This window comes from Falco biarmicus, chromosome 1, assembly GCF_023638135.1.
Source record: "Falco biarmicus isolate bFalBia1 chromosome 1, bFalBia1.pri, whole genome shotgun sequence".
Lineage (NCBI taxonomy): Eukaryota > Metazoa > Chordata > Aves > Falconiformes > Falconidae > Falco > Falco biarmicus.
Window position 1 is genome coordinate 106,285,015 of NC_079288.1, and position 520,516 is coordinate 106,805,530.

A 520,516-nucleotide genomic window follows, 5' to 3' on the forward strand; every position below is an offset into this window, starting at 1 on the left:
TAGAGTTCATTTTCTTCTTAGTAGCTGGTGCAGTGCTGTGTTTTGGATTTGGTGTGACAGCAATGTTGACAAAAGACACTGATGTTTTTAGTTGTTACTGGGTGATGTTTATGTTAAATCAAGGAGTTTTCAGTTTCTTGGGCCCTGCCAGAGAGGGCTGGAGGTGCACGGGACATTGGGAGGGGACACAGCCAGGACAGGTGACCCAAGATAGCCAAAGAGGTATTCCAGACCATATCATGTCATGCTGAGTATATAAACTGGGGGAAGAAGAAGGAAGGAGGGGATATTTGGCATTGTGGCATTTGTCTTCCCGAGTAAGTGTTACACGTGATGGAGCCCTGCTGTCCTGGGGATGGCCGAACACCTGCCTGCCCATGGGAAGTGGGGAATGAATTCCTTGTTTTGCTTTGCTTATGTGTGCGGCTTTTGCTTTACCTATTAGGTTGTTCCTATCTCAACCCTTGAGTTTTACATTCCTTTCTGATTCTCCTCCCCATCCCTCTGGGTGAGGGGGAGTGAGCAAGCGGCTGCGTGGGGCTTGGTTGCTGGCTGGAGTTAAACCACAACACATTTGCTTAGAGGAAATCCAGAGTGGCTCCAAAGGGATTGTGCTACATTTATTCTTTGTGTGACAAAAGTACCTGGAATGCATTAGGCACTGTGGAAAGGCATATTTACATATAGATGTGAGAGTATTAAAATTCTATACCCAGATCTAACTTCTAAATAATCTCACCTTAGCTAATACGCTAAGAGGAAAACAGTTTCTGGAAGTTCTGTATCACAAAATAGAACTATCGTATTTATAGTCAGCATTTCCAGAAATGAAGACACTCTGCAGCATCTTCACAGGCAGGTGAGAAAAGCTTATTCCTGTTTACAAGATTCTGGTAATGAACCATGAAGGATAGTGCTTTGAAGCCATCTGTCAAATAGCTTACTTTTTTTGGTAATTGAAAGTGATTTAATACATCTTAAAACAGAAAGGTCGAATCATGTGCTGTAATTCTTACCCAGGTGACTTGCTGTGCAGGACCAGGAGGCAGCAGTTTCTGGAAGACAAGGACATAGATGCACTGTGTGTATGTCCAGAAAGTGTAAATGAAGCCCCTGCCCTGGAGTACTAATTGAAGTTTTTAACGAATAAAAAATTTGCTATCAAAGAACTTAAAGGTTAATTTCTTTACAGCATTTGCTGTCTCCTGTGGACAGATGTTCATTCTCTAGTAACTGCAAGGCTTTAATACATGTTTTTTGTACAAGTGAATTTCACCCAGATTAATTTCACTGTGTGAGAAAGTTTTCCCCGTTTTCCAGTAGTAGCCCCTCTGTTGGTGATGACTACATTCATTGAAAGCTTAGCATATCCAAACTTGAATACATCATGCAGGGAGCTGGTATCATTTTCCACTACCATATAATGTATTTTCATTTTCACCAAGTAGACTAGAGCTTCTCCCACTCCTTGCAGACCTCTAGAGATCATAATTGTGACAGGGGGAAATATGTCCCTGCCTGGGAGATGCAGTTATATCAGCCATCCCAGGAAAGAAAGGATGATTTAACTGCCTGTAAAGATGTCAGACAAGTCCAATGAAATGCAGGATTGTTAGCAAGGGAGCTGGGCATCATACCTACCCATCAAGGGACTAGCAACCCTGAGCCACCTCCACATGTGAGGTTGCACAACAGAGGGGAAATAAATATCTCCAAATTGTTCTATATTGGTCTAAATACTTATCCTAGGAAAACAAAACAATCCACATTTGTAGGAAATTTCCTTCTCTTGCCAGAGTAACAGGGAGTAAGAATACTGGTGAAAAGAATCCAGTATGGGATAAGAATCTATGAAGCATTCATTTATTTTTTTATTCCCAAACAAAGACTGACTGCACAACTTTTTCCTGACAGTATGGTCAGTACTGTGATTGGCTCTCTGGTACTAATTTAGGTGACCCTGCCAAGTGCACCCTAAACAGTGGGATTTCAGAGAGAGAAACCTAAGCATGCTTGTTCCTATGCTTACAAACACCGTGAACAATCTTTATAAGATACAGAAAGGAAACATTACTATTTCTGTTTTATTCCAGAATGTCTTTACAGTGTAGTACTTTCTTCTGTTTCTCCAGTGAAAGTAGGTTTTCTAAGGAAGAGCCATCTCTCATTTTTGGGATAGCAGAAAATGGCTGATGTAGGATAATTCTTTCCATTGTTACTAAAGTTCAGGAGCTTCTTGAAGCATATATGCTTAAAAAGAGAACAAAAAAGTGTAGCAAGGACAGCTGCCATTTCTGATTCTCACTTCATAATTTCTTTCCTGGAAAAACATGGGTAACACATACAATTTACCTGTCAGCACCTGCCAGACAGAAGGCTTACGTTGGGGGGTTGACTAAAATAGCCTAGATCTCATGCTGAAGTTAACCAAAGCTAAGAAGGCTAAACCAAAGCAGTGCTGGTGGTAGTGCCATCTAGATTTTGATCTAAACGATGATGTCTTGGTGGAGTATTAGAAGAGAGTGAAAGGGAAGCTTGCCCCTTTCAGTCCTCCCATCCTGTATCTCTGAAAATCCTTCAGGGACCCAAATGGAGAATTATAGGTGGAATGGATCATCTCTACGGTACTTCATCTACCTTGTTACGTCTAATTTCCAGCACAGTTATCTTGGTCCACTGAATTTCTAATGTCTGTTCCTCTTCTCTTTACAAATTACTCTGTGTGTGGCCTCAGTAGATTTTAATTTTGGACTAAACCAGTGTTGTCTTCCTCTTGTTATGATGTAGGGATTCTGACATTTTGTGGACTTCCATCCACTTTCCAACTTTTGAGCTCATGACTTGGATAAATCTGCTGGAATCTATTTAGCTCTGTGTCCTTAAAAAAGTAGATGCCACTTTTCTACCTAAAATTAGGGTAAAAAATAAACATCCATGAAAGGTTGGGGGTCTTCTAGGTACTACCAAAGAGTAGTGCCATCAAAGTAGTTGATTTGCTAAGTCAGTTTACTAACAAAATTATTAATTTCATTAAACCTGATCAAATGGGATTTGTATAAATGTGATTAAATTAAACCTGAATGATTTGTCAAGTTTCTCTTTTATAACTATATTTATAAAATAACTGTCTTATTACACTCTTGTTTTCTAGAAGCACATTACTTGACCTCAGGCTGGTGATTTTATCAATGTTATCCTTCATTGGTGGCCTGGTTTCAGCTGAGATGGTTAATTTTTCTTCCTGGTAGCTGGTACAATGCTGTTTTGGATTTAGTATGAGAATAATGTTGGTAACACACTGATGTTTTAGTTGTTAAGGAATGCTTACCATAAGTCAAGGACTTTTCAGTTTCCCATGATCTGCCACTGAGCAGGTACACAAGAACCTGGGAGGGAGCAGTGCCAGGACAGCTGACCAAACGAGCCAAAGGACACAGAATGTCATGCTCACTGTATAAACCAGGGGAGCTGGCCGGGAGCTGCTGATCACTGCTGGGGGACTAGCTGGGCATCGGTCAGCATGTGGTGAGCAACTGTGTTGTACATCACTTGTTTTTCTTGAGTTTTAGCCTTCTCTCTCTTTTTGTTATCTCCCTTTTCATTAGCAGTAGTAGCAGTAGCAGTATTGTATTTTACTTTATCTCTATTATTCAGCTGTTCTTATCTCAACCCACAGGTTTTACCTTTTTCCAGTTCTCCCCATCCCAGTGGGGCAGGGTGAGTGAGCCAGCAGCTGCCTGGTACTTAGGTGCTGGCTGGAGTTAAACCACAACACTTGGGAAGGTGAAAAACTGGAGTCACTTTCTATGTCACCATTCCTCCATGGAGTTTCTTCCCTATCATGTAATCCTTGACATCCAGATTGTGCCACAGTTAACTAGAGTACATGTAAACAGCATGTATCTAAGTGTAAAGATGCATTAGAGTCTATGGGGCTCCTGGTTTTTCTTCTCCGTAACAAAATTCGTACTTCAGAAGAAAAAAATTGGTGCTTTTTATGTAGGACACAAAAAGAGCCATTTAAACAAGCTAAAACATCTTTGTTTCTTCCATCTTTATGCGAAAAACAGCTGAACAGTTTAAAACTACCTTTAAAAATTATATCTAAGACAACTTACATGCCAAGCTTCAGACAAAAATACTTTTTGCAGCCAAATTATCAAACCCTCTGAAAGAGCATTTATAATGGAATTGCTGATGCAACCTTTATTATAGGGATATGAATAGCTATAATGAAGGCTTAAGCTGATGTTCTGGCAAGCCTACTGCTGAAAATTATTCTGAATTTATCTGGCATTCAGAAAATGCTTGAAGTGGCCCAAATGTTTACACCATCATTATCATTTTGACAATATCTCTTTTATCCCAAAGGAAGTCAGTGATGAACAAATTCAAGCAGTGTGTGAGACATGTGCGTATTTAGCATCTGTTACGCATTCTCTTGGCAGCATTGTTTTATGAGTAAACCAGGGCCAAGGGCTCAACCACCAACTTACCAGCAGTTGTGTTGAATCAGACATTATTGCCTATTGTGTCATTTTAAAGTGTATTAGTGATCTGTATTATGTTTTTCCCTGATTATTTGATTTTGGTTTGTAAGCTGGAAACTCCTCGCTCTAAGCAAGTGTTAAATTTGAAATACTACTCACTCTTGTATTCTTAGAGAAGTCATACAGAGCTTTGTTAATCATGGGCTAATTACAGATGCAGTATTTTCCTGTGAGCATGTAACTTAGACTCCCAGAGCAGATCCAGGTAGATATCTGATGATAAAACCTAATGGTTGGCTTTTGGTGCATCATAGCATAGGATGCATACGGACAGTTGCATCTTTTAGTAGCCTCATCTCTTTATCAGCTTTCTTTTTTCTACTAGTATGTTTTCAGATGATAAAAGAGTGCCACTTTCTCTGCTTCTGATGGTTTGGCTACTTGTGAGATTGCACTGATTAATCAAGTTTGGGTGCTAAATTGATTTTGTTAAACCCTTGTTCAGGGAGCCATCAAGTAAATTAAACCTGTCCTGTATTGACTTCCCTGAAGTTGAGAAGGACTTGACTTATACTAAATCAATGTAAATCAAATTTAAAATTATTTAAATGGGTGCACAGAAGTGTGTTTTCACCAGTATAATGAAATAAATTTTAAAACACAGTTTAGACAAGTTCAATATGATGTACTTCAGGCTTCTGGCTGCATTTTCTGAGGATTTCAGTGGTGTAGAACCAGAATGTCTTTACAGAAAACTTTCTATGTGAGATTTCTTAAAAGATACATATTTTTTTAAGAATCAGGAGTTTTCCCTCATAGAATTTTCATACAGCAAATGTTAGAATTTCTATTGGAAAATTTATGCACCATCTTAGAAATGTCAAAAAAAAAAAGTGGCATAGCATCATTTTGAAAGAATTTTGAAATTAAATACATGGGTTTTTTAAGTGTCAGCTGCAAATGTTGCTTTCTGTCACTTATCACTGAAAAATATAATTTTGTAATATTTGTGAATTCTTCATTTCTCCCTTTTAACTATCAGAAATCTGGAAAAGGAAATTGAGAGTGAAACAAAAAAATATCACTTTAGTTGGAAGGCTTTAAACTGGATTTTTTTTGAGCAGCTTTGCTACCAACTAGATATGCTGATATGCTGTTTTGAACAAAACCTCTGTCTCAGTGCAGCTGGGGCACTAGCCCAGGAAGAGGGAGTCTCTTGTTTATTTTCTGCTTGTCATCAGATTCAAAGAAGAAGATTATTTTTTTTTTAATATGTACCAAATCATTCTGAATGAGATGGAAAGATATTTGAAGTTTGTCTTGCACGCTCCCTGTACTGAAGGAGAAATCCTGGTACATCATCATACTTTCATAAATTAAACTGAGAGAGGGTAGATTTGGATTAGATATAAGGAAGAAATTCTCCCCTGTGAGGGTGGCGAGGCGCTGGCCCAGGCTGCCCAGAGCAGCTGTGGGTGCCCCATCCCTGGCAGTGCTCAGGGCCAGGCTGGACGGGGCTGGGAGCAGCTTGGGCTGGGGGGAGGTGTCCCTGCCTGTGGCAGGGGGCGTGAAACTAGAGGATCTTTAAAGTCCTTTCAACCCAAACTGTTCTTTGATTCTTTGAATGAAAAAGGCTAATGTTTCAACAAGGAAAAAAAGTGTTTTCATGCAAGTGTTTGAAAAGTTTGACTCTAGAAATGAGCAGTAACAGCATGTTCTGAAATGAGGGAGGTTGCTGTGAAATGGATCTCGTCTTTGTTGTTGTGTTCAGACCCAACCTGCAAGTCCTGCTTAGCTCCGGACTTTATTCTTTAGTTTTTCACATTGTTCTTACTCAACACCAATTGCTTGATTTACCAGGTTACTACTGCCATTTTCATTCTTATCACTATTTTACCTCCTTCCCTTCCCAAGCAGTTGGGTGCCTTTGCTCTGAAGTTTATGGCTGTACATGAGAAAACTGGAAATTACTAGCTCCATTGTGTAATCCTAATCTTTTCTTCAGGGACATGCATTGCTTAGAGAAGGAATCTCTTGTATTGAACAACAATAAAAAACAAAAATTGGTTCTTAATGATGGTACTTGGCACAGTTACAGCTCATTGCAAGCTTAACTGATAGTGGGTCCTTTCTCAGTGTGAGATTTAATTTTCTTTTAGGTAGCTAGCTGTGCTTGGTGTCAGTACATATAAACCGTCTTGTCAGCAGTTGGTTGCATGCTGAGATGGGAAAGTGCCCTATGGGAAGGAGGAAGAAAACCACTTCTTAGCATCCTATCAACTGTAGGACTCTGTGCAGTGCTGTCATCACGTCAAGGCTGAACTCATATGTTATGGATATCAAGCTACAGGATATCTTATAATTTGAAGCGAAGAAGCTGTGGTACACAGCGAGAGTGGGAGAGGCTGTGCTAAGCACTGTCATATTAATAAACCACCAAAATTACATGGGATTACTTAAAAACACCTATGATGCAACTCTAACTCTCAGCCCATAAAATAGCTGAAACCAGCATCTGTCTGCTTTCCATATATATATATATATATATATATATATATATATATATATATATATATATACACACACATATATGTATGTTTGTTTGGTGTGGTTTTTTTATTGATTAACTACAGTATTATGATTTCCATGAAATTTAATGGAGAACATAAAAATTATATGGGATAACTGTAGGTCAAAGCAGAAGCCACTTGAAGAATTTTTTCTTACAAAAGTATGTATAATAATGCATTTAATGTGTGACAGTATAAACCTGTTACCAGCTTGGAATAAAACAAGGAGAAAAAAAAAAAAAAAGGAAAAAAAGGAGTGAAATTGAAGAAAACAAAAGGGTTGTATTGAGGATATTAGCTAGAACAAATGCTCCATTTGTAAACCTTGGGAACTCAGCATCTCTCAGGATCACTTATTTTGAACAAGTCCAAAAAGCACATACCTGTCTCTTCAAAGGGATCATAAGGTGATAGATCAGTAATTATCTTAATTGCTCCAAACTTTTCAAAATTGGCATTTTGCATAAAAGGCCAAGTTGAGGCCCATAAATACCACTCATAGAAGCTATAGGTTGTCAATTCATTAGAGAGTTCTGAATTTCTGTTTTTTGTTGTCTAGCCTTACCTGCTCCTAAAATTCTGTCTTTTGGAAACAGCTTAGAATCCTAAAGGACTTCAGACTTTTCAGAAAATGCAATAGCTTGTTCAAGAATCTGTGTAGTTTACATTAACAAATCATAGATAAAACTTTACAGCATTTTCCATACAGTATCAGGAAGACCTATATTTTATTTTTATATATATATATATATATATATATATATATATGTAAAATTATTTTTTTTACTTTTTTTAGCTAACTAGAAGAGCATTTTTATCTTTTTTGAGGTAGAGCTCCTCCAAAGAAACATCTAAAAATAGCCACCAAGTACTTCATAGACTTCTAGCATTCAGTCCTTTCCATGTCAGATGTTAACCTTGTCCTGGAAGCCAAAGAAAAAAATCTTCCACTCTCTCTGCCACTGCTAACATATGTGGGAACCATAGGAAAGCTCCTTCTGCTGGGGAAGTTGCAATACGTAAACATACCCAGGTGATCTGTGCACAATTCCATGAAAGTACCAGCTGGCAACCAAAAAGAAGTGAGAATTTCGCGGACAATACATGGAAGATCAGCACATACTGTCTTTGATCAAAGATTACTGTGGGTGTTGCAGAACAGCTCGAAGCATAATAATGTAAGTGGGGGGTCACAAGCAAAGCTTTCTAACGGACACAATTGATACAGGCTTCCGATACTGCAGGGCATGACAAATAATAAAGCTGTTACAATGTCCTGTTGGCTCAGGACATACATGAGAGGGTACTGGGATGGAGCAGCTAGTTGGTGGGAAGGAAGTTGTCTGATTATCTTGCCCTGGTGTACCACGGCGGGTGGAAAGCTGGGGAGTGAGAGATGTTGCTTGGGACAGCTGAGCACATTCAGATGGGAAGATCTCCAGAAACACAGGAAAGGCCAAGCAAGGAAGGAGCTTGTGGCAGCTGCAGACTGGGAGGATTTCTAAAAGAAATAGGGGGCCTGCATGAATTGAGAAGCAAACACAAGGCTTCAGAAATGACAGTAAAAAAAAGACTCTCCTGAAACTCAGGTGGAACTGTCTTAAGGATGTTCAAGCTGGGAAGCCATTCAAAGTCATTGGCTAGAAAAGGTCTGCCGTTTTATGAGAAGACTTCTCTTCTAAAACCTTAAAAGGTATCCTTAGATACTGGAAGCTTTTGGTGTCTTTAGTATGTTTGCAAAGGGAACAGTCCTATTTCAGAACCAGGATTTCTGTTAGCAGTGTTAGAGACTCTTTATACATAGCAGGCAAGTTCAGAATTTTCACAGAAGTGCTAATGACTTCATTAAGAAGTCATAAAGATCTGTTTTCACATTTGGTGCACACTAATTCAGAACCATAGTTACTTCAGAACTTTTTTTGAAGGTTTCATTTTAATGGCTGGGCCTTGACCAACCTTCTTAGTGGTGGTTATTGACTACTGCTTGTATTGTGTGTGTAATTCTGTGATGTACAGTCTAAGTTAGATAATCCCAAATAGAATATTCTTCAAAAGGACAACTAGAAGGAAAGGTGACACAATTTTTCTCTGGTTTGAAAAGTTTTCACCAAAATAAAAATTTAGTAGTATGAAAAATAACCCTAAACTAAATGTGAACTTGAGTCGGATTGGTAAATGTTCTCTTTGAAAAAAAACCTGAAAATAAATTTCAAAACTCGTTTTAGAAGTGTTTCACTTCTTTTAATTTGGAAAAAAACCACAAACTAAGCAAAGCTTTGTTTGACCAGAGAGAACTCTGAGGTTTTTTTCCATAATAAAATAAAAATGTTTTGCTTCAACTGACCGGAAATGATCTTTTTTAATGGGTGCAGTTATTTACACAGTTCAGCCTGTCACTCAGTTGAATTGACAAAGATCACAAGTTTTGACAATTTCTGTCTCAACTTGGGTCTTCTATCAATTTTGTAGTTAATTTATATTGACAAGCACATTTGGATACAGTGGTAATTGGGAGTTTAATTTGAAATAGGTTTTTTCTATTGGTACTCTGATTGGCTTTTCATAGCGGTGGCGGGAAGCCTGCTTAAGCTGCTATGCCTGAACTGAAATGATAGCACCGGCAAAAATACACTGAGTGTTGTATCTTGTGTCTCAAAACTCCAGAGTAATCATGTAGTAGGGTCAATCCAGGAATGCCTGCTGAACATTGATTCCACATACCCCATACATTTCAAGGTGCAGAACTTTCTGCAACACTTCAGAAATAACTTAAGACTGTTAATACAAAATGCGACAAGTGCAGAGGTATTTTCCCTCCAGGGTAAAAAAAAGAGCATTTTAATATTTTGTTTCTGGTAGATCCATTTGAATTCAACCTCCTTTGAACTAAATCTTTTGCATTTGAGAAGAATCTTAAAAGAATCCATTTCACATTTCTTTGTGCAACTGTCTTGTTAAACCAGCAGCAGTTCTTTCTCCAATACTTTTTCTACAAATTGATTATCTTTAAAAAGTTGTAAAAATTATCAGAACTTAATTGCTTTTTCAAAAAGCTTAGCAAAAATACTTTTCAAGGATGAAATATACCCCTAATATACCTCCTATCATGTGAGTCACAGCACTGGAATTACCCAGGTGTAACTCAGGGTAAAACTGAGCCCTCACAGAGCAGTTGGACTTAAGCCTAACTTTAGAAGTGATAGATGCATTCAACTAGCAGTAGCTCTAGTTCATTATATCATTCGAAATGTGGTTTAGTCACATAAAGTATTTAATTTAAATTATTCTAGTACTTGTGATAGACAGAAGCGAGGATGGCCTCAAATATTAACAGTTCCATTATTCTTCAAGCTGCCAGTCATTAGCTAACTTCTTCCTTTTTAATAATAATGCTTGCATGATTCTCTTCTGAATAATGGATTGAAGATTTTCACCACCAGCAGGTGAAGGCCAGTGGGCAATTATAAATTAAAAAGCAGGTTAGTAAAACTCTATTAAAGGAGCAATAAAAATAGTTTAAATGGAGCTTGAGCTGGCTTGAGATGCTTTAGTAGGCAAAGGATGTTGACAGACAGTAGCAGAACTTGCTCTCTGCTATATGCCTGAAGCTTTGAGATTGTAGACTTCATAAAATAATGTTTAACATTTGATTTATCTAAAGAGTGGTGCAAAGACAAGGAAAGAAGAATGTAATACTACTTTTTATTTTCTTATGTTACCAGGCTCCTTTCACTGAAAGGAATATTGCCAACATGCCAACTGAAAGAAGGTATCAGGAGCCTTCCAGGAAGAGCTATCCAAGAGGGACGAATGCAGTGATGCAAACTATGATTGTTATGTAAGTGAAATTTGATTTTATTTACACACGTGTATGGTACAGTTGCAGAGGCAATCTCTTCTTTTGAGAACTCCACACCAAGGTTACTGCCTGCCTGCCTGCCAGGGGAAAACTGTCTCAAAAACTGATTGTAATTAGAGAGCTAAGTACAGAGCCAGTTCTACTGACTCCCTTACAAGTGCCCTTTACCCTGAACCCGGTAAACAAAATCTCACGTGTTCATCCTCAAAAGGTGGAATCCTGCTAGGATAATAGATGCTTCAGACTATTTATTGGAAGAACAAGGTTTCTGGGAAATGTACTGCCTTCTGATGGAGTAAGGCAGACTGGAAAATAATAATAGATTAAAGCTTTAGTGTATCTTAAGTGGAGGAAGACCTGGCTGTGCTGTTTAACATGTTATGTTAGATGTGGCTGAGATATCAACTTGCTTTTCTTTCTTTGCATAATCATTCATACAAATACTAATGTGTCAGCTGCTCTTTGAGGGTCTGTAGCTATATTTTGCTGAATTCTGCACCTTGATGAAGTAAAATGTATAACCTGAGGCAAGAAAGTTGGTTGTTTTGGGTTTAATTTGTCATTGCGAATTCTGTGTAAATTCAGTCCTACAGGGTCTGTCACAGGAGGTGGTAATTCTTCTAAACCATGAAAACTTTATAATGATAACAAATACTACCTGAAACTGCTACTGTAAAGTCCAGAGAAAAATAATGTGGTTTTTTTCTGAAAGACTGTTGTAGTAATTAAGATTATAAGCAGTGCTCTGTGAGCCCAATAAAATGGAAAAATCTGCATAGTATTAGGATGACTTAAATTACTAAGGCTAGTTGTTATTCTTTCCAAAATAAGTGAAGACTGATCTTTGGACACAAAGTGTGAGCTGTGTAAAATTGCCTCTGCTAAATATATGCTAATTGGTGTATGAATAAGATTCTTTAATCTTCTGCTTAAATAACAAGGTAGAGAAAAGGTGAGTACAAGTCCTTGTTTCTCCCATATAAGAAAAAGGACTTGCTATCATAAAAATTTATATTACCAAATAAAATACATATATATATTTGTAGATATAGCAGACAATTAGCAAGCATTTGTGAACAGTATACCAAAATACATGTTCCTGCTTTAGTCACACATTTCTGAGGATTATAATTGATATATTACCCAGATTGTTCAAGTAAAGGTGTTAAACGCAGTTTTCGGTTTCCCTGGTTTCTCCTACCGTAAGGGAAAGTTTTCCAAGAAATCCTTTATTCAGTTAGATGGGATGCTCCAATGTCCTAATGAACCAGAAAACTCAAGTAATGGAGTTAAATTTGTGGTTCAGTAAGGGCTTCCATCTGCTTTTTGTCTCAATTCAGTAACACGATTATAAACTGCCATAATTTAAAGAATAAATCATTCAATTTTTAAGGGCTTTATAATCTTTCTTCACATTTGGCATAGCACAGAGCTGGGGCTACTCAGCTCTCACACAGCTTTTTACCAGGCCACAGTGGCTCTTGCTTCACATACTTCGAAGCCCCAGCTTGGCATGTCCTTGGGAGCAGGGAGCAGCACGAAACCTGCCACGGCAAGGGAAGGAGAAGGGGCAGACTTGAGGCACAGCTGTAGGGTAGCTGGGATTCATACAGAGCGTACAGCCAAAATTAGGAATTATGGGAACTGCCTTTTAAGGCAATTTCTTTTTTTCTTTTTTTTTTTTTTTCTTCTATTGCTGGGGTTGTGTTGTTTTGGTTTGGTTTTGGGTGTGGGTTTTTTGGTTGGTTGTGGGTGGGGGTTTTTTGTATCCCCTCTGGAACAAGTACTTTCCTTTCTGCTGCAGCATTGGCAGTTACTGTACCTTAGCATTTCCCTGTACCCAGAACTTCTCATTTATTGCCTTGTTGTGAGGATAATTAGCTGTCATACTAGCAACTGGGTAGCATATCTGAGAGTTAAATCCCAGTCTCCTGACTTGCAGTCATGTTTCTTACCCTGGCAACAATGGTGTTAACTGTCTGTTTTCCATTTTGTTAAATTGTAGCTATTTCAAAATAAGAAAATGTTTTGAGACACTGACCAGAACATTTAATAGTAAAGTATGTTGCAGTTATGTTTCATTTACCACCTATTGGCTGTATCCTGCTGCACTATCTAGATCTTTCAGCTTCTGCCTTACTCATAAAATACAGAAATTACATTGTATTAAACACTACCTGGATACTTACCCAGAATTATAACCACATGTAAGGGTGCCTATCAATGGTACTTCATACTGAGGACAAATCTTTGCATCTTTAGGATACTTAGGCGTATGTAGATTGTATTTATTGTCTTTAAAATGGGAAGTGATGTAGTCTCTCACAGTAATACAGCAAATGACACAAGCAGAACATCAAAGCATGCATGTGTGCATGCATGTGCGTTTTTACGTGCATGGACATCAACTGTAATGAGCTGAGCCTTTGATTTGCCTAGGGAGTGGCAGGCTGAATTCCTGCTGGTTTGAGCCTGGATGATTTCTTTCCCTTCAGGGCACTATTTTGCATTAGTTGGTGGTGGGCAACAAACTTGTTATCCTCAGGATCAATGCTGGTCTCCTCTCACAAAGGTGAAAGCAGTGTTGTAACATTCTGTTTGTAAGAATAAGAGAAAAGGGCTTGTAGGAAGAACTTCAGCAGTTTGTTGGTCTTAAAACCTTTTCATTTTGAATGTTAGCATGTCTTCTGCATGAGGTTCAATATTATTTTTTTTAATAGCTTCTCTTTCATAGTGGAAAGATATTGCAACACCCTCAAAAAATGGGTTAGCAATAGACTTTAAGGCAAGACTATACAAATATATACTATATAATATATTCGAGGGATGTATATGGATAAAATTGTATATATTAAACACATTTATGTGCTTGCTTTCTATTTAATTGTGCTTGTGGACTAAGCAGTAATAGGTTTTATCAAATGGATAAGTCAGGTAAAGCAAATTCTAGAATATTTCATTAAGAATCAGTCACCTGTGAATTGTAATTCAGTATTACAAGTTCATTCTGTTTTTCTTCACAGTAAATGCAACTTAGCTACCATAATGAAGAAATTGGTAGTACCTTACACTTATGTATTTTTTAGCACACCTAAGGCAAAATTCATTAATTATGTCACAAAATTACCTTTGTGTAACTTCAGACAGCATATGTTATAAAAAAACGTTTAATATATGAACATGATAGTCTGTGTCTTATTAATACTATGCTTAGTACAAGAAAAAAATACATTTTAGACTGCATATGTATGTATGTATTTATATCCAATACTATGTTTTTGTAATACCAAGCATCAAAACAACTCATCCTGTCATGACAAATGTACTTCTCAAAGGAACTTCTCTTTCCTTTATTAAATGGACAAAACTGAGGAATGGCTCATCAACTGCAAAGCACACATCATTAAGTAATCTAGGTAGCCCTTCCTGCCAGCTTTGTGCAAGCATTGGTAATATTCAGACCCCCTTACCTTGGCCTTCACTGCTGCCAAGAGTAAAAACGTTGCCAAGTATGACATTGAGCCTACCGCAGTAAAATCTGTTTGTTTTTGTTTATTTCTAGTGTATATCCAAAGAATATCTGACTTTCATCTTCACTCAGATGCAGAATTACATTCTCTGGTTATACCACCCTGTGCTATTACCTGTCTAGTAGAGAAATTTGGGCCCTAGAGAATAAACTTCATTCAATAATATATATTTCTTGGCAAAGTTTCCCACCCTGCAGGGTAGGTGAAGTGCTAAGACTCATCACAATTGGCATCATCACAGAGATGTTAAACCCTTCTCTGCATTCCCCGTGTGTGAAAAACAGACCAGTACCTTCCATGCGTGACAGCACATGCACGTACATAGTCAATTGTAGCACAGCACTTTTGGTTTTATTGTGTAGGCTCCATCTTATGAAAATGTAGGTATTTTTTATAAATGACTAGAATTCTACCCTTTTCTCATTTGTCGGGAATACAAGCAGTATCTCCTATGCCTCTTAGTGGTTTGCATTAGAAATAGAATAAACTCTGGTGCCTATGTTTTTAAACCTTTCTGTTAAGATGTGGCCATTAACAGAGGAAAAATAGTTTTATTTCTGTCTTATTGTAATGCGTAATTATTTTATAAATTATGTCTTATTGTAAGATGGAACTATGTTTATTATCATTGGAAATTATGTCAGTATTGAGACAGCAGAGTACAGTACAGTATTTGGAAGGATGTTCAGTTCTTTCACAGGTTTTGTGTTCATCCAGTACAAAACGTAAATGCTAAATATGGATCTGCAAGAGGTGATAATGCTCTGATTTAGTTTCCCTAAGGAATTCACTGTTTTTTCAGGTGTACCTTTTAGATTTGAGCCTTTTCTAAATAGTTTCAAGAAGTTCTGGTTTAGTTTCACTGAAATTTTGTTTCCTAATAGTTCTTTGGAATACTCTGGATAAATCTTTCACTCAAAATGAATTGGTAAAATCGTTAGTAGAAGACAGCTGTGTAATTTTTACTTTAGTTGTCAAGATTTGGAGACTTTGATGTTAAGAACACAAATCAAAATAACTTGGCAAAATCAGTATGGAGATTAACAAGTAACTGTCAGAAGACAGACCCTCACATTTTGTATGGATATGAACAAGGAAACCTCCAAAGGAGTAGGTTGGTCTAGGAGAGCCTTGGGGGAACCATGTGCATGGGACCTGCATGAAGAGCAGTGTTGGATGAAGCTTTGTTACTCAGTCACCCCTGATATGTATTTGTTATTTTAGCATGAGCCAGAAATGTCTCCCTAGAACAAGCACAGAGATTTGGAGGAGCAAAGGGGGGAAAGAGCTAATGGCTCTCCTGTTTTGAAATGGAGGCATATTGTCTTAAATTGGTGTTGTGGTTTAACCCCAGTTGGCAGCCAAGCACCACGCAGCCGCTCGTTCACCCACCCACTGCCCCCCAGAAGGATGGGAGGAGAATCAGAAAGGAATGTAAAACTCAAGGGTTGAGATAACAGTTTAATAGGTAAAGCAAAAGCCATGAATGCAAACAAAGCAAAGCAAGGAATTCATTCCCCACTTCCCATGGGCAGGCAGGTGTTCGGCCATCCCCAGAACAGCAGGGCTCCGTCACGCGTAACAGTTAATCAGGAAGACAAATGCCACAATGCTAAATGTCCCCTCCTTCCTTCTTCTTCCCCCAGTTCATATACTCAGCATGATGTCATATGGTATGCAATATCCCTTTGGCTAGCTTGGGTCACCTGTCCTGGTTGTGTCCCCTCCCAGTTTCCCATGCCCCTCCCAGCCCTCTCGCTGGCAGGGCCCAAGAAGCTGAAAACTCCTTGATTTAACATAAACATCACTCAGCAACAACTAAAACCACCAGTGTCCTATCAACATTGCTGTCACACCAAATCCAAAATACGTAAGAAGAAAATGAACTCTATCCCAGCTGAAACCGGGACAAGTGGAGGGCTTCCTTTTCCTGCAACAAAGCCTGTTCCAGCAGGACCACAGAAGTGACAGGAGCTGAGTTCAGTACGGTGCTGCTTGCGCAGAAGGGAGCAGTACTGTCTCATGGCAGCTTAGCTCTTCATTGTGGAGCTGGAGCTATACTCTATCTCTTATTGCTGTGCCTGGTGCCAGATGCAGGAGGTCTGGCAGCCAGGTGATGTGGGAGCAGAGCTGGTGATGTACAATGTTACATGGGGAGCATTAGCAGAGTGCTGTGGTGGTCTTCTCAAAGGAAGGCAACCCAGTCCTATCTCATGGTATCCTCCCTGAGGACAGTCCTGATTAGCAGAAGTTCTAATCTGCCTGTTGGTGTGAATATGAGATGAGCTGTAAAGAAGTGCTAGGTGTTGTGGTGTTGTCCCCTCTGCAAGTATCCTCGGGGTTTAGAGGTATGGGTATCTGCCATGTCCATTGAGTGGGTGCTGAGGACCTTTTCCAAGCTGCTTGCCTATTTCTGTGACCAGCTCTGTCTTTGGTGCAAGCAGTGTGTGAGGGCCTGGAGGCTCTCCAGTGTGGCAAGGAGATGCAAACCACACTGGACTGCCTGGTGGGATTATGTTGACATGCTCAGATGCAGCAGATTGTTTAGTGTTCTGTGACCCCTTTGGAAAGTCCCACACAGGCCTGGTGCTCCTGGCCTCCTGACAGTGCAGGAGGGCAAGCGATTTAGCCTTGAGGGTACCGTCAGTGGCATTAGTGTTGGACAGCACGAAAGTGCAGGAGGCAGTGGGAGACTTGTTGGGAAAGTAGATGCTACTCACTGGGAACAGGAGTAGGAAGAAGTGGCTCATAGCAAATTCTCCTGCATAATGAAAGAACATATTTGAAAAAGTCAACAGAAATTTAATGGAGATGAAACTGGGAAACAGTGCAAACAATACAATTCAAAAAGCATTTGCAGAAAAGAATAGTAACTGGATATGAAGCCATCAAAAAGAATAACACCCCTGTGAGCACGCTATGCTTCCCATATTGAACTGCACAGCTCCCACTTAAGAAACTGAGTCTTAACAAACTTCAGAAGCAAAACCTGTAGCATAATAAACCCCCAAAAATCAGAAAATGTTCAAGAAGTAGAAGGGTAAATCTTTCCCTAGGAAAAGTAGCTCACAAAGTCAAATATTGTGGAAAAAAAAGATCTTATAGAATATAGTTCAAAAAGATGGTTGGAGACAAAACCTCCTCTTTTTTAGTCATTTAACGATGCTAATAAAATACTGCCTAAAAGCGCCATTTTCTTGATTCCTGTTAAAATGCTCCTGCAGCAGTCCTGCAGAATCAAGGAAATAATAGAAACAACAAACTGTTCTGCAGTTGTGTCTACAGAGGGAGAGGGCATTCAACAGTTACACCATTGCTGCTCTTCAAAGCAATTAAATTTAGCAAAAGAATACTGACAAGTTTTCTCGTGCTGTTTTCAATGTGAAGTAGAGTCTGAGGGTTTTAGACTCTGTTCCCTTCAAAGAAATACATCCCATCCTAAATGGAACTGTGGAGTTACACCTAAAATGCTTATGTATGTTTTATTGCCATATGCCTGTGCTTCACTCTTGCACTGGGAGAACAGCTTATGTCTGAAGGCATGTTCTCCAAGCAATTAGTTATCCACCGCATTTTTGTAATTGTACTATCCTACTTGTTGTAAATGAACTACATATATTTGGCAATACTGTGTTCTGTATACCTTTCACTCCCACCTGTGAGTTGTGTAACAAATTGGCCCAGCTCATTTGAAACGGGGCCGGGGGTGGGGGCGGGGGGGGTGGGGGGGTAAGAAATGCACATGGCTAATAAGTTCTGTGATGTATGAGAGCAGCTCCGTGCTGGTCTGGCTTACTGAGTATCTAGTCTGCACAGACCTTTTGCTGATGAACGAGCAGCATTTCTAAGAATGAGGGCAGACAGGAGATGCTAAATAAGTACAAATAGGCTACAGAAAGTAGCCTATTGTACTCAGCAATGAGATTTTTTTTCTCTAATTCGAGATAGCAAACTGTATTAGTCATGCTAATGTATTTGTGACTGCCTTGACATTGTCCATTTAAATATTCAGGAAGCTGCTTCTTCCACATATTCATGTGCAAGTACACCATGCTGGATTAGCTCTAGTCAATTAAGCAGTGTGTTGTCAACTGCAGTTAAAACAAATGGCATGGGCTACTTCATCACCGAGTGACCTGCACTCATTATACAAAAATTTGCATTTATAAACAGCTCTTCCATGAGATTGTCTTCGGCTTGGTAGTGACTACAGTAAGAGGTTACATCCTGGCAGCTGTCACATTCTGTATCTGCTGAGGCACCTTCAGCATCTTCTGCTCATGCAGTTTAAACGAACAAACCAACCAGCCTGCACCTGGATACAAGAAACTGCCATTTTACTTTCTGGCAGAGTCTGCAGGGCTGATGTCACTTGTTTATCTGGCAAATGTGAGATCGATAAACTCGCAGGGAATTCAGAGCTCACACAACGTTGCACTTCCTAGGGAGAATTAGCTGAAATGAAATGTCTGACAGCTCTGTGTCAGCTTTTCACATTACAAACTGAAACATTATTTCTTTTCCTTCGCAGTCTCTGAAGGAAATGAGAGAGATGTTAAACTGCCAGTCACTTAAGTCTTGGCCATTCATTAAGCAAGGAATGTTATATCAAGTCAGTAATTTTGTCCATGTGGAATAACCTACACTGTTGGCAAATACTTAGGAACATGTCAGCCATTACTGCCTTAAGCTGTTTAGCTTGAAGATCATCTCATCATTAGACCTACCGTCTTTACCCCAAAACCTTCCTATGTACAGCATTTCTTAAGCTAGTACCTGCTAAGGGTTCACAATGTAGATTGATAAGAAAGGACCAGAAGCTTCCAGAAATGATTGTTGTTCTTTGCAGTTCCAATCTTCTTGATGAAGATTTTCCTTGTCAACTAGAATACAGTTAGATATTTATTGTACAATTTTTTACTGCTCCAATGCTTCCATGTTCTGAACAGATGTTCCAGGGAATGCAAAGGGAACTGTGGCTTTCGTAGAAGCCATGAGACAATATAAAGAAGAATTTTGCTAAACTTAGCACAAGGTCTTCCCTCTCTTTTGTCAAAATTCAAAACATTGATAAAAACTAAAATTAATAAACATTGCAGATGCAAATAAAAGTTTTAACTATATTTTGCTGTTTCACAGGGATAATGACATGATGGTAAGATAACTTTCTAGGCCATAACTGACTCTTTTCCACTCCTGAAAGTATATTCCCATGGTGCACAGTCAGTGGCCTTGTTTTACCAACACATTGTGTTTTCCTACCAGTTGTTGGCTTGGAATACTGCGTGCTTTGGCAGGAATAACAGCCCTCCAGTATTTGAAATGGAACAGTGAGCATGAAACTGTACGTAACTTCCTCCCACAATGGGAATGACCCGTCCTTCCTCCAGATGTGCTTTTACAAATACTGACTTGAAGTAAATTATTCCCTTTCACACCCACAGATTCCAGTTTAAGCTCGGTCCTTGCTAGTTGAGGTAACTGGAAGAGAAATCAACATAGTAAGATGATATGCTTCTCTCTGTTTTTGATCAAGATAAATTAATCTCTCTTACACTGCTGTGACACAAACAGAATGCACTAAGCTTTTCTTTTAGGCAGGGGGATTTGACTCATTTTGAAGTGGAAGCTCGTAGGTGGTAGACAGCCCTATCTTTTTCTACACATCTCTGCTGATCCTATTTTTAAAAACAAAATGAATAGAAGTCCCTTAGGAGATGCAGAGTAAGACAACAAACTTTTTCTATCTTATTGCCTTTTTTCTTGTGTAATGATTGCTGATTTAAAAATCATCACATCTTGTTTGTTTTGATGTGCAAGATTCCACTATGTCTTGCCTGTCACTGTTCTGTTTCAACAATGTGTAGAAGATGTATTATGATATCAGGACACAAATACATGATATACTATTGTTCACATAGTTCAGGTCTTTAGCCCTAGAAGGGGGACCCTTGTTTACCACGTTGTGGTCTCACCTGAAGTCTCCTTCATTGTTTGCCTACCATCTGTGCAGTAGCTTTTTGGTATCTTGGTCCTTGGGATACTTAAACTCCAGGAAATGTTGGAAGATAAGCAGATGCTTTTTTCACTGTGTTGTGTTTTGGTTTATTCATAAATCTGTGGTATTTTGTCATCACATTTTCTCTTAGGATCAGATCGTTTGGGTTGGAAGGGAGCGTTAAAGCCCATCCAGCCCACCCACCCTGCAGTCAGCAGGGACATCTTCCACTAGATCAGGTTGCTCAGAGCCCCATCCAACCTGGCCTTGAATGTTTCCAGGGATGGGGCATTGACCACCTCTCTCATAAGGATATACCTTCCACACAAACAAAAGTAATTTCAGGGTGAAAGGGAAAAAAAATGGAAGCAGTAACATCCTATGCCCAGGTAAAAGGAGAGATAACGAGACCCCCTTGCTGAAGGCTTGCCTGAACCTTTCTTCTTAAGGTCAAAGGGCTTCTGCTTTGTGCTTGGGTCACAGCAAGTCACTGCATCTCCATCTGATGGAAACAAAATGGGCCACTGTAATTCAAAACTATAAAGGATAATGGGGAAGTACTGTTCCAGTATTTTCAAATGTGAAAAGGACATAAGAAATACACCAAAACCTCTTATGATTTGGGTTGGTTTGTGTGGAGTTGCAGCTTGTAATGTGTAGGAATTATTTAAGATTGTCAGTTTAAGAGTAATGATAATACTGGTACAAAGATAAACTTATTTCTGAAGAACTCCCATGCTTGTTTTTTTGTTTTTTTTAAGGACATTGTGCATAATTTAGCAGTGAATAAATCGTAAATTAATTCTATAATAGATGATGGAAAAGCACTTTAGAACATGAAAGAGCATTCCACATTTGTTAGAAATTACTTCTTAGAAAATAAGTTGTACCATATATTATCAGAAAAATCAGATCATTTGCATTTTATCCAGTTTTGGTGAAGTTTTCCAACGAATGTGTTTCTGTGTTTATTCAGGAGACATCATTAATCTGATATAAATAATTTTCTCCTGGAAATTAGCCTATCATCACTTCTTTATTTCCTCTCTTGTATGTTTATTTCATGTCATGCTTTCTAAATATCCCCAGACTTTCAGTCTACTAACTTAGATATCTTTGGGCAAATCATTTGGCCTCTTTTTCAGTGATCTCCATCTGCTGAGTGGGGACAGTGCTTCCTTATCTCCCTGGGGTTGCATTTAAATGGACTGATGTTCATAAAATCCTTTCAGTGCCTCCTGTCCAAAATTCAAAAAGGAAAATCATTAGGCAGAGCACTGTGGATACTAACTACTCTTTGAAGAAATGGCAGGCAACCTCTTTTTGTCTTCCCTTGTTTACTTTGTTTTTCTTAAATGTAGATACATAGAAAAATCAAGCCAGGAAAAATAGAACTAAAAGCTTGTACTTCTATTTGACAGAATTTTGCTGTTGAATTAAAACTTCAAAGACAAAATGAAAATAAAAACATACATTGTTTACCTATCTGACCTTTTATCTTTGAGTTCTTGAAGTAATTCCTGAAGTAGAAGCATTTCATACATACTTGTGACATTAGCCATATGTCACATGAAAGGACAGGCTGTTCCCATAACATTGGGATATCTATATTAGTGGAAGCCTTTACCTAAGTTAAAAGAAACACCTGAACACCCTGTGGCCATGTTATTCTGTAATTATCCATTTTAGACAATCCAACCTTGCTTTGATAAATAAAAGTACATAGGGATACATGCTTCCCCGTAGGGGTTCAAATAAAAAAAATTAATCATCGATCACAAATGCTAGTTACACAATGTAAATCCAATATTAAAAGATCCTCCACTATCATAAGAATCTCAATCTACTGATCTCACAGAAAGTTTATGTTAATTGATGATGACCACTTAAAAAGATGGATTGTGTACTGTTGTACTGATTCTGAGTGACAGTTTCCCGTTTATAAAGGGGCATAGGAAAGACAAGGGTTAAATAACTTTTAGAGGATGACATCTAAGAAGACACTGAAAGAGCTAGGAATGCTTAGCTTTGGAAACTGGATGTAAAGAGAGGGAGGTGGGAGGAGAGGGATGCAGTAATAGTTGTAAAAGGTATATAAAAGGCTGCTACAGGCAAAATGTATATGTCATGTCCTTGGGGATCAGCACTAGGACAGATGACCTGAAGCTGCAGGAAAGAAGATTTAGGGTAAGCAATTGAAAACCATTCTAGTGGTCCAGATAATGAGGCACTAGAGTAGGTTGCTTGGAAAGGTTTTGTAGTCTCCTGTGGATATTTTCAAGTACATTAAGGAATGTCTATTACTCATTTGTTAGGGCAAGGGGATAGCTTAGATGAGTTCTGGAGGTTTCTACTAATACTAATTTTCTTTCGGTCTATCGATGATCTTCATAGTGTCTTTGTTTAGGCTCCAAACATAAAAGAATTCTTTACATATATTATCTAGAGGCTTAGGATCCCCTAGTAGTAGATATGACTCTGGCGGTATCTTAACTGACTTGTTTGTATGATCTTATGAATGCACTAAACAAACACCTCAGTTTGACTTCTTTTGACAAAGAATCAGAAAGGTGGTGTTTATACTGACTTCCAGTTCCACTTTGTAGCTGTGAATGTATATCTGAAGCAAACAGCACGGAAAGCTGTAGCTGCATGCAGCTTTTGTGGCAGAAATTCTTAAAGGTTTAGATTGCTGTAACTTCAAAGTGCTGCTGAATGAATATTACCAGCAAAGGTCACAATACCTTTCCAAGGTTTCTCACTTCTGCTAACCTGTCAGTGCAAAACAACGCACGCTAAATCTATAGTGGGACAAAAAGTTGTACAAGAAGAATTATAATATTTGCTGTTAAAATAAGAGCAACATGATTCAAGACATATATCTTTTGTTTTTTTTCATATATACATGGCTTATCCCTTTTGAGGAAAATTGTATGCACATCTCTGGTCATATTTATCTAAAGTAAAGCCTACTTGGACATGCAAAGGCATTTAAGAGGAATGTACTTTTCAGCACTGATATTAAATGAACTGGAAATAGCCAAACCCTCACCAGTAAGTATAATGTCAATTAGGAATGTAATGCTACAGCAAGTAGTTGCTTTCTGCTTAGCTGGAGGGCTCAAAAGCAGTTGTTAAGTGGTTTCACCAGTCCAGAGTTTTTGGACACTTAGCTATTGTGACTTGCTTCTTCACTGCTCATACTGCTTATCACATATGCCACAAGGAAAACAGAGAAAACCTGCCTGTCTTTCCTTCTATGTCAAGCAAGTCATTCCTGATTTCTAAACCTTTTTTACTTTTCCCTCCAAACTAAGCTTGAACTCCATGGACTCAGTGCCAATTTTCATCTTTATTATCTGTGATTTGCCTCCCACATTTTTAGTAAGTGCTGTATCTGTCACCTATGATGTCCTCAGGTGTGAAACGCATTCTGTTCCGTGTACCAAGTGGTTACCCATTAATTTCTGTTTCCTCTTAAAACACACTTTTACAAGAAACTTTCCAACAGTGATGCACTTTAGGAATGAATCTGTAATGTGCATAAATATGTGTATTTGTCAGTGCGTGTTTTTCTGCACACTGCAATTCTAGTACTTAAGTTGTATCTTTTGTAGTTCTTTTTTGGAAAAATTGGCTTTACACAAGATCAGGTTTTACCACGCTTATTTGCACAAAAGGCCCTGTAACATGAATAATAATTACTTTAAACTAGAATTTTTTATATCTGTTTTTCTGCACCTTGCTGTTCACCATGCTATTTTCTGCTGTCAGTAGGAGTTTTATAGCTGTGACTTACAGTTTTCCAAAACTGCTCTCCATTTAGAGACTACTAGCCACTCCAGATGTATATAGATCAAAGGAATGAGTTAAAGATATTCCTATTCACCAGATATTAATGTGTAAATGACATTCTTATTCATTTTCATTTCTAAGTATTTTAAAGCTCAGGGATAAATGGTTTGACTCCATTAAAGATCTCTTCAGGATTTTACAAAAATGTGAGTTGTCTGGCTGTAGCAAAGGAGACACTTTAAGAAAAGGCCTTATTAAAGGAAAGGTAGGATGAGTGGGAAAAAGCCATGAAAACTGGCCCCGAGTTTAGTCGTTTTCCCTGAAGCTGGAGAAGATTTAGTCACTTAATTACTCACAATCCTCCAAGCAGATCATGGAAGCTGATTCCAGGACTGATGGGTTCCCAAACAGGCAGTTCCTGGAGCTGACAGCAGTGCCTGGCCTCCACCCAGGTGCTGCTTTTGTAGCCCTTAAGGGCTGTGGTATTAATGGGCAGGTTCTATGGAAAAAAAGATGCTGTTGGTGGTACTGTTTCATGCTGCAGATTGCAGCTGCCATGGCTGATCATTTGGGATGTGTGGTACTTTCCCAGAAAAAAACCAACAACCCTCTGAAAACTTTTTAGTGCTTTTCTGAAATGTTGTAAATCTGGCATAGGTTTGGTGAGCCACAGTATATATGGGCTTTCTACTAATGCAGTGAAGTCAACAAATTAAATTTATCTTGCTGTTACTATTATAGGAATAACAATAATTACACATTTTTCCTTTCATTAACTTTGTGATTTTGATAGGTTTGCTGCTTTTAGAAAGGCACAGACTAAATCTCTGAAGTCCATCCTCTAAAAAAACATCCTTTCTGGGAAAAAATCTTCCAAAATCTGAGAAAAAGCTTCAACTTGCAGGTTTTTTTAGTTGTACTCCTTGTGTTCTTTTCTTAAGAAACTGGCCTCTAATGAGCAGGCTTCATTTCAAGCTTCTTCAAGCAACTAATTGGGAAGAGTGCAATTTATAAACTCTGGGTCAAAATTTGAGGGAATTTCCTTTTGTCTGCACAGCGTCTTCTGTGTGGTGATTTCCTCTCCTTTAGGAAGTATGCGTATGTCAAACTAACATAGAGTCTTTAAAATAAGGGCTGCAGGAACAGACTGAATAAGGATTGAGAAAGTGCATTTCTTTTTGGAAGTCTTGCATCTGAAAAGACTTTTTTCTTCTTATTTTTTTCCTATGAAGTAAAGACAGTCTGGTTTTTTATGTGAGCTTTTCTGTATAGCTCACCTTTTCCTCCAGCCTACTCTCAGCCATGCAACCTCTGAAGAATAGGAATGAGGCAATAACAAGCAATGGGTAGTCAGTGCCCTCACTGATATAATTTATTTAAACACAAAATCTAGAAGTGCTTTATTGTGATGATCATTAAATAGACTGAGGGCTTTGAAACTTGGGAAGACAGAATAAGTAGCTATTTGATTACCGACTGAAATTATTATTTAATTTAGGTATAATAAAATCATTTAAAACCCAGGTGAGGTCTTATTAGCATGTATTTTCCTCTGCCTCTTTTCTTAATAATTCAGTGTTCTTTCAGCAGCACCCACCCAAGTCATCTGTGCTTCCTCTGCGTTCTCAGGGTTACGTGTCTCAAGTCAGAGTGTGGCCCTGAAGGGCTGTAGGCTTGCCGTCTTCTGGAGTGGAAACGGTGCTGATGCCTTTCATTTTAGGACAAAACCAAATTTTTTTTTGCATCTATCATCATCCCTAGCTCATTTCATTGAAGATACCATCTTTCCACTTTCTCATTGTATTTCTTTGAATTGATTTTGGTAAACTCCACTGTCTAGATTATGTGCAACCCCAGTAACAGAGATTCATTTGGGGAAAAATAGTTTATTTTGCTGTTAGACTCATTTTTTTTGTTGTTGTGGGGTTTTATTTGTTTTGTTTTATTTTGCTTTCTTTTTTTATGTATCTTTTTTCCCCTCTTTCTTTCCCCAGAAGAGACATAGTAGGCTTTTAAAAAAGTATATCTGGGAGCAGAATAAATGGTACAGGTTTGTTTTCTGTTCACTAAGGAAGAAGTTTATCAGACTGTTTTGTTGATCTCTGTAGATTCATTTTGTGGAGAAAGGCTGCCAAAATGTCAGTCGAAGCTTAAGGCAAAGCCTACAGCAATCCTGATGCATTGAAATTAAAAAAAATAGAAAATAAAATGGTGATGATAATCCTTTCAAGCTCAGTTGCTGCCCATTGAATTACTGGAAAGACTTTTTGGGGTTTTATTCAGGGGATATTGCTGTGCTGGATCTGGCTGGAATGGAGTTAACTTTCTTTGTAGCGGTGCATATGGTGCTGTGTTTTAGATTTGTGATTCAGACAGTGCAGGTAGCACAGCAATGCTTTGGCCATGGCTGAAGAGCGCTTGGGCAGGGTCAAGGCTTTCTCTTTGAAAGAGAAAATGGAGAGATGTAAAGAATGGAGAACTGCCTACACACACACACACGCACATACCCCAGCACTAAGTAGGCCAGGAATGGGCACAGGCAGGACACAAATTAGCCGGGAATGGGCACAGGCAGGACACAAACTGGCCAAAGAGATATTCTGTACAATAGTGTGTCATGCTCAGCAATGAAACTGGGGTGCTGGAGGAAGCGGGGGGGACGGACAGACGGCACTGTCTTCCAAGGTAGTTGTTGCTCAGAGACTGCCTGGACATCAGTCTGCTTGTGGGTGTTGGCGAGTGATTGCCTTTACATCACTGGTTTTTCCCCTCTTCACTTATTAAACTGTCTTTATCTTGACCCATGAGTTTTGCTTTGGCTTTTCCTGTTCTCTTCCCTGTTCTGCTGTGGGGGAAATGAGCCAGCAGCTGTGTGGGTACTTCGCTGCTGTTGGACAGTGGAGACAGCGGGGACAACCCACAGCAGAAGGACAAAGGCCTGAGTATCTCACTCATGTTGTCAGTGTCAAGGAGTATTTGTAAATCGTGTCTGTACCAGGGTTTGTTTTTGAATGTTGACCACTATTCTTGGTGCTGAGGTGGCTCCACTCAAGGGGATGTAAAGTAGCCACTGTTCATGCAGCCCCAGGCATTCCTGATGGAACAGGTCAGAGCTGGAGGCAGGACCAAGTTTCCAGCAGGCAAGCTTGTCAAGCATTGCTCCTCTTTTTGGGCTAATGTTTGAGAAGTCTGTGGTACAATTACTTTTCATTGGTGGGATGACAGCACCCACTTTCCCTTTGGAATGGCAGTTGTGATGTGCTATTTGAAACAGTATCTCAGGCCCTATATCAAACCCATGGACCTTTTTCTGCCCTAGAATTTATGCTGAACTGTAGGGAAAGAAAATATGTATGATGGATGTGCTCATTCACTCACTACTCTTGCAGCTTGTTTTTTTCATGACACTTGGTTCATCAAGACCTCATTATCTGGTGTCTGAGACATATAGTCGGTCCCTTGCTTAAGATAACTTAGGTTGCCACAGACAGCTCAGAGGTAGTAGGGAATGGAGGCCATGTATTTCATAGCATAATAACAAGTTCATGTCCAATTCACTTTGTCACACTGTCCACCAGAAGAAACACACTGGCTTCGGTGTGATGTGTCTGTGATCTGTTGATTATCATCTTCTTCTCAACTCAGAAACAGAATCCCCTAATGTTTAGATTTAGTTGAAGTGGTGTGAAAAATTGATGGCACCAGCAAAATCAAGTCTCTAGTAAAAATCACTGGGTTCTCAGCAAACATTTGCTAGTGTTTTCTTTCCCACAAATGTACAAAAATCCCAGATAATGAGAATTGAATTTTCTGTATTTTATGTTTTTTCATGGCACATGCTAATTGTTTTGTACCTAACTCTGCTGATAATTAGTATGCTAGTAGGTTCTTACAAATAGTTTTGTCAACCAGTAGCCAGGCTATCACGAGCCTGTCTCCCTAGATGGACAAAAAAGGGCAAAAAGAGTATTTTTCTTGCTATCTATACCAGGTGTTAAGTGGAAGAGGTTTACTTCTGATTTGGAATTGATTTCAATCCTTTCAGCTTCAAGGGAGACCAGATTACACATCTTTTAAAACAGAGATTTATCTGATAAAACATAAATAAGGATCTGCATAGCTAGGGCCCTAATTACCCAAGTGATTGCCCTGTCAATTAGCAGTTCCCAGGCTTAGATGGCCATTCTGTCTCTGGCCTTCTGGGCTTGTAATGTTTCTTGCTTGTGTGCCCTTTCTTGCTGTAATCCAGTCAAAGCCAGAAATCTTTGCTTATGCCCCTTCACTCAGAACCCTCGCTGCACAAAAGGATGCACTCACAGATCTCCAGTAGTTGTGTACTTCCTGATATATTGACTAATGAAAATTAATTTCATTTCAATTACTGAACCAGACCATTTTTTCCTCTGGTTTCTTGCAAATTCCAGTTGATTAATAAATAAATATACATCTGATTTCCAAACACTTCTTTATTTTTTGCAGAAATAAATGGGGAGAGGTGTGTTTAATTGCATTAAATTATTTGAGATGGAAAAGCTTACTTAATTTAGTAAATTACTCTGTGGGTAATGATAAAGGACGATCGACCTGTTCTACTGTGTTCTGACTTTCTGATAGCATCAGCAATAAAAAGCCCAGAGGTCCTATTTTAATCATTAAAATTGCAAAGGCATGTCAGAATACTCAAGTAAAACAGGTCTTCTGAGTAGATGGCATATTTATGTAACTACTTTCAAAGTAAAAATGCTTTTATGGTTGTATCATTAAAACAACAAAACATGAGAAGTGCAGCAACGAAGTTTTCAATCTTAATTATAACTCAGCTCAATTACAGGTACAACCTAACTTGTATTTCTAGTTTTCTGCCTAAAAAATTAAATTATCTTTGTTGATGTAAAAGTACAGTACCCATCTGTCAGGTATATGAGTTAAAAGCAGTAAGAGCTTCATATTTGTCTTCATTTTTTTGTATTTGTAACTGCATGTATCTGAACAGTGAACTAGCATAGAGTTTTTATGATTTCAATTTTAATTTTTCAAGCACTTAGTTCTCCCAGTAGCGAAGTAACCCAGTGTTTCTGTCTGGGTTGTAGGCCAATTAATTATTAACCAAGTAGAATTAATAAAATGTACATATTTGTATAGTGGTATAAGATATTTTGCAGTCCTATGCCAGTACTTGCAACCTAAGTGCACTCACACAGGTTCTCTCCCTTCCAGAGCAGATCTCCACTGCAGTGGAGAGCAGTGGTGAACATGTATATGATGTGAACAAAGCTGAGTGCATGTAAGCTATTGTGAAGTTTATTTGTTTTAAAAGATCTTCAGGGGAATTAAAATTCAATCCCATTAGACATTCGCATCAGGCCTGCAAAATGTCACTAGGCTCATGGGATTCAGTCATGAACACTTGTTTGCAATAGGAACCAGAAGTGAAAAACCCAGCCTGGAAGCCAAACTGAAGGCAGCATGGAGGGAGCAGATCAAGCTGCATGATTCATAACCCATCTTCTTTAAACTCTGTCATGCATTGCAAGGACTGTGGCTTTAGTATCTCAAATTCCGGTTTGGGCCATGTCTGAATTTGTGTGGCTGTGCTAATAAATATCAAGTGAATTCAGATTTATGACTCATGAATAAACTGCTTCTGAAGCCTTTTGTTAGGAGGGGAATGTGATAACCAGTGTCTGGGCAAAATGGGAACAGGACTGAAGGGACACATAACAGATATATTCACATAGTGGAAACTTGTTGGCAAACCTCAGAGGGGCTGTAGCCACAGGTTTTCAAGCAGGCTGATATCCGGGGTACCAGGTCTTGACCAGGGAGTGGAAAGAGACTAAAAATTAAGTAAGTAAGAGAGAAAATCTATCACAAATGTACATTTCAGAAAATAGCTAGAAAAAGTATAGCTGAAAATTCAGGAAGAGGACTGAGCCAGTTTTACCCTTTAATGCACTCTGTAATGAAGAGCTCATGGTGAATTTAATGTGTCACCTGTGTTGGGTTATTTTAAGTGAATCCTTGTCTTCATAGTTCATACATGTATTTATGATATTGAAAGTACTGATGGAGCATTAGTGGGTATAGATTTTCAGCTGTTTGAATCTCAGTGGATTAGAACGTGAAAGGGGCAGTGCAAAAACACTTAGTTGCCATTAGATTTGTAAGTAAACTTACAAAATGTTTCCATAAGAATTCTAAATCTGGTTTGTAAAACAGAAAACAAGAAAACCCAGAGAGGTGAGATTTCACTTGTATTCTCTCTTGCTATTAAAACAATCTCCAGGTAGCACTAATGTATAGGCAAGTTCTTTCTTGAGCATCAAGCTCAGACAGATACTGGGCATCTCAAGTAACAGAATTCTCCTTTACATGTTGCAGAGCTATAGCACTCTAAGATAACTTGGTCTAAAAGAACCACTGAGAAAGACTTCAGCATCTTGCTCTTGAACAATATTTCAGAGAAAATAATCAAGTGAGACAAATTTAAGCTATTATTTATTATTGCCCTATCTACTCTAGACAATTTACAGTGCTCAAGCAGCAGGATAGTAATACACTGGCTTTGCTATGTCTCATTAGTTGGGTGAATGAACAGCTGATTTGAATTAGCAAAAAACTTTATTTAGGGAAGAAGTCCTTTGTGAACTCCAGTGATCCTACGTTTGATTACAGAACAATGTAACTAATCTCCTGTAGAAAAACTGGCTCTTTCATTCCTGCATGGCTCTAGACTGTGCTTGGCAGCATCCATGTGCCAACAGAAATACCACACATGCACTTGCTCACTGGTTTTAGAAAAGCAAATGTGGATTAAATATGGTAGAATCAAGCCAGCAATGAGCAGGCTTCCAGAGGAGGTAACTCGTGTGAGAAGAAGTATGACAGTGGCTACAGGTAGGATCTGGAGTGTCCTCAGGGCCTGTCTGTCCAGACCAGGGACCTGGGCAGTTCTTTTCTAGCTTTCTTGCCTAATTATCTTCCAGAGTAAGCCTTGGCACAGGGGACAGACAGGAAAAGGACAATGCTCATGTACCCTGAAGTGAAGACAGGTTATGTCCACAGCACCGACAAAGGCTTGGAAGACCGACATTTAAACATAGTAGAATATAACAGCATTGAGAAAGTAATTGTCAAACCAAAAGGCTAGTGAGCCCTCTCTCTGCAAGCATGGTAGGGACCTGGCAGGCTGTCCCCATGACTTTTTGTTGTTTTAACTAGATACTAGGCTGAAGAGGTTACATTGCGTTGGTGTGTTAATTCATTTAAGTTTGTTTTTAAAGATAAGATAAGCTATAATAATAGCTTTGGATAGCAGTGAATGCAAAAATAACTGTTTTTTTAACCTGTCTCTGGTGGCTAGCCTCTGGCCTCTCCTGTGTCCCCAAACAGACACACAGACTATCCGGGCACTGTCACTATCAAATAGTGTTACATTTCAACAAACAAAGAGAATAATTTGTACTGTTTCTGTGGGGTTCCAGTCAACCGAGAAACATGATCCTGTCCACACGCTAGACTTCAAAGGAAGGCTTGTGTACTGCCTGTGTATAGCATTTGTAAAACTTCTAGCTGCAAAAGTGTATTTTTCTGGGCTTCCAAAACATACATCTTCCAAATCTAGTCAGCAGTATCACCTAAACCAAACCATTTATTTCTGGCTACAGCTTAGTTTTAGCATCAGTTACTCAGAAAAGCAATGTAAGCTGTCCAGAATTTAAGAGGAGACACATTTTTCCTTTACACTATCACATAGAGAAGTCAAGAGAAGTCAAGAGTTCCATTTGGTATGTAATTAACTCCTTCAGTTTCTCTCCTGTCCTCTGCACAGTGGGATGAAATAGTGGGAGCAGCAGGAGAGTTCAGTGGGGAGCTTTCACATCCCCCTCAGCAGATCAGCTGGTGCAGTCAGCACCCCTTCAGAAAACAAGAGCAACCATGGGCTCCTCTGCTCCATTTTTGGAAAGCATCATCCAGCTAGCTACTGGTCAAATGCTGTACAAACGTGTGCACACCGTAAACCCTGTGCCTCACAATACGTTAGGTCCTTGCATGCCTTCAGCTGGATGTGCTTTATCCCACCCCCTGCTTGCAGGGATGGAGTTTTCATACCATCCTATTTCAGCATCTTGTATTTTTGTTCAGGCTAATGTGGAGAGAAAGATTAGCTTTGTTTAATAGTTTTATTTGGCTTTTATCTTTTTTCCAATGGATTTGCTTCATCAGTCTCTAAAACAAAGTTTTAATCCATCTTCTACAGGCATTTTGAATAAATGTCGGGACAAAGAGGGGTTGATTACCTCTTCCAAGACAAGTTTTGGCAATTCACATACCTGATTCTTTTCTCACCTAATTCCTCCACATGCTTTCGTGTCCCAATAGTGTTGGGAGTTATTTCCTTGATGCCATTTGTGGCTATCCTTAATATTAAACATCAACAGAGAACTGTTTTGAGATATTTTTTTTTCCCTAACTTGGTTTTCAGAAGTGGGTGTCTGGAATAGATGTGCTTTAGTAATGAAATTGTCTATCCTGATTCATGACATAAAGCTTTCCTTCTTGTTCTCTATATCCTGATTGCTTGTATAGCACCAAAGAGAATTTCACATATTAATGGAATCCAGTTTCCTAAGGTTTAGTGAATTTTAATTGTTTCCAGTGAAAGCTTTTCTTTTCTCTGTAGTTAAAAAAGGAGTTAAAAGCCTTTCTTGTACTTCACAGTTATTCTTAGAAAGAATTAATCTTTGCTGTATTATTTCAACACTCTGTTCCAGTTTGTTTGTTGTTAAGTTTTGGTACTGTTTTCAGTATGTGGGTACCAAAACTGGGATCTTCTGCAGGAACTAAGCCAGGAGAGTGTAGCAGCGGGGAGGTGAACAATGGATAAATAGGTAACTAAAGAAATAACTTCTCCCCATTCTTACCCATCGTGCATCATGCTTTAGCCTACGAGAGGAACACGTTCTCTCCACAATGCATTCACTGCCCAATATTTCAGGCATTTTCTCTCCTTTTATAGTGCATAGGTGGGATTGAGGTAGTCCAGGTGTCCGCAGGACCTCAGTGGTGTCTCCAGTCATAATGCATTTCTCTCCTGTGGCAGAATGCTCTGGTGACACCTATAACAAAGCATCTCCCCAGGCGCCTTTTCCCAGTCTCGCCGCTTGCTGCCCCAGTGCCTACGAGAGGTTTATAAAATCTGTTATCTTGCCTTTGGTAGTAATCAATACCATGAGATGTGTGTGTGGAGGTGGGAACAACGTGATTAGCTTGGCTGTTTTGCTGTGTTTAGGATGTCAAGGGGGCATTCTTTCCTGATACCTTCAGTTTGCACTAATAATTAGAAATGCTGTAGTCCTAAAATGCTCTAGAAATATAATTAAAATCAAACATAATACTTTCCAGGACAGAAATTGGCAGTCGTATTTTCTGTTCCCTAGGCGGTATCCAAAGTAATAAAAATGAGCCCTTGTTTGCAGACAGATGGGAAGCTTCCTGTGTTGGACAGAGGAATATGTGTGGCTGTTTATACCTTCATTTTACCGAGAGGGACCAAAAGAGAAACGCTGTTCAAGTGAAGATGTTCAGTCAGCTTTTACCTTCTTTGTGGAAGATGCAGTTTATCTGTCTGAGGGATAATTGGACACCAGATGACAAAGCGAGCTAATTTTATAAAAGGCTAAGGAAAAAAGAATTTAGTCTGCAGCTATGCCTAATTCTGTTCTGTTTACAGTAAAAATAATAACGCCTTTCCTTTGGCATGGCCATTTTAGCATTTATGTTGCAAACGACTAGCATAGCAACTTGATAGAAAAAGACATAAAGATTCTTTCTATACTGCAGCCACTTTGATCAAGAGATAAAAATGACCAAGTTGTAAAAGTAGTAATATCTGGGTCATTGAATCAATTTTGCACCAATTTATGACTGTGCAGGGAAATGAAAATGGAAAACAAATAGTCTTTAAGTCCTGTTAACAGATTATATCCATCACTCATGCTCAGCTTTTCATTTGTAGGGATATGAATACCATAAGTGCTGAGCATGACTGTTGGCTCATAAATCAGATTTGAAACAAAAGTCTTTTGAGGTCTACAGGGAGTATTTACAGAACTGCTGTATAAACCAGCAATACAGATGTGCAAAACACAGATGAAGATTAAATATTATATCTATAACCTTAGACTTTGGAGAGTTTTAGGAAGGATGTTATCATTTTCATGGGCTGACAAAGGCAGAAAGACCATTTGGTTGCTCCCTCATTTCTTCTTAAGATTTCTAGAAGTGTTAAGTGCTACTAAATTTCATCAAGGAGCTAAAGTGCCAATCTACCAAATTAATTGAACCTGTTCAGGAGAAGCAGTGATGAGTATTTTATTAGAAAATCCGTATGCATGGTGCATAGCAGTTTCAGTATCCTCCTAAGATGCAGAGAAATTCAAGCTGATAGAAGCTCGATAGACTGTACTTACTGCCTGTTCGGCTGTTAAAGGAAAGAACATGTCAAATCATCCACTGTTAGGATAATGTGTTGCCAAGACCAAGGTATTTTGAGTTAACATTTACTTAGATACAGAATGGAAATGTCAGATGTAAAGCATGTTACCACATTCCCTTATTAATTTGGGTCTTTGTTTGTTTATTGATATGCTGCTTCCTCAGGCCCTGTGAATGATGTTCCTGCTCAAGCTGTAAAGCAAAAGCTTGTTGATGTGTTTCTTTCTACAGCCTTCAGTTTGTTAATCTGCTTGGTGCCCTGCCTGCTACTCTACTTGAACAGTACTATTTTGGACTGGGACTGTAACTGGAGATGTACAGGGTGTTTCATGAAATGATGTTGGCAATTTTAGTAGGTTTGCTCTGTAAACTGTCACTGAATCGAGTGCTGACCAGCACCAGGCAGCTCCGTGCCGCTGGAGGCTTTGTCTTTTCCAAGTGTCCTCAAAACATTCGGGCATAAAGAGTTTTGCTGAACAGTGGAGTTAATTTCTGCCTATTTATAAGATTTTCCAGGGAACATGTAGTATTTTTTGATCATTTCTGATCTCACTTTGTTGAGTAATGCCTTTAGCTCAATCTGTCTACATTCCATGCATTTTGGCTGTGGCAGAGGCTGATTATGAACAAGGGCAGATGCAGTAACACTGACCTATACGCAGATGTTCCAGTGTCAGTCTTGAGTGGTATTTTAAGGGGGGGCTGGGGGGGGGGGGAGAAAAAAAGCTTATTTTCTCAGTTGTTTCTATATCAGCAAATAAAATAGTCCCCCAAAATATTAGGCATGTACAAAATAACAGTATCTGATCATGTTATGCAAGAGCAGCATACCAGTTCATGACTCATGGCTTATTCTGTATACCGAAGGGAACTCAGCTGGAGGGCAGTGAGAGTGCAGGGAGCTGTATTTTCATCCTGTTGTACTTCCGTAGCATAAACAGAGTCCAGCTACTTGCTTCCAGTCTATAACTAACCTGCACATACAGACTTCTTGCAGTTCTGTCCACAGGACAAGAGTCTGATCAGCCGAACTAAGCACACCTTGCTGCCAGTGTGACAGTGGTTTTGAAAGGCTGCATCTAGCACAAAATTGATGTGGTAGGGAGTGGTAGGCTCAGTGAAATATAGTCCTGCTTTCTGTAGGATATTCCAAGGTTTGCTAAAGATACATGCCTTTACACCTTCACTGCTTCTTGACTGCATGGAGATGAAAAATGTTAGTTTTACTTCAATAACTGACAAACATTTTTGAAATTTGAAGTAGATTTTAAATACCCCAGCAAAGAAACCCCTTCCTTCTCTGTCACACAGGCATGATTGTGTGCTGGTAGAGCATTTGGAGGAGAGCTGATGCGTAACCCAAAACAGGAGCTGGAGCTAGGGAGCTGTGCCAGGGTGATGGAAGTGGAGTGGCTGAGAGCTCTGCAGAAAGAGTCAAATGAGGAGGGAGAAATGCAGCCTAGCCGGCTGCCTTGGGCCAGAGGCAGTGAGGAAGGAATTGCTAGGGGAATTTTGATAGAGTTCTGACAAAGATTTCTGACAGCGTAACAAACTTTTGAGAGCTAAAGCCCCCATTTGCTGTTTCAAAGGCCAAAGGACGCCTGCAGGGAGGAAGGGGGAAGACAGCGTGGGAGTCCTGCAGTCACTTCCCAAGCCGTTCTGTCTGGAAGTGATATAACATCACCTGGCTCCCACAAGTACCACACACTGTGAAAGAAGCTGCAAGGCTGGAGCACACTCCTTCTTGGTGGTTTTATGCTTTCAGGGGTCAGTGAGTCTGCAGTTGTAGGAAATTAATCAGCTGTAGTACCTGTAGGGACTCAGGCTCAGTGATGGTAATTTCATTCCTGGGACCTCCCACGTGGCCAGTGAGTTTCACCATTTGGGACTCTTCAAAAAAGCAGGAGTAGCCTCATTCATGCACTCTTTATGGCTGGAGGTTTAGGTGTCTGTTTACTGCAAAGAGCAAGATTTTTTGTAGCATGAGTTTTCAAGTACTTCCACTCATCTCCTGGTACTTTGAGCTTTTCTGTTTATGGAAATTCTGCAAGCATGAAGTGCTGCTCTTGTTTTGTAAATGTAACGTTTAGCCTAAATGAAGAAAGGAAGAAGCTTGCAGTGTAATGCCCAATTGTTTTGGTTTCTTGCCATGTCTGAATTCTACTAATTTTATGATCATAACTCTCAGATTATCTGTGAATTACAAACGTTTGAATAGAGGATCAAAAGGGAGTGTAAATTATACACATTTACAGTAGAACAAGTGTGGTAGGAGTCCCCTTTTCCCCATTTCTCCTGAAAACTCTGATCCCCCTCTTACCGCACAGTCTGCTGCTTCTGTCTCTGGGTATTTGATCCCCCTTTCAGCACCTCTGCCACTAACTCTGATTTTGTGTGAGTTACCAAGAAATTATTCTCAAGGAACTGGTTTAGAAAAGCAGGTTATCTGCGTGTTAAAAGTATCAACCAGTTTGCCGTCTATGAGTCTGTATAGGTATATCCTAAAGCATATTTGTTATTCTGCTTAAAGCTTAGTCCAACAGAAACAAACAGTGTATTATTTTACGGTCCAGGTGCAGTGCCAGAAGAATAGGGCTCTCATAGGTAACTCTCAGTTACCTCTAAAGACAGATCTGAATTACTGATGTATTTTGGTACTCAGATCATTGCTTAGCATCTCTCAAGGGCCAGCAGGTGGTTTTTTTTAGTGTTCTTTGCGGACTATAAGAGAAATACTGACTTCATGAAGCAGTACCTAAAGGAACAATGTTAGCATGTCATGGAAATTACTGTGATACGCTAAAGAATTGTGTGCTAAAGTTATACACATGCAAGCTATTAGCGCTTCCTCCCCTCCGCTTAGCAAGCTGTTTATCTTTTAAAAGGCTGGAAACTCTTGATTTTCTTTTCCGTAGATTTCCTTATAGAACAAACAGCATAAATAATACCCGTAATAAAAAGCTTTGGGGATAAAAAAAAATAATATTTGTGCTTAATTTCTTTCCTCCTTCCCATCATGTTGTGTTCCACATTTGCATATAAAATTCATCTCCCACCCTTTCCCATGAGCATTATTAGTGTCCTGCTGTGCCCTCCCACACAACTTGGCCAATACTAGAAGACCTTTAAATCTGTCGTTGAAAATGTATTTTGGGAACTACATTTTAGACAATATTGCTGTTTAAATGACTTTTTCCTGGTTCCCAAATGTTAAAGAAATACAAGATAGAGACGCTAGGAGAAGGGCAGACCTTGATGCTGCTGAAGTATGTCTTTCCTTCAAGTAGAATGCTAGAAATAATATTCCCTAGACTGAGTTGATGAACCTGAAGCTTTAAGCCATGCTGTATGTATTTATGTATGTAGGTATGTTTGCATTCTGTTCCAAGGAGCAGGAGAGGTAGGGAAAGAGAGTGCATTAGGACTGACATGTGTTGCCTGTACACACTGGTACGGAGCCACTGTTGCTGAGGATTCTGAATGCTCACTCTGCTGCAGCTGGGACCTCGGCTAACGTGTCTCCTGTGACTTGTTATTCTCACAGGGAGATAAAAGTAGGGCATTGGAGTATCTTGCTTGCTGTTATTTCTAGTGAAGTTACACATATAGCCCAAATTTAAATTGGGGACCAATTTACTAAGCATTGTACAGACCCGTAAACTCAGTGCTGTTTCTCTAAGTGAAAGTTGGAAGCGGCTCTACAGGTGGTTTGTATAATTGCCCCAAAAGACACTACTGAAAGCCACAAATAAATCTTGTCTCATCGTTTTCAGACAAATGCTCTCACCACTAGAACAGGCTGTAATACAAGCGTATTTTAGCACTCTAGTACAGTGATGCCAATCCTTGTGTTTAGAACTCTTTTTTTTTTATTATTTTTTATTTGTGATTGCTGTGGTATTTGACATTTTTCATCGAGTGTCAGTTTCTGTACTCAAGCAGCTGAATGAGGAGTCTCAGCTTCCTTTAGAAACAAAAGTTTTAAGCCCTCATTGCAGAAAATTGCTTGAAAAAGGGGCCCATTAATTGTTTTATCAGTTGGTTTTGAAGAGTAGAATGTTTGCATTCTTCTTTGCATTTTTTTATCTTTTTTAACAGCTGTCACTAATAATCACTACTTTAAATATTACTCAGCTTTCTCAACTAATTTATGACTGTGTGGTCATTTGTTGTGGCTACACTGCAGGAAAAAAGCCTGTGAGGACAAACAAGCCTATATTTTTTTCATAGTTGTTAGATGTGCCTCTATTAAAAGGTAGGAGTGCTGAGACACACTTAGTTTGCATCCCAGCTGCAGTAAGACATTGCTGATGGTCCATCACAACCACACCATCTGCTTTTTCCAGGCTATTTATTCCATCCGTGTCTAACCTCTTTCTGCTTTAGAAGCAAGCACATTTTCTCAAACCTGTTACCATTCACCAAATTCTTTTTTAAACCCATTCAGGAAAATTTAATCTGGGCTCTGGGTTGTCAGATATCCTGTTGCTGGAGCAGCTGTGGTTTCTGAGGGAAGAAAATCCTGCTATCAATTACAGTTACAGCATGGTGACAGTGTGAGCAATGGACTGTCCACACTGGAAGTGCCTCTTGCCCTCTCATCGGTTAGTCATCAATTCATACAGGCTGCTCAAGTTTTTGTCTAATTTTGAGTGTGTGAGTTATCATCATGATCTGCATGGGAATATCTGCAAGTAAAAAGGAGGCTAATCCTTGACTACCTTCTTGAATCAGCGCTTGAATAACGAGGTACTCCTTCTTCATCCTATCTGTAGTATTTTATAATTGTGTTTAGGAAAGTTTTTATTGATTTTAGAAAGAGATATGGATTTCATAGCGGTAAAACCATACATCTTTTCAAACCCCATTGAGCCCTTGCCTTCGGTGATGGTGGTGATGGGTTCATTATGCAGGGCATTTTATCAGTTCTACATTTTTTGCTTTTAAACATCCTCCTTGATCTTACATTAGAAGAAGGCCTATAAAAATGCATGGCTTATCTGCACAGTACTTTGTAGCCTGGTGTCACAGTTTCCCTAAGATGTATCCTCTTTAATCAGAACAGTTCTGATCTCCTCTTCCCGCTGCTCATTATTATTGTCATTTGTCTTACATTAGTGAGAGTTGCACAAACAGAACATAGAGACCAGCCCCATAACTTGTTAATCGTCCTTCATATGGAAATGGCTGCATTCCTTTAATCATTAAAATTGATCTTTTTAGTCTCCTCTCCTGTCCCCGCAAAACTTTATGTATGTATCTTTTACCAATGACAGGAAATGAACAAAGTATTTTTGCCAAAAAATGCACTGCTGATTTACATTAAAAAGCTGCAGAACTATTTTCCCAATAATTTCCCAATAGCCTATTTCTTAACCATTCTCGGAGGGTTTTGAAAGGAAGGACTTGAGAGTCCTAAGATGCCTACATGCTCCTACCAACCCCACTGTGAGAAATTTGCTTTTAGAACAACTGTGGCAGAGAGAGAGAGGAGGTTTTCATGTAACTGTCCCTAATAGCTTTCTCTTACCTTTCTTGGGTGGTTAACTTGTTTGAATGCACAGATAGTGCAAATAGTTTTAAGTTACAATGATCGGTCGCGTATTATTTTGCTTTTACTAACAACCAATTCCATCTGCTGTCGTGCTTCTCTTTTGCCTGGCTTTCTTGGGCTCCTGTGTCCTTTGCAGACATGTTTGTTTTCTACGTTATATAATATCATGACGTTTTTGTCATGCCCATTTTCCAGATGGCTGTTAAATATATTAAAAACTTATAAAGCGAATATAGAACATTACGACTCGCTTTAAACATACACAGTTTACTACTTATTTCCACTATATTTTTCCTCTTCTGGCCTAGAGCTATACATCTTGTCTGTGCTGCTTGGGATTTCTGAGTTCATTTTATCATGCTGACTTTGACGTATTAGTACAAGTCTGTACGGCTTTTGGCATTCCTTCGCTTTCTACCTTATGTGGTAAAAGTAACTGGGAATGCTAAATTTGTTGCTTGTATTTCAGTGAGGAAATAAGAGCAGCAGGCCCCTGTGAGAGAGCCTTCGTTCCTGCAGCTGCTTCCATTCTTGTTCCAAAAAAGCCTGGTTTCCCTTATACCTAAGGGTACAGTCTATCATGTTTAGGAAAGGGCTTAGAGAACTAGGCCTTCCCTCACAAACTGCAATGAAAATACTATTTGAAGGAATTTTATGCATTGTCTTGATAATTTCATTTAATTGTTACCTTCACCTCCCCTCAAGGAATGCAATATAATTGGAATATTTAGCGAGTGTTGCCAGTGCCACTTTATTCATGGAGATTCAGTAGCTGAGACAATTTTGAACTAAACACTGGAACTGAGTCCTGTGTTCCTTTGGAAGAACTGAAAACCTGGTCTTCCTTGGTTTGTGATTCAGGGATATCCCTGGTAGATATGCATGTTCTGTTAGTGCTGTTCCTCTGGCTTCTTAGTCACATGATTTTTGCTGAAGAGAGAATCTTTTCTCACTTAGGAGAGGCAGAGAGCCTTTCTGCTGTCCCTGTGCAGCTGGCAGTGCACCTGGAAGCCCCTGAGGAGCAGTAGGATGCGCTGGGCAGGCCGTTGGGAAGCAGCATGGCATTGTGCTGTTTCCAGGTCCAGACCCAACTGCTGGACCAAACTAGAGGTGTGTCTCAAATAAAGAACCAGCACACTGCAAGACCTATGTTTGCATCAGAAGTGTCCCATGTATAAAGCATAACTTTGCATAAATATGTATGCTTGTTCTCCCTTCCCACCCCCTCCTTGCTCTCTAATAGTTTTCCATGAGACTCTTGAACAACAGAGCAGATGGAAACCTTATTTAAATTTAGAAACCATGAATACCACATGCTGAGCTCAGTGGAGCAATTCAAGTCGGTTTCCCCTAAATTAATATTTTTTTAAATGCTGGATTCCATTTAGAATTTTTAAAATAGCATAAACACGTGATATAAAGCATTTGAACATACCTGTATTCCTTACTACATAATGCCTCAATTATATACAAGTGTGCAAATGTGTCCTAAACAGATCAGATTTCACAACTGGTTGTCCTAAAGGACATCAACACTCCATTATTTATTAGAGCAATTATAAAAGAAACTCCTGCACTGTCCCTAAAGAGAGAAAATCTGTCATGGTTCCCAGGAAAGAGAAGCAAGGATTATCCTTGAAAGCAATCAAAGGAGAGAATAGTTTTTACCAACTTGTCAGTGGAGTTGCCATGGGCACCAGCCAGGAGCCTAGGTTTAAATGTCAGATTTCCCTTCCACTACTGTCTTTTCCTTTTCTTTTGCTTTATTTTTGCATTCACGCCATTATTTTTTTTTCCTTATTATAAGAATTTCTCTATCGACATCCCTTTTTTCCTAATGCCCAGCTTCACTTCTTTTTATGCCTATCCTCAGACATCATGCCAATGCCAGGTAAAGAAATCTGGGGTTTTTTTTAATAAGTAAGACAATATGTTCTTGGATACTCATTTGAAAGTCATTAGCATATTAATATTTGTCCAGGAAAGAATAAAAAAGCAAAGAAAATTTCAATAAGAGACTGACACAGTTAAGGAAGAAACAGCAGTGTAGAGTCAGCAGCAGCTCCCTTTCAGCATTATTGAGCCTGGTTGTTTGGAGACATGTGGTACATTTCATTATTTGCTAAAATATTACACAGAGGGGGATGGGGGAAGGAAAAGAGCAGAAGGAAAAACCTCACATCTGTGGTAATGTCTCTGCAGGGGGAAAAAAAAGGCAAATCCTACCATTTGTGGAAGGTATTCATGTGTTGCCGGCTGGCTAAACTGCACATCAATTGAATTAATGTATCCATCAAATCTAGATAAAAGCTCAGAAGAAGCAGTTTAGAAAATACTTTTTTTCTTTTCTGTTCCTTTCCCCCCTCCCCTCTTTCTTAATTCCTTTAAGCTGGTACGGGACATCTGGGTTGGTTTTGTTTTGTATGCTGGGTTTTGTTTTGCCTTGTGTGTCTTCACTGTGAAAACCCCAAAACAAGCCCAGCTGCCTTAAAAAAAAAAAAAAAAAAAAATCGTTTGTGTTTTGCTTACTTGTTAATAGTGTTAGCATGTAAATTAACAGATCCAGGCTATGAAGCGAGCAACTCACGAGTGGGTGGGAAGCTCGCATCTCTTTTGGTGCTATTGTTTCAGGCTGTCTAGCTGCAGGCTCAGCAGGGCCAGAAGAGTATGGCCTTGTGCATAAATGAAGGCAATAATTGCAAAAAGAAAACAGAAATTTTTTTTAAGAACCAAATAACGCTGTCATTGACTTGGTGGCTGTAACCTCCATTTGGTCACTAAGTTTGTTCTGGAGATAGAAGATACAACTGTAGCACTAGCAGATTTTCAGATTTGGATCCTGGGTTTAGACTCAGAGTTTATTTTCACACTGCATGCTTCACTGTGGCTGTGGATAATGTGGTAAATTAGCGCTTGTGGTTTTGAAACCCCTTTCTGGTCTGCCTTCCTATCATCCTGCCTTGCCTTTAAGAAACTCCGAGCGTGTTTCCCTGTGAATTATTGACACATAATTAATGACGGGTCAATACTGACTTGGAAACTGGGTTGCTAATAGAACTAATATGATGCAAATTTTCAGGATGCATATTCTTAATCCAAACTGAAGTTCCCACAGTGATTTTGAAGTCTGTGATTTCTTGTTCACTCTTGTGCATCACGTCTATGTTCTTGGTGCACATAGCAATGGTGCTGGATGGTTGAAAGTTGCACAATCATGAAGTTTGGATGGCTACGTTACAAAAAGAGAAATGGCTGTGCAGAGGCCAAGACAGCCACGAGTCCTCTGTGCATGGCCTGAGGAGTTTCATATCACATACAATCCTGAAGTCTGTTACCTGAACACCATTCAGCTCTTGAAGCGAATACTTGAAGAATCTCCCTGTGCAAAAGGGAGGAGGGTGTGAGAGTTCAGTGCCTACAATAAATCATCTCAAAGATTAGGAGATGCTATCAGTAATGTCTGTTGAAGAGCGTGAACATTCTTGTTTGCTGAAAGCTGTGCTGTGGTAGCACTGATGTAACCAGTTACTTTGATTTGGGGTTCATTGGGGCCCAACTTGCAGGGACTGAGAGCAACGTCACAGTGTGGCACGCTGAGTGCTCCTACTGTGCCGCGTAGGTTAGTTCTTGCTGTGGGATTTTGGTGACTGTTTTGTGCTCTGCCTTGGATGACCTCAGAAGCCTTTGGGGTGCTGGGGAACAGAAATGTCCTGCTTCCTCTCAGCTGGGCAGTAACAGGGTCACTGGTGCTGAAGGTTGAAGCCCTCCAAGCACTCCTGGAAGCCCAGTTAGAAGCAGAAATGTTAGTTCCTTCCTCTAAAGCTTTAGAGTGCAGCCATTACAGAGAGTTTCAAAAAGAAAGAGTAATATTCAGGGATCCTTTGGAGAAAGACTGAACAAACTGAGCACAAGCATTTAAAGAGAAAGAGCAGTAATCTGTTCTCGGGGTTTTCTGTGGATGTAAATAGAACGGGACAAGAAATAAAGGACCACAAATTGCAAAAAGGTGAAATTCTGATTAAGCATTAAGTTCTCTGAGATAGTAAATGATAGTTAGTTACTGAAATAGATTGCTTAGGGAAGCTGTGAAATATTTATCATAAGTTTAAAGAAAAAAATAGGAGACTTGTCAAGAATGCCTTGTGTGCAGTTGCTAAAGAAAAGTGCAAAATATAACTGTCCTGTCATGGGGCAATGGGGAAAACTGGAGCCCTTCTAGCCTCAGTTCCCACGAAGATCCACCATTTCAAGTAGCTGATGAGAAGTCTGGCTTAACAGCAGCAATGGCCTGCCTAGTTTGTTCAGAACCAGAAATTATTCATGACCCTGGTTCATGAAACCTCCACTTTTAAGCAAGCCTAGGAGTCAGGTTAATAACAACTCAGAAACCTTCACTAATTTCTGGGAAAACTTTATCTTAAGATTTTATACAAGCATTCATCACCATAGTAATTTAAAGTCTTTTATGTAAAATCATAGCAAACCTTTTCCTGGCATCTCTGGAAACATCTTAGAGATTCTGGATATGCTTGAGGTTTGGTACTATGTCTTTAGTTATTTACTAATTTTTAAAAAAAAACACTTGGTAGAGGATATGTTTCTTTCAGAAAAAAAAATTATCCTGCTCAATAGGATAACTGAATGACTGATTCTGGTATTTTATTTTCAGTCTAGACCTAAAGTAGTCTTCATCCTCCAGTGCAGTAATAATAGTCTTGCCTTTGAATCCCTGTCCATTCAAAGGATTTGTTTTCATGTCTCACTGCATAGTATATTAATTTCATTTCCATTAGAGTATAATCTTACTCTGAAATAAAATATATTAAAATTCACATTGAAATAAAGCACCTAGAGCTTTTTTGTCCCGACTTCTTGTTTCTTGACATGTAAAATAAAATAAAACTCTCCATGTGTGTCATGCCAGTGAAGTCCACGTGAAGTGCATTCTGCTGGGGCCCAGCCTTGTAATGGAGAAATTCTAGCCCTTATAAGTGAAATACACAAAGAAAGAGTAAGAGATTGCAACCGTAACTTCTGAGGTTTTGAATTTAGAAACCTCTTCATTCTTGTCTGTAAAGGAAGGCGTATTTCTTTGACTTCTTGTATATGATAAATAAGGATGGTGGTTATATGAAATCAAGTATACTATTATTAATGTACAGTAAAATAGTATTAATCTTCTCTTTCTCTTCAGGCCCCACCACTGTCATCTTAGAAAGGCTTTGCTGTGGAGCAGATGGCAATGCAGGTGTAGCCATATGTTAGTGTAGCAGCCTTGGTCTTCAGCCGTGTGGGAATGTAGAAACAGGAAATCAGGTTACCAGATAGAAACCTATAGTTGACATGTGAACATAGATTAATCTTTCCAAGATGGAGGTTATTACCCTGTTATTAGCAGCAGTCAAAACCAAGAATGAATGTCCTGATTCAACGCTTAAAAGAAACAACTTGATAGGTGAAACAATATGGAAACAAGGCACTTCCCCTGAAGCATTAGTGAAGGTGTATGTCTGATGCATATGATTAATCTTAAACTGTTACTGTGCAATGCCATTTACTTTAGTAGAAGCTGGGAAAATAACTGCTAAAATGGGCTTAAAATAGAAAGCTGCATCAACGAGTCACCTTTTCAGGGATGTTACAAAACCACTGTTTCCAGTGGCTGTCATACATACTGTAGAAGCACTGGAAGCCCTGCATAGTATTTAGGCTGTGCAAAATGTGATTCCTGTTCTGCTTTGATATATTATGTGGCAGCGTAAAGTCTTTGAGCAGGATTTTTCCTTATAGACATGGTATCGGGTAGTAAGCATAGGGGTTAATTTACAGCGGAAAGCTTCTCACCTGAGGTGCCCATCCTGGGCAATCTCAGACATACCACATATGAAATTGCTTATTCTGTGAAGTGCTAGCTGATACCAAGGGCAAATAAAAAATAGCGTAGTCATTCCACAACAAGATGACTGCCCACAAACTTCCTTGCCTAGCTAACAGATACCCATTTACAGAGAGAAAGAAGAAATAAAAAGAAGTAAGTAGGAGAGGGAACAATTCCAATGCTGTGGTCAGCTAGGGAGGAGCGTAAGTGGAAGGAGGGGAAGGCTGTCAGGCTCAGCTGGTTAACAGTAAAGAGCTTTGACAGTTCTAGTGTTGTTCCTGCCTGGTTTCAGCAGCTATGTGTGATCCAGGAGGTAAATGCATACCTCATCACATCTCAGACCGTGTCAGACTGCCTGGAGCATCCTGCCATGTCACTGTGGCCTGGGCATCCTTCCCTTGCGAAATGGCAAGCACAGCGTGCCAGTGGCTTGCCCTGACCTAAAGCAAGGTTTCGCTGAGGTGTGCACCCAAAGGCGAGAGTTGTGGAATGAGCTGTTCCTGCTCTCTGACAGCATCTAGCTGTGTCTCAGAGCTGTAAGGATTACATTACACTGATGCTATAAATGTCTTCATGTCAGGACTGTGAACTTCCCGTGTTAGCAGTTCTATTACATTTTTGACAGCACACAAGTAATTCCTTTTTGATGACTTGAAGACAAGCTTCCAGAAAGCCAGGTTCCAGCAAATGTGAGCAGGCTAAATCATACCAGCACACTAATCAGAAGATCATGGGAATTGTCCTGTTACATGGGTCCGTACATCTTGGTGTATCCTCTCTCCGCCAGTGAACATGAGCAGATACTTGGAGAAGAATAACGACAGGACATTTTCTTAAAATGGATTCAGCCCTCACCTAATTCCACCACTCCCAAAATGTGCTAAAATGTATGTGGTTTCTATGTGGTTAGTAACACTTTGGGGGTTCCATGGGCTTCTCAAGTATCCCCTGGAGTTCTGTTTAAACTTTAGCATTCAAAATATCCTTACTGCTCATATGGAAAAAATTCTGTTTAGATGCAGAGCTATTCACACAAAAGGATTTATGCCATTAACTAACTGTGAAAATACAAAGTAAAATGCTAGTCTCTGTCTGAAAAAGGGAAGCCATCTGAAAATGTAGACCAAATCTCTCTGTTAGGGGTCTGCATTTTAATGTCTATAATCCTTAATATTTTAAATGTGTTTCATCATATTGGATTCAAAATTTATCATCTCTGCCCATCAGAGAATGGTGTCATTATGCTGTAGTTAAGACATTTGTGCATGTGCTATAGAAAGTACCAGAAAATTTAATAGACTTTATGTGGCAACAGCTGCCCTTCTTCTGATGCCAGTATTACAGATATGAAAAGTACAGAAATGAGAGTGAAGGAAGGAAATCTAAACTAATGGGGGAAGGGGGAGAGTGGAACCACTGCAAGATTTGTCTTTCTGAAAACTGCCTGATTGCTTTTCAGAACTATACTTTTTTTTCCTGTTGACAAGCAAAGCTTGGGAATAATAAGTGCTGCATGAATTAAATCCATCACACTTGACTGTTCTGGATCTTCAAACCAATCTGGGCTCTATCAGTGTGCCGCTATTGATTTCTGTGCTTTGACAGAAAATGGCTGAGAGACAAATGATGAGGAGGGGGTTGGGAATCCTACAAACATTTTTTGTGTTACTGTAGCTATAGCTAGTAGCTAATGTAACACCAGATTTCCCCTATCTAAAATACCACTGAGTGTGTGAGCATGGTTTTGTGCATACCAGTCAATAAATTTTAAGTATTTCTCTGTTGATGCTACACACTGTTTGTGTCTCTTTAAGAAAGGATTATTGACAGAAAACTAGGAGGGTAATTATTCTTCTCCACCTACTGAATGTCTGTTCCAAAGCGTCATCAGCTTCCCCCTTCCCAGTATGGCCATTCTGTGTCAGAGATACCAGTCCTGAACTCAGATAAGAATGTAAATCCATCCCATCAACGTGGAAATCAGCAAAGCTGCTGCACAGGTCTTTAACCTTTTGCTGTTTATTTCACTCTGTGTTTTTAATTCTCAGACAAGTGCTAGCTTTGAAAAGTTCCAAAAAGCATTTTCTTTTCTTCCCCTTTTCCCTTTTTCCTGTTTTTCATCTGCTCCATTTTATTTTGTATAAGAAAGATCAAATCCTGTCTCTGGCTGGACCTGGGAGGAGAACTGGGACCAAAAATTCCCAAGTTGGCTTGCACTAGGGAGTAGCAGGGACTCTTGATGGAGTCCTGGGGGGCAGCTTTTTCTTTTTTTTTTCTGATGAGATCTATAATAGAGTAGCAAATGTTGAATAAACTATGGAGTGCATTAAAAATTGCACTGTGGTAAGACTGGGGAATGGGCAGTTTCAGCTGAAGTTTTGCTGTTTACCTTGTGCCACACTCAAGTAAGACACAGTGCCTTTCTGCATTTTCATTCATCTCTTCATGTTATTAATCCTCTGGGGCAGGACTGTTTCTCCTGTGCTTGTCTAGGACTTGGAATAAAGTTTTCGTGAGGGATCTATAGAATCCACTGTAATTCAAATCATCAGGGCTCAGAAGGGAGTTGTGTATGAAGGAATGTGCCTGGGCAGGTACACTAATGAAGTTCAGTACCTTCTACGTGCAGGCAGGAGAACCAATAGGTTTCACACCATGCTACAGTCTCAGGTTTCTAGACTTCCTTTTGATTTCTTCCTTTTGACTACTTCATTTTAATGATGATGAAGTCATAGCACACTGTTAAAGGACTTCTCTGTGCATAACTGAAATCCAGCTGGGTTCACCCCTATTAATATCTGTAGCATATTTCACTTGAGTGGTTCTGGTCAGTTTGAATAAATTCTTGATTTCATTAAGGGTAAATATATCTTGCTGAAGGGAACGTATGCAGCAGTCACTGTTTTGCAAAACAAGCTGCTCTGTGGCGGTTTTACAGATGGCTTTGCTAGGGAGCAATTTAGAGCCTTAGGATTGTATCTCTCCTAAGGGAAGAAGAAGACTTTAAGTATCTTTCTTCTTTCTACTGTCTGAAGTACCAGATAGCCTAGAAAATAGAAAACAGTAAATCATTTTTACATTTAATGACATACCGTAATAATCAAGCACAGATCTGATTACTTAAAGCCTTAAGTGGAAGTTCCTTATTAACATAGCAGTCTGCTCCAAAAACTCATTTGTATAGTACCAGTTCACAGTAATTCCTCACAACTTCTGAGTAATATACTCTTAGAGAAGAGCACCACAGACCTCCCCAGCAGATACAGTTTAAACCAGCTGTCATCAGGGGACAGTGCATACTGGTGGCTGTTCAGGAATGCACAGTGCTAATGGAGGGACGCTAATGCAAAGTGCTAAGTCCCCTCCTCAGTTAGTTTGTGCCTTTCACTTTTGTAATAATAGGATTTTGAACAATTATTTTTAAAATCAGACACGGGAATGTTTGGGAGAAACGTAGTTGGTCATGTCTGTTCGCAGTAGTACTTTGTCTAAAAAACATCCCAGCAAACTATATAAAATAAGTCAGTGTCACATTCCAAATCCCTAATTCTTTTAATCATATTTGTATTTAATATGATACAGAAAATGTTTCATGGCCGTATATAAGGCCTCTTTCAAGGCTGCTGTTTCAGCTGTTTTACAACATGCCTATGGCACAACGGCTGGTTTTGATCCCTGGAGGCATCCTCCCTCTTACAAGTTTCCCTGTTACAAGTTGCCAACACCACAAGGCAGAAATGGCTTTGTCAAGGACTCTCAGGAACAGACTGAATTCCCAAATCCCTTCTATGGCAGCAGCAGCATCCTTCACGCTTCAGTACCATGTTGGGGCTGTTGCAGGTGGTGAACTAATGAGACCAAGTCTGATGGGAATTCTTACTCCTCTACAAGACCCGTCCCATGCAGTCTGGTCCAGAATCAGGTTCTCAGTCTGTCTAGAAGGCTCTCGGAAAGGTGGGATCTCTTTTTCATCTCAGCACTGTGAGATAGCTTAGACAGCTTGTGATTAAAAGCTTAAGAATTAAAAAAGGCAAAAAAGCTTTGGTAAAAATGAAAGCTCCTTCTTTACGAGCAGAAGCAGCATCAGAGCAAAAGCCTTGGGGCATACTGCTATGTATATTGCACTGCCTCAGTAAGTCACTATTTATGATAAGAAATTATGAAAATCAATGTAAATGGCTACTGTTTAAAAATACTTTTCCAAGTGGTTTCTACTTTAAAGTTATCTGCATATTCACTTTGAGGATTTTTGCGTGTGCTTCATTGAAGGAAATATTTTTTTCTTTTAAACGTTCTCAGAATGAGACAAGTTCACTATTTCAAGCCAGATAACACTTGCTTTTTTGTTTGAAGTGTAATGGACCCCTGCATATCATAACAGTCCTTAGACAACTTGATGCACACTAACTTAACATTTTCAATACAGATCTCCCTTAATTTTAATATTATCTTAAAAATAATGGGGATTTCTCAAGCCTCTACAAGTTATTGTGGTGGCTGTCTTCGTTTGTTAGATTCTACCTTTACTGAATTAAGAAAGTTTCTCCACCTCAAGAGCAAAGTGACAAAAAGGAGCCCTCAAAATCTCTGGTTCCAGTAAAGAAAGCATGCAAACAGAAACAGAAATGTTTCCACTTACAGAGCAACTGTTCCTGAGAAATGATTAAAATGTTCAAGTTTCCAATAATGTATATATAGCATATTCCTGTCATCTGCAGCATACTGTTAGGAAACCTTAAACAGCAGATGCTCTGTGGGACTTTTAAACTGAAGTCCAATCTATACAGGAGGCAGAACTTATAATGAGACATAATGTAGTTGTGAGACAAGACATCACAGGCAATTTCCTGAAAGAAAGAGTGAGATTTAATCACTTTGGGCTACTTCTGCAGCTACTGCTGAGGCACATTAGTTGCTCTGTCAGGGAGGGAGATGCTTGTCAAGATTGTAAGCAAACTGAATTGCTGCCAACCATTTAATCACAGACAACAGATGATTCTCATAGACCATTTGTTTTATTTCTGTGCATTTTGTCTTGTGCTTTGCTGTCTTGCTAAAATCCATGCCCTTTTATGTTACGACAACAGGACATTAGCAATTATTGCTGTTGAAGTGCTCCACACATAAGCAAAGCCCCCTCTCTGCCACGTTAGTCATCAGATCAGTTTGGGTTTTATCTCTATCACTTACAAAAGTTCTAATTCTGACAGCTTTAATTACCTCAAAAAAGCACTTTTACAGTTCTTGATTGATAGAAAGAATTTTTTAGCTACTTGGAGTAGCCAGTCTTGTGTTATTTTAAGTGGGATTTGACTCTCCCTGAAAGACTTCCAAGACAAGACATTTAACGGTGTAGAGGTGGGTGACTGCTGCTTCCCAACTGCCAGGCACAGAGAGGTGAGAGGGATGAAACCCATATCATCTCAAGATTTATATTTTTGCAGCACATATAAGATATTAGCCCCAATTAGCATTCTGGTTGCCAGTCTCAACTAACATTCTGTTGCAGCAGTGTGAAGGAAAAGCAATGCCCAGCAGATAATCAGCTAGGTAATTACTCAGGTAATTACTAGGCCATCATTCCTAGTCCAAAGGGAGGACATGAGCTGTCTAACCAGCAACTCTTGGACCATTCTGCCAGCTTCCACGCTGTGTAGTGGCTGCCACTCCTCAACAACATTTATCCAGTCTTCCTCATCCTGTCCTCTCCTGTTGGGATTATTTTCAGCCTGCAGTCTCCATCTTGATTTCTAGGTTGATTGCACAGATTGTAACTCAGGGCAAATTTGGCAGAAGGACTACAGGAGGTAAGGGAAGGAGAGACAGATGGGTGAAAATAACATTGACCCAGTTGCCTTGTCTGAACTAGATGGAAAATTGTATCCTCATCCCATCACTCTCCGCATATCAAATGAATAAATGTAGTGTGCCTATATTAGTTCTGTGACACCATTTCCATGCCCCAGGAGTGAATGTTCCTGAGGTGAATGCTATCCCATATAATAATTTGAAGCAAGCCTCACTGTCACCTCCTTTTCTTTTCTCTCCTAATACCTCCAGCCAAGCATCTTCTCCAGCTCAGACCATTGCCCCTAGCTCACAGCACTACCTGCAGGGCCCAGCAAAACATCTTAACATGGATTCCACACTGTACCTTGCACTGTCTGATGGTGACGTGCCTTACTAGCCAGTTGTGCTTCACTGGATAGGAACCAGTGCTCTGCTGTAGTCCAGGATGCTGCAGCAAGAAGTCACAAACAAATTCTCATTTTATTTGTATCATTTGGCAACGGAGGAAAGAGTAATAAATTCCTTCTAAAAAATACAGCTTTATTGTAGGCCATAATTCAGGACAATGATCTAACTAGGATCTCTTTCCAGGATAAGCTACTCATATACTCCTAGAAGTGAGTAAGGATCTAAGTCGGTTTTTTGAAACATGGCAACTATTACCAGAAGCATGACTGTGTTCCAGATGATCAGCGTCCTGCAGACCACTTGGTCTTATCTAGGGCCATGTCATAAAGGAGATTGAAAAAATGAAAAATTTTAGGTTTCCATGGCAGTGAGTTGGGAATGGCATCACCAGTTTCAGTGCAGAATGTGTGGGAAGAAGAAAATATGGTCCAAAGGATTGTGGCTAGAGAAAGAGGAGAGAATGGGTGGGCTGCAGGGCACATTCACCAGAAAACATGAAATACCACGTTTTCCTTTTAAACCAGTAATTTTCATGAGAAACTCACTTCAGTGCTCAGAAATTTATTCTCAGAAATGTAAAGGTGCAATAAGAGTGTGGGGCAGTATTCAAATGCAGAAACCAGAGTTCTCAAAAGCAGAGGGAAATTAGTGTTGGTGGCAGAGGGACTGCCTGTGCCATCGTTTCATCTTGTGACAATCAGCTTTTTTATTTTGGTGTGCTTTCCTGGCCAGGAAACGCTTCTGTTGATTTCCATGAGATTTAATCAGGCTATTGAATTGTCAAGGTATCCATAATTTATAGAGGTAGAGTTTTGTGATTGACTCTTTTAGTTTTTTTTAAGAAAAGCAAATACCATTACAATAATTCACACTCAGAAGAGCATTTTTCCTGTTGCATTTAATACAATTTCATTAAGTTAGCACAATCTAAATTAAAATGTGAACAAGATACTTGTTTATTATATCAAAAGCAAATTAAGTCTGGATTTGAAAAGGTGTTAAAGCTTTTCCTTTCATGAAATAGAATTAGTTCTGATTTGTCTGTGAAGTTGAAACTGGAATGAATTATTGCTGAAATATAAACCAAGTTTAAATCCAAGCTTAATGCAATTAACGAAATGAAGAAACTTCATAAGGTTCAAGTGAATATTGTTGTTATGCTTACAAGCTGAGGAACAAATCAGCATAGCAGTACTGAAATTATTAGAGCTATGATGGGTAACCCCTCTGAAGTTTATGACCATGGGAGAGGCCAGGAACAGGGAAATAAATATGCAGAAAATGTGCATATTTTAGTAAACTTACAGAGGTAAATTTTGACAAGTGTTTCAGGTGGGACATTAATATTTTGAGCACATTATCTGAAGTCCACAGTGGGTGTAAATACAGACTAGCACTGCAAAGATGTCTTATTTGAGGGTTACAAATTCTCTCTTCCTGTGTTTGCATTCTTTTGTTTCTGTTCTTCATACCGTGTAGTGAATGAGTTTACTGAGCCTAATGTGCACACAATTGGCAAACACAGTATATAAGCATTTGTCTAAATTGCCAATTTTGAATTTGGAAATGTAACTATTTGTTCAAGAAGGTAATGCAGTTGTAATAGGAAAACACCATGCAGACTGTCAAAACTAAATGACTGAATAGAAACTGAAAACACCAGACACCCAAGCAAGCAGCCTGATTTAGAAAATGTTGAAATCTGATAATTAGGTCACTCTGTTGGGCAGCTAAATATGAATTTAATTCAAAATTTGAGGCATCTGGTTTTGGAAAGGTTTGCTTTCTCAGCCTTATTATTTCTTTTTGCAAAGTTGGAGATGTGATACTTCCTTTCCCTACAGAGATGGTAAGAGGATTACTTCTTTTCACACTGCTTTGAGTATGGAAAGTCCTCTAAAAGCGTTATCTGAAAATTTCAGACAGCTCTAGTGTTATCCTATTACCCATTCATAGAGGCAAGTAATGGATAATTGGGTTCCTACTTACCTTCATTAGATAAGAGATTTCTCATTTAACTCTATCAATAGAAAGATTAAGAGTCCTTGTTACTCCAGGAGAATAACGTTGCATAGGATGGGAGAAGTGACTAATAGCGAGTATAAAACTGTGGTTGTTAACCAATAGATTTGTTACAATAGGAAAGTTTCAGACAATGAAATACCCTCTCTAACCTTTATGGTCATACTTCTAATTCAGTACATGGAGACACATTGCGCTGTATCAAGTGAAGCAGAATAAAGGGGCCCATTGATTGCATCAAAAGTTTACAAGCTGACTTCATACTTTCACACCTATCATGTGAAGACAGATTATGAGACTCTCCTGTGAGTTAGAGCAGAGCCAGTAGAAAGGCAGTCGGAGCTCTTCTTAACTTCCATGACCTGTTTGGGTTAATAATTAGTTATTGTACTCTGCAAGTTTTTTGGTTTGGTGGTTGTTCTTTAGTTGTTGTTATAGCACTGGCGTGTTTGCTGGCTGTACACAAGAGTTTTTCTACATTAGACTTCTGTTTCTGTAGAATCTGCTTTTTCTTTCTGACTAGCAAAAGAAGAAGGGTAGAAATTAAGTTTTCAGCCTGACACATGCATGTGCCAAGTTCATAATCACGTGCCCAGAGCAGAGGCGCTGTTAACTCCTTTTGGTTGTCGTAGCCCATGACACCACTGAACAGGCTTTCCCATTGGAACCTTTCTGATGTTGTCAGCAGCAGGTGCTAGACCTAATTAATAATGTTTTCTGAAGACCCAAAGATGGCTTGTTTTCTACCCTTATCAGGCAGAATTTTGATACAGGGGAGCAGTTAGTTTGGTGACTCTCGTTGCTTACTTTGTTGTCTTTTATCCAGGAAGCACACTGAAAAGTACTTACAGCTTCCAGACAAAGTTTGTGGTTTCTGACTGTGCCATGTCTGTAGAAAACTGCATCTGATAGAGCGTAAGAATGTTTTTTCCACAGCTGCACAATATTTCTGAACTATTCTCTGTATTTATCTGCAGTGACCTTACAAAAGTAATCCACCTTCATGGCTACAAAGCTTAATTACTGTAATTCTGCATTAGCTTTGCTTCTGCTGGGCTTTCTCTGCCTCATGCGGCTCTAGGGTAGCATTTAGTGGCACACTTATTCCTTGGAATAAACTGATGTGGCAGGTTACCGTAGGGTGCTGTCTGCCTACAAAGTATCAGGTAGACTTGTAACTTACCCTGTTAATTTTTAAAACCTGTAAGAGAGAGACAATATTATATTGCAAGGCCACCTTTCTGTGTCACTTCCCTGAAAGCTCTCTTTGTTTTAATACTATCTGTACTTCTCAGGTTTCTACTATTCTTTCTGTAGCAGCCACTTTCCTGTTGCTGTTGGAATGTCAAAAAAGGTATATTCTTCGGGATATTTCTGTCTATTTTGAAATCACCGGAGGGAAAAGTTTTCCTCACTACACTAATTAAGGAGCATGCTGTTTGTGTAGCACTGAAGTTGATATTGTCTGTACCTAGGTTTATAAATAGCATCTCTGTTTATTTGTTCATCTTCCCTGATAAATACAAACCTACCATACAGTCAGCAGCACTCAGGGAACACCAGTAGCGGGCAACCAATATACAGCTCAAATATATCGTCTCAAGAACTTCTGTGTTAGAGATGTCCTAAACCATGGTCAGGCAAGGTAGTCAGGAGTTCACAATTACCTTCTTTCTGTTAACGAGGACTTGATATACCTGCTATCCTTACAGGTATATTACATATTTACAGGTATATTACATAGACATGTAATGCAAGTGTAAATGCTACATTTGATTTTCCAGAGGGCAGGGCAGGTACAGGCTCACAGCCCTGTCCCGTATCCCCATGTTGTGCCCTTTGTCCAGCAGAACCACAGAGGGATGTGCATGGGCGAAGAGCAGCTTCTGGAGCTGAGCTTCCCTCAGCCACTGGAAGAGCATCTCTGCACAGCCCCAGCTGGGCTAACGCCCTTAATTTTTTTTCCCTCCTTTCTCGGTGTTTACTTTGCAGCCACTCCGCTGCATCCTGTACAAATTTAAAAATCCCTGGCATTCTCTGAAGCACAAGCAAACTATGATTTTCATGGCACACCAGCAAACCCTTAAATAACTAGGACATTGTATTGGTGATGAGAACAGAAAGCATCTCCATAAAGAACAGCTTGCCAAACTTTATAAATTTCTTCTGCAATCAAGAGGAAAATAAAGCCTCGAGATTCTCCTAGCACAAATTTTAATGATTATTGTGTGCTGTTATGTGAATATTTTCACTAAGACTGTAGGAAAAACATTGCTTGTAATCGTCACATAACGGGAAAACATTCATATGGGCCAGGCAATGTCAGGAACCCTGGGAATATATCATTAGGCAGCAAAGGTCAGCAAGGTAGAAAATACATAATTATGATGTGGCCTGTTGAATATCCATGGTTAGGGAAGAGTAGTCAGATTGCAAAATACTGGTCCTGGTTTTCTGATCTTACTGTAAATATTTTTCCTGCAACCTTTTTATGTCTGTTTTAAAAATAGTAATGGATTAGGAAGTATCAGTGTGCTTACAGAGCAAGGACCTAGACAGCAGCCATGAGAAAGTTCATTTGACAGTCAAGGGAAAACACTGCAAACCCAGCTTGTGATTTGTAGAATTTTAATGACAAATAAGGCAAAAAACCCTTTCAAAACTGCATAGATGACCCCCTAACAGAAGTTTCCTTTGCTATAGCTCCCCAACACAAATTATAACAGAGAAGTGTCGTTCAGAATAGTCAACTGTTTCAGTGGCATCCATCGACAAAAGGTAATGACAAAATGAAAAGAAGAAACACAAATAACATCAGTTTCTTGGTTTATGCACAGAGAACAAAAGAATACATCTGCTTTAGTCTTTACGCTGCCATAAAGATATGGATGCCTGAGCCTCACTAGGGAGAAATGAGCCTATTTTATGCACCAGGCACAAGTGTGGACCAGTTCCTGTTTTCCAGATTTCACTATATTGAATTATACTGCTATTTTTCAGTTGTAAACATTTCAAATTTATGAAGCAGACATGATTAAACTAGTCGGTAAAGGAGATAAACAAGATATTTTTTCCAATTAAACAAAATTACTTTTTAAAGTCATTGTTTTAAGAGGTCTGTTGTTCTGTTGGGGAGGATGGAGGGGAGGATGCTTCATCATAAAGAAATACTGAAAAATGCTGCAGTTTTGAGAAGGGGAAAAAGAATGTTAATACAATTTGTAGGTGATATTGAGGTGAGAGGTGCTATAAACACTACAGGAGTAGAGACATAATAGAACAAAATAGTGTCTGGTGCAAAAAGTATATGCACTGGAAATGCAAAATGAGAATCAACCTGAAAAAAAATGCAGACAGATATCTCCTGGGGAAATTACTCCTGAGCACACACATTCAATAAGCAAGAGAAAACTGGGAAGTGGTAGTGATTAAAGAGACCCTGAGGTGACACTAGTCAACAAATTAGACAGCAGTAACAGTATGATGTGGATAAACAATGGTGCAGGTTTAGAATACATCATGTTCCCAATGTGTTTTTTTCCTGGTCAGAGAACTAGTACAAAGTTTAGGCATTGAAGATGACTAATGTCAGAAGCGCGTTGACATCGGAATTCTGTGGTGCACGGAAGCCCTTGTTCTGGCTCACTGCACCGATGAGTTTCACTCCTGCTGATTGATGAAAATAGAGATAAATTTCTCATGATGTGAAACACAACAGCAACTTTCCTAATTATTATTTTCAATCAAAAAGCTGTGATTTTCCTATGAGATGAGAAATAGTTTAGAAAAATAGATGCATGAACTATTACATAGCTTTTAAATGTATTCAGTTTGTACTTCAGTCCAGGAAGAGAGCAATCATTTCACTTTGTCTTCTGTTGGAAAACTTCCTCCTTCCTCCCCACTTCACAATTTTTAGTAAAAAAGATTTAACATGATAATCTAGAAATCATCTCAATAGTAAAGAATTGCAATCACCAGTATTATCATGTAAGACCAGGGCAGGCATGCCACTGATTCAGTATGAAGGGCTGGATGCACAAATGCCAGATTGATCCCTTTATACCAATAAATGCCTTTTTCCCTGGTGGAAAAAAAAACCCAAAAAACCCCCAACAGATTACAAATTGAGTTAAAGAAACCCATGTCATCCCAGCACTTTATTTTCAATCCTTCTTGTAACTGGGAAATCCATCCTGCGCCAAAGGCTGCTAAAGTGCATTACTTCAGGGATGTACTTGAGGACGTGCTTAATGTTAAACATCAGGCACCACCTTGGACTCAGGGGTGATAATCTGCTGCATTGAGGGCTCATTCATAGTGACCACCTGTAGCTTCAGAGGGAAGGACTTCACAAGAAGTATCCAGGTAAAAGCAGGTATCAACAACCTGCTCAAATAAAAATCTGCCACCCCTGAGCACCCAAAAGGTATTTCCTTTCCTCAAGAAAAACTTTGCTTAGACCTTGGCAATCTCTTTCAGATGAAGTAAAAAGGAATTTAAATTTCATCCCTGACTGGCATTTTCTGAAATCTACAAAGTGCCAAAAAATGTAGTATTAAAACATTTAATTTTTCTTGTTTCTTTACCTGGGACTGTCACAGCTCAAATTCTATGAGCGAGCCTGTTCCACTAAGCTTTGCAAAAATGTTAGTCATCAAGAGGTTCAAGATCAGTACTCTGACTTTTGAGATTTGTATTTGCTTATCTCATACTTGGACTCTGTTCTTATCTTGCGGTGAAAAAGAGCCTATATGCATCTCTAGTTCACGGGTTTTTTTCTTTTCACACTGGGGAAAAAAAGAGATGCCAAACCAAATTTTGGTCCCAAGTACATTGATCTAAATCTCTGCTAAAATGAGCAGAATCACGTTGGAATAATGTCTTTCCATTTCTTTTGTCCCATTTTGTGTTTATGCTTCCCTGCCATTTGTGTCACTCATCCCACTACAGTTCTTGTGATGCCTGTCATTCTCCGAAGGAGAACAGCAGCTTCCCGTATAGCCTGACTGAGCAACATGACATTCAGTGGGTTTTTAATTAGATAATACAGTTCATGGAAGAACTGTGAGCCACAGCTGATAGTGAACATAAAATACAGCCCCTACTCTTTTAATCCTGCCTGCTTATTTTACATAAGAACAGAGTCTTTGTAAGTGCCATACTGGAAGCTCATTATACAAGAGGAATAAAATTCAGCTTCTCGTTTTTATGTTACTTTTCTTGGAGACATATCCCATATAGGGATCTCAACTATAAAGAAGCCTTAATATAAAAGAAAGAAACAATGGGATCAGGGACAAGCTTAATTGGCTTTTTCAGATGTTTAAAACATGAGGCCAGCATATCCATGTATGTAATGTATGTGAGATGAGTTTCTGGTAAAGAACAAAATGAAGGACCTTATAATGGCGTACTGAATACGTGTGAATTTCCCAGGTTTGGATTGCCAGCTGGGGTTAAAGCACGACATGGGCTATGACATCATGTTAGGGTAAATAGCCCACGGTAGCTATTAAGACCAAGAACAAGGTCCTGTCGTGTACAGGGAGCACGATGCATCTGCAGTAGTGGTGGTGAAGTTTACTCTAGTCAAACAAATCTGGCAAAAATCCTCTGATGAACAGAGAAGCATCATTTATTACCTGGGATTTGGGAAGATCTCCAGAAAGACTTACGTTTGGTCTGCAGAACACAGAACCTGGATTTCTTTCTGTCAGATACAGCATCTGTCAGGCACATGAAAAACTGATCTCCTCAAGGGCAGTAACATGGTCACATCCTGCTCTCACTTAACAGTGGTGTCAGTCAGCCCTTTGCAGTGATGTTTCTGAGAGCCCCATATCTTATCACATGGGCTTTGTCCTGGAAGGGTTGGGGGACATTCATCAGCACCCTTAGTCTCTTGCTAGCAGGCACAGGAGATGTGAATGACAGTAGAACGCTGTCCCTAATGAAATCATTTGTCTGGCACCACTCGGTCTCCCCAGCAGCTCCCGCTGCACCTCCTTGTCACCATAGAATCTTACCTGAACCACAACACTTCTAGTTTTTTCTTTCTTTATATATCCTGATTACATTTCTGGAGCTGTACCCTGATGGCTTTGTGTCTGCTGTTTTGGCAGCTTACCTTGAGAAAGGTTTGTTTACAGTTGCAGGGTAGCCTCAGAATTCAAGCCACTGCAACCCTAACAAACATTAATATTACTTTCTACTGTTTACTTTTAATTTTTCTTGCTTTTCTGTATCAAGTTCCCTTAGTATAACCGTGTCTGAGCAGTGAGGAGTTTGACATTTGCTCACTGACACGCAGAAATTCCAATCAACTTCAACGGATTTTAGATTACACCTTCTATAGAGAAGAATCAGAGAGGCATCAGAGACGGTTGTAAGTAAATCAGTTATTCATTAAAAACATGCACTCTTGAACGGCTCAAAACTATTTCTGTAAATCCACACTCAACTCAGCAGATTGTTTATCCAAAAAGTGAGAAGTCTAAACATTCTGAAGCTATGAAAACAAAACATGAAAAACACTTTTCATTTCAGAATTGTGTGATTAATTTCATTGTCACTTTAAAAAAAATATTTAAAGTAGAATACCAGATTCAATTTGGTGAGGAAAAAAGCAAAAGAATCATTTTGGGACAATTCATGAGTTTTTTTAGCTGCTAAAATATATACCAAACCATTATTTATTCTCAAAACCTGTTATTCTGACTGCATTTTGGACGCAGGAGCATAACATTTTTGACAGTATGACCACGTGCTATTTGCAGGCTGTGTTTTTTGAAGCAGACATGTATTTGCATTCTTTTATCCATCAGGATAGTTCAATTAGGTTCAGGAGCAGTTTTTCTTTTAAGTATGATTACTCACTGCATAATTGGTTAACAGGCCACATTTGTGAGTTTGTTGATTAATGAGGAAACAACCTAATTTCTTAAGCCAAGCTGCATCCTGGGTGCTTCCTGAGCCATACCTGAAGTGCCAAGTTGAAACTAGCAATACTGAAAAAGGTCAAAAACCTATTTCTAGGGCCCTGCTCTGAAAACTGTTACAAATTCTGCTACAGTATGTTTTTATTGCACATTAGTTTTAATAGGATATTATTGGTTTGTGAATACCCTTTTCCCAGATGCTGCCTACAATGTAGTTTTTATTGCATAGCAGTTTTAATGTGATTTTACTGCTTTATAAATACACTTTTCACCATTCTTTCCTTGATACCGTGTCTGTACCAATATGCTTGCACATTACCGTTATTTCTGTCTTAAAATCAAGGTTAAAGCAATCACAGTAGGACTCTGCAGAATGAATGATAAATGAAAACGCATCTAGCAGGATGCTCTTGATATTCCATAAACAAACAATGCAAAATCTTTATTCATTATTTATCACTTGTTCTTTGTGACATTTCTTTACAAGGCGTTTCTTTTTCCTTTCATAGAGCTGAGCCAAAACATATACTGGGCCAAATGCATATGTTTACCTCTTTCCTTTCCCCCCACCTTGAATCAGAAACTCTTGATCTGCTTAGGTCTGGCTGTATGTTGAACCAGCTGGTCCAGCACCAGCAGCCACGGAGTCATTCCATCTTGCAAGACACTGCTGCGTGTTCGTCCCACTCAGGCTGCTCTGTAGTCCGTGCTCCGTTCCATGCTCATTGGTAGATGGCTGCTTGCTCTCCATCTAGCAGTTCTGGCTCTAGATCAGCATCTCTGCCACCAGGACAGCCTGAAGATACGGAGAGGTTAGTGCAGATCTGACTCACGTCTGCTTCTTACACCAGCAGAATCCTTCACTAACAGTGTTGTGTTTGCTTGCTTTTTGCTGGTAGGGATGAAGGTTAAAATTAAGCTATTACTTTTCTTTGGAGGTAGTTCAGAAGAATATAGGTGAATGCATTTTTGCCTATCCCCATGTTTTTAACCAAAGAGCTTATCAGATCTACAGTCAATTCTCGTTTCACTGGATTTGCAAGTAAAAAAAGCTTGTTAAGCTTTTATTAATTTAAAAGTCACCAATCATGTTTCTCCATACCTGTTCTAATTAGTTGCTTTTGATGCCTATGGATTCTGATAGCTTTTTCTGATTTCTGGTTTGCTCCCAATCTTCTCCTTCTCTCTCTCAGTTTCTGTTTTAGAATCTTGCTACTTGCAACTTTTCTCTCTCTAGCTAGTTCCTCTTAAATTGAACTCCAGGTCTTCTGTCTTTTGCATGTATCTGTGGGAGGCAATTTAATAGCATTACCCTTTTTTGGCTTGCAGCTGCAGCTAAACCATCCTGTTGTCCAGAAGGCAATTTACCTGATTTGATTTTCACCAAACCATGTTTTCCTTATGAACTGATCATACTTGCAGAGGGTACTATACAGAACTTTTAAAATAGTGGCACAAGATTTTGGTACATTAATGTTCTATCTGTGCCCTGGTATTTGAAGACATATTAAAAAATTCCTTTCAGTAAAAAAATGCTGAGCAAAATTTTGGGCTTCTGGGTAGAAATAATCTAGATCCTCTGACTAAAAAGCATTTATCCCCCATGGTTGCGGTTTAGTATCCTCTTTGGAACTAATAGACTAGAAAGCACCTATGTTCACACAATACAGGTGCACCAACCTGTTTTTCCAAAGTTCAGAAAAAATATTTATGAAGTAATTGCAACTCTTCTGCATCTCTATTAACAGCTATAGATACTTGCTTCTGGCCATCATGGATTTGAGTCTACATCTTTAGCAACAATATGAAATTTCTGTACTTTTAAACCTGTATTTTGTACTGTTGTCTATCTGGTCTTCATTTGTTTCATCCCTAGATTTAGAAGTAGGCTTCATTTTTATTGTTGCCTTTATTTCTGTACTGAACCAGAAGTTGCCTGGAATTCTCTTCCTTTTTCACAGTATGGTTTTGATTTTAAGTAAATGTTATTCATATTTTTCTTTATGAATTTTCTTTCTAATCCATTTCTCTCATATTTTCTTCTGGATTGGAAAATTAGCCCCTTTGAAACATATAGAATGCATACCTATATGTATTTTGGTTGGAATGCTTTCCTATTTTCTCAAACTGGACCTAGCAGGGTTGAAATCACTGTTTCTCAAACAACAGCTGGGGTCTAGTCCAGTGACTCATCTGACCTTCTGCATTGTCACCCAGTTGCAGCAGACTAATCCTGGGTGGGCTGTGGTACCTTTTAGGTTAGAAAGACACTTAATGAAGTCAGTGGAAAAACGCCAGCTTACTTGAATGAGGCCCATGTTTAAAACTACTTTTTGGCACACCAAACTGTTCTATTTTTACCTGACTTTAAAAAAAAAAAAAAAAAAAAAAAAAAAAAAAAAGACAAATGATCCTTCACAACAGAATTGTTTTCATATTCTTTCTTCTCTCTTCTCGATTGGATTTGATTGGGGGTATAGCTTTGCAATTCTGTGAGGAGTAATGTCTCACTGTCCTTTGCTCTTTCTTACATAGTGAAGCATGCTGGTATAATTCAATAAGATTCTGCTATGTACATAGCTTCTGATCTGCGAAAAAACTAATTTAATTCCAAATTAACTGCTCTCAAAAGTACTTTTTTTCCTTCTTCTTCATTTTAACACATTGCAAGGCTACAAGTAACTGTAGTACAATTTTAATGAGAACAATTGAAGGAAATACCATAGATAAATGTCAGTGCATGTCAGAGTTAGGATTTAATGGATTAAAAAAATGCTTCTTCCATCAAATTGTATATTTTCACTCTATGTAAATGATTTTTTATTCAGATATATTTATATCAGGCCTAATAAGTTGTACAGTCTCCTGCAAATGAAATCCTTAACGATGGTAAGCCTTGTTTGCAGGATATCTGGAAAGGATTGAGATTACTATGCAGTACTTCTAATATAGAGAATTAAAATATAACATATCCTGTTCATTCTGATGCTTTGAAAAGGGTGTTTCTTATTTCTGTGGATGAATATACTGCTAGTGACTAAAACCAGATGACCACAAGACCAGATCTTGTGTAGAAGGTATAAATTCCTTATGCCTTTACTTTGTACACTGTTTACCTGTATAGTAACTGGTACAGAACCCCATGCTGTTACAAACCACAAGAAATATTAACGTAACACATCTTGATTTCTGTGGTTGTGATTCGACTTGGGGCCAGCTTTGGTTATAGCGAGGTAGGCAGTTACCCCATGGCAGCAGGCTAGTGGCAGCAGCAAAGAGCCGTTCTGCCCATGCTGGAGGAGACCAGAGACTGACCTGTTTGAGCAGCAACTATTTCCTAAGCCTCCAGACTCTGCTTTTCCTCTGCACAGTTACATACCACCATCCTGCTGCCTTCAGCAGCTTCTCTCTTCACTTCTCGCAGCCACAAACAAAGCAATACAGAGGCAAGAACACAGCTGTTGCTGGGAGAAGATGGGGCAGGGAAGCTCTGTTACAGATTGCTGCATGGAGGGAGGAATGGGAACAAGGAGAGGACCCAAGGAATAGCAATGCTTCAAAGTTCAACTGGTTTCGTGAGGAAGGAAGGTGATACTGAGATCCCATCCATAGTCATAAATTCTTTCCAGCTTCTCATTGCTCTTCAAAACCCTGTTTATCTTTACCTTAGCTTCCTTAACCCAGAGTCCTTTAACTTTTGTTATCCTCCTACTTCACCCCCTTCAGTTATTTTGTCCTTAATTTTGCCTGCACTGCTTGGAAGCATTAAAACCATTTCAGGAGCTTTCTTTGTGTGTCCTTGGTGTGTCTGTATTCATCTCTTCCCTGATATTTGCATTCTTCAGTAGACACAGTCAGTTTAGTTCTGTGTTTGTCCAGCAGTTAAAAAAATAAAGGGGTTCAGTGTCAAGGGCTTACAGGAAATAATTTTGGCAATAAATATTAGGATAAAGTGTTCAAATATTTCTACACCAAGATTTTTTGTTAACTCTAACCTTGTTACAAATTTAAACACCAGCATTTTACCAGTTTGTTACTTAAAAAGGGTTTGCTGTCATGTTCAATAGGGGTAAGGCAAAACGATTAAGGCATCACCACGTTCTTCATTTGAATGGGCACATGTTCAGTTCTGGTTTTCTGTGAAGTCCTCAGTCTGTGCCTTGTTCTTGCAGCCTCTTGAAGAAACTTCCTAGCTTTGAGTAAAAAAACCACAACTGTGACCGTTTGCATAAGTTGTTAACATTTCGTATTTATCTTTATGAAGTTTGCAGATTTTACTCCTCTCTGCCCTCTTTACACATTCAGAGCAATTTAGAGGCACCATCTCCACCCACTCTTAGAGGGAGGCCACCCCAACATGCTAGCAAGTTGGAAAGGTAGAATTTCATACTGTGCAATAAAGGCAATACCACCTGCATGTACTTACATGATTATAGGAACTGATTCAAATTATGTGCATGGCATGGAAGTACATGGATATTGAACAAAAATAAAGTTGGTATTTCCTACAGCTTTATTGACCTTAACTCTGAATTGTCTATCTAATGAACATAGTTAGACTTGTCATCTGGTTCGTATCTTAAGTAGAGTGCACATCCCTGTGTCTATATTAAAAATAAAACCAAAAGAAATAGCTTTTTGACCTTCAGTTAATTATCTTAACCTGGCTTAGAGAAAGCAGAACTTATTTCACAGCTTCATTCCCATTTGCACAGATTTTCCCCCAAGAGAATGACATGAAATAAATTATTTTTAAGGAGATATATAGCTCCATGAGCAAGAACAAAGACTCTCTTAAGTATTCATCATAATAAAACCATGGAGCTTTGTAGTCATTTCCTTTCATTTTTTGAAGTGGACTGCTCTTCAGGCTGCTCTTCTTGAGTATAGGTCAAACATCAACCAGAAGAAAAGAGTCATCAACTTCAAGTTATGTAAATAATAGAAATCAAGAGAAGAATAATACATCTCTTCATTTTTTCAGAACATTGAAATATAAATAATCGAGATAGGAGTAAAAAAAATCAGATTCACCAAACCCTTTCCTTAAATTCTTCAAAGGTAGGAGCAAATAGGATTTGGGGTTGGTTTGGGGTTTTTGCAGGGGTTTATGTTTGTTTTGTTTTCCGAGTACAATTCAGTCTGATTGCTTCTGTGTACAGTGAATTGAAACTAAGGGGAAGCTTCATTAGCATCACAACACATACTTGTGCTAAGTTCCATAATTCTTTCAGGTTTGACAAAAGAAAAAGACATGCTTTTTGGTCACAAGGATAGAAAACTAATTAACTTTTCTTTGAAAATAACTGCAAGATTCTCTGAAATGCGATTTTTTTTTTTCCCCAGCTTTTGATTTATTTCCAGTTCTGGCATAGTCTAAAAGTTACAGACCAGGAAGACTGCACCAAGCAGAGCAGAACATTCTTGTAAGAGTATCTATTGTGCCTCGGAGAATTTGTTTGTATATCACATGGTAACATATTTTGTCCTTATTCAGGCCTCAGCACCACAGACTGCTTTTAAAGCAAAGCAGCTCACAAAACTCAGAAGCTGCCAAGGTTGGCTAGTGCTGTCAAGTTGGCACAACAGAAGCCCATCCAGATACCTGAGAGCAGAGAGGCTGTGTGTCTGCTCACAAAGCACCAGTCTAAATTCAAGTAGGAGTGAGAAACACTAGGTTTGGGGGTTTAATCATATCAGCAATCAGCAGGGTGAATGGCTTTGCAGCAAAAGACTTGTAAGTTGTGTATTTCTGCACTCTGAAGCATAAATAAACTGCAGGAAGCACCACAGGTAATTTGCCTCTCAAAACACAATTAGAAGAAAGAAAAGTTTGATGATTTTCTAGGGCTCAGCCCTGCAGTACTTATTACAGCAATATTGTCATTAAAATCAGTGGAGGATTTGCCTCATTGATTAAGGTCTAAAGGAGCAAGATAATAATATAAGAAAACTTAAAGTGTATATGAAGAGAACTAGTTTGTTCTCAAGGAAGTCAAGCAAGTCAAACAGTTATCTCACAAGCATCTACAAAAACTGAGTTTAAGACATTTGGGACAGAATGCCCACATGGCAGCAGCAAGCGTAGAGTAAAATCCTTTGGTTTCACAGAATGGCAGAGGTCGGAAGACACCTCTGGGGATCATCTGGTCCATCCCCCTGCCCAAGCAAGGTCACCCACAGCTGGCTGCCCAGGACCCTGTCCTGATGGCTTTTGAACACCTCTAAAGACAGAGGCTTCATCACCTCTCTGGGCAACCTCTGCCAGTGCTCGGTCACCCTCACAGCAAAATAAGTGTTTCCTGATGTTCAGGGGGAACCTCCTGTGTTTCAGTTTGTGCCCACGGCCTCTGGTCCTGGCACTGGGCACCAAGAAAAAGAGCCTGGCTCCATCCACTCTGCATCCTCCCTGCAGGTATACCTGCACATGGAGTAATCCCCCCTGAGCTTTCCTTTCTCCAGGCTGAACAGTCCCAGCTCTCAGCCTTTCCTCATGGGAGAGATGCTCCAGATGCACCAGAGAGATGCCATCGTTTGCTTCCAGCATTCTGGTTTTGTTTTTTTTATTGCTTTTATATGAAATCTGATTTGGCCTATCAGTAGGGGTGGTGCAGAGGTGCACTATCTGCTGTGTCAGCATGGTTTCTACCCATCTGGTAGAGGTAATTACTTAATTGCAAGGGATGTCTATGTTAGATCCCTTAGTGTTCTCTTAAATTCCCGTAGACTCTACTCACATACAGGTATGTCTCAGATGAGGTAATTTGTGTGTCAAAGAACTGGAGGAAAAGGCAGCAAAGATTAAGTTACCTTACTGGTGGACCAGATGTGATAGGCTAAAGGACAGCCATAGCAACATTCCCATCCAGCGTGTTTTTCTTCTAGCTCTTACAGCTCTCAGGGATCATTATGGGTTCTCCCGCTTTAAGATTACCCGCTGCAATCCCTTCACCCAGCCCATCCCAGCAGTACAGCCCAGGCTCACTGAACAAGTCCAGTATCACTGGATCCCTGCTGTTCTGAACTTTGCTTACTCTTGTTGCTTTTTGACCCTTTACTTTTATGTCCAAGCTTCATATTTTTGAGACCTATTGCCTTCATTTAAAAAAGGAATAGAAAATGTAGTAATATGTCCTACTAATTGGAAGTGCCACAGAGGAAATTTTACCTCTATTTTCTCATAGAGGTAAATGAAATCCAGTAGCAACATGGATGTAGGCTTTGCTCATTCTCAAAAAGAATCTCTTCCTGGATTGCTTCTGCTAGAAGAGACACTGAAAATGAGCATTTAAGACTGAACTTCAGTCTCACAGACTAGCTGGAGTACAGGAAAGGTTTCATTATGTGGGAATATTTGGATAAGGCTTAGTAGATGTTTTTCAGCCACTTGAAACACCAGGTCATCTTTTATTGTGCACTATATTGTACAAAAGCTAAAAATGAATGAGAAAAATTCTGGGAATTTGGGGTGGGGGGAGTTTACTTTTCATCTGAAAGTGTGGGTGACAGCAAAATGAAAATTTTCTGAAAAATGATACTGAAGCACCTGATGTTTTTAGCAGCTTTCGTTAAGCGAGGTGCAAGTAACTATTGTAGACGCTGGAGAAATGAGTATTATGAAGCACACAAAAGAGGCATTTTTGATCAAAGACACATTATACCAGTAGTGCTTTTGTCTTGTATTAGTATCAGAGAAAAGGTCATGTGTTTTTTGATGAAACACATGTGAAGTCCTTCATCCCATTTATGAGAGGCTAATTGATGGAGTGGAAATAGTTGAGGAAGGATTTGAGGATGGTTTCCAGGAAACAAGACCAGTCTCCCAGAAGAGAAGTCTAGCTACTGCACAGCTGAGATCCTTTAGACCTTCATCAGCCTGATAGACCAGAGGAGCCGGGCAGGATGATTTCACTGGGAATTACAAACTAAATAGAGAGGGAAAATGAGTCAATTAATGCATCCAAAGGAAGTGTTTTGCCCTGCAGGGTGGGTAGCGTCTGGGGAGCTGGCCAGTGCCAAGGGAGTTTTCATGCTGGATATTTCAGAAGGCTTCTGCAAGTTGTCTTTGGAAAATCATCCATGTGTTCTTGCACAAACAGAACACTGAAGCTTTCTCTGCAGACTTCCATTTCATTTGTGTCTGATACTTTGGATACTCTGGGTATTTCTCTGGAAAATACAGTGCATTTTTATGGTAGAGAGTTCTACCATTTTACTGGTGGTTTTTTTTCCGAGGAAATAAAGGTATATCAACATTGTGACAGGCTTCAGGCAGCTTTGAGATAAAAAAGGGTTTGTGCTAAAGTCGGTCAGTGAAATAAACTCTTAATAACAGGTTACATAACTGAAAGTTAGCAATAGAAGTGTGTGTGCGGATTACCATAAGGTTGGTTGTATGTGCAGCTTGATCATACTTTGGTGTTAGTTTTCAAGGCTCTTGGCGATAGTTTTGGTCTAGAAAAGAATAGTATCAAATGCTGTGACTTGAACAAGTCATCATTGCAAGCACAGAGGCCTTTCTGGTCTGTGTCCTTTTTCTTGTACTTTACATTTTCCGTCACGCCTACACATAGGAGACTGCTGCTGTTACGCGTAGTCAGTTGGAAGAGGGCACAGGATAAAGCTGAGTTCTTGCATTGACATCGAGTGTTCAATGATTGATGGACACCTGCTGTAGACCTCACACAAAGTTTCAGTAAACCCAGGACTCCAGCTGATAGTCTTTGCACTTCTCGCTCTAACGCATAATAAAAGTACAAATGTCAGTTCAGAAAATGTGTAATTACAAGTAGCGGAAGAGGAGAGAGCGCTTCTGAAATCCTACTGCTTTTGGTCAGCAGTTGAAGAGCTGAGTGAAACCGAACAGGCACTATAATTTAAATATCTGTTTTGTCCACAACTCTGAGCATGAGATGGCAGGAGGGTTAATGTGTTTTAACTTCTCCCAGTTCTCCTGTAAGAGTACTGCCTAAGGTGTCAATTTAATGAAGAAGTAACTGAGTGTTCAACATGGTGACAATTTCCCAGCTCCTGAGTAAGTACTGGATTTTTCCTTCCTTGGTTTCATAAAATAGTTTTAAAGACAAACCCCTCGGTAACTACCTGATTTCAAAACATAAAACTAACGTACTCTGTTTGTTAACGATTAGGGATATAAGAATATTTCATATTCTATCTACCATATGAAAATTAACACTGCATTATACTAACTCTCAGCTTGATTTAAAAATTATCGCTGGCTGTTACATTGGATTTCTATTCTTCTATTCTTTTACCTGGTGGAAGGTGTACTGTAAATGGCACATCTAAATCAAAAAAAAGGAAATAAAAAAGAGAAAAATGAAAAGCTTACATGGACAACAACGTGAACAAGCGAATGCTTCAAAATTCAATTAAGACTGAAAGAAAAAATGTTGCACTAGGGAATGTCTGCTGCAAAATAGGGGAACATTTTCTGTGCAATAGTCATATAAATTCGAAAAATGCAGGACTTGTAATCACACTCATTAGGTCATGTTGGAATGCAGCCTTCTCATTACGTGGCAAAATATTCTTTTGATTTAAAGGGGTGGAGAAAAGGACATGATTCATTATTTTTAAAGCAAAGACCTGTGTAACTGGGTATTTCAATGGCATCATTACACTCATAGAACTTTTTGCTTCTAGAGGTGATATTTCAAGCTGGTTTGTGTCCACATCAATTGAAAATCACTACCATCTGAGACCTGGTCTTACATTTCTTGGCAGACAAAAAATCCTCTTAAGTCAGTGGTAGCCTTGCATGCAGAAGGAATTCATAATAAACCTCTCTTAATTGCTATTCAGTGGCTTTTGTGAAGTGAGAGTTCTCAGTTCAGTTCCCAGTGGATGCCTTTGGCAGGAAAAGTAACCAGCACCATCACAGCTAGTTTTGTCTGGCGTCTTAGCTGGGATACAGTGAATGAGCAGGTACCTACCCACTCACTACTAACCGTGACCCTGAAATCCTAGAGTATTGCCTGTTGCAAATGAAGCTATACAGGTTTGCCTCTCCATTGTCTCAGCAAGTACGAAGTGAGAAGTAAGAAAGAAAAGCTCATTTGCTGAGAATCCCATCTTTCACAACAATTATATAAATTTTTTACAAAGAGAAGACTGAGTAAAATAAGAATATAGACTGTCATTAAAAGACTTCACCAAAGCATTTTTCTGTTTGGTGTAGAGAAATTCTTGAGTCGCCTCAGCCGATCTATTTCAAAGGTAGGCAGGTGTGCCAGGCTGCAAACGAACCGTAAAGCACCGGTCAGCACCGGGCTGCTTAGCAGGCCAACACTTGTCTTTACATGTCTTTCGTAATGATGAATACTGACACAGTACAGTGCAGTGACAGTATCCATCTACTTGACTGCTTGGACTTTTGCTGTGCACAGGCAGCTGTTTTTTGAAAGAAACAATAAAACACCAGGCAAGTAGCTGGTTTTTCCTGCCTTGCCAGACTGCAGTGTCCTTTTGTCCCTTCCTAATGCCATTTGCAGATACAGCTCTGTGTCGCGCGGTTGATCCACCATCTATCTGTGGCACTGTTTATATCGTATACACGGCTGCGGTGGGTGTGGGTGGTTCTGACTTCTTGGGCTTGACCAAGGCAGTTCCTTGCCTTCGATCTGAGCACGATGAGTCACTCCATTTTGGGGAGTGCAATATATGCCAAGGGCTGCAAGCCAGTATACCTTTCCGTAATGCAAGTACTGCTTCTAGCTGTTCCTCCTCTGGATTTCCAATCTCTTTGCTTTATTTCTGGACCATCACTGAATCTCTTAATTGCTTTTCTCCTCAGTTTCTCGCTCTTAAATGTAATGTAAGGCTTGTGGGTAGATAGAGAATGCCTGGGTGTTTCTGGTATGGATATGTGTATTCACGCAATAGTAACAGTACTACCCTAAATCCCATTAGAAAATATAAAACTGTTGAAAAGTATTTTTAATAATGCGGTTTGAGAACTAAGTGGTAGGGGACACTCTTCATTACTCTGTGAGTTCTAGAAGAAGAATTCTAGAAATGCTTATGTGAAGACTGATTTATTAAAAACGGTTGATGCAGCTTGTCTCACTTAAATGCTGTCACTATGTTACCTTTGGAAGAAGGAGCTTGCAAATCTGTTTATTGAGTGTTTACATGGGTAGAGAGTAAAGTACTGTGGGAGGAGACAAATGAAATTTGAGCTTGATCACTTCACATTGAAAGCTGAAGAAAATGAAAGAAGGGGGAAATCAGCTTGTCTGTTGTTAATTTACTGTTTTGTAGGTTTGAGCAATAGCCAATGTACCTGTCCAATGACTTTAAGTACAAACTGTTTGGGGTCTTTTCGGATACCAAATGAACACATACCAACAATTCAAGCTTTTCCAAATAGATTTTCTCTAGAAGAAAGCATTACTTATATACTATAGCTGTGCACATGACTTCTCACAAGATGCAAAACCTAGGCTTTCTGTCAAATGTCAACAAAGTTAAATTCTTGCTCTGTATATAAATTGATGGACTTGTGTCTTGGAAATTACTATGAAGGCTGAGAGTATAGTGTATACAATATGATGATGGAAGGAAAGAGGGAGAGGATTAATCCTTTTGCTTAAATAACATCATCAACATCTGGCAGAAATTGGGAAATGACATCTGTCATAGAACACGAGCAGACTCATTAGTGAGTAAGTGATACAACGGGGGCTATATCTTGCAGCTATGGCAGTCTGCTAGCAAGGGAACCTACTTCAGTATTCCTTCAGGGCCACGTGTACTGTGCATGGTACAGCAGAGATCACCAAGTGGAAAATAGTGATAGCATGCTAAAATACATTTGCAGAAGACATGAGATTGAGCACCAGAAATCTACAAAGATGGATTTTTCAGAAGAATGTGTCCCTGTCCAACACAGTAATTCATCTTCATCTAATAAGATATAGAGCACAGTCAAGTGTGCATAAATCATTCCTTGTTTGTTCTATTTGTACTGTACGTGGATGGGATTAGAGTACTTTGGACACTGTTTATGTCAAAGAGAAGAAATATTGCCGTGCTAAGATAAAGAAGGAGAATGCTCCTATGCTACCGGCAAAACACGCACCTCCACCGATCTGCAGTCAGGAACAAGCTTCAAATGGCAAGTATTGTCTGGAAGAGCAAAAGTACTATTTCTAGCCAAATAATTTCAAAACAATGTCATGTACTAACTGAGAGGGCCTGGTAGGGTATAGAGTCCCTCAGTGAAAAATAACTGACACAAAAACGTACTGAAGTGGAAGCTCCTCAGTAGGGATCAGAATTCTAGTTCTTCCTCTGGCTCTGGTGCTCACACATCGTGAACTTGAGCCTTTTATTTAAACTCTGCTTTCCCACATGCCTTATGGCATTTGATAGATAGATCCATCTTAAAACCAGTTAGGTATTTTGCCTCTGTACTCCAGTTGGGTACTAGATCAGAGGAGGAAGTTTATAGAGTAAATGTTACTGTATTATTAATCAGAAGCACGAGAGAGGCCAATAGACTGGAGAGTTAGACTCAGGAAACCTTCAAGCTCTTTCAGCATCTCACTGACCACAGCAAACCACTGTGTTTTTAATTTGACTGACTAGGGAGATTAGGCCCACCCACTGTGCAGAGTGAGAGGCAGAGATGGTCAGTGATCAGCCTCCAGTATCCCAGTGAAGTCAATTCCCGTAACTTCTGCCTGAGATGATGGTATCAAAACCCTAGAGATGCACAATTACAAAGGCTTGCAGTGGTTCTGCTGTGTCTGTTTTTTACATTGTAAAATTATGACTCGAGTCCTGTAGCCTCTGTAGGCTATATTTCAGTTGGAGGATGTTATATTGATACTATTAAAATTATAAAACTTCTGTGTCTGATTTATATGGGGAGTAAATGAAAGGGAGGTGAGAGGGGGAGAAGGTCAGTCGCCATGGTGAGATTTATCCTGCTGCAGTATCACTGACAGCCTCTGAAGACAACGATTGCTAGTCAGATGGCTCAGATATTTTAATAGGAAGTAACATGCTAAATTTACATTTGTCTGAATTGGCTTATAAACGTTGACAGTGCTTCGCTGTATTTTTTTAGAGCATTGCTACTATAGGGTAAATTTTGTCCTTTTTTCATCTAATAATAGCATTGCTGAGATCAATATTATTGTAGTTCTGTATAATGTGTGTGGTTTTGTTTTAAACATGCACATCTTATTTATGTCTGGCTTCTCTGAAGAAATAAAAGAGATAAAAGGGAGAGAAGAGGAGAAGAGGGGAGTGGAGGGGGAGGGGGAGGGGGAAGGAATGAGAAAAGCAAGAAGAGAGGCAGGAAAAGGAAGGAAAAGAAGTGGGGGGAAAGGGAATTCTCCCTGTACTCTCTAAGATTGCTACCTATTTGCAGCCCTTTTGAACAGGAAACTTCACTTCAAACCATGGGGACAGTGTGCTGGTAGAAGAGTGAAATGGAGAAGGAATGATCCCTCAAAGAGGCACAGAGATTTAGAGATGAGGCCGTACCTGCTCTGCCGATACTGGTAGGAGCACATGGTGCCTGCCTCACATGTGGTTTCTGTCTATGCGCCACAGTAGCAAATGGCTCTGCCTAGCACACAGAGAAATGCTCCTTGCGATCACATTGCACCTGCACAGACCTGTCTTTGGCAATCTAGCCCTCCTGAAGGGCCTCTTGAAGACAAGAGGTTCTGAGAATTAATCAGGGCTTTCACTGTGGTGGGAGAATAATACTTCAGGAAATGCAAGATTTGTAAGCAGGTTGCTATTTTTGTTTGATTTTGTTCTTTATTCCATGGCAATTCATTTGTTTTTTGGAAGGGAAAGAATACCTCCCGTGTAGTCACAGCCCTTTCCACCCCCTGTGTTGATGGGTCATGCAGAGCAACCCAGCCCCACAGTAGCACATCATCAAAGCCCAGCCTGCACCCAAGCACAGCAGCAGGGGATGCAGCATGCCATTGTGAATGTGCCTCAGCCCTCCAGAGCCATGAGAAGAGACATTTGCCCCCTGACTCAACCTGCAATTAATCCCTTTACTACAGTACTAGAATTATTTCTACAGTACTAGAATTTTGCAGTATTGCAAATTGTGTCAATTCCCTGCCCAGGAGTGTTAGGCTGAGGTGATGCAAGAGAGGAGGGAAGCAGGGGGACGCTGCAACTGAGTCCAGGCCTCTGAATCTGAAGTCACACAGAGATTACTAGGTCTTTCTGCTACAGAGACTACTCCTATGTGTAAAGTCAAGTGTATACTTGATTCGTTTGCAGGATCAAGGCTTTAAATATGATCCAGATATTACAAATCGTGTTGGAAGATACAACATAGTTAATTCAGAATCACAGTAGTGTTGTCATGCAACAGTGATACCAGTTGTGCTCCCCCTGCTGTATTGAAATATGATAGTAGAAGAGTCACTTACTGTTAGTATATCTATATGATCTCAAATGCACATGACACTGCATGGGCATACAGTGGGCAGAGAGCCCTATCCCAGTTTTGTGTAAGTCAGTGTAGTTCTCTGGCTCCTTCGGTGCCCTGTCCTGTGGAGTTCGTGACCTAGGAGGAGGAACGATGCGCAAGGGATGTGGCACATACTGGGTAAATGAAACAAAATAGTAAGTCTGACATTTGCGGTTATGCCAAAGCATCATTTTCTAGGCATGGCTCATAGTAAATTTCACAGGGAATTACATACAAAATTCATGGCATTATAAAGCATTATAATTCACTGCTATTATATGACCACCAGCTGCTGGCTTAAACCTACTGCAATTTCTTCTCTAGAACAACACAAGCTGAAAGGTAGAATTAAACTCCTTGTGACGGGAGCCACCTTTTTGATGTATTTGCACAATATCTAGTGCAGTGGGGCACTGATAACAATAGGAAGTTTCAGCTTTTAATTTTAATCTTCAGTCTCTCTGGGTTAGCATTTACCTTTAAGGTGACTTAACTTTTTGCATGTAATTACTCTCTCTGGATCTTTGAAAAGAACTGTTTCTCTAGAGTTTTCTGAATGGAATAAAATAGTCTTATTAGCCTGTAACCTTTTTTTAAATCCCTCTCCCATATGGTATTCATGTGGCATCACATATTACAATATAGGATAATACCCTGGATAATATGTGCTATCATGAATATCCTTACTTGATGAACAGGGTAATTAAGATCTCTGCACATGGTGCGTGATTACATATGGGCGACCTATTGGCATAATTCATAATGATTAAATCAAATAATACATGACAAAAATAAGATTTCTATCAGCATATCTGATAATTTAATCCATTTCATGTTTGGGGAGAACTGAAATATTAATAAGCAGAAAAATAAAGTATTCAAATTAATTCTAACAGGAAAAAAAAACCCCACATTTTTTCCCCTTTTTTTTTCTTTTACCTGTTGACTTCTGGGACAGATGACAACCTGATACATTTCCCTGGAGGCTAACATCTTGTGTTCTAGAACACAGGCTTTCATTAAAAAATTATGATTTGGAAGATGATGTTCATATCCATGTGAACTGACTGCAGGTGCTCTTCTTTGCTAGCGCCTGCAGACGGGGTGAAACAATCAATGTGACAAACAAAATCCTGCAGCTGTATCAGCTGATAGCAACTTTCAGCATCAGCAATGAGGATATACTATCAGTGTTCTTGCTGTTGTTGATCCCAGCACCATAAAAATTATATGGTCACTGATTGATAAAACCCTCTGAAGTCATCAAGTCCAATCTAACACTGATGAATAATGTCCTGCAATCGCTCAGGCTCTGCCTTAAAGTTAGCTACGCTTTTTTCTCTCGCTGGTCACAGAATGAGTCTGCTTCACTCTGATGATTTAAAAGCTGCTTCTAATTTGCAGCCTAACTATGTGCACAGTTTTTACCCAGTCATTTTTATGCTAAAAATCTCTTTCAGCTTAAATACTTGTTAGCTGCCATTGCATATTTAACTCTCGCTCTCACGTGCAGCAGCTACATCACGTTCTCAGCCTTCACCTGCTTGTTGTTTGACAGGCTTCATATTCCCCTGATCTGGGTAACAGCCCTTATCTTCACCTCTTCCACTTTGAATCGCTTTCCCTGAACTTTACACAGCCCTCCAGGTGAGGACTTACTGCAGCCTTATGCAACAGCACCAACACTTCCAATATTTCCACCTCTTCTTTTCCTCTGCAAGCACTGCTTGTGGTATTTTCTAGACACGTCACTTTGGCAGCTGACAGACGTTCTCTAACTTTGACTAGTACCCACGTCCTTTCTCACCTCAGTGATTTCCAACTGATGAGCTCACAGTTTATAGCAGACATTCATGTCATCGATCCTACAGCGCGTTACCTTGCATTCTGAATAACTTCCCATTCCCGTGCAAACTCCTCTGTTTATTGCTCTTTGTTCCCCAAGGGCATGGGGAATCTAGGCTGTGCTTTAGGTGTTGCATGTTGAAGGAACAGAGAAGGCAGGAGGAATTTATTTGTGTAGAAGAAAGGGAAGGGCGTGAGGAAGTTGAAGGCAGTGCTGAAGGATGCTTCTTTTTTTTTTTTTTTTTTTAAAAAAAAGTCGTTAAATTAGCCTTGTTCTCCAGAGTTACTTTTGCCGAGGGAAAGGAAAGATGAAATTATGATGATTTTTCTGGCTGACTGTAAATGACATTCTGCATTGGGAAGAGTTTGGATTATTGCTTGACTGAAGAACTGGGTATAGCAATTTAATTTTTTTCCCCTTTGCACATTACATTTTTTTTCAGAACTTTTCATTTGTTATTGATGGGGAGAAATGAGTTGGTTTTAGGGTAATAATGCAAGTTCTTCTTAGCCCAGAGTATGCCCTATTTTACTACATGTCCTAAAATCCATTCTTGACAGAAATTTTAATTACATATTACTTTCTTTAAAAGGGCAAAGATGCTTTAGAATGTTGACTGTGCTTACAGCAACTGGTTTTCTTTGTAATTCTCTTCCATCCCCATTATCATTTCCTGTAACCAATTCCAATATTACTAAGGAGCTTTCACTCAAATTGACATACATTCAAACCAGCTAACTAAAATTAATACATTCTGAATCTCTGCTGCTATTTTTTTGAATATTTATTAACTTGAAACCTATGAACCTGATATAATGGGAAGGAAGAGTCTTTCCTCTCCTTTTATAAGCAAATTTCCTGGTAAATTGTGACAGAAAATACTCAGTCTTCCTCATTAATGAATCTGTCTTACACTTCACATGGCATGTGACTTGAGCAGTAAATAATGGTTTTGCAGCTTAGAACAGAAATACCTAATGATTTTTTGAGCTTCTTGAATCCCAGAGGTGGCCATTTGATCATTGTACAGAAATGACAATTGTTTCGACACCCCGATTAAAATGGAACAAAACATATTTATAACAATAGTTTATTCTTAGAGATGAAACTGCCTTCCTGCTGCCAAGTACTCATCACCCACGGCATGTAATTAGCAACTTGCCTTCCACTGGTTTGAAAGGTACTACTACAATGTATGCAGATAGCAGGATTTTTTAGGATAAGGTATTGAAAATTAAATAGAAACTACTGAAAAGAAACAATAAATGTATTTTCCATATGAAAGCTAGCGACGTTTTGGAGAAAATGCATAAGCATGGCTGGTTTCCCATATTGTTTGCTACAGAATAATCTTTAAACACTTCACAATTGAAGGGTATTGTAATAACATGGAAAAAATGTAGCACAATTATAAACGTGAACAGTGTTGGGGTTTTGGTTTTTTTCTTCTTTGAGATAAGGTCTTAGTTGATTGCTTTTTTGACCACACGTGTTTCTTAAATCTTAGGCCACATTTTTCTCTTCATTGTATAGATGAAACTAGCAAAGAAAGCCTTTTCTAGTTTAACGAAGGGGAGAAATTTTAGGTCCTTGCATTTTTAATGTGGAACAGCATTCACTGGCTTCAGACCATGCCTGTGCTAGTACAGTGTGATATGGTCTCACACTCTGAACCCAGCCCTGAGTCAAGAACCTCGTAACTTTCACTGAGTCACTGCCCCGATCTCTGGCAATTTTGGATGTAATACTCTATGCCAAGTATGTGGAGAGCAATACTAGTATCGATACCCCTGACAAAAATACCCTTTAAGTATTCATTCATATTTGCATGGTATTTCAAAGATAAACATGTTAAGCATTGTTAATATTATGTGTTTATTGGATTTGTTTTTAAATCTAGTTTCTGCTTAATTCAAAGAGCATTATGAATCTGCAGTAGCTTTGCCTTTTGGCTAGTAGGACTTGTAATAGCTTTAAAAAAGTAACATTGAAATGACTAATAACAGGCAATTGTCTAGATGCTCCTTGTTTTCAGAAAACTAGGTCACTGTAATGGCTCCCTGCAAGAAAATGTCAACAAAAATAATACAAATAATGATTAATTGGTTAAGAGATGCATCTAATCTTTGAAATGGCAGGACTAGATCAAGTATTTCTCTTTTAATTGAAAACTGGTTTTATTACATGTAACTCCAGTCGGTAACCTTTCCCTGGTTTATCGAATTTATATAATCAACTTGTCTATCTTACAGATGCAAATTGTGGTGGGAGTTTTAGTAATAACCACTCTAACAAAAGTGCCTAAATTTTATACAGATTTCAGCAGGACTTGGGAAGAACAAGAGTTTGTTTGCAGGCTTGGAACCATGCAATGTTTAGAATGATTTCTTGCAGTAATAGCCTGAAAGAGGTAAGAAGACCACAAGGCAAGATAGGATTCAGTTCACTTGAGAAAGATAGTAAGATTGCTGATGATGCAAAAGGAGGAAGCACTGTGTGAAGGCTTGAGTTTGAAGAAAAACGTGAATGAGAAAGGGAGCATTCATGTGTAGAGGCCAGCAGCAAGAAAGGCAAAAACTGAAGCAGTCACCAGGAAAGGTAGACTACCTCTTTTTAAGCGTATCTTTATTGCAAGAAAACACGTTGAAATGTGCTCCAAATAGATGACTAAAAAGCCAAGCTGAACTGAGATGGAACTGTTGCTGGAAATTCTTAAAACACATTTTTCCATCTTCTTTCGCTATGTTATTCCAAGAGAGAGAGCATGATCAGAATTACCAGCTTGTGTGTAAGTGTACACACATAGCCATGTGTATGTATGAGGGTACAAGTAGTAGTCAGCAGTGCTGTCAGAACACAATGTAATTTGTATAGATAGGAATTCATTAAGGTACAATTTTCAAGGTAATTAGCTTGAAAATAACCAATTTATCAGAAACAGGACAGATATTCAAAGTAAGGACCAGGTACTGAACAGCATCTCAGTGCCTATGTTGCGTGTTTCAGCAGGAGAGTAAAGGCTTGTGTGCACAAAGCGTTTTATTTTTCCCAAGTTTAGCTAATTCACGCTGAAGTGACCTGTGTACATGCAAAATGAAGGCACCCATTCATGGGAAATGAGGGTATTCAAGTCTGAGTGCATGGGATGTGTCTGTAGAGGGACCTGGACTGGCTGGAGACAGGGGCCAACAGGAACCTCATGCAGTTCAACAAGGGGAAGTGCGGAGTCCTGCACCCGGGGAGGAGCAACCCCAGGCACCGGGACGTGCCGGGGGCCGACCGGCTAGAAAGCAGCTGTGCAGAGAGGGCCCTGGTGGTCCTGGTGGGCACCCAGCGAACACAGTCAACAGTGTGCCCTTGCGCAGGGGGCTAACAGCATCCTGGGCTGCGTGGGGAGAATGTTGCCAGCAGGTCAAGGGAGGTGGTCCTCGCCCATCTGCTGAGCTCTGCTAAGGCCACACCTGGAGTGCGGGGTCTGGTTCTGGGCTCCTCAGTAGAGGACAGATGTGGAGCTGTGGGGGAAGAGCCCTGTGAAGGGCAACTAATGTGATTAAGGGACTGGAGCATCTCTCCTGTGAGTAAAAGCTGAGAGAGCTGGGACTGTTCAGCCTGCAGAAGGGACGGCTCGGGGCAGGTCTCATCAATGTGTACAAATACCTGCAGGGAGGATGCAGAGTGGATGGAGCCAGGCTCTTTTTCTTGGTGCCCAGTGCCAGGACCAGAGGCCGTGGGCACAAACTGAAACACAGGAGGTTCCCCCTGAACATCAGGAAACACTTATTTTGCTGTGAGGGTGACCGAGCACTGGCAGAGGTTGCCCAGAGAGGTGATGAAGCCTCTGTCTTTAGAGGTGTTCAAAAGCCATCAGGACAGGGTCCTGGGCAGCCAGCTGTGGGTGACCTTGCTCGGGCAGGGGGATGGACATTTGACCCCCAGAAGTGTCTTTGAAACTCAGCCATTCTGTGATCTGTAGTGTTGGTCTGCATCCTAAAGTCTTGGATCCTTCACCTGGAATATAGGTGGTTTGGAGCAACAGTCTGAAAGGATGTAAGTAGCTTCCTTGGAAAACATTCCCAGGCACTGAACAGGGGACACTTCCCTTCACCGTGTTCTTTACTGAATATATGGACACGGGTCAGTCAGTATATCTGGGAAATAGGGTTCAGTCCCTGCCTTGCATACCAGCGGCAGCAACAGCATAGGGTTGCCTCAGTTCTGTATGACTATGTGCCTCTGTGTTGCTCATGGTTCAGTAGCCCACTGGTTTCCCTCCCACCTCATTTCTTGTCTGGATCAACTACGCATTTACCTATTCAGTTCTGGGGTGGTGCACGTTAGATGTGACCTCAGATGTTGTGAAACGGCCACAGTTATGCCAGTTGTGGTAGCAGTCTGTGATAACACAACGCCACATTGCTACAGGTTGTTCTGTGAGGTGCCAGCGGCCAGGCAGAGATCCTGGCCAGGAGCACACTCAGCAGTGTCTTTAAGAAGCACTGCTAAAAGAATGGCTGAGACATCATGCCCAGGTCACACTGCAATGACAGCTCAAGAGCAAAAACATGAAAAGTAGCACCAGGAAAGATCAAAGCTGTTAATACTCTTGCCAGAACGGCTTGGTACTACAGCTGCTGTCTTGCAGTGCTGAAGCCCTCACTGCAAGATGTCTAGCACATCTCGGGGAGCAGCCAAGTGCACATGAGGACAAGCGGGATGTAACGCTTTTCTGTCTACGTTGACCTGTGATAACTGAAAACCAGTGCCAGCTACCGAGACAGAAAGGTGGGAGGGAAGCCATACACATTGGGGACTTTGAAGCCCCATCCAAGAATTTCAGTCACTTTGACTACCTTCCGCCCCATGGCTCATGGCACGCTGAGGGAAAAATCCCCACCAGCGATGGAGTTAGCCTGGCATGTTAAACTGTCGGCTGCTAGGTGAGCTAGTTATCACCATGCAATTGGGAAGCAGTTAGTTAGATCAAGACGGCGCTTGTAAAATTTATTAATTTTATTTCCCATGTGCGGAGGCTGGAAGTCAGCTGACGGGGTTGGGAGCGGGAAGGGGGCTGCCTAACCCGCAGGGCTGGAGCAGCCCCATCTCCGGCAAGGAGGGGCGAGAGTATCAGTGCAAAACCCGGAGGGACGAACACCATTTAAAGACGAGGTTAGAAAATTCAATAAAGCAAAGCAGTGAGGCTGCAAACACGTTACCTGGCATTCTGTCAAGACTTTGACCCTCAGTTCTCTAAAGAAAATATGATTGACCTTACGGGATTTCCACCGTCGTGCGCTGCACGGGAAGCGCTTCCCAGAGGGGTTCCCTCCGCGGCTGCAGGAGGGCTCGCTGCGGCGTGTTTAGTTTTTGCGGAGCGGACACACACGGCACACGGCCTGTGAACGGAGGGTGACGGACCCGCGGGGGAGGTCGGTCGGGGTAGCGTGGGGCTGCTGCGGGTCGCCTGCGGCGGGAGCGCGGCCGCCGGCGCCCTGGGAAGGAGGCGCGGCAGGTGCCCGGTGCCCGGCGGCCGCCACTCGCTCGGGGCCGGGCAGCCCGCGGGGGCGGCCCCCGCCCCGCAGCCCCGCGGGCGGCCCAGGGCGCGGAGGCGGCGCGGCTCGGCTCGGCTCGGCGCGGCGGGGCCCCTGGCCGGTAAGCGCGGGAGCGGCGGCGCGGGGCCCCGCCTCCGGGAGGGCGCGGCGGGGCGGGCGGTGCTCGCAGCCCCGGGCGGGCGGCCCCACCGCCCCTCGCCGCCCCTCCCCTCCCTCCCTCCCCGCGGGCGGGCCGGGGCCGGGGCGGTGCCGTGCCGCGCTCCCCGCGCCCGCCGGGTGCAGGCGCCTCTCCCTGGAGGAGCCGCCACAGCTCCCTGCGCCCGCCGCCGCCGGGGGACGGGAGCGGCAGCTGCGGCGGGCGGGCGGGCGGCGGGCCCCGGGGCGGTGGCATGGCGGCGGCGCGCGCCTGGAGGTAACGGGCGGGGCGGGCGGTCCCTCCGCGCGGTGCCCCCGGCCCGGCGGGGACCGGTCCCCCAACTCGGCGGACGGGCGGGTGCGGGGCTCCTCCGGCAAAGTTGCGGGGCGGGGACCGGCCCGCCCGGAGGCTCCTGCCCGCCGCGGGCACCGGCCGGCAGCGCGGCGGGACGGGGCGGCTGCCCAGGGCTGGGGCGGCGGCGGTGCCGGGCTCCGCGCCCCGGTGGGCTGCGTGCGGACCCGCTTGCGGGGCGGCCTGGCGGGGCTCCCCGCGTTCGGGGCTGGTGCTCTCCGTGCGCCGCTCATCGAACACCGAACACCGCCGGCTGGCGCGGTACCCCCGGCCCCGCCGCCAGATCGGCTGCTGCCCCTCGCCGCTGCCCGCCGCTGCCGTGCGACGCTGTTGCCCTCTAGTGTCTGCGGGCACCGGCCGAGCGCTGCGGCGGGAGCGCAATTGGGCATCCGAGTGCCGTGATTATTGATAACCTCAGGTGTTGGGAGCGACCTGCGTTGCTGGCATCCCGCGGAGAGGCCGCGGTGCGTTACTGCGCGTTTCAGCTGCCGCACGCACCCTTTTGGACGTGGCAGAGAACTCTGATATTATTTAAGTCGCTAGTTGAGGTGCCACAGGGGATTACTTCAAGTTTTGGTGTGGTGGGTTACACTTTTTTTCTTCATAATAAAATGGAAAGTGGGGGAAACGGCGTTTCTTTCACTGCTGGCATCCCCACTGCAGTCTCTCGGAGAGGGGGGGTGAACTCTGCGCCTTAATCCTTGACACAGCTCGTGCCTGGCAGCAGTTGGAGAAACGAGAGGGGGAAGCAATGTGGGTGGGGGGCACAGGCAAGGGAATGTGCCGTGTGTTTGGCTTCAAGACCTTGGACAAATCGTTTAATCTTTCCATAGCGATGTTTCTGTGAGTGGTGAAAAATAATAGGTTTTGTCTCAGAAAAATAGTATGAGATATAAAGTGGTTTGAGATCTTTTGATAGAAAGTATTGTATGAAGGTTAAAGTAGTAATGTGAAGACGAAAGCCAACTTCTGGACTCTTAAAGTCCTCCAAGCTTTCCTTTAAAGTATTTTGAAATACTATATATTTAATCTTTATAAATATCTCTTAATGTCAAATCCTGATGCATGAATTCCTGTCCTGTAAGGTTCTCTAGGAAAGCATGAGGCAATACAGTGTGAAGCTAAGGATCTCATAGGTACAGTAGGAACTAAAAACTGTGTGCCCCGAGGACTTGAAAAAGCATATCTGTCTACCAGAATTGTTGTTCTGCCTAATTTTTTTTTAAAAAATGTATATGAGAGAACATAAGCCCTTCAATATTCACACATTACAGGGTTTGTTATGTGATGCTGAAGGGTCTCGATGACTTCCCTTGACAGTTCACATCTCATCACCATCTTTTCAGGCTGAAAATGTCTTCTTAATATGCAGTCGTAAGATCTCATTCTCAGCCTGGATTTGCTTGTCTGAGTTACCCTCCTTGAATACTTCAGTCAGTAGAATCATGTTGTAAGTAGGAGCACTCTGTATTTGGAGACCAGTTTCGCATTTTCATAATTGATTTAAAATTCTGAGCACTGCTATCTGTCCCAGGTTCGGTTGTTTCCAGATGCACCTTGCTGCTTTCTGCCAGGTCGTTTGTATATCCAAAGATTTCCATTTTAGTAATCCTAATGTAATGACTTCAGAATACTTCTTTAAGGTCTATTTCATAGTGGCTTGCCAAAGCAGGCTTGTAGGTTCAAAGCATTCTAATCAGTGGAGATGTAACTGCTTATATTAACGTGCTGAACAATATGTCTATTTTTCATTTATTGTTCATTTAAAAATTACCCTTCATTTAATATATGTTGCTTGGACTGTGGTAGTGGCTAGTTTGGTAAAGAACAGAACCTGAATATAATGATGGGGATTATTAGAAGAGGAGAAAGATACTTAAAAATATGTTCAGGCATATGTAACCAGACAAATGTAATATAGCTGAATAATATTGATGATTAGTCAACTCTGAGCTAGCACCATTTTTTGGCAGTTCTAGATAAAAAGGATTTTTGTTACTAACAATGTATTTTAATGTCTGTACAGAAGTATGACACAACTTTATCATTTCTAATCAAGGGTCACAGTAAGCAGGTGCCCTTGCACAGGCATGAGTTTAAGCTAAACCAGATATTTTTTATATATTTTTTTTTTTTACTGGGCTTTGAAAAATGTGATTTGAGAGCAATTTCTCATTTGCGTGTGGATATTTTAGCTCAGCCCATTGTTTTAATCTTGATACTTTTTAACACAACAGAATTCAAGAAGAATGTTTCTTATAGTTTTAAGAATCTTACTGATATTCATGGTGCAACTTGAATAATTTTTTTTGTTTTTTAAATGGTATGCAATTTTATGTGTCTATCTTTATGTGGGTACCTGCTTTCCTATTGGGTATCTGTTCATTACTGTATGATGATGTGAACCTGAAATTGCTATCATCTGAGGGATATATTATTTTTTTTAGGTCCAGAAAATATAAATACCGATTATGAAATTGAATGGTCAGAACCACATTTCTTTGCAGCTACTGAGTCCAGAACACAGTGTGTTTCTGCTGTGTGGAAAAGCCGGTCTTACAAACCCCATGGAAAGGAGCTGTGTGCACCATGAAAGTCTTCGTGCAAAAAATGTACCACGGAGGACACAATGTTTGCAGGGTTGCCATGACGCTCACGGGGCAGAGACCGTCAGCAGCTGCCTGTGAGCCTGAGCCCAGGGACTGGGTTCCGGGCTGACTGCGAAGACTTCTGGGGACGCTGCTTTACTATTTATTACATAAATCTTACTGCCAGAAAATACAAAAATCAAGACTTATGATTTCATGTTCTTTATGTTCACTTACTGCACCTCGTTAATGGGCTAAGTCCCCAGCCAGTATTGTCTCATGTAAATATTTCCATTAGGGTTATTGTGCTGAAATGATTTGTAGAAGCCAAGAATTTGGTCATTTATGGTTAGCGATGGAACAACAAACTAAGGGAAGCTGCAAATGGTAGGAACTCACCAGGCTCCTTATGGTGCAGTTCAGCTCGTTTGAGTTCATCACATTATTTGTTGTCTTACCAGTACTGCCTTGTTAGTGAATTAAATAAAACCCCAAAACAAACAACAAAACAATTTTTTAAAAAAGCAACAAAAAACCCACAGCTGAAGATCTCTATTCTAATACATCTGTTTCTTCTATCTGTCTGAAGATACCTGTAATTGTGACTACCCAGCAGTACTGCTTAGAATTTTAAATCTTCCAGTTAATAAGGTGATACTTCCTTCCTGTAGTCATGAGATTTTTCATGTGAACTAATCCTGGGCTGCAGTTGCTTCTGCAGTAGATGAGAATGTTATTGAGCATTGCTGTATTCAGAATAAAATACAAAACTTACTTCCATGAGTCAGCTTTCTCTTAGCCAGATCTTCTCCTCCATAGTGTGTCCACAAGTTAAAAAAAAATTAATCTAAATATTCTAAATATTCGAAGATCCCCAATTTTCACATTGGGGAGGTATTCTGATACCTCATACTTGGAGCAGCACAGGGAAAAGGTTCTGCTCTGAATTTTCAGATGGTAGCATGAAAATGCGAAGTTCTGTGGAGATGAAACAATAAGGTTCTAGATACAGAACAATGAGGCAGCTTTTATTGCTTCAGACAGTGAAAAAATACCGTACAAATCATTTTAGAGGTAAAATTTCAACTTCATCTTTGTGGAACATTGGATTCGTATAATGTCTGGCACCCATTTTCAAGTCCTTTGAGATACAGGTGAGACCATATCTTTCTTTCACTGAACACCACATGACTCCATGGGAATCAATGAGCTTAGGCTGCTTATGTTAGCTACAGGTCTTTTTCATGGCTTTTCCACTGAAACAATACTAACGAGCTTGAACTCTGGTGAAGAGTTTCTAGACTCTTTGATTATTTTTTTTTCTTTAAGGCTTTTTCCTGTACCTGGATTATTATATTTTTTATTGTATTGCAGTTCAAGCTATCATGACTTCTTCATTTTTTTTTTAAAAATACTGTGTTCTTTCATCATGAAAGTAAGACTCCATAAGTACTGTCCTGCTCTGAGATGCTGCTTCTATCAGCTTACCCACTGTTGATACAGTCTGGATTACGCCCTTGGTCTGGTTTTACTGTTGGTAGTGAAAGGGAACAAGGACCATTTTCCCTGAAGCCATGCCTGAAGCTGTGATAAATGCCACTGTAGTGGTCTTGAGAGGTCCCACAGCATGTTGTGGGTGATGCACACTGAAGATCTCTATACAGTTGTGAAGTCTGGTGCATGATGACCTCCTTTAGCATGGTACTGTTAAGATGCCAGTGGAATACCTAGCAAGTACTGTCGCCTACAGTAAAATGCTGCTGTTCCTCTAGGAAAGCAGCTGTACCCTGTCAGGCTTTGAAACTATTTTGATATTACTAAATGTGTGTTCTCCTTGGGTTTTTTATTTTTTCTGTCAATGTTCTTTTGAACTCTTGGCATGTAAAACAGTCCTTAAATAAGTGAAAATTACATAAGCATCAAGCTGATTGGCGAAAGCATGCATGTAAAACTTGTGCCTTACTCCATTCCATTCCCCTTTCTTCCTGTCTTCAGTGGTGAGGGTGCCAAGTCTGGCTGTGTCCTGCTGGGTCTGGGGAGAATTCCTCATTCCTCAGAGTCAAACCTCACATCTGTCTTGGCATTTCCATCCACTCCTCCCTACAGCTGCACTCTGTAGCCCCAGGAGGTACCTGCAATTAGGAGCTAAGGATAAAATGACAGAAGTTTTCTTGACAAAAGTACAGGTTTCTGGGTTGGCTCCAGATTTTCTGCTCCATGGAACGGCATTAGGAACTGCATCCTTGCTGCAAATGTGTCGGCTGCTCCTGCTGCTTACTTTAGCAGCCCTTGGGTTGTAGCCTGTCTGTAACCTCTCATTCAAACAACTCTGTCTAATCAGCCCTTTCTTGCCATGAGCTTAGGTCACTGTAATTTTTCCCTGCTCCAGACAGGATCCTCAGGTTCAGGTGACTGTCAGAAGCATATGCCAGTAAAGAAACTTTTGTATCATGCTGCTGGGAATTCCTCTCGGTAGGACTTTGGTGGTTTCTGTTGTAAGAATAGGGGTATTTTGGGACGTGTTAGAGGAGCTTAGGACTAAAAGAAGCAGACAGGCATTGTGCTTGCAGGCTGTCTGATGGTTGACTATGTCATTCAAACAAGTTATTCGTGGTACTTTTGTCAGCAAGAGTTGGGCTTTGCAGGCTGGCATCTCTTGTATCCTGGGCTCTGTGTGAGGTAAGCCAGCCAGGTCTGTGGTTATTGAAGATAAGTAGGTGTGTGTACAGCTTTTCTACAGAATGCAGTAAGTATTAATTTTTGCCACTAAATTACAAGTTTCTTGGCATTCAGGCAGCTGAATTGAAAATGCAAAATGAAAAGAATCCTTTGTGTGTGTAATGAAAAATCATCTGTCTGGAAACATCTCTCTGGTTTTACTCATTCAGGGTAGAGTTCTTTCTTTCACCTGACTTCTTACCACATTAAATATCTTTTCTGCTATCTAAGCTGATATTCTTGAAGCTAGCTTGACAAGGATCGGACATTTCAATACTTACAATTGTACTTTGAGTTCTTCTAAAGGTACTTGCAGATTGTCACTCAGTCTATGCCTTCTTCAAATTCTTTTCGGATACATGCACCTAGAAACTAAAAAACAGGGATTATGTCATTTTTGCCCAACACCAATTAATGAGCCTGTATGCTGGGTGAAAGGCAAGTCTTCTCTCTAAAAGCTATATGCGAGCCTTTGTGCAGTTGCAAGTAAGGTTCAAGGCTGGATCTAAGTCCACCCAGAACAGAAAGGGTTAATATGCTGGCATCTGTGAGGAAATGATGAAGAGAGTAGAATATATCCAGAAAGCAGGCTTTTCTGGTGAGATGCAAGTTTAAAGGGAATCTTAGCTGGGAATGAGGCAACTTACATACACTTACTCTTGGTGCTTCATTTTGCTGTTTTGATAACTAGGATGCCGTGTAGTTTCTTTCCCCTTATCTCATTTTCCTACTCTCTTATTTTTACTTTGTGCTCATCATGGCACTGGGAGGATCAGTCTTTGGGACTTAAAGCTGTGGCAGTTTGGCAGTTACATAGGTGCTGTTAAGCCCATTATATTTCTTAACATTTTTGAAAACCTGGAGTGAGAGGCTGCCACCTTCACAGTGTGGGGAGAGGAGCACCTGTCAGTGGGTCAGTGGCACAGGTGCAGGACCTCTCCTTTGGTTTTGCTGCTGGTGGGTTGGTGGTTTCCTTTTGTTTGGTTGTTTTTGGGTTTTTTTTTACAACTCCTCCTTTTTCTCCCTTTATTAATATGTGATTAGTCTTGTATATGCTCAGATCAGATCAGAAAATCTCTTCAGATCAGAAGCTGACTGTCCTCACCTGCTTCCCGATGCAGTACTGAAGGTTGTCAGCCATTCTAGGAATCAAAATCTCTAACAAAAACCCAGTAAACCTTAGAAAGTACAAAACTTGGGATAGAGCTTGAGTAGGTATCATTTGTTATTATGATCTCTCGAGAAAATTTATTTGTTCCTGTCAGTCTCTACAGAAAAGTTCATATTATATATTGGTTATACTTCTGGAGCTTCTTGATGCTCACTTTTTCAGCTCTATTTTTAGCCTTTTTATTTTTACTAAAAACTGAGCCTGGAAGGATTAAGCGCTGTTTGGAAATGACCATGTTGATGTTACACACGTAGCTTCTCCTAGTCCCATTTACAAATGGGAATGGTTGTGTACTACATTGTGAAGTTACTGTAGCATGTTCTAGATCTTCATACCCTTTAGATATTTCAAAACCTTCCTTTGTAACGTATGGTATTTATGCCTGTCACATCCTTCAGTTGTTTCGTTAGAAACTTCTGACAGCAATCGTACTGTTGGCTTGAACTTTGTTGGCTTTCTTTAGGTACAAGTCAAAGCATAAATATATCCTTAGGTGATCTGCCTCTAAGTTAGCTTTTGATATATTACTTTATTTTCTCAAATTTAAGGGCTGGATTATTTTATGCTTTCTTTATACAAAGAAATACAAAGTGCTTCCAACAATTTGCAAAACAGTACATAGTCCACTAAATGCTATTTGTTTATTTCTAATGTTGCAGGAAAAAGTGTAGCTTTGTTTTAAATATACTCCTGTAATACATGTAATACAGAGTATATCATTATGTATGTATACAACAGTTAAAATGTGCATGTTTTATAAAGAACTCCTTGGTTCTTCAAAAATTAATATATGATGGAATTTGTTTAACTATGTAGAATGTGGTGTGGGGGTGGAAGGAGGAAGGTTATAAATTTTCTTCAATATTTGTGTTGTCAGCAGTTTTCTACTTGGAGTTATCTTTAGGTAAAAAAAGTTTTCAGAAAAACATAAAGTTCCCTTGAGGCTGTATCTTGCTTTTCAGTGCCTCCTGTGTGTACCCTCTTTTACTTGATCCTCCAGGGTAAGGAGCCTGTGAGATTTAGAGACATTCAGATGCGCATGGCAGCTAATGGGAGCAGGAAGAAGTAACGGTACCAGTGCAAAATTTCAAATTTGCACTATGAAATTTTGAGCTGTTTCTTCCCAAACCTCTGTTTGGCAGTGATTTCTTTGCTCACCATTAGCTTAGGTGCGATGAGACTTCACAAGCATGATGCCTCAATTAAATCTCTGATTTTCTTTTCTTCTAGACTATACCTTCTGTAAAGCTTTGTGGAAGACAGAGGTACGCGCTGCAATGGTGACATAAATATTTCAGAGGACAGGAACAAGTTATTGAGAATCTGTATTTGTTTTTAATGCTGCTGTCAAGAACAATCTAAGGCAAGTAAACAACATGAGTTTTATCGTGAAACTTCACAGACATTTTCAAAGAACAGTTATTTTGCTGGCCACTTTTTGCATGGTGAGCATAGTTATTTCTGCGTACTACTTGTATAATGGCTACAAACAGGAAAATGAACTTTCTGAAATCTCTTCAGAAGTGGAATGTGGTGATCCTCAACTATTGCCATACAAGCTGATGGAGTTGAAGACCGTGAAGCCTATTGATCCCCTGAGGACAGATCTTGTAGTGCTGGTGTTTGTGGAAAGCCAGTACTCAGCATTAGGCCAAGATATAATAACCATTTTAGAATCTAGCAGATTTCAGTTTCACATTGAGATTGCACCTGGGAAAGGTGACCTCCCGGTGCTCATAGACAAAAATAAAGGCAAATATGCTCTCATAGTATATGAAAATATTCTAAAGTATGTGAACATGGACTCTTGGAACAGAGGCCTTCTAGATAAGTACTGTATAGAATATGGTGTAGGTGTTATTGGATTTCACAAAGGCAATGATAACAGCTTGCAGAGCGTTCAGTTGAAGGGCTTTCCTTTTCATGTCCACAGCAATCTGGGTATTAAGGACTGTTGCATTAACCCTCATTCCCCACTGCTTCATGTGACTAAATCTTCTAAGCTTGAGAAAGGTCCCTTGCTTGGAAATGACTGGGCGGTTTTCCAGATTAATCACACAGCTTATCAACCAGTGATATTTGCAAAAGTAAAGACACCAGAAAAACTTTCACCACCTGCTGCTATAAGTGCTCTCTATGCCACAGTAATTCATGACCTGGGGCTTCACGATGGGATTCAACGGGTCCTTTTCGGCAGTAACTTGAATTTTTGGCTGCACAAGCTGATTTTCATAGATGCCATCTCTTTCCTGTCTGGAAAGAAGCTCAGACTGTCCTTGGATAGGTACATTCTGGTTGACATAGATGACATCTTCGTTGGGAAGGAGGGAACAAGAATGAACACCAACGATGTACAGGTAAAGTATATGCAGAAACTAATCATCGTTACAGCAAAGTGCCATTTCTTTTGTCTTAAAGTGAGTAGTTATTAGTAGCCAGAACTCACCGAGGATGCAGATCAGTAACTACCAATGCAGATTGTTTGGGCCTTGAGAAAAAAGACAGTCTGTCTGGCTTTGAGTAGTCTCTGATTCCAGGTGTAGCAGTTCCTTCAACCTTCAGGCTAGAGGAGAGTCCATGCAGTGTTGCTTGTACCTCTATGGGAATAAAAGTGTAAGATAAGATGACTTACTGGTTACTGTCGCTTGTTTTCTCTCAAGTGACACACAAGTGCCTGCTGAGCTAAGTTCCACAAGCAGGTTGGTGGGCACCTCTGGATTCCTTCCTACTTAGTATATAGGGAAAATAGTTTCCCAAAAGGAAACTGGAAGACAACTAGTTGCTAAGTAATGGATAAAGAAAAGGGTGTAAGAATGGTAGTGTTTTCACACACACCACAACCCACCCAACACGCACAATTCTAAACGTAATTGCAGAGTGTTTAACTCCAGCCTGATGGTGGCTTCTGTCTAAGCACATATTCCAGTGGCATTTGCAAACAGCACAGGACTTCAGGGCTGGAGCCAAGAGCTGTTCGTATGTAATGTTCAAGTTGCTAGTCTTACAAGCAAGAGGTAAATGTGGTGAGCAAAAGTAAATGTCAACATAAATTTTCAAGAATAGACTGGATTATTAGCTCTTTGAAATAGGTTTCAGGTGTCAGGAGTTGGTTACAGCATTTCACCTTTCTTATCATCTCTGGTTTATGGCTTTTGTTTGCAAGCAAGGTTTGTGTTAACACTGGTCTTAAAAGCTTGTTCTGTTGCTAAATGACTTGATGATTTCCATTTTAACATTTAAAAACGTACATTCCTGAAGGTCATTTTTCACTCTGTTGTGCTGTTCAAATGAGGTGGTAGTTCTGGGTCAGTAGGAGTAACATCTTAACGCTATGTCTTGCTGTCTACCATGTTTTCTTTTTGTGAAGAGTGTTGTTACAAAGCAGGTAGATAGAGGTCACCTTGCACAGCTGTACTTGGTCCAGAAGCTAAAAATGTGTAAGGTGCTGATTGCTGCCCTGTTTGCGCTAAAAATGAGGGGGAATGTTTTGTTAGAGCTTTCATAATGAAAAGAGGAACTGGGAAAAGGAAAGGCAATGACAGCACAGTGTGCAGTTGATGGTGATTTTTGTTTCATTTTTAGCTAGGGTTTGGGGTTTTTTTCAGTGTTATTAAATTTGCCAAGCTGTAATAACCGCACATATATTGCTTCCTTAAACAAAAGGCTTGAACTTGTAGTTACACTTTACTTTAAAATTGCCACATGCACTCTCTTCCTAAGCATTCTCTGCACATGCAATTATAGAGAAGATACACCTCCTAGAAAAGTAGGTGTTTTCCTTATGCAAACAGATTGCATGGGAGAGAGCTGGAATAAAGGTGAAACTCAGTAAAGGGAGTTTCTGTGTAGAACATGATGGCACCATTTGAGGTAGGTAGGTGAGCATGCTTTGAGGAGCTCCTAAGTGCAAACTCAAACTGCAGGAAAGAAGTAAGGTCTGACCCACATGACTGGCAAAACTCCTGCTATTCCACAGAAGCAGCAGTTTCTGTTAACAAAATATGTAAAATAAAGCCTGAATAAATCTCTCACCATATTGTGCAGGAGCAGTTTGAAAGAATATGTTTTGTAGTGTTTCTCTATGAGTGACACCACAGGATTGTCATTTTAGGGTAAGTTAGGGTGATTAATTGCCAGAATTATTTACCAGAAACAGGAGGCTGTTGAGACAAATTTGATTAAAGCAGATACAAAAGGATAAACTGTATTGTTTGGGGAGAATAATTTGCAGTATGTCAGAATGTGATCTTCCCAAAATAAAACTGTCAAATTAAATAGAAATAATATCAAAGTGGAAATAACTTTTAAGTAGCATAATTTCATTTATTCAGAACTGTGTTCTGAAACAGTGGAATCTGAAAAAGTGTTCCCTTCTGATTCTTCATCTACTTAAAGTTAAAATGTTCTATTAAACATGTTGTTAGGGCTGTCAGATGCAATGCATCTTCATTACTATTAATATCAAAGGAGTTATCCTCTGTGGCACAATGACATGTGGAAGGAATGAAATAAAATCAATTTGCGGTAGTTGAAAATCCGTTATTGTAAAGTATATTTGCGGATAAATGACATCCTATTAAACAGGAGTGTTTTACTGAGTTCTGCTGCATTGATTGTGACAGAGAATTGTGTGCTGCAAGGGTGAAAATAGGTTGCTAAATGTAGCCTTTGTATAATTTCAGTACTGAAGATTAACTCGTTTCTACTAAGCTTACATTTTAAAAAGTAGCAATATAGAATTGGGTGTAACACTTTTTTGTGTTTTGATTTTGTTTGACATGTCTCCGGTTATGCTCACATCAGGAAGGACTGGGAGCTTGCTGGGAGTAAGGTGAATGTTACTGTATGTGCTCTATTAATGCAAAGTAATTTGCATTAGAACACTTCAGAAACCTCCCAGCATCCAGAGACCCTCTGAGACTGGTTCCACCTGTTCCTCTGTATAGGACAGAGTTCAGGAACTGGAGGGCTGATGCAGAATCCATAGCAAACCAAATCACTCATGATTGACTGCCTAACTCAAGAAGGCAGCGCTTGTCTTGGGTCTTCTGAGACAAAGCTGCTCTCTGTTGGGTGCAGAGGGAACCTGGATTTGCTTTAGGACTGATGCATTAAGCCCCTGAAGCTTGAGCACAAGCGAGCAAGTTGAAAGCTATGTCTGTACTGCTTTTTCGTTGTAAGCGTTAAGATCGAGGGCCATCGCAGCAAAAGGTACCCTGTAGCCCTGCAGAGGTACGGGGTTACTTGTTACGTTTCAATTCACAGAATGACAGAGTGCTGAGGTTGGGGGGTACCTCTGGAGGTCATCTGGTCCATCCCCCCTGCTCTAGGCTGGGCCATGTCCAGGTGCCTTTTGCCTGTCTCTGGGCAGGGAGATCCCAGTTGCATGTAAGATCAGGTTGTCAAGGGAATTTCTTCTAGAAATGCCTGAATGAGATTGCAGAGTGGCCGGAATAGTTAATAGTTGGACGTTAAGCAAAACTGCCCTCTTTAAAGTTTAAAAATTGCTATTACAAGGTTAAGTGGTAATTTTTTGTCAACATTATATATTGACCTCCAAAGAGGTCAAGCCAAAAGCACACCCTCTAAAACGAGTGTCTTCTGCACCTCTAAAGATGAGGCAGTGGTGGTACTTCAGCTTGAGTATCTATAGTGTCAGGGGCATAGGTACAAAGAGCCATTCTGAAAATCCTTTGACATAGTTATCAGCCTAAATCCCATAAAACTAATAAATGGTTTGTTTAATTAAACAACAAATTAAGTTTATTCTAATTTCACCACAACTTCTTCAGGTTTTTTTTTAAAAAAAAGGCCCAAACAACTTTTAAACTGTACGTAAGTGGATTTTTAGCCTACCTGATTGTTAGGGATTTGCCTGTCACTGCATAAAGTCTGGACTGATAGAACATAGTCCTTCAATGTAACGTACTGAGTAGCTGTCACTGTGCATCAATGATAACCATCCATCTTCATATTTATTTACTTTATTTCTATCTTACCAGAGGAAGTTAATGGAAGAGAATATTTTCACAGTCTAATTGCCTTCCACTTTGAAAATAAGCTTGGTAATGTCATTTCAATATTCATTTTTTCAGTAACATTTTTTTTTCCTCTCCTAATGTCTGTCAGACAGAAGGGACGATTATGCTGTGACAAAGTTATATTTTATTTTCCTTATGTCTTTTAGAAGACTAAGAGCCTATGCAGTGCAAATAATTCATGTAAATGGACATACAAAGAAAATCTATCTAGATATCCACAGAGTAAGTTTATCTTAATACACCATGATTGTCCTGGATGATGGTCAACTAATTTAATATCTTTTTCGTTACAGTTTCTCTTTTTGAAATTTTTATGACTGTACAGCACTGAGATTTTTTCCAAGGGAAAAGCAGCTGATAATATGGGGGGAAATTAAATATGATTTTTTTTTTCCCTGTCGACACTTTGTGTGGTGCTGGTGGTCTAGGCAGTAAGTTGGTGTACCTTTTCCTTCATTTCCCTAACACATGCACCTTCTGTGCTTCCTTAAGAGTTGATCACATTTTCAAAAGCAAAAATTAGACCACTGTGAAATTACTTTTTCCAAATAATTAGCTGTGTGATATCCTCTTGACTGTCTTGTCCTTGTGTGCAGTTCAAAAGAGACATTTAAATTTGAAGTCAGGATGGGGATCTCTTCACTTTCTTCATATAAACCTGATCAATCTTTTGCTACACTTGTAATTATTCTTTTATAATTGCCAAGGGAAAAGCTTCAGATTAACAGTGTCCATTACATTATTGGGAAGGGGATGATATATATCTTTTTTTCTGTTCTAATTAGTGAGAGCTTAGGCAATGCGTCTGTTAGTATATGTGCATTGAAATGGGCAATACAGTCTTGAATCTGCAGTCTTTCAGCATTAGAGTCAGTGAAGGTTTAGGCAACAAGAGCCCTTTGTGAATCATCTGTGCCAAACTGCATTCTGGTAATGGAGGGGATTTAGCCAGAAGGAATAAATTCGTAGTATTTTAGTCTCCATCACTTGCACAGTCTGTCATCTTGCCCAGATTTTTAGGTTTATAATGTAGATGTGTATATTGGAGCTAGTCCTCTAAACTTTCTGTAGTAGACAGCGTAGAAAAAATAGCTCATCTCTAGGCAGGCATGGTTAAGTGAATTGCACTTTAAAACTATGTGTTTCTTTCTGTTGTTCACAAAATGCTTCTAGAGTGACTAAGACCAAATATAAACATTTGCATTTGGTCAAACCAGTCTTCTTCCATGTTCCAAAGCCAGTGCTGTCACATTTTTTGTTATTTCCTTTGTGCATTGGTGGCTTAATCTTTTGTTTAATATAATGTTATTTTGTTTAATAACAGATTTCTACCCTAAGAGCTAATTGTTTGTTTATTCAGAATATTACAAATTCATCCACATTAGTCAGCACAGCTTAAATTAATACAGTTGTTTAAAACCCATTAAGTGTCTTTTCACCCTGTGTAGCACATGTGGAAAGAAACCAGAACTTCATGGTAAAGCATACCACTTGGATATAAATTTAAACAATACAGTAATGGACCTTTTCAGTTACTCTTGCATAGGAATCACCTAAATGTTTGCCTCAGAAGAGAGAAGCTTAGATACATTTTGTGTTAAGGCAGAATGGCTAAAAGGTGCAGAAAGCCTGAACTGTCAAGACACAGAATGGTTCCTGTCATAGGAGGAAGTCTAATTCTGTAAGTTAATTGCTTCTTTATTGATAGGATCACATAGAAGGTTATCAGGAAAGAAATGATAGATATGTCATCAAATGTGTCAGCTGCAGAACCACCAGAGATGCTCACATCTATTCGGCTGCACTGGAATCTTTCCTTTGGGGAGAATCAAAAAATCTTCTTAATCACCTGTTTAAATTACATAAGAAATTAACTGTTGAGAACTTTTGTTCTGCTAAATCATTTTACATTCCCCATGCAAAAGCCGTAGTAGCTTTATGCTGTTGTTCAGTGTGCTTACTGGTGTGTACATGTGTTCCTTCTTAATTTGACCTGAAGCTCCTAAGGTATTTTATATTGACTTGGCTGAAATAACAAGTAAAAAGTACATTCTGTCCTTAAAAAGAGTCAAAGAAAAGGAATGTTAACAATGGTGGTGTTTCTGTAGCTGTCTGATGCACTAGGAACACTGATTTAACTTCTTGAGCGTACTGTTTCAGATGTAATAGTGTGGAATATCATGTACTATGAAGCAGTAGAGAATCAGAATTAGATCTCAGAACTAAAATACAACTTTAAAACAAGTGAAAAAAATGTTTTATATATTTTATGGGCTCCTGCCAGCATATAGAAGGCTTTACCAGTCATTCATCTTAAAATTTAACTTCTAAAAGCAATTTGGTTTATGTACCAGCTTATGTGAATTTTAATCTCGCAAGATTGGTACAACTTTTGCTCAGTACAGCCCAGCTTTTGTTCTAAAGAGAGGTGTACTGATGTTTGAAACAGGAAGCTGGATAAAAGCCCTCCACCAGAGGAGGGTGGCTGCAGGGGGGTGACTGGGACACAGGAGAGCTGGCTCTGCCTTGGCTATAACAATTCTGGGACCGCCAGGGTGATGTTGGGAATTCCACGCATGCTTCCTCTTCCCATTCCACAGCTGTGTAAAGCTAGGTACAGCCAAACTCCATGGAGTAAGCATGGCACCAAGAATAATTTTACAGCTTATCCATGGTGTATGAAGACAGAAAACTTGCATGGTAGTGGTGTGTCTAATAATAGCCAGGTTCCACATCGTATCTGTGGGCTGCCAGGCAAACGGAGAGGAGCCTACCTTTTTTGTGTGTTTGGATGCCCCTGTTCAATGCTTTGTGTTGATACACGTATAGGTGTTATATGCAGGAAGGGGTGAGGTTCAGAAATGTTTGCTCAAACCATGCTGCCTTGTTCCCCAGGGCTGTGGGGTGAGCACAGTCCTGCGCAGGAGATGGGTGAGAAGAGAGTGTTTGTCAGAGAGCAGCACTGGCATGTGCTTCCATAGCTACCCAAGAAGCCGCACTTGTGCCAAATGGTAACTGCATTTGTCCCTTCTTACCAGTTGGCTCAACTATCCACTTTGTTCACCTATACCATAGTTCTCAGGCACAGCAGCTGTAAAACGGATGCTATGTATCTGAGCTATCATGTTCTACATCGAACATGTGAAAGAGCGCGACCACTGATTGACCAGCAGATGTTATTTCCAGCAGAGTCGATTCCTGTTAGCAGTCCTAAGCGTGAGCAGGCTTATAGTTCCAGTGCCATGTCTGTCATGAGGAAACCAAATTTCAGTCGTTGGTCCTGTTGGTTTGGTGGGTTTCGTTAGTTCTGCATTTGTTGAAATTCACGGCTGGTGTTGTTTGTTTTGTTGATGGTATTTTGGGGTTGTTTCTCTAAAATATATAGTATTTTTTCTTCTGCTTATTTTTTGCAATGCTGGAGTAACCAATTTGTTTGTTTTGGTTATGTTTCTTTTTATAAAAAAATTTAAAACCTGTGATAGTATGCCCTTTCATTCAAATGTAAATTTTGAAACAGATTTTGTCAAGGATTGTGCCATCTCCTCCTGTTTTGAATTCAGTGGCAGGGAACAAGAGAAATCCATCTCAGTTGAGCTTTTTTAATTGTCAGAGAGACTGCAGAAACTGCCTGTTGGCATGGTAAATCCCATGAGATCTTCAAAGGCAGTGAGAAAGATTTGCTTCAGGCTCTTCTACCCCAGCACCAGATTTGACTGTGGGTTACACACTCCCTGGTCCTTGGTCTCTCTTCATGATAGAACCAAAGGAAAGAAATCATGGCTTCTGTGAATCCACTGTTGATTTCCCAAATAAGTAGATGTGCACTATGGATACAGTCATCTGCATCTTTCCAGAAATTTGCAGGGGTTTTTTTTTCATTTTTTTAGTTCCCCACATTTCTCTGTAGTGGTGAATACTTAGCTATCCTTAGGCTTACTGGAGCTCTTGTAACAGTGGTGTCTCTGTGTATTCTGATTCCTGCTCTCAGTGGAGTGGAGCGATGTAGCTCTTTTAGTTCAAGCTTAAGCAGTTACACTCACCTGAGATCACCTGGGCTAACTGAATGCTTTGTAACACTGCTGCTATTTTTCCCTTGATTTTGTTATGTGGAGATAACTTTATACTTAAGCATAAGGCTTCCCTTGCAAAGACATCTACACAAATGCTTGTGTCCACCCAGCGTGCCAGCCTTCAGTGATGATGTTTGGCTCACAGCCATGTAGTTAGCAAGTTGTCTTCCTCTCTCCACTTAGAAACTTAAACTTTAATCATGTACATGAATATTCTCATGGATGAGAAGTGTGCAGTATCACATGTGTTATTTCCTTCAAATATCATCCATGCAGCCTAAGCTTGGCTCTGTTTGGCTTGATCTACCTGGCTGTGAAAGCAAAACCTGCCATTCCAAAATGTATGAAGTGAAATGTGTGTCAAGACATACTGAAACTTCCGTGTGCACCATAAGATGTTCAAATCTACTGGTTAATTTGTCTCCACTAAAACAGTTTATTTCAGTGTTTCAAGATTAGTATTTTAAAAGCTGCCCATTGTTCACTGAGTAGCAACGTTCAGGAGCAAAGGAAGGATGCTCTGAGATGGCATTTGCTGGGCATGACTTTTCCAGAGGTAAAGCACCGGACTGGGGGCAGAGTTCTGGCTCTGTCTGCAGCACACCTGGAGGCATAATTAACAACAGTTAGGTGCTGAAGCAGCTTTCCAGCCTCCTGGCAGTGTGTCCCTCAGCTATTCTGTAAATCCCTCTCCTTCCTTAGTTTACAGGTTCTCTTGGTTCAGAAAACACTTTGATAATAGAAATAATAATAATGCAACTACAGCTTACCACAGAGCTGTACAGATTTGTTGCGGTACTGACGGCTGCTGCAAGGTTTCTCCTGGGCTTTTTCACACGACAAGTTAACCATCCAATTCCTGCTGTTAGTGGAACTGAATAAAACTTTCACAGTCATCAAATAAAAAAAAACACACCACAGGTAGATCTAGAAATCCAAGCAATTAACTGTAAAACATGATACCAGCGTTGAGCCTGCCTCCTTCCCCATCTTCAGTCACATCAAGAAGGCACTGCCTGGCAAAGAGAGAAAAATTAATGTAGAAGTGGGACTCTCTTTCTTAGTTTCTTTTGCATGGAATGTCCTTTCTTCTTAGCTGTTCAGTCTGAAAGAAGTCAGTGCAACTATGTGACTGATTCTTGGTGATTATGCTCACAAAAGAAAAGAAAAGCGCTTGGTTGCCAGTGTATATCTAATCCCTCATGGAATAACAGTGCTCTATCTCCAATTCCAGTTTCTTTTCCTGCGCAAACGTCAACACTTGTGTAAGTGTTACTCCCTATTGAACAATTGACAGAGCATAAAAACCTTATGCCCAATTTTTAACAATCTTTACAATTTAGGGTGCTCCTTCTGATACTTTGCGGTCCTGGAGATGAGTTAGTGTTGCTCCTTAAAATGTATTTTCCTATTTGGAATAAATCATAAGTGAAATACCATTTTATATATAATTTTACAATATTACAATAATTTTGCAAATTACAATACATTTGCAAATAGAAATAGTGGAGAGGACAAATAAAAAGTCAGCGACTGTGTAAGAGTAAGGCTCTGTGGATTCGTTCCAATCCAAGCCAGTAAATTAGAGGGACAGCAGCCATGCCGTGCTGTGCAGAGGTAACGGGTTAGGGCTGGGAACACCACGGGTATTTCCATGGAGCTGTAAGCCACACAGCTCTACGCCAGGCTCCCATTCAGTGTTAGCACGGCTGGGAGTAACCCAACTGTGTCTTCTCCTGTTTTAAAGCAGACTTGGACTAAAATAAGTTTTTTTGATAAAACTCTAATGGCATTCAAAAGGAGGCTGAAAAAGAATTTTGCGTTGATGTAAAAAGTGGGCTTTTTATGCTGCAAAACATTTCTGTTATCCCTTGTCCTTTCTCATTGCCTTTGTTAAAGGTAATAGAAATGTTGGAAGTCGTAATCCAGAAAACATCCTAAAACCAAGATGAATACTAAAATATACCTGAGTTTTTAACATAAGCGGGGTTGAAATTCAAGCTGTCTATGAAGGCTATCATTTTACATCAGGAAAGTACTTCATCTTAGTAACTGAGGAGGTTTCTAGAATATTGTGTTCAGTTATGCACCACTTAATCAGAAATATTCAGAGAGTGCGTAGGGACACCAGCATAGTCAGGAAATGTCTGAGCAAAAAATTAAAAAATAAAGGCTAAAGAATTTGGTAAGTAATGATGAACAAAGCAGAAAGCAATAGGCTGCAGATGCCTGCAGGGTATAAACAGTGAGGATAGATAAAAATATTTAATGTAAGGCACAGAGATACTTAAGTGTAGGCTGAATAGCCAATAGAAGGCAGAATAGAGTAGAGGCTAATAACCAAAAGGAAGTAAAAGGATTATGTAAGTCTTTAAAAATTAGACTTGGCAAAAGGGTATGAAATACGCTATTGGAAGGAATATAATATTGGCAGGGAATTTGTACTAAGATATATTCTCAATCTCTTACAGTATAATCAAATGCAGAACTCTGTCTGGATTCCTGTGTGTCAGTTTGAGGCTGCAAGTGTAGAATTTGGCAAGCTGGGATGTTTATCTACATAGATCTACTTTCTGTAATCCTGTCTTTTAGAAATGTCTTTTGTGCAAAAACAGGAAAGATGTGTATTAACACCTCTAGCAAAATTATCCCCCGTGTTTCTCTTCTTAATGTCCTGTGTTTCACTACAGTCTTGGCTGTTTTTCTGCTAAACTATATCCCTTAGACTAGGTACTACGTAGGAGTCAATGAAACTGTCCAAATTTTTATTAACTTCAAGTTCTTAACATCTTTTCTTTGTTGACTACATAAAATCATAAAACTTTTTATCTGTTATTTCATGCAACTTTGTCTTGCTTTCTCTTTTTCTGTCATTTCTTTGATACCGACACTCATGTAGCAGGGGAATTTCATTCAGCAACTTAAGGACTACTCACAAAGACAAGGAAAAAAAATACGTATTTGTGACCCTTAGCTGGTGAGCAAGCTGAAAAGTGAATTCCCAGCTGTTTCTGACATGTAGCTTTCCAGGCAGAAAGAGAATACGAAAATCTCTTTGATCAGAGAGATTTTTATTTTTTCTTTCAATAAAGGTGGAGCATAGAGAGAAAAAGACCTTTTGGTATGCCTCGGCTCACCCCAAACATAGGTACAAAGACAGGTAGATATTTTTAATCAGATACATTATAAGAGAAGCACAGGTATCGTGTTTTGCTCTATTAGGGGGAGAAGAAAACAAACCAAGAAACATCTGTGAATGGACTTCATCATCAGTGTGTTGCGCAGCCTGTGGAGTAGTCAGTGTATTTAACATGCTAGTGATGTGGTAATTCTGTCGTGCTTTAATAAATTGGGGGAGCAACCAGCTCTACTGTGATTTTTATACAGAGGGTTTGAGTCTTGATTTATTTCCACTGTATTTGTTCTCTAGTATATAAAACTAAGCATTAACACAAATATTGTGCTTGTCTAGAAGCTTCAGTCTTATGAGGGGCAGAAAGTATAAACTAAGAAGCAAACAAAGCCCAGAGTGTTTCTTTTTGATTGGTAACAACATTTTACGCATAGCTTGTATCCAGTATTTTTTTCAAGCTACCTAAATAGCAGCTTCTTACACATTGGTCTGTGGACTTGAGTTTTTCTGTGATCGCATAACAGAATTATATTGTAATTGTGGCCACTGTTACTCAGTGATCACTTTCACAATGATGGGAAAATATTGTAAAAGTTTAAATGCTTTGAATTTTATGTGCTCTGGAAAAACAGATGAATACTACCTACTGTTTAACTGTGATCATCTATATAATGATGTAGACAAAACATTGAAATCTTGTTTATTTAAAATTCTGCTGAGCAGGAAGCACAGCTTTCAGGTCTTATGGAGACAGGTGAGTCTTAGTTTATCCAGGCGTGGCCATTGAGGTCTGGAGAATACTGACATTGAAGGAAAAAATAATACTGAATGTTTTTTGGAAGGTCATATTTGCAGAATGTTGGAATTTGATGTATACAACAGACACCCCATTTTTACTTTCATTTCTTAAAAAAATTGGGTATTTTTCATGTCCCTCTTTGTCAGTCCAGCAATGAGATTGAAAGAAGCTATATTTAGATTGGACATAAGGAATTTTTTACAATGAGGGTGGCGAGGCGCTGGCCCAGGCTGCCCAGAGCAGCTGTGGTGCCCCATCCCTGGCAGTGCTCAGGGCCAGGCTGGACGGGGCTGGGAGCAGCCTGGGCTGGTGGGAGGTGTCCTTGCCCATGGCAGGGGTGGGTGGAACTAGAGGATCTTTGGAGGTCTCTTCCAACCCAAACTGTTCTGTGATTCTATGGTCAATCTAATGACGTTTGAACCTGCTGACAGATAACGCGCTGTTCTCAAAGGCTGTAGAATTCCTGCTGGCATCCTGGAGTTCAGCATGGGGCAAGGCCTGTACACAAAAGCCATGCCTGCACTGAAGCAGAGGTTTCAGAGCGAGCTCTGCATTTATCCTTCACTGCGAGCTGCCCCTGGCTGATCCACGTGCTGTGCCTCGGAGCCAGCGATAGCACGTACTGTCCCTTTTTCATCTAGACAGGCTGCGTGGGGCAGAGCGGGAAGGAGGTGCTTTGGGGACCTAATGGGGAGTAGCCCTTGTCCTCCAGCCAAGCTGCTTGCTGTGCATGTTGGCTGCGGAGAAAGCTAAAGCTGCAGCTGGCGTGTGAGGAGGCATTAAGAAGCAAACGTGCTGTTCATAATGAATGTGCTACTAGGAGCTTGGATAATAACCTCTGTTCTTTCTGAGCTGGGTGACTATAAAATATATGCACCGTTAGACTGAAGAGCTGTGCCATCCTTTTAAATTTTATGACAAAATATTGTGCGTCTTACCAAACAAGACCTGAAGCTGTAGAAGCGTGGGTTGTCTGATGAGGGGATGCAGAGGTATAAATACTTTGTATCTGAGGTTGTTATTTGAACCTGAGTTTTTGAGGCCGAACACTTACTGGTAGATAGACAAATGTCAGCATGGATTGGTGAGCAGCTCTTACAGTTTATCTACTGCTAATGGGATGCAACAGAGGCAAGGCAGACGAAGCAGGCAGAGCAAAGCAGCCCAGAAGTGACCTGGAACAGGGTCTGGACTGCTCCATCACCCCAAGAGATGGCTGGTCATGCTTGGCGCCGAGGCAGCTGGGCGAGGGGTGTGCGTGGCTTTGCAGCGCACCCACCTGAATTCTCACGTTGTGACTAACAAACCTTGGCTTCCCACTGTACTGGCTTATTAACAGTCACCAGATCACAAGAACTTAACTGGATAAACATGAAGAGATTTTAAATGCATTTTAGACGTCACTTTTGGTTGTACTTTGAGTTCTGTTATGCTCTGAGAACTTAACCTCTTCGTACTTGGTGTTTCATAAACAGACAAAGTGTTAGACAAAAATGCAAGACCCAAAAAGTTTTCTATTGAATCCTGTCTGACCAAAATCCAGGGGAAAAGATCATATGCAGCAGTTGGGTGTTTATTAGTTCTATTTCAGTTGGCCCGGGGGGGGGAGGAAGGGGGGTGGTGTTTGACCTTTAATTAAAGGAAATGCAGGACTTTATTTCTGTTAACTACAGAATAATGAGATCATTTAGCTGTTTAGTAACAGTAACCTCTTTCATCAAAGTATAGTTTAATCAAGAACTAATAACATAGAATTTCATATGGAATCCTGAAAACAGCATGCTAATTACTTTACCTTATTAAAAAGTATTGACACCAAGCATTTAAAACCTTTAACTTACCTTGCCATAATTGGCTTATTCTCATTAGCCGCTATCTCAACCTCCGAGAAGTAAGAAGCTGGTGAAGGAAGTTAGAAATATTTCTTAAATCTCTTGGTTGTACAAATGATTTACCTAGATGAAAGAGCCTAATTACTCGAAAATTTATATTTGGACCGCCATCAAGGTGATTATTGTGTGTGATATTAAAAATACCTACAAAGGAAGGCCCAGTGACATTAAAACTGTGTGTTCTGATGAAAAAAACTTTCGAATGAAATCATTTGAGACAATGTTTTCCAAAGTGGCTACATATATTTGTAGTATCCTTTAGTAGACCTTGAATTCAGATACCTAGTTGCGGAGACTGTGCACATAAAATAAAGTTGTGGCACCTGAGGTTTTTTTTTAAATCAGGTCCGGTGTGTCTTAGTTTTTCAGTGTCCAATATAAGATACACGTAATTGGGCTCCAGCCTGATATCTCATCTTACTGACACTTTGAAGAGAAGCTGCATTACCTAGTTAATGGTGCTTATTGAATTTATTGGAAAGGCTCACGCTGACTTCTTCAGCTGGTGAGCATAGACCCTGATATTATAGGAGGTCAGGTAGGATACTCGGGTAAATGGATCTGGCAAACAGTCCAGATCAACCCAAGCAATCAGTGGGAGCTTTGCCTGTCCTGCACATTAAAGGCTCCAAGGCATCTCTGTCTGATAATTTCAAAATACAATTGCTGCAGGTAGAACCTAGCTGTCAGTAAAGTACAGTAAATACCAAGTCACTGAAACCAGGTACTTCGTTTTGTCTCCAGGGAATTTCTGCCCACATTTTCTGTTTTAAATTCTACCATGCTACATGGCCCTTTGTAAATAGGCATCCTACTGGCATGTGGTACTGTTGTAACTGTTACATCTTTTGAAGGACTTGGTAGACTTATCAAAATCCATGGTTTTAACTGAAAGAATAATTAGTTTCTTGAAGCTACTGTATCTTAAACTTAAGTTTCATCCTCTGCCCCATTTTAATTTTGTTGTACAAAGTAACAGGAATTGTTGTCTTCAGCTCATGTGGAATCTGATATTTCATAAACTTGAATATATGTACCGTCAGCAGTTTAGCTTTTCCAGCCCTGTTTCATGTCTTTCTATTTATGCTGGCTTGTGTCCTCTTGGACATCTCGCTTCCACCAAACTGTAGAACACAGTTTAGGGTCTATTTATAATTTATGGTCTCTGCCAGCTAAACACTTGGCAGGAAAAGCCGAGGATTTTCTTTGTTTTTTTCTCTTGCCCTCTCCTGTAGTGTCAGATCTGTTAGGAGAGTACAGTCAAAAAAAAAATTTTAAGTATTCCTTTCCTTTTGTCTGAAGGATATTCAGAATATTTTTTCAGATACACCCAGTATGCCCAAAGCAATTATTCATTCTCCTGCATAGATTAAATGTTTATGGTAATGGGTGTCAAAATGCTAATCTTGGAAATCCAGAAAGAATAGACGTTGAATTTTAATGATGTACCAAAATACATAATTTATCATGAGGGAAACATTTTTCCTCAGTAGCAAAATAGTTTAATAGAATAATGATTCCCAGCCATTTGGGACGGACCTTCGTGGAGACTGTCTTCCATGCTTCTTGCCATGCAGCCTCTTGCTGCCTCCAAACACCCCAAATTCTTGGCGACTGCCTTCCCATCCCTCATCGCTGCCACAGTTTCTTGACCACCTGCCATCACGGTCTCAGCATTTCTCACTTTCGGGCCCTGCTGCACTGCTGCTACACCATTTGTTGTGGATCCCTCCCCTTCCCTCTCCCTTCCCGAGTCAGCGTGTCCCTGCTCCTGCCTTTCTGCCATCCCCCTCAGCAGTGCCGGGATAAACCTGGGGACTGATAAGTAGGCACGGCTGCTTGGCCTGCCTCTCCTCTGTGCCACATACTGGCTCTGATGTGGGACACTTCACTGGAGCCTTTAAGTTTAGGGACTGGTATATAAAACCTGATAAAGCAAATCTCAAAATATATCTGGGAAATTTTAAAGACTGTTTGTTGAACTCTGAAGAGCAACACAATGCTCTCAAAATCATAATTTTTATATGTGTCATAAATGCAAACTTCAGTCACATGTGTGTTACGTTCCTCAAAAAACTTGGCTTTAGTTCTGTTTCTTCCCTCTTTTGCAGGGGTTAAACCAAGGAGGAAATAACATACAGAAAATTAAAGCTACTTCTGCGTACAAACTCCCATAAAGGGGCTTTGTGTGCTTTCACATTACACTTTCTATTAATTTCTTTTACCTTTTCAGAAGGTATGTGCCTTTATTAAAGAGCCAGTACAGCATTAGATGTTTTCCTCAAAAGCAAAGTAATTCCTAATGTAATGGCTCCTTTGATAGCATTGTTAGACACGAAATAGTAAAGCAAGAGTTGAGAGATGTGATCTGCTTCCCAAAAAAAGGAGGAGGAGGTAGCCTTTTTGGAAAATTACGAAGCTGGCCTTGCTTTTGTTACAGACATGAAAGCATGCACTGATTGGAAGTTCAATATACTATTGCTCCAGCATTGTGAGGCTATGTCTGTGTGCTTGCCCATCTAGTTAAAATTCGTGTGATTACAAGTAAAATTAACAGCATTTTGAGCTATTCCGCTTTTCAAGTGGCTAAGTTCTTCAGCAGCCTTTCAGTAGGAAAACAGTCGTAGCTATGCTGGCATGACTACAGAAAGAAGTCATAGTTCCTCTTCAGTGAAGCAGAGTTCAACAAAACATTCTTGAATTCTTTGTTTCATCAGCCAAGGTGTTTGGGCCTGAATGTTTTTGTTGGTGCTGAAGAAATTGCTATTTCTTCATTCTGTCTACTGAAGACAGGCTGACACCTGTGACTTCTCTGTGACAGACTATAAAATGAAATCATATAAAGAAATATTGGAGGATGGGATGCAGGGTGGTTTCCTGGAGATGGAAATGGGAAGCAAGTCTGGCGAGACGAGTTTTATCCTTGGCTCTACTGCTGATTTACTTGAGCAGGAGCTTTTGACAGCCTGTGTCATCTGTCTGTGCCTCTGTCCCATATGTAAGGTGAGAAAAATCGAATAAAACTGCTTGCTTTGTAAACAAAGTTGATATTTCTGAATGAAAATTGATTAAAAGAGCTAAACATTACGGTTGTTGAGAAAGAAAGAGGCCATCTATACAAAGGCAGGAATTTTCATACATTTCCATTGCACAGATATTTCAATTGAAGAATGACTCTCATGGTTCCTTGTGTTCCGTTTATGATCTTAGAGTCCATTTTCTCCTAAATTCTCAGTTAGTTGAGATCCCAGTGGCAATTACAGCAGGTTATGTTTGCCGAGGTGTTTCATCAGAAATTAAATAGAAATAACGTCAATGGGATGGTGCTGATTAATCTGAGAATCTGGCTTTATTTACAACATACCTGATTTCTTATATTCCTTTGTTATGCTATAAACTTGTCAGATGCAAGGATTGAAAGAGCTGTGTTGTTTTGCTGTCAGGATAACTTTTGTCTATTCCTTGGATTGTAACAGGGCCTTTTTCTGAGATTTTTTTAGACTTTTGGTGAAGAAGGGGGTCTTTCATCATATGTTGCATTCTAAACTGGACAGTTTTTTAAAGATAATCTTCAGTACTAGTGTAACATCTCACACAGATATCCAGAGGGACTGTTCATAAACCAGTCATAAAATATACAGAAAATATCACCAGCTTACCTTCAGCATATAAAACAGCATTTAGAAATGAAATTTCAGGTTTTTCGTCCTCCTGCTTTTCTCTCTTTCTGATAGAAGCTCACAGTAATAGGCCCTGCCATCTGCTACTATATATTTTTCATGAGTTTTAACATTTTGTTTTTAGAACCTGAAAGATGAGTAAAATGTCAAGTCACCCAGAAAATAATCATAGGCATGACAACTCAAATGTTATCTCAGCTTGTCTGTACAAGAAGTGGTTCACAGCAGGTCTGTGCCCTCCCTCGCTGCAGACAGAGCAGGTGAGCAGGTGCGCCCTTGGTATTATCTGATACATTTTTGAACACCACAAGGCTTTCACAGAAAATCTCCTGTTGATTTTTATGAGAGTAATGTAGGAAAAAAAAACAACAAACCAAAACCAATGGCATAGCTTTCAAAGTTCTTTCTGTAGAAAGTGAACTTCCAATTTCCTTTAGTTTCCTGTTACTTGGAGTGTGTTATCGTGACTGCTGGCCTAAATAAAATGCCACTACCAGGCAGTCATTGAGGTGAGAAGGTGGTAACTATACTAGCAAAATTAATTCCCAGCAAAGAATAAACTCTGTGTTGCATTATCATAGAAATGCCATGGGCTTCTTGCTACCCTCCTCCCATTTGCAGTCCTGGGTTTGCGGCTCTCCCATCAGCCCTGTGGCTGCAGTAGGCCAGGGGGGTGCAGCAAAGATCTCCTGCCAGGTTGTATTTCTCTGGCATTTCCAGCTGCTCTTCGTTTTTCCCATTGTGTTTATCCATCATGCTGAGATTAGACTGGAGCTGAAAAGCTGAGAAGATGTTAAAAAGGTACAGAGTAAGACCTTCAGCTCAAAAAATGCTCACAGTTCTGCTCTGGTGGGGAAGAGCTGCGCAGCCCATTCATGCCGCCTCGCTGTCAAGCTGCACTCACATCTCTTTCATTCGACAGGCGTAAAAAGTGTATAGCCATATCATTTGCCTCCTACATTTTTAACCATGCAAAGATAAAGTTATTTCATTGAATAGGTTCCTAGCAGCTCAAGGATGGTTTTCATAATAAATCCTCAGCAGATTTGCTCCCTTTCATTAGAATAAGAAGTCTCTTCAGCGATCTTTGCACTCAGCCTGTGCAAAAGCCCTCATTACAGTGTTGCAAGATTTTTCTGTCTTAATACTCCACTTCAGAAGTCCTGAGCTTGTTTTCAATTATCTCCATTCTGTGCTGTATTTTACTCATCCCTTTAGAAAGTCCCTTGTTCACACGACATTTTTCAGGCTTTCGTGAAAGAAGATGATCTTCACCTTACTCGTACTGTTCTTTGAAACGCCTGCACTGTTGTTGCTGGAGCTACGCTGCAGGAGAAGACAGTGGGAGAGGCAAGTTACTTCCAGATCTGAGAGGACCTTAATAGGAGGCAGAAAAGTGACGGTGCTTTCATAGATGTAGTTTTGTGATTCATATATGTTGAATGAATCCACTTAGGCATAATGTTCTGCTCTGCCGATGTGGTGAAGGTGGCAAGTACTGCTGATGATTCTAAATTGAAACGATCCGGGTTTTGTCAGCCATGTCAGCAAAACTCAAATTTGCACCCCACCGGGATGGGGACAACTGAGTGTACTGCCGCTGCCCATGAGCTCCCTCCGGTACCAGCTTCCCGGGCCGGCCAGAGCGCCGAGCTTGGCGAGCTGACCGACCCTCCCAGGCCAGGTGGCGGAGGAGTGGAGAGCGGCTGTGCTCCCGCAGGGCCAGGGCGGAATGCTGGGCTCTGGAAAGGGAGTGCTGGGACAGGCCGGCACGGGGCAGGGGCTGTGGCCATGGCCCATGGCCACCCCTCACCGGGAACGGGAGCTCCACTGGGCCTGCTGCCATGGCCTCTCCAGGCTGGCGCGCAGGGGGGAGCCCCTGCTGCTGGCACCCTTTGCCTTTTGTCACTGTGCTGGTGTAGGTTTGATAGTGTAAGGAAATGAGCTTGACAGAGCTTGTGGCTGGAGTTCGTACTGTTATTAGAACCGATAGAGATGAGCCCTGGAAAAGAGCTGAAGAAGAGCTCGTACCCCCAAAAGTTTCTCTGATAAGGTGGGTATCGCCTCCTTCTGTAAAATGGGTCATGTTGTAAGGACACGTGTAACTCGCCCATGCTATGCCTGTGTCTAAAGCAGGGCTCAACTTCTGTGCTAACATTTTATGGTCATTGGTGTTCCGTTTAAAAAAATAATTGTAGACAAATCACTTGTATAAAGAAAATGTTCAAAGAAACTGTTATTAAAATTACTGGCTCATGTTTTGCAGGGCACCAAATTGTCATTGAATTTCAAGAGTAGGGAGCCTACTAGACCTTTAAATCTTTGAAGATCTCCAGTTACTTTAATCTTTTTGTGCTTTTAAATACATTCCCCTTTCATAACATGCGTAGTTACTCATTTCTGACAATAGTAATGCTTTTAATTACTTTTTTTAAATCATTGTGCTATAACATATGTTGACTTTGAAAATTCTTTTATCACCTTTGACATATAAATACTTCCCTTACATTCAAAGCTACTGCATGAGTGCCTGTCTCCAAGAGTGCACATGTGTGTGCGTGCTGTAGCCGGCCATACGCTTCTGCTGTGTTGTGTGCAGCATCACAAATCTCCAAAGAGTCCAATGTGTTCATAAATTACCAACTATCAAGTGCTCAGTTAAAGGCAGGCTATTTGGAGAAATGTGCAATCAAAGTCTCATTTTAGAGGAGTCTTTTTGCTCTTTTGTTTTGTTCTTGCCTTGCAAAGTTTTATTTTGCGTTGAAGAGCTAGGTTTCTTTGTTACGCCTGGAAAACGGAGGGAGCAAATAGCAGCAGAGAGTAAGAGCTTGGGAGATAACTCCTGCAAATAATATGTAAATCTTGAGAGCAACAAATCAAGAAGACCAGACTGAAATCAGAGTGAAGCTGTATCTGATGAATAATAGCTTTCCTCTTTCTTCCTACATGCTATTTTTTTGTTTGTACTAATTTAGTGCAAGTACATGTATGCTGACAGCCAGTATGCTAACTGTCTGAGAAATGAGTCAGAACTTGGGTGAATTTAGGATTAAGTTCTTTGATGTAGAATAGGCTTCATCTAGCTTCTTTTGGTCTTTCTGGGTGTGGGGTTTTTTTCATTGCCAGTAGTTTTGAAACATGACTTAAATGCTATGTATGTACTTGACCAGATCTAGAGAAACATAATTCTAATAGATGCTGTTCACCCTAGAAAATGGAGCACAAGAGATCTGAATTTCATTCCTGGCTGTGTCCCAGGTTTACTGAGTAATCAATCAGTGGAAGGTCTTTTGTCTGGTCCGTGCCTTTGTTTTCCTATCCCATGGTTCAGGGGGTAAAACAGTATTTAACAGCTGGGCACCTTTATAAGGAAAATGATGGAGTTTGCATGCTGTCTTTAATCTTTATATGGTAATGGAAATACCTGTTACTTGTTTGTCATATATAGAGAGCTGTTTTTAAATAGCAAAACCAATTGAAAAGATGTGTACCTGTAAATATATATATATATATTGTTATATTACATTTCTGTGTCAGGTGTGTGTTCTGCAGATATGTTTATATGGTGGGTTGTGTTTTTTTTCAGGCCCTGCTTGACACTCAGAATCTTTTGAGAGCTCAGATTACAAATTTTACTTTCAACCTGGGATTTTCAGGGAAGTTTTATCACACAGGTAAGAATGAAATACTAAAATCAATTTCATTGTGATGGTGTTTTTTGTAAATATGAGGGAAGTAGGAAAGTAGACTTGAGGGTCTGAGTAGAGAAAAGAGTTTCCTTCGTAACAGGATAACTAAAAATTCAAATTGTTCCTTCTTCCAGATTGCTTTGGGACATGCATTTCTGCAATTTGCAAATCAAATTTTTCTCCTAAAGTTATTATACTTGATTAACCTTTTGTTTGAACTGTAGTCTGTCTGGAAATAACCACATAGGTAGAGTCTGTAACATCTTTTTGCAGCAGCATTTCTCTTTTAAAACAAAAAGAAAAGAAAAAAGGTGCTCATTCTTTGCATAATAGTCCAATAAATAGAGCAATGATGTGGAAGTAGGAGAGCCAGGCTGTAGTTTCTAAGGGAGAGACTAAGCCCTCCAGAGAAGTGTACTGTCAGACCATATATGAAGTGTCCTGAAAAAGAGGAATGTTCCTCCTCCTCCTGCAAGCTGGGACATGCAGAAGCCCAAGAGTCACAGGGCCAGGAGGAGAGCTTGCAAGAAGCATTTCAAGCTTGGGTTGACAGCTTTGTGTAGGGGTTCTACACATTACATGTGTGTCATTGGATAACAGTAACATCCGTCCTGAGGGTGGGATAAACACATCTCTTACCATTGCTTTATAATTTCATTCAATTTGAGCTAGCTCAGATGCTCACTACAGAACCTCTCCCAGGAAACAGTGAGAGGGAGGCAGATAGAATAGGTGAGCTGGATTTTTCTCTGCATCCATTTCCTGAGCACACAGAATTTAGGTGGTGATTTTAAGTGAGCAGGAGCATCTGGGATGAGACACCTGTCGTTCTAGTAAGCTGTGATGCCTGCATTAGGTGCAGGTGTAGAACATATTGAATTCTTCTTCCCTTGCATTGAAATGCAGTTCCTTTCATCCTGTTGTTGAGTGGTAAATTCCACCGATCAAATGAAATTTCCCGTTGACTTCACGGAGAGATCTGTTGAGCTACTACAGTTTATCCTTTTGGATACTTTAATCTCTACTGTAGAGATACAGTAATATATTACCCATTAAAATAATTTTATACTTCAACTGCTGTGGAAAAAGGGAGACATAAAAGATAAGCTATTAAATAGGATGTGATGTAGAAGAAAGAAGGTGCTCTCCACTGTCAAACAGGGAAAAAAAGACACAGGTGCAAAATAGGACAACAGCAGAGCCTGGAAGAGAGACAAAAGATAGCACAAGATAGTGTCATAGTTGAAGGATGTTAATATGGAAGGAGGGAAGTGAAGTGACATATTAGCTGAGACTAGGAACCAAAGGAGTTATTCAAAACCAGAGAAGGATATACAGAGCTTGAGTATGCTCGACAGTTGTGGAAATTACATAGCAGAGGGATAAGCATAACTTTTCCTGTGCTCGGTTGTGCACCTTGGTCAGTATTACTTATATTAAGAAGAGAAGAGGCAAGGAAAGAAATCTGTTATTTAGAGCTGAACAGCTGCAGAAGAAAGCGGCTGGGGCTGTACAGTCCCTCCACAGGTCTCTCTTGGGCTCAGCAGACTTCAGCTAGGCTTGGTACATGTCCAGGTTTCACCTCTGCAATCCCAGTGTCACCTGCACAGTTCAGAGAGACTAGAGGTGCCTTAATTTTTTTACATTCAGGACATCCCTTCCTCCTTCTGTTCCCATTCCTTCTTCCCCTTTCTTTTGCCAGCAACATGGTCCCAACTGGCTGGTTTGTCACCAGTGTCTCAGCAGGCAGAGGTACTTTTCAGACCATGTCTTTTGCCTCACTTGACAGTTCAGATGCTTTGGAGGGGGACACGCACATGGGTTTCCTGGTTTGGGATGAGTAGGATTTAGCAAAGGTATTGCATGTTTGTAGTACAAACCAACCCAGTTACTGGCTGTAGACTCAATGAGTTGAGCCTGTGTGTGTGACAACCCATCCCTCGCTGTGGGTTTCTCCCTTTCTTGGTGTGGTTTCTTCTCCCCGATCTGGCTATCGCACGACCTTCAGGTGCTCCTGGCGCTTTCTTTGGTAGCATGTGAGCATCACACAGTGCCCTGTGGACTCAGATGGAGTCCTGAAGTCTAATGATCCTACAAATATTGACACATCGTTACCGATGTCTGCCCACATTTTTCATTCCCTGCTATAGTTCCCTCAGAGGTAATGAGGAATATAATTGCAACAGTGACGGTATGTCAGGCAAAGTTTGCTGAAGGAAAGGGGAAAAAGCAAAAGGCACATAGGGTTAGTGAGAGTATGACTGTGCAGATGCAGAGAGCATCGGAGCCAAATGTTTGGCTGGAAGACTGAAAAAGAAAAATAGATGTTACAGAATGATGAGAGAGAGAAAGGATTTGTCAAGTTGTATTGGTGGCGGGAGTAGGAATGATCTGAAAGGAAGGAAGCAGGTGGGCCATGGAGATGTGTTAAGCTACGGGCTGTCAGAGTTCAGCTCGTACGATCTTTATATGGCGGCCTGTGAAAGGCTTATTGACATTTGGCGGCCTTTGACAGAGCTAGCCTGTCATTAGAAGTGCCCTGGGACTAGGATAAATGGTTGGGCTTGAGGGCGAGGGGGAGGGGGAGCGGCCTGCTGTACCAGCTAGCGAGACCCTGACACCTCCCGTCCCCACGGGGCTGCCAGGCACCCAGGCTGACCCTCGGCGAGGAGCTAGCAGAGCTGCGGCAGGGCCCCAGTGCCGAGAGCGGCTTGCCGTGGCCCTTGGACCACCAGAACAACTGCTGGGGTGCTGGGGGCCAGTGGGCCTGCTGCCTGCCCCAGGGAGCCGGGGCTATCCTGGCCCATGCTTCTCACAGCCTGGGGACCCACCAGCACCAGGCTGGCCAGCTCGGGGGTGCAGGAGAGGCCCCACCGCTGCCCGATGCGCTGCTGTAGGTAGGAGGTGGGGAGAGCAGCAGGGCCCCAGTGATCCCGCTTCACTGGGGCTGTGCTTAGGGATGGCAGTGGGGCCTTATCCCTGCACTGCATCCTCAGGGGCAGGCGGGAGAGCATTGGGAAAGCTGAGCTCGGAGCTTGGGGATTAATGCTGGGAGCTCCAGCCACCCTGTAAGTCCCTTCAAAGACACAGATTCCTGGGAAGTCTGGAATAAGCCCCGACTGGAGAGGTAGGAATGAGTGGGGAAGAGCAAATAGTTGTATTCTGCATTATAATTTGAAAAGGCCACTGGAAAAAATACTTCCACGTGTCAGATGTAACAAAAAGAAGATAAGTGTGATTGGGGAGTGAATTTAGTTTGGATAAGAAATACCAGAAGAGAGTTGCTAGCATTTTCATTCACACTCTGTATTGAACTGTCTCATATACCATTTATCCGATGCCATCCCTCAGCTACTGACATTACTGATACAGCACATGCACGTGAGGACAGTGCTGTAGCACGCAATCGAGATGCGGTGAAAACAGGGCACTAGGGCTTTTACTTGGCTGTAATTACTTCAGGAAAAGGAATATGGACTTGGACACATTTAAAATCCTCACTGCTTTTTAATGGTCACATTTTATCATGCCAGTTTCTTTCTTATATTTGCAAACATTTGTAAGAATATAATAAAAGTAGAGGCTTTACTTCAAAGATACTTTTTTTTTTTCCCCAGGCACTGAGGAGGAAGATGAGGGTGATGACCTGCTGTTGAGGTCCGTGGATGAGTTTTGGTGGTTTCCCCATATGTGGAGCCACATGCAGCCTCATCTCTTCCACAATGAGTCGTCACTGGTGGAGCAGATGATCCTCAACAAAAAATTTGCCTTAGTGAGTTAAATTTTTACATTTTATATTTAATTTAGGCATTCAAAAACCATTACTCTTATTTTGTTGGAAAATCAGTCCTTGTGGAATTTGTTTTCATCTCAATGATTTGGGAAAAAAAAAAAAGTTATGAAAAAGTGCTTTTTGCAATCATGCTGGTTTGTGCTATGAACATTTTGTTTCTCTGAATTTTGTATTTCCTTCTCCATTAAATGTTAATTTATTTTATTACTTTATGAAAAATGCTGAATGGAAAATTCTTTCAGAATGAGGAATAAATATGTTCCTATCTTCAAAAGTCAATATAGATAAAAATTCTTCTATTTCAATATTTTTCTACATAATTTTTTTTCTAAATAACCTATTGTTTAGAATAGGAAAAACCCAGTTTACTGAAAGAATAAATACTCTGTCAAAACGTGTCAAATGACTTTATGAAAACACTGCATGTTAGGATTAACTAATCATACCACATTTTCGAAAGGGTTTTCTGCAGTGATACCTATTAACATCTTCTATATTCCTTTTGGATCAGCATTACAAAAACTTGTTTTGAAAAGTATTGCCTTTACTAATTATTTATTCACAGTAAAACTCTGAAAAAAAATGTTTTGGTGAGAATGTAAGAAGAACAAAACCAGATTTTTAGGTCTGAGGATACTAGAGAAACAGGATTACCTTTTCTCTACAGTTAATTTCATGCAATGATATGTATTATTTGTCTGAAGAAATGGTGCAATGCAAAGACATAAAGAAGTGTTATATCAGAATATCTCAGCAAACGTTACTTGTTTGCTGAAATAAATACATCTACTCTTCCAACAGCCTAGTTTTACTTCTCCCTTTGCAAAATACACTGGTTGCTCTTCAGCTGGAAGGTAATGATTTAGTTACTTGAAAGAGCAGCAGAATTTGCAATACCAGAACAGAAAAGTGTGCACTTATAGCCATGTGTCAGTGACTGGAGGAAGAGGAGATAGACCTAGAATATCAAGCAATTAAAATTTGTATTTGAAAACTTTGCTTTTAAGTAAGATGTATGCATTCTTTCAACCAAAGATTTTACCAGGTTTACAGTAAACTGTAGTTGTACTGGGTACAGGCCAGCTCAATTTTAATGTTTCCTTTCAAGAAAGCATTTCAGTAGAAATGAGAATGATGAAAATTTAAAAATCAAGTGCCCAAAGTTCCCGTTTTTCTATGAATCTGTGTACTGTTGCAAGCTCCACTGGAAATTAGATTAAGTTCTTGTAGTTCCATTGTGGCCTAAGACATCCTCTGGGATTAGTCTACAGTATGTAACCATTAAGGTGTGTTGTTAGAGTCATTCATATTCAACCCTGTTTTAAGTAACTTCATGAATTTCCATTTTCTTCACTACTTTGAATGCTCTTAATACTGACAGATACCTTATATTAAATGTTTTTCATGTCTGAAGCTATGTATAGACATACAGACGTGAAGCTACTCATTATGTTTCATTTGCTTAAAGCATTTAAATTAATAACAAAGATAAGTATCCTGCTTTTTTGAAAGAGGCTGAAATTGCTCATGCCTCATGCATTACCAAACTGAATGTGTATATTGTGTGTGAAATGTGCAACTTGGGAATTACAGTCACTAAGAAATAACAGAGACACTAATACATTGAAGATGATAGGTTCATAATTAGAATGAAAGATTTTAATTACGTATTTATTACTGCATATTGTAAAACTTGAGGGGAAAACCCTTAAAAATCAGACATTTGTTTGTAGCTGAATGAAGGAGATGAAATGGGGCACTAGAGAATGCAATTGCTTACATGCTCTGTAAAGATTTTTCTTTCTAATGTTTATGCATGCCTAAGGGGGGTAGGAAAGGTAAAAGGAAGAAGAATTGAAATATCTGCCATGGAATTGAATAGTGTAAAGCTGTGTAACTGATGGCATATCCATTCTTTATCTCCCCACACAGTAAAACCGATAGGCCAGATCTTACTCATTGCTACTTTGCCAGATTACATAGTGCACCCCAGCTGTAAACCAGCAGACGACATACTCCCAGGGTGCAGCGGGGTCTCTGATGGGGTGTTTGGATCTTATCCGGGAATGCTACAGCCTTATGAGTATTCCAAAAGCTGCATCAGCCTCAGGGTGGTAAAATCTTGTGCCCCATTATGTGTGCCATAAATTGCTAAAAGGAAATAGTAATTTCACCAGTTTTTTTAAATATAGAAAAATTAGGGTTCTTGGCTGTGATTAAACCATACCTGTCTGTTACACATGGTGTTACACCGGGTTCAAAATAGCCCTTTATTGAGGAAAAAATAGCTTTCTTCCCTTCCACACTTCACATCTTTAAAGTCTTATTTCCCATGGTTTTCCAGAGCAAAAGCAAATGCTGCTTTTTGTGAATTTGCTTTCTTTTGAGCTGGGAGTAAAGTTGTCATATTTAAATTATAACAGATAGGTCTAATACTGAATCCTGACCATCTGAGCTTTTCAAGTCATTAGCTTTCCTGCAGTAGTCCAGTCCTCCTCCAGAAAAGATGAGGACGGATGATTTTGCTAAGGTCACACACCCATTTTTATTTGCGATAAGACTTACAGAGTTTTTCATATTCCTTAGTAACTAGTTTACTCAAAGGAAGAGACTCAAGTATCAACCAACTCTTACCTTTGTGCACAAAGTATAATTAGAAGACAGGGTGAAGATGACTATAGAAGCGCAAACAATCCAAAAAAAACCTTGAAATTCAAAGGTTGAGCAAAGGCAGCTTTCCTAAATCATTGCTACACAACATCATCTTATGGACAGTGTATTCTGCTAATCAGACTATCAAAGAAATATCTGCTATATACTGTTCCTTTGAAAAGTTACCTGAAAGGAAGGAGAAAAGGTGTCAAAATTTATTAGAGTATGTTGGAAACCAGAAACTGGAAACAAAATATATTGAATGTCAAGAGAAGGTAATACCAGCAAGATCAGTATGTAAACAAGATAAATGATAGGAGTCTGCAAAAATGGAAGATGTACCACAAAAGGGGTTAGTCTACGACATCTGCCTATTATCTTCAGAATTTTACAAGTGATTATCTTTCTCCTTTTTAAAAATGACACTAAAATGGTTAAGCTGGTTTCTGAATATGTTTTTATGTTTCAAGTGGACTAGAAAGGAAATGCAGTGACTGTGAAATTTGGGTAACAATCCATATAATGGTGTAGGGCCCATGTAGTGGAAATCACACTTTTGTTTGTAACTGTCAAAGGCTACCTATTCTGTTGAATATGTGCCAGTAGTTTCCTCTCTGAATTCTTAGTTTGTGAGCAAATTCCTTGCAAGAACTTGAAAGAAGTTTTCTGTTTAATGTAGATTGAAAAAATCAATGTAAAATATATCTAATCACTGTTCCCTACACTCTCATAAAAATATTGATTTAAAAGGCTTTTCTATTAAAATCCTATGTTTCTTCTGACCATGCTGCCTTCCGTCTCCTTTACATATCAGCATATTTTGATATCACCACTATTTGCATTTCAGACCAGTTCTTGAACTCTCACAAACAAGGGATTTGAGAAGTGCCAAAGCATCAAATTTCTTAAGTTTTTGAAAGCAGTCATTGTTCTTTTATGTTTTAGGAACATGGTATTCCAACTGATTTGGGCTATGCGGTGGCTCCACACCATTCTGGAGTCTATCCAGTACATGTTCAACTTTACGATGCCTGGAAAAAGGTCTGGAATATCAGAGTTACCAGCACAGAAGAATACCCACATCTGAAGCCTGCAAGGTATAGACGAGGCTTCATCCACAAAAATATCATGGTGAGTTGTATTTATGATGTTCATATTACGACCACTCTACAGTTTTATGAACAATTTATTTTTGTGGAAAAGCACAGTATCCCAAAAGTTCACATTGTGAGAAGCAGATATTGCCATGCATAAGTAGCAAGATACATCTGACAGTATCTTGTTAATTAAAATCAGTCTGTTGCTGATGATGTTACTGCTGATGAAGGTGGCCTCCAGGCACACCAGTGTTGACACTTAACAGGCTGTTAACTGATCTAGCCCTGCTGTTAATACTGGTTTAGAGAGCTCAAGGAAAAAGTCAGCTTTGCGTCTTTTAACAGAATATTATGAGTTAGATTTCTAGCAGGTTTTAAATTTGCATAGTTCCATTAACTGCGAAAGAGTTCTGCCAGTTTATGCCATGTAAGAATCTGGATCTTTGTGCATACAAATTTTTCTTCCATTTGATCAGTGCACGGTTGCCCTGATTTTGCTTCCTGACACACAGAGATGTGAGCTGTGCCTAGGCTGTGGGCGCAGGTGACCAGGCTGGATGCAGGTCAAACGCTCCAAAGGCTGGAGCAAGGGGGAGACACACACACCCCCAACACACCCCTCCAGGGTATGAAACCACTCTGTTGAGGCAGCCACAAGTCAAATCACACACTTTTTTGATATCGCATAATTCACAGCGTTGTTCACTGACAGCAGCGTTTGCCAAAAGGGGTTCTACACGGCTGATATGGAAGGTGTTAAGTTACAACTGCCTGGTCACCAGGATGCAAGCTATTTCTGGGTCCCGTATTGTTAATATTGTCTGAGAAGTGTTTCAAAATAACTTTCCAACATGCTTGATGGAATGTTCTCGAGTAACTTTCTTCTGGAGCATGTAGGAGAGCGGTGAATGGGAGAGATCCTACTAGGGTGTGTACAGTGTTACACCTCTGGCTGCAAACAAGCAGTTTTGGAGAGGGTCAAGCGCCTTAGCGCAAGACTGCCACTCAGCATGTAACAGAATTCTGGTATTGTCCTCAAGTTACCACGGATACCACTTTTCTAAGCAGAATAATAGTATTTAAAAGTTTTGATCTATTTTTGGATGAAGCAAACTAAAATGATCTCCAGACATCCAGGAAAAAAATTGACACCGTACAGATTTGAGCTACAGTTTGTTCTCCTCAAAGCAATTGCTGCATGTAAAATAACAGGTTTGTGGATATGCTCAGGGGGCATGAAGGATTTGAGGCAGACTGACAGACTTTCAAAATCTCCAAAAATAAACTCATAAATTTTTGTTAAAACATGTCATTTGAAGACATGTAATAGGATTTAACACAAGGACGCTGGGGCCAAAAATCTATTTCCAAGCAAGAACAGTCATATAAAACCACCTGTTTTGGGTGTCTCAGGCTTTCAGTTCTCCAGGGTAAATGCATTAGAATTTTACATCTGTGGGCTTACAGTGATGAATACATTCAGTAATAAAATCGTTGTGTAAGATTTGCCAGAGCATTTCCCATCTAGTACAGCTTCATTGCCTGCCTCTGTGAAGAATTGTTCTCATATTTCACGATAAAATCCAAAGGTTTTTAAAAAGCATATACAAGTTTATAGCAAATGTATAAATTTCATACATTTTCTGACAACACAGTTTACCATCTGTGGTCCAGTATCCCATACATGACAGAAAGGATGCCGAGAAATTAAACTACAAGAAATAAGGAGTATTTACAAAGCCACAGTCTATATCAAGCAAGGGATTTGTATGCTTTAAAAGTTTAAGCTATCATATAATAAATGTTCTAAATGGGAATAAAAAGTTTGAAAACAATCCTAGTTTAAGAATTACACATAAACGTCAATACTCAGCTGATTATTTTCTATTAAAAATAGACAAAATACTCTCCAGTTAATTATTTTCTGAAGTTGATACAAAATATTTTGAAGTTCTACTGGAAAACCTAACTGCATTTATTAGTTCTTCCTATTCAAAAGACTTGTTCTTTACATGTTTTTAAAAATACTTTTGTTTATGCGGCTTTTTTTTGCAACTGGTCTTAAAAAAAACAGCACAGTTGAATGGGAGGCAGATCTTTCTTACAGTGTGAGCATTATCGGCAAAATTCATCATGTGTCAGTGTAGAATTATTACTGGTCGTGATGCCTGAGCCAAAAAAAAAAATAATTGACTTTCGACTTCCAGTTTAAATTTACAACAAAGCCATCATTCAAATAAAAAGTAGAATTGATAAATAAAGCATAGACATAGTATTTCAGATTATGTTTCAAAATATTTTAACATTTTAGAAATATTTGTTGACTAGGTTTCAAATATTTGGTTTTAGGGTCAGGTGTTATGGACAAAATTAGTTTGAGGAAGTTGCTGAATTGTAACTTACTGATTGAGGTCGATCTCCAGTTTCAAACAAAACGTGATGAATTTTTGGACATTATGATTTCACTGATAATAAAAATGTTGTATTTTTCAGTAAGCACTGTTTATTGATCTGCCAGTCGATTAATTCAGCTAGATCTTAATTGATTTCTGGCAAAGTTGTGATGGCAAATCTACCCAGCAGTTATCACAAAGGAACATTATCAGTTATGTGTTGGTTACCTGGCATGTATCATTTCCTTAGAAGTATAAATATTTTTGTTTTGTGAATGTCTCTTACATCCTTCTTTTTTCCTTTCAATAAATTCAGGTGCTTCCTAGGCAAACTTGTGGTCTATTCACTCACACGATTTTCTATAAAGAATATCCTGGAGGCCCAAAGGAACTAGACAAAAGTATTCAAGGAGGAGAGTTGTTCTTCACACTGGTTCTCAATCCAGTAAGTACAGTGTAACTTTGAAATGTTTTTAAAAAAGTAGTTAAAGAAGTCACTGAATTCTTCAACGCTCATCAGCTGGGTCTCCACAATAGTATTGATTAGTCACAGTGAGTTCTACTTTTTCAGTTAATTAATTTAATATCTAATATCATGTATGTTCTGTTAGTTGTACAAAGATAATCTCTATTCTTTTTCTGACAAGTTCTGTCAGTGATGCAGTAGTGTAAACCTTTCTTGTTCTTCCTTATTTTTGCATGAAATAAGAACCTTGAGTTTTAATTTTTAAAAGAGTTCAAGCATTAAGAACCGATACTACTAGCAGACAAGTATGTCAGATGAAGTCCATTTTCCTGCTTTGCCAAATTCATAATCAGAAATGTTGATAACGCTTATTGGTTTGAGAAAGTTGCAAGCAAGGAGTGCTTGCACTTAAATCTGTTTTGAGAATTTTTAGTTGCTCTTTCATATCAGCTTCAAAGAAAAGATCCAAGTAAATGAACCACGCAATTAATACATCTGCCTAACCCTTCATTTATCTTTAATGGAAGGATAAACAAATGAGGCTATGAAACTATGGAATACTGACAGAAGAGAACAGTACAGTACTTCAGAATGGCATGGGATTAGGTCAATTGCATCAAAATTGACCTTTTAGACAAGCTTTTAGGTGAGTTTCTCATCTGAAGTCCAAATGAAACATACCAATAAAATTTTCCCGGTTTATATAAATGTAATCACTAGGACTCATTTTTTCAGAAAACCAAAGGGAACAAAACATATTTCCACTCAAATACTTTGGAATAATAGCCTAAATATTTTTGTGCCCCTTATTAATCTTCCATAATTTAATGGAAATTCAAAGGAAAAAGGCTTCTGTCAGCTACTTCAGCAGTTTATATGCAGGTCTGTTTGTCAAGCCTCAAATTCTTTCAGGCTATAGTTTTGGTTCTTTCAGAGCAGTTCCTGTGTTTTGTTCTCCTTTTTAATGTTCACAGAGTGGAATTAGGGAACAAAAATTTCACTTCCTCAGCACACATGTAGTCTCTTCCAGAGAATGGCAGTAGTTCCAGTCCTAACTATGATAATATATATATTTCAGGCACAGTCTGTTAACACAGGTGAGACCTGCAAAATTATTTGGATGGATGCTATTGGCACCATAGCAATGCTTTGTCAATATATGATTTTAGCTAAGAGTTACTAGCTTAACAAATGAGACTTAGAAGAAGGCATAGTAACAACATTTTGAGTTAGGACAAACCATATTCCATATTGGAACACAGCCACAACTTAGCCAAAAACTATTTTAGGGTCTTAAAGAGTAGAGAAACAGCAAATTTTAATATGGATGCTGGAGGCATAAGCCTTTCAAATTAAAAGAATGAAGAGAATGGAGGGAAAGACAAGATAAGCAGTGAAACAATCATGATTATTGGTATTAATCATAGAAGTTTAATCGTGCCTGCCTACTTTTGATATATTAGAATTAGATCTTTGATTTATGCAGTGTAATGTAGACTGTGTGATCACCTGGTTCCGAGAAATGTGATGTCCCCAGTACAGGGTAAAAGAATAGGAGTTAAATATGCTGTTTTCTGAATACAACTGTAAATTAATATTAGGCCAAAACTTGCCCAAGACAAATTATTGCAATCCCTTTAAAGAGTTCCTTTGAAAAGATGATGTATCTGGTTTTAAATATCTGCTTATAAACACTTTCTCAAGTGGTAAGCGTTAGCTTGGCATGTAATCAATTTAAAGATTAGGGTTTGCATCTTTGTGCTTTCTAAGTATTATGTGTATTTATACCATAATATGCAAGTCAGAGTTGGGCAAAGATTTAAACATTAAAGTGAAAACTAAGTAGCTTTAAGAATTTGTCTAATTATGAAGTGGTATTTTGGATTTCATAAGCTTTCCTGTGTTTTTATTAAAGTTGCTGGCTTTTCTTAATACAAAACACACAGCTTTTCAGAGGATGCAAAAATTGCGTTATGAGACATTTTCTAAACGTTATTTCTCACGATGCAAAAATAAGAAGAAACATTACCTGAGAATCATTACAATGTCAGCTAAATATTCTCAACAGTGAGTACATAAATATTTAGTTTCTTAAAATTGAAAATGGGAGTGTAAATTAAATGTAAATCTTAACACTACATGTTAACTTAACTAACAATGTAAATCCTCTGTTACATTTCCTGACTTAATTTGGGTAACTGGTCTTAATATAGTTTCTGAGGTGTAAATTACTAGGCTGAGGCTTTAGAAACAGAGTGCCCTACACTGAAATAAAAGCCCCTAAGAATAAAGCCCAAAATGTCTTTGTGGTTTGGTTGTAACGGTAGCTATTCACAAGAAAGGCTCTGCTTCCTTATCGTATGTGAGATCAACCATACTCGGCAGAATAAACCACAAAAAACCATGGGGCCATATGTGCATCTGTAAGCTTTTGACATGAGAACCAGCATTATTGCCCTGTTCCCAGGCTATTGTACGGTCCAAAGTCCTGCAGGCAAGAAAAGCATCAGGAAATCCTGCTCTGCAAGTGATCTCTGCTAGTTATATTTTATATGGGAACTAACGGTTGGTTTGTTGGAGTGGCTAGTCTTGTGGTTGGCCTAGCTGTATTTATGTGGTACACATTTATATCCTCACACTGCTGGTTCGATTGCCATCTGATGGTGGCTGTAAAGTGATCTTGACAGCTATGCCCGTTGTGTTCATAAGGCTTCTAGAATGCTGAAGTGCCACCAAGCTGAAATAGAGCCTAAGTAGTAATATAACACTCCACCTGCTCTTCCAGTAATATTTTTTATGTCTGTCTTCTGTTAAAGATCTTGCTGACTTCAGCGGCCCTTAGGCAAGATCGTGCTATATCAGGATCTTGCACAAAATGTTTTACAGGAGAAAAAAAAGGGAAAAAAAGGAAAAAGTAACCTTCAGTAACCCTGTATTACGAGTATACTGGCATTATATTCTCCACATTATTGGTTGAATAATTGACTTAGAGGAAGGTTGTGTGACTTGCACTGATCTAACCAGGGAATTCTTTAGCAAAGCCACAAGGAGAACATGCATTGTAGAAGTCTGTAGTGATTAGTATCTTATGCAGTTAGGCAGCTCTTTGCCTTAGTTCTACTAATTCACATTGTTGCTATTTTTAATAGCACTGTACTGACTTTAAAATATTTTAACAAGTATTTTTCCAGATAAACTTGTTAGAATCTTCAGTGACTTCAGATTCATCTGTCTCTGTCTGCAATATTGATTGAAGTTCTTGGATTAACAAAATTTCTGTTCAGTGTGTCTTAGAATGAAATCGTACCAGTCACCTAAATATGTCTTTTAAATGATAAAGGAAGTAAGCAATTAGAGTTTGAGATATATCTAGATATAGATATTTTGATGAGGTAGGTATAGACACTGCAATCATTTCTTCTCAGATTTGCTAGCAAATCTTTATCAATACTGACAAGACTATCAATACTTCTGTACCACTCTGAAAATAATTAGACCTAAGAACCAAACCAAACTAAACATAGCTGAACTGAACATACCTTTATAAAGATTATTTGAACATTTCTTTGTCTGCCACTGTATATTTTACTCATCTGCAAGTAGGAACAGGCACACATATTGCTTCTTTATGAAAATATGTCTGTACTAGTTACTGATCTGTGCCATAGCCATGGTAGGTTGTTGTAGTTGATGTGGAACATGTGCAATAAAATTAGCTAAGTAAGACCTGAGACCAAAATGGTTCAAAAAGCACTGATACAATAAAGTTTTCAAAGACCTAAGTTGCAAATGAGCTTCTTTCAGCTTGCACATGTGTTGCAATGGATTTAAGTACCAAAACTTGATTAACTGAGTAACTAAGGCTATCTGTTGCAAAACTGTTTGATATGCGACAGTACTGTTCAATCATTAACAGGAACATAACAAATCTGACTGTCTTGGTGAGTAGCTATGCTTGTTACGATAATACGTATACATAAAGGCCATACGCCCTTCATCTTTCCAGGAAAGGTAGAATTTGTGACTGGAAGAGGATTCTGCTAAGGACAGCACTGCATACTGCAGCATTTTCTGTCCTGATGTACATGTTGTCCCATGAGAGCAGCTATTAGAGCAGCTATTGTCAGATGAACACTTGAAATTCTCACCTGTCCCACAGGGCTGATGGAGGCTGTGGAGTAAGAGGCAAGCAAGTTAACAGCACTTGTTCTCCTTGAGGCTGCATGGGCAGCCACCTATGTTGACACAAACGGTGTGTTAGCTTACTCAGTGCTACACAGACAATAGGAATATGAGTTCACTGTTCTATGAAATAACTTGCTTATAGTTAAGCCTGTTTTTAAGGTGTTACTGTGAACAGCACATTATATCACAGTAACAGAAGAGAAAGGTTCCTGTCTGTGAGTTTGTTGATTCGGATTCCAGGGAATGTACAAAAATCAATAATCTTAACGTAAATCTGCACATTTTGCACACCAAAGTCAGTAGGATTTTTCTCATTTCCTTCCATTTGTCATTCCTATTAGTGGGATAATACATAGGTATATCCATGTTCCTTATTCTTTAAGGCATTGACACGCTGTGGAAGGAATAGAGTTGAAAATAATGCAGAGTTGTGTAATGAAGATGTGGAAATCCATGGTACAGGTCCATCCAGAACAGTCTGCAGACTCAATCTTATGTGCAGAACTGGAGGCAGTTGAATGAAGAGAACTGTGAAGGACTGAGGAGGACTCAAATTTGAAGAGAAATCAAAATGATCAAGATTGATTATATTTGAAAAGAGATAAAAAACAGAAACAACTATGAAATTGCATGAAGAACCTAGACAATGAGCTCGTTAGCTGTCTTGAAACAGAAAACCAGAGGATAGCCAATTAAATGAGGATGAGAATTTTAATGAGAACTGTATCATGATCTTCCTCCAAAGTAGTGGTTTTGACGTGAAGAACTTACCAAGATTTGAAATACAGAATTAAATTTGACTGGGTATTCTTGCCTGTAGTATCTGGTAATAACGGATTCCATGTATACTTCCGTGCTTTAGGTAACCCTTGAAAGCGGGGAGGACTTTCATAGAGGATTATTTTTCACGCATCTCCCAGGTGTAGAGTATCCTGTACTTTCCTCACGCGTATCTCTGATGCCATCTGTTTCTGTAGGCAGCATGCTGCACTAGATAAACAGAAAAAATGCAGGAGGGACATATTAGTTTTATTATATACACATATATATATATATGGAAAAGCTGACTGTTTTTCTAAGTGCAGAGTTTCAATAGGAAAATTCATGAAGCAGATCAACAATATGACATTGAGTATATCTCATCTGGTTTCTACCAGTTCTTTAGATTTTATTCCTAAAGTCTATTCCAATTTGTTAATGTTTGGTTTAGTTTTCAAATGATGATGTGGAAGGTATATTTTTATTCTAAAATCCAAGTAATCTAGTAAACCCCATTTTTCTTAATACTAGGCTGCAACTTTGATGAGAGACATGGTCTAAAACAATACTGTATGCTTTTCCTTTTTCAGCAGCATCCAGTAGTAGAAGTTAAGGTGCCTCAGTTCATATTTGTAGAAGGCACACATAAGCCAGTCCTGAAATATCTGGAAGACACAGATCGGGAGCTTTGCTATCCTAAAAGATGAATGTTTAAGGGAAAACAATGGTTCATTAAGATCTTCTATACCTTTTCTGTCCCCAAGAAAAACAAACAGAGCAGAATACAGTAATTGCATTACATGCCCTTACATACACTTCCTTGCAAAGTACTACGTGTCTACAGATCTAAAGAAAAGGGAAAATGCCCTGTGGAGAGGAATTTGGTGAAAGCCTTCAAATGGTTGACAGCCCAACAATGAAACTAATGTGTAGCCAGCTGTGTTTTCGTCGTATGGTTACAGCAGTACTGATCAAGGCTGTTAACGGTTTAGGCCCTGTGTCGGATTGATCTTAAAATAATTGTAATCTTTGTACGCATTCAGTTCTAAGTATTATTTTCCTCTAATTTTTACCTCTCCCTAGTTACAGTGAGTAGACCTGCTATTAAGCTAATCGACTTGCAGCAAGGGAGAAATTATCTCCTTTAGCACTAGAAATGAGAGAATTTATGAGCATCAGCAGAACCTACTGTATCTTAATGTGACCCTGAATGAGATGAATAGTCAGGCTTTGGGACTACAGAGGAAAACAGAAAAATGAAGGCATCTTCCCTATCTGTCTCACTTCACACAACCTCATATATGATCGTGCTGAGTGTGAGAAGCAGGGAAGATAGCACCTGTGTTGAGAAGCACACTGATGTGCAGGTACTAAGCCCTGATGTGTGGGGTTCGTCATAGGCATCCCATGGTAGCTATGTGAAGCAAGCTTTTTGGATGGTACGGCCAAGTGGGAAATTGAGTCACAAGGGTAACGAGCAATCGACAGAGAAAGGCAAAAAAAGTTTGTGCAACAGCTGAAAATAAACTCTGGTTTCCTGACTATCAGATTAATAATTCAGAACTACACCAAATACGTAGTTTTGTTTGATCCTATATATCTTCCCCGGTTCCATTATATCTGTAGTGGAGACAGTGCTATACACATCAAATTCAGCTAGTTAGCTTGGTGTCTTTGCAAGTGGGCAGATCCATGACAGCTGTGAAATGGGCAGGACAGCCTCAGAACAAAACAGGGAGTTGCAAGCTGGAATTTCTCTGTGGTGGAACCGAACACAGCTTTCCTGGTAGCATACAGGTCTAAAAGGAATATCTTTCAACTACTAAAAATACATATTTGAGCATAGACTGCAATCTAGTTCATTATTCTATCACTTTGTTAGTCTCATGGAGCAAGACCAGCTGTTACTGAGTCTTTGAATACCTGAAACAAAACTGTTCTGAGTAATGTGGAGATGGTAGCTGAAGTGCAGAGTGTGCACAATGCCAAATTAATTGGAATATAGGCATTCTGAGAGTTAGACATACTCTTGTGACCTGTAAACATTTGTTCAGTAGCTAAAATATCAGCAATAACCTAAATTGGTAATGCATCTGCTTAGTGCCTAGCAGAGATCATGTAATTAATTGTCAATCATAATTTAACTTCATTTTAAAGTGTTGTGCTTAACTCCATTGAGTTGGGAGGCCTCAGTGCACCCCTTTAATGCTGTTGCACAGACTGGAGGGTAACACAGTGCCCGTGACCAAAGTGCCTCGATGACTGGTTTAACGCTATGAATTTATTTAAGTTGGATTGCCTGCAATAGATTTATATACAGTAAAAAACAGGAAGGATGTGCCCAGTCTGCAAGAGATGGTTATTACCAGGTTTTTTCTTATAGCAACTCGTCGAGCTCCAGGTTGAAAATGCCAAAATAATAATAAATCTGCTTAACATCATCATTGTCACTGCAGGTCTCAGTCCTCCCTCCACTTCCCTGGTGCTTGGCCAAGAGGGTACAGCTAACTTGTGGAAAGGGAGCCTCCTCTCTGCGCTTGGGTTGCAGTCCAGCCCTGACAGCTTAGTGCAGTGGTCTCCAAAGCGGGGCACGTGCACCCCAGGGACCACGCAATATAATCCATCTAGGTGTGGGAAGAAAACGTTGGAATTTCAGTGTTAGAATTATATAATTTATAAATAAATATACATACACTGTGGATGCACGCTCAAAAAAATTTTACTAATAGGTGTGCGTGATCAAAAAGGTTTGGAGACCAGTGGCTTAGTGGACTCCTGTTCTACATGCTTTTTATTGTTCTGGAGGGTTTTGTGCTTCATTTGTTTCACTCTGCTGTAGACATCGCCACTTCTTTTCTTTCCTGCTTTATTACTGTAACTGAAGCCAAATCAAAAAGTCCTCCTGATGCTGTACACCATTAAGGAGGTATGAACAGGAGTATGAAGAAGAGTTAATAGTGAGGTATAAGTGCAACCTATTCATCTGCAAAATGTTTGTGTAAAATGGAGTTTGAATACGAAGCAAGGTACATTTTGCTTATTGGTATGCATGGAAGGGAGTGGGAATATCTGCAGGCTGCCCAGCCCAAACTACCCTCTTTGCTGTTTTCCATCAGAACAGCTGGTCCTGCTCACCGTAAATCATTTCTGTCCCAAAGTAGAGAAGCTTCATAATTCACCCTTCCAGACCTTCACAGGGAGCTTGGTAAGAAAAAAAAAAAAAATACCCTGGAATCCACTGTCCTTGAATGGTTCCTCTTGTCCCTGTCTTTCCGAAAACAGAGACCCCTTGACACCAGGTGGAAGAAGCCAGGAATACAACAGTGGCACAAGCCAGCAGCTGTAAGAGAGGCTTCTCGTGCTTGTGAATGAAGGGTAACGTCATTCTTTTGGGAGGCAGGCACCTCTGGTTTTGCCAGGAAAACAACAACTCTTATCAAGATTGTAGAAACTTAGTGAGTAGTGTCCTTACTGTATAATTTTAATAGGTGCAGCATCCTAATAGTGTTGATTTTGTAGTGATAAATATTTTTTTAAATACCCAGCCTGCTAAAATAACATCCATCACTAGAAGCTGGGTTAACTTGTTGCATATTTTTTCCTTCATTTTCTGTAAGTTGTTTGTCAAGCATCTATTGTTTCCTCTGTTCTTGATACATAAATTAGATCATGCTGGTTCATCTTTTCCTGGTACATGTGATTTAACAGCAGGAACTCAATCTCGGTCTCAACTCTAATTTGTTGACCTAGAAGCTATTGCCTCTAATTGGGAAGTGTTATTGTAGTAAGGAAATACACAGCCCAGAATGAGCATTCAAAAAGATAAAAGCTGTTTATCTGAGCGCTTGTCCTCATTTCCTTACATCCCTGCAGTACTAGTCAGAATCCCAAATAAAATCAGAGCTTGGGAAGGAGAGCAAAACAGAAGTAGCCCTCTGCCCTTTCATTCTGGGGAAGAGGGAGTGAGAAATGCTAAGGAGCAGCTGAAAGGAGCGGGTCGTACAGTTGCCTATAAGGCTCTGTGAGAAGGCAGAGTACAGGAAGGCACCTTTACTGCTCTGATCTGAAAATGTGTGGGAATGAGAAAGGAGCTGCTGCCCAGAGGCCAGATTTAGTCCCAAACCATCATTTTAAAAATTGTCTGCATTCCATTTCAGTCTCGTCATGAAAGATATTAAATCCTGTGGAGACTGTGCATTGAAGTGCAACCAAGATGATAGTTTGTTTATGAGGAACAGCTAAAAAGGGTGATCCTTCTTGCACTAAGATAAAGAAAATGCTGAGATGCCCTGAAAGAAATTATTTTGGAAGTTGGCTGGAAATAATAAAATCAAGTAAGTTCTTTTTAACTGAAAGGTAGGCTAAAATGCTTATTAGAGTAAATGTAAATCCATTCACAGCTGCTTCCCTTTTGAAGAAGGAATAAAGAAATACGTGAAGCTCTATTTGTATTCTGCAGCATTTCCCAGAGGTGCAAGGTTATTGAACAAATAGTGTTATTTACTAGGTCTAGTCTTCTGAGATGCCCACAAAGGATTCCTTTTATATCTCTTGGTATGTGGTTTCAAGAGAGTAAATCTTCAATAGCGTGGCATGCTAACTATTAGTTGGCACGGAAAGAGTAATCATTCTCATTAGTTAGAACTTGTTTGCATGAAACAGAATGTGTGTGATACAGCAAAACAAAGCAGTGTAACTCAGTATAGAAGGCAACAAGTAGTAACTGTGTTTTGTCTGGGTGTGAAACTGCACACCTGCAAAAGGAAGGGTAATTAATGGTAGGAGTTTCCGTCCTTCTGCACAGCTTGGTGGGAGGGCAGGGAAGCGGGTAGCAACACAGCATCCCTTGCAGCTGGGCCAGCGCCAAGGTGAAATCCCTCAAAATGGCACTTGAATATCAGTTTCTCCTTGGAACCAGGGAAACCAGAGGATCAGCTTATACGTCTCTCCCAGTGCTGTGGCTGGCGTAGCTGTTGTTGAGAAACTCACAGGAACACCCCTAGAGTAGGAAAGAGTGGCTGGCAGGTGGGCACCACGTACCGTAAGCTACCTCTCATCAGCATCCCTGGTGTGCAGCACAGTCCAAGATCCTGCTCGGAGAAGTGTGACTGTGGCCATTGCAGCAATTTGCTCCGGCTAGCTACACAGGCTGCTAGCTTAGCCTGTAAAGACCTTTTGCAGCTAAAAGCAAGAGTAAGGGCAGATCGGGTGGATTAGGCCCTAGATCAGCAATATTTCATTGTTCTATGAAGCACAGGATTGTCCTTTGCTAATGTTACACAAGGATTGGTAGTGATTTTACTAGGAATTTGTTTGTACAGCACCAAAAGAAGGGGAAAAACTTTTGTTCATATTTTCCTGGAAGATAGTCTCAGCTATCTGTACTGTTTTTGATGCCGTATAGAGGTGAACGAGACCTTTTCTACAATGTAAAGTTGTATGTTGGATCATGTATTTGGTTACACAAAGTATGGACTTTATAAGACCTACCAGCATTTGATTATCTTTCTTTTTGTTGTAAATATTTAACCATAAAGTATTTGACATAAAAAAATAACCATAAATTGGGAACTAGGGTCTCTGATATATTTTTGCCCTTCATTGACAGTTTCATACTCTGGAAATTATTTATGGTGATATGTCCAATCAGTTTTCAGCCTCCACTCTGACATTCTTAAAATTACAGTGATATTCTCTTCGGGGAAAAGATAATACCTATTTTCCCCAAACTAGCAATCTTTTCAAGTTCTCTTGCTTTTTCTTCCACGGCAGGGCTGTAGTTGTTGGCAGGTAAGGAGTTGCCAGGAGGTGAACTGACATTAGAAACGTCAAGAGGTCAGCCCACGTGTAGGAAAGAAAGGGGCTGTCAAGAAAACAAGTGTACCTTTTTATACAGAAACCCTCAGAGCGTGTCTTTGCTGAGAACAACGTAGTCTTACAGCTGGTCTTTTCCTGCTTTGAGAACTGAAATGAAAGAGGAAACGGGAAAAGGTTATACATTTAGGTAAATTGCTAATTATTGGTTCCCTAAAGTGGAGGGGTGGGGTTTTTTCAGTGTCAGTCCTATCTGAAAAGGAAGATTGTATCCTAGTGTTTTAGCAGTGTATGTCTTCTAATTTTGCTTAAGTCAGCCAAACTGAAGGCCGCACTTTATAAGGTAAGAGGTGTCACCAAATAACACTGTTAATAAAACACAGTTTCTGTGTCCAGTCACGGCAAGTATCCTGTAGCATTACAGTTAGGTGTTCAAAAACAGTTCAGTAGCTTTGAACATTTTATATCAAAGGAAGGTGGTGTTTTAAATACTCTGAAACAAAAGAATACAGCTGTAGATACCAGTTTTTCATTCCTTTTTTTTTTTTTTCCTTTTGTAAAGTGCAGGCTGGAGTTCCTTTGCAAAAGATTAACTTCAGTTCCTGAACTAATTTCAGAATTATGGCCATAGTAAACCTTTTTAAAGTGGCTTACATCAAGTTTTACCTTAAATAGCAATTGCCCATTCATGGCATTAGCAGATTTATTTATAAGAAGAGTCGTGTTTCTGATTTTCTAATGGAAATTAGTCTGGCAAATTTATCTTGGGAGAGTTTTCCTATTTGAAAAATAATCTTAAAAAGAAACCATCACTGCTAGAGAGCAAGGGTTTGCAGATTTTGGTGTAAGAGCAGACTGTTTCATCAGGGAAAAATTACTTTGGAAGTGGATCATTTCACAAAACAGAGGTTTTAGTCTTCAGCCCTTCCCCAGTCCCTGCAAGACCATCCTTGCAGTCCTGTGCTGCTCATCAGCACTGTTTACATGCATCCAGATGTGCCCCTCCTGTGAGAAGCCTTCGTGGCAAGCATTGCTTCCATTGGGAGTGTGAGAGTGCAGCTGGGGCAAGGGATGTACCAGGGAGGATTTATCTGACTAGCAATTTCATAGTCAGCTGTTGGAAGAGCAAAATGCAAGCAGCCTTACAACTGATGGGATATTGAGTTTTGTTGTCTTTTTCACTTGGGAGTATTTAATGCACAATTATTTGAAAGTACTCAATCAGGTTTCAGATATTTTTTGTTTCTGCCTATGATCAGACTATCTGCCCAGTGCTTGCAGAATAGCTTTGTAGAAGAGATAAGCTACTTATCCTAAAAAACTTAAAGAGTAGGAGCAACAAGATTTAAACCATACCAGTAGAGGTGAGCTGTCCTCTTGATCTCTGACTTTACTCTTCCATGTAAGCATAATTCACATTTTTCATATTGCATTTGTATTCCACTGGAAGTAAAACTGTGAGTATTGTTTTTGCTGTTTTGCTCCATTAAGTAAATTGACATAAAGATTATGTAAATATTGTATACAACCCCGGGGCAGGATTGCCTATCCTAGTTTGCACAGAGCTCATAGTACCTATTCCACCATTTTCTTCATTGATTACACTGATTTGACTTGAGAAGGAGGATGTAATTCAACAAAGAGCAAGGACAGTAAAATCTACGCAAATGTGATCCAAAGTCTTGCAGCTTTAAGAGCAAAATGCAAATTGAATTTGTGTTATCTGTGGTTACACTGCCATCTAGTGATACCAAGAGTCAATGTCGGCTTGCTTTGTTTTGTTTTCTAAAGATTAGCATCTTCATGACACATTTGTCTAATTATGGAAACGACCGCCTGGGGTTATACACCTTTGTGAATTTGGCCAACTTTGTTCATACCTGGACAAACCTGAAACTGCAGACTCTTCCTCCAGTTCAGCTGGCTCACAAGTATTTTGAACTGTTCCCTGAGCAAAAGGACCCTCTCTGGCAGGTAGGCACATTTGTTGATGAAGAGATCAGAAGAAAATCGTCTTGATGGTGTTTTTTCTGGAGTTTTTTGTTTCAGTTTCTTGTAGAGGAAAGCAGTAATATTGTTAGAGTTACTAGTTGGTTCCATGAAGCAGCTTACTGAGGCTTCAGTGTATGTGCTTGTTATTCCCTGTCGCTTAAATTCCATAGAAAGGTTGCAAAATTAATATGTATTAAGATGTGTAATTAAAATTATCTTTAATACATTTTATTTATGATTTTACTTGCTTTTAGAGATGTGGGAAGCGCAGGAAAGGTAAATGTTATGTTGTTTCTCTTCTCCTTTTGAACCTGCAGGGATGAAGCAGTTGACAGAGATATATGCATATTTTAGCGACTGGCCATTAAAGACATGAACTTTTCTCCAAATGTGTGAGGAGGAGAGGGCAGCCAAAAAGAGAAAAGAGCATTAAGACCATGGCTACCTTAATGCTAAAACTGATCAGCCAAGTAGAAATAGATTAGACAGATTAGAAAATTATTCACAAAAGGCCAAGAACTGATGAAGCAAGAAGTTTTTCAGAATTTATTACATGGATGTTATTTACTCTGCTGCTTGATTATCCTATGCTCGTAATTGAGCAAATTGAAAATAGCAGGAATGTGAGGACCTGATAGGACTGAAGCCTGCGCTGACCTTGCAGTTGACACGTCTTCAGCCCATCACCCAGTGCGATGAGCACAGTCCTTAAGGAGAAACTGCTGCACCAAGCAGTGCACGCTGGCATGTTCTTCTTGCACGTGCCTGGGGATGGTTCAACCAGTTCAGGGGAATGTCAGAGCGCTGTAGGTACATGTGTCCTCACAGTGATAATAGATATCCCAAATATCATCCTGTTGAGGTGACTTGGTTACAAATATTCTAAGGAGCAAATTTCACTAAATCAAACATAAAAATGTATTTAAGCTTGCTTACTTAAATGTTTTCTAGCATTGGATGAAGAATTGCCAACTTAGAATCTGAGTATGAGTTTGCAGATTTGAGCTTTGGTAGACATCTAGAAATTCGTGCTGTTGTTGGTTAAAACCTTGGACTAGGGGAAAAAATGTCAAGAATATCGCATAATGTTAAAAAAGGATGAACTGAAGAAATGGAAATTAGCCTGTGGCCAAATAACTTGAAAAATTAGAATTACTTAGAAAAAACATTTCTAAGTAACAGTGACAGTGACGTCACTGAATATGGTGTCTTTTGTCTATAATGCACATGAATCTGAATACAGTTAAATTTTCCTAAGCGCAGAAGATTGGCAGCTCCCTTCATCTCAGTGCGGTACTGCCAAACAACAGTGTTAAAAACTGTTTGAAAGCAGCATTTCTAAAACAAATTTAAACTGCTTCAGTTGTAAAGCAGCAAATGGAAAAACAAGATTCAATGTTATGTACTGATTTGAATTGGACCATTAGAATATGTATTTGTGAATGGAAAGCCTTAAATCATAAATGATTTACTCTTCTAGCTTAGGAGCTATGGCGTGTGTGGGGTGGTAGCTGTTAGAGTAACGCAAAAGTCGGTAATTAGATAACTCATTAGCAATTTCAGGTCTTCCTAACTTGTATGCAATTGATCAATTGATTTTGAAATATTCCCACATCTTAAGTATGTGGGATCAAATTTGTCTTTGTCATAATTCCACTGAACGTACTGATGTTTCATACAAGAAATCATCTTGACCCGGAGTGTGTCGAACAGCTGGGGCAATTATATATATGTCTAATGAAAACCACATTTCTATAACATACTTATCTCTTAAAAAAAAAAAACAAACCTAAATCAAAAAACTTAAGAGATACAGTTTCTGCCCTGGTTACATGGTTACATTGCAATTACCTTTATAATGTGGGGTTTTGTCATAAGGGAAAAAATATTTTTCTGGTAAGAATATTTGTACGTTGGTGAAAAAATGGTAATTTATATAAACAGAATTTGAGAACTTTATCAGGTGTGATTACCAATGAAATTCTTAGTTGTTCTTTTCCATTTTAGAATCCCTGTGATGACAAACGGCACAGAGATATCTGGTCTAAAGAAAAAACCTGTGATAGATTACCAAAATTCTTGGTTGTAGGACCACAGAAAACTGGTGAGATTTTACTGTATTTCAACAAGATAGGCTATGTGTAAGTTCAAATAATTATTCCGATTAATCACTTTTTACTCAGACTGCTGTGTATAGCTCTTGATCATCTAAAAGCATTTTTTTTTTGTAATTTTCAGATACCATCCAAATATAGTTTAATAATGTAAGTTACAACAAAAGACAGTACACATACTGAAAATACAGGGTTCAAGTGTGTGTTGGATTTTTTTGGCTTCATTTGACAGATGTCAACAAGATAGACAAGATCTTGTCAAAGTGGAAGGAGGAAAGGGCAGCCGTTTTTCACATGGTGTAGATCCTTAACTGCAAGTTCTTGTCTGTCCAGCTAGTGTCTTATTTATAGAAACTTGTTATTGTGTGACATTTATTTCAAGCCCAGAAGTTCCTAACGGACAGTTTGAATTGCAAGGTTGCAGTAGTTTATAAATTCACTTAATGGTTAATTTTCTTCTCTGTAATCAGAAAATTGCCTATGTGCTTCTTTCATCTTCGCCAGTCCTCAATAGCTACTGAGTGCAAGATTTTTAAATTATTTTTTGAGACAGTCTCATAAAAACCAGTAATTATTTTTAAAACACAGTTACTAAAAATGTGAAAAACAGATTTCAGCACTGGCCCTCCAGTTTCTGTGTTAACTCTTCGCAGTTCTTTAAATGTCTTCAATTTAAAAGCAAAGAAAGCACAGATTCTTAGGTGACATAAATCAGCATTCCCTTACTGAAATGAAATGGAATAAAAATTATTTAGTCCATCTGCAAGCATGAACCTGGGAAAAAAAAATGTGTGTGTATGTTTTGGACTTTTTAAATCTTGGACTTTTATCCTACTTGCAGGTACCACAGCCTTGTATTTGTTCCTGATCATGCATCCTTCCATCATTAGTAACTCCCCCAGCCCAAAAACCTTTGAGGAGGTACAGTTCTTTAATAGAAATAACTACCACAGGGGGATTGATTGGTAAGATGGGTTATTAGTATAAATATAAAAGTTTATATATTGTGAACAATACAAAAATGACGTTAGTGTTGGTAATGGTAACTGTTTATACATAGAGTGAGATAAACAAAAATAACCTTCAGTGTCCTTCTAAAATGGTTAATAAATGCAACTGAATAACAATTTTACTACAGAATATTACAAATGCACAACTTTTGTGAGGCTGTCTTGCAAATATCCATGTATTAATATGGAAAACAGCAACAAAATATGTATTTCTCATTACAAGTGCCTTTGAAGTTGGGACAGTAATGGTTGTTAGTTGGATATATGGAGGCAAAAACTATATTCCTGCTGGAAATCTTATTTCTTAAGAGAAAAAAAAGGTAATATCAAGGAGAGGCAATTTTTCCTTTAAATAGGATTTGGAAATATCAATCAGGTAAAAGGGGGACAGGGAAAGCCTCTCAAAATGTTTTTCAAAAAACAGCTCATTAGGAGAATATTGGTGTCTCTGCAGGGTTAGTAAGTGGTGCTAAAAAAGAGTCGGTGTCACTGCTGCCATCTTCACTACCAGGAATCAGCGGACATAGCTACACCGAGAAGGTCATTCTTGATTTCTCTTGCTTTCAGAAAATGCTGCAGTATAAAACACTGCAAGATGAAAAGCGGTAATGTGCTGTAGTGGCTGGGGAGCACCAGTAGAAGATTATTGATATTTTGTCTTGTTTCATCCCCCTGCTGCCCCCAGCTTAAGGGAAAATAGTTTTATTGCCTTTGACTTTGTATTCATCCATAAAATTAACAGGGTGAAAACACTGTTATATGGTCTTAGTGCAGATACGTCAGATCCAATTTCTTTTTAAGTCGCTTAGTTTTTACGGAGTTGTAATTGTTGCAGCAGATTCCTGCTACCAAGTGTGGTGAGTCAGCCAGTTATTACCGATAGAGAGGTGCTGGCTGAGTGACTGGGAATTAGAAAGCTGACTCCTTGCTGTTGAGACTTTTGAAGTCAGTGGGGATGACATGCAAGCGAGGCATAGCAGGTCCACACTGACAGAGCCAGCCGAAGTACAGTGAGCCAGTTCCTCCACAAAGTCAATGTTTTCATGCTGCTACAAGAGCACTTTGCTGCCTCTCGCGTTCCTCCTGCCGTATCCACTTCCCTCACATGCAGATACCATTTGGCTGCTCGACGTGTGCCAAATTACCTTCATCCTAATACAGCACTGGTGCGTAAAGGTCCCAGTGGTCAGCCTGTACAGACCAGGCACATCTTTTTGACAGGTTCTCACTCTGCAGCACTCATTTGGCTGTTTGCACCTCTGCACTACATGCCCCACTCACCCCTGCCAGGTTCTCACAGTTAAGTCTTGGATGCTCAGAGCTACCCATTGGTGTAGTTTCTTAACTCTTACATTTGCATTCTGGCTGCCAGACAAATCTCTCAGACCTTCAATCTGATAGTGTATTTTAATGCTGGCATGTAATGAGCTTACCGAATGGTAATTAGATACAAGGTCTCTCCTCATTAGTCCGTTAATTGGCTAGGATTCTTTCAAGGCAAGAGTATTCACAAATAACAATCAGTTCAATTTCTTTTATGGTTGTGGAGATACAGCTTTTTCCCAGGGCTGACTCTGACTTTGTCTTTGTCCGAGCTCACATTTAGACCAAGGCTAACTACAGAAGCAGGAAAAGGTTCTTTCAGCCCTTGGCAACCTCAGTACTACCATCTTGAAAGAGGTATAGAGGTATATTGTAATCTCCCAGTAGAGATGACAGAACAGCAAGATGAGAACTGATCTCTCTGTTCCTGAAACGGAGAAATCTAAATAAACCAGCCAGGCATTTCTTTAGTAAGCATTGTTACAGATTTCTTAGCCAAGTTTCTCTAAAGCCTTCTCAGCTTTGCCCTTGTCGAGTTTAGTAATTGTCTCATGAATGAGGTACTGGGCAAGGGTTTTGCAGTCTGTGTTTAGCAGAAATGCTGAGACTAAACTTTGTAACCTCTTGATACCCCACCTGGTCCGATCTCTCTAGCATTTTTCCTTGACACCACATCAACTTCTACTTTTTCCAAATTTGCCATGTTATCTAAAGAATCAATTAACTTTTTTCCAAAATTTGGTATAGTCCCATATTTAATGTTGAATGTTTCCATGTAAGGTTGTAGTCCTCATTGCCTTGTATTTACTCAGTCTATTACCAGGCCTTCAGCGGAGCAGCATCATGACACGATACATGATCTGGAGCAGGTTTGCCTGTAGTGCCTATTGCTTCTTTCAAAGCCAGTTGTTTTCTTCGCTGTTGATGTGCTGGTAAAACATCATGAGGTCACACGGTCAGGTTGAGTCATTAGTTTCAAATAATTTTATCTGTGAGCAGAAATTGGTATAGCCTCATCCTTTTCATCAAATCAGCCCTAATATTTTTGGGAAATAGAGTCTGTTGTTCAATGAAACAGTCTTATATTCTCAGATCTTTGCATTAGCATTAGGCAGATATAAACAATAAACTAGCAGGGCAGTGACAGCCTTTCATTCTGTTCTGTTTGGTTGTCCTCTTATTTCATCTTTTTCCCATACAGTCTGCATGGGAGACTAGCAATAGCTATGCAGCGTTGTAGCAGAATTTTTGAATGCAACTTGGAGCATATTATGCAGGGACCTACCTGTCCATCAGCCATTCACGTGACGTCATTTAGGTGTCTCTGGTACAAGGTAATCTACCAGCCACTACTTGTAAGACCTTGAATGAATCCACAGCTATTATTCCTTATCTAATGCATATTAAAATGGTCACCGGAACGCTAGCCCACTTCTCTTGCACAATTTTGACAACAGAAATCCATTCATGTGCCAAAGAAGCACAAAACAATAGAAGTCCCTCATAAGAATTAACTTCTCAGAATTGGGTGTCACAGACTTCAGTTTCTTTAAACAACTGTAGGTTCCTTCCTTTTCCCTAAGTACCTTGTAATGGGTGCCTGTGTGCTAATCATCACCTTGTGAGATCCATATCCTAAAGAAAACTGCATGTGCACTGGTCAGTTCCATCCCACTGATGGCCTTGGCTGCAATGGTCGCAATTTCAAACAGGAGCATGTAATTTGTAGTAGAAGTAACTCATGATGAATAGAACAAAGTCTAAGCACTGGAAGAAATTTCAGTCCTTAAGCATGATCTTCAGAAGAGGTTGTTTTAAATTACATTTATTATATCAGTACAGAATTTAACTCAAAAATCAAGAAGACCAGCATTTCCCATTTATTCTTTTCTCATGCAGTAATGAAAAGTGGTCTGAGGGCCATGGATAAAGAAGTCTGTGTGTGACACAGGAGATTGCTGAAAAGTAACTTTAACTTCATAACACATGAGGAAGGCTCACAAAGAAAACTAAAAGGAATACAACCCATATTTTCACCTAAATGTGACTTAAAGAACAATAAGTGAAAGATGCTGGCACTGCTTAGAAACCTTTTACATCATGAAGCTGTGGAGGGGATTTTTCCAGTGCCCCTTCCCTGCATAAATGAGCATTTTTCTCTTTTGAGTAAAAGCAATTCTGATACTGAGTATCTTTTTCTTATGGTTTTGCTCTGTAATCGATGTCAGCAAAAGGTCACATTTGAAAACTCATTTTCTGCTTTTGACTTTGATGGGAGTTTGTTCTGACTGAAAAGTGAGAATTCACTAATTTTAAGAAAATATATGAATATCATAACATTTTCATCCAGTTACCAAAAGAAAAAGCTGCAATGTCTGGTTATATGTAGTGAGAAGAAGAAAGCTAGTACCAAGTGAAATATGATCAAAAATATAATGTAAACTTCTGTTTGCTTTTATTTGGCAATTAGGCTATTGTTTTAATTGGTTTTTCTAGAATAAAATATACTTAACAGATTTGTCAGTCTCTCTGTGACTTCGAAGTAATTCTGAGAATGATGTTGCTTTCCTAGGTACATGGATTTCTTCCCCACTCCTTCTAATGTCACCACGGACTTCCTCTTTGAGAAAAGTGCCAACTATTTCCATTCTGAGGAAGCTCCTAAGCGAGCTGCTTCCCTCATCCCCAAGGCCAAGATCATCACCATCCTCATCGACCCATCCGATCGGGCATATTCCTGGTATCAGGTATGCACTTCGAAGAACAGGGGCAGGCACATACCAAGGTTTCCACCTTGAATCTTCTCTGTATATCCTTTCAGGGAGTATGTACAGAAAGAGTTTGGGTAATACAAGCTTTTATTTGTCAGTCAGTGCACCATATATGATCACCCGTGGGCTGAGGTGTCTATCAATGTCAACCTGAAAATCTTTCAAGGGTTAAAATACCGGAAACCACCTTTTCAAAAGTCTCCCTGTAATATAAGCATGTAAAAATGCTTGCTAACTTGATTAATTTATGTAATCAGCACATACAAAAATTAGTTTATAGACACAGTTATCTAGTTCATGCTCAAAATAAAAGATAGATTAAAAAATGTTTGTCAGTAAGGCCAGGTCAGTATGTCTTATTTTCCCATTTTGTGGTCTGTAAAGTTCCAGCAATGTAACTTCTTTTACAGCATCAGCGATCACATGAAGACCCTGCAGCTCTAAAATTCAGCTTCTACCAGGTGATCACAGCTGGACCTCGAGCCCCATCTGAGCTCAGAGCTCTCCAAAAGAGATGCCTAGCACCTGGATGGTATGCTACCCATATTGAAAGGTGGCTAACTTACTTCCCACCTTATCAGGTGAATAAGACTGTAACTTGACATCCTAATCTTATATATACACTATCCTGAAAGATTATCTTTGTAAAAATCTTGCCTACTGAATAGTGATCCTCGGGAATATCCCAGATATGCTAGAGCATGTTGTAAGTCATTGACTGTGATTCTTCATAGCCATGTTCTAAGTAGTTGGTTGGCATTGCTAGGGATATCATGTCTTAGCACCTTATGGCTGGGAGCTTCTTCTGCAAAACAAATCAGAACAAAAATTGGAAGCTCAAGAAATGTCACTACTGCTCCTTAAACTCTCTTGTACACTGAACTGCCTTTAACTTACAGCTGGTTTTCATTTGCTCGTAGTTTCATTACTCTGTTTCTGGCTCTTTGCCAGTAATGTTGAGAGAACCAGGCATGCAGTGCTTTGTGGTCTCTTTAATATCAGATGTTCCATCAGGGTTCCCAAAAGAAAACATGAAGGAAAACAAAGGGAAGCTGCGCAACAATATTTCTGCCTACTCTGAGTGGTAGCAAGTGTCAGCGAGCAGCAAGGGATGTCAGCAGCCCTCCCTGCATGGGCTGAGAAGAGTTTTGGTGTCTGTACACTTTGGAGTGTAAAAAGTATCTTTTCCATCTGAAATGGGGATTACCACATGGAAATGCATGTGATCTAGTGGTTTTGTAACACCTTGATATTTAAATGCATCAGTTTTCACCCACTTCTTGGTCCTTCCATGCAATAACCTCCCACTGTGTCAGCCTCCTTAGGCTGTGATTGTAGTAGTAAATAAACCTGTACCTGAGCAAGAGTTCACACACTGTCCCACTGCTGTCCATACTGCTTGATTTTTAACACACTTCTGGCACAGTTTGGACCCAGAGCGAAAAGTATCTTCCCAATCAGTTCCAGAGCACAGCTGGAAAGATAACAAGAACCATTACCATTGGGGAGTGTGGATACAATCAACCTGGTTTTGCAGGTGAGAAAGTTTAGCAATGTGGACCCAGGTCACGCTGTGCTGCTTGGCCCTGAGACCAGAAAGCTGTCTCTAATTTGGTTTAGTGAGTAATATAGATAAAGCCTTTGTGTACATCAACGTGTTTGCCAACTCGGGCATCACCAATTATTTAAGTCAGTTCACATTTTGCCTAACCACTCTTCTGTAACTGTCGAAGCACTGGGTTTCTTTTGCACACTTTTTTTTTTGGGAATTCCTCACATGTTGCTGCCCATACCAGTGCATCCACATACCAGAGCCTCTGTTATGACTCTCTCATGCACTGAAACAGTTTGGTGTTCCTAATCATTTACATTGCGTATCTGTCACTGATCCTGAGTCCTCAACGTATTCTTTGTGTTAAGACCAGTTTCTCTGTCTGTCTTTGAGTCTCAAAGGGTGCGTGTTTATGGACCTGTAGGTTTCAGAACAGGTGGCTCATAAGCAACTTGAAAATCAGATCTGCCTGCAAGCTTCTGTTGGCATATAACATACAAATCATTAGCCTCCTGCTGGCCCTGTGTGCGATCTGGCCTCAAAAGATGCACCTCCTAAGCCCTGAACATCATGGGATATACAAGACCAGGCAGGCAATATCACATGACCCATATCTCCTTGTTAGATTTATTTCTGGAATTAATTTTTCTGGCATTGGCAGTGTGTCTGGCACTGCTCCCCACCTAACATTTAAAGATTACTTTAGTTGAGGGAGCTTGGCTGTGGCCTGAAACTTCTGTTTACCCAGGACTCACTTAGCTGAGGCAAGTTGGCTGGAGCCTGCACCTTCTGTTTTCCTGGAGCGTGCCGAGGAGGCTCTGATGCATCTAGTTGATGTTAATCTCCCCACATTCTCTTTTGGGCAAGCCTTGCAGACTTCATGCGATACACAGTACTGTAATACCATGATACTCACAGGAAATTTTCTGCCTTATGTTTTCATTAGCTTTTCTCCAAAAGTAACCCATGAATACTGAACAATATACATTGTCCTGCAGATTTTTGCCAGGTTTTACATCCCACAGATACAGTGAAGAACCAGCCCTGGTTAGCCTTATGTTTTCTCTGTAATACTGCTAGGGATTAACTTGCATTACAAAAGCAATGATAGGCAGTAGGCCATATCCAAACTAGTTAGCAAGCTCAAGGAACAGCTGCAGCATAAAAAGTTACATAAGGCAGACCTAAAATCAGCTCAGCTTAAAATTGCAGCCTTCACTAAAGAAATGAGAGCCTTCCTTCAGCAAAAGACCTCTCACCCAGACTATCTAGGGCTATCTGGCATTTTTAATGGTGCTTAAATTTGGGGGTCTCTATGTGTTTTTAATGGTGTTTAAATTTGGGGGTCTCTACATGTGTGACTGAACTGAAGTTTTAATACCTGTTATGAAGTCAGCAGGCATACAGTAAATGGTAGAAGCAGCAACAGGATAGCTAAGGTTCCCCTTTTTGTTAGAAAAGTGGTAACAGCCCACTTGCCTTATCTTTCTAGATCCTTCACTGCTATTTCTCTGTTGTCATAACAGCTTCCAATTTAATATAATTTCAGATTTAATTAACATGCCATTTACCCTGCTCCCAGGTCATTAATAATGATGACAATTAAAACTGAACCAATTATCAGTCTCTGGGGCAGTACTTTCTATATAATGAATGAGTTTGACAGAGGTGGAGGTTTCAGTTTGAAGCTTGAAATAATGAATTTTAAATTAAACTTCCTTTTATTTTATTTGTTGTAGTTGCTAATTATTGATGGCCAGCAGCTGAGAACTGACCCGTCTACCGTAATGGATGAAGTACAGAAATTTCTGGGAGTCTCTCCTCATTATAATTACTCTGAAGCCCTAACGTGAGTTACTTCAATCATCCTTTTCACATGTTCCTACATACTTAAAATACCAGTTATTAAGTATGTAAGAGTATGTAAGCTCACTGCAAAGTAAAGCCTCTCATACTCCTTTGAGCTGTCAGTAGCATGTATTCTTCAATGCTTGCAATGAACATAAATCAGGGTTAGATTTTCTGTGAGCCATCCACCAAGCCACTCAAAGTTGTGGAGCTTGAGTGTTACACAAGTAGACCTCTGACAAATGGACAAAGCAAGTATTGCTTTGTGAGAATTGTGTATGAATTCTGGATGAATCAAAAGGAATTTTATTTCCATAAGTGGAACGTGAAATGCTGGCATATAAACAGAAAGGAAAGAGAATTAGCTTCTCTTTATTTTTGACATTAGCTGCAAGACAGGTTCAGCGGTATCAGTCAGGCACGTAACATTCACTCTGCACATCATAAATACACATGTACACAATCTTTTGGATTTAGACATTTAGATTTGGTTGCCCTTAAAATAAGACTGATAACCTTAGGTTTATTCTTTTGAGTCTTCAGTCTAAATTTGGGAGATGCATCCTCTTTGCAGTATCTGACGGCCTTTACACTGCCAAATATTTGTTTCAGGTTCGATTCACATAAAGGTTTCTGGTGTCAGCTTCTGGAAGAAGGAAAAACAAAGTGTCTTGGAAAGAGCAAAGGTAGAAAATACCCTCCTATGGATTCTGAGGTAAACAGTTATGCTCATTGGCATTATACAGGGATTCAGTTGACACATATGGGACACCACACAGGCAAAATCATAAGAAGGGACATGAGACAAAATGAAATAGACGTTGATTATCTAACTACTTTTCCCTACAAAATAAACATTTAAGAGAGCTGTGGAGTGCATAGACTTTTTCAGTTCTTTATTTCAAATGTGAAGAGTTTAAGTCATTAAAAAAACCAACTTTTTGGCACCTCTTAGAAAAAATAAACTTTGTATGCCTGAAATTCATGTGGAAACCTGTCCCCTTTACCAAAGTGATTTAAGCAGCAGAGGCTCCACAGCGCATGTTTTTTTCTCAGTCAGGATCAGGTATGTGTATTTATGTCTAGTCCCTTGTCTTTGAGAGTACTTAGACCATGACAAGTAATGCAGGCTCTCATGTAATCCAGTTTTAAGAGAGGTTAGGTCCTGTTTCTATGAATTTTATAAGTATCTTCCCCAGACAGATGCTCAAACGAAGAAATTTCCATCAGATCAAATGCTGCAGCCTGTACCTAAGGGCAGTTTAGTCTACTATTCTAGCTGTAACTTTTATGTTTATTCCGTCCTGTATTCCCATTTCATTTAGCCTGACTGGAACACAAGTAAAAACTTCAGTGTGCACAGCAGTAGATATTAATGTGGCGAGTAAGTGGGGATTTTTTTCTCACGTTACTTAAATTCTAATTAACTTTACATCAATAGAATCATACTGATATAAAATCATTGGGTGAGAAGGCTTTTGACCAGAGATAAGACTTTGTTTGTTTACTGTTCTATTTTTCAACTCTAAATGCTTCTGAAGATAGGGTTACTAATTGATACATGCCTGCATATGAAGATATTTTAGAAGCTTTGGTTTCAATCACACTTTGGTAAATGCAAAGTAACTGCATCAGCTTCAGTGCAATTCTTAATTTACGTGACTGAGAGTAGAATCAGGTTCTATGCTTTGATTTCAGTGTTTGTTTTAGACAACCTTTGTTTCTCTTGAAATTACCTTTTCAAATTCTGCTCCTAACTGATGAGCTTAAACTTGCATGCAGTAGATAGCATAAAACAATATAAATTGCAAAAGAGAAAGTAAAGTTTTGACAGAGGTAAAACAAACTTTGAAACCTAGAATTCACAGCAACTGCAGTACAGCATTTTATTAAATAAAAATATCTCCTTTTGTATCCATCAGTGCAGGGCTTTTCTGTCAAGCTACTACAGAGATCACAATGTGGAACTGTCAAAACTCCTACACAAATTGGGACAACCCCTGCCATCATGGCTGAGACAGGAGCTACAGAAAGTAAGATAGCATTGGAAACTGGCTTTCTGAAATCTCTCTTCCACACTTCAGTCATCATACCCAAAGTCTCCAGTAGCTGCCAGAAGGTCTTGTAAAATATACCTCTTCAAAAAAGAGTTAAAGATAGAAATTATTTCCATATGCTGGCATGTGGATTGTGAAAATACATGTGTTTCTTAGATCTCTGGTGGGCCAAATCTTTCTCATAAACATTTCTGGGCCTGTGGACTTGTGGACTACTGTGCACCTATGTGGAAGTTATTTGCAGCTAGTATAAGCTTCAGAGATACATGACCTGTCCAATGTCACAGTAAATATTTACATTTTTATAAATCAGTTTAAAAGTATTGTGTCTCATGTAGGTTTTGTAGCCCATTGTTAAGACCACTGACAGTTTTTCTTACTATTTGATTATTGTCTTGCATAAAATAAGAAAATTTAACGTAGCACAAGATGCCAAGTGTACTTCTGCCTTTGGAATCAGCTTGCTAATACCCAAAGTATATACTAACAAGGGTGAGAAGTACAGTTATCATATATGATTTAGCTGTGCACAGCAACAAAATACGTGGACCAAAATCTGGAAGCCACAGGCAGAAGCAGTGTAGAAAAAAACACACGCACACAAAAATCATTACCTATGATTACAGCCTGTAACAGCAAACCTTTACAATGTGGTATGGGCCTTTGTCCATAATTACTGTGTCTGATTTTATACTGACTGAAATGGCAAAATACAGCATCTAGCTGTTACGTGAACAGAAATTTAACTGGACACGTGAAGCACAGAAGTTGCAGTATAATCCTTATGAGCAGTGTTACACTTCAGCAGTTGTGAACCAGACTGAAGCAGCGTAATGAACAGGCTTTCTCACTCCTGGCTTCTGTGAGCAGCCAGATCTGGGTGCTGCACTCTGGGCTTACATTGCTGTGAATCAGGAGTGACTCCACTGAAATGAATGAAGAACTTGTAAAGAGCAGAAACAGATCCATACTTAAATTGCCTTAATTTCAACCACTATGTTTTCCTTAATTTATTTGCCTTCAGTCTGTGCTTTGTGTATTCCAAGATCCCTCAACCTGATCAAAACTGTAGCATCTTTCAGTAACCTTCAGTTTACGTCAGCTGCAAAGATCTGTCAGGTGAAAATACTGGTTCTTGTTCCAGACGTTTTAAACATGTTTGGTGTTAGATATTAGGAATAAGCTTTAGGGGGGGGGAAATTAACACAGGGTGTAAACATGGTAGAAAATTATGCTGTAATCATGGAAAACACAAAGATGCAGCCTTATATTTATGTGATACATTTCAATGATACATCTCAATGCATCAGTTTAGATGTGAGTAAAAGTGTGATTACTAGTACTTGAAAGCTGGGAAAGATCAATGAAAACTTCAGCTGAGTACAGCCTTAATGCTTCTCCACTGAACTTTGGCTTGAGTGTGTCTAAAGGCATGAAGAGGTACTGAAAACCAAACAGAACTACAGTACTAAATGCAATGTTTTTTACAGTAGCTCTATAATGTTACCATAATTTGTTTTAGGGTGAATAGTTAAAAACATGCATCAAATGGTGGAAAAACTTTATGTGTCTCAGTGCTGGTTTATGACATTTATGTAATCATATAATTTAACTTTCAAGGTAGTGGAATGGAAACCAGTCTGTTACTCCCTAAATAGAAAACAGATGTTGAAATCCTTACTGTACCTCTAACTGGTAATCTTTATTATTTATTGATTTTTGTCTATGTAATACGTGGTTTTGATAGGCCTGTAATGAAAAAATCTAGACAAATTTGCTGTATATAACAATATTCTTTACGCAGCACATTTTTGCTAAGGGAATATGCATGATTAATGATGAGGACCTACTAGAGTAGACTTTTTTTAAGGTGAACATCTTTATTATTTATTAGAATGAGAATTTTCACATCACTTTAAATAGTCACTGTCATATGGATTTGTCCAAAAAGCTGACTTGTCTTAAAATAATTATTTGATAAAAGAAACACTCTGGATTCTGAACATCTGTAAAAGCAAATACTCTGCATGCTGTGGACAGCTCATGCGTCCTGCAAGCATCTATATGGATTTGTTACAACTAAATTGAATAACTGTAGAAAATACCTGGGGTTTTCATCCTGGCATGATTGATTTTACCCTTGATATAACCTGATGTAACATCACTCAAACATTTTTAACAAATCCGCAGGGATTGCACGAAGCTCCTGTTATGTGCACTGCTGTGTCAGTTACTCCATATTCTTCAGGGCAGCAATTATAAAATAGCAGAATATAGGAAAAACCTTGGGCACTATCAAGTGCCTGAAGTTTTCATGGTGAGAGGACCCTCTGCACAGTAACCGAGTGCCTCCTACATGCAGGAGGGATGGGCTTCAGCCACATTCATGGTTTATTCTTTGTTTTCAAGAACTCCCTTTCTGTTTTCCTTCTCTGGGAAATCAAGCCCCACTCCCCCCAGAACGAGAATGAGAGAATGAGTGGGCAGTCGAGGATAGAGTGGTGATGGGGACGTAGACATCGGTCGCATTATCCCTCCAGAAATTTTATGACAGAGAAGGTGACATGTCTCAGATCTGAGGACTACTACTGTGAAGCCCTCTCTGAGGTATGGTGAGGAGACCCCCTACAATTGCTGGTGAGCTGGTTGGTAAAACAGCCCATCTGCAGTCACCAAGTAGCACTGGGAGGATCAGCCCCCGACGTGCGTGGCCTTGGCTTTGGGTGGACTAGGCTTGGTTCTGCAGCTAAACACAAAGTCATGCTCTAGGAAGGAGCGCCACAGTGACTCTCGAGTCCCAATGAGGAACAGCAGGGTGGAGCTCTGGTGTCATCCCAGTGCCCTTCCTAAGGGAGGGAACTGGGAAGAAGATGAATGAGTTCCTTGTGAAATCTTCAGTGGACTCCTGTGGTAACTTTACCTGAGTTGATACTGTGAACAAAGTAGCTTGACCTGGTACTGTGCGTTTGAAAGACCGTGATCTAGAATCTCTGTAATTCCAAGATCCTGTTGAGATGCAGCTGTTAAGCACTAGCATCTTTAGAAAAGCTGCTGCAGGATTACCTTTTTGTACACTAGGCAGGCTAGGCTGAGACACAAAAGCAATAGAGAAGTAAAGGCAAACTGCTGGTGCTCTTTGCAGTTCTGAGCGTCTGATGTTTGCTTGTTACTTGTTTATACAAAGATGGTACGGAGCCACTTTTTTTCCCTCCAGAACGATTCTATTTAAATATGTTCTTACATTTAACAGGAGACTTTAAAAAAACAGAATGACTTTTAATGTGCAGTCAACTTGGTGAAGAATGAAGAGTCTGAGCAAAGCATGCAGACAACAGCTAGATGAGTTATTCTCCAAATCACAGGATGCACATGAGTGCAGCTGAGTAAGCAAGTCATACAACATGAGTTACCTGACAAAGCTTAACCTCTTCTATTCACAGCTTACCTACAATCAGTGTTTGATTTCCAGAAATAGACTATCAATATTAACACTTTTTTAAAACTCTGATTCATTACAATGAATTTATATTTGCTAGTCAAAGTCAGATGTTTTATTGTGGTTGGTAACACAGCCATGGTTTCTGTTCACCCAGTAGATAACTGCACAAGCAATTTCTTTAACAAATGTTGATTATGTGAGCTTCACCTTTATTTTCTTAAATACAATTTCCAAATTTGCTTTCTGCAGACATCTGCGCCATTGAAAATAGATGTGATTATGAGCAGAAAGTGACCATTAGAGGGGGCGTAAATACAGAGCCTGATATGAAATCACTTAATTATTTGAGCAAAAATTCCTGATAATACTGTGATATTTTCCCAGTTCTACTTGTGCAGAAAGAATTAGTTTCAATGATTTGCAGTTGATCTTGTACAGAGTATCCTTTTTCATTGCTTAAATATGTGAAACTTCCTCAGGAAGAAATTAAATAGATATTTCAATGTTTATAGATGTAATACTCTTGTCATTCACATTGAATGAAAATTGCTGGAAACATTTTTCTCAAAGTTTTTTAAAATAAAAAATAGATATTATTCTGATAGTGGCATGGTATCTGAAGTGCAACAATAAACTCTGATAAGAAAATGTAGTACTGTGTGGAAGTGATTCTTATGTTCACAAAAGTTGTCCTTTTCCAGGTTTGCTAGCAGCTGTTGCAGCTTGACACTGAGCTACAACACAATCCAGGAGCACAGAAGCAGCATGAAATGTTTTCAGAAATGAAAAGTATTACTTATTCTCTCCATGAGTGAATGTTACTGCTTTATGCAGCTGCTCGTTTTACTGCTTTTGCTTCCTGCTTCCTTTTTATTTCTTGTGCCACAAATTGCTAATGTGCTATAGAGACATTTCCAGAGCTTGCTATTTTTAAGATAACAAGCAGAATTCATTCAAATTATTTGCCTCAGAGATTCAGTAGTTGTGCCAATGCATCAGTCTACAGAGACCTGAGAAAACCCTTCTTAAGAGAAACCTCTAAAGATGGTATGAACGTCCAAAGGAAAATTCACTGTTATCAACAAATCCAGAACGGAATAGAAAAGTGTACTGTGTGGCTGGGCAAAAGCTGCTTAATGTCATCATAGAGGTGTAGAAAATAGGAAACCTGTGTTAACAAAATACTCCATTACAGAGAAATGACGCCACCTATAATTTAGAACTCTAAGCTTCATTTATAATATCCATCTCTGTAATCTCTAAGAACAGAAGTGGGACATCAAAGTAATAACAGAAAGATACTAAGCAAAGGGAAGAGATCCTTTCTACAAATAACACCTGCCTGACCTCTGTCTCCAATTTATCTGCTTTTATTTAATGTTTCGTTTCAGTTCTTCCAGTCCCAAAAGTCTTAGAGCTCAAAGGCAAAAGACATTTTTTTTCTCCGAGGACCAGATGGATGAAGAAAGCACAACAGTCAGCATTAAAGGACAAATCACAGGAACAGGAAAGTAATTAAGAGTTGAAACCATGGGCTAGAGAAACCTGAATGGAAGAAGAATTTAGACAAATTAAGGGTGATAGATTTGAAAAGCATAGAGTGAGCTTGAGTCTTCACCACTCTTTTCTGTCAGGTTACTTCTTTCCTTCTTTTTTAATACAGTATTTTCTGTCTTCACTTGCCTTTTTCGGTTCTGATCCTCTCTTGAGAAATTCAGATGGGGAATAAGGCTCATGGACTTCTAATTGCTCAGATGCCTGTCTGCCTAGGAGAGCCATCAGTCTAGTAGCACAAGGTCACTTATCAGATCTCTTCCAAAAGGTATGACATGGAAGTGGCCTAGTTTAACCATGATGGTTCAAAATTGAATTTAAGGCTTGGTTCAGAGTTACTGCTTTAAATCCTATAACGTGTTAATCAGGAGATCAGACAGATGGGCTCTTTTGCCCAAAAAAATCTTACTATTGTCTCCTCAATTATCAAGGCTTCCTGTCATATTAAGAATCCCAGTAAAGCTCCTTTCATCAGCTAAATGCCGAACCGATTCACTCCGGTACAAAAAAAAAAAAAAAGCATTTTTTGTGTCCCTTTTTATATACACACAGTACATACGTTTTAGCTATAGAACTCTGGAAGGAAAGCATGATGAGCTAAAGGCAGGAGCCAGCTCTTGTATGGCACATATGACAGCGTGGAAGTAAAATTCCTGAAAACAAATGGTGCAAGGTCAGAACAGCTGAGGTTTAGCTGACAGCACAGGTAGGACTGTAATTTGATTTGTCTCTGCTCTTTTGTACAATCCTAGCAGCAGTTTCATTATTCTCCAACACTGCCTGATAGCCGTGTATCTGAAGCAGTAGTACTACATTATCATCATCATCTGAAAATGATTAAAAACGTCTGATGTGACAGATGCACCTTAAATAATTTCCTATCTTTTCCATGGGTTAAAAGGTAAGAAATGTGGTGTCGTGGTTTAACCCCAGCCAGCAACCAAGCCCCACGCAGCCGCTTGCTCATTGCCCCTCACCCAGAAGGATGGGGAGGAGAATCGGAAAGGAATGTAAAACTCAGGTGTTGAGATAAGAACAATTTAATAGGGAAAGCAAAAGCCGTGCATGCAAGCAAAACAAAGAATTCATTCACCACTTCCCATGGGCAGGCAGGTGTTCGGCCATCCCCAGGACAGCAGGGCTCCATCACATGTGACTGTTACTCAGGAAGACAAATGCCACAATGCCAGATGTCCCCTCCTTCCTTCTTCTTCCCCCAGTTTATATACTCAGCGTGACATCATATGGTATGGAATACCTCTTTGGCTAGCTTGGGTCACCTGTCCTGGCTGTGTCCCCTCCCAATGTCCTGTGTCCCTTCAGCCCTCTTGCTGGCAGGGCCTGAGAAACTGAAAAGTCCTTGATTTAGTATAAATATCACCCAGCAACAACTAAAAACCTCAGCACATTATCAACATTGTTCTCACATCACAGCCAAAACACAGCACTGTACTAGCTACTAAGAAGAAAATTAACTCCATCCCAGCTGAAACCAGGACATGTGGATACTAAAATATGAGCCCAAAGGCAGCTTCCTGCACTGCGCTGGCCATGCTTCCAGCTTCTTCAAAACCTCCCTCACAATTCAGATGCAAAGTCACCCTGCTATGTCTGACTGAGCCAGGTTCTCAGTCCCCTGGCTGTGTCAGGTCACTGCATCTGGCCTGCAAATGCCAGAATCGCCAGCCCCATCTTTCCAGTACACTCAGGACTGGCCCTGAGGTGCGGCCTTTGCCAGAGCAGCTTGGGCAGCGTCTGCCGGGCCTGTGACAACTGTCTTTCCCCAGCGAGCGTGACTGTAACAACACGTTCATTAAGATGCTGTGGTGGAAAGGTACAGGTACGGGTCAGGCAGCTGGGCGAGGAGGTTTTTGTTGGTCCCTTCCAGCTGAAATAGGCCTGGTATATTCTGTTCTAATTAAAAATGAGGGTGCAGGAATTTGGCCAGCATGTCCCACTTGGACTTATGTGGACTGGAAAAGGCAAATTACCCGTGTTCACCTAAAGGGATGACTCAATTTCCTAGCACATCTTTCACAACCTCTTGCCGCTGCTCAGCCCACGGTTATCAAACAACAAGTAGAGGTGTTTTAGCATTTAAGGCCCACCTTGTGCGCTGACCAAGCCTGCACACACTTATGCATATATACAGCTGTCTCTGTGCCTAGGGAGGGGGGGAGCAACGCCTGACCCAGCTGAAGAGCACTGCTGTGGGTCGGGGGATAACGGCAGCCTCGTTTCCCTGGACCCCTGCCATGCGTTTCCTCCCGGGGGTGCCGCTGGCTAACTTCGCAGTGGAGCAGGCAGCGAAACGAGCGACCCCAGCGCCCTGTGCAGCGGGCGCCCCCTCTCTGCTGCGGGAGCCCTCTGCAGCGGGAGCCCCCCCGCGCTACGCAGCGCAGCGCAGCGCCACCCCCGCCCCGCCCCGCCCCGCCCCGCCCCACCGTGGGTGGGGCCCCGCCCGGCCCCCCGCAGCGCTGGGTTCCCGCTGCAGCGCGCGGTGGCGGCACGGGGCTTCTGCGCGCCGTTGGTGAGCGCGCGGGGCGGTCGTCGGCGGGCGCAGCCGTGAGGTAAAGCAGGGGTCCTCAAACTTTTTAACCAGGGGGCCGGTGCGCGGATGAAGTGGCAGGCAGCCATCTGCGGCTGCTTGGTTCCCCCCCCGCAGCCCCCGGGGGAGGTGGGGGAGGTTCTGTAAATACCGGGGGCCGGATTGAGGACCCGGGGGGGCCGTATTCGGCTCGCGGGCCGTAGTTTGAGGACCCCTGAGGTAAAGGGTCCGGCGCGCTCGTTGCCGTAGCCGCGGCTGGGCCCCTGCGGGGCGGCCGTGGCAGAGGACTGCTGAGGACAGGAACAGAGCGAGCAGCAGGTGGGACCCGTGGCGGGGCGGGGGGGTGTGTGTGGGAGAGCAGGGAGCCGGGAGGAGGCGGCGGCGGCGGCCGAGCTGAGGCCGGGGTGGGGGGGAGAAAATGGCGGCCGCCACGTGGCGCGGAGGAGAGGGGAGGGGTGAGCCATGACTCCATGGGGGCTGCCGCCTGTGGCTGTCTCCCTTCCTAGGCATGGAAGAGCAGATTCTTGCTAATTGGCAAAACTTTTACTCTCTTGTGAGTATTAGTCGTTGACTGTGGCAAGTAACAGCCCGAGTCTGCGGCGCTGTGGGGCGCCGTGGGCTTGGCCATCTCTTCCCTCTTGCGTTTTTTGTTGGATTGGTTTTCTTTTTTGTCCCTTTTTCCCCCTCAATAAGTGGTTAGAGCCCACTTATTAAACGCGTTCTTTTTTTCTTTTTTTCTTTTTCCCCTTTCCCCCCAGCCTTAGGAGCGCAGGAGCGGAAAGTGCGGATTGCCGTTGAAGATCCTCCCAAAAAAAGTACGTGACTGGGTATCTCTTACGTAAATAACTCTTTACAGATGGGGTTTGGGGCGGGAATAATACCAATTTGATAATAAATGTTTAGCGACTGAACTACTGAGACTTGTCTGTTGAAATCAAGGTATAGGCTTGGTGTTTTGTTTTTAAGGCTCGTCTGTGTATGTGTTTTCCTGATAGAAAATAAAGTGCATAAGTTACTGTGACTAGGAAGAACTGGGCTTGGGTGTAGGTGTATTAGAAACGTTAGGAATAGTGGATTATGATAAAACACACATTGCCAGGACTCTTGCCTGCCAGACTAGAGGTATTGGAATCCACAGATTTCTTGGGGCTGTCTGTGTAAGGGGAATGCCTTTTTCAATAAGCATGTTTCTTATTTTATTAAGTGAGTACTAAGAGCGATCTGCAACTGTAGGAGCAGAGGGAGATGTCAAGTTGATACTAACAGGTTTGTTTCAGAGCAGTTTACAACTCGTAGGAGAGCATCATACTGTTCAGTGATGTTTGCTGTCTTGTATGTGTTTCTGGTAGCGATATTAAACTGCCTCAAACTTGTTTTTACAGGGGAAAAACACTCTTGAGTTGTGATGACAGAGAAGAAGATGGGGCTAAATTCCACATGTGAATTCTAGGAGTAGCTGTGACTAGAACTTTTAAATTTTTACCTAGTGTAGGGTGGATCTGTCCAATCTTCTGGGATCAGTGCCTTTTGGGAGAAGTCATATTTCTGGTTATAAAGCAGAGGTGATTAAAGCTAATTTTGGGCTAGATCTTAATTCCGCTTTTAGACTTAAGAGAAATGAGCTTATTAAAGTTCAGACTTGGAGCCTGATTGAGATGTTCTGTAGTTTATCTCTCATCTTTACGAAGACAGGCTGGAACATAGCTTACTGTGCCTAAAACTGGCCTTGCCTGCTTCTATGCAGATACTGTTAGGATGACTAGGTCTTTGTGCTGCTTTCAGGGATCTTCTGCACCTCCTGTCTTTGGGATTTCACAGTTTTAAATAATTGCAGTAATGCTCTTGGTAGTTCAGTGGCTGTGTTGCTATCATGTGGCTGACCATACTCTGCAGTATTACTAAATGTGATGACACGTGTGCCTTCAGTGCTGGCTCTGCTGCTGTTCAGGTGTGTTAGAAAGGCTGTTCGAAGGAGTGTATGTGTACTGCATAAGCTGAAGGTAAGTTTTTGAAGTACAGAAAATAAATGTGAAATTACAGTTGTCGTTTCAGTATGTATGTCAATGTAAAGCATTCAAGTGTATAAATAAGTCAATAAAGAGACATCAACTTTCATTGCAAGTGTTGCTTCTTCCTTACACAAGACTACTGATAATCAAGACTTGACCTGCACGTGTTTGTTGGAGTTACTGCCGTATGCCAAATCTGCCTGTTGTGGGGATACAGCTTCTGGTAACCAGGCCTTAAGTTTGTGGTGCGGTTTCAGGGCAGAGCAGTGACTGGCTGATGTGTTATCTGTGAGCCATTTCAAAGTCACATTTTAATCAGACGTTGCTGCTGCAGGGGAGAAACAGTGACTTTGAATATAGGTGCCGCTTCAGTTGCTGAGGGATCTTCTGTTTAATCCATATTCAAGAAAATATATGGAGCTCTGGTAGATTGTGAGTCATTGCAGAATGAGACAAGGTAAGACAATGGCTTGCTTACAAGTACATTTACTGTCTTGGCTAATAGCAGCTGTGCTGGCACAATCTCTTGCAGAATATCTTCCAGTTAATAAGGAAATCCCTTGCAAACAGTTGCGAACTGGAAAGTTAAGGAGGGGTCCGAAAGGGCAGGGAAACAAAATCTGTGAAGGTACAACTGAGATGAGGAGGCAGTGCAGTTAGTGTGAAGGACTTGGCAACTTGAGTGGGGTGGGGTGGGGGGAGGGATTTATATTTGAAATGGATGGGGGTGGAATTGTGGACTTTTAATTACAACATGGATTAGACCTGAGGAAATTACTTCCAACAGACATGTTAGTCACGCTTTGGAATAGACTAGTAGGGAGATTAAGGAGCTGTCATAGGAAACAGTTTGGGTTTTTACTACTGCCACTGCGAAAGCACAGCTGTATGTGTATTCTGATAATTGGTACTACACCTGTTTAATTGGTGGTGTGTGATTACTGTTTCCTTTTTCAACAGCTCTGCATACAACCCTATCATATGACATCTTTACTGCTTAGGATTCCAAGTTTGTGGCTGCCAAGCCTGGTAGCCAACGGTCGTGAGCACGTACTGTGAATTTACTTCTCTCTGAGAAGAGCGGACTTCTGTAGTAACCTTAGTGCTTTTAGAAAATAAGTTAACACACCTGTCCTACAAGGACAGTTATTTGCTTATCTTGCACAAGAAAATGCAAGGCAGGCAGTGGCCAGGAGGGCGCTGCTTTCCCAGGAACACGGTGTGGGCAGGAAAGTGCTGCATGCAGCGCTAGTTGCTGTTCTGGCAAGCCTGATGCTAAGTGGATTCCTTAGTTTTTTAGATCAGTTTTTGCATGACTGGCATTGGCCCAATGAAGAAAACTGGGTACTAGCAAACATAGGAACAAGCAAGCGTAGGGTTAGGGGTCAGTTTCTTTAGGAATCTGGTATGCATTAGAACAACACTAATGCAGAGTACAAAACTCAAGAATACGATGGTGTGGAGAGAAGCGTTTTTTCTTCTATGGTCACTGAAACAATACTTAAAAGTTTACACTTCCTGGTACTGGCTTTTAGCTGTCCTATGGGATTGCACTGATGGCATCTGGTGAGTTACCCTAATTCTGTGTCTTGGAGGAGGGCCGTGTAGCTGTCCTAGTCCATCACGTGAACCAAGTGATGAGGTCACTGGTATTTCCACTGAATAAATTGACCTTGTGGCCTGATGTGGCCTGCAGGTTAGATTTATGAACATTCAGTTTTGAGCTCTCCATCAAATATTTGGAACGTGCAAAGATGAAACAGTGGGTTTGAATCGAGAATAGGAGAAACTAATTTTCAAGATTATGGTCAAATACAGAAGTATGAACTACAATGTTTGCTGTAGGTATCTCTTACTATTTTTGAGTGCTTAGTGGGTAAGGTTACATAGCCTTTCCTCAGCTTTTGATGAGCATCCAGTCACATGCACAGAGGGCAGTGAAATCTGCTCTCCCTTATTGAGTACAATGCAGGTATTCTTACAAGACCTGGCTTTTTAATTTCCATGTGGCTTGTTCTTCATTACTTCATTAAATTTAAAAAATTGATTTCCCAATTCCCAAAAACCTGTTTTCTCATAGCTCTCCAACATTCCCTTAAACCAGTTTGGTTTTTTATTTCTATACATTGCTGCAAAGGTGAATACTTCTTTCCAAAGTTAAATTTTCTTTTCCCTGATTGTGATTGTTTTGTGTTGCATTTGCAGCAAGTTACATGGTTCATTTCTGTGTTCTGTACTAAATAAATGGAATAGGAGCTGCTGCATGTAAGCAGGTATCTGATACGTATGAGGTAGGTCTGGGCTTTACTATTCAGTTAGCTGTATTTGCTGTTACCCAAGCAGCTTGGAGCAGAGATGAAAACCAATTTTTTTTTCCTGATACCACAAATCTTGGATTTTGGGTGATTTCTTCTACTGGGATCTGCTACTTGAGCCTAATTGTTTTAGCCTTCTTGTGTGTTACATTCTGCAATTTCCACTCTGAAATCATAATGGCATTTAAAATCTTGAGTATAAATATTCTAGCACTTGCAAACATGAAATAGTTGTGTTGACGCTGAGGATTATGGAGAACATTGATTCAGGACTAACTTTTGTTGAATGTAAACTATTAAAGTGCTGTGAATTTTTCTGGAAATAAGACAGCTGAGGTTACAGATTTTTTGCATATAATCATAAAATGGGATCTTGGTTTAGCTGTGGCTTACAGGTAAGTGCCCCTTTTGGGGTTGGGATAAATGCATGTTAAATAGGTTTTGTGTGTCAGTTACAGTAATGCTTCTGTTCTTTATTTGTCTGTATTCTCTGGAACGTGCAAAAAGTTGAGAAGTTCATGGGGACTGCATCTAACTATAAATCTTCACAATGTTGGGAAACCTGGGTAGATTATGCATGGTCATCTAATCTGGTAATAGAAGTGCCAAGTGTTTTCTTTTATGCCACCATGAACACTGTGGCCAACCTACTTAATACAAAAAAAAAACAAAAACAAAAAAACCAACCAACAAAAAAACCCAAAAAAAACAGCCCATAGCATAGGCTGAAGAGCAGGTTTTTATCCAGCCTTGTATGTGTTAAAATGTTGAACAAAGGGGAAAGCAGCAAGGGTCAAAATAATTCCTCAGCAGTTTTAAGAGTGTAGGATAAACTTACTTGACAACCTAACTGGTCTTAAGTTAAAGCACACAAAGCACTAGGAGTTCCATCCTAGAGAACAAACTTCCATCTCTTAAGAAAATGGCTCAAAGCTTACATGCTTTGGGGAAAATAATTTCAAGAGCACCCTTTTTCACTTAAAGCTCACATGAGGTTTACCCAGGTGATGTTCCTGCAGCATTTGCTTGTACATCATCCACGGGATTGATGTATGAAAGTTGTAGTCAGTGTGGCAGTTTTTATTATATACGCTTACATTATCAGGCTCATTGAACAAAAATTATGATGGCATAACATAAGGACAATTTCATTTTATGTTAGAAACTGAAAAGGCATGCTTCCTGCATGAAAACAGTAGTGCAACATTTTAAAATCTAGTAAGCATCCTATTAAAAGAGCAAAACTAATGAACTACTGTACTAAATCTAAATGTTTACTACACTTAGTATGCAGACTTGATTCCCCCCCCTTGCCCCTCCCCAGGTATCGTACTTCTGTGGTGCAACTAAAAGAAAATTTATTTCCCTTGTACACAACGCATGTATTGCACTATATAGCCTACTTCACCTCAAATCTCAAAACTTAACAGGTCTTGTATAGCAAAGCTTTGATGGTGCAAGTAAATACATTTTGACAGATTTGTTTCCCATTTAATTAAAAGGGCTATGTATAAGTAAAAATGTAAATGGTTTTGAAGTTCACTAGCGGAGTATTTCATAACTGTAGGTGGTCACAATACTATGATTGTTGACATGTTTTTTAAATAAAATACCTCCCACTATTTCAAATAGTGTGGAATTACATAAAACTAAAATATATTAAAGCACCTCATGTACTAGTTTAGCACCAGTTCCAACAAGATATTTAAACTAGTCATGACCCTTGAGAACCAAGTTTGAGGTTGGAGAGAAATTAAGGACCCAGTCTTCAATCACATGGGCTTTTGCAATATTGTTGCCACTTTTGTGTGCAAATTGAGTTGTCTTGGATATTTGGTACACCACCAGAGAGAGACAGATGAGAGAAATTAATGACTGCCTGCTAACAACATGAATACAAGCATCCCACTTTGTTCACAAAAGACCACACAACACCCATAGCCAGTGTCTGGAGATGGGAAACAGAATGGTCACTGGTAGTCACAGTTTGCACAATCACTATATGGTGACTGACACACATCTGCCACACTTGTCACACTGGAGTGTTTCATGGCCCACAGAGCTTTCGTTTCATCTTTTTAAGAAGCAGGTTTGTTAATGTAAGACGTAGAGTGCACTTGCAGATGGTCAGAATGGCCTTCGACAGGGATCCTAGAGGTAGCACTGAACTCTCCTGTCTCTTTCCTGACTGTAGTCGGTCACAGATACTGTCAAGACCAGTACCCCTCTAGTGCTGCACTAAGATGGTGATTACTTCTTGTGTTCTGTGTGGCCAGTTTAATGGGCCAGCCCTTCCTAAAAGGGTACTAAATTGCTTTATATTTGTCTTGTACATCAAGAGTAACTTCTTATCAGTGCATTTTTATAATAAACCATTAAGGTTTTCATAGCATGGGAAATGGGATTTGTAAAAGAAATTAAATGGAATTAAGGTGTGTCAGTAGAAGTCACTGAAAAGTGTCCTTTCTTGTAAGATCAGTCTGAACCAGTGTTGTAACTAAGCAGGAGAGAATTTTCTAACTATTATCCTGTATAAAATCGTAGTTTAAGACTTTATAGACCTTCTCAGACAGGTTTGGCTCAACATCTCCAGTATTTGTATTGTATATACTTAGAATTTTCTCTTGTAGGATTGACAGAGGTTCTGTGTTACTTGAGTAAAGCCCGTCCAAAACCAGCAATGAGAGGGTTGGGATGTTTGTTTGTTAGTCTGATACTGCACTGACTGCTAGTGGTAAACAGGAAAAGTAAATTGTCTCCAAAACGCTTTGTGTACTAAAAATTAAGAATTTCAGAAAGATAACAAGTTATATTTAGCTAGAGGAAAGAAAATAACAGGTCATTTGTTTTTGATCGAGCTGTTGCAGCTGTGCAGGATGTTTGCAGGGAAACTACCAGCATACTACCTGTTTTACTTGGGAATGTACTTCTTGGACACTAAGCTGTGAAAATGTTTATCAGAATAGCTGGGGATCTGATTATTGACTGTTCTTTTCCTTCTAACATTTAATACATACTCAGAATTACTTACCAAGATTCAACCTGTTAATGGTCTCATTAGCTAATGAAACCTGAGTCCGAGTAAGAGGGCCGAGTATAAAATCATGGGAATAATAGGAAAACAGTTAAGAACTGATTAAATAAACTAGACAGAAGATTAATTTTGGGATATGTAATTAATTCTAGCAAAGCTGGGAGCCCAAATGGCTTGGAGCTACTACAGTCTTCCTGTGGGCATGAATCTCATAGTGACTCTCTATCTGTCCTGCTCCAATGTCACTCCAAACTGGTGTTGCTTTTCCCGTTACCTTAGATACATGGTAACTGGTTCATGCAATATTGAGAACTTCTGTAACAATGAGGGATTTTGTTTGGATTGTAATCCCTAACTGGAAAGGTTGTGTGTGTACAGCTTGGATTTAACTAAAAGAAAAACACATGAATCAGGAAAATGCGTCGTGTTTCCACCCGCTGTGGGCCCCAGCTGTGCACTGTCTGTGCTGTTCAAGTTGACCCGCCTCAAACTTGCTTAACCAAGTTTGCTTTTCATTACAGACATTCATAGTTTGGTCACACTTTTTATCCAGGGTACAAAAGATGATACTTTTGTGTAGACACCTGGAGAATCTTTAACTCCACAGCCGTAGCCCCAAGAGGTCACACCATACACAACCCAGCTTTCCCCTGGACGTTCACACATCAGTGGTCCACCACTGTCTCCTTGACAGCTATCAACACGTTTCTGTTCCTGGATGTTCCCAGCACAGAGCATTCTTCCTGTGAATCTTCTTTTGTAACGCTCTTCACATACCCTCTTGGGAAGTAAGGGGATGGCAGCCTGTTGTAATGTTCTTGAGTAAGCCCTTCCTGAAAAGAGGACCCAAATTATTCTTTTGTTATGATGATTGGTCTTTGGATTAAATCACATTCATGTTTCAGTTTTTACTGTCAGTCCTTCAGACTGTTTTGTCATTACATAAAATTACTGAAAAGAAGACTAAATACTGAAAAAACCTGCTGTGCATTAAATATAATACTAAAATACTACCTAGGTATTGTAAATATGGAATATAGGTGCTTCTTACAAAAAAAATTTAGGAAGTTTAAATTTTAAGTTGTAGCTGTATTCCTTGTGATCACTGGATCTTTCCAAGGCTGGAGTTTGTTACGTTCCAGACAGTTTGTGTCTTCTACAAGAATATATGCCTTAATACTTACATGGGGAAGCAGTTTTGGGGAGTCTTGAGCAGTGGAGAGTAAAGCTGTGGAAATACTTCACTGCTAGGTCACCAGTTCAGAACTAGTCTAGCTCAGGCTGACATGTGCTGCGTTCTGTCAGCTTCCAAACAAAGCATCCAGCCAACCATCACACACCCTGGAAGTACACACCAGTTTGTTTGTCACCTCAGCTGAGGAGCTAAGGTAGCTGAACCCAGGTGTACTCTGGTAGAGATCAGCAGTATGATTTGAATCTTTTACAGTCTTGGTAATTCTGTGTACCAGAGTAATAGCGGGACTCCTGACCAAAAGGAATCTTCATTTTGTGGGGACCAGGACCTGTCCTTTGGTTTTCTTCACCTGCAGTGAATCCTGCATTGTATAAGCTGTGTTCTGCTTGTAAAATGTCAAGATTTAAATTGTTTGGCTTTTTTTTAATAGCTTGTACCACTTTTTCAGTTGGAAACATGGGAAATTAAAGCCAGTGTTGTGTGGGTTTTTTTAAGTAAACTCAAAATACTTCTAAAGTAGTTATGATTGATATAGTAAGTGTGAACTTTCAACTGAGGTATGGTGATGATGGCATTTCTTACTGTAATTAAAGCTAATTATTGCAGCAGTTAATGAATCCTTAAATAGATGTCCTAAGTTAACAGTATTGCAGAACTTCCTGTGAATTGTGTAAAAAAACTAGTCAGAGGTAGGCAATGAATTGGCAGTTGTTTTTAGGAGAAAAAAAACACCCTACAAGTCTATCTCCTTTATTGTATTACAGTCATCCAGACATCTGTGCACACAGATTAATGCATGTAAAGAGGAAGAAGTGATATTTGGCCTTGCTGCCTTGTCTCCTTGCCAGTTTGAATGAGTCAGTGGAACAAAGGCTTGAGTGTGACTGCTGTCTTGTGCTATATTCAGTACCAGAAAAACATGAAAGTAAAACATGGTTATTAATTTGTAAAACATTTAAAGGACAAAGACCTTTGAAGAGGAGGAATCTTGTCCTGATCTAAAAACTGGTTTGTTCCAGCAGCCTGGATCGCAGATTGCATTGTGGCTCTTGTAATTTTTGGCAAGATCTTCTCTTGTTTAAATCTAACTGCTGATTGAAAATATCAGTGGTAACGAGACAAAAAATGTTATTTGAAATTCTGTTATATTTTCCATCCATTTTTCTGGTGAAGTGGTGTAATTTAAGTAACGTTTCTGTAAAATATTCATTGTGCTTACCTTAAAACCCTTCAATACACAAGCTGTTATGTTCTGAGGCAGGAGGTGGTACCCTGCGAGTGTGCCCGGCAACAAATAAGCTTTTCATTCATGCTTGTCAGTCTTAATGAGGCCATTTTACTGACTGGTTCTGTGATATAGGGTGACATGGTTAATCACCACTTTTCAAAGAGAAGCTAAATTTGATAAACAAAATGATGTCGTTCCTGGTTAAGGATCGAGAGAGAAAATATTCCCCTATATAAAAAAGAGTAATTTTTTTCTGTTTTGAGCATTTTATCATTTTAAGTATTTGAGAATTTTTATTTTTCTTTTTTAATAAGCAGCCTCAGGTAATGAGAGCAGTATATGGAAATCATTAAAACATTTTTACCTGTGTCACCCCATCCAGTGATATAACAGTTAGGAGCAGTTTTCTGTGGTCTCTCTCTCCTTAATGGCAAACAGGCAGGTAAGACGTGGGTACTGAACCTGGCACACTGTTCCTCTGGCCCCTGTAGCCTCACCAACGCAATGTCGTAGTCGCTGCTGTCAGGCCTGTACTCTTTATGCATCACAATCTGTTGGACTCCAATTTCTTCCTCGTACTCTTCAGGTACCAGTGTGTGATAGTCTCCAACTCGCACAGCATAGTTTCGAGTGTTGTTGCCATACCTAAGGTGGAGGTGAAAACAAATAGGGCTGGCTCATGCAAAGTCAGAGCCTAAGCATGCAAACAGATTTGATGAGGGTCTTTATTTCTCATATAAATAATGATACCAAAAGTCTTCTGAAAGAGCAAACATGCTTTCTCAGATGTTTAGATTGATATACAAGTATATCTTAAAGAATAACAAAACACTTTTACTGAAGTTTCAGGTTGGGCTATGTTCTTTTTTATATATTATCACAAGCAAGGTTTCTTATGGTCGTGACTGGCACTTATTTCAAAGATGCAAACGATGTGCATTTAGTAAGGGCAAATCAAACTGCCAGTAAGGATAATGAAAACCTGAATACTAACATCATTGTGATGCTCCAAGTAATTACTGAAATGAAAACAGTGTTCACGCTTGCTTTGTAGGTTTGCTTGAGAAATTCTAGAGGCTTAGGTAACTTGATAAAAGCCTGTTATGTTAACTGAAGTTACAATAAGGAAAACAAAGCGTATGTGCATCAGAAGCACCTATTGTCAAAGTGACAGAAGGCCTGTAACTCTTAGACTTGTTTTGCATCTAATATGACCCCAGTTTCTTTCATATGATGAACTAAATGGTAAATACCTTAGAGATTATTACTGTGGCTGAAATAACAAGTATGCCTTTGGAGATTTTTGGATTACAGGACACACACGCCTTCTCAGGAAAATGCAAACAAAGGAGTACTGTTGGGTACATTTATTTATTTTAAAATCTGGCTAAGCTAACCCAAATATTTTTCCTTTGACTTCTCCCTTTCTCATAGCCTTCAACAGGAAATTTGTAATATGTGTGCAGAAAATACCCTACAGTGCTCCATCACCTTCTAACCTGCGCTTGTTCTTTTTATACCCTCCAGCAATGTGCTAATCTCCATAGTTTACTGAAGCTTGCTTGAGGAGCAGCAGACAAAGCAGGAACATCAGAGGTTTCTTCTAAACAATATATAGCTGTGCCACTGAATATTTGTCCTAATTGTGGGTTGCATTCCTGGTTGCCTGCAAAGCTTTCTTTGTCAAATTCTACATGCGTCTTTCAGGTCTTCTATGAGCAAAATTTCACTTCTAGGCTTGTAAGGAGAAAGTGTTGCAGGCCATGACCAAACATTTGTTCATCTGAAGATGACCTTCTGTATAAGAAAAATAAAGTAACTTGTCTACCACAAAACTACTTCTAGGTCCTCCTCCATAGTAGCCTCTGTGAAGCACTCTCTGGATACTGTATTTTCCTTGTGGTTGGAAGTCAAAATTCTATAGCAACTGGAAGTGAAGACGTGCAACTGATGCAGACTTTTCAAAGTTTATAGAGGTGTTTATAAAAGTATTCATACTGATTTTAGTCTTAGAGGGAGAACTGAGAAAAAAAATGTCTATTCTACCAAGTAGTTTGTTTACTTCCTCCTTGAAAAAAATAGCTTAATTTGTGGATCAGTATGTTTATCTGATATTTGAGGAAAATATTTGAGGATATTTGAGGAATATTTGAGGAAAAAAACTGTTTGTTTGTGTCACATCACTAACCTTTCTGTTTTGACCACAAACGTGCTAGTATTTTATGATTTATCACTGAATCTATTTTCATTAGGAATTTTCTATTAAGAAATGAAAGCATGAATAGGAAAAGAACATGAGAAAAGGCAGAGGTGTGAATCCTGGCTCTCCAGGTGTTCTGCTTCCAGTCCCCTAAAGTTTCTAGAATAAGAGATGTTTCTTTGTAAGCTTTTTTAAACAACTAGTACTTGAATCTCTCTCTTGTGCAAGATCTCACGTTCCCATTTCTAGATCATCTTACGTGTTTTTGCCAGTTTGAAAAGCTCAGTAAGACTTCACAGTTGGTTCTTTTCCTGATAAAATAAATGGCAAAATTCCATGGAAGTAAGGCTGGCATCTGATACATTGCTTTTATTTTTGTCACCTTTAAGGGGGATTCTTCAGAGTTAAGAAAGGCTATTAGGTCTTAACTAGTTTATGGAGTTATATCCATCCATCTGTATTTGCCCATCTGAAGTATGATATCTGTGAAATCCTAAATTCTGCATCCCTGTATATCAAGATCCCTGTCTATCAAATCCTTGCCATCTGCTGCCTACCAAGAATTTCTGCTGTAACACTGATGAATCCCCTCCTTGGTCGTTGTTGCCACATATTTTACACCAGAAGAGGCTAATCCTACCATACTTTGCCAAGACACTTATTATACTATTATCAGTCTAAACTGCTATTGGTTTTACTCTGAGCTATGATGTGGGAGCCAGCAGAAGTATAATCTGGCACTGGCTAAAAAACGGTGGTGTTTTTTACAGCAGTGCTGTGATCCAATCTGTGACCTCAGGTGAGTTTCTTTTTCGTTTTTTCTTCTGCTATCTCTTTAGCTTTCCTTAATTCAGCAAGGAATAAGGCTCTTACATGTGTCTTCAGTACATTAAAATACTATATAGTAGAGGCGTTACATAACAGAGCTTTCTTCTAGTAGTATTTCTTTGGAAGTGCCGTTTAATGAATAAGTTGTGCATCTTTACACTGAAATGCTTGGTACATTTCAGTACCAGTTTGTGCTGAATATGTTTTATATATTTGCTCACAGTTGCTTCTGTGAATTTTTAGAAATTCTTATTCAGAGTTTGATTTAGCATGTTTACATACAGATAGACTTGGGAGCAAATTTTCCTGGCCCATGTGTAAAAATTTCCAGTAATGCTTTGGCAAAACCAATAGCATTCAAAGTTAGAAACATGGTTTTACATAAATACACAAATTAGAGCGCAAAGTATTTTTTATTCCTCTAGTTATGGAAAATATTAGTAGGGAAATTAATGTGATTCCTTAATATGATTCCTTAGTTTAATCTTGTGTGCTGCAGAAAGTTGCATCTGCTCTTCAGTATTTATATATATTAAATGGCAATTTGTCTCTTCACATGGAGGCTATATAACCTCATAGGTAGCATGTTTCCTAGAACTACAGCTTAAAGATTTCTGAATTGGTTGCAGCAAGAAAAACTACCAAATCAAGGGCAAGTGTATTGATCACTTCAGCCATCTTTTTCATGGAAGTACCCATAATGTTGATTGACAGAAGCATGCTACCATGGTATATAAAGCAGCTGGAATACACTATGAAAACCAAACTGACAGACCCTATTAGCTCATTTTATTGTGTAAGCTAACCAATGCATTGGTCCTATGTGAAACTCATTAAACGGGGAATAAAATGCCCAGCTATAGAATTTTTTACATGCTGACAGTGCCACTCTGCACCCCTCTCCAAAGTGGACAAGGTCAGTGTAGAGGCAGGTAGCTGAGTGGTCAGGGTGTGCAGTATCAAACAGTCTTTCACTTTTACAAAATCTATTTACAGGACAGATACAATGCTCAGAACATAAAGAGTGTAGGAACACTGGGGTGGGTTATACAGCCAACTGGCTACTTCTCCAATGTCTTGCCCAGGCTGAGATTATAAACAATACTGGCTGATGCATTAGCCAGCTTTGTAGGATGTTTTCCTCAGAGTTAATTAGAAAAGGAAGCTGATGCACAAAGTACTTTAGTTACTACTGCAGTAAAATGTCTTTATTATTTTCATTTGAATTACTCTAACTTACACGCAAAACCCTCAGTGGGTTTTTGAACAGTTCTTTTTGTTCCTGACATCTTGGATATATTTTTCTCCTCAAATTTTGTAACTGCATGATGACATTCCACTTAGAATCTAAATGATAAAGCAACTGAGCCCAATAAGTTAAGTAAAATTATGGTATTTTGTTTGCCTGATAAGCAGTACTAAATAGTTTAATTAAATTTTTGCAACAGCGATTGTTTATAACTGTTGATCTTATTGCCTTTAAGAGCTATCATAAATAGGCTTCTGTACCTTAGAATATATTGCTAAATACAATCTTTGAATGTTTGAAAGCAGTATTTTAACAATTTTTAGTACACGTCTGAGTGTCATATTGGAATACAAATGTACTAGGTCATTATCATTAATATATTTGCCTGACATAATCTGCCAAAAACATTTCCAAAAGGTCACTGAAAATACTCTTTCATAATTTATAGATACACTTTTGGCTCTGTGCAGCAAACCATGTATTAGTGCTATGCTGATAGTTCTTGACTTATGAAGGCTTTTTTACCTTCAATAAATATTTGCTCATCTAAGTTAACCATTGTTTACATTGACATATAGGCTTTGTATCTATAAACAAACACAATCATAGTAGTTTGCAGATGTGTATTATCAGTGGTGCAATGGAAATCTGGCTTTCAAGTAGAGAAAGGTAATTTTACATGGTATCAATCTTTCTTTTTTTTTTTTTTTTTTTTTAACGTAATGAGTGCCTTGCCTCTGTGTTTTAGTGTATAGGCCTTCTCTACCACATCAGTTACAGGACTTACCATATACTGACAATTATCTTTAATGCAATGTGAAGGGGGGAAGGGGTTGTGTGGCTTCTTCATTTTTTTTTTTTTTAAACCTCAGGGAAGTCAGAACACTACAGAGTCAGAAATGTGTTAGGTGTTTGTAATTTTGATGAGAAATCAACACCCTTCCTTCCTAAACTGATTTAATAATCAAAGGGACTTTAATTTTAATTGTTTATTTTGATTTGTAAGCCTAAGTATGAATGAAGGGTGCTTATGACTGGTGGTGACAAATGCTTTTCTGTCAGCCGTATGTCAGAAATCTTGCTGCTTCTGTTTAATGTTACATCCTTGACTTTGACAAAAGGAACAGTTCCCTTTAATAGGTTCCTACAGTTCCCTTTAATAGGTTCCTACTGGTTTTCTGTCTTAGGGATGATGGTCATTTGTAGCAGAATAATGAAGAAGGGAGATTCATGAAACCTTATCTTAAATAGAATTACTGGTTGTAAACATTTAATGGAATGAGAAGTGCTGTTTTGCATGCAAATGTATGAAACGTTAATAGCTACAAGGCTTCTAGTAATGAGCAATCTTTGCAGAGATTTACAATATGTCTGTGCATATTTGCACACATAAGGCTTTCTTAAACTGATTCTTTTCATCTGTAGACAATTATGTTTTCCCCTTGTAGTAGCTGATATTTGCCAAATGTGAAAATACTGTAATAGAGCATCAGTACCTAAAAATGGCAGTCTAGCTCAGGAGTGCCCAGTCTTCTTCACCTAAAAATCACCTGTGAAATGGCAGATAGCCACCACACAGAGCATATTTGAAGAGTGGAGGCAGAGGAGGGGTCTGGGAGTGCTTAAAACAATTTCTTATCTTAAATTATGTGTCTATGAAATTACAGAAGCCAGTAATGCTGTTATACTACTGGTGAATAATTATAATCCTCATGCATAAATTTCTATTTAATTTTTATCACTTTTGTTACTTAAGTAGCGTTCCAGTTTCCAGGATGTGAGAAATGGTATACTGGCCTTTCTCCTGTCTGTCTGTGGAAAATATGTGGAGAAGGCTTTTGATCTATAGATAGCTCTTGGAAACCTAGCCCCTTAAAATCACTCTGAGATCATTAGGAAGTTCAGCCCAGTCTGTCCAAAGTCAGCTTGGAGCTAAAGGTGCCGCCTTTTTTTACAGTAAACGGTAGTGCACCCACAGGCTGTTGGAGTTGCATGCTTAGATCTAGGTTGCACACTTTTAAATGCAGCATCTGGGGCAAAACAATGCTTAGGTCCTTGAGACCACATGTAACGGTTTCAGGATCACCTGTAACAGACCCTTGAGTGGCTGCCCAGTCTGGAATTACCACCAGAAGGACTGCCTTGTTTTCAAGCCTTTAATCAAAGGCTTTCTCAAGAGCTTAAGTTGCATCCTAGTAATCACTAGAGAGTTGATAACCAGGGGAATAGGAAGCCATCGTCTATACATTTTGATGATAGCAACTGAAGTGCTTTCATAATTCCACAGAAACAACTGGAACATCAGCTGAAGTAGGCAGAAATTTCATAGAGTTGGACCATTTCAGCTTGAATTATTATCAGGAAAAGTCCTTTATGATTTTCATGAAACATGAAGATGAAAAATATGTGAATCTAGCGCCAAGCAGAAGAAACACTCTCCATTTGAGTAAAAGTGTATCTGACTTTTCTTTTTTAGTCACTAGTGTGCAAAAGGAATGGCTCAGACCACTTGAGCAAATTCCAGCAAATATCTTCAAAACTGCAATGATGTTCTTCTGTGCTTTTATTCCAGCCTATAATGCAACGTTTTGGAAGGATTCTGATGAAATAATTGCTGTTGAAAGTGTGTTAAAATATTCCAGCTTCCTTACTGTGCAAGTTGATGCTTTTATACTACAGTAACTTCATCAGGAATGAATTCCTAATGTCAAAATTACTGAAGAGGGGATATCATAAAAACTGAATAGGAGAATTACCAGTAACAGAATACCTGTTTCTGCAAAAATGGGAAAAGACATTTTAAAAAAACAGATCATAGCTTAATACTGAGAATTGCAAAAGTTAGACCAATTAGATCAAATGTGATTTACAAGGGAGTGTAAGTTGCAAATCCCTTGCTAAACATATGGAAAAGAGCTGAATTTGGCATAGTTTGATTAGATGGCAGTGTCAGAGTATTATACCAGTGTAACCGCTTAGACGATTATTTCTTTGTTAAAGGGGATGGGACCTTTGTTTAGATGGCTGCAAAAGACAATTCTTTATGTACTGTGAGATAACAGAGTAAGGCAGTTGCTCCAGCCTGTGTGTGAAGAGTAAGCAAAACTGCTCCATCTCACTAGCATCCAGTGTACAGATTTCGTTTCCTATTAGACTCAGCAAAATACCTAGTAGTGCTTTACCCTATAATGGGTCTGAGGGGACTAGTTCACCTAGTCACTGCAGTGTTACAGTAAAAATATCTATCACTGCCAGTGTCTATCATTACCAAAAATAATCTGAAATATTACAGTCCCTGTGTTACAGATCTGCTAATAAGTTAGAATTAAATGACTTTATTTGATTTTATAAAATCATTTGGAATAAGAAATATATTTTAATGAAACTTGTTGCACAGCAAAAGCTGCTATGAAATCCTCTGTACAGCCCTGTAGCAAGGCCAAAAGAATAGGTCAGAATCACCTAGTAGGAATGATTAGAACTTAGATAATAGACTTAAGATTCAAGACGACTGAAGATAATTGGATACAGTATTTACAGGTAGACTGAGGAGAGGATTTCTTTGTATTTGACTAGTCTTCTGTATGTAGAAAGTGTATTGAAATGTCAGAATATAGAATTAATGGGAACTGGGGGAGTCGACTGGAACAGCTTGTAGTTACCTGCCAAGAAACCGTGAACTTCAGTAAAAGGTAATTCTGGCAGGGAGAGATTGCGACCACAGACTCATATACCGCCTACCCAAATCATACCCCAGACCCATTTCTAGACTTTTCTAACCTTTACTGTGCAGAATCAGATATGGGAGGAGAGTATGTTAATGATTTTGGGGAAATGTTATGATTATGCATGAATACTTAATGAATACACATGAATAAGTTCTATATATGGTGTATGATTTTGAAACTTGGTGTGCATTGATCGTGAGAGGACTCACTCATGCACCCAGCCGTTAATAAAGAAGTGTCTGATTATCTACAACACATTGGTGTTAAGTTCTTCATTCAGAGATTTCAGTAACACCTGTGTTTGATGTTTGCTCAGTTGTCTTCACTATAACCTGAAAGCCACAAGCTGCCGTTCTGTTGGAACAGAAAGCTGTGTTAAAATGTCAGAAATATTGTCTCATTTTTTTCATGGAAATGCTGAAATTGTGAATATAAATCTCGTGACAGGCAGAGTAATTTCAATGTATTTTGTTTGTTTGTTTTGTAGACAAGTGAGGTTGGTTGGCAGGATTTTTTTAAACCAAAGGCCAGCTCTTTGGAACAGTTTTCAGTGGGCTTCCACAGGAGTGTTTTTGTCTATACCCAGAACAACAAAATAGTTTGAAAATACACTTCACTGTTGCAGAGAGACCTACCTTTTGAAGCAGTGTGCAGCAGTGAGGACCCAGCAGCTGCTGATGAGAGTAGCACCACACAAGAGTCTTCCATCACCATGAGAAGATTTCAGTCGGAGTGCAACCTGCCACGGCCAGCCACCCCTGCAGAGGACATAAGACATCGCATTCAGGGTACAACAACAGAAAAGTAAGGTAGCTTGTCAGTTACCTTGAATGTAAATCTTATTTAGTTTCTTTGACTGACATAGCTTGCTAACCATGCTATTTATTAACAGTTCAGTATACCTTTATATTCCTGCAGCATTCAGAATTCCATTTAACAATGATCAGGATTACTTTACAGATTGTTTGAGCATCCAGCACTCTGAGCGCCTCTTTACACTGTCAATTACTTGAATTTTCCCATCTCAGATTGCATTCATTGTGCCAAAAATACATTCTATGGGTTCCTTGCCAAGTACTGTCCAAGTCGACAACCAGAAATTTCCTGTCAACTGGAGAGGGGAAAGACGGGAATTTCTTGAAAAGCTTAACCCAGCATCCTTTCCTGTCTCTGTTAATATCTTTGTTGGCTCTGAGCTGTTTGAAAAGGGAAGCTGGCAAACCAAGAGGTGAAATGACAAGTAATAGATTAGCACCTTTTTTCAGCTTGTGATCATCTGTTTTGTCTAGTAGTTCTGGGATACATATTTGCAGGCCTATGAAGACAGGATGGATTATTTTTCACCAATTTTAATAGATTAGTAAAATAATGGAATCGGAGAGAGGGAGAGAGATGCACCTGTAAGCAACAGCAACTTTCAAGAAAAAGCAACAGGCAGGGTTAGGTGTTCCCTGACTACTATCAACTTGAATAGGTATGCTGGAGTACAAGAGCTGCCCAGGGTCATCTAGTCCAGCATCCTATCTCAGAGTTGCCAGTGCCAAATGTTTTGAAGTAAGGTGGAGGAATTTACTTCCCATAAAGCATAAAACAATTTAGACTTTTTTTGTTGTTTGGGAAGATGGGATTTAGTATGTCTTTCCAAAATGGGGTAATTCAGACAGATTTGGATTTCCTGGTATGTATGTAAGTATCCAGTTCCTTTTTGAACTTCCATTAAGTTCTTTGTCTTAACGATTTCTTGTGACAATGAGCCCTTTTCTTATATTGTTCATATGTTCCTTTTCTTGATTTTGAAGCATTTCTAAGTGCAGTCTTGGATTTCCCTCACCTTTTTGTTTAATCTCTCTGTGCTTGCTTATTATGAGATCAAGTTTCTTGCTCTGGCATAATTGTGCAATACATTATTTGTCACCATTTCATTTCATTCAAGTGTCCTTCGTACACATACCCAGAGACAATAATTCCTGATCTTCTGTACAGTGCATTATTTATTATTCTCATTTGTCTTTACTGAGGTGAGTAATCCTACTTTGCTCTGTCTGACTGCATTTAAATGTTTTTCTGGGCTCCCTCTTGTTACTGTTCTTTGAAACTCCATCACTTAGGCAGTCTTTTTTGAAAGGGGTTGATCGATGCTATGCATGTACTTTGAAACAGGTTGCACAGCGACAGGTAAAGATACTATAAATGTATTTACAATGCCTTTTGTAACATTCTGTGAATATGTCTTTTTTTTGTGGTTACTCGCAACCGTTAATGAAAAAAAATCTGTGCTTCCTATCATAGCATTTAGTGGTAGTAGTAGTACTCAGTTAATCTGTTTATATTACCTAAATGTAAACATGTCATTAAAAGCTAAGAACAAAGTGTTAACAAAAAACCTGATTTTAAGACTGTGTGTCATCATTGAGGCATATTTTGTGGAGGAAAATCAGGTCTTTGGCAGTGAATTGTACACAGGCCTTTTTTTGGTGTAGGTAGCATTTAAAACCTTATACTGTATTCATAGCTCTCTTCATGTAGCACACATCCTGATATCAGGACATTCTTTGAAAAGAGGTAAAATGGCGATTTTGAAACTAAGACGTTTAACCCAATCAAGGACTGAACCCATAAGCATCTACAGATTTTCAAAGAACGCTGAAAGTATTTATCAATGAATATTTTTCAATTTCCTACCAAATTTGCTTTGAGTATATTTCTGCTTCTACTTCATGACAAGCCAAAAGAACAACAGACAACAAACCTACAATAAAATCGTAAAATAGGCAAACCGCTTACGGCAAATACATGCCTTAGAAACTTTATATTCAAAATTACTTGTCTTTACCAATTATTTACCGTAAAGAATTTTTCCCACCAATTATTCGCTTTTGTCGACGATGTAGTAACCGCAGTCCACAAACAGAAGCAAGAGAATCTAAATCAGAAAGGGATATGTAGACAGCATTAAACTCAAAATGAAAAGTAGCCAATCTTAATGAGAGTTAATTAAAAAAAACAAACCACGAAGGCTGAAGTTATTCTGTTTCCTGGTACTTCTTAACAATCAAATTTTGCTCGAGGAAAATACACTGAATCATCTCAGACTTAGTCAAAAGATCTCAGCTAAAAAGAATTTCTCTGATCACAGAGCAATTTACACATTTGTGCTCTGCTCCTCAAGTGTAGTATTTTTTTTTTATAGGGTTCTTCCTTACTTCATGTAAGTGGAACCAGAGCTTTGCATACCACGTAGGTCTCAGTCCTCAACTGAAGATAACCTATACCCTGAAAAGCTGAAAGTACCTGTCTCGGTTTTTGCATTTGCACGTCCTTTGTACAACTTGAGAAACGTGGCTGACTTAAACTATGGTAGACAAATATCCTGTATAATTTGAATAGTCTTTATGATTTCTTTATGCAGGTGGCAGAGCAATAAGACCATACAGTGTAAGCATAGAGCATTTCCCAGCACTTTTGTTTCTATAATTCTTTTGATATAACTTGTTTCCTCTGCAAAGTGGGATTGTTTACGTCCGTCTCTTCCTACCATGACAGTTCCTGATCAGAACCTGTTGGTCTGCCACTCACACTGGGGCTTCACCTTTATTGCTGTTCCCAGGGGCCTTCTTGCTTAGGTGGTCACAGATCACTCCCGCATCCTCGCTGTGACGGCAGTTGTGTGTCCCAATGTCCTGCTTAATGCAGTCTGCCAAGGATCTCTCATTCCCCGTACATTTCACGTTATCCACGTGGATTGGGCCTTTGCCCTCCCCAAAATATGCCATTGTCCTTGCTCTGGCTGGACCTCTGGAAACAGAGCATATTTTTTTAATTAACATTTGGAGGCATTATTCTACATTTTACTCAAATCAAATATTTCAGAGTAGTGTAAGACATTGAGGTTTTATTCCCTGTCACTGATTCACTTGATGACAGTTTTTCTTCCCATTGCCTCTGTTACTCTGGTGTAGAGAAAAAGAAGAAAGTATAACACAATTGCTACCATTCATTAATGTTTAAAAAGTGCTTTTAGATATTCCAGTTAGAAGGCACTGTGCAAAGTATTTCACATTGTAATGGCATTACAAATACCTATAAAACAAAATATGTGAAAGCTGCTTTTCTATAATCTCTTTCATCTTCATATAAAATCAGCATCTGTGAATGCTAAAAATAATTTGTTCCAGACTGATTCCCTCAGAAAGATGGGCTAGTTAAATACAGTACACTTGCAGTGTAGTAGGAGCTATGATTTGCAGATCTATTAGTTGTTAATAGTTATTAACATATTTCATTACCATGTCATTTTAGAAGTGCACCCCACAGCTGAGTTATAAAACTGTAATGTAATTGGAGGAAGACTGAACCTAGTTCACTCTCAGCACCCACCTTTTCCTGGGAGGAATACAGCACTTGGTGCTGGTGTGGCATGTTCATACGTAGGCCTCAAGGCACTTTACAAAGAAGGTCAATATGATAATCCTATGCTTGTATAAGGATACGTATCAAGTATTTAGATGTCAGGCTCAGGACATTTTACTAGGGTTTGAAGCCCTGATCCTTATAGCTTGCACATAGTGCCATGCAGCTTTGGCAGTGACCACAGTGTCAGCTGTGTGAATGACCTCTTTTGAATTACTTTTTTCCCGAGTGAGGGGGTGGATGAACAAACACAATGAAAAACCCAACATTAATTGTGCATGTAAGCATCTCGTTTGGTAACTTTTGTGATAGATTATTAATTTTAATTACTTTGGATAATGCTGCTTAATATATAAATAGATGTTTTGTTGTATACGGTTAAAGAGTCAGAAAGGATTATGATTGCGAGACTACCCAGCCAGCTATACAGGGAAGTGGGGCAGGAAGCCACAGCTGCCCCTAGGTGTGTCTGAACAAGTTTACGTATCAGTTAAGAGCGATTAACTGATAATTTATTGTGATAAGAATATACAGAACTCTAGATAACTAAAGTGTTGCAATATATCATAGGTTTCTATTTTAAAGGATATGTTATAGTTACATATTGTAAAGGGCAGTACTTCTATGTGTACAAAAGGGTAACTGCATGTAAAATGGAATGCTGGAGTAGAGAGAGTTTGACAATAAAAAGGTATTAGGGAAGGAAGTATTTCTCTCCCTTTACACTTCATTTTTATACCTATTGTAATACCTGCAGTGTTGGGGAAGAAAGGTGAGAATGGCATAGTTTATGTCCCTTCATTAGCTAGGGATTCTCTGTTGGAGAGGAATTTTGATTTGTCATACCATTTTCAAAGCTTCATCATACTAGAAGTGGCTGGACCGAACTCAAAAAACCCAGCCCAGAATTGCCCATATCTAATTGAAATGTGAAAGTAATACATACAAGCTTTCTCCTTTTTAAAACTAGAACATAGAAAGCCTTGCCTCTTTGAATTTTTTTACTACATATTGAAGGGTAGGTGGGCAGCTTTTCTAAGTGGGGAATGTTGGTTAGAATGCATGAATTGTAAAAAGCCCGGAAAGAGAAGCATATAAAACTTCGACAGAGATGATACCACAAGGTCAATTGTCCTACACATTTTTAATTTCCATGGCTAGCATGTATTTACCATGGATAATCCAAAGCCCTAACTGACTTTGGAACCAGTATAGGACAATCTTTGCCTAATGAGTTTAGTATGATCTAACTTGTCAGTCAGAAGCGCTAAGCCTCTTCTTGCTACAAATATTTTTCATTTGTGAATGATACTCTGACTACAAGTAACTACAAGAAGTCCAATGCTCTGATACCTGTGGGCAGCTGATGTGTCCGTGTATGCTATTGCAAAACAGTGAGACATTACAGGTGCTCGTTCCAAATTCTTACCTGATTTTGGTATCTCTGTGTCAAAAAACAAAGTTTCTGCTTTATGGTATTGCTCTAAAGTTCCTTAGAATATTGAAAAGTACTTTGTTGTGAATCACCACAGTATTTTTGGCCTTTCCCTAGGAAGTATTTATTGCAGTTTATTATAGATGTGTCTCTGCTGACTCTTATCAGCTACTTTAAAAGGGCACTGCCTCCACTGGCTTACCAGATAAATCTCAAAGAATACTCTGACATCTCTGAGGTCGCATGTGTAACTAACTACTTTAGGTGAAAGAGATGTAGAGACACAAAGATGAAGGAGGGGACTTGGTGTGCGTGGATTGCAATCCTGCATTGATGTGGACTGAATCAAGGGAATGGACTGCAGAGACTTTTCCTACCTTATATGAAAGCGATCTATTTCTTGCTATGCATCAGTAATCTCAGTTTGCTGACAATTGCTACGAAAGGTGTGTCCATACCCACTCTTAACACCCCACCCCCCACTATTTAAATAGAACTTCTACCGGGAAACAAATGTAAAAATCATGATGATCTAGAGCAAGGAGTGCAGCTTAAAAGAGAAAATTATTTCATTTGAGAGAGCTCTAAATGTAGAAGTGTTAAGTCTTACATGTTTGTTACATGCTGGAATGTGCTCTTACAATTGGTTTTGGCCTGCCCTTAACAAATGTGTGTCCCCCTTAATTGGTGTTTTCCAGGCCAGCTGTTTATGCACAGGTGACTGTCAGAGAATCAACCTTTTTGCTTGTTCAGGTCTGTCCCTAGAGAGAAGGGAAGCTTCAGGTCTTAGCCCCTAGCTTTCCTCAGCCACAAGGCCATACACGGTAACATGCAGAGTTCTTTAGATGCAGCATTACTATTGTTCATAAGACTGTTAATCAGGAAATGCAGTTGATTAATATACATGGCCAACTACCCTAGAACTTTTTTTTTTCCCTGTAGTAGGGGTGTATTTGTTCATAGGGGGTGGCATGCATGTGCATTTTTATAAGCCTGTCCTAAATGAAAAGGGTCCAATTTTACTGGGCCGCTTAATTCACTATAATGCAAGAGCTTCTAAAACTGACCTTTGCTCTTTACTCATTCTAGCAAAATACTTCTGTATGTTAAACCCAATCACATAGTACTTCAGAAAAGGTGTGCATTCTCTTAGTGTTTACCTTGCTACAGATATACTTTGACTAGGGTGCTATTAATTATTTTTATGTTTTCATGACTGGTTTTAGCCAATTAGTAGGACTGCTTTCTAATGTTTTTTTTTTATATTACATTTTTCTAACATTCATAATGGATTTGACAAACTGGCTTAATGACACCTCTGAACTTAGTGATGTTGCCAACTCAGGGATTTTCTTACTTCAGTCTCAGAATGAACCCTAGCAAATGCATGAGAATGTCCCAGAGCAGGATTTCATAAAATGAATGTACAGATAAGCATTAACAATATGAATAATATATGCAGGGAAAACAGTCCATTTTCTCAGTGTTTAACGTTTGCTTACATAAGTTTTCCTTTCAAGGCAGTGTCTTCTCCCATTTGTAATAACAAACGTGTGAAAAAAAAATTTCCCAAGGGATATAATTCCCTTGAGAAAGACTTGAGAATTATCATAGCATTGTAAAGGGAGTTGAATGACACTGTTCAGCTGTGTGATCAGTCTTAATGAAAACTGATGTCAACTTCAGTATTGGGTGCTTTCTGAATTCCTCCCAGGAAAAGGTCATAATGTGTTTATTTCTAAAGAAACAACATTCATCAACCCTCAAGCTCAGGTGCATGACCCCAGAAGCCCCAGCCTTGCTCTGGAACAGTCAAGTCACCACTGAATATAATTTGAACTGAATCAAAAAGATCTGTTCATGAACTCGAAGGCCCAGAAGCAATTCCACCTCATGTTGTATCCTATAATCCTAAACCCCTGTTCTGACATGACACAAATTGAGAATCCAGCCAACTGTCTGTCCTTGCAGAGATTTAAAAAAGGAAGGTGGGGATAAGTGGTTGAGTTTGATCATCTGAGGGAGACAGAGAGGCTGAGGATGAAGTGGACTAAACAAATTATTCAGTGGGAGATAATACAAGTCAAGTTTTGTAGTTTTGAAGCCAGTCTATTACTACTTAGAAGTATACTTTACTAAATGAATCCCAGCCCATTTTTAAAAGGCATCTATTATGTGTTCTGACATAACCTGATATTTGGTTGCACAAACTTTACATTGTTAGGTACAGCAAACGGATAACATGATTTGTATTTCTTAAGCTCAGATTTCTTTAGATATACTTAGAGAAAACATTTCACTGGTTTCTAGTTGCATTTCACTAGTGTTCTGTTTCAGCTTATATTAGCTCTGCTCTTTATATGTCTGCCCTATATTTGTTACATCTTTACTGCTCTTAGGTATCCAGAAAAAAATTGCTTGTGAGTGACATAAGCCTGATTAAGGGACATAGTTCAAAAGTGACACATATACATTGCTGTGATTTTAATTAGAGGGTGTTTTTGTCCTGTCAGGTCTGTTCATATATTAAATGGAGCTTATTCAAATTACTGTCACGCAGGCAAAAACTGTAATCCTTTGTATAACAATTTTATCAAATCTTCAAGCTATGTTGAGTCAAGCCAGATCAGTAAATGAAGGAAAAAAATGCCCATGAAACTAGGAATTCAGTAGCTGGTGTGCCTACATCTGATTCTGCAGACATCATATGCACACCTTGTGACAGTGGACACTGACCTGTTGCTGTATTTCATCACAAATTTTAACAGTTGTGTTAGAACCTATAAGGTTTTCAGAGTCATTGTTAAGGTTCACAAAAGATATATATTAACAATATGCAAAATTACACCTTTCAATGAAAACAGATCAATAGCTTTTTGAATCAATACAACCATTAACCCTGAAACTTTAGCCAAATTCTAGACAACTTCAGTAAACTGTGGTAAACCAAGTCTAGGTTCTGAATATTTGTATTTTCTTTGCTAATGTAATGAAAAAGTGATTTTAAATTCCCCAAGGTTTTTCTATGAATACTGCTACATCAAATCACTAAAGCACTACAATTTAAACTCCTTAAGTTCTTCTGTGTTGTGTAAAGATGACTCAACATAAAAATTGTTACATGAATGAAAATTGTCCCTAAGTATGGTGAAACGCAGAGCTCTCACACAAAATTAGAAACAAAACAGAGAATCTACATAGATCACAGAATATGCAATCATCTGTGGTATTCGAGATGTTAATATTAGTTTCCCTCATTTTTTCCAAATCAGAACTTTCACTCTAGCCTTGTAAGTGTTTAGAAATCTGAAAACAGAAGGTGAAAGAAGTAAATTAGGAACAGGAAGAGTGGCAAAGAGCACAGAGCAGATACACTATATCAAACTTTCTTCTCAGTTACATTAGTGCAACTAAGTGTAAAAAAAAAAAGTAATTAAAAAAATGGTGTAAAATGTTTTTATCATACAGACATGTAGCACCATAAGTGACAAGTCAAATATAGTATTTAGTCAATAGCTTAGTATTTTGGAATATTTAACTTCTAAAAAACCATTTAATAACTAGCATTAACTTGCATTTCAGTTGTCAGTCAGACTGTGATATGCCTTTGAATATTAAAAAACCTTTTCCCAATTATGCCAGTTAATGAATACTGCTTTTGAAGATGTAGCCTTACTACTTCTTACATGAATAGTATAAATACACTTTTCTAAAAGAATGTCAAACAGACAAAATTTAAAAGGCATGTATAATGTTCTCAAACATATGTTGGTGATACTGGGTTGCAGAAACTTAACATTTTTAGAAACAGCAAACAGATAACTTAAGAAACAGCTTAATGAGTTTTCTTACTTGTAGCCAAGCTGTCGACAGACTACAGCTGCATCCTTATCAGACCATCCATCGTCACAAATTGTGCCCCACTGGCCATTGATAAAAATCTCTACACGTCCTTCCTTCTTATTCTCACCATCCATCAGCCTGATGGGAGGACCTGGGAATAAATTACAGCTGTCAACTCACAACACCAGAAGCAAGAACTAGTACTTTAAGTCATTTTCATCACATTCAGTATATAGGGTCAACTGATGTTTATGTTGAACAAGCCTAATACCAGCTGTTAAAGCAGTCATACTTTTCCTGGCTGGCAAAAGGAAGCAGTTTGTACAAATTACAAGACAAATATGAAAATACTACTGTATTTTGAACTTCAGAGTTCATCTAGTTCCTTGATTTCACGTAAATATGTGGCATAGCTCAGAGTTTGACTGCATTGGGCACAGAATAACTGTCCCCCCAACAGCAGAAAACACCCAAGATTTCTTTGATACGATAACCATACAAGCCGGCCACATATTTCTTGCACAAACTTTATGGGTGAATTTAACTATATCAGATCATAAATCCATTCTCAAACTGGTTGCTACCACTCCTCTTAACCACTGCCTCAGCAAAAAAAGTCCAATATTGCGTTGAACTTCAGTTCCTACTTAAGGTTATGCATGCTGTTCTGTAGTGTATTTTGCACGGTAGCATGGCATTCAACAGCATGTTATTCTGACTAATGTGTGATTATTTTTCTAGCAATTTAAGTTCATTGCTTATTCAGATATGTTCATAATACAAAATCTCACATGGGTTAGTCAGACTTAATTAATCATGGTTCGTTCAGTGCTTGGCCTGTAGTTAAATTTTGAATCATTAGGCAAAGTATATAATTGATTCTCACTTGTGTTCATGCAGGCAATGCAAGTAGCCTTAAAACAGTTATTAATTCCTCTGAAGCGTCTTTATAATGTTTAAGTGAGAATCACCTTCTACATCTTTCAGTATGTCATATTTCATACTCCTTAATACAGTAATGAGAGTTTCTTTTTAGAGTAATTGAAAAGACTGTTCCTCATGCTTCTAGCATGTTCCTCATTTTTTCTAAATCTGTAAGGACGAGAAATTACTTAATCATGCTTTTAAATAAAGCAGTATTTTGAGACATTTGCATTTGATATTTAATTAAGGTTAATTTAGGTTATGAATAACTTTTGTATACCAAACCTTACTCTGGATCAGAGCTAGTTAAATCTGGCCTAATTTATTAATTAAGAGAGGAAAGATTTGAAAACAAAATTAAAGTCAGATTTAGATTTAGATGTTAGATTTAGATGTTAGATTTAGATGTTAGATTTAGATGTTAGATTTAGATGTTAGATTTAGATGTTAGATTTAGATGTCATTTAAAGGATATTGTTTATACTGGAGTTTATACTGTCTGGACAGTTACATGAATTGACTTCAACTTTCTGTTTAGCTACATTGTTGTGATCTTTAAACAAATGTAGTTGTTGTAGTATATTCTATCTAATTTTTAGTGTTGCTTCATGTCTGTATTTCCTCAAGTTATATAATTTACTGATTTCTCGTATTTTTCCATTGAATTCATCTTTACAGGGAGAAAAATGGCTTTTTCAAATGCTGGGAAGTAAATGGTAACAATAGAGTCTTTGTCCACTTTCCAATCAGAAATATTGTAGGAAATGTAAGATACACTGTCTTCATTTTCTTGTTGAAATGATGTGTTACTCTGGAAGAGTATGGTTTAGGCAAAAATTATAGTTATATTACCCAACTAGAGGCATGGGATATTAATGATACAGTACAGCTATTTCATTGTTATCTTGTCATCTTGTGTTTTAGAATATATATACATATATTTATGAGCACAAAATTAATACAACATTTTGGTAATGGGGGCATGTGAAAATGTTACCATATGGATGCATTTAACGGAACCAGACCTCCTTCAGCTAAGACTATATTTTATAGGAATTTGAGCAAAGCAGCACAGATGGTTTGCATCTGTCAAGACAGCAGTCATGATTTGAATTCCTGTTATTTTTGGTCTGAGAATTTTTTTTCTCCCAAATATGATTTGACATCATCTACACATAATAAAACTGTACTGCAACATAAAACATCCATTGGATTGTGAGAGGTCAGAAGTCTGTAAAGACTATGAAGACAGAGAGAGTAGAAAAGTACATGCAGAAGTGCTGACTGTTGTAACAGGTAGCAATGTCGTGCAGTAAATCCATGCCTTAGTTTGCAGGATAGACCTTCAGTCTCTGTTTTCCAGAGAACATCAGGCACCCAGGCGTACAAATCTATTACATTTCAGTAGAAGCTGTGAATCCTAACTCCAGTAGTTATAAATCTAATTTCAAAATTGACTAAAAAATACTTGGGTGAACTAAAGAATATCAGCAACAATTTTGTAAAAGGCTACTTAGTGACAAGCTACAAATTTTGTATGTAACAGATTTTTTTAAATTAAACTGTTTTTCAGATATGCTGAACAACCCGTGTTACCCTGTATTTTTTACTGTATGTATCTGAGAGGCAGAATTCTTGTTTAATTATCCACATGTGGATTTAGGAACCTTTAGCATTCATTTGTATGTATTTTGTTCTACAATGCCACTATGTAAGTAGTATTTTTCTCTCATTTGTTTTCTTATCTTTTTTTTGGTTTTTGGTTTTGGGTGTTTCTTTTCATTCAAGCGTGTAGGCTTTTTGGCATTGGAGCTGTCTGTTTGATCTATGTTTGTAGTATCATCCTGTCCCGGTCAGCAAGTGGGGCCTGTTCACCCAGGCACAATACAAATGATAGGCAATAGTAATACAGAAATAATTTCATGCTTCTCACCCTTCCTTCTTGCTATCTCTGAACTTTTATTTTTCTGTAGTTCTTTTTTTTGATTATCTGCATGTAAGGCCATAGGAGGATATACTATTGATATATATTCCTCAGTGCTCGGGTACATCTCCAGCTTTTGATAGCATGAGACAGTTACTTAGAACATGGAGAGTGCTGAGTGAAATGAGGTACGCCATTAGGAAGTGCTGAATAGATCTAAAATCTGGTGAAGATTGAGAGAACAGGATCTCTGGAATCTGACTTTGTTACCTTACAAATTTATGTTGATCTTTAATGTTCTGGCTATTTACGTTCCTTTAAAAAAAGCTTGATTGCTTCCTATGATCTTCAGGAGAAAAGTGAGCTTTTTTCCCCTTCCTGTACCTTCTTTGCACACATCTGCCAAATACTAAGTTTTTTAGCATCCTTAAGTATACTGTACTTTGCTCAGATCTGCACTCACTGCAATACTCATACTGTGACTTTACCAAAGAGATGCCTTACCAAGGGAGAGTTTATGGCTGTCGTTATCTGGATGGCAGACGAGTCTGACATCCTCCTGATGGTTGCAGTCATGCTTTCCCCACTCTCTCCTTGAGCACTGCAGAAGGTTTGTCTCCTTCCCTGAGCAGCTGACATCATCCAACCAGATGGGCCCAGAGCTTCCTCCCAGGTAGCTCTCAGGTGCACTTTTCCCGTACCTGCAAGACACATATGTGTACATAATGGTTTGGGCCACAGTGATCAAAGGGCATTTTGTGATACTTAAGCACTAGAAAGGAAATAAATTATTTCTGAAGAAATAAAGGTTTCTCATGTAGTAACAGTAAACAAGTGTTGAAACCATGACAGAGCAAGTAGTTAGCTTAAAATTCAATGACAGCACGATATGCTGCTGCTTCGGTCATTTTTTTTAAAGGAATTACCGTTAACATTAATACAAACTTTAGAATGTAATACCTCTGATTAAGGCCTCCCTTCAATCAAGCATATGGCACTCTCACTGAGACTTAAAGCATACTCTTAGAATTATATATACATTTAAATGTCATAGTCTGGGGGGAAATGAGACAAAATTATTTTTTGAATGTGAGCTGTTATAATCTGAAGCCAAGACAACAATCACCTAGTGATGAGAGTGTATCTTTGTAGCCACAGTCAGTAGGAAAAGTAGTGAAGAGTGAATGCATGAAACTAATGGGACTTTCTTCTAAAATACGCTTTTCAATACATAACAGTGTTCCAGGGCCAGACTGTGGGTTTCTCTCAGCTAGATCCAGAAGGAATTAAACCTTGAAAAGGTCTGTGATTTTTAATAACTGTTCAACAAGCAAAGATTTTGAAGACTCAAACTTTTATAGGCGAAATAGAATACAACAAATCAATTTTTCTCTTAGTGTATGCATTGATCTCAGTTAGCTAAAAAGCTGATCGGAAGGAACTTGGTGAATAAAGGCTGCTGAATCACAACCGCAGTTGAAGCTTTTTATTCTGTGTAAACTGAGGCTATAAATATCTCTTCAAGACTGAAGGAAGCAGGTTTTAATGGGCTTTAACTCAGTAGTTTCTATGAAGCACTCAGCTAATATTAAAAAAACAGGCTCTTGAATAATATAGGATTCATGTAAATGATTTTCATCATTGTCAAGTCAGAGAGTCATATATAATACCAGGTCATCTTACTTAAATCCCAGCTGGCGGCAAACCACCTGTGTATTCAGCTCTGTCCACCCATCATCGCAGATTGTGCCCCACTGCCCAGTGTAATAGACCTCCAGGCGTCCCTCGTGGCTGCCTTTCCCACTTGTTAGCCTTAATGCACCATCTGTGTCATTAACAAGGAAGAAAAACAAAACCAAGAATCAGTTTTTCTTATTTCAGGTCCAATTAATGTTCTAAAGCAAAATTAATAACATTGCATTTACCACATCTGATCAGACCATTAGACTACTAAAAATCTAGTGTGGATCACTAGTTGTCATTTCATGAGAAGATGAAAGAAATGCTGTGACGCACCCCGTCACCTGTGCAGTGCTGCATAATGCAATTGCTTAATTGCAGAAGGAACAGCACAAGATACTGATCCCCCAAGCTTTACATGCCAAGTCCACAGGAGTGGGCTCTGATGATATGATTTCACTGTATATATACCTTATCTTTTTCTTTGTATAATCTCTCATTTCGCACTGCTTTTATGGTGAAATGCTTAGTGCCATCGATAGATGTGACACACAGTTAAGGTATGCCCCCCATAGTAAACAGCAGTTAGCATGTTACTGAGGAACCAAGGCTCTGTGTTGAATAATGAGATTTTCTGTACCTGTAAAATTTCCATAGCCAACAGCTGGTTCATTTTGATACTGCCAGAGAACACTTTATTACAGTGGGGGTTTTGTGCATCTGCACATTTTAAAAATTCTCTTTATAGAGCTGTGACCTCTGCATTTGTTAAGTTTTCGTGTGTAATTATTGGTAATTTAATTACCTGTGAGAGGTGTGCAGGACACGCCAGCATCTTCTTTGTGGCCGCAGTTGTGTTCTCGCCAGGAGCTTTTTGGACACTGTTCTATCGACAGTTCGTTTCCTGTGCACTGTACTTCATCCAGCAGCACGGGGCCTGAACCTTCTCCAAAGTAAGCCTGGCTCCACGCCTTGGCAACACCCCTGTGGAAATGTAACAAACACCCTGTCAAGAACAAGCAAGCTGAGAGCCTCTGGAATCAGTGGGAAGAGCTAAAATGTTGCATATCCACCTTCTAGGATAGCAGATGGGACTGCCTAAACAGCCTAGCGGACAGTGTAGGCTGTGTTATGTCATGTAGCGTGATGCGGTTCTACAGGCAACTCCAGTCTCAGCTGAGCCTATGGAGTGACTTAAACATGCATTTCCACAGTTTGAACATATTTAGAACATTACATTCTATTATTCCGTATTTATGAGATTTTCCTTTTCTACCCCTTTTGATTTCTAAGCATAATTTTCCTAGCCAAAATTATAGATGTACAGCTTGGGTATGACAATTCTAATTTTAATTTTCATTTAATGTTTATATGTAGTAAAAAATAATTCAATACATATTTCTACAGTGGCTTTCATCTGTTTTCCTCAAAGCACATTAATCAAATCTCAGATACCCAGATGAGGCAGATAAAAGTCATTGTTCCCCATTTAGTCATGTAAAAACCCTGGCAAAGAGATCTTAAGTGACTTGACAACGTCATACCACCTATCAGTGGTAGAACTAAGAAGAGAAAGCAGACCAATAACTGGCCTTGTGTGTTATAGTCTTTATGTCAGCATGGAGGATTTTGAGCACAAAAACCTATGAAAACTGAAAACACTCCATTGTTTCAGCACTTCAGAAATTCTGCAGTGTTTAACACTCAATCTATCAGGATTTTTCCAATTCTATTTAAGATACAATTTCTTATATATGTAAATGTTTTTCATGGTTTGGTTTCTTTCCACTCAATTATTTCTCTGTTCGTATATCCAGTCGTTTTTTTCTAGGAGTGTTCTCAATATCTGTCTTCTTTTTCAACTCGTAAGATTGAAATTACTAGCTAAATTTTTCACTATAATGAATTACTTATCTAAAGGATTAGTTTAAATTAAATAACATGCAGTTTGGGTGCGGGGCTCTAAACTAATTTTTCATTTGCTTTAAAGAGAGTTTTCCGCTACCAGCCATATGCTGTCATGTAACACCTAACAGGAATGGTATGTTCAGCTTACACTGAAAACATGACAGGTCTTGACTATTTTGTTTCGAGATGTAGTCATTCACACTCTTAACAGGTTTTTGTGACTGCGTGTCAAAATAGTACATTGCTGTGATTATTATTTTTTTTTAATGTAAGTTGCAGTAGCTCATGTTTTTAAGGCACAGACTCATTAATCCATGTATGGAATTAGCTAGATTTGGATTTCATTTCTAGTGCTTTGTATAACTATGTAACAATCTCTGTTCTCCCTTTTTTTTTTTAAAGGAAAACAATATTAAAGTTACAATTAGAAATCATACAAATTCTTGATAAACATTAAAGGGGTACGGGAAAAATAACAGTTAGAGACAAAAATTAAATTAAGATCCACAAATAGTTCTATAAAAAGGAAGGATGTGGAAATTTGTGGTAGACACTGTGTAGGTGGTAGTGTTCAGTAAATAAAATCGCACACAAGAAAGGTAAATTAATCTGGTTTGCATTTTCATTTTGTTTTAAATCGGTTTGGTTTTAATATTTTCAAGCTAATGTGCTTCATTAATCTTGAAAATGCACTGTTAATTTTCAGACTGTTTCACTGATGACCAGATGGCTTCTTCAGGTGGTGGAGAACATGGAAAATATCAAAAAGCAGGTCTGTCTTACTCAGCAGGGAGAAAAGTTAACCATCTGTAATTGCTTCAAAGAAGCAGGTAAGCAAACCAACAGTACCCTCACTCAGCAAGCAACATTTTAGCTAAACACGTAACTTCAGTCTGAAGTTAGTACTTTATTTTTGAGAGAAATTTTTATTTAGACATTACCTTTTCTTCAAAATTACCTTCCTAATTCCAAATACCATATTAACATATATCTTGTTCTCATATTTTTCCTTTAGCAATGCCAAGAAGAATTTTAATAGATTGGTAATGATATTTTTCCCTGAAATTTGCAAACATTTCCTGATTGCCTTTACTATTCTTTCATTTAGTTTGTTAAGTAACCATGGATTTTTCTATGTAGCGTTAGTTTACTGAAAACCTGTATTTTGCAGTACTGGTAATGGGGAAAAGTCCCAAGTACTCCACCTCTTACATTTCATAAAGAGCTGCTTTTCGAACTGGTTGAAATTGTGAATGACTATATAGTAAACTAAGAAAATATAATCCATAGGATACACTAAGGGTAATACTTATTTCAAATCTAGATGTCCCATTTATATTTAAGCATCTTAAAAAAAAAAACACCTTGGTTTTCCTGTGTATTTTTCTGATGTACCAAGATAGGCTTAGTGAGTTCTCAAGCACTTCAGGCTATTTTTGTAGAATTTAATAAATATGGACTGAAGACCCTACTTTCAGGAAACCTATTTTTATCAATATTACCCTAAATATATTATAGGCTTATTACAGAAAGCCTGGTGTATTGGTAATTTTAAGGATGACTGTATTTTGGAACATTTATAAGTATAAGATAAATAATTTTATTTAGTAGTATTTCCATATGTACAAAATTTGCACAAAACCAAAATTCTTGTACATAGCTTCCGTTTCTTGTATTTTTTTTAATTCTGATGCTGGTGCACATACATAGAAAATGTTAGAAAAAATATCCTTATTCATTAAGAAGCTGGCTGAAGTCAAAGAGAAAATGCTTGACCACTCTGAATGTTGAAAGCAAATTATACTATAATCTAGTAAGATTCTCTGGAGTTCCAATAAAGCTGAGATAACACATCCCATTACTAACACAAGGGCAATTTGTATCAAGCAGAAAGTATTTATGAAACCAAATAATAAAATAAATTATCATTATTTGTCACCTATTAATGGTAGATTCATACTCTGAAATTTTATAGGCATGCTTCAGAAACGTTGAAAGGATGTAAGAAGCTACTTACTGAGATACTTTACTTTTACAATTTATGGCATGTTTTCAAGTGGATTAACAGTATGCAAATTTAGATTATTTTTATTACTTCATAACTGGTCTGCTGCCACCGTAAGAAAAATTTCACTTTGCAGTAATGAGCACGTTTGTCAAGACATCTTGATGACTTGAGAAATTCTGTAAACGTCTAGACATATTTCAAAAAGGCTTAGCACCATCTTAATACAATTCGTTTACTCCAAAAAACAAGTCAAATTAGAAGCATCTCAGAACTTCAGTTTTTGAACATTAAATATAAGTAATAAAATGCTTCAGTAAAATCCGTAAGGAGGAAGGTTAAGAGCATGATATGTGTCATTAGTATACAGAAATAAATGTAAAGCATAGCTTACTAACTCCCCAAACTTATTAATAGTGGCCCCATTCAAAAGCAGAATGGGGGCCACCATTAAAGCCACAAAGCTTGCTACCTGCAATGCCACTTCTTCTAATTCATCATAATCCCAGCAGGGTTGAACAGGCGAGTTCTGTTCCACTCTCCTCTGCACTTGCCTGCTTAGTTCCCATCCAGCCTGTCTCAGATGTATCCCTTCTTGGGATACATCTTAGAATCTTCTTCTGCATCTTGCACCTAGTTCTTTCTCCTTCAACTTATCTGTCTTTTTATCCCAATTGACCCCATCTCCTTCCTCTCTGATCTTGGAGTTCTCCTCTTTGCGTCCCACTTCTGCAGCATCTTTCCTGAAATACTAAATACTTATCTTCTGTATGGTATCAAAATCACCCCTGGCTGCTCAGGAGAGCAAGAAAATCCTGTTCTGCAGCTCGTGACTGTATTACAGACCATGCCTAGTTCAGACACAATCACTGACAAGCTTATCTGTCAAAACTTCAAACAGATCTCTGCTCAGTATATGCAGACTGATAAACTTCAGAGATTTGTGACTTAAATAAATCTTGAGAGATTCTCACAGACATGCCAAAAAACATATCCTTTCTGACAAAGCAGTGCTCTTACTCCAAAGCAAGGAGGCCATTAGACTCCAGTAAAACGGATGTAAGGATTTTAACACTCAAAGCAACTTCCTTTTCTTTACCTACAGTTTTTGATTGGAACTTTACTGAAATCATAGTGTTTTCACTAAAAAGCCAGCATTTATTCTGAGACACATCCTCTGTCTGTCCTACAGCCAAAATTGCCCCTATCATATGACACTGAAAACTGGATCCTAGTAGTTAAAGTTCCGGGGATTTGAAAGTAATGGCACTGTACCTGAACCTTCTAGAAATAAACTTAATTACTGCTTCAAAGTATTAATGTTATTTTAAAGGAGCATCTTTTGACAACTCCAAGCTATATATCTATCTATCTAACTCTCCTGCTTTGCTGGTGGAGTAGAAAGTATGTAGGAGAACAAACCCAAGGCCAAGCTGCCGACAGACAACTTCAGCATCTGCATCGTCCCACTGATCATCGCAGACAGTGCCCCACTGGCCAGCATGGTAGACTTCTACTCTTCCTTCGTGAGCGTTGGTCCCACCAGCCAGACGGATTGGAGTAAAGACAGGGGCTGTGATCAAACACAGAATATAGGAAAAGGTCACTTCTTTCCCAGAATATTACCCTCATACTAAAGAAAAAAGGTGGGATAATGCTTCCTCTGACAGCAAGAGCCACACTTTATTTTTTCTACTTAGATGGAAAACATTAAATTAAACTTGTTAGAAATTAGTTTTCCTAAGCTCCACTCTCAGTAGCTGAAGAATACTATGCAGAGAAGTAATCCTACTGATCTTGAGTTTCTTAAGTGTTAGAGCATTCACAGATACTTAGGGCAGTAAGGCCAAATCCTACAATGTCAGTAGAGCTGCTTTTCTACAAGTAAAATTGGCTCTGTATAGGCTTGGTCCCAGAGGGTAAAATGTGAAGTAAAAGGCAAAAATTCTTTCATTGCCACAGAAGGAGAAATTCATCCTCCTGTTTTCTCATTCCTTTGGTAATTCCAGTCAGAGCAGTGAAATGTCATTGACTGTGGAGTCTCACTTAAACTGTGCAAGTATTACTCCCTTCCTGCTTCTGAGATACAGTTTGCTTTTTAGTCTGTTCAAATCATTTACCCTTTTCTGGTCCAGCAAGAAATTGTCTTGAAAGCGTCACTTCTGCATAAAGCGATAATAATGGAAACAGCTTAAAACCATATAAAAAAATTGCTCTAGTATTTAAAAAGGTAATTTTAAAGTTTCACCATATCTAACATCTGAATTATTTAAAAAGTGATTAATTTTTGCGTAGGCCTTCCAACAAATTAATGCTACTATTTCATCTATCTATTGGTTTAACAAAAGAAAATTAAGAGTATTTCTCCAATTTCATCTTACTGTTTCACTGGTATGAAGCCTTTTTTTTGGTAATTACTTAAAAAGCTAGATGCAGTAGAACCTGCAAAACATGAAAGCTTCATCTAGTCTGCTGAAACTCAGGATCATTTTAATTCAGTTCAGATATCCTAAATTCTAAATTACAGGTAAACTTCCTTTCAGCATTATTGAAACAGACAACAGTCCTTTAACAAATTTATCTAAGCCAAACAGAGTTTTCTGGCTAAAATGTCCATAAACAGAAGGAAAACCTTATGATCTAAAAGTAAAAATTTGCAAATTTATAGTTTTCAGTTTCTTTAGACAAAACTATTTCTCTTGCTTTGGTCCTTCAACTTGTCTCCTAGCTTAAAAAGATTCTCCCTTTCCTCTACGTTATAGTTTTCTAAACTAAGACCAAAATTATTTTGTAAAAGTAATTTATCAAAATATTCCTCATGAATAGTCGAGCTTTAGGATGCATCAGCTTTTGGATAGGAACATAAGTAGGAGAGGAAAAGCAGCACAGAACTGGCTGCAGCCGTATATATTTTGCTTACAACTGAAGAGATTGCCATTGCCTCAGCACTGCCAGCCTAGCCTTCCTCAAGGTCAGCAATGTCTTAAATCTGATGGCGTAATTGCCTGTTTAGTTGCTGGTTAGCACGTTGATTAAAAGAATCTGAAATATCTTAAAAATATGAATAATACTTTCTTTCCTAACAATATTGTTTTGACTTGTGTGAGTGATATGTGATGTAGCAATATTCAGCTAGCAAGACTTGGACCTGCTTTAAATGTACACAGAACAGGACAAAAACTTTACAGTTTCTTGTGTGATATCATCCCTGTTCACAGTAAGGAATGTCATCCCAACACTTTTGTACCAAAGGAGAAGGCATAGCCTGTTTCTGAAATTGCTGCTCTTCCCCATTGTTCAAGAAAAGCTAACAAATTAACATGTAGCATATGTACCTACCAAAGACAATGTCTGAGTAAAATAAATATGTAAAGGGGGGGGAGGAGATCTTTTTAAAAAAAATGTAGGGGGAAACAATCCTGCTTTTATAGCCAGAGTCTTGCTGCTTCACCCTTTCTCACAGCCTACATCTCAAAGCTACAATTTGCTTGTTGAATATGGAAAGGTAACAAGTGGTTCAGCTAGTTGCTGCTTGCACAGCGTAGAGAGATTTGAAGCAGTTAATGATGCGATGATTCAATCTGTTTAATTTCCTGTTCCAAGAAATCTTAATACTTTCTCTAATTTAATAATGAGTAATTATTACTACTTCTATTTGAATAAGGTAAGGAGTTAACCAAACCATATGTGTTTTTTTTACCCAGGGAAGAGCTACATGTGACGGCAGCTGCCATTTTTTGAGGACATGTTCCATCCTGCCAGATGTCTTTTTCACATAACAGTATATTTTCTTCATCACCACGACAACGCACTTCACTCCAGTAAACAGGAATAAGGCCCAGTCCAGAAAATGGTATGTGCTTTGCTGTACCTTTTTCACTGTAAGAAGAATAATCAGGATAGGATGTTAGAGTGGGAGGAGGGGAAGTGGAACATTTTCTCATCTATAAATCTTGGAGTAGAGAAGAAAGGGCTTTCTTCAGCAGTGTAAATTCATCACATTTTCATACAGTTCAGCATTGTATTCTGTACAAAGAAAAGTAACAGATGTGACCCAGTTCTCACCATTATGTTGTGGGATGTTTTAGTACAACGGCCTGGGTTGCTGCTGGGCCAGCTACTTTCCTATTCTCCCAGTTCTTAACTACAAAAATCAACACAAAGCCTACAGTCCATAGGTGAATCTATAGTACTGTCCCACTGCAGTTACACTTTTAGGTGAGGTAATGCTAACATACCTTCCCTTATCCTCTCCTTTGCTCCATTAAAACATACCTGTGCTCTGCCCATACACATCATATAATATGGTTGTTACCATGGAACAGTGAAACCACCTCATACTCTGTTAGATCAGGTGCATGGCCATTATTCTCTACTCAGCCTTTCCCATCCATTCAGAACATTTATAAATAGCTTCCTTTCCTTCCCTGACTGAATCTACAGTGACAGTTATTGAGCCATCTTCTCTTCTGTATAATGCCCAACAAAATTAAATTCAAAACAAAGTCCAAATACTGTAAAATCAAAGGAGCAGATAGGTGGAGGCACCTGAAAAGCACCAGTAATACCTAGTGAGTTCACCTTGTGGTATACAGATCCAGACGTCTGCCACTCACGGTAACAGAAACTTTCAACTACTGTTTGCTTGGGGCTTTTTGGCCTGGATTCAGATTTAAGCCATTTCTGTTGGAAAGACCAAACCACTCATCCATACCACTGAACTACTTTTAGCAGTCTTGTTCAACTGAAATGCTTAGGGTACGGAAGGCAGAAAGAACTTATGTGAAAATGAGGAAAGGAGACATTGTACAGAGACAGCTGAAGCCATAAACAAAATCACAGCCTCCAGATGGCTGAACTTTTATCTCATCTAATCCTCATATTTTTATAAGTTGGCATGGTGTGTCCAGATTAGTACTGAACATTATAAAACAGCTTAGATTTAGTTCTGGCTAGCAGTCTTAAAAAGTGGAATAATCATTAGGAATGTCACAGTGCAAGTATGCTATAAAAGCCCCTTACTGCTTGTAGCAAACAAAATCACTACTTTGGCATATGACTGAAGGAAATATTAGAAAGGCAATAAAACTAGCAATACTTCGTGGTTTACTGAGAAAGTGCAAACTGCATGAGGTGCTAAGGGGGGACAGTCAAGTAATTTGGTTGCTAGCTTGAACAGCATTGATTTTGTAGAAGCTAAAATGAAATTATATTACAGGGTCCTGTTGATTAAGTCCATTCTGACAGCATTGCAAAGTCATAGTCAATGAGGACAATGCAGGGACTTTCAACCTGTCCAGTATTACTGTAACTCTGTAAAATGTTGCTGTGAGAATGTCTCAGTTTGGGTTATCAACGTGCAACTCTGGAAGTAAACCACACAGATTATCCAGCTAGATGAAGATGTGCACAACAAAAACACATTTTCCAAAAACGTGGGATGAGTCCCAGATGGTTTTTGCCAGGATAGAATGGATGATTCTAACCCCATGCTTCATAGAACCAGGTATTTTCTTATGATTAGGAGCCCATGTGGAGACTAATTCTGGCCACATTTATGTTTTTTATAGAATCAGTAACCTCACTGGATCTGTTCTTAATTGACACTTCTGTAAGTGAGATCAGGATCAGACCTCATATTTCTGCCCTTATGAACATCTCCCAGATGTCTAATAAAGCAGTTCTTGTTTTGCCCTAAGCTTTTCTGAGCTGTTCACACTTTTCACTTTGAGAGCAAAGCATCTAGCCTGGTCTGCTCCTCTCCGGATCCCATACGCAGCTTTCAAATGAAACACTGATTCTCACAGCAACCTCTTTGAAGCACAACACAACTGAAGGAAGCGAAAGATTCTGGGAAGAACAGCTTCAGCATTCAACAACTTTCAAATAGAAAAAAAAATCATCAAACACAAAAAGCCCTCAGGATTTGCAAGATAGATTATCCTTTATATGGAAACATCATTAAAAATAAGTTGACTTGATTTTTACTTAGACTGAAACTTACCCAAGTGCAAGCTGTCGACATACAACTGTTGCATCATTATTGTCCCAATGGCTCCCACAGATTGTTCCCCAGATTCCATTCAAATAAACCTCCACTGTACCTTCAAACTCGTTCTTGCCACCCTGCAGTCTCACTGACCCTAGTTAAAAAAAATTAAAAAATTAAGCCTCTAAGACATTCCATTGCTCAATTAATCTATCCCACAGAAAAGACTCCAAACTCATTTTCCCTCTGCAGAGAGACTTCCTGTTCCATGTATTTTCCACATCCATCTTTGTGCTCTTTGGGTGAGCTGCTTCTCAGAAGCATTCTGGCACATCTTAACATTCTTATACAGTGACACACAAAAGGAGGTAACCATATTTTTTACATGAAGAAAACATTTAGCTTCTTATACTGAGATTACATCACATTTATAATCCTTCTGATGCTACAACTTAAAGAGCTAACAAAGAAAAAGTATGTATAGACTACACATAATTATTTAAATGTGGTTACCCAAATGAGCAAAAAGTGTGTATATGTATATATATATATATATATATATGAGTTTCTATACTTTTATCTTCCACGTAATTCCATCCAATTTAAGGGAATCACAAAAGAACCACATAGATTGCATAGCTTTTGCTCTTACCCATGTAAATTCATGCATGTCGTGGATGTCAGCAGTTTATTTTAGCCAAAGAATGCATTTGTTCATATTCATTCTCAGACAGGAAAACATTGGATGTAGTTCTGTTAATTCATGAGAGGTCTTTAACAAATTCTCAGACAAAACAACCTAAAAACATGAGGAATGGTCTAAAAGAACTGAAAAAAAATAAGTCTGCTTCTTGAGAGCGACAGAACACAGAAGTTCAAGAAAATTAACAGATTTTGCATTTTTTATTTCAGTAGTTTTACTTGAGATGCCAGATGCATCTGCTGTTGAAGGTGGCCAAGTGCCATAAGTAATGGTGGGGAAGAAGATGGTCATAGGTATAACCCTACAGAAGCAGAACAAAGAGTCGTAACAGAGCAGTAATTTAACGAGAAATTATACATTTCTGTTAAATTATCAGACATAGCCTAATTGTGTGCATTACTATTGCCTGAAATCTCTGTTAATCCATCCACCTCTCTTCTGTGATCTACTTAAAAATCAGAAGCTACAACATCATCCAGTTTGCAGGGGGGTTAGCAACGGGAGGAAACAGTCGATGTTTGTGCCTGCATTTCATTGTGTATGTGTTAATAGCAATAATAGGTAGATCCACTTTTTCTCCTCAGCTTTCACTCAGATTGTGTCCCAGTTTTAATTTATTTCTGTATATTTTATAAAACCACAAAGCCAAATGACTGCCAAATAACTGGAGGAATTAATTAACCTCAAACTTGGTTTTGTGTGTTCCTTTTTGCCTCTTATTTACTTTCTCAGCAGTAACTCACTGTTCAGTAAATTACAAACAAAATATATTCATCTCATGTTACAGAGTGAGCTATCATTCCAAGTAGAGGATTATTAATGAGTTAATTATAACAATACTGTAGACATGTTGCACATTGTTTATCTGTCTTTTGCTCTCTGCTTTTTTCTGTCACATACAGATAGAGTCTGGAATTCTGTTTATTTTTGCTCTTCACCAGACTTTTGTATAGACTATTATTTTCACTTGAAACTTCAACTGCAGTCATAGCAAAGTGATTCCTGGCATGCCAGAAAGCAATTTTGAAGATGTCATTTCCAAAAATAAGTTTATTTTTGTACATGATTGCTTACAGTCCTGCATGACACCTACTGAAACGAATACAGTGTTTCCTGAGTATACATTACACAATATTTCTATTCAAATACGTGAATAAGGGAGTATTTAAATAATAAAATTGTCTTCTAATGTCTCCTTGGCAAAATTTGGCTCACTCCACAGAATTCCCAATGGCAACAGTGTAAGAATTTATTCACGTACACAGAGCAAAAGATAGCACAAGAGATAACTTCTGCATCTCAGAAACTCTTTTCCCAACAGTTAAAATTAAAAATGAAAGAATTCTGAAATCCTTTGCATCTGTACTAGAAGCCTCAAGAAAGAAGTTTGAAAAGCACAGAGTTCTCACTGTGAACACATACCATTAAACCAACAAAACAGCCTTTCCCTTGCCACCCACTCCCCTAAAGAACCCCAGGTGACATCTGGTCCCTGGTGAAGTGGGAAGACACACTACTAGTATCAGCTGGTAAGGAAGGGAGAATGACTGGTGGGGACAGTGCCCTATTTTCATGTGCCTGTGGGAAAAGACATAGATGAAAACAATAAATTATGGATTTTTAAAAAATTATCTAACAAAATATTTTGGTTTGCTTTTTTCCTGTAGGCTTACAGCTGCATATAGGGACACCAATGTTTTATGAAGAGTAGTAGCATTCATAACAGACCTCTGTTCATCTCACAAGAAAAGAATGATGAAGAGCTAGCTTCTATCATATAGAAGAGAAAACACACAACATAATTCTTAAAGGTAATTGTGCAAAGAATTTAAAATATTGGTTTTTACCTGATAAGTTAATCTAGAAAGAAATAAAGAGAAAGCCTATTTTTTACATGTAACTAATATTAAACTTTCTATTATGCCTGCTGTTTCATAGAGTTAACCATGTATATGGCATAATAATTCCAACATGCTGGTTGCATTGACTGACTATATCTGCAGCTATGATTAACGTAAACCATCTGTCAGTATTCTCAAGCAAAAGAATAAGTAAACCCATTTTTTTGAAAGAAAAGTCAGAACTGAAAGCCCTCTGAAAGGTTAATATGTCTAATGTATTTTTCTGAGTCCAGTCTAAGTGTTTCTAGCTCTTTATTTCAGCACTGTATCCAACAAGAGTAAAATGATACAGTATTTTTGGTTTCATATGCACTTTGAAGTATGTATCAACCTATATCATATGACAAGTCATAATTATGTAGCAAACAAATCAAAGAGCACATTAATGAGAAAATGATTTCTCTGTTTTTTACTCCAAATGTTGAAGTATTCAGAGCTCTGGTAGTTATTTTACTGGATCAAGAGATACATTAGTTACAGTAACATAGATACATCATTAAACATAACAGAACTTTAAAATACAGACTGTCATTTCAGTAGCTTATTTTTTCTTTTTAATAGATAAAACTCTTCATAATGAAACACATCTGTTTCATGTGTAAATTGATTATAGGGAATTGCAAGATGACCAACATTAGATGCCATCATGTATGTTTATGCTGTATTACCAAGTATCTATGTATTACTCATGATTCAATCTTTGTTATTAAAAAGGTGTTAGTATCTTAATTGCAAGATAATCAGTGTTTGCATTGTTAAAATGACCAGGAAACACTTTTTCACTTCATAAGCAGAAAGAAAACTAATAATTAGCATGATTAAAAGGATACTGGCTAATATAGGTCTTCTACTGTTATATTTCAACACCTCAAGCCCTTACTGCACCTCAACAGGGGTGCCCAAGGCGCTCTTCTGTGCTCTCCCTAGGGCAAGAAGCTCTAGAGAAGACTATCTGAATTACTTCTTTGAAAGCAGGTCTGGCTTAAGTGTATGCATTGGAGGCTGTAGGCTTCTGGAGTCGTAGATATGGTAGCATCTCAATTTTTTAAGCTATGAACTTTTAGCTCTTTTAGTTGCTGAAGAAAACTGAACATGGGAGTAGGGCTAATGCAGTAATATCTACTCTGGCTTTACGCAACACTGAGAAACTCACACTCTCTCCCCTCTCCGCCAACTCAGTACAGTGTCAAGCCTCTGCTTAAAGTGCTTCTCAAAACTTGGCTGCCTCAACAGCAGAGAACACGAGTACAGGGATCCTGCCCATGGCTCTCAATGCCCCCTGCAGCACTGGTTAAGAAAAGAAAGGATGAGGAGAGGTGAACTGACCCCACGAGAATTAAACAAGGGCACAGGACCACAAAGCAGGACTACTATGCAGCTCTAGGACACATACTGTGGTCTTACAATGGACTTAATTCAGCCCTATATTGAAGAATACAAATCCGCTGTCTTGACAGAAACTCATTTATATACACTCAAAGAATATGTATGCATTTCTTACAATTATGTTCTAGCCAAGGTTACTGACGGTCAGTTCATGTTGTTTACATACAGTCTGGTAATCTTAGTTGCTCTGGTATCTGCCCAAGTCAGAGTCTTTCCCATCTGCTATCCCTGTTTAAAAGAGATTAAGTTATACTTGCAAATGCAAGGAAGTAAGGGTATCCAGTGGGTGCTGCTGAGACTTGCTCTGCAACACCTGCCATATAGGCTTAAGATGAGACACACAGGAAAAAAAGGGAGAGGAAAATGCCTCAGCCGACTTTTAATTAACTCCAAAAAGCTGAAGAGCTTCAAAGGAATTGTGCTGTTGTGCTTGGCCTCTTTTCCTATACCATTCTTACATCCTGAGATGCTGAGTAACTTAAAACCCTGTTTTATTTTCTACATTTCACTGAGAACAAGTATTGTTACAGTGTGTGGCTGAATGGCAAATACAATGGGAATCACTTCCACTTCTGCTGCACGTGTAAGTGCTGCAGCAGTAGGGTTTATGGTGTTGCTAAAGGCGTGTCAGTAGCTGCTTCAGAAACACCTGTGTCCAAAGCTTTGTAATTTGGTTGTGAATGTAGATTTGGAAAAGAGAGATCAGAAGTAGAAGTTGCCTGTGCCTTTCACCCTGGTGCTGGGTGCTCTGAAGTTGCTGATTAAAAGCAAAGCAAAAGTAGTACTTTACATGTTGGAAATCTGTAAACACAAGTATTTTTATTTCTGCATTCATTTCCAAGGTGCTTCAATATGGGATAGCGCCACGGAAAGACCCTGCACTGACAATTTATCTCTGCAGCCTTGGAGTCAATTAGGTAAGTCCAAATTGACATAACGTGTGAGGGTCTCCCATTGATATTTTTAGTATGTCCCATGTAACTGCATTATCACTCAGTATTTCAGAACACTAGTGGATGGTTCATAATACATACACAAGAGTGTGTCTCAGTTTCAGAATGAAATTAATTGATCAACTTGCATGAGGCCCTTATAAAAAGCTACCTGTAGTATAGGTCAAATCTAACACCGGTTCAAATAAATGGAAACTTTTCTTCCAGGATTAGATCTGGCTAAAATCAAAGAAATGAATCCTGTTGACTTCAGCAAAACTATGGGTGGTGCTCGCTGTGATCAATAAATGCTGTTGTCCATAACTTTGCTGAGGACTGCTCTTAGTCTAAAATGATAATTATTTTCCCCTGATACTTTAACCTTGAAAAAAGGGTGCATCCATCAAAACTTTTTAAGAACTATCTTGAGAAGTTTAACAGATAGAAGTGTAGCATACTCAAGGATCTTTATATGAGAAGTTTCATAAATATTGTATATATTGAGTGTGTAATGTGCTGAATTGGTTCCTCTGCAGCAGTGAGATTGACCATGTCAACGATCAATGGTTTAAGGCTCTGAAAAAATAAACAACTGAGATGTTAGGAATGTAACAGGCTCTAAAGGACTGCAGTTGTCTTATGAGGTACATAGCTGTAGAAACTGAGGGGTCTCACGCTGTGCAGATGTAGTAAGAATGGTTCCAGAAGAACTGCTTCTTACAAGGAAAATCTGGGCATTCATGTTTAATTTTTTCATCGTATTTTTTTGTTAACCCTATGCTATTAACAAAAAAAACCCAAACCCAAAAGACTTGCCGTCAACTGCCTGGACTGTAGTTAAGTAGGGAGAATAATCTAGTGTTTAGATTACGAGCCTGAGGCTTGATTCTTCTCTCTCAAGATTTTAGTGAAGCATTGTTCCATTGGAATTAGTGGAAGTACCCTGTGATAAAAGCAATTTAAATGGAAAGACTCCATAATCTGGCCATTCTGGAGACGTGTATTTATTTCCAGTTCTGCCACTGATGGGTAGTGTGAGCTCTGGCAAAGACACTTAGCCTCTCTTGTATTGTTTCCCTTTGGTAAAATACAGAAAAATAGTTAACCCACTTCACTAAAAGAGCTTTAAATTGGATATGTAACAACACAGCATGAGAATACTGCAACTACATGCCACAATAACTTTGTGTGGCAGCAGTTGCTTCTAGGTACTGAGGCAGGCCTCATTTTTGAAGCGTGAGTACATTACAGGTAAGTTATTACTAGCAATAACTAAAATACTACATTCTGCTGGACTTACACTGGCTCTGTATACAGAGTACTCGTACTCATTTGTTTTTCTCTATGATTTCCTTGGTTAATCATGATAATTTAGATATATTTGTGTTTGGCGTACTTGCTTTCAAGGCATGAATAAATAATAATACCCAAATGTCTCTCATTTTAGGAGGAGGGAAATGAAACACCAAAATCTAGTATTATAAACCTGATTTTAGACTGGTACTGCATAGTATAACTGCAAAGATGCGCCTTTTTTTTGGTTTAAATTCTTATCATTAATGTTTAAATATAAAGCAGTTTAATATATACACGTGCACAAAGTTTAGCCAATTAACATTGCAGGTAGGTCTTAATATTTAAACTGGAAAAGCCAGGAGATTTACAGTTAAGGCTCTGAACATGGTATTGTATATAGTTATTGCAGGTGCCTAACAATGGAATATGGGCTTCCTTAGCACATGTACTAAAGCAACAGATGCAGACAGATTCTCTCTGAACAATCTGTCCTTCTTTAGCTATAAACTGCATCATAACATTGCTTCACTTGCATTTCTTTGCTTCTTGTAAGAAAGGAACATACTTCAGGATGAATGTTACAGTAATGGTTATTTCTGGGCAAATGGCTAGATTTATTTCCATGTTGTACCTTAAGCCGTCTCACACTCTTAATTCTTTCACACCCCCTCCACGAAGGCGTTTGGACAGACGCTTGCCCTGTTGATGTCACTGGGAGTTTTCCACTGAGGCCAACAGAAGCAGATGACCTTTCAGTTAGAAAGTATTGGCTATTGTTCAGTAGCTATGTCCTCCTTAACAGGGGACAACCTGGATTTCCTTTTTCTGGGGGAAAAAAGCAGCCTCCTGAAAGACAGCGAAATCCAAACCATGCAGTATTTTTGGTGGGTTTTTTACTTAAACCACATCTGTGCTGAACATACAGGGGATTCTGGAATTTAGTTAGGGCAAGACTGGGTTCTCAGCAGTAAAATGCTGTGTTCTTTTTTTCTGTACCATATAGAGCAAATCTTTACAAAGTATTTTGGGAACCAGACTGAAGAATTCTGAAAAAAGCTATAGATGTGATGGGCTAAATCAAAGAAGCAACTGTGGGAACCTTTCTCAAACTGAGACCAGTTAAAGGGCGTCAAGTATTTTGGATTTATTTTTTATTTTCATCTGCGTCTAGTTATCTCTTTTCTCCCCTGTGGCATCAGCTGCCTGGTATTCTTTCCCAGGAAACATCTGTGATGCATAACATCATTCTATCTTCTTGAAGGAGTACAATGCTTGACTTGGAACACAGCTCTGGAAGCTGTATTTTTTTTAATGCATAAATGATCAATATGGACCTTGGTGCCACCACATGCTCTATACATATTTTATAGCAATATGTATAATAATCACATTCTTCAAGTTATCTTTTTTTTACACACGTTCTAGGGCTACTGTTGGAAGAGAAAGGTAACAACCCTCTTCAGAGATCTGAAAGTAAATTTAAAAACACACCAACACAAAACCAACTTCCACAAGAACAAAATTAATAATAATGTTCAACTTCCTTGCTGACTGTGCGATACTACAAAATATGTAAAAAGAAGGGCACCAAAGAAGGGAATTTTTATTGTCCTTGCAAGAATTATGCTCGTTCATTTTTAGTATAGGTAGAGATTGGCCATAATTCTTATTTAGGTGGGAGATAACACCAGAGCGATGCAGGAGAAAACGTGAAGTCACTCCAAACCAGGCTGTGCAGAAATATATTTAATGCTGATACTGATGAACTGTAAAGCTGATCAGCTGCGCCAGGGCTGAATGCTGAAATTGCTGTTCAGTCCTTGCGCGCTGAAAACTTCCAGTGAAGTCACTGGGAGTTTGGCTGGGAATGGGGGGAGGCACAGCTCCCCGGCTGGCTCCACAGCTGGCCTGCAGCACCCGCGCCGCCTCGCACACCCCCTGATCCCGCCGCGATGGGGGGGGGAGGAAGAACGAGGTATGTGAGAGCAGTTCGCGGTTAGAGCCAGGCATCCTTTGGCATTCCTACTGCAGAGCAAGCGCTTCCCAGAGCGGCGCGCCCGGTTAGAAGGGGGATGCCAGCCTTGCCCGCAGCCTGCCCGAGCACTCGCGGCGCGGCTCCGTAACGCCGCTCCCCCGGTGTTACACAGCGTCGGAACCGGGCCGGGCGGGACCCAGGTCCTGCCAGTGCAGCTGCTGATGCCAAGCGCCACCCCTCTCCTCTCAGGAAAGGTGTTGCGGCCGCTGGGCAGCGGGTGGCCGTGCCCCGTCCCCTGTCGCCGCCGCCCGGCTGGGGCTGCCGCCCCGCCGCGTCCCCCGTCCCCCTGCCCCGCCGCGTCCCGCCGCCCCGGGCTCGCCCCCTCCGCGGCCGCCCGGCGCTCCCGCCCCGCTCACCTCGTCCGCAGTCGGCGCGGCCCCGCTCCGCCCGGCCCCGGCCACCCCCGGGCCGCCCCCCGCCGCCGCCGGGCAGGGCGCAGGAGCTGCGGCGGCCCCGCCGCGGGAGGGCGGCCGGCGGCGGGCAGGGGCACTGGGCCGCGGCGAAGCCCCCGGCGGGGGGTGGCGGCGGGCCGGGGGCGGGGGGCTGCGGGTGGCGGGCAGCCGGGAGGCTGGCGGGGAGATGCCCCAGCCCGCGGGCTGCGGGGAGCGTCCCTAGCACCAGCGCCACCACGAAGCCGGCGAATGTCATGGTGCCAGTCCCGCCGGCTTGGGTCCATCTCCCCCTCGCACCGCGCCCGGGATGCGAGGGGGGGAGGCGGGGCCGCGGCGTCCCGCTAATCCCCCCCGCCGCACACCCCGGCCGCCCTCCCCCCCGCTCCCCGGCCTGCGGGGGCCGGGCGCCCTACCTGCCGCAGCACCCCGAGCGCCCGGCCTCCGGCTCCGGCAGCGGCCGCCCCGGCGGGGCTCGGGGAGGGGAGGGGGCGCGCATCCCCCGCGCCGCCCGCCCTCGGGGGGTCCCTCCCGGGCCCGTCGCAGCCCCGCGGGCTCCCCCCACCCCGCTTCCCTCTCGCACTCGGGGCTCCCCGACCGGCCACCTTCTCTGCCCCGGCCCCGCGGCGGGGGGTTCCGACCCCCCCCCCCCCCCCCCCCCGAGAGCAGAAGGAGCCTGGGCAAAGCCTGGCCCAGGGCTGGCGCGCAGCCGCGGGGCGAGAGGGGCACAGCGGACCCGCACGGCGGCTCGGGGGGCAGAGGGACGGGGGGAGCGAGCCCCAGGCGCGTCTGCGGGAGACAAAGGGGCTGGAAACAAATGCCTCGAAGAGAAATGTCTTCGAGGGTGTCGCTTTATCCCAGCCCCATGTGCTCTGAATAGTAATCTGCTTATCCCCAGCCGCTGTGGAGCTCTGCGTGACCTGAGCATCTCTGATTCCCTTTTTCTACCAGGATGGCTGTCAGTTTCGCTTCTTTGTCTCATATTGTTCAGTTGTTAGTTTGGCTTAGTCACAATTTTTTAATTTGCCGCTGTTTCTAATCTGTTCTGTTCATATTGTGCAAAGACCAACTCTGCACAGCCTTTATTTGGCAATTTGTAGTGTGAGTCTGTAGGTTCACCTCCCCGTAAGATCTTTTTTCCTTTCTAATTTTTTTTGGCTGTGAAGTGTTAATGAGGTTTCTGGGTAAGCGCATCAGTATTTCCACCACCTCGCCTTGTGACTAGAGTCTGTAAGAAAAGGCGAGAGTGCGCTTTCTGCGTTCCTTGCAGGTTCCTACGTATCTGCAGTGAACAGTGGCCTTCCTTTATTAGCCTTCAAACTGTTGAAAAGGTGCAAAATGCAATGTTACTGATTTAAGCTTTTGTTTACAAGAACAAAAGAGCTCCAGTGCTAAGGAGAAGCAGGTCCTACGGTGTTTGGTATTACCTCTGTTCATTTTAGTTCTGCTCATCTGTGATGAATTTATTATTGCAACATTACAGTTAGTATTTTCATCGCTCACAAAGTTCAAGAATACTCTGCTGGGATTCCTGCAGCAACACGGTAACTGTGCTATCACATCTGTTGCACTTTGTGGATATAAGCACACAGATTGTTCTTTCTGAGGTTTCTTCTGGGTGTATGTATATGCATTAGTTTAATAACTGTCAGGCAAGCGTTTAATTTCTTTTCAAAATATTTGAAAACATGCACAAGACGTTAACCTGAAACCAACCTCATTATGGCCATTTTTAAATTGTCTGAAGATTTCTTGCTGTCATGACAAGTTGGTTGCTTTTATCCTTTGGAAGGACCAGTTAAAAGCATGCTCAGCATAGCTGGTTAAGGCTTCCTTCATTGCCTAGTAAACACTTTCTGTCATCACAGTAGCAGCAATATTTCATTTTCCCTGACCTAAGCTTTTTTTTTTTTGCTTTTTTTTTTTTTTTTTTCAACTTCTTCCCCTCTAGCCTGGAAGAGGAGTGGTTCTGCTGATCAGCACAGGAGGAAGAGAACAGATGAGTATGATGAATCTTGCAAAACACTTCAGGCAAAGCTTTCAGCCTGGTACTTATTCATGTATTCTGATTTCATTTGTCTCCCCTAGGTGTGTGGGCCAGCAGGAATCGCACATAGTGAACTTCCTTTGCCTGTGTAGGGTAGGTTTGTGCTTGAGGTCGCAAAATGGTACTAAGCGGGAGGTGGGAGCGGGGAAGAGGGGAGCTACACAGGGAAAAAAGGTTTGGAAGTAACTAGAATTATAAAGGAAGCGTCAAGAAGAAAAAAGCAATTGGCATAATGATTCCCTCCCAAAATAGGGGGCAGCTTTAATTGAATGATCCACATGTACAGATTCACTCCTGAACGTTTTTATTTTTACATTATGGTTATTACTTCTGTAATTATATAAGGAGAATGAGCCTTAATTTGTTTTAATAACTGTAAATTAGCTTGCACTGTGATCTGAGGTCCGTTAATGCTACAGGAAATGCTGCTTTTGTTGGAATTGACAAACTAGGGACTTGGTTTGGCTTCCATTTGAGACATTGATAATAGTTTCACCGTAAGTAAGAGGGACTCTTTTCTAAGAAATAATGGAACTCATAGATTTTGTTTTTTCCAGGATGTATGCTTTGCAGTTTGCTTGCAGCTTCTGTCTAGGCTAGAGCATTTATGAGTGTCTCCACTGTATGGTTTCTTCTTGTGTTTGAACTGTGTGAGCTGTTGCGGTTTTTCCTTTGGCTGTGGCACTTACAGGTGCCATGTATAAAATCACTCCTATCTGCTTGACTACCTTGATTACACTTGTTGGAAGCTCATCTGTGTGACTTCTACCTCTGTCACGTTTCTCACCATCGGTCAGGTGTTACTGGGAAGAGCAAAGCCAAAGCAATAGTTATGTTGGACAGGACAGACTGTGGTTTTGAGACCCTTGACTCTTTTGGACATTACACTTAAATTAACAGTTAAGATTACAAGGGTGCCTAAAATGGAACTGCACAATGCCTTAAGGGTGAACTTCACCTTCACACCTTTATGAACAAGACACAAAGGCTTAATACTCTGGTATAGCTGATACAGCTTAAAAAAGGTACCAAATATGAGATGTTCTTAGCGCATTTGGATGCCTTAAAAAGTTTTGTCTCTGCTGTAAAAAACTGTGGAAAACTCATTCACAATTGAATTGTAAATTAAAGGCAGAGAAAAAATTATGTTTGCTTCATTAGGAAAATGAGCAAATAGATTGCTGGAAACCTCGAAAGGTCTCTTTGGATCTGGGAATTATGTGCCACTTCAATTCTGAAATTACAGTATCCAACTTTTCAGAAAAGAATTGTCCTAAAATGTTGAGAAAAAAATAAATATTAGTAAACTGTGTGAGTTATACTCCTGCAGCACTACTGCAGGATTTAAAGTTAGTAATCTCTGATTAAGAAGGCCTGCATTTTTATATCAAAGGCTTGCTTTGGTCTTTCTAGATCAGTAGAGAAAAAAATCCATTAAGGTGACATTACAGTGGGTGAACTGGCTCCAGCTGAAGGACATAGCATTTCTCCCTTGTGTAAAACATTTTCAATACTTGTATTAAGTATCTAGTTTGTACCTCTTATGCACAAAGGTAGTACCTATTGACTGCAGTCCCGTGGAAGTCCGTGGAATGACGCTCCTGACCAAAGTTATCAAATCTGTGCCTGCATACCTGACAGCTTCCATGTGAGCAGTTGTAGGAAATCATCTGCTAGAATAGGTCTTAATTTCTGTACAGTTCTACAAGGTTGGCTGCTTTTTTCTCTTCTGATACTTGACACCCCTGATACCAAACTGTTGATAAAACAGAGAATAATAGGTATGAATTGATATGACCACTCCACCCACTCTGCTCCCCACTATCCCCAGTTTTGTGCATAGATTCCTCAGGTTACCTGGAAATACTAGAAATATTCACATAATGCAGCAGCAGCACGGGTTATTTAGATATGCAAGACTTAAAAGGAAACTTACACAAGAGCTTCCTTTATCCTAACAGCTTTCTAAAAGCACTTCATAATTCTTCCCTGTCCCTGCTTTTGCATTAATCGTAGGAGTGTACAGGTTATCAGAGGACTAATTATCAATAAATGGTTCTTGTGAATAGGTGAAGGTATCTGATGTGTGGGTTATACATTGAAAGATAGTAGTCTGGCAATTCAAAAACGTTTAATACCAAGCATTTAAAATTCAGCTAGAGAATTGGTCCAGTTCTGCTCCCATTTAAATCAATAGCAAAATTCACTGATTTGCCTCTTCCTGTGTTCAGTAAAGCTGCTTACCGTTATTTTCGAGTAGCTCGTACAGCGTAATCTCAGCATAGGTTTTAGAAAAGCTGAGCACTTCCAGCTGTTGGTGGAATTCAGTTAAAATTACTGAGAAGTGACAGCCTGAGTCCATCCCATTTTATTGCCACCGATAGCCCTAAACCAGGGTCTTCTGTCCTGCATTCTCTCCTGACCAGGTTAGAGTCAAACAGCAACGTAGAGGTGACAGATCAGAGCAAGGGCTGACTTCAGGCAATGTGATATATGAGAAGTTCCCACAGGAAATAAGTACAAATACAAAGCTGAGAGACCGTAAGACCATAGCCAAACAGCCAGGCACAACATGATGTAATGAAATTATTTGCAGACTATCCATCTAATAATTTCTTACTGTTACTTCTTCGCATAATCAAGTATGCTGGGGCCAGTAGATCAACCTCTGGAATCAATTGAAAAACTAGGCACATGACCTAGTGGGCACTGAGCGAGCTCTAGCAGCCCCAGAACAGGGGCTGAGCTCCAGACGAGGAGAAGAGGAGGCAAGGCTTCGCAGAGAGGAGATTTCCATGTGGAAAATGGGCCATAGAATGCATGCCATAGTGAGTCAACATTTTTAGGATGTAAGTCAGCGCCCTTATAAAATCATTTTATTCATTAATCTCATTCTTTTTAGCAAACATGGGCAGCAGAAAATTGAAATCCTGCCAAGTCTGACTCAAAATTAATTTGGGTTTGTGCTTATATGGAAGAGAATAGACCTCTTGTCTGTAATTATATGTATGCTCTATAGGGTGACCCTGCATTACACAGGATATAACTGAACAGCCTGTAATTGATGAGGTTTCCATTACCACATAACACAGTACACACAGTAATGAGATCATAGAAAAACCTTTTTTAAAGTGTTAAGTACCTTCTTGTACAACAAGCTCAGCTGATGTTGTAAGGCAATAAGAAACCCAAGTTCCTGGAACAAGGCAATAAGAAACTTGATTTCCTGGAACAATTCAATACATAAGTGCATATGTGCCGAATGCATATGTGCCGAACACTGAGTTATACAGACATGATGAAATAATTGCGTCTGAAACTGAAGGGTAAACTGAATAATGCAAATGTGGTGAACGCTTTTTGTTCAATACAGTGAGAGGAAAAAAATGCTATTACCACTGAGATAGTTTTGACATATCCAAAGTAACACTACATCATTTAAAAACTATCAGTTTTGCAAAGAAAAAAAGAAGTAATTTTTGAATACCAATGAAATGTGGAGATACTTGTTTGAAATATATTTTTTCAAAAACAAAAAAATCCCTGCATTCACTAAAGGGTCTAATTCTGCAAATATGTATCCTCATTCTTAGTATGTACACATCTGCATACTGTGATGCCTCCATGTGTCAAGTAGATTGTGTGAATACCGTGTGTAAAACTTCCGAGGACTGGAGGCGTGATTTGTTCATGCTGTTGCTATAATTTCAGCAGCACCCAGGAACGAACAGCATACAGCCTTGTTCATGCAGTTGCAATGTGATGGTGTTTGAGGCTGCATTTTATATTGTTTTTGTGAGCAACCTCCAAGCTCTCCTTTATGTTCCTCCCCCAGAAGGACCATTTCTCAGATCCCAAGTGTGCAACGCCATGTGGCTGAGTGGGGAGTGAGACTCAAGCGTGAGCATAGCAGTGCCCCAGCGTGACTGCATAAATACAGCAGACATGCCACTCTATTTCCTGATGCTTAGAATAGGAAGTAAATGCGGCATCACATATGTTGCAGTCTGTTACTAGGTGAAGGGTGAGTTTGTGTAGTTGTTCCATAAATAAGCATATCTAAAGAGACAAGAATATGCCAAAGAGGATATTTTGGAGAAATTGAATGGAAAATGGTGTTTGTTAACAAACAATCTTAACAAAGTTTCACTAAGAAATGGAACTTCAGTTCTGAATGTGACTAACTTAGGTGCATGTGGCATTTGGTACTTGATTCATTGAGTCTGTCCTTTAAGGGAAGCTGTGGATGTGATTCATTCTGTGCTCATGCTGGAGAAACAACACACTCCAAAAAACCCACAAAGCAATAGGCAGGCTAGACCTTTGTAAAATTATTTAACATTTGTTGAAATGTTTTAACGTTTTGCTTTAGGACTAAGAGAGAAAAGATGAGAACAAATTTTTTTTAATGTCGTCTTCACCATAAAACATACATTCTTTACTCTTTTTTTGTGTAGACAGTGGCCTTTATAAATCAGTCAACATTAGATAAGCCTGCCACAGAGCAGGATGAGGCCTTATTTATTCAAAACATCCACTGTCAGTGAGGACAACTGCTTCATAGAGCTGAGATATATGACCTTCTAGAATTTCCTCTGACATTCATGATGTAGAAGGTTCCCTGGGGTAAACAATGCTTTATAAATGTAGTTATTTAAACAAGTTCTTCTCTCACAAATAATCTAGGTAGTCCTCTTCAAATTATTTATGTCTGGAGTGGTAGCAGGTATCTTCTCTTTGTTCAAAGTTAATCTGAAAATATTTCTTAATAATACCTGTTTCAGAATTTTGCATTTCATTGCTGTGTAGTCTAAGTGCAATGAAAATCACAAACCGCAGAAAGATAAGTCAGGCAGGGTTGGTTTGTGTTTTCATCTTCCATCTAACCCAAGTGTCACCTTCCCATTAGCAGCAATGGAATGAGGCATTGCCAATATTCCCTGCAGGAATTTCTCAGTGCCCTGCACAAAATCCAACAGCAAGGCACATACAATATGTAAATAAGATTTTTTTTCTCCAGAGTTTCAGAGGGATCCAGGAATTTAGTGGTGAGCTACATACATGCAATGACCCTTCAAGTATTTGATTTATTTTCATTACTGTAAGACTCTGTTGCCAGGAATGAGAAAGGATAAAGTGAGTTACAACTGTATTTTTACAGTTCTGCATAATGCAAGCACGTATTACACAATTACTAAAATATAACTCTACCTTATTAGAGCATGTAAAATAAACATAAATGGGGGAAACAAAGATAAATACTTGTTGGAGCACGAATAGTTTTGTCTATGAAGACATATTTAATGTATTATATAGGCTTTGAATTTCTAGATGCTTTTGATCTTGAAAAGCAGCAAGCACTTCAAATCAGCATAAACCTTACCATGAGCACATTTGGTCTGCAAATTGAAATGCAAAGCAAGACATGTTCCTTTTTCCATCTTTTCCCTTCTGTATATGTATACAACTGTAGTCTGGCCCATATGTTTTATTGATTTAACAAAATATTTCAGAGGGAACCCATTTTAAACAAACAAAAAAACCCCCAGTTTGTACATCTGTAATTTCTCTGTATGCTTCTGCAGTGGACTCTAAAATATAACTCAACAGATATGACTTCAGAATGTCCTAATAACAAAAAAACAGTGCTGTATTTTCCAAACAAATTACATATTAACATGTTTCAATACACATTTTCTCAGAGGGGCACAGAAAAATCAAATACAATTCCCCTGTCACAATATTACTTAGGTTTAGTCTTTGTTCATCTCCAAGTGCTGCTGGACTAATTGACAAGGTAAAGAATTTCACATATTTCCAAAAGTCTGTTTTACATCTTGTTATTTTTAATCGGTTCACAAATAGACTTTTTAAAAGATTTCACCATTGTTTACAACTCGAGAAGTTTATTGTGTGTGAACTTGAAAACAATGGCTCACAAAATTAGAAGAAATAGCAAGCAGGATTTTGCCACTTTTTATTTTCAGTCACAATTCTCTATCAAGATTAAAAAGAGAGACCTGAACTATTGTGGAGGTATTCCTATGTCCCTTCTCCTGGGTGTTACATACTTTTGACTCCCCACCAAAATATTTGATTGGTCAGCATTACCCAAATGGAGTCCTACCTAGTTTTATCATTATTATTTTTTTTTTTAAAGTAACAACTTGAATTTGCTGGATAATGCAAGTAAAATTTCAAAAGCCTTTTTTTCTTTTTTTTTTTTCCTTTAGAAAGAAATCATGAAAGCTGCATTCTCTTACCATTAGTAATAGTTTTGGAAAAGAAAATAATTGTTTCAATGGAATACTTATTATTATACTTACTGAAGGGAAAGCAAAAAACCCCCTAGTTTATACTTGCTTGAATTAAGGAGTCTGGGATTTATAATTACCTGAAGAAACTGAACGCTGTGCTACCAAGAAGAGATTTAAAAATGTTAATTCTTACCTCATAAGGGTACTGAAAGATCTCTTGGAGGTTAACAGCATGTGTTCATAACACATGATCTTGATATGTTCCTTTTTGGGTTGTATTGGAAGCAGTAGGACTAATTAAAAAATATGTTTTGTTTTACTTTCCAGTTCAATTAGCTGAAAAGTTTAGCTCTTAAGCAGGGGAGTATATTGTTGAGTGTTTGTAAACCATGTTCTGTTGGCTGTATTGGTTAATAATTTCATCAGAATCAGCGAGTCTTCTCATGTTAGTGAATAGGTTTTGTGCATTATGCATATAGTTTGTCCATATTGTTACCATTTAAAAATACAAATCTCAGTAGTTCCTAGCTTGCTTTCACAAGTATACGCAGAGCTAGAGAAGCCATTTTACACTGAATACTATAAAGCGATGCAGAAAGATGCACTTCCTATTTGTGCCTCCTTTCAACATTTTAGTTGGAATTTTAAAATGCAGCTACATACACTTTAAAATAAATAAGGTGAGGATACCATCTGCAGTTGCGAGGAGATTCTGTACAAGATGGGATCAGAGTTGGCTTTGCACTACTGAACTATGTGTCCTGTAGTTAGAACAATACTGGCATTGTGCAGACCTGTGACAGACATTTGCACTTAGATCGCCTTCATTACCACAGAATGTGGAAAATGTCTGTCAGGAGCTGTGGGAAGGGCCAGGGAGGAAGGGCGATGGATGAAGAAAAGAGGGCAAACTGGGCAAGATCCACTGCTGTAACTACTGGCAAAACAATCTGTTTTCTTCTAACCTTCATTGTTGGCTTAGTCATCCCTTATTCTTTCTTGACTTCTGGCTGATGTCCCTTTCTTTTCTCTTCTGATCCCTCATCCCATCATTATGATTTCCCCATTGCTATTTTTTTGGTGATATAATGGCAACGTGGAATGTCACATTCCAACTTACTATTTTCATATTTAGTTATCTTGGCTGGGATAATGATTTGTCAACTAAAAAGTAAAAATTAAAATTAAGCCCATTGGATTATAGAAAGCCATGGATTTTTGCTATAGAAAAGACAGTGACTTGTCCTGTTTTATACTGATCTGCTTAGCACGCCATTTATTTTTGTACATGAACACTTTGTTAAAGTACACACTACTTCTTATACTTTAGATTTCTAAACATTTTTATTTTCCCCAGTATATTCTAATAGTGTGTAAATAAATCCTGCTAGACCAAATACCCAGTTATATTAAATAGAAGTACTGCTAAGTTTATTAATGATAAAATCTCAAAACCTCTGATTGGTTTTTTTTATTGTTATGAATATTATCCTATTTTGGAAACGGCTCTCAGTTTTGCCATCAGTTTCAACAGAACCCTTGGCCCTTAGAAAGCAAATAAGTAACTTCTGCTTGGAGCTGTAGGAGATGGACTTGCAATCTGAATCATAGGAGCACAGAATCACAGATTGGAAGGGACCTCAAGGATCATCTGGTTCAATCTGTCCTGGCCAAAGCATTGGCTAGACAAGATGGCCCAGCACTCTATCCAGCCCAATCTTAAGTGTCGGACGTGGGGGAATCCACCACTTCCCTGAGGAGGTTATTCCAATGATCATGAGTAGTCTATATGTCCGCTTTTTTTTTTTCCTGTATGTGTAGGTTTTTCTTCCTGAAGCTTCTTTCTGAATTTCCTAGAACCCAGGAGAAGTAAAAAGCAGCAGAGTAACTTTGCTCTAGGATTTAACTACAAACCGTCTGCTGGAGTAACATTTTCCATATTCTTTATTGCCTTCTCTCTATACTTCTGGTGCTTCGGAAGCTGTGGTTGCACATTTGCTGCAAAATAGTCCAAATTGGGTTAAAAGATCAGCTAGACCTTTTTCCTGGTCTGGTTTATTACACAGCCACAGAAAAAACCACAATGGATAGTGCAGTGGCATGAATGCAGAAATAAGTGGCAGATCTAGGAGCTGTTTAACTTAGTATGCTATAAACTTAAACAAGAAGGCATTAAGTGTAGATATTGAAAAATGGAGTATTCATAGAAGCCATAGTTAACTGGTAACACTGTAAATGCTCTGGAAAACATGTAAGTAAATTGGAGACTAGGAAAAGAATAATAAATTCTGGGATATGGTTTTAAATAGTCTGTGCAAATAGCATAGGGATGCAAAATACTCCATCTAATTAGCTATGGAGGTATCCAGGAAAACATTAAATAATAATGAAAACAAATTTAAGATGGAAAAGTATTGCGTATATGAGGTAATATGTAAGGATGAGTTTTCTGGAATGTAAAGACTTCAGACCTATGAGCTTTTCAGTGTACAAAGCTACCATATACCATAATATTCTGTATAGTATCATGTAGTCACCTTTATTGCTATTTAGTACAAACAGAACAGCTCTGAGACAAAGGAAGGGTACTATAATCACATACAATATGCACAAGTACCATAGTTAAAAACGTATGGGATTGTTTTGCAAGCATGATAGGACACAATTTCTGACTGTAAGGTAAAACTGATGGTACAATTTTAATATCTTGTGTGAAAAGCATAGAGAAGGCAGGAAAGTGTTGCATAGTATTTTCTGATCTCAGTGCTTATAAAGTTAAGTCTCTAAGTCAGTGAACACTGAGGTGTATAGAAATATGTTTCTTTGCTATTCAAAGCGTAACAAATTCACACTTCTTTAACACTTTGATTTCTAATAATAAAGCCAGCAGACATCATGTAATTATATTTGTATTGCCCTTGAGAGTAGATTAAATTCAGCTCAGCGTTTGAACCAAAAGTATTGCTGAAGTTTATATAGTTACTAGAGATTTGCTCCTGCCTCACTTAAGGGGGCAGCGTTAAATAAAAAAGGGGCCAATTTGGGGGCATTATTAAAATGAGGAGGAGTAAATACAAGGCTAGACGCAATACAACATAAAGCTGCACTCCATCACCTCTTCATATTCTATTTTTTGAGGCATATACACAGACATTTCAGTTAAAAAGCCAGCTCTATGTTAACACATCCTTTGAATGTGGTGGGAAGCCAGTAATGCTTGGATCTGCAAGTGAAGTGGGACTTGGGGGCTCAGGGGACTGTTTTGACTAAATTCTTTACTAATTTTAGAATGAGGATTGTCAAATTAATTGCTGTGATTGACTGAATTTGTCAAAAGAAAGAATATGTTCATCACTTTGTTAAAAGAGGGATGTGACCATTGCCAAGCTGTGTGGATGACTGTAGTGTTCAAGGTAACACCTCTGAAATCACGTACGTCTCGCATTTAAATCTTGGTAGTGAGAGATATTAAAACACAAGTCATTATAGCTCCAGAAAAAAATATACAATGTCCTACAGTAATGAAGATGAGTTAGGTCATATTGTGCCAGGCTTATTCACATGTAATAATACTGATGCATTGTCTCTTCTGTGTGCATAGTCCCAGTGATTTCTTGTAATGGCGGGTGGGCTTGTGTAAGCTGCGATGGTGCAGTACAACTGTCTGTGTCCTCAGGAGAGTTAAAATACCCAGGTTCTCTGGGAACTATGGGGCAGGTTCTCATTTCTGAGTTCCGCTGCTGTATATTCTTGACTTTAGAGCTTATGGACAAGTGGCCAGTAAGTTTCTGCAACAGGTAAAAGAAAAGCTATAAACCAGCTTGCTCTTTTTCCCAACACAAAACAGCTAAATCTTACTTTTTGGTATAGACATGAACACAGTGAATTTGTAGAATAGACTAGACTATTTCAGTTGGAAGACACCTACAGTGATCCAGCTGCCTGACCGCTTCAGGGCTGACCAAACGTTCCAGCAGGTTGCTCAGGGCACTGCCCGATGCCCCCTCAGCGCTGGCAGGCGCGGGCCATCGGCCGCCTCGCTGGGAAACATCTTCCAGTGCTTCACGGCCCTCTGCGTAAAGGAATGCTTCCCGATGTCAAGCCTAAATAGCTGTAAATAGAATGTCTTGAATTAAGAATATATGCTATATTTTCAGTAGTTTGTGACATTTCTAGAACAAAACATGTTGATCAGAGGAATTTTTAAAAGCAGGAATAGTTTTCATTCCCAGCAATATAACAAATTCAATGCAGGTCTTAAAAAGCTCTTTTGACCCATGCATGTTTTTCAGCAAAAAAAAAGTTCAGTTCAAAAAACTTCCCTAGTTCTAGTCAAATACTGCTGTTCTGGCAGTGTTGGATACTGCTGGAAGAATCCAGAACAGTGGCTTGTTCACAACATTTAAGAAATTAAATGAGTTTATTCCCTGTAATTAGAAATATTTCTATAATTTGTTAAACATTTGTGTGCAAGTTACTTATTCTTGCTGACAAAGCGAAATGAAATGCAGCGCTATGCAAAACAAAGAAATTGAATAATATCTTTCAAAATTCCTGTCAATAGTCCACTCCAGGTTAACAGGGAGGCTATCATCAGTTGGTCCAGAGGCAGCAGCTCTCCTGCTGTGAGCAGCATGCAACATCAGGGCTTCATGTCCATCACAAAGGACATGTACAATATACAATACAGGATCGAGTGGCAATGAAATTTGATCTAGATGAAGTGTGAAACTGCAGCACATATCTGTCAAATTATCCAGAGCGTTACGTTAGTGTGTTTATGAAGGCTCTGTTTTGGCTAAGGAGGAGTAGTACTGGCCTAATAAAAACTCTGCTGCTACTGAGTTCCTTGTAGGAGATTATAAACCAAAATCTGAACTGCTACAGTGAGTTTGTATAGATTCATGCCTGCAGTGTTTTTGCAATAAGCTCATTAAGTCAGATTTGCCACCTTGTAGGGACACAGCCTAAGGCAGAGGTAGAAAAGCACGTGCAGCCACATTCACTGGGTGTTGTGGATACCATCACTTATTCAAAATAGGCCCCGAAGTTGAGGTTACCACTTCTAAACATATTTTTTAAGAGTTAAATCTGGGTACTTGACTAAAAGCATGGGGAAGAGGGACCTGAAATAGGGAGTGTGTGATGTTAGTCCGTGCTAACCATTTTCTCTTTGTTTTGAGTTAAGAGATAAAGTTCTCTTTTAGTTCATCTGTTTGGTCTGTTCAGTGCTTTTAATTTATGAATTTATTGAGCATCTAATTGGCATAATTTAGTTTGAGGTTAGAACAATTAAGGTGAGAGAACAGTGATAAACTAAGCAGCTTGGGCCTAATTCTCTGTTAACTTTTACAGTCATTTCTACTGATACAAAGCAAGGCAGCAATTTTTTGCTAAATGGAGCAGCCTAGACTTCAATATGTCAGTATAATACAAGTCACAAATGGGTGTGAAATTCTACCATTATTTGTTTGTCTTTTATAAATATTTTACAATGCTAATAATGGTTAAATGAAGTGGCATAGAATGCTTACTGCATTCGGAGACAACCGCTTGCACTTGCAAGTAAATGCAAGTGTGCTGGAGGACAGCATTTGAATTCAAAATTATCTCAACAATAGGAATAATTAAAAAGATTGAATGCAGGTCAGTAAAGAGAAGTGAAAGGTAATGTAAGCAGGAATAATAAGTTAAATAAAAACAGGATGAGAAAACAATTGGCTTTGAAAATCTGAGGGAAGAAATTCTGGATAATGGCTCAGAGTTGAAGGCAGTTCAGCGAAGTCACTACCTGAAAAAAAAAAGGAAAACTGCACTGAGATCCCTGAACAGGTTGGTCCTGCAGCATATACTACATCATGTGTGTATTTCACACACTGTTGTTGAAGGCTTCATCTGCAGCTGAATGCCTAGTTCAGGGAATAACCATTCATGAAGGAATTGCCTTGATCAGATGAGATTCCACGGGGTAGAAGGGTCTGAATTGAAAAGAAATGCAAGAGCAGTCTGCTCAGACACTAAGGACTGTTGCAGAGGAGAAGCAAACTTCTGCGTGCTGATGGCAAACAGTATGACATGCATTTATTTTGCTGTCCATATGGAGCAGAGATTATAAATTCCAGCAACAAATATTTAGACTGAGGACTAGGGGAAAAAAATCTGAATGTTAAGTACCATGAAGCTCTGGTATGAATTGCCCAGGGAGGCTGACGCATTTCCAGTACTGCATATTTGCAGGTTTGATACCATGTCAGGGTTGACATCAGGATATCAGGCTGGATTAGAGGATTCTGTTCTTTTTGGATGATTCCTTGATAAGGAATAAAGTTCCAGTCCACAGAAAATAATGATGGAATCAAACCACCAGTATCAGTGATAAAACACAAACCTGTAGATTAGATTATGGTACAGTATGTGTGCGTGTGTAGCTTGACTCCAGACCAGCAGAATTTGGCCTGATACTTATCTTAACAGAAAAAACCCGACCGCAGACTGCATACAAGGCTGAGAGCACCAAAATGACCGCATACAGAGAGAAGAAGAAAGGCAAGGAGCATTCTGCAAAAAATACAAACTTTTTATTTTGCAACAGTGTATGTGTACAGTGTAACATCTTTCATACCCATTAGTGTTTGTAAAGATTAGCTCGTCTTAGCAACCAGTTCTAAAAACAGACTGCAGGCTCACACAAACTTCATCAGATCACATCCAGGAGGAAGTGATTTTGTTACTCTGCAGGGACTTGTACTGTATTCATTACAGCCAACAGTATCAAAGCAGTGTGCAGTAGTATGAGATAACATTTCTTTTTCCATAACGTTTCCATAGATAGGACAGTATAACTAGGAATGTATTCCTTAGGGAGATAAAAAAAAATCACCTCTTGGTATTTTGGCTTTTTAACATTTAAAAGCTCGATCATTTTTCTAGGATGTGCTATCACTTGAGAAGTGTGAGTAGCTGGAAGTTATTTCTTTCTGCATTAGCCTGCACTGCTCTTTTTTCCTTCTCTTTGTGCATCTTTCTCAGTTGTAATTTTGACCTGCATAATGTCATTGAGGTGTAACTTAAGAGCTCGTACTGCAAAAGCGAGATGGTATCTGGCACCGTGCTCCGTATTACCAGAGTGCTGAATGTCACTTGTCAGCTCTTGTCCACGTCTTTGATGATTACAGGAAAAAATTGTCTGTTCCAGGAGAGCAAACATTAGCATTAATTACAACTGCTGAGATAATTTGTAATCTTTCTTTATCGCTTTGTGAAGTTTCCTTCTGCAAGATGCTAGGGGCTGCAGTGTATTGCACAACTTGTCAATCTGGACTTCAGGCCCTGATTTTACTCTTCATTCTTGTAGCATGAATAGCTGTCGGCATGATCATCAGCATGCAATGTAAATTACTTACATCCAAAGACAATAAATATGAAGGTGGAAAGGAGGAAGCAGGAAAGAGACAAAAAACCCGATGAAAAATGCTTTTGCAAAAACTCCCCCCAAATGGAATTTCTTAATCAGGAAGATGTGGGCAAAGCCTGAAGGCTGACTTGCAGATCGCCGGGGGAGACCGGGCCGGGGTGCGAGGGCTGTGGCAGGGCGAGCGCCGGGTAGGAGCTGCGCGGCGGCCGCAGGGGGGATGACGAGGGCACAGCTGGGCACAGCTGGGGCCGGGCCCCCGCGCCAGGCACTACGGCAGCGAGGGGGTGCCGGCAGGGCAGGCCTGGCTGAGGGGGGCTCCCCAATGGCTGTGCTCAGCTGCTGCCAGGGCGCCCTGAGATGGACCCTCACCGTGCAGCGCCTGAACGGCGATGCATTTCACATCTCTACCGGAAAGCCGCTGAAATGGCACGGAAAGAGGAAAGCGGCCTGCTGCGGTGCTCCGGGGGAGCCCGGAGGGCCGGCTCCCACCAGCCCGGAGCCAGCGGGTTGCCGTACGGCACAGCCCTGCCCTGCCCTGCCGTGCCGTGCCCCGGCACGGCACGGCACGCCCGGCCCCGCTGCCCGCAGCCCTCACGGCCGCCGCCGCGCCACGGCGCCGCGCCACTGGCGGAGCGGACGGAAGTGACGCGCGGGCGGGAGCGCGGCGAGGCGGTGTGGCGGCGGCCGGCTGCGCGGCGATGAACAGCCGCCTGCAGGAGATCCGGGAGCGGCAGAAGCTCCGGCGGCAGCTCTTGGCGCAGCAGGTAGCGGCCGGGGCCGGCCCCCTCCCGGGGCCCGCGGCGAGGGGGCCGCCGGCGCGGCGGTTCCGCAGGGGGCGGCGGGCCGGGCCTGTGCGGCGGCGCCCGGCGGGAACGTGAGGGAGGCGTCCTGCGGCGGGCCCCGGCGGGGAGCTCGGGCAGGCCCCGCAGCCCCGGGGGGCCGCTGGCGGGGGGAGGCCGGTCAGGGTTGACGAGCGGCCCTGGGGCGCGGCGGTGGGGTGGCTGCGGCTGGGGCGGCTGCGGCTGGGGCGGCTGCGGCTGGGGCGGCTGCGGCTGGGGCTGGCGATGGGCGGTAACCGCGGGCCGGTCGGCCGTGCCCCTGTCCAGCTAGGAGCAGAGAACGCGGACAGCATCGGCGCCGTGCTCAACAGCAAGGAGGAGCAGCGGGAGATCGCCGAGACGCGGGAAACGTGCCGGTCAGTACCGCTGGGCAGCTCCTGCTGGGAGTCGGGGCGGCGGCGGTACCAGCCTTGGGAATAGCAGGAGATCGCGCTCCAGAGAGCACTCGGGAATCTTGCCGTGTATTTTAAAAATGCACAATTTGGTGACAAAAATCGCTTTAATTACTTGGATCTGAACTTCAGATGAGGGGAGCGGGGTTCAGTCACTCGCTTCTAGTAGCAGTTTGGAAATCAAGGCTAACTTCTGCTTCCTGTGTTAAAAAGCTACTGTGGAGCAGGACTGAGGTGTGAGGTTAGGCTGTGCCATCCGCATTGGCCTAGAGCCTTTAGACACTTGCCCAGAGCAGTTACGGGGAAACTTTGTTAAAAAGTTCTTACAGAACAACAGACACGTCCAGGACACAGTAGCTGGTGCTTATTCTCAAATTTAGTAGCAGTTTTCTTGTGTGAGCGGACTTCGTTTTGTAGAGGTACGACTGGTTAAAATAAGTTGTACCTTTTAGAACAGAGAAATCACACAGTGAGGTACCTTTTCAGAAGACCTGTCTTTGAGAAGTTGTGCTGGTCTCAAATATACTGAGAGAGGAACAACTTCTCATATACAAGGTTTCAAAATAATTTCAAACCTGTCACAGAAACGTGTAGTCGTCAGATTATGAGAGATTTTTGAAATGCTCTCTCCGGAGGGAGAAATTGTCTTATATGAGGAATTTTTTTTGGACACTTTTAGGGCCGCTTATGATACTTCTGCACCAAATGCAAAACGCAAATACCCAGATGAGGGAGAGGCTGATGAGGAAGAGATTGAAGAGTATAAGGTAAGGGGAAAAAAAAAAAGGCAACAGTTACTTTTGTTTGGTGTTCATGTGTCTCTGAGGGACTTATACAGTATGTGGGTGCATATAAATAAAAACATATATGTATCAATACTTTAAAATATATGTCCTTCAGTGGCATCTCCCTTGACGTCTTCTACTGCAGATACCTAGGAGAGGGAGCATAGACACTAAGTGCTTGCCTTCAAATGTCTCCTAGGTGCAGTGAACTGTACATGGACCAGAACCCAATGTATGGAGGCTTAATTTAGTGCTGCTCCTGGGAGGAGGTGGGCTTAAGTGACAGCGCTTACAGGGAATGGCAGTGTGCTGTGACTGGCTGTCTTGGGTGGGCCGAAGTGGTAAAATGCATGTGTGCTTGGGTACACAAGAAAATAAAAACTCTTTACCAGAAATTCTTTGTGTCAGAAGAAAAGCTTGCATTTAGCAAGAGGCATGGGCCACTGGATGAGGTACAGGGAGGCTGAGGGTGTCTTCCGACCTGCCTGTTAAGCGCAAAGGAGTGCGGTTCTGGAGGAATGGAACAAATAAGGGATTCTAAGGGAATGGCAGAGGCTTGGTTTGTGCTATGCTTGAAGTGTCCAAAGTAGCCAGGAAAAGTTCAGTTCTAAGGAACAAAACAAAACGCCTCCATGGTCATGGAAGAATGAGTGGTTGTCAAACTCTCATGCCCTTCATTTTTCAAATGCTTATCCAAGAGCTATTTGACAGATTTCCTGTTTCATATCTAATGTGATCTTTTGGCTAATGTGAGTGGTAAGGAAAGGAGGTCAAAGACATGGTTGTGATACAGCTGTCTTTCTGATCTGCTTTGTGATCTTGTTGCAATATATGTCCTCCCTCTTCCTTTTCTCCTTGTCCTGATAACCTTGCTTCTGTGATTTAAGTAGAATCAAGGTCAGTGATTTATGACATAATGCAATGTCTGCTATTCTCATGGATACCTAAAAATAGTTATTTTTTAAATATGTGGCCTTGGTAGTGTGAACACACATTTGCGTTCAGGTTTATAAATCTTTCAGTAATAATGTCTATTTTATGTCTTACTGAAACAAAAAGTATGACAGGACACTTTTTGATTACTGAATTTTAAGGTATCTGTAAATGGACAGAACTTCTTTTTAACATGCTAAGTGTTAGTCTGTACAACTTGTTTAGCAAACCAGTTAAGGTGCCATCGCAAAGAAGGGATTTGCAGAGTACATGCACTATTTGTGAGCTGGGGTTTTTATGCTCACATTAGTGATGCTTCCTATCAGTTTATTTTACTCATTCACAAAGTACGTGGTTAAACAACTGATTTTTTTTTCTGTGAAATAGATGTGGATAAGTCACTTCAGTTGACAAAGCATATGAATCTTATCCATAACGCCTTCTCCATTAGCATGGAGAAGACTTACCCCAGGGTGGTCTGTAACCCCTTGCGAGTGGCCAGACTCTTCTTATATTGTTGAAATTGAAGAATATTGTAATGATACTGACTTGGACCGTCAGTTGAGCTGATGAATAGATTTGAGAAACTTGAAACCTGCAAGTAGAACATCTATTTGAGAAACTTGAAACCTGCAAGTAGAACATCTATAGTGGAGTCTTCCACCAGCTGTTTTCTGCAGACATTGCTAATTCTTCTCTATTGGCAAGGATGTAAGAACTTAGTAAAATCCCATTTGTATTTATGTTAACTTCTTTCTTAGTGCTTTGAGCCTGTTTAAATTTAGTCTTGTAATATGAACTAATACAAAAATCTAGATCTTTGTGGTATCAGGCCCTATTGGATTGTTTAATACTCCTTAGACAAAAGTAATAATAGACTTAGCTGTTAGTGTTGCAGACAAATAATGCAAGTTTGCCAGTTTTGGTAGAAAAATTACAGGTAAGTATTTCCAATGCAAAGTCACTCATATGTTTCTGAAACCCTGACGTGCAGTGTTGGGTTCTACGTGATGGTATCAGTTAAACCTTCTGAAGTGGTTTAAAATTTCTGTGTCCTGACTTCAGATTTGGTGGAAGTGAGTGTGTCCTCAAACCTCAACCGCTCTAGCTGGAGCGCAAGCATCTAGCTATAATTGTTGGTGAAGATGGTGTGGTGAAAGTTTATTAAATTGATTGCTGCTTATGGAAAAAAATTGTCTTTAATTAGAAATTGTTTAACTTGGACAGGGAGCTCAAGGACAACTTTAATGAGCAGGTGGGGTTTGTCCTGAGCCCCCTGAACAAGTGAGATGTGGGCAGGGCCATCCAGACAACAGATACTGCGTGCAGCTGTGTCACGGTGGTAACACCAGCACACTTGGGTGTCTGGCTGCATCCCTGGCATGTGTGAACCTTACAAACCATGAGACAGTGCACTCCTGCACTGGGCATAAACTTAAGAGTTTGCATACACGAGTGTAATGTTGTAATTGTAAAATTGAGTGTATGTGTAAACTGGTTGTTGTTTTTCATTGAGTGTAAAGGTGTGCAGGCTCCAGGACTGGGCCAGGAGCCTCACATATGGGTGGATGCACCACGTAGGAATTTCCCAGTTACCAAGAGACTCCTGATGCCAGCTGCAGCGGGGCTGCGCAGCCAGAGTGTGGGCCTGGGCAGGGGTATTGGGGGGGGTAATCAGTGATGTGCCCTTTTCTTAGCCTCTGATACACTTCGCAGGAATGATTTGGTGCTTCGCTCCCATTGCTCTTTTATCATACCTTGCATAATAACTAGCACTGTTCCCTTTTATCATACTGCATACTATTTTCCTATGTCATATTTTAATATAATAAACTGCATTTATTTTTATATTTGATTTGGAGTTCATTTTTGCTTGGTATCCAGTCAATCAGCAAAACAGATGGGTTACCATGAAGATACAACGGTCTTGTTACTGTGGTGCAGTGTGATGGCACAAGGTCTGCACGGGCAGGGGGTGTGGGTGTGGGGATGAAACCTTTAAACATACGTAGTTGAGTATTTTAGAGGATTTCTGTCAGCTTCTAGTGTTCCAAGTGGAAAGTGAAGTGAGCTGATGACACTTAAATGCCTTACACTGGTGCTTTGAGAGAAGGCTGAACAGTGACATTGACTTTTTCATTATATGGGAGAAGTGCGAGAGCAGTTTCTGAGATGGAAGACAAAGTATGTTAATCTTCTCAGCTGTTTAAGAACATCTGGTTCTTTTCATCTTAAAAAAAAATTCAGATCTTGTAATCTAAAAAAAAAACCTATGTTTTTATTTATTGGTCTTGTGGTTTTCTTTTTGTTTTTTTGTTTTTTTGGTTTTTTTGTAGAATAAGTGTAACGTTTATAGTGACAGTTCTTAGTAAGCATCAGGCTGATACGAAAATAAAAGGCAGCAAGGGTGCTTGTCAAGCTTCCTGCTGCCAGCTTGACTTTTCTTGGAGCCTGACTCTGCATTGCAAACAGTAGAGGTGGGAGGTATGGGGAGGAGACGCATTATTGGCAAAAATGAATAACGGGTATTTTAAGGTCAGAAAGTTGAGCAGTGGTTTTAAAGAACTTCTACAGTAGTCTTGTTTTTGTGGACTGTAATGGTTGTACTAGGGCTAATTGAGCTCCTTGGTCTGTATTTGGAAGTGACAGATGATGGGACTAGACTATATGCTGCCATGGCCAGGCTTTTCGTAGCCTTCTGAGAGTTGTGATTATTGTTCCACCTCTCCCCATCCCCAGGTGAATTTACTCAATTGCTTGAACCTGTGTGTCTGGTATCAACAGTGTTTTGTGGCCAAGAGTTCTGGGGTTTTAACTTTGTAGGAAGTACAAAAACACATGTGGTTTGATTTTGCTGTCCGCCAACCTAATTTGATACAGCCCTGGTTTACTTTGTTTCGGCAAGCAGTGGCCTGCGAGCTTGGGATGCTTCCATGCCGTTGTTCTGGAAACTGGGAAAATCTTACTTAGTTGAATCATGACAATTGCTTAATGTATCTCTAGTTATTTGAAAAAACTGTATGCTTGAATATTGTGGGTAGTTTTTGTTTCCCTAACTCAGCAACAACATGCCAGATTTGGAAAACAAGGATGATTAATGTACAGGAACCTAGGGTCTTGTGTTACTGTTAATTTCTTTCTGTCTCTGCTTTGTGTTCTTTTCCCTTTGGAAGTTGGTGGTGTGGGCTTTTTGTTTGTAGCCAACAGACACCCCTCACACCCCACACACACCCCCCTTTTTTTTTTTTTCTTTTAATCACTATGAAGGCATAAGAAGAACTGGAATGATTCTGAAGTAGGTATCTAACAAGTGCACATCATCAGAAGGCTAAGATTTAGAGGAAGATGGAAGAGGGTAAACAGGTGTAAACTTATGACGGCGTAAGCAGTTTTCAGTAAAACTCAAGCTTTCAGCCTTTTTTTTTTTTTCCCCTGAGTAACAGTTGCTGCTGCTGCTTGTCTGCTGTTCATTCCTTTTCCTTGTAAACACTGTTGCTGTTCCTGTTACTAATCCTTCTCTTTTTGGTCTGGTTAAACAAAAAAAACACCCTCTATCTCTGTAAGTTACTCACCTGAATAATAGGGAAAGGGAATCTGTGACATGTTAATCACAGCAGGCCTTTCAGAAGTTGGTGCAAAGCTCCAGTTTCAAAAGAAGACTGAGCTTATTTCCAACAGCTAGAGGGATCCGAATGGGGAGAGCACTTATGTTTTCATACTGCGTTCAGGCAGCTTATGTAGCATAGCGTAAATGCGGCAGTAATAATAGCCTCTTCTCTGTGTCTTTTGATTTAAGATACATGTCGGGGGGAGCAGTTTTGCTCTTTTCTGTGAGAAATCTGGTTCCCCATCTTTCCTTTTATCTCAGTGTGCTAAAAATGTGTTGGTGGTTTTTTATTATTATTTCAGCTTTGAAACTGCTTTTCTTCTCACATGAAGCACTATATTAACTGATTTAAGATTTCTGTTACAATCAGTAATGTATGAAAGAGCATATGCATTCTACTATCATACTAAGATATGGTAGATGATACTATTTAGTGGTTCTTCAGTCTTAATTAAATGTAATATATATACTGGGTTGTTTCAAGAACAATGGGAAAATAGTAAGTGACATGAAGAAGTGAGTCTCTGTTTCTGTTCTCTGAGTTCTGTGTTGGATGTTGAGTGTCAGTGTGATACATCCCTGAATCTTCAGAAATCTGATAAATGAACAGCTGGTGACACACTAACTGGGGCAAAAATGAACAGCTGGTGACGCACTAACTGGGGCAAAAATTGCAATAGAAGTCCCGTTTTCTAAAACTTTTGAGACTACAAAATAGGAATTTTAAAGTTAATTTTAAGGACAGTCCAAATGAAACACTGCCTTGTACCATGTGCTGTTTCTGCAAAATGTGGACTTTGACAGATTTTTATAGAGAAGAGAGTTTCACTTGCCAAGGTTGGAATGTAGAAGGTGACTGAGTGAAACGTTCAAAGGTTCTGCTACAGAACTTCAACAAAAGATACCATTTGCCTTAGTCCAAGGAGTGAAATTGTTGGGGGACAAAATTTTAAAGTTTATACTTTTTAAAACAGTGTTTACACTGTCAGGGTCTAGAAATGAAAGGTTTCTTATTTTATTCTTTCCCAGTAACACTGTTCTCATTAATGAGAGAGGCAGACCTTTTTGGGAATAAGTAATTCCACACCACCTGACAGCAACCCCCAAAACTGGAGCTGGAGCCATTCATGTCATACTGTTATAGGAGACTTCTGTTTGTAGACAGCCCGCTTCTTTCCGTAAGAAGCAGAATCATAATGAGAGAAACAGTGTGATCTTGCATACCTGTAACACCTGCTTTGTTTCCAAGGATGAAGTAGAGCTGCAGCAAGATGAAGAGAACCTGCCTTATGAAGAAGAGATTTACAAAGATTCTAGTACCTTCCTTAAGGTGAGCTGCTCTTGCAGTCAGAAATTTAGTCAAAGCTGGCATAATTGTGTTAAACTAGTTCTGCAATTGACGGTATTTGAAATACAGCTTTAAAGGATGAAGTGATTGACTGGAACTCACAAGTATGGAACTTCTCTGTGAAAGATAAGACTGTAACTATTGTATACATTGATTGGACTAAAGCTCTGGGTCAACTTACAGTGAGCCATAGTAATGGCGGGTCATATTTGGAAGTAAAAAACAATGATGGTCTTGACTTGCGTAACTTATAAGGGCATGTTGAAAAAAAAAATATGTTACTTTCTCATTTATCAGACTACACATCTAGTGTGTGTATGTCCATTTACCTCTCTGTTGCTCTCACTGAACTCCCTTTTGTTCTCCAGGGTACTCAGAGCTTAAATCCACACAACGATTATTGCCAACACTTTGTGGATACGGGACACAGACCCCAGAACTTCATCAGAGATGTTGGTATGCCATAGTTCCTGTTTGAAGATAACTCATTTTATGTGATAGCACTTCTTTTTCTTCCCCTTTTCAATTCCTTACAGTGACTGGGAAATGCAGATACACACATACTTCATAGTTTTGTCTCTCTGTGTGCATTCATATCAATATATAAATTTATATAAAATACTTCATTTTTAGCCAGTTAGGAGGTGATTAATGCCCAGGCTGCTCTTATTCTTGGTTTTATTAGAAAGTAGTTAACCAGGAAGATTTTTCAAAACTAAGCTCTACTGATTCCAGTAGATAAGTCTAGCAAGCGGATCTTGAAACCTTTGGAAGTTTGAATAACTGAATTACTGCTTAGCTGTTTCCTGGACTGAATTGCCTCCAAGAATGCATTTAACGTGTAAAGTATGGAAGAGACTTACATTTAACTCCATAAGCAATATGGATAATACTTACCAGCTGAAGTATGTAACTGCTGACAACTTATTAGAAGGTCCAACGTATTACTGACTTTAGAGAAATGTTATTTTTTAAGTTCATGTTCATCGAGCCATTGCTGAACTTGTTATTGAAACCTTATGTTACTAGGTCTGAGTTTAGTATTTCTAAAACTAACGTACCCTTTGGTCCTGTTTCCCAGAATGGGTCCCTGGTAGTTACTTGGCGTTTTAAAAACCCAGGACATCTCCCTCTGCAATTTTCTGCAACAGTTCTCTGAATTTTAACAAGGTTAAGATGGTCAGGGCAAGTATGTTGTGTTTAATGATGCCAGCCCAAAAAGGTTTTGTTGCTTATTGAGGCAGCTAGTTTTTTCCTCACTGTGTTTCATGGATGCTTCCGTGAAATCTATCTGGATGTTCAGTATGAAGAGCGGGCTGTTTTGTCTCAGTTATGTCTTTATCTGAGAAGCACCTGTGCTTCAGTTACATACTTAAAATAGTTATACTCTGTTCTTTGAAATGAGTACAAAGAAATAGCAGCCCATGTTACTCTGACTTCTCTGCTGCATAAAGAATTTGAAAGGGGCAGGTCAAATTGTTGTACGAGTGTTAATACGGAAAGGAACGTGGCGGCAGCAGTTAGTCTAGACCTTTTATTAGAGATGAGGTATGTCTAGTTGCATATTGGTTAGCGTATGGTTAGCGTACGTTTTCTACATGACAATCAGAACTCTGCTTAGGTGCTGCCTCATAACTGGGCGTGACTCTGCAAAAAGCTCTAGGGAAGTAGTGGTTCCAGAAGAGCCAGTTACAGCTTTTTTGATGTTGCTGTTGGAAGAGACCTAGGGTTTTGCTTTGGTTTGTTTGTTTAACGGCTGAAGTAATCTTGGTTGAAAATTCTTTTGTGTCTGTTTCTTAGCTGCTGATGACTGGCTTCTGCTTCTTCTGGTCAGGAGTATTTGACTTGCACTGGCTGGAAGCAACACAGCAGTGGAAATTGGAAGAACACAGTGGTGTTTTTAAGATGTTAGGTATTTAAGGAAAAGAATGAAGATAACTTTTGAGTGTTTTATGCACGTGTAGTAAGAGATAATAATATTAGATTCAAAGAACTGTGCTTTACCAGTGTGATGCTACGGTTGAGAGTTCAGAAGTTTGAATTAAAGTATAGAGAGAGATGAAGGGTTGGGTGGTTTGTGTGTTTGGCAGGGGTCCATTCTCCCCCACCTCCCCCGGATTAGTACTATTTAAAGTTGTAAATGTAAATTAACATGAGGCTTTGTAAATAAATCCTACTAAAGCTGAACTGATACTGCTTGGGAGGTGCAAGCGGTACCTTTCTGGTTTGTGCTGAGCCTACTGCTGACAATAACAACGAACATACTGCCTATGCTTTTATGAAGGGGGAGTGTATGTACTGAGAAGTTCGCTTGGTTTTTTTTTTCTTTTTTAAAAAAAGTTTGCCGCACAAAACCTAATTAGGGTTCTCTTGTTTGCATTCTGTACATATGAAGTGTTTTAAACCTCACATCTTAAAGCTAAGTCTAGGAACCCAGTAAATAAATATACATGTATTCAGACTTCCATGACTGACACCAGAGTGCCAAATCTCAATACGAGGGTTGCCTGAGGGAGCCAGCCACACCCCAGCTGCCACCTCAGAAATAATCTTCAAAGGTTAGATGAGAGTGTTCTGTAAATGAATGTTAATTTTATCTTCATATAAACTTACGGATGGAGGAGGATAACAAAGTAACTTTCATCATTCTGGCACTTTTAGTTTAAATGAAAGACTTTTTCCTTCTGATAAAAGGAGTTGTGAACTTCTGATCACTGTAGCGCTCCAGAGGAGATGAGAGCATAGACACTACATTTAGTAATGTCTGATTAGCTGGGTGAGGGCAGGAGGCTTTTGTAAAGTACTGAACAAAAAACTGCTTTGGAGGGTTTGGTTTGTTGTAACAAGAATTAAAATGAGGCTAAGTATTAACATTTGGACCTATTCAGAATACTGGACAATGCTTAACTGATACAGAATTACTCTCTTAAGTAGTTGTTAACTTCATGTTTTCTTCTTCTTAGGCTTAGCAGATAGGTTTGAAGAATATCCAAAACTTAGAGAGCTCATCAGATTGAAGGATGAGCTGATATCTAAATCTAACACTCCTCCCATGTAAGTGTTCTTGTGGAAAATGCCTTTCTTCTCCAGACCTGTTTGAAGTTAGCTGTCTGCTTTGCAAATCTCTATCTTTAGCACCTGCTCAGAATTTACATTTTCTGTTTCTGTTTGTATATACAAATTAATCAACTGAAACTTCAGAAGAATAAGATCCGTTTGGTTTTGTTAGTTTAATCTAGATGTTTAATATAGTGTATAAACTAGATTTTCTTTCCAGTGTGTGATTATATATAGTATCTAAAGCCTTGGTTTTTAAGGGAGAACTGTCAACTGATTGGGCTGCAGGCTTCAACTTGGTAACTAAAAGAACATCATATGGTCATGAATCTCATGAGATCATGTAGTTTACAGTAACAAGAAAAGCTTTTAAAAACGGGCTTGTTAGTATAACTTCAGTTGTTCTTGTAGCATCTTTTTTTTTTTTTTTTTTTTTTTTGTAAAATGTTCAGCTGTTATCTTATTGTCCATTAATCAGATATTACTTTGTAGTTTAAGACCAAAAATAGCTTAGGCTGGCTGGAAGTGACTTGTCCTACTTACTTTGTATTACTTTTGAGTTGTTGCTGAACGTTAGACACAGTGACAGCATGCAGCATTTTACTCCCAGGAATTTGAACCTCTGAATGTGAACTTAATGCTTTTAAAATACTCTAGTCCTAATCTGTACCAAGTAAAATAGCAAGATTCCATGACAGTCACATGAACAACTCTGAAATAGTTGTCTGAACAACTGAGATGCAAACTGCAAAACTCAACTTGCTATTTTGAAGTTAGATGCATTTTGCCATTCTTAGCCTTAAAGCATGAAAGAGGAAAAAATAGTAATTAAATGCTGCCTTCTGATAACACAATGCACTTACGGCATAATAATCTTTTCTGGACGCTTTCTTGGGAAGGGGGAGCTGGTGGTCTGCTAATCAGATTTTTTAAAGTTAAGGGTGTTGAGGGGAGGGCAGCGTAATTTTTTTGATAGTGATACAGCAGTGATTGGTGTGGGACTGGAGGCCAATTGTAAGAGTGCATTTCAGTGTGTATTTAATAAAATTAACGTGTGTGGGAATTGTGCTTTTGTTACAAGGGATAACGAAATATATTTCTACTATATGAAAAGTAACCCCATCTCCAGTATTCAGTATTTTCTGAACATAACATATATTAAATGGCAATTCTAAAATTATGCCACTTTACAAAGTGAAGCAAAATAGAAGTCTGTTAGCCAGGCAGCGAATATTTTGCTTCTTAAATGTTGATGTTTTCTCCTATATAGTCCATGGATGTACAGAAAAATCAGTGATTCTGTACTAGGTATTGTTGTATGGTCTGTGTGGACATCTGTTTCCTGCTTGCTAAATTAGAATCCTCAAAAGTGTTTACTGAGAAAGAGTACTTTAACAAAAATCTAATGCAACAGCATCCGGCCTAGTAAGAATGCATTATGCATCTCCTCTGAATTCAGTGCGTGTGTGCTATGTTAGCTACACAGGAGACCCGAATCTTAACTGGCTACGCAGAAGTGCTGTGTGGAGTATAATTTTCACTGTTACAACTTGCCCAAGCAATATATTGTCTTTTGTTTAAACAGGTACTTACAAGCAGACTTGGAAGCTTTTGATATTAGGGAACTGAAGTCCAAATTTGATGTGATTCTCCTGGAACCACCACTGGAAGAATACTACCGAGAGACTGGCATTACTGCCAATGAAAAATGTTGGACTTGGGATGATGTAAGTGGTTTTCTTGCTGTGAAAAGGATTTCATACATGTATTTAAGCAAATAGTTTGAGGATTTATTTTGGTATCAAAACATTTTAGAGATGTGTTTTAAGGAAAAATGGGATCTGTTTTTGGTTGTCAGTTTGGTTTTTTTAAGAGAAGTCTAGATTCTTACAAAAACAAAGTTTTATATTGCATGCATGCCTACACTATTTGTGTTAAAAAGACTTTTTTTTTTGGAGGAATTCGATGAATTACATTCACCTTTTTGTTCTCCCTGAGCCTAGTTGAAAACTTAAGTCTAATCATAGTTGGTTTTCTCCCTACCCTCAGATTCCTGATATTTCTGTCCTGTTTGGGTTTTGCTGCTGAAATTCAGATAGCCATAGTAAATATTCCCTTGCTTCTTGAAATTCTCAAAGAGATGTTTAAAGTGTGCTTTTTCAGATGCTGGTCTTCTAGTCAAAAGGGTAGGTGAATACGCTTCATTGACACACGTTCTTTCACCAAAGTATTGGTTTGGTAGAAAATTTTAAGAGTCAAACCAATTGTAATCCTGAGAAGCCTAACAAAATAGATAAGCCTTACTTGTGGAATTCTTTTCTTGTATTTTTGTACTCCCTTGCTGTTATTCAATACAAAGGTTTTAAAATTTAGAGAATTGAGTTAGAGAAAGGATTTTTAAGTTCTTTCTGTAGCATGTAGGTACTTGTAAAGAAGGAAACACTCAAGATGTATTGATAAGTAACTCCATTTGGCATCTTTTTCAATAAAGTTAGCTCTGGAAAAGCAAGGTGAGGGCTGGAGGCTGTGAAGTGCTGCATGTCATTGAGCATGACAATTTGATGGTACAAAGCCTGTCTTAAAGATAGAACTGGAGAATTCCTCCAGTTGGGCAATGAATAAAAAAACTTTATAATTAAACTGGCTCTGCGGTGTAGCTACACTTTATTCATTTAAATCAAACAACAACAAACCCATAAAAAACCACAAAGTGAAAAAAATCCCCACCCAAGCAACCCACCACAACAAAACACGTGTCTGTAGTAGAGAGGAATAGCTGATTTTAAAAATGTTCGCATAACCATATCAGGCATTCTTAGGTTCAGGCGTATGGGTGGGAATATAGAGCTAATAAATACCTGTCATTTAGAGACCCCCTTTGAAAGGCATGCAGGACTTGTGGCTGCATTGGCAGCAGATTTGTCATCCCATGAGTGAATCAGTAGATTGAAGCAGTTGTTACTGAGATTATCTTGGCTGTGTTCTGTTAGATGCAGTTTGTCCTTAGGCTGAAGCATGCACATGCAGGGCTTCAGAATCAGTTAAACTGAAGGATCTTGAGAAGAAAATTCAATCCACCTTTGAGAAATGAAGTTGAAAACAAAGGTATTGGTGCCTGTGATAAGAGACTAGGTAACTACAGGTTAAGGAAGCTTCTGTGTTAACCAGTCTGTTACATCAGGCAAAAATGGTGCCTGGCAGCATTGCCCAGTGGGGAAAAACAGTCCATCCTGACAGGAAAACTGCGAGTGTTGGAGGCAGGAGTCATCCTCTTAGTTGGGAGTTACAGTAATTCTCTTAGAATGGCTTCTCATGCATTATTTTTCTTCACAGTGGCACTGAATGAAGCTTGATTTGATGTGTTAGCGAGTTACAGATGAATCTTTTCAACTTGTAATGAGTAACAGATGCTTTGCATCTGAAGTTACTGCATCCTGAATGTTACTCATTTGCCATTGTTGAGCCACTGTCCTGATAAATTCTTGCTGCTTTTTTCCTGAAAGTGAAAGGGGAGAAAAAGTCTTTCCTGTACAGTAACAGGAATTAAGCTGTTCTTTTTTATGATGTGTCTTCATGTAAGTAACTCTTGGGGCTGAAAAGAAACAGAGCATTATTGCGCTGTTACTAGATTTTTTTGCTATACCAGTGGAATGATAAAATGAAGCAGAGGTTTGGAGGCAGGGAGGAGAGAAATCATGTGGGTTGCATTAATCTTTTAAGTCTAGAATTGTCTATGCAGATAAAATTTCTGTTAAAGAGAGTAATTAAGGCAGTCATCAGCTATGTTGAAAACATGCACTTGGGTACTGATAAGGTAACCCTTACAACATACTGTCTGGAAAACACTTTTAAGAGGATGGCCATAAATGGTATACAGGCTAACATCTTTAATGAAAGGGCTTCCTGATGGTTTCTGTGACAATGCTTCAACACCTAGTAATTATTCTTCCCAACATAATTGGTGATTTATATTTAATTCAGAAACTTGGTTTTTTATTATTATTATTAGATCATGAAATTGGAAATTGAAGAAATTGCAGCCCCAAGGTCATTTGTGTTTCTGTGGTGTGGTTCAGGCGAGGGTCTGGATCTTGGCCGAGTGGTAAGATGATGTTTTAATTCAATTTATCAGGGACAGGCTTAAGAGTTTATTTTTATCGTTGACTTTTTCTGCATAGAATTCTCAACTGTAGCTGCTGAGACATGTTTTGTTACTATGGTAGAGGATATATAATTTTAAGTGGATTAAATGAACTTAATTTACTGCTTGGATTAACTGTTTAGATACAGTTGCTGTGCCTGTGTGAGGAGGCATAGCTCTGCATGGTCTAGAGAGCCGTACTGCTGGCTGGTTGATGCAAGCAGGTTGCCATGTTGAGTGCATGTGCAACATTATTTTTTTTTAACAGAAGACATAATAGTTTTCTGCCAGAAATATTCATGCTAGTAGAAAGGTGCTACTGTTTCATAAAGTGAGATAAAATTGGTTTTGTAGCACTGCTTATTTTCAGAAAACACCTGGAGTTTAAGTAGGTTTACTCTTGGTGAACTCCACAAAGCTTTACTTCCCTATAAGGTCCTGGAGTTTTAGAGTAATCTTTCCGTATGCCAGAGTAACACCGCTTGTGTTGGGGGTGGTGGAATAAGAATTCCCACCTGGCTTTTGCTGTGCTGACACATTTTTTGATTAGTTTGAGCAGTGCTTTCTGTTAAAACAATACGGCATGTGTTAAAGGACGACGTGTAGTTACTAATCTGTTTGCATTAGCTGCTTTTCATTCTGAGGCTGGTTAAAGTGGCTGTTTCAGATTGATTTTGGTCACAGACACACTCAAGTAGCTGGGCAGCTCTTGAACACAGCAACAGCGAAATGAGCTTGAGTCCTTGATGCCCAGTTCCCTCCCTTTTCAAGATGACACTTAGAGGAGTTAAGTATTAAAAAGTCATGAAAGCGAGTAGGTTTTTTGTTGGTGTATGTTTTGGTGGTTTGGGGTTTTGTTACAAATACAGGAAACCCAACAAAGTGGTAGCAAAGGCTTTTGGCTATTTATCTTCCCATTTATAGAATTTTACATCGATGTGAAAAACTACCAGAGCGCAGGTGTATTAGTGGAGACAGGGCCAAGGCAGCTGATCACGACATTGCTCAGACTAATTTTGATTAGGTTAAGTGTCACTAGCTAAAAATGCACACATAGTTCCTTAGGGGATCTGTGCAGTGGTTAGATATTTAAAAAATAAAATAGAAGGAGTGTGTGTGTCATACGTAGCTAAGTCAATATGCCCATAAGCCTCTTTCTTTTTCTTTTTTTTAATTTTGTGTGTGGGTAGCTTGACAAAACATAGTACAGTCATGCCAGTAAACTGTTTCATTCATTTATAACAAATTTCTCTTCTAGCTATGCTTTAAGAAAAATCAAGTACCTGTATGAGTGTTCAGTTGAGGTTACTGAAGTTTTTGGTGTAGCGTGAACTGTTTTATCTGTTTATAATATTTAGTGTCTGCGCAAATGGGGTTACAGAAGATGTGAGGACATTTGTTGGATTAAAACGAATAAAAACAATCCTGGAAAGACCAAGACTCTAGACCCCAAGGCTGTTTTCCAAAGAACCAAGGTAAAGGTTTGGCTCAATTTGTCCTCTGTTGCCATTCTGTCTCTTGATGCTTAATGTAACACTTGGTGCTCCGCGGCAGCTGGGGACCTGCTTTTGGGAGAGCAGACACGAAGACTTCAGAGTTCTGTTCTGCAAAGCACACTATATGGAAATAAACATATTCCTAGGCTGAACGCTGAACTTCTGTCCCCTTCTTGACTTTAGTCAGTGTGAGGTATAGAAGTTTCATTTGCATTTAGCACTGCTGGGTAAATTCTGTTACAGATCTCTGATCTCTGTAATCCTCTTTTGAGCCTTGTTGAAATGCAGGCAGCTGAGGAGGGTTCATTGATTGATGGAACAAGAGTGAAATCCTGAGAGGGAAGATGGAAACTGAATAGAAAATTTTATTGTACGTTGCAATGTTTTTGACTTCTGGGATGTTTTGGTTATGGGTGAATGATTAAGTAGGCAGCTAGTCTTACTACTTAGTTAATCACTTTTGTGTGAAATGTGAGCTCCTTTCCAGATTAGAGGAGAAAACTTGCTGGTGGAGGAGGCCGTTTTGGATGGAACTAACTTAGCAGCAGAATTTGACTAAATCTAACGTCAAAAGAATTCTTTAAAACCGTAGATTATAAATAGGTGTGGTCATAAAAAATAGCTCTGGAAGGCTGGCTGATGGTTCTGAACGCACATGTGCAGGTGTGTGCCCAGAGCTTGACCAAGACAGAGGACTGAGGGACCATTGTTCAGCCAGCATCTCCTGACATCCTGAAAACAATAGGAATGCACAAGTGACTGAATCGGTCAGCTTGGTTTAAATTAAATGATGTGTTTTGGAGGATATTTATTGAAGAAGGTGCAGAGCAAAAAAAAAGTATTCTGATATAAGAGACTTAAATGTACATTAATCAAAAACTTAGAAAAATGTAGACAGGGTTCATGAAGAATTGTTTTGGGTATATATGTGGGTGAAACCGTGGCAGTTTTACTGCAAACAGACCATTGGCTGACAGTTAATAATTTGAAGTGTCACTAACCTCAGGTCTTCTTCCGCATCGATTAATTGTTCCTTAGTATTAAACATCCTCAACCCCGTCTCGGTTTTGCTATTTTTAGGAGTATAAACTTCCCTTTAAGGTTTCTGGAATCTTTCTTTGACTTGCATTTGCATTAATCTGAAGTTTGTTTGAAAGTGTTCCATGAGTTACAAGCATTTATAAGTATAAATACCGCATGTTGATTGCATATAGTATTGCAAATATGTGCAGCTTACTTACGAGGGAGAGGTTAAAAGTAACACAGGAGGATTTGGGGGGGACTTTGTCTAACGGAGGAGAATAATGTCTATCATTAGAGAATTTCTCTGTTTATTGAGCAAGGGTTGGGCTGAGGTCACTATAATAAACATTGAAAATTGAGCTAGCTTATTCTGACTAAATAAATAGTCTGTTGTGCAAGATGTATTTACCAGTGATTACACCAGCAAATGCTATCTTACTATGTTTAGTTTAGGCATCTCTTTAGAGGGACGCTTTATGCTGTGCCACCTGTTGTAGTGTCTAAGGTAGTAACGAATGGCATTCCATGTGTTACGGGAACAAAATGTTTTGGATTATTCCTCTGAATACTAGATTTAGGAGGCTTTGCTTGATGGGCAATTTGCTTAGCAGTATCCTTTAGTTAAACTTAAGGTATGGAAAGCCTGTTGCTTGGGTGCAGCTGACCAGCTGCACAGATTTGATAGGTCGCCTGTTCTGCCTTTTGTATTTATTTGCTCGCTCTTAAAACCCTTGCCAAAAATCTGGAAGTGATCCTACATACTCTCGTCTGCAGTTTCTTTTAGACCTGTCTGGTGGTGCTGAACGAGTCAGTGTTTTATGATACTGGGGGAAATAGCTCATCTGAGCTTTATACTCCCAGAAACAGAACTCTGAAATGAGTATGTAGAACCTTCTTTTCATCCCGTACCAATTACGGTGATTCCTCATTCATAGATTCTAAATCCTAGTCACTTAAATTTATCCACGGTGTTTCAGAGGAAAGGAAGGCAATGCATGCTTACGGTTAAAAGAACATTTTGAATGAATGCTGATGGAGTTGACAGAGAGTGCGTTGACAGTTTGATAGTGATTTTACTTTTTTGAATGCAGTGATATCTTCTAGAAAGGAATCTTGAGGGTGAAGGTTACTTTTGTAACAGAGGTACAACTTGAAAGAGTACATTTTATTTTCACTGACTGGCTGTTTTATGACTGAGAACTCTGAAAAGTATTTGTATGACTAAAGTTAGGATCAGAATGGTGCTGCAAGCATTAATCATAATGAGGAGCTAGTCCATCACTCATGCCGTACCTTGTACTTGTTCCTTGTGGTGATTTCTCAGCCTTTCCAACTTGGAGCTCTAACTTTGCTGTAACTGAGGAAGTCCAAATATCTCAGCTTCCATTTGAGTTTTACCACTCTGTAGTGTAGTTTATCAAGCCAGACGGTTGAAACTACTTTCTGCTTTGTTTTCAAAAGGCACTTTGGGTAGTTCCAGCTTGTTCCTTTCTTCTAGTTCATGCTTTAGACTTTTCTCTGTATAAGATTAGAATCTACTCTGCCTGGAATTTCCTTTTCTCTCCATTGTGCTCAAACCATGGACACCTGTGCTGTAGCAGTATGTGTGGCATGTGACAGGTACTCTTCTGTGTTGTGTGTGTGCAGGAACACTGCCTCATGGGCATTAAAGGAACGGTGCGTCGCAGTACAGATGGTGACTTCATCCATGCTAATGTTGATATTGACCTCATCATCACAGAAGAGCCTGAAATTGGCAACATAGAAAAACCTGTAGAGATTTTTCACATCATTGAGCATTTCTGCCTTGGCCGCCGCCGCCTTCACCTTTTTGGAAGGGACAGTACGATTCGACCAGGTACCTGTTAAGTTTCTTTCTATCAAACACTTAAATTTTAATTTACTTCATTAACCCTCTTCCATCATCTGAGACCACTTGATGGGTTCTGACAGAAGCTGCCAGTAGTGGTTAATCCTAATGCATGATTCTTCTGCCAGGACTTGCACCAGCTGAGTAACTGCATTTCTGCCTATAACCCCATGTCCCCCACCACGGGATTCTGATACCACAGAAAGCCAGGTGAGCTTTCTTGGTGACTGCTCCATTGTGGAATTCTAGTCAGGAGTAAGAAAATCTACTGGACGGAGAAATTTCCCAGGTTTCCCACCCTCCTGTTCAGATAACTAACCAGCCTAATGTTCAGCAATAGAGGGATTGTGGCATCACTTGACAGTTCTCCCAGCGCTGTGACAGTAGCAAAGTGACTTCTGCTCTGGGTAATGTTCTGTCTCCTGTGATTAAATAGCAGAAAGTTTTGCTAGAGCTAAAGATCTCACATGCGTATTTTCTCCGCCAGAATCTCAGTCTGACGGTGAATCCTGAGCCTGTGTTGCAGGAGCATCGTATAGAAGTGATATCACAGTTAGGTTATAATTCCTAATATTATTATTATTATTATGTTTGGGAGCAAGACCAAGTCACAAATCTAGTTTAATGTTGCTTACTGTTAAGTTTTGGTTTATAAATAGTCATTTTTAGAAGTAAATACTTGCTCAAACAATAAGACCTTTACGCTTTTGTGTTGTCCATGTTCTAATTGAAGATAAATGCTGAAATTATTCTGTTTTCTGCTGGAATACTGAAATGTAGAATTTCTGTCCTTTTAGGTTAATCTTCTGAATTATTCCTTTCTAGTAAACTTTTATTTTTGCACTTAATATTGAAGTAAACTCTACACTAGCTCTAAAAATTGAAATGTCTCACGTGCAAGACAGTGTAGCAGAATTCTCTGTCTTGCAAAATCTGTATCGGTGTCTTAAAGAAGTTTCTGTGTGTGTCATAGGTCAGACAGCAGATCTCAGGGAGGTGCTTTTTTGTTTTACATGAGGATCTGTCAGTCATAGAACTGTTGTTTGGAAAGTCTATGACAACTATCAATTCTGTCATTTTTTTCAGAAAATAATTTTTGGTTAACCAGTGTTTTCACCTGTTTGTGTTTAATTCATCAGCAGGTATAACAAAGTTCAGCTGAAATTACTTTTTTCCCCCATGTGCCATGTGGTTATGCTTTTCAGGAGCATGATTTCTGTCTCTAAACTGATTTTAAATCCCCGCGAGCTTAGTGCTGGTCCTGTTGCCAGTATCTGAAGGTGCAGTGTCTTACAGTGGATGCTGCAGCTGGCATGATAAAAAAAATGGGTAGAAATACATGAATCAGATGGAAGGTAGCTGCGTTTTATTTGTTTTGATGGTCAGGCCTTGCAATTTATCATGCATAAGTGATGAAGGACTTTCACTGCAGGAAAATGGAGACTAGAAGAATAGAATCTGTTTTGACACCTTTTTTAGACTTTTGTGTCTGCTGTCAGTGATGTTCCTGCACGAAAGCCTAGTGTGAAATACAGCTCAGCAGTCCTCTTTCTTTCAACTACCAAGGAGTGCTGGAGCTGACAGACTCTATACCTCATGTTATGGGTAGTGCAGTCGTACTCTGGGGGCTGATGGATACTGTCAGTCTCTGAGTGATTGCTGGTAACAGAGGCCCTTTTCAGAAACAGGTGGCAGGGATGTGGGGGCAGGTGCTATGGCTGCGATTGCTTTAGGTTCCTTCAGCAAGTTTGTGTAACGCTGCTTTCCCCTACGTACAGGTGAATAGTTTGGATGACAGAGAAACAGACACATGGCCTGGGCTGCTGCACGTGAATGCCAGTACTGAATGCTATAAAAAAAACGTGCTTACTCTTTTTACTGCAGTTGGAGTAGGATGTATAACAGTGTGCAAGCTGCAAGTAACAGGTTACCTAAATAAATCTCAAGGTGCTGTTTCTCTCTTGCTCATACAACTATGGAGCAGTGATAACTGGCCGTTCTTATTCTTTGACTGGCCTTTGGCTTGAATGTCAATGCTGATGTCAGTCAGAGTTCTGTGGGCTGTTCTGGTGTCTGTGTGTGGAGGGGGCTGTTCTGTAGAAAGAGACGTTCGGGTATTATTTCAGTGCCGCTGCGGGTGAATGCTCATGCGTTAATGTCCCACAGGGTCAGCTTAGTCTGATTCAGCTTTTGTATTTTTTAAATGTGGTGGTCACCCTGGAATTGCATTACATACTTCAAATCCTGTACTCATCACAGATCCTCACAGTGCGCTGTGAAGTATGAAGTCCTAAACCACGCCACCCCACCCCCTTTTTTTTTTTTTTTTTTTTTAATGTGCAGGAAGCAAGGTAAATGTTACATAAATTCCCAAGGTAAAGAGAGCAATGATATTGGTTTGGTTTTTTTTTTTAAATTCTTCTTTTCCTTATAAGCATGTTTTTGAGTCACTAAGCTACGTTTTTCTTCATTAATATATGATACAACTGAAAATTGAATTCCCACCGATATTGTTAAGTGGTCCGAGTCCCACTTTATGTCCGAAAACTACTTTAGCTCATAATATGAAAAGGAATGTGCTTGTTTTAAATGTCTGCCTGCCTTGATTCACTTGGTGTAGCTGAGGAGCCCCCTGAATGTTTGCGCATAGACAGGTTAATTTAACTCTTTAGGCTCTATTTTCATATCATGTGGGCTTCAATGGAATCGTTATTTTATTGTGTTTCCAGGTCTGTGCTTCCAGCATGCTGTGCTCCTACGTGCGCTGTCACAGCTGCTTTCTGGAGACAAAATTATCTAACCCAAGTTTAAATGCCTTTTAAAAAGGGGAGAAGGAGGCGGAGGATGGTCTTTTTAAACTAGATGAATTTACTGATCAGGTTTAGTCTGGTCTCAGAGGGGCTTGAAAACATTGCGGTGGTGTAAGAACAAGTAGGAAGGAGGGAGAAGGGGACTTACAAAACCACAGTGTGAATGTTCCCATAGCCATGTGTAAAGAAAAAAAATAATAATGAAAAAAAAAAGAAGCCCTTCTCCAAAGAAACGCCAAACTAAAATCTCAACTTTTCAACAACTCTGGTGTTTCCAGAGGTGACCTTTTCATTCCATTCAGTACAGGGGACACGTGGACAAGTGTCTCTTATCACTAGAGCGCTCATTTACTAGGAAACAGACAGTAATGGCCTTGGAGCGTGGAGTTTGTTCTTGCTTTTGTTGACTCTGCTTTTGTTCCCCAGGTTGGCTGACCGTAGGCCCCACGCTCACAAACAGCAATTTCAATGCAGAAACGTACTCTTCATACTTCACAGCTCCGAATTCGCACCTGACCGGCTGCACCGAAGAGATCGAGAGACTTCGGCCCAAGTCCCCCCCACCCAAGTCCAAGTCTGACCGTGGAGGTGGTGCTCCACGGGGAGGAGGAAGAGGAGGCACTTCAGCGGGCCGAGGAGAAAGGGGCAGAGAGCGGAACAGAACTAACTTTCGGGGTGAGAGGGGTGGCTTCAGAGGGGGGCGTGGAGGTACCCATAGAGGAGGCTTCCCCACCCGCTGATGCCTGGTCGGTAATTGCTCCTTCCCCCAGGCCTATGCCTCACCTCTCATACTTTTTCTTAGTCTTGTTTTTGCTAAAGTGATTTATTCTGGGGACTCAGGCTAGAGGACTGTTAATGGTGTGTTCGGTGCGAGCGGTGGCAGATAGGCTGCCCTCAGTGAGCGGCTGCACTCGCCTCACCTGCCCCTGATGGTGCTGAGCTCGGCCTCCGGACAGCTACTGGTTGGCAAATTGGGCACGCCGTTTCTTCCAAGCACCGATAGGACTGAAGATCCTTGCTCTTCCCTTCAGAAACTTGAAAGATGTGGGCTTTTTGAAACTCATTTCCTTCCGAACATGGATTCCTCTTCCTTCTTTAGAGGGTCAGGTCCGAACTGGCTCGGATTAATATGATGGAAAGGGCAGGAATCGCAGTGCCCAACTGCATGGCCGTAGCAGACTTACTCTCTTATTCATAGAAGAAAAAGTCTGTGTCTTTATTGACACCTGTTTTAACTTCTCTGAAACCAAGGAGCAAACAATAAATAGAATTCTATTTTTTCTTATTTGGTTTAAATTTCCCAAATTATTCCTGGGAATAGGGAACACATTTATTTTTCATTTGTGGTGTTTGTTCTCATGTCTGGAGGGGGGAGAGTGGTAATGCTGTGCAGTCATGTGTTGTGTTTCACGGAAAGGAAGAAGCTGTGTACGGTCCGGAACTTCTGTGTAGGTCTGGATTGCTCCTTGAGGAGAGCTTTTCACCCAGAATCTGTTCATAATAGCCTTGTTCTTTGGTAGGGAAACCCGGTTTTATTGGCAAGTAGTAGACCTTGTTGGAGGTCGTATGGGAACCGTGAGGTGATGTGAGTGCTTCCTGAAAGGGTCACCTGGGCAGCGAGGGTGTGGTGATCAAACGGAGGGCTCTGCTTTGCCTGTGGGCCGCTGGTGGCCCGCTCCAGAGTACAGCGTGGAAAGCAAGCAGCTCGCTTCGGTATGTGCAGTGTTTGTGTTTAGCAGAACCACAACTCTGAACTTCTCGGTCCGTACGTGGTAGACTGAGCGAACCTGGCTGTTGACATCTCAGGCTTAGGTGTGGATTTTTGAAAACTGGCTTTTAAGTATCACAGTGTTTCTCTGTTGAAGCCTAGCTTTTAAATAACTGTCCTGTAAAGTGGTGGATTATTAAACTTGTTTATCAAAGCTAATGTTGAAATACTTTTCTTAATATTTTGTGGGTTTGTTCTCCTTGCCTTTTTGGAATTGCTAAGTTTTACCACGGTTTCCTCCCTGCTGTTGTAAAAGATCATGAAATCTTGGCACAGACTTTTGTAGGGGCGGTCAGCTCCACGGCCTCAGCAGTGTGCTTGGTATGGGCCTGCTGAAGTGCAAACAGCTCGTCTGTGGTTGACTGTGGGTGACCGTTTGTTTCTTGTTACACATGCACACCTGAAGAGCAGCTGGATTTGGGGGCGGGGTGTTTTAGGGGTAGTGCTGATGCAGCGGCCTGCCCGAGACTGCATGGAACAGCAGCTGGCAGAAGTGCCACAGGAAGAAAACTTCCTCATGCTTTTGCCGTAATCAAGTTTTTACTTGAGAAGTAAATGCTGGAGGTGCTTAACCTTAGGAAGGTTGCTTTTGTGCTGCTGGATATCTCTTGAATCTCTCTCTCTTTTTTTTTTTTTTTTTCTCCCTTCTGTTAGTAGATGATGTTGATTCCCATTTCCAGCCTTTAATTACATGTCCATAGCTCAGTTCAGTGCACAGGCTGCTCTAACGTAGATCAGGCTTACACTGAAGAGGAGACTCAAAAATAACTGGTTGAGATGTGCATCTGTATCCGTTTGCAAAAGTTGGGGTGCTGCTCAAGATGTCAGTGACTTGGGAAATTAATTGCACGTGGTCTTGTAAAAAGAATTCCACTAAATAAATCCCGCTTGATTGTGCAGAGTTAAGATTCTTCATTTTTTTGCCCTCCAAGCTGAAACAGCTAAAGTGTAGCGTAAGGAAAAAAGGATACTGCACCAGAGGGTGCTGGATTGGATCTACCTGGCTGGGCCAACTTCTCCAGGGAACTGTAATGTACACGTTGTTAACAAGCAACTGACTGTACTTTTTTAATTGAGGTTAACAGACAAGGAGATAGAGCTTTCCACACAGCCCCTGTGATGAGATACCGGCCGGCCATAATCTGAAGGTGGTGGTTCACCAGTGGGAGGTTGCCTGTCAAGGTAAGACAGGAGTGCCTGGGTGCGTGTACCCAAAGGCTGTGTGTCACATACTCGGGGCTGTGGAGGTGATACTTGGAAAATCCCGTAGTATTTTTGTATTAGTTACACAGTAAAAACATGAGGACATTTTTTAAACATTGTTGATTTGGACCATAGCTAAAGTGGCGTCTAGAGATGAAAAGCTTTTAATTTCATTACCAGTTTGTCAGTTAATTTCTCAGTTGCAATGCTTTAATAGGAAGCTAAAGCTCATGATCAGTGAACTGATGAATACTTTTATTTACCACAATGAAGACTGACTTGGAGATAAAAAAAATAAGTTTCTTCTTCTCCAATTTTATGAAAGGCATGAAGCCACCAGTCTTGACGGGATGTCTAGCTCTTGTCTCACTGTTCTGGGAGAGGCTTTTAGTGCTTTGAATATCTTAGACCCTGTATGAATTAAGTGAAGGATTTGATAATGGCACTGACAAGGTACTGGAGTTATCTCGCTCCATGGAGTGGGAACTGGTCTGAAAATTAAAAGACGAGTTGTGATTTGACAATGGGAATTAAACGGCATTAAGTGATGAATTTTAGATACTCAAATATTTGTTTTAAAAACTTGGAGGGAAAAGGAATATCCAGAATGCACTTTAGAAAAGAACTAATGAAGACTTCAAGCCTTATTTCTTGAATGATCCTTGTTTTAAGGATACATTGAGTAACTAAAAGTGACAGACCAACCCACAGCTTGTGTGTACAGTAGAAAAAACAATTTCTCCTTCTAGAATCAGTAAAGTCAGCGGCAACTGTATTGTTCTCATGGCAGTTGCCCAGTGTAATGGGATGAAGGTCAACTTACCAACGTGGAGGAAAGCTCGCTAATCCTTGTCAGGTTATGGTCGTTCTTGTGGGTGTTAAAGCAAGCAGGTAAGTTCTGCGGTGAAACTTGAAGTGATTACAACTATTGCAGCAATTGCAAAGGAAAAAAAGAAAAAAGACCTATACTATAAATCAGAGTTGAATATTACAGTCCTGCCATTTATGCTGGAGACAAGACTTGCACCTGCAGTATGTGTGGTAACTTCCACGACTGCTGCAGGAGCTGCTGTATCGACATGTCTGTATCTCTGTGCTGGCTTAGCCATGTAGGTACCTCATGTAGGTAAAATTAACTGCATGTGAAAGGCTGGAGCACTGACGAATTAGCTGTGCACATGTAAATAGCTTTGTCTTACTGCAGCTTGGTTCTATGTAGCACCACTGTGCCTGAAATCCCGGTGTTCCCTTGGCTTTGCCAGTGCGCAGTGGCATCTAGGCTTCGCTCCAGCCGTCTGGGTGTGAAGGGGGGTGCCCAAAAGCAGCTGGTCAGTGGTGCTTGCGTGGCCTGCGCTGGCCAAGGAGAAGATGCCTGCAGCTCTGGCGCAGACACAAGCTTCGGGCCATTGGCAAACTCCATGGAATAAGGTAAGGAAATGGGTTCTGGGCAAGCGTGGCTGCAGCGGGAGCTGTCTAGGTGAGCAGCTCCCCAGTTTCCTGCCTCTGAGGGGACACTCCCATGCGCTGCAGTTGACACGGACTTGGTTCAGCAGGGCTGGAGGGCAGGAACCCTGAGGCCAGTTTTCGTTGCTAGCTGTCCTAAAGCAGCCTCTGTCCTGACATGGGGTACTAGTTCAGATGCTACAGTTTTAAGAGGTGCTTGAGAGCTTTTGGTAGAGAAAGAGCATTTAAAAAAATGAAGATAACATAGTTTCAAGAATAAACATACATGATGATTATATTTAATAATTGCTTATTTCTTTATACATAGAGTTGCTGGTGTCACTTTACAAAGTACACTGCTTTGGAATGGCAACAAATACTTTTTACAGGGTAGTGTTCAGCTAAAAAGTGCTTGTCTCGGCAGCTGAATTCAGTCCGAGGATCCTTTTGTGATATAGCCACTTATTTCAAGAGCTTTCAGTCAATGCACACAGATAAAACTGTTTCGATAAGCTGTCAAACTAAAAAATATGCATCCTGACTGCTTATCATCTTGGATATTACAATGACTAAGTAGCAACACTATCATGTCTAAAGGCACTTTTTTTTTTTTTTTTTTAAATGAGTCCCAACTCTTACCCTTACTTTTGAGGGTGTTTTGCTTTCTCTGAAACACGGATGTTTGTAATGAGCTTTTCAAGTTTGGAAAAGTTCAAACCTCACGTGCAGAGGCACTGGTCCTAAAGATACAAACTGATGAAGTATCTGAGGTAAACAGCTCTTCCAAAGACTTTGGCTTCTAAATTCTACCTTAAATATTGAGATTAGCAGAGGCTTATTTCTCAAAGTGGTGACTGTTGAATAAATCAGTCATGCGAGAGGAGGTCACTGTAATAGAACTGGTATTAAACAAGAGGCTTGCTTTTTATAGCACCACAAACCACCTTTGGTTAATATGTCAACTGTCCTTACCGTTGACCTGCCACTGAAATTCTGAGGGACAGATGTTATCAAAGTTGTATTTGGAATATTCCAGTTAGCAAATGTACTAAACACAATGTTTGATTTCTAAAATGCAATTAAATAGTATGCTAAATTAATTGCTGCCCTTAACACTCGAGACGTGTACCGTAACAGTGCAGCATTATTGGCCAAACGGATTGGTTAAGTTTCCTCAAGTCCAGTTATAAATGAAGGCGTCTCTGTGTCCTGGATAATGCCGCGTGTGGAAGGTGACCCAGAGCTCCGTTTCTGTAGAAAGTAATACTTGTCCCTTCCAGGAAAAAGGATTACTTTTTAGAGATTAGCTTTCTGTGAAGAAGTACTCAACGTTGAACCACATGATTACTACAAATCTGATTCAACTGTATGCCTTCACTTAGAAAAAGCAGTGTTTTTTAATTTTTTTCCACTTCTGTATAAGTTTTTAGCACGTTTCCTGGCTCTTGTACAACTTACGACTAGCAAAAGGAGTAATTAAAGAGTTTTCTAAATTGATAAATGCATACCATATGCTTTGAAGTGTTGACAGTTTGAAATCTGGCAATGCACTAAGAGAAAGAGTCAGGACTCCCAGAAGATTAATACCTGAGTGCAGAACTTCCTATCCTACAGCTCAATAAGTAAGCTAAATACTCAGAGAGAGGATGTGTGAGGTGAAACTGTACAAAAAGAGCACAGCAAAGGTTCACTAAAGCACAGCAGAATATTCCTCTGGCTGCAGTGGAGCTGTGGGCCAGCCTTCAGGCACCAGTGACTGTCCCTCTTAGAAAATAAGGAAAGATGAATTATAATTGAGTTTCCTTAACTGAGCAGCTGGCAGATCTCCTTGTGAACACAGCATAAGAAATCCACGTAAGAAGGCCCTCCATAAATACTCTTGTCTTCTACTAGGAACTGTCGGAAAAGCATCTCTGGCTGCTCCCGCTGTTTCACTATAACCAGCTGAAAAGATAAGAGATGTGTATTTTTAGGATATAGTTATACCACATGGCAGTACCCTCTTCCTCTGTCTATTACCGTATGCTGCTGGGGGCAGGCCGGGAACCCAAACTAATCAATCTCTCTGTTCCAGTATTTATGAACACAGGAGAGAGACACTAGTGTGAATTGAGGTTTCCAGATTTAAAATGGCAACCTCGAGACTCTACTACCTCTGAACAGTTTCTTTTGATTAAGAATGGGCACATTTGAGATGCTTGTGCCTACAGTGCATGCTGGAACTCACTGCTGAGGTACAGGAAAATTCCTGGTGTGGAAAAACTTTTATGGTTACTGATGAGTTCTGTCAAAACCGGTAGTGCTCTTCTGGAGAATGAGTTGAGGCAGAGAGAATTTACCTTCATAGTGTAGGGCTTCTGGCTCTGGATATGCTCCAGTATTGACTTCAGTTTCTTAGAAAATGGACTATCCAGGTCAGGCAGCGATGTCTGTTGGGAGGAAAGCATGGCAGGTGGTTGTATTCCAGTCACATCTCTTTCTTAGGAATTTAGTCAAGGCTAGCTGCTGATATGCAAGTTACTGTGGATTTCATTCTAAACTGGGAGATGCCATCTCCTTCACAAAAATGTCTCTCATTTGTCTAAACCATTTTTCAATATACAATAATAACTATATGAAAATTCATTATCATAAGAAATGTCAACTATTGCAAAGTGCTTTATTCCAATTTCAGCAATACACATTCATTAGGACTTTCAGTATCTGCAACAGTGAAAATTTAAGAAGGTTTAAAAATGTTGTGAAAGCTTCTCTCCTGTAAGCTTTTACATTCTGAACACTTTACTAAACTTTTATGTATATTAAGACACTTCTGATGTCTTAGCACCTTCTGCTGGTCATCTGTTTCTGCTTTTAGTTCAATGATGAAAATCTACCTTAGTAGTTTCTCAGATTAGCAGCCTGGCCTTACTAAATCATCAGTTCTGAAAAAGGGACTAGTCTCTGTCTACTCACAGCCTCCGCGCTGATGTGTGCAAAGGATGGCACGTTGAATAGCCCTTGGATGAGCTCGGGGGGCGCGCTGACTCCCAGCCACAGGAACAGACTCAGACCGTTGGCCAGAAGGAAGGCCCCTCCTTCTGACAGACGTTCCTCAGAGCAGCGGACAGCAGCTGGGACAGTGTCACTTTTCAGGTCCAGGCTGTGCTGTGGGGCAGAAATGCACAGGCGTTGTGGACTTGGTAACTTCAAGATGACTAAAGCTCTTAGTAGATACTGAAAAGTAACTATTGAAAGGTTTAGTACATCTTAGTGGTTCCTTTCCCGATTAGAGGAATTGGAAATCAAACCACCTCTTCTTTTCCAGTTACCACAGTGTGCGCAAAGGGACACCTGACGTCAGTGGGGAGACACTTGCACACTGTATTGATCTTTACTGAAGCTGGCATCTTTCGTTAACCTGGACAAAAACCTTGCTAAAAGTACAGTGAGATTCTTTGAGGATGCTGATGACTGACAGCGTTACTTTTCCATTACGCTAGAGGTTCCACCCTCCCTCCTCAATGTAGTTCAACTAGTAATTACACCACAGTAAAAACATAATCCAGCACGGTAGTGTAACACTTGCCCAGGAGACAGAATCTTTTCTGCATCTGCGCAATTATAAAACCACAGCACAGTGCAAATGGCTCCCCTGAAAATGAGCAGCTGTGCAGACAACATACTCACAATGGGCAGGAGCTGCGGATAGAAGAACAACTGTGTGTCGGCCACCCCCATAGCCATGACCAGCTGCCGATGGTAAGCTCTCTCGTCGGTTGCAATTTCTGGCCTGCCAACTAGCACACAGCTCTTCAGCAGACAGTTCATGTACACTGGCAGCACCTTCATTGCATCCGGAAGGATGAGCTGAGAGGCAGAGGAAGCTTGTTAGTTAATAGAGCCCATGTGCTTGGGAACGAGACCTGGACTTTCAAACATTTAAATAAACCGCTGCTTGTTTTCTTTGATTAAAGAGGAAAAAAGCCTAGAGAACGACTTTGTATGTGCCATTTCAAATCAGACAGGACAGGTCTGGATGTGAATAAATTCCAGTTTTTGATTACTGGAAGCAGTGCATGGTATGCGAAAGCCTTAGTCTTCTCCAAGCTGAACTGTCAGTACGTAGAGAGGGATAATGTAAAAGGAAACAACTGTTGCTTTTCCTAGAGCACTGAATTTTAAGTCATATAATTAGGATGTGCCAATAATTCTAATCTATACATTACATTCAAAAAGAAGAAAGAATTACCAAATACAGTTCAGAAGAGATTAAAAAAATAATCTAAATCAGATGCTTCCAACATTGTCGGTCCTTTGCCCTTCCTATTAACTTCAGCATTAATCTACAGACCTGCCAGCTGTTGTTCAGAAGTGTCAAAGCCAACCATTCCTGCCCTCTAATTATTACAGTGTCCCAAATCTAATTTCCTGGCAACTCAGGAATCCCCATCGCCTTTAGAAGTTAAAATTCAAATGCTTAGAGGATTTGGATTTAGTTCAGCCATCTTTGGGTAATTGTTTGAAACAGAAAAAGACCTGTTAGAGAGTTGCTGAAAGGATCTGAAAACACTTAACTGTTGGTTCAGTCAGACCTCCCCAAATGTTCTGAATATATAGAAGAACAGGCTGAAAATAATAGCAATGCCTTGACAGAATCTTCCATTAGCGTGCAATGTAAGTAATCAGGCTCCAGAGCTTCTACCTACCCTTAGTAAATAAAGGAGTTAACAGACTGTTACCTTAAGCACCATGGATTTCTAGCCACTTTGCCACCCGCGCCCCCCCCCTGGAGTTTGGCCCCATCTAGACCTCAGGTATTTGTCATTCCAGCACACCTGAGACACCTACCTACAAATTCAGATTGTTTGCTAAGATAATGTTATTTTCATTTTTTAACACCAACGTCTTATTCGTCAAAAATTAGAATACTGAAATCTTTAACAATGTAAGAAGAAAACAGGAAAGCTTTGTGAGTCAGCCTGTAATTCCAGCAGGAAGGAAGAGGCTGCCTCAGCTCCTCTGTGTGAATACGGTCATCAGTGGCCTCAGTGGCACTGCCATTTGTTCATCCTCCGTGTGTTGTAATTGCCACCATTGAATCCCACCTGTCATTCATTATATTTGAAAGAAAAGGGGAAGTCTGTCCTGAAATTTCCCTTTCTGGCACTGCTGATATTGCAGGGGTGATCGCTCAGCTGTGGCAGGGGGAGGGCTGAGTTCAGATGTGTTTTACCTGGCTTACTGCTGACGGGCTGGCACAGTTCTTCCTGTAGCATGCCAGCATGTGAGCTGTCTGGCTCACCAGGATCTCTCTGACCGTCTTCAGTGGCTGGCTTAGGATAGCTTTAAAAGCTACAAGCACAGAAGAATAAAAGAGCGTGCTAAAGATGGACACATACTCTTGAACTATCTATATTCTGCTAGCTTCTGGTTTTACTAACCTGATGGCTGTGGCTCTTTAATTTTAGCCTTGTTTTACAGACAGCATCTTGGAGGATGGTGATTCACCTTTGCCAACGCCCACCCCCCAAACCTCCAACACTATGCTAGGATGTCCATTCTATACTGTGCCTATACCGTCTGTGCATTACACGTTCCTGACTAACCTCACAAGCACTACTTGCATGGCAGTATGGCAACAATATCTAATACATTTGTCTTTTCAATCGTATAATACTTAAAAGTTGCTTGGGCTGGGAGCAGGCAAATTCCCCCCTAGGTAATCACTTCAGTTCCCTTTCTTCCACCCCCCCAAAGTAAAAAAGGAAACTAAATCAGTCTGTTATAGCTTTACCTGACTTAGCAAAGAAGTTGATAAGCGCATCTGTCTCACAAGTCTTGTAGACATCAGCTAACTGGGAGCTACAATTTAAACCTATATTGTGTATGCGAAGTCTTCTTTGTCCGCTTACTGATGTGTAAAGGACAGCACACTGCAACAGAGGAACAAATTAACATTTATTTCAAAATAAAAAGCTTCTGTCGTGCAAGAGCCACCTACTTTGTGCGTAAAAGGCACATAATTACTTCTGAAGATGGCTTTGCCTTGAAATGCTGCTGTCCTCTGTAGGACCAACAGACCTGTATTTTTAACGGAAGTATATTACACATTATAAAAGTCACTAATATTAAAATTATAAAAAATATTATGACTGATGGAAAGGGTTATTACTCTCACTTGTTACACCCTGATGGCATCATCTGAAAATAAGAGACCACTGAATGTAAATTGGTTAGTTATTAATTGTGTAATGTCTGAACAGTTCAAATAAGTATCTGAAAAGACATAATAGGAGAGCTAAAGAAGCTTGCTGAGAAGTACTCTGCCCATCACATCAGCTCTTGGTAAAAACACTGCAAGAAAAACTTCCCCATCTTGAAAAGCTGAGTGGTTCTTTTTACATGGGTAAGTTGCTTATGAAGCGACATGAGAGATTCTGCTAACCCATGTATCCTGCATCTACCGTGGGCTTCCATATTAAAAATTGAGGGTGTCATTTAAGAATTCCCTTACAACTCCAACGCTACTTCAGTGTAATGTATGACCCAAAGCCTGCAGGGCAAACGCAGACCCAGGGTACTGTGGTCTGCCTTGCATTAGATACTTCCACAAGTAGCTGTCATATGAAAGAGCTGTAAATGCAACATCTGCATGGCGTATGTAGCAGCACCATGGCTCTAGGCAGCAGCATTTCAGCCATACCAAACTGGCTGTTTCACGGTGCTGTTTTCTTACAGGGGTTAACTGCTGACATATGAAATGTATTTAATACTAAAACGAAGAGCCAACTAGCTGGCAAACTAAAAGGCAAGCAGAACAGAAAAAGTTTAGATAATTGTGTGGCTTAAAGTTTAAAACCTTGCAAGCTGTAACATTTTCTGTCATTAAACAAAAAAAAGGTCATGACTACACATCCAGAGTAGTAAAAAACCACCTCCCATTATCTGGCAACAGGTGGGATGCTCCCTGACAAAAGATGTTTCACAAGTCTGCTGGCCATTTACGCAGAGAAATATCAGTTATTGCCCAAGTGGCGTTTCTGGGAACCGTTGCACTGTGGACTAAGGCAGGAAGAAGCGAGTGCTGCGGGGCTCTGAGCACTCCTGTGCCTCGGACCAAGGGAGCAGGGCAGCCAGGTGACCATTTGCAAGGGAGAACTGTCACTGCACAGATCCCATCGCTGGTGGGTCCTGGGAAGTCCTAGGGTCAGAAGTGATGTTCGCAACAGAGAGCTGCTCTGGAACAGAGGTGTCACAAGGAATGCCACAGCAGTAGCGGTTTCCCTATAAGCAGTAACGAATCTTGTACTCCAAATAAACTTAGTGAAACAGACAAGAATCACAGCTGACGAGGACTCAGTGTGCATTTAGAAAGCATTTTGGTATCCCTGAATAGAACATGCGTGAACACACTGACTGTGGTGAGAGGCATTGTTTGTGCTTCTGAGGTGAGATGCAACCTTTGGCTAGTTAATTAAAATCTTTGTTTATTACTAGTATTATGTCATTAGACTCTGTGCAAGCTGTGCCTTGCTCACCATCAGCCCTACACTAATTTTTTCTGTTAAGGCTGCAGAAATTCTTGCTCACAATTTCGTGATGTAACATGTATGTAAGTGTTTTCTTACCTGAATTAGGGCTCCACTGTCTTCATTCAATTTGTCATCATGTTTGAACTCCACTGTCACTGCCTTGTCACAGTCAACTGCTGCCATCTCCACATCTGTGGTGTTGTTCATGTAAATGGCACCAAAGAAGTCTGTAGCCCTGAAGCCTACACCCAGATTAAAACAAAACAACTTTGTTAAGAAATGGCAAATAAAATTCACATTATTTTGTAACTTTCTTTTTATGGTCAGGCAATTTTGCCAACTGAAATGGGAACTGTGTTCCCTCAGGGATTTGCAGCCTCAGGGGGTCCCTCCGACTGCCCTTGCCGATGGCAGTTTTTGACAGTTGGGTGAGAAGGAGAAGCTGCTGGGTCACAGGTCTGCGCTGTGACTCCAAGCCTACCCAGGACTCTTGGCCTGGCCACTATGTGTCTGTGAAAAGTAGACACAGCAATGTCATTTGAAGTATGAAAATGAAGGAACATGTAAATGTGAACATGTAAGTGTCCAGCAGCAACACGTTGTTATACAACTCACTTGCAATCCAAGATGTATGTGTAACAATTAGAAGCCTTACCCGTATTTGAATATTAATTATTATGGAGATACATAAAGGAAGGACATTTTCATGCATTTTATCAGTTTATGCAGTTACCTTTCAAGAGGCACATAAACAAAGGTAAAAGTTTGCCTAATCTTACAAGTGATCTGTGCAGCACTGTTATTTGAAATTATGTATTGTCATTAATATTTTCATTCCCAGCCGGTACCGTTACCTGTGCTTGTCCGAACCCTCATTATTGCATCAAATCCCGTCTTTTTTTCGATGTCCTTCCTGAGGTCACTTAAGAACTGTGGGCTGTCAGCATCGAGCTAGAAACACAGAGCAAAAGCGGCGTTGCAGTTGGCCACTGGATGGCAGAAGCACAGCAGAAACCCAGCCTGCTCCCGCCCCGTGACCCCACCAGCAAATCTGTACTGTTCACACCGAACATCTCTCGTTTCCTTTCAAAAAGATTTTTTAAAAATGTTGATTGTTGTTTTGTTAACAATCCAATTATCCCCAGCGACATCCATCCTTGCCCTTAACCTTGCTGTCTAGCTAGGGTTTATGGCATAGCCTTAGGGACCAGAGTAGCCTTGCTGACTCCACAAAAAATGCTTTTGCAGGTCAGCTCCTGACATGAGAAAGTCCCCTGCTCCCCAGAGAGACACTCGTGAAATTTTAAACAAGTGTTACAGCTTTTCTGGGGGTCTTCTTCATAAACATTTTTTTCTGTATATACCAGATCAATGGACTTCCCCAACTCTGATGCCAGCAAGTTTCAGTAAGCAAATTTAATGTTGAAACAGACCAGCTTATTGCTGTTTCAAGGTAAGTATTTGAGCCTGATCTGTAATCTCAAAGTTTGAATTTTATCCCCTGGATTTTGTAAGTAAGTTTTCTAGCATCACTCTACTTTTATGTTAAATGTCAAAGCACACACTGAAACCAAAGAAAAACAACAAATCCCCAGGTGTTACTATCTGAAAGGCAGGAAACCTGTACCTGGAAATTGTTGTACTTGTACAATGTTCCTCCAGTGTACATTGTGACGAGACCCATGGAGGCTACGTCCACATACTGATTCGGGAAGAGGAACAAGTTCACGCAACAGCCATTAGCCACACAGTCCCTGGCTAAGGCCTCGTAAGAATTCACCTGGGGCTGGAAGAGTGTCTGCAGAGAATTACAAAATACAAGCATCGTAATGTTAGATACCATTGGTAGCCAACCGCAACCCAAACGCCCACTTGAAGAACAGAAGTTTGCAGTGGAATTTTTAAGCGAGGGCATGGATTTGATTAAAACCATGTTGCCCCTGCCCGTAACACCCGCATGCAGCGAACCAACTCGGTACGTTCTCAGAGAACTAAGTCGCTGAACAGGCAGCAGCAAAGGCTCTGGGTGGGCGGAATCACTTGCTGCTGGGTGGTTTCCTTCACTGATTGATAGGAATGGCTGCTCTACTGTAGCTGGGCTGTGGGGTTCCTGCAGGGCCAGGATCAATACATCACTGGGGCACAGTCAGAATGGGACTATTATATAATTAAACAACACATCTTTGTAAAAGAAAATAAATGAAAAAAGATAGGGGCCCTATTAGAGAAATTCAGTGTAATCGCAGTCTCTGGTTAACTCGATAGTAGAAAATACCTTTTCTTTATCTGTATTGAGTAGTTTTTTGTCATCTCTGTTTCTCAGCTTTCCTGGTGCCTCTGCAGTTGGCAATGAAGAATGGAAGATAAACAATTTTCCAGCACATTCTGCAGCCTGTCTCAAAGACACCATATTGACATATTTATTACTGCAAACATAAACAAGCCCAATTTTCATACATTGTGGTATCTCAGAAAGTAAACTTTCTGCAAGTTCCTCAGAGATAATTCATTTAGAGACTCAAAACCTGATGGAAGTAAATCCCAAAACGAACTGGGAAATTTATGGCAGTAAATAACTTAGTCTAGCACCCAGAGATGTTTGCTGACACATTGTTACAGTAATTTCTACATAGGAATCTAAAATCTTGATGAACAAACCTAGAAGTACCTCTCCCAGAGACTTTCCAATTGGATACAAGCATTATGCGACCAGTATCGAAAGTACAAATACTGAATTGGATAAAATAAAAAGGAAGCATAATTTAACAGAAAAATTATTTCTTCAGTTCAGGCACACTAGCCTTCACTATATTTTTATAGATGAGCCAAGTGTAACCTACACTAAAATGCAGGAGTATCAAAACTTGTGATGAGCATTTCCTCCTGTCACTAAGACATGAAGTAACTGCCAGTTTTAATCCAGTTTTCTCTTCTTATTTAAAGAACGTGGTATTTACTGAGACAGCAAACTACTGACAGAAACCCCTGAATTCCAAAGGAAAAAGTAACAACAGTAGCAGTACCACAGGCATCTCTGTACTATTAACAAGCTATTCCACCAAAATTTAGAAAATCCAGTTTATCTGTTGAGCCAGCTAATAGGAACAAACAGAACAAAACAGAGTATTGCAGTTGGAAGGGGATCTATAACAATCATCTGGTCCAGCTGCCTGACCACTTCAGGGGTGACCAAAAGTTGCAAACAAAGTGAAATGACAACTGATCAGCAATTTCGATCTTGTTGGGTGTTGAAGAAGCTGGGTGAAGGCAAAGGGAAAGAAGGAAGGAGGAAAGCGGGATTTGTCCTTCTCTTGCTCCAGATGTAACCACACGTCCAGGTTAAAACCACGCTACCCAGGACTACAGACACAAATCAGCTTTGGTGCTCTTTCTCCTCCAGATCTTAAGATGCTCACAAGATAAAGACAATCCACATTGCGAAATAAGCTATTGCATCCTTCTGGGAAAATGAGAAATCTCTTTGCGTGGCAGAAATGCAACTCAAGATAGTATCTTACTCCTAACAGAGCTGAAATTTCACCCCTAATATTTCAAGTATAGTTATATTTAATCACAAATGTCAATTTCTTCAATTCCTTTTAAGAAACATTCTGCTGAAGACTGAAAGACTTACACTAAATACCTATCTCTCATGATACATATCAGGAATTACTGACATTGATTGCTTTTGACAAATTTTCTAAAATGTATATATATATTATTTCTAAAAGTGTATTAAAATTAATATCAAATAGGAACACAATTCATTCTGTTCTTTTCAGACAATTTTTTCTTGAGCGCAGGTATATGTGCATTAACAATTCAACGTGAAAATCCTTACAAATTATAACTTCAAAATACTGAGCTAAATAAAAGCGTAAATAACAGCTGATTTCTTTTATAGCCAATATCAAGGGAAATTTACAGTTATGGTCCTTAATTTTGTTTTGTAGAAGTCAAGTATCAGGGAAGAGCATTCTGATGGAAGTGGTAACCAAATGCATGTTTTGCACATACACTTCTTGCAGTATGAATAAATAACAAGAAAACAGGTTTTAATTAAATATTTAAGAAACAGATTTGAGAAATATTGTGTATTTTCTGCCCCTACAACTCTTGTGGTGAACCGTGGTGGCATTCTTTTAATTGGCAGGGCTCCATCAGTATGTCAGCACTTTAGGGGATATCCCAGAAAGCAACTGGGGATGCATCTTGACCTGTGGAATCATTTTCAGCTGTATTCAAGCTGTGAGAACTTGTCAGTTAAGTGGAAACTCTCCAACCCCCTACCAGAGTCGGCCAGAAATATCTCGTTCTGCACAAGAAGTCCGCAGAAGCGGAACAGGCAGGGCAAAATCCTGTCTCACACTGACTCTTTTCCTGCCCTTCACACATGCAAGGCCCAGATATCTGTGCAAACATCCAGAGTATCTATTAGTTCTCTTGCAGTAACAAACCACTTTATTTCTCTCAAATACTGAATGTGAAGCCAATTGCTGCTCCTCACCTTCTAAACATCCATTCTACGTTGAAAAGGCTCTAGGGACTGGTTTCCCTCAATAAGCAAAATCTGGGAACAGATGTTATGCTTGTCAGTTTTGGCTAAAGCAGTTCAAATGTACTGGCAGAATAACAGAATATAGTGCTGGAAACAATCAGTGACTTTTTTTTCCCCTAATTTTCCACTGTGATTTGTAGGAGGACTTGGGACTGGCTTTTAGCGTACGGAATTTCTGCAGCTTATCAAGTCTTATTCTGATTAAAGAGCTGCTTCTTTTACAGATAGGAACATTCTAACCTTCAGTGCCTCCATGCCAGCCTGGATCACAGGAGCGAAGATGGTCTCACTCTCATTGGTGTCTGCAAACATCTCTGGAATCTGGTCCAACAAGCTACAAGAGACAAAAGGATCAGTGTCTCAACTGGTTAGAGTATTTGGGATAATCCCCAAACATACCTTGCAACATACTGAGGCTTCACACAGGATTATGTTTTCCATGCAAATTGACATTTTAAAAAAATATGAACATTGAGTGCTCAGTTTCTTAGGATTCCAGCCAGAATAAAACAAGATACAAATTTTTAATTCTATGAGATGCATTATTTCAAAGCTGGTAACATAAAGGAACATGCCAAAAATAAAAAAATAGCTAAAAAGTAATGAGTTCTAGTGTGCTGTAAGGACCCAAGAGGCCTTAGATCATATCCAGGTGTGCATCATATACATCACAAGAGAAAAACCATGCAACATGGCACACAGCCACAATCCCCTCCTCCCACTTCTGAAGCAGCACAGCTGAAGATGCATGGTTTACACCTGGCCTAAATTTGCTTTCACATTCAGCACTGGGGGGTTGTTGATACCACATTTTCATTGCCTCAGAGGTGGAAATACATGACTTGAAGCATCTGTCGGCTTCTCAAGTACTTTAATAAATAAATGTACCCCCCAAAAAACAGTAACACAATTGACTAAAAGGCATAATGTATATCATAAGCTTTCAGATCTTATTCTCGTATGGAATAATTATACTTTACTTGATAACAACAGATCGCGATTCCTGAAAGTTAACAAGGAAACCATCCAGCAAAGGAACAAAAACTTCTCCAACATCTGAGACCACCATCATCTGAGGCTGCGCTAAGCTGCTTTTTACATTAAAGAAGTGGAGGACCTTGTTGTAAGTGACAAAACCAACTTGAATTGCTGAGGATTCTTCTTGCTCTTCTCTGTAAGAAAAACAAAACCAACTGGTTATAATTCTGAAATTCTGACCTTGCAATAAAAGCTTGCTTTGAAATGCAAGGCTGCTTTAAGATGGTTATCTGTACTGGCAGCCATAAAGCAAACAACCACCAAGCAGACGTACTGGCCTCAATCTTTGCCTTAGGTCAAGTTGAAACACCCTAATAAAATCAACTGCTGTATTATTTACTTCTTTCAAAAAATATGTATTTATGTCAACTGTGCATCCCATCCAAGCAGGCAGAAGTCCCTAAGATAAAGAATAAACCATGTTGTCCTCAAAACACGGAAAAGAGAGAACAGGACAATTAGTTATCAGAAAACCAGCTTTATTTAGAATATATCCAGTGCCACTAACAATTGATGCCTTACAAGAATACTAACTTGAATAATGTCTGGTGACTTTGGAGGGTCAATCTCCTGCTTCAGCAGGTCTACTTTTAAGCTGCAGGAGCTGTTAGATCCCCCCTAGCTGCATATCACACAGAAAACACGCTATAGAAATTAACTCATTACTTCTGGCAAGTTCCCAGGCCACACAAAGGTAGCAAACTGCTGCTGTGAGCTACACCTGCGGGAATGCTGCAGGCAGCAGGCTCAGCCTCTGTTTTTGTGGAGGTAACACCTCTACGCAGTAGCCCACTCCACCTTTATTAACAATACTAGTTAGACCCTTACCGGGTTTGCAGTCCTAAGTTTAGTGAGCTTTTCCCTACAAGGCAGTGCTACAAAAAAGTGGTCTTCATTACAAATAAAATAGCACCTTCTTGTAGCAGGGTGTTCTTCCCATAAATGGCAAACCAAGCCCTTAGTGCAAAATATGCCAGATAGGAAGCCTGGGGTACTTGCAATTACTACAGATCAGCCCGTATGTTCTATACAGCCACATTACAAACATCTAAGCAGCCTACTTAACTTACAGCGAGATGTCACAAAACCAGCAAATACCAAGTCTGGCTTTTCACATTTTACATGTTTGAAAAAGTTTCATATTTGAAGTACAAAATTTGGAAATCCTCATTAAAGACCCAGCTATACCACTGAATTAATTTACAATCTGAGAGGAAATTATTTCATTTCCCTGTGCCTCAGTCTCCATTTGTAAGAGGGGAACAGCAAGAATTATTGTTTAATCTCACCAGGATGTAGAGCTATGTACCACAAAGTTATTTGAGACTGCAGCAATAGGAACCACAGAAACAGCCAAGCTCACTTTTTTTTCTGTAGTTGATAAAAGAAGTCACTTACGGAAGGTTATGAGTGTAAAAAATTTAGCACAAAGAAACATGCCCATTGACAAACATAATGTACACAGACTCATACAGATGTTACTATCACACCAAAAGAATTTCATACCAGAGCCCTGCCATAGTATTTCCAATTACTAGGCACTTAGGGCAAAAAAAGTACAATTCATCCTTCACTCCGACCTCTGAAGAAACAACAGAGTGTTAACAGCCACCCTTGAGCCTCCAGCATAGAAAAGCAGCCATGGTTTGAAAAAATTCATCCTTCTAAGAATGTAAAGCCTTGGCCGCAAGAAAATCCACGGCAAGGCCTCTATCCTGTTCCACTTCAACCAACATACTGCATTTCATGACTTCACAGATGCTTGCAGAATCAAAAGGCAAACTGAAGAGGAGAAATGGCAAATACATTTCTACTGCAATTCTTGTTTATTTTTTCTTACAGCAAATAAAAAAACCCCCACAACTGTCAGCCTTCTTCCTGGCTATCAAATCTGTTTGTCTTCAGAGAATTTTTTTTTTCATGAGCAGTTTAACAAGCTTCCTCTAAAACCTTCAGCTTGGGAGCATAATAATTTTTCTCATCTACATGCTTTACCTCTCATGTCAGTCTAGAATGTTAATCTACCATTCATGTTTTATGGGAACACAGCTGGATGAAAAAGAGGTGACTTTGATCTAAAACAAATCAGAATTCTATATTGAACACGCTCCATAAAGAAACATTTTAAATAATTCCTCTAAGATACACTAATTCAAATGGAAGCATCATTCCTCAATGTAGATTTCTAATCATTCCCAGCACTTGGACAGAAAATAGTTTTTTGGTAACATGATTAACGGGAAGCACTCAGGAGCTTGATGAAGACAAGGTATCATTAACTTTCTGTACATACACCACTTTCCTACTTCAAAGAGAAGTACCTACATTATCCCAGTAGTCCCCAAGGTTGCTACACAGCAGGTATTTGGGACAATTTTTTCAGATACTGCTTTTACCTGTGGCAGTCTGTACTACCACACTTCATTCCATTTCTGCTATCATAATTTTAAAGCAGGAGTCCTCAAACTTTTTAACCAGGGGGCCGGTGCGCGGATGAAGTGGCAGGCAGCCATCTGCGGCTGCTTGGTGTCCCCCCCCCCCCCCCCCCCCAACCCCCAGCGAGGGGTGTGTGTGTGTGGGGGGGTGTGTGTCTGTAAATACCGGGGGCCAGACTGAGGACCCTGGGGGGCCGTATCCGGCCCACAGGCCATAGTTCGAGGACCCCTGTTTTAAAGAGTAGCTGTAAATGCAGCAGCCCATTGCCTATATATCTCACACGCTCCGTTCTTTAAGTCTCAGAATGAGATGTCTGGATCATATGTACAGAAATGCATTCAAGTGGTTTTGGCTTATGGTTTTTAATTATGCATCTAAAAATCGTATTTGCACAACTAGACAACTAGTTTGATTTTCTGAGTTCATAAGCACAATCTCTGTAAACATATTTCTCTGTATTTCTCTAAATACGGAGTCAGGGGTTTCTGGTTCGGAACAAATAAGTTTGGAAGTCTGCTCTATAATTTCAAGCAAGCAAATACTGTGTTTTCTGCTGTGTTGCAAGTCTACAAAACCACAAAGATCTTAACAGCAGGTCTTGAACCACCTATCTTAATCCCTGCTTTGCTACCTCTAACTTCTCACTTCACAGCCACTTTCACAGGCTCACCCAGCACAGGCCTTCACACCAATGGCCCTTCTGGGACACAGACTGCTTTGCTAGCACAAGTCCTTCCTCTTAAAGACATGAGCAGAGGGTGAATTCCCCACACAGGGCTTTCCCCTCATGTGCTAATAGCAGAATATTTTTGCAGGTGTCATTGCCAGCAACAGAAAATGAACACACAGTGACCTTTGTGTCTCAGCACCAAAATAAAAGTTTTACCACAAATTTCGCTGGAATGCCTTATGTGTTTTTCTGAAATTAATATTGTTTAAAGACAACAGACAAGTCACAAGAAACTGAAGGGTGTGTTCTTTATTTGTTTTCATTGCTTTTTTTCCTTGGCCCTGCAAACAAATTAGTTAGCAGCAGATCTCTGCAGAGTACTGGTGAGAAGAATTTGATACGCTTGCTTTCATTTCTCCTCACCTTTCCCTATCCAACCTTGGTGTTTCTAAACTGCCAACTGCTTTTTGTTACTACCATCATGGCTATCTTCAGAGTCATGACCAATCCCTGATGGAAAGGTCCAAGACAGCTTCAGGATAGTATCACACACTAGTGACTCCAGTGTAATCTTCAGTGACAGAGTACTTGAGAGATGGCCTTACATGGGCATCTGACACACTAACGCCCTACCCTGGACTGGAATTTCTTTGATGCACAGAGATCCCAGAAGGACACAGGATAAAAGATTTCTAACATATACCAGATAATCTCAAGGATCTCGTCTCCCACTCCTCCTCACTTTGCCCTCTCCGTTTCTTAAGTCTGTTCTCCCTCTGCAAGTATTGTTATTTGGAACGCACTTTCTTCCTCTACGTTCTTCAACACTGTTATATGCCTTCACTGAGAAACGGCTACTTAAGTTTCTCAGTCCTTCACTGCTCATTTAATTACGTGTCCCTGCATTATTTAAGCTGTAATGAAAACTACACTAATATACGACACTAAAAACTACACTCAACTACACTAAAATAATATACTGTCATTAATATTGATCAGTAGTAATACTATCACTGTGTGTTTAATGCTTACAAAGCAAATGTTTGTTCCTACAAGAATTGTTCTCTCAGATACATACCAGGAAAGAAAAGTCTCAGCACAGCAAGAAGCTTTAAAAGTTTTCCTAATTAATAATAAGAGCTAAAGATACAAACCATCAACACTATGGCTTTAGAGACTTGCCATTCTTGATATTCTGCTTTTGGTATTTCTCAACTTAATGAGAAAAGCAGCATTGCAGTAAACAGAACTACAGCAAATAAAGTCAAAACTATAGCCTGGGACTTAGCTGCTAATACCACTAGAGTTCACTACAAGAAAGGAGAAGAATGCAGGCTACTAGACAGACTCTATTCATACAGTAAGCAGAGACATCAAAGCTCAAGAACTGCCAGCTGTGTTAAATTAACATTTGGTCACTATCACCCCAAAAGTGCCTGTACTGTAAATTTTGAATTTTCCTTAGCTTGTTTTTACCTCTCAACACGCAAAGCTGCATGAAAACGGCAGTGTAGCAAGTTAAGCAAAGCACACTTGTTTCTTTACCTTGGAAGTTTATCTAGCAGAGTCTTCAGTTCATCACATATGAGTTTAACGAGGCCGCTGTTTATGTTTCTGTATGATACGTCAATCATGAAGATGTAAGCCGGTGGCTTTGGTGGCTTGTTGTTCTACAGAAAAAATGACCATTCATAGGGAAAATTAGACAAGTGTTCACTGCTAAACAGTGAAAAGTGTTATGCTGAAAAAAATATACAGCTAGTACCATAAGGCAATCTTATAAATTATTAAATCAATACAGTGTTCAGTTGTTTGAAAAAATGCTATGGATCATAAACAGTAACTACTGCAGAAAGCTGACATGTATTGGGTGAAATCCACCCCTGGAATAAAACATTACTACTGGAAAATAGCATCCTAATGGAATAAAACATGTAAAGGGTAACAGTTTATTAGATAAGATGAAACACAAACATTTTCTGCTGCAATTCAAGTGTTTAAACAAATTTGCCTTTTGGCTTTTTTCTGTACCCATGTGGTTTTGCATCTCCTATATCAATATGCAATACTGTTTTGTTAATGTGAATGCTTAAATTTGGCTTTTGTTAGCATATTCCTCTTAACATCTGTTGAAGCCATTTCAAAGCAATCTGGAAACAGAAAATACAACTTAGATATGTAACCAGAATTACAGTATCTCAAGTTCTCAGCAGTACTAAGCAATGATCATTTGCATCCCATTTGTCTGTCTTGCTGTCTCATGTTCCAATGTATTCTGGACAGCTGAACTGTATGTTCAGGAATAAGCTCACTTTTTGTAAGGTAATCAAAGCATGATAGTGGAACATTCAATGTATGGAACTGCTGCATACACAGACCTACCTGATGGATTCCTTTGGGAACTGCTCTTATTCATAATGTAAGTGGCATACAAATAGTGACATACATTACTGACACAGGTTTTCTTAAGTAAGAAAAAGTAAGACAAAGGGGTTTTTTGTTTCCAAGTAAAGCAAAGTAATGCTTAGAGATGCACTCAGGAAGAAGACCATATAAAGTGAACACAGTAACAGTTATCATCATACTCCCTAAGATCAGTTTTCCTAATTCCCATTAGGAGGAGTAGTGGTCATTACTTGGTGTCAAATTCAGGACAGCTTTTCCATTATACTGTTTCACTACCTTCATACACAGAGTTCGGACCACTTATCCAAATTACTCGTGTTAAACTAAACCTTAGAAAACCTAACCCTTGAATGATGACCTATCCATAGTCCCTGGCACACTTTAAACTAAATCTAACATTAAACCTCTGATCTCACTTCATCCAAATCATGTACATCAGGGCTCCTGTGAACTAAAACCAGGCGGTATTTTTAAAAGCTGTTCTTTTTACAGTACTTGGATTCAAGTTTCAAAAACTATCACACTACTTCTAAACTCTCGTACCGCATCACTGTTTATGAAGAATCCTTCCATATTTTCTGACAAATATATGACAGAACAGAGGACTTGTGCTCTTACCACATCTGCTTAGCAGAAGCGCAATAATGCAAACCAGCTGTTATTTGTTAACATTTTTTGTAGCTGTTCATCCTTGTCATTTGATAAGCACAAAAGGAAATGACTTTTCAGCTCTGGTCTTAAACTGGATTTATAAAATAATTAAACCTTTGCAACTTGGAGCAAAATGAAAAATTATTTATAAAAATAGTATTAACTTCTGTAAAATTTAATGACTTAGCATTTCCAGCATGAGTGTTAATTTTGTAAGAGATTCCTTCTTTTGTAACATTCTAGTAAGCCTATGGATGGCTCTTTGTAACAAGACAGACCGACCATATTGGATGACTTATCAAGGGAACTCCCTGATTTAAGCTATATGGCAAAAGCCACTGCCCTGAAATGAAATGCACTGTGATGACGACTGCATCACACAGGATTACACTCTGGAACAGAGAAAAAGAACTGTGAAAATGGCGCAGAGCCATTCAGTACACATGAGTTTCCAGAAGTTTAGCTGCCAGAAATCAGCAAAGCTTAACTGAATTTGGTGGAGCTACACTGGATGTACACTGAGGATCCCGCGCCCTACTTCTGTAATGCCTCACTACAACTCTCTCCTGTTCTGGGGTTTAACCCAGATTCCAAAAAAAATCTATACAGGTCATCTCAGGAATTTCACTGGATTTTGGAGCAGTACCCTAGTGAGAAAGCAGAATTAAACCTGTTCATTCTCTTCATACCAGCAATAATGTGATGGTCTGAGGAAGTTACTGGTATCTACTTCAGGACTCTGTAGGATCCAGTTGCCTTCCCTGACCTTATCATGACCTCAGTTCCACTGACAGGAAGATAATTCTGCCTGATTTCAGCAAGAAAGAAATATATGTCCATACTGTGGACAGATGAAGTCACACTCATAATTTTGTAAAATGAGCTAAAGTTTGAAAAGTTTAATTAATTTATGCTTTCAGAAGTATCAAATACAGTTCTCTAATAAAATCTACTACAAATATTTGAAGTGACTTGAGCACGCTTTGGACTGAGTTCTTCAGCAAGTCAATACTCGGAGAGAGAACCCCCTGCATTTTAACTTACTTACTGGTCAGAATACTAAAACCACTCTTGCCAGGAAAAGATTACAAGGTCAAATTCCCTTGCTAAGGTTTTCAATATTGGGAAGGCAATTTAGGCATGGTTCTGCCTTCAAAATTAATGGAAGATGTGCACCTAAAATGCAACACCGCATCAAAAATTTCAACTATATCCTCTAAACAGTGCAACATGCTAGCTAGGACCAAATGACTGTCTCAATGACTGGTGATCCATGACTTTGCTGCACTATTTGTTATTCTTACTTGCTAGTCTCACAGTCTGCAGCATGAAAGAACAAAACATAATACTCTCTGCATAAATAAACACTAAATTCTCTACATCTATCTTCATTTGCTAGAATGTTCCTGGACTATTATATTTCCCTTACAAGTGCATTTACTCTACTGTAGTTACTTAAAGGATCTTGTTTGTTTTGACATAAAATTGTAAATAAGTTTGCATACTGGAAATACTCACTCGGCAGTAATCCAAAGTAGCAACATATTCATAAGATCCCAGAGATAGCTCAGGCCTTTCGTAGTGGTCTACCCGTCGGCCAATGTGGTCCAGATGTTGAAAGAAGAACGGAGGGACTAAAAACCAACACAAGAGCAGGGAAAAAATCACTTATGTTTTGGGGAGGAGGGAAATAACCCAACAGCTTCTTTCAACATACACAATGTACTAACATAGGCTTCTCTGTTACTGATCAAGAGAAGAGTTTAAACACCCAAGCTGCAATGTTGGGTTTTTTTCCCCCCACACCCCGGCTTAAAAAAACCAACCAAACAAAACCTCACAACATTCCAGTAATGCCAGTTTCTTCTGTATTTGGAGGATAGGGCATATTCCCCTATCAATGCACATATTCTCCCACCTCTACCCTGTCAGGCTTGAGTAGGTAAAACCAACCCAGGCCATTTCCACAGGCAGGAGCCTGTTACCCTCAGGATACACACTTAACAGTGACTATTCTGTTAGCAGATACAGTCTATGCACAGCTTAATTCACATCACCGGAGCCAGAGCTCTGCAGAGGGACAGCAGATTTAGGACTTTTCCTAACTACTGTACTGCTTTACCCAGTGCAGAACTCCAAAGCAGTAAGAAATCAAGTGGGTTTGCCAACAACAATTTATACAGCTAGTCTCATGGTTCAAGTCAAGCTGGGGAAGAGTAACCTCTGGATTTTAGCTCCTCTTTCCTCAATCAATATATATTTAGAAAGCTTATTTTCCACACTTTTGCCTGTAAAGAGTGTATGTGTGCATGAGCAGGGGAAAATATCTACCTAGTTTCTTGGCCATTTCTAGTCCTCAATAAAGTTGGGTTTTTTTTAAGTGCTTTCTGACTCAGATCAAAGACACTGTAGTAATACGAAGCATGATTTAAAATGACACTGCAACTTAAAAGGCCTTTCTTAAAATGTTCACCGTGCATTTACATTTCTCTCTATGAGACTTTAAATTGCTAACAAGCTATGAAACCTGTTATCTGCTATGCCTGCATAAACATCTGAGCGTCAGGCAGAAAAGAAGTTGGAGTGAGTCTGTCAAGGTTCATGTTTCAGAGTTGAAAAGATTACTGTATTAGGGAAAGCACTATACCACTGTGATCCAGCTGAGGAAATACGACTTGATACAAATGTCTAGAAAGGCTAGTTCTGGCAAAGATTTGGGATTTAGCCAAGAGCACAAGAACAGTTATGAGTCACATGCAGCACACTTGAACAAATATGGCATGGTATCTTCTGTGAAAACCAACACTTGTCACAGTAAGATTAATAGGTTATTTAACCACTGTATCCACAGCCATGGACAGGACTAAGCTAACGTGGTTCTAAATATCTGGTTCTTCCTGGACACTTAGATTTCTGAAGGAAATTATGTTTTTCCACACAAAGTTGCTTTCAGTTAGCAATACAAACAGCTTTGTATCCTACATTGACATATTTTTAAATAAAGTTTTGATTGTATCAGGCTGGACTTCATGAGTCAGCATTATTTTTCAGACATTTATTTTTTCAAATTGTACTGACCAAATGTTTCTACGTATTTTTCTTGGGTATTTTATTATTATTTGTGAAATAGACCTAGTTACTGCATCTCACTAAACTATTTTCTTAGCGAGTCGAGAATATAATTTTAGGGATATAGTTTCTTTTTAGTTTAATGGCATTTGTATGAATCACACATCAGAGAAACATCACTTACCATCATTTATACAATTGCAAAATCCACACTGGTATCTTCTTCCACCTTCAATAAACTGCATGAAGGGACACATATAAGCTTTGCACCGGTTGCATCGGATTGGTCCAGTCTCACCATGGTTTACAACATAAAGAGGTGTCTAGATGATGAGATACATGAAGTTATAAAAAGCAATGCAAACCTGAAACCAAATAAAGTCAGCTTGAAAGCTACTGCTCAGACTTTTGCTAGAGATCACCTGATCAAGCTATCATTCATTGTTCAGCATTCACACAAAATCTGCAGTACAGTTGGCTCAGCTCCATAGATCCCCCTCAGGGACTAAATTTACAAGTTCACAGGCCCTATTCTGACACTTATCAGAAAGAGAGTAAGGACTCACACCAAAAGCCTACCAATTTTTGAAAGTACTGTAAGTTTAGGGTTCCAGGCTGATTTTCTCCAGGCAAAGGGTTGTTACAGCTCACTAAGAAAAATCAGCTGGAGTCATATTTTATCTTCTCTGTCAGATTGAGATTTTCCTAAAGAAATCAATTGCAAGCAGTCTCTCAAACAGATATCTGCTAAGAAAGCTTCTACTATTTTGTCCTAAATGCTGCCCCCCGCCCCCCCCCCAGTGCTGCCATGTTAAGTGCTACACTAACATTTAAATGCTGCCAGGTTCACCAGCTAGAGTAGGAGATTTAGAAGAAATATTAACATTTACTGAAGGAAAGTACACACAGCAAACAAATACAGTATCTCAACCACTTGTCAGTTTAATTACACTGACCATGCTTGCTTACAGCCTCTGCCAAAACCCACAGCTAATAGAAGACATTTTCCAGATGCCTCTTTCAGTAATAATTGTGCAGCAATTGAAAGATTCCTGTGATTATACCTAATGTTAGAAAAGTCTGCTTTAAATGGCTACAAAAAAGGAAGTTTGCTCAATTATTTGTGAAACTTTTTTTTCTTACTCCCTTCAATCCCAACTAAAAATCTCTGAACATGACAATATGAAAAGAAATCCAGAGTTTCGACCCATAACAGATCTCCTCAAAAGGAAAAATGCTGACAGCCTTTGAATGCTAAAATACCACTAGCACATTCTTTTTTTTTTTTTTTTAATTACTCTTTCTCTTCTTACAGAATGGACATATTTCATCTATTATATACTTTATATTTTTTTGGAGCATAAGAGTCTTTGAATATCTAGAACATCATTCATGTCCTTCTAGCATCCACTACTTACACGTATTTTATTGTTTGTTTATATTCTACAGAGACTATTTTACCTCTCCAAAGGGTTTAATGCTTTTTGCAAAGGATGTTATACATATATTTTACTACGTAGGTTTTAAGTGCTCCCTCCTGTTCCACTGAGATACTATTTTACTTTGTGTTCTTTCTTCTATAAAAATTGAGTTTCATACAAATCAAACAATAATGTGAGCTGACAAACTATCAGGGTAATTTTTTAGACATGAAAGCCTTGGCTACAAAACCTGCTCATCAGCCACAATCGCTTAATAAGTTTTAAAACTTCTGGGTTTTGTTCATTACTTGGCAATTTTCTTATTATTATTCTGCTGTATTAGCTTAATGAGGCCTGAATCTGGCTTGCCGTTGATACTACCATAGCATCTGACCTGGTAGGGGAAAAACACAAGACTAAAACAACTCCTGATGCATTTATACATGTTGATTCAGTCATTTTAAACCTTGTTTTGATACATTTAGTATTATCCAAAAGCAAAGAAAAGCTATCCTGAAATTATCAAATTTTGAAATACTAAAATTAAGACCTTTGTATAAAAAGCATGAACATGAACAATCAAAAAATAAATGTCATGAAGTTCAGAGCCTAGGTGTCCACACTCTTACACATACTTAATAAATTAACTTTTTAAAGAGATCAGAAATAAAAATAATGGGGGGTTTTCCTGGTCTTTTCATATTTGGGGGGGAAATTTTAGTTTTCCCCTCCCCTTAAGTTTCTTTAAAAAACCCCACTTATTACACAGTCCTTATTAAAAAAGTGGGGTTAGAGACTCAGTAGCCTAAGGCTTATGTCTGCAAAGATTTACATGCACATTTAACTTTATACATTAAATGGTTGTTTTGAAGTTACTGAGTCTATGTGCAGCACATGAGGTTAAAACACATGCTCAAGTATTAAATAAATAGTGTCCACAGACAATGTTCTGCAAATATATACTATGCTGGATTCTGTTTTGTCTTGCCCAGAGAAATAAAGGATGAAACACCGATAACAAAAGCATGCAGAATCTTAAAAAAAAAAAAGAAAAAAAAAGGGGGGGTGGGTGGGGGTGGGTGGAGAGAGATTAATCAATGAAGCAAAACCAACCAAAAACACAAGTAACACAATTAAGGATTTTGTCTAACAAATAAAAATCTCCCCAAAAAAGCCCTATACGTATTGATTTGTTCACTTGGAATTTTTTTAAATTACATGGCATTTACATTTTAGTATTTTCTTTACATACTTTCAAACATTACATCAATAATGAGCAATAATAAATAATAAAGCTATGCGTACAATAACTTCAGAATAAGCACTCAGACTGAAAGCATCAAATACCCACTTCTTGATGTGAGTAATACAGTTGTGAAAGAAACTTTACCTCAAAAAAGCTGAAATCTTCCAGGACATTAAACCCTAAGACTAGACATTCAATCCATCAAGAGAAAGTAATTTCCGTTTGTGTGTGTAAACTGCTAGCTAATTTCTGATTGTCAAAACAGCTTCTGACTGTCAAAACAGTCACGATGAAGTAGCCTTTTTTTTTTTTTTAAAAAAAAAAAAGGTAGATCTCCATAGGAATGTACAAAGATAAATAATACTGTACAAAGTTACAAGTTTACACTAATGAATACATAACAGAAAAACGGTCATTAAAAAAGACACGGTACTAAATGGGGAAGTCTTGTTTGATGTGCTCCACTCTCTGTAGATGTCACTGCATAACAGAAGATAAAGCAGAGCTCCATTTATGGTCCCATGGAAATCAGTGGCAAACTCTTACAGGAGCAGGGCAATAAGATAGAAGAAAAAAAATATCTCTTTTTTCATTACGTTAGTTTGTTCTTTTGTTGTTTGGGTTTTTTTAACAAATGCAATGCTTAGTTTTCTTTTGCTTTTCCACCTATAAAGTATCAGCATTTTCTTTCTCTCCTCTCTTAAATCTCTACAAATAGTAAGAGAATCAAGTTCGATATCTACCATAGTTATCTGCTATGCTTGTGGACTTGTTATGGCCTTATACTTCTCTTCCCCCTTATGTCTTCAAAAACCTAACTGTGAACAGAGACAGACCTCACAAAAAGGAACACTTAGGTATTGATTGTTGGTGTTCCAGCACTATCAAAAAATTTCTTAAAACCAATGACTAAACCAGTACTTGGTAGCCTAAATCTGGATGGGACGCATAAAAGGGATTCCTTTTACGTAAGTTGAAAGAAGAGAGGCAGAAAGAATCAGTTGTGCTGGTAGACAGAACATTAGTTTTAGGTTAAAGCAAAGGAAGACTGGGCAGAAGAGATGGAACTATTGTAAGAGACCTGCATAAACTTCCCCTTCTCTGGAACTTCAGGGCCCCATTAGAGTGCAAGTCCTGAAAGTCGATCTGGTAAACCATAACTTATCCCACAATTAGCCCAAATATAGCTGCGATAGCAAGAGTTTTATTTTGGAAATATTTCAGCAAGAACATCTCTAAGGAGTCAGAGCAATATCACAAAGCAATAGATAGACGTTGGTGGCACAGCTCCAAGATGAAATACATCCATAAAAATTTCCAGAGGGACTGTAACCTGTGCTTTCAACTCTGAGAAAGCAGAATTACTATTGCTTGCTATAAAAATGAAGTCCTGACACCCTCCTGAGGGTTCCCTGTTATGTCTGCGAAGTATCACCATATTCATGCTGCAAGATCAAGACCACAGCTGGAAACTGTAAGTGTAGGAGTAAGGACCGTGATGAAGCTCAAGATCATCATGGCACATCTCTATAAAGGTGTTCTAAAGAGAAAAATCATGAGAGAGAGTGTGTGTCTCTGGAGAACAAGAGAGGCATACACAAACGCTTAAAAAAACTAGCTGCTTATCACAAGCAAAATAAAATGTATACAGCATCTGTTTTCATTGTCAGACTGGCATACGGACAGGGCTACAAGACAAACCTCCGCATGTGATGGACATTGCACCTTGTCTTTGCCTTTTCCTGCCTACCACAGCCAAGGTGGGTTCCTATCCACTCCCTGACACAGACCCTCCCAATCTGCATTAGGAGCTACGTTTCCACCCTCAGTTTGACTTCACCATTGTTCAGATGCATTTTCCACCTCAGCACTGAAACAACAGGAATACAGAATCGTACTGGAAAGAGGCCCACACAGCTTGTGAACTCTGGCTACATCCAAGAGGAACATAAAAACTCTTTCTGTGAGCGTAGTTTTCAGTTACATCAGTGTCTCTGTCACACCCTACAAGAAGAGGAGCTTGCCACGGGTTCTTCTACATACTTGTGAAGAACTTAACTGCTGAAAGACATGGCTGGTTACTCTACACAATGTAACACTGTATACTACATGTGACAAGTTGCTTTTTCAACTGCAAGTTATCTCAGAGGCAAATGATCCTGAAAGCACACCCCATGAAAACCCCAGATTTAGGGGATCTAAGATTTCAGATAGTGTTTAGACAAGGGCTATTTGTTTCAAAAAGAAGAGCACTCACACATTTGGACAGCCACAGATACATAACTCTTGATGACTTCCAATATGACAGTTCTTTAAAATTATACTCCATGATCAGCAGTACTACAGCAGATAAAATATTTTATTCTGATGTACAGCGAACACTAAACACTGTATTTGCATGGCTGATTAACAGAAACCGACACAAAACTGCCAACTACTCAACCCAGAGGGCTCATTAAACAGACAAGCTGTGCAGGGCAACAAATTCAGAAAGGCAGTGTTTCTAGACATTATTTACGCTTACATTGATGCAAGTGTAATTATTACAATATTAGTAAGACAATTTTAAGATATACTATACAATACAGCTTCCTAATGGACAGAGGAGAAGGCTGTTGGCCAAGTGCGGTACCACTGTCCTAAGTAAATCCTGTGTTTAATCAGTACAGTAAAGAGATGAGAAGAAACTCCTTCAGATAATCAAGGGAGATTTTTGAAATCTAACACTGGTGGTTTTGGAAAAAAATCTAGGTCATTAACCAAACTGTTTCCTAGGACTGCTGTAGGGGTTTGTTTTCTTTTATTATATCACCATAGATTGCTTTTGAGAAAGATTAACCAGTCTACAAATAATCCCTTGGTTTTGAGTTGCTTTACTGAGTCGCATTAAAACGTCAAGAAAGCATTTCTCTTTGTGATGTTCTTACTGTCTTTTATCAGAAGCCATCCCCTCCGAAGACAGAAATTATTTTGCCTATTCTTGGTTTTTAGATGTTGAACACTATCAGCCTCCTCAGCTGACGACTCAAGCTAATTTGGACTATCTCTCTGCAGGGTTCATAGCAGGTTCAAATATTTTCCATAAGTCTTTTTTCATCTGTTTCCTTGTTTGTTTACATAACTGCAGCACGGCCGAAGCATCAACCACGTGACGCATTATCTCTTGGCTCTGTCCTGATTTTTACAGACCACGTAAAAACGCCAGCAGCATGTTCAAACCTTCTTGCCCAAAAACGTTCCAGACCTAGGCAGAAACATTCACCTGCACACATGGCCATGCAAACAATACTGTGTGGCATGGTAGCTGAATTTCAAGTTGACACTGCAGATGGGCTATGATCCAGTATGTACTAAAATAAACAGAAAGCTAGACATTGATTTCAGTGGATCATACCTCAAGAATATCCTTTAAATCCTCACTCAGCATTCTGTTTTTTAGGAGAGTATTGCAATTAACTGAATCGAGCTAGCAGTGTGCAGAGTGCATATATAGGCTATTCAAGAAGAAGGATTTTAAAAAGTTTGAGGATGGGGGGGAAATACACACAGTAATGATAAAATTTTGATGTAAAAAAACCAACTAAATAAGCTAGCTTACTTCTTTAGAACTTCTGTATCATACAGGTGACAGAAAAGGGTAGGGGAGAGGGGGAGGAGAAAGCACAAAAAGGAAAGTAGTCTACTATCCATGCTTAAGAGAGGCACCACAAATTCTCCTGGTCATGATCCCAGACCAGGAATACGAAGTGTTAACAAGTCAGCGCTCTCCAGCACTTCTCAGCTTTGTAGTGCTGACTGTTATTTGGATGTACGGACATGCTGTATCTCAAGTGAAGGTCAGCAGCCAGGATTAACTGATGATATAACAGGAGCGTGAAATTGGATAATCAAGAAACTGTGCTGAACAACAGACTTTTAAAATGTTAGCACTTTAAACCAATTGGATCTCAAGCAAGACCTGCCTCAGCCCAAACTATACTCAACCTAGTAAAAGTGTGAGCTGGTGCAGAGGCACATACACAAGAAGAGAACAAGGGAAGGGGTAAGAGACAGACAAAACTACTCTAGGACAGTGTCATCTTTGTCATGTCGCTCCCCTCCCTGTTTCCCATTAGCACCCCTGAGGGAGATAGACACACGCTAAATCACATGAGAGGACTCAGGTTCGTGCCTGTACTAATCCACAGCTCCACTTCCCACATATCAGTATCACAGATGCTCCAGCACGGCAGTCCTTGCCCAAGATTTGTAGGCATGATTATCACACTAGCTGTAAAACCATTGAAAAATAAGACAGGCAAGTTTTAGGAAGCTTTTCTACAGAAATGGTAAGTAGTAATTACAAGGGAGAGAGTCTAGCTTTATTGATCACAGGAGTTTCTCAATAAAATTGTAAATTTGATATTCAGGGATTTGTTCTCTGCCTGGTCTGCCTGAAATTCATTCAGCACAGACCAAAATAAAAGATACTCATCAATATATTTTACAGAAGTAAACAGAACTGTTAAAAGACACCTCAATCAGGCACCGTTTTTATTTTTGGCAGATCACTGCAGGACAGCTCTAGAGCATTTTCAAAACAGCAGGCAGAATTATTTTACTATTATTATACTATGACTACTGATGACTTCTTGACAGGCCCAGTCTCTTACATATGCTGTATTGTCACATCAATGTTAGTTTACCCTCAAACAGCATTTTTCAAGATGGCTAAATATATGATAAATCAAACATCTGAGTTTAAAACACAGGCCCAGCCTATAACATGTAAAGATAATGGGTAAATTAGCATATCAATTCTGTTTTAAAAGGCCAAAGACCATTTAATGCAAACACAGCTGTGACCATTTATAACATGCTCTAGAAAATCCTTACGATAGCTATTAAAAACCCACTCCAAATAGTACTTGTGGAACATGCAGCTCTAGGTTTAGGGAAAAAATATTTAAGTTTGTCAATAAATCTAAATGTAGCGTAATGATCTCTGATGCAACACTTCTCCTAGGTGAAATTCTGCATCAGAATAACATTATCAATGTTATTCAAGTCTTTGTAGCGAGAACAAAAAAGCCACCTAGTTCTGGATTTCAGGACCATTCTGGCCCACTGTGCGCTATCATCAACTTTAGAGGCCAAGTATGTGGGTTGGGTAGACAGGGGTGTGCAGGTGTGTGTATATGTATGTATATAAAATTTTTCATCATTTGAGAGAAAAGCAATTATTGACTTAAGATCATGCATGAAAGTCTAATGAGTGGAGGGTTGCCTTCCTTCTTGAAAACCTGGAGCTGTTTCTCTTTTGTTAGGAGGCATTATTGTGACTTTTAAAACTGACTACTCATGTTTGCATTCTTGAGAAATTTCTAAAATAGAAACTTTCTTGCTCCTATTTTTGCTCACACAAACATATTAAAGAAAGAAACTTTAATGACAGAAAAAAGCACAGACAAGTACAAAAGGGTTTAATTGGAGGTGGATAAAATAGTTCTGTTTATCTGCAGGCCTTCTTGAACAATGTTTATTAGTAAACATTCCTCTAAGGCTAATTAATTTATCTCCATTGAAATCAGAAAGAACTGGGCATACTTTAAATGTCATGCTGCATTCACAAGCCAACTACGGCTAGCCAATTGCCACAGAAGTACTTAGAAACTATAATGAGAATTTTTGTTACGTGAACAAAAGGAGCACTGAATAACCTCACCTCTGAAGCAAGTATATCTGGGATGAATTTAATACCCTTTTTAAACGTCATGTCCTTTCTACAATGTTAATTTTGAAGGTCAAGCTGTTATTTTAAAAATGCCACATCAGGTAGGAATGTTCATACTCTGCATCTCTCCTCCATGAATACTTTCACAACTATCATAGCTGTGATGCTTCAAGCAGATTCTGGAACCCCCAAACATTAATAATGTTTGTATGCAACTATCCTCCTCTCTTTTACTAATGCTGAGCTACAGCTGAATGTCACAAGTAAGGGGCTGTGCAGAACTGAGTTATGAGCTAAGCAGTCCTGTGAAGGGCACAGACCTGTTCTGTTTACTGCTCCTTTACTCTGAGGCTGAGGAGGTAATCTATGCCTCCATTTAGCAAGCATAGATTACCTAATTCTGGTTGAACACCATATGAAAAAGCAGCTCCCTCCACCTATTTCTCGTCCTCCAAGAAGCCAAGCTTCCCTTCCCACAGAACCAATGAAGGGGCATTCTGTAAAAGCAGGCTACAGAACAGCATTAGAGCCTGATATGATTAGGCCCCACATGTAACCTGGTACATTTGCCTGATACAAAAAAGCCAAGACCATACGACCCAACCACAACCTTCCGCCAACATCAGCTTCCTATACAACTTTACAAAACATTTTTTCAATGTAATTACACACTTTACACGGTTGCATCCAAACTACAGTACTGCATTAATATGCACAAATAAGTAAAACACATATGAACTGAAAATGCAATAACAACTTCAGCTTAAAAAGCAAACCACTAACTTTTCCTCCTGAACTTCCTAAATACCAGTGCATTCTGACTCTCTCAAGTTTCCAAGGTAGCTGAGCAACATCTCTGACAGCCTAAGGTTAGAGCTTGCAGAGTCTCACAATGTTTAATTTACTGCTGTTGCTATGATCAACTTTGGCCAGTGCGTACGGGAGGCAAACACCATTTCAAGACAGCAATGTGCCACCTGCAGGGGAAAACGCATGTGCAAAATGGTAGATGCTATTCAAGCAGCTATGTTGAGTTACAGAGGTATCTAGTGATAGCCAAAATATTTTTTTTACTTGAGTTTCATTTTTCTTGGCAAAACAATTCATCAATATTGTTGGCCAGCTAATTAAGTGGATATGAATGTTACTTTTTATCTCCCTTCAATAGTTACTGTTTTTCTTACACTATTACCATTCTGAAGAACAAACACAGTCTGCAGCAGAAACCAATTACAACATCTTTATAAAAGCATTTTCCCCGTCTAAATTTCATATTTGTAAAAAATTAATCAGGAACTCTGATTACAATATGAATAAGGTTTATAATAATGGCAAATTTTCAAGTCACTGTCCCCATCTCTTTCAGGATTACCTCCTACCATAACTGGAGTGGTGCATGGAACAGCGTACTACAGAAGTATTTTGAAAATACACTTTAAGAGTATTTTAAAATGTACACTAAAAGCAAAAAGACAGAAAAAACTAAATCAGGAAATTTACTTGAAATAAGAAAAGCTCTGCTTCCATAGACTTTTCTAAATCTGGCTCCGAAAGTTCATTGGAGTTACAGAGTGTAGTTACAGCCCAAAACACTAACAAAAAACTTCTTCCTAGATGATGAAGTCTTGGGAAGCAATCCAATTCCAAATGCTTTACTACCAAATGCAGACTAGCATGGGGCATGCTCTGTAAAGGAAGCCTCATCAAATACAGGATTCACACACCTCTAAATTAGGCATTATGAAACCTAGCTTACAGGCACTGGTCTCCAGAGTGAAAAAAAGCTTTCTGGGTGAGGCATCTGGAGATGCCTAAGAGTTCTGGGTTCTCCATACCATGCATGGGAGAGTCAGGCACCACAGAGGAGCTATGCAAAAACTCTAGATATTAACCCAGCGCTAGTTTATTGAAAAAAAATCAAGTAAAATAGCACCAACAAAGCAACAAAATGTCAGATACTCCTCCTGCTCCATAGTCCAGGCAGACTCAGAACTATGAGACCAGTCTCACAGTTCTCTCCCAAATGAAGGCATTAATAAGAATGCTTTGGCACTTGTTTTATTTTAATGACTGGAAAATGGAAGAAGTAGTAGTGCTTAGGCTCATACCAGCATGGTATACAGCAATGAGTTCACGATACAGAGGTTTATGCTACTTGGACAGTCTCTATATGAATTGATTATTCCAAACAGCTTGACATTGGATTTGTTGTAAAAATACCAAGGCAGTCCTAAGAACAAGAAAGAATGGCTGGTAGCATGGCCCTATCCCTAAACTGACCCAGTTGTCATCTACAGTGTGTTATTGATGCACATGCTCTCTTTCTGATCCACTGACTTTCACCTGCAGAAGTTTAAACAGAGGCAACAAACTCTTCTGTACAAACTGGCCAACAGCTTAGTGGTCAACCCCTGCCTTTTCTGGAGGGTGTAAAAGCATTTCAGCATCACCAGTCTAAGTGTCTAACTATTAAGTTATATCACATGTGCAGGGCTTCTACTCTTACCATGTTTTAGAAAAATATGACATCTAGCACAGAGTACTTTGATAGTGTGCCCCAAAGACACTGACAAAAATCACTCTCTGCTGGAGCCTGGACAACCCAGAGATCAGTACTGTAAGCATGCAAAGCAATCTGTCCCACTTACAATTCCGAGATAGCAAAATATTATCTCCTCGAGAGCTGCTGGTTTTGCTGTGGAGTACTCATTTGAAAGGAGGAAGCTTTTGATACCTATACTGGAGAAAGGACCAGTAGTGTCAACAGGCATGAAGGAATTTTGAATAACCTAGATAAAGGGTCATATGAAGTATACTCAAAAGGAAAAGAGTCATTAAACTTTCAATAAACTCTGACATTTCATTTCCAGTAGCTATGAACACAAAGAGGAATCTCACCTCAGGTCCCAAGTACATATGGGGATTACAAAGTTACAAGCCAAGAAGGGTGAGACATTTCAAAACAGAGCATGGCAAAACCGTTGCCAATCTCTTTCAGAACGTTTTCTTCAGAAAATTTTCTTAAAACTCTCATCTTTTGATAGTTTGAAAAAACCTTGCTAGTATTATGGACAATTTTACTGCCTAACCATGCAACTCCTGTGTAAAAAGACTCACAGTGTGAAATTGCTGAACTGTACATAAAACCAATTGCTTACATCAGCTTCAGCACCCAAAAGGAAAGGCGGCAGCAATACAAAAAGAAACTTTACAAAGAACCACTGAGTGACCCCAGAGCTACAGACCAGCAAGTCCATATGCTACAGAAAGCAAACTGGTAGATAGTACAATGTAGGAGAACATAAAAAGACAAAGAAATAGGATATACAGAGGAAGAGCTGATGTGGCTCTTGTCGAGGTACGTCATGACACGTAGCTCTATTGAATTTTGTCAAGAGTCAGACACCATGCAGATAAGCACGACCTAGCTGATATAATGTATTCCTCTTGAAAAAAGTCTTTTGATAGAATCCCTTATCAAAAGCTCTTAAATTAGCTAAGCTCTCAAGCAATATGGGGGAAGGGCCTCCTGTGAATAAGTAACTAGATGAAAGGCAGAAATCAAAGGGTAAAATAAAAATGATGGCTTTTTAGAGTGGGTAGATGTTACCAGCAAGCACCTCAAGGATCTGTTTCTGCAGTCTGTGCTTTTCAACCAATCCCTAACAGAAGGGAGCAGTCAGTAAGATGTTTACTTGGAATTGTTTTGTATTGCCTGCAAACTAAGCATTCCTCACTCTCCTCAAAGCAAAGCTCTGCATGAGCACATGACCACTAATAAACACGTGGGTCTATAAAACCATGCTTCAAACTAAAGCTACTGCCTGCTTGCACTTTTTACTAGCTACAGACAGCAGAACCTGAGCCCTCACTGAGCCCAGGGCAGGCTGCAGGAGTGTGGTGATTTCCCTAATTCTTCATATTTATTTAACATTTAAATGACTTATTTAAAACCCAAAGGAGTAGACTTGGAGTCTAAAAGAAAATCTGCACTTTGGTACTTGAGTTTGTTCTTGAAACAAAAAAAAATATTTAGAGCATTGCATCACATGCTAGATCTTCACCTCAGTTTTTAGCTTCTGCTAACCTTAAAAATCCCTGTATAAACCATGGCTTTCCAAACAGCTCAACTGCACTGGTCACCATCAAAGTTCACTGTTCTGAAAAGGTTAAATGGCTTTTAGTTCATGAACACCAGCCTTTCTGAGAAGTAATTCCAGTCCAGTTTTATCTTTTAACTAGTTAATTAACTGAGGAAAAAAAATGGAAAGTGAAGTATTAAATTCTCAGTAACTAATATTTCTTAACAAAAATAAAATAGGAAAGAACATGGTAGAGAATGCCAACACAAAACTACTAAGGAACAAAGAAGAAGGTAATTTAGATGTAAGTACAGATAATTATTTGGAGTTGTTTATTTTTGGTTTTACAACATGAAATACTGTTTTAACTACCTTTTGTTACCAAGTATTAAATGTTAAATTAAGATCACATGGTTTATTCAGGCTCTGGAAACATTCATACATCTCCCAAACAAATTCATGTATGGCTTGGTCTATGATGATAACTGTGAGAGCTAGTTTATTTTTATAGACTGTTGCTAAAGCACTGCTGGACTAAAAATAAGTTACATCAAACAGTGATACTGTATTCTCAATCTATAACAAACAAATACTTTCCATAGATCATCCAAGTCAGGACAGTGAAAATGAACCGCTATTTTTGAGAAATAATAAATAAAAAATTGGTAAAGATAAGATTCAGAAATGTCTAGAGCTGTTAAGACACTGGGTGTGTGGAGGGGAAGTAAGGCACAAATGTTTTAACAGCCTTTATTTCGAATGGGATCTAGTACACACATAATGTTCACTAGTTTTATTGTTTTCTAGATTGGCTTTAGCTTTTTTGTAGTTATCTTTGAGAGACTGCATGTGGTCGGTGGATTCTGCCCCTCTAACTTTCAACTTGAGAGCTTTTCTGAATAAATCCATTTCACTTGCTCTGCTCTTCTGAAGCTCAGTGCCTGTATGCCAAGCATAGCTAACTTAGCCGCTTTTGAAATACCAAACACAACCCTACAACAATCTCTACTAAATGGTCTCTACTTAGTTAAATTCGCTCTCACTTGCAATTTAACATTACTGAAGTACAGCCTCCTTTTTAAATTTTTCTACAATGTGTCCAGTTTTACTATTTAAAATTTGATAACCACTTCTCTAGAATGTTTTAATTGTGCAGTTTTACCAGGTTACATGTGAGCACCCGCAATCATGCATCTTAGCTGCATTAGATCTTTCTTACTCTTTTGACTACACATTGTTATGGAGTTGAACTTTCCTCTCTTGATGTGAAGACAGATATTGCAGTATAGGTGTATTTTTATGCCTTGCTTTGTATTCACTTACATTGGCCTTGTGTCTTCTCAACTCAGAATTTTTACCAGACTTTTAGATGCTATTGAACTTCTCAGACACGGTCGTATTCCACTGGGTCTCAACTGCCTGGGGAGTTTTTAACAGGCTATAAAGCAATAGAATCTTCATCTTTTCATTTCATAACATTTCTCTAATTCTGAATTTGTTCTTTCTCACTGCAGGAGCAAACCCTGTTTATTTTGGGGTCGTTCCTCCCGCAAACAGATTAAACTTCTTCAAAGCATGCATGAGATATTTTGATTTAGCACCCTTATCTAGCACTGTGATGATTTTACTTTGCATTCTTATTTTCTCCCATAGGGATAATATGTATGCCATTCTTTACTGGAAATTGAGATATCTGTTGTACATGTCTTCAAAAGATGCCCCTGATCAAGTCTGTATATTTCGCAGCTCCTGACAGCTTTTTCCCAGACCTTAGCTATAAAAAAATTCTTATTCACTTTGTACACTAACATTCTGACTTCATTTTTGGAGATGGGAGACTAGTCCCTGTGTGTAGACACTCTTCTTTCCGCAAAAGAACCCACAGGGACAACTGATCTTAAATTTGCCTTTCAGACACGATGAAATCCTGAATTCTCTTTTCCCAGGTTGGACCTCCAAACTGGAAGATCGTTTCCGAGAAAGCTACTGCTTCAGATCACTGGATCTAAACCTTCTATTGGAAGGCTCCCAGGATCTTTTATCTCTATCTCCCCATGTTCTTAGTGAAAGGAAACAAATCCTCAAAGCTCAGTTTCCAGTTGACTACTGTTTCTATGAACGCAACTGACAGCTATTTTTTTTTTTTAAATTCATTACAAGTATTAATTCCAAACCTTCAAGGAGTGTTCCAGGCTCCATCAGCCAGAGCACTGTTGATTCTTTATAGTAAAATGTGAAATGAGAGAGACATGAAAAAATATCTAATTTGCAGAACAAAATGCTGCTAACCTGCAGAAGCTACAGTAAACTCCAAAGAGAATTTCTCATAGGATCTCCTTGTCAAAAAGTAACAGGAAAAAACGCATTTGACAGCAAAGTGATGCCTATCATGTTCATCAAGCACATGTCTCTGCCAACACCAGGGCACCCATTACTTTTTCCTACTCCGTCTTATCCAGTTGCTTTAGCTGAAGAATCACTCAGGCATTCCTTCCCACTGTCTGAACTGCCAAGAACAGCCCAACACTTTGCTCTGATGGTCCAAGTGTAAGCTCAGCAAGAGACACTAATCAGAGCGCACAACCCTCCAACTGGTACTGACATGTACCACCATTTATAAGTCGTTTACCAAAATGGTGAATGCGTTCAATTAAAGAAGAAAATAAGGTCTGTACAATTGTGCTTTCCCTCTCATACATCTAATTCTACCAGTGTCAGCAGACTTAGCTATTTCACTGCTTTTTCCTAATTTTTTGCTGCAGCTCAGATTACACAGTGTCAAAGCATGGACAGGAGAAAATATGATCTGCAGTTCTCTTGATATCATTTAGGACACCTAGACAGAACGTAATGCTTCATCAATGCAAAAGCAATCCTTCTCAATGAATAAAAATCCACACTCAGGATTGGCTTCCAGAAAGGAAAACCAAACCATCTGAAGACTGCACTGAACTGTCATATTATTTGGAAATGGGAGCAAGGTAAGGTTTTTCCTCTGTTTCTAACTCTCTTAGTACCATAATAGAGTACCATAATGGCATAGAAAAAAAAATTATATGACAAAAGACTACTGAAAATGCAAATGTATTTTATACACTATCCTAAATTCACCCTCAACTAGTAAGTGATGATCAAAGCAAAACGCCAATTATTTAAAAAACTCTTAAGTCTATTAGTCACTTGAGTGACCCTGATACCCAAAGCTTTTTAAATATGGCTTTACTAACACAGAAAGGCATGGTCTATGTAATGCACATCAAAATGGATCACATATTCTGTGTAGATTTGTTGAAGCCCTTTCAGTTCAAGTGAGATAGGTCAGTTAGGTGGCTGCTCCTAATCGTTATTACTGCTGCACAAACCACTTGCAGCCATTTCACATCCATGGTCCACTAAACCCTTGTAGCCATTGCTTTTCTTCCTCCTCCTCTTAAAAGAAGCAGAACTGAAGTTCTTTGGGTACTAACACCGAGTATACTAGAAACGGCAGAAACAGAGGTACATCTGCAGCTGAAGCTGCAACAAAGTAGAATTCCAAGTTTTCACCAAAAGGCTAGAAGAAAAAAAATCATTATTTTAAACAGTTAATATGTACAACATGCTGCTTATCAAATGATAAAGAGATGAGACAGATTCCCACTTTGTACTGAGCCCTGTAACATGTGATGAGCATCACTTGTAGGCATTGTTAAAAGGCACTAAGATAGGGAAGATATTCTGAATCGAGGAACATTCTGTGCCTTGCTGTCACTAGTTCCAGGCAGAATGTACCATGCTAGGAAATTCAGAAACACAAATAAGCCCCTGAATGTATTTTACCTCTGTAAAAAGCTTGGTTCTTTCAAATTAAGTGGGTTTTCAGAATTAAAGTAGTTATAAATCCCATATAGAAGACCATTTTTATTAGAAGAGCTTAAGAGCAAGATCTTATTTTGGCAGCGGCAGTGAAGACAAAGGGCACAGTCAAGCCTTGGAAAAACTGCCTCAGTTAAGGCTGCCCAGTGCTTCCTACTGTAACACCATCTCTCCAGTTCTTATAAATTTACCAAGCTATAATTGTTCACATTAAAATTTTCCACACTGGACTGCTGCCAATTTTGAGAGACATTTTTCAGAGGTTTTTTTAGCCTCTTCCAAGAAAAAGGCTAGGGAAAAATACATTGCTTTTTACAGATTAATGAATTCCACTGACCTTTCCAGCAGCTTGAGAGCACTAACACTTCAGAATGGGTGGGTCACTGAGTACATCTTCCTGCCAACCCTGGGAAAACCTCCTGAACTTGGCCAAGTACAAGTGTTTGTACATCCTGCTAATTTATGTATGCAGAAGAGATTTAGATTTTAGCAACTCATTGATCACCCTATCCAAACACCATGCGGGAGACAGGAAAGCCCTGCATGGGGGACATAAATGACTACAGGCTGACTGAAAGTGAAAGATGCACAAATGAAGCACCAACATGAAAGCAGAATCGGTAAGTGCTGCCTGGGCACAAAAACTGGGATAAAGGGTAGTGAAGAGTAAAGGTTGGCTGGTAAAGTGAATGGCTGCAAAAGCAACAGCAGGAGTTTCATCTAGAAAAAAATGCCGGGGGGTGGGGCAACAAGCCAAGTCTGCACATTCCCTTCAAGAACTGGAAAGAAACCCAAAGTTGCTGTCTAGCAGACAAATGTTGACACACAGTATCTGCAGATCCGTAAGTAATACATCCTATTTCCCTGTGGACCAGAAAGAAGATAACTACATACTACCCTGCTAAAATAATACTCTTAATTCAAACTACAGAGGACTGTTGCATTGGAATTTATCCATCCTGATAAAGAACAACATCTGTTTTTTTCCAACATATTTAAAAAAAAAACCCTAAGAATTTACAAGTAATAAAACAAAAGTTAAAGAAAAATCAAAGACCACAAAACCAAGCGCTGAAAGTCTGTGTAATTTTAATTAGACCTTTCTGTGCATGCATTTTATGAGACATTTTTGAAAACACAATCACATGCTACAACTTTCATGAAATCCCTGTTTTTTTCCCAGCAAACAGCGCTCTGACAGTACATTAGTGCAGTGCATGAAAAGGAAATGCATTCTGCAGACCTTTGTTGCAGAATTTATAAGCTGTGCAATGGAGAAGGCAGAAGCTAAAGAACAAGAAAGATGATCCCACAGATGATGCAGCTAAATGCTGCACTTAAAAACTGGTTTTACCTCTGCTGCTGCTAAAATCCTTTCAGGATGCCAGGAAATCTGGGTAACTGTTTTAAGACCACAGGATACAGCCAACCTGCACAAATACTTTGCAGAAGAACGAGGGGTATGTTTGGAATATGAAGGGCTATTAGAGATAGTAACGTGAGAAAAGGAACTGACTAGGTTAGTGCTTCCAAATGAGTGCCAAAAATGGGTGGTTCCATTTGTCTTCTTTCTATGACTAAGCTCACTGAAGTAGAAAATACCATTATCTTCTCAGCCTGTTGTGAAATTAAATTATTTTGTAAATAACTAAATGGAAACATGTCATTCTTTGAATGTAACCATCCACGTCTTAAAATGAACTTGATACAGTTTGTGGTCATCTTTTTTTAATGTCTTTGCCCATGCCTATGGAGTTCCAGCAGAGCAAGCAACCAACAAAGCTGGCATGAACCAGAGGCAGTTGGGGGAACACACCAGGAACCTAGTGGTTCAGATTAGAAAAGCTACAAGCCTGACAACTGTGAAAACAAAGACTTTTATCCCTTCAAGTTGCATCGTGACCCAAATGCATCTCATCGTTTTCTGACATCTCTCTAGTGTCTTACTTCCTCACAGTCAGAGGTAAAACACCCTCAACCCCAACCCAATCAGAGAAGAACAAGTCTGTAATATTTAGGAGACAAAAACCACGTAGGACTAATATTCAGTTAGTCCTTACCTCATTTGGTGGTACAATAGCAAAAGGCTGGATGACAGCTGCCAGTGGAATGCGAGCCTGTTTGGCCATATCTGAAGACGATGGGAAGCAGTAGGTAGTACATCGGATATAACGAGGGCTGGCATGGCCTGCAACACCCAACATAGTGTACAGAATGAAAGGCTGTTAAAAGGGACGCGCCTGTCCCAAACACAAACCAGAAAAATCAAAACAACAACACAAAGCAACAAGTGCATATGCCGAGTTAAATAGATGCTTTTTTTCCCCCCCCATGCAAGCTCCTGCCCTTTTCTCCTCTTTGTATGTCAGCCCATTGCCCCTCCCGGTAGATAAACCTGTTTGAGTTTTAAGCACAGATTTAAACATATCAAGGAAAACCCCACAATCAGAAAAAACGCCACACAGTAAGAATCTCAACAGAGATTAGTTTGAAACATATCATATCTAAGATCTTAGAAGAAAATAATATGGATGAAATCCCCAGTGGTAATGTCACCACGGGACATAAAGAAATGCTGCAGACTGATACCTACTGTTAAGACTGCTCTAATGAGCAAGCTCCGGTTCAGAAAAAAGTGCATCTGTGTTAACATCACCATGCTCATTTATCTTGTAAAATATAGTGTGCTAAAATCACCACACCACTTCTGGTTGCACACTTAGCTCAATTCCCTCAATGGGAAACTGTACTGTGCACTGCAGATGAGAGCACTGAAAGGCAACCGGGCTTCAGAAATTGGCTTCCTTATGCTCCTTTTTTAATTATCAATCTACTCTGTTTCTTGAAAGGAATGTGTTCGTCAGAACTGCATTACCCCATTCTCAGATAATGCCAAAAAGCCTTGACGGGTTTGTACATTTTAAGCAGTTTCTCCAAGCAGTGATAAATTAATGTTGGACTAAATGACACCATCAGTTTAACTTGTACTAAAATATCAAGTCTGCTGTCAAAAGCAGCACATGGAATATTGTACTTCCAGGCTCTAGGCATAAGCAAAGGCAGATACACTGGCCCAAGGAAAAAATAGTCAACTAGATTGCTGGAATGCTGCCCCTACCAGTTAGACAGAATTTTCTAAAATATGTATTTTAATACTTAACAGTGGTAGTCTCATTGCTGCTTGTACTTTCCATCTTCTAAAATTTCAGAAGAACCCCAAAAGGATTTTCAACTTACAATTTTTCAAGGTTTTAAATTTCAAGTTAGAAAGAAAAGTTCTCTCAACTAATCATATTATTTTAAAGGTCTGGAAGGATAGAGGAGGTATTAACCCAAGATATAAGAATTCAACTCCCACTTGTCACCCACCCCTACTTTTTTTCTTTAAAGGAAGTTTCCTATTTCGTGTCTAAATTAGAGTAAGGAGCATCATTTTCTGATGAGAAATCTGAGAATTTAGTCTTTTTTTATCGTAAATTATATTTCATGTAGAAAGACTACCAAATTAGTAAGAAGGACAGTTACCTTGGTCTTGTATTATGCAGTCTGTGGTGACAAGAGGAGGAACTTGTCCTCTTGTGTTTGTAGCATAGATCTGCCCTCCCCTAGAAGCCTTATCATTTTCAATTACTTGAATCTGATGAATAAGAAGCAAGAAGGGTATGAGAAAAGTAACCCATGGATTCAGTTACATTCATAAACAGTTACACCAACATCTACACCAAGTAACACTAGAGACATTGTCTTAGACACGAGGTGCTACAAACCTATCACAATACAGGCTTCCGGGACATTTAACAAGAAAATTATACACACAGCTGAGCAGTATGATTTAGTTACAGCCACAGTTGCCTGTTGGAACTCAGGTGTAACACTGCATGCTGGGGTGGATAAGACCTATATTCAGTGAACAAATGAGTAAGTACGACGACTGCTAGGAGGACAGACCTTCTCAAGAGAAGCTAGCCAGCAAATTGAGGAGAGTGATGATGTAAATAAGTCCTCATTACTGAATCTGGTCTTCCATTCTCCCAGACCAAACTGAAGTGCAAGGTGCATCACCTTACTTGGATGCCATATATACCTGGTTATATTTTGAATGACCCTAGTCATGCCAGCTGCTGTTCTTCATAAATGAATGTACAGGTAATCGATCGGATTGCAATGGTGGAAGGGGTTAGTCCCCATTCCTCTTGAATAGGCTCCATGCACAGGCTAAGAAATAAACAATAATCTACATAGTAGATCATCTTCCTAGCTGAGCTGTATTTCAGCACTGTCATTTAGAAAGCAGCAATTTAGAACTCCTGAGAAAAGCCTTTTTGGCCATTAGGTAGTATTTCAACACGGGAGCTGAGGGGTTTTGTTCCCTAGGTCAGACTACCATGTTGTGAGCTTCCTCCTAGAAAGAAAGGAGAGCAATCACAGATATTATTAAAATGCAGCAGCTCTGATCATGTACAGATTTACTTTGGTCGAAGCTTCGTTTATAGCAATGTATAATGTAATCTCATGAAGCGCTCATGAAACTGGCTTTACTACTGAACAAATTCCTTTCCCATACACCTCCTCCACTGTTGCTTCTGCACAGTTCCTCACCCCTGTTAAAGTCTGATACTTTTCAGGATATACCTGAAGATATATAAAGCTGTATTTTGTTCCACACCATAAACCGGATCACTGAGATGATACCATTATTCCTCCTCTTCCCTCAAAGAAGCTATCTTTTCGGCAATCTGGTTTAGAGTGTAGCCGAACAGCTGTGAGAGGCAATAGGAATGAGACAGGGAATTTCTGAAACTGGCTTTGCCACTGCTGTTGGTATCCCATGGAATTGTATCTTTCCACTGTACGTGAATTTCTAATAATAGCTAGGGAAGTTCAGAAGCCTCTGTTGGAAAGCAAACAGAGAAGAAAAACAAAATTAATTGCATAGAGTCTATTGATCATTGTCCAAGAGGTATTTCTTAACACACTGGAAATAATCTGGGGCCTGTAATTTTTTTTTCCCAGTAAAGTTATTGTATTGCAATTTAAATATACAGTACATTCCTCAGAGAGCTTGTTATATCTTCTGCTTGATTACTTTTCCCTGCCTCCTTGGACTGTATACTTATTGCTAACTCTTGCATTAGAAGATAAAAGGTTTTGCTCTAAAAAGGTCCACTGGCTGAAGAAAGCAAACCACTTTCAGACTTAGCTCTGCAAAGGATCAATGCACCATGGTATTCCACAGTTAACTGACCTAAATACATCATTATTCTTGGAAATAATTGTTGACAAAGCCCAGATGCTAGTTTTCATAGATGTTGTCAGAGCACATATCAACCTCTAACATATGTAAGAAAAATATAAATCAACAATGGCTACAGATAAGAAGTAAATTTAACTGGCAACACTACTGTAATTATATAATGTAAATAAAAGAAGAGAAATACACATGGTCATACTTATTCCTCATTCTGAATTAGCTTTTTGCCCTTTACAGACTTTGACCCAGATTAAGTTTCTTTTAAACATGTAATTTTGATCCTCTCTGTGCTGCTTAAACAAACCTTTTAACCTATTTTAACATCGCTGCCATAGTCAAGGCTGTTTATTCTATGTGCATAATTGAAACAAGACATCAGACCATGCTTTCATGCCAAACCGCCTTCTCTCCCTCCCCCCGCCCTTTTTTTTTAATTAGACAAGACCATTTTATCCTTATGTCGAAAGCACCATACTGAAACACTAGGAATGACTGACCTATTAAGACCATTTGTTAATTTGAAACACTCACTTCAGTTTTTTTATGCAATGACTTTCAGTTACATTTAACTTGAAAATTGCCTTTAATGGAGGTAATTGCAGTTATTACATTAAGCTCAGTGATTATCAGCAAACATTTTTCCAAAATTATGGGGATTTTACATCTAAACTATGGCTGGATAAAACAAATAATCTTGTCCAGAACGATAGTAGAATATCCCAGTTTAAGGAAGGAGGGCTGCTCCCTACTAGACAGTGTCAGGCTTTGAGACAAACACTTTTATCTCATCTTGGTGGAACACAAATTCTTTCCCGTACAGCAGTACTGCTTCAGCAGAGGAAGATTCCTTCACCCAGACTAGCTTATGGTGTGGTGGCTAATACACTTTTTTTTGAAGCAGAAAGTTCTAAGTCAAGTTGCAGGACACAGCTTGCTTCAAAATCCTGACTCTCCAAGGAACTTTTGACCTGTCCAGACAATTGTCTGAACCAGTATAAGTGTGTGCATCAGAATGTGTTTTCCCCATGAGTTCAGCACATTTTCTCCCTTTATTTAAATCAGCTGTTTCTAATAAAGAAATAAAATGCAGCCTGCATCTGACTAGCTATTCTTTGGGTAACAACTAGCCTACTTTATTTAAGAAAGATGGACACAATCATAACCTTGTTTTCTTCTTCTCTAACACCATCCTAAGAAGAAACACTGTCCCACCAGTGCATGTTCCAACAGCTAAGCTTCTTCAACCTGTATGAAACTTCAGCAATAAGTATATTCCAAGGCACCGAAATCTTTACAAAGCTGCAGCAACTGGAAGGATGCTCAGGCAAATAATTCTAGTTGCCTGCAGAACTCCTGAAATCAAATGGTGAGGTGGCTTTTGAGCACGGGACTTCTTAGCATTTCCAGGATTGCAGTTTTAGAGTTCACATACCTGTATTCTGCACAAATGCTATTTCAAGTGTTTACCTGTTACCAAATTTAAGCCTTCAAACTTGCCAGCATGAAAAGGAAAGGCGATTAGCTGCAGTGAATGCAAGTAATCCTTCAGTAATGCTCACTGTCATACTAAGAATCCTATTGCAAATTCCTATTAAAGTATTTGGTATTATGGGTATGTCCCATGTTAGATAAAGTGATAAAGCTTCTTCCATACTAAAAAACACATTATGCACTGATTTACGCAAAACTGACAGTACAGCTTACAAAACAGCATGTAATTAAGAAATGGCAAAAATTGGAATGTATCTTGTGAACCAAGCCATGTAAGTGCTGTTTGATGTTACAAAAAAACCCTAAAAACACCCCACCAACTAAAATAAATACATTATTATTACCACTGTCATTCCGTTACCTTAAATATGCCAGAAATTTACTTTTATAAAAAATTAGTGCGACATTACTCACTGGGCTTGGAATAGAGTCAGGATCGAGCTTCTTCTGAGGTGGACCTGGGAGCTGTGCTGGACCCCCAGGAAAAGCACCAGGATAAGACAGCTGAGATCCTGCCATCTGAGGACCATAGTTTGCTGCAGAGTTACAAATGATAATTCATTTAAACTATTTAAGTTATGTTTTAACATCATTAACACAATTTTAAACTTTTACCATAAAACTCACTGTTACTCAGCTAAACGCAATTTCTCCTTCCCTTCTGTTTTCTGCAAGAAATGGATTACTTTGGCTCAGTGCAAGACTAGGCGTGACAACTTTGGCTCCAAAGTTTTCAGGTACATGCCAAGTAGGATGGTTAGTAGAGATTACCACAGTTACTCAAACCAGGCCATTATATTAGTGAGAATCTCTCCCCTAACATCAGTCAATGCAAACTGGTCTAGTTAGCTGGCTTTTTAGTTGTCAAAATAACTCTTTTACTCGCCTATGACAGGTTAAATAATTGTGTTCAGTTACAATTCTTTATTGCTATAGTAAAGTAATTTTGAAAGCTGCTTATGATAGACAGTACTGTAAGATGGAGAGCAACCTATACCTTTACAGAGTATAAGAGAAACTCCTTTCTGTACCGTACTGCACCTTTACCTATTACTAACCAAATAATTTTGTTCCTGATCTGACTTAATCTCCTTTTCCTTGTTCCAGTCTCAGAGTGCTAAACTTTTGAGGAAAAGCATAGCCTGCCTTGAATGTACTGACAATGCATATCTTTCCATTCTACAAAAAGAGGATTCAACGTTCATTTTTCCAAGTCAGCAGAACATCAGCTGAGAATAGCTGCAGTTCCACCAGTGATTCCCCATGCATGTTTTGTTTTTAATTGCTAACAAACATCCTTCCTTACCTTGCTGCGGATGATATCCAGGCCCTGAAGGCTGACCTGAAAGCTGTGGCAAGTTAGGATTTGGGGGGACAGGTCCAGGGATCCCATCTTGTCTGGCCATAGGAGGCAACGATGGTTGAGCACAAAGGCCACTATTTGCTGGTGGAGGAACTTGTGATCCAGATGGTAAAGTGACTTGCTGCTGTGTCGGTGGTGGTGGTTGTGGACCCTGAAAAGATGCCGGATGCCCAGAAGACATGCGAGAGCTTGGAGTAGTGCCAGGACCTGTGTAAGAAACTATGTCAGCCAAGTCAAAAACAAACACCTACCAACTCTGCGCGGAAGGTGTTTTATTTTTGCTCAATACATTTACAACCTATAACAAGTACTGTATCCCATACCAACCATGCTGCATTATGAGGATTCTGAATGCCTGTTCAACATAACATATCTGACCTCATAGTTTAAGTCTGAACTGATTCAGACACTCAATATTATTTCTTTTGACTCTATTTTCAATAAAAGCCTGCAGCTGGGGTGGATAGGAAAAGAGAGGGAAGCAGCGTTTGACAATTCTTGATTAAATACACATAAATCACTATTTGCTTTTGTAATAATGTTTAATTTCATAACATGAAACAACATTCTTTTTGCTTAATAATCAATTTCTTTTACATGGCATATTTTTGTTAGTCTGCTATTTGCATTTCACCATGACAGGTCTGATGGAAGATAAATCCACTCATTTTATCTGGTTTACAACCATCTTCTGATTTCGATGTTAAAAGATGAAACACGTGGGAATTATTTTGTACACACTGGTGAGGAAGAGTTTGTTGTTTATAAGATCCAGATTCCAATAAGAATCAAAAGGAACCTGGAAACAGGTTTTTTTGAGACTTAAAACCTGTAAATACTTACTATTTTACAAAACCTCCATCTTTTTAGTCAAACTTCTCCCCAAAGATCTATGGCAAAATAATTTTCAAGAATGCTAAAAAAATAATCAAAATCAGGTTTGGAGCAAAAAGACCAATGTGTTACTATACAAATACTGAAATGCATCTTCTGTCAGACATGTTAACTGAAAAGAAAATGTCACATGCAAAACACAAGCTCAGGTTCTTGGCTGTTACAAACATCACTCTGGCAGTTTTATAAGCTGTGATTTTCAGCACTCTGTCAAGGTACATCAACTTAGCTAAGGAAAAAGAATAAAACCCATCATGGAGGCAGAATTGTAATGTAACTGTTTTACATGGTCGGAAGGGTATCTCAGACTTCTAGCATTAAACACAACAAGCAAGAACATTGTATTTTACACAATTACTGCTGAAGGCAATATAATGAAGGCAGGAAGCAGAAAAAATCTTTGCTCTAAATAATATGAATTGATAAATTTGAAGTGCTCTAGAGGTGCTAGGCCACACTTCATAATAGAAGTGTATAAAAAGTATTTTTAAAAGTATAAAAAGGTCTGAGCTAATTGTACACTTGCAGATCAGTACACAAGGCTGAATTCAAGTCTAAATTAATTTTTCTAAGGGGAAGAAGGTAAAAATTTTGACAAGCAATTGTACAGAAGGTCAGACCCATGGTAGGTTTCACTTAAGTCACACCAGCAACTCATAAAGCCAGGACAGCAACAGTGATATCAGTGCAGCCTGAACTGATTCACTTTTATGCATACCTTACAAAGAGATCAACCATCAAAGTGATCCTCATGAAAAAAAAATTATTCTCCAAAACACACTGCCCTCAGCAAAACAAGATGCTAACTAAATTCCACTCTTTTTACGAGAAATGGTACATTTCACCAGGAAATACTCAGGAAAAGCTAGTACAGCCAAACAGAAAACTAGTGGTGGGAAGTAATTTGCATAGAAGAATCACATGATCACATCTTTACTTCACAGCTCAGGTTTGAGATGTTTTAAGCTCAAAATAAATGCAAATAAATTTAGATTACTAAAGCTATAAGATTTGGTCAAAAAAAGAGTAAGATAGTTTAAAAACAGAGAGAAACTCCAAAAAGCTGAGAAAAATGAAATATCTGCATATTATTGCTCATGCCTTGGCTGTTACTGACCGGATCACCAAGTAGTCTGAGAAACAACTGGTGAGATTAGCTGACTTTTACAGAAGTTTCATTCATTGATTCAGAATTAATCCAAGAATATTGGTTTAAGGAATAGGATAAGATTAAAAAAAAAAATCTAAGATAAGCAAATGACAGCGGTCAAAGATTTCATTTCCTATTTATACAGAAGTTCAGTAAGTTTCTAATTATCATAGTCTTAATAGCTTTAAGTCAATTTTAGGAAGTCAATCAGGTCAGATAAAACTGATTACCATAGCTATTTATCTGCATGCTGTTGAGCTGGTTAGCAAGTTGTGTCGTAGATGAAGTGGATGCAGTATCTGGGTAGGCTGGTTGTGACTGATGACCGTAGGGAGGATAGGAAGGTCCTGTATTGCTTGGAGGTGGAAGGCCTTGAAACCTAAGGTGAAAAATTAGCAAAGTTATGAAAAAAAAACAATCATCACCCCATCTAGATCTCATACCTTCTCAAGGGTGGTGCTGAAACAATTAATTAGGACAGCCAAACTCTTTAAGAGAGTTTGCTCATATTCTGCTCAGAAAATAGTCACGAAGCACAAAAGAGATTGCACACTTGTTAAAAAAAAAAAAAAGACAGTACATGTTTGTTTGCATACTTGTTAGAATCAAAGAAGAGCAAGTATGTGATGGCAAAGGGAGAGTACTAGCAACTCTACAAAAGCTTGAGGATTAAGAAACACAAGGTTCTGAACATATTGCATCACTCCATCCCCTCTCCATGCTTATAAAGGAAGATTCCCTACCAGGGATGAGTGAAGAGGTTTAAGAGAAAAATCTGTGAAGAGAAGAAAATAAAGTGAGAAACTGTTAAAGAGTTTCCTGTAGTAGAGGAAAAAAGAAGATGCCGATAGGGAAAAACTGCTTCATGATTACCAGATACAGAAAAACATGAATGCACGAAAACAAACTAAATAAAAGAAAGTGGTAACACACGTGGCTTATAAAGATACTTTCTACCAGACTATTTCACTCTGGAAAAATGAGATCTCCCAGAGATCTACACTGATTTTCCTATGACCACTTCTAAAACTGAGGAGGGGCCTAGCTACTTCAAGAGAAACAGAATACACTTTCCTTGAATCATTCATGTGGAAATGTCCTGGTCTAGAATAGCAGCTCTCAGCAACTTGGAAATAAAACAAGTTCAGGTGAAAAACAGTAGATGTGCACCTGTAAAGGCAATGACTGGAAGCTAGGAAAGGGAATTAGTATTTTGCTGGGTTGGTCATGTCAACTCAATTCTCTTCACCTTGTTTCTTCTTCTTCAGGACAACCACCACTTCTCCCCATGCATTAGTACATTGTCTTTTACAATTGATCACCAGTCTCTTTGGGTCCTCCTTTATACACTGATAACACACAGCCCATGAACAGGCTTCCCTATTTTGATGCCTAATAAAACATATGCATGGCTTTATTTGAAGACAAATAACTGTACAACAACTAAAAAGCACAGAGGCAGATTAGGACTTCAACCAACTAAAACAAGAACATTATTAAACAGTGTCAGGTTCAATAAAACCAAAATAGCTATAGGTACACAAACTGATTTCGTCACTCCTGGGAGGCAAGCAAAATCGTTAACATTTGACAGAATTAAATAAAAGAGCTAAGCATATTTACCCACTTCCTACAACCTGCAATACAACCACTGTGTAATAAAGCTTGGCTATCCCCTCGTATGATCATTTTTCCAAGATTTTTCTTTACAGCTTCCACCTGTCCCTGTTTTCTCCCTTCCGTACTCCTGTCTCCACTTCTTCCTGTAAGCTCTGGAGGCAGGACAACAGCACTTCAGACTGACTATGAACAGTTTATCCCAGACCTAAGCAAAAGGGTAGCAGTCATCCATCTGAGACAGTACAACAAAGCTGTGTTATAAAATGTCTTTAAAGTACCCTATGGAGCCTTGGCTGTGATCCCACAGTGAAGCAAACACATCCTGACAAGGCCTGGGGAGTTGGGAGAACTACAGATACAGAGACATGGACCAGCTTCTAGTCAGAACCCACGGGCAATTACTGATTTTTAAATAACAACTTCTGGGTACCTCACAACGAAGGAGAATTAAGACATGAGAAAGTGAAGAGAAAAAATGTAACTTTTATATTAAACGGCACTTATAACACCTTGCTGCTGCTTTGAAGCAATGGATCTAAGCCCAAGAAGAATAATTAAAAATAAAACAAGGCATGATAAAGACCTGACTTGCTGTAAAATAGAACTTAATCAGATTACAGATCACAGTGTATGATCTGGCAGTTTAACACAGTGAACTGAACTAGAAGATCTGGTTCAGAATTGGAATAAGTCAGAACTGCTTAAGATAAAAGAGATGCCATACTTAAATATCAGTGAAGCAGCTGAAGAGAGGTAACAGAGATCAAATAGCTTAGATCTCATGTATAATTCTTGAAAGTCACCTATGTGGCTGTTGCCCTGGTGTACTGGGCCCATTTTGGAAGTTGGTCTGGCTGAACTGATGTGTACCAGGCGGTGGAGGCCCAACGGGAGCTGAAGATCCAAAAGGCACAGTTGATTTTGACACACCTGCAAAGGAAGAGGTACGTTTATGTAAGAACTCTGTAAGAAGGAAAAAGATCGCCAAAAAATACAAGTGTACGGCCCTGCTCTAGCAATAAGAATACCAGCTCTAGGTGGCCCTGCTGGAGCAGGGGTGCTGGATCAGATCACCTCCAGAGGTCCCTTCCAACCTCAGTTATTCTGTGATTCCATAAGAAAGGACAGATTTCCAGTCAGCTATAGAAGCAGATATGAAAAAGAAAAGATAGCAAAAAGGAAGCGAATAGTAGTTGGTAACTTGCCAGCAAAAGAATCCAAGATGGACAATAAGAAAGAAGCAAGCATGAACAAACACACCCTGCAATTTAATTTGGGACACTGGAAATTCCCTGTCACCCAGTTATCTTTGTAAGTAGAAGCAAGGGGTCCCTTTGATTTCAGAGAGCATTGTCACAAAGAAAACTTGGAACAACCTTAAAATAAAATAGCCTCCACAACGCAGAACCTGTAAACCTGCTAGAATGATTCTTAATTCAGATCTGCAACAGTGACTATGAAGAGACAAGAATTCATGTATACAGCAGTGTGGAATAAACAGCTTTTAAACCTGTATTTCTTGAATTATCTTCCTTCAAATTACTCTAACATAAAAATGTGTTTGGTACCAAAACTGATATTTTTCCATAGGATTCTAGTAAGCCAATTACCAGAACTAGTTCTATCTTCTGACCATATTCAGCATTGGATTAAGGTTAATACAACTCCTGCTGTCTTTAATAAGAAGTTTTAAAGAAAAGGGATAAAACTTCTTTTTTTCTGTTTTCATGATAACACAAAAACCAAGGACAACAAAGAATACGTAAAAAATTCCAATATACCTGGATATTTATTCTGTCATTACTCCACCATCTCAAATACTAAATTTAATGTAACATCACAACCTGAATGTTATTAAAAATTTTAACAAATAACTTTTCTTAGATGCCTTAGAGAATACTTCAGACATCTTTACTATTTTAACTAATGTTCCCCTTGACATCAGGCAAAATACTGAGATGGTCCCTCTTTCCTGCATCCCTATCTTAGCTATGTATATTAGTAGACTTACAGAAGGAAGAGGAAACCTTACTCTTTGGATAATTTCCACAGCCCAAATCCACTAGTCTAGCACACCCACTTTGACTTTACTGAAATTAGACCAGCATAATTTACATACAGCAAAACAGGCTTAAATTCCATGCTCTCAAATTTTGGTGTTTCTTTTTTAAGGGTCAGCCACCCTATACTCATACATTATATTTCTTGAAAGGTCTGAAGCCACATATCAGTAAGTTAAAATTTATGAAAAGAACAGACAAGGACAACCATGTTTAACTGTTTGATCTCAATTAGATAATCCATACTATGATTATGCTGGTAGAAGTAAAGTAAATATCCCCTTTTGCTTGTAATTCGCTTGCACCCAAGGTGTCCTTCCTCAGAGACAGTCTCCTGAGTGGTTAGAAAGCAGATGGGCTCTACTTACCATGCATCACCCAGTAAGTAAGCTTAAGCAGCAGAACACCAGCTGATACTCACAGGCAAGTTTGTGCTCAAGAATTCAGTAAGACAAAGGTCCGGCTGTGAAGAATACAACCTATATCTGACAGCTTTTTTACCATTAACATGATTAACGTGAGTTGCAAAATGTTTCTCTATTCCCAGAAATCATTCATTTTGTATTTGGCTGTATCAGGAATTACAACAGAGCATTAAGCACTCGTGTTTATTGCTTCCTGGACAACAGAATTCACACACAAATGTCAGATACCCACCACCACATCTTACATCAGCATCTGAGCATCAACACCAGCAGTACAGACAAAGCTAGTGCAGGATCCTGTTGCAGTAGCAGTGTAACACTGAGCATTTTGTGCTGACACAAGTAAGGGAAAAGAGATGCAAAATACCTTCATTGAAAAGCAAACTCTGAAAACACATTTTAAGCCATATTCATACCTGGTTGAGGTGCTGAGTAGGAGGAATTAGGGTCCCCATAATGCCCATAACGAAGTGAAGAATTAGGTGGTCCAAAACCTGCAGAAAAGCCTCCTATTCCTGGCTGGGACTGGGAATATGGAGGAGCTGCAACATAACCTTGTTGACTCATGATGGCAATATTCTCATTCCAAGTACTGGATCCTCCTGAAGAATCTGCAAAAGAGAAAGTGACACCTGATATTAGCCTTCACTCTTTGTGCATTTTAAAACGCTATGAACCATGTTCCCAAAACAAAACACATACCTGAGGGCAATAAAAGGACCTTAAAGTCAGGGGGAAACAGTGGCTTTGCTTGCTTGACTGGTTGGTTGGTTAGTTTCCTCAGCACTACCACATACTGCATGAACTGAAACATATCACTGAGTTTATCTGAGTGGGATTCACCTCTTCAAGGCCCATGGAGAGAAAAACTGTAAGTAATGGATGCGCAGGTGGAAGAAAAGTCTCAAACTGCTCTCTTTACTGGGAAAACCTAGACTTCTACTACACCTGAAAAATACTCTGAGTCCTGCTCCCCACATACCAGATATCCCAATGAACACACTGAAGGATCAGGAAAGGCAGATTGACCAGAGTATTAAGCAAATCCTTCTCCTGGCTTTTTTTTTTTTTAGAGAAGGTACAGCACCAGCTTTCCATCAAATCTTCTACATCAGCCCCATTCCAAGCCAGTGAGGGAAGATATCTTGCTTTTGATGCCGGTGAAACACAGAATAAAGCATAGGATAGAGAGATCCCATTTCCAGCTGTCTTCTGCATTACTGGCCCAGGCCTGACCAGCCTTTTTACTGCAGGACTCCACAATATGACACAATGGGGCACAAGGTATTCCACAAATGAGAAGCTGTACTCTCAGGGCAGCATGGTCTCAACAGTACCATATGTTGGCCTTGCTACCACCAGGCATCTTTTCCCTAAGCTTTCACATCTTCAGTCTGTTGTTGTTAAAGAAAGAAAAAATCAGAATTTGATTAAAAGCAATTCAGAAAAAGTTTTCTAATGATGACACCATTCACAAGACATGTGAATAAGACTTAACCAATAAGACATTTCTTTCTTGCAGTCAGATTTTGTTAAGCAGGATAAAGTAAACTTTTAGAAAACTTTCAGGAAAGAGTATTCTGATAATTGCAATCATTTTAGAACTAGAAAATCAGAAGAATCCTGCATTATTAAACCAGATCACTGCATTTCATAAGACTAGTGTTCAGATACAGCGCCCTTGCCACCAAGGGATTTGAGGTTATTGAAGTTGTACACTTTGCAGCCTTGATAGCTAGCTTTCTCTTTTCCATGTGAGAGAGATGTTTTTATTTTAACCTCATATTGAATTTAACAAAAACAAATTTTCACTAAATTTATTGATGCCCAAATTAAAACCATTTTGAGAAATGCTAAGGATCCAAAGCCTGAATGAGCACTTACTACTTCTGTAGACTCTGAAGTCAGGCATCTCCAAAGAACTAAAGATACAGGACATAAACTAGCATTTTAGATGTTAAATTATCATTTTAAATAGCTTTCCTAACCACATATACCTCACATTCTTAGGCTTGAGCCATGGAGTCATCTTTGAGCATGGAAGCTGGATTAAAGTACATCAAGAACTGTGGTCCAGAAGCCCACAGAAAGGCACTTCAAAATCACACGCAGCTTCAAAAAACAGACAAATTCATGCTGCACTGGTACATGTCAGCAGAGAAAAGCTATCCCTATCAGAAAAGCCATTTCTAGGCTTCTCGTGTTAAATATACATTTCTGGAAAAAACCAAAACACAACAGTTTTACTAATCTTCCACGTCAGACAAGAAATCACTTTGAGCTGGGTGCAGGGCCTAGCTCTCCTCACACACTGCCCGTGCAACCCTCTAAACCACACTCCCCAATGTAGTTTAAGATTTCTCAACTGCAGTATTAAACTGCTTCAGATAGGTAATCTGAGGGAGTTTTCTTCCATTTGTTAGTTAACAAGGTAAACACAGGGAGAAGGAAAAAAAAAAGTTTAAATAGAGGCTTCGTGCTGCCATCCGTACTTTCTTCCCTCCCCCACCCCCATCAGAAAGGACGTGGCAGTGTGAGCTTTAGTTGCTCCAAAAGACAGTAAGTCTGCACTAACTTACCTACACACTAGCATGGACATATACATCATATATATCTTTGTAATCTACATAAAGGGAAGTATTTTCACTTAGAGACAGCTGCAACAGCCAACACCTTTAGCTGTGACAGCATCCAGGGGAAACGACTTCCTCCACAGCTTGCTTACTCACAGAGACACAAAAAAAACCTTGCCACGTCAAGCTTCCCACAGACAGCATAAACATGCAGAGGCTGTGCTGAAAAGAGACAGGAACTCTAACCATAAGAAAAATAATCTAAGTTTATCAAACACAGTTCCACATTCTATTTAACACTGAGCATATTTAATCCCTTCGCAAAATATGTATATATACCAACACACCATGGACACAGTTTGGAGGCAACACGCGAAGTATCACCCAAGGTTTTGGTTGTCAGGTTCTAACAAGAGACATGCAGATTCACTCTGGAAATTGCATGGCAAAGATCAGAGGATTTGCTAAACTCAGATCTTTCCCTGGGTTTGTTTACTGCAAGTGTCACTACATAGGACACAAAAACTTCCTTCTCCCTGTCTCTCTCAACACTAGTTTACCTTACACTGCATAGCCTGAGGAGCAACATTCACACACACACACTCCGTGATTCAATTTACTGCTATTACAAAATAGCTTGTCATCTTGGTTTTTTCAGAGGATCGCTGTACCTGTGCAGTGCTCTCCTGCACTGATACCACTGTGCAGATGTAAAACTCCACTCTGTGTGTGCAGAAATAGGACAACGGAACCAAAACCTGAGGATCACATTCTTGGTTCACTGAGGGTGAACTATTAACATTTTATTTCTTCAGAGACACTGTGCATGGTACCATCCACTGGGAAGAGGTACTGTCCCTCCCCAAGCCAGACTGCAATCTCAATCTGGCAAAAAATCTTTGAGGTGTATGCACGTATCTACACGCACATGTAGAAAGAACGGAATATAGCTACACACGTTATGCTTTGTATTTTTTTTTTAATAACACATTTTGGATTAAGCTATGAGAACATAAGCTTAAACTTACTCCAATTCAGTGCCAAACCCGCAAACACGTCCTATCACCTCCTACCGATGCAACGTTTCCCCCCGCCTCACCTAAGGATCCCAAGGCGCTGTAACAGGGCAAAAGGTCTCCCCACCCGCCCGGCCCTGCCTGCCTGCCTGCCTGCCTGCCTGCCTGCCTGCCTGCCTGCGAGAGGGGGCGGCCCACCCTGCCGGCTCCGAGGGGCAGCAGCCCGGCTGCTCGCTGCTGCCGGTCCCGCACCCTCCCGCCACTGCCGCCGCCCCGCTCCCCCCGCCAGGTCCCGCTGACCCCTCAGGCGGCGGCGGGCCGAGAGCGCGGGGAGGCCGTTAGGACCGTTACCTGAGGGGGCGCGCGCCTCCGCCGGGGCACACTCACTCACCCAACTGCCACGTCTGAGCCTGCCCGCGCGCCGCCGCCTCCCCCCCGCCCCCCCCGCCGGCGGGAGCGCGCCCGACCCCGCCGCCCGCGCCTGCGCAGTGCCGCCCGCCGCGCCGTGCCCTCCGCGCCCGCCGTGAGGCGAGAGCTGGCGGCGGCTGACGCTACTGCGGGCCCGCCCCGGGGAAGGGCCTGGAACGGACCTGGCAGAGGAGCTGCGTCCCGGAGGCGGCGTCCCACAGAGAAAGGCGCGGGGCAGCTACCTCAGACCGACCAGAAGCCCGTATGGGCTGCTCAGAGCTGCTGGCATCAGCTCCTTTTCCGTTCAGCATTAGGGGTGAAATTCCTCGTTAGACACAGAAATGTCCTAAAATAGGATACTACTTCTCATATGTGCTTTACAAACACGTTTCTACCTGTGGCTATATATATAAGCCATATATATATATATGTATATATGTAAAATTATGCCACCTGAATATCTAGAGTGAAATACAATACAGGTACTTAACCTGTTTGCATACTCTGGTTTTAGTTACTGTTCAAGTACGTTTAAAAATACTACCTTGATGACAGGAGAGACTCAATGTTTTTGTAATTAACACAGTAGAAACATGGGTGTAACACGAGAAAGGCGTATTGGTAAAATGACCGTTCTTCCCAGGTAACAAACATTCATTGCGGTGTTAAAGTATATATATAAAAAAAGAAGGCAGCAGAGGATTAGCGGCAAGGAAAAAAGCCTTCACTCAAGGCAGCTTCATAACTCATATGCATGTGGAATTCAGGCTTGATAGGCTTTTTATCCTTTGAGTGTCTGTTCTACAACTTTAACAAAGCTTTTGAAAGTACTGCACAGTTTTACGTGGTGCTAAATCTCAGTAACAGCTACCTCCGACAAGATGGTCGAAAGCATTCATTAGTATACAAAGTAATCCAAAACAAAATTCCAGTGCCTTTGAAACATGTCAAACTGAAGGTACATGGGGGCATCCTTTACATCAAAGGCTTGTAAGAAGCCTCCACAAGCAGCACAAAGTGGGCAAGAACAAGCCTTGGCCTGCCTTCATTCTCACTATCCAGAGCTGGATTCACCACTGAATAATGTAAGCTGGTTTTCTACATGCTATCAGAGCTGTTGGACATGTCACAAGAAAATCTAAACCGTTTCAAATCTCTCACAACTGTCTAATCAGAATGGAGAATTTAGTCCATGAGGTAACAAGCAACAGTTAAACTGGATGTGGTTTTGGCTGCAGAGTATCCACTCTTTCGTGAGCAGGATGCAAACCATCGCCTTTCGTCATTGAGGTGCTGCAGTCTCACCCATCGTCCCTCTCTGTTTTGCTGTTCATATGGACACATATAATTCCCTTCAGTTATGCAAAATTCCTTTAAAATACCATGCCACTGAGGAAAATAACAGCTTTAAGTTTGGACATTCCCTGTTTTATTGTGGAGACAGGTGGGTTACTGTCCCACCACTCCTGTTGTGTCTAGCTCGTAGCTATTAACAGTATGCAGCTGCGGATAATTCAGCACTGAAGAATGGTGCATGCACTTGGCCACTGAATACTTACTATCAGATTTCTCCTCCCTGAAATCAGCAGCAGTGAAGCTGAAAGATGAGATCAGCAAAAGATAGCAAGGAGAAGCTGTGGCATCGTCAGTTCTTTCCCTGTTTCAGGCCTGCTCTGGAAATTGATCAAGACATTTCTTCTTTCGAGGAGTAGCTTCGCTTCCATTGTCCTCTAGCCTGCAACACTGAGACAAAAGGCACTACTGTGTCACAGTCTGGATGTTTTGAAGCTGCAAGTAGTATTTATCCACAGTTTCCACCTATAACGTTAAAAGTAAGTTAAGGTTTTCAATTTCAGAAATGTGGAAAAAACATTAAAGATTTAAGTGCATTCCTGGTCTGGAAAGTAATTTCATAAAAATGAGATTGCAGGATTGCTAAACCGTAGTCACTTCATTTTAATTAAATCATTTAAAAAAACCTGTATGATCTGAGAATCAGACTGGTTTATGCTCTATCATCATCATCAATACGAAGATCTTGTAAGGGTTAATTACCTTTCTTAACAATCAATTTATCCTGAAGCCGTACCTATGCAATGCTGCTGAAAACTAATGTGATTTCATATATTTCAGACCTAATTTGGAGCTAGTGCTGGTTAGGTAAAAAAAGTATTTGGGTAAATCTATATGCTTTTTTCAACTATATTAAAAAATAGCAAATCCCCTGAGTCTAAAATCTCACTTTCAAAGTTCTCACTAGAATTTTTTTCTGTTAGTTCTGAAACAAAGAAAACACATAGTCATCCATCAACTTGGGAGATTATTGGATACAGAACCGATAAAGGCTCTGTTGAAGGCTAACTCAAATATTTCAGAAACCAATATTATTTGTTTATTTTTATTATTTTAATCATTTGGGATTTATCTGTTCCCTGAAATTGCTACTGGAGGTCTATATAAGCCCCGCACGGACAAACTGTGCAGAACTCCATGTCTCTTATCACATAGCACATTGCATTAAGACAATGTGTGATTCCAGGAAACCAAAATCCTAACCCAACATTTTCATTTAGAGGATGTCTGTGAAGTACAGCCTTAGCACAAGCTGCCAGGAAGAATCAAAACACCACCATGATACATTTGAGCTACAGGAATGTATTCCTCACGGTGATAGCTACAGTACAGCTTTTGTAGCAGTTAACAGTGATGGCATTAACACATAGCTGTGACAAGACAAATATCTGCAGTTAAGTGGTATATAAATGGTTTTTAAAATCAAAATATATTCTAAACCATTCTCTAGGGGAAGATGTGGGCAACATTAGGTATGTTCTTTAAAGAAAAGACTATTTAATCACAATAGTTCATAAAACTCCAAAGATTCTACACTTTAAAAGGCTTTTTTTTTGCTGAAACTGTTTTTCTCCTTTTAATTACATTTGTATGTCCTGCAGATAAACCAACAGGTTTGCCTTTGCACAACATTAGAAGGGTCCAAAAAGCTGGTTTTTAACTTTTACATAAAAAGATAACTTTCTTTTCCTCTCTTGCTTACATATAATCCCTAAAATCTTTAATGTTTTGTCTACTATATATTTAAGATCTATGGAAAACAGTTTACAGTTTAGTGTAAAGCACTTTACAAGCAAAATGGAAATTATTATTTACAAAGGTTGTATTTGTTTAAAATTAAAGGAAAGACATCAGTGGGGAAAAAAAGCAATCACATTTTGAAGGGATTACGTTTTTCTGAAAAAAATAATAGTGTGAATGTGAGGTCAGATTAAAAGATGCTAAATCAAGGAAAAGGAAAGATAATGTTTCAGGAAACAGAACATTACTGTAGGAAGAAATACATTGGTGTTGTGATTCAGTTATTCTTCTATAAAAAACTAAGCACAATCGGAACATAAATAAGGGTACAACAAAAGTGGATACTGATATGTTGATTAAACAATCTCAATGGCAATTAGAAAATTATTAGAGTGCACCCTTTAAATACTGCCTTATATAAAATGAAAACACAGAATAAGGTTTTCAGAGTATTAGACTGATATAGCTGCTGTTATTCAGGGAAAGTAATACAGAAATGTTAAAATCCTGGGCATACGTTCATTGCTATATATATTTTCTCTTCAGTAACTGGTGTTAATAGATTCTTCCTACAGTGACTATCCACCATCATCTAGCCCTGTTTCAGCTCGGGCATGGGGCCACAGTAAAGGAACAATTAATTCCTTTTTTTTTTCTTTTTTTTTGAGCAGGTTGTGAGTCTGAGTACCCAGAAACAAAACTGGGCCTGGCCAGCCAGAGGGGCCACTGGGACACAATTAGGAATTGCTGGGATTGCCCAAGTGATTCTGCCTTTTTCCTCCTGCTAAGTATTGACATCCAGCTTCACAGCGATGGCAAAGCCTGTTCTACCCCTCAGGCTGCTTTCAGCATACTGTACACAAAGAGGTCCTGACACCTTGCCCTCATTAAAATTTTGAAAATATTTTTAGATGAGGAGTGTAAATCCAATTCCAATTCATAAACTTATATTCTGTCTGTCTGAATTAATCTCCAAATTCATTGAGACTGAATATTACTCTCCAATCCCTGCTGGGAACTGAGCAATTTTGTTGCAAAACAAGAGATTATATTTAGGGGAGAAAAATGATATGCGATTGAAAAAGTGTTTAATGCTATTGTTTGCCTAGTAGAGACTCTGGGTTTTATGAAAAGGGCACTTGCCTGAAAGCCAAGGTCCCGATTTCCTGTTAAGTTGGTCCCTATTAGCTAAAACCACTTTCTTTCCCTGCAACTCAGTAAAACAGAAATGGTTATAAAATGCTCTATGGTCCACATGTGGTAAGTTCTATGCAAGTCACACATTAAAAAAGCAAATGTGCTTTAGAAAACTGACTGTGGCTGCATTTTTTAAAAAAGACTTTCCGGCTAGTTCAAGCCTCTGGATTTTTCAGTATCTGCAAACTGTGAGGCTCCTCTACTTACTCCCACTGATTGTTGCTATTTTGGTTTTCTAATGAAATCAACATTCTGGCAACTCGATATGGAACATTTACAGAAGACAGATAGGGTGTTCTGAGAAAACTGCTGTGATGTTTCAGTTGGGGAATTTCAATTATCTTTTTTAATTAATTTAGTGCTAAGATGCATGACAGTGGAAGATTGCACTACCAGTTCTTAAAGACAAAAAACCAAGACTTGATTAGCCTGCCATAATTGCTACATAACAAACTGTAACATAAAAACCAAGATGAGACCTTCTTATTATAATGTGATTAATAATGTATGATATATAAAGCACTGTGAATAAACATTAAGCCATCAGTCTGAGAAAGGACAGCAGAAAGTTATACGATCCTTTCCGTGTTTGCTTGCTGAATGTATGGAATTTCTCAGACTTAGATATGTTTCACTTTTACATTCAAAAGCACCTGAAGTAGCTTTACTTTCATTGGCTGTCATTTTACGTTTCCTGCTCATGTATAAAATTTCTGATGTGTTAGTAGAGTCTTACTACAGAAGAGTACTCAAATAAGCTTAATATCATTTAAAAACCCAACATAGCTGAGTTAACTCTTCATAGAAAACTAGTCTTTTGGTTGATTTACTCAGTTTTCTCATTGGAAGACATGGGATGAATGTACAGTGTGTTTTTTCCATTTGTCCAGTTAATAACGTGGTTGTATTTTAGCCAGTGCTAGTAAGCATTAAATATACTGTTAATATAGTCCTACTGTTAGAAAGTCATACTTGTTACATGTCATTGATTGTCTACTGCAACTCATATGATATTATTTCCTTTCTTTGATCAGCTGATCTCACAAGCAGGACGAGATGTTTTCTATTCATTAGCACTGACAAATACCATAACCATTGGATGAATCTGTTGCATAAGAAAATCAGCTATTCAACATCACTCTGAAATGAAGATGCAAATACTTCTATGTTTATTTGCACTCACATTCACTGTGCTTCTGCTTTACACCACCATTAATGCAGAAGTAAAAAAATCCACCTGAGCATGGAAAAATAACAGAGGTACTACATGCCAGAAAAGCATCTCTGTCGTTTGTAAAAGTATCAGTATTGATTACAAGAACATTTTTCAAAATACTGGTTTTGTGCTATTTGGATACCTTTAGTGTAAACTAATTGATGCCTTCCCCATCATTAACAAAAATAAACATCAGCATTAAATCAAAGAAAATCAGATTTAAATTTTAAAAGTATTCATCAAATTATTTGTTTATGATAAATGCAACAAAGTGATAGAAGATACAGCTGGCATGAAAATAACAAAGCACAGCAGCAAAATGCTACATCAAGCTTGGTGTCACAGCATGCATACTAGATTTGCCCTGAGGAGGCACATAAAACAGTTGTTCAGGAATTGCAGACATTGGCAGTCATCTGGAAATCTGGCAGATCCATGCCAACACCAGCTAAACATCACATTATCACCAAAAGCATAAACTTTTTCCAGAAGTCTGGAAACTGGTTCCTGGCAAAAAGATGCAGTGCAACAGGCAAGGATGTAGGATTGGCAGGGGTTAAACATCAAGGTGTTTTTGGAGGGCAGACTTTTCTAACATAATCTGCTCCATTTGGAAAGGAATTAGTTATCAAAGTGAGAGTTGGAATTCTTGTTCCTATAGCCAGGAATGAAGATATCTGGATTGCTTTTCAATCTATTGCAGTTACTTGCGTGGGGGCTAAGATTTTGTGCAGGGAGGTCCTTGTTGTATCATCTTTGTTGTTAATGCTTCTCTGTTAAAAATCTAAAAAGAACTATCCAGATAGAAAGAGTGAGCAATGCTGTTAGCATTACGCAGACATACCGATGCCATAGCAACTTTTTATGTACTGTCCTTTCGTTAGATGCTGTAGTTCAGACACTAACTTGCTGGGGCAGACATTGAACAAAATACTTCACTGTATTTGTAAAGTGAGTGTTAGAAACTGCTTTATAAATCCTACAGCTCGTTTTGTAGTACAGAGGAAAGAAGGAAGAACAGGGTACTACAGGAGGATTCAAAGATCCAACTAAACACAGAGATTTTTCAGAAGTTCAAGCAGACTTCTTAGGGTTACACTGTCTAGTGGCTATTTTCCCCATTTGACAGGCCCAGACCAAAAACTAAATGTGAATTTTCAAGTGTAAAAATGGAAGCCAAGGTTCCCCAGACCCATACTGTATTATAACTCAGTTGTTCCACTGTTCCCATTCTTTTTTTCAGTACTGATAAATCCAGTCTCATGAGCCTTCCAAGTGACAAACAATACCTGCTTTAAATGCACTGCAAAAATAATTGAATTTTATGCTGTACTTCGGCCATGCATGTAATCAGTTGTTGAGCTCTTTAAAAGCAACAAGTCAAAGGAGTTAATCACTTCTATGCTAGCTAACAGGAAACAACATTTAGAAGATGAAACTTGATGCAGGTGAGTATTTATCTGACTAATGTTAAATCTTCAAGATCTCTTCAATCTGCAGTTCCACATTAAACCATCATTTTGCAATTTAGTAGACTATTTGGGCCTAACTGATAGCTCAACTATGATTAAAGTATATTTTCTAACTGAATACGATATGGTTACTCTTGATTCATTTCACTGTAGTACATCAGAAGAAAGTTTAGCATCGTGTACTTACTTAGCCCAATAAGTAGGCATGAAAATTTGCACTGGATTCTTTCATTAGGAAGAGGGGAGATCATAAAAGCTGACTGTCTTACAATGAACAGATAGATAAAGGGTGTTGTGTTACTTAACTGCCACTTTTACATGACAATTCAAAGAGCAGGGTGAAGCATTATGGCAGAGGTGAGGAACACAGAACACCTACTTACATGCATGCTCCAGGCTCTGAAGCTTTTGCACAGAAGATAAATTTTGATTCCTCTAGGCTCTGTTAAGAAGAATGTGATGCAACATTCCCCTGCCAAAACTGGAAAGAAAATACCGCGTAGTTTTCTTTTTACTTTAGAACCTTTTATCAAAATTTTCCCAACTACTGAAGCCAAATATGTAGTCATCCCATGTCCTAGGAATCAAAATGAAATGGAGATAGACACCTAAGAGTCTCCCCAAGTCCCAAGAGAAAATCAGTTCTTGCTTGCTGAAACACGGTGATAAGTAAAACCAGCAGTGGAATGACACCTGAACCACAAAGCCTCACTTCACGATTAACAAGAAACAGATAGTTATTCCACTGTCACAAAAAATTTTTCCATGTTCACAATGGATGGTTTTTACTTTTTCCTCAAAACAAAATCTTAGGGAGCCTTTGTAGCTAGTTGGTGTATTCTTTCTTGGACATATTCTGAAATCATTGTCTTTTCATATATCTTACTGGCCCCTTCCCCAAGACCCCTTGGGTGCTTTCAGACCACCTGTACTGTCAAACTGCCTGCCCCAATCAAAGGAGTGGGAGAAAAAAAGGAAGCTCCTGTTACAGTGTGCAGCTGGGACATGGTGAGGCCACACAGGCACACCTGGAGCCTCAAAAGCCTTCTCAGAACACTTTGAAAGTCCAGGAAGAAAAAACCCCAAAGAGTCTACTTCTCTTCAGCCAGTAGTTCAGGAAGGTATTTCCTACATATATTTCCTGCGTATCTGGGACTGGCTGTGGGAGGAGCAGATAGGACAAACACCAAAGAAACATCAGAGTTCTTGTCTGCAAACTCTTGGCTCATGACTCACGTTACCCATACATTTTTACTCACTGTATTTAATGATGACAGGTCTTTGGCTACAGATAGCCTGTGATACGTTGCCACCTAGGCCACCAACATAGAGAACAGATCTTCATTAATTGACATCCTGACACAGGGAATTGTAGAGTTACAGGGGAACTCTGTGTGAATTTCTATTTATTGTGTTACCAATCAGTAATGCTCAAGTATATCAACTTTGTTTCTGTGTTTTGGAGGAAAGTGGCTTCTTTCGCCTGTTGGGTTTTTTCCCCCACTATCAATCCTAAAACCATAATGATAAAGCCATTACAAGCATCTAGGGTGACACCCACTAACCTAAGTGCTGAGAATTACCCTCCTGGTAGTAGCATGGCAAACCACATTTTCAGCTGACTTACATTGTCTTATTAGTGAAGCATATATAAATGCTGGGAGTGTGATCTAGAACACCTGTCAAATAACAATGCCTGTTACTAACTGCATATGCAATCTGCTCAGGACTCACAGAGAGCTACTTTTAACTTAATAACAAAAGGCAAGGTTGTGACTGTTTCTAAGTCGACCGTTGAGAGGAACAAAGTTCTTATTGCTCTGCATGGGCTACCTGCATTAACACACTTTTGGTTGTGGCTAGAGTTACTATCACTCAGCCTACTAAGATGTGACAGGGAACAAAGAGGTAGGGGCAAGATGAACAGGCAAAAGCTTGACTTTTCCTCAACATCTAAAACTCTGACAACCTTAGATGAGCTGGCATGGAGGTGAGATAATTTGTTTCCAGCGGAGAACCCCAGCAAATTACTTTTCTCCTTCAAGAGAAGCTTGGTTGAGCGCTGTCCTGCATTACCGCTTACACTTGGCAGATTGTAGGCTTAGTTTTTCAGAATGTGACAGCGCAACCCTTTGTATTGCCACTTAGAGAAAGAAATTTCTCAGGTTCTAAAACATGATCAGATTTATTTTATGTTTCTGAGAAAGCAGTTTCTCACACCAGAGTCGGATACAGTACATTTCTCTGCTTCCCCCAACACACTTCATCTGCCAGTCTTGAAGTTGGGGAAAAAAACCCTAAAGCAGGAGTAGTCCTAAAAATGCAACCCATCATACAGTACCTAGCCTAATAAGCCACATTAGGGATTAAAATTTGAAGCCTTTACCTTTACTGGTGAGGAACTACTCATGCCTCTTACGAGTGCAGGCAAAGCTTTCCCATCTGGCCTTAGAGGTAGCTAAAAACTATCTATGACTTGTATTTTTTCTTTTCCCTTCACTAAGAATTTGGTATTACTGGGGTTTAGTACCTTTACCACCCTACGTCTGTATTTTCAGTCAAGCAAACCCTCTTTAGCTGGCACTGCACTACAAAGTTCCTCATGCAATCAAAACATCTGGATTCTATTAATTTCTCTTGTAGGACAAGAGAAATTTGATGGGAAAAAATGAAGAGCAATCAGCTTTAATGAATGTTAGCTGGAGCCATGCATTTAAACCTTCCATCAATATATTTCATTCTCTTTGTCTGTCATTTTATACCTTTTTTTTAAAATTAAATCCTTTCCATGTGGCTCTGTTTCTTGTTGCTTCTAAAGTCAGGAGAACAAAAATTGAGGGTAGGAATTAAGCAGAAAAGTATTTTTCTACCTCTGTAAGGTTTGTGGAAAATGATGTTTAACTTTGTCTTCTAAAGTTGTTTTCACCTTATGCAACTTCTGAGTTGTACTACTACAAGACAAGAAATGTTCTTAGGCAGTGATTTGGGACAATAACATGCTACATTGCCGTACACTACCCAGCTTGCAGAAGCCACTTTAAACAAAAAATATTCTAATTTGAAGGGATATATTAGAAGAGGCCATTTTAACTTCATTTGGAAGAGATTGTATGTCATGTTTTCGTGGCATGGCTGTGATTTTATCTTTTGTTCCATTAAACTAGCTATATATTTACAAGTGGAGTTTTTTCCATATAATTAATAAACAAACACACAAATCAGCACTGTCAACTTCTTTTTCTTGTTTTTTTTCCCCTGCTGATTCTCCCATTTGGCTAAAATCACATCCCACAATAAACTGGGTAGCTTATTAAATTGTTTACAGATGATACAGTTAGAATCTACTAGAAAGCTGTTAAAATAGGCATTTTTTAGGGAACTAATGTTGATTTTATGTGAAAAAAATCAGAAAGGAAAAGAAAATGAAATGCATAAAAAGGAGGAAATCAGACCATCTGGGTATTTACAGAAGTAAAATGCTGCCCATAAATTAGAGATCATGATATGCCCCCCCCCCCCCCCCCCTTCCTCATTACTAAGGAATAGGTGGAAAGGTTTGCATTTTTAAAGTATCCACAGACCAAGGATACTATTGTAGGAAACTAGGTGAAATGACAGCTTTGCTTTTATTGCTGAATGAAAGACAAACATATGTCTTATTTCTTCTCACACTTGTAGAATATCTTCTGAACTCAGCTACAGAACTATTTGATTTAAATTAGATTTTAGATAAATCCACTTAGAGTAAAACTGTTCAGAATCATAAATGATTACTATAATAAGAAAAGAAAACATATGGACAAGTTACAGTAGATGAGGCAAATAAAATTAAGAAGCAGTCACCAAAACACAGAGCTTTAAAGGAATTCAATGCTGGAATAGCTGACTCTTGCTTAAAACTGTTATCTGAGATTAGAGAGTGCCATTTTTTAACATAAGTGTTCCAAGAGAGATTCAGAAAACAACAATCCTGTCAGCCCGATAGCTACATAAAACAAATAGGTGGAAAATATAATATGGAACAGTGGACATCTGGAAAAATATGACTTATCTGGGAAGAGTTAAAAAGGTTTTCTTAAAAGGAAGTCCTGCCTCACAAACATAAGGCAGTCCTTTGAGGGGATCAAAAAACGTATGGATAAGGGTGATCTGATTGATCTTGGATTTACAAAAGGCTTTCAACAAAATCCTTCACAAAAGGCTTTTAAGAAAACTAAGCAGCCATACCATAACATGGCTTAGAAGTATAAGGTAATACACACTGGGAAAAAAGCCCATTAATTCACATATAAAACAATGATCTTTGAACTGAGTATCATCAGACAAGATTTTAAGATTTTGACAGATAGTTCCGTGAAAACATCAACTCAGCAGCGTCTGAAAAAGCAAATCAGGTGTTAGCAGTGTTTGGGTTAGCAACTAGAGAACAAAACAGAGAGCATCCTGTTATTGTACAAATCCCAACTTTGACTGGGGTTTGAAGACTGTGTGGCATTCCAGGCCCCTATCTCAGAAAGGATATAGAACTATATAGGATGTAGAGAAAGGCAATGAGGATAATGAGACAGCTTCTGTATAAAGAATAACTATTCTGTTCTTCCCTTGAGAAAAGATGACTGAGATGGATATGTAAGAGGTCTCTAAAATTATACAGAAATAGTGGAAAGTGTGGCTGGCAATTGCTTGGTCACAGCTTCCTCTGAAGCAGGGGACATCAAATGAATCTGTAGGATCCAGATTCTAAGAAGCAAAGGTGATCATGTCACAATGAAGTTAGGAATTACTTCCTATGAGAGATACTAAAAGTTATGTCAAGAGGAAACCACATGGAAAAGTTAATGGAAGAGAAAAGCATAACTGTTACTAAGTACAGAGGAACTGCATCCAGCTGAAGAAGTTTTTGAGTGGAAGTCACTGGAGGCCTCCTGAGGAAAGTAGTGTGCATATTCCATGTTCTTACTCTTTTCCCTAAGTAACTGTTTCCCACCCACTATCAAAGACAACATTTTACGATAGATGGTCTCACTTTCGTCTAAGTATGGCTTTTCTTAGTTTATCACAGCTCATCAAGGCTAATGTGCTACATTTTTTGATTGGCAGTTCTTGAAAGCAGGTGAGCAGGTGAGGGTTTGACCTTGAATTTTTTTAAGACAGATCTCATCATAGAAGATCTTATACAAGCCAAAGCTTTACCTGTTATTTGGGCACAGATAGATGTTGAGTGAGTTCTGGAATTTGTCATTTACTGAGTTTAGAAAGTTATTTCTTGTGACATAAAATTTATATCGGTTGTTGCCTAGAATCAGATCGTTAGGTCTTAGTGAAATGATGGAGACGTGGCAGTGGTTAAGTGGCTGCGGTTGCCATTAGCTTTAAACTTTTTAGTGGATTTCAAAAAGTATCTCAGAATTTATGCAATTTATTTATCCTATAGAATCCACAGAGACCAAAATGTAATAAGCCCCAGGAATGACTCCACTTTTATCTTGATGTCCACTTTCTGACCAGCATTTAGAAATCCCAAAGGATGCTGAGAATGTACAACCAGGTAAGACTAGTATTAAAAAGCAAGATAGGCCGCAGCATAAGCATTTGAGAAAGTCATATAAGGCAAATGGGAGTTGTTAATGCCTATAGAGTATTATTTGTTGGATTAACATACAGGAAGCTTTGGGTCTCCCCATCACAGGAATAGTTTAGTTACAGACTTCAAATATTTTTCTTACTGTGGAGCATGCAACAAATTCTCTCTTAGAAAAAGAAAAGCAGCAATTTGTTTGGAATTGTTGTTATAAAACCCCCTCAACGTACTGAATAGAAAAAAGTTATTTTTCCTACCTTTGTTCTCTTCTTAGGACCACAATTCTTGCCAGTTCAAGCAAGTTTAAGTATATCAGGTTTAAACGTCCCCAAAGCTTTGTCATTATACTGGGTTACTTTTAGTCTGAAGATTTTGAGGTTTGTTTTGTTGTTAGTCTTGGGGTTTTTTTGTTGGTTTTGTTTTTTTTTTTTTTTAATATTACATTCTTTCCACAAATTGTTCTGGAGTAATTAGCAGTACACAATATTTATACAAACTCAGCAGGAAAAAAAAAATTGTATAGCAGAGATCTTACAGCATCAATGATGTTACCTATTGTTGGTATTACTTCCACAAGCTGATTTAACTACTACAGCAACATGTATTACAATGAGTAGTCAGTAGAACATTAAACAACACTAAGGTATTAAACTTTAAGGATCAAAAAAACTAGCTTACAATGTTGTAGACAACTGTTAATTTTGCTTTTATGAGAAATTTCTCTTATTTTTTACATGGTGATTTTAGCCAAAACCATTGGCATGATTTTGCCAAATTTAAATCAAATTTAAAGTGCTTCTCTGCTTTTTTGCCTTAACGACAATAAATGGTGGGGGATTAACTCTAAGGAACACCAGCTGCTGATACTTTAGCAGCTGTACGGAGACATTTCATGTATGGCATAAAACAAAATCAAACACATCCTGGTGTTCTGACTGGTTATTTTTTCAGCTGAGCAATGACTAATTAAGATTGTTCAGTCTTATCATTTTACACTGTTCTGTTATATGGTCAAAGAGATAGAACCATCTACATCTAGTACAAATTCCCATCAAATATATGACCATGCAAATGGAGGGGTGTTTCTCCTTAATTTTTCTGCAGTAAGTATATGAACAAGTTCAGAAACAGACATCAGGTTTTATTATTCCTTTTTACTGAAATGATAAAAGAGAGTCTAATACAAGCTCAAAACACCCTAACAGTAACTAAATATATAAATTTAATCATAAATGGATAACATTTGAAGGGCTGACAATTATGTGATTCATATTCCTAAAAAAACTATTTATTTTTTGTGTTTAACAGAGTTTCATAGGGCATTTTTTGCAGCTATATACTTAAGAATTCTGTTGCCATAAAAGAATCTATAAAAACATGCATCTTTAGGCAAAAGGGAGAGAACTGTGTCTAAAATAAGATTCTGCCTAGGGAAAGACTAGAAAACTGTCTGCTAATAGCAACAAATAAACATTACACAAGATAATAAGCAGTTAGCCACCTTGAACTGAGTTATTTTAAATGAGGTGTCTTCACTCAGAGGTTGTCTAGCAAAGTTCCTTTAAAGACATTCCCTTTCTGAGTATGCCTTCTCTGATAGTGTTTTCCTTAAGTATTTAATTATATGGCAAGCTGTGCTTGTTTTGCTTCTCCAGAGCCTTTGACTTCTAGTCAATAAAGAAAACACTCTTCCTCCCATTAAATCCTGATATCTAAAGAGTGACATTTTCCTCTGTTTGAATAGGGAGCTTGTTTCCACCCAGTCTCTGGGTTACCTTAGTGTCTTCCACAGCCTGATGAAGGGCTTAAGTGCCTAAAAGCCTGCCCAGTTTTTCCATCCATAATATTTCAGCTTAACTGAAAATCAGAAGATCCTGTCTCTACTATGATATTTTGCCTAATGGTCTTTAAAGAACATGGCTGTAGTGTAAGGAAGCATCACTCCAGGGACACTTAATTGACAGATACACAGGCTTAGGTGTAAAGGCTCAGTGGTTACCAGCTACTCGGATGCAAAGTCGTGTAACTTAAATGCTGTTTCCTGTTGCCCTGACATCACTGAACACCTAGAACCAGCCAACCAAAACCACTTTGTATAGGGACCTCAGTGGAATTTAGGCTATGAGAATCTGACATCAAGCCCCAACAACCTGGGTCTCAAAGCAAGAGGTATTTGCTTCAGAAACTAGCCTAGCCATTAAAGATGTTTCTGCCCACCTGATGAACACTTTCCTTTCAAACCAGCTCAGTTCAAAATGCAGCATGATTTAAGCCAAGCAAGCTGGCTTCGGGCTGAGGCAAGCAGGAGCGCTTCACTGTCAGTTGTTAACACTCAGCTAGGGGAATATTCATCCTTTCTGAAGAACAGTCACCTCTTAAGTCACTCCAACTAGACCCGGAGGAGCTCAGCTGTTTACAGTCTGCATTACCCGAAGTCAGCAATGGGGAACAGAACTAAACCCAGGTCATGTAAGGCACCTGCAAATTAATTTCCCACTGAATCTTTTCTTTTTCATGCTTATGGTGAGGTTGCCCTTTAATAACACAATGCAAATCATCCATTGATAGCATCAGTAGAGAGATCTGATACTTTCCACTAATCCTCTTCCCCTCTCTGGTAGGAAAGGCAACAGGCTGCATTAAGGACAGGTATTATTAGGGTCCAATAATAATTCAAGTCACTGCTAAATAGCAGTGCATGTTAAACTACACTAAGGTTAGAGATAACCAGCAAAAGCAGCGATTCCTAGACAGGGACATTATAAAACTTTTCTCTTTTTTTTTTTTTTTTTTAATACCTGCAGTGCTGCAGAAAGCGTATGCAGGGTAGATATGAAAATCATAAAACTAGTTCAATCTAAACATATCAGTTATGCAGAGGATGTACGTGATTTATCACTCGATTCTGCTTCCTTCTTTGTTTGGCATATGAATGCAGAAAGTGGGTAAATTAGAGTTTAAAATGTCTGGTACCATTTACTAAAGTAAACTTAAGTCCTAAATTGTCACCGGCAAGTGTACACTTCTTTTTGTTGTGGTTTTGATTTAGCTGTCACGAGAGTCATGTTTAAATACAGCCTTTCCTGACTCGTGGCCGAGTCTCTTTGTGTGCGTTTCCTCAACGTTACTTACTTTACTTTGAAGGTGGGCTGAGCATAGAAATCTGACGAAAGAGTGGGCTGTGCCCTTGGTCCGAGGGAGCTCTTACGTTCTTCTGAATGACTACATTTGCTAGTGCAGTACACAGCAGCAGCAACAGTGTGGTGCTCTGGGTCTCCAGCTCTGCCTGGCAGACAAATCTCCAGCTTGCTGAACATCTGCAAGACAAACTTTTCATGTTCTTCTGTAAATGAATGCTGCCTAACTGCACCAGGAAAATGGGCACAGGGGATTATCTCTGCATTGCTATGAGTGGAGGGGCGCCTTGGGGCTTTAGATTGCAAGGTGGCAAGGAGCAAAAGCAGCCTTTGCAAATCGCCAAGGTAGGATCATGAGAGAAAGATGTTATCAGTGTTTTGTGAACACGAGTGAAGAGAATAGTTTGTTTAAATATATACTGCTTCCAGTGAAATGGTTGGTGTAGGTCTTATTGTGATGCTTGTTTGATTTTGCTAAGATGTTTTGCAGGTGCTGATTATGTTAGTTTCAATAAAAAGGAATGATTACTTTTTGGTAGCTTGCAAGTATTGCTAACATTTTCTTAAATGTTAAAGGTCTGAAATTGTGCAATGATCTATGCCTTTCAGCTCCTGTTAGTTTTGCTATAGGTTTCTGAATCCTGTCGGCATATCGCAAAACTGAATCTCATATTAGGAAATACTGTTTCAGTCATCTATTTATGATACTTTTTCAAGTCTAGTCATAGAATAAATACAGCTTTATCATGAGAAAATGTTCTTACTATTTTGGGAATCCTGGAAAGCATTACACTGAGTTATCGCTGGTTTTGGAAAGTTATCCAGTCCTAGAAGCAGCTTTAATAGACGCCAAACATTCCCCTTTATATTTCATAAGCAAAACTGAAAATTAATGAACAGTTCATAAATTACCTTAATGTATAAAATGAGAGCAAAACGAACAGCAGAAATTCAGAATAAATTAAAAATAAGAACTGGTAACGCCCAGTTGCAAAAATAATAGTTAAAAAATAGTTTTGCTAAAAATCAGTGCTCACTCCATTGCAATAGCTTCTCTACTGCTGCAACAATGAAGATTTGTCATGGTTATTAAGGCTTATGTAACTGTATGGAGCTGCATTCTGGTCTCCTAGACAAGAGGGACAAATTTGGTCCAGAGCTCAGAGGTCAGCAAAATACCACTGGCTGAAATCATACTAGGACTGATCACTGTACAATGCATTCTGCCCTGTTAAATTGAGGGACAGATATTAAAATGTATTTTATCACCTTTTAGTGTCTTGGTAATCTAGTCCAGTACATTGAGTGTTAAGTATTTTTGTTCATTGATATTGTATTTTAGATCAGTAGTTTAGCTATTTAAGCTCTAACTTTCTTAAGGTGTCAATATATTTATTAATTAGTTAAATTTTATTTACTGCATCAGTTAACTTTTTCACAAACAGCAGAAACAGTAAGTTTGCCTCATTTTATACAAGAAGGTCCTTTTAGTTCCTCTGTCAGGAATAGAAAGTCTTCTTTATTTTCAATGATTTTCAGTCCATAATATTAACCATATTCAGTAATAGAGCTATGATTTATTGAGTATATGTATATTTTTTCTCATTACTGTTAAGTTTTTTGTTTGTTTTTATATTTTGCAAAACTTGAACATGTTTAAGTCTTTTTCCTACCAATGGGCAACTGTTGCTTTGCAAGTATAAACCACTGATAATAGATGACAGTGGAATCCTGCCATCTAGTGAGAATTTGTAAATAGAACTTAAAAAATTGTAAGTAACGGTAAAAGGCAAGAGTTCTTTATTACATAAACCCAAAAGTAAAAAGCACAGTAGATTGAACACAATAATCTGATTAAGCTTTAGCTTCCCTGATAAAAATGGGCTATAATTTTTTTTTCCCATATTCACATCCTTGACTGTGACACTTCAGTCTTGGCTCTGTTTTACCACTAAAATTTGGGACTTGAGAACTAGATACATAGTAATAGTTGTGCCTTACTTCTAAGGGGAAAATCCACCAGTAAAATATATCTAAAATGAGAAAAATAGTAATAGGCATATTTAGAAAAAAAATCAAAGAAGCATGAGTTTGTTTTCTTGCAAATGAACCTAATCGAAAGGCCATGTAATATAATACCTCAGAACACCCTTTGTAGAAGTACATGCATATCAGCATATGTAAGTGTTACAAGCGTGGTGGACTGGGTGCTTTATGAGTTCCAGATCACTCATTTCTCCACGCATAATAATTGGTCAGGATCAGTGAGATTAGAAAATTGACACAAGTATCTGGCTGGAAACCTGAAAGTTGGAGTTAACAGGCCACAGCTTTCTTTGGGACTTCCTCTGTCTGCAGGCTTCGCCGACCTCCCCGGGGAGCCTAGGCTCACTCAGAGGTGCACAGATGTGGGTCTCCAGGTCAGGCACTGCTGTTGGGTTGAGGCACAGAAAGGTGGGGGCGGCTGCAGCTACACTGTGTTTGGGGAGATGGAGTTTTCAGTTTTTATTGTTATCTGTGAAAACTTAATCTAATAATTCACAAAACCATAAAGAGTTATGTAAAGAGTGCATAGTAATTTTCCTACCGTCTCCAAAATCAAAAGGTTGTGTATCCTAAACAGAATAAAAAATTATTTTGTTTTGTTTGGGATTTTTCCCCAGTTCAAGGTGCAGCTTCTCCAGTGGTACATACTAATGTAGTCCCATGGAATCAGTGGGTCATTGCCAGTTTACACCAACTGAGATTTTGTCAGAAGTGAGTATTTCTGGTTCTGGTGTCTCAGCTCACAGGAGCTGGTAAAGCTGCAGAGAGGTTGGCTCACCTGGTTGCCAACATAACCTGGGCATGGTATAGCCCCAGACTGCTGCAGAGGGAAGCGCACTCAGGTCATGAGCAGAGCAGTGGTTGTGACACAGATCTAAAGGGGAAAGGGATGTAAAATGGAGGGAAATGAGATAATCCATGAAAATGTGACAGGATGCAAAAATCCCAAATTCACACTTATCTACCCTTTTGATAAAGGAAACGTATTGTTTTTGAAAGCTAAAGAAATGTCACTAAGAAATATCTTGATATTTTTTCTCACCAGCACATAAAATAGGAAATTTTCATCAGCAAATAATTTTACAACCATTAGATTCAAGAAATTTCAGTAATTTATCAGATAAGAGATTGCAACAAATGCATTTTTTTTTAAGTCTCAGAAAGTACAATTTTGGTTGCCCATTTTTAACTCTTATTCAAAATGCACATTTTGAAAACTTTTGACTCATTCTCTGTAGAGGCATACAAAATTTTTAACACCCCTTCTCCTCCCAACCCTGGCTCTGTACATCAACTTAGTTTGTTATGTCCACTAATGTTGTAAATACTTCATAAAAAATCATTTTCAGTTAAAAAAAAATTGCATATTCTATATACTGTCCACATATAACGTAAAGACTTCAAAAAATCTATTTTAAATACTGCATCGAAAGATGTATTGTGCTAAGAAGGATATCCAATAAATGAATGTTATTTTTTTTAAAAAAAATATTCTATAATCGGGAGTATAAAGCTAAGGAAAACAGTGGTGGTATCAGTTGTGTTGTGTATGCACCAAGACACTAGACCATGTCAGTAGTGCACTGTAGGACAGCTTTCCCAAAGCAGGAGACAGCTGGGAAATCTCAGCACAACACTGACCCTAGAAGGCTAAGAATTAAAGATATGTAAGAGCAAAGTGACATGCGATGTCCTTTATGTTTCCACTGTGAGATCTGTTTTTTTTATAAATATATATTTTTTCTCGTAAATGTCTTTGAGGTTTTTAATTTATAATATATAAAAACTGTGTGTACAAAATAATGGTTTTCCAGACTAGCATTTTAAAGAAAGTCCTGTGAATTTTTCTAATAATACTTAACAATACCAGCTCAGTTATATATAATGAAGCTATATCCTTTAAGAAGCATCTCTTTTACAATAGGTAATTTAATGGAGTTGTCCTACAGATGATTTAGATTAATAATTCAACCATGATGAAACCCCATTAAATTATCTGGTTGCAATAGCGGTACATTATTCTTAGCATCTGTGTTATGAACACCAAACATCAATTTGATGAACTCATTGTATCTCTCAAAGTCTTGCTAATTTAAGTTTGGGAACTTAACCAAGTAGTTCTAGTACGCAAGGGCAGTAAGTTCCATGACTCAGACCTCTAAGCACTTCAAAGGAAATTCAGTCCTCTTTTTCCTATCAGTATCCTGAAAGTAAAAATGAACAGATGCTTAAAAATCCATATGATCAATTGTGTTGTAGGTTTTCATGCTTGAGACATTTGGGAAACTAATGTTATTGAAACAAGGTGCCTCACGTTACTGAATTCAGATCACCACAGCTCTGGAAGTACTCTAGTCTATATATAGTACATACAGAGATATTTCTACGTACATACACCTCAGCAAGAAAGATACCTTCAAAGGGGATCATGTTGTCCTATTTTAGATCTATAAGAGCATTCATCCTGACCTCTCCCTGATTCATCAGTGGCAGAACAGTATGTAGTTGCATATGGAGAAACACCATGATATTTTTTTAAAGTGATGACAGATTTTATGTACTTTTTTAGCAATTTTTTTCAACTAAATTTTTAGAAAAATATAATAGTAATGTTTCCCTTCCTCTAATTTCTACACTGCCAGTTTGCCAGTGCATAACTGCAATTACAATGTCTAAAATGTCAAGTTATTTGAAAGAACATAATTGTTATTATGAAACTCTTACCAACGTGATTTTGCACCCTGAAAATTTTTGCTCTAATATGGACATTTTCTTCTGTGCCAAATATCATGCAATTTCACATTGTCTGGTAAATGTTAACTATAGTCGTAATTAATCCTATGAAATGCTTTGATGGTCCAGGGCTTAAATCCAACAGCTGCAACTAGGCCTCATGCAAAACTTACACAGTTTGTGACTATTTTGCCAGTTTCTGAAATGGACTTCTGCTGCTGCACAAGTAGTAGTTTCACCTTTGGCTCGGTAATGACATGTGACAACTGGCTGCCCAGTCATTTTAGACTTGTGCTCTTGTCTACCAAAATGCTCAGATTTCAATTCAAGTCTCAGTTTCACCATTTTGGATTAATTGGAACCTGAAACTGAAAATGAAACTCAAAGACTTGGGAACAACCTGAACCAACATTGTGAAAAGTTGATGTCTGAATACAATTACTTAATGCTGGATGTATACAGAAGTGGGCTCTGTTGCAGTAGTTTGACTTTCTCCCTGCATTTTTCTGAAATACTTTACACTTGCAGGACAATCCCAAGTGGCTTTCATGAAGTTGACCTTAGTCTAGTAGAAAAAAATAAAGAAGGATAAGACCTAGTAGTACAGTTACGCTTTTGATCCTGGGTAAGGCAAAGAATGTCACTGTCACACATATGAGGTATGTTAGCACACAGTTGGCCCATCCACAAAGTACATCAAAGCCACTGGGTTTAAGGAGACTTTTTCAAGTTCCTGTCATTCTCTTAGATTGTCAACATTGCCAAATGCTTGTACTTCCAGGCAGAAAAAGTAGGTTAGTAAAAGCTGAGCTTCTGGTCACTACATTCTAGTTGAGACATGATAAATATAGCTGTGTTATACCTGCGCTCCTAGCTCATTTCAGTGCTGAGTCACACAGATGAGGGATTTTGCTCCCCTGCTTGCCCCTGCACTGATGGCCTAGGAGCACCATCCTCCCAGCAAGACGAAGGGAAGATACAGCTCTGTGTTCCAGATCATCTCCAGATGACATGTGAGATTTACTGTGAGGGTGGCGAGGCGCTGGCGCAGGCTGCCCAGAGCAGCTGTGGGTGCCCCATCCCTGGCAGTGCTCAGGGCCAGGCTGGACGGGGCTGGGAGCAGCCTGGGCTGGTGGGAGGTGTCCCTGCCCATGGTAGGGAGTTGGAACTAGAGGATCTTTGAGATCTCTTCCAACACAAACCATTCTATGATTCCATGACATTAAAAGTAATCTTGGAGTTGGTGTTGGTGCTTTGGTGCTGTTTCTGAAAATATACTTATATTCCATAGTCAAGCAGGATCTTACTATATACTACTGTGTTTGAAATGAAGATGCTCCACATGCTGTGTAAGTGCTCAGTATTGAGCTAACATGACCCTGCTGATATTTCCTTATTATCAATTGACATTTTAAACACAATTTGACTACAACTTCACACATTAGCAGCAGACAGAGCAGGCCACGTTTCAAACATGCTAGTTTAATTCTGGCAGTAAAAAAAGGGAGTTTAGAGTTAACCTACATGATTTTAAAGACACATTGCCATACTTGGACTGTATTTAGAACCGTTTGTTTGAATTTCTAGCTAATACATTGCCAAACACATTTTGTTTTTGCAGTCTGGACAAACTCTTATTCTCAAATTCACTCTTCAGACCATCTAACACAGCCAGTATTTGCTGATATACAGAAAACCCTGCGAGGCATATTTACATATTCTTTCACATAAGGAGTTATGTGGAAAAATGTGGTTTTATCTATCTTTTCTGGAGAGGATTTTGACTCAGTGACAAACCTTGAGCCAGTGTAATAACCAATACATTTTTGCACATATTTAGATAACAAAATTCAGCTTCTACTGAAGTAAATGACAAAACTTCTACTAACAAACTGGGAAGAAGCTAGGCTTTATAGAGGTTAAGTTTATTTTGCAAAACAAAAGAACAAACTAAAGTTCCCAAAACCTAACTAAAATAGACCACTACAAAATAACTGTTCCTGAAAATCTGCCATTGCTAGTTAGAAAAATAATGAGGGAAATAAAAATTCATACACCTTTACCAGCAAAGGTTTACACATACTTCTGAAGGTTAGGGGTCTGCATTTTCTAGTTTCAGACTTTTGCATTCCAGCAATTGTGCCACTGGAAATGTTTAGTATTAAAGTCCCATCTAGTTGTTTAAAAACAGCAGGCTGATCTAGCACATGATCGTATACCCTGTTTTGGATATATACAGAGCTACATACCACGCTAGTTTTGGCATGCTTTCCACAGTATTTAGGTAAATGCAAGCATGGTTTGGATACATGGTAGTATTCATTTGTGCTTGTTTCCAATAGATACTCTTCCAACTCTCATGCTAAGTGAGTTTTCAATGGAATAGAATGAACAACATAATTCACACTGATTTAAAATAAACAAGCTAAAAAAACCCCCCAAACAGTGTATTCCTACTAAATTAGATTAAGTGCTTTGTTTAAGTGTTGCTTCATTTTTTAGTTTCTTTGCTGGAAACATTAAAAAATACACTGCAAGATATTATTATATTTCATTGTTCTGTATTTTCTGCTATTGCATTCTTATTATGAATGCACTAGTAAGATTTTTTAGCCAAGTTCGCATTAAAATATCACAACAGGAAATGTTGTTTACAAAACCCTTTTGGATTGTGTCAGATTGTTTGAGAGGATACAGCTAGCAATTTATGCATATCATGGAAGGCCTTTCTTCCAAACACAGAACTCAATGTTCTTCATATTTACAGCAGAAATATTTAGAGCAGAAATTACTTTAAGGAACCATATTTTATAGATTAAATGCTTAGCACTCTATAAAATGAGACTGATTTGCAGAAATAGCTTCAACTTTAAGAGGAACAGTTCTGTGCATGGAATTAACTGTGGACAAAAATGATAACATTTAGATTGCAACCAGTACTTACAAGCACTGTTTGTTGGCTAGAACGAAACTGGCTGTAAAAAAAACCCCTGGATATCAGCTTGACGGTTTTAAATTTCAGACCTAATGTACACAAGTTACACAGTGGATTTCTTTTTCCTTTTCTGTAATTTTTCCCATCTGTCCCATTTAATTAGAATCTGTAGTCCATAGTCAGTGTGGATGTTAGGATGAGACATTAATGTATAAATGCACATTTAGACTAACACTTCAGCATGCACCAAAATCAAAGTGCTGTTTTTTTGATTACCTGCCAATACAACATGGCGTTGGACATGAAAGCCAAAAATCTTCAACAACTCAGCACCTTGCTCTCAGTGGGGTGCTCAGAACAGTGAAGAAGTGGCTGCTTTATTTGTTGCTTACATGGAAGGCAAATTACAGTGAAAACCTAGCTCTAAGCTTGCCAGAGCCAATGAGATTATACCCTGAGCTCTCTATCATGTGCTGCAGTCCTGGCCATGGCACAGAATCTTCTTGTTTAGCAGGGAAACACTCTCTAGAAGTTGTCGTTCTGCCTCCACAGAAATGTGTTCTGAACCCTTTAAGTTTCCTTCTTTGTTTGATATCTCCTTCATACCTTTGGGCTGGGGCATCAAATGCATGGGTAACCTTTTGCTTCAAAAGAGTTATGTCATCCTGGATTGTATAGCTGTAAAATTATTATTTTATAAACTTGCCTTTTTGTCAGTATGTTTTAGAAATGTGGTCCCATTTAGGAAGCTGGATGCTTTGGGTTTTGTAAGCATGTTTTATATTACAATTCATTAGCAGATGAACCGGTGATGGTCAGAACTATGAAGAAAGTAGGTAAGCTATTGTTTTCTATACTGCTGGTTTCATTTGATACATTCTCTGTAGCATAAACATGCCACGTATGGCATAAATTGCTACAATATTGAATTTTAAGGAAGTTTCTAAAATGAAGACAATGTGGCACTATGAAGTAACAGAATCAAACACAAACGGAATGACGGGTACAAAAACTAGTAAGACCAAATTTCCCCTGCCTGGTACCACTGGTGCTCCTGAAGAGTTCACCTCCCTATTTATCTCTCTAAATCCTTGTCTTCTCTGCCACAAATTCTTGATCTGCTTTCTCTTACCATTCTCTTGGTAGTACTTCTATTTAAATACTCAAGTACAGTTACTTACTTAAGCATCACTTTCAATAAATTCACTGAAAATTGTGGGCAAACAATGCCTCAGACTTCAAACCTTGTCACTTGGTTAGAATAATGCCCATCACTTCCAGGGAACTTCCTTTGGACTGAAAGAAATACAAGAAACTTTCTACTTTGCATGAAGTCTTTCACGACAGAAATCTCTTAACTACTAGAGCTTAACAGATGGGGCTGGAGTACACTGATCAGCATTTTGTTCCAGAAACTACGTTTTCCTATTTTGCAGAGATCACTTCAAAGACTAGCTGCTATAAGCCACTGATTTAATTACAGAGGATGCATATGGAAATAATCTGAAAGGGATAAATAGTTTTATATATTATCATATCTTCACAATGATCTTCCCGCACTCTGAAATAATACTTGCAGAATGGATAGTGTAAAACTGACTTATAAAATTTTTCAATGTAGGAAAAAACTATCATTAAGCATGGATGTTTTAAGCAAATTCTAACATATAATATTATTTAATGCCTAAGAACCTTACAGAGGAACAGCTGTTTGACATCCTTCACTGAAAAAAGCCAAATAGCAAAGTTTCAGAGTTGTTTGCTTTCAAAAAAACATGATACCTAGCAAATCAGAATGGTTTCACCTAAATTCACCATCAGTGGAATAAGTACTTTATGCTGATCAATATAAAATGAGTCATTCACAAACTTGGAGGGTTTTGTTACAATAATACATAATAAAGTTACATCATTGAATTATGAAACAAAATGTTAGTTTTAAAGTGTTATCTCATGATATTGATATTGTCGGCCAAAGTTAGTCTTTAGACGTGTTGTGCATGTCTAGGAGTATCAACGGGAAGACTAACACTTCAGCATGCACCAAAATCAAAGTCATTAAATGGAACTGGAAATCACAACTAGAACACTGTTTCCTTTCAAGCTCCCAGTTCCCTTTGCTAAGTGAATTAGTAGTGTGCATTTATGTCCAGACTGAACATGATCTTTTCATGATAATGACATTATTGATTATCACTAGATGGTGCTCTTACTCACAATCCCCAAAATCATAGGTAAGTGAAAGCAAAGACAGTTACACCTTGGAGAAATTTTGGTTCCTAGCTTTTGTGTTTTCTTACTGAAGCTGATAAGTATTGTTCAGCTCAGTACCTCCCAAACCAAATAATTTGAAAGTGTAGAATTATACCTTCAAGAGATATACGTATATAAAACAAGTCAAGAATCACATCATACCAAATTAATCATCCCAAATCTTCCTTTCACTTCTTATTATTCCCTGCACATAAATGTAATATCCTTAAGGAGGGCTCCATAAATTTGTACTAGGGTTTGATTTGTTGTTTCATAACACTATAATTAGAACATATTTTGATCTTTAAAAATTAATTAACTAATAAGGAATATTTCAGAAGGCCTTAAGAAAAAGGCAGTCATAATCCTTTAAACACAAACCAGAAAAATATTTCTGCACCTATTTTACACTATACTATGAACATTCAGTAGTAGTATTACACACCACTATTGAATACATGTAGTGAAATAATAATAATAATAATAATAATAATAATAATAATAATAATAATAATAATAATAACAATAATAAATAGTAGTAGTATAAAAAACCATTATGTCAAACCTCAGTTTCTTCCAGCTCAATCGACAACAGCCAGAGCAGACAGGGCTGGGAGCCCTGGAGATGACAGAAGTCTCCCAGGTCTTGTATCCAATTCAAACTGCATTTTGAGCTATATTAAAATGATTTTTTTAATAAATTCCTTGTTATCCTGCTTTTCCTTTCTCTGCCCTCCCTTTCAGTCATGACTTCATTCTGTAATACTAGTTCTTCTAAAATCTGGTTATTTTACCAATCTGATGAAGAATAGACTCCCATGAAGTACACAAAATCCAAGAATGCATCCTTGAAGAGTTGGAAATGTTGCAGCCTAAGCCTATTTTTACTTGAATGGTTTTAAATCAACAGATCAGTACAGGTGGGATCCAACTCATTTTTCCATGACTGAATCGTAATTGAAAGGCCCTGATTCAGCTCCTAAATGTCTGACATTTTTAAGTAATTTTCCAGATCACCAGGATAATGTTACCAAAAGATTCCTGATTTCAGGGCACAATTTGTGGCTACAAAAAGGGTTTGCCTTTAAAACTTCTTTTCATTCTACAAAAGCAAAAATTTCCCAAACTCTCAGAGTTACAGCTTTCCTCCTCTTTATTTACAGGAACAGTGAAAAACAATACAGCATATCTAAATGTAGTGAAAGGACCATGAATGGCTCTTTTTCTACACTGGCAAGAACAGTACAAAGGGGTACAGTAATTAAGCCTGCAGAGATAGTTATCTTGTGGCCTGTCATTTTTTTTAGCGTTACTACATGAACAAATGGAGCACTGAAATCCATGGCCTGAGAACAATGGTGCCCAGCCCCGTACCAGCCTTCTGGGTCATTCACTTGTTGTTTGCTTCCAGGCCTGATTTGCCTAAGAGACCAGGAAAAGTTGCAGAGACTGGGAATTGGCGCAAATTGATATTGGGTGCTAACTGACGCAAACAAAAACGAAATATGCATTGGCGTGTTCAAATCAGGGTTAAATTCAGGCCTTCTAGATGCCTGCACCATCCAGCTCTGAAGAATTAAACCCTGGCATGGTTCATCAGCTACTGGATGCTGGGATAAAAATAGAGCCGCAAAAATGGGATCATGTTTTAGCGCAATCCTAGTTGAAACTAAAAAGGGTGGGAAGGAACCCTTCCTCTTGCAAAAAATACTTTCTTTTCAGGTGTTCTAGGCAACAGCATGACAATCAAGGTCACCTAAAATGAGAGCCAAACCAAATCTTTCCCCACTGCTCTAGACTCAAATATTTTTTTTTAAGGCTGGAAAATATTCATTGTTCCATGTTTATGTGCAGATCTGTTCCATCAAGAATAAGGAACACAATTTATTTCAGTGACTGCATCAATCACACTGGATGCACATACAGTGACAGACCATAGCTGTGGGAGTTACCTATTGCCTCAGTCCTATGCAGTACTTCTAGCTTGTCTGTTATCCAAGTGAAAAGCTTCTTCTAATAAGTTTACCATCAGATCATTATGAGTAAGCCTTCAAATAAGATTTGTGCTGTCTGGCATCAACAGTTCCCAGTGAGCATAATATTTTCAGTAACCCATAGATTGTGAGAGTGAGTTTAATATCTGGAGAAGATCTTTGGTCCGCACATGGTTGAAATGCTACATGAAAAGGCTTCTTTGTGACTTCTGTTCCCTTTTTTATTGTAGGACTCTTGTACAGCTTTCTCCTTACTGGGAGAGGAAACGATATGCTACAAAGTCCTTTCTGTTTGTATAGTTTGTATAGTTTCACAGTATTACGGAAAGCAGTGTTCTCTCTTAGGGATTCACATAAGTTCATATTATACCTGTATGTTACTTTAAGCAAAACTTACACAATGGCCCAAGTGAATTTAGTTTCATTTACAAGCTTCTTTGAACTTTTTTGATTTCTTTAGTTTTACATTTGCAAGATACTTTCAAGTGAGACAATATTTACCTGTGCTTGGGTTTCATTTTGGCTGTTTCACTTGGCTCTCTTAGGCCTTGTGTACCTCTAGTTTCTCCATCATTCTAACATAATTAAGTCACAATCTAAACCAGTATCTCAAATACAAATCCTGCCACAACTGCACTTGACTGGTCAGAAATTTGTCTGTACGACTGCTTTGCTTGGACTGAGCACAGAGCTAAGGAGTATTTAAGGCAAAATCCTCTCAGCAGTAGACTCCAACTCCATCCTTCAGTTAATACTGGTTATGGTGAAGCAAGTGTGCATCCATCAGATCTGCTGAGGTTGTCCATGTGGAAACATCCCTTCCATCTCTGGAACCCTCTCCTTTCCAATGCAGAAAGCTTTGCTGCACCTCTGTGGTGTCAGTCATGGATCAACGCTTTCACAGAGTAAAATACCTATGCAACACATGTGGAATATGGGGTGGGGGGCATGAGGGGAGAGGTTAGACTTGGTCTTCTCTTTCTTCTTGCAAATCACAGTGATCTCTAGCATCAAGGCTTCTTTCTTCAGGCACAGAGGATGAGATAAATTTTACCTCAATGTGCAGATTTCTGGTTTTTTCCATACAAAAAGAACTGGAAAGAAATCCTCTCTGATACAGTGACATTAAAACGTTCTTGCTGTGTATTTTCTTTAAATTAATTATTAGGCTTAAGTTCATAAGGAAAAGGTAAGTTTCAGGGCACAATAATAAAGAGAAAAGGAAACTGGACACTGATTCTGACACTGAATTTAATTTATGAAGGTGCTGACCTGTGACATCTGTTTAAAGACTACACAGTCCTTAAAAAGTGTGCTTCCCGGAGAAATTTGAGAAGATACTAGCAGTTCATATAACAGGACCTTTCCCTCAAACTTATATTACTAAGAGTTGTCAGCAAAGTTATGTCTTCCGAGGCAATCAGATTATCTTCTTTAAGGTGAAAAAGAGCACTGTACATTTCTACATTCTTATTCAGCTGCTTAAAATGCCACTGTCTGACTAAAGGTTTCTTAGGCAGCTGTAAAAAATGCCATGAGATAAGGAGCTACACCATGCATCAATTTCCAAGGTATATAGTAATATGAATCATAGGGAAGTACTTGCCCAGGAAACAAATAAAAAATTCCAGAACTGATCCACAGAAATGACTTTTCAGTTTCTAGCTGTATCTTCACAAGTTCCTTCTAGCTCCTACTCCCTTTATTTGGTGCTTAGCGTTTGGAAAACTATCACAGACCAGAGCTGACTTTGCCATTACCACAGGCTTTCTGCCACTCCCTTGATCAATCGTTTGTGAATACCATGCTGTCATATTGTCAGATGTTCATTCAGATTATCTTTTCTTCCATGAAAAAGCTCTGAAAGCAGCACAACGCATGTGAGAGAAGAAGAAAGTTATTTCAATGTCCTCCTCTTCTTGTGTCTCATGTTTTTAAACTAGTATTTGACCTTTGTTGGGAGATGAAGCACTTTCGATAGATCTAAAGGGAAATACTACATGGAGGATTTTGGGTTTTTAGCTGCCGGAGCCTTAATTTCAGAAGTACTTACAAAAGGTGCCTCTTAACTCTGTACAAGATACAGCTGTTTGTTGCTTTCTTATGTAGTAAAGGCAGTGCTTGCACTAAAAATCAAGTAATGAAGATCTGGCAGAGTTTTTGATTTATACATACTAAGGTTTCTTGGAGGTTCCAGATGGCCACAACAATGTAACTGAGTTAGACACATTGTTTCCTAGTTTAAAAATATGCAGGATAACTTGTAGCAACATTGGAGCAACAGTAGCCACACAAAATGAATATGAATGCTGTTGTCCTAAACTAATGTAACTAGGGCTGTCAAAAGACTTTCTAGGACTATGTTGGGGTGAAATACTCTGATGGCAAGTAGGTATTTTATAGCCACATGTTAATCTTCTTGAACAGGGTGAGTTATTAAATTAAATTCTTAAAATGACTAGCTCTTTCATGTGTGCTTATATTTCCCAGATGTTTGATAGTCAAGATTATCCTGTTCATTTGCATGTCCTTGTTTCTTTTGTTGTTATTTTTAGAAAATTCTTTAAAACTTACTATTATTCTAACATCTGAGTAAGATTTGAAAGGTTTTTTTTATTTCAGTCCCATAGCATTTTCCAATTATCTTCCTTATTCCTTATTTCTGTTATTTGTGGGTTTGGATGGAAGAAGAGAGAAAAGAACAGAAGCCTATCATGCCTTCAGGTTCTGACATTTATTTCACTAACACTGTTTAGCATAGGCCATACTCTGTGATGCAACTCTCCAGAAGCTGATAGAGCCATGCTAGCAGAACTATAGTGCTTTTTCAACAAAGCCCAGGGGGAATACAAAAAGGTTGTGTGGGAGAATATGACTGTAATTTGAGGTAACACAGTATTCTTCAGAACTATCATACGCTTAAAGCAGGTTTCAGATCTTTAAGTTTTCAAAATATGGAAGTTCGATAGCAGCAATATCCAGGACTTAATTTGAATTAATTAACCAATTAGGATTTTGTCCTAGGTTTTGTCCCCACTAATTGACTTTAACAGTTACATGGAAGTTTAGTGAAATTGTCATGCACAGGAACTAATATGTCTTTAAAAAACGCAGAACTTTTTACATGTGGTCTTCCATTATAAAACTATCTAATGTAAATACACTTCAGTTCTTTGTCTTCAGGAAATGGAGATGTACCCATACACCTACTGTGTGTGACCAGCTCATTGGCAGGCCACAGATAACTGAAATGCTGCGCTGTGAGCTATGCGTCACTTAACAGCAGTAGCAACAGCCTTGATACTTGTCTGTCATGTTTAGTAGTATGTTTTAATAAAATTTATATTTATGTTAAAACTAAAACCCGTGCATCAAATGTACATAATACCACTTCAAATTGTGATCTCATTTTTCAAGGCCATTCCTTCTTGACAAAACCACACTGTTGCAGAAAGTTAACGATGTGCATTCAGCACGCGGCCGTGTCTCTGCTGAGTCAGCCCCTGAGTAATCCCGGCAAGAAACGTGTACCTGGGGGTTCTGACCACCTGCAGCAATTTCACTTTTTAGAAATCTATTTGCAGTAGAGAGACTACTTCTTGTGTCCCAACCAAATTCCACCTTGTGCCTATGATCTGACTATGTTAGTGACCCTGCGTTCCTTTCCTCTTAGAAAGTTTTGTTAGGAAAAATACTACTTCACTTCCTAGAAGGCACACATACTGGTAGTACTCTTGCTACAGGATCCCTGCGTGTCATGAATGCGTGGGCTGCAGCCTTCTGTACATATAACTGCATCCTTGACTTTGCCAATGTGTCTTAAAGCTGGCACAGATTTTGGACAAAGGTGATTAAAGTACTTCAGAATCTATCTGGGATGAGAGATGCCTCAATATGCTTTGCACAGAATAATAATACTACTTCAGAGGAAGATATTATATCAAATCATAGAAAATGTATGCCAACGATCTGCTTGAAACAATGCTCCAGTTTCTTATATTAAGAATTGTTAAAAATGGCAGCATTAAGAAACAACTGACTCTTTCCCAAGCTACATGCCTTTTGAATTTCCTTAAAAATTCAATCTTTACAGTTTCTGAATAATGCAACCATTGTAATTCAAGGACGCTCCCCTGCTGGTTTTGATTAATTTATTTTAACAACACAGAAGAAGTCTGCTGTCGCTCCTCTGGTAATATAAATCCACGTTACAAAGAATTCTGTTGTCTCCACCTCTTTAATAAACTGTAGTGTCAGGGGTTCAGAGCTAAATGGATGGCAATACAGCTTAATTCAGCTTTGCTTTTGTATCTGAATTTAATGTTAGGGTTTCTCCCCTTCAAACCTTAGCTAGTTTAGAAGTCTATTCTTATTTCCCATCTAAGTTACACATCCAGTGAAATTTTTTAATTTGTATGCAAAAACACTTATTTAACACATTTAAAATGAGTATCTAGGAAAAAAATTACCTATAGTCAGGTACCTTAAAAAGACCCTATAAACTAACCATGACTATCTCTCCAATTTTTTAAAATTTATTGTGAGTCTCATGACATATGCTATTTTCCTCACAATACCAGATACTGAAACCTGGTTCTTATCTGAATTACAGCTTTCATTAAAATTAAAATACATTTCTGGATATTCTGTATTGCAGTGATCCCACCACAGGAGGAAAAAACCCAAGTAATTTCAAGCTTTTAATCTTTAAATCTTTTTTCATGTGGTACTAGAGAAATTGTTATCTATTAGTTGCAGGGCTAATGGAAGAAGCTTGGAAGAACCACAGTCTGAGAACAAAAAGCACACTGAGGTCACCTAAATGCCTATTACAGTTTCTATGGACACAAACGGAGTATATTTACAACATAGCTGATATTAAAATAACAGTGGTTTTCACAGGTTACAGAAATTGTTGCAGGGATGTGTGAAATGTAGATATTTTCCCAAATTCTAGGAACACATGAATACTCTAGCATGCAAGCACCATGAGGAGTTTTGGGAATCATACAGAACTTTAATAGAAATTGCTGTGTTAGCTTAATTATACAATTACATCCTCTTGAACTGTTTTCATCCCACATTAAACAAAGAAGTATTTAATGTTTAAGTCATATACTTCAAATATCAAGTAAAATGAATTTAAACAATTTCCAAGCTGTTTCTTACAGATTTCTGGTAAGCTAGCTGCTCATTTGACATGTCGTATGTGTAATTTCAACAGTACCCCTATATGTGAGCATATATACAGATGTTTTAGGCTAACATTAAACAATGTTCTCTAGCTATGAATGTTTTTGTAATCCAAATAAAGAAGGTAGTGTTTTTATAACTATCAATTCTTGGGTTATGGAGAATGTCTTCAAATAGAAATGGAAAGAGGTTTATCATTATAAACAGGTCTCATTCCCTTAAAAGGAAGTTGTTTCTTTTTTCTTCTGCTTCTTTGGAGAACTGGCTACAAACTGGGAATGGTTATTGTATGACTCATTTGAGAAGAATAGCTACAGTGTAAAAAGTTCAGAAAGGATTTTAATAAAACCAAACCCAATTATCTTCTGTTTTGGGCATGATGAGGATAGTTTTAAAGAGGAAAATACCAAAAGTTTAGACTGCTGTAAATCAACATAATACTGTAATGTTTTAAAGGGAAGAGCAAAAAGGCCAGAAAAGAATATGACATTTACCCCTGGTTTCAGTTCTATAGATAAGACATAAATCTCCTTTCATAAGTAAACTTTATATTTACTTCATTCTGGTATGGCCTGGAAGTGAGCTCCTGCACCCACCAGTGCAAATCACTGACTGCAAAACACACACCACAAACTTGGGAATCATCACTTACTTAGCTATGCAAGATAACATGACTTTCCTACTGCACCCCACATATATCATCTACTTGGAAATTCCTCAAAACCCCAACACTACAAGCCAAACTGTTTGCAATAATAAAATTATTTCAAATAAAACAACATTAATAATATAAGCAGCTATGCTGTGGGCATTAAGGGCTGCAAATGCTACATGTAAATACTATTGTATTATTCCCTGCACTGCTTTCCTCCCAGTGTCTTGAAGGATTTAACAGTGAAATTAGAGCAGAAAAAGGCCCTTTCCATCTTAAACTTCCGTTATTGTTTATGGTTCAGCATTTGAAACTTTTGGCATAACATAAGGACCTGAAAGAGGTATTCTCACACCTTCTAGCTTTTGCTGACTGGGCCATTCAAAGGGGAGGTTGATAAGAAAGGAAGAGGCAGCATTCAAGTAATCGTTGTATCCCTTTGTTACAACCCCTGTCCTAGTTTTTACAATTTTATATATGAAATCAGTCTTCAACATGCCACTCAGTTTTGCTTTTTCCATGTGCTGCAACACTCAAGTATCCAATCTTTCATTTACAAAAGGGAGAGAAATTGATGTTATGTCTCACAAAGCTAAGTTTAATAGGGTTTGTGATTGTTAATGTTAGGAATACACACAGAAAAAGCGCATAGTAGTTGGTGTATGAATTTTCAAGATACCATAGCCGGGTGAGGGATGCTGAGTGTTTAGCAAGCATTCTATACAAGACATGGAGAAATGCAAATTTATTTTTTTTAAATTCAGCACCAGCTGTTTACATATTGTTACTCTAGCAAGAGAATTTTAAAATATTTTTATTTACTTTGTCATTAGCGCACATATTTTGTAAAGAAATTTGCCACATTCATCACTTGCAGTCAAGGTATATTCTGTGTTTCCTTAAATATCAAACTACTGTTACATGGCTTCATTTTGATGTAAAAGTATGCGTCCAATATTGGCCATTTATATAAATTATAGTTTCAAAAGGTGCTAGTAGGATAATTATTTTTTTTCAATTTCTCATGCTTGTAGCACTGTGGAACTTTTCCCTGAGGGCTCCTCCTAAGACTGCTCCAACTGAAACTGTAATTAATAGAAAGCAACCAAGTGATTTCAATGGGAGTTTCACATTTGGCAAGCAAAAACAGGACAGAAATTTGGCAAGAATGTCTGTATCTCAATTCCCATTCCTATGAAGTTCACAGGAAAACGCTGAACATTTCAAATTGCCATGAGACTAACTGCACTTGAATCTTCTTCTGAATACATGTAGAAAATCCTGTAGTCTTCAATGCTAAATTTTAAAAGAAAAAATGCTTCTAAGTCCTCTCCACCCCACATCCATCTTGCTCATGTTTGATCAGTCGAGAATATCCTGGCCAAACAAGGTTCATGCATGTATGACAAGCACTCAGTTTTTTGCAGACCCAAGGATCTTGCCTAACTGCAGATGACTCCATGCTTTAAAGTACAGCTCAGGCTATACAGTAATGGAGGACAGGCACTGCTGATGTTGTATAAGGTACCTTTGATAATGAGTTATCTACAGCTGCAGCTGTGATTTACTACTGCAGTAGATTGTGCATAGATAGAATTGTAGAAATTGGGTATTTTTAATGGATTTTTAAAAAATATATTTTGCAGATCTCAAATTAAAAAAAATATATGGGTGAACATTGTTGCTACGACTGTCCCACAGTGCTTTTCTGTGTGGGGACCTACAAGGTCAATATTTGGGAAGGGAGGGCAAGGGGTCCTGCTGCTGGCAATGGGAGGTCAGGTGGGACAGGAGGCTCCTCCTTGCCAGTCTAGCCTGTTACCTGATAGCAAGGGGAATGATATTGCAAAAGAGTCTGTGCTTCTTTTAAAGGCCTGTCCTGGACCTGGTTGTCAGGGAGCTTGGGAGGAAGAAGGCTGGCAACAGACAGGGAAACAATTCAGTTAAATTCAATTAGAGTGTATCAGTAGAACTAAGTGAACAATTAAAATTAACAGGGCCCCTAAATCGGAAATGGGTATGACCATAGACATCAGTCTTCCCAGATCTGCTTTACAGTATATTGACTTATTAGTGCTGTCTAACATGAGCCACTGTATTGCACAGCTGCAAACGTGCTCAGGATATGATTATGTTTAGGGTTGCACATGTGGTGCTGGCCCACCTTAGCCCCTCTGACACCGGTCATTTTTCAGGATCCACAGCAGAACATGATGCAGCAAGGCACTAATTACCTACAGAGACAGAGGAGCTGCCATCTTAGTTTGTGGATGAAAGGAAAACAGAAGCAACAGCCCAAGAGAATAGGACTGTGAGCAAACCCTTCCCTCTTCTGCTGAACAGCTGCAGACAGGGCAGTGGTTGCTCTAGAAGAATGACTCCAGACTTTTAAAATACCCTAACTACTGGCCAGGATATAACCCTAATCAAGTAGAAATAACCCAACAGTCTACTAATACCTTCAGATAACTTACAGGAGATACAAGCCAAGGTAATTGGTAACTAACAGATTTAATGACAGGGATTTTCTTATTTAAAAGGAAGCATTCTGAGCACTTACTGAAGACTGTATATTTTATTTGTTCAGCAGTGGTATAGGTATTCATCAGCAAACAAACACCTGAGTTTAATTTATAACTGACATCGCACTTCATGCTAAAGCCAGAGATTTGGCAAGAAACCAGGTGTAAGTGACAAAGTACTGCTTGTAATTGAGACAAGCAGGTTTTTTGAACAATGTAGGAGTATATTTTCCTACTGCGTAGACTTCTTTTGCTTGACAATACATTTAGTAGATAGCTATGTCTGAGTGAAAAATCACAGTGGAAAACTGTATTGATACATGAGAATGGTTACAATGAGGTCATATACTGCAAGAGATTGTTAGGTCATATATTCAGGAGAATAATGCGGAGACAACATAGATAATTATTAGTGCTGAATAAAAAAGTATCTTGTTTTTTGGGTGGTATTCTGGAATCATGATTTCCTGCTTAAAGAAAAGAATAATGAAGATAACCCAAGTTTATGAAGGGAACTGAAAGAAAAAAGCTTCTTGCCAAGGTTTGTGCAGGAAGCAGCAGACATTTTGTATCTGGAGAGGAATACTCCAAAGAAAGTGTAGTGATGATCTATAAAAAATTTTTACCTCAAACCGTTCTGGAATTTTCAGTTGAGTTCCCCTTTCCTTCAAAGGTTCAAAATGACCAGTTTTTGCAAAGCAGAGTTCTCAAAGTTTGCAAAAGGCCAACGGTTTAGTTTATATTTCATCCCAGTCCAAAACAAAGGACAGACAGAGGTCAAACACACAATTTGAAAGTTAAGTCCTATTCCCTAGTCCCTTTCCTGTTGCTGCCTCTTCTTAGTGCTCCTGTCCACAGGTTTCTGAGTTCTCCTATGTGTTATTTAACAGCCTCAGCTTGCAGCAACACAACATTACACACAGCATCAGCAGAACTCCAACTTGGTGTATTTTGAAGGCCTAAACACTTCAATTCAGAAAAGCAGTCCTAGGCTTTTAGTATGTATTTCAGTATGCATGAGAACAAAATAAAGGTGAGAATACTTCTGTTAGTTCAAATTAATAAACATGCATGTGCTTTTAGACAGGTTCCATTCCAAAATGTGAATTCCTATAAAAAGGTTAACATTCTGAACACCAGGATGCAAGCCAATCATCATGGAAGAAAACCTAACAGCTAAATCTGCTAGAGAAAAATTTCCATGTTCACAATTTAAAATGTTCTTTTGCTTGCTTTTTTGCAGTCATAAACAGAAACTAAAAATGTTTGAAAGTTTTGTATTTTTTTTCTTTAAGTCATACCTTTTTGGTTATGGTGCTGACAAATACCTAATTGTTGCCAGGAGCTGAAATACTATATTGCAATCTAGTCCATTTTTGACAGTGCACATGCAAGATTTGGCCACATGTGTAAACCACCATTTTTTAGCACGCTCCTTAGCATATCTAAAACTAAAACTGCAAGAGAAAGCATGGCTAGTTTCAAACCTTCTTGTATAATTGCAGTAATTACTTCTGAAAAGAACTGCCTGATGCACAGAGCAACAGCAACAATAGGAACTAATAATCAAAGTGTATGACCTGTTGTGTACTCTCAAAGAGCTAAAGATGGAGTCCAAAAAAGTTCTGACAAAAAGTCAGAAATAATATTCAAGCTTTCTATCTTGACCCATTTCAGACTTCTGCAATATGGGTGAGATCACTGTAAAATTTGCAATTACAGATTTGGAGGCATTTGAATACCAGAACCAAATTCTTAGCTTGGGCCCAGGCCTGTTCCTGCAAACTCTTTTTAGAAACATGTTTAGCTTTTGTATCAATGTGATCAGCAGAACTGATTAATAGCAATGGAATTATGCTCCAGTGGAAGAAGTGGTTCCTGTGATTTTTTTCAGGAGATAGAAAGAGCTGATGAGGGGCAAGGATGAGTTAAGAGTGCACACAGAATAGTCCCATTTAGCATTACAGGCCAGGATATAAACTTCATGAGTCAAATACAACTTTTTTCTGGAAATATTTATGACCTTAGGTTTCCAGCTACTGCTCTTTATCTGCAAACCTGCCTTTCAGCACATCTGAGAAACTAAGTGGATCAGTTCTGAACATATTTTGCAGTCAGAGTCTCATTTAATCTCTCATGTTTCCTTTATCCCTCCCCAGGCTCTAACACCTGTAGTGTACTCCTCCAATTTCCTTCTGCATACAGAGGCATGAGCATACAACTTCTGTCCTTGAAGAATCCACTTTTAAATAACCTTTGTCTAAAAATCTGTCTTCAAACATCTTGCATTGCTTAAGCTGAGATACTTCCTAAACTAGGTGTTCCCTTACCTTCTTCTGCTCTCCCTTCATCTTTTTGGTCCTTTTCCTATATCTTTCTATACATATCCAGATATCTGTGGTGTTAGGGTACTCTTTTTGGCAGTTTCTACCATGTGAAACAGTGTTCAACATTTGCTTTACCAGGAAACATCTTTCTTAACATTTCTCATTCGTTCATCTATCAGGTGTTATAAGAAAAAGAATAAAACAGGCATATTTGAAAGAAACTGTTCTGGGTAAACATACTGGGAAGCCATGTTATGCAATGAAGACTACAGTTCTGCCTGGGATTATGAGGATTATCAAACACGGAAGAACAGTCATTTAAATGTATTAGCTACTTTGCTACAAATACTGCGTGCACAAGAAGTTAGAAATGATAATGACAGTAGATTAAACTTGGTTCACAAGCCTTCAAACATACTCAGTATGACATTCTTTTTCATTTATGCAGCTGAGCAAGTTTACTTCAGCCAGCGGGTGGGGGGTCTAAGAAAACTATCTGGACTGCGTAACAAGAACACATCTGTACAGCTGAGATAGCTTTGAAGATATGCCACATTTGTTTGGAGGTTTTTGTGGTCTGTTTTTTGTTTGGTTTTTCTTTTTTTTTCCTCCCTATAAGCTTAAGGCTTTTCTAAAAGAATCCCATTATCACTTCTACCCATCACACCAAAAATGAAAACAGCATCAGGAACAGTCAATGTAAGCATTTTTATAGCCCAATGCATGAACTGCTTTACCATTCAAGTCAAAGTAGTATGGTATGCACAAGAACAATTGCATAGAATTAGTTTACATATTATGCATTCAAACAACCATCAGCCAAACATCTTCGAAAGCATCGATATGAAATACAGAATAAAGTTGCCAATTCCCAGTGAAAATCACCTATAGATGTTTGCAAATAGCAATATCCAATTACGGTATGCTTCAGTATTTAACTAGGCTTGGCAGGGAGAAGTAAAAATAAAAATATACTCATATCCTGGCAATCTACAGCACGTTGAATTCTACAGCATTAGAATCCAATGCAACCATCTTGTCCTATTTAGGAAATTTTTTTGTCTAGATTTTTTTGTTTGGGTTCAATAATGTAACTGCAAGCTAATCCAAAATGACAATAAGCTTCATTCCAAGTGCAGTATGAGAATTCAGTCACAGATGCTACTCCACTGCTTGCCCATAGGGAAGACTGTAAAGAGTCTGTTAGACTCCTAAAGAAAGCAGTCTACTGGCAGCTACCTTGCAGACAGAATTTGCTAGTATTACTGATTTACTACACATTTGTACACAAAATAGTAAAGTACATAAATGTCAAGACAGTGTATCAATTTCTTGTACAACATAAATGTTCTAAGCATGCAGTTTGGAACAGACGGATTGTATTCAATGCTCTGGGGAAAAAAAAAAAGAAGTTATAATTCCTCCTGTGCAGCCAAATTTGGAAAGCAAGAGAACCCAGATGTGCTCTGCAGTGTGTTATGTGCTTGTATCAATAACACAACACTACTGACAACAAGTCAGGCCTATGGTATCCCACAACATAGGCCACTGCCCAGAGTATCTGTGGTGCACACTAGAGTGAAAAGTTTGGGCAAGCTGACTGACAGCTGCACTGACAACATCCTTCTAGCAGACAGCAAACACCCAGACATGACTGGGGCTTCCTCAAAAGGGTATGTGATAGCTCCCTTACAATGGTAAATAAGTGGAAACACCAGGAAGATATTTGCCATTTTCCTTCTATTTTCTCTGTGTTCCACATTACAAAAATGTAGATTTCAATGATCAATTTAAAATTATTAGAGACTGAGATTCAAGTGAATCTAAATGTGTAACTATCTTTTGGCCACATACAGATATTTGCTTTCCCTCCTCCTTTTTTCTGATCTTCATCCTTCATTGTGAAATCTTTTGTCAAGAAAGCTAACTGGAAACTTCAGGCTTCCAGTCCTCTGTTAAAACTTGCATTTGAACCTTGCAAAGATGCAAAGGGTAAAGCGCACAGGAATGTCTTTATGAAGACCTAGTGTGCTGTTAGTTCTCCTATGGTCACTGTGAGGGAGACTGCTCCTGTCCCCACAGAACAATCCAACAATCCTCTTTCATCAGTAACTGGACACCGTAGAGCTTGGTGGAAGCATTACACAGAGGGCTGTCATAGGTTATTGCAGTCTTATCTTTGAGCTTTTTTTTTTCCCTTGGATGAGTTTATTTTTTCAATTCTAACACAAATTTGATATAATTTTGGCCAAAAAACAAGGCTAGTTTTGTGCCAGAACAGCCCAGCATAATGTGTCAGAACCTATTTTCATCTGCTTATTCCAGAGCAACATTGTAGCCCTTCCTACCACACAGAACTATGCCTACCTTGAATGGTTTGTTTACTCCAGATAGCTAGGCAACAAGTGGGCAATGACTACCTTTGACCTGGTAAAACTGCGTTGTATTAAGCTGTACATGTCCAACTGTTTTTTCCTTCAGAAGATGAAACCAAATGCAAAATCTAGACCAAAGCCATGAATCTAGGGGTTTTAATGTTATCCTAATCACTTTTTTTCAAAAAGTTAATACTGCTACCACCCAGCATCACTGACAGAAACAACGGCAGCTTTAACTTCTGATCCAAATCCTGCAGACCCTTGGCATACCTAACTCATATATGCCTCTTACCATTAACTGAAGAATTGGTTTTGATTAATCTTTATCTATATTAAGAACAATGCACCATGACCTATCAGCCATCTAAAATGAGCTCTTGCCAGAGGAAGTTTGTGGAACCTGATGAGCTGTGGCTCTGCATAGGGGATCTAGCATATTACAAAGACAGACACACTGTGGAGCTCCGTGGTGTGAAGTCTGTCAGGCTGTGCGGTTCAGCGTAAGGCTGGTTCATCTCCCCCTGTATCACAGTCCTGGAACTGGGAGTACTGGAGAGCACAATGGAGAGATACAGGAGCTGCTTGGACATGTTCAGTCAGGTGGAACCAGATTTATTAGCCCAAGCTCAGTGCTATTGCTGCAGTCAGCAGAGGCAAGGAGGACACCACAGCCAACTTCGGGAGCAGGGTTCAGTGGATATAACAGGGAACAAATCTTGCCAATTTTTTCAAGTATGGTTTGGCTACAGAACGGTTGGGAATCATTACTGTATAATATATTAGATGTGCTTGAACAAGTTAAATTTCTTGTTTTCTTGGACAGTAAAACGATCTTCCTTCTGTAATGTACTATAAATTACTGTAAAATACAAATTGAGATATTCTGTTGATAAGTGGGTTCTCTTTCTGGTTTTGTTTGGTTTGGTTGTTATGCCTGGTTTCTAACAAAGCATAACTTTAAGTCCACATTCATGTCAGCAACGGCCTTATTTGAAACAGCAATTCTTCTCAAGGTGCCTCGCAGGGTGATGACCCTTAATTCCAGACATCCCAGATTTGATTAAAGCCACATGAAACAAGTTCATCTTTGTAACCCTGCACTAGTATATTGCCTGCTTTCCTCAAACACACAAAAAGCCTTTACTAAGACTACACTAACTCATCTTTATGTCGGTTACATTTTCTTAAACTTTGTCTCTCTAACAAAGTACCCAAACCAGGTACAGAATTGTGTAAGTACACTAGTAGCTAGATCAAAAACAAGATCAAGAATGAACTATGGATTGCCATTTTTATTCCTTTATGAGTGAGCCCTTTTTGTGAGACATTTGCTCTATCTATATACTATATATTTTTTGTATTTTTTTTCTTAAGTAAAACTGAAAAATCCTAGCGTTTCTAAATAAAGTGAGAATCTTAGTCTCTCAGGAGTAATGAATGCCCACTTTGCTCTTTCTTGGTTTACTTCATGTGCAAATCCTTCATACAGAGAAGACAGCATGGTGCCTGTGTAAAGCTTTCTCTGACTAGTAACTTGTGAGTTAGGCAAGAAGGAACCTTTCAGTGTTGTCTCTGCAAGAGCAGACATCTACCCCTGTGCTCTCCCACAACATCAAAAATACATGCTGTCAACAAGGACAATTACTACAATCACAGGCTTTCCTCCTGAATGAGGAGCACAGTCATTTTCATTATAATCCAAGAACAAAACCACCTTTTCCTATAAGATGAGATCTCCCACTCTCTTCTTCTCCTGAAGTATGCCGCCTCTTATCTTTCCTGGGGTTATAAGGAGACAAAACCATATACTTCAAGTCAGTGGCTATTCCTGTCCCTCCCAAGAGCATCTGGCTAGAAGGGAGAGGAAGGGAAAAAAGGAACAGAGAATGCAAGAGTAAAACCACAAAGCTTTCTGGGGAATGGGACAAGTCATTAAAAAAAAGCAACACAGAACTGCCACCACTAGTAACTGTACAATCATTAAAGAGGAATGTGAGGAACTACTCTGGAATTATTACCCATTTTAAGACAAGATAAACTAATATGATATAGAGCTGTCCAACATAAGACATACTATGGCCCTAGCCACATTATCATAATGACACAGAGCACCTAAACCCAAACAAAAGACCACCCTTAGTGAATTCTCTTTCTTTGTGGGTGATCACTGCCTTTATTACTGCTGTTTGCCTTTTGTTAGAGGTCAAAAGAAATCTTGTTGGTTTGGTCCCTGTCTTGTTCTCTCAGGCTTTCACATTATAGTTTATTAAAAGACGGTAATATCTTTAGTGATCATAGTTTTGCAATGCCCATTTAAATTCCAACCCCCTTTTCCTTCCTTCTGAAGCAACTGTTCTGATCAAATACAAGCCTTGTATGGATTCAGGTTGCTGAAATCCCACTGAAGATGACTCAATCCAATAGGATAGTCATGGAAATGTATTAATAATGATGATGGCTTTACTTTTCATATCCACATTAAACCTCTTTTTATCAATCTTCCCCCCCCCTCCCCCCCAGGATGAGGGAAAGTCCTACGTAGCACTTTTTAACAGCTAAAGAAAACATTCATTTCTAAAGTTTAACGTGTCAGCAGATTCCCAATTCCATCATAGAATAAACACTGTTCAGTACTTTCAGGAAGAATCCAGAATGAGTACAAAACATATGACATGCAAGTGATCCTCCAATATGATCATATCCAATTCATTATAGTTGTTCTTTCTGGCTTCACATTAGCAAACGAATGCTGAATGCCGTTTTCTTGAGAGCACTATAAACTGTTGTGTGCTTTTCTGACTTTCACAGTATACCTACTGATGATTACTTGCAATAATAATCCAAACCATTGCAGATTACTTACAGCATACACAGTACAATCTCAGACTCTCTATTAAGCATGGCAACAGTAATTATCTTAAACGCCCACACCCTGACCCCACAAATAGTTGTGAGGCATGGAGGACTTTAAAGAAGAATATGCATAAAGCAGATTCAGTTGATAAAACACTAACCAAAATGGGAGATTTTCTGATTTATCTTCTGTCCATAGGCATGTGTCTGTTTTCTCAAGATTATGAAGTGCTAATTATCCCCAACACTAAGAGCAATTTCCTCATATAATAAATCCTAAGCATATTATGGCCACTACGGTTACAATACGGTGTATAAACTCTGTTGATCCTCTAAAAGTTCAAATTCTAGCTAAAAATATGCTTCTGTTCATTGAATTATGAGACAGGAACCCATTACAAGCCCTGAAAAGCAATTCAATCTTACTAATTTTCCATCAGTGTAAAGAGCTTGTAACCTTGCCTGAACATTAATTCTAGATTAAAAATAAATAAATTAAAAACCACTTTAAAAACACAAAAGTAATTTAATACTGTATTTTAAATTGTGGTTTTGCTTTCTGCAGGGATTATCTGAAAGAATGTTAAATACCCATAATAGAATTCAGTACTGCATTTCCTATAGCACAAACATTTTCACAAATAAGCAAGCTAGGAGAACCTTAGCTCAGTTTCAAATAAGCCTGAAATTACTTTATTGTTTCTTCAGTTTTCATGTGGAACCAAGTGAAACAGAGTAATAGAGTTTTGCAAGGAGATTTGTTTTAGTTCATTCAAATTTTTTGTAAATTTTCAAGCATGTAAGCAGTTTACATGGACATATGCACAGGAGGCAAAACTTAAGTTTTCACAGCCATACTTATGACTTTGAAATGTGAAGCTATAAAAACTACATGCTTAAAAGTTGTAATTAAATTAAGGACAAGTTTCATATCTACCTTCTTCTAAACGGCTGTAAAAGATAAAGGTACTAGGTATTCATTGATCATAATACTTGATTTCTTAAACGTTAGCATTAGTTGTATTTATAGAACAAGCATCTTTGCACAAACCATTTAACAGCTATTGTAGAATATACATGCATGTACTGTGGAAACGTAAATAAGCAATCAACAAAACATGGAGTGTTATGCTGTGCATATATAATATGAGAGACCAGTTTTCTCAAAAATCATTGGGTTTTCTTTTTCAGATCTTTTGGGCCTTAATCTACAACTCATTAATACTAATTTCTATCTAACTTGTCAGCCACAAGTAGCATATGACACACACTAAAAACAGTCATAACCCAGCAGAGTGCTCAAGCACATAATATGTATAAATACATAAGCATTAATTAACACAAAGACTATCTGCTTAGAATTAGATTCATGCTGATACAGTTGGCTGAACCACAGCACATATAACTGTCAGCCAGTACACAATTATATTTCTATGAACACAGTGAAACATAAAATATATCCAAAAGAAGAAAAAATTCCTTTATACACATTCTACTGCTGCAAAACCAAACAATTTCATGTGATCATATGAGACCCTACAACTTAATGCCAGTGGTTTTCATTATACCAATCTAAAGAGCACATCCTCTCAGCATCTAAAATGCATGGCTCTTTTTTTCCCTTTTGCAAGAGAATCATAAATTGAGTTCTAAATTTACTGTGCTAAAGTGATTACAAATGTTAAACTTCTGTATATACTACAGGACAGAATAAAAAGTACACAACTGCCTCTCACAGACCACTGGGGAAATGCTGAATTCCAGTAACAACAACAGGAAAGGTAGGTTTCTGCAGCTAAAATCTGGAGCCAGTCAGGTACAGGTGATTTGTCACAACTACCATGAGTTTAAGTTTCCATTTATAGGATTTAGAAATGTGTATGGGGAAAAAACAACCCTGTGAAGAATCATAACTGTTATTTCACACATAATATTCATCAGAAGATTAGCAGGAAGGTTGTATCTTCTCTCTAATGTTCAGAGATGGATTCATGTATGGAGATCCATGTGACAAAACAATATATTTCTTTAGCTGAGCGTGCAACTCGGAATAACCACAGTTTCTTTTCTATTTCGCTTTCAATTTACAGTTTCTTTAAGGAATTATAAGCTTAAGTTTACTTTTTCCTTGCTCTTCTGAGACCAGTCCTAAAATCTAAATAGGTCAGCTTCATGTGGCAATTTTTTGTTTTGCATGCCCCACAGAACTTGCTCTGTTGGTTTGCTATTTACCCAGATAAGTTCTAAACACCAAGTCCTCGGCAAGTCCCTCACATTTTTGCCTGCAGAAGCATCTAGGGAAAAGTCAGTGACTTACAAAAGAAGTTCTGAGAAGGCTAGAGGTGAATGAACATGCAGAATCGCAAACCTGGTTTTGTCTAGGAGCTAATTGGGATCTAGAAAGAGAATTTATATAGGGGTTGCAGTTAGATCTAGGTGTTGACCCTCTTTTCCACCTGTGTAAGCACCGAAAGCGTATGACTGCATGACATCACTACTTTGTGTGGGAACCAGAGCCTTTCTTTTGTCTGTTTAATATAGGATCAAGGTCTGTGGTGCCCTACTCCTTCCCCTTTTCAGCAAAGGGGCAGTGATGTGGCTGACCTTTCTGGACTAGAAACCTCAAAGAAAGCCCTGTTTTTACTAGGACTAGGAGACAGCAAACACCCACTAAATTTAGGGTCTCTCTAAAACAGAAAAGCTCTGCCCTGATAACTATTTCAGTGTAACTGGGCCAGTGGATATCACCAAGTTTCTCTGCAGCATAGTGGCACCCTCTGTGAGATGCTTTCACTGAAAGAAATTTTAGGACAATATAGCAACATCTGTACTGGGGTTTCTTCGTGTGTTCACCTCAAGGAGGAAATGTAGAATTTTCTTCCATAATTTTATCCAAAAGTTATGCGAGCAACATTTTTTTGTTTAGACTTTATCCAACTTAGAATAAATCAACTACCTAGACACTCTGTGCTCAGAGAACTGGCAGTCATTTTCTCCCATCTACATGTAAACTACGTGTAGACATAATTGTTTTCTTTTTTTGTTTCTAGGAGACAGAGATTAAAATAATGAAAAAAAGATATCATGTTAAATATGTAAATAGATAGCAAAATGTCTTGGGAAAGACTGTATCCACATAAACATGGAAAGAGGAAAACAGAGCAGAGTGAAGGACTTTCTAGCAGCAGGAGACTAGCGAGTAGGTAAAATGATATAATGATAATAAAATGGTAAGAGTTAATAACCTTAGCCTTGCACAGGGAACTGCAGTTCACCATCAGAGAAAAAAAAAACCTCCAAAAAACCCCGAGCTTGTTAAACTTTAAAAGTGTAATGTAGATGTAAGGCATTAAAAATTATTGCCTTAATCTTACACACATATCACTTTCTACAGAGTTCAGCTAGCGATTTTACATCAAAGAGAACTTGGATCAGGCCTGCTGTCTGGCAGCCTGGTGTCTGGCTGTTTTAGTTCCTTGTGGATTTATGTGAGAGCTGCATCTCAGATCTGGGCTGGCATGGTCTGGTTGCCAATCATAAGTTTATCTTTTTACAGTAGTGATGATGGAAACTCAAAGGCCTGGAGCTTGAGATGAAGCTCAGAGGTCCCTTGCACACACATACTGTCAAGCACTGCTGAGGATATAAATCTGGACAATCCTTTCAGAGGATCTCATAGTGCTGCTGTTTCGAATGCTGAGTACCAAAAGGGCAGAGTTACATAGAAAATGCAAGCAACAAGTAATGTTAACTACAATTGCTTGAGCATAGAACATTATCAGAATGAGACCTTATACAAAAGTTTGGAAAGAATAGTTTATAGCCTCTAAATGGAATGTGAAACTGCTGTATACAGGGTGAATTCTGTTCCCACTGTAGCCATTGCAAGCTTTTCCCCCTATTGAGTGTCTATTTTTATCTGATTTATCTGGAGAGGAAAAAAAAACAAAACCCAAAAACAAACCAACAAAAAAACCACTAGTGAGCTAATGAGGACTTTTGTACACAATGACTTTAAAGTTTTCCAGCTTGCTTTACTCCTTGACATGATTTATGAATTCACCTCCTGCTGTTTAGCTTTAGTGCACCATAAGGAATAAGGCTTCCAAACAAACTGGATCCCATTTGTTTGCAACATATTTAGACAATAGTTTCCCAAGGACCTTCTTTCTCTTGTTCAGTTTCCCATTCCACTAAACACTGTCCGAGTACTACTGAGATGCACTCAGTACAATTTTCCTACTGAAGGAATATATGTCTTTTATCAGTTTGCACAGCTATTTACAACTTTTTGTGGAGAATGTTACAGAAAGTGAAAAGTAAATCTCACTCTCTCACAGCAGAATATGAATAATTCTAATTGGAATTACTATATATTTTTATAGCCAGCTTTGGAAGAATAAGCACTGAATTAGGCCCAATTATAAGCAGACTTGTTGGAAACACTTCCTTTTCAGCAGCAATTGTAGTAATCTGAAAACGTGTGTGGGTGTCCATGCACTTATATTTTTCTGTATTTACTTTGGAGAGGAACTCTCCCCAAGAGCTTTAAGCAGTGATAACGAGGTAAAAAAGCCAAAAAATGTATTTATTATCAGCGCAAGTCCCCTATTTGATGCTGGGGAGATCCCAGTGCATTCCCTGGTAACAGAATTACATAGGACAGGTAGCACTGCTAAGACGATCCACTGTAACTACAGAATATTAAAGTATGTATTCAATACCTAGTCCGTTTACCTTAAGAACACATCACAAAAGAAGGAATTCTGAGGGCAAAACATAGCCTAAAGAAAAAATAATTCACTTCACTATTACATTGAAACAATTCAACCTGTTTAAAACAGCCAATAGAGGTTCACCTAGAAGGTGGTACCCCTGTTCTTTGTGGGAAAAGGAAGAACTGTAAAAATAATGTCTTAAATCTGTTTTATTTGGAGATTGCAGGATATAAAGGAATTGATATTAATAAAATCCTTTGCAAAAAAGGCAAAATCCAAGGCCATGAGGCACATGGGATTGAAGTGACTCTAAGTTTATATTTTAGGATAATGCTCTCTGAAGACTTTTTGAACATTTCCTTGCTTGGCTTTTATACAGCAAGTATGCTGTGAGATTTCAGGCTGACCTTTAGCTTTTGGAAATCCCTAAGTCTGTGCTTGCAGAACAAGCCTGCACATTTCAACTAAACAGAAGAAGGAAAAACAGCGAGGAATGTTTTGTTATGGGATTGACTCATTTCTTTTAAACAAAGGAAACACTGCTGATTCAACAAAATATAGCTAAGAGATGCCTTAAGTGGAAAGTAAGAGAAATGTTTGATCTAGTGAGCAAAACTTAAGTAAAGGGGCAATTTTATATAAATGGTTGACAATGGTTGTCATTAGATAGATAGTAAGTGAGAAGATACTTCTTTTGCCCTGTCTTTTCTTGGGTTTCTGCGTTGCATATAGATTCCACAGACAATGCCTTTCCCAGCTGCATGTCAAATCCAGCTTATTATCTTTTACATTCTAACACTCTGACATCAATTCCTGATGAGGGAATGGGGTAGGTGGTCTCATTCACTTATTGGGTGCAATCTGATGTGGAGGAACACATAACAGTCCTACAGACTGTTTCCTTGCATGTCATGATGGTTGCCAAGCCTCCTGCCACAACTAACTCCCAACAGCTTACAGTTGTTTCCTTATGAGTGAGCAAGCTCGAACCTCTTTTGAGTTCTCATAAGCCTACTTAAAACTCTACTAAAATTAGAATGTTGTCCTTTTTAATTCATCACAACCCCAATAGCTTAGGCTGAGACAATGCCAGTGGTTTTCAGACCCACTTTTCCCAGTAGACTGCTCTAAGGGACTTTCATACTGGGAAATATAACTAATGTCTTGTTTGTTCTCGTATCTGGCTTGGGACAGCAGAGTTCCAAAAGAAATACAAAATTTATTTATGTTAAGATATAGCCCTGCTCTAAGATGTCATCTCATTTCTGATTTCTCTAATAAATTTAGTTCACCAAAAATCAGATTCTTCTTATTCAGAGTGATTAATTGTAAGAAAACATCTTAATATCTGTGTTTAATGTTTCTCACTTCATCTCATTTGAGTGTGAAAACAGGCAAGAATGAGGTGCAGAGAGCAAATGTTGTTCCAGAAGAAAATGGAATATTTTTTCTGTTCACAACCTGGAGAACTCACTCCCAGCTCCTCTAAGCGCAATACTGTCAGGTAGTCAAAACTGGCTTGAATTTATCATATTTCCTTTGAACATATTTGAAATAATTCATAATTTAAAAAATCTTAATACTTTGAATGGAAGTTTATGCATACTAACTTATTCCACATTTGATAAGGTGCCTTCATGACATTGCTCTCAATTTACTCATTTGCTTCTGCAAGGCCAGGGTACCTGTGTGTTACATGTAAGGATGGATGGGGGGGGGGGGGGGGGGGGGGGGGAAGAGAAATGCCATTATCCTTATGCCCTCCTCCATTTCCTACAGAAATAAAAGAACGAAGCTAGCACGGTTTCCTACACCTTTAAAATTTTCCTCCACAGTGGAATATCATCTCTACAACAAACTCCAGTAACAGCTATGCTAGGAACTGCAGAATTAGAGGGTATGGGCAGCCTCTTTGGAAAGCATTTGTTTCTTGTGATACACAACATTTGAAACTGGAATAACTTTCTGAGATCAAGCTGAACAATAGGGTGTGGAAAGAGGAACTCAAAACTCTCAACTAAATCATTCTGCCTAGAATTTGGCTTAAAAGCAGCCCCTCCTCCCTCCCCCCATGTTGCCGAGTAAAAATAGGTACTGAAAAATGACTAGTGCCATTTTGTACATAAGGGTAGGCTTGGCAAGAAACAAAGATTATTTGCAGAAAGTCAGCTGGCTGGCAGGGTTTATCATAAATTTTGAGTTACAGAAAAAGGAGAAGCAGAGGTATAGAAGAAAAAAGTCTAAGGGCCTTGAACCTGATGGAGATCATTAACAGTTAACAGTCAGAAATTGCGAGCTCCAGTGCCTTATGTACATTCAACTTAGTCAAAGATTTTCTCCTCTTCCTCAGAATGTGAATTTAAGCAAATGAACCTTATGAAGGCTATGTAATCCATAGAGCATAGCATGCTTTCAGGCATTTCCTCTTTTTATAATGTACCATAAGGCAAGGTATAATTCAGAATAATCACAGAGCAAGAGGATTCTCAGAAAAGAATAGATAATTAGGGTCTAGTGAAGATGGTATCACTGACTATCTATCTACTAAGCTGCTATCATACCCAGAGGGAGAGAAGAAATTGCCTACAAAGGAAAAAAAAAAAAAAACCACAAAACCAAAAAAAGCTTAATTGTCCAGGAAACTGAGTTTCCACTGCATTACTTTTTTTTGGTGTATCTTCAAGTTTAGTAGCTTCAGTTTTTATGCATCATGTTTGAAATTGCTGCAGCCTTTGGAATGACAACTGACATAATTAAGCCGACTCCATCTAAGTTAGCCAGCCATCTAAGATGGATTTCTACTCTATTACAAGAGATTTTGAGAAGACATTTTAATAACAAATATCCAGCTGGACTACAAGCAAATATTAAAATATGGTGTCATGCCTTATAAGAATGTATCTCGTATGTAGTAAATTCTCCCCCTCTCTTACTGTTATATGCTTTGCTGCTTCCAAATACATAAATTGTTACATTTTCTTAACAGAAACTTAAGGAAAACCTGGAGAACAGAGCTGGATAAAGCATAAATCTCTCCTTATGATTAATTATGACTAATGTAAAGAATTTATCATTTCATGGTCCACTTGTATACGTATGTACATTCCCAAACTTACTCCTCAGAGCTGCAGCTATAGTTCATACATATGCAGCAACTAACTACAAGTATCATGAATCTTTTAGAAAATCTCTTGCCATTTGGCACTAGACAGTCTAAATAGGAAGCCATTGCTGCTGCTGTGACATCGCTTCTCAGAGCAAGTCTAGATGCAGGAAGTGATCAGGTGAACAGACAGCAGTGCTAAAAGGAATAGTTAATTACATGGCATTATCCACACGAGGAAGCATTTTGGTTTCTTCTTACATCTCACTGCATAAATACAGTAACAAGAAGAGACTTCCCAAAAGTTTTTTTGTGCATGCCTGTTTTCTCCTCAGTATTTCAGTCTTGATCTGCTCTTTTAATGCATAGGGCCTCTTCAACAGAGGTCGCTCATAATGCTTAAGTATTCTCCAAATGCAAGGTGAGCAAGCATCTGCAGGGGATTAAGCTGACGTCAAAATCACTCCAGACTCTCTATATTAGATATGAACTTGGGCCAGGAAAGAAATGAAGCACTTGTTCATTGAATCATTCTGCCACTTAAGTCATCTTAGCCATACTTTAGAAGGTAATTACATTCCCAACAGCAAAAGAGATCTGTAATCAGTTTTGCCAGATGAGTCTAGATGAAAGGTACTGATAAAGGCACTGGGAGCTATAAGAGTCTTACTTTTCATAACCAGACCTCGTTATAGTCACCAACAGGCTTGCTAATGCAAATGGAGTAATCTTTTTGAGATTATTGCTGAATCCTCTCTAGTACAGAATATAGCTGCCTGTACTGACCCCAAAAGAACGGGAGAGATCATATAATACGCCACCTTCTATGGCTGCTGCTCTCTTCAGTAAAATCAGTCTGGACCTTACAGAATCCAAGTAGCTCAGTGCTAAGTTATTGCAGAAAGGAATGCATTTATCTTCTGTTATCCTATTTTGTCAGACACAGAGGTAAAGTGGTCCTGCTTTTTCAAGGATTCATGTTATAGGCACTCTTTCTACCAAAAATACATGTAAGATGAAACAAGACTGTGTTTAGAGTAGAATTCATGGCATGTTTGTATGGGCCTTTTCAGTTACTGCAGCAACTACAGATTTGGTGAGGTCCTGTAGACCAGCCTCCTGGCTGTTTTTAACCCTTTCTCATAAGGTTATTTAGATGTCTGTATCATTGATCATAGATGTCTGGGGATGCTTGCACCTTGAGAGACTACATACTCCACTGACTTGAGCCAAAACCACCCCGTTTCTACCAACTATTCTCATGAGGTCTTGCAACTGAACTTTGTCAAAACCTCAGTCATCATGAATTAGGACTTGTATCCAGAGTAAAAATTAACTCAAGAACCACTAAAAACCAGCTTCCAGCCTTGAGGTTTAAATAAGCAGAGGCGATTCCTGACAAAAATTTGATTGAACTCTTCTAAAATCCTCCAGTGAAGGAGTTTCAAGGACCCCTAATTTAGTGAAGTCTTTCATCATCCTCAGAAATATTGAATATGCAAGCTTAAATTTTCTCTGATGTAAAGTTGATTTCTTGCTGGTTTTAGCCTGCAAACAAGAACAAACAATCATACTGCCTTCTTTATAAGAGCTTCCTGCTGTGAAGAAGTTAAGTCCTCCCTCCCTCCAATCTCCCATCTTTTTTGTGTTTTGGGTTTTTTTTTTCCCCCCAAAAGAGAAAGACTGAATACACTAAATTCCTACACAGCTTCCTCATAGGTCATGCTTTCTAACTCTTTTAGCATACTTGCTGATCTACTTTGGACCATTTCCAATTTTCCCACAACTTTCTGAACTTGACAGAGTACTCACAGTGCCAAATAAAGATGAATAATTACCTCACATATTCTACAGATTGAGCTATCCTATTAATATGGCCCAGGATCATGTTTCCCTCTTTCCTTAAGGAAAAAAACCACAACACAACAAAACCCCCTAGCACCTACTTTCCCTTTTTTAGTTTAGAAGCACACTAAATGTCCTCCAGAACCTCCGCAGCTGAACTGATGTCAGCAAGACACTTCTTGTTTTTATAAATTCTATTTCACTCCCAAGCGGAGCAGTTTGCATTACTCTAATGAATTATATCATTTTACTTTTTGTCTTCCCTTTTCCAGATAATTTTGAATATGGGTCCTTTATAATGCCAACAATCACACCCAGTAGGCTCTCATTAGCCAATTTTATGTGTATACTCTTGCTTCACTGAACAGTTAAAAAAAAAAATCTCACAGGAAGGGATCCATGACATAAGCCTCTAACACTGTTTGAATGTAGAATGTTACTTTTTAAAAATAAATAATACTGTTTTCTAAAGGATCTGAACTTGCAAAGTGCAGCCAGACAATAGTGATAAATGCCTTGAAAGGCCTGTAAGAAAAAACCTTCTTTGGTGTCTATGAGCACAATATTATTAGTTTCCTAATCAAAGACAGAATCTTCTTGCAGTAAAGCATAGTATGCTTTGTGTAAAGAAATACAGAAACTCACAGGAGATCTGTCATTAATAGCAGCAAATTTTCAATCCCATGGGGATTTGTTCCCGCCTAGAGAGATATGGTGAAAATCCTTACATCCCCACATCAAACAACATGTGAGAAGACAGAAGCACACAAAAAAAAATACTGTATCAGAATAGACTTTGTAAGAAAAAAAGATAAAACATCCTGATCTCAGCTAGGTCAAACTGCTGATTCTTACTGTTAGTCTAAAGAGACTGTAAACATCATACTAAGAAATGTGAAAACTGCACTGACTGAATAAGTAGCAATATTTTTAACATGCAACATGAATGTGCTATACCTTCATCAGAAATTATTTTAGGATGGCTTTTAATATATCTGCTTGAATACTTCATAGCAAAATATTCCTCTTTGGAAATCAGGGTTTTAAACTCAATAGTTTTGGGGAGAATGTCTTTGTTTTCATGTGGAAAAGGCCTAAGCTTTCTGGTTTGATAGATTGGGTTTTAGTAGATTGCTTTTTGGTTTTGGTTGTTTGGTTGTGGTTTTTTTTGTTCCGTTTGTTTTTTAAACAGCTCCCCTCACCTTAATTGAGCAGCTTTTAGCATTCATATTTCAGTTCTGTAAAAAAAAATTCAGATATGAAAAATTAAAAATGCCAGCCAGAACTGTAGCTGCAGGTAATACATTTTTCATGTCCTCAGTACCACCTTCCCCAAGTTTAAATTTTGGCCCTTAATCTCCCTTTCTTTTTCCCCTCTGCCTTGTTTTTCTGTTCCCTTTTGCAACATATCAAGACAACAACTAAAAATTCATAGGGTAGTTTTAAACTACATCTGCAACATAGCAAACAGTACTCTGGTCTGCAGGTAATTACTTAAAAATGATCATAGTTTATCTAATTATGCCTGTATTTGTCTATTAAGTAAAAAAATCACCATGATACCTACATAGATTTATAATTCATTTTGTGTGTGCCCTACAGTTGCCATTTCTGATAGGGAATGACTAAGAAATATGACTACGGAAAGCAAGTAACAATTTTCCTACAATCAGGCACTTTTGTTTTCTGTATAGTGGATTCACTGCCCTCTACTGCTTGAGTTGAGAGCAAAGCCATGAAGGGAGCAACTTCTCTGAACACCACAACTGTAATGTAACCTGACTCAGAAAACCCATAACAAGAAAAACAGCAGCCTCGCCTCCTAAGGAGAATTAAACTTTGTACTGGTAGTAAAGCTTCATGTAAAAGTAACACGTAATTAGAGTCAAGGTCATTGTTATTATCTCATTAAAGTAAAATGTTTGAACTACATTATACCACTTTGTACAAAGGGCACAGTATGTGCATACACCCAAGCAACAGGAGTAAAACAATTCAGTAATTACCAAGAAATTATGACATGAAGAGTCTTGAATCTTTAGTAACATTTAAAACCTCTCCCTGACTTCAGGCCTCATAGTTAATTAAGATCTAAACAATACATTCATGTGATGAAACATTATTTGAAGTGAGATGTAGACATCTTGGACTATAATGGTACCTAGACAACTAATCAGATATTGACATCTGAAACCAAGACTTCATGTGTATCATCTGTATAGCATAGTGGAAAGCACATGCTCCAGCTCTGGACAAGCTCTTCAAAACCCACTAAAATAGCATAATATCTCACCTTATTGTAAGGTAATAAAACATAAGGTTGAATGTCAATATCAGATTCCACCATCCTACTTTTAATATTTAAGATATCTTGTTCAAAGAGATATTTGGGCCTTCTGGGTGATGATTAACATGATACACAGATCCAGATTTTAGATGTGCGAGCAGCTTTTGAACCGTGTATACAACATAGACTGTACTAAAAAACCCCATGGGACTTGTATACAAATATATGATGTATTTAAGATGTAATGGCATAATGTAATGGTACTTAGGTCACTGAGCTCACTAGAGGTATAACGGTAATATGGGCAGTAACAAGGTAAAAATGGCAAGCATATTTTTATCTCTATAGCAGCTGATTACAATATCATCATGTCTATTCCAGTAGCATAATTTTGCTTCACAAATATGCAAATCCAGTTCAACAGCTTATTGAGCACTTCTTACTCTGTTCAAAGTATACCGGTAGTGTCACACTGCATCTTAAGATGTTCTAGGGATCACAGTAACATGCAGAGAGAAACTGATGAGGAAGACAGGCAGCCAATTAGTAATCCTCAGAAAGAACATTACATTGAGGGTTGGTTTTGTGGTTTTTTTTGTAAAAATAATAATAAAATATAATAAAAATAATATAATTTTAAGCAACTATCATACACTGTATTCTGCAAGAGTCCTCACTGATGCTGCTTCTCAAGCAGCCACATTCAGACTGCATTTGAAAAAACCTCTTTACTCACTCATACTGAACACTGCCCATTCCCTGCTAGGAGGCTGTCAGTCTTTCTTCCCTCTCCAGATAATGTTTTTACTGTCTTAGTAAGATGCATGGCCTCTTCCCTAGACCTTACTCTGTGTCTTAGCTGTACACGTGGCTGGTGAATGACTGTTTCAGTTATTTTCATCATCACTACCAGCTACTTCAACTATTATATATTTTGCCACAAGACCTCCTAAAGAGCCCAGTCAGCATCAGTTATTGTCCTCCTGTCAGTTACAGCATATACATGCTGCTTGCATCCAGACCTCCAACATTGAAATCTATATACTGAACCTCAAAAAAAAAAAAGTTACCATCACACACAGTGACTTTGTTGCGGTCAAAGCCACCATGGCCATGATCACCTACACACAACCATTATTACCATCATTATCTTGGTGCTCTCAAAGACATATAGAGCAAACTCCCCACCCTGAGGACTGTGCCAAACTGACAGCAGCCAGCTATTTCTGCTGACACTACCGAATGGCTTCAAATGTAGATCTCTGAATAAAAAATATCTTCCTGCATATGAGGAAATTTTGATTCCCTGTCCAAAAATTTAGTATTTGTACAGCTGAACTTGAAAGTGAACTCTTCAAGTAAAATCTCAGACCAAAATATCCTGTGTGTACAGTTTTCTTTAAAAAGATATGACCACTGTATTAAAAAAGAAAAGAATGGTTAACATACTTAAAAGAACCACACCGACTTTATAAAGCTAGAAATAGAAGTTTAACTAGTTAAAGTACAATTTTAATAGTCTCAGCTATGGTTTTATATGGGATTATCATAAAGCATACATATAATTTTATTCATATTTTTTCCATACCACAGAGGAACAGGAATAGTGGGGTGAAAGGCAAATTTCCCTATTTACCTAGTGTTCATTATGTTGGATGCTTACATATATAGTGTTAATGACAACCACATATGATCACACACAAACACACATTACCAGAAGGAAGTAATTAAAGATAATATTGAAGTCAGACATTGGAGGGGAGACGGGTGGAGGAAAAAAAAAAAAAAAAAAAAGCCAGGACACAAACCTCAAAAGACTGCTCTTCTCAAAGAAATTTCCATACTATTCAGGACAAAAATCAGAAATCTTTATTTAGTCCGAGACAAGCATTTTGAAAGGGTGAATACTTGAGAAGTGAAAGGGAGCTGTTACAGTTTGGTCGTAGCAAGACTACGAAGTTTAAGACGCTCAAGTAACGCACTTATAAGGCATATCTCATAAAAACTGAGTAGTCATCCTTGATATTGGGCCTAGCTAATTCAGAGTGACTGTGGAAAGTTTTGAGCTTCATCTTTCTGGGAAACAGGATATAAACAACTCCTACTGGGAAGTCTATTGACCACCACCCTCAGCCTTTTACTTTTTTTTTTCCTTTTTTTAAAAAATGCTCACCTGCCTGCATTACATTGAATGATTGAAACAATTATCTTAAATATCATAATGTTGATTAAATAATAAAACAACTATAAGCACTGCCTAGACAGTTGCTTTTTCCAAACTCAGAAGTACTTAATACAAAAATAATTAGTTAGCATTTCCCTCAGTCTCATTTTTTTTTTTTAAATCCTGTCTGTTTCACTGCTTCTTTTGGACTCTTAGAAGAAGTACTACGGCAAGTATGCTTTTAAAAAAGCTATACAAATTGGCTCCAGAATTAGTAATATGTTTATAAATATCTTGGAAGTTAGTGGCTTTTCAAACAAATCTTTATCCTTAACTAAATTCAGGCTTACCCAAACAGAAAACACAGCTGTTTTCTGTAACATTATGCATTTTGTGCCACTGAGTTAACCTTCAGCTATCTAGAGGAGGCCTGATGAAATTGTTGTACAATCAAGACTTACAGACCAATGATGTTTGTTTACAGCATAATGGTGTTGCTTAATCTTGTCTCCTACAGCAGCATTTCAGTAAGAAGATGCTGCTTTTCCAGAGAGTCTTAAAGAACAGCTTGGGCTTTCCACCTCCCTCACTATATCCTTTAAAGACTTCTTTTCCTTTTGATTTGCAGGATATGTTATTGCCTGAAATGGCTAGAGAATACTATGCACTGAAAACAAAAGCATGCTTATCTACAGGTGCATGAGAATAAAGTTAAAGAAAAAAATTGCAGGGTCAGTTTCTAATGGAATTCAATAGAATTTTGAAGTTATAAATTAAGAGTTTCCAAATAAAATAGACAAACAATTTGATTGATCAAATATGTATTCTTATACTCACCATTTTAGATGATCAGTCGATGATGACTAAAATTTCCTGTCAGAAGTCATGACTCCTTGGTTTTCAGCCCTTTCCGCTTTTTTTCTTCAACATACCCAGCCAATGTAGGGGAAAACACTCAACTGATGCAAGTTCATACACCTTGCTGTAAACAAACAAAAAGAGAGCTTACCTCAATTAAGACTACCTCTTCTCTGGTCCAAAAGTTAGGCTTGGAGCTTATAGTCCTTTATTACTGCTTTGGACTAGGCATCTACTACATTTCCATTTAAAATGGAAATAAAAATACATTAATATACATTTATTATGTAAATGATGTATGTAATAGATCTACGCCATTATTAAACAGTTAATGTTAATTGAATGGAAGTTTTTATTTATTTAGGGAACACCAGTGGTACTCTCTCTGTACCACAGCTAACAGAATGAAAGCAAACGCAAGTGTGGAACAGTATCTTACAAGTAGAGCATGACGCTTTCAGTGGAAATCACACTCAGAAAGTTCACTGAGAATGCACTAAGGCAACTGACTGACCAGATGTACTACACTCACAATATTAGTAAGGCATGTTTTAAAAATAGCTAGTTTTATTAATAAAAACTAGAAGGATAAAGTTAATTGCCATCTGAATGCATAGCCAAGAAAATTCAGGCTTAACCTCTAAAATGGCAACCAGTTACTTGTTCAGGAAACAGCACAGAGATTTGTTTAATCCCAGAAGGAAACTGTTCAGGAACTGAGAAGAGGCAGCCTGGGACTCCTGCCGGAGACAGCTGTGAAAGGGATCAAATTCGGAAGATGCCCTTGCTGCAGAGTAGGCCAGTGTAATGATGACATTCAGGAAGGAAGAGGGGACTGCCACGGGAAGATATCTTGGGTGCTTTCTCAGTGAGGCAAGGGAAGGCACAGAGGCACTCCATAGGAGCAAGGGAGAAGAAAGTTTCAGCTCAAAGCAGAGCTAGTTGCTTTGACACAGACTGGGAAGGATGAGGCGCTGGGTTTGTGCCGCTGCTCCAGGTACGGACGTGACATTGCTGACGGCACGGCCACACAGCCGAGTTACGTCTAAATTCCTTTAGTTCATCACGATTAATCTCTTACGATTCCTGCAATTCGCTTACATGCCTTTACAGCCCATGCCCGGGCCGGTCGATGTTCTGAGGGTGAAGGCCCACAGGCTGCTCTGGCTGCCCGGCCGCCGCCAGGGGGCAGTGCTGCGCCGCCGAAAAGCGCGGGAAGGGCGCCGCCCGCCGCCGCCTCCCTCCCCTCAGCTCACAGGCTGCCCTCTCCCCTGCCCTCAGGCGCGGCTCCAGCACACCCATCGTACAAAGGCCCCCGATGCCAGCCACTCGTGCTGTTCCTGCCCTATATTCACAAGCCATGGCGTTAGGAAATAAAAGCTGGTTTCACCAATGAACCTGCAGAGGTACCTGAGTGTGCAATGGTTTGGCTAGAGTCCTCAAAAATGCTCAAACTGCTTCTTGTACTTTTAATAAGCCTGGACTGGTATATCAGTCCATTCAAAAGCATTCTAAATGGACATTTCAGTGTCAATAGTTTCATTTATTCTGAATAACAAGTGTCTAAGTAGAGAATGTTATTTCTCCTGCCACTCCTGATTCCATGCGTTCAGTGGATGAAGGGATTTCCCTAGTTCAAACTAATCAGCAATTGCTGCCTACACCTCATCTTCCCCACCCACTAGCCTGCCCTGTCTCACCTTCTGCATGACACAAGGCTGCTGCCTTCCCTTATGTTCCTTTTTTCGCCACTAATTCAGATAGTCTATCTATGCATCATTTTATTCACATGAAGACAAACAGGGTTATGTCATAGCTAGGCAACACAGAAACAGAAGTGAAAACCCAATACAAGACTAGCATCAGTTTAATCTTGCCTCCAATTTAGACTTCATTGTAGGAGCTGGGTTAGACTACAGCAGGAACAGACCCAGCATCCTTAGTTTAGCTGTTACCTCATCTAGGCCCCAACCGCTGTGCTAACACCAGCAACAGCTGCTAAAACCAGCGTTACCTGGGCTGCCTTGGAAAGTTAGACTAGACCAGTAAGTCTCCCATAGCTTCATTGACAAGTTATTCCCTGGAAGCCAAACATTTCCTCTTAAAACTGCAGTAGAAATGACGCTGAGAAAGTTAGAGAGCACAAGTCTAACCAGTTCTGTTTAGACCTTTCTCCTACCTATTCGTACAAAAGTAGGGATTAAGAGTAACAGAGTTGTGTTTGCTGGATGAGTCTATGAGGAAAAAACAGGCTTCAGAAGAAGGCCATATATTATAAAAAAAAGTAACCGAGCATTCATGACAGTCTTCTGTTCTTCTGCCATTAACTGTGACTGCTACTCTTGGCTCACCTGACCACTCTTTCTGCAGCACCCAATCAGTTTAGATGCACTTTGTGCTTAGGGTAACCAAGAAAAATGTAGCTGGAGAGACTGAATGCATAACATCATGTTTACCTAATTCGCCACAAAGATGTGACAGTAATTTGTTGTGTTTTCCCAGTGTTGTCAACTGTTAGACCAGCAAGCAGTCTTTTGGGACCAAACTCTGCTTGGAACTCTCTTCCCCTTGCATCATCACTTATGCTAAACAGCCTTCCCTGATGCTTTTAACAGCTAAAGCAATTTGTTTCAAGACAGAGATGTTAGAATAATGAGGACCAAATATCGGGTCTTCAGTTCTCATCTCAGTTCTCTCTCCCCACAAAAGACATCCAAGCCAGAGTATCTTTGAGTTTTCCAGTTTTACACAGAATTTTTCTTCCCCACTCAGTAACAAGTATTCTCATATATTATAAAAAAAAAGTAAGTCTCCCCAGCACAGCCTTATATAGCTCTTTGAGTAGAATCAATCTCTAAAAATAGAAATCTCTTTGACATTGAAGCTCCAGGCAGCATGGAAACCCTTGCATTTCAAGCTGAAGCTTTTGGAAAGCACCCTCTCTATTTCTTTCACAACTCCGCCACAAATGTGCAAAATGCATGACCTGTCCTGTCATGAACTTTGAGTAAACGAGACTTTGTTTGCAGCCAGCACTGTTGCAGCAATAGCTTCTTAGAAACAAGCAATAAAAAAAGAACGCAGCACTGCCAAAAGGTGCTGGATTTACAGCTCTACAAAAATAACACCCTTTCTTTTCCCCTCCCCGGTCCTGCCCTCATGCCTGCCTTTCCCAGACTGCCTGACTGGGCATGACACCCTCGGTTAAGCCCAACGCTCGCACTGAGGAAAGGAGGACAGATGAAAATAGGAAAACAGTCCTTACACAGACATTCCTCTTAGGAGCACACAGAAAGGAAAGGGCAGAGGAACACAAATCCTCTTGGTCCAGCTTTTGAAGATGCTGACAACTTGCCCTTAAAGTCAGGGACAGAAAAAGCCAACACTGCCAGCACACCTGACAGTAAGAATAGAAGGTCTAATTCTTCAGAGCACTATGTCCACAAGTATTAAACAGAGCTCAGCACCTGTGTCAGGCTTGCTCAGACATAACTGTGCAAGGGCAGCAGCCACAGATGGGCTATTGACACGGCAGCCAGAAATCTGGCTCAGCTTCCACAGTTACAGTTTGAGTAAAACTGCATTTCCTCAGTGTTCTGACTACAACTATCCATTTGCCATGCCAAAAGTTTTTCTTCCACCACTGTAATATTCCTCGGCAGCATATTTAACAGCACTTTCAATTTTATGTTATTTCCAAATTAACAAATACAAGTAAGTACTTTTCTTAAAATCTCCATGAGGAGACAGGTATATAATTCTAGCCTACCTTGAGAGAGGATCTTTCAGCTTTCTGTTCCAGGGCAAGTGTCATACTCTACTTGCAAGATACTGATTTTTTTACTGTGATTGGCCCCACACTGGAGTTCTGATATATACCCTTACACAGGATTTTACGTGCTGAAAGGCAGCTCATGAATACTAACCTCCATGTCAATTTTATGACAAATGCACAAATTGACAAATAGGTTCAAGTATTATCTACACAGGAAAGAACTGAGGAAGTGGCAAAGTATATCTTGGCAATAGACCTACTTATTCCTATTTATTTTATAATTATCTTCAGGTAAAGCCATTTCAGACTAAGCCACTAAAAATGAAGGAAGAATTCTACATGACAGTTTGCATTAATTCAGTTACAACCATTTCAACCTTGATCAAATTAAACTAAGATAAATTCTGAACATACTCTAAGCCTGAAAAACCCCTGACACTCAGATAAGGAAACCTTCAGATCAGATTAAGGGTTTTAATTGTTTCATTAAAAGCACAGATCTAAATAACTTGCTCAGTGTTGTTATCAAGCAAGTGGCAAAGCCCGCAGAAGGCATACTTTTGTCTCCTAGTTCTCTCCTGCCTTCAGAAACACCTCCTGAGGGTCTCCAGCCACCGTTTCCCCCCTCATTAGGGCCACCAGCACAAGCAGAGAAATGTTGTCTCCTCTGTTGGGAAAGCAAACCAGAAGCAGACCACTGACCTGCCTTGGTAGGCATGGATATCCTTGGTGTACGCCCACCCTCTGAGCAGTCATTGCTGCTTTCCTGGCCAGCTTTATTTGAGCCACCAGGGAGAGGTGAGGCTGCTGAACATCCAAATTCCTGTACGACTCACAAAGAAAGGCACTGTCCTGGACAGCAGCCAGGTGACACTGGAAGGCCTCTAAGGGAACCTATGTACTGGCATTCACAAAACATTCACCCAGTTTAGCAGAGCTTTCTTTTCTAAGCAAGAAGATGGGTTGGCCAGATACTGCCCTCAGTTTTTAAAGGTTGTTTCAAAACATCATGGCCTAAGCATGAGGGGATGCTAAGTAAGTTAGAAGACTGAATTTCCATACTTTGTTTAAATAGAAATTATTACTAAATCCATTAGGCAACATAAATTTGTCCATAAACTGTCGGAGATATAAGGAATCAGGCAAGTAGAGAAATGTCAGGAAATAGCGAAATTTGGGTGAAACAGTGAAAGAGGCAATTCTGAAATTAAGTCAGTAGAGAACTTTCCAGGGAAGCAGAGAAACTTGAATCTAGCTGACTTATTTTGAGAAGTGAAAGAAATAGAAATGGCTTAAGAGAAAATAACATGGTGGAACTTAATGTGAGATTCTAGTAAATAACTACCAGCTTTCACAGAGGACCATTTTTTTTCTAGTCTGACTGAGTTTTATTTAGTGGAACAGTCCAGCTAAAGATGACTGCAAGCAATGGGAGCTGGAACTCAGTCCTTGTATTGAGCTCTCAGCTGAGTTTGGGCCGCTGTTTGATTCATACTTCTCCAATGACTTGGAGCTTTGCACTCCCCTTTGAAGATCTGGCCACTTTATTTGTGCATAATACAATAACTGTTTAATGTATATTATCTAGATGCTGCCTTTAACAGATGCTGGTGTCATTTGGTTTCTTTGAAGAGTCCGATTCATTCGTGCTAATGCAGTCCCCAAAGCCCCCTGCTCTGTAATTTGAGATCCAGCCCAACTATACTGAGCATTGTACACAGAAAGCTCTCATAATAAACACAGTGCCACTGCTTTCTCTGTTGGAAGAGAGGCAAAGCTTCTGGTTACCTCTTCATGATCCTTCTGGTGTTGACTGAACTGCTGCCTCAGCAGTGAGGCAAGTAGCAAGAAATACATCACTGGGCACACATTTCAGTATAGCCTTGACATCATTGATAGTGATAGCTACAGCCCTCACTGAAACAGAAACCTGTAAGAAGGCATTTGTTTCTTCATGCTGCCTTTGCTATTCCTTTTGGGAGGTTGATCATATGCTGTGCTTGTGTATTTGCAAACTCCGGACATAATGTTAAGGGATCGCCATAAACAACACCATTTCATGGAACTGACTGAGGACACTGAATAACAATTTCATTTTAACTGTCACTGGAGTAGTTTAGTTCTAAAGAAATAAATATTTCTTCTTGTATCTGTAACGAGAACCTTACTCCCCCTCCTTTCCCTCTCTGCCTGTTCCCCATCCCCCCACTTCAAGAGAGTTTGGGCAGATGACCAATGGAGTGAAAATGAGACGGGGAGCCACACAGGGCAGAGTAATTGAAACAGGATATGAAGCTAGGAATGAGTGGGTTGGACAGAGTGCACACTAGTGGCCGAGTGGCTCATTTGCCTGCTAGTAGGATGGATTTATTGCTAATTAAGAAGCCATTTGCCCCCCATCCGTTCCACCAACACACCCCCCCCCCCCCAAACATTGCTTAGTCTGAAAGGCAGATTACAGGCCAAACCATCAAATTATACAAACATGCATTGGATTAAACTGAGGAAAGCACAAAGATCTCCAAACTCACTATTCCCCCACCAAGACATAAAGATTTTCAGATCTCAACACTGTTCTTATAGCACTGGGTAACTTTCCAGCTGGTAACAGTCTTTTCTCTTATTCAAATAGACCGTCTTCCCTTCCTTGCTACCTGTGACCTACAGCAATGAAGATGCCAGAAGTGGTGTGAAGCTCCCAGTGATGTTCCTGGGATCACACACTCTCTACTATTGCACAGCTCTGTGCCAAACAGCAGCCAAAAGTTGTCCTGGCAGAAAACTGAATTATCAGACTCAGCCTAATGGCTCTGCATGCTCTCTAATCAGCCATAGTTGGGACTTGCACATTTGCCTCAAACCTCATTCATGAACAACTCCTGAGAAGTCAGTAAATCCTAGATTATGTAGCTTCTTTTACAGACTTGAGGTCCAGGAAAACCAGCCACAGCTGAAACTTCGGACAAACCTCAGGACAGCTCTGAGCTTCACAACAAGCCCAGAGCAGTCCAGGCAAAGCAAGGAACCACCTATTAAAATTAGGAACCATTTAACAATGGCTGAATGCAAGCTCTCTCAGTGAGAGCTCTGCTCTCCTGTCCCATCCCTTTGACCAGAATTACAGCAGTGAATTAGAAGCAATGACTAGCACTGAAACCCTCTAACCGCCCTCAGGTTAGAAGAACTCAAACCAAATGAGGCTGTACCTCAGCAATAATCTTGCCTTAACTGAAGATGGTACGTTGGCCTCCCAGCATGACTGCAGAATCTCTGCTAGTGCCAGCTAAAGTAGCCTCGGCTCTGGAGCCTATAACCCCAACTCCAGTCAGGACAAACAGCAGCATGGACAAACAAGCCAGAGCAAGAGAAAATTTTATCCCCATTTCACAGCTTGAAATTAAAAATTAGCCTAAAAAGCACAACCTGGATGCACATGCTCATCCTCCCATTCTCATCATTTTCAACATTGCAATACAGCAAATAATAAGCGTGCTTACTAACGCCGCTTTAATCCCTAGGGTTCTGTCAGCACAACCCACTACAAGAACGGTGCTTATATGCCACCTGACACCCTTACTCATCGCAGCAAAAATGCTCAAGTCTGGGCTTTTCCTCCAATCCCTGTCTGAATCTGGAACCTCAGTTCCACACTGCCACCCATAACAAAACAGTGTCCACATCAGCACATTCCATGCATCATGATGCTGCAAAAGCAGTATGAGCTTTCGTTCTAAGTTACATCCAGAAGTTTGGAAAATAGTCTCAGCAGGCCTCTGGATAGATATGTTGATTTCTTTAAGGCAGAACATGCTGCTCTGTGCCAGAGGCCTGGAAAAATCAAGTGTGTCAGTGTTTCAAAAGGATAAACATAAGTAATTATATGCTCTGATATCACCTCTGACTGTATTAATGGAAGAGTCATTATGGTGACTCAGAGAATCAGGAATATACAATTAATGATTATGGAAGATTGCATATTTGAGGTCTCTCCCAACAAGATTAACTTTGTCAGGGAAACTTGTAATCACATTGATGTGAAGGATTTGCCATGGCACGACAGATTTTGTCTAAGAAATTTAAACCAGCTCATTCCTAGATCACTTGTATGTATTCAGTTTGTTCTGGATAACAATTAAAGCCATATGATTGCAGTTTAGAGCTGAAGACAGTCTCCCAACTTCAGCACCCCACTCTCTCTTTCTGCCTCCTCTTTTTCCCCCATCCATTTTCCCCATCTAAGGGCCTGCAAACTCCTCTTCCTAGACGATCGTGGTTGCTGACATGGTCCAGGTATACCTGTTCAGCACCTTCCTCATACAGTTATCCCACTTTCTGGTTCCACAGCTAGCCCACACATTTTTATTTTACAGCACTATACCTCATACCATGTATCTCACAGTTAAAGCAGCAGCATATGTCCACTTTTCCCCTCTTCCCTCCTGTTTATGGGGAGGAACAGCAACAGAATCCAGTCTTTTTTGTTTTGTTTAAGAAATTGCATTGCAGATCTGGAAGTGCTGAAGTTTTTAGTTATTCTCACATATCTTTGCTATTTTCTACAGCAATCACACGTCTAGGCTAGAAATGCTTTTCTCTCTGTAACAGTGTGCATATACCTTATTATCTGAGCTCCACCAGAAGAGAAGTACTTTCAGATGGCAGTTTTTGCTTTTTACCTTTCACGTACCTGTCCTTTGATTGCAATTTAGGTATAAGAGATGTGCCACTTTCTACAGTAAACACCTAGTGTATGGTCTTAGGACGATGCTAATTGTGCAAGTATATAGCAGTTCCATTGCTTTACCAGTGACAAGAGTTCAGCCCAAGATTAAGTAGCAGATATGCTTTACCACAAGGACTGTCTATTGTAGTACTGCCAATGTTGCTTTGAATTGTTCAGTAGCAGATACACTTTTATTCTCTGTTTATTCTCCCTCAACCATATCATCACAGAAATTCTTTTCTCCTGGCCTTAAGCTATGCTGCAATTAAGACTTTTGATGCTACCCATCATTTGATGCTTAATTAAGATATATTATTTTCTCAATCCAAAGAAGCACTGACAATTCAATTATCTCTCTGCGCAGGGGGCAGTGGGAAGAAGGAAAAGAGAACGTAACTACAGTGTTCATGGAAAGATCAAAGCTGGTCACGATTTAAAAATAAGCCAGGAAGCATATAGGGAGTCACTATTCAAGCAGGGCAAGAAAAGGGGAATGCAAACAACAGACAACACACAACCACATAATTGAAAGGCCATCATTCCTGTCCTTGTCACACATTCACCTATTCACCAGCAGCACTAGTAAAAATGAAAATCAGCACAACAGTTTAGTTTTGATACATCTACTAAAGTATGCAGTAGTACACCCCAAAAAAGGGTAATCCATAGCCCAGCTGTACACTACATGTGTTGTACAAAATGAATAACAGACTGTCCCCAAGCTCACTATTGGGAAATCTTCTGTGTCGCCAGCACACCAGATCAGTATTTCAGAGGTCATTATCTCATCCCTTCTTCAGCTGCTAACTTTGGATTTCTGCCACAGAAAGGCAACCGCTAGCAAGATGATACACTAGTACATTAGGTAAAGCTTTTTGGAATTTGAGCAGGCTTTTCTTTTCACCGAGATCAGTCTGCTCTCTGGTTCCAAATGGCACAAGTGCTCCGTCAATATATAAATGGTCAAACATGTTCTTTAACCCTCCCACAACAGCTGTAGGAGTTGTACCAAACTACATTTGCTGAATATACTATGAACAGACCTGAACCTTTATGTGAGTTCTCATGTAGGAATGAGGAGACAACAGTTACTAAACTGAACTAGTATGCTCAAGAAGCACGATTTCATAGGTACAGTGCAACAGGAGGACTGACCAGACACAGAGTTAAACAGTAAGTAAACCACTGACTAGATGGTACCATCACCTCTCTGCAAGAATGTCCCATGAACTTTTACATGAGTAAACCATGCCTGAAGTTTTGCTTTAGCTGTGAGTTGGGAAGTAAAGCCAGAACCTTTCAGGCAACTGGATCAATGGGTTTTAAAGTTAAAAAGTTCTTTCACTTCATGTAGCTTAGCATCATGTATCACATATTTTGCCAGAAACTGCCATAATATTGTACCACTGTTCAACATTTCTAATGACAAACTTGGTGATAATCAATGGCAGCACTCCCATGAACTCTTGAAAGTAACATCCTACTTCACTTTCTGGAAAGACTTTTCAGATTTAATCCAACAGTTCAAGAATTGTATCAGACACTAAAGAACATTAAGTAACAAAAATATGTCTGAATATATTAACTCTTATCTCCTTTGATCTCCCTAATGTTATATTTTCTCATTTATAAACCCATTTAGAAGTATAATTGGCTTTACAGACAGACATGAAAGCCATCTCTGCAACAGTGGATCTGTCTAGGAGCCTTCCCTGAAGATCAGAAGCAAAGAGCATCCTGAACTGCCAAATTCCCAATATTATTATCCTGCTAATGAGAAGAATTTGGTGACAGGAAATATTTCTGCGTTTACCTTACAAGTCAAAGATGATTCAAAAATCGCTCTCAGGAAAAGCATTCAGATGGCTTAGAAGCATTTTGTTTAACCCAATTAATTAACAGACATTTGCACAGTCTCTCTAATCTTACAGTGCAAGTTCTACATACACTCCCCACAAAGGGGACAAAGTGATTGTAAAGGTTAAATAAAGAAAACTGTATTTTACTATACTTATATTAACTATATTTATACTAGCTAAAGTCACAGCTTTAGCATCTAACATGCTCTGGGGCCAAGGCTGCCTGTTGCATGCCCATACATTCAGAGAAGCTAGGCAAGGGCTGGACCTCACACTCTTGATGTATTTGCCCTGTCTGAAGGTTTTACCTTGTAGTTTTTTACTGTGACTGAGTCTGAAGGAAACTAGCTTGTCTGGTGGAGAGATTCAGTACAGAGAGCATGGGAACTGTTACCAGCTTGATGCAACTTCATCTCCAGACAGCACAGATGTAAACAGAGCCACATCACGTAGCAGACTCACACTCAAGTATAGGCACAGCTAATAAAAACAGACTAGATTTTGGAGCTTTTAGATTTATCAAGCTCTCAAGAGGCCCTTGATAAAAGTAAAATACCTATAGTCATCAGGGACTTTGAGAGTCTGTATACAGAATGCTACACAGGTAAGTCATCCTACTGAAACTCCAATCTATGACTTCATCTTATCACAATAGTACATAACGAGCTTGCTTAAAATTTAATCCTTCAGCTTGAGCGGTGGCCTGTCAAAAGTGCCGGGCCTTCAGATTAGACATGAACGTGCTGTTTCCAATGAATTTATGTGGACACAAAGCTCAAACTGGAGTTCTAAGCAAGAACATTTCCTAATTGCATGGTTTTGAAAACCTCTCAAGGAACTCCTAAACTATGATACCGTCACTCAGTTAAATCTGCAAGTAGCTCCAGTCCCCTTTCTTAGAATCTGACGACTCTTTCCTGTCTGCTCATCTTTATCTTTCTATCTGCTGACAACTACTTTCTCTTCATATACATATTCAAGGAGGAAACAAAGAACAAAAATGTCATTTTGTTTTCCTCACATATGGGCACAAGGTCTGATAACCAACTGCAGCTTGATCTGTTTTGTTACCCTGACACATGCACCAGGAAAATGAAATACTTTCTGACCTTACACTTTCCCAGCTATCTGAAGCATGTCATGATCTCCAAAATCCATGCATCAACAATGACCTTCACAAACGTACTATTAAAGACATGAATTTTAGACAAATTTAGTTGAAGTGTTTGAAACATTGCTCAAAGCATGTTGATGAGCTGGCAAGGTCACAGGTGTGAAGACTTTTGCATTCTTGCTCAAGACAGCATTGTTATTCTCAAGTTAAAATAGGAGTTGCATGTTAACCATGTAATAGAAAGCTCTCTGTTGTAGAGACAGATTTAATGCATAATAAACTGCTATATGGGTACTAATTCCATGTGCTTGAAAACCCAGAGTGAGCTCAAGAGCTGAATGGCATGTTTGTATAGACATTAATAACACACAAGTTCATGCTAACTTCAACAAGCCTAGATTTATCAACTAGTAAAATGAGTGGTCTGACTTTCTTAGTTTCAGGAGGTTTTGAGGCAGGGGGTGCCTTTTCTCAGATTTCTCACTATTTTAAGCATGCAGCATACAAGTTGCAGTCATAACTTAGCTTCCAAACCACAATACAGGTCACAACATCTTAAGAATTATTCCAGCATAGGCCTTGATTCCCTGTACGAAACAGGATCTACAGGCTGATTGACAGGCTGTATCTTTGTTTCCTGCAGTATTGATTTAAAGCTGGAAACTGGCAGTTTGTTTTCAGATAGAGCTGACAAAACATGGATATTTAAAACTATAAATATAGTTTTAAACAGTGGCAAGTTTAGAGACAGAAAGCAAAGACTGGATCCCTATGGACTGGAAAGTCACAAAAAAGCTTGTGTTACTGACTGTATTTTTTATTAGACGGCTACATAGCCAGAGGACAGAGAATTTATCTGAATTTTAGGATGGGTATTAATATCTATACGATGTTCATGCAAAGGAGAAATAGATCACCTTTTTCTTAGGACTTGTGTTTATACATGACATATTATAACTTGTGATGGCAAAGCAAGCATTAAGATGGAAATATATTTAGATGTTCTTATTGTAAACCTGAGTTTATAAAAAAAAAAAGCAGCAACACAAGTCTGTCACTATGTCACTTCTATCGATTATGTGACTACATAACACCTCACACATGTCCCACCAGCTCCCTGGGAAGGTTCAGAACTTTGCCAGTGGAAGGGGCTGTTGCCCTGGACTGAGGAGCACTGGCAAATACTAGTTTGCACTAAGTTGTGAGCTGAGACTCAGAGTCTGACATAGCAAGATCAGTGTTTACTGGCCTGAAGTCTCTGAGCTATTTAAAGGATCTACAGAGATCCCTAAAAAACCCAAACACATTATGAGGTAGGCTTAACTTACTGTACAGATGTTTATATCTAGACCCCCAAAAGCTTACTAGCTGAAGGTTACTGTTTTGTCTAAAGGTCTCCTGCATGCATAAACATTGTAAAACAGGGCCCTAAAGCCCCAGTTTATAAACTGGGCCTGAATTCAGTACATTTGTAACTTAATTTTTAATTCTCCAATTTCATACAACTACAACCACTAATACACTAATGATTGTGCCACTACTTCTGCTTCCTGCTCATAATAAAGCATTGTGCATTGGTAATTTTATTAGAGGGACAGGTAACTTAAATACATTTAACTACATTAATTAGCCACTGCCTTTGCTGTAGATTTTATAATAGAAGAGATGAAGTGCTTTTTTTGTTTGGCTATTTTAAAAACTGTCTACAGGAAATACTCTTTAATCTTTGATCCTGAACTTCATGATTAACACCTAGCTAACCAATCAAGAAAAGTCACTTCTGGAAAGTATGAGCTAATGCCTTATAAAATTAAACTAAGTATTGATTACATTAACTTATTTGTGCTGGCTTTAAATTTGTTTAAAGAAATGTTAGCTACCTAAATTTATCACAAAACTAGCAGTCAGGCCTTTAACTGTGTCCATACTACGTTGTACAACTATGGCAAAGCCGAGTTCCACATACACTTAGAAATACACAACTTGCCACCTTGTCAGCAAGTGGACTAGAACTTTGTTTATTTGCTTGGATTTTGGATCACTTCACCACTGCCCCTGCCATTTGAATCACCACCTCTTACTGCCAAGAAAGGGTCATATTCAAGTCAGTTGACTTCATTGTTAGTTCTGGTATATAGTCCATTTAACTTGGATTGTTAACTTGTTTTTACCTACTAAGATCAAGCTAAGATAGCTGACTGTTTCCAAAAAGTTTTAGATTCAGAAACATCAGATCTGTATTCACGGTGTCAAACATTTGTAAGTTGTTGCTTTCAGGGAAAATATTACTTAATAAAAATAAGCGCATCAAACACTTGTTGCTTTAATACTAGTACAAACAAAGAGAGAAGAGGCAGTGCCTCCATGCACCTAGCCCCACTCCCCCTTTCCTGCATACTCATACCTATTATCCCTGCTCCTTTCCCTGTTTTCTCTCTCTGAAAATGCAATAGAACAGTTATATCTAAGAAACCAGGCATCCTATTCTACACCCAGACCTGTATTTTTTCCAACGGTAAAACAATCAGTATTTCTGGAGAACTAAACCCCACCTTGTAACAGTCATTTCATTCACAACATACTTCTGTATCCAGAAACAGTTCCCAACACAAATAGGTAAAACCGATACTTGTGCTTACACATGTGAAACTGACACCAAGTGAGAAGTTTTAACTGTGCTTACCAAGTACTTGCATATTCCTGCCTTAAACAAGTGGAAGGACCACATGCTGAACAACCTGGGGAAAGAAAAGAAAAATCAGCCTTTAGAAACTCCCTCATACTCAAAACCCAATAATGGTTACTCAGTTACCTGCCAGACAATCCCTGAAGAGAGATACTAAAATATTAATGTTATATGCAGAAAGTGATGTAAAGTGGCAGGTAGATAGAACCTGCTTACAGAATATAAGTATTATTACACAGTTTCTGTATAATGGGAAGGCCCAGACTGATTTATTTGGTTTTTTTTAAAAAACAGAAAACGTCACCACTTTTGTGTGGAAAAATTTAAGACAGCTCAACACCAGGCACATTTAAACAAAGCCACTCTATTAGTTAATGATGAGACTGCAGTGACTATACAGAATAAGGTTTGTAATCCCAAGATTAATGTTAATAATTATTTTATTTTAAAAGGACTATTTAATAGTTATTTCTTGAACACAGCTCTGCTTTACTGATGATGACAAGACATCTAAGGGCACCGTTTGCTGCTGTAGTAAAAAATACTGCTTTAAAAGATGGCTAGTTGTTGAGTCAGAAAAGGTAACCTTAAATTGGAAGTCATTGTTTAACAGGGCCATAACAGTAGTTAAAGGACATATCCTCCTTGCTGAGCACCCTTCACCCTTTGTTACTGATATTCAACCATCAGCCTAAAAGAAAACACAAAGTCGCTGCTGGTAAAGTTTGCAGCTGATGTAACTAAATTAGTAAACAATAACTAAGATGGACAACTGATCTACAGAATGTTTGCCTGGTAAGCCATGCCATTTTGGGCAACATGTTTCATCATAACAAAACACCAGTCCAGCCATCAAAGACTCAAGACTAACAGTGAGGACTTACATGTGTAAATAAGGTTCACTGAAACCAGCTTCAAGCCTTGAGGGCCATACAAAATGCTTCAGGAACCCGATAGCACATTCAGCTGAATAGGCTCTTCCTGAGGAAACCCCTCAATGAAAGAAACTACTCTGTATAAGCAAGGGACCTTAAACAGCAGGGAAGTGTATTTCCACTACATCCAGTGGCAATATTTTCTATTATGTTGTCTTTAAGCTGCTGGCAAACTGAAAAAGGATCATTAAATAGTTCTAAGAATAACTCATGGTTTGGGAAGCCTGCTTTGAATTGAGAATATTGCTGTGCAAATATATGTTTATTTTTAAGCCACAAAAGTCTTACTTTAATAGATAAAGGTTGGATAAATGGATTAGTGCTTATGCTCAGCCAGCTCATGGTCTCAGATTGATTGCTCACCCAGGCTGAGCAATCATTGAGCCCGATTGCTCAGCCAGGCCACATCTGACACACGCCACTTAGATGACCCTCCCAGATACAGATGCATACTTCTAGCAGCACACCAGAATAAGATTAAGACATACATCATCCTTCCCAAAAAGTCACTGGTAAAAGCAAGACTATGGAATATCCTAACAATGCCTTAGTTGTGCAATTGGAGAACCAGGACTGCAGAGTATCCACAAGTCTATCTGCCTCACTTTGAGCTACAACTTGTTGATGTTGTTATCAGGTTCAACATATCTCACTCTCTGATCTGCTTATTATAGGGCTCAGGCACACAACCAAGATCATCAGCTGGTAAGCTGAGCCCCAGTTGCTGTCTGTGCATACACTTGCAGCCACAACAAGTAACAGGTGCACCTACATTAGCTTTTTAGCTTTGTCAGGATCACATTTTTTGAAGCAAGTTTCTCTATTATCCTGATTTACCCTGTGTTGCTTCACAGCACAGAACAGTTTTGGGTTGTACAAAATGAACCACTTTCAGATTAAATCAAAGCAGCAGACCTAATACTTGCTGCCTGGCAAGGAGTCCCCAGAAGACAGAATGAGGCTAGAGCAAAAGTAAAAACACTAGAACATGCCTAGCACAACAGCTGGGCACCCCACATTAGCTTTCTTTATGAAACCCCACCTTTGCACCACACCAGCACAGCCACTGTGTATCCCTGTTTATTCACCTTTCACTGGTTAAGAAACTGGCTGAAACTGCCACACGCTGCAGACACCGATGACTACGCCAGCCCCAGCACCACCTCACAGCTACCACCAACCCACCACAAGTTACTATCCCACACTCTCCCCTCCACATACCTGTGCCTCTGAAATGCAACCAGTCACAAGTGCAGCATCCAAACCTTACTCACTCACAGTTTCCACCTCAAGTCTTTATAGGCCCTCCTGAAGAGCCTCTGGACAGCCCCCAGTCCCTTGTTGCAGCTGCTGTTTGTGATTAGGTTCCAGGTGAGGGGCTGAGGAGCCCTCCACCAGCCCCCATGGCCTGCTGTCCCAGGGCGCAGGGCTGCTGCTGCTTGTGCGGGCTTGTCTGGCACTGCTCACAGCTGGGTCCTGGCTCCTCCGTGGTGCTCAGGTAACAGCGAGCATCTGGGCTAAGTTCTCCACAAAGGAAGTTTCCCCTAAAATTAGTATCTCAGTGGGTAGGAGGAATTGCTCTGCACTTGATGTCTTAAGCAGTGAGGGACGCTCCTGAGAGTGGGAAATTCTGAGTACAGGGGTAATCAGAGAACATAAACTACGTATTTCAGGTAAATTGTCCAAGTGACCCAGCACTGTTCTTCACACCCTTTAGTAACAGCCACATAAACACCTGAAATTAGAGAATATTATAACAAATGGCTCAGAATAACCTGAAATCTTTATGTAGGACTATTTATATCCAACACTTTAACACTGCTAAAAAATCAGAAATCTAAAACTCTTTATGGGCAGAGTATCCACAGCATTGACTAAGGTCAGTACTGCTGCAATGCCAGTATACCTTGTACAATGATTTCCCTAACACTTTTGGAATTCAGAGTAAATATTCGCATTGCCATTTCACTGGAAATATTGTGACTGGAAGAAAACTGACGTATCCTAACAACTGCATGATACATAACTTGAATAATAAAAAAGAAGAATCCTGACTGAAGGGGAGCAGAAAAGCAACACAGGCAGGACCAAGGGAAAGTGGGCTAAAGCTCTCCAACAATGCCCAGGAGCAGCTCATGTCTTGAAAGGTTCAGCTCTCACAGTATGGGCTCAGCTTTGCTGTGTTATACCGGTACTGCAAGCATTGAAAAACTAAGAGAATCTTTGCAAACATATTTTTCTAGTACTGAGATCCCATTCGAAATTTTATGGGAAAACCTACTTTTCCTTCCTAAAGAAAACACCAGCCCAAAGTAGATAGGAGAAACAAACAACAGAGGAAGCCCAGGCTGCACTACAAGACAAGAGCAATCACTAGTTTTGGAAGAATCTCTTCTGTTTTGCAACCAAAAATGCCTTGCTTTAAGTTCCCAAGAACTGGATAAAGGTTTCTCACTGCCCCCTGTGTGATGAAGCTGTACTTCTGCTAACAGAGGCAGCTTTTGTTTCCCAGTGGGCTCATCAAAGCCTTTCTGCCAAAACTTCCTCTGAGAGAAAACTGTCCACTAAACACTTACTTTACCAGGGAGATCCTGCTTTCCACAAATCTTGGATTTTTTGTTGTTCTGGGTTTTTTTTCTTTTTTCCAGAAACCTGAAAATTTATGGTTTACATAAGTAAATTATTTTGTTTATTTTTGTGGGTTTCCATTGAAGACCAATAATCAAACCCAGACACAATTACAGCTTGTCTGGCAAGGCAGTCTACGTATTGCTGAGTAACATGGTGACATCTTGAGGCTAAAATAACACAAACGAAGATGGTATATTTCTACCCTAGAAGCAACCTGCTATAAGTTATTGTACAACCTGCCCTTGCTCACTTTTTGTTAGTGCTCTCTCCTCCCTTTTATTCTCCCAACAGAAACACAAAAAAAACCCTGATAATACTGAGGTGATATATAGACATTACTCAAATTTGGGATGCACAGGTGCCTCTGGGGGAGGCTGGGAAAAAGGCTGACATATAGTCAGGAGAACTGTTAATATGTACAGCATGTGCAGTGTGATCCTGCAATGGTAAAATCATGTTAAAGGTTTGATTTATGTAGATAAACCTGGAAATATAATAACGACAGGAAATTTGGTCTAATGTGCACATGAACTGAAATGCTACCAGAGAATGAGGCATAGCAACTTACAGTAATATCTTTCCTGTGTGACCAGTCAAAAAAGGGGCTGAAGTTTTGTGTGACAGTCCAAATATCTCACAATTGTGATCTTCCAACAATCACAAGGCAGCAAAATGGACAGAGGTGCCCTTTCAAGAACTTTAAAATGAAATTCAGTGCCGTTGTCTGCTTCCGTTGTACGCTACCAAGGAGTCAGTTTAAAAAACTATGGAGTTTGTTGAGTTGTGTAGCAATTCATGTAGACCTATTAGCATGGTATATTTGTACTTTTGCTTTTTGACATAAATCACTGAAGCTATGAAATGGGTAACGGTTTCTCTCCTGAGACAGCTGTAATGATAATCTGTGACAGAACGGACCCCAAATAATCTTACTAACATCTAATGAAGAAACAGAAACAAGTTTTCTTCTCACAGTCTAGGCATCACATAACGCTATTTCAGAGTTCACATGTTGCTGTAATTGCTGTTTCCATGGTTTTTGAAAACGTGCCCCTCAAAATTCTTCCTAGCATTCACATCACATATTTACAATCAGGCCTTTACATTTTAATAGCTTTTAAAAAACAATAACAAAACCTCAACCCAAATCCTCACTCATATATGAAGCAAAACATTCTAAACACTGTCTAAACTGTCATTTCTTCCCAAAGCACAAGGATGTTTATGCTCTTGCCTAAGGGGATATAAACAGAGCGGCATACCACTCCATATTTGTAAATGTGAACTCTGCAAGGTAGAAACCGGCTTCTGTATGCACAAGGCTTCTGTTTTTTCCCTGCCTAAAATGCTATAATATGATATATGGGTACGTGTAAATTGAAACAACAAAGATGTATGGTGCTGCCACAGAAAAATATGCAATCTCACTCTTTATTCCACATATCAACCTGACTCCAAGAAGCTTTCCAAAATTGCCTCCAGAAATGCATCTCAGGTACCAGCCCCATGGCCTAATAGTATATTTGGGATAATTCCATGCGTCTGTGGGAAAGTTGCACCCGCAAATCTGGTGTCTATCAGAAGTAACCTTCCTAGAGCCAGTGGGGACTGACTGCTGTTCTGAGTGTGGTAGAGCTAGACTACTTCAAAAATATTCAAGAAAATGCTATGAGAATTAATAAGGATAACATATTGACCCACCAACTGAGCATTGTATAAGGCCAAAATACTCAAGCCAACAGGTACAAGTTTAAGAGCAAAGAACCCAAGGACAGACCTTTTATGTATATGTGTCATTTTAAAATAGACTCCTGCAAACATCCTGGTTAATATAACATACCGTTTGCCAAATATGTACTTTAAAAATAGCAGTCAACTGTATGACATACCTTGAGTGGTGTTAAAGCTGTCTAGGTTTTGTTGTAGAAAGACTGTGATAAGTTATAACATGCTGCCAGTGGAAATAGAACTGAAACAGCAAGAAACCAAGCTGCGTAAGGTTCTTGAACGAGTACTTGAGAGGGAAGGTTAAACCATAATGAGCATGTCTTAACTTTCATAAATCAGAGCACTTATTTAGATGGATTATCTGAACATGGATTTAGGATCTCCAGTGATTCAGATGTTTATAGTTTGACAACTAAAACTACAGTTGGGCATCCAAGGAATAGTGTCCAGTATACCAGAAGTCTGCATACCTACAGCTCTAACCGTGTGTGGATACTGACATTCTGCCCAGAGAAGCCTGAAGTTACACACTTTTCTTTTAAAATCCTGGCACAGGTTTCACCTCTAGTAGTCTTTTATTTTGGGAGAAACTAATGAGATTTTGTGCATTTCTGCTAAACTCTGATCAACTGATTTTTGCCCCAAACTTCTGTCTCCCTATTTATAAAAAAATAAATCCAACCTATTTGACATGTAGCTCACAAGCTCAGTAAAGCAGAAGTTTTTGTATTTGTTATTACTGGCCAAAACAGCATTAACGTGAACTGGGAGAAGTATTAATTTGTGTTACTAGAAATATGTTTATGATCAATATTACTGATTCTTTTTCTTTTGTACAGACAAAAGGAAGTTGAGGACATGGTCGTAGTTTTCAAATGAACACTAATTGTGCCATTCGAAATTTGTTTTTGACTCATTGTAGGTTCGCAACAAGAGCAAAGCAGCTAAAGCTGGACTGTGTGAGGGAGATGAGGTGGTGTCTATCAATGGCAAGCCTTGTGGAGACTTAACCTATGCTGAAGTTATTGTTCTGATGGAAAGCCTGACTGACGTCCTGCAGATGCTTATCAAGAGGTACAGGAATGCTGAGAATGCTTTGATGTAATTTGGTTCAGTGAACCACATGGAAAATTCTGGTTTTGAATGCAGTCGTTTTGCAGACTTACACTGTGAGCTTCTGATAGTCCTCTTATTAGTCTGTAAGTCTGCCTGTCTGTATGGAAAAGGGAGGGAAGACGGAGTATTTGACCTGAAAGAATTATTGTATATAATCTGAACATCACAGTTCAGGCACAGAATTAAGAGTACAGTCTCCAATGTAACAAATTTATTTCTTATTAAGTATTCTTAATACTTACAAGGTGTCCACTACCATATCTGCATACTGCAGTCTTGAGTACAATTATTCTTTCCACCCCTTTGAAGTAGTGAAGTGTTGTTATTCCCCAATAGATAGGGAAGTGAGGCTTACAAAAAGCACAGGCTGTGTAGATGGAGAAAGTGTGTTACACAGATATGCCTTGATGATGACATGGCAAATGGTCTTCTTGGGTGGCAAAATGTTTTAGCAGTCAGGAGGGGCAGAGGGTCTGGAAATCATGAATTCTATTTCTGTAGCTGTTATCACTTCACTAGATGAGGTGGGACAAGTCACTTAAGGCTCTCTGGCTCTCAGCTTCTCCATATATAAAATAGTGATAGTGAATTTCAGTTTTCTTTCAAAATGCTTCAAGCTTCTTAGAGAACCTTCACGTAAATTTGCAAGCAAGTGGCAATATTGCTCACCCGTACATCAGTCTATTCCAGTGGCTGTTCTGTAATTATCAGTGTAATATATGTGATCTTGAGTTGCAGTAAGCACATTCTCCCCAGACTTTGTGAATTCAGACAAGAGGAACTCTGAATTGCCATCAGTGTGGGTAAGAAGAGGAAGAAAAGACCTGAGACTTCCACACTCCTCGTAAGGAATTATGGCTCCCCCTGAGCTCCTGCAGTTCCCAGTGTTTGCTCTCCCACAGGCAGGAGCAGGAGGACAGGAGTCAGGATTCATCACAACAGCTAACAGAGCAGTGGCACTGGAAAGGCTGAAAAAGGACTTTGGTGCAAAAAAGGCAGTTGTCTCTGGTTACCAGGAAAAGACATGTGAAATTCCTCTGTGGTTTCTGCAACCTGCACAAAGGAACTTTCCTAGTGTCTAGCCTTTCAAAGTTACAATCTGCCTTCAAAACAAGATGCTCTCAAGGACTATTCTTTTCATTTATAGCAGACATTTTGCGTGGCCTGTCTGTGTATGTTGTCTTGGGCTGAGTTATGGATCACTGTGACGAGATCAGGGGAACAGTGATAACTGAGGATTACACTTACCTTCTCCATAGTGCATAGCCCTTGTTTCTGGTTCAGTGGTGTACCACTTGAATGTTCCTCATGTGATATCTGCATTCTTATGTTTTTAACTCATAACACAACTATTGGAACTGCACTTACAAAAATGGTATTTGTTGCTGACCAGCTGTCTTCTTTGCAGCCATAGAACTAGCTCCATATGCTTTGACTCCTGCCTGTTGCTGCTTTGTAACTGGTATTTCAGTTGGTCTGAAGGCCACCATACACTCCAGCTGAAAGTCACGGCACATCTTCTGTTCACTCCGTTGCCCCCAACTGGAACTGTATGGCGAACAGCAAGAATCAATCTGGTTTTCAACATCCTGAAAATCAGAACCAAACCAGAGTGCTCAGACTACGTAATTCAGTGTTTCATGGAATGAAACTGCATCTGTTAGAAATTTTAAGAAAATTGCAGTTGCACAACACTCTGAAAGTGACTAAAACTTTCTAAAGGATTTCACCATGAGAATCTTTGAATTTCTTCTCATCAGCCCTACTGTCATTATCTTCCAGGGTATGGAAGAATAAACTGAAACACTTCCTCTGCCACCTCCTCTCTGGGTAGTAGCCCTCTCAGCACTACCACCAGAAGGATCTTTCAGGAAGTGTCTTATCATCCTCAGAGCAACGAGTAGCAAACCCTTCCTTTCCTGAGTAGCCACTTGTTAGCAGCCATCTGAAAAAAATGCTGGAAATCATAGGGAAAGAATAGTGCCTAATGAAAATGGTGCTTCAATGGTGACTTTTACATCCCAGCACATTTCGCTGGCAGGGAAGAATATTTCTCCTTGGGAAGCTTCTGACTGTTCTTGAACTATTTGCATGAAGGATGAGATTTTCATAGGCACTCATTGTTGGCCTAACTCTGCTGTTACTAAGGTTACTGGGAGGAAAGTTAAGTTTTTTGAAGTAGTTTTTAAAATGCTACTTGGCCTTTGATGTCTGCACAAAGTTCTCCCAATGCCCTGTAAACCACAGTCAGTTACTGATCAGCAGTGCTCACAAAATCTTTGGTTTACAGGATCATAGGAAAGAGACACTCTGTAGGGTGGGCACTCTCCAGATGCCGTGTGGGGGAGCATCTTGCTGACCTTCCTGACAAATGCTGAACAGATGTATCCAGGAAACACCAAGAGTGAGGATAGAAACAGAAATGCTAGCCTGCCCTTTCACATCAGTGTTAGCAACCCTTGGGCTACCGCTGAGTCTAGAAAGAAAATTTCTAGGGGGAAGTAGGGAGTGTGCTCGGTGCATACCAAAATGAAATGCACCACGTAGGGAGTAAAACATGACTCTGAGACAAACCCTGGTGTGCTGACTCCATGAGTTTTGCTTCCTTCCTGGAATTACACCAGGGGTGTTGCTCCTGCAGTGAGCTGGAAAGACCTAAAACAAAAATAATAATGTGTCAAAATAGAATTCTTAAATGACAAAAAAGAGATCTGACCCAGTATTCTGCCTCTTGACACATGGATACACACTTATGTCTATATAGAGTAGAAGTATATCCATAAGTAGCGAGATCCTTTTAAGGTGGAAATTTTTCTGTCTCTCACACACACACAATCACTCGGCTACCAATAAAGGCTAACATTTAGCTAGCCCAGCCCCCAGTCTCATATCTTACAAGGAAATGTTTACAGGTTTCTTGTAATTTATCTGTACTTACAAGCAGTACAATTGATCATCCGAATAGCATCATATGACAGAATCCAGCAGCACTCACAAGCAGCTCCCTAAATTAAAATCTGTCTGACCTTTATGTAGCTCCACATGTGGTTTAATGGATGTTACACGTTTTGTGCTATTTGAGGCAGACCCAGACTGCTACAAACAGTATGCTGCATGACTAGAAAAGCAAGTGACATTGAGGTTTCTTCAGTGTACTGAAAGATTTATTTCTTCTGTTGCTTCTTTCAGCCTTTCTTTGTAGGGGGTTCCAAAGTTTCAGAATACCTGGGACCTGCTTTTGATTTCAGAAATCTCTGTAATACTTGAAATTAATACTTTACTGAGATTACCTACTGCTTCCCTCATTTGAAAAAGTGTTTTGCTACTTTCTAGTCAACAGAAAGCCTTAATAACAGCCTGCAGTCTTGCTGTACAGGAACAGTTTCTTCTTGAATTTCGGTACTGGCCCAGAGTACTGAAAGAAGAAGCTAAAGAGTACACTAGGAGCCCTAACACCAATAAAACAGCCTAACTGGGCCAGGGGGATGAGTAGTTTAAAAAAGGGAGCTACACTGAGGTATACAGTAGGCTTCAGGAAGTTGCCACTTAGAAGTACCTTTTTTTTAATGACTAGAAAATATTGTATGGGCTCTCTACCCTTTTACACTGGATCACACCTTCATATACTGGAATAGGGCCAGAATGTTTTAATTATTCCATGATATATATGAGGATGATGATCTTCACAGAAGCTCTTGGAATGTGTATTTTAAGTATTCATTTCCCTCCCTCTGATCCTCATCCAGGACTTATCTATACCCTAGAAAGTAAACTGTTTGGGACAGGAACTATATGTGAGGATGGTGCCTAAAACAGTTGCAGTAGTACCCACAGAGCCAAAAATTAACCACTCTTCTGGGGTCATGCAAAGTTAATTTTCTCATGCACATGTGAAATATGAAGAAGCATTGTCCCAGAAGTCTCAGCAGCATTTGTCTGGAATCACTATAACAGAAATGTGTCTGCAAAAGCATACTGATGCTAGGAATGACGTAATTCAACATTGCAGGAGATGGTAGTAGGATCACAGCTCTATCACAGTAATTTCCCTCTTAGTGAACTGTTAATTTGAAGATTGCTGAAGGAAAAAAGGATGCTTCAATTTAAGACCTCTACATTCTGGGAAAAGTGTTCTACTTAAATGTACCTGCTAGCAGGTACCACAATTAATACAGGGAAAAAATACTACACAGAATTGCTTTTGTAACTGTACTTACAATTGCTGTGCTTACAGCGTCTTAATTTGTTGAATTGTTTATGTATATGCAGATCGTCCAGTGGAATAAATGAAACCTTGAGTGCTGAAAGAGAAAATGGAAAGCACGATGACATAAAAAATGAGGAATATAGGGAGAGTACTACACTGCAAATTAACACAGAGAAAGAAATACCCCATGGAGATTTATGCATCACAGAGATCTACAGTGAGACTCACCAGGGAGCAGGAGAAAGCAACATACACTTTTCTGAAATGAAACAAGAGACCACAGAAAGCCACAGAATTACTTCTAAAGTGATAGGCACCTCCAAGGTGCTCGTGACAGATGAGGCTGCTCTCAGGGGGAAGACAGAAGAAATAAGGCCAGGTACTATGGTTGAGCTGCAGTTGTCCCTCTCAAATGATGCACACAAGGACACCAATGCTCCTGCTGTGACTCTCTTAGGGGCAGAAAAATGCACCCCTTCAGGAAGAGGACCCAGCGTACAACAAGACGGGACTAGCCCTGTAATTGCAATTCCCCTGGGCATGAAAGAGGGCAACATCCAGTGGTCAAGCAAAGTAGTCCAGTTTTCCAGTGGCAAAGAGGTCAAGAGGATCCAAGATGCAGCTCCATCTCTCCCCAGGGTGGAGGTGATCCTAGACTGTTCAGACAGGGAGAAGGAAGCACCCAGGTCTCTAGCTGAAAGGGGGTGTGTTGATTCTCAAGTGGAAGGAGGGCAGTCAGAAGCACCTCCTTCTCTCCTCTCCTTTGCAATCTCATCAGAAGGCACAGAGCAGGGAGAAGACGACCAGCACTCCGAAAGGGATCACAGACCTCTCAAGCACAGGGCGAGGCACGCAAGTATGTCCCATCTAATCATGTGCACTGCCTGAGGGTATCTTTTTAAACTTTAATTTCAGAACTTAGAATGCATTAGTAAAAAAATGTTTTCTGCAGTTTTCTAACTTTCCCTCTCTCTTACTCTTTTCAATGATGTTTCTTTCTTCTTTATATATATTTTCAGGGTAATACAATGCTCCTGGTAATGAGCCAAAAGTATACCAATGCCTTAACTGTGCTGTATAACTTTGCTCTAGTAGACATCCACTTTGAAATTAACTCATGAATTTGTCCAACTAACAATACTTACATCTCCAAAAAGGGCTGAATTCTGCTCAGAGGCAATCTGTAGAATATTAACAAAAAAAGCAACTTGCTTGCACATGTCTAAGTGAATCCTGTGCATTTCTCCTTTTATAGCAAAAGCTTTGTGTTGTCATTTGCATCATCTAAAATCAAAGCCATGCCACTGCTCTTAGAAGTTAATAAAAAAGGCTAGTAGAAAAGCTTGATGTTGCCTGCAGAAGAGATTTTGACAGACACTAGCATGTGTATAACTGTTACATGATCCTTTCTGTTTTATGAGTCTTATCCAGACTGTAAAGTGAACATGTTATTTCTTCTGACTCCCGTACCCAGAGGTCAGCTTCAAAAAGTGTCCAAGAAGTTTATATGAAAGCGAACTTGCAACTGGATCCAATATTAATTAACTGATTGTAGATAGATACTATTTATTAATTTTTTATTTTATTTTATTTTATTCATTTGGGACCTTTCTATTGGTTGCTTGCTCTTTCCCAACAATGTAAAGAATCCTGTCTGGGGATCTAGTAGCAGTATGTCAAAGGTGCTTGAATGTGTGCAGTGATATACTGTAGCAACAAGCTATTTCATATGCAGTGTTGGAACTAGTCTGCTAACCCACTGCTAATTCCTCTGTAAGCATATTTTTAGCATGATAACCATTTGTATCTTATTGGCAAGTGGATTAAACTGTTACTTATGCCTAAGTGTCTGTATGCAATCCACGTATTTTTGGCATATTAAATGAAGCATAAAAGAAAAGTGCACATGCTTTACATTTTGACTGCAAAGTTAGAACCAACTGTGGGACTGTGCCTGTCTTTCCTAGAAAATTACTTGCAGTGCCTGTCTAATAAGGCAAAAGTACAAAGAATGAACTATACATCACATGATAAACTTTTTGTTCAAGTAACACACAGTCTGTCCTTTTTCCATCTTAACTATGACAATCTCAATTCCTTCTAATCAAGTAGCAGGTTGTTATCCTTAGGAACCACTGATTTAATCTATAAAAATGCTTGCTTTTTTATTATTACTTATAAAATTTAATTATAATTAAAATTAGTATTACTAACACTATTATTTGTAAAATCCTGTCTACGCATGAGAGCAAAAAATTGCCAAGCATACAGGAATCTGTGTGCAGCAAATACTATGCATTTTTTTGGTAAATTTAAGTTATAATGCAGTACTGAAGTCTCAACTAGAGAACATTTATTATAGGTGTTTGATCTCATTAGCAGAAATTTTCTCTGTAAATAGTATTCCCATATTATTTACCTGAACATGTAACATTTCTTCTGCCATCTTTTGAAACTATTAAGTAACTATCTGGATGAATTAAGAAAAAATATGCTAGCAAAATGAAAAGTTTCCATTTTTGCTTTTCACAGAACCGCACGGGTACCTGCTAAATCCCATTCCCAGAAAAACACATCCTGCTGATGCAAGTAGCCTATTTGAAAGTGTAGAACTTGCATGCTTTCTGTTTGCAGAGGCACTCTAACACTAAGGCCCACACTTTTCAAAAATGTCTTCAGTGACTATTGTAAGCACTGGGATCATCAAAAGACTGAGCCAAGGATTATGTGATTTGGCCCTCTCACAATAAAATATTAAACATTTCTGGTTTGGGTGCCATGCTTTTTTCTGGTTTATAGGTTCTTGTGAGAACCATTGCTCCAGCCATGCTGTCATCTGGCATAATGGCAAATCTCCAATTGTCTTTAATAGGAGAAGTATCAGACTCCATCTACCGACATGGCTAAAAGGATCATTAATGGAAAAAACATCACATGGCTTTCTTTAATGAGTTTGCTTTATTTATGCTAGTAAAACATACTATATAATTTACAGTTCTGATTTCATATATGAGAGGCTTACTTTTTTCCTTTTGAAATTAAGTGGAAGGCGACCACTGCTTTAGGCAGGAACAGCATTACATTCTAGCTTTTTAAAGGAAGAAGCTAATGGGGCTGTCATTCATGAGATGTGGCACTAGAATATAAGGAAGAGAAAGAAACAGGGACACCACCTGACTAGTGTTGCCCCATGAGGCAAATACTCCATGTCACATAACAAGGAGGCAATCATGCTGATGTGCAGCACATCTGTCAGCTTTACAGCTGCATCTATTCCTGTTCCACATGACTTGATGAAAACCAATAATTTATGCTTTTAAGAAATATGTATTATTGATATATGCTAGCGAATACTCTTGAGAAGTTAGTTGAGCCTCCTTGATTAAGTTCTTAAATATGTATTCATTCTTGCCACATTTTTGAAACAAATATTCTGGAGCTGTTATATCCTATACAATTTTGGATTATGTTTCAGGCAAGTAATGTTTGCTAAAAGACTGAAACCTGCTTTCATTGAGTACCATACCCAAAATCTCATGTCTTCCAAGGGGCTGAAAGTTAATGCTAACTGTTTCTGTGTATGCCTTTGTGGATTTATACTTGCTTTTAAATAGCTAATATATAGAAGCATACCGACTTTTTAGCAACTATACGCATTTTGTCATTCATATGAGTAGAATAAAAACATAAATGGCAGAAGCTGCCATCACCGTCAGATGGAATACACTCAGTTTTATTTGAACTCAGATGTTAAGCAGTTATGGGCCTGGCTGGCTGGGAATGTCTGCTGTAAGCCTAAGAACTGTGGTCAAACACTTGGTAAATAACAGATCATAGAAATAGAATAAATGAGAAAATACTGTCTGCCTGTTGCTGCTGAGATTACTTATGGGAATAAAATCAAGAATGCTAGAAACAGAGACACACGTCACGTAACCTTCCTGTTGAACTAAAAAAGTCCTAACAAAAGTGATGTAGCCTTTGAACTTGTATGGGTGTGGCTCTAAGGAACGCTGGGAATGGAATTCACAACACAGTTGCTATTATGGGAATTAGTATATTAAGTATATTGTGTATTAGTAAATTAGGTGCATTAGTAAATTAAGTATAATGACCTCTCCATAAAAAAAAAAAAAAAAGGTCTTATATATAGAAAGGGGACAGTGGGTAAATTTCAGTATAGGTAAATGCAGAACTATTTTTGTGGGCTGTGTAAAATTAAATGTGCCTTTCAATTCTTTCCACAGGGCTCCGGCGAAGTGAGAGTCTGTCAGAGAAGCAGGTCAAAGAAGCCAAATCTAAATGTAAAAGTATTGCATTGCTGCTGACAGCAGCTCCCAATCCCAATTCCAAGGGGGTGTTGATGTTCAAGAAGCGTCGTCAAAGGGCCAGGAAATATACTTTAGTCAGCTACGGTACTGGGGAGTTAGAACGTGACGAAGACGAGGGTGAAGAAGGTGAAGGTGAAGAGGGGGACAAAGAAAACACTTTTGAAGTGAGTTTGCTTGCAACAAGTGAGTCAGAAATAGATGAAGATTTCTTCTCTGACATTGACAACGACGGCAAGATTGTGACGTTTGACTGGGACAGTGGTCTACTTGAGGTTGAAAAGAAGACAAAAAGTGGAGACGAGATGCAGACGCTTCCAGAGAGCACAGGTAAAGGGGCCCTCATGTTTGCCAAGAGGCGGCAGAGGATGGATCAGATTACAGCTGAGCAAGAGGAGATGAAGGCACGCACAGTGCATACAGAGGAACAAAGGGAAGCCACCATATCAGAGAACTTCCAGAAAGTAAGCTCTTCAGTCTATCAAACAAAAGAGGAAGAAATGTCAAGACAGCAGACCTGTGTGAGCAAAAGCTATGCAGATGTGAGCCAGAATTATAGCAAAATGGTACAACAAAATGGCTTTGGCTTAGCACCAGACACAAACCTCTCTTTTCAGTCCTCTGAAGCTCAAAAAGCAGCATCTTTGAATAAAACAGCTAAACCCTTCTCTTCTGGCGTTCAAAACCGAGCAGCTGCACCATTTTCATCTGTAAGAAATGTCACTAGTCCTCTTTCAGACATACCAGGGCCACCTCCTTACTGCTCTGTTAGCCCACCACCTGAGGCTTTATATAGACCTGTTTCAGCTCCTGTAGCCAGCAGAGCTGCTCTAGCTGTGTGGTCACCCATCGAGCCAACAGAACATATAGCATCCAGAGATGAAAGGATTGCAGTGCCAGCCAAAAGAACTGGGATACTGCAAGAGGCGAAGAGAAGAAGCACTTCAAAACCTATGTTCACTTTCAAAGACACACCCAAAGTAAGTCCTAATCCTGCCCTGTTGTCCCTTGTACACAATGCAGAGGGCAAAAAAGGTACTGGAGCTGGTTTTGAGTCAGGACCTGAAGAAGACTACCTCAGTTTGGGAGCTGAAGCTTGCAATTTCATGCAGACTCAAGCATCTAAACAAAAGGCCCCTCCTCCTGTTGCTCCAAAGCCTTCACTCAAGGTCTCTTCTAGTGCTGATACTCCAGTTTCACCAGTTTGGTCACCTTCAGCTGTGGCTCCTAACAAGGCTCCCTCTTTCCCAGCACCAGCCTCACCTCAGGCAGCATATCCTGCACCACCCAAATCTCCACAGTCTCCTCATTCTCCTGCGCATCCCCCAAGTACTCTCAACCTAGCTGGTCCTTTCAAAGGGCCTCAGGCAACCCTAGCAAGTCCAAGCCACACACCCAAGACACCACCAGTCACACCAAGTGCTGGAGGAACAAAGCCACCCTTTGAGTTGCCACCAGCTATGAGTGGAAAAGGAGCACAGTTATTTGCCAGAAGGCACTCTCGAATGGAGAAGTATGTGGTAGATTCAGAGACTGTGCAGGCAAATATGGCACGAGCCTCATCTCCAACTCCATCTTTACCAGCTTCTTGGAAATATTCATCTAATGTCCGAGCACCTCCACCTGTCGCTTATAATCCCATCCACTGCCCATCTTACCCTCCTGCTGCTACCAAACCTTCCTCCAAATCCACTGCTGCTACCAAGAATACAAAAAGAAAACCTAAGAAAGGTCTCAATGCTTTGGATATTATGAAACATCAACCTTATCAACTCGATGCATCTTTATTTACTTTTCAACCTCCTAGTACTAAGGAAAGCCTTGCAATTAAGCAGACATCAAAGTTGTCCACTTCCAAGCAAGCTCTACCTTTAAGACCACCTAGTGCTGGCTCTCCCACTAACGCCCGGCCATCTTCAGTGTACTCCGTGCCAGCCTACAGTTCACCACCTTTGTTTCAGTCAAATGCCTCTATTCCAGTAAACGAATCATATTCATCTACAGGCTACTCTGCATTTTCTAAGCCAGAATCCACCACATCTTCTTTGTTTACTGCTCCGAGGCCAAAATTTTCAGCAAAGAAAGCTGGCGTCACTGCACAGGTGTGGAAGCCATCAATTATTGAAGAGTAAACTTTATAGCTGAAACTTAGTGTCCATTTTGCTTGCAATCAATTGTTTGCAATGGTAACCTGGCACAAAACCGGTGCCAATAGTATTCCTTAGCTTACCTAATAATGTCAGATGTATCACCTCAAATCTGGGTCCAAAATATTTGAACTTTTTTAAGGAATCAAAATAGATGAAAATTTTAGCACATTTGTGCATATGCTTTATACACGTAACATCCTGCAATGAATAGATACCATTGTATTAAGCAAGCAGGACACTAGGTTTTTGCTTTAGACTACAGCAGAAACAACAGTAAGCAATATTCTTGGTATGTCAAATTAATAGAAAGGAGCTTTCTTGCTGCCCCCCTCCCCAACTATGTTCTAATGACTTAGGGATTTGAGGACTTTTTTTTTAAAGAGGTGCCTTATTAAATGATATTAATAGTAATATGTATTAGTAATATTACAGCGTAAAATAAATACAGTATTAGACTCTGACTGATCACTAGCAGAATACAACTGAATAGTCCTTTGGCCTGCACAGAGACCGACTGAATTCAGTTGGAATCTGTCCTGGCTCAAAGGTCCTTCCACAGGAATCTGATTGATCGGCCAGGGGCTTAGTTTGTAAGCTATGTGGATCAGCTGTGATCCAAAATCATGAACTGCCTCTGTGATTTCACAGAGTACGTGCTATAAGAGATGCTGGAGTGTTCTGAAGACTAAAAGAGATGGAAGGACAGCTGGAAAAATTATCAAAGATTTCCCATTTTGGGGAAATTTGACATCGCAAGGGCAGACATATTTTTAGCCAAAGTTTGCCTTGAATCCAGCAAGTAAGATAGAAGCCAGTAAATAAAAATTATTGAACAGTCAGAGAGGTGAGCTGGGTTTTGCAGCTGCAATGTAATGCAATAGTTTCTTGTGAAAGCACAGAGATTGAGAACCAAAGGGATACATATATTCAAGAGTACCGATTATTTCTGCCAGGGTAGTATAGGCCACAGAACTAAACACTTAACAGCAAATCTTAAACATGGCCATGTCTTCCTACTGGTCTCTTGTACACATTTTATTATTTTCACTTGGGGCTTTACAGTGCTTCTTCCCACTTTAAGTCTTTTTACTCTGGTCTTACACTTTCACCTTTTACTTGTTGTGTTGCGGACTAAGGATTGAAATACTGCTACAGTAGAAAATTCTTAAAGAGTCTGTGGTCTTGGAATGCACTGTATAATACCGCAGTAAATACACAGTCTTGCTGAAATCAAGGAGCTATATTTGAATAGTTTAGCATGTTTTCCAGTAAGCAGTCCTGTTAACATCAGTGGTGCTAGGTCTGAAACAAGGTGGTGTTTCACACAACTAAGGGTATCAAAATCCATCCCAAGCGTGGAGCTAAAGATTAAAGCGTGACTCTGAATAAAGTTGGCACAATCTGTTCATAGATTTGTTTAAACTACCATTCATCTAGCTACAGACCAGATTGTGGATCTTTCACATCGTAGAGGTTTTAGTAGAACTATATATCTTCATGAAGAAAACATTCCCCGGTATAAACAAAACATTAGTTTGGTTCCATAATGGTAACTCAAACTGTAATCAAAGTTGAGAAGAATGGATGTGGTTGTACATGCAGAAAGAAGACTGGAATCAAAGTCTAATCAAGCCTAGAAAAACCAGTCCTTGGAATTTTGAACGTCCAAAATCCTATGCTCCCTTTAATTTTTGGATTGGGATACTGACTGCATTTGAAAAAAATGACCAAGTGATCCATCTCCCTCTTAAAATTCAGGAGAATGATGGGAAATTTAAAAAAAAAAAAAAAAAAGTTCGGAAAACTCAGAAAATAATTACACTGCATTTACCTGGAAATAGAAAGTAGCAATATTTTAATCCTTTGGAGATCTCCCTTTTATCTGTTTTCCACTGTCAATATCTGTATTTTTCTTCTATCATTAAACTTGTCCCTTTCCTCTCTGCCTGTTTGAGGTTTTTTTTCTTCGGTTTGTTTGCTATTTTTTTGTTTCACTTACATGTACAGACTGACAGTATATTTTAGGGGAAATCTATTTTCTATACTATCATATTAACATGAAATATCCTTCCCCTTCCCTTTCCCCTTCCCCTTCCCCCTTCCTTTTCCTTCTTCCTTCTTTCCCATCCATCAAAATTTTATCTGAAGGTACATACACTATTTTAAGTAGAAGTTCAAGATACCAGTATCTGCTTGGAATAAAGATATACTTCCAAAGACAAGCAGTGCTGCTAAAGAGATACATAGAAATCCAGTCAGCCTTATATTGCCTTACATGCTTTTGCTTACAGTCTCCTCTCATAAAATACATCTGTAAATTATAAGCACACCAGTTCCCATCAGGCTCAGGTGAGTAACTTTGGGAATTCAGCACCAGCTGCTTACTATCCTGTGAAATACAGGGATTACTGAAATCTAACTTCTAGCATATATATGCCCATATGACATACCACTTTCCAAGTAATAAATAATAACCATTATTTATAACCATACATAAATAATAGCCATAATAATAATTAATAACCATAATAACCATAATAACTATCTTCTAATTATCAGCAGAAGAAACAAGAGGTAAGGCTGGGATCATGCAAAGGAAATCAGCTCTCCAGAAAGACAGAAATCAAGTTAATAGGAGCCAGAGGAGAGCTGTGGACTGAAACATAATATTCCAGTTTCCTGAATCATCTTGTCTAGAACCAAATTCACCGGAAAGACAGAAATGCATAATTTTCATCTTTAGAATAATTTTGCTATCTATTTCACTTTCAGCACAACCCAAAATTTCCTTTAGGTCAACTTAATCATATGCATGCTTACAGCAATAAGCAAAAAATCAGCTTCTGTGATAACAATATAAAATACAGCTATTGGCTTATCTTCACTTTACTTTGTCCAAAAGAAAAGAAAGTGCCTCTACACTGAAAATATGGCGGTTTATCACTTTTGAATTTTTTGCTGCTATACGAAAGTATTTCATATGGCCTATAGCAATGACAGAAGGATTTTCTAAAGCACCAGTAAGACTTAAAAGCAGAAGTCTTAGTGACACCAGTCCTTTTAACTCATAAGATCTTTTGAAAATCCCATTCAAAGTCCAACTCTGAATTCAATTTCATATATACATATCATTCTACATGCATAGTGCTTGGATCCAACTTGGCTTCCAGACTCTTTTTTCTAATCAGGTAAGTCAGTAATTCTTATTGATATTTCAGACTAGCCTACTTTAACAGTTTTATCTAAAATGTAATCTCTTGTGAAGCAGGTATTCAGAGGAAAGTTGAGCTGTTCATTGTCATAGGTCCAAATTATAAGCTAATGATGATGTCAAACATAGCTGAAATGTCGAGGAAAGAACAGTTTGCATAGAGAGGAGCCATCTGAAATTTCATTTTGAAAGGCATTAAGCTTTTTTAAATTATCTTCTGAAACAGCTATTAGAATTATTTTAATATAATATGACAAGGCTACCAAGACATGGTTGTTATTTTTACTATGTAAGCATATTTAACAGTGAATTCTAGGCCACCCCTAATAACAATACTTCCACTTTGCTCACATTTAAAGAGGAACATAAGGGGTTTCTGTTGGTTTTAGCACATTTAAATATAGTACATACTGGAGGTATTATACTGCACCAGTTTGGATCTCACATTCTAGGCAGTCTTTTCATGAAAACAACTACCTCAATCAAGGATTTATACACTTTCAATTCCTGATTCAGTTATAAACCTCTTGTTGTAAAACCTGACTTGGAAGTTTTGTTTTGTTTTAGAGATGAGTAGCATTTAGACAAAAAGTTAAAATTTCTGCTGCAAAAATCAACGACAAAATGTAGTGGTTCTTCAACAAAGAACTGCTTAACTTCCCCTCCCCTTCTGCAGGGGAACCACTCTTACTGTGCTCCTGCTCAGCAAAAGGTAACATATGAAACAAACAGCAAGGTATTTCAATTAATTTTTTCTGTAGGAACATTTACAGAGTAAACATTACCATCTCTTACAAGTAAGCCTCCTTTTGCTTTCTGCTGTTATGGAAGAAATAATTCTGCTGGTATCCTAACATATGTGACAATATCCAGTGACAATAACCCTGCATTCCGAAAGCACCTGGATAATAGTGTGGGACTTCATAATAGACTCACATCGAGACTTGCAGCAGCAAATGTCCAATTCTCTTCTAGACACACCGACAATTCACTTTGAGATCAAGCCAATGCCTTTTCAAGATCAGCCACCAAAAGGAGGTTTCTGTTATTTTTTGTCTGAAGTCTTCTTTTACTGACCCTACTTTGATACCCCTAGTTTGATTTTCTTGTCTTTTGTATATCTAATTTCATTTATATGAGACATTCAAAAGTCAAGACACAGAATCAGCCCTAAAACTGCAGTGACCCATTTTGCTGTCACCACAGTAATCATGTGGCAATGAGTCAATTTTCTTTTTGGCAGTGTGCTGTTATTATTCACAGTAAAACAAATGTTCAGAATTCACAAGTATTTTATTTGAAGTAAAGAAATACTAAGAGGTGGGGTTATCAGCAGGCTCCAAAAATAAGGAAGTGAGGGGCTGGTGCACAATTCAGATAGGAAAATCAGTAGCAGAGCAGCAACTTTGAGAGAAAAAACTACTGGGATTAGAGGGAGCCAAGCAGTGGGGAGAAAAAGCCAGAAAAAAAAAGCGGAAAACTGCACGGAGTGAAATACCTATCGGAAGATCATGAAAGGCTAAAGGTACAAGAGAAGAGAACAATTAGCAAGAACGGTTTACTTATTCTGCACAGAGATGACTGACTATCTCCAGACTTTTGTTGAAATTTTCTAGATTATTCTTGGATTATTCTTGGAGTGCTCACTTCAGTGAGCATGATTTTTTTCCTCTGCTATTTACAAAAATGAAAGAACAAAACTGCTAATACTCAGCAATGAGAAAAAAGTGAGCTTTAAGAAAAATCAGGCCATGTCAATAGAGTATTGCTCTAAGATACAACAGTAGATAGCTCCTATACACGAGAGTTTTCAAAAGCGCTAAGGTGAACCCTCCTAAAAGATGTTAAGCAATTATAAAGAGAACTTGACAGCAAGTTATATGATCTGGGAGGAGCACTGTTTATCAAGTATCCAGGATGACACCTCAAGGAAGGACCAGCCTCACCATCATGCTCTGCTACTCCAGCATCTCTGCAGGGAATCTTCTGTATGTGATGAGGTAGGGAAATTCCAGTGAAATGACAGCACTCTTCACAACTAAAAGTTTGCAAAATCTTTCTCCTCTCTTTTCCAGGACCCTTTTCTAGATTTTGTAGCTTTAAGAATAAAAAAAATGATTGACTCTAAAAAGATCCACTCTGCCAGTCTTGCCTTTTTAACAAAACATACAACTTTCTTTGACTGAAGTCAAACACCCAGGATTCCACTGATCACTTTGGCGGTTCAGCATGGCAAGTGCAAATCTTAATTACATAGCTCAGTATAATATTATTTTATAATTACTCTACTCAGCTTGAAATAGAAATTTTATTCAAAGAAGAAACTTAACAAGATCTTAAAAAAAACGTGGATTCAGAAGCTCTGAATTACTCACTGCTCATAGATTTCTTGGGATAATATGTGAGCCTGGTAATTTCATAGCACACTTGGTGCCACTGTCACAGCTCCATAGTACCCATGACAATGACTGTTCTTACTTTATAGTAAACATTACCTTTGCATGTGATTACATAAGGGAGGAGCTGGAATCACTTGAGAGCTAGTTAGACAAGTGCTTTTCAACCAGGTGCTTACTACAGGAAGCACTTTAGGTTTTTTTAATCAAATTATTTAAAAAGCAGGGGAAACCCCGAAGCTCAATGAAATACTGTGTTGAAAGGATCTCTACAGAGGCAGACTTGAACTCTTCCTTTACAAGCAAAGACTAACCATGTGACCGTATTTCCATGGTTTTAACATTTGCTTCCTTGAGTAAGGCAGGCAAAACCTTTTTCTTTATATAGCTTGCTAACCAAGTCTCCTGTTGTCCTCTGTAGGCTTCAAAGGAAAAAATCTATTCCTGTTTGTAATGATTTTGAGAAATATTTTTTAATGTCAGTGTGTGTGAAACCTGCACAAACTTAGGTGGTAGTGTGTTACAATAATTGTTCATTCCTTTAGCCTGAGGAAACTCAACCATGAGAAAAATAACTTACTGAACAGTACTTACAGATTAACTATCTGGATGAAGGCTTCCTGTGGGCGGTAACCAATCTAACAATAGTAAGTGTTTTCAAATGAGAATCCTTGCTTCTTTTGTACGTCTTTAGACAGACATCTTAAAACAGAGAGTTCCCTCATAATTCCAGGCAACTGAAACATAAACTGCTATGAAAGTAACCAGGTCATTTTGAAACAGGTGTAAAGACTACACTGTTGAAGAGGTGGAGTGTTTCTGTCGATGTTTCCATCTATAGCCGAGACAGTAGATTTTAACTGATTTAAGAAATGCACAACAAACAGAAGGAGGAATGTTACAGAAATAAAATACACTCCCAATCACTGTAACACATGCTGGATTGCAAAAGGTGACATGCAGCCCAACGCTTACTGATTTCAGTATTAGCTTTAACTGATTGCAAAGCAAAGAATTCAGTACATTTATATTAGAAGCAGAAGTCTCCATACAGTAACAACCTATGGAAAAATATTTACAATTCTTTAAAGAAAGTTTTTGCAAAAAGAAATCTCTTTTTTTTCCAAAAAAAAAAATAATTCATAAACTGCTAGTGATTTTTTCTTTGATCTTTGAGAATGCTACTTCTTATGGTCTGACTCTGCAGGTTGCTGTCGGTACCCAGCTTTACACTGTGAACAAAAGCAAAGCACGGGCATCTGGGTACACTTAAGTTTTTTTCCTAGAGTCTTAGTAATTTTCCCAATTCAGGCCTGTAATTTAAAAGTGGAACCTAAGCAGGTCACAATAAAACCTCAAAATCTGCCCGCAGGTTAATTTTCTTTGATTAGATAAACAGTTTTAGATATGTACAGATATTTCTGCCAGTGCTAGCCACACTACCCAAACATCTTTTATGAATCAAACTGTGCTGTAAGTTTCTTCAGAAAAGTCTTCCACATACTTCCTTTCTGCTTCTTTGGCTGACATCAGAAAGTGCAGAGCTGTGACAAATGAGAAAAAAATCTCACGATGGCATCCATTAAAAATTCAAAAGATTAAAGAAAATGAGAGGCAGCGACATAACTTCTCGTGCATGCTAATGTAAATCTGTATCTGCGCTATACTCTGTTGCATGGCTGTGAGTATTTCAGATGTACAAAATTATAAACTTTTCTCATCCGAAGATTATTTTCAGAAAAGTGTTTTGGCGGAGAAACTTGACAGACTTGTTACTGCTACAGGAACTGAAGCAAGCACATGACACCATGTGTATATAATTATGGAAAAACAACCTTAAACACTACTGTTTGGATTGTAAAATGAGGCACTCGGAATTAATGTTGCCCGTACCAGCTTAATACAACCCTCCTGGGCATCTGTGTGGACAAAACATCTGTAGTCACGTCATCATCTGCTATTTTTTTCTATAGGACTCTAGACTCAATTCAGGGCACAGAATGATACTGCTCATCTGACAAATAGCTCTGTACTGTTTTGTTTTGACATTGTTGCGTGCTTAGCACCACTCCTTATTTGACGCTTCAAAGTGTGCTCTTCGTGCAGAATTATTTCCTCATCTTTTTTTTTTTATTAGTATCCAAGTCATTCAGAAGCTATAGTTCATTTTTATACTAGTGCCTTCTACAAATGAGTAAATAATGCATGAAGCATGCAGCACTGGTACTAGGGTACTCAGTAGCCTTGGGTGTCCAGTTCAAGACACTTAGCATCTTCAGAGTCCAGTAACATATGAACTGATTACTGTATCAAAGTATGTGATCCCTAACATCAGTCTGTGAGTGTTAATAGATCGCAGGTCTCCAGGTGGAAGCCCAGAAAAGGAATCCTCAGTGACCAGCTATGAAATCCTACCAGTGAAAACATCTTTTGCACAATATGCTCCTTTGCTATATAATCCTACTGTTTCCTAAATGAAGCCCTGACATGGATGAGGCAGAAGTACTGAAATGTTAGAAAAATGCATATGCACTGGGCAGTGATGCTTGCATTTCATAGCTTTTGAACACTTGACCTTCCAACTTCGCTAGCATTGCTTCAAGGTAGCTTTATCTCTGAAAGACCCAAGAGTTTTCTAAGAGCAACAAACCAAACCCCAGAATACTATCATGTAGCATACTGTAATCAGCAGGCTCCTTCAGCATGGCTTTAACCACCACAGACCATTGCCACCTTGCTGCTGCAGTAACTGGCAGAAAACACATGCTGACATCCTGCCCATCGATGGGAGGATGACACAGGTTTCCAAAGGGGCTTCACAGTCTTCTGACAGCAGAGATGACTATGGAAGTACAAACTTCATTCCTCTAGGGAAGAAATTTCCCTGGAACTCTGGAGGAAAATATACAGTAGTGGGTATAGGTTCTTTTCCCCGAATGTACCTTCTTTGCCCCCTTTCTTCATCTTTTTCTTTTCCTGGTCTCCTCACCATAGCCTCACTGTGAGCTACACAGGCCAGTTTTCCATTCCTTAGGCTTCTCATCCAAGCTCAGGAGCTTTGGCCATCAGGTCCTAGCCTCACTAGCCTCACTCCAACCCAGTGCTGAATACAGATCTTCCTTCTGTATCAAGTATTGCCAGCTCCTGGTATTGCTTTGTCCACTCTGTTCTCTGTACTTCCCTTGTCTGTTTCTTCTGCCCTGTTGAAAGCCTGCTTCTTGCCCCTGCTGTATTCAGATCAGACATTCTCCCCTTTGAAGCTGCTTGGGTCCAGGCAGGAGGTCTTGGGCGCTGTCAAGGGGCAGTGGTGCTCTGCAGTGCATCTCAGTCCTGATCGGTGAGTGTGCAGTCTCAGGTTCGGACCCGATGGTGGGAAGAGACATTGGTATGCACCGTACACCTGCATGCACTACTTTTTGGTGAATGAAAACCCAGTTGTGCAGCCAGTGCAGAAGCTGTGGAACACCCCAGTGACTTCTCCAGCCCACGTGGGTACACATAGGCTGCAGTTTAGACAGGCAGAGAAAGCACAAGGACAATCTCCTTGTTCTCCTGTGTGGTGTCCAAAGACATCACAGCGTACAGCAGCTTAGACCTGTAACAACGAATAAACCCCTCCTGCCTAACAACATTGTTGCTGCTAACGGTGTTCTAAGGAACTAGCTGTAAAAAGCAAGGTGCTCCTGTTGAGCCTGTACAAGGCTCTCAGCTTGAATACACATAGGAAAGTTTGCATGGAAATATGACACACCTCAGATACAAAGATTAGTCTCAAACCATTTCTAAAGCATGTAGTGGTACCACTTTCCAAGGAAAAGGATTTTTTGTCATTGACATGTATTTTCCCTACTGTCACTCTTTGAAATGGTTGAACGGTATAGGTTCATTTGGTTGAAACACATATGAAATGGTTGGAGCATTTGGGATGAAGTAAATAAGAAAAACCCAAATAACTAAGACTGAAAATTTCAGTTTGAAAGCTTTGATAAGAAAATTATAAGGAACTAGGTAATTTATCTTTTAGTCTGGGTGTGTTCATCAAAAATAGTGCCACCACCTTCAAGTATTACAAGATAAACAGTACTTATTTTCTTTGTTTTTAGAAAAAATATCATTAGCCTGTACTTTATATCAACTTAAAATTCTTTCTTTGTCCATACAACGGTCAGAAGCATTTGGACACATAGCAAGCTCAGAAACGTGTACCAACTTTGCACTTGTTTTTCAAGTATTCACTCACAAGGCTTCATCGTCTTAAGACCTTCCTCTAAGCTGTGTAATACAGAAGTCCAGAAGGTGGCAGCAAATATTCTTCCTTACAAGAGATAATCGGTCTATTCTAAGGAAAGCCAAGATACCTATGGCCACAAAAGTTTTAGCTATTTGCTTGTTATAGGCATAACTGTACTGTATTTTGATAATCGTATATGGATAAAGAGTAAATGATAAAGGAAAGCACTGATTTTCTTTCATTTACACTGGTGCAAACAGAGCTAACTGAATAACTAATTTAAAACAAGTTAGCAGCACTCTTACATTTCTTTTCCGTGTAGGCATTTTGTAGCAGTGAAGGCCTAAATCTAGTATCTTACTTTTCTCTTCTACCATTACTTGACAGCTAAAAAGGAATTTATTGTCAAAAGCAGAATTTGTCACAAAGCTTATGTAAGATGGTTGACATTAACTGTTTCATTAGTTTGTATACTAATGATGAAAATAAGATTATTCTCACCTGAAATAATACCACAGTTACAAACAATCTACAGTTAGAATAAATTAAGTTCCAGTTCTAAAATTCTCTATAAATTTCTGAAAGCAAGCCCTGACAAGAGAACTTTGACACAGTTAGAATCAGACACAAACTGTTGGATTCTAATCTGTTACTAGTCTCAGTACAGCCACTGACAAGGCTTTCATCGTTAAGACAGGTAACATTCCCTGCCTCTCCAGCCATTAGTATGCCCATTAACCACAATGCTGCATTCCAATTTTAGCCTGCTATAAATTATTTCTGGAGTTTCAAATAAATACGATTTTTCCATTTTATTTCAAATTTTTTTATATTCATGTTGCAAAATAGTTGCAGCATTTACTCCAGAGCTGGCAGCATTTCAGAGAGAAATTACTTTTTCATTATATAAAGTTTAAATTGTAAATGGTTTAGGATGAAAAAAGCTATAATAACATTAACAATATGTCTCCCTTCTATACACAGTCCAGTTTAAAAATCTGAAGTCCTTGTTTTAATGTTTAAAAAAATTTAAAGAAGGAAAGCATTAAAAGGCATAAAAATCAAGTATTACTTATTTTGTCCTACCATTTTCTCAGTGGTTTGGTCTCTAACTGCAGTAGCCGTTACAAGCCCATAGAAAGTAAAATAAGAAATGCATCACTCTGGGCTTTTTATAGACAGTCATTTTTTGAGATAGCACAATGGTTTCACCTACTTCCTCCTTCTTTGTCCCCTTTTTGTGTAAATATTAGCCAGGTGCTAATGTTAGCTCACATTTAAACACGCTTTGATATGCAACTAAGGACCAGGACTATAATGAAAAGATAAAAATAAAACTGCCTTAATGACTTTAGACACCTAGGTCAATTTTTTTCAAGTGACTTAATCAGATGGGAGTCTATGTTGCAGATTTCACTGGACTATTGAGAGAAAACAGAACTACTTACTTTTTTCTAATATGCGATACATGTCTCCTTAACCAGTCAAAAGGCAGTTTCAGCACATAAACATATAAACAGTTTTCAATTATTAAGGAGATATGCCCTGAGACAGAAAAAGTACAGTGAAATCATTTCACTAAGTACTATTCTGCATTCCCACTTGGTCTGTAAAGTGAAAAATATCTTTCGGACTCTTGCCTTTAAAATTTGCACTATTTTATGAAAGTAAGTATTGTTCTTTTTTTCTTCCGGCTTACCATAATTATCAAGAAATTTGCAATAGCAGTAAATTCCAAATAACCAATTTTTCTGGACTGTTAATTCAGATACTATTGATTCCCCCTCTACTTACATTAAATAGATCTATAGGTGCATAAACCTTTTATAAGTATTGTGTTTACGTTCGTTTATTTATACACTGAAATAGTTTCTTTTGGAAGTAGTGTTAAATTCATTTTTAGTTTATATTAATATACAGCTTATAAATACCAGAGATGCTTGTGGTACAATAAATGTTTGCTTCATTGACCTGTTTATAAATAGCCTGCATTTTTAAAATCAATGTTAACCCAAACCTAATCTGTTTGCACAGACACCCAAGCTAGTCAGCAGCTCTTAGGATTCTGTGATTGCAGTGGACAGCTCTAACTGCCTTTCCTCTTCTCACCATCTGAGAATCACCTTCCCTTCAATAACTATTGTAGAAAAGATCTTTCCTTCTGAAAATGTTCACATGAGGCAATGGAAAACAAATTAACTACTGTATTGGGGTCTGGTTTGTTTTGCAGCATAATACTTCGAGTGCTGGTACAGTATTAATGTTTTATAACAAGGTTACAGTAATAACATATGTGATAATGTAATAATTCTGGTAGCATACAACTAGTTCTCTCCTCCCTCAATTTCTGTGAAGAAGAAGAAAAGAACATTCTTTTTAGTACCCGCTTGTCAAAAGATGTGTCTCCAAGAATTAAACATGAAGGGAAAAAAATAGTGTCACTACATCTGGCTACTGCTGTCCAGTATGAATGATGAGTTCTAGTGATTAAATGTTGCCTTAATTCCAAAGTTTGTGTTTGTTAGTTTGAAGGGGCTGAACACCAAAGTAGTGACAGAAACCAGTATATGAATATCAAATACAGACCTGCTTTGAACTTACAAATGTTCAGGCCTAGACTTTCAGTCTAGGAACACAACTATCAATAATAAAAATTAACTGCAATGAAAACAAGGCAATATTGATCTTCTCTTTAGTTTCTGCATTTGAGATACACTTGTATTTTAGAAAAATCATGCTTTTCTACAAATGCTTAAAACCTGTTTAACCACAGTGTGAAAAAATGTGCAGTATTATATAGTCTGAAGGCAAAGAGTCAATTTCAGAATAAAGCTGGGGTAGATAGAAATATACTACTTTTTAACTCAATAAATTATTGCAAAATTATGTCACTATGCAATGTACAGAAATCTGCAGTGAAGGGTGCTGTTGGATTGCTTTTAGTACAACAGCTATTACCATAACAATCTTGGCAGTCAGTAGGCTTAGAGACTAAATCCCTCCTCCTAAATGTAAACACTGTGGCACGACAGCATACTGCACATAACTGATGCATTTACTATATTTCTTCTGTGGGTGATGAAAGAAATTCAGTAGTTTTCTGTGAAACATACGTGAAAATTTGAGAAATATTCTCCTGAATCCAAAGGGCTAAAACTGCTTCAAGTTGCAGCCACCTTGCAAAACTTAGCAGAATCCTTTCAGGACAAACCAGGTATTTAGTTTTCCTATGTTTATTAAAAATAAATGGAATATAAACTTTTCTTTCCTTCTTGCTGAGCTTATGGGAATGTACATGACGATGACAACTGCTATTTATTTTCAGAAGAATATAATTGAAAATAACTAAGACTCACTTTGGCCAAATATATTTCCATGTTCTTCAATCTTCTAAGTCTTCCAACCCTCTTCTGCCCACCTTTAGCATAGCAAAGACTTTTTCTCTTTAGGAAATGCACAGAATTCAGCCAGCTTCTTCTGTGAATAGCTTCTTCCTTCCAAAAATACTGGTCCACATTTCCTCTCCATCAAAAGCCACACAGCCAGACACAACATTACAACTGGAAGTTAGTAAATATGTGCGGTGCTCTCTTAACTATTTCCTCAAATTCCTTCAGAGCCTTACAGAATGGACCATATACTTCAGCCTTTTTCCAGGTAAATCATCTGGAATGCTATTTGCCCTTGAAGATTTTGTCCTTTTGCAACCCAAAAAGATAACTGTTAGTTAAAAACACACACAGTGGGAAAGGAGAAGAATTTGACTGGTCTGAGAATACCAAAACAGGACCACGCTAAAGAACTAAAGAACTGCCTACAGATGAGAATCATTGAGCTGACAGTCCATAGATTGACAGTTTGATCTTGCAGCAGGAAGCCTGTTGTGATTTGCATGTGAGTTGAATAATCATTCAGTAGGAAGTAATCATCAATTATCTTCAGTGATTCAGATCTTACTGGATATGTTCAGTGTACTCAATGCATCTAGTCTCCAAACAAGATATTTAGCACCTAAGTGGTCCACTGGGGCATTCTTTGGATATCCTGGTCTGTCTTTCTGTCAGAACAAAGTCTCTCAGATGATCATTACTAAGCTGAAGTCTAGGAATGTCCATAAATATGCAAGATCCAAGAGACCAATGAAAAAATTTGCATAAACCACTCTGGCAAATCAAAAGCCAGTGCTTTCAAGTAGTACTTTGGCAAAATAGACAAGAATTTAAATTAACTATTCTTATTTTGGGGTTCTGAGGTAGAAAAGGAGAATAATTTATAAATTTTTAAGGAAGTAATTTTTTCCAGATAAATTGGCACAATCTCTCACTGGCCAGGTAAATTGTTACAGTTGCTGCAGGTTACTTGGAAGTCTGTAAATCAAATTCCATTGGAAAAATCTATGAATCATAGATGGTTTAATGTAATAGAGTAATCATGGGGTAATCCTATTCAGGCACAAGGAAAGCCGTCTTTACATAATGAAACATTCTTTGCCTCAAGAGACAGTACAAACTATTATGATTCTTACCTAATCATTTTATCCCTGAGAGCTTGACTAAAGTTAAAAACAAACCAAAAAATAAACATAAGGAATTTTAGTATAACCAAGCTCATTCCCAAGGCACTAGCGATGTTGCCGTTTGCTACCTGCCAATCTTCCTGCAAGGCGTAACACTCTAGCCAAATCCAGACCCATGCCGCACAAAAGCTATTCAACCGAGCAGAATCTCATATCTAAATGGAGAAAGATGTATTTGTCTATGGGACTGAAATCTTCCATCTTCAAAGTTTTTTTTATTTATTAACTTTTTTTTATAAGGACCAATTCAAAAGATATAATAATAATCTCCAGATTACCAGTTTTTGAGATTCTGCTTTTTCTGCAACAGCCCTTACATGCTGAATCTATGATTTGCATGACATTACAGGTGCTGTGGATAGATGTGATGTGAAATACAAACACTTGTTCAGTGAGTTCTTCCAAATTAAGGACATAGGAGATTCTCAAGCCAGTAAAAACACTCATCCCCGAGTTTGGTTGCCAAAACTCTGTGCTAGTTCCTGTATACTGTATTGTTTGATTCATGCACAGGTTTTATCTATGAGGTCATGTTAGCTCTCTTGCCAGTCCCCTTTCTTTGCCTTGTATGATAACAAAGCTATCCATAGAATAGTTTCCATCATAGAATAGTATCTTACTTACCATTAATGTCCTTGATTTTCTGCTGAATCTGATCTACCACCTGTACTAAAAAAAATGTAGAACTCGTCATAATATGAAGATTTAGTCTACACTATTTCTGCTTGTACAAGTTAAACTTCTACCTTTGTAACACAGTAGAACTGACCGTTCTGTTAGACAAATAGTGAAATACACTTGATAACTCATCATTCTTTGATTAAACGCTGTCAAAGGAAATTAGCTCCTTCTTTATCACTAATGGTTAAACCAAAAAGATACTTCTGCAACTTGATGAACTCTTCATCCAACTGTCTTGAAAAGTCAGATATTTTATGCAACACTTCTTTTATCAGTATCATTTCCCTCAGCATCTCTGGAATCCTACAAAGTGCTCATGGGGCTTGGAACTGGAACCTCCGTTAAATAAAGGGGAAATTTTGTCTACTCAGCACAGACAATGTTCTAGCAACCTCACAAGAGCAGTTAACACAGATAGACTAACTAGGTGGACCTGTTTGATCAGCTTTTACATCCTTCTGTACAGCCTTATCTCCTTAGTTCCCTGTTTTGTGTTATGAGATTAATTTCTAATAGAAACTGTATCTCATTTTGCATACTTATGATTTTGCACTTTAAAAAATTTTTTCTTACCAATACTTTAAACAAAATGCACTAACCAGGCCTGCTGAATAAGCACTTTTCTGAGGATTCAGTGAAGAAAGAAACTGCAATACATTAGAGGAAGGAGAAATATTATAACTGGCCAGTCTGGGTCTACCACTCATTGGCCCCAAGCACGATCCCTTCCATCAGGTGAATATACAAAGAAACTTTATATTTAAATATATTTACATATTTAATCCATTCTTGACAGTATATAACTTCATCTATGGGGAAAAAAGGTTCTATATTTTGTTTTACTCACCTTCCAAATGGATAATTCTTGCATTTCATATGCTACCATCTTAGTGGGTAGCATATTAGTTGGTAGATCACTACTCAGTTGAGATCTGTCTTTTTAAATTTAAGTGAGGATTCTTAAAAATTAACTAAGTCACTCAAAATGAAGTTGGTTTTTTTCTAGATAGAAGTAGAACCTCATGAAAGTTTGCCCTAAGTATGTGTGGGTAGGATTAATAATGTTGTGAAGTTTCCTCTCTGGAATTGCAAACTGGGAATAGCTGGCTATAGCTAAGAGGTGAAAGGATAGTCTGTTATACAGCATTAGTTCTGAAACTTGTCAAAACTCTCATTACATCACCTCTGTGTGTCACTCTACACTTTTTTTAAGAGATTCAGACTGAGCACCACTGAACTGACTGAAAATAATGAAACTAGTATTCTCTTTCTCAGTTTCTGTCTCTCATATAGAAGGCTGATATTAAAACATAACTGAAAAGCCTGTGTGACGCAGAGGTCTTTCAAGTTTCTTAGATGCATCAAGATCCTGTGACAGAAAAGCCTGTAAAACATGATATTTCAATGTGAATCTTTGTTAGATAAGCTATACCTTGTATGATTAGATACCTGTTGGCTGGCATCTAGATCATGTTCCCTGTATTTTAAGTTTTGGAAGCTAATTAGGAAAAGTAACACAGGGCAATGGTGTACGAACAAAATTCTAGCAATGCCTCTGATAAAAGGAAATCTGGCATTTCACATCAGATTTCAGAATTAATGGCATTTAAACCTCAGGATATGAATCAATGGGTGTAAATCAATGCGTTTAGGAACCACATGTGTAAAGACTGTTTGGTAAAAACAATGAACACAAAGAACATGTCTGGCTTGGGGAAAAGGCTGTACCTGTTTCGTACACCACCAAATGACTGTTGCAGCAGAACCTTCTCATGAACACAGTTTCTGTTTCAAAGTGCTGCATTACTAAGAAGATTAGGATTTGTCAAATATGAATGGATTGCTCGTATAAATGGGTCGGAATGTACTGAAATTTTGAGGGCATTGCCTTTTAAAGAAGCCAGGTTAAGTAGCGTCATGTAAGGGTATTAATATCTTTAGGGGGTTTTGTTCAATTTTGTACCCTGAAAAGTGAAAACTAGGATGTCTAATAATTTTAGAGTAAGAAATTCCTTTCGTAAAAGGGGATTGCCGAAGATCTGTTCTCAAGACAGATGTCCTAGACAGAGCCTGTTATCAAATGAATTAGGCTGTGCCTGCACATTAGAAACAATCTTGTAAACACACACAGAACTGTCACAACATTACGTCCTTTTTCATTATTAAGAATGGTCTTTTCTGAGCAAGGCACACTGGCCAAGTAGTGGGAAAGCTGCGCAGTTGCTAACATAATTGTAGCTTTTCAGTAAAAGCCTGTCTTTGGCCTGTTTACTTCCCTCAAAAATTCAATATGCTCTGCCTTTGTTCCTCTTTCTTTCTCTGCCTCCTTTGTAATACCTCCTCTCTTTTCACTAAATTAAAGTATTTAAAAGTACCCATACACCATACCAAAACGAGATTGCCAGCATGTCATGTGCATTCAGGGTCTGTTGTTCCGGTTTGAAAGTGAAGGGGCTTTCTTTTTTGTTGTTTAACAACTGTAACTCTGGTATTTTGTTTTCCTAGGAAAGAAGCAGTGGACGCTCATTATCACTTCCTGGGAGACCTTCTTCATTCATTTCTCAAGCCATCTCTCCTACTTCTCCTCTTCTGTTTCAGCCTGCCCCTGATTACTTCAGCAAGCCAGACACAGCAGCCGACAGGCCTGGCAAGAGACTGACTCCCTGGGAAGCAGCGGCAAGATCCCCTCTTGGCTTAGTGGATGAAGCTTTTGGGCCCCAAAATATGCAGGAATCCATTGCTGCTAACGTAGTCTCAGCCGCTCGCAGGAAAACACTTCCTGAGCCACCAGATGAATGGAAGCAGAAAGTGTCTTATGAGCCTCCAGCCCCAATTGGTAGCGTAGCCTCATTAGGGGGGAAGAAATCGGGTATTATATCATCCCCAAAAAGCTCCTTGTCCGCCCCAAGTGCAACCACGCAGGCTGGCTCTCAGCTGCAGTATGCTTACTGCAGCCAACGGTCCCGAACAGATCCTGATATAATGTCAATGGATTCCAGGTCTGACTATTGCTTGTCAACAGCTGATTCAAACTACAACCCACAGCCAAGGGGATGGAGGCGTCCAACATGAGCAGCTGAAGGGCCTGGCATATTTTCCCTTCTTCCAGCTTTACAAGCCTTAGATTTGAGTTGGAGAAGGAAAGTTTCTTGCTAGCCTAGCAATCTCTGAACTAAAGAAATGAGGAGGCAAAATCGAATGGACCACAGTTTTCACATGACTGCAGGGCTAGAGGCCTCTAGAATAGACTCAGTTTTACACGTAACCTAAGATTGTTCTATTTGTCAAAAGGCAAAAATACACATTTCTTGGGGTGAAGGGTGGGATGAAAGTGGGGTGACCAACGTGCTCCATACAAAAATTAGAAAGGATGTAGATGGAGACAGTACAAGTGTTTGCAGTTAAATTAATGTGGCAAGGGGGGGGAAGTAAAACAAGGCCATTTTAAAGACAAGAAGCATTTTACAGGACTTTGTAGGTTTTCTGGGTATGTTTGAGATCTGATTTCCAAGGTACTAGATAGAACCATGCTTTGGAAAGTTTCAATGGAAGTGGAATACTTGGAAGCACTGGCTTATTTGCCATATGTTTTCTTTACTGCATTTTAAACATGATCTAAGAAAGTAAATCAATGAATATTTTTACTGTGGCAACAGTTAAAATACATCTGTGGTCATGGTACCTGAATCCCTACAACATGTAGATATATGCAATCCTGTGCAATTACCCATTTCAGATATATTTCAAGACAGTTTTGATGAAGTTTTACATATTGTAATTAATCAAATAATCTGAACACAACAGGAAGAAAGGTGTTATTAATAGGGATCAGTACCATGATACTTGAAGAACAAAAAGGACGAGGAAAGTACTTAGAGTGTATTTAAACTGTTAATTTGTAATAAACTATCAAATAAGTCAGAACTGGCTGAAAGGCCTTTATTTCTCTCCGAAATGCACTACTTGCTGAACATTTACTGCTACAATGTCTGGTAATCTGACGGGCTGTGCAGTTAGTATCTAGATAGCTCAATGTTTAGAAAGCTTTTGATTTGTATTCTCAGTTTGGAAGACAGATAAGTTGTTTATCAAGAACAATACCAGTTCTACATAGAAATTTGTATGTGAAAGAGGGTTTATGACATGTGTTATATGGTATGAGTCTTGTACAAGTAGCAAATATTTGGATGGCTCTTTACAATTAAACAAATTGATGTATCTGAAGGGATGGTAAATCATTTTTGCTGGTGATACATATCTTGCATTTACAGGTTGTTTAAACAATAGAAATATGTGGCTAAAATATATGTATTCCAAGCTTATTGGGTAGTTTAGATGTTGCTAAAGCATGAAATGAATATCCCATATTTTACAGAGTGCTCTGCATCCTCCTTATTTTGTGGAGCATTCTTCAAGGATCTGTCAAGCACAGTCAGCTACAATTACTGCAGAAGAACTGTTAACCATCCTTAGTTTTGGTAAGGTTGTCAACTGTGAGTAAAGTAATTAGTTAGAAAGAACTAATATACGGAGTAAGGAAGAATGTATTACAAAAAATTCCCATCTGCAAAGAATTTTGCATTATAGCAATTATAAAATATAATTGGTTTAAAGAAAAGAGGAAAATTAAACCCAAGTACAGTTGACCTGGAACTTCCCATAAGAACAAATGATTACAAGAAAAATGTACCCTTAATGAGTTTAAGGTGGCAGTAATTGTCTAGTCAGAAAGAATGCTCCCTAAAATCAGCTGATCTTTTTGACCAAGCAGGAAATGAAGACATGGGAGTTGCGAACCTTTAAACTAGGATCATATTGCTATAGCACCTTACAAATTTATTTCACAAAATAAGAGTTTGCAAAGAAAAGATGATTTAGACAAATTACATGAACAAGGCTGCCATGATATGCCTGAAAATGGGCTTTACACCTCAGAGTCATACATGTCCATAATCAGAGTAAATTTTCCTGCCACACATGCAGAAATGCAGAGTCCCATAATGTTCCCTTTCATCATGACTGGGAATATTCCCACTGAAACCAATGGGACTGTGGTAATCTTATTAGCCTTAAGGGCTTGTCTTTGGATCCAGGTCTATCTCCCTGGAAGTACATGTCAAGTTTTCACTTAATTTCAGTGAAATTGTAATTCAAAGTGAAATTCATTGAAATTTATATTAAAAATAATTAAGGCCATTCAATAAATATTGATGTGTATTTCACAGAAGGTCTACATTCTGAAAAGTATGTGTTTACATATTTTGCTGAATGTCCGTATTACCATAACAAAAGGCTTCCCTGAATCAGAGTCAAGTTCAGGTTTCTGTTTTGAACTTTATCCTTTACGCTGTTAAACAGGAAATGAGATTAATGAGTTTGCAGTAAGCCATATTTTTACCCAACACAATTATTTTAATTCTCAGAATCAGATACCTAACTTGTGACTTTCCATTGAAACTAATGCTGTGAATTCTAAGGTCATACATCTACCAGAAGGGGAAATGTGTGCTTATTTTAAGTCACGTGCAATTAAAAATTGCCAAAAGTGTTTTACAATTTTCATATTACAAAAAAAGCTATGATAAAGTGATATTAAAAAGGATCTAATGCTATGATCACATAGAAATACAGCAAACCATATTCTAGGATCAAGCTCTAACCCCTGCCCCCAAATACACAACAAACATGTAAGAATGGCAGAATCAGAGTTTCAGACAGAATCACTGACTTTCTGTCAAAGTCCCAGGAAAAATAAAGTATGGCCTTATGATTTTCTTCTATTCACAAGAAGGAATTCATCATTAAGTACTTCTCTGAACATGAGAATTACTGATGTTGAGTTTCATGTGGCTTGGTATCTTACCATAGATTAACTTGGGTGTTTAATGTGATCTGTAGATTTTTCTTCCTCCTTCTGAGTATTTACTGGCTCTCTTTCCCACATGAATTCTCTCATATCTAACAAGGAATGAGTTCACACTGCAGCATTTCCCTCAATAGCAACACTGGTAAGTGTATCCATCCTCCACCCAGCGTCTATTTTTACAAAGTCTGTGGGCAATGGATTGTTGTTGAGATCTATTCCACTGCCACATAGAAATGAAACAAATAAACATTTCCAAAGTTATTAATGGGAGACCAGACATACACAGAGGCATGCAGACAGATCACATAGCCTTGTTTACAAAGGAAATCAGGCTAAAACCAGATTGAGACAATGTACTGATTTCAGTGGAAGCAGCAGGCTCAGACTACTAAATGAAATATTAATGCATACAGAGCTTTATGAAGAACCACATGGCATTTTTCACTTATTGTTCTTTACCCCATTCCTCCACTAGCAAAGCATCTTCCTAACAAATAGTTGTGACTGTTGTGCGTGAGTTCTGAGTATATGAAGTACTTCTTACATTTGGTTTTCAATGCACAGGTATGCTCAGTAAATGTGAGGAAAAAAATTTCTTGATATTTTAAATAAGTTGGTTTTGTGTTCACCCTCAGGGGTGTCTCTGTTAATATGCAGAGTATCTGAATACACAGTAAAAATGAAAATTTATTTTCTTTAGTTATGTTAGATGATGATGTTCACAAGTCTTGTTCTTGTTTTCATTTTGGTTTGCTTTAACACAACCAAATATCTATTCACATTGCATTTCTGTCTAGTAGCAAAAGACTGTATTATCTTTATAAAAGGCTTTTCACTTCTAAAGACTTTTTCCTCACTGCAAAGGACACTTTATTTGAGAGTGCATGCCAGATGTAAATTGTATCATTTAATAAAGTGATTTGACCAATCAGATGAGAAACACAATTTTGTTTTCCCTAAATTCTTGTCTGTTTGTTTAAATAATCTGAACCTACGTGAAGTCTAATCTCTTTTTTCTGCACCATTTTTAGATTCACTGACTTTGCCTGTCAATGACCTCGTGCTGATATGAGCTTCTAGAAGCTTAAATCAACATCAGGTCAAATGGCAACTTGTCAAATTCAGTAGAATTTCATTTTCATACTGACTAAGCAGAGTAAGGAAATTCAGTGAAGCACAACCTACCCAGGTAAAATAACACAGTCAGAGTAGTTTTTATTGTTTGAACATTTTCATCCCCACCATAAAATTACATGTTGACCTTTACATGCATCTAAACCTCTGTTTAGTTCCTGTAGGTTTGCTCACAAGGGCTGCTTTGCTGTATTGTCTTGCTGTTTCTCTTAATTGAAACTACTATTTGAAGAATAAATAAATATTGAGGATAAACTGTGAACTCAATCTTCACACTATTCATGCTTTTTGGGTGAATAACTCTTAAGGAAATAAGGACAGCATGTACCATCTACCTTTGAAAGGCCAGATCAAATTTTCACTATTTACATGAAATGAATCACAACGCAGGTTTTGCATTTGTAAAGCAAGCAGGATTTTGCCCCAAATACAAGAAAAATGATTGATGCATGTAAAATGTGGGAAACTGATAAAGACTGACAATAGCATTTTAATAGCTTTGCTCTATGAAGGGTTTACAAGACACTCAGTACTATTCCTTTTCATTATTACAGTTTTCATTCTTCTTTGGTAAATTCTTAAATACATCATAACAAAAGCAAGCATAAACCAGATTCACAGTTTAACATAACTCCCTTGACTTCAGTAATTTGCAACAGATTAAAAATCTCACTACAAAGGTGAACAGTCATTAGTTTTGTATAATGTTTTGGGTTTCTTGAAATGCCCTACATTTTCTGGTGTGTTCATCAACACTGAAGAGCGTTTAAAATGACTACAGTGTGGCAGACTGCTCAATTACTAAATGTGAGCCTGGAAGAACAACTATTTGGTGTAATAAGTAATTTTAAGTCCAGAAAGAAAAGCAGATGTTTCCAGGCCAATATCCAATTTTCTTCAAATTGAACACAAAGTGATTTCAAATTGTTCACTGGATATATTATTGGATTTTAGAAAATAAGTTTTGTGTTGCTGCTGTGTCAGAAACGGTGCTCAACGTACTGTAAAATGTCTGGAGTTTGGTCACATCTTTCCAATCCTACAAAAAGGACCCAAGTATTTTATACTCAAACCAAAATGAACTCAGGAGTGTTTGTGTGCATGCACACTTAAGCTGTGGGTTTCTTTCTGGAGAAAGGCAATGGTTAATTAATAGACATTAATGGAGAATAAGAACATCTTGTGCTGTGGTGCAGTTCAAATACAGCTGGAAGGTTACAATATAAATGACACACATTGAGTAAAGAAGGGTGTTGATAAACCCCTAGCTATTAGTAATACCTATATCTATTTTCACCTTTAAAATAAATCAAAACCTGAGGATAATTTTGTCTAAACAATGCAGAGGTTCATGACTTATTTTTCCCCTATAAATACAGAAACCTAAGGAAAGATATGCTAATTGCTGGAAAAATAATTTTGTATTCTGTAAACAATAATCTTAAGCAGGCTGTAGACAAGCACAATTTGGCCAAGGCAAAAATGGTAAATAAGAAGCTTTATGACATTCAGAAACAGATTAATAGATGTCTTGGTACTTTTTTCCAGCATGGACAACCTCACGGGACTATGGCAGTTCTAAAACAATAGCCATTTTACAATATTATTAACAATATGCTAAGCCATCTTAGTTTTCATCAGTCACTTCCTGTTATGAATGGATGCACCTGAGTCTAATCTCAGAAAATCAGTATTTTAGGAAAACAAGAATGAAACAAGTCAGCATATCCTAAACTCTACAGTATTTGTAATATTTTTTTTTCTAACAGAAAAGCTTATAAGAATAAACAAAACATAGCATTTTTGATCAGGTGCTCATCAGCTACTCTGATTTTCAGGTTGATATTTACAGTTAAATGCAAATCTTTTGCCTATTAAATAGTTTGCATATTGGAACACAGAGCTTAAATTGAAGCTCTCTGGTGAATTACTTGCCAGCACCAAAGAATAGCCTCTGATGCCATTGTTTTAAAAGATGAGAAACAAACAGATAACTTTTCTAGTTTCCAAGAAATTCCCCTCTACAGATCCACATAATTTCATGACTTATGTGAAAGTTCAAAATTATTTTCTCCACTATTTCTGTGGAGTTGTGCACCATTTTTCACTTGCTGTGGCAGTTTAAAACTCCAAGAGATTTTCCATGTGATAGTAAAACAAAATAAAAAGATCAGTGTAGAAATACATAAATCAATTTACCTCCTGAACCTGTATGCCCTGAGAAAAAATGCAGTTCAAAGCAACACCAAGGACAGAATAACAAGGCAACAAAAAACCTTTGAACACATGCAGCAAAATCCTGATCCTAGCTAAGTCAATGGGAGCTTTACTAATTTATCACTTATGTCAGCAGGGCAAGGATTTCACCTCACACAGAAATGTGCAGGACCACAAAATACAACTGGTCATGAATTCACAAGGACGGAACTGGTGTCAGCAGTTCTGTAGTACTTTGAAGCCTGCAGTTTTAAAAAATGTGATCGACAAAACAATAAGGCATTAATCAGATTTTGTAATGTCATCTTCTGTTAGGAACTTGCTCTTGTCGATGTGTAGAAGTATGGATAGTTAACTCAGTTGGGACTCTCTTACTGTCTTGGCCCCCTCTATAATCAATGTGCAGAGGCATTCTTAAACAGAGGTTAACTCCATCCCCAAATAAATGCCTAAAATAGGTGGACTGGATGCAAAGTCTATAGGATATCTGGACAAATGAGGATCAAAGAGTTTTTGACAGTGTGGAAAGTGCTGGAAGATAGGTGATTATATCTCCCTTTCTATATATATACAGGTATATCTTCAGTACAGGTATTGAAAAATCTTTAGCATGTAAATTGTTTTTTTAAAAATGCTGAAGCTGTTAAGGGAAGTGACATTTTATTTTGGTCACATTAGGATAAGTACACGGTTAACTTATAAGTAATTCTTCATTAAGCTAAATTGTAAAATGAAAAGACAATTTAGCAAACAAAGAAACAGAATACATGCCTCTGTATCTGGACCTGAGGTGTATTTGGTGTTATACATATATATACATATATATCCTGGTACAATGAATTCTAAGAGGACTTAACAGCTCTGAAACCATGCTGCCTGGCTGTGCAATGCCAGCTCAGTCTCAGAACCTATATAACCATGTCAACGCAGTGCTGCACCTGAATTTGCTCCTCACCTAACCAGACTTGATCTGGTACAAGAAATCAAGTCCCAGGACCACAGACATATGCCACTCCAAACTCATCTAGGTTTGCAGAGGTCAGATTGGATATTTCTGTACTTGTGACATGGATCATCAACAAACCTGATAATCCAACCAAGGGCAGTGAAGAGATGATTGTTGTTATTTTGGTAGCCATAAAGATCTTGAACTTTAAGTAGAGCACTTTTTCAAAATCAACACGGAGGTTTCTCAAAGGAACAGATCATTAGTCATCTCTTCCTGTGTTTTAATAAGCTGCTGTTTACCCGGACAAAATTAGATACAGATCACTGTGTTTTGGATGTGTATTACTGCAGTTAGACGTGAATCCTCTGTATTTAACCTCAAATGAACAGCAGTGTAAATACAGGTTTGGATGGCCACTGGTAGGCGTTTGGATGGATTCAGACAGTAGCAACAGTAACTTTATTTTTCCTTGTGACCTTTATAATAGTTTCTACTCCTTTGAATGCTCTGCCATAAACTGTGTACCAGAGGGCAGAGAACATGAAACTGCTTTAGGACTAAGTTCACAACTACGGTGAGGATTAAGGGCATTTCAAGGCACATTGTAACTTTTTTTCCAGATGTGAATTTGACTGGTTGTGTCTACTTTGGTATTTATTGCCTTCCCCCGTTTTAAATTTTTGTCACTGTTCATGATCTCCCTTTCAGACACTACAGTGTGTATGAGATGTGTTGTATTTTTTGACAAAACATACATAGTTAGGCCAATGCACAGGAAGTGCATTATAATGAACACTCACTTACATACACATAGAATGCTCACAGCCCACAAAAGACGTGAGATAGGCAGAGGCTGAGAGGGGGGAAAAAAAACCCCAAAATCATGTGTTAACAGCAAAGCAAAAAAATACTATTCTATTAGACTGTAGGACATGGTAGATTTCCATGCTTCTGTTTCCCCTCTGCATTTTAGGGACTGGTGCAATCTCTGAAACCTGATTCTGGTCCCTGTCACCCAATGTCTAGCACAGACAGAAAGACAGCTGGGAGTGTACAAGAAAACAGATCTAAGACAAGCTTGTAGGCAATAGTGCTAAGCAGTATTCTAAACGGACTCGCCATTCTGTGATGTCTGCCACTGCAGACTTCATGCCCTGACCAAGTCATACTGGCAAATCACACCAGTGAAAAAATAAAATCAAAGAGACTATATATTATCCTCTTTAATGAACAGCTAAGCAGGCTAGCATGTTATGGACACTCAGCAACATGAAAACCCTATGCAATCCTGTTCTTAGTTGCAATAACTAAACTGGCTGGTGAATTTAATTTATTTTCTGCTAAAATACTGTCAATTTGTCATTAAACACTTCAAACTTACTTATAGAATATGACCATATTTTGTCCTCTCTCAAGTTTTTCCAAAATTAGAGCTGTGCTGTTTCGTTGAGCTAGGCTGTAGCTGTTAGATGTTTCTCCTCCTTAGCTGGAAAAATTCATAAAATTCAGGCTGGTTGAATTGCTAAGTCAGTATCCTGAACAGTGATATCTAAAGTTATTTGCAAATGTTCATTACCAGTAAAATTTAATCTTTTGTTAATGGCTGAGGATGGGAAGATCCTGCACAACTACTAGCAAAGCAACTGACTTTTTCAAAACTCAAATTCCTGAAAAAATGTTTAGTGTATCCTTTCAGTGTTCAACTTGGAAGCCCAAAACAAGATAACCACTTTTAACAAAGTCTAGCGCTGCCCTATAGAGGGCAATGGTACACAATCCATATAGGCTAATATACTAAATGCTCTCCCTGACAAGGCCTCTATTTTGACAGAGAAGGTATGGTACAGTTTCAGAAGATCAGTCTGGACACCAGACACCAAACTGTAATTATCAGCCTGCCCACACACATGCTGCAGCAGAAGCAGAACTCAAATGCCGTAAAACTTTACAGTTCGAGCTAAGTAAGGTGGAGGTATTCACACAGCACTATTTAACGACTACCACAGATACTAGCTAATTATTCCTGATCTCAACACCATGAGGTGGATAGATGTCATTAGCTAATTTTACAAATGGAAGAAAATACGACAATGCAAGAACACGTGAATTGCCCAGGGCTGTTGAGACAGTGGTAACAATGGACTTCAACGCAGGCATTCTTGGCTCTTACCTTCACCTATAATCCACTAACTATTTATAGTAGCAGTGCATACTTAACAACCAGCACAATTACATTCTTACAGCTCAGAAAATAAGTAGCACGGAAGCTCCAAATCCTTGGAAGAAACAATCTAGCAATTCAAGAGACTGATCAAGTTACGGCCCAGTCTGCCAGATAAAATTCACCCCAACCTACGACAGAGAAAGTAAGGCTTTGGAGTTGTTAACCAATAGTAACCATAGCTGAGTGAACAGGGATTAACCTAAAAGGGCAGTAGAAGGATTAGTTAAAAAAATCAGAAGAAATAAAAGGGGAGTCTGCATTTGCCTTACCATAATGGAAGCACCCATCCTTTCCCACATCACCACTCTAGTCTCACGAAAAGTCTATAATAAAGCAAACAAAATCCATGCAAATCAACAGAATCATTGAGTTTCTCTATGAGCCACTGCCAAATCATCATTGTCAATGTCTTCAGTCTTAAATAATTAAGATTCAGATGGTCCTGATGATGTCTGTTACTAAGGCGCACATGTTTTTTTGTAACTATCCTAACAGTAATGTAAAATATAAACTCAGCTGCTACTGAGGTGCTCAACTGTGCCACTAATGGGAAAAGAATAGCACAGCCATATTCAAAGGCACCAAAGGCATGTTTATGCCAGCAGTCTTTCCCATTAACCTGGGGAGAATATGACACACATGAAAAATTATGTCTCTGTAGATGGTGGTGTAAAAATTCCTTTGTGACTCCCTGAAAACTGCTTTAATAAGAAGTTGCATGACTAATTTAAAAATGAGTGAGTAGAGCACAACAAACTTGCCACTTCTTTCAAGTGGAGTTAACAGTTAACTTCTGCTTCTAAACAGGTGGCAAAATAATAAACGTAGATAAAACCAGTTTGCTGGCAGAGTGTTTTTAATAAACGAAAAGCTTAAAGAAAAAATATCTGTTCTAATGAATTAGCAATGCTAATTCCTGGAACAGAAATCATCTACAAAAAGTAAGACAGAAAGTACAGGAATGGAAAACAACACACCCATTGCTAATGAATCTTTCTTAAAACCAAGGTAGCAAGGAACATAGACTGGGCAAGGAGAAGGAAGTTGGTATAATTAAAATGCATTATGTGGACTGTCAAAAATCATGCAGACTTTGGTGCTTCCAGCTTCCTTGCCATGCATGCCCGAGTTATCTTCCACTTTCAAATAGGACAATGACAGTATTATACAGCTGTTTATTTTAATTTCATTTCTAACAGTAAATACAATACAGGGAAAAAAGAAAACTCACTGTATCTATCCTCCCTAAGATATCACTCATCCATGCCTCTTCACTGCTATGGCTATGGATCATGGCTATTTGTTCTAAATCAAATATCATAGCATCAAGATAAATATTTGCTTAGGAAAAAAACTTTCAGCTTTTGTACTTATGTGTGTACTCTTTATATTACATGTATCTTTTTTCCTAGTGAAATGACATTGAAGAACAGAATCTGTGAAATGTTCAGATGAAAGGGAGTCCACATTTCTGGGGAAATAAGCTTTAGACTCCTAGCTCTCCATTAAAAAAAGCCCTAAGTCCAGCACCAATGATTTTTATTCTTGCAGTATATTTTTCAAGGGGGATGGAACCATAAAGACAACTTGAAGTTCCAGACCTTTGCACTAAATCAGGGGTCCTCAAACTATGGCCCGTGGGCCAGATAGAGCCCCCCAAGGTCTTCAATCCGGCCCCCGGTATTTACAGAACCCCCCTGTCCCCCACCCGCCCCCCCCCCACCCCCCCACCCCCCCGGGGGTTGGGGGGGAAACCAAGCAGCCGCAGATGACTGCCTGCCACTTAATTTGTGCGCCGGCCCCCTGTTTAAAAAGTTTGAGGACCCCTACACTAAATAGTTCTTGTTACTTTTAGTTCTATTCACTATACTAAGCAAAGAAGAAACTTGGAAAAGTAAATAATCTGTAAATGCTGGCAGTTTCTACTTTATTTGGTAGATAAGCTTTATCTGAATTAAGGTGCATACAAGTGTTGGTACAGCGAGTGTTATTCCACTGGGCACAATACCCACATCCAGTGTAGACCAAGTAATGGAGAAATTACTCAGAAAAGTAAAACACACATGTACAATTCCATGATGCATTCCCATATAGTGTAAGGAGTTTTAATTCCACATCTGTAGGCTATCAAGACCAAGAATGGAAAATATCTATGGCATGGTTGGACTCTTGTAAAGTGGAAAATATGAGATGGCAGGAGTTTTGTTCTGTTATTCATCTAACAAGCCGTGGAACGTTTCTAAACTAAGTGAATCTGTGAGGAAAGAAATAAAAGCAACAACATTAAGAGGGAATAAAGCATGTTTCAAGAGTTAAGTACTCCTGCTCCTATTTTAAAATTTTTCTTCTTGCAGCCATCTATGGAAAGATGGAACTATGGCTCAAAATTTGGTCTTTGATTCTCCATGTTTAAGAGTTACATGCCTGAATTCATGATTATTTGGATGCGGTAAATTACATATATAACAAAAATTAAAGGGCCAGACTGATCATGCTGTAACCTGGATATAGTAATCCAGCAAGTATTACACCCAATGCTGTTGCTCATACTTGGTAAAGAATAGTATACAACCTATTGTACACCTTCCAAAAATACTGTAAAATACATACTATGGCAATCTGCCCCCCAGGGGGATCTTTTGTGTATGACTCTAATAACAGCTCAAGGAAAAAAAGGAAGATATGCCAAGAATTGATCACAAACTTAGAAATTATCTCCAAAACAACTGTGTAGTAATATAGTAGATGTGCTTTACACAATGAAAACCACTGCAACATTTTGCACTTCATAGGGGTCAAACTGAAAGGTATATTTGGGGCGGGTATAATATAGTAACACTTCTTCAGTTGTGAGGTGTTACAGTTTTAAAGTTTATACTTGTTTAAGCTAACAATATAGCATTCAATTTTGTGTTATGAGGTTAGGTATTGACAAGGACAGCTTTTAAAAGTTTTTGGGAACAATGTTAAAACTTTTGAAATATAAGATGTCATGACTCATCTTGACACAGCAACAAAGAAATGGTACTTCTAATTCAGTACTTTTACACTAACTTTACAAAAGGAACATCTGCTCAGCTACAGGCTTTTCACATTTCAGCCATGAAGTACTCCAATTAACTTTGAAGATAATGGGATCACCAGGAAATACTGAAACAATGGAGATGTCACAAAGAAGAACAGCAACATCATCAGTACTGTTTGGTGAAAATTCACTAAGGATGGCTAATGATGTGCACACTGAGTGCAGTAACTGGTTCCCTACATGTGAGATAGGAAAAAAAAAAGCCCAAATACGATTTTTTTTTTTTTTTGGTATGGTGACAACAATACTGTTGAGTCTTTTTCAAATTGGGCTTTGGTTTCTAAAAAAAAGAATCTTCATTTCCACATGGAGACCGCTTTATTGGTGGCCAAAGGCATATCTTTTTCCTCAGCAAAAGTATCTGTGCCAAGACAGAAACTCTTAAGCTCCTTTGATAATGAAAACACCAAATAGAAAACAAGTTCAGTCAGACTGTAACTCCAAAAATGGGGTCTACATCTCATTTCCGATTCTGGAAAAAACACAACATCAACAGACTCTACTTTTTGTCTGCTAATACTGAGTCTGCCTAGGCAAAAACACGTTGGGAAGAACCTTCCCAAATGCCAGAGGTAGACCTGGAGCTTTAGAAGTGTCACTTTACTAGTACAAAGTCATTCTGCTACTTTACTAAGCAAATAGTCTCTGAAAGCTATTAAAACATTCAGATGTCTCTGCTTCACAAGCCTGGATGTTAACTGACACCCAATACCTATAATGTCAGCAAACATTGCATGGTTGCAAAAGGAACATCACTTGCTTTGGTCACATGATTGTCAGCTGAAGATGATCAGAAAGTTTATTTAGATGACTTCTTAATTTCTGCTACCTCCACTACGTAAGCATTTCATTTCTCACCACAAAATCGAAGGGGTCAGCAGAAATCTTGATTCTTAAGTACTTCACTGTCTGAATGAAATTAGCATATTTTGGCCTAAAACAACTGGTCTGTGCCCTTCCACAAGACCAATGTAAATTCACCTCTCTTCAGAGGCTAAATAATAAACTGATTTTCCATGTACAACTAATCCTGAATTAATTTCTTACATATACTTTAAAAGAAAATTCAATCTGTCCTGCAGGTGAGTTTTTCTCTGATCTCTTCACTGGAGAAAACTAACCTCTAGATATAGGATCTGTTGCCTGAGGATCATCTGCAACCAGCCTTTAACTTGCTACTGCAGTCTTCTCAATTAATGTCCTGAATAAAAAGTAATAGACAGTTACTGAAAAATGTTGGTCCAAGGTTGTGGTTTTGTAACCAGCAATCTCTGTTTCAAAAGTACTTTGCCCAGTATCACATTGTGAAGTCTAAAAATAACCTAGCCTCTATATTTACAGTGTTGGATAAGTTAAGTCACTAAAGCCACGCTCAAAGCATGTAAATAAAAATTACTTACTTTTCACAAGTGCTGAGACCCAAAAAGAGTGAAATGCATAAATGCCCACCACGTCTTAAAATCAGCCCACTGTTTTGTAGCCTGAATATGGTGCTGCATATATAATTTTAGACATCTAGATTGTAAATGCTTTCTAAAACCAGTCTCAATAAAGTTGGTGACAATCTTAAACAGGAATGTAGAGGCCTGCTGGTTTTTCTGAGTTGCGTAGGTGTTTTCTACAAAGTACTGCTTTTCCAGCCGAAGCGTTTTCAGAGGCAGATATAACACAATAGGCTGCTGATTCAATATTACATTTAAGACTCAACTGCAGGTCTCCCTGCAATGAATGCACGCGCTGTCCATTGACATTCAAAGAAGCTATGCATGTGCTAAAGGGGAAATCTTATTTGGCAAGTGACACTACCACACAGCATTGCAATCCACTGAGTACAGAGACAAATCCTGGGTTCATACTCTTGCAGTAGCAAAGCCCCCTTGAGCTGACACTCCCTTTGCTGAACCAATCACGTATATATACTTGGTTTGATTTATATATGTTCCTGTGCAGGAAGGGCAGCAGAGGGTAATTTATGTTCACAGAAAGAGATGGACAGCTATAATGATTAATGGGAACATAATTTTCACAACACTGGGATACTAAAAAGAGAAAGAAATGTGGAACAAGTTATGTAATGTGTGCTTACTGAAATATGCTGCATGTTTCTGAAAGGTGACATGATCCTGCTCTCTCTGAAGTGAAAAGGAGCTTTGCCACTAAGGGAGATCTCAGCTGCTTTAAATCACAAATCCATTTCCCCTAATTTATTCTAATTTACAGCAAAATATTCCTGTGAGTATAGCATCAGGGATATGTTAAGGAAGAAGCATTAAAACCTACTTTTAAAAAAAAAAAAATTTAAAAAACTACACCCAACATCAGATTATCCACTGCATGACATAGTCCCACCTCATAAAGAATAATATCATCCCTGTGACACTTAGGACTAAACCTCAGTGAAACCAATGAGTACAAGAGCTGCCTTGCCCAAAATGGCAGAGGATAAAGCAAGGTTAACACAGTTGCCCTGTGTCAGGACTGAAGGTTCCTCCAGACTTGGAGCCATTAGTCTGAACCACTTACAGATAGCAGCTGTACCCAGAGGAGCAAGTGTCTTGGAAAGAAACCACTTTTACCCAGGATGACACTTCTCTTGGAACTGTGTTAAAGTTTCCAGGATAGATTCACCTCAACTCAAGGGACTACAGCACATGTTCACAGTGTTTTTCCTCAGGGCAGTAGGAGCATCACATAATTTCTCAATTTTTCTTGTAAAACAGGATTAGGTGCATGGTCATAGGCACTCATGCACACATCTGCATAGAGAAACAGGATTTTTTAGCTCAGGTGTACTAAGCACTGGGGTCACCTTTCAGACCTGTACTACAGCCTACAAAGTGACTTAAGAAAGGGACGCAAAGTTACCTGGGTCCTTTTTACTGCAGGCTGCAACTGAGCAAGGAGAATGGCCTCTGGAGGAGTGATGTTCTTCATTTTTCCTCTGTCATGGCAGCACGGAAGGAGGCTTCAACACTGCAACTAAGCGAGGGTATGTGGGGGCACAGGCAGGCGGATACGGAGAAAGCTCATTGCTCTCAGTGACCCAGCAGCTGCAGATTGTTCCACTGCTGCATGAAGGAAGGAATTGGAGACACTGTGCTTGGGGGTAACAGAGCTCTTGTTTATCCCGGAGGCCTTTAGGAAACTTACAGTCTAAATCCCATTTAGGGGATGCAGAGAGTGTTATGTGCTTGGAGAGAAGCTGCACGTCTCCAATGAAACTGAACAGTGGTAGATGTATTAGATGCCCCATTTCCTCGCCACACACAAGTTATGTCCCAGGCCAGGGGATGGAGAACTGGAAACTACAGCTTAACCTTCTGCATCTCACAAGCTTAACCCTACATCACTGGCAATATACAACAACAGTAAAAAAATGTTTGTTTTACTAGCCAAGAAGGAAATTCAAGTTACATGCCAAAGCCTGAAATTCTGTGACTAGATGTGTTAGTATTTTTTATGTTAAATACTACCATTACAGAAAACATAACAAGCAACTCCCACAACACAAACAGCCCATAAACTCTACAGATATACTATTCTTAAAATATGGTGCATCCCCTTGGCAAGATACCTAGCTGACCCTCAACCAGTACAACAGTAGGAAACATTTAGAAAGCATTCTTAGAAAGCACATTTGGAAAATGTCAGCTATGAAATTAAATTACCTTATTTACTAAATTTATTAAATTAATTTTACCCCCTTTGTCCTACTATGCTTGGAAAATAAGGAATGTCTGATGAAAAAATAACAAGAACTTCCAGCAGTTGCTACATTACTTATCATCAATTCTTCTGGTATAATTTTTGCCAATATAATTCAATTTTAGATTTAAGCTATGTACTTCTGATATGGCATACCAGGTGGCTGTGAAGCTGCAAGACTGTACTATGATCTGGTTTCTGTATTTCTAGTGCTGGGAAGAATTTGGTCAAGGATTAACCATAAAACAGATGGAAGAGATATCTTTTATTAGCAAAAACCCCCATTTGTTACTTTCCTCAGGGGAAAATAGAAAAAAGTTTTTCAGTTAATAGTTATAATAAAGTGGATGCTATACACTCTAGGGCCTTGCAAAAGTAGTAGTTAGAAGTTATGTTAGATTATATTCTTCATGTAGACAAAAGAATCTGCCTGGAACATGAATAAACCAAAAGAAGAAAATTCTACTTCAGAAGATGATGATCTCTGGATACAGTTTATAATTATACAGGAGGGCATGTTCTCCTTTCTGGGAGAATTAATTTGGCTTAAAAAAATATATGAATAAAAAATATACCCAAATAAGCATGCACCCCAGAAAGTTTATTAGTCGGGGAAAAGAATTAGAGCGAGTGATAAATGAAACTTAAGATTCAAAAGGAACATTGACATTGGTTGTCAAACCAGAAGTCCACTAAAGTACTATGCAGAGCTCCCAGGCATGATGATGAACTGTACCGAGTACCAAACAATGGAGGAACAAACTGAAATAATACTGAACATCTGGTTTTAGCAAAACAGTAAACAAAACCGGAGACATCTAGATGTAAGACTACGGACGACACTTTCCCTATAATAAACTACTTTTCCTGCAACAGTTTTACACGATTTGTTTTTTCTTTATTGATAGGCTGTACAAGATGGCTTTGCAATATGGCTTGCTTCTTTTATTTGTATCATCTTTATTCATCTGTTTATTTTATATCTTGCAGAAAATGTGCTTGCTTTATATATTTGTTTCAGGAAAGATTGTTTAAAGTAATTGAAATACGTCAGCAATAAAACAGTTACTGTGTTAACACTCTGTACAGTGCTTCTTTCCGGATGGTAATGGTTACCATAAAGTATTAATATCAGCCACAGAAATGTTTTCACAGCAGGCCTACCTATGGCTGCCAGCCAGACCGCCTGTTTTTGAAGCAAGTCAAAATGTTGATAACTTCTGTTTCTCAAGGGTGGAAAAAAAAAAGGAAGCACTAAAGTAAGCTTTTCCACCTTATTTGTACTGGGTCTTTTTTATGCAAGGGTGTTTTCCTGCCAACTTTTTCCCAAGAAAACACTTGGCCACCTGATTCCTTTTTTTTCTTTTTACTGACTATTTCCTGCCAACACAGTTCCTGTGAATGCATGCCACAGTGTTCCTACTTAGCTGCAACTCCATCTCAACTTCTCTGCCTTTATACTTAGGTGATATTCTCAGGCTGGCAGTTTTATATTTAGTTTAAAATTATTTCAGCGTGAAAAGCTATATAAGCCATAGTTAATAAACACAGGCTTGATATTGCTTATGCTTGGGTGTGAGAAACACAGTTCAAATACTCTTTTTTCTGTTCAAATTTGTTTCTAGCTCTAGAAGCTTTTCTTTTGTCCAACAGACCACCCTTCTTGTCATCTTGTGCTTCAGCTAGTCAAGTCTAGCTTTGGAACTGTAACCCCCTAGCTGAAATCAGTAGAAAGCATACATAAAATTGAACAGGTGTTTACTGGTAGGGTCAGGAGTTTTATTTTTCTTGAAACCACAAATTATTTTCCCTACTGATTATTCTCAGCTTTGTTTACCAGTGTATACCATTTTAAGGCTGATTTTTAAGTGGTGGAATTTTGCTCTCTTCTTTGTTTATTTTTAAGAGTTCACACTGTCCTGACTTAAAAACAAGCATGTGAACTGTAAATCACATACAAAGACATTTGCCCTGCTCATTACTAAAGTCTTGCCTTCTCTGAGTTAGTTTCAAATGACCAAATTTATAGAAGTTAGGTCAACATTCTAAGCCTGGTAACTGAGTTTACAGTTGGTTGTTGAGGGAAGATTTTATAACACATTTCAGACAAATTTTATCAGACACAGGTTGAGGAACCCTTAGGACTTGCAGAACAGCTCAACTGGTGGAGCCACTTCAAAGTTAAACTGTGAAACTGGAGAGAATGTTTGACCTGAACACCTCTGTGGCTGAGCCTGCACTAGTGTTGCTGATCATTATGGCATGGCTATGATGCGTGTGGCAGCTATGCCAGACTTTAGTCCTATTTCTGCTCTCACAAACATGAGCTGTACTCAGATAACCTTTCTGGACACCCCTCTGATTCTCAGTAGTTTAAGGGAGAAAGAAGCCACATGCAAGGTTTTGTCATCTGATGGCATCTTAGTGACTGTCTCCTAACTCCTACTGAAAAGACAGTTGTATAACAAGTACCGCCAGCATCACTGGGCATAATCACCAATCTAGTAGCTGCCTCAACAGATAGAAAAGAATTAAACAGATATGAAGAAGGCAAGTATTTTTTCATTGAGTCAGGACTGATGAAGAGCAGCAAGACAGAACAAGGACAGCAATGTTGTTAACATTTCAGAATTTAATCTCAAGTTTCAAAGTGGTGGGTTTTTTTGATTTCCAGCTCCTGCACTCACAAGAATCTCAGCTTTCCATCATTTTTCTTCAGAAAAAGATGAAAAGATGCTTGAGGCATGTCAGACAAAAATTAGTATGTACCTTCCCTGCAATGCATTTAAAAACACACACTAATTACAAACCATTGTCCAAATTATGGACCTTAATTCCAAATGGCTGGATTTGTCTACACAAAGTTAGGAAAATAAGTATGAAATTAATCAGCTGAACTAATACAATCAATGGAGCTCATAAAAATCAGATATACACTAAGGTTTGTGTTGGATCTGCATCTTCAAATACTTTAAAAGCATAACACATACTTAACAATTACGGAATGTATTTTGGACTAAAATTTCCTCCTTCACCTTAAAAAACAAAAGCCCCAAGATACTCTGCCAATTTGATGTTTGGCACTCTTCAGCAAACAGAAGTTCAATATCTTGGCAAAATGGCAAGTCTTTTCTTTGAACTTCTTTTTCTTTTGGAATCCTTTTTAAAAGCACAGTACCAGTATCACAAGCCAATGACATTTAATTCTCAGATATCTGAATCCTTTAGTGAAGGCATCTAAATAGATTCACTGGATATGGAGAAAGAAGTTAGATTTGAATGCAGTATCAAAAGGACTTATTTCCAAACAAACACTGACCTGTCAAAGAGATATACATACCATGCAACATTTAAGAAGCAAGGCTTCTTTCTTTAAGAGCTTCTGATGCAAGCATAGTCCATGCTTGTGACACTGTGTCAAACTGTAATGTTGTTACAAGTAGTAGAGAAGACTTGTATCCATTTGATAAAAGACAAAAAGCCCTAAGCAATATTTTAGCCTCACAGTGCAATGGACCACCCACAGAAATTAATGAGTTTTCAACTACTGATCATAACAAAATGCACATACTAAATTAAAGCTTCCTGGCCAGCTGCTGACAGGCCTGTGCTTGTGGCCTTAGTTCTTGGGATTAAATCAGGCTCTTAGCTTTGTGTTTTCTTAAAAATTACAGTCTTTCAACTCTCAAAGGCTGGAAATAAAGTATGAAAGTGTGAGCCAACTCTAAGTGATAAATTCTGAGAAGTGACCCCCAATCTGTTGTTCTTGTAGCCCAAACTACAACCATCCCTGCAGTACTACAGCATCCCCAGGGCTGATGAGGCAATTGTACCATTCTCAGTGAGGAGTCGGCACCATATTGTGCCTCCAAGAAAACATGAAGCTCTGCTCCATCACCACCTTTGCACAGCAAATGTCCTTCTAATACATCTGTCCTAAATGCAGAAGGATTCCACAGCATGGAAAAAATGCTGTTGAAGAAATGCTCCTTGCTTCTTGCATGTATTTAGGATTATTTAACTTCAGCCGTATACAGACCAGAGTTTCCAAAGAGTTATACCCATCAAACCAGGTATTTCAATGAGGGCAAACACATGGCAAACTAGGATGCCTAAGCCAGCCTGTGAGCCTGTGAATAAGGGCAACATTCACCTGTCATCTTCAAGTCATTTTATGTTACAGGCAAGGCAATTAAAACAGAAGGGTTGCGGGTTTTTGTGCATTTTTGGTTTGTTTATTGGGGATTTTTTGGAAGCTTTCTATGTAAACTATGTTACTAGATGTGATGTGGCAATTTAAATTCTACAAATAAACCATCCCATTTTCTCTAAAAAAACTTGAGGATAACATGAATACTAAATCATAGAATGTCTTCCTATGGATCCCAGAAAAACAATGATAGTCTTTGGATCCTGAACAGAAAGACAACAGCAACAATGTTTTGAAAAGTCTATCGAATACATTGTATATTATTGAATACATTATATCAATACCTGAAATGTATTATCTCTTGCCAGTCTGTCCAACATAGCTACAGAGACACTACCAATCCAGCACATAATAGAAATGAAAATACTTAATTCTTCATCTGCAAAAATAATTATTTTTTTCACCCTAGACATAACTTAAAACTGGACATATTCACAAAAATGTTTTTTTCCACACTTTTCATAGGCATGGAAGTATATTCCAGATAATTATAATCTTTTTTTTTTTTTCTTTCAAAAGAATTTGAATTTAGAAGTGAAAATAGGGAACCCTGTACTGCCTCTGTCAGAATGCAAGATGTATTTCATGAAAATTTGTAACAGTAAAAGTACTTAGTTTCATTTGCAACATATGTGGGAGGTTTAGGTTAGCTCAACTTCAGTATTTAAGTAAACACAGGGTTACAGATCTACCTTCTTCAGGATTTAACTTTTACAAAGACATAACAAACCTCCCTACTATTGTTAAGAAAAACATTCATTCAGTTAGTTCATTCTAAATTTGTGAAAACATGTCTGCAGATTTTCCTGAAGGTGCAAGAATTGACAAAGAAAATTATTCAACACATTAGAGGTAAAAATACAAGTTGCAAAGACCTGTGACAGAAAATGTGGCAGGTTTCTTTAAGATTTTGTTTTAACAAATATAATAAAACAAAGGTTTTCTTTAGCAATTTGTTGCTTGAAAAATGGAATAAGCTTTTTCCTAATGCCAGCTTTTACCTACATTTTCTTTGTTACATACATATCAACTGACTTTAGTACAAACCAAACACCCTATACATACAGGGAAAGCTACTGTGAGGTAAATCTGGCTACAACATTTTCCAGTTGTCTGTGTTTAAAAAAATTAACACTTCTGTTGTGACTGCTACTGAAATTAAGCACTGCAACTCCTGCATCTCATATTTTTGCAATGCTCTATTGACCCCCACATCTGTTAGGACCAGTTTAATTTAAAAAAGCAACTGCTGGCCGTTTATCTCTGCCTAATTTATTCTTTGGCTCCAATCAGGTATTTCACAGTAACAGTTATACCTGTAAATAGCTGTCTGAAGCTAAGATGGATACAGAAATGTCAGTTAGGTCATTCATTGAGCAGTGACTTTGTCATTGTGTAGTAACTACAACCCCCTTTTTTACAAACAGGCATATCTAATCTCTGAACCTCTTGATTTCACTCATATCATGAATAAGAAACTACACATATATTAACTTTAATACTGAATAGTTAATTGATTTCATTTCATGGCATAAAACGAAGCACATAGGGCAGTCACAGTCTCAGGATGAATTTAAGCACCTGCTAAGAATGGAGGCATTATCCAGTGCTTAAATTGCCTCCAGTTTAAGTCTTGTTTTGGGGAAAACTATAGTAACTCATTGTCTCCAAGGAGGGGGAGGGGGAGGGGGAGGGGGAGGGGGAGGGGGAGGGGGAGGGGGAGGGGGAGGGGGAGGGGGAGGGGGAGGGGGAGGGGGAGGGGAGGAAAGGGGGGAGGGGAGGAAAGGGGGGGAGGGGAGGAAAGGGGGGAGGGGAGGAAAGGGTAGGGGGGAAGGGAGGAAAGGGTGGGGGGAAGGGGAGGAAAGGGTGGGGGGGGAGGGGAGGGGAGGGGAGGAGAGGAGAGGAGAGGAGAGGAGAGGAGAGGAGAGGAGAGGGAAGGAGAGGAGAGGCGAGGAGAGGAGAGGAGAGGAGAGGAGAGGAGGACAGAAAAGACAGAAAATGAGGGAGAAGTGAGTTGCAGAAGTGGATGACTCTATGTAGTTCAGGCTGTTTCCACTTGCTGGCCTGGGCCTTCTTTCTGGTCAATCATGCAATTCAGAGGAAGTAGTGTGATGGGAAAGATCCCACAAGGTGCTGGAAAAGACAATACCAAATGGGAAAGTCTTACTTAGCTAAACAAAAATGACCTAAAGAAAGAAGTCAAATAAATGTTGTCCTTGTTTGCAGGCTGACTTAATCATCCTAGCTTGCCACTTGCTAAATAATACTTCTCATTGAAATGCAAGGTTTGATTTTTGTTACTATGTCACAGGGTACTGCAATTCTTTCACCTTCCTTAATCTTTGCTCATTATTATGGACATTCTATTAGTCACACGTATATATGAATGTGGCAACTTGGTATATTTTACAGGGCCCTGAACTTCTCTGAGCATTATAAAAGAAAGCAGTAGCATTCAACAAGATCAGTTCTAGTTTTGCAGCTAAGACAGTTAAACATTCTTTCTTCCGACTGCAATGACATATGCTTATTTCTATTTCAGTTAATGGCAAAATTAACTGAAAATTAATGTACTATTAAGCAGTAAATGAAACTCTAGGATAGAATTTTTATCTAGGATAGATAAAAATATCAGTCGCTTCAGGTTGTCATCTGTAAGTTGCTATCACTGCTTTTTCTTTGAAAGTTTAACAATACAGTAAGTGACAACACATAAACCAGGTAATTGTTTCAAAATAAACAAAAGTACTAAAAACATTCTTAAAACTCTAATCAGAAGCACTTTGCTGAACTGCCGATATTGACATAAACATTTGAACCTGCACACAAGTATCACAAATAAACAGGCTGAATTCACAAGACTTCCAAACACCTCAGTGTTTATGTTCACTTTTTTCCTCAGGGCCACCAAATGCAACATCTGATATTCTTACATTATTTCAATTATTCAGATATTAAAATATTGGAAACAAAATCAGAAGTGGGTCCTGGATGCACAAGTGAAAGCTTGTGAAAATCTTAAACACAAACAAAACATATATCTGTGTCTGAAATCTGTGAGTATGGTCCCTTTGTGAACGCCAAACAGGAGCTCCTGGATTTGCTAAGTGCTGGAAATAAAACTGCAAAAGCAGAAGCTAATTCCAGTATCAATTCCAACAAAAAGCAAAACACTAACCTAATAAATTAGCTGGTGGGATTGTTATCTAAGGGGTGTATTTTCTCATGTGAATTATACAAACATTAAGGCTGAAAGTGAAATCTACAGTCACTGAGTTTATACCCAAGCTATGAGGCAGGACCAGTATGTCTAAACTACCTGCCTTAAAAAATTGCCAAGGATGTTCCTTCCACAACATCGCTAAATGTTCTGGCCCTCCAGGAAATAAAGTTCATAATATGTTGTCTATATTTCTGATATAAAATTACTTATTATTCCAGACTTTGTGAAGAAGATTGGAATCTAGGTTACAGACTCATTTTCCACATGAAGAGACTGCCATCACAATTCACCTCCTTCTTGACTGTGCTAAGCCAAAAAAAAAAAAATTCTTTCACTCTTTCCTTGCAGGTAATATTCCTTAGCATGTGTTGGCTGGATTTTATTCAGTTCTTGACATCTTTATATCTTTCTTAAAGATGATAAAAATAGTTAATTCAACATTTAAATTCTTCCCTATAGATCACCTGTAATTTTCCTAGACTGGCATTTAACTGATGTTCTCTACTTCTTCACTGAAGTTATTAATGAAAATACTGGGTAGTATGAACCCTTCACAGACTGTCCTGCAATCCCACTTGACAGCTTGGTCATGAGGCACTGAGAACAATCTTGGCCTTTAGTTGAATACGTAAGATTCAAGAACGACTTCGACCGTGCTTTCTGGTTCTGTTGAAAGTGGCTGATCCAAGCACAAAAACTAGAAAAGAATTACCAATGAGTAACAGCAGCAGGTAAATCCTGACAGCGAGGATTAAAACGAACACCTCTTTGGGGCAGAGATGCCCAGAATCTCAGAAAAATGTTTTGCAAAGCTCAGCCTAGGAATAGAAAACTTGAGGAAAAAGTAATGCAATTTTTTGGTTGGACAGGCAGGCTTTTAGGACATTGCATCAGGCACATACATTGTCTCTGTCTTAGAGTGCTTCTTGCTTGAAAAGTTATGCACATTGTGTTGGCGTATTTAATTACACTCCAGATTTCGCTTACAGTCAGAGTTCCTTTCTCCTGTCATATTAGGATCCAAGCAACTTTCTGATCAATCGTCCAAGCCAAACAAACCACCATTTTCCAGAAGAAAAAGGAACTTCTGCGAACAAACCCAAATCCAAATCAGAAATACAAAAACTTCATCTTGCTTTTACAACCCCATAATTCAGCTAGCTGCATTCAGACAAGAGGGTAATGAGGGAATATTTCCTTCTGCCACTGTTTCTGTCCAAAGCTGCTTGCTGTCATGAAATATCTGTGCTCTACATATCACACATTTCTTTGATAACCTGATACAATGGTATCCTGGAATGCTGAATATTACTAAGTTGCAAATTACTGCAGGTTTCTGTTCCTAATGCACAACAAAAATGAAGAGATTCTGAATAACAGCTTGCAAGGCATGTACTTTTTGAGCAATTACTCCCTACCACATATAATACCCCAAAAGTTTTCTTTTCCTTTTCAGAACACACTTTGTGTATCAGCCATCTGCCACTGACTTTAGCCACTGAAGCATGGTTTCATCTTTCACTAAAGGATTAGCCCATGCCATTCTCATCTGATATAGTCTTGCCCATCCATATATTTAACACCTTATTTTAAATGTCTCTTTCCTGGTTATAACACAGAGATTATTCTTCTCAGAGGTGATGAGGAGATGATCTGTATGAGTACGAGAGGAGCATTCCATTAAATCTTCCAGTAAGCTCTGTAAGGGATATAAACTCTCTTTGTTGTGGGTGCAGTTGAATCTTTTCTGTTCTCTTCTTTTGCCAGGAAGATATGAGTGGCTGGAGTGTTTGATTCTATATATAACTAGTTGATGTCAGCTGGATGCCAATCCCTTTGAAGAGGGTCAGCCCCCAGTTTGTCTCGGTACTAGGTACCATGCAGATCCAAGCACAAGGGTAGAAACCACCCTGGACCAGGCAGGTCATCCCCATACATAACTAACTTCTGAAGCTTCAACTAAAGGGTTGAGATCGCTTTTTTCAGCACAACAAAACAGTAGGGTAAGTGCATTGTTTCCTGAAATATTTTGACTGTCTGTCCTACAAACTGTCATATAAAAGACATTTATGTAACCTCTTGACTCTGCAATTAAAATTATGTTTATTTTTTTACTTGGTCAGAAATGCACTTTCTTTAAAGATGACAAAGCATCTCATTTAGTTCCTCAAATTCAGTATTAGATTAAGAAATGTCAAAATGTAGTGTTTCTAAAATCATAAACCAAGATGTAATTAAAATATTGTTTATCAATTTACATTTTTAATATGTGTAGATGTGAGAAGGCCTAGACCACTGACACTGTTTTTGCTACAGAATTTATGCAGCCAACTCAAAGTCCATTCCTTCAAATCTTCTATCCATCAGAATATGTCCTAGCATCTGTGTGCAAGCAAGAACTGCCAGTGCATTTTGCACAATTAAAACTGCAGTATTTCTAAATCAGAAATAACTAACTTCACTATTCAGCCATTTTAAACAGGCTGTTAGAAATTAAAGTTGGCCAAATTGTGCAAGTTGGCTAAACAATGTAAAAATGTGTTGTTTTTTTTCAGCAAGGAAAAATCGTATCAGAAAATCACAATGTTATCACATTCTGCCATGGTCAAAGAGAGGAAACAACAAGCATCAGCCATTATGGATGAAATACACAGAAATGGTATAGCGCTAAACCCAGCTTACTGTATATGCAATGTCCTCTAGCCCTCCCTAATACATTTTTTTTTTAATCATAGAGTTTTACTCTCTTACAGATTTGTCTCTGGGTGTTTTGCCATAAATAATCTTGTGGGAGTATCATGCTGCCTATCGTAACTAATCCTTTTGTAGTTGCCTCTTTTCATTTGAAAGCTATTTTCAGATGAACAACTGCTGTGGAGGAATGAAGTAATCTAACAGCTGATGTACATTCTGCTAGGATAGACTTTCAGAATATTATTTGGGGTTAATAACATGACTTCATTCCATTTCAAAAGGCTATCATTAAGAAACATGCTGATCTGTATCCTCTATTTTGCTGTTTCACTCTGCTTTTTTATATGAATGAGAAAAACTTTTGAAATAAATGTTTACATCTCTGTTCCTTCCTCAAACTTTATCTTTGTAACTAACAAATTTTATGAGCATTTGGCAATTCTCTCTAATGTGCAGCCACCACTTAATCTTATATAAAAAAAATTACATTTTTATGTTGTTGTGTTGATGAAAATGCAGACACTTATAGGAAGGTATAGTTTGATTTTCTGAAACAGGCTCTTAAAACTATGTTTCTAGCGTGACAACTTAAGAAGCAATTAACTCAGCTGGGAATACAAATATCCTTGGCTTTCATTAGGTATATGATGGATGCTTTTGGAGATCCTTCCAATACTCCCCATGAAGCCTTTTTACCATCTACATAAAAGATCAGTTTTTTAAAAGTGATAAGCACCCCAAAAGCCACACTGAAAAACCAAGGAGCTCCATTAGTATTTAGAATTTATGAAAGTTATACCCCTCACATGGGATAAAACTGAACATTAAATTCTAGTACAGAAAATCTTTCTTGCAGGCTTTTGCTCCAAAGAATTTGGGGACGGTTTCTGTACTCCCTCACTGAGCACTGTGATTGCATGAAAAGTAGGACAAGGGACATAAAGTTTTTAGAAAAATCTGTTAGGAGTTTCAGTGCCCAATCCTAGAATTTACAATATTTCCATAGGTTTTTTTTCTGTAATTTCTATTCCTAAGCAAATATCTTCTTCCTCTTTCTGTTCTCCACTGACCACACACTTAAGTCTGAAAGCCAGTCTGCCCTTACAGATTTCATTACTACTACATTATTTTTTGGTATTGTAAACCAAAGTACTATATATGTCTGAAATAGCCTGTAAGCTTGAGGGGAAAAAAAAAATGTCTTTCATACGTTTGTTTGGAACTAGGCATTTCACATGGTAAATGTTGCTACTATTCATAGCAATATTAATAAATCTACCATACAGTCCTTGAAATCACTGGCGTTATTGGATAATCTGTGCTGATGCTTTGCCTCCTATAATCTGTCCTTTTTATTATTTGCGTATTATCAGATTTGCTGTCAAGTTTAGATCCATACACACAGATACGACAGCTTATCCTACAAGATATGCTTGTGATATGTGGCCACTGAAGGCAATACTAACTCTTTAAGTGTGCATTCTATTTTTGCATCTTCTTTGGATGCCTGGGATATTGAAAGGTAAAAATTAAATGTAGTGTTTCAGCCAACCTCACAGACTTATGAAATTCTGCACTGTCTACAACATAGGTAAACAATAACAGAAGATTCTGTAACGTTAAGCCCTGGTAGCTTGAAATGACACACAGAAAGCATACCTACTACATTTTTACTTCAGCCCCTCTTTATTATGATGCTTTCAGGTAAACAGTGAATCTCAAATGCCTTGTTAAAAGACATTGAGAACAGAAACAGTTGCGGATAACTTACAAAATCTGCCAAGTCTCAAAGAATACCAACCTCTGGGCAAGACTGGTAATAAGTAGAAGTCCACATCTCCTGTTGGCTTGTGGGATGTGACTTTGTGTTTTAGAGAAGTTCCACATGTCATAAAATGCTGCAGGAATAGATAATAACTGTAAACCCTTTTATGGTCTCAGAAGAGAGCCTGTAGTAGTAAATCAGCATGTGGATACAGTGACCTCCCCAAGCCCTCGGTTTTTCACTAGCAGACTTGGACTAATCATAACATTTCTAAGGCTACTTGGTAGAGGTAAACATGTATGTACATACATATGTTTAAGGAGGCCCTCAGAGTTCATCAGGTTAGCCATCAATTACACTAAATCTCACGGCCAGTTCTACACTATTTCTTAAAGGCATACTTCCGTAGTTACATGATTAACTGTCTTTCATGATATAGTTAAAAAATCTTATTTCTGATACAACAATAAGTATACTATATGATATTCATAATTAAAATTTATGATCCAGATTAAGGTATTTAGAAGATTGTAAACTGGAGGATTAAAGGGGGATTAGGCAGCGAATGCAGGAGGAACTATATAAATCATATTTAAATAGAGTCTGTTATGATTTTAAGCATAGGACAGGAAGGACTTGGCAGGAACATATTAAGAAATGAAGCTAAAAGGTTAAGATTAGGATTAAACTATGAATGAAACTTCTAGTATTAATTTACACTGTCCATTTATGACACTGATGTTCCATCATCCTCTAAATGTCCTCCTTTTCTCATTCTTCATCACCTTTTCTGCACTGACACTGAAACAATCCCTAGACACATCATAAAACCAGACAGATGATTAGATTTTAGTTGGCAAGGGATTCAAATGAACTTCACACTTAGGCTTTTGGGATCCTGCCTGGATACACAACAGTACACAACTGTGGGTTACAAAGTACCTTGGAGCCTTCAGTTAACATTAACAAGAACAGTCTGTATGTTAGGGAACAGCAAGGCCCAAAATAGGCAACATCCAGTGTGTCCCAGAAGAATACAAGAGTGGTTTGGACAGAGATCTGCAATCACCTTGGCACCCCAGACTCTGAGGATGTACATACTACCCACTCAGCGTACAAAGAAGAAAAGCTTTTCCTACATGAAAATGTTGTTGATTTGAGGGGTAAATTTCTTACTACTTACTAATATAAAACCATCCAACAGTCCACACCCCTGCAGTAATCTTGAGAAATGATAAAATCAAAATATGACTTGTGGGTCTAAATTTTGGGCCACAGGCCAATAACCAATGCACTTATCTCAGCCACAGAGCCAAAACCCCACTACTGTCACTGATATAGCTACATTGAGCAAGCTGAGTCATTTTCTTCCATGTTAAGAACACTCTGCTTTGTAGCTACCTCTTAAACAACAGGAGGTTATTGGGATTCTCTGTGCGTACTATTTTTAAAGCACAAGCGCATGCTCCAGCTGACAATACAGTTAGCTTGCTTTTGCGCCAGTTAAATCTATTGCAAACATTCAACTGAAATCAGTATGAATGTAACTGGATCAAAATTGATGCGCCCCAGGCCCCACAAACTTGTTTGATTTACCATATGGAAAACTGTTGTCTATAACTTCAGCTAAGTATTCAATATACCTGTCTCAATTAAGTTTTCCTAAATGTCAGCAAGTCACATTGTTTTTCCAGCATAAAGTTACTATGAGACATATGCTATGTTGAACTTGGCATTTACCCAAAATGAAGCTCTGCATATGCAATATTAACTTTGCAGTATCTTCTGCAGTTAATTAATTTGTAATGTTAATTTTAAACTGGGCTTCCTGTGTGCTTACTCCAAAAGCAAGATACAGTGTCTTACATATAATTTGCTTTCATTTCATTTTAATGCATTAAAATGTATGTCAAATTCAGAATTTTAAATCATGTAGACCATAAGAATATGTGAAGATTAGAATGTCTTATTACTGAAGAAACAACAGAATGTGACTTTGAATAAGTGTATGAGAGAAACATACTAGATCATTGATACAATCCTCAAAGTACACTGCTCTTCCTGGTTTTCTTCCTGAAGTTTATGAAAAACTGAGAACACTTTCAATTAATAAACCATTAATTTTTAAAGTGGCAATAGCAATTATTTTATTAGAAATTCTGGGTTTACTATGCAATCTAATTATTGCTACATTTGTTAAATCCTACAAACTTCTAAGTAGAAATAAATTAGTAGAAAATAGTCTATTTAGTGTTGAAGTTACTGTAGTCTAAGGTTTAAGCTTTATGTATAGGTTGAGGACATCTAGTAAAAGAGTTCGGTCACTAAGCAACAGCTTGCTTATTGCCACCCGCATCCCAGTTTCCAGAACATTACCATAAGGATGATCAGTAGTGTTTCTGACATCCAGAGCTCTCCATTTAAAGTTCCAGTTGATGTCCCCTTCCCCTGCTTATGCATTTTCATTTTCAAATCCCCTAGGAGGTCACTAAAAAAAAAGCAGGAATTTTTCCCAAGTAGGGAATAAAGTAATATTGCATCTAGTAATTCAGTTTCCTCTTAGAGAGAATTAAAATAAAAATGTTCTAAATGTATCAATTCATAGAAGCATGTTATAATTCTTTGTTAGGGCTCTCGTTTTCAACACCTTGAGCTTCACTCTGAAGCTTCTTTAAAAACAGTTTTAAAATACTATTTAATAGATACTTTAATGCAAACTTTCCTTAAAAGTATAAAATGTGCCCTGGATTTCAAAAGCAAACATAATATTAAAGAACAATTGAAAATAAAATGTTTATAAGCAGTAAGAAACTGGTCGGTATGTTTAAAAGGGGTTACCTGATCATCAGTCCAATTCAGGACACAGAGAGTTAACTGAAGGTTTGATGTGAGAACTCTGGGTTCAGATGGAATTTTGTTCCTGGTTTCAGCAGAAGCTAGTTTTTACTAGTCTGCTGTAAAGATGGTGTGTAGGACATTATAGACCTGATCTTGATAACAGCTGAATGTCATTCAACTGAAGTAAATGTGGAGCTTGAGGTGCTCAGCATCTTCGACAAAACAGGTTTGTGTGTTCAATACTGTCCTCTGAAATTCTGGAAGAATGATTAATTTCACTAACACCATATGAAGCTATGTATTAGTTGTATGCGATGTATTAGTTAAGTATGCATTAACATGTTGTTGGATTTCAGGTGTAGGGTATGCAATATCAGGCATTTAAGAGAACAGAGGTATGTATTTATCCATTGTATTGCAGTCTCACCCAGTTTAAACCTTGGAAAAAAGGTCAGCACCCCCAGAGATATCATGGTAGAGGAACTATCAACACTCAGCAACAGAGGTGCAAGACTCTTCAAGAGACGTCAACGGAGATCTGACAAATACACATATGAAAATTATCATTACGTAGCAAACAAGCCAAGAAATGTGAGTATTTTGTAAGAACTTACTAATGAAACACAGTGAGACTAGCTTGCGTTTCCTTGGTGCTCATGATACAGACTGTGCATGATTAATTTGTAGTTTCAGGAAGAATAAAAGCAAAATTCTGTACTAGAATGAGGCTAACATGAAGTGAGCCATTTGTATTTTATTGAGCTCCTACAGAAATAAAAAATCTGAAAGCCTTAATACTTAAGGACATCAGCTACAAATCATTCTCATTCAAACCTGATTCAGGTTACTAGTGATCAGAGTTCTTATCTTGTAATAATTGGCTCATTGACTATTGAAAATTAACTAGTTAATGATATTGAAAGGTTGGAAGAAATGAGAGTCTGTTTCATGCAACCAGTAAGTATTTTTATTAAAATATGTTGGTGGTCTCAACTCAGTTCCCAGGCAGCAAAATGACTCTCACAACTGGCACTAATACACTCCTGGCCTGCCTATCTCAACACGGAGAAAAAGGACAATTTTTGTTTAAACTAGTCCTTCAGCAACACGGTTAAAGCAGTAGTGATACCCTGGGCATCCTCATGGCAGGAGCCAAATGCACCTGGCGCCTGTCTCATCTGCAGCCTTTGCAAAATATTTATACCTTTTCTTTAACCTCTGACAATAGGAACAACAACATTCATAAATTTTAACTAATTCTCCAATGCACTGCAATGTTTAGTTATTTGAATGTGAATACTCTATGCCCAGTCTAAAACAGCACGCAAGCAGCCCCTCTAATTCCAGTACTGTATTAAATTCTGCTTCTCTGCTATATCTGTGCACCCTCACTGATTCCAGATACAAAGGTACATGACTAAGAAGTGGAATTCACCCCCGTACTTTTACGATGCTTTGAAGATGAAAGTAAAAAAGTGCTACAAAAGTTATTTATTATTAATTCATCTAGGAAATACTTCTTGTAGAAATAATTTTGTATATTTTACTAAAGAAAGTACCCACACACTTGTATATTAATCATAAGCAATAAAATGAATGCAACTTGTTGACTCTTAAGGAAACTCTTTGTCTAGTTGTATCTCATAATGAGGCTTTGGGAGCACACACAAAAAAGACACATTTGCAATTTACCACTTCCATGCTAACCAAAATGTTCAGGGATCTCACAACAGTCAGGGAGAGGATTACTGGAGCTGAGTTCAGTATTTCCAAGATTACAGCTGAAATCTCTAAAATATTTCTGTTCTCTCTTCCTGAAGAAGGAATTCTCTATGCTTCATTGACTGTTAAGGTAAATACATTTGTAATTCTGTGGCCTTTATATTTCCCATACAAAAAAAATAACTTTACTCAGGAAGAAAAGTATGTCTTAATATCCCATGTTATAGAAGAAAAAAAATAAGTTTCTTTTTTTATGGTACAGGTATTTTAAACTTCTTTAGTTGGTCACTCAGTGGAAATTAAATTCCACAGGGATCAAATGGGATCAGGTTTGAGTTTTGATAAATCTGACTTTTTAAAATAAATCTGCACAAAAGAAACCTTGTATAAAAAAAATCTGAGTAACTCAAACTCATCAGTTTCTGTGTCCAGTTCCATGCTTTTGCTACAGTCTGACAGATCGGTTCCCCTCTAGTCTACTGCTTCCCACCAAAACACATAAAGTACACATGCTGTACAGTCAGTATGACATGCTGACACATGAAAAAATGATGCTTCTTTGGTTTCTGTTCCATTCCTTTAAATGCCTACTTAGCCAACACGGGTGTTGTCTTCACCATCTTTATGATTCTGCCTGTCAAAATTAATCATTCTACCATACTTAAGGATGGCCTTGATCTTTTTTTGTTTCAATTTTAAACAAGTATTATTTGTTTGCTTTCTTACTTTAAGAAACTCTTGCTCTAACACAGTCTATATTTAAATTGGTTTTAGCCTATGTGTCATAGCTAAAATAAGATACTGACTTCTTATGAGACTCTATATTTATGCAACAATGATTAAGCCTTTGGATGTTTCCTTAGAACGGATGACCTGATCGGAGGGTGGAAAATAACAGCATATCACAGAACCCCAGAAAGTGACCTGCAGTGAAGTTGTTATTTCTATTACAAATAACGGAAAAGAAAATCCCAAAGGCAATTCAACAAATGCAGTGAATTTACAACTGATAGGGGAAGAGCCGCTTTGAAGAATCAGTGCTTTGAAACTCACATGGCTCAAACTTGCCGTATTTCTTGAATCTTTGGGTAGCAAGGGTGCTCTGTCTGGCACATAACAGCTTCTACTGCCTAGTGATCCAGGGGACACATTTTATGGGCCCCTCTGCCAAAGTTCGCTGTGAACCACAGAGCCCATATGCACAGATAGATTTTGTGATGATTGGTGTAAGCAGAAGTGAACTCTCTTTGTAGACTGGATATCAATATTTAAATATTCAAAACGTTGGAAAAGGTCAGACAATTCAGCTGGATAGTTATAAGGCTTTAGTCATCTTGACCTAGCTCACAACACATTCGATCCTTTCAATAAAGCGTTCACACACTTGTAATGCAGACATTTAAAATTGTGCTGGGATATCATTCTTAACACTGAAAAATTATTCTCTTTTGCTTACATAGCCAATGTAAGAGAGTTGTGAAACTGTTTCACCTTTTGGCTGAGGGCCAGAAAATCTGGGGAGTGCTATCTAGCAAACAGGGTACCAAACATCAGGACAGTATGCCTTTGGATAGCACACCATGGGTCTTCGATTTGGGTTGTGAACTGCAGCATCACTCCAGCTCTCAAGAAAGAATCACAGAGGGGTTTTTTTTCCTGTGCTGTCAATAATATCTATTTCTATTTGAATGCAGCGCGGAGAGCCCATACAGAGCGTTAAAATGGATGGCCTCAGTGTGGAAGGAATTCCCCAGCATGCCCCAATGACACCTCCTAATACACCTGATCCCCGGAGCCCACCACATCCTGACAACATCGCCCCAGGTAATATATGAGTTTACAGACATTAAATATATTTAGTTCTCATTTCACAGCAGAGGAAGGACCTCTTCATAAAACAGTATCTTCAACAAGAATTTGTTAATGGACTCACTATCAGAAATCAATAAATTTGAGTCAGGTAAGTAATCAGAATCTCCCACAGAAACGTAAAGTGGTGCTCTTCAGTCGCTTCTGTTAATTTTTAACGATTTGATACGCCTTTTGTACTACTTCTGCCTAAACTGAAAACAATACAATAATATCAAGAGAGACTGCTTCTATATTTACTGGTCTTACAAACATTGAGGAACAGATCCTCAGATTTAAAACCAGATTAATATACTGACTTTTCTTTGCCAAACCTTTGTTTCTAATATGCTCAACAGTCTGAAAGTTGGCCATTGTAGTTTAATTACCTACAAATGTAAAACTGAAGTCATGTAAGTTTTGCTAGAAACCTTTACAGAGGGGTGACTTAAAAAGGAATTTGCCTGTGGCTGCATAAACTGTTCTTCTTTAAGTCCCTAACTGTGAGGGTACTGTTTTCTTTATTTAAAGCAGTGAGTTAAAAGAAGGCCTTTTTTGGTATTCTTTAAAGACTAGAGAAGGCTAATTTGTTTTAACTAATTTATTCAGTGATATAGCCCTTCTTCCTGTTTATGAATTATCCATGAGCAGACTGTTTTTTACAAATTCATTCTTTGTTCAGAATTACTCAATGCATGTTTTGTGCAGACCTTTTCCAGTCTATGCAAACTAGGTCAATGCTACTCTGTTAGTGACTGCTAAGGCTCTGTGCATCCATTGGTCAAATACAATGTCAACAGGGGTAATTTCTATTGCTAAGACATGACAGAAATCTTCAAACCTTTTCTTAGGCAAAAAAGGTCTGGCAAAAGGAGTCGATATGAAATCAGAAGTGGTTTTTAAGCTTATAGAAGGAAACAGCAGTAACAAAGATGATAAAAGGGTAGAACATAATTCCCTTGTTTTTCAAATAAATAGTATAACTCATAACTGGTTAATCCTTCACTGGTTTTAATTCTTAAGATTGTACATTAAAGTCTGGCTTCATCCCCCCTCCCCTATTTATTCCTGCCATACTGTACTTGGCTTTAGAAGAAATCACACAGAATACGGAATTTATTTATTTAATAAAATTCTGATCAGAGCCTGATCCTCAGATGATTATGCAGAGAAAACAACCGATTCTTCACTTTTTCAGATCATGAAAAGGACCAGAGAACCAAGTAGGTAGGACATTTACAGCATCTAAGCCAGGGGCAAAGGCAAAAACTCCACTGTAATGGCTGTGATCCTAACTCCTTTTAACACTTTTGGGAAATGTCACTCAAAGACTATAGAATTAACTTAGTTTTAAACAAAAGGCTGTTTTTAAAATCTTTTTGTTAATTCAGCTCAAGGGCTGTGTAGCTGTAGTCTGGTTTCAAACAAACGTTTATAAGGATAGAAACAAATTTATGTAAAACTAATACAAACTTAGCATCAAAAGAAGGTAGAATACTTTGGAGCCGTTATCTGAAAGGCTACAAATGGCCACTGCCAGCTTTCTGTTTCTGTGTCGCTTTGGCCAGGTGACTTCATCCAATCGTTCATTTTACTTAACAGCGAAATACCTGTATGTTAGTTCCTAGTTATATAGGATGGTGGCAAGGAAGCAGAAAACACAAAGTAGTATTATAATGGTCTTGCCTTGATTGCCTTGCAGGATATTCTGGACCACTGAAAGAAATTCCTCCTGAAAAGTTCAACACTACTTCTGTGCCAAAGTATTATCAGTCTCCCTGGATAGAAGCCATTAGGGATGATCCAGAGCTGCTGGAAGCTTTGTATCCTAAACTTTTTAAACCTGAAGCAAAGCCAGAGCTGCCTGACTACAGAAGCTTTAACAGGTAATTCTGAATGGACACTGAATTTTACAGTGCAGAGAAAAATTACTGTGAAATGAAATGTTTCCACCAGCTGCAAAAAAATCTACCACCTGTGTTTGCAAGTATATCCATAAACATGAACACTCATACAACTTACAAGTGGCAAATAACAGCATTAAGGAGGGAACTAGTATCTCTCTGAAGTATGGCCCCAAAACTCATTTGCAGAACTAGGAATGTACGATGAATTATTGAAAACACTGACAGAAAGAAAGAAAGAATCATAATCCAGTGTACTCAATAAATGGGAAACATGAGCTATAGCAACACTTAACTCTTTTCAGTATTTCTGTTGTTGACTTAATTGGCACAGGATTTTAAGATGTATCAGGGAAACTCAATCAAAACTTTGTAAGCAGTACAACGAAAAACACTGTTGGGTATTTTTAATACAACTCACATGTTTTTTCTTTTAGGCAATGATAGTACAATGAACTTTATCCATCAACCAATCCCTCACAACAAATACTTAGCAGACTGCATATTTAATTGCATTTGGCAACAAATTAACAACATTAAAACATTACAAAAAGACTTTAAAAGCACTTAAAAGTAGAAGGGGATCTGAGAGTGAAGTTATTTACATAGTAACTAGTATACTAAGGCTTTCAGTAGAACTTCTAGATACATGGACAACACAGGGTTTTGAACTATTCTGGAAGTTTTAAAACACATACTCACGTCTTTTGCTTTCATTCATACGATTCACATTATCTTTATTTATTGAAATTAAGGATAATTTTTCTCTGAATAACTGCTGCTGAGTTCCAGATAGCTGAGCCAAAACAAACCCCTTCCTCAAAACACCACACAGAAATCTATTGAAAAACAAAATGGCTCATGGCAATATAAACTTCGAGAAAAATACCACAAACACCACTTGAGTTCCTGCCGTTGAAGTGAGCCCCAGCTATGAGTACAAGGACTGAAAAAATCACACAATTCAATGTCAAAACTGGCACCGCAGACACTACACTAATTCTGATTTCCTAACAGCAATATACATTGCCATGTTAATAACTAAGTCTATGTAGCACCCTCTTCCCAGCAAACAAAATAACAAATACAAGTCAGAGAGATGTGCCACAGCTGCTAACACTGCAACAGTAAGAGCACAGTTTATGTACTATGGCAATTGTAACTGGAAAAAAAAACACAGAACAAAACAACAAAAAAAACCAACCCAAGATACATATACATGGAATAGAGACAGAATCCGTTCTCCCTCTCACAAGAAAGATTCTAAGTCCAGCATACGAGTTGCTGCTGTGAAAGACAGGATCAGACAGGGCACAGAGGCCCCATTAATAGGGCTATATGTCTTGGGACGGTATATGATGGCTTCTTTGTGGAGTTTTAGCTGCTCTGTGGTACCATATTCTCTGTTAGTTGTCCTCTTTACAATATTAACTGTCTGGATTTCTTTCTGTCATGCTTTTCTCTTTGTACAACATGGCAGATCTGTGGCTTAACACAGTCCAAATTTCTTAAACACATGCATTCATGTAAGGGAAAGGTCAATATTCTCCCTTGTAACTGCCATAACAACCTACAACGTGGCACATAAATCCAGATCCAGATTGTGAAACTGCTAAATCCAAAACACAAGGCATATAAATATAACCCACCAACTCTCCTTGTCGTGGAAAAAATCCACATCCAGAAGAAAATAAAGATGCCCGGTGGACCTAGAAAAGCTGTTACATACAGTACATTCAGATTTATGTTTTCTACCAAGAAGCAGCAGATCCAAAAATACATTGAGAATTTGCAAAATCGAAACTCAAGACACAAGCCCCCTGGAGAGCACTTCACAGCCATGACTTAGGTATCTACACTCCTAAAAATGCACACCAAAGTGGGGTGTCTGATTATGGGATTCAAAATAGACAGCACACTGCTTGCCAAACTAATCAACAGAAGACATTCTAGAGAAGGCTAATTGTGCCTTAAATTTCTCTTTGCTAAGGCCATCAGCACTTAGTTCTGTCTGCCTATCTTCAGATCAGGGCTAGACTAAGGTCTTCCTTTCCAAAAACAGAGAAGGGGTCACATATTCTTTTAACATTTGTATAGGCAATAAGGTTCATTTCTTGGAAAGATCATTTTCCTAGAACATGGTCACGTGAGTTTATTTCTACAAGAATATCCAACCCTCAGGTGAGGTGTAAAAACATGGTTTCTGGCTATTCCACAGAAGAGGTGGGAATACTTTCCACTTCCCTTATCAAGACCTGTGCCATAGTACAGGAAATAATAAACCTCTTTGGGCTACAAAAATACAAACATATTTTTCTAGATAAACAATTAAGAAACTCACTTGGGGAAAGAGAAACCTGGGCCTACATCTGAGTTCCCAGATCATTCAATGCAGTTTCTTTAACTACTGCTTACAGTAAACTAAGCAAACAGATTTAGGAGCAGGAAACAGAACCTACACTTCTCTATTAGTTGTGTGGCCTGACATCTATGCTAAGAGTCCTAGACTGTCTAAAACAAGTACTTTTTTTTTTTTCATTTCTGGGTAGTACTTTTGCTGGAACACTGTATGTGAGCAGTGAGGACCACTCTTACAAAGAGATCCCCTCAGACTGAAAAGGATCCAAACCTCTTGCAGAACAACTCCAGTCACAGACATACTATACTATTATTTGACAAAAAGGTTCAACATTAATAACCATGGATTTTGAGTGAAAGTGCCTATTTGGTCAATTGCTGCAGTAGCATATATGTGTTTTCAAGCAAGGAATTTCAGGCAAAAGATTATTAATTAGAGAATCACAGGTGGGCTTTGGTGTAAGATAGGTGCAGCTGCCAGTATAGCTAAGATAAAGGTAGATCTGATCATTTATATAAGGAAAACATTAGGCAGCTCATGAATGTAGCAGCCTTTGGACTTTGCACACAGAGTGAGATACCTCTCTTTGGACTTCTGTGTCTAGATCCTACTAAGTCATTCTGTGCATCTAGGTCACAGCATCCTTGACTTCTTTAATTGCAGTCTTGGAGAGAAAGCAATTGCTACTATATTAGGCAATTAAAGTGCAATATAATGGACCGTTTTGTTATCAGTAAGGGTATCAATCAAGGCTTTCTATCATGCTTCATCATTCAGTAAAATGTCATTATGTTTGTTTTCCTGCAAAATACTGGTACAGTCATCATTAGTCAGGAGGGGGTGTGGTTAACAGTAAGTGTGATGCAAAGGAAACGGCCCGAGATTATTCCTAGCTCATTCAGTGGTATCTGTTAAAACAGCACTCAGACTTTACAGGTCATATTCAGGTTCCTTTCAGCTTTCCTTGTTCCAAAAATATCTGTAAAAGCAACACAACTTCAGCAGCTAGGGATGCCTGATGTGTTGGAAAAGACACACAGATGCATGGCCTAAAGGTATATTCAGCACTAAACAGCATTCAGGTGGTTTTTTTCCCCACCAATGAGGAGGCAACACATTTTATGCTGCAGGGACATTGCAATGCTGGCAGGTCAATGAATGAATAAGCAGTGGGAGCAAGTGTCAAGTGCATTTGCCTTCTGAGGCAAGGCTTTCTGTGTGACAGCCAGCAATGGTTTAACAGCACATAGCACTAGACAGAGTGCATAATCAGAGAAACTGGGTTCTGAAGCTCTCTGAATATACTGTTCAGACCAAGCTACCCTTCCTCCTCCTAGATGAAAATGAATCTGTTCTAGCAGAGAAATGCTATATGATTTTTCTAGGACATTAATTCCTATCAGGATTGAAGAACTATTTACTAGTGAAAAATTTTCCTGCCTCTTTTACCAGTGTGGAAGCACCCAGTAATCACCTGTGGGAAAGACACCATGAATCTACATTTCTTGAGGAGTTTGTAGTATTAGCTAAATTTTAGTACCTTTATTCCATCTGCTTTCTTGGAGCTGGATAAAATGCAAAGGTAGGATTATGAGTAACATACAAAGCACTACATCTTACTCAGTCAAGCCGTAAGACAAGCAAGTCTGACTAGTTCTGCCTCTCCTACCAGATAAATTATTGCTCAGCTTTCTCAATTCCCAAAGACTACTGTTTCAAAAACACTACAGGAATCCAGTCCATCTGGGCTGGGCTCTGTTTTTATTGATAAATGGATTCTGACCTCTATTGTAAAAATGCTGAGGACCAGAGCCTCAAAGGAATTTTGGGTGCTAACTTGAACTGATGTGAGATAAGTGGAAGCTGGGTGCTTAGCCAGTTCCTTAGCACCTAAGTACCTCTGTGAAACTGGCATTAGCTCTTGCACTAAGCTACCATGAAGCTCTGAGTATTTTGCAGGGTCAGGTTCTTAGCTCATGTGTCTCCTTTTCTCACAAGAATTAACAATAAACAGAATGTTCTAAGAATGAGAGTCCATTTTCAAATGTGAAACTCACATTTTTGTAATTATTTAATTGAAGGTGTTAATACAATACAGTTAAAACATTTCTTCAGACTTTCCCAAATAATCAACCACAAGTACTCTCCTGTGTTAGGAAAATATAATGTTCAATAAGAAAGACTGCAGGAAAAAAAAACCCTGCTAAAACAACAGCTAAAAATAAATAAGATTGGGCCTACTATTGTTAAATCACACACCTACTTTTTAGGAATATGCAAAGTGAATATTAAACAATCTCTTACACTTCCTGGTGCCACTTCCTATGGCTCTGAACCAGCATTTCCACCCATATTATGAGCAATGACTACTGGAATTTTTCACACATGCATTTTAGGCTTCTATACAATGAATCAGAGCTCAAGTGATACAGTTGATGTACACACAACACAGGTCATTACAACACCATGTTGTCAGACAGGTTATTGCTCACAAAAATATACTGCTGCTGTAAAGGAAAATTAACCTCTATTAGCCAGTTACTGCACTCTCCTTTATGTTGATCATCATGTGCTTCTGCCTAGCACACAGGAATGCATAATTCTTTGAGGCCAGACTTTGTGTAGGAACTACATGAGGGTTTTTTCACCCAAAAGGATACTAGAAATTCCATAGAACACCCTCCTGTTTCTGTTACCCACTGAAACATCCTGTATTTAAAACCCAAAAATACTACAAAGAGGATGTTTTACACTATAGAATTCTTTTGCATTTTATACAGCTATTATTATTATGTTCATATTGATTATCCTTTTAATTTACATATTGATGAGAATTAAATATTACAACAATGTGAGAATGTGTATCATAATTAGAGCAGCAATTAAACCAATCTTTATTATCCTGTAAGATGTAGATCACTACATGCACTGTGCCAATTACCAAGCAATTATTTTTAATCAGTATCATAGCATACCCTGTTTGACATTGTGACCTAGGAGACAGTTTCACAAGAAAAGCTTGATACCACAGGCACTTTATAAAGAATTTCCTTTGACCTGCAGAGAATTTAATGCTTGGTCTGGCTGCTGCTGCAAAATCTTGTCTCATCTTCATTTGAGAAACATTTTAAAGCTTAATCCAAAGCAGTGCTCTTCTCTCAGTAAATGTGCATGCCTAGAACTTTCATAATTTTTTATGTCTAACAGGATTAACCTTTTGGAGTTACCACCATCCCCTTTAACAAATGCTGCTTGTAACAAAATTCAGTGAATTATCTGTGTAATGACAGAGCAGTACCATTTCTTTTACATCAGGGATTCATTTTTCTGAATTAATCTCTTTGTGAGTGTGTGTGTGTGGTTAATTCTCCCTAGGTTTTGTGTTATCTACAGTTATCTTGCTGAAATTCTTAGTCAGATCTTCAAATGATCTCTTTTAGTTTCTGTTGGTGTTAATTTCTCCAGGCTTCTGCTATAATACTGGAGCCAATGGAAGTATATACCAGCAAATCTGTCACTTTGTACCAAACACACAAGTACCAAGGCTGGTGAAATTCCATTTCAACAAAAATTCATTTTTGCATGCCACTGTGTATCTAGCTTTGCAGAAATAAGGTGCTCACGTGTAGCTTAAAAATCTGACACTCTTAACTGGCTCTATAGCATATATCCCAGCAAAGTTATGCAGCTGATCAAAGTGCAGACCACATACAATAGTATGTTTGCTTATACAAAGGAGTATGGAAAAAATGACAGAAAAAATCAGGCATTTTTTTTTTATTCAGCCTAGAAACCCACAAATATAAAAGAATCACGAGAGATATGTGGAAATACTGTTGTTTTAAAAAAATTGCAAATGCATGTAACAGTTCCTGTTCATTTTTTTTTTTATCTTTTAGTTTCTCAGGCTTATCGCCAGAGGGAACATTTACATTCAATAACATGAAAAATACTGGCCAAAGACTAGGGGTCAATTTCAGCCAGTGTTTCAAGGTTTAGTTACAGAAACATTTTCTTCAGAAACAAAGCTGGTGTAAGAAGTCCTCACCCCTTCCCCTCCTTTCCAGAGCCTGTTGTCTTTGGCCGTTCCTTTCTGCTTCACATTATGCTTTACTGCCTCCTTCCTTGTATTCCTACAATTGTTTGAGCATAATGATATAAACCAGATTGCTGAAATAATTTGTATTTCAAAATGCTCCTTTGTTTTGAAGGGTCTTTGTTTAAGCCAGATCACCTAAGTGACCCAAGTTTATAGCACAAACTGCATACATTCTAACTGGTACAACAATATGGTGCTGAAATATAGTGTAGGGGGAGGAACATGCAACTGGGGATAGGAGAAAATGGGGTGAGAACTTCCTAAACTAATTACCTGCTGGAGAGAATGTACTGAACATGTTTTCAGACTTACCAACTGATTCCAACAAAATAAGCTTTGACTCACCAACGACAAGGTTTTCTTGCAACATCTTTTTCCCTCAGCTCTTCTGTCCATTTGAGTTTTCAAGAAGGCTTCAGGCTTTATCTAAGGGAAAATAAATTGGATCTTAGAGAACTTGACAGAAAAACAATCAGAATATTTTCCCCAAAAGCTTGAAAATGTAAACAAGCAATTGTACAAAATGTCTATCATTTGAATAGACTTTGTTCTTTTCAGTTCCTGGGAGGAAAAGAAAACAAGTATTTTTAAAATCACATTTTACTTTTATTTCTTTAATATCTACAGAGTTGCTACTCCCTTTGGTGGTTTTGAGAGAGCATCAAAGCTTGTTAAATTCAAGGTACCAGATTATAATCTATTGATGCTAAATGATCCCAGATTCATGATCCTTGCAAACCCTCTTGCTACCAGAAGATCCTTCAATAGGACTCCTAAAGGATGGACATCCGAGAATATTCCTGTAGTGTTCATTCAGCCTTCGGATTCCAACACCGTTCCAGAAACAGAGGACCTGTGAGAGAAGCTGCACTCTACAATGTACAAAATGCTGAAAGCTGCACATCCCTGTGTTTTTGGTCCAAATATTACTAAAGGCTACTGACAAAATTTTTCCTCGGCAGCTGGAATATAAGTAATAATGTCTGATACAGTGACTCTTCTCTGGCATCTAGTTTCATCTGTAGACGTAATATAAATAAAAAAATTTGGCAAATGTTACTGAGATATTTTCTATTTCTGTTTACATGTTCTTCTACTTCCTTTTACTTTCTAAAATCTTTGATTGCCATTTAAGAACAAGTGTATTAAGAAAAAACATGACACCACTATCAAGGGATTTGATTTGATAGGGATGCTGATTATGGTAAAACAACTGAGCAACACCACAACAGTGCACTTGGTGCACTTCGAGTACTGCCTGCTCAAGAAAAGCTATGACAAATCAACGTTATTTCCCAACCCTGCTTTCAGCCAAAGTTAAGAATTTTGTTGTTATTTCAATGACAACAAATTCAGTCCATTTTCCTCCTTTCCAGATCTTACTCAGTTTTAATTATGGATGTCAATACCCACGTCACCTGGATTTGTTTACAGAAAATGCAGTAAATTTGCCAATCACAAGGATTACATAGTATGATGAAAAAGTACAGAGGTATTTCCTGCATAAGTCTAGAATGTTTAATCACAACTAAAAAACCCACCAATCACTGGTTATGTGAAACATACCAAATGAGTATCACCAAGCTATGTCACCACAAATGCTTTTGTTACTTAAAAGAAATTTCACAGACCTTTTCCTTTACAGCCATAGTATATATTGGGACTTAAAAACCTGCGAGTTTTCTTGGTCTTGATATGCTGGCAAGCTCTGACATTCTAGAGATACAAGTATCAGATGCTTATTAAGCACCCATAACCATACAAGACACAGGCAAAACTCAGTAAAAAGGTGCTGGTTTTCCATGTCATTTTTCAGGTTACAACTACATTCTAGTAAGAGGCAAGCATCTGTTAAATAATTGCTTGTTTCTAAATGCTTTTTTGTTTGAGAAGTATCCAACGTCTGCAGGTTGGATAGTTTAATACAGTTTAGTTCGTATGTGTTTTGAAACAGGAAACCTAACTTCAGCCAACAGGCCACTCTCACATATTCTAGATGCTTTTCCAGGGCATTATGGTCTCTAAGCATGCATGCAACATTTGAGAGGTTTTTGGGTATCTCAGATACTAATTTTTCCTTTAAAACGAGTATTCATCAAATTTTGCAAGTTCCATGGTTAACAATTAAATTTTATCTCAAAATGAAACCCACAGAAGATGAAGATGGTAGGCAAAAAATATTTTCCCAGACAGTTTCCTTATTAATGGTTTTGGTGGCATTGAGCTACAAAAGTGGATATTTCAGAAAGAATCTCACACCGGCAGAAAAGAATGGTAGAGTGAGATATACAGTGAAAAAGTTTTGTCTATATTTTTGGGGCTGGAATTTGTGTTTGTAAAAATGGTTTCCACATTTCAAATCTGATTTTAATGCAAGTAGCTGGCAAAGGAAATTCTGTCATCTATTTTCTTAGATTTACTTTGTCACACAAACTACACAAATGACAGGTCCTGAATCAAATTTATGAAAGGGAAACAAAAAAATAAACCCCATTGACTGAGAACACTTTCCTAGCAAGGGATTAGTTTGGGGACTTTAACTGTGCACATCGTACAGCAATGATATGGACAATGACAAAAATATTAATTCTTCAAGGCTAAAAATGCAAAAGCTAAAGAAAAAAACTATAGTGGGGAGCAATGCAAACAAGTTCTGGAGGAATGTGGTTTTTACGAGCCAGCATAAGCATTCATGAGCCTATATGAGCAGAAATGTGAGGAAATTGGTACACAGCACATACATAGTGAGGACTGTCAAGAAGGGACATATAATTTTTATTGTATACTCTGTAAAAATAACCTATACATGCAAAGCATGCCACCTTGCTTCTTACATAACACACATTAAAAGTAACTTTAGTTTCCTATACATCTATAGATCCACTGGTGCTGAATGGGCTCAGGAGGCTTCAAATGTTTGAGAAGTACGGAGCCTGCTATGCATGTGTTCAGCTGATGGTTCAAATAACAGTATCAGATGTGTATGGAAATTACTGACATTCCTTAAGCCCTCAAATTCTGTCTGAGACTTCTGAAACAAGCTGTGTCCCCGCAAAACCAGGTCTAATTCAACGCTCAGCTACAGTTATAAACGGCAGCATAAGAGTAAGAACACTGTACCTCTTGCTTTCACAGCTCTACTACTGTACAGCTACGTATACACTAGAAAATCAAATGTGTCCAGATCACTCTTTTTTAAACTGAGGCCAGCTGTCAAAGAAGATGTCTGCAGCCATACTATTTAATCTTCCCATACTGGATGGCTTTTGCCAAACTGCCAATTGCAAACAGGCCCTTGACCATGCTAAACTCTTGAACCACGCTTAGGAACTGTTTGGGAGAGTGTTAATTGGCAGAAGCTAGGACCGTGAAATGTGCTAAGTATTCAACAGCACAGAGGATCCGGTGCCAGTGTCCAGGAATGTTCCCTGGCTGCATCAGCCTAGATGTAGCCTTATTGTGTAAGTCCCGCCGCAATAAACAAATCTCTCTGCCAAAAACCAATTCCTCTGCCACGAAAGAAGATCTCTTGTTAAGATTGGGAATTCAGAGTTTATCTAGTAACTTCAATGGGGTTTAGCACCTGCATTTGTTTTGGGAGACACTTACATGGCACTTGAAACTTATCCTATAACTATAAGGAAAGATTAGTTTCGGGTAACTAACAATGAAGAACGTCAAAGGTCAAGATGTGTATTAATTTTGGTAGGCAAAGAGATGGCTCTGAAGTGAGAGAATAAAGGCTTCTTTAGTTATAGGTCTGGAAAGATCAACAAATAGGTATTTTTAAATTTTCAGTGGTGCTTCTAAAAGATTCTTCTAGCTGTAAGGAATACATCTGAAAAGAGAGTTTAAATAGAAAAACACACGAGCAACAGCTTTATACAAACATCAATAACCACAGGTATATAAATCTTTCACTGGCAGCACTGAAATAATTTCAGGAGTACTACATACAGTAGATGATCTGAAATTTGCTCTTGAATCCAGCAGGCCACAGTCTCCCTGACATTGCTTTCTGATTATGTACTATTTGCTTGTATCTGGCATAAGGTATGTTTGCATGAATGGGGTAATAAAAATCCCATATGGTCTCTCTCCTAATTTCAACAAAAAACCTGCAGCTGATTTGTTTTCTGGTTGTTGTGTAATAATTAGGTATTAGTACCAGAAAATGAACAATTGAAGTTGTTACTTCATTACTGTCCAGAAACATTTTGTTTATACCTAATCTTGTACTTTGGATGTATGTATTTTTTAACTGCGTGCTCCCTTCTTAGATGTCCTGAATAAGTCAGCATGTCTTAGCTGCTTTCCCTCCTGCATAATCCATACAACTGACAATTGTGGAAATAAATTAGTATTCTATTGTTTCAAAGCATCTCTGTGTTTTAATTAATTTAATACACATTGTCTCAATCCAAAGCAGCAAAAACATTGGAGATAGAATTCTGATCCCAATAAAACCAAACAAGGGGTTTGGCACTGACCTCTGTGCAGACAAAATTTCACCATTCATGCCATTTATTGCATCTCAAATGTGTACTTGTAATCGAAATTTATGCCACGACCAAAGCTACTATGTGCTCAGCATCAGAATGGTTGCTTCAGATTATAGAGCTGGGCCTAACTATGCATGTAGTTTGTTTTGCATTGTACATATGATGAAGTGCAAACAACCCTAATAATGCCTCAGAAATACTCTGGGAAACTGAATGGAACTGAAGGGAAAAAATGAGCACATATCCACTAAGATCTTTTTAAAATTATTTTCAGACCAGCCATGAATAACTTGAACTCTGCTTCAGTTCTTAGATGGCCTTCCTAATCAGCACAAAATATTCTGGGCCATACCTAAGACAACAGGATAAAATTTCCTGAAATACAGTAAGACTATGGAGCACAAAATCCCATGTATGTTAGATTAGGATTTCTCCATGTGGGGTCCATAAATTATTAACAGTCTAGCCTGAAATACCAGAAGACCCCCATAAGGCTGACAAGTCACATAGTGCTGGCTCCTTCATTGCTCCCAGAGGCTACATACTGTTCAAAACCAAAGTGCTCTAAATCATTTATAAATAATATGTTTGCCACAGAGCTGTTATGTAATTAAGTGTGAGAATATAAATGATAAAAAGTTATAAAATGCAATCAGAGTACTGATTCAGTTTAAGAAACAAAAATTGCTTATAAAATACTCTTATTAAAAGGAAATTTAAAAGGAACTGAAAGGGTAAAATCCTTTCAAGGAAGTAATACACAATTTTAAACAGCCTGCAGACTATATGATCAGAATAAGTAAAAACTACTACTGAGCTCTAACCTTTCCCTCCAGAAAGAGAACCAGAAAAAGAGAGACTCGGAAAACAAAAAGAGAAATAAAACTTCTCTGCAAGGGAACAGTGATTAGACTATCTAAACACAAATAAAGGAAGTTATGACAGAGGTCTCCATGAATGGTATGGAGAAGATGAGGAGGGAACAATAACACAGGAACAAACTGACTCTTAATAAAATTATAAGGAACCAACTTTAACATTAAGAGAACAGATTCTTTCTCAAGAAATGCCTAGTTGTGGAACCTGTCACTATAGGATGTTGTGGGTCAAAAGCTATGAATAACTTCAGAAGAGGACTAGAAAAATTAATAGTGGTAACTAGACCTATCATGGATAATGGCTCCTATGCAATCTGAATCTGGCTGGATCTTACAATTGGAAAAGTTGTGTGAGAAGGATCCCCTGTCCCATCATACCCCTGCCCCGCCTTAGCCTATTTCTTTCTATAAATATCTTGCACTGGGCACTGTCAAAGACTGATGAAAGAAGGATCTGGTAGTCCTATAAAATACTGTCTGTCTTCCAAAAATCATGTGTTAAAGAACCATGACAATTCTAGCAAGCGCCATCAGTACAGATGTGATTAATTTACATCAAAATCCCCACTATGGAACCAGTTAGAGGAAAGCCAATTTCCACAAGCGAATGAGAAAACTTAAAATGTAAGTTAGAAGCAGAGAAAGACAGGGTTAACTTCAAACCTCCCACACAGAGTATGGGCACTGCAGGGAACACAAAAGCCTGACCTCAGCTACACCTTTGGCAGGACTCCTGATCCTCTGCAGTCAGACCTCACCCTCCCTGGTCCACACTCACCATGTCCCATGTTAAGTATGCATCAGCTCACAGTACATTACAGGGATCTTTCAGTAAGTTATGATTATTATACAAAGTTTAAGGAAAAATTAAGGAAAAGAGAAAGGGAAGTTTCACTTTACTGATTGGAACACAAGATGAGTCATGGGGGAAAAGAAGTCTGAAAAATCCAAGCTTTGTACCCAGGTCCATCACAGACTGGTCTTGACTCAGCACATGAAATTTGTTTCTCAGTTTTCCAATCAATAAAATAGAAATACTATTGCAGGCTGTATAAGTTTTTTGGGGGGTTGCTGGTTTTTTTTCATTTGAAACAAGAAATTTCATGGTAAAAAGAAAGAAAGTAAAAAATAGGTTTACATGAGTACATACATAATATTCCAGGTTATGGTGCATAACGAATACAAGAACCATTACTAGTAGAATGAAGTTCTACTTTCATTTTACTTGAAATAACAGACTTCACTCTACACCGGGCAGACTTAAACGAATAAAAGTATCAACAAATTAGTATTTGACATTTTTAAATAGCAAGATGTAACTCTAGTTTTTTAAAAGTTCAAATAACTTCCTTCTTACAGTTATTTTTGGCCAGAACTATGAACTAAAGTAAAGATGAATTCACAAATATTTTGTTTTCAGATGGAAATTGCATTTCCTGTGAACAAACTTCCTCCAACACACCTGGCCCAGCATTTGCAACACTCCCCTACTTCACAGAGACACTGTGAGACGAAGTAAATAACGCTTGGAAGAAGCAGAGGTTTTATAAATCACTATAAGAGTAAAAATAAGCCTGAATATTGTGAGCCAACTATTCTTTCAAAAGCAAATGGAGATTAAAATATTCAATGGAGTTTGTACAAAGAACAGCCTGAACTTTGCCAGTTCAGAGCTGGCTGTACTCATTAACTCAGGAATGCCCTCGGGCTGCTTGGTGTGAAAGGTATAACATAGAACTGGATTTCTCTAGAGTTCTGAAGGACATCTAGGCAGTCATCTTCAAAAAAAAAAAAAAAGAAAAGAAAAGAAAAAAACCCTTACAATCTTCTCATAACGTGACAGGACCCTTCTGCAAGCAAATACATCCACTTCCTCTGACTTAGGACTGGTAAAACAATGGAGAAGGATTTAAAAGGACAGTGCAGAGAATGAGGAGATCTTGGATGGCATACAGAGCAGCAGGCTAAGAATCCCCATGGTGGGAAGGCTAGCAGTCATGCAGCAGTCTAGACAGTATCACTCTACTTCCTTTTCCTTTCTCTGCAGAGCCAAGTTACTCCAGCTAGAAAAAATATTAACTTTAAACAGTAGTTACTGTAGGCATTACACTCAAGATTACTGAAAGATGACTATGCAAGATAACTACAAATTATTATAAACAAACATTTGAGGCATGACAGGCTCTTCCTAGGCTGGACTCCTGTACATCAAGAAGCCAAGTAAGGCTTAATTCTGGCAGCTGAATTCTAGCAATATGTCATTCCTCAAATTCTTAATGAGAACATTTTGACTATTTGCTGGCAAGGAAAAAATAAGAACATGCTGTTCAAATAGGAAAGAGAAGAGCAAGCTGACCAGTTATAGCAAGCATTACTGAACTAAAATGGAATGTGCTTAGTTTCTAGCAGGGTTTAGCAGCAATACAAATACATTTCATCGATGTACCATTGCTGAAAAGAAAGTGATACTACACACAGTTCAAAATAAAACCAATAACATCTCCATATATTTAATGCTGCTGCTTTATCATTCGTTCAGATATGGCTTACAAAAAAGGCACAGAGAATGGGAAATGGGGAAATGAGAAGCATCAGTGGGAAGGAAGCAGTAAAGTAGACCTGCAGCTCTACAGTTCCATGAGAGGCAGACTGGAGGCTCTTCCAAGAGAAACCACTAACAGCACGCTCTGTTTGGTACAGTGCTCCTATCTGTCACTTGCAGTGCGGTGGAGAAATCTTAACAATTACCTCTACTGCCTGTATCAGTCTGGTTTAACCCATGGCTGCTTTGAGCTGCTTTGAGCCAGTTCAGACCTCAGAGTGCTCTAACTACAGCTTAATGAAACACAAGGAAAAACAAGTTTCATTCTACAATGTGTCCCTTGCACATTATGTTTTCTCTTCACAATGTTTAGAGGCTTGGACAGGTAAAAAACTCCGTCTGATTTCCAATCTAAATTTATTCATACCCCCATCTTAGAGTAATCTCTTAGGTTTTTTTTTTGTCCAATTAAAACAAGCTTCCTTTCCTATTACATTTGCCTCAACTAGTACATTCAAAGACTGTATAAGGTCTTTCATGCTTCACTTATTGAAACTACATAATCCAAGTTCTTTTAGTCTCTTGTTCACCCCTCTCTTTTAATAGGAATTTTAAAAAAATCTTTTACAACCCTTCTAAGTCCAGTTTCATGCATATGAATTTCTGTATCTGTTCTCAGCTTTAGAGATTCACCAGCCACATGCACCACACGTGGCATTAGTACTTCCTTATCTGTGCAAGAAAGAGGGCTGAATTTACGTATGGCTGAATTTACCTTTTCCACATTACCATCAAATTGAGTGTAGCCTTTCTTTGGCTTATATATCCATTCTTTCAAATTCTCTCATCTACCATCTGACAAGCTCTGAGCTTCTGTCAGAGAGTGTTTCCTGTTAGTCCCTAAGCACATGACCTTGTAGTTTTTATTATTCTATTTTATCCCATTTTTTTTCTGTACTCCTCAAGGTCATGCAATTATTTCGGTACAACATCACCCTACAGGGACTGTTTCCCAACTTTGTGATGTCAACAAATTTCATTAGCAAGTTCTAGTTTTTGTGCCAAGATCACTAATGAAAATATTAAAGAATACCAGTTTCAATATCAATTTTTGGACAGAGCTCCAACAACTTCCCCCTGCCATGCAGCATAATACACTGCCACCTTTTCCTCTGAGGTATTTCTTTGCCCATCTGACAAATAATTTACTAATTCCCCTCTTGTTAAGTTTAAAAATTTTGTTTGTCTAGAAAAGCAGTTACTGTGTCACAGAAGGAAAGCAGGCAAGTCTGGCATGATCTGTTTATGGAAAAAAAAAAGTTTTATCTATTTACTTCCATGTCAGATTTTTTTCTTCCAGAATTATTTTTTTTTTAAATCTGTACAAGCACAGGCTAAAAAGTGCCTGCCCTCTACAAAAAGCCAATTTGCCTTAAGTGTCCATGTTACAGAAAACTAGTTAGTTCAGATACTCATTTCAGCTGAGTCTTGTCAAGAAAATCTTCACTCTTAATTCCAGGAGCAAGTGGTTCCTGCTCCTCCTTTGCTTGTCCAGAAAAATGGTAGTATCACGCTTTTACAACAGAACCAATTACCGGGGACTAAAATACAGTTTTTACTAAAGGTTAGAATTGTTCTGGTTTTAAATTTACCTGGCAACTTAAAAAAAAAACAAACCATTGCCATAGATTTGTCTACAATTGAAGTGGAGCATAGCAAGAGGTATTTGAACTATCTAGCTCTGGAAACAGAAAAAAGTATGGATGTCTCAGCATGGAAATATCTATGAAGTCATCATGTTCTCTGATCAGTGAGATTTAAATTTGGCACAGACTAAAGTCATGTATATTAAATTTACAGCTGCAAAGTTAACTTGCTAGTTTGCAAATTAAAACCTTCAGTGCATAGAAGTGGGGCTAAACATTTTTATATTACACTATAGACTATATTCTGGGAGCTCTGAAAACTTCAAAAAAGATTAAAAAAAAGAAAAAAGAAAAAAGCATGAACACTGACAGCATTTAACAAATCAACTGCCTTTTTTTTTTTTAAATCAGTGTATTCTATAACCCAGTCCTGTTAAATTTTGCTTAGGTACAGACTGGGGTGTATGAGGTCCACACTCATCCAACTCATGTATTTTATATCAACTAAATCAGTTTTACAGAACCAAATCAGATTTTTAAATACCTGCTAACATATTTGCATTCCTTTATCTGAGATATTTAATGTATTTTAAAATTCTATTGAGACAGAGTATATATTATGTAATGTTAACCACTGTATTACTCCTAATTTTATATTCACTGAATACTGCTCTTTTGCCTTTGTTTTACTTCATGTTGGGTTTTACCCAAAAAGCTCAATTTAGCCACAGAAATAAAGGAATGAGCTTTTTAAGGGAACCTCTCTTGCATTCTTTTCTTTATCTGTTGCAGACAGCCATTCTTATTGGTTTATATCTTAAGAGAAAGCAATAGATCAGACCTGGAAATCTGACAGGATTGTGCAAGACTGATGCAACACAAAGTAAGACCATCATTAAACCTTTATGTTTTCAAGAGTACCCAGAAGAGCACACAGTTTGAAAAAAGCACCTGATATATACAGTATGAATACAATTTTCTCATACCTCTACTGTTCTAGGAACTAACTTTAAAAACAGAACAGCCTAAAATAGGAAAGGATTTCAGTTGCATTGTTGTTCCACAGAAGTAGATTATTGGACTGGAAACTGGATTATCCAAGAGGAGAAATATTCATTTGCAAGATTTACATAACCTCCACCCTTTCCCTAGTTCCTAAAGAATGAACACAATCATGCACACAAAGATCTTGTTCCAGGCCCATCAAGAAGTCTGGAGAAGAATGAAAGCCAATGTTTCTTTTTCTATAGGGTGAAATTCTAGATTACTTATATAAAATTGCTTTCACCACCCCACTAAACAGTTTAGCACTTGAAAAACTACCGGGAAAAAAATTATAGTCAGGATAATGTACAATGAATAAGTAAGAGCAAACTGTATTGTGTTTGTTCCTGCACCTAAAGGAAGGAGACTTAAAAAATGGTCGTTATACTCTATGAAAGTGTGCCTACAGCTGATTGAGAGGAAGAACAAGAAACTTGAACAGAAATGACAGAAAGTTTAGAATCTCAGCCCACAAGACAGCATGTAGCAGGCTCCTCCCTGTAAGTCTGTAATGCCCCTTTATTTAAACTCTCTTTTGGTCTCCTCTGTCCTGTTTTGCTTTTTTTCAAACCTCACTAAAATAAATCAACACTTCTGAATACTCTCATTACTTCTGAAGCTTGACTTTGAGCTTTTAAGATGAAAAAAACAGTGATGCTTTTTCAGACAGGATCAATTTTCTCCTCCTTTCATTCATGCCTTATGTCCTCAATTCCTTTTTCCTTCCTTCTCCTCTTCTTACTGCTATTCCATATCCTCCTCCTAAATTGTATTTCTCCATATTCTGTTCTCAACTGTCTATGTTTTGCTCTTTAGCCCGTTCTCACAGACCCAGTACGGAGCAGGCCTGAAGCATGACTGTAAGCAGAAGCTCAGCCAGAAAGGCAAAGAGCAAAATAGCTTTTAAATGTACCGCTCCAGATAGGATGAAAAAAGGAGTGGGAAACTAGCTGACTGAACACATCTGCCTGAATGAGTCTTTAAAGAAATGTGCCACCAGCCTATTTGAAGAAGAAAATGGATGGGTATATAAATTTTAGACTCTATACAGGATGTGGGAATGAGAGCAATCAGATGACTAACCTTCATGTGACTGCTTGCTACAGGCTACATAAGGAAATCTTTGCTAGAGTGTGTCTAAAAGGCAAGGTTGTGAGTATAGGTATGCATGGCAGGGGAGACCTTAGGACTAGAATACAGTTAGGTAAAGATACCCACAAAATAATGTGTCCCCACTTAGCTTACTGCAAGCTGAACAGATACTTTTTTACTTGTTCTGCTCTTATGTTGGATCTTTCTGTGATAATACAGCTGAGCATACAATCGAGAATTTGGACTAAAGTGTTGTTACAGCCTCCTTTCCGCCCCCCTAGAAAATGCATATGATTATTATTTTATGTTGCCAATAATAAAAATGCTATTTACTTGTTCTCTGGTTCTTTTACCCTTTTGTGGCTCTCCTTCCCACCAATCTGTTTTCCTTCCTATGGGTAACTTGCAGTATTATGAAGAGCACTAAGGTAACTGCTCAGTGAAAAAAACACTGCTCCTGAAGAGCGTCTTGGAATTTGAAAGGGTTTTTTCTCCTCTCTGGGCAGAAAAGTTTAAACATATAAAACTGATGATACCACTAAGGCTTAGAAAACATGGCAAATCACACATTCTTACTTCATCAAACTTTACACTGCTACTGTGTATGCAGAATAGGGCCCAGTTTCCCTGGTATCTTTCAAATTGGTGATTCTTCTAGAATGATTTTCTTCATTCTTTTTCTTCTGAGCAGAGTAGCATGGCCTCAGACACACTCTGAAGAGCTCAGTAATTACTTCACAAAAACATGATGGCAGTTCCAGCCACTGGAATTAAACATACTTTTCAATTATAATGGTAATGTCCCGTAAGTGTCTTAAGGTCAATGATAAACGGTATTTGATGACATAACATTCTTTATGATAGGCTGGTAAAAGAGACTGGACCATAACAGGTATAACCATACACAGTATAATGTGTAGTGCTTAACTACATTAAGTGAAAATATTTTAAAAAAAGACTTAGCTAATAAACCACACCTTAAATTCTGCATTAGCTTGTGGAATTTTCTGCCTCACATGCTACACATAATTTGCTAATTTAGTTTTTGCAAAATCCCCCAGTAAGTACAGACACAGCTTCTGTTAGGTATAAAAAGTTGATTTCACATGACTACCAGCTCATAAGGAGGAAGAAAGATCAGTGCAGCAGAACAAAAGTAACAATGATAAAATCAATTAGCTACTCAATAAAACATAACTTAAAAGTCACAAAATTTAGCCTTCTATCCCTCCAATCTGAGAAGATTTGAAGGAGATGTAATTTCTTTATGAATCATTTGAAGATGAAGAGGATAGTAAGTGTTTGAAAAGGTTGTTGTAAACATGTTCCAAGCGTTAAGAAGAAATATGAAAGAAAACAGAGAACAGGTGCTCCAGTACAACTGCAGGTACGAAAATGTTCATAGAAATACTGTATATAAAAAAAACACAATACAATACAATTATTTCAGAGGAAGTAATCAGAATTTATATACACATCAGCCAGTGGCAACAACAGTATAGATGACACTGCAACAGAAAAGTTCTAACACACAAAAAACCCCTTTTGTGTGCGGCTGTGAAACATAGGTTTGCAGATCACTCATAAGTGAAGATGATGCATGATGCCTGCAGATTTGAGAAAAAAATATTTCATGCAATAACTTTTAAATTTTTTGAGATCTCCTAACTATATTAAGATTTTTCCTCTGGTGTGTAACTTTCCATAAATACGTTTTAACCTGGACTGCACACGTAGAAAAACCCAACACCTTGGATATGCTTAAGGATCTGGATACAGTCCACCTTCATTCTCTTCCAGCTCTGTGTTTTGTGTCACACCCTGCGCCCCCGCCATCAACAACTCTGCCACATTGCTCTTTCTTCCTTTTGAAAATCTTCATATCGGCCTGTTAGCCTGGAGCCAAGCTGAATGGTTGGATGACTGAGTAGAAGTAAAAGCCTATTTTATTTTACTCTGGATCCCACTCCTCCAAGTTTAACATGTTTTCGACTCTAGCCAACTCTCCAGTTTAACAATCTATGTTACTAATGCTACCAAACTTTACATAAACACCAGTACTAAAACCACATAAACATTCTTCTGCATCCCTGCATAGCACATATCCTGTACTGACAATAACTGCAACAGGAAATCATTTGCCCTTGTAGCATTGTTTCGTACTTGCACCATATATTCTAATTTTAAAATTCTTCTGTCAGCTCATTTAGGGCTTCCTGTGCCACACCTGTGTTATTCTCTGAACTGTGTGGAAGACTCTGTTAAGATTCACGGGTAGAGAATCTTAAAATATACTGTAATTAAAGCTCACAGACTACATTTACTCTGAGAAAAAAGGAATGGAAGAAACCGATACAAATCCTAAGGCACTTCTAGAAGATTAGCAGCGAAAAACAAATCTGTGCTGAAGAAAGGGCTGAGGCGAACAAGAAAGCAGAGTCCACAGAGAGGCAAAAATATAAAAACGAGGTCATAATCAGAATGAGGTCATAATCCTACTTTGGGATACACAGATGCCTTTGCTTGACTGGCTTTGCAAAGAAGCAATGCAGAGATCAAGGACTACAGTGATACTAACTAAAATGATAAGCAGAATGTTTCTTATAAATATACAGTAACAAGAGGCACTAACACAAAACTGGGTTTTTAATGGCAATGTTAACATATTGACTTTTAACATGGTTTTATCTTCAAATTTCTAGTGAGAACTAAAAATTCAAATATCTATCATTAAACAGCTAAGAACAAACTACACAAAAAACCTAAGAATGCTCACTGTGCGAATATACTGTATGAATTTTAGGACAATGAGAGCATCAGATATTCAGCTCCCTTCAAAAATCACAAAATCTAGGAAACTTTTCAGACAACAAGAGGCAAACAAATACGGTATCTGTTAAAACATTTAAAAATATATACATGTCAATTACTGGCCATGTCATCTGAAAGTCTCAAGAAAAAACACTTTACACAGACCTTGTATTAATTAACTTCAACTTGTGAATATGACCACCCAAATCACTGAAAAGTGTGGTCACATATATATATATATATATGTATACACACACACATATACATATAACAGAATCCTGGAAAATTTAATGAAAATATTCCCAAAGAATTTATGAAATAAAAAGTTGGCCACTTGATGAAAAATGTTGGAGAGTGAAACGGAGAAAACTGTCATTTTCAGTGGGCTTCTTTCACTGACAATATTAACAGAAGAAACACTACCAAAAATTGATCTGATCAAAATGTACTAATATTGACTTTTTAATGAAAATGGATACTAGAGGAACAAAAGCATAGTATTTAAATAAGGCAGGGAAGTAATTTGATGCAGTGACTTGTGTTCCACACAGTCAATTCTGGAGTGAAATGGTACTGCCATCTGGATGAGCTAAAGGAGATGCTGGAAGGGAACCTCACAGGGAAATTATTTAGATTGTTATTGCAGAACACGCTGTTGGAAAAGTGAACATGCTTTTATACACATCAGCACTTTTCCAATCCTTAGGGACCATAAGAAAGGCAACGGGAAGAGAAGGGATACAAAAAGTTGTATTCAGCAACATGTGCTAAGGTTGGTAATACTTAACCTTGTATTGTGTTGGGTGTGGTAATACTTAAAAGTATCATTGTTTACCTAGAAATGAAATGTGTTAATGAAATCTACAGGCTTATTCAGGGAGATGACAACAGTGAAATATAGAAGGTACTTGAGCAACTAGAAATGCTAGTATTCATCCACCTGTAATTCCTTCTGCACGTAACGAAAGGAAACACTCCTCCCTCTCCAAAATAACAGAGCAGATAAAATTTTAGGGAATACGGCTTTGGAGCAATGACCCTCAGGCAGGTGATAGATAGTGTAGGATCCTCGTAGGCAACATAGCACTTCAACACCATGCAACTCTGGGATGTACGTATGCTTGTCCGGGATCTGGCTTGGGAGCTGCCCAGGCTCCACAAGCCACCCACGTCCCTGGGCTATGGCATGGGCACCTTCAGTAAAGACAATGTGCGTATCCTGAGGTGAGCACTAGAAAACGATTGCTGGAAAAGCAACGGCTGCCTCGTTCGTTTTAAGGGGCTATTAACTCAAAAACCCAGCGGCTTGGAACAGCCCAAGCAGAGCCTCCCTGGGCCGCGACCAGGCGGCTTCGCGAGCTGCTCCCGGTTACCTCAGGTGCAGCTACAGCGGTTTTGACACTGGGGACAACCGCGTCCTCAACAAGGGGTAGAACAGGGAGGAAGGGGGAGGTTGCGGCAGCCCCTTACCTTGCCGCGGCTCCCCCAGCCCACAGCCCTCGGCCGCGGCCCCTCGGCCGCCTCAGGGGGGGTAACGCCGCCGGACCCTCGCGCGCGGGCCCTCCCGCGCACCCACTGCGCCTGCGCGACCCGAGCGGCCCGGCCCGCGCGCGGCGGGCGGCGGCACCGCGATTGGCCCGGCCCCTCCGACCGCTCCCCCCGCCCACTCCTGCCGGAGCCGGGCGCGCGCGGGAAGATCCGGGCTCCCCGGCGGGGAGACGCGCGACCCCGCTGCCGCGGCCGCCACACCGCGCAGGCGCGCCGCCGGGGCGGGAGAGGGAGGGGGGAGCGCGAGAGGCCGCCCCGCAGCGCCGGGCTCAGGGAGGGGAGCGGGGAGGAGCGGGAGGTGCCGTAAGGCGGGGCCGGGCCCGGGCCCGGGCCCAGAGTCGCCGCCGGGAGGGGGCGAGAGAGGAGCTGTGTGCTGCGGCCGCCGGCCACCGGCGGTGAGTCGGGGGTCGGGCAGGGTCGCGTCCCTGCTGAGGCGGCGGCCCTGGCGGCAAGCCGGGGCCCTACGGCGGGCAAAGGGTAGCGGGGGGTCCGCCTCTCCGCCCCCGCGGGACGTGGCGAGGGGAGGCCGGGACCCGCCGGCGGCGGTGTGGGGAACGCCGCGGGCCGTTCACCTGCTGGTGGGCGGGGGGGTCCCGCCGTGCGGGGAGGGGCGGGCGGGCGCCCACCGTCGCCTGCTGAGGGCGCCGCGCTGAGGCGGCGCGCGGCGCCCACCCGCGGAGGGGCCCGCGCGGCGCGGGGTGAGAGCGGGTCGGGGCCGGCGGCTGCGGGCAGCGGGCAGCGGGGCTGTGGGGTGGGCTACCCGGGGCGCGGGCACCGCCGCCGTGCGGAGCTGGGGCCAGCTCCTGCGTTAAGAGCCGGGAGGTGAAGTTAATGTTTAACGTGGTAGTCACATGCCCATCAGCGAGTTCGTCTGGAGCGTTTTCAAAGACTGTTTGGAACAGGAAATGCCGGTACAGGTAGGATGGAGCTGTCTGAAATTTAATCAGTTTACAGTATTTGGAGGCTGTGTTTGTTCTTTGCTGTGTTCGTAGAGGTGGAGTTTGAGGCACGTCGGTAGCTGTATGCAAAGCATCAGTTTAGCACCCGAGCCGCCGTTTAACTTTGTCCCATGCTTAGATTTTAATTGCAAATATTTTAAAATTAGCTTTTCGGAGGAAATGGCTTGTTCTCTCGACAGCTGTTTTTGCCTTCCCCAAATAAGCTTGGGTTTTACGTATCTCTACTTAATGCTTTATTTTGCGCACGCAAAAAAGCCCCCTCTCGGTTTACTTTGAAGCTACTAGGATTATTTTCGGAGCAAAAACTTAAATCATGTGAATAGTATTGTGCCTGACCAGTGATGCGGTATCCCCTTTCCCCTCAAGGCAGTGGAACTGAGTATTATTAACTGCTCTGTTCTTGTAGAATGGAAGGGTGATTTCAGGCATCAAAATAGTGAGAGCACGTGTTATAATCTGAATATAAACTAGCCTCATCAGATGATACGTAACCGTTTCTTCCTTTAACAAATTGTTGCAAAGTGAGATGTAGTTACTGGTTTGTTTTCTTAAATATCAGATTACTTGTGGAAAAAAGTACTCCTGGACCAGTGGGGTGTTTGCAATGAAAACACCGAAGATATGCACTTGACTGTCATATCAAAGCCTGATAGTGCAGAATTGCTTTCAGTCGTACAGTGTGCATGATGTACTACTAACAGAATTGTTTGGGTGAGAGACCCATAGGACTTTGAGGTCAGAGTATTAGCTCTATCACGTGTTGTGTTGCTTGCAGAGATCTTGGTAGCAACCCTTTGTTGTTTTTCCTTGTTTAATGCCTCTTGGTAGAGTAAAAGAGTTTAGTCACGCAAGAGGCACAGTGATGAGAATGAAAACTTTGAAAGCAGAGACAAGTTGGGGTTGGGGCAAGGTTAAATGATTATGGGTTGAGGCTGTAACGGAGATGGACTGGACCAGAATTTTAGACATATGAACCGAGTGAAATGTTTGTGGATAGGTTTGTACTGATCTGTTTGTGAAGAAATATGTGAAGTGTAATGATTCAGATCATTCTTTTTTGTGGGTGGGCTTGAAGATGATGCACCTATTGGCATTCCTTGTAACTCAATTATGTAGTTTTTCCTGGTGACTTAAGAAATCGGAAAGCTTTTGGGGGAAGGAAGAGCACTTGGTATTTTGCACTTCTGTTAATGATCAAAACCATCTACACAGAAAACTGAAAGGCGAGATTACAGTTTGGTCAGGCGGTTAATCTGGGATAAAAAGGCAAGTGTGAGAATTATCATTGCAAAGACACCTTCTATCTTTTTTTTGTTAAAGAAAGAGTATGTGGTAATCTTGGAACATACCATTCTGTAAAGGAGTAGGAAGATGGAGAAACAAAAATCTGCTCTGTAGTTTCTGTGCGATGATTCACTGTAAATGCTGGCCCATGTCATGGGTTCGGAATTTGTTTTCTTTAAGATCTTTTACTTGGAGTTCCCATTGTAGCTATTTCTAAAGTTGGTTTCTTGTTGCAACAGCCCGGAGATGCCGAGCTTGTGAACCTGTTGTTTTGGTTTTGATGCAAACAGGAAAGTTTTTATTGGAACAGCTTAAAGAAAAAATTGTATACTTATACAAAAGCCATCTGGGACAGCATCTATGCTTCTGCCGCTCCCATCTTGAAAGGATACAGGGAAGTATGACATGCAGGAGCGGCAGTTCGGTGTATGAGGGACAGCTAAATGGATAAGGACTGGAGAAGAGAAAATAGATGAAAAAGATTGGGTTTAAAATCTTCAGAGAATGGTTGTAAGAATTTCTGGAAGATACAACCATCAAACACCCCTTTTATCTCCTGGGCACTTCTTGAGTCAGTGACTGAAGGCAGAAAGAATGTGTCAGACCAATAACACTGGCTGGTATACTTGCAGATGGCCCACAAAATCAAGGCTAATAGTGGTTGCTGGGGATGGGATTTTTGTTTTGTTTTGTCTTAGTGTTACATGTGTTGCAAGTGCTATTAATGCAGGGTTGTTTGGGGTTTTTTCTCTATTTGATATTTCAAATAGTGAGAATTTGCATTCTCATAAACCTATTTCTTTCACAGCTTTTGAATTGTATAGTATTATTTTCAAAGACAAAGACTGGTGACTATTAAAAGCATTAGGTGTATCTTACGGCAACTGAGAGCTGTTGACATAACACAGTTCGACATTGTGGTGAAGGTGGAAGGGGACAGTTTGAGCCAGGACCAAAAAATATGAGTCAGCCTAGTTGAGGTGAATGTAAGAGTTTGTTCGTTTCAAATTTTTGTCTTTTACTACAATTTTTTAAGCAGCTTCATTGCTGGTGTGGTTTTTTTGGTGGGTTTTTTTTTCCCCAAACATGGCGGGGAAATGATTGCAACCTCCAATATTGTCTCAGGACAAATCAGATCTTTGTTTTGTTGGCAATTTTTGTCAAATTTTAAATGACAGGCTTTTGAGCTGTGGAGAACACTGAAATTCTCACAGTTGCAAGTTGTTGAAATTTTGATGGATTTCATCCTGTTGAGGAGGAGAAAGTAAGCACAGTCCTAATAATGTTGGCTCACTGCAGAAAGCTCTAGTGGTTTCCCATCATAAGTTTATTCCCTTGCAGTAAATTTAATCACTTTTTCTTCCAGATTTTTGTTGTCTTGTATCTGAATTCCTAAGTTGTATATCAGTTCAGAAATCAATTTACCAGAGTTCTCAGACCATTGGGTGAGTTGCCAGGCTCAGCACAGAGGCATGTACTGCCAGCAGAAGCTAAAAGCTCTGTGGCTTCAAAGTAACCTTAGTGTTGGGCATGAGCCATTAGTCATTTATGCAGCACACTGAGAGTAGTTGCAAAATGAAGTTGTGAAGATGTAAATAACAATTCTTCAGCCAAATTTCAGAGACAGTCAACAGCTTCTGAACCCATTGGCAGGTTTCCACCCAATGTGACAGAAGGGATAGAAGTCTTATAGATGATGATGTATGTACAAAGTGCATGAAAACATGCAGCTGGCTGGAAGAGAGAGACCTTGTAAGAAGACGCAAGGAGCAGAGTTGGCATATGCCCCATCTAGGGAGAAAACTGTGAGAGAAGTCAGCTGTAAGACATAACAGTACAGGGAGCCAGGCATTGCTAGTTCCAGTATTCACAGAACCAACTGTTTATCTCATCTGTTTTATCTAAATGGATTTCAAAGATGCCTAAACCCACATGTGCTTGTAGAAAGTGATTTTGTTTAGGTAAAATAGTAACTGCACTGATTTCTAAGCTTAGTTACTTTTTACATTGATTGAAAAGACTGTGCCAGCTGCAGTTACTTACAGGCTAGGGTATACCAACAAAATGGGTGATAGTCAGCAAAAGGGCATGTTAGTGTTATTGGTTGTTCTGGAACTTATAAAGGCAAGTGCCAGAAACTTGTGACAGGTATATATTTTGCCCTGCAGGGCTGCACAACTGAGGCTAGTCAGGTGCTTGAGGAGGTCGTTGATGACTGAAATTGGTCAAGTTGAGTTAACTTAGGCTGGTAAATAGATGTTGGTTTCAGAGTTCATAGCCCTTGTTTAGAGTCTTTAATTGAGAACAGTCATCCAAAATTGATCCCTTTAGTCTGAAGGGCAAGAATATTTCTTTAAATCTCAGCTGCTGAAAATCATACGTAGCTTGTCAGTAACACTGTGTGAAATAGCTGTCTTGCTGAAAGAATGCACCTACTGAAGATTCTACGGTTCAGTGACCTATGATCTATCTTCAGTCACCCACACCTTTGTCAAGTCAAAAACTTAACAAAGAGATGGTAAACCCCAGTGGCTAATAAATGCTGCAGTGCTCTATGCAACACTGGCTTACCACAGACATGTAGTTCCTAATTATAGACCTATACAGTATTGAATTTAGGTTGAGGGAGTTGCTGGTCTGAGTCCCAGTTATCTAAAAGCTTCACCAAACATTATGGGAGGTGGAGGGAGTCAAGGCTGGTCAGCAGCATCTGGTTTATGGAACAATTACAATGAGGGTAGCCTTGTCAGCAGAGCAGTACTCTTGGGGGGTGGTCCAAAGCCAGAAGAATTTGCCGTGGAAAGAGCACGTGCCTCAGTGTCTTCCACAATAGCTTTCTTTGATCTTAGCTTTTTTCTTCTTTATTTATTCTTTTCTTAAACCTCAAACTTTGAGATAATATCAATCTCAAAACAAGATGCTACTATCAACTTTCCTTAGGGAGAGTCTTTGATGACAAATGGGTGACAGAAGTTAATCCCATTGCTTATGGCACCATTGGAAGGCTCGTCTACAGTGCCCCTCTTATTAGTGAATAAGCAGCTATGCATCATAGTATTTGATATAAATTATTAGTGGAGGAAGATAGGGTGGTGGAACTTTCTACTCCAGGCTAGGACTTAATAGTCACATTGGCCAGAGAACTGTGTACTAAGATCTTATTATTTCACAGCTACTGGTTGTTCCTGGGGTTGACTGTGACTGTTTTTGGGGAGAAAGAGTAGTTATTAAGGGACTAGAGCGCATGTTTGGTGCAGAGTTCTAGTTTAGAAGTACAGAGGGATCTTTTAAATGGAATACCTTCCTGATATGCCTTTCTTGTTTGTTCTTAAACATTTGACACATTTAATTGCTGTGGGGGAGTATGTTTGGTGCAACATAGGCAGTTTAAAGAATGCATTTATAGAAAGAGTAATTTGAGAAGGTTGCATGAAAATATTTTTAAGTAGTTACCTCTGATCTTTCTAATTTTGTATTTAAATTTTCAGGAAAAGATACTAATGTGGGTAGTTAATAGAGGCCATATGCATATAATATCACAGTGCTTTGGAAAATGAGTATCCGGTTCGCGTACAAAAACTGTACAATAAATGTGTACTGCAGTTTTAGAATAAGATTGTGTAAACTTACCTGGTGTGATAGTTGAAATTGTTTGTATTCACAGCTTTGTGGATGTAGAATTAAACAGCAAGCATCTTAATGTAATGTGACAGCAACATAGAGCTAATCCAGAACCACTTTTTGTTGACTTCTTGAGGTGAATTATTGTAACTTTTCTAAAACACAGCCCCACAGCTAAATGCGTAGTGCATGGGATTTTTCTTCTAGGGCATCCCTGAAATGCAAGGCGAAATGACTTTCTGGAATTTCTGAGTGAAAGAAAGCTCTTTGTCTGAAATTGTTCTGGAAGAACTCTTGTTTCCAAAACAGCATATGTGTTTCTTAGCAGTTAAAATACAGAATAAGTAATAACTGAGATTCTGTCACCGCCCCGACCCCCACCTCACCATGCCCATGCATAAATCTGTTGTTCCGAAACATAGGGAAATTGTGCTTGAAAGTATGATAAGAAACAAATATAAAAGTTGATGAAATCTCTTCTACCCTTGTGACTGACTTATATTAAGTCACAAGGTTGAAAATTAGAGCTTCAGAGGTAAAATTTTTCTGAATGTTCTATGATTTTTGTCTGTTGGTCTTAGCAAAAGTTTCCTAAATTTAACATGACTTTGTGTCTACCATTACATTTCATATGAGGAAATAACTTCATTATGAAGCAAAGATTCAACTTTTCTCTTTTTTTTTGGGCTGGAAATTAATCTGAACTGTTCTTGTCTATCCTTGGATGTCTCTAAATAACCAGCTGCAGTCCATCCTCACATTTGAATATGAGATCTGTTTGCAAATGAAATTTAGATACCGGAAACTTGTCTCTTCTCAGTAACTTCTGTATTTTATCATTGGCATACAGTCTACCTTACTTTTTATCTGTTCCCTCCCTTATTTTGGCTGCTGCATGCTGAGCAATCTTTCCACTGAAGTGCAGACAGCAGGGGCCTGTCTAGCTGGATCACCATTGTTAGTGGGGTACCACTGTGTGAGCAGTTTCAGAGGTGAGAGGTGTAGTGTATTCAGTAGGGAGTTTATTTTTGGTTGGGAGACCCTGATCGCAAGCCTGGTGCTTCTGGGTCAGAACTGTATCGATCCTGTTGCTCCTGCCTACTCAAAGGTAGGAACGCAACGGACATCCCAAACAAATAGACTTTACACCTTTCCGGTTAACGCAGGCCATCTGTACAGCTCCCAATCCAGTCTCTTTCCTGGATTTTCCATCTTCAGCGTACCCAGTTTGATATTGCTGATTACCAAAAATAGTTCATCTTAACTACAGTTTTGTCTTCTGAGACAGCAGCAGGAGAGTGGAAAAAACTATACATAATTCTCCATATGGGAATTTATATAAAGAATTACAAACTCAAGTAGTCTCAAGAAGCTTCTCTGGTATGTCAAGGAGCACGCTCTTTTTGTGCAGAAATGTATTAGGACAGTTTTCCAGTATGGATATAGAAATATTAAATCAAAAATCAGTGCAAAGTATTTGATGGTTGAAGGACTTGAATGTAAGATTCTTCTGGGGTTTTTTAATTTATTTTTTAAATTCATAGTTATAACTTTATTTTTAGGAATTAAAGGTTATGGTCCCCTATGATAGCAGGAGACCTTGGGCCAAATGATGCTTCATATTACTAAGTGCTTTTGATGTGCGTTACTGGCTTCTTGAAAATCTATGTATATGTATTTTTAATAAACAGCTATACACCTTAGATTTTTTTCCCCTTGATTCCTCTTTATTCATCTTTACTGTAGTAATTCATTATTTTCTACTTATGTACTATACTGAAACTTTCTAATGAAAACACCTGTTAAAAATATTTCATTTCCTTTAATTGATCTGTACAGATCAAGTGATCACTCTGCATACCTGATTCAGAGAATCTTTAATCTTTTTCTGTGTTAATCTTTGTTTTACTCTTGCCTTCACGTCTGGCCCTGTTTTCTTAGAGTTCGGTCCTTTGTAGAACAGCTGTTATGCCACTGAGCACTTTGACTTCTACGTGGAAAAAAGAAATAAATTTAACTTGCTACTCCTTTTAATTAATTAAAGGTTCTAATAGATCTTAAACTGTATGAACTTCCAGTTACTTGCTGCATCTCCCCACCCCCCTTTCTAGGTTTAATGAAGTGAACATAAAGAAAACAAAATTATCACATGGTAGATACTCTGTCAAGGTCAGTTTCCAGTTAGATTTTGGAGTCCTTGCTCAGTGCTGTCAGAAATCACACTATTTGCAGTATTATTAAATCAAATTACTTATGGTTGAGGTACAATAACATTGGTAAACAAAAAGCCATCTCATTATGCATGGGACAAAAGGGACTTTTGGTTAGGTTCCAGTTGTGGTTTTTGTACTACAAGCAAGTACTGATATTTCTTTTAAAGGGGTGCAAGACTTCTTGCAGCTATTTTTGGAAGTGGTGTGATTTGTTTCTCTGGTATCACAGCTGTACAATAGTAAGAGTTGTAGAACTGTGTGTTGGGAATGTGGTGCTGGTTGTTCTTCCAATTAAACAGCATTCTAACTACAAAAGGTATTTTCATTTTTTAATGCTGCTTGTCAATCTTGACAGGCTGGCGCAGTGGAAAAAACAGTGGTGAGAAGGCTGCAAGGTTTGAAGTATACTGGTACATCTTTAGTATCTCACATGCTTGTAAAACCTAAGGTGCCTTGGTTGAGGCCCGTGTTTCACCTTTTTTTTTTTTTTTTTTCTTAAATATGCAGCCTTAATTGCTTTGGTTTAAGTTTATTCTCTTCTGTGCAGTTATTTCAGATGTTTATGTGGGTGATGTGGTAATGCCAAACTGATTGAATTACCTATTGTTATGAGATGGACACTGCATGTGGTGATGGGCTGGATGACGAGTCATTTAACCTTAAATATATACCTTCAGCAATGAGAGAAACAACTCTTGTTGTTGGAATTTGAAAATCTTGGAATCTGTTATTGGAGCAGCTACCAGAATGTTCTTGCTCTGCTATTAGCTGTGTTTTTCTGGATGCTTTAAGAATGCAGCAAGGTTAATGACATATTTATGTAGTGTTTGCTGGGTAGTACAAAATGTTGAAAGCTGAGTACTAGCTGAGAATCCATCTATAACATTCTAGTAATACAGAAATATATATCAGTTCATGTGATTTGGTAGAGTATTGAAATCAAAACCATCTTAGGCTTTCAAGTGTTGAATAAATTTATTTTTTTTTCTTGGTGCACTTACTAGACTTTGGAAGTCAAAGGCAGAATATCTCATGTGTTTATATGGTCTCTTTACAAGCTGTTGCATATCGTTTGCAGAACCTTTACAGTAATTTTATTGTGATCTTTAGAGGTTTGTTAGAAATATCTAATAAATATCAATTCAAAGATATTTGATTATGACAGATAAAGAATTTAATTTTTTTGCCTTAAAAACAACTCTTAGGTGGCAATTGTTTCTTCTCCTCTTCTTCCCTGGTTATTGCATATACCTTTAGGTTAAGAGATTGTTTTGGCCATGATCTCTTTTCTCATTTAGAAGATCTTTAATGTTTTGGAAAATTCTGGTTTTATTTTTTCTGTTCTTTTCCTATTTCAGATTCCCTGGGAAGAGAATGAAATAAACATGGAGTCATCTAAACTGGAATATATTTCATGGGTCAATGTTAAAAAGAAGACAGAATGAAATGAGAGAACAGGAGTATAACGCCTGTCAAGAACTTTCCATTTTTGTGATATAAACTTCTTATAATACAACCAATGACTTTATTGATATCCCTGAAAGGGAAGTCAGTTCCTGTGCAACTTGCTTAATAAGAACTTTTATTCTAATAACTGTTAACATGTTTTAACTTTAACTGGACACCTTTTATTTTATTTCTTAATCTAAAGTCTGAGAGTTAAAAACTTTGTATAGCTGTGTTTTAACTGAGAGACTGATCCTCATAGATGGCTGACAGTTGCTGGTGGAAAATGGACTTAAATCTGTGAATGGTTACTGTTGCACAGTGTTGAACGGAATGCCATGACTTCAGAGCAGTTCTCTTAGGACCTTCTTCTTTGCCTTGCACCCATCATATCCTTAAATATTTAGGCGTAAATATTACAATTATAAAGTCTAAAAAATAATGGCATGGGTGAAATTCTTAAGAAAACCTGGGGGTAACCTTGGAAAAGTTTATCAGCCCGGAAGTATACTGTCCCTGGCCCCTACAAAAGGCTTGTTAAATGAACCAGGACAAAACAGCTGCTTTCTCAATAGTGCTGTTCAGGTAAGAAATAAATTGATTTATTAAACAATTCTGGGTTTGTAGCAGCTTAGATGGTCATAGGGAAAGTTCTTTTGACAATGCTGTTTTTATCATTTGTATTGCAGTATGTGTATTCTACAGAAAAATACAGCACTTTTTTTCAATGGTCTTAAATTGAGTTTTCAGTTAAACTTCTTAATGATTCCAAGTAAGACAGAATAGCATGTCTTTTTGGAATGGACTTCCCTTAAAAAAATATATTTAAAAAAAAAAAAGTGGCAATTGTAGGAAAAGACAACTGTGTGGAAGTAATTTTATTTAGCATTTAATTTTAAGGAATTAGAGAGTATTAAATATTTCATTTTGCAGAAGACCATGGCTTTTTATTTTATGTGCATCAAGAATATCAGAAAAACTTTCCTTTTGTATTTAGAAACTTATGACTCATAACTTTAAACCTTGCTGCTTGAATTTTAAAACTGTTTCAATCAAACAGCAGTTACATTACTTGGCAAAATTTACAAGACAGTTTTTAATGTGGAGCAACCAGTACTTGTGGCTTATTAGAAGATGCACATACAGTTGAAAGCTATGATTCTAATCTTAGGAAAGATCTTTGGAATTAGAGTGGGAGATATACTTCATACCAAAGAAATATGACTTAGATTTCTTTTTACTGTTTATATGCATACATATTGCCGACCAATTTCTTACATGTTTTAATCTACGCACTGTTCTGTTTTGACGTGATCGCCAATTGAAAAAATGTTGGCTCTTTAAATCTGTTAAGTATAGTTTAATAGTACAGTGACATTAGCATGATAACAAAATTGAGCTTTTACAAGCCTGCTTAATATAGGGAATCTACTTAATTTTGAGACAGAGCAGTGCTAGCCTTTCCACATTGTCTGCAAGTCAGAATATCAGGCACAGTTTTGTTTATACTACAGTTTTTTAAATCTAGAAATCCAAAGCAGCAGCAAATTTCTAGGCTGTGCAAATAAAGAGCAGAATAATATATTTTTCGTAATGATTAGATTTTGGACTTGATTGTTCTCAAAGTGTGCAGAATTATTTACCAAATTGGCAGAGGGCTTAATAGATGCATAGACTTCCTAAAAAACTAAGTCTTAAAAATTGTATGGTTTAAAACATACATAGGAGAAAGGTCGATGTGGTGTGTATGGTAGCTAAATATGTTTAAAATAAAATGTACAATAGATCTAGTAGAATGAGTTTGCTGTTTTCCGTTCAATGGGAACAGTATGACCTATATTCTTTTACATTTTTGCTATTTTCCCTTAGGCTGCCCTAAAATTAAACACCAAGTATTTTTTAGTTATAGGTTCCTGACAGTCCTACTACTTCAGAACCTACTGCTGTTTATCAAAAGCTGGCTGATGATTAGTGACTGCCCTTTTACAAGGAAAAATGTATTCCTTTCTTTTTACCTGTGTTCAACCTTCAGATGCTTCCCATTTAATTTTAGCTTTTATATTTATAGATAGGATTTTTTTCTTTTCGTGGATTCACAGCTGTTGTGTTACTGTGCCTCTTGAGAACTCATTTTTGGGAATTTTATTCATTATTTTAATGGGCCAACTTCCTGAACTACTGCACTGATTGTGTACCTAAGACATTAGATACAGAAAGTGTAGCGTAACCAAGTTGGCATTACCTTTATATAGAGTAGTTAAACAAGTAAAAGGTAGAAGCATGCTTGATTAAGCACCAGGATTACTCAGAGCTGTGGAAAACCAAACATATTTCAACAGTCATTTAGTAAGAGACTGTAAGAATGGACTTAACCCAAAATGATTCTTGCATTTTACCTACAACTCAGTTTCTGTGTTTCCATCTTTTTTTTTAATTTTAATTTTAATTTTTATTTTTATTTTTATTTTTTTTTGAAAGAAAGTATGGAGAAGGGGAGAGGGAAGGAGAGAGAGAAATGGAATAAACTCGATAGCCGCCTTCCTCTGATGTAAAGGCATGAGAAGACTATCACAACCTCTGTAGACAGTTCAGCTTGCTGCTTACTTCCTTAAGAGTACTTCAGCTCTTTTTCCACACAAAGGACGTAGTTTGTCACTGTTTCAAAAAGTTTGAAAATGACATCAAAATTTTGAGTGTTAAGTGCAAATCTTCCACCTCCACAATTTACCAAACTAATGGAAAAAGACCATAAGTCTTGTAGCAAGATTGGTGCTCAAGTTGTACATGTTAGATGAAATAAAAAAAAAAAAAAGAAAATCTACTGTATGTTCCTGTGATAACTGTAGAACCTTCTGAACTCATTACTTTGTGTGAAACTTATTTTTATAGGTATTATGGCAACTTGACATATTTCGACGAAGTTTAAGAAGTTTAACTGGACATGTGTGTCAGGGAGATGCGTGCATATTTTGTGCATTAAAGGTAAATAATTTTTGGAAGAACCATCTTTCAAAATGAGGGGAAAATAATTTCACTAATTTTTACTATTTTATATCCCTATAGTACATATGTCTAGGTGATTCTAAGTCATTCTTGTGTAAAGAAACAATTTCGATTTAAGGACATTTGTAAAATGCTTATAACAAATTTTCTTATGCTTAACAAAGATATTTTACAGTCTGCTTAAATATAAAACTTTTGTCTATTGAAAGACAGTATAAATTGTTTGAAAACTTCCAGCTAGCCTCTCAGATTTCTGGTGTTCTTTGCTTTGCATGCATATGCTTTTGTTCTTTCCTGCAGTGTTTGAATACCATTCTTTTACAACAACTGTATTACTGTATGATAAGGTCTCAGGATTCTTTTCTTTCTCAGTTGACGGTAACAGTGCAGAACTTAATTGTTCAGTTTGTAAGTAATGAAAGGCAAGTAGTGGTACTAGAAAACTAATGAAAGCTGGAAACCTTTAGTGTTTGAAAGTAAGTCAGGTCTGCATATGTTAACTAGTGCATAAAACTTGCATTTAAAACAGTTCTGTAACTCATGTGAAGTCTGTAAGCAAATGTTGAGTTCTGTTAGTTTCTTACTGCTTTTACTGCACTGGTGTTTGGCTGCCTGCAGTTACTAGGGAAACAGCTGTAAGTATGGCATCTGTTTCGTTGGGATAAAAATACCAGTGGAAAAATGTATAGGGCTTTTTTTTTTTTTCAGTAGTATGCACTTTCTACTCTTACTGCAATTTGACAGTAAAGACACTTCTGGGATTCTAATACAGGGCTGTAGAGTGTGTAGTCAAATACAGTAGTAGATACAGTGATGCACAGAACTGGGAATCACTCACCTGGAGGGAGCTGAAAGGGACAACGCTATTTGAAAATGTAGTTCATTGAGGAAGCGGGTTTTGATGATGATAAACTGCAGACAAGGATAAGCAAAGTATTTTGGAGTTCATTCTCAGGGAGTTTCACAGACCAAACCTTGTTATTGAGTAAGCATTTTAGGCACAAACTGCAGTGATATCTATTTAATCTTTCAAGAGGTGGACAATCTATGTACGGTGTAGGTTTTTCAGCCATTTTTGGTGCTTATCATGATTGCAGTATTGTACAGCTGGTTTTGAATGTGTCTGTCTTTTTTCCAAACTTAGGGTTTGTTTTTTTTATAAGGTGCCATTCTATTTCTTTGGTTAAAATGGTTCATTTTAAAAAGCCAACAAGTTGAAGTAGGTTGAGACTACACATATTCAGATTAACTTCCTGAGGCTTTTATTCCAACCTTTTTATAAGCTCTTGACTCTACAGAACTTGTTGGGACTTTTTGATTCACTCGTGTTTGGATGCACATCGTGGAGTTCTGTGTGCTGGACGCTTGATCCTGTTCGTATATAAAGTCCAGACCATAACTCAGGCATGCCTCTATTTTTTCAGACAAAGTCTTGTGTCTGTCTAGGGATGATAGGTTTAGTTTCCTGGGGGTTTTTGTGTAGGGATTAATGTTCATATCTGATGTTATAATAAACTTTATAGCCTTTTCCTTTTGATTTGACCCATATTACATGTCAAGTTCTGGTCACATACAGTCTTGTCTGAAGCTGCACTGGAACTGCTTTTAAGAAATGAGGGATTGAAGGGTGACAATGGCTGGAATGTATGTGTTATACTAAATTCTCTTAACTCATTAAATCGCCGAAATCATAGTAAAAAATAATGTAGCAGCTTCAGTGTGCTCAGAAATATGAAGAAGGTAGTGCTCATGGTGCGTTGCAGTTGAACCTGTAAATAATGAATTGTTCCATTCTAGTGGTGCACTTGTGAAGACCAGGTGCTGCCTTTTTTCAAGCTAAACATACCACTTGCTGTATCTTAATACCCTCTCTCTTCCTGTAGTTTTTGGGACTCCAGAACAAAGTACTGTATTGCATCACTTTAAGTCACCTTCCAAAGCAACGTGCTAGCTTCAACTGCTTCATAAGGCTGCTGTAATTTAGGACTTGGTATTTTCCTTTTTCTTCAAGTATGTGTTCTTGAGGGATTGTTTCCTCCCATGATGTATCTTCTTGCACGATTGGTCTAAATGGCTTACTGTACCAGAATATTTCGCATTGGCTGGACTGTTATGTCTTCCTATTTTGATATGTTCCCAAGAATACTGATAAGAAGTGGTACTGCTGCCTGTCCTAAAATTGGTTAGAATGGAATTAGTTGTTGTTTTAACAGTTTCATTGTGATCTTTATAACTCCATGGCTAGCAGCCTAGGTGCTGAACTGAAAGCATGGCAGTTAACCCATTTGGAAGTATTTGTCCTCAGTCATTATGTACGCTTCTGGTTTTGCTTTCTTGGCTTTTGAGAGCAACTGGTTGAGTGCTTGTGTTTGTACTGTGTTCAGAACCAGAAGCATTTTGATTTTCATGCAGTGTATGTGCTGGATGAGGATGCATTTCAGTAAGTTGTTTGTGACTTGGGTTGGGGGGTTTGGGGTTTTTTTTGTTTGTTTGTTTGGGCTTTTTGGTTTTTTTTGGTGAGCTTGGGCTATTTTTATCCTTCCTACTTGTTCACCAATGATTTATCTGTATCAGCCTCTCCTCTAAATTAAAGGTGTAGACAATAAATTCTGGTTTACTTCGGTTTAATCCATTATCTTTTTCTTTTGATGGTGGTCTGAGAGTTAAATATGCTTTTTTCTTGATAACATTGGGGTGGGACTGTGATTGTGCAGGCTACTGAAATGAGCACACATCTGCGTAAATGCTTATCTGTACTTTTTTTTTTTTCTTTTTTTTTGCTGGACATGTAAGGCTCTGTTAAATACCAAAAATCACCTAGCAGACAAAATGGGAAGTGATAAATGTTTTTAAGGCAGAGTAAACTTTTACTGTCAGATCTGTTAAAACCTTAATTTTGAATGTTTACATTGAGATATTGACTGTAATTTTTATCAGTAATACATGCTTTTTGTTAATGAGAGGGAAGTTCAAATATTTGACACATACTTACCCTGGAATGCATCGTGGTTACAACAGTACTTTCTGTTAGCTCTGAAACTTTGCTTATCGGTGGTACCTTTGCTTTCTGTCCAACAGATTTTTATTTTTTTTTTTAACCATAGGCCTCCTATGTGAAGAATGTGTATCCTTATTTATATTTTACATATGTTCTCCTGATTTGCTTTGTCATTATTTCCTTCATCTTTCTGTAAAGTTTGACTTGGATGTCTTGACAGTGGAATACACCTTGTAATATCTGCAGATGTTTTCTCATTTCTTTAATAGCTTCTAACTTCAGTGTTCTTTCAGAATCAGCCTCCCTTACTTGCGAAATGATGAGGTCAGTTGCATACGTATCTCTGGCAAAAAGAATACTAGTAGCCAACTATCTCTTCTGGGAAATTAAGAAAAAATCAAGTGCAATTTATTCTCATCTTCTGGAGTGGCAGATACTGACCTGTTCTCTTGTACTGTGTGCCCTCGTTCAGCAGAGAGCTGATTTAATAGCAAGGATTATCAGCATTCTATCAGACTTGTAGAAGTGTTTTGCATAGCCCTAATTTTAATAAAGATACACTCCTGTCTGAAGTAGTAATGTACATGTTACATTGTTGAATGAGTGATGGGTTTTAAACTAACCTGAGTGCTATTACATTATGCCCTAAGAAGTGCACACCGTCTGTAAAGATGAGCTATGTATGCATGAGCCACTGTGTTCCAGTGGCCAGATTAAAAAAGCTGTATAATTACAGACAAAGGCTTGTGTTGCTTCTGGGAACTAAAGTAAATTGCTTGCACTTTTATATACTTCTGTGGTGGTCTACCACTGGATCAATGTTCAGTTTGGTAGCATAACTTTTTATAATGGAATGAGTAATAGAACGTGGAACCTAAGTAACTTTAGGAGAGAACAAGACATTCTGAAGTTGCATAGATTTATAAACACTTCATATATTTGTTGTTTAGGCATGCAGCATAGGAACTGGTGTATTTATGCAGAACCATGGTGTCTAGTCAAGTGGGTCATGAAGCTAAGTAATCGTATTTCTTCCTAGGCAATATTTTCACAATTTCAACACAGTCGAGAAAAAGCACTCCCATCAGATAACATGAGACATGCCCTGGCAGAAAGTTTTAAGGATGAACAGCGTTTCCAGCTTGGATTCATGGATGATGCAGCAGAATGTTTTGTAAGTATTCTTTGTGATAGTTGAGTACAGTTATGGTATTTTCGTGGATGCTAAGCTGGACTGTTGTTCTGGTAGTTCCAGGCTTACAGGTGGGACACAAGTGATATTACTGACATTCTTTATGCCAGTTCAGGGGAACAGACACATGCAGTAACTGTCAGGTAATGTGGGGTGGAGTGATCTTGAACTTTCTCCTTACTTTATTCCCTAACTCTGTAAGTCAGGCAGAGGAATTTGTGAAACATCATTACTACAGGAGGTTGGTGAGGTTGATGAACTCGCAATCACTTCTACAAGTTTTTGGGTGGAGAGAAGGGTTATCTCCTCGGGAGAAGAGGCACCTACAAATTTGAATATGTAGTCTATTACTCCAAATATTCTCTCAGCAGCTATTGAAATATGTTCCATTACAACTAGCCAGTTCATTACTGCAGAAGAGATTTCCATTTTGTTATCCAAGAGAGAGTGAAAACTTGAAGATCTTGACTCTTGCTGAAATTATGTTCTGCTTTTGAGTGTCTCGTTGAAAAATGAGGCATTACTGTGGCCGTAAAAGATGATTCAAGATTGCATAGAACACTGGTAAAGAAGCCTTTCTAATAAGACCTGTGAATAAGACAGTGAAAACTGTTCAATAACAAAAATTAAAAAAAAAAAAAGAAAAAAGAAAAAGAAATCTATATTAAACTTCAGAGACAGATCTGAGGAACAGAACATATTGTGGCTGCTTGGATTACTTTAAGCTTTGAGCGTCCTTAGGAAGTATCCACAAATGAAATACCTACCTGCCAGATGCATTTTCATATACATGGGAAAATCCAGCTGAGAACTCCTGAAAGTGGCTCTTTGAGATCTTGCAGTCAGGATTGCAGTTATGAAGGAGAATCTGTCATTAGTGCTCCATCAAATCAAAATGCATTTGGACCCCTAAAGTTATCAGCTGTCTGACCTACTTGAATAGATTTACTTCTCCCCCTTACCTCTGGTACTTTAGGCGAAAGGTTTAAAAATGGCCATGCTGATTCATGGGCCAAACTGATGAAAATCACAGTACCTTTCTTTCCTTTTTATTTTCCTTTCTTTTAAAGGGAAAAAGTGAGATTTGGGATGGGATCAAGCATGTGCTATTTATGAGCTTTTTCCATGCTTCTGTCAGTAGTACTTGCATCAGTGCATGTGCTAAACGTGATCAGATTGCTGTGCAAAGAAAAACATAAAAGTATGAAAAACTGCGACAGGGTCCAAAAAATATTTCAGTCATTGCATGCAATGACATGAATGTCGTGTCTTACTGTAAGAACAGCTTTTTAAATTTTTCTTGAAGACTCACTTCCTTCAGAGGAGAATGCACTCTGGAGGAACAGTTGGGTAACTTGTTTAATGCTGTTTTGTTAATGTTTGGAAACTTTGAGATGAAGAGAATTCCCATCCACTGGATTGTGAATAGGGATGGAATTAAATACTCATTAAATTTGCAGGTGGAATATTTGGAGGCAAGGGGAGTAGTTGAAGTGTTAAACTGTAATTTTGCTCATATATTCTGACTTCATCAGTTCAGTTTTTATTTACATTATTATTTCTGTTTAGGAAAATATCCTTGAGAGGATTCATTTTCACTTAGTGCCAAACAGTGAAACAGATATGTGCACTTCAAAATCCTGTATTTCTCATCAGAAGTTTGCTATGACACTGTACGAACAGGTCAGACCTTTATATTGCTTTAACAAATTATTTGTTTCCACTGTCCTGAGTAAATAAAAATAAAAGTGTTTTTATTTTTTTAGTGTGTATGTCGCAGTTGTGGAGCATCATCAGACCCATTGCCTTTTACAGAATTTGTGCGTTATATTTCTACCACAGCCTTGTGGTAAGAGCTTTTATTCTTGTATCTCATTTCTGTATGTACACCCTTTCAATAATAAGCAAAGCATGCCAGAGAAATGCAGTAAGTGTTAAAAATAAATGTGTATTCCTTTGTTAAAATGTGGTTTTGAGATAAGGTCCAAAAGTAACATTTGGATTTCAAAACCAAGATGTAGCAAGATCTTGACAAAAAGGATGTGTGTATTGCTACTGGTTTACCACTGTATCTTTTCTTATATTCATAAGATATAGTTAACTGAGAGTTGACTGAAATCCATTAACACTTAAGAAGGGAGATCCATAGTTACTTCAACTTACTTTTTACAGCAATGAAGTTGAAAGAATGATGGAGAGGCATGAGCGTCTCAAGCCGGAAATGTTTGCAGAGTTGCTGCAGGCAGCAAATACTACAGATGACTACAGAAAGTGTCCTGTAAGTAAACAAAGATGTTGCATTACTTTAAGATACAAGGGAGAACTTTTTAGGCTATTAAGTCAGGCTAAATTATTCCCCTAAAAGCAGCATTACCAGTGGTTACTTCAGCTCAGTCCAGCTTAGGGTAAAAAAAGCCCTTAAATTTACGTTTTATTGCTCTGGTTTATAGATAAATGTGATGGTGTAGGTGCAGGTGGCCTGTTTAGATAAAGTTGAGTTTAGCTCTATGCTTAACTGTTCTTCACTTGTTGTTCAACATAGAGCTAGGTGGTTTTCATTAGGTGGTTTTGTTTAGTTGAACAGATGTATCTTATGAGTGAAGCTGCTTTAGTTCATATACTAACAGCTTGTCTTCTATTGGAATAATTTTGTGCTTCTATTGACAAAAATAGTCTATTTTAGTTTGTTCTACTTAATCCTGTCTTCCTTAAGTGGTTCTGTGTAAATACAGTTAATTTAGGAACCATAAAAAGTACACAAGAAACAAACACACCTAGGCTTAAATGATGAAATGGAGGGGGGAACAAAAGAGAAATTGTGATGGTGACTTGGATGTTTTCAGCGGTTTCTTTTTTAAGGTGGTGATTGGATGTAGAATTTTAGCTGTAGTCCTCATCAGAGTGTTTTAATGATGAAGGATTTTATCTTTAAATTGTTAGGAAAAAAACCCCCAATAATTAAATCTGAGAATTAGATTAAGTTGCGGAGTTGTTTTGTAGCGCTATTTCTTGTCTAGTAACTCAGCTTTGGTCTTCCAGTTTTTAAACATCTTTGTTTTCCCTCCCATTGCTTTCCCCCACCCCCCACCCCCTTTTTTTCTAGAGTAACTGTGGTCAAAAAATAAAAATTCGTCGTGTTCTTATGAACTGTCCTGAGATCGTCACGATCGGTTTAGTCTGGGATTCAGAACACTCTGATCTGACAGAAGAGGTTATGCGGAACCTGGCAACACAACTTTATCTTCCTGGGGTATCTGGCCTAAAACTTACAATTTGCTTATTCTGTAATTTCATTTTACATGTATTTTAGATATATATACAAATACATATGTATTTTCGAAAAAGCACACTTCAACTTCAAAGTTGGGCTACTTTTACTATTCCTTACAATATGCTGCTTTATGTAGTTTCTGTGAGAGGAAAAAGTCCTGTCAGAAGTGTTGGTCTTGTGCCTAGGTACAAAGATGAATGTCGGTGAATTCCTAGTTGAAAATCTGGGTTTATCATGTTCAAATTGAAATTCGTGGAATCACTCCAGAGCACTATTGTTTTACCCTTTCAACTGTGCAAAAATAAAGTAGACCTACTAAGTGCAAAAATAATTTATACTCATGAGAAATTGTATAATGCAGCAGGATATTTTCAATATCAATTCCTTTGGTGAAATGCTTGCAGTAGGTCTGGAAATTGAGGCTAAATGTTTTACATAGAATTTAAAATATATAACCATTTTTACAGCTGTTCTATAGGGTTACGGATGAAAATGCCAAAAATAGTGAACTTTTTCTTGTGGGAATGATTTGCTACACAAGCCGACATTACTGTGCCTTTGCTTTTCACACCAAGAGTTGCAAATGGGTGCTGTTTGATGATGCGAATGTAAAAGAGGTAAATGCTGCTTTTACTGCTGCCAAATTTAGTGATCTTTACTCTTCTAAAATGCATTCTTCTGACACAACACTTGAAACAAGTCAAACGCTTTAATAAACCTTTAGTTTTGTAAATCAGTTTTCACAAATTAATTTTGGTATTGACTTCACTGCTATACAGTTCTGCCTTCCAAATGTCAGGTGTTTCAGAGTGTTCCTGCACTTGTCTACTGTTGAGTTTGTACTTCTTGTAATGAAAAAGATGCCCTAATTACCAGCAGCTGTATCCATAGTGTTGATGGTCTGATTGTTAGCCCATGTAATACTGGTTCTAGCTTTTTGCTGCAGTTTACATAAACTCTTGTGGCAGAATGTTGAATCTTAATATACCTTTGGAATCAGGTTAATAATTTATTCTTTCCGTAATTGTGTTGAATGATGTTGATCAACTTTTGGGCTTTTGTCTTGAGGTTTTTTTGTTTGTTCTTAGATCGGAACAAAATGGAAAGACGTGGTCTCCAGGTGCATTCGATGTCACTTTCAACCGTTGTTGCTATTTTATGCTAACCCAGATGGCACAGCTGTATCTCCAGAAGATGCTCCAAAGCAGATTATTCACTGGTCTCAGTGCAAAGCAGCAGGAGGAAATGGCGAAGAATTGGGTAATTAAGATAGATATTATTCTTTTTAAGTAACAGTATCAAATATATTTCTGAAGTGGGGGTTATAAAGGAGAAGGTAATGGATGCGCTGCTTTGTTCTTTAATACTTTCATTGATAATTATCTGAAAAGTCTTGAAAGAGATTAATGTATATGTTCAGTACTAGAACTGTTTGGTTTGTGTCTGATAAGAGAATACAAATTGAGACTCATGGATAATGGGGAAAAGAGATTTTTCTATTTTAAATTGTTCATAAGTACACATAACAAGAAATCTCAGAAGAAAATCATAGTATACTTTTATATGTGTATATTGATACATTTAAGATACCTTTTAAAATGCTGTTAAAAGATACTTCAAAGCTTCATGCAGGTATGGAGCATGTGTGTATGTGTATATGCACACAGAGCACAATTCAGAGCTTTGGGAAAAATGAGGAGGAGCTACAGGAAACTTCTTTTCTCCAAGATTTGTATGGCATAGGCCTCAATATGTAAGAATCCTGTCTTTTGGTTCTGTAGTCTGTACCGCTGGCTTGGGTTTTTTTTGGGTTTGGTTTTTTTTTTCTGTTAAATATAACATACTTGTAAATTAATTAAAAAAACCAATTGAATTTTATGTGTTCCTCTTCACATAATGAGTAGCAAGAGGACACGGACCTCTTCAGGGAAGAAAGACTTTGAGGACCCTGTTCCACTGCAGTCTACACTAGAAATTTGGCAGTATATAAAATATTACAGAAACTTATTGCCTAGCATACTGAAATGTGGTGTGGTTTTTTGTACAGTTTTTTTAATTTTTTATCCACAATTAAAGAGTTTTCTGATTTTTTTTTTAAATTTAGATATTGGAAACCTTATATTAGGAAGCCTTTTATTTCTAAAGATAGATGTGTTATTTGATAGGATTTGAAAAGCATTCTGCTTCTAAATCAGACCACTTGAAAGAGAATGGAATTGGAGACCCCACTAACCAAAGAAGTAATAAGAAACTTCAGCCAGAGAATTCCGCGTTCAGTAGAAGCCATATTCAAGCTAGTGGCGGTAGAGGTCCAGGTATGTATTTCCTACCCCTGAAAAAAACCCAAACATCTTATTTACCAAAACATTTAATAATAGCATAACAGGTATGTGCTAATGTCTGGGCTAAAACTATTTCTAAAGGAAGAATTCCACCACTGACTTGAATGAGTCTTTGAGTAACAATTAATGTTTTAAGTAATATCTGTTATGGAATGCTAACTTTTCATGAGAACTGTAAATGCAAAACTTTTTTTATTACCCCTGCACTAAAGTTGCTCTTGAGGCCTTGATCCATTTCTCAAACATCAGCATGCCTTCCAGTCGTACTGTCAGTTAAAAGACACATTAGAAACTTGAAGCTGATTGATCTTGTGGAGCACATGGTGTGGCTCTGTGGATCATTGGTTATTTGAGGAACACTGTTCCCCACACTGTTGTGATATGCAGCATTATTTATAGTACTGTAGATTAATGAACTTTATCTTATGTTTGGAAAAAATGGCAAAAAAGTTGTCTTACCTGATTAAAAACCCATTATATCTTTACATTAGGCTTCCAAGCAAAATCAAGCTGTAAGTAGTCATACGAGGCAGTGTCTTCTGCGTTACTAGTCAGAATGCCTTTGCTCTGAACTCCCCATACTTCTCAGGTGGAGAGATGCTGCCTGCTTTGAGATGTTTCCCTTCTCTGTTTATTGTTGAGTTCCTAGACTTACTAAAACTGAGAAAGCTCAGCTCAGTAACTTTTTTCATGGAGTCATGGCCCAAAAATGGTCAGTATTTAGTTCAGAAATAGAATGATTGTTTTCAGAAACAGTGACTCCACTGTTACAATAAAAAGTAAACCTTCACATTTAGACAAGTTTTAACTTAAATTTATTTTGTCAGTATAATTCATAAAATTTGATGCAAATAGTGTATGCTTTGAAAGTGTCTTGATCGTTCAATTTTAATAACTAAGAGGTGTTTGTAAGACATGCTTGACGTAATGCTACTTTGGTTACTTTCGTTAGCTACGCTTAGTAGTTTCCTTGGAGATTCCTGTATGTTTATATCTATACTATACTCTCATTTTCTTAATTTGTCTTTTAAAGTAGTACTAATATTAAAAACTAGATGTTATGGTACGTAAATATATTTGTGTGTTTAGATGATGAGTATTACCTTTTAGTACTGATCTTTGACAAAAAGTATTTTCTGCAGCTAAGTTAGGTTACAGCGATCAAAAGGACAGGCTAAAGGACATATCCCGAGAGTGTGCTCAGAAAGCTGCCGATATGAAAAACTTCACATCTTTACGAAAAGATGCAGACCGAGGACCAAGAAAAGAGCCTGGGAGACAGAGAGGTACACTTTAAAAATACGGCCAGAGAATCAGTGGGTTAAATTGATTGATTGGCATCAACACTAGCTGTGCAGATCTTTTTCTCCTTTTAAGAGAATGCATTGTAAGATTAGGGTTTCCCAGTTTTTAGTGTTCTGAATTACATACTGAATTTGTTGAGATTAGCGTAAGAAATAGTAATACTGTAACTATCAGTTAAATATTAATGAGAACTTTAATCGAGCTTTTTTCTTTTCCGTCTCATAAGATTTGATTGGGGAAGATCGTTCCAACGTGAAGTTGGGGTCTCCTCCAGTTGGAAATGGATTTAGACACTGTGCTGATCAGCGCATATACAGCAGCCAGGGAAGAGGCTCCTATAAGCATGATAGTGCAGCTCACCAAGCAAAGCTTTCTGTACAGGCCCTTGGATCAAATAAACCAGAAGCTTTTCCTACTGGGGAGAAACCAACAGGAAGGACCCGGACCGATGGTGTCACTGGCTATGATACAGACACCAGTCAAGACTCTAGGGACAAAGGCAGTATCATCAGTGGCAGAAGCAGAACTAAAGGTTGGAAACCTATGCGAGAGACGCTAAATGTAGACAGCATTTTCAGTGAGACTGAGAAAAAACAGCACAGCCCAAAGCACAAGGCAAATCTGAACAGTAAACCTAAGCATGAAAAGGAGCGAAGCTTTAACCATTGGCCAAAAGAGAACCAAATCCAGAAAGGTTTGATGACTATATATGAAGATGAAACAAAACAGGATACAGGAAGCCGAAGTTCACTGGATTCAGAGGGAAAAGGGAATGCTGAAAAAAGCAAAGGATTTACAGAGAGAAAAATCCATGGTGATAACTGGCAAATTCAGAGGACAGAATCTGGATATGAAAGCAGTGATCATATCAGCAATGGATCTGCAAATCCAGACTCGCCTGTTATTGAAGGAATTAATCAAACAGATATCAAGAATGTTAAAGAAAGTGCTTCCTGCAGGTAATGCTAGTGCTCTTAACTTGCATAGATTGTATTTAACAGCAAAATTAGTTGTTCTAATGTTTGTGTTGCTTCAGAAAAAAAAAAAAGAGAACATGCTTTGGAACTTTGTAAGCTTGAGGTTAAGTATGTAGCAAGGTATCTAGCAATAAGGGTGTGGACAATTTAGTGTTAAGTTTACTTTCAGTCTGAGGCTGCAACTGTAGTTCTGTTTGGAAGGCACTGAGCTACCTTATGATGGCAGTGAGCCAGAACTGCTAAGCTCTGCTGAGGGGCAGGGTGTGTTAATTTGAATTAATTGCTACATTTCTTCAGTTACAAGATTTTTAGACTGCAGGTAACTTGCCATCTGTAATGGAATACCAGCATCTATATAAATCATACCTGTAACAGCCGTACAGAAGGCCTCTGACAAGAGATGGGAATGGCAGTAGGTGAATCTTGTATAGTGTTACTAGTCATTGTTCTGAAATCCAGTTTTCTAGAACACTTCAGATATATATTGCTCACTTGATAATTGATTGGCCTGTTTAAAAGAAATCTTTGCTGAAAAGCATAAAATTACTAGAACTGGCCAAAAATGTCAGTAGTAGCTAAATTTTATTAAACTTCCTCAGAACTGATGTACGCTAGTAACAAGTATGTTGCCCAGAGATATTGTGGAGTCTCGGTCTGTGGAGATACTCATAACAAAACTGGACATGGTCCTGGCCAGCCTGCTGTAGTTGACCCTGCTTGAGTAAGGGGGTGTTGGACTAGGTGATCTGATGAGATCTCTTCCAACTGAAACCATTATGTGGTGCTATGAAATATAAAGTTATCAACCTTTCACATGTGATTTTCTTTGTGTGTCTTAAACTGCACGTGGACCATAGTTTCTACGAGAAGCCATCTATTTTTCTTCTAAATCTTGTTTGTAACCATAAAATGGAAGAGCTCAGCTATGAGACCAAGCCTAGTCACAAATGATTGCTAGATTTGAGAAAATTTTTGGATGTGTATTTTCATGAAAAGTTATTTTAGGGGGGAAGAGAATAGCAAATACCAGGAAATTAAGTCTCTGATTACTCTAAGCAGAGATGAAAAACTTTAAAACTTACTTCATGAAGTATCGTAGCAATTTATCCAAACAATTTTTTTATTTAAAACATATAAAATACAGCTTCTGTATAAATTGAAAAGCCTTTGATTATTTTGGTGCTGCAAGAAAGTACAATCAGTCATTTGCTTAGTTGTTAGTTTCCTAGGGGGTTATTTTATTTCACATAATAAGCATAAATAAGGACATAAAAATGACCGTGCCAGGGTAGGGCCAAAGGTTCATCTAAAATGCAGTTCTATACCAGTAGCTGGTAGCAGATGCTTATGAAAGATGACAGCAGACAGAGCAGTATTTTGTAAGTGGCCTCTGTTGTCTTTGGGTGCTTTTTGGACCTTGTGATCTGGAGATTGACTGTGGTGTCCACTTCCCATTAAAAATGCTTTATCCCATGCATTTATCTGTTCCCCTCTTTTCTTCCCCCCTTCCCGCCTTTCCCCTCCCAACAAACTGTACCAAACCCTGCTGTACAAAAAACCTTATGGGCTTTTTACTGGTTAACGATAGAAATATGTGTAAAGCTACTCCAAGCCATGTTTATATTTTTCAGTGTTTACAGTGGCCTCGAACACTGATTTCTACAGTTACAACCATGCCTCATTTTTAAACGTGCCCAAGAGGTAATGGGATGCCTGAATGCTGCAGGTGTCTTTTTTTTTGAGAGAAAATATGATAAGTCGGTTAATTAAGAATCTGCTTACATTGTTGGTTAAATATTTGTCAAAGGAAAAAAACCTACTCTATCAAAATACAATTGATTTGTTGGGACTTTCAGAAAGATTTTATATGACTGGTAATTAGAACTGACTGGCAATACCCCCTAGTTCCCTTCTAACTGTTCAGACTTTGTCTAATAAAACCAAAAAAAATCAGCTTAATTAATTGAATGTTCTTTTAGAAGGTGGAAAGAAGACTTAGTGTTTTGTTTTCTGTTAAGTTCTTTCCCCATCCTTCCACTTTCTTTGAGTATTTTTCTTGTTTCCTTGTCCTTTCAATAACAAGAGTTTGTTTTCTTTTTTCTTTAATTGAAAAACTGCCACTGTGTATCTTCTTCCCTGCCTTACTCTTGGAGAAGGAAGGAATTGGCAGGGTGTTTGTCAGCTCCCTATCTGGATGGGTAAGGCATGCTTTTTGCTTAAGTAAAGCAGCAAGCTTTAAATCTGCTGGGGTTTTTAGTTACTTTTTGTTCTGCTCTTATGTTTGCTGCTGTAATCTTCCAGTTTGAGGAAAAAGTTTTTAAATTAAAATTCCCTATGAATGAAAGACCAAGTGGCAGTCACAACATAGAAGAATGGCGTTTGTTGTCACAACAAAGTGTTAATGAATAGCAAAATGTCAAACTAGGAAAATGAGCAAGGTAGAATGTAAGTTAACAGCTTACATGTAATCAATATTGATATTGATGGGATTTTTTGCATTTTTAGAAAAATTAAGCTTGCCATAGTCAGATGCTGCTATATGTTTACCTTTGACATATTCAGAGTGTAAACTTACCACTGAAAAATCTGTGTTTCAGACATGGATGATACTCATGATATAAGTTGGAAGCCATATAATACCACATAGGAAGTATTATTTTGCTGCATTGAAGTGGCACCTTTAAGTAAAACCTACAAATAAATTTAATTAGGTGACCAGTGGTTTCTGTTCTATTTGAAAATCACTACAGAAAACAGGTATTAAAAACTGTCATGCTTTCTTGAGGATCTCTGTTAATAAGCATTTTTTGAGATGATTAAGAAATTCTTTAGTTTACGAGGAAAAAGTGAGAAATAGCTACCAGCTGCAAAGATGGCACATCGTTTTCCTGTTGTTAATAACTTTGGGAACCAACTGTCTTTATTAAGCAGGCTGATGTGATATTAAGATCAAGAAGATACGCTTTCTATGTGCTGCATATTAGACATCCTGCTGTTATACTCTCGAATAAGGCTGGGATGAGTGGGCATCCAGTCTCCAGAACAGACTGGGAATACCAGCCTCACAAACTATACTTTTTGTCTGTTCATATTAAAGGACTCAGGTCATCCTAAATTTTTCTGCATCAGCACAGCCTGTCACGAGTGGGAGTGGTATTAAAAGTATTGAAGGGCCACCCAACTATGTTACGTTCTTCTGTAAAGTGTGTCTGTTAGTAAAAAAAGTGGCAGTAATGGTAACAAGAGTCAGTTTCACGTAGGAAAAGTTTTTATGCTTGTATGCAGTTAAGGCAATAAAGTTTGTGATCATACATCAATAGTTTAAGCCTTCAAAGTACACACATGCTTCTTTTACAGTGAACAGAACCTGTCAACCAAAAAAGCTGACAATGTGTTACATCCAGTATCCCAGCAGAACAGAAACTTTTATGGTAAGAACTTAAACTTGTATAAAGAATAAGAAGCTTTCTAAAAATAATTTAGATGTACCAAAATTTTACTAACTAATATCATATCATTAAATACTAACTAATATCATATAAGACATGGACAGCTTTCTGATTGGCCTTTTTTATTTAATAATTTTGCTGCATAAGTTCATGTAATGATATTTTATAAAATTGAAAAAATGTATATACAATTTATCATTGATTTTTCTTTTTTAAAAAACCACAATGAAATGTTTCAAAGGTAGACAATTTGTATAACAGGTTGGCTATATTTAGGTGGATTAGAAGAAAGTTGGCGTGGAATTTATGGCTATTTTTGGGCATGATATTAGGCATGATATATAACTTATATATTTATATATATAATACAAAATATATTTTTTATATAAAATTTGGGCATGGTATATAAAAATGATATTTTTATATAGTTTTTTCAGTAGAGTTTTCTTGCTGATTCATCATAGCCTGTATATGCTGTCTTTTTAAAATGGCAAAAGAAATCTATATTGTGGGGTTTTGTCATCCACAGTGAATTCCACATTTTGTTCTTGTTCATATTTTTAACCTTTTCAGTGAGTTAGACTGATGGATAAAGATGAAAAATGTTCATATCCCTTCTTGGTACATTGGGATGGAAATGTGATGGAGCAGCACTTCAGTAGCAGTATCAGTGTTTTCAGGGGTATTTAAAGTATTCTGTTCCTCTAAGCACCTTCATTTGTTCAGTTTCTTGGCTTTCTTGTGGAGCAAATGTACATTGTAAAAGGATTCCTAACTATCTGCCATAATAAAAGAGTTCCCAAATAGAGGGCTGGGTTTATTTCAGTGCTCCACCATCATGTAAACAAAATTGTGTTATGATGGTAGCAGCAGTAGTAGTTCCCTACTTCTGTGCTAGGTCATGAATATGCATGGTGGGAGTTTACTTGTTCTTAGCATCTCCTTTCAGACAGCAGTGGCAACGCTTTAGCAGGGGTTGGACTAGATCATCTCCAGAAGTCTCTTCCAGCCCTGACAGTTCTGCGATTCTGTTTGAGTCATGTAAAAGTATGACATGTCTCCAAAAGCACCAAAGTAATAGGCATGGGGATATTTTTTTTTTTTGTACTTGGATCTATTTTAAATACAGTATTTTGGTCTGGAAAATGTAAGTATTGTTTTGAGAGGCCACAGCTTCTTTGTAAATTGTTAGATAGTCAGGATACAATGATTCTTGCTGCAGTCGTCATCTCCTGGTGTATTTTGTTACAAAGCATTTTCTTTATGGGCTGATCAGTTTGTCCTTCCTTGTGCATATCATATACCATTGCCTCCTGAGGAAGTGGCCAGCACGTAACTGCTTCTGGCTGGTGTAGGCTCCCCATAAAAGAACACAAACCACAGTTGTTCACCAGGATTAGTGATTTTACCAAGTGACATGACAAAGGGCAACAGTTTTAAACTGAAAGAGGGTAGATTTAAATTGGACGTAAGGAAGAAATTTTTTTACATCAAGGGTGGTGAGGCACTGGAGCAGTTTGCCCAGAGCAGCTGTGGATGCCCCATCACTGGAAATGTCAAGGTAGGCTGGAGAGGGCTCTGAGCAACCTGGTCTAGCAGGTGTCCCTGCCCATGGCAGGGGAGTTAAACTTCGATGATCTTCAAAGATCCCTTCCAATGCAAACCATTCTACCATTCATTGATTCTGTGATTTCTGGATGCTCAAATCTGGCATAAAATATCCAGTGTGATTCATTTTCACTGGCCTTAATCAGTGCTTTCTTTTTAATCCAATGGAAATTATTAAATGTAAATCCCTGTTTCTGTTGCTTATATTCAGCTTTGAGAATACATTTCGCAGTTTAATGTTTTTGGTTGTATGGGTTTCCTCTTTTCTTTTTAGCAAGTATGTATGTTCCTTCTGTGCCCACCCCCCTGTGGCTGTGCCCCCCACCCACCAGAAAAAAAAAGGGGGGCAGGGGAGCGGAGAAAAAACACGGTAATTTTGGTTCACTCTGTTTTCCCCAAAAGCCTTTCCATGAGCTTTCTCGGTGGATACTAAGGAAGCTTTTTTTTTTTTTACTAAAAAAATATCTGGGTAGACTGTGGTTCCACTTGTTTTCCTTCAAGATATGAAGCAATATCAGGAAGATACACTTGTAGTAAGGAAATCTACTTCCTTTTGCATACTAATATGTCTATTGCGTTTTTATAAAGTTGATAAATGCCTTGGCATGTAAGTATTAGAGATCAGCAAGAGGCCAGCCAAAAATCACTATCTGCTGTTGCTGGAACAATGCAATGGTGCTTGTACAAAGAGGTGCAGTAAGTATTAGGCTACTTCCCCAGGAAATGTTTGATTTTTATAGATATCCTACTTTTCAAATAATGTATAGTTTCTTCCAAGACTTAAATTGGGGGGTGTGTGTGTGTGTGGATTTTTCATGCCACTTTCATCTTTTCTGTCATTATTCCAATTTTTTTTATTGGTTGTATAAAGAGAACTAATTTGATGTTTGTTTATTTTGACAAAATAAAACAAAACAAAACAAAATTGATGTTGCATGGAATGCAAAGATCTGTTTTTGCATGACATGTATTCTGCTTTAGTTCTGTACTATAGTAATCATACCAGTGGGGAAAAAACCCACACTTGGATAGCAAAAAGAAAAAAACCCAACAAACCACCACCAGTGAAAAATACATGAAGGACTCTGTCAGAAAGAAAAATAGGTGGATTCAAACCATGTTTGAGCTTAGTAGTGAGTATTCTCTGGAGAGATCTATGTACTGTACTTTTAAATATACTTAAAACTTTTAACATGTGTTTTACATTTTCTTTAAAAAAAGCATAGTGATTCCAGGTGATCCTTAGATTTATCATAAAACTTTGAGAAAATTCCATCTATTCAGTTATTCTAATTCAGTAACTAACTTTTGAATAGTTTCATAATAATAATGTGCATTTAAATCAAATGTGAAGTTCTCATGTGTGTGCATGGTTTGGAAAATAATATTTTAGTGGAAGTGATCAATGGGCTGAAAAGATCTGATGAATTTGATCATTTCACATGTTTGTCGGGGTAAACATTTATTTAGACACAGCTTTTTGGTTATCTAAAAAGTGTGTCACGACACCTTTAGCAAGGACAATAGCAGTTCATGGGTATCAAGTTGTGCTGCCTTACATTGTATCTCTGAATATTATGAACAAGACATGAATTGGTAAGTAAACACTAAACAGGCCCCTAGAAAATAGTACTTTAAGAAAGAAATGCCCAGTCCTTTCTGAGAGAGGAATGGAATGTAAGAAATCTTTGTTAGCATCACATGGAGACTTGAAAAAATACGCCTGGTTGGGTTTTTTTGTGTGGAAAACTTCTTATGGAAATAATGTTGGACTTCTAATTATGCCCATCATTTGTATAACTCTGCTTTACCAGTTCCTCATTTTTAACTGGAGCTGAATAAGGCTACTGTTCAGCAGTTGAGGAATTCTGTCCCTGACTTACAAAAATAAACTTATTGTTAGAGCATTATAAAAATAGTAACATTGGATCACACAGTGGTTATGGAGATCAAATGGCTGCTTCTTTCACTGGTAGTAAGCAATAGATAACTGTAATGCTGAAGCAAGTGTCCCACAAGGCCAATGCCTCATTTGTGTGATCAAATTTTGGCACGAAAATGTAGATATTAAGTAAGCAGATATAGTATCTCTGTTTTATATTAATGAGTTAGTGTTTATTAAGTTTGAACTTGCTGAACTGTGGAGTCTAATATTTTTTTTTGTTTATAAAAGAATGTCTGACATGAACAGGGTGAGGGCAAGATTTCCAACCTCACATTCTTCCGACTAATTCTTGGAAGTTGGGAAGGACCATAGATTTTTTTTTTTAAAAAGGATTTTTAAAGCATTCCATGTGCTAGCTGCTGATAATGATTTTCAGTCATAGAGGGGTTTTAGTGGCTTTCGTGACAACCCACCCTATTTTCTAATGCATAGATGTCTTCATGAAATTACCACTCCTGAAAATTTCAATGAAAGGCATTACTGTTAGGGAGGGTTAAGGAGGTGTGGGTGTGTGGTGTATGGCGGGGAAGATTTAAATCCTAGAAGCCCTGTTTTCTAGGTTCCTCCCCTCCCAAGCTCAGAGCAGTTCATTCTTGAACTAACTTGTTGGTAGAATATACATTGTGATTAAAATTGGCAGAGTACTTGATGGCCTCCTATTTAAGATGCAATATTAAAAGCTGCCCATTCAGGGATCTAAAAAAAAAAAAGGATGTACTTGGAATCAATACTTCAATTAATAATTGCTTCCTTTTGAAAATAAATGCAAAGCAGTGTTCATAATACTACAAATCCAGAGGTTTTCCCATTAACAATTATTCAGCTCAATAACATGAGACAACAACTGAAATCTAGAATAAATCTGAAACTCTGCTGAGTGTGTAAAGAGTCCAGATTGTCATTGTTTGTTTGTCCCTTCATAAAACCCCACAAACAAACCTTAATTCTGGAAAACTCATAATCTTAGGAAAACCATACATTTATAGTAAGAATTTAAAATATGCAACTATACTTAAGAAAATCCAGTTATTACCCTTATGGTGCAGTCAATATGTGAGACTTGCGTTTGAAGAGCTGAGTAGTAAAGCAAAGATGCAGCTACTTAATTTACCTAACATAAAACCAGAAACAAATAAATGCTTTCTGGAGTGTCTTTAAATGATAGATTAAAGATTTTGGTTAAAAAAACAAAACAAAACAACCAACTCTGAACCAAATCCTAAACTTCCAAGATTTCCAAATGTAGTCAAGAATCCCATGAAGACTGAAATGTAAAGCAGTCTCAGATTTAATTCACTTTATTAATGCAAGAAGTTTGCAATTTAAAATAGATGGTGAAAAGGTTTAGGATTGGATTTTAAAACAAAGACCTGAAACTTCTGGAGGCGGCCACATCAGAATGAAGGGAGGGTAATAATTGGTGTTTTCTGTTGGCTGTTGCTTCACTTCAGAGCGTATTTCAGCTCTCACACACATGCAAGTATACACGTCCTCCCCACCCCCCCAAAAAAAAAAAACCAGTGGAACTTTATTTTCATTTTTTCCAGATGTTTAGAGCCATGGGAAAAAACCTGACTAATGAATATATAAGAAATTTTTTGCAACTGAGTGTTTCTCCAAAAGGACAGTTTCTTGACTATAAGGATATTTCTTTTCTGAAGATGGTCACTGCTTTTTTAAAATAATATTCTATTTTGGACAAATTATAACGCGTTTACCTTCTTGACTGTGGTCATGTTGTTGTTTCATATTTCCAAAGCTTTCTGTAGTTTCCACTGAATACAGGAAAACATCTGGGTTCAGAGAGAGGAATTTGCCCCAGTAGATGTTATAAAACACCTTGGTTTTTTTATTGGCACCTTTGGAAAAAAAGTATTTTAAAATCAGGTAGTCAAAACTACAGGAAACATGCAGGTAAAACACCTTAGAAGGAAATTAGATTTAACGTGGGTTTGGTTTTTTGTCAGCTGGTTTTTCCCCCCCATCCCGAGACTGGGCTTTGCAGATTTTTGCGTATGTTCTGTATGTATAAATGGAGGAGGTATTGGAGAACTTGTCAGCTGTAGAATGGCTGTTAATCTTTTAAAAATCTAGATTGGCTATTCAGATGTGAAAATAGATGTTCATACATCTTAAAAGGAGACTGGTTTGTACGTCAGAAACCAGTTACACTACATTTATTGGTAAGCTTCTTATGACCCATTGATAAGGATGTCAGTCTCCAGCTGAGCACAGTGCTTCTGTGTCCCCTATTTAGGTTTGCAAAGAACGTAGAGCCAAAATTCCCCATCAAGTCTGCGTCTGGTTTTAACCATGCATGGATAGCCTGTCAGCAGAGGAAAAAATAACACATCTATTTTTAAGTTAGCTGGAATTCTGAAGGCACAAATCACCTGGTATTGCTGAGCAGCTTTGGCTGAATGTGTGCCCTGGTCACAGCAGGGAAGCTGCTTATTAACCTTTGCTGCCGCCTCCTGACCGGTCGGTGGTGATGCCTCTCAGAAGGGCTGAATGTGCTAAATTCCTTAGGAGTTTGGCCTAGAGTAGAGAAAAAAGTATTAAAATTTGTAATCTTTACATCAGCTCGTTTGGGGAATTTAAGAGCAGTTGTAGGGGTGATTAATTTGTGATTTTTTTTTTTTTTTTTTAAGTAGATGTGCTCTTGTAAAAAAGTCGATACAGTCAAAGTCTGAAAGGTAAAACCAGTAGCTTCAGACACTGTGAATCTAGCAGATTATTTCACTAATTCATTCCTAGCACTGTGTCCTGACGTTGGGACTGAGATTAAATACTGAATTGGAAATATTCACACGAAATAACGTGTCAGAGCCTGTAGGGTTCCCCCCCCCCCAGTAAAGCGATTTACACTTCATTAAAATCTGTAGCAGAATGAAATGTTTTCTGTTTGAAAAATTACCTCAGTGTTAGTTAGCTCTGATGCCATCACCCACTGGAGTGATTTTGTGCTGTCACGTTAATTACTTGTCCCTTGCCAGTGTTACATGGGCTCATTCAGTAACATTGTTTTCCTGTAAGTATTCTTTCTAAGGTTGTGGTATTGTTTATCCTGCTGGAATAGCAAGCTCTTTTTATTTTTTTTTCTTTTTTCCTGTGGAGGATTAGAAGAGGGCTATACGAGGGCTTTTTTCTCTTGTTCTATATGCCATTTTAGTCTCTACAACCTGTGTTCTTTGTCACAGTCTTTAGTCTTCATCAATTAAAGGTAAGGCAGATATTGACCCTCAAAACAAGTTTCAACCAATGTTTTTAGTTTAGTTCTTTTCTCTTGTAGGGTCTTTTGTATGTTCAGGAGTCAGAAGTTCCAAGATTTTATTTAAACTTGGGGAAACAACAAGTTAATAAAAAACTATTTTATCTTGGTAAGATTACATAAGTTAAGAATAGATACAAGATTTTTGTAGCTTTTGTTGATGGGAGTATGGAACAGCCAATGTTATCTCATTGGGGAATTCTCTTAAGTTAGTACTGTCTACTGAACATGAGATGAATCTCCTAGAAATCAGGCAATACATGTTGCCTTTTTTTAATTTAATTCCTGGGGTTTTTTTCTGAAATAGGCATAGTAGGTATACAAACGTAGTCTATACATACACACAGTAAGACTTTGAGTGGCTTCAGAGCAGGTGAGTGATGATAATGGGCCAATCATTGCATTAATCTAATATCTCTCTCCAAACAAATAGACCATTGCTTGTCACTTGCCAAGAGAGTGTTTTATTCTAGATGGTGTCGGCATGGATGCTTCAATGCCTCCTTTATTTACTGTTAACTAGGAGCTGCATTGTTCAGAAATTCTGTATTTTTAGAGAATTATTCTTTGCTTGTGAATAAAAGGAGATTCTAGAGTGTGGTTTGTAATAGTGCTGGTCCAGGCACCCTTGTGTTTTTTAAGGCACGTGACAGAGTGCTCTCTGTCTGCTCAGCATCTCTCTGAACTGTACGGTTTGCTGTAAGTTTTTAAATCTGTTTGAAAGAATGCATAATGTGTTTCTTTAAAAAACAAACCAAATCCACAAACAATAACAATAAAAAACGAAAACGCCCATGAATCCCTACAGTATTCATCCCATTTACTTATTACATTATGTGACATTTACAGAAATCATAGTTTTTATTTGGTAATTTAAATTACTTTGGATGTTTGAATAAACGTGCTTTTATAGAAAGCTGCTCTTGAAAATGTGTTTTTAATTAGATGAAAGGTTAAAATGATCTTGGAAGTATGTCTACAGGATTTAAAAATTGTGGTAATTACCTATTTTCTGATAATATTAAAAAAAAAAAAAAAGAGTATTTCCTCCAGATAATTTTGCATGAATGTAAGATCTGAGCTGTTACAGGTTGTCTTCAAAGTAGTCATTTTGACCAATTCCTTTCAAGATTTGACATTAATTGTCCTGTTGTGCTGTTTTATTTGTTTTTGTAACCTCTGAGGAATTACCAAGGAAGAGTTGGACTGTATTTTTGCTTATTTTGACAAAAATTCTTTTCTCCCCCCAGACTTGAGGAAAGACCAGCTCAGTTCAGAAGTTAACTACAGACCTCATCTTAATTTCCCGGCGGAATTACATTTGCAGGTGCCCAGTCCTTCAGTAAAGAGGTAACTAATACTGGCATTAATTTACTATGTAACAGTTTAAGAAATACTGAATGCCATTATATGATAGTAATCAATATTAAGCGTGCAGAAGTTAAGGTACTGAATATTCTTGGCAGACAGTGCCTTTTGTATTTTACATAATTGATAGGGCGAAATGCTCTCTGTCTTTGATTTTGATGCTATCAGTGGAACAAAGTAGCTTACATAGTTTTAAACCATCTTACCAGGGTTTTAATATTTTTCTGTTTTGAATTTATATACTGCAACAGGCAGTGATTAAAAGATTTGTATTTAGCACAGTAACCCTATAAAGTTTTAAGTTTGGCAGATGGGAGAAAACCTAACTTCTGTTTAGAAGCTGCTGCCATACACCTGTTGTTTCTAGTTTGAACTGTGAGTGCTCAGTACCTCCCTTAAAATTAAGAACCTAACTACAAATTTAGCACCCAAAAATAAAATCTAGTATTTGAAAAGTGGATGTATCAGACTGAGCCACAGGTGTGCTTGGAAGAGAGCAGACGTCATGTTTGACATAGTCCTGAATGTTGAAGGAATTTGTCTTACCTTACAGATAATCTCTTGCAGAATTTTGGGGGGACACTTCACATTTTAATTGAAAGAAACCTTGGAGTGATTCAATACTTTTATTTTAAAGATTTTAAGACTTTTAATCAAATGGCTGTATGTTAAGCAGATCCTAGTTGTTCAGTCAGTTTGAATATTTAAGCACTGTTACCAAGGCTGTCTCTTGGGAAAAAAAATTAAAAATCTTGGGTTGTTTGAGCTTTTTCTTATGTTTTTATCGATACTGACATCCTGTATGGTTTTGTACTTTTTAGAGCTGAAATATCTGAGACCAATAGGAAACTATTCCCATCATCAGCTCTACAGCCAGTTCTTAAAGACATTGTCAAGTCAGAACCTAGGAGCAAGGCAAATGAACAGAATGCTTCAGAGTGGCTTAATCCAGACAAATTTGAGAAGGTGAATGTGCCGGTATATTGTGCTGATGGTGTATCCCATCCCTATACGGAAAATGTCTGTGGAAGGAAGCTGATCAACAATGACTTTCACTCCTCTTCCCAGCTGCAGTCTCATCACACAAAAACGTTTGGTCCCAAGGTGGGGTTGTCACCTTGTGTGCCACAAAATCTGTCAGAAAGGCCCATGGTGCTTCCCCCTGCCGGTGAGCATGCCGGGCACCCGCTCCGAAGGGCAGATGCTCTTTGGGTGCCTGAAGCAGTGTACCAGAATCTTCCTCCCCCTTTACCGCCGAAGAAATATGCTCTGAATACTTCACCAGGATCAGAAAATAGCTCGGCAGCTGACGTAAAATCGATGGAAGTGTTGCAAAATAATCCTTTAAGGCAAACGGGTACACCTTTAAAATCCACAGCAGAAGCAAGCGTACTTACAAACGAACAAAGGCTTAAAGAACCATTTCCAGGGAATGAACTGTTTGTTCATAAACCGGATTCTCCACCCCGCTTACCAGTTAATGACTTTTGGACTGTGTCCGAAAACTTTTTAAAGAAAGGATCTCGTCATACGGGACCAAGTGCTAGCTATGTGGACGGCAATGATAGCGTATCCCTAACGACTTATTTTTCAGTAGATAGTTGTATGACCGACACATACAGAATGAAATATCATCAGAGACCCAAGCTGTATTTTACAGATAGCGGAAGCTTTCACAAAGAAAAGCATCCTCCACCAGCTGGAGCAGAACTGAGTGCTACGTACCATGCTACTCTTGAGCCCAGGCGTCCCACATCTGAGCAAAGGTACAAGGCAAATGCAGAAGGCATACACTGCAGTAGATAGATTCGTGTTAAAAAAATAAATCTGGATCTGACTTTTGTATTTTTTGTAGTCTGCAAGTGGGCACAAACCTTGAATCTCTGTGTGAGGTGGGTACAACTAGGTACCCAGTCGACTATGCTTCGGAGTTACAACTGTTTAAATGAATATGCAAATAGAGGTGAGAAGAGGAGAAGAGGTGCTAAACTTCTGGTTCTTTGATTTGTTATTCTAGTTGCCTTAATGCTAACCTCTGTTACTCAGCTTGTCTTCTACAGTTTGTATTAAAAATGGTCCCTTTGGGTGTATGCATCTTACAGCAGTGGGATCAGCCAGATGTTACTAATTTTGTAAGATTTACTTAGCTGCAGTTTAAAAAGCATTCCTTCAGAATGTGGTCACAACATATTTAGACTAACAACAGAAATAAACATACTACCATACAGAATGCAGTAAATGTAGCTATAATAGAGCAGTATTTGTCCTGATAGGAAGCAGGAGGTGACGTGGATTTTTTTCAGCTGACTTCTCCGAGTCTGTGCTTTCACAAACCTTAAAGTGTCTTTAATACAAGTTTACCCAGAGAATTTCTAACTTTTTATTTGAAAAGCCTTAATAATAATAATAATTCTTTAAAAACTGTTCTGGTTTGCAAGTGTTAAATAAGTTTTTCAAAGGGAGTTCAAGTAAACTGCAGTAAGAGACTGTCCTATTAATATACCTGCTGTTAGTGTACATTTTTAAATGCATTTATCAGATTTGTTCACCCTATAAGCTATATACTTTAACTTATTAACCTTAACCCCATAAGCTACAGATACAGCTGAATAGGATGCTAATTTTGAAATAGTTATCATGGAACTACGAAAGATTAATTTTATGAGGTTTTTTTAGATATATTTACTACTTATGTTCAGTTCTGATTTATTCTACAATTGCATGCAAAGTCAATGCTGCTATTTATTGAATTTCCTATTTTTTCAGTTTGACATTTTGAGGAATGTTTAATGGGGATCAGTCATTTGATTTTACTGACCTTTTTTTCTATTCAGAGCAGTCCTACACGTGGATATGTTCTGTCTCTGAGCAAATCGGGCTGACTGAACCTGCAGCCGTTCAGGCTGTTGGTGGCTGAAAGGGCTCGAAGAGAAGAGGTTCCTCTCTCTGCTCTGGCACTCAGCCCTGCAGTTTTGGCAGCTCTGGCATCTACGTGTCTTTTGTTAACCTGACTTATTTCAGTAACAAAGAGGAGGATTTATGTGGCTTTTATTTGGTGAATTAGTTCTGTGCACTGGTGTGTTTAGTGAGTGCTGAGGCCCAGCACATGGCCCAGTGAGGACGGCTGGGGAGGAAAGAAGGGTGGACAGGATTTCACTCTCAACAGCAGCCCCGAGCATTTGAAACAACTCACTGTGATTTGCAGTGTCAGAGGCAGGGGCCGAGAGTTCTATTTCAGTCTTACCATAACACTGAACGACGTATAATTTGGATCTAATGTCAGCAAAGCATGACACAATCCAAAAAGGCTAAATTTTACTGTTATCCATATTAAGAGTGTTAACTTAGGGTGCTGCTGATATACATCTAAACATCAATGCCTTTTAATTATGAAAATAATGCAAGACAGTTAAATATGCATCAGACACTCTTACTTATACTTGCACTGTTAGTCAGAAAGGCTTTTTTATGTTTATAAACCATATGTATTTTAGTGCTTCAACCAAATGTTGGCAATTGTTTAGCACAATTATCCAAGGTATACATTTAAACAGTAGTTTTGGTTATTCTGTGTCAAGGTCGGGGGGGTTGTGTTTTTAAAATTACATGTAACTTACAGTAGAACTGGAACACGATATATGCAACAAACCAGGTATCTCAGATTAATCTTATTTCTACGTTCTTGATCAAAACTTGTAGCACTTGGGGAAAAAGAAAAGATTACATCAAGAATTTGTAGTGCAAATAATTATTTGTGTTTAGGTATGGCTGCTGGTAAACAGCAACTTTAAAAAAATTATCCTTTTATAAGAAAATCAGTTGAATACAGAAGAATCTTGAGAATGTAAGAACTTGGAAGATTCCCAACTAATATTTTTGAGAGAGGTTTCAGAACCTGTAAATTAAAACTTTTCATCTAGCAATGCTACGTTATATACATAGCCAGTTAAGGAAAACTCTTCTAATACTTGTGTAAAAACAAAGATTATTGGAATTTGTAAATAATGTATAATTTGTAAAATGTTTTGCAAAAATCTTGTATTTAAAATGACAGTATTTTTATGTATGAATAGCACAGCAACAACTGTGAATGATGTTAGAACACTTATTTTTAAACATGTATAGCAATGTTCATACTTCTGTACAACAAGCAATATGAATGCCTATTACTGATACCAATGAATATGGCTTCCAGTAAGCACAACTGGTAAACTTATTTCTAAAGTAGCTGTGGTAATTTAGATGTACTTCAGTCTCCTTGCTTTGCTTGAAACAATCTTACCAGACAACTTTCTATGTGACCCATGTTTACTGGGTATTTAATTATAGTAAATAGACAGCTAATTGAGGCACCTTTGTTTTTATATTTGACTCTGCACTCCATGTATTTACGTACATAATATTTGCTAATATGTGATAACTTGTTTTAACTTACCTAGGGTGCCTATTTATATTTTTATAAATGTCCCTTTCTGGCTATAGATTTGTATAAGAGCCTAGACCATTTTTGTAACAGTGAAGACATTAACAAGTCTTGTAATTAATATATTTTTAAGTCTTTAGAATTATTTTCTTGCAAAGTTCTGCTTGTTCAAACTATCAGATAAAAAATTAAAATATCTTTGTCGTCTTTTTGTACTCTTCAGAACTACATTTTTAAAGGCACTTTTTTTTTAGGAAAACGTAAAGTGACATATAATAGTGCTACTACTGGTTGAAAGTTTTGCAGAGATGTGGTTTGGGTTACCTTTTTTGAACAGTGACATTCATCCTCTGAAGTATGTTTATCTATTAAATCTAGGTTTCTAAATACCTATAAAATGCATAAAGCAATCTTAATACCATAATCCTGCAGCTGTGATAACTGCTTGATTAGTTACATAAGCCTTCTACCTTGCTACCTTTGCTGTTATTACTGTTAAGTGAAATTTGCCTTGATGTATGGATTCACATGCATGAAACAGCTTGAGTACAATGCATCACAAGCCTGTGCATTTGTTAGCTTTAAGTATTTTCAAGCACAACCTTATGCATCAGATCTGACTACAGGAGAAAGCTAAATACTAGAAGAGTACTTGAAACTTTTTTACTTTCTGAAGGCGAGTAAGGCTTCTCACCTGTTTTCCTTGCCAAAAGAGAAATGGAACATATTACAGTGCTTCCATGGTAGACTGTTCCCTTGAGATTTCCCTGGTGAAAACATGGGGTGGGGGTGAAGTAGTAAACTTGTCTTTTAGTAGCTTCATTTGAAGAACTGGAAAACCTTTTTTTCTATTTGTAAGACTTGCAATCACAGTTCAGTGCTCTTCTGCACCATGAGTCAAGAACTCTGAAACTGCTTATTTCACAGCCAAGATCATTAAGAACAGATGCCTGTACTTGCTGGCATTTAAGTGCAGATCTGACTCATAAAGCAAGCCCCTGTCAATGGCAGAATTGTCTTCAACAATGAAAGAAAAATAGAAAGCATGCACGTATGCTGACTTTAGCATCCCAAATGTTATTTGAGTGTAGCCTGTTTCCCTTTAAAGTGTTAGAAGATACTGAAACACTCTACACTTCAAATTCTCTGAAATCTAGTTATTTTATTTATTCCTGAAAAAAAAACACCCCAACAACCATGAATTGTACTTCTCAGAATTAGAAACTACTATGCACAAGGGAAAAATAAGAAAATGGAACCCCTGTCATCCATAGTTGGAAGACTGTCTTCTCTAAAGCCCAGTCAGCTGTTCCATGTACTTAGCTTCCTTTTCTCCCTCCTGAGAATGCAGAGACTCCTTGATTTAACACTGTTCTGAAAGTCTCCCTAGAGCAGGGCCTTCAAACTGCAGCCCGCAGGCCAGATATGGCCCCCCAGGGTCCTCAATCCAGCCCCTGGTATTTACAGAAACCCTCCCCACCTCCACCCTGCCAGGGGCTGGGGGGAATCAAGCAGCCGCAGATGACTGCCTGCCACTTAATGCGCCCCCTGTTTAAAAAGTTTGAGGACCCCTGCCCTAGAGGGAGACGGACAATTTTGATACAGCATGTGAAAGTTGAAACCTCTTACTTACCTGTTACTGTCTGCTTGGTCATCTGTGGCAGGTGCACGGAAAAAAGGGTACATCACCTGTAACCCACCAGCTAAAGAAGGCTGCGCTTGTAAGCTCACTCCTACAGTGCTTATTAGTGAGGAAAGCAGAACCTGTTCTATCTAAATCAGTAAGTGAGGACAGTATAAACAGTATAAACACTGTTGCTCTGCATAAAGGCTGGCATGTTTCAGAAAGCACTAACTGCTGAAGATAGGATCTCACACAGGCTATGGTGTAGAGAAAGGTGTAATAGAAAACCAAACAGTATCAAACCCTTGTGATTAACGCACAAAGTTACAGCTTTCCCAGCTGTGTATCATCGGTTGAGGGGAAAAGCTGACTTACAACTTCAATCTATGCAAGAGCTGGGTTTTTATTCTCAGCCACTCTAGTCTGTCCTTTTCAGTCTATTTTTATTCAAACAGTACATATCTTCACTTCCACTTAACAAACCTTTAGGCACTAATTACAAAAGCACAGTCAAGTTGTCTTACGTGACCTTTAAGGCACAGCTTAGAAAAAAAGTAACAGGGTACAGGTAAAAACCTGAACAGTAATACTTGTGATACAGCTACAGATACATTATGATACTAAGTATATATGTGCCTCTTGCATTCAGATGCAAGTCGAGTCTTGTTCCCGGCTGTTTATACTGCACAAATGTCCTCCTCTTCCACCGCCTGCTTGCATAAGGTGCATCCTGTGATTAGGTAGTAGCTCTAGGAGAACAGAAAGAGGCCGGTTACTTCTACAGTGTCGTACAGCTCTGCAGAAGATGCAGCGAACGCAAAAGAAGCATCAAACATACTTTCTGATTCAGGAAACGATATTTTTTTGTTAATAAAATAATCGAGCTGCTGGCTGTTTGGAATTAGTTTTGAATTTCTTCGGAGGCATCTGTGCTTCCCAGGCCTCCGGAGGCCAGGCTGCTGGAGCAAGGACAGCCGGAGCCGCCCGGCTACCGGCAGCGGGGCCTCGGCTCCCCCCATCCCCGGGCCGGGCCGGGCCACCCACCGTCCCTTCTCCCCCGCTCGGCCCGGCGGAGGGTGGGGGCAGCCCGACCGAGAACCGCCCCCCCAGGCCCGCCACCGCCTCACCTGGGCCCGGCGCCCTCAGGGCAGCAAGTAGATGAAGACGAATAGCGCCAGGTCGAAGAGGACGAAGAGCCACAAGTCCAGCCAGTAGGACTGCCCCGACAGCGACAACGCCCGGCTCCGGCGGCGGCGGCTGCTGCTGCTGCCACCACCCGCCGCGGCGTCCCCGTCCTCCTCGCCCTCCTGCCGCCGCGCCACCGCCTCCATCTCCTCAGGCTCCGTGGGGGCGAGGGCGGCCCCCGCGCACGCACCACCGGCCCTTCCGCCTGGGGAGCCAATGAGAGCGCGGCGCACGTACTGCGGCCACGCCCTGCGGCGCGCGGCCGGCACCGCCCTCCTCTCCTCACGCCGCGCCCCGCCCCGCCCCGCCGGCCGTTGGCGGCCGTTAGGGGGCGCTGCCGCGGCCCCCGTCGCCCCTGGGTGACGGCGCTGGCGCTCGGCCGCGTGCTCCAGGCGTGAGTGCCGCCCCCGCTCCCCGCTGAGGGGACACGGGACAGGGAGGGCGCTGGTGCCCCCCCGCCGGCGCTGGGCGCCGTGCCGCTCGGGGGGCGCGCTGTGAGGCGGCAGGAGCAGGGCGGCACAGGGTGCTGCTCCCCGGCGGCCCTCGGGGCGCTCGGCCCCCTGAGGCGGCGTGTGGGGAGGGGCAGGTGGGCAGTCCTGGCAGACCGGCCGCCCTTGTTCTCCTCAGCTGTGCTGGGGCTTTTGTGGCAATAAACGTTCGCAGGTTGTCCCTTTTAACTCCTCGGACAGGAGATGATGGATGCCCTGGAAGAAGCTAAAAGACTGGGAAATCCTGTTGTGAAGAAGTTGAGGAAAACTGAAATGGTTTGAAGACACACTCCTATCCTTGAAGATTAGTTGGAGCTTGTACACCCTACATAAACGTGAAAAGGTCAGTGTAGATAGCGTATATCATGTGCTTTCTTCACAGGACACTCAGCTGCCTGAGAGGTGAGGCTGTACAGCCCGGCGCCATGCTCATAGTCGGGACGTGTGGCCTCAGCCCAGCCAGCTCAGTCACTGCTGCAGGCACTGTGGCTGTTATTGTGCTAGAAAAGTGACCAGAAACCTAGGAATATACTAAACAAAAACCTCCTCATGGTAGCTCCGACCCTAAGAGCAGTGGTGAATGGAGCCACATCCAGCTGGCGGCCGGGCACACGTGGTGTTCCCCAGGGCTCAGCACTGGGGCCGGTCCTGCTTAATATCTTTATTGATGATCTGGACAAGGGATCAAGTGCAATCAGTAAGTTTGCAGATGGCACCAGGTTGGGTGGGAGTGCTGATCTGCTGGAGGGCAGGAGGCTCTGCAGAGGGGTCTGGGCAGGCTGGATCCACGGGCCCAGGCCACTTGTATGAGGTTCCACAAGGCCGAGTGCCGGGTCCTGCCCTGGGGTCACACCGGCCCCATGCAGCGCTCCAGGCCGGGGCAGAGCGGCTGGGAAGTGCCTGGGGGGAAAGGGCCTGGGGGTGCTGGTGGGCAGCCAGCTGGGCAGGAGCCAGCACCGTGCCCAGGTGGCCAGGAGGGCCAGCAGCATCCCGGCTTGTGTCAGCAACAGCGTGGCCAGCGGGACCAGGGCAGTGACCCGCACTGGGCACTGGTGAGGCCACACCTTGTTTCCCATGTTCAGTTTTGGGCCTCTCACTGCAAAAGGGCTATAGAGGTGCTGGAGCATGTCTAGAGAAGAGCAGCAGAGCTAGTGAAGGGTCTAGAGAACATGTCTTACAGAGCAGCTGAGGTAACTGGGGGTGTTTAGTCTGCAGAAAAGGAGAAGGCTCATTGGGGACCTTAATGTTCTCTACAACTACCGGAAAGGAGTCTGTAGGCAGAGGGGAGTTGGTCTTTTCTCTCAGATAACAAGCAGCAGGACAAGAGAGAATGGCCTCAAGTTGCTCCGGAAGAGGTTTAGATTGGATATTAGGAAGAATTTCTTCGCATAAAGGGTAGTGAAGCATTGGACCAGGCTGGCCAGGGAGGTGGTGGAATCACCATCACTGGAGATGTTTAAAAAACGTGTAGATGCGGTGCTCAGGGATATGGTTTAGTGGTGGGCTTAGCCATGCTGTGTTAGCAGTTGGACTTCATGATCTCAGAGGTCTTTTCCAACCTAAATGATTCTATGATTCTGTTAAGCCTTTTTAGCTTCAAATTAAGACCAAAGGCAATCCTTGCTACAGAATGCAGAGCAGGTGTATCTGATCAGAGTTTCACTTCTCATAAGCATGCACTTGGAGGCAGCTATTCTCCTTAACAAGTTCTGTCGTAAGAAATACAGATGAACTTGAATTCATCTTTATATAGCAAGTCTCAGTTAAGCATAGGTGTGTTAGGTGAAGTACAGTAGAGCTTTGGGGGAAAAATATTGACAATACTTCCCCTTTAACTCTCGTACCTCTCTGTATTACCTCACTTGAGCAAAAGGAGCTGTGGATTGTAGGATTCCCCAAAGCAAACAATTTCCTATATGGTTGCAAAGTAATGTAATTCTGAAATTCCTGCCTAGGAAACAAAAGTCTTCCAGTCAAATTCAGTAGGCTCTCCCACTCACATTCTAATATAATGATCTAATTTGTTAGTTTACTGAAGCTGTATCCCTCTCCTCCATCCCTTTACTTGATCTTAGGTATTGGAGATTGAGTCTTTAAAAATTTTTCCTTATTTTTTAAGCACAGCTGCTGACCACATCTGTCTGCAGTATTTGGAGTTGTTCAATACTTTTGCACTTTTGTATTTTTCTTCTTTTTTAAAAAATGAATAATTACCAGATTACTTTTCATTTTGTCTGTCATCCAGAATGAACTAAAATAATTTCTCAAATACTTCACAAAAAAAATACCCTACTGCTTATTATAGCCAATCAATCAAAGAAATCTGGTAACCTACATCAAAATAGCCATTGATCAGGGTGCTACTGAGCGGGATGTGGCAGAGGTAAGTGCACTGATACCAGGTGTGGGCTAGAGTTCGACTTTCTGAACCAGAAGGGTGCAAGACTGAAGGGGTCAGCATACTCTGGGAAGAAAGAGGGAACATATCCAGAAACTTAATACAGCTTTCATTCCAGACAGTAAAGTCTCTAAAAGAAATAAAATGGCATTCTCTAATTTCCTGAAACCTTTGACGTGTAATTGTTAATATACTTCATTGCAATTTAGAAGTGATAATGACATGAAGCTGATAATGAAGGTCAAACTCTGTAACAGCACTTCAATGATTAGGGCTTCTGTCATACAGATTACACAGCTATTTCGGTGCCTATAGCCTAACTGAAAGAATCTGTCAAATAGGTTACTGCAAGCCATTATTCTTTATCCCTCTCTCTTTTAAAGGCTTTAGTGTCTAAACAGAATAGCATAGAGATAGACAGAATTTTGTAATAGTATTTCCAGATTTTACAGTGGTGTTTTTGTTTGGCGTTTTAAGTTTTTCATACCTTCGCTTTTCAGTTTTGTATCTCTCTGAAAACTGGAAGACTGTTTAAGATGGTATTCTCTTCGTTGAGATAGATAAGCGATATATGTACCCACTGAATGATGGCTATGTACAAAATATCTAC

General features: G+C 39.0%; 7 protein-coding genes, 5 long non-coding RNA genes and 1 other non-coding gene across 20 annotated transcripts; 7 read left to right on the top strand and 6 right to left on the bottom strand.

Moving 5' to 3' along the window:
- Positions 1-57,002: 57,002 nt before the first annotated feature.
- LOC130143922 (uncharacterized) lies at positions 57,003-63,673 on the bottom strand. Its single transcript, XR_008819924.1, has 2 exons — positions 62,435-63,673; positions 57,003-62,224 (listed from the first exon to the last, which is right to left on the bottom strand). It is a non-coding gene; the product is annotated as an uncharacterized LOC130143922 (long non-coding RNA).
- Positions 63,674-83,419: 19,746 nt separating this feature from the next.
- Positions 83,420-153,525, top strand: LOC130159468 (bifunctional heparan sulfate N-deacetylase/N-sulfotransferase 3). 2 transcript variants are annotated; one of them, XM_056361151.1, is made up of 16 exons: positions 83,420-83,615; positions 91,398-92,524; positions 113,369-113,456; positions 117,089-117,243; positions 120,862-121,047; positions 123,723-123,851; positions 136,422-136,604; positions 138,630-138,726; positions 139,578-139,701; positions 143,642-143,816; positions 144,251-144,421; positions 147,132-147,241; positions 147,853-147,955; positions 149,163-149,273; positions 150,918-150,992; positions 152,548-153,525. In XM_056361151.1, the coding sequence occupies exons 2-15, from the start codon at positions 91,544-91,546 to the stop codon at positions 150,987-150,989; spliced, it is 2,685 nt and encodes an 894-aa protein (XP_056217126.1). In that variant the 5' UTR covers positions 83,420-83,615; positions 91,398-91,543; the 3' UTR covers positions 150,990-150,992; positions 152,548-153,525. The 2 variants fall into 2 exon arrangements, with proteins under 2 accessions (XP_056217126.1, XP_056217118.1); XM_056361143.1 differs by lacking the exon at positions 152,548-153,525 and having other exon boundaries at positions 150,918-151,944.
- A 3,216-nt stretch (positions 153,526-156,741) lies between these two features.
- On the top strand, positions 156,742-158,953 carry LOC130157581 (uncharacterized). The gene is made up of 2 exons (XR_008824943.1): positions 156,742-156,860; positions 157,597-158,953. It is a non-coding gene; the product is annotated as an uncharacterized LOC130157581 (long non-coding RNA).
- LOC130143978 (small nucleolar RNA SNORA24) lies at positions 157,297-157,427 on the top strand. Its single transcript, XR_008819963.1, has one exon. It is a non-coding gene; the product is annotated as a small nucleolar RNA SNORA24 (small nucleolar RNA).
- Positions 158,954-162,215: 3,262 nt separating the features above from the next.
- Positions 162,216-207,782, bottom strand: PRSS12 (serine protease 12). Its single transcript, XM_056357365.1, has 13 exons — positions 207,352-207,782; positions 198,758-198,896; positions 196,454-196,632; positions 194,176-194,326; positions 189,646-189,824; positions 188,844-188,985; positions 187,665-187,861; positions 184,322-184,463; positions 178,214-178,419; positions 177,469-177,547; positions 175,260-175,382; positions 166,984-167,264; positions 162,216-165,029 (listed from the first exon to the last, which is right to left on the bottom strand). Exons 1-13 carry the CDS (start codon positions 207,641-207,643, stop codon positions 164,722-164,724), a joined length of 2,418 nt encoding a protein of 805 aa, XP_056213340.1. The 5' UTR covers positions 207,644-207,782; the 3' UTR covers positions 162,216-164,721.
- Positions 207,783-223,680: 15,898 nt separating this feature from the next.
- Positions 223,681-247,330, top strand: METTL14 (methyltransferase 14, N6-adenosine-methyltransferase subunit). The gene is made up of 11 exons (XM_056357377.1): positions 223,681-223,866; positions 224,209-224,297; positions 225,013-225,100; positions 230,908-230,988; positions 231,375-231,462; positions 233,970-234,060; positions 235,649-235,790; positions 238,073-238,165; positions 239,563-239,679; positions 242,371-242,581; positions 245,830-247,330. Exons 1-11 carry the CDS (start codon positions 223,801-223,803, stop codon positions 246,141-246,143), a joined length of 1,380 nt encoding a protein of 459 aa, XP_056213352.1. The 5' UTR covers positions 223,681-223,800; the 3' UTR covers positions 246,144-247,330.
- LOC130157584 (uncharacterized) lies at positions 225,112-228,335 on the bottom strand. Its single transcript, XR_008824944.1, has 2 exons — positions 226,682-228,335; positions 225,112-226,646 (listed from the first exon to the last, which is right to left on the bottom strand). It is a non-coding gene; the product is annotated as an uncharacterized LOC130157584 (long non-coding RNA).
- Positions 247,331-250,085: 2,755 nt separating the features above from the next.
- Positions 250,086-308,307, bottom strand: SEC24D (SEC24 homolog D, COPII coat complex component). Of its 4 annotated transcripts, none has more exons than XM_056357325.1 (23): positions 308,287-308,307; positions 303,147-303,341; positions 301,049-301,175; positions 298,856-299,004; positions 296,525-296,788; positions 295,633-295,754; positions 292,002-292,113; positions 290,537-290,664; positions 272,344-272,482; positions 270,609-270,724; positions 267,579-267,703; positions 262,870-263,061; positions 262,130-262,223; positions 259,607-259,723; positions 258,959-259,129; positions 258,186-258,282; positions 257,428-257,573; positions 255,594-255,732; positions 255,033-255,151; positions 253,487-253,666; positions 252,773-252,964; positions 252,157-252,246; positions 250,086-251,761 (listed from the first exon to the last, which is right to left on the bottom strand). In XM_056357325.1, exons 2-23 carry the CDS (start codon positions 303,295-303,297, stop codon positions 251,621-251,623), a joined length of 3,111 nt encoding a protein of 1,036 aa, XP_056213300.1. In that variant the 5' UTR covers positions 303,298-303,341; positions 308,287-308,307; the 3' UTR covers positions 250,086-251,620. The 4 variants fall into 4 exon arrangements, with proteins under 4 accessions (XP_056213300.1, XP_056213310.1, XP_056213320.1 ...); XM_056357335.1 differs by lacking the exon at positions 308,287-308,307 and adding an exon at positions 306,711-306,770; XM_056357345.1 differs by lacking the exon at positions 308,287-308,307 and adding an exon at positions 306,671-306,752.
- Positions 308,308-314,096: 5,789 nt separating this feature from the next.
- On the bottom strand, positions 314,097-390,148 carry LOC130157592 (uncharacterized). The gene is made up of 5 exons (XR_008824947.1): positions 390,069-390,148; positions 388,426-388,506; positions 379,439-379,493; positions 365,264-365,408; positions 314,097-314,186 (listed from the first exon to the last, which is right to left on the bottom strand). It is a non-coding gene; the product is annotated as an uncharacterized LOC130157592 (long non-coding RNA).
- SYNPO2 (synaptopodin 2) lies at positions 322,524-418,442 on the top strand. Its single transcript, XM_056357404.1, has 5 exons — positions 322,524-322,768; positions 385,658-385,809; positions 390,121-390,914; positions 394,306-396,488; positions 414,137-418,442. Exons 1-5 carry the CDS (start codon positions 322,640-322,642, stop codon positions 414,701-414,703), a joined length of 3,825 nt encoding a protein of 1,274 aa, XP_056213379.1. The 5' UTR covers positions 322,524-322,639; the 3' UTR covers positions 414,704-418,442.
- A 21,655-nt stretch (positions 418,443-440,097) lies between these two features.
- Positions 440,098-458,527, top strand: MYOZ2 (myozenin 2). The gene is made up of 6 exons (XM_056347587.1): positions 440,098-440,247; positions 440,800-440,903; positions 445,963-446,132; positions 448,958-449,087; positions 450,814-450,997; positions 458,101-458,527. Exons 2-6 carry the CDS (start codon positions 440,828-440,830, stop codon positions 458,330-458,332), a joined length of 792 nt encoding a protein of 263 aa, XP_056203562.1. The 5' UTR covers positions 440,098-440,247; positions 440,800-440,827; the 3' UTR covers positions 458,333-458,527.
- Positions 458,528-473,791: 15,264 nt separating this feature from the next.
- On the top strand, positions 473,792-514,409 carry USP53 (ubiquitin specific peptidase 53). 4 transcript variants are annotated; one of them, XM_056357544.1, is made up of 17 exons: positions 473,792-473,931; positions 482,972-483,644; positions 485,949-486,041; positions 490,100-490,234; positions 491,822-491,935; positions 492,019-492,101; positions 492,425-492,530; positions 493,356-493,502; positions 493,991-494,140; positions 494,612-494,783; positions 495,689-495,838; positions 497,008-497,151; positions 497,397-498,129; positions 500,301-500,345; positions 501,505-501,578; positions 509,671-509,770; positions 510,610-514,409. In XM_056357544.1, the coding sequence occupies exons 2-17, from the start codon at positions 483,501-483,503 to the stop codon at positions 511,592-511,594; spliced, it is 3,375 nt and encodes a 1,124-aa protein (XP_056213519.1). In that variant the 5' UTR covers positions 473,792-473,931; positions 482,972-483,500; the 3' UTR covers positions 511,595-514,409. The 4 variants fall into 4 exon arrangements, with proteins under 4 accessions (XP_056213519.1, XP_056213533.1, XP_056213510.1 ...); XM_056357535.1 differs by lacking the exon at positions 473,792-473,931 and adding an exon at positions 474,315-474,453; XM_056357552.1 differs by lacking the exon at positions 473,792-473,931 and adding an exon at positions 474,315-474,453 and having other exon boundaries at positions 500,304-500,345.
- A 1,809-nt stretch (positions 514,410-516,218) lies between these two features.
- LOC130157678 (uncharacterized) lies at positions 516,219-517,354 on the bottom strand. Its single transcript, XR_008824967.1, has 2 exons — positions 516,963-517,354; positions 516,219-516,584 (listed from the first exon to the last, which is right to left on the bottom strand). It is a non-coding gene; the product is annotated as an uncharacterized LOC130157678 (long non-coding RNA).
- Between the last annotated feature and the right edge of the window lie 3,162 nt (positions 517,355-520,516).

Coding starts and splice junctions, on each gene's coding strand:
- LOC130159468 (XM_056361151.1), top strand. CDS start 91,544: ATGAGTTTTATCGTGAAACTTCACAGACATTTTCAAAGAACAGTTATT. Junction 139,702..143,641: donor TACCACAGGGGGATTGATTG/GTAAGATGGGTT, acceptor TTGCTTTCCTAG/GTACATGGATTTCTTCCCCA. Junction 144,422..147,131: donor CTTACTTCCCACCTTATCAG/GTGAATAAGACT, acceptor TATTTGTTGTAG/TTGCTAATTATTGATGGCCA.
- PRSS12 (XM_056357365.1), bottom strand. CDS start 207,643: ATGACATTCGCCGGCTTCGTGGTGGCGCTGGTGCTAGGGACGCTCCCC. Junction 194,327..196,453: donor CACATGTAGCTCTTCCCTGG/GTAAAAAAAACA, acceptor GTTTGATCACAG/CCCCTGTCTTTACTCCAATC. Junction 189,825..194,175: donor TGTCGGCAGCTTGGCCTTGG/GTTTGTTCTCCT, acceptor ACATTTCCACAG/GGGTGTTGCCAAGGCGTGGA.
- METTL14 (XM_056357377.1), top strand. CDS start 223,801: ATGAACAGCCGCCTGCAGGAGATCCGGGAGCGGCAGAAGCTCCGGCGG. Junction 238,166..239,562: donor GTCTGGATCTTGGCCGAGTG/GTAAGATGATGT, acceptor TATAATATTTAG/TGTCTGCGCAAATGGGGTTA. Junction 239,680..242,370: donor CTGTTTTCCAAAGAACCAAG/GTAAAGGTTTGG, acceptor GTGTGTGTGCAG/GAACACTGCCTCATGGGCAT.
- SEC24D (XM_056357325.1), bottom strand. CDS start 303,297: ATGAGTCAACAAGGTTATGTTGCAGCTCCTCCATATTCCCAGTCCCAG. Junction 267,704..270,608: donor CTACTTTGGATTACTGCCGA/GTGAGTATTTCC, acceptor TTTTTTCTGTAG/AACAACAAGCCACCAAAGCC. Junction 255,152..255,593: donor CAACTTCTTTGCTAAGTCAG/GTAAAGCTATAA, acceptor CTGTGCTTGTAG/CTTTTAAAGCTATCCTAAGC.
- SYNPO2 (XM_056357404.1), top strand. CDS start 322,640: ATGCTGCCTAACTGCACCAGGAAAATGGGCACAGGGGATTATCTCTGC. Junction 322,769..385,657: donor AGCCTTTGCAAATCGCCAAG/GTAGGATCATGA, acceptor GACTCATTGTAG/GTTCGCAACAAGAGCAAAGC. Junction 385,810..390,120: donor CTGCAGATGCTTATCAAGAG/GTACAGGAATGC, acceptor ATGTATATGCAG/ATCGTCCAGTGGAATAAATG.
- MYOZ2 (XM_056347587.1), top strand. CDS start 440,828: ATGTTATCACATTCTGCCATGGTCAAAGAGAGGAAACAACAAGCATCA. Junction 440,904..445,962: donor GGATGAAATACACAGAAATG/GTATAGCGCTAA, acceptor ATTGTATTGCAG/TCTCACCCAGTTTAAACCTT. Junction 449,088..450,813: donor TCCTGACAACATCGCCCCAG/GTAATATATGAG, acceptor ATTGCCTTGCAG/GATATTCTGGACCACTGAAA.
- USP53 (XM_056357544.1), top strand. CDS start 483,501: ATGGCATGGGTGAAATTCTTAAGAAAACCTGGGGGTAACCTTGGAAAA. Junction 486,042..490,099: donor GCATATTTTGTGCATTAAAG/GTAAATAATTTT, acceptor ATTTCTTCCTAG/GCAATATTTTCACAATTTCA. Junction 492,102..492,424: donor ATTTCTACCACAGCCTTGTG/GTAAGAGCTTTT, acceptor TACTTTTTACAG/CAATGAAGTTGAAAGAATGA.